The sequence below is a fragment of the Spermophilus citellus genome (assembly GCF_964194105.1).
Source record: "Spermophilus citellus genome assembly, chromosome: 3".
NCBI lineage: Eukaryota > Metazoa > Chordata > Mammalia > Rodentia > Sciuridae > Spermophilus > Spermophilus citellus.
In genome coordinates, this window is record NC_138184.1 from 50405595 (window position 1) to 50979424 (window position 573830).

The window sequence follows — 573830 nt, forward strand, 5'->3', positions numbered from 1 at the left end:
CTGAAAACTGGTAAAGGTTCCCAATGGCTAGAATCTACAGTATACTGGAAAAGGGCAGTGAGGGAATGAAAGACAGTGAGAAAGTTGGTTGGGGCCAAATCATGGAAAGCCTAAAAGAAATTAGAAGAAGACTAGGTTTCCTAGAGCCTGCGTTATGCAGAAAAATACCAACAGAATACAACAGAACAACAGCTGATTGTGTATGTTAATAACTCTATATTTTACAAAGCACTTCTGGTTCATTCATCCACTCTGAACTCTTCTTTATTTATTTACTTTTTTTTCTTTTGCTGTACTGGGGATTGAACCCAGGGCACTTTACGGCTGAGCTACATCTCTGGCCCTTTGACTTTTTATTTTGAGACATGTCTTGCTAAGTTGCTGAGGCCGGCCTCTAATTTGCCTCCTCCTGCCTCAGCATCCAAAGTAATAGTTCCTAACATGCAAGCAAGTTCAGTAAGAGCATGAGGTCCAATTTACAAGTTGTATAGATTTGAACAAGTCATTCACATTTCCAAGGCTCACTTTCTTCATTTCTGGCAGCAGGATCCAATTCTCAGAGCTTTGGGAAAGATTTCACAAAACCAAACACATCGAACGTTGTCTTTAACTTCTGGTCCACAATTTTTTCTCGGCAAAATTCCTGTCCGGCCTAATTTAAGGGGGCTGTGGATGCGACTGTATAAGGCAAAAACCTAACGCAAGAATCTGATCAACCAAACCGGTGAGCAGATTGTTCCCCGTTTGGCCGATAGGGCTAAAGAAGTTAGTATTTCTTGGTTGTCTGAGAGCCTCAGAGAAAGGGCTTTGGATACTCTGTAACAGCATCTTTTAATACTGGCCACAGTATTTTATTTATTTGGGACAGAGAGAGAGAGAGACACCGGGAAAGCAAACAATCGCGCTCACAAAGCTAAGGAGCTGGCGGCGCAAGCGCGCTAGCTGACCGAAGCCGAAGGGCCGCACCTTCTCTTGTCCCGCCCCCAACCCTCAAAGGCACCAATCAGCGAGCGAGCCGCTGCGTGACGCCATCTTCCCGCGGCAAAGCGAGCTGCGGCGGAGCTTCCGGCTGACCGAGCCGAGGTACCGAGGTTATGGGCAGTCAGGAGGTGCTGGGCCAGGCGGCCCGACTGGCTTCCTCCGGTCTCCTCCTGCAGGTATTCTCTGTCGGGCTGGTCCCAGCCCGTGCCAGTCAGCATTCGTGGGCAGACGGCCCTGGGGCAGACCCAGCCTCGAGGTGGAGCCCGCTTTGGAGTGGGTCAGCTGGAGACAGGTTGCGGTGAGGTGGCATCTGGACAGGAGTTGGGAGCCCGCATTAAGAATCTTGACAGAGCAGTTGCAAACAAACCATTTTTAAAAATAAGCATTGTATTTCCCATTTTGTAGCAGGAGAAAATTTAATCAAGTGCTGAGGGTGAGACATTTCATACTGGAGAAACCTATTTTTAAGACAAGGGATTCATTTCCTCTGTATCTCATCCCTGACCTTCAAACACTTTCTTTTAGCTTTCTGACTCCCACTGAATTTAGACTGTATGGTATAGCCAAGAACAAGGATGTGGGTTCAGGCAGGCCTAGAATGGGACATGTACATGCTGTGTAACCCAGGACAAGTGACTTCATCCTGAGCCTTAATTCCTCATGGATAGAATGGGGACGATAATAGTAGCTAGATCATAAGGTAGTTTCAAGGGTTGATTGGGATCATTTAATAAGTGCATTTAACACAGTACCTGTGTCTTAGAACCGTGCACCTAATAAATATTGGCTGCATCTTTCTTCTGTGTGACTTTGGACAAATCACTCCCCCTTCTTGGCTCTAATTTTTCTCACTTGCCAGGTTTGATACATGTCAGTCATCCAAGTGGTATCTAAATATTCTTTCAATCCTAGGAACTAGTTATTCTAAGTGATTTAATTAATTCCTCTGACTCACTTAACCATACTTCACCCAAGTCCTGAATCCACCCTCTCCATTATCTTAGAGAGGCAGATGGAGGTTAGGAGAAAGAACCAGGCTGACTTGGGCTCTATTTTGGGTCTTGTCAGTTCTTAGATGCCTGCCCTTGAGAAAATTGCCTGACATTCTCTTGAGTATAGATTTGCTCCCCCCACTCCCCCACCCCCACCCCCATCTTTTTTTAAATGAACTTGGGACTGAGCTACTTAGGCCTCACTAGCCGCATTGAAATCATATGCAACTATTCTTTTTGCAGTGCTAGGGATTGAACCCAGGGTCTTGTACATGCTAATCAAGCACTGTACCACTGAGCTGTACCTCCAGCTCCAGTTTTCTCATTTTAAATGAGAACAGTAATGTAACTTCACAGGTTCATTAAGAAGATTAGATGAAATCATGCCTGCTAAGTGCCAAGCACATTACAAGTACTTAATAAATGTTAGCTACTTTTATTGGGGTAATGTGTTTTAAATCGTCAGTGTAGGATTGAGATAAGAGAATTTCCATGAAGCATGTAGAAGAGTGCTTTGCACATGATCTGTGCTTAATGTTAGCTTCTCTTCACCTTCCTGTTTACCTAGTTGTTTGTTTTTCTATTTCACAGTAAAAATAACTGAGTTCAGCACTTCTAAGACAATATTGATTTTTCCACCTTTGATTAAGCTTTACTACCCAGGTTGGATTTATAAGAAGAAAACAAGTTATAACAGGAAATTCTCCTATACTAGGAGTTAGGTGGCCTGCCTTTAGGGTGTGGCTGGTCCATTTACCTGCTGTGTGGCATGGGGCAAATCACTTCACTTTGAGTCTTACTTGCTTTTGTGCCTTTACCTGGTTGTTTTAACAGGTCAAATAATTAGCAGATGTGAAAGAGCTTTTTTTTGTGCAGTGCTGGGGATTGAACCCAGGGCATCTCACATGCTAGGCAGTTGCTGTACCACTGAGCCACACCCCATTCCCAAAGAGTGTTTTTTAAAACTGTAATTTCCTTTATGCAAATAAATGGAGACGGTTGTTAGTAAGGGCCACTGTACGGGGCATGTAGTGAGTAGCATGAGTGACCTCAGTGTCATTTGCTTAAATCTTGATCCAAACCAATTAGGAGATATGGATATGAACTGAAATATTAAGTTTCTTGGACAATAACTTTGAAGTTAATATGTGTTTATATGTTGTTTTTAAAAAATAGTCATAATTTTAAGTTTTTTTAAAATTTGTTTTTGTTTTTAGATACTGGGGTTTGAACTCAGGGCCTCATACCTGCTAAGCTAGTCCTGTACCAATGAGCTACATTCCCAGCCTTTTTTAGGTTTCTTGAGTATTTTAATTGGGTCTTATATCCTTTTTCAAATTAGAGTGCAGACACATCAGGTAGCTTTGCAATTACATTTTATTATGCAAGTATTTGAGAGCTTATTCTCTCTTAACTCTGATCCCGACATTCATTAATGCCTTTCATTTGTATGTTTTTCAAAAATGCTTTCACCCCTATAATCTCATTTGATCCTTGCAATCAACCCTTTAAGATACATAGTCTCATTTGACAGAGGAGAAAATGGAGGCTTTTAAAAATTAAAAGTTGATGGCTTTAAGAGCCAAATGGTAAGTTGAGACTCTTGACTGAGTACTTTTTCTAGTAAGGGATCTGTGATTGGTTCCAAATCGCTCACATTAAGTATAGAATTTGGTGTGTATGTATATACCTGCATGTTTCTAAGAAAAGGTTAGAGAACTTTTCATCAAACTCTCAAAAGGTCACCTTTGACTCCATAAAGGTTAAGATGTTAATCTTGACATTGGAAACCTTTGCATTGTGTTAACACTTTGGGGACACTGTTACTGGCCTAGAGGTTTTCAGACTATATAGTATTTTGGCTTCCTTTGATTAAATCTTCCAAATTGCAGCTGTTCACAGATAACCTTAAGAATGTGTAATAGAGAAGTGATTTGTCATTTGCTGCTGCTGTGTGGGGTGGGGTAGGTGCATGGGGAGGCGGGGTGGCGTCACTTAGTGAGTACAGCTTGCATCCTATTCAGCATCTCCATTTGGCAGCCCCACTGAATGGCAGCCTCATTCTCTATGCCTCATGGGAAGAATTCTTTGTTTACATGGTTTTCTTGAATTGATAGATTTGAAAGTCTCAGGATATGTGCCAAATGACAGTAGCTGGATTCTGTCTTCCCACCCCCATTTTATATTATTATTGCAGTTATTTTTTATTTTTATTTTTTGATACTGGGAACTGAATTAGGGCTTCAAGCTTGCTAGGCAACTGCTCCACTGCTGAGTTACATGCCTACATCTTATTTATTTATTCATTTGAGACAGAGTCTTACTAAACTGCACAGTCTGGCCTCAAACTTATGGTCCTTCTGCCACAGCCTCTTGAGTAGTTGGAATTGAAGGTATAACAACTGCACCCAGCTGCAGTTGTTATTTAAAAGATATGTTGGCTCAGGGTTAAGGCTGTGTGGCTCAGTAGTAGAGTGCTTGCCTAGCATGTGTGAGGCACTGGGTTAGATTTTCAGCCCCACATATTAAAAAATGAATAAAATAAAGGATCATACATCTAAAAAATTTTTTTAAAAAAGATATGTTGGTTCAGTTGGTAGAGGGCTTGCCTAGCATGTGTGAAGCACTGGGTTCGATCCTCAGCGCCACATAAAAATAAAATAAAGGTATTATGTCCATCTACTAGAAGAAATATTTTTAATAAATAAAAGATATTTATTTTAATATCAATTTCTTTTCTGGAAAGGGTCAAATATTTAGTAAAGAAATAAAAGTGTGTAGTGGCCAGGCATGGTGATAAATGCCTATAATCCCAGCACTCCAGAAGTGAGTTAAGAGGATTATAAGTTCAAGGCCAGCCCTGGCAACTTAGATTGAATCTCAAAATAGAAAATATAAAAAGGCTGAGAATGAAACTCTTGTAGAGCACCTCTGGGTTCAGTCCCAATACTGCAAAATAAAAAATAGAAAAGAAGGAAAAAAATACAGTATCTTGAGAAAAGCAAATTTCAAAGAAATTAACTGACATTATTAGAATCTCTAGATATTACCAGGCAAAGAAGAAAGAGAAATTAGACCTCATGATTCCTAGTGAGTCTGGTATACTCTCAGACTTTCAGTTGCTGAGTGTGTGCTATTTCTGAACAGTCTAGAGGGCCTGGGCTGAGGCCCAGTGTGAATCACTAACTACAATTCTTTTTGCCTCCTAGAGTGTTTGACTTTGAACCTAAAAAAATTTACTGAATCTATTGAGGACACCCTCTTTTCATCAGTAAATTAAGGAGACTCCCAAGTGCTTTCCTGGCTGCTGCTGCTGCTGCTGTTTTGTTTTGGGTAGTGGGTACTCAACCCAACAAGGATGCTTTACCATTAAGCTACATCCCTAGTCCTATTTATTTCTTTGCCGGTTACGGGGGATTGAACTCAGGGGCACTTTTTTGTATTTTATTTAGAGATAAGGTCTTACTGAATTGCTTAATGCCTCGCTTTTGCTAAGGCTGGCTTTGAACTTGTGATCCTCTTGCTTCAGCCTCTCGAGCCACAGGGATTACAGGCATGCACCACTGCACCCAGCAACTTTTTATTTTTTAAATATATCTTTATTTTTAGTTGCCGATGGGCCTTTATTTTATTTATTTATTTACATGTAAGTGCTTAGAATTGAACCCAGTGCCTCACACATAGTAGGCAAGTGCTCTACCACTGAGCCACAACCCCAGTCCTCCTTTTTACTTTTTGAGACAGGGTCTTCCAAAGTTGCTGAGGCTGAGTCAAACTAGCCATCCTCCTCTGCTTCAGCCTCCTTAGTCATTGGGAATACAAGTGTGTGCCACTGTTCCTGGTTTTCCTGGATTCTTTGACTATTGCACAGGATGTTGAGAGATTCCAAAGAATGAAATTTCAGAAGAAAGGCAGACAGACTGAGCTGTTTAAAGGAGAGTCTATGGCAAAGCTGTGGTATGTCATTACATAACATTGGGAAAAACAACCATGTTGTCTTCATTTTGGCAAAGCAAACATTCCTAACATAGTTTATTCTGTCTTTTTCTTCTTTTTCTACAGGTGTTGTTTCGAGTGATTACCTTTGTCTTGAATGCATTTATTCTTCGATTCCTGTCAAAGGAAATTGTTGGTGTAGTGAATGTAAGGTGAGAGGGAATGCACTCTGCACTGTCCACAGCTCGCATCCCTAGTTAAATATATTTCAAGCTGTACCTGTGTATGGTTTAAATTTTAGAAACATAGACCTTTATCAGAAGCACAGCATTTTAGCAGTGGGCTGAGGAGGAGGTGCAGGGGTGGGGAATGACAGGGCAATGCTACTTTTAATGGACCCATGGAGTGTTTTCCATTAGCAGCCTCCAAATGCACATTTCTCTGCCAGCTGTTCTGGTTTCCCTGCTCTTAGAACCCAGGAGAAGAGTGGGAGTAATTTGTTACAGACCTTGTCTCAGGTGCAATCCAGTGTTCTTGTCCTGCTGACAGCAAAGGGGGCAGGAATTCTCCAGTTCTGAGGATGTGCATGATAATGGCAGGGCTGGAGCCACCAACTTCCTTCCCTCCTTAGTGATTTTATAATTGGGATATGGTAACTGGGGGGAGTCTGGGTCCTCATCATTAGGTTTTTAGAGACTCTGGGAAAACTGACTTGCTTTGTCTTTCAGACTCAGCTTGTTTCTTCTACTCTCCTCTTTTCTGTTCAAGGACACCCACACATGTTTTATATTCACAAATGACACAAAAATATATGAAATAATGTGAGGGCTCAGAATAGCTCAGCTTCTCAGGTGTTTCTTCATGTCCTGATAAACAAGACAGTGTGTTCTCGACAGCATTTCATGTCTGGTACTTACTATACACATGGTCTTGGTTCTGTTCTTAGAGTCAAGTGGCAATTCTCAATTTTTGATTGGCATAGGAATCATCTGGGAGCTTTCTATAAAGTAGGGCTGAGGAAGGGTGCTGGAATCTGTATTTTTACAAGTTGTCAGGTGCTTGTGAGGCAGAGACTATATTTTAAGAAATACTGTTTTGGGGCTGGGGTCGTGACACAACAGTAGAGTGCTCGCCTGGTACATGCAAGGCCCTGGGTTCGATCCTCAGCACCACATGAAAATAAAGGTATAAACAAAAGTACTTCAGTTAAAAAAAAAAAAAAAGAAATATTGTTTTAAAGGCAGGAAAGAGGAGGGCCAAATGTTAGGTGCTCAGGATTTTTTCCCCATGCATCCTCCCCCATGCATCCTCCCCCAGATTGGCAGGTGCCTGCCTTGACAGCCCTTGTCTGGCCTGTCTCTCTGCTTTCAGCTGCTCTTTGCTAAAGTGCAAGAAGGCTTACCCAGCTGCTGCTCACCTGCAAGGTACCCGAACAAGACCGACTGAGCTGGGTTTCAGTGGCTTCTTTTTTTTTTTTTCTTTTAAATATTTTTTAGTTGTAGATGGACACGATACCTTTATTTATTTATCTTTATGTGGTGCTGAGGATCAAACCAGTGTCTCACCCGTGCTCTACCACTGAGCCACAACCCCAACCCCATACAATGGCCTCTTAATGGTTGTAAGCCTTATAGCCTGTCTTGAGATTCCTTTGGCCACTACCTCACAGAGCAGAGCCTTGCTTTCCTCTTGCAGGGGCTATTAGGTCACTAGTCTCAGTGTGACCAAGAGGTTACTTTGCTGTGTGGGGTCAAAGACTTATCCTTTTCTTTTTATGGTCAGGACTGTACCTCTGTCCATGGCCACAAAACCTGCAGCTTTTGGGGCCACCACAACAGTTTCTATCCCAGACTGTAGGCACACACATTCAGGTGTGCCTTATTGGTTCCCAATTCTTATTCAAGTGGATCGGAGTGGTGTGGCAGGGTGGGGTGGGGGTCCTGTAAGAGCTCACTGCCCTCCACCTTACTACCATGGTTTGTGACCAAGACCTTTTCTCCTACCTGTTGCTGAAGAAATCGCAGAAGTTCTGTCTGTGAAAAAAGTGGAGGCCTTATTGCTTTCTGCTTTTTCTTTACAGATTAACATTGCTTTACTCTACTACTACCTTCCTGGCCAGAGAGGCCTTCCGCAGAGCTTGTCTAAGTGGAAGTACCCAAAGGGATTGGAGCCAGACCCTCAACCTCCTGTGGCTAACGTAAGTTGTGTTTTGCCAGGAGATAAGTTTCAGGAAGGCAAGTGTAGTGAGTGTTGTACTTGAAGTTGGGTGTAGTGGTGCATAGTTGTATTCCCAGTGGCTGGGGAGGCTGAGGCAGGAGGATTGCAAGTTCAAGGTCAGCCTCAACAATTTAGCAAAGTCCTAAGCAACTTAGTGAGACCTTGTCTCAAAATAAAAAATAAAAAGTGCTGGGGGAAGTGGCTCAGTGATTAAGCATCTCACTCCTCAGTACAAAAAAAAAAAAAAAAAAAAGTATGTAAAACAGCAATACTTGCCTGAAGCAGGTTGGGTTTTACAGTAGGGTTTGAGTGACTAGATATGAGACAGAAAGGGGAGAGTGTCTGTTTTGGAGTTGATTCTTGCTTTGTTTTCTCTTTGGTTGTCCAGGATCCAGGAGGAGGTTCTGGTGGGGGTTCCTGGTCCAGATTTTTAGCCCTGTTATTATTAACTTTGGAGATTGTTTCTATTGTTTCTTATCATCACTCTGGACTCCACTTAGCCTGTGACATCTTTTGCCCTATAGTATCTTTTGAGCTCTTAACAATCACTTAGTCTTACTATTTTTTTTGAAAGCCTTTTTAAGGAATTTTTTATATCTTTCTGCAATTTTGTTCTATGATTTTAGTTCTGAGTCTTTTAAAATATTCTCAAAGACCAAGTACATCAGCTAAAAAGTGTAATGGCATTTCTGCAGCTAGATCCCCTCAGGGAAGACTGGTGGTTGTGGTTGTTTCCTAATGCTGCCCTTGCATAACTTCTTATTGCCTCACTGAAATTAATGACTGTCATAAGGGTTGATAGGCCTTCATTTTATTAGAGGAATGGCTGTCAATTTCCAGTCATATTTAAGTGTTCTGTGATATACATGTTAAAGGATACTGTGCAGTGGACTTTGGGTTATTTGGGGCTCAAAAACTGGTTGTATACTCCAGTCATTCCAAGCATGGACAGCAAGCATCTTCTTTCTGGCAATTTTGCTTACCAAGTTCGTGTAACCCAGTGGATAAGTGTATAGGCTTTGGAGTTAGGTCAGTATTGAGTCCTGCTTTTGCTCTTGACTATTTATTCATGACCTTGGCCAAATTATTCATGACCCAGAGCTTGTCAGTCCCAGTTTCCTCATCTTCTAAATGGGGGTAATGACAGAGGATCATTGTGAGGTTTCAGTGAAATGAAGGGTTTGCATCATAGTGCCTACATTCCTTACTAACAGATATTTATTGTGATGGCTCTTTTTATTATGACTGCTTTTTTTCTATTCAATGTTATTATTTTAATATGTATTTATATTTATTTTAAATGTGAATGTATCAAAATATGGTTTCTTTTCTTGCTCTTCTAGAGTCCCTCTGGGTGTGTTTTGGTCCTTATTCCTGGGTTGGGTCTGGTTGCAGTTGCTTGAAGTACCTGATCCTGATGTGGTCCCCCACTATGGAACTGGAGTGGTACTATTTGGTCTCTCAGCAGTGGTGGAACTTCTTGGAGAGCCCTTCTGGGTTTTGGCACAAGCACATATGTTTGTCAAACTTAAGGTCAGTGTGCCTTCTGCCAATGGGAAATGTGAAGAATAAGGGAAAGCATGGTTTATTCAAAAAGTTTTTTTTTTTTTTTTTTTATAGAAACCAGACATGGCTCATGCCTCTAATCTCAGCAACTCAGAAAACTGAGGCAGGACATTGCAAATTCTAGGCAGCCTTAGCGATTTAGCAAGACCTCAGCAACTTAAGGAGACCCTGTGTCAAAAAATAAAAAGGACTGGAGCTGGGTGTGGTGACACATGCCCATAATCCCAGCGGCTTGGGAGGCTGAGTCAGGAAGATTGAGAGTTCAAAGCCAGCCTCAGCAACTTAGTGAGGTGCTAAGCAATTCAGCGAGACCCTGTCTCGAAGTAAAATACAAAAAAGGCTGGTATGTGGCTTAGTAGTAAAATGTCCCTGGATTCAATCCTCAGTACAAGGAAAAAAAATGCTTTTATAGGAGAGAATAATTTTCCCAGACTTGGATTGAAAAAACTATTTGCAAAAAGGTAATGTGATCAGTTAATTCATTTACTTGAAACTTGTCAGATTGTCTGGGCTAAAGGTTACTTTTGCTATACGATAAATGAAAAGCAAATTTGCTAATAAAGAAGTTATTAGTTCAGTCAGAATTTAGGACTATAAAACATTTCAGATTTTTCTAGTGATTCTATTAGTTGTATACTACTATTGACTTTTCATCTTTTAAAATATATCATTTGGGATGGGGTTGTGGCTCAGTGACAGATCCATATGTGTGACACTGGGTTCAGTCCTCAGCACCACATAAAAATAAATAAACAACAACTACAAAAATATATATAATTTAATATATCCAAAATGTATATATACTGGGAGTGGTGGCTCATGCCTATAATACCAGCAACTTGGTGTGTTGAGTTAGGAGGATTACTAGTTTGAGGTCAGCCTTGGCAACTTAGTGAGATTCTGTCTTAAAAAAACAAAAATAAGGGGCTGGAGTTGTGGCTCGGTGGTGGAGCACTTGCCTCGCCTGTGTGAGGCCATGGGTTGGATCCTCAGCACCACATAAAACAAATAAAGAAATAAATAAAGGTATTATGTCCATCTACAACTAAAAATATTTTTAAAAATAAAATAAAATAAAAAGGATGGGAATAAACAGGATAGCATCAAATTAAAAAGCTTCAGCACAGCAAAGGAAACAAGAATGTAAAGAGAGAACCTACAGAATGGGAGAAAATTTTTGCTTGTTACTTTTCTGACAGGATTAATATCCAGAATATATAAAGAACTCAAAAAACAATACCCAAACTCAAATAGCCTATTTAGTAAATGGGCAAATGGAATTAATGGGCACTTCTCAAAAGAAATGGCTAACAAATATATGGAAAAAATGTTCAACATCTTTAGCAATTAGGGAAATGCAAATCAAAACTACACTAAAATTTTATCTCATTCCAGTCAGAGTGGCAGCCATTAAGAATGAAATTGTCAGGTTCGGGGACACACACCCGTAATCTCAGTGGCTTGAGAGGCTGAGGTAGGAGGATCACGAGTTCAAAGCCAGTCTCAGCAAAAAGCAAAGCACTAAGCAACTCAGTGAGACCCTGTCTCTAAAAAAATTACAAAATAGGGCTTGGGATGTGGCTCAGTGGTCGAGTGCCCCTGAATTCAATTCCTAGTATTCCACCCCCCCACACACAAAAAAAATAAAATAATAATAAATGTGGAAGAGGATGTAGATAAAAAGGAATACTTTTATTTTTTAATTTTTATTTTTTGGGGTACCAGGGATTTAACTCAGGGTCACTCAGCCATTGAGCCATATCCCCAGCTCTTTTTTACATTTTATTTAGAGACAGGGTCTCGCTGAGTTTTTTTTTTTAATATTTATTATTTTTAGGGGTAGATAGACACAACACAATGCCTTTATTTTTATGTGGTTCTGAGGATCGAACCCGGGTCCCACCCGTGCTATGCCAGCACTCTACCACTGAGCCACAATCCCAGCCCTCGTGAGTTTTTTAATTGAAGCTTTTTAATTTGATGCTATTCTGTTTACTGGCTTTGAACTTGTGATTCTCCTGTCTCAGCCTCCTGAGCTACTGGGATAACTAGTGTGCCATGGCGCCCAGCAGGAATACTTTTACACTGTTGGTGGAATTGTAAATTGGTACAATCATTATGGAAATCAGTATTGCTGTTTCTCAAAAGGTTAGGAATGGAACCACCTATGATCCAGCTATACCACTTCTCAGAATGTATCCTGAAGAATTAAAGTCAGCATGCTATAGCAATACCTACATACCCATGTTTATAGCGGCACAGTTCACAATAGACAAACTATGGAACTAGCCTCATTGTCTATCAATAGATGAATGGGTAAAGAAAATGTGATATGTAAACAATGGAATTTTATTCAGCCAGAAAGAAGAATGAATTATGTCATTTGCAGGAAATTGAATGAACTTGAGAACATTGTTTTAAGTGAAATAAGCCAAACTCAGAAAGTCAAGGGCTGTATGTTTTCTCTCCTATGTGAAAGCTAGAAATAAAAAAGGAAAAGAAAGTTGTATTTGTGGGTGTCAGGAGGAGGGAAGAAGAAAGGGGAAGGGGAAATACTGGGGAATGATGTTGATAAAATTATATTGTCGGGTCTGTGTATATAAGAATGTGTAACAACAGAAACCACCATATGTATTATTATAATACACCAATAAAAAATATGGAAAAAGAAAAAGGATGAGGATGTAGCTCAGTGTTAGAATGTCTCTAGGTTTAATCCTCAGTACAGAAAAAAAAAAAGTATAAATCTTACAGCATAACATGCAGATGGGCACAGTGGCACATGCCTGTAATCCCAGAGACTCAGGAGGCTGAGGCAGAAGGATCAAAAACTTGATTTTGCAAGGCCCTAAGCAATTTATTGAGACTTTGTCTTAAAAAATAGAAAGTGCTAGGGGTGTGCTCAGTGATAAAGCACCTCTGGGTTCAATCCCAGTGCCAAAACAAAAATATAACATGCTGAAGATTCTTTTTTTTTTTTAATTTTTTTTTTTAGTTGTAGTTGGACACAATACCTTTTTTTATTTATTTTTATGTTGTGCTGAGGGTTGAACCCAAGGCCTCCCACATGCTAGGCAAGTGCTCTACCACTGAGCCACAACCCCAGCTCCTGCTGAAGATTCTTGAACCTAACATTCAATCCAAGAAGTAAAATATTATCAGTGCTTATGTCCAACCATGCCCTACCCCTCTACTTTGGAGCTTCTGTTTGTCATCTCTTTGCATCTTTCCTTTTTGATCATGTCCATAAAGTACACCTTTATCATGTGTCTGCAGGTGATTGCTGAGAGCCTGTCAGTAATCCTTAGGAGCATCCTGACAGCTTTTCTCGTACTGTGGTTGCCTCTCTGGGGATTGTACATTTTCTCTTTGGCCCAGGTAAGAGTCATGGCTATTAACTTTTTAAAAATCTAATCTGAGTTTCTCTGTTTTTTCTTCTTGTTTGCACTACTATATGTTTCACATTTACAGTATTCATGCATGTAAGGAGGAATGTAAATGTCCAAAGTCTGGCCTTACCACAACTTCTCTGGCTGCCATGTTCATCCTGTTCCATACACTGACACTGCTGATGTTTTTAGGGTCCTGAAGATGGCCACACACTTGGCCACCTTGTCGAGAATCAAAAACTCCTTTTAGACATTCTGTAGGCAGGCCCATATCAAACTGATCTTTGATTGTCTGAAAGTCTTATGGAGGAGAAAAAAACAGTAAAGGGTGGGAATCGAATTGCATGTATTATTTTCCCTGGAGTTCAATCAGTTGTTTGCAGAATAGGAGGAAACTCTATCAAGCCTGTTTTAAATTTAGATTGAAATCTCATATCGTTCAGAGAAAATGAATCAAGTCAGAGCAGGTACATTTTTCAGTTTTAGCAATTTTGACTTCATTTCCATTTCATCTTTTTCTAGTTCTAGTTCATATTTATGTTTCTAATAAAAATATAACTAGAGTACAGGCCCTATTTTAAAAATGAAACCTAAGATTAAATATATACCAGAATATAGTTTATATAAAGCAATGTATAGTTTTTATTAATGTATGGAAGACAAATTAAGATTCTTAGTAATCTATGTGAAATTCTTTCCTGTGTTTTAGGCAAATTTACATATAATTTTGTGGAACACTGAAGATCTAGATTTAAAATTAGTAAAATAAGAATGTACATTGCCTATAAAAGCAGTTTGCAGTTAGTTGTATATTTTGGAGAAGTTATCTGAGGTTATTTTTTTGCCATTTATTGGGTCTAGAACTACATCACTTATCATTGTTTTTATGCACTTTCTCTAGTAGGATAGGAGGACCATGGAGACACCCAATTATAGGTTGAGTTTTCTTGGAAGGCATTTGCACTATGAGTTTCTGGTTGTCATAGCTTTTACCCAGATCACATCATAGATTATAGTTCAGAGTCTGTGTGAGACGTCTGAGAGCCAGTAAAACTTCATAACAGCAGGTGAGCACTGAATCCCCATTGTCAAACCTGCCTTCTGGTTTCTCCTTATACTGGCTCTGTGTCCCATGGCATCAGATGTCAAATAAAAGGGTTACATTAGGGGGAAAAAAAACCACTTTTTTGCAGGGGGGTGTCCTGAGGATTGAACCCAGGGGAGTTTTACCATTGAGCTACATCCCCAGCCCCTTTTATTTTTTATTTTGAGACAGAGTGTCACTGAGTTGCTTAGAGCCTTGCTAAGTTGCTGAGGCCAGCCTCAAACTTGTGATCCTCCTGCCTCAACCTTCTGAGCGCTGCTGGTATAATAGGAATGTGACAAGGCTCAAGACAATAACGTGTGTGTGTGTGTATCTGTGGTACTGAGGACTGAACCAAGAGCACTCTACCACTGAGCTACATCCCCAGCCCTTTTCATTTTTTATTTTCAGACAGAGTGTCACTAAGTTGCTAGTCTCAGATCTTAACCTCCCGAGTGGCTCTAAGAAACTTAGACACATCTGACATAATGAATAACTCTTACAATTCAACAGGCTCTAAGCAACTTAGACACCTGACATAATGAGTAACTCTTACAATTCAACAGTAAATAGAGAAACCACTCAATTAAAAAATGGGCAAGGCCTGATGCCCCAATTACTGTAATTCCAACTACTCTGGAAATTGGCTGAGGCAGGAGGAGCGAAAATTCAAGGTCAGCTTGGGCAACTTGGTGAGATTTTATTTCACAATAAAATTAAATGGGCTGGGGATATAGCTCAGTGGTAGAGTACTAGCCTAGTATGTTTGAGACTCTGGGTTCAATTTCTAATACCACTAAAAAAAAAAAAAAAAAAGACAAAAAAAAATCCAACAACACAGTAGGTACCACTTCATTCCCATTAGGGTGACAATTTTTTTAAAAATATTTTTTTAGGGGCTGGGGATGTGGCTCAAGCGGTAGCACGCTCGCCTGGCATGCATGTGGCCCGGGTTTGATCCTCAGCACCACATACCAACAAAGATGTTGTGTCCGCCAAGAACTAAAAAATAAATATTAAAAAAATTCTCTCTCTCTCTCTCTCTCTCTCTCTCCTCTCTCTCTCTCTCTCTCTCCTCTCTCCCTCTCTCTCTCTCTTAAAAAAAAAAATATTTTTTTAAAAAACAGAAAATAACAAGTAATTGTTGAGCATGTGGAGAAAGTGGAATCCTAGTACATTGCAGGTGGGCATGTGAAATGCTGTGGTTGCTATAAAAAAATAATATGTCGGTTCTTCAAAAAGATAAACAGAGCTAGGCCTGGTGGTACATGCCTATAAACTCAATTACATTGGAAGCTGAGACAGGAGAATCTAGTTCAAGGCCAGCCTTAGCAACTTAGTAAGACCCCTATTTCAAAATAAAATTAAAAAGAAAAGGGCTAGGGTTGTAGCTCAGTGATAGAGTGCTTGCCTACCATGCATGAAACTGTAGGTTTAATCCCCAGTACCACACACAAAAAGTTAAAACAGAAATATCACATGATCCAGCAGTTCTACTCCTAAGTATATATACCTAAGAGAAATAAAAGCAAGCGTTTAGGGTTGGAGTTGTGGCTCAGTGATAGAGTGCGTGCCTAGCAAGTGTGTGGCATTCAGGTTTGATTCTCACTACCACATAAAAAATAAATAAAATAAAGGTATTGTGTCCATCTACAGCTAAATTTTTTTTTTAATTTTTTTAAAGAAAATAAGTGTTTAATAAAAATTTGTTCCCAAATGTTTATAATAATACCATTTGCAATAGCCAATAGGTAGAAAAAGCTCACATGTCTATCAACTAATGAATGAATGGATAAACAAAATATGTTATATTTATATGGTAGAATATTATTTAGCTATAAAAGTGAAATACTGATATATAATACAACATAGATGAACCTTAAATATATTAAACTAAGTGAAAGAAGTCAGATACAATAAGGCCACCCATTATATGCTTCCATTAACATGTAATATCCAGGATAGGAGAGTCTGTAGAGATTAGAGCAGATTAGTGCTACTGGGGAATGGGGGAGTGGGCAGTACCTGCTTAATGGCTACAGAGATTCCTTTGGGGGTGATAAAAGTTTTCTGGAATTAGTGATGATGATTATACAACAGCGTTTATGTATTGAAAGCCTCTGAATTGTGCACTTAATACAGTTAAAATGGTAAATTTTTTTATTATGTGAATCTTTCCTCAATAAAAAAGTGGAGGATGCCAGGTGCAGTGGTGCAGCCTATAATCTCAGTGGCTCCCGAGGCTGAGGCAGGAGGATTGTGAGTTCAAAGCCAGCAACTTAGGCCCTAAAAAACTCAGCGAGACCCTATCTTTAAATAAGATACAAAAAAGGGTCTGGGGATGTGGCTTGGTAGTTAAGCACCCTGGGTTCAATCCCTGGTACCCCCCACCCCCCCCAAAAAAAAAAAGGCTCTGGTCAGCTGGAAAGTGAGGAAAGGCAGAGAAGGGCACACTTATCACAGGGAGCTTTAAGATGGGGGAGTATGGCCATAGAAGTGCTTCTTGTCTTTTAAAGACTTGGAGGCAAAAGGAAGACTGGTAAATGGTGGTCTCTGCCCTCAGGAATGAAAGTATAGGAGCCCTAATCTGCTAAACTACTTGCCATGTGTCCTTTTATAGGAATAGCCTTGGTGTGGCCAGGTTGATTGCAGAGCCTGGAGGTCCCAGCCCTTCAGCACTGCCATTCTCAGGAGGGAAAGAGAATAGAAAGGAGCTTGTGAAAAGGGGCCCTTTTGGATACTCCTTTTCAATCTTCTCACCAAAGCCTGGCTTCTGCTCCTGGCTAGAAGCCATTCTTTTGTCCTACATGGGTGGAGGGAGAGGTGGGTCTCTTATTGTCTCACCCTTTTCTCCCACAGCTCTTGCCCTACCCATGCATTGGGTGTAGAGGAGAGCGAGCCAAAAGCTCAATTCTGCTTTGTAATCATAAATGTCATGGATTTCCAGGTTTTATGGAAAATCCACAGTCCTAGAGGAAGGCAAGTTCCTGGCTGTCAGCACATTTTGGCACCTGGATCTTCCAAATACAGACCTTGTGAGAACTTACTTATCTGACATTATGGCATTTGAGCTAGTATCTGCCTGTCTTAGAAATTTTGTTCTCCTGGTTAAGTGAAGTGTTTGGAACACTGGAGATGCTGCAGTGCAGCTGGACCTGAATGAGTGGTATTGGCTTCCAGAGGATGAGGCTGCTCACTAGAAAGTGCAGTTAATTAAGACAGTTCTATTTTTTGATTGACCTTTGGGGCCAAAATTATAGTCATATCAGTTATGCCTATGTTAAAGCAGTTTAATTTCAACCCATTGTTTTCTTTTTTCAGCTTTTCTATACTTCCGTTCTGGTGCTCTGCTATGTTATTTATTTCACAAAGTTACTGAGTTCCCCAGAATCAACCAAGCAACACACTCTTCCTGTCTCCAGAATAACAGATCTGTTACCCGATTTTACCGGAAACAGAGTAAGTAATGTATTTTGTCTGATTATTTTAAATCACAGGTGATGGTTATCCTTGAGAGAAAGAAGCTGTAACTAGTTTGTCATAGTTGGAAATATTATTTATTTATTTATTTATTTATTTATTTAGGTTCATACTGGGGCCTTAAGCATGCTAACTAAGTAGGAACTCTGCCGCTGAGCTACATCCCCAGTACCCCTCCTTTTTGGGCGGAGTGTGGGTTAAACCTGGGGTCTTGAGCATACTAATAAGCAAGTGCTCTACCATTGAGTCACATCCCCAGCACCCCCAGCCCTCTTTTAAATTTTATTTTGAGACAGGGTATTACTAAGTTGCCTAGGCTGGCCTTGAATTTGCAATCCTCCTGCCTCAGTCTCCCAAGTAACTAGGATTATAAGCACGGGCCCATTAGAAAGATAATTTTTTTAAATTTCATATTTTATCTTTGTTATTAATAAAGTATCTTTTTTTTAAGAGAGAGAGAGAGAGAATTTTTTAATATTTATTTTTTAGTTTTCAGTGGACACAACATCTTTGTTTGTATGTGGTGCTGAGGATCGAACCCGGGCTGCATGCATGCCAGGCGAGCACGCTACCGCTTGAGCCACATCCCCAGCCCAGAAAGATAATTTTATAGCTCATAATTATAGAGTACTTGCTATGTGCTAGGCCAGTGCTTCCAGATCTTACTACTAGTGGCATTTTGGTCTGAACTTGTTGTAGGAACTGCTGTGTGCACTGTAGAATATATAACAGGATCACTTTACTTGCCTGGAGCTTCTGCCACTTCCTACTAGGTGCTTGTAGCAATAGCCTCCAGTGTAACACCCAGAAACTGCTCTGTCTTTTGGTTTTTCCTTGAATTGAAATGTCATACAAGTTCTAAGAAAGCTAGGTGACACCAATAGTTTCTTTATCTAGGTGTGAGCCCAGTCTTTCACATGATCAACCTTCCCATCTAGACCACTGAGGTCTGATACTTATGTGTGGAAGTGAAACATGATCTTTTTCTGCTCAACTCTTCTCTTGGTCCATTTGCCTTGTTTTCTGGCTGTGGTGGGGGCAGTGCTACTATTCATTGCCCAGAGTTGCACATGAAATGGTCCACTGCAGGCCTCTGCTCAAGTGCTCTATAATCTGCTCCGTGCTGGGCATGTTTCCTTTTCCCCATATTTGTTTGCTTACTGGATGTAGTGTACTTTTTTGTGGTAAGTCACCCCCTGGACTTTTTAGTCCTCTTTTGTGATTACTTGAAAAGTAGCCAAATATGTGGGACTTAAGTTTCAGAATTTATGGAATTCAGTTATACAACTTTTCAGGGAAAACTAGATATTAAGTGTCAAAGTGACATGTTTTTAGTTATTAGGAAAGCTTTCCATTCTGATTACTGGATCTTAAGTCAACATGACAATTTTGGATACCACTGTGCCTCTCATCTGCAGGCTTAGATGGTTAGGACTCTGGATCATTTTTCTTGCATGGAGCGTCTGCCCCTGGCCCATAGAGCAGGTCTGAGTACAGAAGAGTTTCTTCTCTGAGTTCTCCCAGTACCCAGCTTTACCAAGCCTGGCCAGCTTTTTATACTGGGCCAGCCCCTGTGTCTCAGCATTATTTAGTAAAGGAGCATGTGAAACTGTTAATATAAGCAAAAAGAGAAGGTAATAAAACAAGTCCGCCAAGTGTTTATTAACTATCATGGTCTTAGAACTCTGTCAAGTAGGGATAATAATAATCCTTCCCATCTAAAGTTATTTTGAGAACCTGATGAAATGGGGGCATGTAAAGTGCTCAAGGCTGTGTCCTGGCATGAGTGGGTGACACTAAACGATAGTTTTGTCACTACCATTACACTGCTGCTTTGAGAGCAGAGTTGGCTTTGACAGAGGACCCTCGCAAGCAAACACTGATGCCAGTGTTGGGATAAAAAGTCCCACCTCATGGAGCCTGATGTAGGGATCAAATGAGAGAAAACGAGACACTAAAAGCCTCCAATAGAAGCAATTAGATCAAGGCACTATTCAAAAACCTTTCATTAGGCTCCAATTCTCCTGAATTAAGCCCAAACTCAACAGCCCAAACCTGTTACATTCCTGCATCATTGTGTTGGAATTGAGAATTCAAAGATGACTGGGGTACTTAGGTGGCTGGACAGGGAGAAGAGAGAGAAAGAAAAGGTGAATAAAGATTATGAAGGGAGGTAAACCTGGCATGCTGAGCTGGGTCAGGTAGTAGTGACCTCAGTGCTGTGATTTTCAGATGAGAGAATCAAGGCTTAGTAAAGTTAGTTATCTTGCCTGGCCTTTGGACTGTGTCAAGAACAGAAGCTTGAGCTCCATTCTCCAAGCTTGAGCCTGAAGTATGAACCTACTATGAGAAGGGTGGGCTAGAGGAAAAGACGTGAAAAAGTTCAGTAAGAGGCTCCGTAATTGGCCAGGTGAGACGCAATGAGAGCAGGGGGAGGGTGGTTGGAAATGGGTATGGACAGGCTGGGGCAGAGACAACAGCTCTGGATGACCTGGGCAAGTGGAGCAAGGGGTAAAGGAAACAATGCTGTGTGGGGCTGTAGTGGTGATGGAGGGCAAGGACAGGAGTGTGGCCTCAAGCTCTCTGGTGACTCTTGTCAGTGTGAGAAGGATGTGGCTAATTGGATCATCCTAAGTCAGAAGAGTTTGGGAAGTGGAAGAGTGACTCAAGCTAAAGCTAGATGAGGTTCTTTTATTTTTTAAAAATATTTTTAGTTGTAGATGGACACAGTACCTTTATTTTATTTATTTATGTGGTGTTGAGGATTGAACCCAGTGCCTCACGTGTGCGAGGCAAACGCTGTACCATTGAGCTACAACCCCAGCCCTTTTGTGGTGTTACTGCCCATCACCTTTCACTTTCCAAGACTCATTTTCCCCGTCAATCAGGGAAGCTGTGGAATGGCTCAGATTTTAGAGAAATTCACTTCTGTTTAGACCACATCAGCAGAACCAACTCAGCTTTGTGAAATAGGTCTTTTTTACCATCCCAAGTGAGAAATTCATTCTGAATAGAATGATAGAAGTCCACAGAATTTGCTACCTCTTTTCTCCCACTTAGCAGACACCCCCAAGTTGAACCCCCATCTCAGATTGGACTTAACTGCCAATGTATCCTTAATGAGCACTTTGTGGAAGCGGCAGTAAGCAGTGTGACTGTTCCTTCTGAACCACAGCCCATTTAAATTGAAGGCATTAGGAGAAAGGAATCAATGAGCATGAACTTTTCAGATTGGATTCCCTGTCATGATTTCACACTCCTAATGAACTTTTTCTTTGAAGAACTCATATTCCCAAAGCCATTCACAACCAACTGGCAAGAGGACTTCACCAGTGCCTCATGGATAAGCTGCAACTTTTTGTTTCTTTTGAAAAGAGCACAGGTACTGCTGTACAGACCCCTTAGAGGGCCATCCACCATTGCTTGGGCCAGGAAGTAGTGTGAGGGAAATGGCGGTGCCAAGCCTCCCCCAGAGCTGGGCAGAAACAGCATTTGTAGATGAGTGGTCCATAGCACCCCCTAGTGGTGGTAACTTGTCAGGTGCTCTTTGTTCTTGGGGGAGGAGATGATGGCCTGTTTTAAACATCTTGTGGTCCATTTTCCTTCTCACCAGGGAATATTTACTCTGGGGCTTGAGCTTCCTGGCATCTGCTGTAGGTTTGGCGATGCCCTGAAGGCAGCACAATTCCAGAGGATTCAGACCTGTTTTCCCACTGTTTAGAAGGGAAGTTCAGGTGAGGAGAATGGGGGCTGAAAACCACTTGCTTAAGAGATGCTGTAGATTTGCCCTGTCCTAAATGGTAGCCACCAGCCACATGTGGCTATACAGCATTTTGGATCATGGCTAGTCTGAATTGAGATGAACTGTAGGTGCAAGAAATATACTGGATTTCAAAGACTCAGTATGAAAAAAATAATGTGAAATGACACACATATAAATATATACATATATATTTATTTGATATTTTGATATTTAACATTGATTACATGTTGAAAGAATGATATTTTGGGTTAAATAAAATATGTTAAAATTAATTTCACCTGTTTCTTGTTCACATTCACTGAGACTGCTAGAAAATTGAACATTACATTTCAGCTGGATAGCATTGCTGTACACAGATAAGCTTTGGGTCAAGAACAGGGGCCCATGTGACTGGGCAGGTTCCAGGAATGCTCTTGCACCCACTTCCTCAGCTGAGGCTGACCTCTTGGAGAGATGACATGGGCTTGGCCTTTGTGATTCACCCCCTACCAAAGAGCCCTTTGAAATCCCACCACTTAAAAGTCATCACTTCAGATAATCAAAAATGTTCAAAATGCAGATATCCTAGGATTAAGAACCTACCATCTTGGGCTGGGGATGTGGCTCAAGCAGTAACATGCTTGCCTGGCATGCGCAGGGCGCTGGGTTCAATCCTCAGCACCACATAAAAACAATAAAGATGTTGTGTCTACTGAAATTTGAAAAATAAATTTAAAAAAAAGAACCTACCATCTAGACTGAATATCTGGGATTCCAAGATGCTTGTGTGATAGAGGAGGGGCCCCAGGGGAACTGGGGGAGATTAACTAGCCATCCCTCTCTTCCATTTTATGGTTAGCTCTCTGGCTTTAAAGCCACGTGTCTCATACATTGACCTTTACTTTGAGTATTTGCTTCCTTCTTACCTTCTTTGTCCTTAGAAGGTAGAGAGTTTGGTGCCTCCAGGAACTTCAAAAGAACAATATCAGAACTTTTGTTTTTTCCTTTCCTCTGTTATACTAATTTCAAGTGGTTTACTTGACCTTAGAAGGCTGAATTTCTTTTGAAATTTACAAGCATATCTCATATGCTTGTGTAAAAGGACCCTAGGTGGCCTATTAGGATGTGGAGCAGAATTTATGCTGTAGACTGGTGTACTTCAGATGTGTATATGCATGCGTGTGTTACTTGAACCCAGGGGTACTCTACCACTGAACTATATCCTCAGTTCTTTTTATCTTTTAGTACAGGGTTTCACTAAGGTGCCCAGGCTGGCCTTGAATTTGTGATCACTTTACCTCAGCCTACCAAGTCATTGAGGTTTCAGGCATGTCACCTAGACAGACTATTTTAAAGAAAAGGAACTCACTCTAAGCTGTATGTGTTAGACGTGGTCAGTGTCCTGTCTGAGTTTCCAAGGGGATCGTAGTGGTTCTTTAGAGGTCTTTGTGTATAAATGTTGGGTATGCTCTTTATAGACTTTCTCTTTGTATTTGATAATTGGGTTAGTCAGCTTTCTGTTACTATAACAATTACCTGAGATAAGCAACTTATCAAGAGACAGGGTTTATTTTGGCTTATAGTTTTAGAGGTTTCAGGTCCATGATGTATTGGCCCAATTGCTTTGGGCTTATATCAAAGTAGAAGTGTGTGGAAGAATAAAACAGCTTACCTCATGGCCAGGAAGCTAGAGAAAGAGGAAGAGTCTAGAACCCCACAATTCCATTCATGAGTACTGTCAATGACTTACTATGCTTCATCTCTGAGAGGTTCTACCACCATCCAAGAGTGCCATGCGGGGTTCCAAGCCTTTAACACATGGCCTTTGGGGTACATTCAAGATCCAGACTATAGCAGTAACATAAAGTCTTTTCTAGTATTTGTGGATGCCTTCTGTATGCTTAATGTTAAATAAGAATTCAGTGGGGACTATTCCAAGTTGGAGTTTAGGGACCAGATTGAGTTTGCCTCTCATGTAGCATTATATTCTAAGCCTTGAAATACCCAGGATTTTAACTTTGTTTTGTTTTTGTTTTCTAGGATTTTGTAAATTGGAAAGAGGCTAAATTAACCTGGAGTTTTTTCAAACAGTCTTTCTTGAAACAGATTTTGACAGAAGGTAAGTAAAAGGTTACTCTGAGCAGTCAGGAGATCATGGTAGAAATAGAGGGATTTCACAGAACTGTTGATTACCTGGATCAAAACTACCTGTCTGGAGCCCCCTTGGCAGAGGACCCTCAGAATTTTTTTAATGAGAGGGAAAACAACATTTATTTAGTTTTATGCTTTACTTAAGTTGCCTAATTTAAATCTCTCTACAGCCTCATTAAAGACATTTCCCCCTTTATTATGGATAAGGAAACTGAGCATCAGTGAGGTTGTAGAATTTTTTTCAGGGTCCTACAGTCCATGAGGAACAGTTTAATTGGAATCCAAGTCTGAGTTAGTCAGCTTTCCATTACTGTGAAAAAATACCTAAGCTAATCAACTTAAAAGGAGAAAGGGTTTATTTTGGTTCACAGTTTAAGAGGTTTCATTCCATGGCCACTTGTCCCTGGTGCTTTGGGCCTGTGGTAACACAGTACATCATGGCAGGAGCCTGTGGTGGAGGAGGCTTGGTCATCTCATCACAGCAGGGAAGCAAAGAGAGAGACAATAGTGGTCTGAGGTTCCAGTATCTTCTTCAACAGTGTGCCGTCACAACCTGACTTCTTCCCACTAAGCCCCACTCCCTAAAGGTCCCACTACCTCTCAGTCATGGGCTGAGGACCAAGCAGAGCCAAACTATCAAAATCTAACTATAAAACCCGGTGGTATATCATTTTAATAGAGTTGTTATAAAAGTGTTATCATTTATAGAAAACTTTGGAGATAGAGGAAACTACCCATGAATTCATAATTCCAATTTTTTAATATATTTTTTCTTTCTTTTTTTTCAATATTTTTAAGAACCAGGTTTTCATCGTTTTATTTTCTTACTTAAGATTGACCCATGTGATAGTTTGGTCAGATATCCGACTTCTGACAGAACTCCTAATGCAGAGGCCCTGACAGTGAGCTGAAAGCATAATATATGTGTTGATTTTTACTCAGCTTAAATTCAGAGAATGAAATTTGAGGTAGCTATAAGCAGCTGGAAAGTGAAGGGTTTTTTTCTACATACAGATTTGATGTCAATAGATCTGCATATCTGTTACTGAATATATTTTTTTATCTTTTCAAAATTATCCTTTTTTTTTTTTTGGTACCAGGGATTGAACCCAGGAGCACTTAGTCATTGAGCCACATCCCCAACCTGTTCTTTTTATTATTATTATTATTATTATTTGAAGACAAGGTCTTGTGCTAAGCTGCTGAGGGTCTTGTTAAGTTACTGAGGCTGGCTTTGAACTTGTGATCCTTTTGCCTCAGCCTCCCCAACCACTGGAATTATAGACATGCACCACCATACTCAGTTCAAAATGATCTTTTAGTTATAAAAGTAATATAATAACAAAAATTCTAAAAAAACAGAAAATATAATCCTAGTATTCTAAAACAACTACCCACACTATTATCTTGTTATTTTCTTCTCCCCATATTTGTGTTTTGTTAATTATGACTCCAAAGGGAAGTAATTTACTTCCCCCCAGGCCTCTTTTCCTATCTATGAGCTGAGAGAGGACCAAGAGGGGCTTAAGGGCCCTCTGAGCCTTGAGAGTGCTTGCTTCTAGTCTGAGCTTATGACTGCTGGTACAAAAGTTAAACTATTCGGGGGATTTCTGGGTCAGAAACCTTGAGAGAGCTAGCTCCTAGAAAGCAGGGAGTCTCCTTGCTGGGCCTGGCACACCACAGATGTTCAGCAAGTATTTGTTGATAGAGTAAGAAGAGTGACAACAGAAGAGAACTGTAGCAAAATTGTGTGTTGTGGTAGTTCACATTGTGATTAGAACAGAAAAATCAATGGAGAAAGTTTTGGTGAGGATGTTGTTTGTATTTTTTTCTTTCCAAAGTTTTAAAAGCAGTTTTAATGAGTTTGAGGGAGTTGGATCCAGTCTACATGATGTTCTTCAATACATTGTACAGATTACAGTTGCTAGACATGTGTTTGCAACATTTAATTAAGCCATTCACTAAAGCCTCCTGAGCTTGTCCTGAGCAAATCTAGGTACTTGCCCCACAGTTGGGCCATACTAATATGGCTTCCTTTCTTGCAGAAGGCCATTAGGAACTTCTCAGGGCCTCCATCTCCATGGCTAGAAAATAAGGAAGTAGGCTGAATGACAACTTAAGTTTCTTTTATCTTTAAAAACTACAGTTCTGAGTCATGTTCAGTGGTGCACACCTGTAATCCCAACAACTCTGGAGGCTGAGATAGGAAGATCATAAGTTTGAGGCCAGCCTCAGTAACTTAGGGAAACCCTGTCTCAAATAAAAAATAAAAAGCACTGGGAATATAGGTCAGTGGTAAAGCTCCCCTGGGTTTAATCTCCAATATAAAAATAATAATAACAATAATAATAATAATTATGGCTCTAAAAAAAGTTAAAGTAACTTTGTAGTAGCAAAAACGTATGTGTTCCTCCCTTCTGCCCCCACATTTCCTGCAGCACTGTATGCAAGGTGCTGAGACTAGAGATGAAGAGTAACATACAGACCGTGACCTCAAGGAACTCATTCTCTCACCAGTTGCACACATCATGTGGTTAACCATTTCAAGACTGTGGGACTGTACTTGGAAATGTTAACTCAATCATTAGAAGTCTCTGGAGTGCCTCTCATTTCCTGGATCTCTGCTAGGAACTCAGAGACAGAGATAACTGAGAGGGGTCTTCTGCCCTCAGGAAGCTGGTAGAATATGAGGAGAGGCCTATGCTGCCAGAAGGTAGGGAAAAGCCAGTCTGGGTTGTAAAAATGCCCTAGCTAGGCCCAGCCTGACTCTGAGCAGCAACTGGAGGCTAACCCCAGATAGGTAGGTGACAACGGAGGATGACAGTGTTATAGGGATGAGACTGGTGAAGAGAGGCCACAAAGATAGTGTGTAAAAGCTCTCATACACAGAATAAAGAAGCCCAGCCTTTTTGCAAACACTAATGAGCCATTTGAAGCCATGTGAAAGCAGGGTACAGTTGTCCCTTGGTATCCTGAGGTTCCAAGGTCTCTCCCTGCCAACAATGGATAAATCTAAAATCTGAGAATGTTCAAGTCTCTTATGTAAAATGGTGTAGTATTTGCATATAATCTAGATATATCCTTCATCTACTTTAAATAATCTCTAGAATACTAATAATACCTAATGTAATATAAATGCTATGTAAAAAATTGTTAAACTGTATTGTTTAGGGATTGATGATAAGAAAAGATTTGTACATGTTCAGATGCAGTTTTTTTTTTCCCCCCTGAAATGTTAACAGTTAGGGTAGATCAGAGATACAGACCTGGGAGGACCTTCAGAGGTCTTTGCTACATATACTTATAAGGAGACAAGATCAGAGAGAGGAGAGTCTTGACAGAAGATGGAAATTTAACCTCTTAATTAATGCTTTCTTTTATGAGCATTTTCTAGGAGGTGAGAACTTGCCCTTTTAGGCTCTGGGCACTGTTTAGTGCTGTCTTTTTAAGAGTTAGTGCTTTTCACTTATTGATAAGAAAATTCATAGAATGGGACAGAGTTGCTCCAGGGTGGTGTCTTTATCTTGAAGGCATTGTGCTGCCTTAGATTTGAGGATGAACTGAGATTCCAGAACCTCCAGGCCCTGGGGAGTGGAGGCGGATCTCTCCACCTGAGAGGAAGTGGAATGAGCATGTGCCACTGTCATGGACATTTCCCTTCACAGATAATTTACACTCTGGTTATTTCACCCACTTAAGACTTGAGACATACTGGGAATGTAGCTTGGTGGTAGAGTGCTTGCCTAGCTTGTACAATGCCTAGGGTTCTATTCTCAGCACTGCAAAAAACAAATAAACTTGTGACAGTCATTTAATAATTTCTCCATATTTTATTTTCAACTTATTAGATTGGTTTTATTGGTTGGTTTTTAATTTAGCTGGCTTGGAGATTTGCTGTTAATAAAGCCCTCAGCATTGTCCAAATTATGAGATTACTTGAAATCAACCTTAGGACAAGGAACATGTCTGTAACTGATTATCTGATTTTTCTTCTTTGAGGGTATTCGTCCACCTGAAAAGTTGATAAATGATAAGAGTAAAGGAAATTAATTTATGCATTGAAAATGCTAATTATTTTGCTTTTCCATTTATAGGCGAGAGATATGTGATGACATTTTTGAATGTATTAAATTTTGGTGATCAAGGTAAGATGAAATTCTATAGTGTTTTAATTAAAGGTGAATACTATTAATAGATACTTCTTAATATCTTTCTTTGTGGTTTGACATATTTAGTGAGCAATGAATCTGAACACTATTATAAATGAATAAATGAATTTTTTAAAAAATATTTATTTTTAGTTGTAGTTGGACACAATACCTTTATTTTATTTACTTATTTTTATGTGGTGCTAAGGATTGAACCCAGGACCTCACACGTGCTAGGTGAGCACTCTACCACTGAGCCACAACCCCAGCCCCTAGAAATGAATTCTTAAGATTATAAATTGTACATCTTTGTATAAACATATACAGTGTACTGACTATGCCCTCTTGTGTAACTTGAGTGGCAAATTATTGTTGAGACCCTTTTGCCTTCTGCTTCCTGCTGAGCTCTGGTGCTCATTTTGGGGGTTGGAAGTGTGCTAGGAGAGAAGAAAAAGGGAATTCACTATCACAGTAATAAAGATCTGTCCTGGGTTTATGTGGCTAAATAGGTCTTTCTGTTTTTTTTTTCTTTTCCATATTTATTTATACCAAAGAAATGAGAAAACAATTTAAAAAGCAACTTTACTTTTATTAAAAAGTGCTAGATAGAAGATCTTGTCGATTGTGTGAATGTCAGCATCTTGATCGATATTGTATTATAGTTTTGCAAGATGTTACCATTTTGGGAAACTGGGTAATGGGTACATGGGCTCTCTGGATTATTTCTTTAACTACATATAAAGCTAAAATTATCTCAAGATTTTTAAAAAGTTTAATTAAACATATTTACCATTTTAATAATGTTGTGAAAGTTAAAATAGAAAAACAAATATGATTGTCATTTCTTTCTTTTTGTTTTATAGGTGTATATGATATAGTGAATAATCTTGGGTCCCTTGTGGCCAGGTTAATTTTTCAGCCAATAGAGGAGAGTTTTTATATATTCTTTGCTAAGGTGCTGGAGAGGGAAAAGGATGCCACACTTCAGCGGCAGGTAATCCTGGTTCTCATGCCTATCATCTCTGAAGTGAACTTCTATCTAATTGCTAGACAGACAGAAATGTGGAATGGTCGGGCTGGGGATGTGGCTCAAGCGGTAGCGTGCTCGCCTGGTATGCGTGTGGCCCGGGTTCGATCCTCAGCACCACATACCAACAAAGATGTTGTGTCCGCCGAGAACTAAAAAATAAATATTAAAAAAAAAAATTCTCTCTCTCTCCTCTCTCACTCTCTCTTTAAAAAAAAAAAAAAGAAGAAATGTGGAATGGTCTATTTCCCTTTTGTTTGATATGAAATGTTCTTCTAGTTTTCATTTTTCTATCACATTCTGGCAGATGGGAGCACCCAAGCTCATTTCTGTTTCCTGACTTTTACCCTCTCCTCCTGGCTGTCCCCTTTTGTCTTACCCCTTTGTCCCTTTGTATGCCCTTACTTTTGATCCAGCCCTCCCAGCTTTTTTTTTTTTTTTTTTTTTTTGGCTACTGGGGATTTAACCCAGGGGCACTTAATCACTGAGCCACATCTCCACCCCTTTTTATTTTTTATTTTGAAACAAGGTCTCTCTAAGTTGCTGATGCTGGTTCAAACTTGCAGTCCTCCTGTCTCACAGGCATACACTACCATTCCTGGCTTCAGAGCTCTTTATAGTTGTCCCACAGAACACCCACCCATGGCTTAGTTTTAGGTATAAGAATAAGATAGTCTCTCCTATTCTCAGATTCTCAAGAACCAGAGGGCCAGGTGCAGTGGCACACACCTGTAATTTCAGCAACTTTGGAGGCTGAGGCAGGAGGATCACAAGCAACTTGAGGCCCTAAGCAACTTGGCAAGATCCTTCCTCAAAATAAAAAATAAATAAATAAAAAGGGCTGGGGGTGTGGTTCCATGGTTAAGCACACCTGAGTTCAATCCTTAGTACCAAAAAAAAAAAAAAAAAAAAAAAAAAAAAGAACCAGAGGATGCCAGGGTTGGAGCTGGGCTAACCTACAGCATAGGGAAGAAAATATGTGGTCACAGGGCTTCTCTCACCACACCAATTATGTAAGTTTTTTAAAGACTGTGTCTGTCCAGGGCTACATTCTGACCCTAAAAATCTATGTACTCTGGTTGGTCAATATGAAGAAATTTTAATCCAGGAGCATTTGGTTATAGAAACTACTTTTTCTAAAACCATTGAAAATGTCTGACGTATCTTAGAATTCAAAGAAAACGAAATCCATCTCTTACATATGTAAGAAGGCATTTTACAAAGTATAGTTTATGCACACAGTATCTCAAGATGAGCTACTTTAGTTCTCAGTCTGGTTTAAGAAATATGAACCCAAGTGTACATTGATAATAAATCAACATCTTGAGATATTTGTCAGGAGAAACATGAGCCGGCTGGCATAGATGAAAACTTACTCCATTTTAGAATAAAATATTAGGGCTGGGGCTGTAGCTCAGTGGCAGAGTGTTTGCCTAGCACGTGTGAGGCCATTTTACATAAGGGACTTGAGCATCCTCAGATTTTAGATTTATCCATTGTTGGCAAGTGACCTTAGCACCACATAAAAATAAAGACATTCTGTCCATCTACAACTACAAAAAAAATCTTTTTAATCAGGGTAGAGTGAGTGGTTCATAAGCAATATTTAAAATGATTCATTCTAAATGAGTTGAAAACTAAACCTCCCCTCTTGCCACCTAAAAGATACACACTATCCCCACTTTTTTTTTTTCCTGATTGAAAAGAAATGTGCTACAGAAAAGCAGTGAGGTCTTATCTTAATTCATTTGGAAAAATGATCTGTAAAACAGTACAGGGGGAAGGTGAGATGTGAGGGTGTTCTTCAGTTCATGATTTATCCAGCTTCCTTCTCTTTCCCCCTAACCCAGGAGGACTTTGCTGTGGCTGCTATGGTTTTGGAGTCCTTGCTCAAGCTGGCCCTGCTGGCTGGCCTGACCATCACTGTTTTTGGCTTTGCCTATTCTCAACTGGCTCTGGATATCTATGGAGGGGCCATGCTTAGCTCAGGATCAGGTATGTGCTAGAGTTTTGTCTAGTTTGTTTTAATTTCCAAACAGAAATAGAAGAGTCTCCTGAAGTTCAAAAATTTGTGCACACGCAGTCAACATCTGTGTTCCTGGAGAGTTGTGGGAAAGCTGGGCTTGTGGGACTGTTCTCTCACTGGAGTTGAGATGTGCATGCTCAGGGTGATCAGTTCCCCAGCCTCACCTGGAGAAGTTATGAATATTCCTTACAGTTGGCTTTTCCTCTCAGGCCTAAAATGTGTTTTGCCAAGCACTTGCCTGTGCTCCCTCTGGGGCAAGGGAGGAGGGCAGAGAGCAGGCTCTAATGAATCTCCACTTGGTATTAAACACATCTGAAGATAGTAAATGCCACATAAATCCCAGGCCTGATGCATAAAAGCCTCGGAAGGACAACCCAGAGCAATTTGCAGAGAATAAAATTGATCTCAGCAAATAAAATGGTATATATAATCCACTGACACTTGATGTTTGAAGGAGAAAACTATTGAATATGTCTGATGAAATACCTGGTGCCCAGGCTGCTGAGACTCTCATAGCACTTTCTGGTCCTTGGGAACTTCACCAGTTTCAAAATGTATTGGGCTATAGGCTAGCAATAGTCCATTTGTAGAATTTCATTTTGGATTTAGCAAAGATGTTTTTAATTACTCAGGTCACTAGCAAGAACCTAGAAGATTTTTTTCTGTTGCTCCATCTCAGTAAAATTAAGGGCTTTGTCCAATGCCTTTTTACAAGTTCTTTCACTATTGTAGTTGCCACTATATTGGCGCTCAAACTTTTGGTATTGGGAAAAAATGGCCAAGTTTCTACACTAGAGCAAAGGTCATGAAGTTTGTAGGAACACCTGCTATGAAGCCAATGAAGTGGTTTGCTGCTCCCTGGGGCTTGTGTTGTGAGAAGTACATTTCCATCAGGCAACTGCAGGGAGGCCTCATTAGGAAGCCATTAGTAAGTTTATGTGCAGAGATTGGGGATCAACTGTTTAACAGCAGCTCTGCCCCTTTAGAAAGCAATCACTAAGGAACAGCCTTTTCTGTAACAGTCACAGGATGTTGCCAAGAAAGGCTGTCCCATCATTGTAATGTTCATCTGGTAGAGTAATTAATCACAGAAGAGATACACACAAACTACTATCATTGTGTTGTCCTTTTATTTAAGTGAGATGCAGGTATGGTTTTGAGCGTCAATAATAGAGTTAGCAATTAAAAAGATCAGAGTTCTGAATCATTAATAATTTTAGACTCAAAAAGGTGTTCTCCAGTCTCATCTTCAGAGAGAGCAGTCCTGAGAATAGTTCTTGTTTCTCAGTGTCTTAAAAGCATTGTGGTTTGGTGTGTCACTGCAGGGTCTTCAGGACCACTGGCCTCTCTTGCCTAGGCCAAGGTCCCAGCATAACTGCCCCAGCACCGTCTTTTAGCATTTATCTCTGAGTCTTTGGTGCCTCACACTTTTTTTGGGGGGGAGGGCGGGTACCAGGGATTGAACTTGGGTGCTTAACCACTGAGCCACATCCCAAACCCTATTTTATATTTTATTTAGAGACAGGGTCTCATTGAGTTGCTTAGTGCCTCGCTTTTGCTGAGGTTGGCTTTGAACTCGTGATCCTTCTGCCTCAGCCCCCAGAGCTGCTGGGATTGCAGGTGTGTGCCACCGTGCCTGGTAGTGCCTCTCACTTTGATCAAACTTCCACTCTCTGTAAAGCCCATTTGGCTTCTAGGTAGGGCAGTACTTTTCACAATGTGCCTGCTGACTGTCCCTATCCGTGCTGCCCCTCTTCTCCCTACCTACTCCTGTCTCATCAGACTGTATCTCCTTAGGCCTTTACTGTACCAGAAAATATAACACTTTTGCTCTCTCCATTCTACCTCGTATTCCCCACAACCCTCTTTTTTGTTTTTCAGTACTAGGGATTGAACCCAGGTGCATTCTACCACTGAACTACATCCCCAGCCCTTTTTTTTTTTTTTTTTTGGTTTTAAAATATTTATTTATTTATTTTTTAGTTTTCGGCAGACACAACATCTCTGTTTTTTTTTTTTTTAAGAGAGAGTGAGAGAGGAGAGAGAGAGAGAGAATTTTTAATATTTATTTTTTAGTTCTCGGCGGACACAACATCTTTGTTGGTATGTGGTGCTGAGGATCGAACCCGGGCCACACGCATGCCAGGCAAGCGCACTACCGCTTGAGCCACATCCCCAGCCCCAGACACAACATCTCTGTTTGTATGTGATGCTGAGGATCAAACCCAGGCCGCACGCATGCCAGGCGAGCGCGCTACCACTTGAGCCACATCCCCAGCCCCATCCCAGCCCTTTTTATTTCTTATTTTGAGACAGTGTCTCTCTAAATTGCTCAGGCTGGCCTTGAATTTGCAATTCTCCTGCCTTAACCTTCCAAATAGCTGGGATTATAGGCATGTACCACCATGCCCAGCTTCTTGACTTTTTAATTTTTTTTTTCTTTGTGGCTTTATATTACTTTCCTGGGGCTTCATGACAAAGTACTACAGACTGAGTGGCTTTATTTAATTATTTTGCTGTGCTAGGGTTTGAACTTGTGTATGTTAGGCACGTGTTCTACCACTGAGCTACACTCTCAGTCCCTCTAGTGACTTTATTTTGTTTGTTTGTTTGGTACTAGGGATTGAACCACTGAGCCACATCTACAGCCCTTTTTTATATTTTCTTTTGATAAAGGGTCTTGCTGAGTTGTTCAGGGCATCACTAAGTTGCTGAGGCTGGCTTAGAACTTGCCACCCTCCTGCCTCAGTCTCTTAGGCCACTGGGATTACAGGCATGTGCCACCACACCTGGCCCTTTAGTGACTTTAAATCGCAGAAATTACTGTATCATGGTCCTTTCTGAAGGCTAGAAGTCCAAAATCAAGGTGCCAGCAGGGTTTTGCTCTCTGATAGCACTAGGGGAAGGTCTTTTCTTGCCTCTTCTAGTTTCTGGTGTTTGTCCACAGTCCTGGGTATTCCTTGGCTTGTCCTTGTATCACTTAAGTCATGTGGCCATGTTCTCCCTATTTGTCTTCACATTTTCTTCCCTTTGTGTGTGTGTGTGTGTGTGTGTGTGTGTGTGTGTGTCTTTTGTCCACATTTCCCCTTTTTGTAAGGATACCAGTCATTGGGTTAGATCTCTTTTTAACTATATTAGCTCCATAAAGACCTGTTTCTAAATAAGATCATATTCTGAGATGCTAGGAGTTAGAACTTCAGTGTGTCTTAGGGTACGTAGTTCAACCCATAACATCTCATTTAATTCACAGTTTAAGATTCCATCTTTGAAGTCCCCAAATTGTCTCAGAGCTTTCTCTCTTTAGTCACTGCTTCATGCCAGAGTTTGTATTCCTCATGCCTGTAGGCAGCTCACTGTCTATCCTCAGATGGGCCGATGTAAGCTGTTAGCATTCAGTTACCTGGTGAGAGTGACCCTGTTTCTTTCTGCTTTGGCCAGAGAGAGGAGGATAGGGAGAAGCTTATTAATTAGTGATAGAATTGCATTACTTTGTTTGAGAAGGAAATATCATTATTGGCTCTGGTTCTCACTGTGGATTGTGAATGTTCTATCTCAGTAGATCTTTTTCTAGGACCTGCTCAACTGAGATTCCCTTAATATTCAGGGCCACTTGTGTCTTGAGCATTCAAACTAGCAGGCCTCCTTGTGCTGATTTTAAAATGAGCAGATTAGCTTGCTTTTAGTTGTTAGATCTATGTATGTATTCAGATCTGTATATTTATTCATAACTATTCTTTTGTTTTTAACTGATTACTTTAGTAGTACCATGGAATGCTGGGAGTCCTCCAATATGTGCGCATTCTGTCCACTGTTACCAGTAGGTCCCATGGCCCAGTTCTGGTGTTTTCTTAGCATTCACCCAAACTGTGGTAGTATGTAGTCCTATTTGGATCTAGAATCTTGGTGGGTTGTTTCCTTGTAGGTCCTGTTTTGCTGCGTACCTATTGTCTCTACGTCCTCCTGCTTGCCATCAATGGAGTAACTGAGTGTTTCACGTTTGCTGCCATGAGTAAAGAGGAAGTTGACAGGTGGGTAACCTAGAAGGTACACCCTTAATCATGACCTTTGGCCAAAACGAACTAACTTGCTAATCTTTTTTCTTTTCATTCTGAACATGTGTTTACTGATGGCTTTCTCAGAGACAATACTAGACCACAAGTATGCTGCATCCCCAGGATCTCTACAGCCTGGCATGATTTAGCTAGTACTCCCTATAATAGGGTCAGGGGACAGCAAGTTCTGTGTGCTTCCCTTTGTGGATGGAGAAATGTCATCCCTAAAGTGTCATGATTGTCTAGGTGTACAGAGTCAGGCATACAATAAGGTAGACTTCCATCTCTCCATCCTATTACCCAGCCCCCACTTAGTGGTCCTCAGCTCTTGTTATCTATTGACTCTAGATCAGCAACCCTGCTCTGGAACTTCAGCCAGTGGGTCTTAACATTGGTTGTGTGTCAAAATCCTCTGTGGAGCTTATTAGAAATGCATATTTCTATCTGGTATATTTGCACTACTCTTTTTCCCATCATACCTGTAGGAACAGCAGGCCCTTGAGAGTGAGTGTGCATGTGTGCATGTATGTATATATCAATTATTCTGAGGTGAACTCCTGGTTAAGTGCCTTTGGCCCACACCCAGAATTATTCACCTCTTCTGTCCTAAATACCAAAACCTAGCAAGGCAGTATCTTAATGCACCACTATAGGACAAGGTTAAGGAACAGCATAAAAGACAAGAGAGGAAAATAGAGAAGAGAATAGAAAAGGTTGGTGTAGATGGTGGGGTGAATGGCTCTTGTTATTCAATCACCCCTTGAGGCTTGGATCTCTTGTGTGTTTTCATGCTGCCTCTGTAATCTTGAGTGCTATTGAGAACTCTCTGAGGCCTGGTCCTAGAGGCAGGATGGGGAAGGGAGCTCAGAATCAGGAAGCCTTTCCTCCTATTAGACTGGCTTCTGTCTGTTCTCATCTTGGGATGCTTTAAATAGAAGCTATGGTGACTTTGTTTGCTACTAGTGGTCGAGAACTTGTCTAGACCAATGTCCCAGCCTAGACCAATGAGATTCTCCTAGGAAATTCTGCTACTTCCCAGACCAGTTGAGTTAGAATTTGGGGAGGCTTGAACCAGGGAATCAAGTCATTACACAGTTCCAGGTGATTCTGATTCTAAGTGTGTGATAACTACCGGCCCAGGCCAGCTTTCACAGTAAACTTACATTGAGCTCTGTGACCCAGTAGATACCTTGGTACTGAAGCCAAAATCCACAAAGCAGGAAGTATTCCAGTTATGCACAAGATACAATGATGCTTTCTATTTCTTCTACTTCATTTTTCAAAAATATCATCTTATAACCTTCTGAATTGATTTCTCAGCCTATTAATAGGTCACAATTCATAGTTTTATTTATTTATTTATTCATTTTGTAATACTGGGAATTGAACCCAGGCTCTTGTGCGTGCTAGGCAAGCACTCTGCTACTAAGCTACATCCCAAGACCTACCATAGTTTTAAAATAGTGGTCTAGACATGGTTTTCACCTCAAATAATTAGGTTTGTAGATATAGAATTGCTTTGAGTCCACTCTTCCCCCACCCCATGGATGAAAAAGTCTAAGTTTACTTTGAAAGTACCATTTTTTTTATTTAAAATGCTTCTCACAATTGAATCATTTAAAAATATAATTTGACACATACTAACTAAGGCTTTGTGACATCATAGAAAGAGCTTGGACTAGCAGTCTAGCACTTGAAGGGAATTTTATTGTAATAACTTTAGCATTAGTGTGTGTGTGGGTCAACACTGAATCCATTTAAAATATAAAAAAGAAAAAAAATTGCTGCTCAGCACAGTGGCTCTCACCTGTAATCCAAGAGTCTCAGGAGGCTGAGGCAGGAGGATCATAATTTCCAGGTCAGCATTGGCAACCAAGTAAAACCCTTTCTCATAACAAAAAAATAAAGGTCTGAGATTGTAGCTCAATGGAGTGTGCCCCTGGGTTCAATTTCTAATACCACAAATAAATAAAAAAACTTGCAACAAAACCAAGAGGAAATACAGTGGATGGTTGCTTTCTTTTCTTTTATGTTGCACTGAACCAAAGGAAACAACTCTTTAAGTTAGCTATAATGGAATGTTGACAATATTTCAACATCTGGAAAATTGTTTTCATGGTATTAGGAAGCAGAAAAATCAGAGGCCAGAGCACCTTCTAATGCAGTTCTTATCTGATATAACTTCAATCCCCTTGGAGTAAAATATGACTTTAAGCATGGTCTTCTGACAGCACTCTCAGTTCTGTCTGGGTCCCTGTCCCCAGCCCTTTGTCCTGGTCTGAGCATATGGAGCACCCAAGTTCATCATAGACCCTGTTTTTTTTTTTTTTTTTTTTTTCCATCCTTGTGAATTTAACCAAATAAAACTGTAGCTCGGATTTTTATAGTAGAATTAATAGCTTAAATTAAATGTTAAAATCGATTATGATGACTTTACATTGAACATTTTAGATTCAGAATTTTAAAAAGGCATTGATGCAGACGTGGATTTTTATCTAGTCAACTTCAGGTTAACCAGTGTTTTTCTAAATAAAAATAGAGTGGTTAGTTCTGAAATGTTAAGGCTTCCTTTGAATTGCAAGTTGCTTTTTATTTAATAGCCTAATATATAGGATCTGATTGATGGATTTTTTCATTATACTGTACTGAAGAATTTTTTGTTCTCTTTTGTGTAAGATGTCTCATTTTCTTTCTTGCATTCAACAAAAACTTTTGTGCATTTACTCTCTAACAAGCATTTTTTTAAGTTTTGGGAATACAGCAGTGAAAAAAAACAGCTAAGATCCCTGCTCTCCAGAGGTAATGAGAGGCAAACTAGTTAAGAAAGTAGAAAATGTACTGTACTAAAAAATAAAATAGGATTATGTAGTGAGTGGTGGGGGGCCATTAGATTGGCTAAGTTGAGGTCTGAATGACCAAAAGATGGTCAGAGACAGGACAATGCTTTCTAGGCAGAGGAAGGCCCAAGATTGACAGCTCCTTTGCCTGATTTATTGATCTTAGAGTGCCCTTATATATAAACCACATAACTGTTGAATGAAAAATGACTGTGATCTTCTTGTGCTGATACATAAGAGGTCAGTGCTGTCCTTTTTGTAAATGCAGAGGCTCCATTTTACACATTTGTAATCCCAGCAACTAAGGAAGCTGAGGCAGGAGAATCACAAGTTCAAGGCCAGCCTCAACAACTTAGCAAGACCCTGTCTCAAGATAAAAAATAAAAAGGACTGGGGATGAAGCTCCATGGTAGAGCATCTATGGATTAAATGCTGCCAAAAACAAACAAACAAAAATTTGTGTGGCTGTGATTTAATGTGTTCAGTTAGCAGCTACTAAGGGGTGCTTTGGTCAATACTACAGTTAATACCCTTGACCATCCATTTTCTGGTAAACCTGATTTTAAGTCCAGTATCTTCTCGGATCATGGAGAAATAAACATTCATAAATAAATTGCTATTTATGTAAACCAACCCTTATAAAATAGTCATTGTCAATGATGAATAATTTTGCTTTGATTTCAATAGTGCTGTTTTAATTGCATCTTTAAAGCTCTTTACTTTTTTTTTTAATGAAGTGGATTATGTCTTTAAGACTACAGATTTGTGACTTCTGAAAAGTTTAGCAGCTACAGAGCCTCTTGTAGTGGAAGACAGTGGGCCTTATCATTCTCAACTCCTCCTAGATGGTCATACCAAAGAGGCTACATAGTTGAATGCTTCCCAGCTTGAATTAGTATGAATTAGCTATTGGTTTCATTCATTACTGCCATTTTACTTGGAGTTGTGTGAGGATGACTTTGAAAGTTTTTGAATCTATAGCTCAGACACCAAGGATTGGTGTAGAATACCCTTCTGAAATAGTTTTTGAAAAAAATAACAGAGTATATGTCTGTTTCTTTTGGAAAAGAGGTCAAACTCCTGGTCTGTGATGGATCCCACCTTCAGTGGCTTGTTATGAGATGACTATTCTAATTATTTATTAGTAGTAAAAAAAAAAAAAAAAAAAAGCTTCCCTAGTGGAAGATGAGCACAATAGTGCATACCTGTGATCCCAGCAACTCGGAGGCTGAGGCAGAAGGATTGCAAGTTCAAGGCTAGCCTCAGCAATTTAGTAAGGCCCTGAGCAACTTAGTGAGACCCTATCTCAAAATTTAAAAAAATTGGAAGGCTGGAGATGTAGCTTAGTGGTAAAGTACCTCTGGATTCCATCCTCAGTACCACCAAGAAATAAATAAAACCTTCCCCAGTGGAGGTGCAGGCTCTTGCACTTCTATTAAGAGATTTTTCTACTAAGCAGCAAATTTTGTTGCTGGAATTCTAGATGAAATCACCTTTCTAGTTAGAGTACAGATATTGTGTGTGTGTGTGTGTGTGTGTGTGAGTGTGTGTGCATGCACGCACAAGTGCTTGTGTGCATGTGTGAGCACACACGCATTTACCATGTGTTTTCATAAAGTATATTTCCATAACACCTTGTATTTGTTCGGCCCAAGGACCTGTAAGTGGGCATTCAGGGAGCACAGTGGCTTTCTTACAATGCTTCATGTGAAGAACCTGGATGGTCTCTTCAGAGTCCATTTAGTGGACACAGCTTGGGGACCTAAGGGTTTGGTTCCCTCAACAGTTGTGTATTCATGGAGTGTCTTCTCTGAGCTAGATGGAAACCAGATTCTGGGAAATTTGGTTCATGGCTATACCATAGTCTTTTGGAGGACTACGGCAGTTATTTTATGTTTGCTGAGACTTAGTTCCTTCCTTTGCAGAGAAGTGAGGATGACTAAGTGATGTGCTTCTTTGAAATCAGAAGTGATAGGAATAGCATAACCACTTAGCTCCAGAATCCAGAGAGCCTTAGAAATAGAGTGGAAAAGAGTATATAAGAGTCTGCAAATACCAGAGGGGATCCAGGCTTCGCTTCCTGCTCATATTTCATTCTGGAGGCTGGTCACTTGTTTTGAGTGCGGTCCACTACCCAAGTTTATGGGGTATTACATTTCCCAAGGGAGGCAGTGTTAGGCACTGAAGGTTGGGGGCTGGGAGTCAGACTGGCATATTGGCTTACTCCTTAGGCAAGTTCTTCGGTCTCTGTGCTTCTTACTTTGTCTGTGAAACAAATCCAGGCTCCAAAGGACAAGGGCAGGCTATTTGTGTTCATTTATCAATTTGTCCTCACATTCCTCACAGGCCTGTCATAGTATCTAATATATAACTATTATCCAGGTCACATTCTTATACCTTATGTTGGGGGCTTGCGCTGAACAGGATTTTTATGCATTTTGATAACTAAGTTGCTTCACTAATCAACTATTATCCTTAAAACACATAAATATCTTGAATCATTCATTTCGTACTCTTTAGTTCAAGGGTAAATGGGACATTGACATTTCTATGTTATGTGTGTAGTATTCAGTGTTATAGAAAACTGTATTATGGGAACTTAGCTGGACTTATGGGAAAGCAGAGGTTCTTTCTGTGAATTGTTGTTCATGGCCACTTTTTTATACAAGTCTTATCTTGGGTCAAGGTACCCACTGCCCTGTTTTGCTTGTCTTCTTCTCCTCAGGTACAATTTCACAATGCTGGCACTGTCATCCTCATTCCTGGTGCTGTCCTATCTCCTGACCCGTTGGTGTGGCAGCGTGGGCTTCATCCTGGCCAACTGCTTTAACATGGGCATTCGGATCACACAGAGCCTTTGCTTCATCTATCGCTACTACCAAGAGAGCCCACACAGGCCCCTGGCTGGCCTGCACCTGTCGCCAGTCCTTCTTGGGGCATTTGCCCTCAGTGGTGGTATTACTGGTGTTTCAGAGGTGAGATCCCGCAGCCTCCACACCACATGCTTCTGTAGCTCTCCACTGCCCCCCCCCTTAGGTTTCCCCTTCCCCCTGCTTGAACTGACTGGACAATTATTTACCTCCTCTTATCCTTTCCGTAGGCGTCTGGAGCATCACCTTTTGCTAGACATGACAAAAAAATTACCAGTGGGAAGAGAGTAGACCCACAGCCCAGTTGACATACCTTTTATCTGATTTGGAAGCCAGAATAATAGCCACCTTTAGTCCATGGCCAGCCAGGCCAGCACAGATGGTGTGAACGGTTTGGGTGGGAAAATCCTCAGGGAGTTTAAATTAAAGACACAGATACCATTTTATCTTTAAACTAGCTCCAGGACAGCTCCTCAAACCCTCAGCCTCAAGCTTCTCAGGGAGGCAGCGAGGTTTTACTGAAGAGGCTAGCAAGAGAGAGAGAGAACGCTAGGGAGAGGGCTTTTGTTGGGGAACAAAGAATTCTGGGGAAATTCCCATCCAATGAAGGTCAGGGGGGCAGTGTTGCAAGGTCAGGTGCAATGATCGGATCTTTGGGGCAGTGGTGAGACCCACCTCTACACAGACAAACTCTCCAACCTAAGAAGGGTGGGGAAAGCTCTGCCACATTAAAAGTGACTGAGCGCCTCACACCCAGCTGGGGAGGAAACTCATTCATGTGCAAGGATGGTCTTCCACAGCCACTTTCCCTGGCTTGTCCCAGAGGAAGGGGGTACAGACCCAGGAACCAGGCAGTGACAGTGCTTTCCTTTCCCAGGTGTTCCTGTGCTGTGATCAGGGCTGGCCCGCTAGGCTGGCACACATCACTGTGGGGGCCATTTGCTTAGGACTGACTCTTGGGACAGCATTCCTCACAGAAGCTAAGCTGATCCACTTTCTCAGGACTCAGTTTGGAGTATCCAAAGTTGCTGACAAAATGACTTGACTTCAAGAGCGTCTTGATACCTATGGCACCCGGATCCACTTGGGACAGTTCTTGGGTGCAATGTTACCATGCAAAATCCCTGCCAAGGGGTCTGCAGTGTAGTGAGAACCACCCAGGAGGTGAGACCATGGATGAAACACTCATCCACTTGAAGTCTTAAATGCAAAGGAGGAATTTTCATTTTTAAGTGGAAACCAAACAGCCTTTTTAAAATAGATGTACTTTTTTCATTATTTTGTTCTAATCAGTACTTTTGTTTTTATGAATATATTTATTCCTATTGAGTGTGATTGACCTTTGTAGCTACATGCTCCAGCAAACTTTATCTTAGATGTTAGTAGTGAATAATGATCTGGCCAAGAAAAAGAGAGGCAGCTGTTTATCCCTCACAGGAATATTTAGATTCTTCCATAAAATAAGGAAAAAACCAGATGCTGTGCACCAAACAAGAACGGAATGTGGCCTGGGAGTTGTGGCTTTCCACATGTCAACGCTGTGGTTGGAGTTTTTAGAGAAGGAAAAAAATGTTACTAAACAAAAAACCTCAAATGCAAATGTGAAGCTTTTGGGATCACATTTCCCCGTGTGCGTGAAGAATCTTGCCTATCATGCTTTTATTCCCCAGGCTAGCTTGTGCCTTCCCCAGGAATTGTTGATTGGAGGGAGGGTAGAAGTTAGCTGAAGACTTCATGTCTGACCACCTGAAAGAAGGGGGGCTTTGAAGGTTTGAAATTACTCCAGCACGAGCTACTTTTAGCAGTTTTCTGTAACTTTGCACATGGAAATTGATGACCAAAGTTGTGTAAATGTTTCTTTTTATCCTTAGAATAAAATAGGACAAACTCTATATGGCAAATATCACCAAGTCAAGCCCTTCTCACTGACCTGTTATTTCCAGCACTGCTCAGTACAACTGAATTCCAGCCCCAGGACAAGAGTGGTAGGCTTCAGGGAGTGAGCCTCCTGGCCACCACATGAACCCAGGCTCCCTGTGCCCTGCATATGCAGGTGAGATCGTCAAGCATTGTTCTGGGGTTGTAAAGTGTGTTTTTTTTTTAATATTTATTTTTTAGTTGTAGTTGGATACAATATCTTTAATTAATTAATTTATTTTTATGTGGTGCTGAGGATCCAGCCCAGAGCCTCACCCGTGCTAGGTGAACACTCTACCACTGAGCCACAACCCCAGCCCCAAGTGTTTTTCTTTTTTCATTAATGTATTAATTCCTTTTAGACATGATTTCTCTTTGGAAGTACATGCACAGACTATGTCTTCAATGTTAATAGTTAGTAATCCTCTGGCCTAATGTCTCCAGATCTTCCAAGTTTACCTCCAGAGAGAGGGCCAGTAAAGGCAGCTGGTATTGTTCATTGAAATGCATGCATTTAAACCCACTTGCTTGGACTCAGTACCAAGAAGCTGAGGACCAAGACCCATCAGCCTACCAAGACTAGGGCCCAGTCACTTTGACACCTTTTTATCTGTTTCCCCTCTGAATTGAGACACCGAATGCAAGGTATCTTAAGCAATAGAGGCCCTCCAAAAGCATGATCTTGGTAGGTTAGGATCAGGCTAAGTCAGCAAAAGGGTTGTCTCAAGTGCACAGAAATGGGCCTTCCATTCACACAAGCTCCTTCTCTTCTGCTGCTGACCATTCCACTGTCCCCTTCCCCAGAGTCCTGCCACTCACCACGCTCACTTGACAGACATAAAGCATAGTCTTCCAGCCATGTGCCTCAGAGTGTTCTGGATTACAGGTTAGAAATGTAGGTTCCCAGACCTTGAGATGCTGAGGTCTTTGGGTATGGGACTGCCGTTCTCAGGTGGAGAGAGGCTCTATGTCTGACAGCGGGGTTCTTCCCCTCATCTCCTCCCACATTATCCACCAGGTGCTGCTGTTGGGACCTGCTCCTCTTGACAGATGGCCAGCTGGAACATGGGCCAGATTCCTTTTTATGTCCTGCTTTCCTGTTTCTAGGACAAGTAGTGCTGTGTGTGTTAGCTTTCTATCACTGCAACAAAATACCCAAGAAAATCAATTTAGAGGAGGAAAGATTTATTTTGGCTTACGGTTTCAGAAGTTTCAGTCCATGGTTGACTGGCCCATTGCTATGGGCCTGTGAATCAGAGTATCATGGCAAAGAATTTGTGGTGCAGCAGAACTTCTCACCTCATGGCAGCCAGGAAGCAGATGGGGGAACAAACCAGGGACAAAATATACCTTTCTAGAGCATGTCCCCAGTGACCTACTTCTTCCAACTAGGCACAGTTTCTACCACTTCCCGATATTCAGTTCAGTTATGAACCAATCAATGGGTTAATATATTGATGAGAAAGCCTTCATGATCCAATCAATTCCCAAAAGCCCACCTCTGAGCATTGCTGCAATAGGGATCAAGCCTTCAATAATGAGCCTTTGGGGAATATTCCAGATTCCCACTATTATATCCTGGCTACCTGCTTCCCTGCTAGTACCTGCCTTGCAGGCTGTCAGCACTTTGGCCAAAGACCCTCCAAAGATCTCCACCCTCTTGACACTTCCCTGAAGCCCAGTGAACCTAACCATGACCTCTGGTGTTTTCTCTTACTGCCTGTCCCAGAACCATACCTCTTGCCTCAGGTCACTTGCATATGTGTGGACCAGGCTGCCCCACTTCACCCATGAAGGATTTGGCAGGGGAATCACATTTGGCTTTAAGTACCATTTTAAATGTAGTGAGGCTACTTCTTCATGGAAACATGTCTGTAAGGCATGTCCTTTTTATGACAGGAGAAGCCTTCAGTGGTGAGAATAACACTATTGCTGGCTTCCTTTGCTTCTCTGACCACACATAAGAGTTGCTCACTTCAGACTTGGCCTAGGGTGACTCAGTAAGGGACACTGCTATGCTTTGTAATGCTCACTCCATAGTGACTCCTGGCTCTGGAGGTAGCATCTGCTCGGCCCTGTTTGATGCCACTTCCCAACCTAATCCAAGTACAGCTCTTCTTTCCTTCCATCTTTTTTTTTCTTTTAATCATGTACTTATGTTGCTGGTTTCATGTCAATCTCCTGGTTTAAAAAAGAATAAATTATTTTCTTCACATCCTTGTTAAGACCTTTCTTCTTTCATACCCTTCTTCCCTCCAAAATGGGGGGAAAATGCCTAAGGAAGGTGGGCAGATAATTTGAATCTGAACCATTAGATTTCGTCAGGGGATCATCTCTCCCTACGCAGATAGTGACACTGGGACTTCGAATCCTGACCTTGGAAGAGGAATAGTTGTCTGGCGCCTTCTGTGTCTGGGACTGAAAGACTAGGGGTCTCTTTCACTCTTTTCCCTCCTCACTCTAAGGTAGTATTTCCCATTGCTTTCCTCTCCCCTCCATTTTCCACCTGGCCTGGTCCTTGTCTTGTTTGTTTTGTTGTTATTTATGAAGCAGCTATTCCTTGATGGGTCAGGATGCATTTTGGTGCAGAGTAAAGCAGTCATATGATTTTTGGAAGTTTGGGGAAGCCCTTCCCCTTCCTGTCTTCAGCTTGGTGATAGAATTTTTTTTTTTCACTGAGCTCAAAGACTATCATTCCAGAATTAGAGGATACTGGAAATTTGGATCCCATAGGGAAGGGCTCTGACTCATTCACACCAAGATGTACACTGACATCAGTGATTCTTACCTTGATATGGAGGAAGAAACAGGAGTTGGGAGCATCCAGAACTTGCAGGTGAAGTAGCCCAGGTGAGGGGGTGTGTAGCCCCAGAAGGTAAGAGCTCAAGAGGGCTGCCATAAGGTCCCTGGGCTGAATGGAATTGATATCCAGTGGGGGAATTGGGGAACATGTTTCCAGCCAAGTCTTGGAAGAGCCATGAGTAAAAAAGGGCTGTGCCTGGTGTAAGAACTAGAGAAGAAAAAGAATAAGAGCAGGAGAAACTTTTCACATCTTTATGAACACCTGCTCTTTGGAGAGGCCAGGTGCAGAATGAGGAGGTGAAGTGAGGAGGGTGTGCAGGGTGCTTGCTGGGGAGGCTCTCAGAAGCTCCATTTTGAGAACCTTTAGAAACTACCCTACAGCCTCCAGAATATTGCTTGTACCAGGTTATCTCCTTGTACCAGGGAGAGTTCGGGAAGGCAAACTAGAAGCCAGAAGATCTGCAGAGTGTGTCAGAAAGGAACATATTTGGAAAGATGATGAACCAAGGCATAGTATGAGGGGTACCCTAGAAACTTCTCAAAGATAGCAAAATACACAGACCTGGAAAGGGCAGCTGAACAAAGATGCTAAAATACAGCTTCCATTTGCCAATTATTCCTGGAGTATGCAGGAAGGGACTGAGACTCTCATTTAATTTGAAAATGAGACTTCTGAGCCAATACAGATACTAATGAAAAATTATTTGTTTTGCTGTTATTTACTATACTTGAGTGAATTAGCCCTTAATGTTGTAAATATTTTATTTGCTAATTAACTTTTGAGGGTAACAAAAAGGTGTTTTATTTGAAGAATTTGGGGAGAGGGAGGGCTCATGTATTTGTATTATCAGTCAGTCCCCAATTATCTTGCCATAACCAGTCTCCCTGTTTAGTATCATTTGTTTTTAACCAGAACTGTCTCAAAATGGAGAGAATGTACTCCTAATGCATTTCAGCCTCCTTTAGGAACTAATGAAGTTTTATAACTATTTCTTTTTTTTTTTAAAGAGAGAGTGAGAGAGAGAGAGAGAGAGAGAGAGAGAATTTTAATATTTATTTTTTAGTTTTCGGCGGACACAACACCTTTGTTTGTATGTGGTGCTGAGGATCGAACCCGGGCCGCACGCATGCCAGGCGAGCGCGCTACCGGGCCGCACGCATGCCAGGCGAGCGCGCTACCACTTGAGCCACATCCCCAGCCCCTTATAACTATTTCTTAATTTCCTTAAAGATGAACTAGCAGGAGTTACTTGTTGCCCCATCCCAAAATGCACTCAATTCTTTGTCTACCACTTTTTCAGCCCTTTTTGGGAAGTTTGGCTTAAATGGAAAGTGCTAGAGGTGAAATGTCAGGCCTTTCCTTTTATGTGATAGGTCCTCAGCAGCAGAGTACGCACACCCAGAACTCTGTCCCAACCTCCGCAGGTTCCAGCACACTCACTTTTGGAGACATCTGCCCTCCTCCAGCTTGTCAACCTAAAAAAGTACACCATGTCCCACAATGAACATAACAAGTTTGTAAGTATACAAGAGTGTGGTTGCCTAACTGATGTGATGTTATGCTCTGTAGACATTTTCAAAATCCCCTTTGAAGCTTTGTATCTTGGAGCCAGCAAATTTTTGTTTCTGTCTTAAGTCATGTCTGAAGTTCCTAAAGAGTTGAAGGGCCCTTGATCTTGCAACTGTGAGGCCTAATGAACAGTGTGCTGGGAGAGAGAAGAGTAGGGGAGGAGCCTGAGAGGCTGCCTGGCAGCAAAACTGTCAGGGTCCCTCTCCTAGGCAGCTGCTGGCCCTCCGCTCCTTCTGGCTGCTCACTGGAGTAAATTCTCATCTCTCCTGGGTCCCAGATATCAGGCAAGGGTGTACTAAAACTAGCAGGCAGTGACTGCTGCTCTCAGGGTAAAGGCCAAGGTTCTTCCATTTATGAGACAGTTGTTTCTACCACCTTTTCCTTCCAGCCCCTCATACAATGGCCTAAGAACAGGTCTTTATAAGACAGCTACAGTAGGTAATAGGCCATAAGTAGCCCCATGGCCCCATCAGCCATTGTTGGTTGGGGACCATGCAGATTGGCTAATAAGATAATTTTTAAATTTTTATCTTTTGTGGTGCAGGGGAATGAACCCAGGGCCTCGTATATGCTAAGCAATTGCTCTACCCCGAGCTACACCCAGATGGCATGGTTTATCCACAGTTGCCCTCCAGCCTCTGAGGAGCTCCATGAGAACCTGTGACAGAACAGCTGGCTTTTAAAGGAATCTTCTGGATGACATTTATTTGTTCACATTTGTCCTCTTTCCAATAAAAGTATGCCAAAGTTATGACCCTGTCAATCCTGCTTTCGTGATGTTGCCTTCTCCTGACAAGGGCCTTTGGCAAAGGTCAGCTGGGTTCAGAGAAACCAGTGGAAAAGGAACCTGAAAAAGTGGCCACTCATGGGCCTTCCTTCCCACTAGCCTCTCATCTGCACCACCCCATCACAAGTCAGGGCCTTAGAACAAGCTCCGATGCTGTCAGCGCAGTCAGTGAGCAGTGACTAATTAAGACACAACTGCATTAGTCATGTTGGAGGTGACAACTGAGAGCATGTTTCTGGTTCATGTCTGGGAGATCCTGACACACTTTCCAATTATGTGGAACTAATAGTGTGGCTTCCACGCAGCCCTGTCGCTGGGAGAGTAGGGGAAGGAAGGTGTGACGCACTGTGGGCGGCACTGGTTTGCTCCCTACTCCTCACTCCTTTGCACTTCCTGTTGAAAATCATGAATGGTAACACCAGGGTGAACAGCATTAGGGCTGCCAGAGGACCCCTCTCAGGAGGGCTTTCAGTTCCCAGGAGAATTGAGTCAACTCACAGGGGGAAGCTGGTGACATAGGAGCCTCAGTAGGTGATTTCAGCCTTCCCAGCTTTGGAGCATCCCATCTGACCCTCTAGCAGAGACTGGCACAGACCAGGAAGGGAGAACCATGAAGACCCAGGAATGTTTAACACATTGTAGCCAGAAAAAGAATGGCAATGATTCCTTCATACATCATTGCTAATATAACTCTCCTTTTTAGTTTCCCTAGAAAATTAACACAACTTTATGAACAAACAGGTTAGCATAGTACATTTATGTTTCTAAACTAGAACGGAAGATTGCTCTCTTCCCTGCATGACTTCTGAGATCCCTAAGTGGTATCTCTCTAATGACAAGAATGTTCTTACAGGTGTGCAGATGTCAGGCTATGGGGGGCAATAGAAGGGACATAGCTACTTATATTTGTTTCCTTTGTAACCAGGAGTGAAACTGTGTGGAGCTGTGGCTGCCCAGCAGGGTTCATGGGCATGATGCCCAAGTATACCAGTGACTTTGGTCTGCCTGCTCTCTGTGTTCCCTGCAGTGGACCTGCAGAGGGCCAGAGCCAGGCTCTGGGTGGAAGGACCCCAAAGGTGTCCTACCTGCATGTTTCTTCCATCTGCACCATCACTGGAGAAATCTGCTCACATCACTGTTATTTTGAAATTCATAAGCAGGGTTTAATTTTGTGTGTGTCATTTCCTAATGATACATTCTGTTGTGCTACATGCCATCAGTTGTATCTCACTTAGCTGCCCTTCTCTAACTCACCAAGTGACCTTGAACAGTTCTCTCTCAGGCACTGAGCATGTGTCAGGTATGTGTGAAGACACATTTTAATCATGTTAGCTGTGAAATCTTCATGACAGACCTTATCCTTTGTCTGCATGTTACAAGTTGGGGAAAAACTCAGACATGAAGAAGTGGCCACACAGCTACGAAGAAAGTGGCAGAGCTTGGATCAACCCCAGCAAAGAGATGATATTACAAGGATGGCAAAGAGAGGATATTACAAATACTTAATAGCTTTATACTGTTAATGCAAGCTTAACTATTAAGTTTTACTTTAGAAAACTAAATATAATTATTTCAGCCTAATTTGACAGCTTTTCCTTGAGTTCTGTCACTCAGGTGACACCTAGCCCAGGACAACTTTGTGGCTCCAAATCCGTTTCTTGGCTTCTGCCTGTGATGATCCTTGAGTGCCCTTGAGAGCCCCAGAACCAGCCCGCCCTTCCTGTAGTGCTTATACCCCTTCCTCTTCCCTGCCCAACTGGACCCTTGCCTGTGTCCTTGACCTCTTCTCCAAAGTCTCTCTGTCCCCATCATGCTTTCCTCCAACAGCTCTGTTTTCTTTCTCCCTTGAGAATTAAGAAGTCAAGTGGGAGACTTGAAGTAGTCCTCATATTGAGCTCTGCTTCATCTCTTTATCCCCTGAATCTTTGAAGTAAATGTTATATTCCTCTAAGACTCAGTTTACTCATCTAAAAATGAGCATAATCACACTTGCCTCCTAAGATGTGGCAAAGCCTAAATTAGAGGATGTAGGTAAAGCACTGAGCAGGGGTCACCTAGGTCCCTGTACCGGGAATGGAATTATAAATCTGTCCAACATACAGTTGCAGAGGGACTATAGTCACTGAGATTATGTCACTCCACTGCATCTTCCCCACCTCCCCGCAATTTATAGAAGCAGCTTGAATCTTTTCTTTCAGTGGAAACATTTCTCCTTTTCTTAAAGGCAAAGCTTCAGGTGAAGAGGAAATGACAGCTCCTTTTTGGGCCTGGCTGGCCCAGGAGGAGATTTGGGGGTGAGGACCTTCAAAGGAGAGACAGCACAGAGGCCAGAATCTGGATGGAGGTCTGAGGCCTTAACCCTTAAAAATGTCCACAGCCAGGCTCCAGGATGCAAAACCATAGCTTCTAGGGAAGGCCACAGCTGCCAGCAAATGTCCCCTTTCAGGCTCAGTCTGAACGTCTCCCCAGGACAAGGATGCTCCAGAAGATTGTTAAATGATTTTCAGCAATTTCAGAAATTGCCTTAGCTGGTTGGTTAGATTTTGCTGCAGTCTTAGATTAGGAAAGAAAGAAAAAAGGCTGCTGGTGATGGGAATGTGGCTTTGTCCAGGAAGGCCAGCTGCTGTGGGCTGCTTCTAAAGATATTGGAAAGGCATGAATGGACTCTGCCAGGTATGTGAATGGCCTCCCGGGCCCACTGAGGACACGCCTCACCCCTACATAGCTTTGCTCACCAATTACTGGTATCTTCCCCTGGAACCCCTAGACTGATCCAGAAACTTGTGTTTACTTCTTACCCTAAAAAAAAAAAAAAAAAAAAAAAAAGACAAAACCAACCATTGTTTCTCCCCAGTCAGCCTCTTTGGCTTAACCTCTGAGAGCTCGGTTTTGTTTGTTTTTCTTTCACTGCACTGGGAATAAGGATGCCAAGTTCAAGTCAACTGGCTTTCTCCTTCCAGAAGTGGCTGAGAGGAAAAGGTCAGAATTTAGCATGGGCATAGGGTGCTGTTAAGGTGGAGTTTTCTCACAAAGGGATGTGTGTTCTGTTCCCATTAGGACTCATGTTTTATATGGAGATACCAGACATATCTGGACCTGGCACTGATCCTTGGTGAGGCATGAGGTTGTTGATTTTAGTGTATGAAGCATATCTGAGTGGCAAGGGTCCATTGGGCCTTTCTCTACCTAGTTCTGCTCATCCTCAAAGAGCCATGGCTGGGGTGTACCACACAGCCTGCTGCTACAGGCCTCCCTCATTTCTGTTGGCCTCCGTGAGACATGCCTCAACTCTGTAGGGACTCCGGTGGCCTTTGCAGCCTGAAGATATTTTATCCTCAACTATGTTGTCTCTTGGACCAAAGGACAGCTGTTGGTCCACATAATCAACAGAGCTAGAGAGCAGGAGGGGAGAGCCGCATTCTAATCCCAACCATGCCTCTATCTCTTCAGAAGGTTCCAGGGAAAGGTGGGGGTGGCTTTGCCTTCTCCCCATGTACAAAAGGCTCCAATCCCTCCCTGCCCAGCATTGCTCCAAGGTTGTTATGGAGGGCATGGGGAAGTCAGTGTTTAGCAGTCCTTTGGAGTAGAACAGAGAAGGGGGAGACAGTAGGCCTGTGGACTATAAGGCTAGAGCCTGGGCCTTGGCTCATGTGTAGGCAAGGGAGCCAGACTAGTGCAAAAGTCATCAAGGAAATTAAAATAGCTTCACATAGGGGCTGGGATTATAGCTCAGTGGTAGACCGACTAGCCTAGCACATGTGAGGCACTGGGTTCAATCCTCACATAAAAATAAATAAAGTAAAGGTATTGTGACCATCTACAACTAAAAAATTAAAAATATATATATGTTCATGTAAGCTGGGCCATGTAAGCCGGGCTCAGTGGTGCGTACCTCTGATCCCAGCTACTTGAGAGGCTGAGGCAGAAGGATCCCAAGTTCGAGGTAAGCCTCAGTAACTTAGTGAGGCCTTGTCTCAAAATAAAAAATATAAAAGGCCGATTGTGTTTCCTGATCTTATCTACTGTTATCATTACATATTTGATGTCTTTTTTTTTTTAACCAGGGATTAAACCCAGGCATGCTTAATCAATGAGCCATAGCCCCAGCCCTTTTTATGTTTGTTTGTTTGAGACAGGGTCTCACTAAGTTGTTTAGGGTTAAACAACCTTAGTTGCTGAGGCTGGCTTTGAACTTGTGATCCTCCTGCCTCAGCCTCTTGAGAAGCTGGGATTGTAGGCATGCACCACCATGCCCAACTTTTCATATTTTTTATAGTAAATTATGTATAGCAAACTATAAATTGCTCTTAGGGAAGCCAATGCCCTGTAGACATACACAGACTGCACATTCTGCCCACTGCTTCTTTTCTCTTTGCTTAACTGCAGTGATCCTTTTTGCTATATGGTGTACCATTGGAGGTTGTTTCTAGATGTGTGCTATTATAAACTTGTAGAGAATATCCTGACATAGAGACCTCTAAACCTAGCCTGTGTTTGCGATTTGCCTCTCTGTAATCCTTAGTAACAAACTTCACTGCCTGCCAGCACCATCCTCGCCAAGGGAACACAGGGTGAAGGGAGCCTGCTCAAGTCATAGTGAACGAGTGACTAGCCCCAGTGAAGTTCAGGACTCAGGACCTGTTGGCTAGGGTACCAGGATGCTCCTTTCACTTGGGTTCCATATCAGAAAAGGGCTTCACACAGTGCCAAGCATCTAATTAGGGGTCAGTATTAACTGTGACATCATGGCAGCCTGTCACTATGCCTTTCAGTTGCTGCCTTTTCCATGGCAGAACCAGGAAACCCTGCAGGGTCAGTGGAGCTTGCTGTCCCTGCTGAGCATAAGCCAGCAATTAGGACCTGGGCGGCCAGGCTAATGGCCTCCTCAGCCACAGATAGATGGGTGTGCCTCGCTCAGTACCAGAGAGTGCTCTGAGAGTGTGCTGCTGCCACAAGTAATTGCTTCCCCTGAAGCTGTTCCTCTGGGTATTGGTAGTCACTGATGCCTGGGCCCTCCCCTTAGGGAATCTGATTATCCAGCTGGATGGGGAACTAGGAAACAAAAGCCACCTATCAAACAGAAGAAGCAGAGCAGCTGCTCCAACTCCTTCCTTGGGATGATGTGGCCTCCACAGGCAAGCTTTGGAAAGTGCCTTATTTCCTGCCCAGAGGCCTGGGCTGCCTCTTAGGCTTGAGGCCCATATTTGTAGTACTCCTGTGTGCTTGGGGAGGGTTTCTGAGCTGCCTGGCTGTGGTAGGTAGACTCCAGAGTCACCTTTTTTTTTTTTCAAGTTGTAGATTGACACAATAACTTTGTTTGTTTGTTTATGTGGTGCTGAGGATTGAACCCAGTGCCTCACACATGCTAGGCAAGTGCTCTACCACTGAGCCACAGCCCCTGCCCAGAACCCAGAGTCTTGACTCCAGGTTCACACCTGCTATGGGCTTTGGCATAGACCGACTGGTATGGACCTGGGTCCCAGATCTGCTGTTTCTTACTCCATGGCCTTGAACAGCGGGCTCAACTTGCATGCTCTCTGTCTAAATTCTACCAGCTTTTATTTTTAATTTTTCTTTTGATCAAAAAAATACACATACATAAGTTTTAAAAGTCAAACACTAAATGATTCCTAACGCAGGTTCTGCTCATCATCACAAACTCCCCAGTTCTTGTCCCACTCCATCCAGTTGTCTGCTTCTTCTATTGCCCTTCCTATTTCTTTTCTTTTTTTCTTTTATTATAACTGGGGATTTAACCTAGGAGCAATTTACCACCAAGCTACATCCCCAGCCCTTATTGTTTTTGGTTTTTTTTTTTTTTTTTGGTTTTTTTTTTGTTTGTTTGTTTGTTTGTTTTAGACAACTTAACAGGGTCTCACTAAGTTGCTTAGGGCCTTGCTAAGTTGATGAGGCTGGCTTTGAACTTGGCAATCCTCCTGTCTCAGTCTCCTGAGCCACTGGAATTATAGGCGTGCACTACCACACCCACCCTTTATATTTCTAAATCATTCACATATATTGTCATTTCTTGCTCTTTCACCTGAACATCATTGCCTTCCTATGAGGGGAAAAGTGAGTCTAATAACCACCTCTCCACACCCACCTCATCCTTCCAAGGTTATGATTTGGGGAAAATTGCTAGTCAATGTTTACATGCTTTAAACTACTGTATATAAACATTTTTTTTCCTAGTAAACCAAAAGTGGTGGTATTCTATTATTGTGCTATAATCCTTTGGTTTTTTTATTAAGCTATAATTAAATATCTCATTCATTTACTTTTTTTGTTTGTTTGTTTTGGTGCTTTATGCTCTTCTTTATAAAATCTGGCTAAACACCATAAAGCTTTTCTCAACATGAATAATCCCCCAAATTGTGGTTTTTGTGTTTTCCCCAGAGGTGTTGCACCAGAAACCCCTCACCCTCCCATTCACTCTCACCATCCTGTCCACTGGCCCCCAGAGTGAAGAGACTGAAGATCAGAGAGGTAGAAAAATTGAGGCAGAAATGCAAGCCTGGCAGGAGATGGAGTTATGGTCAATGGTCAGCACTTGACCCAAGGATGCTATAACTCAGTGTGAATAGCCTACATGTAAATAGGACCACTCAGTGGTTTTAATTGTGGCTTGGGCCAGGGGTCTCTGACCCTGACCACAGAGGACAGAGAGACAGGTCTCCCTGTTCATCTTAAGTGACCCTTTCTGGTGAGACTAGCAAGCCCATTTCCATCCTTTATCCCAGGCATATCTGAGAACAAGCTAGGCCATGAGTCTGGCCTGACAGATCCATACTTTTTTTCACATGGCGGCTTTTCCTTAAACATGCTAAACCAGCCTTACCCAATTGCTGGGCTGAGCACACCTCCTAGGGCCACCAGCACCTGGCATATCACAAACAGGGCTGCTTTTGGCCACTATACCTTGTCTTGTCTCCTCCATACAGCAGGTATTAGCTCTGAGCCCATTTCCTGCAAGTTCCCCACTGCAGGCAACTCTTTTCCATTGCTGGTTAGAGGATGCTAAGGTCAACAGTAAGATTAAGGTGATACCCGGACACGGGCACATGCCTGTAATCCCAATAGCTCAGGAGGCTGAGGCAGGAGGACTGTGAGTTCAAATCCAGCTTCAGCAATTTAGTGAGACCCTAAGCAACTCAGTGAGACCCTGTCTATAAATAAAATATTAAAAGGATGTGACTCAGTGGTTAAGCACACCTGGGAACAATCCCTGGTACCAAAAAAATAAAAATAAAAATAAATATTAAGGTGATGCTGGAGGCCTAGGCCCAAGAGCCCAATCACCAAATGTCCACAAATAGGCAACTCCTGACTTGGTGCAGCACACATTCTTGAATGGGACAGAGAGCCTCCTGAGCTGAGAGCTCTTGAATGGATACCCATTATGCCTCACACCAGAGAAGCTTGTGCATGATTAGAGGCCTCTGATGACCACCATTCAGCTCATAGGGCCTGCTTACTTTAGTGGTTACACATGACACTGCCATGCATGTGTTCCTGCAAGTCACGCCTAAAGGGTGCTCTGCCACTAGGACTACTGGAGGGGCATAGGAAGAGGGTGCAGGGCACATGTTCTCTGCCTCAGTCAGTAAGGGAAAAGGCATGGCATCAAAGAGAGAAGGAAGATGCCATGATCTCTTCATAAGGCTACATGCTTTCTAAACAGACAATTTACTGGGATTTAATCTACAACTCGAAAGTGTGTGGTTGTCATGGCAACATCAAATTGCCCAGGATCAGGTTTGTCTCTAAGGAGGGGGAAAGAGGGTAGCAAAGCCAAGCCTCCGTCTCCTTGGCAGGGATGTTATAGAAATTGGGGGAGCAGGCTGGTCACCCTTGCATGAAGTAGAGAGCATTCTTCCCACCACCCAGATCAGGGCTGAGGGCCTGAGCCATGTGGTATAGTGCAGAGGGGCCTGGCTGTCTCAGGGACCTCACTGTGGGGCCTGAGGACTCTGATTGCCCAGCATGTCAACTTTCAGCCATCCTCTTGCTGAGGGCCAGTTCTTCTCCTGGGGGCTAGCCCCTCCCAGAGCATCTTGTCCTGCTCCCTAATCCTAGTTTTCTTGGCAGAACTTTTGCCTGTTGGCCTGGCCGTGGATGTGGGCACAGCCTGAGACATCCTCTGAGTCTAGTATAAAGGATCAAGGGAACTGAAGCCTCATCCAGAGAGTGCCAATCAAAGCTGGTGCTGCCATTCCTAAATACTCAGTGCTGTTGGCCTGGCTTCTTCCTCCCCACTAAGAATAAAATGGAGCCAGCTAGAGAAGTTGCCCCGCATGGGCAACCTCGGCCCTTTCCTAGGTGGCTGTAGATGGCAGGGGAGAAGGCTGCAGATGGCAGGGGAGAAGCCTGCTCAAATGGGAAAGACGTTAAGCAATGGGAAAATTCCCTGCCCCTAAACCCACTTTATCCCTGTTTGGCTTCTGATCATCCAGTGCTCTTGGCCTCCCAAGACAAGGTCCTATCTCCTCAGCAGCCTCCAAGTCCCTCACTGACCAGCTAAGCCCAGCACATTCATCTCTGTGGACCCTGGGCCTAGCCACAGGAGGGGCTCTACTGACACCTAATACATAAGATGAATGAATGAATGAATGAATGAATGGTTGACTTGGGTAGTGAGGACTGGGAACAGAAGAAATTTTTAAAAAAAGGTCAGATTTATAGGGGAACCTGGTAGGTTCCCCCCAGGTAGGAAACTGGGGGACCATAAATGCCAATTTGAGTGGGGGGAGGTATCAATCTCCCCGTATCTTCTACCCTCACTCTGAGACAACTCCATGACAGATGTGCCCCTATTACCTGATTCCCCCTCAGAGAGACAGGGAGCCCAGGGCCCATTCCCCAGAGCCTAGCTCACCTGGTCTTTGAAGAGGGCTGCCTCTCTAGAACCCAGCAGACCTGATTGTTTTTTTAACACACTCTGTGGGCTCTCCCATTTGTCCAATTAGTGCTAATTGGAAGCAAGAGGAGTGTGAATTGGGGAGGGAGAGAGGGAGGTCTGGAGCTCTAATGTCCTTGTCAGAACTTTGAGCCAGTCACCAGGCTTCCCGGTACAGGCCCTTCCCCAGCAGTGCAGGGTCTCCTGCAGGGTTGGTGGGATTGCTCAGGGGCTCCTTCTGGTACCACGTGCACTGGATCCAAGCATAGTTAGCCTCTGCTCTCCAGAGGGCTCAGGCTGCCCTGGCCACCTCCTCCCCCATGCCTGTTGTCCCCCAGGTAGAACAGGCTCAAGGTTTTCATCATTGACTTCTCACCTGTGTAGAGCCAGAGCACTCCAGTTTTCAGATTCTAGGACTAAAGGGTAAGAGGGACTCAGGGCCTGACAAGACAGGCAAGGAGGGGCTGGGGACCTCCTAAACCCATCACTGATCCTCAGTCCCAGCCTCACCCTGGGGATCAACAAAGGCAAAGAAAGGTTTGCTTCATCTGACTTGGTGCACATTTGTGCTCCTCATGAGAGATAAAAGTCCAGAGGCCCTTCCTAGAGAAGTGGGACTTCCTCTTTGCTTCCCCTCCTCCCCCATGTCCCTGCAAGCAGAGATGGGGGTGTCCAAAGGCAAAGAATTCTTTGTGTCTGGCCCAAGCTCTGTTCCTGATCCTATAGTGCTTTCCCCACCCACAAGCACTGGTCACAGTCTGGTGATAGAGACTATAATGTGGAGTACGGTGTGTAGGCACATGGCAGAAGGCCTCTGCTCCAGCCTGGGCAAAGATACGCTCCCACCCTGCTCTGCAGTGCTGCATCCATCATCACCCATGGGTGCCTTTGTCCTGGGCACTGTCAGGCCTCCCTCTTAGTGGACGGAGACACTGAGGCCCAGCCTACAACCACCCAGATGCTCTGGCTGGGGACATATCTCTGGAAGTAGGGCCCTCAGGACTCAAAGGTGCTCACAGATTAGGATTCCTTCTGGGACCAGGCTCAGCTTCTGTCCCTAAAAATGGGCTCATCCCCACGCAGCAGAGAACACAAAGGGACAGAGGACTCCTCTGTTCTCAGGGATTCTGAGAACAGAGGCCTGGCCAGTGGCAGCCGCTAGAGGGCAGAACCCTCCCATGTGTTTTCTCGTGAGGGCTGGTGAGCAGATGAGCTAGGCAGACCAGACACAATGGAGTGGTGGCCCCTGGGTGCAGTCTCCACAAGGCTGAGACGCTGGCCAGAAGTCCACCTGGATCCTAGGCCCCCAAAGTCCTCCCTGAGTCTTCAGGCTTTTCGCCTTCTAAGAGCCCATCCCTGAGCCAACAGAGACTGGCTCCTGCATTGGTGACTGGTCTCTCATTCTTAGAACATGAGGGTTAGAGGAGCACTTAGGAAAGCAGGTCCTCCAGCCTCCTCCATGCACAGTAAGGAAACAGGCAGGGAAAAACTCATCTGATCACACCCTGTATATGAGTTGTGTTGGGACACATTTCCCAAGGACTGATCATGAGCCAGGCACCCACAGCATCCCCATGGATCCTGTTAGAATCACTTTATATTTGCAGATGTGGAAACTGAGGCTCAGACAAGCTGCCATTTGACTGAAATCCCCAGATTCCAGACCAGACAGGATGATGACCAAGTCTATGTTTGATCTGCCATAGAGCAGAGATACCCTCATGGTTGGCTCACTGATATAAGTGAATGAGTGTGTGTGTGTGTGTGTGTGTGTGTGTGTGTGTGTGTGTGTCCCCACAGTCACTGGCTGCTAGAGCAGGGACCAGGCTGCCTCTCTTGCACCCACACTTGCTCTCCCAGGTTGAGGCCTCTGCTTCTCATCTGGACCTGGCCAGTGGTTGCCCTGGGTAGAAGGAGCTATGCAAGGAGGCAGTACCATAACAATCCTCATTGAGGGCCATTTGATGTAACAGTGACACTAAACCCAAGAAGAGGGTGTTAACTAAGATGACCAGCAGTAGTCCAAGAGGCTGTGCCTGCAGCCTTAGGTGTTAAGAACCCTTTCCCCTGCTCCCCAATACTGGGGATCAAACTCAGGGCCTCATGCATGCTAGGCAAGAGCTCTACCACTGAGCAATATCCCCAGCCCAAAGACTCACTTTTTTGAGTCCTAAGCTTGGCCTTGCTCCTCCAACCAGGCTTGGGGACCTCTTCTCAGGACCTAAGGTGGGTAGCTCGGTGCTCAGGCAGCACCACTGAGCCCTGGAGCTCCTGGGTGTTTTAGCTCTGGTGAGGGCCTGAGCAATTTGACTGATTTCTGTTGGTCTGCTGGCTCCTGACTCTTGCCCTTGCATGGAGCCCAAGAGACCCTGGAGATCCAGGTCAGCTGTCTGCTAGGACCCCTCCTCAAGACTGAATCTGCCTCCACACGCTAGCCCTAGGATTCTCCATGACATCTAACAGCAGGGCTGGCCAAAATTATGGCTGGCACCATCTCTACTCAGGCTAAAGCTAATTAGGGGGTATTGCCCTGAAGTGACCTACTTAAAAAGCTAGCCTATCTGGCCATCTGACTTTGTGTGAGAGTGTCATATTCCCTCTAACTTCATCTCCTCTCTCCAGAAAATGGGTGAAGAGAATTCAGGAGAAGGGAGGTCAAGAAGTGATGGATAAGTAGGGCATGGTGGCACACACCTGTAATCCCAGGGGCTCCAGAGGTTCAGGTAGGAGAATCATGAGTTCAAAACCAGCCTCAGCTTGGGCTGGGGATGTGGCTCAAGCGGTAGCGCGCTCGCCTGGCATGCGTGCGGCCCAGGTTCGATCCTCAGCACCACATACCAACAAAGATGTTGTGTCCGCCGAGAACTAAAAAATAAATATTAAAAAAATTCTCTCTCTCTCTCTCTCTCTCTCTCTCTCTCTCTCTCTCCCCCCCCTCTCTCACTCTCTCTCTAAAAAAAACAAAAAAAACAAAAAAAAAAAAACAAAAAAAAACCAGCCTCAGCAAATTAGCAAGGCCCTAAGCAACTCAGTGAGACCCTGTATCTAAATAAAATGTTAAAGAAAGGTCTGTGGATGTGGCTCAGTGGTTAAGTACCCCTGAGTTCAATCCCTGGCACCAAAAAAAAAAAAAAAAAAAAAGTGATGGGCAATTAGAACGTCAAGCTGGGAGCTCAGTGTGAGCAGATGCTGTGAGAGGCTGGAAGTGAGTTTTTGGCCTATCTCAACATTTCTCCTGCCACCCCTGAGCTCACTGTCTCCATTCCTGATCTTTCACAAAGAACACTGGGAATTTCCTAGCCAGAAGTTATGAAATAGAGGGCAAACTAGCTGATGATGGAGATGGGCTCTTGGAACTCACTTCCCTTTGCAAAGAAGAGTCTGCTTAGGAAAGAATGACCAGTGGGGGCAGGAACCAGACATCCTGGCTGCAGCTCTTTTTTTTTTTGGCAGGGGGTGGGGTGGATACCAGGGATTGAGCCACATCCCCAGCTCTTTTTTGTACTTTAATTAGAAACAGGGTCTCACTGAGTTGCTTAGGGCCTCACTAAATTGCTGAGGCTGGCTTTGAACTTGTGATCCTCCAGGATGGATGGATTGTGGGCAGGTGACTTTTCTCTGGGCCTCTGTCATCTGTAAAGTGGACAGAAGGATGTGATGAGGGTTAAAAGAGTCAAGGAGCTGGGCACGGTCATGTACACCTATAATCCCAGCAGCTGGGGAAGCTGAGGCAGGAAGATGGCAAGTTCAAAGCCAGCCTCAGCAAAAGCGAGGTTTTAAGCAACTCAGTGAGACCCTATCTGTAAATAAAAATACAAAATAGGGCTGGGGATGTGGCTCGATAGTTGAGTGCCCCTGAATTTAATCCCCAGTATTAAAAAAAAAAAGGAAAGAAAAAAAAAAAGAGTCACAGAGAGATCATCTAATGCAGTGCCGCACACATAGGAAGTGGACACAAATTGTAGGTCAGAGAGCAACCATCATTTCACAATTCATAACTGTTATCATGGTACCTGTTGTACCTGTTTATGTGCCTGTGTCTGTGGGCACCTGTGTACATCTGTAAATCCATGCTAGTTGCTGTGAGTCCTCCCGGTGTGTGTGTGGTGTGTTTCCACATGTGGGCCATCATATCTTGGCATAGGTGTGTGTGTATCACTCGGCGTGATTTCTCCTGCAGAGCCAGTGCTCAGAAGGTAGGAGGTGGGGAGTAGTCTATGACAGGGCTGGTGCTTGGAGAAAGGGAGAAGTGGACAGGCTGAGTCTGGGAGAAAACAGGGGGAGGAAAATGGGACCAGCTTAGCTCAGATTAGGGAAAGTGTTTAAGGGGACTAAGATCAAGCTCTATTCCCTCCTGCACCAGGATGATGCATAGGAAAGTGTTGGGCTGAGTCCCCTAAAGAAGATTGGCCACAGCTAACTCATGCCTCACCCTGACCAGGGAGCTCTGAAGCCCCAGAAAATCCCACAGTCTGGCAGTGACATGTTGTCCAGCTCATTGCTTGGCCCCTCAGGCCGTGATCTGCTAAAACTCTAATAGGAGGTGTATTTATGAGTTACTGGCACCCTGGTGATAAAAGCCTCCAAAATTGCCATAAACTGCAATTTATATGTTTATAACCATTTGCCAGCTAGTGGGTTAGAGATTTGGTTGTCACTGACACCAGAACCAGGAGGCACAGTTTCTAGCCAGTGTCATGCAGGGAGGGCTGAAGGAGGGAGCACTAGTGTGTAGCAGAGGGCCACTGCCCACTTCTTCCACACCTGTCCCTTCCTGAGAGACTCCTCATTTGGGAGCATGCCCTGAAGTCTTATTTATCTTGAGGCATAACTTACGCTCAGTGAAGTACATTAACCATAAATATACAACTCGGTAATTTTTTCATAGACAGCTACTGTGTAACCATGACACCCAGCAGAGTCCATCATCCTAGGAAATTCCCTTGTGCCTCTTCTCTGTTAATATCCCCGACCCCAAAAGTAGCTACCATTCTGACCTCCTCAGAGATGGGTTTTTCTGCCCCAGAATTTCATCTAAATGTAATTATGTCAAATGTACTCCCTTGCGACTGGCTTCTTTTGACCAACATAGTGGTTTTAGATTTATCCGGGTGGCCCTGTGTAACAAGCATTCATTCCTTATTATCACTGACTTTTGTAGCCATTGCATTTTGTGTGTGTGTGTGTGTGTGTGTGTGTGTGTGTGTGTGTGTGTTTGTACCACGGATTGAACCCAGGGGTGCTTAACCACTGAGCCCTTTTTTATATTTCATTTAGAGACAAGTTCTCACTGAGTTGTTTAAGGCCTCACTAAATTGCTGAGGCTGGTTTTGAACTTGTGATCCTCCTGTCTCAGCCTCCTGAACTGCTGGGATTACAGGGGTGTGCCACCCGCTCCCGGCCCATTGCATGGTTAGGTAGTCTCTTGTTTATTTAGTTTCTTGTTGATAGAAGTCTGGGTTGTTTCTAGGGTTGGAATATTATGGATATTCCTGTGTGTGAACATGTTTTTTTATTTCTCTTGGATAAATACTTCAGAGTGGAGTGGTTGTGTCCTGGGGTAAGGGTATGTGTAACTTTATAAGAAATTGCCAGTAGCAACGTGTGAGAATTCTAGTTGCTCACCATCTTTAGAAGGTCTTCTGCCCCAGACCCTTGGTTGCCTCGAAGAGTCCACCCATCACTGGACACCATGATACATACCCTATAATGCCAGTGACTCAGAAGGCTGAAGCAGGAGGTTCACAAGTTTGAGGCCAGTCTCAGCAAAATAGTGAGAATTTGCATTAGGGATTGAAGCCAGGGATGTTTAACCACTGAGCCACATTCTCCGTCCTTTTTATATTTTACTTAGAGACTGCATCTCACTGAATTGTTTAGGGCCCCACTAAGTTGCTGAGGATGGCTTTGAACTTTTAATTCTCTAGCCTCAGCCTCCTAAATCAATGGGATTACAGGTGTGCATCACCATGCCTGGCTCAAAATTTTTTAATTTTAAAAAGGGCTGGGAATGTAACTCAGTAGTAGAGCACCTCTGGGTTCCCTAGTACTGAAGAAAAAAAAAATCCAGCCTATCCATTGCCCTATCTGGAGGTGGGCCTGGCTGCTGGGATGGTGACCCAGAGTCCCACTGCAGGGGAAGCATCTGGGCAGATGTGGGCAAGTGCATGTTATACTCTGGGAACTATCGAGGGGGAAAGGAACTTTACTTTTGATAAGTCCAGCTATAACTTAGGTACCACTTTACCTCAATGTATAATCCCTTATTTAATCCTCTAGGTGTTGGGGTCCTGCAGGGAATGGCAGACAAATCACTTGCAGGCTGCAGAGAACCCCACCTCCACCTGTCAAGGCTGCCTGTTTAGATCTATCACATGACCTAGCACAAAAGTGCTGAGAAGGTCTGTAGATTTTTTCTCCATTCCTCCAATACCCAGAGCAAAGCCCAGGGAGAGAAGGGACTTTGCCCCCATAGTTATAATTCGAGTTAGGCAATGACTTAGCTGCTCTGCTCCTAACTCAGGAGGGGAAATCAGGCCTCTCTCTCTGACAGAGGCCCTTTTTTACACTCCTTTCTCATTGAACCAATCCCCAGGAGGGCTTCTCTCAGCTGGGAGCTCCTCTGGGGGACCGTGTCACAGTCCTGTTAATAACAGTGGCTCAGTCAGAGCAGGCACACAGCAGGCATCAATGAAACGAAGATTGATGCATGAGTTAGCCTGGCTCTGCTACTTGGAAAAATACTAGAAAATTCCTCCTCTGAAATATCGACAGTTGGCAGCTTAAGCCAAAATCTCACAGCCAAAAGAATCTCCAGACATCTTTAGGTATGGTGTCCTGCTTTCAACCAACCATGTGTTACTAACCAAATTTCAAGGATAAAATAACTGATATTATAAAGATAAGCAACTGCCCCAGACTTTTTACTGCAGATCTGGTAAAATGACTAGTTCAAATGGAAACTGAAGGCCTTTGGAGCAACACCCATCAGAAGCAAAGGTCATGCACCCCAGAAATTACAAAATAAGCAATGACAGCTGGGTGCAGTAGTGTATGCCTATAATACCAGCAACTTGGGAGACTGAGGCAGGAGGATCGCAAGTTTGAGCTCAGCCCCAGCATTTAGTGAAACCATGTCTCAAAATAAGAAGAGAAGAAAAGGGCTGAGGATATAGCTCAATGGCAAAGCTCCTGGGTTCAATCCCCACTACCAAAAAAAAAAAAATAGATTCAATTGAATATGCTTCCCTTTGTACAAAGTTATTGGGTAAAGCAAAGTCCATTGGCATTTTTCCTAATTTTGTCTGCACTGTGTGGAAATTTCTTTCCTTCCAAATACACTTAGTGCTAACTCTAGGGGACAAGTTGGAGGACTAGAGGTAGTACTTGTTAATCAGAGATATTAAGCTGACCTGTAGCTATAATAGGTATTAAGCAAACATATTAAATGTACCTGCCGATGTTATGTGGCTTCTCACCAATATTCTAAGTTATAGGATGTAAGCTATATCTAAATATAAAAGAAAAAAATGGCAGAGTGGGAAGAAGCAGGAAATAAGACAGAGGACATGGGACAGGTGGGGACAGCCAAAAGAATCTGGTGGGGACTGTGGTCTGCACTCATGGCAAACAGGCAGGGTGTGAAGGAAGGACTCTGGGCAGTAGAGGATTACTAACAGGTGGCTACAGAGGGTGACTAGGAAGGCCCATGCATATATATCTCCCTTTATGCTCTCCTCTGGAGTTGGGGGATAGGAGAGGTTTGCCCTGCCAAGTCCCTTCCAAGGGCTTAATGACCAGCTTTTTTTTCACAAATCTCCCACCCAAGCCTGCCCAGGCAGTTCGTGATGGGCCTGGAGTTTGCTCTATGCCTAAGATGGCCCTGTTTTCTACTATCTCCTGGCTGCTTGGTCTTAGAGGAGCCCTGGGACAGCTTAGGGAGACTCAGTGTCCTGGTCCAAATGTAAGCCCCTCAACCCAGCTTAGCCCTAAGTCTTGTTAGTTTGTTTTGTACTGGGGATTGAACCCAGGGTGCTTAACCACTGAGCCACATCCCCAGCCCTTTTTATTTTTCATTTAGAGACAGGGTCTCTCTAAGTTGCTGAGCCTGGCTTTGAACTTGCAATCTTTCTGCCTCAGCCTCCTGAGCTGCTGGGATTACTGGTGTGCACCATCACACTTGACCTTGGCCCCCAAGTCTTAAAACTGGCCTCTCTAGAATGAAGGCCAGGAGTCTGCTAATTTTTAACTTGGCATCCAAAGCCAGCAGGTAGAGGACCACAAGGAATGGGAACTAAATGCCCCATTGAAAGGCACGCACACTAGAGAAAAGGAGAGAGAGAGGTATTTGTACACATGTATATAGTCATGTGTTGCAGAACGACATTTCAGTCTATGACGGACTTTACTGGATATGTGATAGTGGTCCCATGAGATTAAATCACTTAGTGATGTCATAGCCACCTTAGTTCATATAAGTTCACTCTCTGATGTTTGCATAAGGATGAAATCGCCCAACAATGCATTTCTCAGAACAAGTCTCAGTGGTTAAGTGATGCAGAACTATAATGAGTCATACATCAGTAATTACATGACTAATAATGAGGCATTTATTATATATGTATACAATATTATACAATTAATGATTAAGTACACTTATTATATTAATAGTCATATTATTATATTTTAGCATATAATACATATGCTTTTAACTAAGAGGATGAAAACACATGTTCACAGAAAGACTTGTGCATAAATGGCTATAGCCCCAACCCAGAAACAACCCAAATGCCCACCAACAAGGGAATGGAGAAACAAATTGTGGTATATCCATGCAATTGAATAATACTTGGCAATAAAAAGGAATGAGCTGCTGCTATCCACAACAACATGGAGGAATCTAGCAAAAATTATGCTGCATAAACTAAGACAGGCAAAAAGAGTACCAACTTTAGCTGGGCATGGTGCTGCATGCCTGTAATCCTAGCGGCTCATCAGGTTGAGGCAGGAAGATTGGAGTTAGAAGCAATTTAATGAGGCCCTAAGCAACTCAGTGAGACTCTCTAAATTAAATATGAAAAAGGGCTGGGGCTCAGTGGTTAATTGTCCCTGAGTTTAATTCCAGGTTAAGAAGAAGAAGAAGAAAAAAAGAGTACCAGTTTTATAATTCCACTCATATAAAATTCTAGAAAGTTCAAACTAACCTGTGGTGACAAAAGCAGACCAGTGGCTACCTATGATAGGCTAGGATGGGCTGAATGGATTAAAAGAGATACAGAAACTTCTGAGGTGATAAAAATATTTGCCTTCTTGATGATATTGATGGTCTCTGGGGTACATTCATATATCAACAATAAATAAATCGTACGCTTTATGTAGGTATAGTTTATTGTATCTCAATTATACTTCAGTCATGTGGAAGAGACATTTTTCCCATCACATTACTTTCATTCAAAATACCATTACTATTATTAATATAGTTTCCCTTAATATCATTTAATAATATCATCTAACAATATGAGGGGAAATGAAATAAAATAAAAATTATTTTAAAGTAGTATTTGTGTTATCTTTATCTCTTCCTTTTAAAATGGTGGCATATGCCTGTAATCCCAGAAATTTGGGAGGCTGAGGGGGGATGATTGCAAGGTCCAGACCAGCATGGGTAATAATAAGAATTAATTTCAAAATAAAAAAAATTAGAGGGGCTGGGGTTGTGGCTCAGCAGTAGAGCGCTCGCCTAGCACATGTGAGGCCCTGGGTTCGATCCTCAGCACCACATAAAAATAAATAAAGGTATTGTGTCCAACAAAAAAATAAATATTAAAAAAAATTAGAATTGGGGGTTGTGGTTGTAGCTCAGTGGTAAAGTGCTTGCCTAGCATTTGTGAGGAACTGGGTTTGATCTTCAGCAGCACATAAAAATTAATTAATTAATTAATTAATTAAAGGTATTGTGTCCACCTACAATTAAAAAAATTTTAAAAGGGCTGGGTATGGAAATGTAATCCCAGTGACTCAGGAGGCTGAGGCAGGAGGATTGCAAGTTCAAAACCAGCCTCAGCAATTTAGCAAGAGCCTGTCTTAAAATTAAAAAAAAAAAAAAATGAAAAGGCTGGGGATGTGGCTCAGTGTTGAGCACCCCTGGGTCCAATCCTTGGTACAAAAAAAGAAGTTAAATAAAATAAAAATAAACATAAAAATAAATAAAAAATTTAAAAGGGCTGGGGATGTACCACCCTTGGGTTCAATAACCTATATCAAAAATGTTTCTATATTTTGTGTATGTTTTAAAATATACCTAACCTTTTACTAAAATGGCATATGTGTGCATGTATACAAATATATACACACACACGTGTGTGTGTGTGTGTGTGTGTGTGTGTGTGTGTGTGTGTAAAATCATATGATATAAACATACCTGAGGGCATAAGCTTGAAACTTCATTGATATGGGTATAATATTTCAAGGACTGTATATTAGGGCACCCCTGAATATTTATTCCCTAGGAATTCTCTATGATTAAAATAATATCTAACCTGATATAAGAAGTGATTTAAATTAAAGAAAAAAAGGAATAATCTGATATACATAGCAATGTAGATGAATCTCAAAGACAGACACAAAAAAAGTACTTACTTTATGATGAATTTTTTAAAAACTGGCAAAACCAATCTATGGAGCTGTTGTTATTATTAGATGGGGTCTCAAGGAGTGTTCTTGGGTGACTGAACACTTTGCATTTTGATTATGGTATAAATTATCCTTAAAAAAAGTATCATAAAAAACTTCACTGTTCTGGTTGCGTTCAGTGGCTACACCTGTAATCCCACAGCTCAGGAGGCTAAGGCAGGGGGATTGTGAGTTCACAGCCAGATTTAGCAACTTAGCAAAACCCTATTTCAAAATAAAATACAAAATAAAAAGGGCTGGGGATGTGGCTCAGTGGCTAAGTGCCCCTGGGTTCAATCCCCAGTACCAAAAAAAGAAAGCAAAAACACTTCACTGTTCTGGTCAAGCAAAGAACCATATAAGCTACATTTGATGAAACAGCTGCAAATTTATGTCCTCGATGATAGTCCTGTATACATTTCTCATACAATTTAAGTGAGATATTATTCAAATACCATAAACTCATCTTTATTTATGTATTTATTTATTTTTTGCTGTCCTGGGGATTAAACCCAGGGCCTCACACATGCTAGGCAAATACTCTACCATTGAGTTTACCCGTCCCGCCAAGTCCTTTAAATTTTATTTTAAGGCTGGGTCTTTCTAAGTTCTTCAGGTTGTCCTTGAACTTGCAATTCTCTTGCCCCAGTCCCTGAAGTTGCTGGGATTACAGGCATGCACCACTGTGCCCAGCCTAATTAACCCTTTCTAAGTGTAAACTTCTATCCATTTTGGTATGTTAATGAAGTTATGCAACCCTTACCACTATTTAATTTTAGTACATTGTCATCACCCCAAAGAGAAACCCCAATACAGAGAGCTGCTCCCCTGTTTTTTCATGCCTTGCTCAATGTCATTGTCACTTATTTGATGCTTGTGAATTTTGTTTTGTGTATTGGGGATCAAATTCAGGACCTTTTGTGTGTCAGGTAAGTGATCTGTTGCTGAGTTACACCCCTATGCACCTGTGAGCTTTTGTTAGTTGATAAGACATTAAAGATGTGAAAAAGTTTAAGAAAGGGGATACAAGTAATATAAAGTTAGAAACATTGTAGCTATTAATTTATTTGCCTGTCTGAATTGGCCAAAGAGGGCTATGGAAGCAGAAAGGGGATTCCACTGATGTATAGAGCATGATTCTAGGATGCAACACTCAAGGATGGAATATGGGGTTGGGTCTGGGCCTGTCCCAAGGTAAATAACAGAAGGCAGGGGAAGAAGCTAAGTTCCTTGGGAAGACAAAGAAGGAAGTAGAGTGGTCTTGGGCAACTTCCTGGTGGAGGTGGTTTTGAGGCCAGGCCAATTATTTCTTATAATTCTGTTGTGCTTTGCAATTTGTAAAGAGGCCTTATAAACATTTTGTCCTTTAATTCTCAGAGATTTGCATGGTAGGTGGCTTCATTCCTGTTTTATTGAGATGATGACACTGAGCCCAGAGAGGCAAAGGGTTCCACAAAGAAAGTCCCACAGAAGGTCTCATAGAGAAGTAGTGACTGAACCTGAACTGAGCCCAAGCTGTCTAGCTACTTCCAATCCCGTTACTTTTCCCCCTACAATATGTTGTAGGAGAGAAGGATGATTCATGGGATTTGCAAGAACAAAAACTGGAGATGGAGCAGGGCAAGTCCTGGGAGGTCATTCAGCAGTGTTCCCAGGGAAGCAGGGCCTCCATAGCCAGCTGGGCCTCAGAAGAGAGTAGCATGGGGTAAGTAGGGCCCTTTGGTTGCAATCACCTGCTCACTGGGGTAACTAGCCCCAAGGAGACATTACATGACTTGCCTCACTTGGATGATTAAAGGGAACTGGTTGCTCAGTGACAATGGAAGGATACTGATTATTGACAGCAGGTCACAGCAGGCTTGAGGAACCTAATTAAGTTCCTCTTGGGTTGAAAACAGCCTGATGCCCTGACCAATGGCACTGCCAGTCCCCAGGGTCCGGGCCTGTCCCTCTTTTCTCACTCAGTACTAAGTTCCAACTTCACACTCACTGCTGCCAGAAAGAAGCCTCCTTGGAAGGAGCAGGCAAAGTTTAAGGGAACAGGAGTCCATTTTGGGATAGTCAGTATGGATCCCTCCGTCAGTGAGGACATGGTGTTACAACCTCCAACTGATGGAGCCAGAAGGAAGTGGAGACCAAATTGGGAATGGCCAGGGAGCCTTCTGGGTATGCCAGCCTCTGGTCTTGGATGCTGACAGCTGACTTTCTGGCCATTCTCTTGTCCACAATTGCTTCTTGGAGAAAAGGCCAGGTTCAGGTTTAATGATCAGGCACATCTCTGCCCTCATGGGGACTGATGTCTATCTGTGGAGCCATGGATTAGAGGGGGACAGGACACAAGCAAATTACAAACAAATGCAGACATAAATTATAAATTCAACTATGGGAAAGAGAGAGAAAGAGAGATGAGATGGAAGGCAAACTCCCAAGGAGCCCACCTTGTTAAACAAATACTGCAGGTGTCAAGTACATGAAGGTAGATGAGGAGATCGAGGTTACGTGCACCCCATGGTGGGAAGGACTGTGGCATGCTCATGGAAATAAAAGGAGGCAGGTGCAGCTGGCAAGTTAGGTGAGTAGAACAGGTTGGCTGGGGCATGGGACAGTCATATAGGCCACAGTGAGGTTGCTGATCTTACACAAGTTGTATCAGGAAGTGTAGGGAGGCTTTTAGGAAAGGTGAGTCATAACGAGAAGTCAGTCTTCCCTAGTTTACCCCTAGTTCCATTCTCTTCTGGGGCCTACCTCTCTGTCAATAATCTGGAAGCCAAATTTCCCAGGAGCAGAGTAGTTGAGGAGCTGGCACTGTTGGTTTGTGGCCTAACTCTGCCTCTCACTAAAGATGTCCTGGAAGCTCCTAGTTTGCTCTATTCTAGGGATGCTGCAAGGTGCATATATCCACAACCCACACCCACACCCACACAAGCCCAGCCCAAGGCACCCATTCAAATGGTAGTTTTCAACTATTCACTCTGGCTCTTTGCTGTTTCTCTTCATTAGGGGTCATGAAGGTGAAGAGTGGAGGAGGGCTGGATTCAACAAGGGAACTTCTGGCTTCAATCTGAGAGTCTTAAAATATTGGGAAAAAAGGAAAGATAGCACATGTCCTGGTTGGAAAAAAATGAAATGTTATAGAATATTTGATGCATTTAAACTAGTTCCTAGATAATGTAATGCCATGCAAAATTTCAAATTTTCTTTGAAATCAAAAATATCGTTAATAATAGGTGACATTTACTAAGCATTTTCTATGTGCCAGGCATTGAGCTAATGAGGAGGCAGGTGTTAATTCCTATCCTTTTTTATAGACCAAGACTATAGAGGTAAGCAACTTGCCAATGTCACAGGGCTACTCAGTGTTGAACCTGAATGTTCATCTTCAAAGACAAAGAGGAGTACAAAGGTGGAATGATTATTCTAAAATGTACATGGACACATGAACTTGTGTGAATATTAAGTGATATTCTGAAAAAAGAAGACCCCCACCTGGCATAGTAGGAACTGAGCCTTGTCAGATGTAAAAACTGTTTTCAGGGCTGGGGCTGTAGCTCAGTGGTAGAGTGCTTGCTTTGCAAACATGAGGCACTGGGTTCAATCCTCAGCACCACATAAAAATAAAGACAACTAAAAAAGATTTTTAAAAACCTATTTCAAAGAGCCAATATTTATATACATGTAGTCTTTGCTTAAACCAAGGCCTATGGAAGGAAATGGAAAATTAAAAAATATACCAACCCATAAAAGTAGGTTTAACTAAACAAATCACAAGGGAAGAACTGTTTGATAAATGGTGACTGCATAAGCAATAACAATTGATAACAGAGGGGATGAGTTAAATCCACATTTTACTCCAAAATAAAGCAAAATAAATTCAGCATATAGTCATCAAGGAATTAAATATGAAATGAAATTGTATAAAACTAGCAGAAAACAGATTATCAGATGGGTGGAAGAAAGCTTACTTCATTAGTATTGAAGTAATGAAAAAAATAATGACAAATTGAACATTAGAATAAAACAAAAAAGAACAACAGACTGGAAATATTTGCATCAGTGATTGCAAAGGAGTAATATCTGTAAAAAAAAAAAAATGCTTGTTCAAAGTTAGAAGAGTTATAAGGCCCCAACAGATAAATGGATATGAACAGATCATTCACAAAAATGGGAATGAAGATAGGAAATTTTGAATGTTTAGTCATCTAAAAAAATGCTTAGTAAGGTAACCTTGAACTATCCATAGACATTATTAATGTAGGGGAGAAAAGACGGCACTCAATGCTTAGAATTGTGTATTAAGCTCCTTACATTTGTTCCTTGGAGGTGACAGAATAAATGGTGCAGCTTCTTGGGAAAGTTCAAAGTCACTGTAGGGCAAAATCACCCTGCTGTTCTCAGCCACTCAAAGCTTTCCACCTGGAGCTTTCCCAACCCCAGGGAATGTGTCCCATGTGCAGAATTCAAGGATATATTGGCAAACAATCTCAAAGTAACAAAATATACTATACCAGGAGATTAAGTGGATGGATAGGGGTACCTGCACTCCCTAAAAATGAATTATGTTAACAAAAGAAAAATGTTAATGAAAGTAGCAAATGAAAACGTGTGGCTCTAATTGTGTAAAGATACATGTCTATGTGGAAGGTTTTCTGTCTGAAAAGTCAAATTCTATAGAAATGATTGGATACTTAAATCTTTTTACATCTCTGTCTCACTGGTTGTCATATTTTCTTTTCAGTGGTGCTTAAAAAAAAAAAAAAAGAATCTGGATTCAAATACAGCCTGCAGAGTGACTTTGAGGAAGTTTGTATGTAAAGTGATATAATATTTCCCAGGGCGGCTGAAATCAGTGAAAGGTGGACTGAGCCCGCGTCTAGCACACTGCGGGTATCCCAGAACTTCTTGTGGTGGGGGCGCTTCCTTTTCCCTGAAAGGTAGGGGCCATCACCGTCTTGACCGAACTCTCTTACCAGGGCCCAGGAGTTTAGTACTGCACTCGCGATCTCACTGGCACTAGGACTCCCTTCCAGGGGAACTTTCCTGATCAGGTGTGTGTGTGTGTCCCCCACGTGCATCTGCGCTTGAAGGGGGAAGGAACGAGCTCCAGAACGTAACCGCCCGTGGGCACCTCGGACTGCGAGGCCGACGCAGCCACCTTTGAGCTGATTTCACCAGAACTCGGAGCTCTCGCCCACATTCGGCAACTGTTCTGTGCCTCTTCGTTAAGACAACTCAGGTTTACAGGGCGCCTTCTGAGGAAGCCTGGAGACATCGGGTGCGCATAAAGGCACGAGTCAGACTCGGTAGAGAGGGGACACCTGGGTGCCTTTCTAGAACCTAAAAACGACGTGCACCAGGCATCAAGCGGTGGCACGCGCCCATCTGGGATTCCCGACGCCTCTGGGTCCGTTTCTCCGTTAATGCAATCTTGCCCCGGGAGGTCACGTGCGGACTACAGCAGCGCGCTTCGTCCCGAACCGGACACAAGGAACGACCCCCAGGACTCCACTGGGTTCCCCGTGGTTCGGTCAAGAAGCCGAGGTAGGCCCTTCCCTCCTGAATCAGAGCAGAGCCAGAACCAGCACTAGGTTCTCGAGAGCGCGTCTCCCAGTCGGGGCCCGTCCGCACCCGGCCATAACGTCGTCGGGGACCCGAAGCCCCTGCCTCGTGCCCTCCGCCACCGCCTCCAGGGCGTCCTAAGAAAGGTGCCGGCTAGACGCGCGAGCGGGGGCGGCGGGAGGCGCTGGACCCCAGGGCCTCAGCTCGCCTACCCTTCGCTTCCTGCGCAGCTCGGGCCGGGCCGGCAGACGCGAGGGCGGGTGTGGGGAGGCCCGGCCGGGGGGCGCCACGCGCACGGCGCGAGGGGCGCGGGCTGCCGGGAGGACCGCGGAGCCGGGGCGGGGGGGGGGGCGCGGGCGCATGCGCCTTGCGCCCGTGCCATATTGGAATGAGTCGGAGCGCGGAGCGCCGCCGCCGCCTCCGCCGGAGCGCGGGTGGAGGGGGGCGGGGAGAGCTGCCGGCCGCCCGGCTCCGCCGAGCCCAGCAGGAAGGAGGGCGCGAGCGGGCAAGCGCGGGCGGCGCGAGCGGAAAAAGCGCCCGCGCCAGCGAGCGAAAAGAAGGAAAGAAAGAAAGAAACGAGCGCGAGAGGGGGAAAAGCGAGCGATAGAGCGAGCGCGCGCGCGAAAACTCCCGGCAGGTAAAAAAGCGGGGCCGCTGGCTGGGCCTTCCCGCGCGGCGGCCTGAAGGGGCGGCGGCGGCGCCGGGGCGGGAGACCGCGCGGCGCCCCCCTCGAAGCGGCCGCGCAACTTTGCCAACGGAAAACCGCCGGGAGCTGGCGGGCGGCGGGTGCGCGGGCTGAGGCGCCAACGGGCGGCGGCGGCTGCACGTTGGGGGCGGGGGCGGGCGGGGGGAGCGCGGCGCCCGCGCGCGGCCTCGCGCGGTTCCGCGCGCCGGTCGGCCGGGCTGCAGGGGCGCGCCTGGGCACCTCGCCGCGGCAGCGAGCGGCGGCGGCGGCGGCCGTCGGCCCCGGGCCGGCAGCGCAACGCGCGTCAGCCCGCAGGAGGCGTGAAAGGAAAGTGGTCGGGCGACCGCAGCGGCGGGCGCCCAAGTTCCCTGGCGCACTGGGCCCCCAGCGCGCGCCCCGCGCTCCCGCCCGCCGAGCCCCCGCGGACCCGCCCCCCGGGCTCGCTCCGGGCGGGGCGCGAACCCGCAGCAGGGGCTGGGCGAGTCGCCCGCGCCGCGGGTCGGAACTTCGGAGGGCCCAGGCGGCCGCTGCGCGGTTGCGGAGCGTCTAGCGGTCGCCGCAACCGGTTGCATAGCCACCGTTGTGAAGTGAGCGGGCCTCCCTGGCTCTGCAGATCGTCGGGTGCTGCTGGCCAACCTCCTCGCGGACCTGGACAGAGTCCCGAGGCACTCCCGCAGGTCCGTGACCGTTTCAATTCCTGTTCTTGAAGTCTGGTTTTGGACGCTGAAAAGGAGGCAGTGTAGAGGCGAGCAGAGTGTCCTGGGAATTAAGGCCTGCTCTATGCGGAGCATATACGCCTTGGGAGAACATAAATTCCCGCTGAAAGAATGTACGTTGGGTCAAGTTTTTTCCCAAGATGTCAGTTGTTCGAGTGGGGTCTAAAACTGAGCTATCAGGCACAGGTCATCTATAGATCTTGCTTTGCGCTGGGAGTGGGGTGGGACGTTCCAGTCAGAAAACTGGCTTTTATTTGGTGGGTGCTGTTCCCAGCGGGTCACTCAAAGCAGTGCTGGTTAATGGCCCCAAGTGATGTGGGGTGTGTGTATGCGCGCGCGCGTGCGAGCCCTATTCTGCAGTGATCTCTTTGAGAATCAAGTAACCGTCAAAGAGATTTGAAAGGAAGTAAGGTGCATTTTGACAGTATCTGCGTATGTCTTGTCCTGAACCACCTCTTTAAGATGTCGTATTTAACTTAATGGCATCTGAAGTAAAATGTACATTAACTTGCCTATCATCTTGAGAGGCTGGAGGAGTGTCACACGTGTACACTTTGGGGCCTATTAACCTGTGTTTGGAGTCGTTATGTTGAGTCCTTTTAGGCCACAGGTACACTCAAAGTTCAGATTTGTTTGCAGTTTCAGAAAAGTAACGGCCCGGTAGAAACGGGAGTGGCCAGAAACAGGAAACAGTTCTGTGACTACCGTTGTCATTGACTAGCTGCCTTATCTTGGGTACATTTCTAAACCTATATGGATTTTGATTTTACCTATTTGCGAAATTAGGATAAATAGATATCTTTCTGTGTGCTTTTGGTACTAAAATTTGCTGACTTTAACATGAAAGATGTTAAAATCAGTCTATGGTTCCACGAAGGTGCATCTTTATAAATACATTTTTTAAAAACGTGGTGTCGTCTAAATTTTTGTAATTATTTGAATAAAGACATTCAAAAATGTATTTAAGCGTGCTTAAAAATTATACATTTTTTCTTGAGGTAAGATCTTAAGAGTATATTTCAAAGATTTTTAAAAATGTATCATATGCCTTGATAACCACATTCAGATCAAGATACAGAGCATTTTCAGGCCCCCAGAGGGCTCCCTTTGAGTCCCTCCCATTAATTATACATGTCCCCTCCCCGACGCAACCACTATTCTGACTTCTATCACCATAGAGGAGTTTTGTCACAGAACAGCACCCTTTAGAAGCTGAAAGGGGGGCAATATTAATAATTAAACTCGAGGACAGCAGTTATGTAAACTTGAAATTATGGTCATTTTCATCATGATTGTTTGCTTTGATAATGACTGTTAAGGTTTTTTGTATCTAGAATAACGTAAACTTCCAACCTGAGAGACTTTGTAGTCAGAAGGTAACTTTTTAGCAGATTTGGATCTGTGATTCTTGGGAGTTCTTTTGTTCACAGATATGGTATTATTCTGTTACTGCCCATTTTTAAAATACAGGTATGATAGGAAAGGCAGAACACATCAGACACTAGTATGGCAATATGTAAAAAAGTGGATGTGTAACTGATGTGATTCTGCAATCTGTATACGGGGTAAAAATGGGAGTTCATAACCCACTTGAATCAAATGTGTGAAATATGATATGTCAAGAACTATGTAATGTTTTGAACAACCAATAATTAAAAAAAAATAAAATAAACCCAATGAGTCACAAGGCAAAAAAAAAAAAAAATACAGGTATGTTTGTGGAGAGTAAGTTTGAAGGATGAATCATGAATTTTCCCAAGTCAGAGTTTAAGATGTTAGTAGATAAATTAATTTCTTAAAACAGAATTTGCCCCATCTGGTGGTGCACACCTGTGATCCCAGCTACTCAGGAAAATGAAGCAGGAGGATTGCAAGTTCAAGGCCAGCCTCAGGAAGTTAGGGAGACCCTGTTTAAAAATAAATAAATAAAAAGGCTGGGAAGGGCAGTGTGGTTCAGCAGTAGAGTGTCCCTGGGTTCAACCTCCAGTATCTTTTTTTTTTTAAATTTATTTTTTGTAGTTGTACACATTCACTTTATCTTATTTATTTGTATGTGGTGCTGAGGATCAAACCCAGGACCTTGCACGGGTAAGGCAAGCCCTCTACCACTAGGCCACATCCCCAGCCCCATCAACCTCCAGTATTTTAAAACAAATAGGGCTGGTGATGTGCCTCAGCAGTAGAGCGCTTGCTTAATACATTACTGTTTTCCATGGGATCAATCCTCAGCACCACATTAAAAATAAATAAAATAGGGGCTGGGGATGTGGCTCAAGCGGTAGCGCGCTCGCCTGGCATGTGTGCGGCTCGGTTCGATCCTCAGCACCACATACCAACAAAGATGTTGTGTCCGCCGAGAACTAAAAAATAAATATTAAAAATTCTCTCTCTCTCTCTCTCTCTCACTCACTCTTTTAAAAAAAAGAATTTAAAAATTCTCTCTCTCTCCCTTTAAAAATAAATAAATAAATAAATAAATAAATAAATAAATAAATAAAATAGAGGTATTGTGTCCATCTACAACTAAAAAAACCAAAACCAAAAAAAAAAAAAAAAGAAAGAAAAAAACAAACAATAAAAAGGAAATAAACAAGGTAACTAAAAATTGTTAGGTATGGATTTTTACAAGAATTTCAAAGATGCCTTTTTGTATTAGACCTCAATTTGGGAAGATGTTTTTCTAAATATTATCCAAGGAAAGCAAGTATGCAACAATTTACTTATCCTTTTTAAATACCTTTTAATGTATCCTTTGTGTTCTTTCTTGTTTCTACTACTAAAGGAGAGGAGTTAGAAGTGTAAGTGAATTTTTACTTTGTTAGTTTCTAACAAAGGCCTGTGTTTTTTACTGCAAGGAAATCTATGTGATAGAAACTAGGAACAGTCTTCAGTCCTTCCTGTGTTAGGCATATATGGGGGGGATAGTTCACAAAGTTCCACAGTTTTCTTTTGTGAAATTATTTCACTGAAAAATTCTGACTTTCTGTGTTTAAGTGTAACTGGCAAGTTGATGGGCCAAGAACTATGTTGGATTCATCTTTTTCACCCACATTTCATATAGCATCATTAGCCCAGAGTGTGCTTGATGATTTAGCTGTAGTAGAACTGCCATTTTATTTTTTGACTATTTCTAGGTTTCTAGGTTTCTGTTTTTTCATTATCAGATTATTTAAAATTTGTTAAATCTTTAAGAGATGAACTAAAGAGAAGCAAAGTAAGAAACAGAAACATGAAAGGGAATTTCCTAACTGGGTGTGGTGACACATGCCTGTAATTCAGGATACTCACTGGGCAAAGGCAGGAGGATCCCAGGTTTGAGGACAGCCTGGGCAATTTAGTCAGATTCTGTCTCCAAATAAAATTAAAAAGGCTGAGGATGTAGCCCAGTGGTAGAGCATTTGCCTAGCATTTACAGGTCCTGGGTTCAGTCCCCAAAACTTAAAAAAAAAAACCCAAAAAACAAAGGAATTTCCCATTTTTGGTATTTGTTTCCTTGTAAACTCTGATTTTTTTCCTTTAGAATTCATAATCTTGGGGGCTGGGGTTGCAGCTCAGTAGTAGAGTGCTCACTTAGCATGTGTGAGGCACTGGGTTCTATCCTCAGTACCACATAAAAAAATAAACAAAATAAAGGTATTGTGTTCATTTACAACTAAAAAAGAAATTCTTAAAAAAAAAATCTATAGTCTTGGGCTGGGGATCTAGCTGGTAGAGTGCTTGCCTCACATGCACAAGGCCCTTGGTTCAATCCCCAGCACAAAAAAAAAAAAAAAAAAAAAGTATAATTTTACTGCATTTGTCAGGTACTTTTGCTTTCATAGTAAGAACTACAGCAGGGTTAGATATGAAATGGTGATATAGACTCACATGTCATTTTACTTTAAAGTCTGTAGAAAGGTGAACTGTCCAGACTTTTAATTATGTTTTTTTAAAAATATATTTTGAATTCATGATATGTTCCTATTAAATGAACACAGTATACAAAACAGATGACCTTTATTTAGACAGGTATTTTGAACCCTGAATATTTTTTACATTAAAACTTTCTATCTTATAAATTCCTAAAACTTTAATTTCTGAAATTATTTGGCTGATAATCAATATTATATAAGTGAGAGCAAAATAACATGTAATAGTAAATAGTATAGGTTTGTTATGGTGGGATATTTTTCTTCAGTGACTAATATTTGTTATCTAACTAGGGTGTCTTATATTTGAAAAAATTATTTCTCTGTATACACAGTTATTAAATCGGATGAAAGTGTCTGGGGATTTTGGTTACCTCGGAGATTTTGAACCTTTAGACTTTAGGGAGTAGGGTTTTGATGGTTTTGACTCTACCATTCTTCAACTGATTCTAGCCCCACTGGAAAATGATTTAAAATAGAAAGGATGTGGTCAGGTTGTTGTAAATTCATGTGTAAACTTTTCAAAAGTGGGAGGAAGGATAAGAACAAAGACAAGTTATTAATAGAAAAATTATATGACTTCACCACAGAAGTTTTAACAAATTTTATTGTAAACCTTTTCCTATAACTCAAAGGCAGCTGAGAATTTGTATATAATTTTTTCTTTTAGTCTGTTTTATTCAAGAGATGTTTATAAAAAACTTATTCAAGGGCCGGGGCTGTGGCTCAATGGTACAGCGCTTGCCTAGCATGTGTGAGGCACTGGGTTCGATCCATGGCACCATGTAAAAATAAACAAATAAAATAAAGGTATTGTATCTATTTACAACTTAAAGAAACAAAACTTATTCAACTTTCTTTGCTTTCAGGTGATCACAAAAAGTGTAGTCTGTATATTGTGTTAAATGATATTAGGTTTCTATTGAATTTTGTGATTTGATAGTTGAATTACTTCAGAGAGCCAAAGACTTAACTGAATGGAGAGGTTGTAGGGTGGCATTTTTAACTTTGTGTCCTGTGCTGCATGCATTGGTTCCTTTTTGATGTTTTTGCTTCTTTAAGTGAAAGGTTAGTTACTAATCTGATTTGGGGTAGAAAGGGTAGTTGAGAGGTTGAGAGCATCTGTTTTGTAGGAGAAGGTTGAGTTCTGTTCTGAGAAGGTATTTGGAAGAGGGTCTTAGATGAGAGAATATGGGCCATTGGCAGTCAAAAGTGTAGGACGGCCAGGGTTGGTGGCACACACCTCTATTTGGGAGGCTGAGGTAGGAGGGAATTGCACGTTGGAAGTCAACCTCTGCAATTTAGTGAGATTGTCTCAAAATAAATAACAAAAAGGACTGGGGGTGTATTTCAGTGGTAAAGCACCCCTGGATCCAATCCCTGGTGCCACCAAGAAAATCCCTCAAAAGAAAAAAAAATGTATGGTTGGGGCTTGATGGTGCACGCCTGTAATCCCAGCAGCTCTGGAAGCTGAGGTAGGAGGATTGAAAGTTCAAAGCCAGCCTCAGCAATTTAGCAAGACCCCAATGCAACTCAGTGAGACCCTGGCTCTACATAAAATACAAAAATGGGCTGGGGATGTGGTTTAGTGGTTAAGTGCCCCTAAGTTCAGTCCCCATACTAAAACAAACAAATAAAAACATGTGGGACAGTTACACATTTGGAATGACATGAGATGAGCTGAGAAATGCAGCAATTGTTAAAATAACTCAAGTTTTTTTTGTTGTTGTTGTTGATATCAAGTTTAAAGTATTAACTGGCAAATCATTGAATTCCAAATTATTACTTTTGTATTGGAAGAAATTTTATTTTATTATTATTTATTTGTATGGGAGATTGAACCCCAAGGGTGCTTAATCATTGAACCATATCCCCAGTCCTTTTTTTGCGGGGGCGGGGGCGGGTACTGGAGATGAACTCAGGGGCACTTGGCCACTGAGCCACATCCCAGCCCTGTTTTGTATTTTATTTAGAGACACGGTTTCTCTGAGCTGCTAAGTACCTCACTGTTGCTGAGGCTGGCTTTGAATACCTATCTCATCCTCTCAAACAGCTGGGATTAGGATCCCCAGTCCTTTTTTAAAAAAACTTTACTTTTTATTTTGAGAAAGGGTCTTGCTAAGTTGTATAGGGCCGTGTTGAGTTGATGTGGCTGACCTTGAACTTGTGATCCTCCTACTTTAGCTGCCAGAGTTGCTAGGCATGTACTGCTGCTTTTATTTTATTAAGAGAGAAAAAGTTTATTTTATGGTTTCAGAGTTCTCAGTTCGTACATGCTGACTCCAATGCTCTGGGCCCAAGCTGTGGCAGCCATAATTGGGGAAGAACCCAGTTGAGGAATTCTGCTCTGCTCTTGGTGTGGTCAGGAAGCAGAGAAACCCTGAGAGTTTTGTTTTTTTTTTTTTTTTTTTTTTTTAGAGTGAGAGAGGGAGAGAGAGAAAGAATTTTAATATTTATTTTTTAGTTATCAGCGGACACAACATCTTTGTTTGTATGTGGTGCTGAGAATCGAACCCGGGCTGCACGCATGCCAGGCTAGCGCGCTACCGCTTGAGCCACATCCCCAGCCCCACCCTGAGAGTTTTTAACAAGTATTTGCAGTGCCTTTGATACCTGTAATCCCAGCAACAGTCCCTTGTGCCCTGCCTTACTTTTCCATACTCCAGCCACATGGTTTCTGAGTCCTGCTCAAGTTTCTTACACTTGGTTCCTTTTCATAGTGGAGAGTTCAACCCAATCATGAAGCCTTCCTTAACCCTTCCCAAAACATTTCTCTCTCTTTCTCTCTCTCTCTCTCTCTTTGGTACAGGGGATTGAGCCCAGGGTTGCTTAACCACTGAGCCACATCCCCAATCCATTTTTATTTTTTATTTTGAGATAGGATCTCACTAAGTTGCTTAAGGCCCGCCAAGTTGCTGAGGCTGGCTTTGAACTTGTGATCCTCCTGTCTCAGCCTCCCAAGCCTCTAGAATTACAGGTGTGCACCACAGCCCTCGGCTCATTTAATTCATAATAAAATGCTTTAAAACCACACTTACAGGGTATTAAAATCTATGTACCTACTTCAAAGATTCTTCCCCTATTGTTTCTTGTGGGAGAAATAAAAATAGTCTTGTTTCTTGTGTTTACTGCTATAAACTCTGCATAGGCAGGAATTGTATCTTAATTATCATAGTATCCCTGATACTAAGAAGAGTGCTGGGAAAAATATATATGTTAAATGGAGGTATAAATACACAAACAATTAGTAAGTGATATAGGAAATACATGTATTTTTTTAAAAATATTTTTTTAGTTGTAGATGGACACAATATTTTATTTATTTTTATGTGGTGCTGAGGATCTAACCCAGTGCCTCACACTTGGGACAAGTATTCTACCACCGAGCTACATCCCCAGCCCAGGAAATACATGTATTTTTTAATGCCAGAGACTTTTTTTCTGGTAATATAGTTTAATTCCAAATGTTTAGACTTTTTTTCAAGATGAGATATCAATATTTTGTTATATTTTGTGCTTGAAGTGTCTGTTTTCGTTCAAGTTTTAGGTTAGCAAAATTTCTCCTCTCAGCGTTTTGAAAGCATTTTTTTTTCACTTTTTTTCTAAGATAACTGCATATCTTTAGATGTTTGGTAACGCATTTACAATAGTAAAAATCAAGTTGAAGGACATCAACGTCAATCTTTTTGCTTTACTTTTCATGGTGGTAGTTACAAAGAGGCCTTTAGCAGCTTGATTATTCATGGGTGTGAGGTGGAGTAGCTCCACTTGTGTTAGCCTGGGATGACTGATGACTATTATTTGCAGGCACATGAGCAACTGGTTGAGCTTCAGAAACAAATCTGTGGATCCTCTTGCCTTCTACTAGTGTTAATGAATCCAGGCTCTTACTGGGAAGCCCTGATGATAGCTGCTTCTGGATAAGGATTTGTGGTCCTGAGGATGGGGTGGAGTGGGTGGGATCTTCAGAAGTGGAAGAGGATTCCATAGGCTTAAGTTTTGCCTATAATATCCCCTGTATCCCCTACCCTCATCCTCCCTGGAAATGGATAAGTTTTGGAAATTTTGAAATTATGTGAGGGGAAACCCTGTACTAAATTGATGCCTGTGGAGAATTTAGGAAATTTAGACTCTTATAAATCTGAATAGTTGAGAAACAATATTATGTGAAGCTGCCTATTCATAAAATATAATTAGTATTTTATATAAACATGAAATATAATTGAACTTTAGTTGCAAACTTACTAATATAATTGATTTTTTTTTTTTTTTGGTACCAGAGATTGAACCCAGGGGTGCTTAACCACTGAGCCATATTCCCAGCCCCTTAAGATTTTTTATTATTATTTTTTTAAATTTTGAGACAGGGTCTTACTAAGTTAAGTTGCTAAGGGCCATGCTAAATTGCTGAGGCTGGTCTTGAATTTTTGATCCTCCTGCCTTACCCCTCCCAAGCTGCTGGGATTAAAGGCATGTGCCATGGCGACCAGCTCTAATAGACTCTTTCATGGAGCCAAGCACTTAAAAATGGAAATATTCTTTATTCAAGAATGAAGAGGAATTGTTTTTAGCATTATGGCAAGAAGTTGAAAGTTACTGAAGTTATAAAGAAGGAGTATAGAAGGGACCTCTTTATACTTCAGTCCCTTTACTCACCTGTTTTACTGAATTCAAATTGTTCCTCAGGGAATTCAGAAATACAGTTGTGCAGGGACATGTTCTGAGAAATACAAAGTTTAGCAATTTCATCATTGTGACTACATAGCATATACTTAAACTGAGATGGCTGTGATAGCTACAACATCCCTAAGCAATATACTCTTATGGAACCACCATTGTATACTCAAAACCATTTTTTTTAATAAATTTTTAGTTGTAGTTGGACACAATACTTCTATTTTATTTATTTATTTCTATGTGGTGCCGAGGATCAAACTCAGCATCTTGCACGTGCTAGGCGAGCGCTCTATCGCTGAGCCATAACCCCAGCCCTCAAATCCATTGTTAACAGAAATGTTATTATACGGTGCCTGGCTATAGTTTAGAAAGATAAGATTGCTTCTTATAGGCATTACTTTTTTCTTCTGTTGCTTTATTTTTAAATCATATTCTAGACTGAAGTAGTCATTTAAAAAAGTTAAGTATGGGCTGGGGTTGTGGCTCAGTGGTAGAGCGCTTGCCTAGCACATGCGAGGCCCTGGATTTGATCTCAGCACCACATAAAAATAAATAAAGATATTGTGTCCAGCTAAAAAATAAATATTAAAAAAAAAGTAGAGGGGCTGGGGTTGTGGCTCAGTGGTAGAGCTCTCGCCTACATGCACGAGGCACTGGGTTCGATCCTCAGCACCACATAAATGTAAAATAAAGATATTGTGTCCACCTAAAACTTAAAAAATATATATATATATTAAAATAAGAAAGTTAAGTAGAGATGCAGATCTATGTATAAAATATTATTTTGACAAAGCAGTATGTAATGGCAGGAGTATGTGACAAAAGGATGTGACTTAGTTGGACTCCTGGCAAAGAAACACTTTCATACTCGATGTCAAAATTTAAGTTGATAGAGCTCATAAGTTATCTTCAAGAAGAGATTTGAGAAAAAGAAGTACAGAAATCAGCACACAATTAGGATTAATCAAGTTCTTTGTACAGAGGAAGGCTTTGTAAACAACAGGGCAGCCTGACAAGTTGGACCATCCTATGTTTAAAGAGCAAGTGGAAAAAAACAATGTCTTGAAGGCATGTTTTAACTTCACAGGATTTCAAGAGGACTGAAGAGCAAGTAAATTGCCTATGAATGATGCCTTAACAAATTTACTCGGGGCTTTGGCTTTAATAACCTCGCTGATTCTTCCATCCATTTTTGTTGAGAAAGGTAGCTGCAGTGTGCACACACAGACTTAGTTAGAAATAATGAACCTCTACTGCACTTGGCAGGCAAGTGAATTTCCTTCTCTTGTGAAAATGACAGAACTTCTGAAGGCAGTAATGTGTTAGTTGAATTGTTTTACTCATTTAGTGAATTAGGGGTACCATTGTCTGATAACAGAAATTAATTTGACAAACACACAATAGTTGTGATGTGAAATCATTGGTGCCAGGGGTTTAGGGAATGCAAAGTTGAGTAAGTTCTATGTCCTTGAGAAACTATAGTGTCCCAGGATAAGACATGATAGGGAAGAGCTTATTTTTAAGTGCTGTGAAAAGGTACAAAGTGTCTACTATGGAAGATACACTGATGGAGGTATGGGAATGGGCTAACATTGGTGTAGGGTATTGCTTTCAGAAACAATTTTTGTGGAAGTAAAGGCCAGATAGTTAAGTGATTTGTGAATACTTGTTCATATACTTGTTGGTATAAATATTTTTAATATAGGCTAAAATATCTCAGGTTTTAGAAAAAACTGATTGTAAAATAAGAAAGTAACTCTAATTTTTTTCCCTTTTAATCACTTTCCAAGTCTTTAGTGCTGCCTTCCTCTAAAGTGAGTATTTATCTTTGATGAGGTTGTTGCCTACTTTTCCCCTTTGAGAGCAGCAGAAGCAGATGAGCAGTCACTGTGATCTCAAGGCTGTTTTAATTTAGGCAGGTTCACAGGGACCTACCTGGGATGATAGGAAGCAGCTCAGGCACAAGGAGAGAGGGTAAACTCTCTTAACTTGCAACTGTGAACATGCACCTTGGCAAGAATTATAGGATATCCTAAATGGGTGTGAAGTTTTAAAATTTATAATATTGTTTGGGCTCCCCTATTTGATCTTTAATTGTTGAGAGAATTATTATGCTGGGTGCTTATGTTGAGTCATTTGCTATTTGATTTTTGGTTCTGTATGTTTTTATAAGTTTTCCTTTTCTAATATAGTAAAATACTTTTAAAAATCTTTTTTAGTTTAGATGGACACAATATGTCTGTTTTATCTATTTTTTTTTTAATGTGGTGCTGAGGATCAAACCCAGTGCCTCAGGCATGCAAGGCAAGTGCCCTACCACTGAGCCACAACTCCAGCCCCAGTAAAAATATTTTTATTATTTTTTTTGTGGTATGGGGGCGGGGGGGTTGAACTCAGGGGTATTCTACCATGGAGCTATATCCTCAGCCCTCTTCTTTTCTTCTCAGTCCTTTAACAAATTTTTTTAGTTTTAAAAATTTGAGGCAGGGTCTTGCTATGTTGCCAAGGCTGGCCTTGCACTAGTGATCTTCCTGCTAGCCTCCTTAGTAGCTGGGATTACAGAGTACACCACTGTGCCCAGTGCTGTTATTAATTTAAAAAGTGAAACTGATTTTAGCTGGGTGTGGTGGCACATGCTTGTAATCCCAACTACTTAGAAGACTGATGCAGAAGGATTGCAAGTTTTAGGCTAGCCTGGGGCAATTTAGTGAAATCCTGTCTCAAAATTTGAAAATTAAAAAAATAAAGGGGACTACGAATGTAGCACAGAGATAAAATACTTGTTTAGCTTGTGTGAGACAGTGGATTCAATCCCCAGTACCAAGGGATTAAAAAAAAATTGTGGAATGGTAGGAAAGGGACCAAAAAATTTAGCCTGGTAGAGAATTTGGTGGGGTATCAGGTTTTAGAAGAAATAGCATGCCCTTTATTATAGCGTATTACTTTTGTATTTATACTTTCAAGCATTTGTTTGAGACATAAACATTACCTTGGTAATTTGTTTTTTCAGGTAGTGTTTATGCTGTTAATATTTTGGTAAAAAATTAATTTTTCTTTAAAATTTTATGCTTTCTTAAAAGTGATTAATTGCATTTGGAGGACGATCTTTCTCTAAAGAACTATATGTGTATACATTACCTACCCAACCATTCATTTGGGGCTGTTACACTTTCATGAAGAACAGCCCATCACAAGCAATATCTGTTTTCAGGTGCTAGCAGTCAGTGTTGTAAAAGCTCCTGCACCAAAGCTGATGCATGGTTCTTAACTATTTCCCAGCCTTTTGATCAGATGTGATTAGCCAGGAGTGAGATTTTGAGGGCTGCACAGTAGAGGCAACAGTTAGCACTGAGTCCAGCTTTACTCTGGACCAGGCACAGTTGTTTTCTAAAAGAGGGCAGGCTTATCAGTGAGAAGTTAGTGTCTTTAAGGAATCTTTGTTTTAAAAACACAGTCAAGGAAAAATATATTTTGAAATATTTTCATCACAGTATTAGTATATGTTTTGATGCTTAAAGAAGGACTTGGTTCCATTTTTTATACCTTTATTTTATTTATTAATTAATTTATTTTTTCATGTGGTGCTGGGGATTGAACCCAGTTCCTCACGTATGCTAAGCAAATGCTCTACCACTGAGCCAGACCCCGACCCTTGGCTCCATTTTTATTGGGGCTTTATAATTTTGGTCTAAAAATGAATGGAATGGGATTCCAGATTCCTTCTAATTCTGAATTTTCTTGTTGGCTTTCTAGAAAATATATGTAAGGTAATTTTCTTCTTGGAACTACAGTTAGTAAGATAATATCTTACCTCTAGCTTGATCAATTTAATAAAAACAATTTTAAAGTATTTTGTATTTCTATACTATTTCTTTACATTTTAATAAAATTCAAAGCCCTGGCATGTTACATGTTATGTTTTGCCAGTATTGATTATTGCAGAATGTTCATTTGCAGATATCTAATTATCTTTGACCAAAGTCGTAATATTCTCACCTGATAGGAATTCCATAGAAATTTCTGTTGGGCAAATTCCAGCAAGACCCAGGGACTAGCTCGCTCTTTCTTTCCTTCCTTCCTTCCTTTTTGGCACAGGGGATGGAACTTAAGGGCATTCAACCACTGAGCAGCCACATCCCTAGCCCATTTTTAAAAAAATATCAGATTGGAGATCAAAATATATTGTCCTCTACAGACTACTGTTGCCACTGCAAGACCCTGTGAGGTAATTCATATGATGTTACTTCTCTGCTTAGAACATACTGTTGTAACTAAAGCTTTTTTAGAGGCTTTAAGTCTCCTGTGGCCTGGCTTCCCTCACATCCTTCCCACATGTACCTCCTCCTGTTCTCCAACTCCTTGGGGTCTTTGTATACACTGTTCCCTTTTTCTGGAATGCTGTTTCTATAGATGTATGCAGCTTCCTCACTTCTTGGGTCCTTTCCTCAAAAGTTACCTTAGTGACCTGAGTATCTAAAATTTCAGCTGTCCTACAACATTCCAATATCCTGCTTAATTTTTTTTCTTTTTTTTAAAAATTTTTTTAATTGGTTGTTCACAACATTACAAAGCTCTTGACATATCATATTTCATACATTAGATTGAAGTGGGTTATGAACCCCCAATTTTACCCCAAATGCAGATTGCAGAATCACGTCGGTTACACATCCACAATTTTACATAATGCCCTATTAGTAATTGTTGTATTCTGCTACCTTTCCTATCCCCTGCTATCCCCCCTCCCCTCCCCTCCCCTCCCATCTTCTCTCTCTACCCCATCTACTGTAATTAATTTCTCTCTTTGTTTATTTTCCCATTCCCCTCACAACCTCTTATATGTAATTTTGTATAGCAATGAGGGTCTCCCTTCATTTCCATGCAATTTCCCTTTTCTCTCCCTTTCCCTCCCATCTCATGTCTCTGTTTAATGTTACTCTTTTCTTCCTACTCTTCCTCCCTGCTCTGTTCATAGTTGCTCTCATTATATCAAAGAAGACATTTGGTATTTGTTTTTTAGGGATTGGCTAGCTTCACTAAGCATAATCTGCTCTAGTGCCATCCATTTCCCTGCAAATTCTATGATTTTTGTCGTTTTTTTATTGCTGCATAGTACTCCATTGTGTATAGATGCCACATTTTTTTATCCATTCATCTATTGAAGGGCATCTGGGTTGGTTCCACAGTCTAGCTATTGTGAATTGTGCTGCTATGAACATCGATGTGGCAGTATCCCTGTAGCATGCTCTTTTAAGGTCTTCAGGGAATAGTCCGAGAAGGGCAATAGCAGGGTCAAATGGTGGTTCCATTCTCAGCTTTCCCAGGAATCTCCAAACTGCTTTCCAAATTGGCCGCACCAATTTGCAGTCCCACCAGCAATGTACAAGTGTACCCTTTTCTCCACATCCTTGCCAGCACTTGTTGTTGTTTGACTTCATAATGGCTGCCAATCTTACTGGAGTGAGATGGTATCTTAGGGTGGTTTTGATTTGCATTTCTCTGACTGCTAGAGATGGTGTGCATTTTTTCATGTACTTGTTGATTGATTGTATGTCCTCCTCTGAGAAGTGTCTGTTCAGGTCCTTGGCCCATTTGTTGATTGGGTTATTTGTTATCTTATTGTCTAATTTTTTGAGTTCTTTGGATATTAGGGCTCTATCTGAAGTGTGAGGAGTAAAAATTTGTTCCCAGGATGTAGGCTCCCTATTTACCTCTCTTATTGTTTCTCTTGCTGAGAAAAAACTTTTAAGTTTAATTAAGTCCCATTTGTTGATTCTTGTTATTAACTTTTGTGCTATGGGTGTCCTATTAAGGAATTTGGAGCCCGACCCCACAATATGTAGATCGGAGCCAACTTTTTCTTCTATCAGACGCAGAGTCTCTGATTTGATATCAAGCTCCTTGATCCATTTTGAGTTAACTTTTGTGCATGGCGAGAGAAAGAGATTCAGTTTCATTTTGTTGCATATGGATTTCCAGGTTTCCCAACACCATTTGTTGAAGATGCTATCCTTCCTCCATTGCATGCTTTTAGCCCCTTTATCAAATATAAGATAGTTGTAACTTTGTGGATTAGTCTCTGTGTCCTCTATTCTATACCATTGGTCCACCCGCCTGTTTTGGTACCAGTACCATGCTGTTTTTGTCACTATTGCTCTGTAATATAGTTTGAAATCTGGTATCGTTATACCGCCTGATTCACACTTCCTGCTTAGAATTGCTTTTGCTATTCTGGGTCTTTTATTTTTCCATATGAATTTCATGATTGCTTTATCTATTTCTACAAGAAATGCCGTTGGGATTTTGATTGGCATTGCATTAAACCTATAGAGAACTTTTGGTAATATCACCATTTTGATGATGTTAGTTCTGCCTATCCATGAACAGGGTATATTTTTCCATCTTCTAAGATCTTCTTCTACTTCTCTCTTTAGGGTTCTGTAGTTTTCATTGTATAAGTCTTTCACCTCTTTTGTTAGGTTGATTCCCAAGAATTTTATTTTTTTTGAGGATATTGTGAATGGAGTGTTTTTCCTCATTTCCGTTTCAGAAGTTTTGTCGCTGATATACAGAAATGCCTTTGATTTATGTGTGTTGATTTTATATCCTGCCACTTTGCTGAATTCATTTATTAGTTCTAGTAGTTTCTTTGTAGACCCTTTTGGGTCTTCTAGGTATAGAACCATGTCATCTGCAAATAATGATAATTTAAGTTCTTCTTTTCCAATTTGTATGCCTTTAATTTCTTTCGTCTGTCTAATTGCTCTGGCCAGTGTTTCGAGAACTATATTGAATAGAAGTGGTGATAGAGGGCATCCCTGTCTTGTTCCGGATTTTAGAGGGAATGCCTTCAACTTTTGTCCATTCAGAATGATGCTAGCCTGAGGCTTAGCATAGATAGCTTTTACAATGTCAAGGTAAGTTCCTGTTATCCCTAGTTTTTCTAATGTTTTGAACATAAAGGGATGCTGTACTTTGTCAAATGCTTTCTCTGCATCTATCGAGATGATCATATGGTTCTTATCTTTAAGTCTATTGATGTGGTGAATAACATTTATTGATTTCCGTATGTTGAACCGTCCTTGCATCCCAGGGATGAATCCTACTTGATCATGGTGCACAATTTTTTTGATGTGTTTTTGTATTCGATTCGCCAGAATTTTATTGAGGATTTTTGCATCTAGGTTCATTAGAGATATTGGTCTGTAGCTTTCTTTCTTTGAGGTGTCTTTGTCTGGTTTCGGAATCAGGGTGATGTTGGCCTCATAGAATGAATTTGGAAGAGCTCCCTCTTTTTCTGTTTCCTGAAATAACTTGAAAAGTATTGGTATTAATTCTTCTTTAAAGGTTTTGTAAAACTCCGCTGTATACCCATCCGGTCCTGGGCTTTTCTTGGTTGGTAGTCTTTTGATGGCTTCTTCAATTTCATCCATTGATATTGGTCTGTTCAAATTGTGTGTATCCTCCTGACTCAGTCTGGGCAAATCATAAGACTTAAGAAATTTATCGATGTCTTCACTATCTTCTATTTTATTGGAATATAGGTTTTCAAAATAATTTCTAATTGTCTTATGTATTTCTGTAGCATCTGTTGTTACATTGCCTTTTTCATCCCGTATGTTAGTAATTTGAGTTCTCTCTCTTCTTCTCTTTGTTAGCATGGCTAAAGGTCTGTCAATCTTATTTATTTTTTCGAAGAACCAACTTTTAGTTTTGTTAATTTTTTCAATAGTTTCTTTTGTTTTAATTTCATTGATTTCAGCTCTGATTTTAATTATTTCTTGCCTTCTGCTACATTTGCTATTGTTTTGCTCTTCCTTTTCTAGGGCTTTGAGATGAAGTGTGAGCTCATTTATTTGTTGGTTTTTTCTTTTTTTGAGGAATGACCACCAGGCAATGAATTTTCCTCTTAAAACTGCTTTCATTGTGTCCCATAGATTCCAATATGTTGTGTCTGTATTTTCATTTATCTCTAAGAATTTTTTTATTTCCTCCTTTATGTCTTCTGTAACCCATTGATCATTCAGTAACATATTGTTCATTTTCCATGTGATGTAGGATTTTTCCTTCCTTCTTTTATCATTGATTTCCAGTTTCATTCCATTATGATCAGATAAAATGCAAGGTATTATCTCCACCCCTTTATATTTACTGAGGGTTGCCCTATGGCATAATATATGCTCTATTTTTGAGAAGGATCCATGTGCTGCTGAGAAAAAAGTATATCCATTTGATGATGGTTGATATATTCTATATATGTCAGTTAAGTCTAGGTTATTGATTGTGATATTGAGTTCTATAGTTTCTTTATTCAACTTTTGTTTGGAGGATCTGTCCAATGGTGAGAGAGGTGTGTTGAAGTCACCCATAATTATTGTGTTGTGGTCTATTTGATTCTTGAACTTGAGGAGAATTTGTTTTATGAATGTCGCAGCACCATTATTTGGTGCATAAATATTGATAATTGTTATGTCTTGTTGGTGAATGGTTCCTTTTAACAGTATATAATGACCTTCTTTATCCCTTTTGATTAACTTAGTCTTGAAGTCGATTTTATTTGATATGAGGATGGCCACCCCTGCTTGCTTACGAGGACCGTGTGCGTGGTATATTTTTTCCCATCCTTTCACCTTCAGCCTGTGTATGTCTTTTCCAATCAGATGTGTCTCCTGGAGGCAGCATATTGTTGGATTTGTTTTTTTAATCCATGATACCAGCCTATGTCGCTTTATTGGAGAGTTTAAGCCATTAACATTCAGAGTTACTATTGATATATGGTTTGTACTTCCATCCATGTTTGATTATTTATCCTTTTTTAAAAAAATTTAGTTTGTTTCTCCATGATTATCTTTCCCCTCGCCCTCTGTCTTTACTGAGGCACTTCCCACTGATGGTTTTGGTTATTGTTTTTCATTTCTTCCTCGTGTAGTGTTTTGCTCAAAATGCTTTGCAATGCTGGTTTTCTGGCTGCAAATTCTTTTAACTTTTGTTTATCATGAAAGATTTTTATTTCGTTGTCATATCTGAAGCTTAATTTTGCTGGGTACAGAATTCTTGGTTGGCATCCATTGTCTTTCAGTGTTTGAAATACATTGTTCCATGACCTTCTTGCTTTCAGTGTCTGTGATGAAAAATCCGTTGTTAACCTTATTGGTTTACCCCTGAATGTAATCTGTCTCCTTTCTCTTGTAGCTTTTAATATTTTCTCTTTGTTCTGTATATTGGATATCTTCATAACAATGTGTCTTGGCGTTGGTCTACTGTGATTTTGTGTGCTCGGTGTCCTGTATGCATCTTCAATTTGTATATCTGTTTCCTTTTTTATTTCTGGAAAGTTTTCTGTAATTATTTCATTCAGCAGGCTACTCATTCCCTTGGTTTGAATCTCTGTACCTTCTTCTATCCCGATGACTCGTAAGTTTGGTTTTTTCATGTTATCCCATAACTCTTGGATGTTTTTCTCGTGATTTTTTACCAGCCTTTCTGAGTTGGCTAGACTCTTTTCAAGATGATATATTTTGTCTTCATTATCTGACGTTCTGGCTTCTACTTGCTCCACTCTGTTAGTGATACTCTCAGTTGAGTTTTTAATTTGGTTTATCGTTTCTTTCATTTCTAGAATTATTGTTTGATTATTTTTTATAATCTCTATCTCCTGATAAAGATGCTTAACTTCTTCTTTTATCTGTTTATGTAATTCATTCTCAATGTGTTCTTTCGCTGCTTGAATTTGCTGTCTCATATCCTCTTTAAGGTTCCATTCCATCTGTCTAAGGTGTTCCTTGAGTTCTTTATATGACCATTTTTCTGATGACTCTAGGTCCTCCTGAATATTTAGGCTGTCCTGCATTGTTTGTACTCCTTTTCTTCCTTGCTTTTTGAAGCTGCTCATGTTACTTCTTGTTCTGTTTGACTGCTGAGTTACTGTTTACTCCTATAAATTTATTTGATGCTTGGGAGGAAAGGTATTAGAAGGGAAGGGAAGAAGTCACTAAAGAGAATGAGAGTAAGCAGGCAGAATTCAAGGAAGGGGGGATAAGAAAAATGAAAAGACAAAAGAAGAAAAAAATAGGAAATAAAAAAAGAAAAAAAATTAAAAAAATAATAATAATAAAAAAATAAAATTAGAAGAAAAAAATTAAAATTAAAATTAGAAGAAAAAAAATTTAAAAAATTGTAAAAAAAAATTTAAAAAACAACAAGAAAGAAAAATGAAAATGAAAGAAAAACCCAAATCAAAAAAAAGAGAAAAGAAAAAAAGAAAAAAAAAAACTAATAAATGCAGTCTTAGAGTTTGATTAACTTCTCTTCCAGTAGGTGGCGCTGTGCCCACCAGGCCAAGTCTCTCCTGTCAATACGTGGGAACCAATCACTGTGCAGCAGCTCCTCCCAGACTGGGCGAGTCTCCAATCCTGAGTGTCTAGGGCCTCCTCTTGTGTCTAGTCACTTCCCACTTTTCCTTTAGCCAGGCCCCTCTCATGGGTGCTGCTCATCACAATACTGGCTACACGCCAGGTCTGCTGCTCCCGGGAGCCCTGTTTTCATGAACGACTGGGCACACTCTTCCAGTTTGCCATTCCCTCAGACCCTAAGTTTGTAGAGCTTGGGGCTGAGAATCCTCAGCGAATTTTACTTGCCCTCCAGTAGCCACTCCCCCGGTAGCTGGTGCAAGAGACCTCAGCAGTCAGCCCTGGTGGGAGCGGTAGTTCCGCGCCGCGGTCCTGCGCCACCTCTGATTCCCTGGGGCTGGCTGTCACACTCACGGGAGAGCTGGGAGGGGCCCTTACGGGAGAGCTGGGAGGGGCCCTTAAGGTTTCCCCGATGTGTGGAGAGGGAAGGCTAGGGGATTACACACCTGTAGCCACAGGTTTCAATGAAGTTATCTCCTCCGCAGCAGTCTGATGACGTCAGTTCTCTGCCATAGTGGTGTCTCTTGCAAATGGCGACAGTTCGTTTCCCTTTGCCTGGCGACCAATGCAACGGGTGGGTCCTTACTGTCTCTCCCAAGCCCCGTTTCAAACCTGTGGCCACTACTTATGAAGGCTCGGTAGGCATTTACCTCCGTAGGATGAGAAGGGCTGACCAGTTGTTTCAGCCGGATGGATTAATGCTGAGTCACAGCTGTTTGTCTGCGGGAAGCAGGCGAACGGGAGCTTGAATTCAGCCGATCCGGGCTCAGTGTGTGTTCTGAGAGGCCCAGACTGTTCGCCCCAGATCCACGTCAGCTCAGCATTGCCTAGTGATCCTGAGCAAACAGATTTAGGTTGTTTACGACTCCCTATGCCTGCACAGCTGAAGAGGTCAGAGACTTGATCTCTCCGCGCCCGCCGCCATGTTGGAATCCCCCCTGCTTAATTTTTTTTTTCGTGTTAGTGGTTATTTTACACACTGTGTTTTTTTTTTTTTTTTAATATTTATTTATTTTTTTTAGTTCTCGGCGGACACAACATCTTTGTTGGTATGTGGTGCTGAGGATCGAACCCGGGTCGCACGCACGCCAGGCGAGCGCGCTACCGCTTGAGCCACATCCCCAGCCCTGTGTTTTTCATTTACTTTATCTGTATGTATCTCTCTCCTCTACTATGATGTAAGCTCCTTGAAGTCAAAGATTTTGGTTTCTGTTATTATCTAGCATCTCCAGTTTGTACAACATGGTCTGGCCTGTAGCTGGTGTTCAGTAAAGCTTTGTTAAATTTAAGAATAGATAAATAAATGACTTTTTCATAGTGTGACTCCCCCCACCGTTACCCATAAATTGTGAATTTGGTAGATCGTCAGTTCTTGTCAGAATACCACTCCAGGTGCTTCACTCAAAAAGAGATGTAATTCTAGGAATTGGTTACAACAGGAAAGTCTGGAGAAAGAAAAGGGAAAAGATGTAGACAAACCAGAGCCCACAAACCCCATTTTCTACCAGTGGTACTAACAGAACCTGATGGGGAGAGCACAAATGATAAGGGGGTTTGAAATGAAGATTTCAGGCCTGGTAATCCAGGGCAGAGTCCAGAAAGATAGGTGTGGGTTAATACTAACATACACTGTGCAGTAAAAGTAGTATTTATTTAATTCATTTGTGGAAATAAACAGTGTAGGAAAAATTGAATAGTTTGGGCTGTGGCCTCAAATGATAACAGGGTAATATCTTAGATTATGACTGAAACATAAAACAGCTAAGGATTAAATCCCAATTTAGCCTAGTGACATCCATGCATTGAACCACCAAACTGAACTCAGCTCTAGAAATGGCACACAGCAGGAAACATATCTTTACTGTGGCCCTGATCTCTTAGTGTGATTAAGTGCTCATTTCCTTGAGTTCAGTAAATCTGTGTTTAGGCCTAATCATGTTCCAGATTAGATCTCTGTCACCTAAAGGATCATACTGGCCTCTCCTGATCTGATTAGAGTCCTTACTCAGGCTCTACTGTCATTTAAAGGTCTAAGAAGTGACAGGCCTGTGTGGGTACTCTGATTCAGTGCTTCTCTCTTAGTAAATCATGTCATCCTTAGCTCTCCACCCCTTCAGGACTCATTGCTAGTAATGAGTTGCTTCTCTTTTTCTTCTTTTTTTTTGGTACCAGGGATTGAACTCAGGGGCATTCGACCACTGAACCATATCCCCAGCCCTATTTTGTATTTTATTTAGAGACAGGGTCTCACTGAGTTGCTTAGCACCTCACTTTTGCTGAGGCTGGCTTTGAACTCTTGATCCTTCTGCCTCAGCCTGCTGAGCCACTGGGATTACAGGTGTGTGCCACTGAACCTGGCACTCCTTTCTTTTCTCACTTAAAGAGTGAGTAAAGACACTAAAATCTGAATATATGTAATTGCCAACATATTGGTCAGTGCTAATCATGATTGATAACATAAATCTGTTATTAATAAGCTTATTTTAAAATCAGGGATGTCAGAATCTTATATTTTTATTATAAAGTTTATAAAATCTTACCTATTTTTAAGTATACAGTTAAGTGTCATTGAAAATGGTCAGGTGTTGTACAACCACCACTATCCATCTTTGTAACTTCTCGTAAAACTGAGAAGCCATATCAATTGAACAATAAACTTCCTATTTCTTCCTCCTCCCAACCCCTGGCAACCATCATTTTACTTCTGGCTTCTGTGAAATTGACTACTTATAGGAATAAATGGAATTATGTAGTATTTGCCTTTTTATAACTGAGTGACTTAGCATAATGTCTTCTAGAAATTGAAATTCTAAGGACTTTTCATGTTAAAAATTATCTTCAGAGTAATTTATCATGGTTTTGATGAATTGGAAAATTTATGTTCAAGTATCAGTTTAGGGGGCTGGGGATGTGGCTCAAGCAGTAACGTGCTCGCCTGGCATGCGCAGGGCGCTGGGTTCGATCCTCAGCACTACATTAAAAAAAAAAATAAAGATGTTGTGTCCACCGAAAACTGAAAAATAAATATTAAAAATATTCTCTCCTCTCTCTCTCTCTTAAAAAGTATCAGTTTAGTTCATTCATGAAATTAGTTTGAATTTATTTAATGCTAATTGTTTTTATTTGAGCATGATCCATGTATTGCTAGTAAACATAAAGAAATTTTTTATGTTCTGGTTTGTATCTTTCTCATTATGTTTGTAGATTAACTTGTAAGGATATAATGGATTTCTTAAAATTATAGCTAGCAGCAGTCTGTAATTTCCTATTGGTAAATTTAAAAATTATTTTTAATCCAAACAACTTAAATAGAAGTAATAAACTTCTGTTTTTGTTTTCCCATGGACTCTTCTTCTTTTTTTTTTTTTTATTGGTTGTTCACAACATTACAAAGCTCTTGACATATCATATTTCATACATTAGATTGAAGTGGGTTATGAACTCCCAATTTTACCCCAAATGCAGATTGCCCAATCACGTCGGTTACACATCCACAATTTTACATAATGCCTTATTAGTAATTGTTGTATTCTGCTACCTTTCCTATCCCCTACTATCCCCCCTCTGGACTCTTCTTCTTTTCTTCCTCAAACTCCATTCTCTCTTCTCCACCTCCTCCATTCTTTCCTTTTCCTTCCTCTTCCTCACTTTTCCTCCTTTTTCTTCTTAATGGGAATTGAACGCAGGGCCTTGGGCATGGCTAGGCAAATGCTCTATCACTGACCTAGCCTTTTTTACATTTTGAGGCAGTTTTGCCAGCTTGCCCAGCTGGCTTCAAACTTGACATCGAACAGGTAGGATTACAGGTATGCACCACTAACACTTGGCATTGATTAGGCTTTGTCTATAGCAAAACAACAACAACAACAACAACAAAAAACAAACAAACAAACAAACAAAAAAAACCAAGCACCTGCCAGAGTAGTTTAGATGGTTCTATTCTTTGTGTCACCAATAAATGAGCACTTAATTTCCAGCATTTGACCACTGATGTCCATAACATTTTGTTTAATGCCTAGAGAAGGTCTTGGAGTATAGTGAGGAATCCTGAGATGAGGGGCTTTATTGAATAAGGATGCAAGCCTCTGGTATATTTGCATGTAGTCTTCTGTAAATACCTTCCTGAATTTGAAGTTCCACTTTAGAAGAAGTATTAGCTCATCAAAATTCCAGGGAAAAATATTCTGTTTGAATTTAAGCAAAAAAATGTTATTTTCCCTTCTGTATGCATTCAGTCTTTTCCCCTTTAAAATGGTCTTATTCTTACCTCGAAGTTGCTCTGCTTTTGAGCTGTGGTTATTGGAGAATTGGTAGAAAGGTGCTGGGGCAGAAGACTATGACCCAGAGCAGAGGAGAGGGCAGTTCATCTCCCTGTGTCCTCAGATGCTCCCCAGAAGGCCTTGATGTATTATAAAGACATCTTTAGAAACTGTTATCAACTCATTTAAATTAAATCTCCAAGTAACAACTGAGTGTAATTGAGCTAGGAATGTATCTGTGATCCAGAGATACCTACTCTTTTTTGATATCTTGGAGGTATTTATTTTTATTTAACTTTTTATTATGGAAAACAAACATGTACAAAAGTAGAGATAATGATTTACTCCCATTTACCTATCACTTTTTTAACATTTTGCTTTTCTAGGTGGCTTTTTCTAATGAGTTTAAACGTAAGACTTGCCTTTTATATTATCTTTTCTTTGTCCTCATACATGTTTTAAGCAAAAAATTCTCTGAATTTACATTGGCAAATTTAGGTGTGCACTAGTTTGCTAGATGGTAATCAATATCTAAATTTGAACTTTTTAAAAATTTATTTTGGTGGTACTGGGAATTGAACTCAGAGGTATTTTATCACCAAGCCACATTCTCTGCCCCTTTTATTTTATTTTGAGATAGTCTCTCTCTAAGTTGCCCAGGCTGGCCTTGAACTTGCAATCTTCCTGTTTTAGCCCCCAGAGTAGCTGGAATTACAGGCATACACTACCACACCTGCTTTAGAGCTGTTCTGTAGGAATAGTTGAAGTTGTACATAGAATATTCTCAGGTTCAACTTAGCCAGTAGAGGGTCTGAACTTTCATTTATAGTATGGAAAAATCTGTATTACAAAACTCTGGATGGAAACATAGAAGGAAATGTGTTCTCTTTTCTTTACTTTTCTTTCTCTTTTCTCCATTCTCAATTTGTTCGTTCTTTCATTCATTCTACAAATTCTGATCTGCTATAGATATTTATTGTCAGTCTTATATACAGCCACAAAAAGACAAAATCTTGTACTTCAGGAAGGTAGGAAGATAATGAACTAGTAAGGAAATAAAATCTAATAATTCTGCTAACCAAGCAGGTAGGAAATCTAAGTGAAATGATAGAGGATAGAATGTGGATGTGCTAAATAGAGTGATGAGGAAAAAAATCTCTATGTACTGATGACTTTTAAAATTAAGATGTGGAGGGCAGGAAGCAGTCTGGGCAAGGAGATGGCATTTGCAAAGGACCATAGGTTGTATGATGTCTGTAGTGAATTAGGAGGGTATATGAATAGAAAGAAGATGGAATGGTAAGTAGGGACTAGATTTTTCAGGGCCTTGTAGATTCTGGTAAGGAGTTTAGATTTTTTATTTAGGAAGCTACTGAAAGGCTCTAAAAGTAAGATTATGACATAACTTGCTTGTCTTTTAAAAGATGTCTATATGTGGTATGGCGAATGGACCTCTAAGTGTGGAAAGAGACCATTTGGAGGCTATTGCAGTGTCAAAGTGAGTTGGACTAGGGTAATAGTAGTGAAAATGGAGAGAAGTGATTGATTTCAAGGTAGTTTGATGACAGAGACTCATCAGGATTTGCTAATGGACAGGTTGAGGGAGACAGTAATGATGGCTTCTTTAAATTTTTTTTTTTAATTCATGATGGTTTTTAAGTGCTAGGCTTTGTTGGTTGTATAATTCTGAGATGAAGTCCAAGGAGAATAACATTTGAAAGCAAAATTAGAGTTCAGAATTGGTTATTTATAACAGCATTAAAATGAAGATTCCAAATGAGTAGCTGGATATATTATGAGTCTGATACAAAGGCTGAGTTCTCATCTTATTGATAGTATTTACAACCTTGAGTTGGTATGGCATTACCAAGGAAGAGGGTGTCAAATGTGTTTGCGGGGGGAAAAAAAGAAGAAAACTTGGCACTAAACCCTGTGGAATTCTAAGCTTTAGAGTTTGTGTGTGATCCTGGAGGAGGTAGGAAAGGAGTCTGAGGAAGAGTCACAGTAGCACAGGGGTTGCAGTTTACTGTGTAACAGTGCTGTGTAGAATGGACAGCTTCAATAAGACAAGAGAGGAAACCATTGGACTTGGTAATAGGAAGGTCACTGGTGACCTGGACAAGACAGTTGTCACTGAAATCTAAGGAAGACTGAAGCCAGATTGGCATATGTAAACAAGCCCCTTACTGGGAAGGGGGGTGGAGCAGAGAAATGGAGAAGTATTTGGAGGGCATGAGGTAGTCAAGAGAGATTTTCTTTTATTATTGAGGTTGCAGTATTAGAGCGTGTTTGTGTGTAGCTCTTAAGGACCAATGTAGTAGAGTAGGATGTAGACCTGAAGTGTCTATGTTACCAAGTAAGAGGGGCAAGGGGTGTTGTCTAGAACTTCAAGGAAGGGGTTTTCCTTTGTCCGGAAGATGAAAGCAGCTAGAAACAAATGGTGGGAAAATAAAGGAAGCTCTTGGCACCCTCAAATTACTCTGCAGAATTAACATTTTTTCCTTACCTATTTCTTGCATTCTTAATTTTTCTAAGTATTCATTGGTTTCTGGTTAAAGAAATGAAGAAGCAGATGCTTAATACTATTTGTCATACACTGAGGTATGTCTTTTGAAGGAGAGGAGAAAAATACTTCAGAAACATCATAAGATATATAGATACTTAAAAGAAGTTATACTCATTTTGTTAAGGTTTTTGAAATAACGTTTTTTGAAAAGTGAAGGTATAAGCCGTAGAAGGGAAGAGACTAGGAATGCAAGAGTGTTTTATTTCATGAAGTTCTTTCCTTGTGAATGCTGGTATTTCTCCAAGTTGATCCTTAAGTTCAACCTTGTTGCATGAGAGTATAACGTGTTGCAGTGCTGCCTTTTGTTTTCCTTAATTTTTTTTGTAGTACTGGGTATTACATGCAGGGCCTAGCTTGTGATAGTCAGATGTTCTACCAGTGAGCTACATCCCTAGCCCTCACTCTGCTATTTGAAGATTTCATTTTTTAAGTGTGCAGGACTGAATCATGTAGAATAGACATGGGAGACTGATCAAGTTGGACTGTAAGCCCCCAAGAGGATAGAGATTTTGTTTTGTTCATTATTTAATTCTCAAAGTTTGGAACAATGCCTGGAAGGTAATAGACACTCAGTAGATGTTGAGAGAATGAAGAAATGAACTATGAAGGTAAAATAAGCATCAATATAGTAGTGGACCTGGAGAGTAAGATGACTAAAGCATCCTAAAAATCAAAATATTTTCTTTTTTATTCAGAGATCACATTCTTAAATAAAACAATATGATATAGTAGAAAGAACATGAGTACTAAGTTAAGCAGACATGGATCTTGTGTTTGTCTTCCAACAGCCTGGGCAGGTTTTTTTTAGCTTTTTCTTTTTTTAAATATATATATATTTTAGTTATATATGACAGTAGAATGTATTTTGACTTATCAAACATACATACTGCTTTTTGTGGTTATATATGACGAGGTGTTGTACTGATCACATATTCATATATGAACATAGGAAAGTTATGTCTGATTCATTCTAGTCTTTCCTATTCCCGTCCCCCTTTCCTTCACTGCATTGTCCTTTGTCTAATCCAGGGAACTTTTAGCCTTCCATCCCCAACTTATTGTGAGTTAGCATCCACATATCAGAGGAAAACATTTGGCCTTTGGTTCTTTGGGATTTACTTATTTCACTTAGCATGATAGTCTCCAGTTCCATCCATTTACCAGCAAGTGCTATAATCTCATTCTTCTTTAAGGCTAAGTAACAGTCCATTTCCATAATAGGAAAGACTAGAATGAATCAGACATAACTTTCCTATGTTCATATGTGAATACATGATCGGTGCAACTCCGTGTCATGTATAACCACAAAAATGGGAAGTTATACTCCATGTATGTTTGATATGTCAGAATACATTCTATTGTCATATATATATATATCCATCTGTTGAAGGGCATCTAGGTGGGATCTATAGCTTAGCTGTTGTGAATTGAGCTGCTATAAACATTGATGTGGCCATGTCAACTGTAATATGCTGATATTAAGTCCTTTGGGTATATGCTGAGGAACAGGATAACTGGGTCAAATGGTGGTTCCTTTTCAAATGTTCTGAGGAATCTCCATACTGCTTTCCAGAGTGGTTGCACCACTAGCAGTGTATGAGTGTACTCTTCCCCCCACATCCTCGCCAACGTTTGTTGTTGCTTGTATTCTTGATGATCGCCATTCTGACTGGAGTGAATTGGAATCTCAATGTAGGGTTTTTTTTTTAAATATATTTTTTAGTTGTAGATGGATATAATATTTTTATTATTTATTTTTATGTGATGCTGAGGATCAAACCCAGGGCCTCACACCTGTGAGGCAAATGCTCGACCACTGAGAGAAGAGATGTACTTTTGATTTGCATTTTTCTAATTGCTAGAGATACTGAACATTTTTTCATATATTTGTTGATCAGTTCTATTTCTTCTTCTGTGAAGTAGAGTCTGTTCAATTCCTTTGCCCACTTATTGATTGGGTTATTTGGGGTTTTTTTTTGGTGTTAAATTTTTTGAGTTCTTTATATATCCTAGAGATTAATGTTCTGAGGTGTGTGTGGTAAAGATTTTTTCCCATTCTTTTTCCCATTCTGTAGGCTCTCCTACAGAATTAATTATTGATTATTTCCTTTGCTGTGAAGAAACTACTTTTTCTTCTATTAGGCACGGGTCTCTGTTCTAATGCCTAAGTCTTTGATCCACTTTGAGTATAGGTGAGAGGTAGGAATTTAATTTCATTTTGCTACATATGGATTTCCAGTGTTCCTAGCACCATTTGTTGAAGAGGCTATCTTTTTTTCCAATGTATGTGTTTGGTGTCTTTGTGTGGTATAAAATAACTGTATTTATGTGGGTTTGTCTCTGTGTCTTCTATTTTGTACCATTGGTCTACATATCTGTTTTTGTGCCAATACCATGCCGTTTTTGTTATTGTAGCTCTGTAGTATAATTTAAGATCTGGTATTGTGATGCCTCCTGCTTCATTTTTCTTGCTAAGGATTGCTTTAGTTATTCTGGGCCTCTTATTTTTCCAAATGAATTTCATGGTTGCTTTTTCTGTTTCTATGAAGAATGTCATTGGGATTTTAATAGGAATTGCATTAAATCTGTATAACACTTTTGATAGTATGGCCATTTTGACTGTGTTAATTCTGCCTATCCAAGAGCGTGGGAGATATTTCCATCTTCAATTTATTTGTTTAGTGTTCTGTAGTTTTCATTGTAGAGGTCTTTCACTTTTTTTGTTAGATTGATTCCCAAATATTTTAGTTTTTTGAGGCTCTTGTGAATGGGATAGTTTTCCTAATTTCTCTTTCAGTGGATTCAAAACTTATATATGGGAATTGATTTATGGGTAACTAATTTTATATCCTACTACTTTGCTGAATTCATTTATTCTAGAATCTTTGTGGTAGAATTTTTTTGATCTTCTAAATATAGAATAATGTCATCAGCAAATAGTGATATTGAGTTCCGCTTTTCCTATTTGTATCCCTTTAATTTCTTTCTTCTGTCTAATTACTCTGGCTAGAGTTTCAAGGATAATGTTGAATAAAAGTGGTAAAAGAGAGCATCCTTGTCTTTTTCCAGTTCTTACTGGGAATGCTTTCAATTTTTCTCCATTTAGAATGATGTTTGTCTTGGGTTTAGCATAGACAGCTTTTACAACTACTATCCTTAGGTTTTCTTTTTTTTAAATTTTGTTTTTAATATCATTAATTAATCTGATAGAATGAAAGGTATTATCTCTATTTTTTTTTTTTTTTTAAAGAGAGAGTGAGAGAGGAGAGAGTTAGGAGAGAGAGAGAGAATTTTTAATATTTATTTTTTAGTTCTCGGCGGACACAACATCTTTGTTGGTATGTGGTGCTGAGGATCGAACCCGGGCCGCACGCATGCCAGGCGAGCGCGCTACCGCTTGAGCCACATCCCCAGCCCTATTTTTTTTTTTTTTTTTGTATTTGCTAAGAGTTGCTTTGTGGTCTAAGATATGGTCTGTTTTAGAGACGGATCTGTGTGCTGCTGAGAAGAAAGTATATTCAGTCGTTGATAGGTGAAATATTTTGTATATGTTTGTTAAGTCTTAAGTTATTAATTATATGTTTTAGTTCTATAGCTTCTTTATTTAGTTTTTGTTTGAAGGGCCATTTATGAGAGAGGTGAGTTAAAGCCACCCAGCATTACTGCATTGTGGTCTGTTTGATTCTTTTTTTTTTTTTTTTAATATTATTTAGTTTTCGGCAGACACAACATCTTTGTTTGTATGTGGTGCTGAGGATCGAACCCCGGCCGCACGCATGCCAGGCGAGCGCGCTACCGCTTGAGCCACATCCCCAGCCCCCTGTTTGATTCTTGAAATTGAGAGAAGAGTTTGTACGTAGATGCTTCATTTTTTGGGACATAAATATTTATGATTGTAATGTCTTGTTGATGTACACTTCCCTTAAGCAATATGAAATGTCCTTCTTAGTCCCTTCTGATTAACTTTGGCTTGAAGTCCACTTTATCTGTAAAATGGAAATAGTAATAATGTACTTTGCAGAATTATCATATATTTATATAATGTATGTTAAAATACTCAGCATTCATAGCATAGTTAGTTATCAATAAAAGAAGGATGTTATTGATTTCCTATTTTGTTAAGTGATTGTGAGTTTAGGTACTAGAGTTATAGATCTGTTTCCAAGTAAACAGTTTTCCCTAGGAAAAACAACTGAAATTGGACCTGATTTCAAGTAGACTAAAGAATTGAGTATGCAAGGCAAAACTTGAAAACTTTTGGAAGATAATATAAGAGATCTTTGTGACCTTAGGAGAGGGGGGGAAATTTTTCTAACAAGATGCAAAAGGCACCAGTTATAAAAGAAAAGATTGATAAATGAGACTACATTAAAACTAAAACCATTATCAATAGAACCATAAAGAGTGAAAAAATGAGCCACAGGGTAGGAGAATAACTTTTAATCTCATATGACTGTCAGAATATATAAAAAATGTCCTTTCAAATCAATAAGAGAGAGAGCCCAATAGAAAAATGGCTTGACAAGGCACTTTTCAAAAGAGGAAATCCAGTCAGTATCCATAAGACATGGCATTCAAGTTCATTATAATTGGGAATATGCAAATTAAAACACAATGAGATGCTGTAACACATTCACCAGATTTGCAAAAATGTAAAATTCTCATAGTAGAAGATGAATAAGTGGAGCCACTGACCTCTTATTCACTGCTGGTGGAGTGTGAGTTGGTACAAACACTTGGGGGAAGATTGAACAGAGTCTGCTTTAAAAATTGGATATATGCTCACCTTGACCTCAGCTAGATTGATGTGTCTGTGTCCAGAGATAGTCTTGGAAGGTTTGTGCTCCTTTGATTAAGGTTGTGATTGTGCTCCTAGAGCTCAGAGGATGATATGGTGTTTTGATTGTGCCACTGAACTCAGACCTAGGCACTTTTTCCTACTTTGGAGTTATGGGTGTGAACTAAAAGTTGTAATAATTTTTCTTATTTAGGCCTTTAGTTTACAAATAAGATTTAGTTATTTAAAAAATGGCTTTACTTAAAAAATAAGAGGAATAGAGCTCACCTACTTTGAAATGTACAGTTCAGTGGTTTTTAGTGTACTTACAGAGTTATACAACTATTATAATCTAATTTTAGAACATTTTCATTATTCGAGAAAGAAACCTTATATCCATTAGCAGTTATTCCCTATCCATCTTTCCCTGCTTCCTCAGCCCAAGGCAACCACTAATCTACTTTCTGTCTCTCCAGATTTGCCTATGCTGGGCATTTTATATAAATGATATCATATAACATGTGGTCTTTTGTTACAGCCTTCTTTAATTTAGCATAAAGTTTTTGAAGTTCATTTATGTTTTAATGTACACCAGTATTTCATTTTTTTATTGCCAGATAATGTTCTGCTGCTTGGATATATCAGATTTTATTTATGTACTCATTTAGTGAACATTTAGATCATTTCTACTTTTTGGCTATCATCTGTAATGTTGCTGTGAACATTTCTATACAAATTTTTGTGTGGACCTGTGTTTTCATTTCTCTTTGGAGTGGAATTGCTGGGGCATATGGATACAATGTTTAAATTTTTGAGGAATTGTTAGTTTCCCAAAGTAACCATTTTACATTCCCACCAGCAATATATATGAAGGTTTCAGTTTCCTCACATCCTCATTAACACTTATTAATTTCCTTTTTTAAAATTATAGTTGTTCTTGTGGCTCTAACCGGGAAAACGCAAGTTAAAATACAGTGAGATGTCATTGCACTGCACTAATTAGATTTGTAAATGTTTAAAAGTCTGACTGTAGGGCATGTGGAAGTCTATTACTTTTTATATAACTTGAAGATGATTTTGGCTTTTTAAGTTACTGCTTTTATTGAGGTGGGGCTGCTTTATGTTCTCATTTTGGTTGGTCTTCCAGTTTTATAATTTATGTCTACTGACTTAAATTTTATACTGTTTGTTCATTTACTCACACTATCAGGTCATACCTGTAACAGTCCTTAAGAGTCCAGTTCTGAGAGAGCCTAGGACTCACCTCTCTCAGGGACTGTGACACCTGATTTTGTGATTTGGGAGTAAAGAATGTAACATAACTGTACAATTTCTAAGGTAGACTAGTTGTACTCTTGTTCCCCAGAACTTTTTACAGAGTCTTCCTTTGTAAAAGGAACGCCTTTCTAGTATATATATGACTTATATATTGTCAGAGGATTCATTGGATAGTGGTTCTAAAAACTTTCTATGAAGTGGTCTGTCTTCTTACCAACCTTAAGGCTTTAGATTGTGTCTAAAAAGGAATGATAGAAGGCAAGAAAACCATATAGGGAAAAGAGCTTTATATGTATAAAGATTTTATTTTTGACCAGGGAGCAGGTTTGTTTTGTGGAGAAAGAACTTAGTTTTTGAATTTGGTTGTCATTTGTGTGTGAAAATTAAGTAGTTTCTTTAAGCCTCCATTCTTGACCTTTAAAATGGGAATATTTCAAGTGGTGGTTGAATGGATGAAGTATTATATTGCATAGTGCCTGGCACAGTGAGCACTCAAATGTTAACTCTCTTCCTCCCTGACCTCAAGGCAGTTTATTTAAAAAAACCTTTATAAATAGGCTGTGTTACTTTTTGGATTAATTAAAGCTACTAGTTAACTAATTAGTAGTAACAAAATAATGAGAGCATTTTGACAAGAGTATATATAGAAAGAGACATAGTTATGCAGGTTGAGCATCTCTAATCTGTTTTTGAATTAGGAATGCTCAACTGGTAAAAACTTCATGCAAACATTACACAATCTGAAAATCTGAAAATTTCTGGTCCCAAGCATGTTGGAAAAAGGATACTCACATCATTTCGTAGAATGTGAAAAATTGATGAAATATTTAAATCAATTATTAGAAGTTACAGAGTTTTAAAATCAATTCTAGATTCAATATAAATAATTAAAATTGTTTACAGGAGGGGCTGGGATATAGATCTGTTGGTTTAGTGCTTGCCTTGCATGCACAAGGCCATGGGTTCAATCCCCAGCACCCCCAAAAAAATATATATATTGTTTACAGGAGATTTAAAAAATAATAATCATATTCTAAAATAAAAGTACTTTTTCATGGGCTGGGGATGTGGCTCAAGCAGTAACGTGCTCGCCTGTCATGTGCGGGGTGCTGGGTTCGATTCTCAGCACCACATAAAATAAAGATGTTGTGTCCACTGAAAACTGAAAAATAAATATTAAAAAAAAATTTTCTCTCTCCTCCCTCCCCCCCTCAAAAAAAGTACTTTTTCTTAACAATGTTTCTGATACAAAGTGGAGGAAATTGATCATAAATTTAAGGTTTTATTTTTCATCTTTATGCTGACAATTATGTTTTTAGCTGAGAAAACTGCTTTTTAAATGTAAGGTAAGATGGTATCAGGTCATACTTGTAAAAGGTGAGGTTAGTTTTGCATGCTCAGTTAATAACTCAGTAAATAACAATAAATGTCTATTACATTTTGAATGAATTTAAGACTCCATGAGGAACCTATTACCTGGAATTCTCAGTTACTTTAGGGGTGGGTGGAGTACTGGGGATTAAACCCAGAGGCACTTTACCACTGAGCTATATCCCCAGCCCTTTTTATTTTATTTTATTGTTTTTAAAGATAGGGTCTTACTAAGTAAGTTGTTCAGGGCTTCACTAAGTTGCTAAAGCTATCCTTAAACTTTTGATCTTCCTGTCTCAGTCTCCTGAGTTGCTGGGATTACAGGTGTGCAGCACCATGCCCAGTTGGGATTTTTAGTTATTATATTGTATTTGGTTTTATGAAAATTTTTGGACAGAAAAATGAATTTAGCAGAAGGCTTGCCTTTGGTCAGTTTTGACCACTCAGCTATACACACCACTGAGTTGTCCTAAAAGTGTTATATTCTGTTCATTTTAGCTTTATCTGATTCTTGTTGTCCCCTGTGTGGAAGCATTTATTCTTCAAGTGGAGGATTGCATAATGAATACCTTTATTATTTTGAGTAGAAACCACTGTAATCAGCTGACTGATCCCTCTGGTCACCTTACACACAAGCATATGTTCCACCCCATTTCCCCACAGCACTGATACCAGCCTCATGTCTGTCTACTTGTTGCTTTTTGCAAGCTTGTCTTTCTGGGAATGCCCTCTACCCTTTCTGTATCTTTCTAAGGTTGTGTCATATCCTTCAAGATGAAATTCATATCTGGCCTTTGGTGAAACTGTTTGCAGCTATTTTGATCCACAGTTAACTTTCCCTTCTGTGCAGATGATTTTTAAATACCATGCATTTCAAAAATTACCATAGTGACTTTTCCTCAACGGTAAAATCTTTTAGGGCAAGATTGAGCTTTGTATTATAGCAATGCCTTCCCATCCCTAGGGTAGTGCCAGGAACAAGGAGGTTCACAATGTTAGACTGAGGTGAATTCATTGTCAGTGTGTTGGGTTCCAAATGTGTTGGTAAATACTGGAAAACAGTTTTAAGATAAAGATATAAAATTCATTTCTGTAAGATTAGTTTTACCTGGGATAGTTTTATCTTTTACCTGGTTACCTTTTGTTAGTATGGCATATCAACCATTGTAGAATTAAAATTTGGAGGGGAGGAGATTTGAGCAAATTATAACCTTACTTAAACATTGTGTTTTATAAAAATGCTAAATTTTATATATTTAGAGATATCTACATTTATCACTTTTTAAGTTAGCTTCTGTGAAACAAATACTGTTATAAATAAATATTTTGGTTGTACAAATTAAGCAGCTGTCATCTCACTGTGAAACATGGCCCTTCACTTACACCCTTGAGCAATTTCTCCATCTATCTTGTCTAAAAACAAAATTAAGTCTAGGTGTGGTTGGTCATATCTTTAATACCAGTGATTTAGGAGGCTTGAGGCAGGAGGATCGCAAATTCAAGGTCAGCATCAGAAATTTAGTGAGACTCTGTTTAAAACAAGGTGGGGAGGTAACTCAAAGTGGCCCTGGATTCAGTCCCTAGTTCCATCCCACAAAAAAAAACAAAAACAAAAAGTTTTGTTTTGTACTGTTCTTTGACTTTTCCCTTCCATAACGTATCTCTGGATTAGAAAGGATTTACCAGCCCCACAGAAGGTTAAATTAGGCTCCAGGAACTGCTTGCGCCTGGCTGAGCAGCATAGTCCAGTTTCAGCCCAGCTGACAGTCTTGATGCCTTTTTCTCCCTTGTGTTGCCCTGGGCTAGTGGTTCAGAGTTTATCCAGTATCCCTTGCCCTCTCTGCTATAGGAGGAACCAAGAGCCAGAATAGCTTTCTGATTGATACCATTTTCCCAAAGGAGCTTTACTTTTTTGCTTCTTTGTTGAGAATGAAATAATTTCTCTAATAGTTTTTTTGCCTTTCTGCTTTGGGATGGAAGACATTCTGCCCCTTTATTTTGTTTGAGCCTGTCTCTTCTACTAGTTTGAGGTAAAGGGATAATGTTTTCTCTTTGTAGCTGCTGCAAAATGTGGTATAGTATACAAACCAAGTAAATATTTGTTGAAGGAATAAGTAATTCATGTGTTTAAAACCTAAATTTACCCAAAGAGTAAGGGATTACATTATGTAGCACCAAACTCCCCCCTCCATTCATATATATATATATATATATATATATATATATATATATATATATATATAAATAATATAAAATACATAGGATTAAAAAGAAAACCAGTTGTATGTAAACTGTAATACATGAAAATGTGTGCTTTTCTGTGGTGACAAAGTTGTACTTACTACTAATGGTACTGTGATTTATTGCCTTCTCATATTTAAAGAAAATCTTGAATTTCAATTTAAGGTTGGTGAAAACAGGTGTAAAACCTTCTTCTTATCCATAATTTCATACATTCTTGAATTCTCTTCATGGACCCTAGGACTCCAGGTTAAGAACCTTGCTGTAAACAGTAAGGATATGATAAACTACTTAAATTTAAGTGCTTTATTTTGCACTGTTGCTGATTTTAAGGTCTAAGATAAGGAGTGTGTACGATTATTTGAATTGCCCAGGATGCTGATGAAAAAGGCCTAGGGGTTAAACAATTTCTGTTTTACAGTGATAACATTTTGGGAACTCTGGGAGTGAGGAAGTAATAATTACTTGAGGGCATAGGATATAGAAAAACCTTTTAAGCATGTGTATAGTGTCTTTCTTGATCATGGTTAGAAATAAATGAGATAGCATTTAATTTGTGAATTTGGTAGTCAGACTTGAATTCTGAGTAGGATTCCTTTTTTTCTTTTTTCCAGTTGAGAACTGAACTCAGGGCCTTGTACATACTAGGCAAGCATTATACCACTGACCTATGTCTCGAGCTTTTTTATTTTGAGACTGGATCTTTTTAAAATAATCATTTTATTTATTTATTTATTTATTTTTATGTGATTCTAAGTATCTAACCCAGGGCCTTGTACATTCTAGGCAAGCTCTCTGCCTCAGAGCTAAAGCCCCTCCCTGAGACAGGGTCTTGCTTAGTTGCCCAACTGGCCTTGAACTTCTGATCCTCCAGCCTCAGCCTCCTAAATAATTGGGATTATAGGTATGCATCACCGTGGTTGGCCTGAGTAGGTTTTTTAGTCTTGCATGAGCTTGGTGTCTTAATCTATAAAATCATTATAATGCTTGCTTTAGAGTTCTGAAGGTGAAATGAGAGCATGTCTAAGTGTTTGGGGCCCAAACAATGCTGATTTCTCCATGATGGGAGATAGTTTTCACTTTGCCTTGTGCAATCCAGGGTTTTTTTGGGGGGGGCCCAATTTCTTTACCTATATGGAATGGGCCTTGGAGTAAAGAATCCTTAATAGCTGTTTAATCTGAAAAGTTGTCTGATATTAGGAAGGCTACTCTTTGGTCTTTCTAAATTAGAAGTAAGCCTGACTAGAAGAAAGCCTTAAATAAGTTGCTTAAAAGTGAGAGCTAGTTTTGGTTACTTACTATCTGGGAGGCATTCTCAAATAGGCCATTTTATTTAATCCTCATAGTCATTCTATTAAAAAAAAAAAGGTGGTTTTCCTACTTTGTAGGGTAGGATGTTGAAACCCAGAAGAGTAAAAACTCTTCCCATGCTCATGAAATTTGTATGTAATGAATAGGAGTTTGAAGGCAAGCTTAATATATGTAAACCCTTTTTAAAAATTGTTATATAACACTTTTTTATACTGCTCTTCCAGTGACCAAAAGGAAGACTCATTCAGTATACTTCTTAGAAAGACAATATACTTAGTGGAAAGAATGCATATATATGTGCATTAAAATCTTATCTATAACTTTCATTTTGCAGAAATACCCAGCTGCTTGGAAGGCTCAGGCAGGAAGATTATAAGTTCAAAACCAGCCTGGTCAATTTAGTGAAACCCTGTCTCAAAAATTTTTTTAAAAGCCAGACATGGTGGTTCATGTTTGTAATCCCAGTGACTCAGGAGGCCGAGGCAGGAGGATTGCAAGTTTGAGGCCAGCCTTGGCAACTTAGTGAGACCATAAACAACTGAGTGAGACCCTGTTTCTAAATAAAAAATAAAAAAAGGTTTGGGGATGTGACTCAGTGGTTAAGTACCTCTGAATTTAATCTCTAGCACCAAACAACAATAACAAACAATAATAAAAGGGCTGAGAATGTAGCTCAGTCATAAAGTGTTTGCCTAGCATGTGTGAGGCCCTGGGTTTGATCCCCAGCACTATAAGAAGAAAGGGGGTGGGGGAGGAAAAAAACTGGAATAGTCAAAGCAAAAAGTGTATTTTTCTTCTACATAAGTAGTAAAATATAGCCCCAAATCAGGAAATTAACATTGATGTGTTGTTACTGTCAGATACTCATCAGACCACTTTCAAGGTTGACTAATAGTCCCAGTAAAGTTTCTACCCCCTTCTTCTTACTCTTCCCCTTTGGTAACAAAAGGAGTCACTTCAGAATCATGTGGTTTGCATTTGACTTTGATAGTCTTGATGGGTTGAAGATTGTAGACAATCGCAGACAAGTTATTTTGTAGAATGTCTCTTCATTTGTGTTTGTTTGATGTTTTAACACAATTTAACTTAGATTGCACATCTTTGCAGGAATATTGTAGAAATGATGCCATGTCTCATTGAATCCAATCTGATATGTAATTTTGGTTTGTCCCATTTCTTATGAGGTGCTACTTAAGGTGATGTCTGTCAGACTTTTTCACTGATAAGTCATTTTTCCTTTTGTAATGAATTACTATTTCATGGATAAGTACCTCAAAATTATATAACTATCCCATTCCCATCAAACTTTCAGTTTATTGATAATTTATATCAATATGAATTCATGGTTTTCTGTATTACTTAATGAGCTAATCTGTTCTTTTCATTTTTTGTATTGATGCTTACATTGTCTCAGATTTGGTCAGTGAGAGCCCCTTTCAACCTGGTTTATTTGTCCTTTTGACTTATTTCCACTTATTCTTGGAGTGTTTTTTACTTTCTGGCACAAGTATTGTAGGCCAGGGTTTCTTAACTTTAATCATATGCATGATTATTTTTCTTGGCATACATTCCATTCTACAAGGAAACGAAATTTTTGAAAAAACAATTACCACATGTTACCCTTTTTTTGTATCCTTAGTCTAATTTATCACTTAGAGTGATGTTCTGATTCAATTGTAAAAGTGGTAGGCAGCCTGATATTGTTTTTGTGTGTGTATGGCGCATGAGCATGCACATGCATTTTTCCTTGTCCCTTCCTAGGGAGAAATTTTTTTTCTAGGAAGTGCCAAGAAAAGGTGTTAAAATTGTCAATTCTTCTCCATTATCAGAACAGTTATTTAAAACATGTTAAAAAGCTGGATGTGGTGGAGTGTGCCTGGAATCCCAGTGTCTCAGGAGGGTGAGGCAGGAGGGTCACAAATTCAAGGCTAGCCTCAGCAATTTAGCGAGGCACTAAGCAATTTAGGGAGCCCCTGTCTCAAAAAGTGAAAAGGACTTGGGATGTTGCTCAGTGAGTGGTAAAGTGCCCCTGAATTAAATTCTCATTAAAAGCAAATAAGCATTAAAAAAAAAAAACACTTTGGGTTTAAAAAGGTTTTCAGTATCATTGAAAAAAGAATAGGGGACTGGGATTGTGGCTTAGCGGTAGAGCACGGGACCCGGGTTTGATCCTCAGCACCACATAAAAATGAAAATGCATTGTGTTAAAAAAAAAAAAAAGAATAGGAAGAGGAGATGTGCTCTTCACTCATCCATCACACGTTCAGCGAGTGTCCCACAGGGGTTAGACGGCGAGCAGGGTTTATTGTGAAGCAGAGGGATACAAGAGCAAACAAAAATCTGCGTGTCCCTGCATGCCCTCATGGAGCTTACAGTTTAGCAGTTAAGAGGCAAACAGTCAAAAAAGAAACGTGGAAGTCAGGTACAGTTGCACACACTCATAATCCCAGCTACCTGAGAGGGTGAGGCAGAAGGATTGAAAGTTCAAGGCTAGCCTGGGCAACTTGGTGAGATCATGTCTCAAAATATACAAAGGCTGAGGGTGTAGCTCAGTGGCAGAGTGCTTCCTAGAATGTGCTAGGCCTTGGTCCTGGATTCAATCTCCAGAACTGGCATAGAGGTCGGATAGAAAATGGAGTGACAGTCATAAAAGAAAGTACCATGGCCAACAATTCTTAACTTGTGAACTGTGACAAGTTCTACTTTCACATTGTTCTGAGGGTAAAAGAAGATCATTTAAGAATAAGTAAAAGAAGATCATTAAATAAATTGTTATATGAATGAAGTATTTTCTTCTGGTCACTCTGATATTTGATCTGTTTCAGACTTGCTTATATAAGCATCACCTAAACTAGTTTACAAGCTCTTCCTTCCCACTTCATCCTGGATATCATTGTCCCATCTATCTGTATACTGCATGTGTACACTACATGTATACTTTAATTTTACTGACTTACCCCAATCTAGCTTTTCAACTGTGTCCTCTTTACTTGCTTTGAAGACTTCAACTCAAACCAAATTGGTTTCTGTGTCTGAAACACATGTTGCACTTTCCTACCTTTATGCTTTTGCCTTTTTCCTTATTTAGAATTCTTTTTCTCATCTCTGTTTTTCAAAATTACATCCCTATTCTGAATCTGGCTTAACTTCTTTACCCCACTCTCCCCACTTTACTCCCATATTGCATGAGGTCTCTCCAGAGTATTTTGTAGTCATCATTTGCTTTGTAAGTCACTATAAAGTTTTTCTAACTGACATTACAGGCTCTCACAGTGTAGAAACCATACTTGATATGTTTATATTTACAATATTAATGTAGTCTTTACTAAGCTTTTGCTGGTTGATAAACGACATGACCATGTTCAACTGAATTTGCAAGAATTTTAAAATTCCTTGAATTTTCAAAATACAAACCAATTAACTGATTTTGCACTGGAAGAGAAAAAAATTTACTTGTGTACATTTTTGCTTTTTGTGAAAAGTATAATACATCTAACTTAATTGACCCTCATCTAAGCAAAAATAAGACACCTTTGCATAGTAAGTATACTGTTATCAAGAACGAATTTTCAAACTTGAGATACTGGTGATCCCCTTGATGCCAAAGATGACTACCTCAACTTAGCAGATGCATGTGTTTACCAGCATTAAGTTGGATAGTCCAGGTTATACCAGTGAAGTGGTTGGGTAAATAAGTTATGGAAGACAGTTAAAATGGAAAGTATTGGGGGAGGGCTGGGATTGTGACTCAGTGGTAGAGCACTTGCCTACTACATTTGAGGCACTGGGTTTGATCCTCAGCACCACATGAATAAATAAATAAATGAATGAATAAAGTTTAAAAAAGAAAAGAATAGGAGGAAGAAATGTGGGTGAGTATAGATAAAAAATAGGCTATGACTTGATTACTGCATAAGAAGTCCTTGAATAATAGATAACGGAACATTATCTATTATCCTTGGATAACAGAACAACCTTGGATGTTCATTTTACTATTTTGTCTATTTTTGTATATGCATGAATTTTTTTTAAAGTTTATTTTTCGGTTGTAGTTGGACGCAGTACCTTTATTTTATTTATTTTTATGTGGTGCTGAGGATTGAACCCCTGCTGAGCCACAACCCCAGCCCCTGCATGGAATTTTTGACCACACAAAATTGCAAGGATGTGTGTGTGTGGGGGGGTTAGAGTTGTGGCTCAGCGGTAGAGCACTCGTCTAGCACCTATGAGGCCCTGGGTTCGATCCTCAGCACCACATAAAAAATCAAATAAACATATATAAAAATAAATAAATTGCAAGGATGCAATTCTTTCAAGTGATCATATACCCTCTACAATACTGTGAATTGAATCCAGGACCTTACATGTGCTAGGCAAGTGTTTAACACTAAATTATATCCCCAGCCCTTAGATTCAGTAATTTATTTAGTAGAGGTTCTGTAATCCCTTTATCATTTATTAGTTAGCATACTCACATTAAAAGAAATTTTTCCTGGGGCCGGGGTTGTGGCTCAGTGGTACAGCGCTTGCCTATCATGCATGAGACACTGTGTTCGATCCCTGGCACCACATAAAAATAAAAACAATAAATAAAAGTATTGTGCCCATCTACAACTAAATATATATATATATATATATATATATATTTTTTTTTTTTTTTTTTTTAAAGAAAGTTCTCCTATTTTGTTATGCTGTGATTAAATGTGTATGGATATCTTTAGTTACAAAAACAGTGACTTTGGGCTGGGGTTGTGGCTCAGCGGTAGAGCGCTCGATTCACACATGCGAGACCCTGGATTCGATCCTCAGCACCACATAACAATAGATAAGTGAAATAAAGCTATTGTGTCCAGCTACAACTAAAAAATATATAAATATTTTTTAAAAAGTGACTTTATCAACATATGTATTTTTTTCTTATGCACCACTTCCCAGTTGAATTAATAAACAATTTGAACTTATTAACTAGTGAGGGTTTTTCATTTTTTGTTTGGCTTCTTCTGTAGTAAAGGTTTACGGACAAATCCTTCCGTTGGAAACTATAAAAGTGTTCTACAGGGCTCTTCAAAACCTGCTTTTATAGGCATAGATTGTGTATAAATTGAATTATTGCTTTGTAAGAGCAAATTGCAATCTTGATCTTATCTTTTCCCAGCATAGTATTTTGTAATGAGTATGTAGTAATTGCTTGCGTTTAAGAAACAGTTTGATTGATGTTGCTGTTGTGTCTTTTGTTGCTTTATTGTTATAAGAGTCTTCTTTCTGTGATCTTAAATAAGAAAAGTTGTTATAAAGTTAGAATAAATTGCATTGAGCTTTTACTGCTATTGTTATTTTTCATAAGTATCTTACTTGTTAGTCCTTTTCAGAAATCTGCCTGAATAGAATGATGTTTTTCTTTTTTTGGCTGTCAGTGCATCTGTTTTAAGTACTAATATAATGTCAGTAACTTCATAGTGTTTCTTAAGTAGATGTAACTCCTAATCAGAGCTTATTATGTATAGCAAGTACTTAGAATGGCTAGAACTAAATAAATTAATGGGGTGGGGAAGTTGCAACACTAATTGATCAGCCTTAAATTAATCTTTGAAAGTGTAGAAATTTAGTGCAGCACATAAAGAAAGTAATTGCTCTGAATATAGCAGACCTTTAAGCATATAGCAGAACAGATGTACAGATGTACAGTATGTCAAATTTTGAAGAAAATTTTTTTTCTTAAATATTTATTTTTTAGTTGTAGGTGGATATAGTATCTTTATTTCATGTTTATTTGGTGCCGAGGATCAAACCCAGTGCCTCATGTGTGCTAGGCGAGTGCTCTACCACTGAGCCACAATGCCAGCCCCTGTAATTTGTTTTAAAAGGAACTTTTGGGCTGGGGTTATGGCTCATTGGCAGAGCACTTGCGTAGATGCGTGAGGCACTGAGTTTGATCCTCAACACCACATAAAAGTAAACAAATAAAATAAAGGCATTCTGTCCATCTACAACCAACAACAACAACAAAAAAGTAAAAAAAGGGACTTCCATGTGTAACAGTGTAAAAGATATATGACCTTTGTCTCAAACAAAAAGTTTACCTGCCCAGAAACCACGTAACTAACATATCTATTTAGCATATGGACTGAAGTGTCAAAAACTACTTATTATGGGTTTTCACTTGGAGTTTATGAATGTTAAGGCCTTTGTTTAGGAAAAAAAATTCCTCCAGCCTCTTTTATCTGCCTTATGTGATATTTTTTGAAATTCTCTATTTTTTTTTTAAACTGGTAAGGCATCATATTTTCAGAATTGTGAAATTTCAGTAATTTGGCTTTTTTGGTACCCTTTTAAATTAAAGGATGATTATGAGGAATTTTGAGAGTTGAGTCTTGAAGACTGTTGAAATAGGTAACAGAACTACCCCATTAAGTTTCACTCAGCAGACACAAATTGTAAGCTTTCCACTTATAGGCATGGTGTCATATCATAGAGAGTCTAAGGCAGGTCTAGGCCCCAGGAGCAGAGAGGACTGAATTACTATAAGGGAAGTGCTGTTCTGGAGCCCACTCCCAGATCCTGTGGTACTTTTGGAGAGGAAGAAATAAATTTTGATTAGGAATATTTATTTTTTGGACTGGAGATGTAACTCAGTGATAGAGCACTTGCCTAGTATGTTGAGACCCTGTGTTTATTTCCTAGTACCAGGGAGCAGGGAAAGGAAAGAATGATTATTTTTTCAATGCTTTGTGTAATACCTATGATTCTCCCCCACAAACTTTTTTTTTCTTTTTGGGGGACAGGGTGGGGGTGGGTTACCGGGGATTGAATGCAGGGGCCCTTGACCACTGAGCCACATCCCCAGCCCTGTTTTATATTTTATTTAGAGATAGGGTCTAACTGAGTTGCTTAGCACCTTGCTTTTGCTGAGGCAGGCTTTGAACTCTCCATCCTTCTGTCTCAGCCTCCTGACTTGCTGGGATTACAGGTGTATGCCATCACACCCTGCAATGATTTCCCTTTGTTTCTCATTCTGAGAGGTACAATTGCCAAGATCTCAATGTCAAAATTAAATTAGCTGAGCAAATTTGCCCTTAAAATATTTTGCCTATGGGGCTGGGGATGTGGCTTAAGTGGTAGTGCATGTGGCCCTGGGTTCGATCCTCAGCACCACATACAAACAAAGATGTTGTGTTCGCCGAAAAAAACTAACTAAATAAGTAAATATTAAAAATTCTCTCGCTCTAAAAAAAAATTCTAAAAAAAATATTTTCCTAGGAATAAAGCAGAAATCAAAACCACTTAAGGTTTTAATTCTCTTGCATTGTGTTTTTTTATTGATTATTTAAAGCATTACATAGCTCATGATATATCATCTTTCATACATTTGACTCAAATTGTGTTTTGAACTCCCATTTTCACCCCAAATACAGATTGCAGAATCACATCTGTTACATATTCACATTTTTACATAATGCCATATTAGTGACTGTTGTATTCTGCTACCTTTCCTATCCCCTACTATCCCCCCTCCCCTCCCCTCCCATCTTCCCTCTCTACCTCCCCTGCTGTTGTTCAATTCTCTCCCTTTTTTTCCCTCCCCCTTGCCCCTCATGACCTCTTATAATTTTATGTATCATTGAAGGTCTCCTACCATTTCCGTATGCTTTCCCTTCTCTCTCCATTTCTCTCCCCCCAATCGTCTTTGTTTACTGTAGTCTTTTCCTCATGCTCTTCCTTCCTGTTCTGTTCTTAGTTGCTCTCTTTATATCAAAGCAGACATTTGGCATTTGTTTTTTAGGGCTTGGCTAGCTTCGCTTAGCATAATCTGCTCTAATGCCATCCATTTCCCTGCAAATTCTATGATTTTGTCATTTCTTTAGACTATAGTTAAACTGAATTTCAGGGGAGGGGCTAGGAGAGCAGGGAAACTCAGGACCAGTTTTAGGAAGAGCAGTTGAGTGAAGCCCTTTCAGCTATGTGAAGAGCTCTTATATGAGTGAAGGCACAGACTTGTTTTGAGTGGACAGCATCACTGGGAAGAAGCCATCCCTGTGGCTTTACACTTAGGGCCAGTATAAAGACAGATTTGGCCCCTAATGAAGTGGTTTCATCACTTCCCCAAAGGCCTCACCTCTTAATACTGTCATTTTAGATTAAGTTTCAACATGTTGTGTTTTGGGTGGGATATAACATTCAAACTACAGCAGGAGAGCTGTTGCTATTTGTAGAAATGTTGAAACTTGAGAATGTTGTATACTGCAAGATTGTTGAAGATCAGTGGTCTAGATATGGCCATTAAAGTTCTAACTGACTTTTAGATTCACCAGCCTTTTGAAAGAAAAAGAGATTAAGAAAAAGTATTCAGGCAGTTGACAATGTATATAAAAGTACAGTGCCATATGTAGTTGCTGAAGGTACTAAGCAAATGTTTGCAAATGACTAGTCATATGAGCATAAAGGGGGGAAAACAAGTCTATAAAAGAATATTTCTATGTTAAACAATAAATCATTCGAAATGAAAAAAATTATCTTATTCTTTTTATACTTCACCCATCTCTACCAGTACTCCTCTAAAATGTCGGGGTTTATAATACTCCATAGTAGTAATGTTTACTTATGAAGTTTATTTACTTATTTTTGCAAAATGTGCCTAATGTCAAAATTTTTAATATCAGCTTCATAATACTTAGTTCTGATCATAGTATTTGTTAAAGTTGAAAAACTTTTCCTTTCTCCCTTGGTCTCTCTCCTTCTCTTTTTCTAATCTGGTAAAAAGACATTTTCAGGGCTGGGGTTGTGGCTCGGCAGTAGAGCACTGGCCTAGCATGTGTGAGGCCCTGAGTTCGATCCTCAGCACCACATAAAAATAAATAAATAAATAAAAGTATTGTGTTCAACTACAACTAAAAAATAAATATATTTTAAAAAATTTTTCATTAATGGACTCATCTAGACATCTGAATTTGGCGTTTTGTTAAAGATTAAGAGTAGTACTGTGGTATATGAATGGCTTATTGATTTTTTTTTCTTTAAAGATAATTCTGAGAAGAATTTGAAGTAAGCTGGAGACTTTTTTGATAGTTAGGTTTGACATTAATCTTCAAGCATTGGATTTTCATTTCCAAGTTAGGAAGGAGTGATGGAAGATCCTGTCTGTCAACTGACTGTCATGAAATTCCAAACTTGATGTAGCTAAGCCTGTGATAATCTTCAAAATGTCATTTTGGAAGAATTTAATGTGAGTTTAAACAATTGAATTGAGTTCTCTTTTATACCCTAATAGAAAATAATACTATATTTATCTCATATCCTATAGAGAATACTAAGGAAAAACATGTTAGTGATTTAGGATGTATGTCATATTTTACTTTTATGTTTTTCCTGAGCAGTTGGCTGTGTTTTGGCCAACTAAACTCGTTTACTTCAGAACGGTTTAAATACAACAAATTAGAATAACAATATTGGTCTTTCAATTTTCCTTTTTCCAATTCCTAAAAAACTACTTAGCTTTTGGAATATAGGTCAGAATGGTTTTCATAGACAGGGCTGGAAAGTTTTTTCTCTGAAAAAAACATAAATAACCATTTATTTGCTTCAAGCCTACCTTTTGTGTTGTTAATTTGCAAATAATGAAGTTTTAAATTCTTATTAGCTTGTGTTAATAATTTTAAGTACCTTTGTTTATATTATAGTTTTGTCCAAGATTGAAAGAAGTTCTATATTTTGTAAAAAAATGAGTTTTTTTTCCTTATAAAACATGAAAATTAGTAGTTTTAGTTTCATGGAAAACATGTTTCTTATAAAGCATGAATATATGATTATTAGTAACAGTATTATCAAGGATTGAAAATTAGTTAATTTTATAGTTATCTCTAGAAAGTGGAATTGGTAAGTGCTTATTTTAAAAAAGCAGCAGCCTTTGTAATGTGCCATTTAAGTTGGCTAAAAGTAATAACTTAATGTTAAGTGTTAAAAAAAGTGTTAAAAAATAGTCTTTAGGGAAATAATAGAAAAGTGGAGAAGGAAGAATCATTTTTTTTTTTTTTTGTTTAAAAGGTATAGAGAATTAACCAAAAATTCTTGTTTATTTAACATAAGCACTTATATAGTTTTCAGAGGATGTTTACATATATTTAGTTAATAGAGGTGGGTATTGAAGTCTATAAAGGCAAATAATAAGGTGCAGCTAAGTTCTAATACTGACCAAACAAAAGGGTGTCGAATATCCCACTGAGCTCCAGCAATCTCAGGTAAGTAGACTGTTGTTCTGCTGTTAGAGTTTTGGTTTTACACCTTGCATGAGTTTAATTGGACTTCTAATATAGGTTCCCCCCCCCCCCAATATGTCTATTTACCTTTTTGTGCTGAATTATTTTATAGATTTAACATGTTTTTTTTTTTTAAAGAGAGAGTGAGAGAGGAGAGAGAGAGAGAGAGAGAGAGAGAATTTTTAATATTTATTTTTTAGTTCTCGGCGGACACAACATCTTTGTTGGTATGTGGTGCTGAGGATCGAACCCGGGCCGCACGCATGCCAGGCGAGCGCGCTACCGCTTGAGCCACATCCCCAGCCCAGATTTAACATGTTTTGCAGTGTGTCTCTTGTAGTAACCAGAGACTTACTCCTTTTCTGGAAACACTTATTTTAAAAGCTAGTGAAGAGTTATTTTGTTTCTAAGTAATTCATTTTTTTCCTAAATAATTTCTTCTTCATTACTAAATGTTCAGCATTTGTAGGTCTCAGTATTTTACTGTAGATGGTCACCATCACTTTGTTTTTTGGGGATGCCCTGGGGATAGCAGTATTGCACTAGATTTGGGATGCCATCTTGAAGGGACTGTTTTTTTATCTGATCATCCTGTATGAACGTCTGTAGTGATTTTTGTGGAGAGGACTCTCCATCTGCTTCTTTTATGGCCTTAAACTTTTAAAAAATTGCATTGAAATAATTATACACACACGTTATCTGTAGTTCAGGAATCTTTTTAAAGTGCTTTGTTTTATAATGTAATAAAACAAAAGCAGCAAAACCCTCAGAACATCCCTGGGAGTTTGCTGAGTGTTTGGATAGAAGACAACCTCCCCAGAGTCTCACACTTCAATCATTATGGCTTGCCTTGAGCTCTCTTCTTTGAGGCCTTTGGGATAAGGCAGAGCCACTTACTCCCTTGGGGCAAAGATTTTGTTTATGTACTTTCCTGCATATTCTAAGGTTTTTGATGGTGGTTGTTTATCACTCAGATCTCTCTTTAACCTTTTGACTGTTCTCTAAACTCTGTGATTCCATTAAAGAATTGATAAGGAAGTACAGTGTAATTTTAAAAGCTTGTGTACTATAAAACTTTGTTAGGAGAGGTTAGGAGGATACTTGGCAGGGGGAAAAGGGTATCTCAAATTCTTATGGGTTGTGAATCATCTTTGAAGCAGTAGATAGATATTCATTCTAAGTAAGAGGTTTGTTAAAGCATGAATAGCTAATATTCTTTGAGGGCTTACTATACTACAAATTTTGCATGTAGTACTTGATAAAATAATATACTAGGAGATGGGTACTTTTGTTAATATCTCCATTTATAAGGACACTAAGGCATAAATTGGTTACTTGTGTAAACCCCTTAGCAAGTGGACTGAGTACTTGGAATTCAGGCCCACCCGTGGTTCTGAGGCCCCATGCTTCCTTACCCATACTGTCCAGTTATTTTGAGATGATGTTGATCATCATACACTTGATTTTCATTCTTTTTTGTTTTTTCTAGTATTGGGATTGATCTCAGGGCACCTACCATTGAGACATATCCTCAGCCCTTTTTTATTTTTTGTTTTGAGACAGTGGGTCACCAAATTGCCCAGACTGGTCTCAAACTTGTGATCCTCCAGTTTCAGCCTCCTGAGTCACTGGAATTACAGGCACGTACTACCTGCTGATTTTCTCTTATTTTGAGTGCAGTTAACCACTTAAATTTTGTTGTTGTTGTTGTTGTTAAACTGTCAAGGCTAGTAGCCTCTAAAATGTATGAGTCTTAACTTCTGTAGCTGGGGAGACAAATTGCCTAGGGATATGAGGGTTTAGACATTTCTAATATTTTATTTTTAATATATTTTTAGTATACCTTTATTTTATTTTTATGTGGTGCTGAGGATTGAACCCAGGGCCTTGCGTGTGCTAGGTGCTTAGTGCTGAGCCACAACCCCAGCCCTCTTAGTATTTTATTTTAATAGAATTTATTAGATTCCTGATGTTCGAATGGTGTTATATTTCACATACATTATCATTTTAGTCTTCAAACAACCCTTCACCATGTGTATGTATATTACCTGTTAAATAGATATGGAAACTGAGCTAGTAAATGATAGATTTCAATTTAAGCTGGGTCTCATTTTTTTAAAGTTTTTTTTTTTTTTTTTTTTTTTTTTTTTTAGTTGTAGTTGGACACAATACCTTTATTTTATTTTATTTATTTATTTTTATGTGTTGCTGAGGATCGAAACCAGCGCCTCACACATGACAGGCGAGTGTCTACCACTGAGCCGCAACCCCAGCCCTGGGTTTCATTTTTATGGCTAGTCAAGTCGTCGTCGTTTTCTTCTTTTTCTTCTTCTTTCTTCTTTTTCCTTTTTTTAACTAGTTGCCATTCCCTGTCATGTGAATTTTGTTCACTTTTTGGAGAAACATTTTGCCCAAATTAAAAAAACAAAAGCGCAAAGTGGAAGACCTTGTCTAGGTACCCCTGCTGATTTTTGCTGAGAGATCCTTTTAAAGATATTTACTGTGCAAAATTGTGAGTAAAACAAATCTGGTTATAATTAGTATTTAGCTTCAGTTGATTTTTTCATCTTCCTCAAGAGACTAATATGCTTTTAATTAATATAATTGGTTTTTGTGTTACTTCTAGTTGTTTCTCAACATTTCATGTGCCAGATAATTTGTAGGCATAATATATCTAAGGCAACATGAAATTTAGCAGGTTAAGTAAGGACTGTGAGAGGAAGCTTTGTTTGGTCCAGTCTGATGTTCTTTTTTCCTGGCCTATGTCTGCACTTGATCTCTCCTTTAATTGACCTGTCTTTCTAATTTCTCTTTAATTATAGTTATCAAGGAGTTCTTAAACCTTCACTCTCATTTTCTTCCCTCCCAGGGGGTCTTCCGTTTTTGGGGGCTGTGTATACTGAGATGAGCACATATGTAGCTATTTGTGAAGTAAAGAAAATTAGGTAACTTCCTAGGCCTAATTAGAACTTTTGGGTCTTTTTAGTTTGTGGTCTGTTTTTCTTTCCTTCCTCCCTCCCTCCCTATTTATTTTTGTGGTCTGTTTCTTAAACTTGAGCTAATTAAGAATGTTAAAAACACATGGAAGGGCTGGGGTTGTGGCTCAGTGGTAGAGTGCTTGCCTAGCACATGTGAGGCACTGGGTTCATTCCCAGCACCACATTGAAAGAATAAATAAACAAAATAAAGATATTGTGTACATCTACAACTAAAAATATATATTTTTTTAAAATGGAGGACTTCATTTTGATTTCTCTTTTGTTCTATCTGTAGCTTAGCTCTTTCAGTTAAATTATATTAGTGATCCTGACTGGTCTTTATGATCTCTTAGGTATTAAACTGCCCCACTGCCAGACTTCCTTGTTGATTAATGTAAATTTGATCAACTTTCAGAGAGTTTTAGGTCAGATGTTAAATTAAATCAAGTTATATGATTTGTTTCTTGTTTATGCATGGTAATGGAAAAAGCATAGGGGAAGAGGGAGATCACTTGCTGGTGTAGGGATCCCTTATAGTTCTCTTAGTAGTCTCTCTGAGATTTGAGAAAGCCTGGAGGTCAAAAAGACTAGAGGAGCTCAGGCTCTAGAATCAAATCAGACCCCTGTTGCTTCTTCATTGACAGGTTATTTAACTTCTCTGAGGCTCAATTTCTTTACCTGTAAAATGGGGTTATTATATCTGGTTTTAATAAAATAGTATTATACAAGATATCATTAAAAATAATTAAACATTAAGTTTACCATGTGTTGGGCATTGTTTTGTGTGACCAATTATTTACTATTTAATACATACAGGGATATTAAAAAGTAGGTACTCAATACTACTTCTTTCCTTTTGATAAATGGTTAATAAGAATTTGTTGGGTTGGAGTAATGGTTTTTGATTTGTGACTTGAAAAGAGGACTGAGAAAAAAAATCCATGAAATTGCAAAATAGTTTCAAGGCTTTTCATGACTGAACATAGTCTCTTCCTATAATTTACCCTACCCTCCACCCCCTTGGGAGTCTCGCCATGTTGCCCAGGCTATCCTTGAATTCACAATCCTCCTGCTTCAACCTCCCAAGTAGTTGGGATTATAAGCATGTGCCACTGTACCCAGTTTTTGTAATCCTTCTATAATACTACTGAAATTTATATATTTTGACAATGCTTATGTTGGTAAATTCAACTTATTAATCTTATTTATTTAATCAGAAGGAAGACATACTGACCTTTAACATGTTTATGTTACTGGCTCCCACAAATACAGTTTTCAATCTGTGAAAAATGTGATCATATTTGAACTATATAAGATTTACCATTTTCCCAGCTTATAAAATAATATAAAGATAAATAAATGATTTTTAAATGTTTCTGATCTGTTACTTTTTTATGCAGCAAGAGAACATTTCAAAATCATAATTTAGTAATCTTGGTAAGAGGCATAGACTGCTCAGTGTCCTGGTACTAATTAGTCATTTCTGAGCAAACAAGGCCATGAAGTAGTCATATGATCATAGCAGGTCATATGGTCATAGCAGATAATGGACTAGGTATTTAAGTATGATGGGCAGTAGATTTCCAGTCTCATCATAGTGTGAATCAATTTTTAAAAATATTTATGCCTGTGATTCACCCCATATTTATTATTGGTGCATTATAATTATATATGATGGTGGGATTAATTGTTACATACATGCATGCAACGTAACAATGTAATTTGGTCAGTATCATTCTCTATTATTTATCCTTTCCCTCCCCTCCTCCATCCTCCTGACCCCTTTTCTTTACTGATCTTCCTTGAATTTTCATGAACACTCCCTCCCCTGCCTTTTTTTTTTCTCTTTTTCCTCACTACCTTCCACATATGAAAGAAAACATGATCTTTGGCTTTCTGAGTTTGGCTTATTTCCCTTAATATAATGTTCTCAAGTTGCATCCATTTTCCTTGATAATGATGATTTCATTTTTCTTTATGGCTGAATAAAACTCCGTTGTGTATATATACACCACATTTTCTTTGCCTAGTCTCCATTGATGAATAGATACCTAGGCAAGTTCCGTAGTTTGGATGTTGTGAATTATGCTGTTGTAAACCTAGATATGCATGCATTGCTATAGTACACTGACTTTACTTCTTTAGGATAGATTCTGAGGAGTGGTATAGCTGGATCATATGGTGGTTGTCTTCTGTCTTTTGAGGAACCTCCCTACTGATTTCCATAGTGATTGTACTAATTTACAACTCCACCAATACTTTTAGTACCTTTTTCTTCTCATCCTGTCTGGCATTTATTATTGTTTATATTCTTGATGACTGCCGTTTTGACTGGTGTGAGATGAAATCTCAATGTACTTTTGAATTGCATTTTCCTAATTGCTAATAGTGTTGAACATTGTTTTCATATATTTGTTGACCATTTTTCTTTATTTTTATTCTTTTTTATTCTTATTTATTTATTATTTTGGTGGATGGATGCAATACATTTTATTTATTTATTATTTTATGTGGTATTAAGAATCAAACCCAGTTCCTCATATGTTCTGGGCAAGTGCTCTACCACTGGGCTACAAACCTAGCCCCTGTATTTCTTCTTTTGAGAAGTATCTGTTTAGTTCATTTGCCCATTTATTAATTGGGCTATTTGGTGTTTTTTGAGTTCTTTATATATTCTGGATACTAATGCTCTTATCAGAAAATCTATATATTTCTTTTGATAGTATAGCTATTTTTAACAATATTAATTCTGTCTATCCATGGTAGTAGCAAAGATTTTCTCCCATTCTGTAAGTTCTTTCATCACATTCTTCTTATTTTATTTTTTTGGTACTGAGGATTGAACTCAAGGGCACTCTATCACTGAGCCATATCCACAGCCCTATTTTTGTATTTTTTTTTAACTTTTTTTTTTTTAAGTTGTAGTTGGGCATAATACCTTTACTTTTTTTTTTTAAGAGAGAGAATTTTTTTTAAAGATGCATTTTTTAAAAAAAATTTTTTTAAGAGAGAGAGAAGAGAGAGAGAATTTCAATATTTATTTTTAAGTTTTCGGCGGACACAACATCTTGTTTGTATGTGGTGCTGAGGATCGAACCCGGGCCGCACACATGCCTGGCAAGCGCGCTACCGCTTGAGCCACATCCCCAGCCCACAATACCTTTACTTTATTTATTTATATGGTGCTGAGGATTGAACCCAGTGCCTCACACATGTGAGACAAGTGCTTTACCACTGAACCACAACTCCAGCCCCCTATTTTGTGTTATTTGGAGATAGGATCTCACTGAGTTGCTTAGCACCTCACTTTTGCTGAGGCTGGCTTTGAACTCTCTGTCCTCCTGTCTCGGCCTCCCCAGTTGCTGGGATTACAGGCATGTGCCACTACACCCAGATACATTCTTAATTATTTCCTTCTCTGTGCAGAAACTTCTTAATTCTATGCCATCCTTTTTATTAACTCTAGGTATTGTTTTCTGAGCTTTAAAGGACCCATTGAGAAGTTAGTTGCCTGTGCCTGTCAGTATGTTGGAATGCTGACCCTACATTTTCTTCTAGGAGTTGCATAGTTTTCTGGTCTAATTCCTAGGTCTTTGATCCATTTTGAGTTGACTTTTGTGCGGGGTGACAAGCATCTTATCTCATTCTTCTATATATGGATAACCAGTTTTCCCAGCACCATTTGTTTAAAAAAAAAAAAGCCTGTTTTTTCTCTGATGTTTTTGGTACCTTTATCAAGGATCAAATGACTGTAAATGTGTGGGTTTGTCTCTGTACATTGGTCTGTCTGTCTGTCTTTATACCAGTGCCACGCAATTTTTGTTACTATAATTTGAAGTCAGGTAATGTGATGCCTCCTCCTTCATTGCTTTTTTGGCTTAGAATTATATGGGCTATTATGGGTCGTTTATTATTCCAAATGAATTTTAATGCGTTTTCTTAGTTCAATGAAGACTGTCACTGGTATTTTGATGGGGATTACATTGAATGTGTATATTGCTTTTGGTAGTATGGCCATTTTTAACAATTTTAATTCTGCCTGTCCATGAACATGGGCAGTCTTTATCTTATATCTTCTTTCATTTTTTTTCTTCAGTGTTATATAGTTTTCATTATAGAGGTGTTTTGCCTCCTTGGTTAGATTTATTCCTAGGTATTTTATTTTTGAGGCTATTGTGAATGGGATTGTTTTCCTGATTTCTTTCTCAAGCAGATTCATTATTGGTGTATAGGAAAGCTATTGATTTTTTTTTTTTTTTTTTTTTTTTTTTTTTTTTTTTGTATCTTGACTTTGTAAACTGTTACTTTGCTGAATTTGTTTATTGGCTCAGTAGTTTTCTGTTGGAGCTTGGATCTTCTAAGTTTAGGGTCATATTACCTGCAAATTTTAATAATTTAACTTTTTCCTATCCCATTTTTATCCCTTTTGTTTCCTTGCCTAATTGCTCTGATTAGAATTTCTAATACTATATTGAATAGGAGTGGTGAGAGTAGACATTCTTGTTTTGTTCCAAATTATAAAGGAAATGCTTTTAGTTTCCCCCCATTCACTATGATATTTATTGGCTTTAGGTTTAACATATTAGCCTTTATGATGTTGAGGTAAGTTCCTTTTGTCCATAGTTTCCTCAGTGTTCTTATCATGAATGAGTGCTGAATTTTTGCCTAGGGGTTTCTCTGCATATGCCTGAGATTTTTAAATGACATGTATTAAAGCTTAGAAAAATTATTATTGCAGTGTCTTTACTAGAAAATTTGTGGGTGGTGAAATTGAGATTAAAAAAAAGGCAACAAGACACAGTGTCACATGTTTATAATCCTAGTTACTTGAGTGGCTGAGGCAGAAGGATCTCAAGTTGGAGGCCAACCTGGGCAACTTAATGAGACCCTGTCTTTAAAAAAAATACTGGGTAGGGGCTGGGGATGTGGCTCAAGTGGTAACGCGCTTGCCTGGCATGTGCAGGGCACTGGGTTCGATCCTCAGCATCACATAAAATAAAGATGTTGTGTCCGCTGAAAACTGAAAAATAAATATTAAAAATTTCTCTCTCTCTCTCCCTTCTCTCTCTCTCTCTCTCTTTAAAGAAAAAATACTGGGAATGTGGCTCACTGATAAGAGGACTTGTTGAACATGTTCAGTTCCCTGGGCTCAACACCCAGTACTGCAAAGGAAAGGGGGTATGCAGGGACGGCAGCATAAATTACTGAATTGATGTGGGAAAATGTCTCTATGGCTGACCAGAGCACCTAAAAGAAGGTGAAATTTAAGGTGGAATTGAAGCTGACAGGAAGATTCCCAAAGTGAAAAAGAAAAAAGAGGGGAGGGGAGGACCTTATTTTAAATATTATTCTAGATATCTTAGTTTTTATTATACTCAGCATAGCATATGAAAGTAACTTAGAAACTGGCAACACTACACACATAGGGGTATAATAATTATACTTTTGTTGATTGAAAAACATTTTCCTGGGGCTAGAATTGTGGTTCAGCGGTAGAATGCTTGCCTAGCGCGTTCGAGTCCCTGGGTTCGATCCTCAACACCACATAAAAATAAATAAATAAAATAAAGATATCGTGTCCAACTACAACTAAAAAATATTTTAAAAAATAAAACTTTTAGTAGTGAGAAGAGTAATCAGAATGTCCAAGTTTTTGAAACAACTTTTTTCTTTTTAAATAACAATTCTATCGTTCTAGTTGCTCAGGCCCAAAACTGGGGGGAGAGGGAATTCAACTCAGACTCTGCTCTTTCTCTCACACACAGCATTTGTCTTGTTCCTAGGCACCAGCACCTCCCACCTGGATTATTCCAGTATCTTTTTAATTGGTCTTCCTGTTCATATTTACTTAGAGTCTGTTTTCAGCATAGCTGCAAAATGATACTTTTATTTTTATTAATTTTTTTTTTTTTTTTTTTTTTTTTTTTGCTAATAGGAATTGAATCCAGGGGTATTTATCACTGAGTGACATCTCCAGTCCTTTTTATTTTTTTTATTTTTAAAATTTTGAGACAGGTGTCACTAAGTTCCTGAGTCTCATTAAGTTGCTGAGGCTGGCCTTGGAAGTTGCCATCCTCCTGCCTCAGCTTCTTGAGTTGCTGGGCAGAGTGAGACTTTTAAAAGGTCAAATTACATCCCTCCTTTGTTCAAAATCCTCTATTGGTTTCCCAAAGGCCAAAATTTGCACAGCAGCCTTCAAGTTCATATATAATTTGGCTCCCTGGTACTTTCCTGAGTTCATCCCCTAATGTTTCTGACTTGATAATTGTTCTCCAACCACGGTGGCCTCATAATATGACATACAAGTTCCTACTTTAGGGTCTTAGCATTTTGAGTCTGAATGTTCTTTTTTAGGTATCACTTTATCACTAAGATCTCGATCATTCTATTGAAAGTTCTATTTCCTGCCCTTCCTTGTTGAATTTTCCCCCTAACATTTATTTTTTTCAGCATATTATGCATATTATGTATTTGGTCTACCCATACCAGATTATCATATTCAGGAGTGCAAATTTTTCATATTTGTCTACCCAGAATAGGGTATGGCAGGTAGTATGTGCTAAGTAAATATTTATTGACTAATTGAGGAAGATTTCCATGACAGATCATAGTATTAGTACCTTTGCTTTGAAGAGCTTTCTTTAAATAACTGATTTTGGCTCTTAATAAAAGTTCTGGAGAATGACAGTACTAATTCTAAACACACTGTTTACTAATGGTGGAACTTACCATGTTATAGTTTCCAACCTCCCTTGAAGTTGGATGTGATCATGTGATTGCATTTTAACTACTGGAATGAGGATATATGGATGGATCTGTCACTTTCAGGCCTGGCCCTGCAGAACCTCCCGTAAGTGATCCCTCTCCACGGTTCTGCTTGAGAAGACTATGTCCAAGATGGCAGTTATGTGAAGGAAGGCTCTTGACTTCAGGAATTACTACATGGAGTTGCGAGTGATCAAGAACATTGGTTTTATTTGAGTGAGAAATAAGTGAATAATCTTTTGGATTAAACAGCTGAAATTTGTAATTTTTCTGTTAAAGCATTAACAATACTTTAAATAACACCAACTGATAACTGCTAAATTATTTTCGTATTCTCTTGTACATCCTAATGGTAAACCAGATTTTTTTCTCATTTGTCATTGGCTTCTTATTGAGATATATTTTATGTTACCATAAAATTCACTTACTTAGAATGTAAAAAGCTCAGTGATTTTTCCTTTAATACAGAGTGATATCAGCTAGCACCACCAACTATTAGAGTGGTATAACCATCACCACTAAAATCTATAATTTTTTAGTATTTCACCCACTCTCCCCCACTAAAAAACAAAACAAACAAACAAAAAGGAAATATTGAATGTAATACACATTATTTCTTTTTATGGCTGAAAGGCATTTTGTTGTATTATATAGACCACATTAGTTGGTTGATGGACATTTGAGTTGTTTCTATCTTTTGGGTATTGTTAATATTGCTGCTGCTATGAACATTCAGGAGCAAGTTTTTGTTTGGATATATGTTCTCGTTGTCTTGAGTACATGCTGAGGAGTGAAATTAATGGGTTGTATGCTAACTCTGTATTTAATGTTTTGAGGAATTGTCAGACTTTTCCAAAGTGGTTGCAACATTTTACATTTCTGTTAACAGTGCCCTTACATTTTATCATTACCAGAGGATTAGAATTACTGGGTAAATATAGTTCCTTAAGGGTTGAAGGTGGGGGGCATTCACAACAGGGAATGGGGGTGTGGCACACAGTGTGAATTGACTTCTCTCTTGCCTCCTCTTCTATGCATTCCTGTTGCTTACCTGGCACTGTCTACACTGTCCTGTTTGCTATTCTTAGAACACAGAACCTCACTCTTTTGGATCTTTGTGCTGACTTTTCCCTCTGCCTGGTATTAAGTCTTTGTCTATGTTACCTTTTCAGTGAAACTTTCTCCCTCATTCGGTATAACTCTAAACCTATTACTGTCACTCCAACCCAGTTAAATCATTTACACATTTTTAAAAAGTACTGTACTTTCTTCCTTCATGAGGACAGAGATTTTGGTCTATTTTCGATGTGCCTCTAATATTGTGATCTTTTACAATTTTTTAATTTTTAATTTTTTTGTGGTACTAGGGATCATACATACATACTAGGTTTCCAGTAAATGAAAAAATGGATAAACAATTTTCCATATTAATAAATGCATCTTGTTTTTCTTAAGATAAAAATTTAATGGGCTGGGGTTGTGGCTCAGCAGTAGAGCACTCGCCAAGCATGTGTGAGGCCCTAGGTTCCATCCTCAGCACCACATAAAAATAAAGTAAAGGTACTGCGTCCAACTACAACTAAAAAATAAATATTAAAAAAGATAAAGATTTAAATCATAGAAGTAAACATTTTGAGTATATTCTCATCATAAAGAGCTTATCAATTCAGAAAAAAACAAAAATTTCCTTGTATTTTGCCCCTGCATCTCATTTACTAGAGATAGTCACCATTAGTAATTTGGATGTACTCGTTTAAACCATTTAAAGATATCTGCACAAAGAATTAAAAAAAATAATATAAAGATATTTGCACATACATATGTACCTATAGGAATATGTAGTTTTGATTTGTATTTTTCACAGATATGTCTATATTTTTCATCACTCTCTATATCCAGAACATTTTTGTCACCTCAACACAAACTTTATATTCATTAAAGTGTTTCATTCTTTTGAATTCTCATCTTGTGAAAATGATGCAATTTTGATTGACATTGAAGTTTCCCTTTTTTTCCCCGGTACAGACATTGTTTGTTCAAGCCAACATTTTGGCTCTTGCTACTTTGTACACACATTGAAGTATTTTTCTGTATTTGGCCCTGGAAATGAAGACAATTTATATTTTTCTTTGAAATTATTAGCTATTTATTTCCTTGTTTTCTCTAGGTATTTTTCTGAAATAGATATTTCAGAATAAAATAGATATTTTATTCCAATATCTATTTTTCTGAAATAGATATTGGAATAAAATTGAAATACATTTTTTAATAGAGTAAAATTTCTCTTTTAAAGGGCTTTATTTATTTACCTTCTTCATCTAATATTGACAGAATCCATTTCTCTACATCTTCACCTATATTAGATGTTATTAATCTTCTATTTTTGACAATCTGGGTAAGAACTCATTTTAGCTGTTGAGGTTGAATATACTTTCATATAATTATTGATCATTTGTATTTCTTCTGTTAAAATTCTTGTTCTTGGATCCATCTTTTAATTTTTTTTTTAATTTTTAATTTTTTGTGGTACTAGGAATCATACCCAGGGCACAATACCATTGAACTATGTCTCAGCCCATTTTAATTTTTAAAAATTTTGAGAAAGTGTCTTCTAAGTTGCTGAGGCTGCCCTCAAAATTGTGATTCTCCTGCTTCAGTCTTCTGAATAGCTGGCATTACAGGTATGTGCCCCTGCACCTGACTGTACATGACCTTTAAAGAAAATTCTTCCCTATATTAGATTAAATATGTCTCTTATTTACTTTATAGGTGCTGTTTTTTTATTATGGCTATTCATATTTTGTTATATATGCTAGAAATGGTTTCTTCTGTTCTATAGTTTCTTTTTACCAAATGGGAGTTTTAAGTGTTTCTTTATTTACATGTATCCATTTTGTGGCTTCCTTGCTTAAGGAATTCTGTGCTGTTCTGAAATTCTAACCATATTCACTTATGTTTTCTTTTGATTTGGTTTAAATCTTATTTTTCATGTTCTCCTCTTTTAATTCACCTATAGTTTGTTTATATTGTAGTGTAAAGCAAAGATCTAATCATTTTCCTCCTCCAAATCCAGTTCATTAACACTATTTGTATCTTTTCACAAGTGATGTGGTATGCCATTTTTATCATGTACTGTACTCCTTATAAAATTGGATATATTTTTCATCTTCATTCTACTTTATTGATGATGTATTTTTTCTTATGCTAATAATTTATTCTATTTTAATATTTTGATAGAAGAAATTTGCCTCATTATAAAAGATATACACTTTCTCTTTTAAAATTAGCTTATCAAGCAGTATAAAATACTCTTTTGGAATTTTGATTGGAAGGAAAAATATTTCTCTAACAGTTTTTAATGGCCTTACAAGGGACATTGTTATCTTGTGCTATATATTATTTGTTTGTCATTATTGGTTCAAAATAATCTTTTCAAACTATTGGCTCCATAATTTTGTTCGCTCGCTCCTTCCTTCCTTCCCTCCCTCCCTCCCTTCCTTCCCTCCCTCCCTCCCTCCCTTCCTTCCCTCCCTCCCTCCCTCCCTCCCTCCCTCCCTTTTCAATTTAGGTTAATCTTGAGTACAAGTACAAGGTTTTATTTAGAACTTGCTGTGATTTGCTGAGTGCAGTTGTACATGCCTGTAGTCCCAGATACCTGGTGAGGCTGAGGCAGGAGAATGGCTTGAGCCCAGGTGTTCAGAGCCAGCCTGGATAACATAGTTTCTGAAATTAAATATTTATTGAGTTTATGAATACAAATCTATATATATTAGCAATCTATACTGAGTTCTGTCCTCCTAAGCCTTTTAAAAGTTATTTATGTAAGACATGTTAAATTACTTGGCTGAAGATCTTTCCCAAAGACATCTTTTTTGTTTGATTGTACAAGATCAGGCACGTTCAGCATGGTATGGTGGTACATCAGCTTCAACAACATAGAAAACTCCAGACTCCTAAAGGAAAAACTTTTAGTGGTTTAATAGATTTATTAGTACCAATTTGTTTAACTGAGATGTGCCCTGTGTTGAGTTTATGGAATCATGAAAAAGTTAAGTTAGGGTCAGATTTAATTTAGATGGTAGGGGTGGCTAAGATGTTTTAAAACTTTGACTTTATCAGATTTTATTTTTTAATATCTTTAGTCAGATATGTAACATTGTGTTAAAAACAATAAAAGCAACAAATAACTGAAACAGAAGATGTTTGCCCCAAACAATCAAGTAACTTTGATATTTGACAAATGGAAACACGATTTTAAATTTAGATAGTCTGTAAAAATAGAACTGTGCAAGGTCAAGAAGTAATGATAGACTATTGTTAAGCGTAAATGGTCAAATCTTACTATTAAGAAACCTTACTATTAGGAAACAAAATATATTGACTCTATTACTAATCTTTACTGTCAAGGTCAGAATTAATATGGCAAATTTGCTGAAAATGGAGCATCTGCTTTGCTGAATTATTGTATTTACTAAATTGGTAGCATTCTTGAAATCATTGCTGAACTCACATCTGTTGAGTTGAGGGGTAAGTGTGCAGATTCAAATATTTCAATGGATTTTCCTGTTAACTGCCTGGTAAATATTTATTGAGTTTATGAATACAAATTTATACATATTAGCAATCTATACTGAGTTCTGTCCTCCTAAGCCTTTTAAAAGTTATTTATGTAAGACATGTTAAATTACATGGCTGAAGATCTTTCCCAAAGACATCTTTTTTTGTTTGATTGTATTTGCATACCTGGGGTCTTGGTATGTTGACCAGGCTGCCCATGAACTCCTGGGTTCAAGTGATTCTCCTGCCTCAGCCTCCCCAGTGGCTGGAACTATAGGTGTGTGCTCACAGTGCATGGCTCTCTTGCATTATTGTAATTTCCCAAATAATACTCTTTAAAAATTTTTTTTAGTTGTAGATGGACAGAATAACTTTATTTATTTATTTTTATATGTTGATGAGGATCAAACCCAATGCCCACACATGCTAGGCAAGCGCTGTACCACTAAGCTACAACCCCAGCCCCCTTCGTAATGCTCTTACTCAGTGTTTTATCTTAGCTTTGGAAACAAACTGCGTTAACATGAAGTGTAGTTACTATCACTAGGCTTATCGAATATGACCACAACTATTAATAATAGGCAGTGGGGGAAAGCATGGTTTAAGTGTTCAAATGACTTTTATATATTTTGAAAGATTTACTAAGGTAGTTATTCTGTGTTTTTTATTTCTTTATACTTATTTTGCAGTACTAAGGATTAAATCCAGGGTCTTGTGTAGATTAGGCAAGCACTCCATCCCTAAGCTATAAAAAAAGAAAGAAAATAGGAAAATAGGAATTATGTTTCTCTTGATGACTTTACCTCATCCCCAGAAATAATTGTTTGTGATGAGCTAGTGTTGATAAATATGTAAGGAGTGAATTAATTAGAAGATGGAATGATACGATTTGACTGAGATTTGGGTGAAAAAGTAAACTAAGGGAAGGGAGCACATTTAGAGGATTTGTATATCACTCTTGAGTTTCGTTCAGTTGTTCCTATGAGAAAATGTGGATGTCAGTGCTTTTATTGTATATAATTTTGTTCATAACTGGTAGTTGTCTCAAATGGGACATCCATACTTATAATAGTTTATTAAAACTTTTTCTATGAAATGAAATTTTAGAATCTGAAAAAGACCTTACCTCATTCTACAGACAAAAACAATGACATAGTATGATAACATGTAAGATTTAATAGCTGGTAGAACTGCTATTTCCCATCTGAAGCTGTTGTATTTCAAGTAGCTATTATTCTTGAAGGGCAACATTAAAATCTAAGATAACTTTTTCTTAGTGATTAAAGTTGCTATGAGAATCAATTACCAAGGGCTTTCATATACACTCAAAACCCTTTGAGAGATATAAAGTTGCTTGATCTTGCAGAATATCACCCTCAACACTGTGCTGTTAAGTACCTATCCCACTTATATAGTTTTTTGTATTATTGCCTGGGCAGTTAGTTCATATCATGCCCTCCTGTAGCAAATCCTTTTTTCACTTATTCTTTCTCATCTGTTAGAGGTGTATATAGATAATATCTTAGATTGTTTTACAAGCAAGAATAAATAGATTCATCCATTCTGCAACATGGGCAAACCTCAGAAACATGCTAAGTGAAAGAAATATCAGTATCAATGTAATTTATTCTATTGAGATGTCCAAGAAAGGCAAGACCTCTAGAGACAGGAGGTGGATTAGTGGTTGGTTGAGCCTAGGGATGGCATGGGGAGGAACAAACTGCAAGTGAATATGAAGCTTCTTTTCAGGGATACAGAAATATTCTAAAATTGGATTATGGTGATGTTTGCCCACCCTGTAAATTTACTAAAAGTTATTAGATTATACATTTAAAATAAAATTTGGGTACATAAATTATACTCCAATAAAGTTGTTTAAAAAATTTGGTTTAGAACTTATTTTGGAGGGATTCTCTTTTATAATTGTAGATTAATATAATTGATAAATTTAGTTATGCATAATACCCTAGAGAAGTAAAATGGGAAACTAGATAAAGTAATATATGATAGCCTGAATTTTATTCATTAGGTAAGCCAGAGTTTGAAAGCCCCCCTCCCCAACCCCATGAAACCATTAGGAATTTTTGTGTTTTTTTTTTAATACTTTTTTTAGTTGTAGATGGACACAATATTTTTATTTATTTATTTTTATATGGTGCCAAGGATCGAGCCCAGTACCTCAGACATGCTAGGCAAGTACTCTACCACTGAACCACAACCCAGCCTTAGGAATTGTTTTTGTGAAAAGGAAAAATTAAAGTTTTTGTGGATAGGAATTATGGCACAAAGAGTGGTAACACTTTTAAGGATAGGATTCATATACATGTTAATTTGTTGTGATCTATAGATATTTTATCAAGGTCTTGGTTTCTCTTCCCATCCTTTCCCTCTTCTTCTGCCCCCTGCCCCTTCTCCCTCTCCCTCCTTCCCTTCCTACCTCTCTCTCCACATATACTCTTATACAGAATTGTCAAAATTAGAGAAGGTGTCAGATTTTTTCCTCTAATCCTATCTTTTCTGCCAGTGTGTTTTTGTTTTATCTTACCATTCATCCTAGTCAAGTGTCATGTCTTTTGAGCAAGTAAACACTTTGGCTTCAGGCTGTTGATGAATTCTCTTTGATTTTTCAGCACTTTCATTTGGACCCTTGGATGCTCATTGGACAGACGCTTGAAACCTGCAAGTCATCTTCCAATCATAGCAGAATCATTAGGCCTTTCCTTTGGGGAGGAGATAAACCCATGTGTTGTGGAGATGAACGGGGAACAGCAGCTTGATGCAGGTACTGGTTTTGCTGAGCAGATGTTATCCTTCATAGTGCACAATTGTATTACTCACCTGTGTTACATTGTCTGACTTGTCTTTGTACCACTAAACTGGAAGCTCTTTGAAGTTCGTAGTTATTTTTCATTGCCGTGTGCTGCACCAGGCAAAGAATCTGGCACTAAAGACTACTAATAGTGTTTGCTGAAAAAGTAAGTCATTTTTATGAAGACACTTTTTTAAAATAGTATTTTAATTTTGATGGTTACTTTCTAATTATTTCAAAATAATCATAGGAAGTTGCAAAGATAGTGTTGACAGGTCTCATGTTCCCTTCACCCAGTTTCTCCCATGAGTTCCTCAAAAAATTGTAATATATAAAATCCAGGACATTGATACTGATTTAAAGTGTATGTAGTTCTGTATCATTTTATCACACATGTGGACTCCTGTAACATCATCTCAGTCAAGATATAGAACTATTTTATCACTCCCATTACCTATTCCTCTTTCTCTGTACCCTCTTTAACCCTAAGCTGCTATTCATCTGCTCTTCATCTCTGTAAGTTTGTCATTTAAAGAATGTTACATATACAGAAGACATTTTGAGTTTTTTTTCCCCTCAAAATAATAGCCTTTGAGATCCCTTGAAGTTTTTGCATATGTTAACAGTTTGTTAGTTTTTATTGCTGAGTAGTATTCCATGGATGTATTATAGTGTGATTAAACCTTCTTCTGTTGTACATTTTGCTTTTTTCCAGCTTTTGGCTATTACAAATAAGTTGCTATGAATAATTGTATACATAATTTTTGGAAGATAAATGCCAAAGAGCACAATTTTTCTATCATAGGTTTAGTAAAGAAACTGTCAGGCTACTTTCAAGAGATGACATTCACCAGTAATGTGAAAGACATACATTCTGTCTGCATGCTTACCATTATTTGGTATTGTTACTTTTTATTTAAGCCCTCTGGATAGTTGTGTAGTGACAGCTTATCATGGTCTTCATGTGTATTTCTCTAATGCCCAGTGATGTTGAACATCTTTACATGTGCTTATTTGGCTTTCTTAATTCTCTTTGATGAAGTATCTCTTCATATCTTGGGCTTATTATTCATTAGTTTGTTTTTCACTAATAAAACTTTTTTATTGATGAAGTTTTATTTTGATTTTTTTAAAAAAAATTTTACTGAAGCATAATTTTTTGAGATATAATTTTCAGACATAAAATTCATACTTGTAGAATGCATAATTCAGTGGTTTTATTTGTTTTATAATGTTGGGTATTGAACTCAGAGCTTCATACATGCTAGGCAAGTGCTCTACCACTGAGCTACACCCCCAGTGCAATTCAGTGACTTTTAGTATATTAACAAAGTTATACAGTAATCACTGCTAATTCTAGATCATTTTTGTGTCCACCAAAATACTCCATTAGAGTTGTTTCCTGTTCAGCCTCTGAAAATCAGTTAATCTACTCTCTGTCTCTATGAATTTACATATTCCTGCTTTCTTTTGACTGATGTTTGCACCGTATCTTTTTTATTCTTTTATTTTCAACCTCCTAGTATTATTATATTTGAAATAAGTTTGGTTTTTATTGTGGGGGTGGGGGGGAAATTTACCAGGGAATGAACTCAGGGGCACTCGGCCACTGAGCCACATCCCCAGCCCTATTTTGTATTTTATTTAGAGACAAGGTCTCATTGAGTTGTTTAGCACTTTGCTTTTGCTGAGGCTGGCTTTGAATTCATGATCCTCCTGACTCAGCCTCCTTAGCTGTTGGGAATATAGGTGTGTGCCACCATGTCTGGCCCAGTTATTATTGAAGGACATTTTGGCTGGATAAAGAATTCTGGGTTGAAAGTTCTTTTCTTTCCTTCAGTATTGTAAAGGAAAAGTATTGTGCCACCTCCTTCTAGCCTTCTTGGGAAATGTGCTGTCATGGGTATATCCCATTTTTCCTGGCATGAGACCCCCACCACTGTTCACCTGCTTAAGAGAGATGTTATTTTTCTCTTGTTATGTTCAAGATTCTTTGTCTTTTGTTTAAAAAAGTTTGATACTGCTGTTTCCTTGCATGAATTTCCTTGGGTCATCTGCTTCTTGAAGATACAGGTCTTCTGCTGATTCTGGAAAAATTTCAGCCATTATTTCTTTAAGTACTTTTCCAACCCTGCCTTCTTTCTTTTCTTCATCTGGAACTTCAATAAATTGTATAAAATTTTCTTTTATTGTCTCACAGTTCTATTAGTCTCTTCATTTTTTTTCTTTGTTCTTTGTTGTTTAGATTATTTTCTATTGTTCTGTCTTCAGTTTTACTTCTTTCGTGTGTCTGCTTCATTTTGCTATAGTACTCGTCTGTAGAGTTTCTTTTAAAAGTTTGGTTATTGTATTTATTTTCAGTTCTAAAATTTTCTTATTGAGGTGGAGAGGGAAAAAGGTGGGGAATAGTAGCAACTTAAAATGCCACATCCCACTGTCTTAAGCAAGGTTCAGCAACTTACTTTGAATAGATCTTTAAATTTCTGTGCTTTTGACTAATTTGAGACATTTAAATGGTTGCTTTTCATTGTTTAGCCAGTATTTTTGCTGCTTTTATCAGAATATGTGTTCACTGAAGTATGTACTGTACCATTTCAGAAGTTGATTTCTTTTTTCTTTTTTTGGGGTGGGATGGGGGGATGGGATACTGGGAATTGAACCCAGAGATGTTTAACCATAGAACCACATCCCCACCCCTTTTTATTTTTTATTTTGACAACAGGATATCACTACATTGCTAAGGCAGGCTTTGAACTGATCATCTTCCTGCCTCAGCTTCTGATTTGCTGGGATTACAGGCATGTGCCATTGTGCCCACCTTGTTTTAAATATTATCATGTGTATGTGTATGGGTTACATGTGTATGTGTGATCGATGAGTTTGAATCCGTTGTTATCATCATTAATTTGATGATTAAATTGGCCATTCTGGAGCAGTGAGAATTCTTTAAGATTGGTTCTTGTGTTCTTTTGATGTGATGTCATCCATAGACATTGCAAGAAAATACACATCTTTTTGAAGAGAAAGGAAAATCATGGTTTCATACCCATATTTACAATTTTAATTTAAAATTACAGGGTTTTTACTACAATTTTATGCTTCTAAAATGTTTTATTTTCTAATGTTGTTAACATCATTACTAATTTGTTTTTATCTGTAATAATCCTATAGTTATTTCAAAATAACAATACCAAGTTTCCAAATGTCAAAACGATAATAAGGGGCTGGGGTTGTGGCTCAGTGATAAACTGCTCGCCTAGCACATGTGAGGCCCTGGGTTCGATCCTCAGCACCACATAAAAATAAATAAAATAAAAGTATTTTTTTTTAAAAAGGATAATAATATGCTGCTTAGAATTTCTTTATGGTTTTTACCTTTAAATAAATTCCAATGGAGTTTGCAGTCATAGTATTATATTTTAATGTGTCTTAAAGAAATCCTGTTTTTGTTTTTTTGTCTTGCCACCGACAGACTCATTTGTTTCAGTTTGTTTGTAATTTCTTTCTTTCAATTTAAGTATATTTCTGAATAGTCACACTCATCTCTCTCATTTTATACAAGAAGTCTAGATGGGAAAAAAAAAAAAAACTTCTATGGTTTCACTTACTATACTTTGGTGATTATTCCACATGAATATATAGAGATCATTTTCATTTTTTTTTTACAGCTGTATAAACCTAGATGTCTTGGTTTTGATGTGTAGACTCAATGAATAAGCCATATTTATTCAACTAGTTCCTTATTGATGGACATTTGGCTTATTCCCAGTCTTGGTATTACAAATAGTGCTGCAATAAATAGCTTTGTACATATGTCTTCTTGTATTTTTGCCAGCATATCTTAGGGATAGATTCCTAGAAGTGGGATTGCTGGATCAAAAGGTAAATGCATATGTAATGTTGCTAGATATTGCTAAGTTTTTTTCCATAGGAGTTGTATTATTATGCTTTACCAGTTTTACTACAGTAACTTCACCTTAGAATAAATTGTCAGACTTTTGAAATTTTTCCAATCCAATATCTCAGTGTAGCTTTAATTTGCTTTCTCTCAAAATGAGGAAATTTGCATATCTTTTCATATATTTAAGGATCATTTGCATTTCTGGGTAATTCTATTTTTATGTGTGTTGCTCATTTTCCCATCAGGTAACTAGCCTTATTTCTTCTCAATTTTAGTAGTTTTTTTTTTTTTTTAATGCAAGAGAGAGTTTAGTTGATTAATTCATCAGTTTTTTATTGTCATTTTTATCTTTAAATAAAATTATTGAATCATGATAATTAAATAATTTATCTTTAAATACAATTTAAAGATAGATAAAAAATAGAAAGTAGAATAGTGGGAAATGAGGAATGAAGAATTATTGTTTAATGGGCACAGAGTACCAATGGAAAAAAGTTCTGGAGATGGATGGCAATAATAATTGTACTACAGTGTGAATATATGTAATGTCACTGAACTGTACACTTAAAAATTGTTAATATGGCCACTGAGTCTTGCCTTAGGACTATGAGTTCTCAGCCTAGTTACGTTTTAATAATGGCAGTTGACTTTCCATAGGCCTGTCTTCCAGGTTGCTCTCAGAGTGATCCTTGTTGGCTTGTATTTCTAATGAAAAATTTCAAATACATAAGAAAGTATGGAAAAAATAATAACAACCATGAACTTACTATGAATTTTTAGTATATTTTTTTACATTTTCAATATTTCAGTTTTTAAGTTTTAAATGTTAAGTTTTACCCCCTGTGATACTGGTGATTGAACCCAGGTCCTCATTCTTTTGAGACAAGAGTCTCACCAAGTTGCTCAGTCTGGCTTCAAACTTGTGATCCTCCTGTCTGAGTCTTCCAGTTGGCTGGAATTGTAGGTGTGTGCCCCAGCACCTAGCCTTATTAACGATTTTTAAGTGTATGGTTTAGTGACAATAAGTATATTGACATTGTAGTACAATCATTATTGCCATCCATCTCTAGAACTTTTTTTCATTTTCCCAAATTGGTAGTCTATGCCCATTAAACAATAATTCTTCATTCCTCATTTCCCACTATTATTCTTTCTGTTTCTATGAATTTGACCACTGTAGGTATCTCAACATAAATGGAATTGATAGCATTTGACTTTTTGGATTGGGTGTATTTTGTTTAGCATAATGTCCTCAAGATCTATGTTTAGCATAATACCCTCAAGATTTGTCCATGTTGTATTTGTAGCATGTGTCAAGATTTCGAACCTTTTTTTTCAAAAAAATATATATTTTTACTTGTAGATGGACACAATATCTTTATTTATTTTTATGTGGTGCTGAGGATCGAACCCAGGGCCTCATGCATGCGAGGCAAGTGCTCTGCCACTGAGCTACAACCCCAGCCCGATTTCCTACCTTTTTAAGACTAATATTCTATTCACATTTTGTTTATCCTTTCATCCTTTGATGGACACTTCTTCTACCTTTTGACTATCTTGAATATTGCTACTCTGAACATTCATGTACAAATACTGTTTTGAGTTCCTGCTTTCAATTCTTATGGATATATACACAGAGGTGGAATTATTGAATCATATGATAATTAAAGTAAATTTTTTTTTTGCAAAACTGTTTCCACAATGACTACATTCTCACCAGCAGTGCATAAAAATACCATTTTTTTCTACATCCTCACCATCCCCCATCATTTTCTGCTTTGTTGATAATAGCTATTCTAATATGTGTGAGATGGCATGTCATGTAGTTCTGGTGTACATTTCCCTATGATAAGTAATGTTGAATGTCTTTTCATGTGTTTCCATATTTAAAAAGATATAAAACAATACAGTTTAATTCTAATGATGTTTTCATCTCACTTTCCCCAAAGGTAACATTGTTGAAGTTTGCATATATTCTTAACATTCTTGATTTCATTCTCTTTATTGGTATATGCATGTATTCATAAACATGATACTGAAAAGTTTTGTTTTGAAGCCTAAATTGTTTCTAGCTATGCTTTTCCTTCTCCACTTGTCTTTTCTACTTGGTGTTCTTTATTTATCTATGTCAATGCTAGTTAGTTAATTTCACTTGCATATATAATAGCATTTCATTAAAGAATTGCCACAGTTTATCTCTCATCCTACTAATTGCTTCCAGTCCTTAACTATTACAAACAGTGCTATGGTGAATATTCTCTTATTTGTTCCTTGTGTTCATTGGAAGCATGACTTCCCCTAGAATTTACTCATTTACCAACCATTTATTGAGAATTTGCTCTGTTTCAAGCATTATTTTAGGTAGTGGGACGTATTAGTGAACAAACAAACATAAAACTGTCTTTGCTCTTAAGTAGTTTTCATAAAGTAGGATTGTTGGATTATAGATATTTGAATCTTGCCCACCCAGCAGATAATTTTTCTTTTAGTATCTATTGCTCACATAACAAGTACATGTTGTGTGTCTACTATATACTAGGTGTTTTGAATCTAGGTGACAGAAATATAAGAGTGACCAAAGTAAAATTTCTGTCTTTATGTTTATGATTTAGTAGGGAAGATTAAAAGATATGGTATATGGTCAAGTAGAAATGAATGCTATGAAGAAAATGGAAGCAGAGCCTCCATTTAGATGGATACTGAAGAGGTGACATTTTAGTAGAAACTTGAATGAAATGAAGGTGTGATCCTCCTGGAAGATGAGTCTTTGAACTGAGGGAACACCAAATCCAGAGACCTTACAGAAAATATTAAAAAATGTCAAGGAACTCATTGTCACCTGAGTGCAGGAAACAGTGAATGTCTGGCCGGGGATAAAATAGAAGGGTATGTGGTCAAGAGTTAGCTCATGTAGGGCCTTGTAATCTTTGAAAGATTGTAGCTCTTATTTAAGTATGATTAAAAGATGAAAGATACTGTGGACTAGAGATAGTAATAGGATGAGAAATTATTTGATTTGGAATGTTTTAAAGATGGTAGCTACAGAATTTTTTATGGATTGGATATAGGTGTGAAGGGAAAGGATAACTTCACTTTTTTTTGGTAGTAAACTAAAACATGATTAATAGTATCTTTACTCAGAGAATATTTAGAATCAGATTGAAAACTTAAGTGTGAAATGTCTATTAAGTGACCTAAATGTTTGGTACTAGATACTAACTTACAGGCCAAAATGAATATAATAGTTTTGTATTCCTTCTATCTTCATATTATATGATCCACTAGGGTGAACTTTAGATTTGATGTCTCCCTAGCAAGACAGCATATCAAACTTCTGTTCTGTTGAGACCCATTGACACTCTAGGCACTAAGGGAAACTGCCATTAAAACAACAATAAAAAATTACTTAGGCAGGGGTTGAGGCTCAGTGGTAGAGCCCTCGCCTAGCACATGTAAGGCCCTGGGTTCAAACCTCAGCACCACATAAAAATAAATAAAATAAAGGTATTGTGTCCAATTACAATAAAAAATAAATATTAAAAAAATTACTCAATTTTTTTTTGTGCAAACTCAATTAATTTGTCCTGAAGTAAATTCTGTAAGTTAGATTGCTATAGTTTTATGTTTTTGTACCTTCATTTTTCTTTAATTGAGACTCACCTGTTTTTTTGTTTTGTTTTTAATTACAGATGCTGGATCTGGTATGGAAGAAGTAGAATTAAGCTGGGAAGACTATCTAGAAGAGACAGGGTCCACAGCAGTTCCTTATGGGTCTTTTAAACATGTAAGCAGTAACTATTATTGTTTTACTGTTTTATCCTTTTTCTTTTAGCTGTTGTGTCATCATTAGAGAATTAGAGTTGTTTTAAGTTGAAATTACGTTTCCTTCCTCCTGCTATTCTCATTGACAAAACTTGACATATTCTAAAATCCTTTATGTTTTTTTATTTTTTCTGCTTTAAAATGTATTACTTACCTCTTTGACTGGTCATGGATGCTCATTTATATTTTTGCAAAAAACCCTTTTCATAAGTGGAAAGAATTATTTTCTTTTACTTTATTGATTATTGATTTTCTCATCAAAAGAAATTTCAGTGGGAGAGTTGGGGTTGTGGCTCAGCGGTAGAGTGCTTGGCTAGCACGCAAGGCCCTGGGTTTGAGCCTCAGCACCACATAAAAATAAATAAGTAAAATAAAGGTATTGTGTTCAACTACAACTAAAAAATAAATATTAAAAAAAAATTTTAGTGGAATTTCCCTCTTGTTAAAGCATGTCATACATTGGGGCATATTAGTGGCCTATGTAGCTCAGTTTTATTCCCTAACAGCTCCATTTAATGCTTTCCCAAGGGACAGCATATTTGCCCTGTGTAATAACTAGAATGTAAGAAAATACTCCAAATTTTATTAATAATTTATATCTAGACTTGGCTTTTAAATTGCTTCCCCTAAGCTCCCTTTTAAAACGCATGAAATTAATTATTTTAAAATGATTTACTTCATATTTGTCTTAGTCTGCTTGGGCTGCCATGACAAAATATCATAGACTGGGTGGCTTAAACAACAGAAATTTATTTTCTCAACAGTTCTGGAGACTGAAAGTCTGAGATCAGAGTGCATGGTCAATTTCTGGTGAGGATTCTCTTCTTCATTTGCAGGTGGCTGCTTTCTTTCTGTGTCTTCACATAACCTGGGGAGTGGGGTAGAGGGAATTATGTGCATAGACCTACATTAGAGTTCTCTGGTACTTCTTACAAAAAATATATTAATTATGTTGGATCAGGGCTTCACCCTTATGACCTCATTTAATCTGATTACTTTGCTGTTATCTAAAGTTTATATCCACCCAAAGCTCATATGTTGAAATCTAATTACCAGTATGGTGATATGGAGAAGTGAGGCCATTGGGGAAGTGACTAGTGCCATCATAAAAGAGGTCTGACCAGAAACTGTGCAACTCCTAGAAGAAAATGTAGGGTCAACACTCCAGCAAATAGGCACAGGCAACTAACTACTTTCTTCTCAGTAGGACTCTTAAAGCTTGGGAAATAATGCCAAGAGTTAATAAATAGGATGACATTAAATTAAAAAGTTTCTACACAGCAAGGGAAGCAATTAGGAATGTGAAGAGAGAACCTACAGAATGGGAGGAAATCTTTGCTAGCTACTTTTCGGACAGAGGATTAATGTCTAGATTATATAAAGAACTCAGGAAAACAAATAACCCTATTAATATATGGGCAAATGAATTAAACACTTTTCAGAAGAAATACAAATGGCCAACAAATTTATGAAAAAAAGTTCAACACCTCTAGCAATTAGAGAAATGCAAATCAAAACTACACTGAGATTTCATCTCACACCAGTCAGAATGGCAGTCATCAAGAATACAAATAATACCTCCTCCAGTCCCTCAATATCCAAAACCAAAATGCCAAACCCTTTGTGAAATTTTCTATTTTCCTGTCTGTGAAAACATCTCCTTCCTTCCAATTTGCTTTGTCCTGAGTATGCCCTTCTTAGAGCATGTTTTTACCTGCTGGCTGGTATTATGGTTACTCATATATCTGGTCCATCTTCTACATTAGACTATACTGGTCCTTTCTTTGAAAATAAAGAATGATTTTTTTATTGATCTGGGTATTCTCATCGGCACATAGGCCTGAATCTTTCATGTAATAGGTGTTTATCAAACAATGAATGAAGAATGGAAGAAATAATTTTGTTCATAAAAATTCTTCACAAGGGGCTGGGATTGTGGCTCAGTGGTAGAGCGCTCGCCTACCATGTGTGAGGCCCTGGGTTCAATCCTCAGCACCACATAAAAATGAATAAATAAAATAAAGGTATTAAAATTTTTTTTCACAAAAACATAGTTTTCATTGGAACAGATTGGTTGACTATAGATGAAACTTACCAACTTTTGCATATATTATTGGAGACCAAAATGTTCTTATACTTGTTCACAATAAAGTCTTATGTTTGGGATTACAAAAAATAATAATACAAATAATAATAAATGCTGGAGAGGATGTGGAGAAAAAGGAATACTTTTACCCTGTTGGTGGGACTATAGATTAGTACAACCACTATGGAAATCAGTGTGGAGGTTCCTCAGACAAAGAACCATCATATAACCCAGCTATACTGCTTCTTGGTATTCATCCTAAAGAATTAAAGTCATAATATTATAGTAATACTTGCTTACCTATATTTATAGCAACACAATTCACAGTAGCCAAACTATGGAACCAGCCTAGGTGTCCATCAACAGATGAATGGATGAAGAAAGTGTGGCATATACACAAAATGGAGTTCTATTCAGCCATAAAGAAAAGTGAAATTATGTTATTTGCAGGAAAATGGAAGCAACTAGAGACCATTATGTTATAGGAAAGCTCAGAAGATCAAGGGTTCCGAACCACAACTCCTGCCCCGGGTAGGAATCTTAATGAAAATCAAAAGGAGATCAGTAGAGGAAAGGGACCAGGAAGGAAGTAGAAGTTGGAGAGGGAGGGTGAAAGTGCTGGGGAGTTATATTGGCCAAAGTATATTGTTATATTGTGTGCATGTACAAATATGTAACAGCAAAACCCCATCATGTATATTTAAAATACACTAATAAAAGTAGAAAGAGAAATATAAATTTTAAAAGTCTGGGAGAGTTTGCTCCTTCTACTGTGTGAAGACATAGCAAGAAGTCATCATCTATGAATCAGAGAGCAACCCTCACCAGACACTGAATCTGCTGGTGCTTTGATCTTGGACTCCCTAGCCTCCAGAATTGTGAGCAGTGTATTGCTGTTGTTTATAAATTGTCCAATCTAAGGAGGGAAAACAAAACTGAAGAAGGAATTAGAGATAAAGCACATTTGGGAATAAGGATCTAAAAGAGTGAAGAAGCCCTCCTCATGGCATATTCTGGTGGAAAAAAAACAGCATTTACTACGAGAAGTGCACTGAACACTCTCTGGATGTTGTAGAGCAAAAACTTCAAGCTGTTAAGGGAAGAAGTATAAGCCCTATCAACCCAGGGCAGCTTGGGTAATAGAATAGAAGAAAACAAAAGCCCTCTGTTCCTGGAAGAAGGGTAGGAGTACTTGCTGAAGCATTAGCAATTCCCTACAGTTGAGATAAGGGTAGGATCACTGGGAAGTTTCCACCCCAAGACTTAGGAACACAAAGCTTAAAACTGAGGTTAAATATAAGAGAATGTTCCTCCTTACTTGTCCCTCACCATCAGATTAGAAAGTGTTGAGTAACAGCAGTCTGTAGTAGGGGTAGAGGGAACTGGGTGGAGAGACAGTCTCTGAGATGCAGTCACAAAGAGAAGACCTGAGTTCAAGGATGGTGCAGCAGACTCCAAAAAAGACCCTTTGGCAAATGAGCCTATACTGCTAAATACTAGCTGATGCTACAGAAATTTGAAGCCTGTGGTACACTATGAATAACCATAGCAACAAATCCCAGCCCCAGCTCCATTCTTGACTAGATTGACTTAACATTTTCTCTTGAACTAAAGACCCAAGAAAAAGAAGAAACATACCAATTTTTAGGTATAATCACTATTTGACTCTGTCTTGACTATTCTACCCATGATGTCTAGTTTTCAACCAAATATTATAAGGGCACATAAAGAAGCAAGAGATGGGTTGGGATTGTGGCTCAGTGGTAGAGCTCTTGCCTAGTACGTGTGAGGCACTGGGTTCTATCCCCAGCCCTACATAAAAGTAAACAAAATAAAGGTCTAAAAAATATTTTTAAAAAATAAAAAAGCAAGGTGTGGGGGGAAACACTGTCAAAAGATCAAGCAATTAACAGAACGAGAGTCATGTGACCCAGATGTTGGAACTATCACATGGGAAATTTAAAATAACTATGGTCAATATGTTAAAGGACCTAGTCAGAATTTGTCCTTGGAGAGCATGCATGAAGAGAAAAGGAATTTCAGCAGAGATAAAACTATTAGAAAGTATGAAATAGAAATAATAGAAATGAAGGACATAATAGCAGAGTTGATTAATACTTTTGTTAGGCTAATCAATACACTTGACAACTGAGGAAAGGATCTGTAGATTTGAAGATAGATCGACAGAAATTTCCCAGATTGAAACATGAAGAGAAAAAAGTGTGCAGGTGTGATGGTGGAGGAATAAGACAGAACACCCATTAGTTGTGGGATAGTATATATACCTGCAGTTTCGGAGGAAGGACTATAGAGTGAGGAAGACATAAAGGAAGATAGTTTAACAAAGGAAATAAAGATACCACACCACAGATCCAAGAAGCCTGGGGAACACAAATGAGAATAAATACTAAACAGTCTAACAGAACCCACCCAGACATATTGTATGCAAACACTGAAAACCAAGGGGAAAAAAATCTCAGTGGCAACCAGAGGGAACAAAGACACATTACATAGAGGAGAACAAATAATCACAGTGCCATTCTTTATAGAAACTATGTAACTAACTTAGAACACAGTGGAGTAGAAGTATTGAAAGAAAAAAAACTTGACAGCCCAGAAAAAAATTCCATCCAAATGTGAAGAAAAAATAAAAACTTTTATCCCCCGGAAAACGTACAGTAAGAAAATTCATTACTAGCAGACCTAGACTACAGAAACTGTTAAGGAAGTTCTTATGACAGGGGAATTTGATAAGACAGAAATTTGAATATATTCAAAGAAATATGAAAATGATGGAAAAGGGCATGAATGTATGTATATATGAGGTTTATTTTTTAAAAGCTAACTTTGAAGCAAAAATAGAAAATATTTGTGTTTATAATATGTAACTACAGTAGCATGAAAAATGGGAGGGAGGATTTGGGAGCATAACATTGTAAGATCTTTATATACACAAGAAGTGGTAAAATATTATAAGTAGACTCCAACTAATTAAAGATGCATATTTAAAACCCTTTAGCAACCATTCAATTAAAACAAACTGTTTTAATAAAAATATACATAAAGTTTACTGTTTAATTTTTATGTGTATAATTCAATGGCATTAAGTATATTCATAGTGTTGTACAACTATCTGCAGAACTTCTATAATCATCTCCAATAGAATCTTGGTACACATTAAATAGTAACTTCCCATTTCCTCCTCTTCATTGTCCCTGGGAACCTTTATTGTACTTTCTGTGTACCTTACATAAGAGGAATCATGATACTTGTTTGTCTTTTTTGTCTTATTTCAATTAGCACTACATTCTTAGGATATCATTATTATTCTTTAAAAGTATTGAGTAGTTTGGTCTTGAGTTTGCAGTATACGTTTACAACCTATTCAGATCTTCTCTTAAGTAACTCTATTCCTCATCACAGGTAGTTCAAATGTATTTTAACTAAGTATTCTCAATTCCTCCCTCATGTACTTGATAACATTGCTGTCATTTACTCATAAAAGCTATAACATTCTAAGCTGTCATCAACAACTACTTTGTTATTATTTGAGAAACTGTTATCTGTTAGTTCAATTAAGAATAAGAAAAATCAAAGATTTTATTTTAACTTCTTTTATTCCTTCTTCAGTGCTCTTCCTTTATGTAGCTCTTAGTTTCTGATTTATATCAAATATTTTTCTTCTTTCTAAAGAATTTTTTTATTTCTTGTAAGGCAGGCTTACTGGTGACAAAATTCCTCAATTTTTGTTTGTCTGAGAATGTATTTCTTCTTCAATTCTTAAAGATAATTTCTCTTGATACAGAAATCTAGGTTGGTGACTTTTTGCTTTCAATGCTTTAAATATTTCACTCTACTTTCTTCTTGCTTGCATGGTTTCTGAGGAAGAAAAAAAAAGGAAGAGCATTAGAGAAGGAATAAAAAAAGGTAAAATAAAATCTTTCAACTTTTCTTATTCTTTATTGAACTAACAGATAACAGTGCTCAAAATAATAACAGCAATAATGCATTCAATTATGTATGTTTATAAATATATTGAATAAATGTGCCTATGTGTATAAGTGAAATGAAATGACAACAATGATACAAGGAATGGGAAAGAAGAATTTGAATTATTTTGTTATTATAAGGTATTCATACTACCCATGAAACAGTATAGTGTTATTTCAGAAATGGACTGGGATTACTTTAAATGTACATTGCACATTTTTGGGAAACCAATTAAAAAGTTTAAAAAACCAAAAACAAAACCTGATACACTAAGAAAGAAGACCAAGGCTAGACATGTAGCTCAGTGTTAGAGTGCTTGCCTAGCATGTGTGAAGTCCTGAGTTCAATCCCCAGCAGCACAAAATAAGGGAAATGGACAAAATAATCAAATGGAATCATATCAGTTGCCTGTTTGTAACCACAAAGGCAGAAAAAGAGTGGAAGACAAAAGTAGAAACTAAGAATAAGGTAACATTTAAAACTGTAATATATAGTATATGGTAGATTTATGTGTGTGTGCATGCATGCACATGTACTGAGGATCAAATCCAGAACCTTGTGTATGCTAAACATGTTCTCTACCACTGAGCTACATCTCACAGCCTTGTTTATGATAGATAATTCAATTCTTATCAATAATCACTTTGAATGTCAGAGGTCTAAACATACCAGTTGATTGTCAGAGTGGATCAGAAAACAAGACAGAACTATACATTGTCTACAAGAAAACTACTTTAAATATTAAAAACATACAGATTGAAACTAAATGGATAAACTGGGCCTGGTGGCATATGCCTGTAATCCCAGTGGTTTAGGAGGCTGAGGCAGGATGATCACAAATTCAAAGCCAGCCTCAGCAATTTAATGAAGCCCTAAGCAACTCAACCCTGTCTATAAATAAAAATACAAGAAAAGGTTGGGGTTGTGGCTCAATGGTTAAGCATCCCTGGGTTCAATCCCTAGTACCAAATAAAATAAAACAAAACAAAAAAACAAACAAAAAAACTGGATGGCTGGGAATGGTGGTGCATACCTGTAATCCCAGCAACTCAGGAGGTTGAGGCAGGAGAATCACAAGTTCAAGACCAGCCTGCATAACTTAGTGAGATCCTGTCACAAAATAAAAAGCCAGCCGTGGTGGCACACACCTGTTATAATCCTTCCTAGTGGTTCAGGAGCTGAAGCAGGAGAATTGCAGGTTCAAAGCTAGCCTAAGCAACTTAGTGAGGCTGTAGGCAACAAGTGAGACCCTGTCTTAAAATTAAAAACAAACAAAACAAAACAAAACAAACAACAACAACAAAAAAAACTAAAAGGGCTGGAGATGTGGCTGAGTGGCTAAGTATGCTTGGGTTCAATCCCTGGTACCAAAATAAAAAATAAAATTAAAATAAAGAATAGAAAAGTAAAAAGGACTGGAGAGTGGTTCTGTGGTAAAGTGTCCCTGGGTTCAATCCCCAGTACCAGATAGTTAGATACACACACACACACACACATACACACACACACACTAATATCAGGCAAAAGAAAGTGAGAATAGTTCTGTTAATTTCAGATGGAGTAGACTTCAAAGCACAAATGTCATCAGGTATATAGAAGGATATTACTTAATGACGAAGCGCTCAGTTCTGTAAGAAGACATAACAGTTCTTAACATATATGGACCTAACAACAGAGCATCAAAATATGTGAGGTAAGAACTGGGGATGTAGCTCATTGGTAAAGTACCCCCAGTACCCAAATTAAAATAAAAAGAAAAAGGCAAAAATTCATAGAACTACAAGGGAGAGACAAAATGAATCCAGTATTATAGTGGAGAAGTCAGCACCCTTCTGTCAGAAATGGACAGATTTTTCAGCAGAAAATCAGTAAGGAGGACATGGTTAAGCTCAACAACATTATCAACCAACTGGATATAATGGCCATCTGTACAATACCTCATCTAGTAACAGCAGAATACACAGAATACATATTCTTGTCAATGAAACAAGAAACTAAATGGATAAACTGGGCCTCACATGAAACATTCAAAAAGATAGATCTCATTCTGGGATACAAAACACACTTTAACAAATGTAAAATAGGAATAGAAATCATACACTCTCTGCCATAGAACCACAGTGGAATTAAACTAGGTATCAATAACAGAAAGATAGGTGAAAAATCCCAAAGTACTTAGAGAATAAATAGCACACTTCTGAATAACATATGGATCATGGGAGAAATCTCAAGAGAAATTTAGAATTATTTTGATCTAAATTAAAATATAGTAACATTGAAGAACATCAAATGTCTAGGAATAAGTTAACAAAAACTTGCAAGGAAATTTCAAGCCATTATTAATGTAAGTTAATGACCTATATAAAAGGATATACTTTTTGTATGTAATCAATCAGATAATTGCTATTGTAAAAAGATGTCATTTCTCCCCCAATATTTGTGTAGACTTACTGAAACACAAATTAAATTCCCCCTAAAATTTTTTGGAAGAAATTGGCCAGCTAATTCTAATGTTTATATTATAGGATGTATGCAGGAGGGATAGCCAGACATTCCTGAAGATTAAAACAAAGTATGTATACTGGATATGCTAGATATCAAACTTAAAAGATTAAGTAAAGTGTTGCTCTAAGGAAAAGCAAATCAGAAGCAGATCCACTTATATAGAGACACTTGATTTATAACAAAGATGGGGATAAATAGTGGTTGGGGAAGGTATTGATTTTTATATAAACATGTTGAAATAAATAAAACCTGGTCCTACCTAACTCCAACCACATATTAATTCTAGGTGGATATCAGTTCTAAATATGAAAGGCTTCTAGACAGTAATATTATATCATCTCTGTGACCTCTAGAGGTGGGGCAAGATTTGTTTAAAATATAGAGAAAACACAAATTTAAAATATACATTAAAATTTAGAACTCAAGTTCATCAAAAGACACCATCATGAAAATGAGAAGTTATTTGCAGTACAAATAACCTTCAGAGAACAGGCCTCCAAAATATAGTGTGAATAAAAATATGGGAATGAATTGGTATGACTACTTTGGAAAACACCTTGGTAATTTCTCTTATGGAAATGAATGTGTGTATGTACCAAGAGGCATATAGAAATGTTCATGGCATTGTTATTTGTAGCCTCTCAAAACTATGAAGGTGCCCCTAAACCTAGTACTAGTAATAGTAGAATGGATATACTCTTGCAGATTTGTGTTGGGGAATATTATACAATAACGAAAAGAGTATTCTTACATGTAATAGTGAGAATGAATCTTATAAGTAGTGTTTAGCAATAGAAACCCTACACAGAAAATAATCATATTGATAGCATCAAAACGTGGGTGGTATTACAGTTATAATTCAGGATAAAAGTAACCTTTCAGTAGTAAGACACTGTAGCGACTAGAAGAAAAAAAATTTATACAGAATGTAGGACTTATCTTTGCTGGCTCTATTTTTTTCAGGTCTTCACTTTCAGTTTACAGTGATTTTGATTGTCACACTACATTTATTTGTCGTGTCTCCATAGTTTCCTTCAGTGTATGACAGTTCCTCATCATTCTTCATTTGTTATTCGTGGACTTGATACTTAAAAAAATTTATTTTTAATTGATACTTTTTGAAGAATATGTGTTTCAAATCAGTTATTTTGTGGAATATTCTTCAATTTAGATTTGTTTTTGCCCCCATGATTGGATTGAATTTATGCAGATTTTGCAGGAATGTCAAGAATAAAGTCAAGAATGATGTAAAGAAAGGATACATAATATTGAAAATTTAGGACCGATGATGTTAACTTTGATTAAATAATTAGTTAAATAAAGTGCTGTCTGCCACGTTTCTTCACTGTGTTACTGTTTTCCCTTTTACAATTAATAAGAATTTTAAAGGGAAAAACCTTTGAGTTTGTGCAGATACTGTTTCTCATCAAGGAAATTTTAGTGTTCATCTGTGATTCTTGAATGTCTGCCATTGTTTATTTTATAATGTTTGTCTAATGGTGATTTTCTATTTTCATCTTTTTTTTCTATATTTATTGATTGGATTTCTGCTTCAAGGAATATTTGTTCCTCCCTCCTTCCATCTTTTCCCCCTCTCTTTCTTTCTTTCTTTTCATTGTGGACTCATGAATATTTATATTGTTAGTGATTTATAATTCACTATTCTCCTTATTTATCGTATTGCTCCTATTTGAAATGTGGCTGCCGGGATATCCTTCTAGTTGTCTTCCATGCCTTTCTGACATACCTCATCATTTTTTGACCATTTCTTTACTTTATGGCATCATAAGATATTCCAGACTTTTACTTTATTTTCTTTCCACAGAATTGTTGTTAAAATTTCTCCAAGTAGCTTTTGTTCTTTTTTTTCACTGGAAGATGGCATTTAGAAATCAAGCTTTGGGTGCTTGCTTGTTGATCTTGGACATCGTTATTTGTATTACCTGTCAATTCACAGAGTTAGGAAATACAAATATAGTAACACAAACATATAATACATCTACACTTTTTTCTATTATTCATCTATCTAGCTATCTATCATTATTTTCTCCTTCAGATACCTCTGATTTTAGCCCAGAACTACGGAGTTTACTTTAGTTTTCAACCTTTTCCTTATTTGTTTTCCTTCTACAGTGAGAAACCTGGCCTTCCTTATCCACAACATATTTATTTACTTAATCTAAGAATACACATAAAGTAGTATTAGAATTGCTAACCCATACCTTTATTACCATGTAATTTTTCTTCGGGAATTAGAACACATACAAAACAATATTATTAATTATTAATGAAGGATAACTAGAGGAAACAGTCTGTTTTAGGGACATTGGGAAGTATGACACCCTCCACATAGTATATATTATACTAACTTATTATCATTACAACATTTTTATCCTTTCCCTATTTCTGATTTCATACATTTTCTATTGAATGATCTAGAAATTACTCTTGAAAACTTCTGTTGAAGGCTGCTCCTATTTAGTAGTTTATATACTTAATTGAAAGTATTTTCTGTAATCAAAGTAGACTGCTTTGGTGAAAATATTGAGTTTCTTCTGTTTCTATTTCTCTGTTTTCTTTGGTTCACTCTTCTGAGTTAGAATGGGAATTTCTCAGGTTTCCCTGGAGAAGATTTTATTGAATTTAGTGTTTCAGAATTGAAAAGAATGTTGGGCAGAGTAATACTTGTCTGAGATAACTTGACTAGTGCCTAATAACATGTTTCTGTTCAGGTGGATACGCGTTTGCAAAATGGATTTGCTCCTGGGATGAAACTGGAGGTGGCTGTGAGAACAAATCCTGAGACCTACTGGGTTGCCACCATCATTACTGCTTGTGAGCAGTTGCTTCTTCTCCGCTACGATGGCTACGGAGAGGACCGGAGAGCAGATTTCTGGTGTGACATCAGGAAGGCTGATCTTTACCCCATTGGGTGGTGTGAGCAGAATAAGAAGACTCTTGAAGCCCCAGAAGGTAATACTTTCTGGCAAGACTTGATATGACTTTGCTGTAAGAAAGTTTGAATTGTCCAGAGACTTTGAGATTTTCAGTTTCCAAGGCACATAGATAAGTTGACTCAACTTTTTTAGGTTAACAGTTCAAATGAAAACAATTATAAGGAATAATACACATTTCCCTCTTTTTTTTTTTAAATATTTATTTTTTAGTTCTCGGCGGACACAACATCTTTGTTTGTATGTGGTGCTGAGGATCGAACCCGGGCCACACGCATGCCAGGCAAGCGCGCTGCCGCTTGAGCCACATCCCCAGCCCCCATTTCCCTCTCTTTTAAAATTATTTTCTCCATAAAGCATCAACTTTTTATGATGTTCGTAGAGGACATCATTTGATTCTCACCCTTTAAAACTGTGAGATTGGTTGAGTTTGGCACTGGAAGGTCTGGCTGTTTTTAAGTATATTGAGTCAGTTTGACATACTGTCCATTCTCTTCCTATTTTTTATTATCCTCTCTCCTCTTACCCTTAAGCAATTTGGGAACTGAGAGCCAACTGAAGTTCCATTCCAGGAAGGAGCCCTTCTGAGAGATGAGTCCAGATTGAGCAGGAGAGAGAGGAATAAAGTCAGAAGAAGGATGAGATAAAAGTGGGGGAAGGGAAGAGAGACTACAGATTTTAGAAGACACTAGACTTTTTATATATCTTTTAACTTCTTATTTTAATGTAATTTCAGATTTACACAAAAGTTATAAGAATAGTAAAGAAAAGTCTTGGAGACTTTTTGCCAAGTTTCCCCAAATGTTGACATTTTACCACATTTGCTTTATCCTTTCTCTCCTGCCCACGCATGCTTTTTTAGCAAACTGAGAGTCAGTTTTAGACATAATGCCCTTTTACCCACAAATACTTTAATGTATCTCTAAGAACAAGGCATTTGTGAGCACAGTAAAATATCAAAATGAGGAAAGTAACTTTGATACAAGTACCCTTATTTAATCTACAGACCTTTTAAAGCTTTTTAACAATTGTCCTAATAACAATTTAATAATAAAAGAAAATCCTGGATCATGTGTTGCATTTGGTTGTCATGTCTCATAAATAAGTTTCCTTTTATATCTGAAATGTTCCTCAGACTTTTGGCTTTCATGGCTTTGACACATTGAAAAATGCAGGCCAGTTTTCCCAATAATATTCGTGATGTTCTGCTCCCAGGAATGGTCATTATGCCCTATTTCTGTTCCTGGACCAGAAAGAATCTAGTCCAGGATCACATGGCATTTAGATGTCACACCTCTTTAGTTTTCTTACCTTTTCTTTGTCTTTCTTGGTCTTGACATTTTTGTATAGTACAGGATATTTACTGTATAGAGTTGTTCCAAATTTGGATGTGTCTTATATTTCTGTAGATTCAGATTGTGTACTTTTGGTAGGAAAAATGCAGAAATTATGTCCTTTTAGTGTATCCTAATTGGAAGATGCATGTTGTTGATTTGTCCAATACTGATATTAACTTTCATCACTTAGATTAAGTTGATATATACAAGAGTTTTCCATTAAAATTATTTGCCAGGCTCAGTGGTGCACACCTACAATCCCAGCTCAGGAAATTGAGGTAGAAGGACTACAAATTTGAGGCCAGCATCTGCAACTTAGAGCCTGTTTCAAAACAAAAAAAAGAGTGACTAGGGATATAGCTCAGTAAAAAAGTGCCCTGTGTGTTAAAAAAAAAAAAAAGTGTCTATTTATATATTTAAGTATATATACACACACACACACATATACTTTTACCCTTTTAAATTAATTAACATCTAATAAATGCTTTGCAATTGTTAAAATATCATTGTTCACCCACTATTTTTAGCATTCACTGATAAGTTTTATTTGAAACAATTATTACTCTACAGGTTACCAAATGGTGTTTTTCTAATTTCTTCTGTGTTTCTTTTTTTTTCTTTTTTGAGAGAGGGAGAGAGAGAGAGAATTTTTTAATATTTATTTTTTTTTTAGTTTTCGGCGGACACAACATCTTTGTTTTGTATGTGATGCTGAGGATCGAACCCGGGCCGCATACATGCCAGGCGAGCGCGCTTGAGCCACATCCCCAGCCTTCTTCTATGTTTCTTAATTGACTTTCTACTATAGAAAGAGGTTTCTCATTTCTCCCATTTATATATATACATGTATATGTAGTATGTCAATGTAGACTCATGATTCTGATTTTATTCAATGGGTTATAATCTTTTATTGTTATTATTTGTTTTATGCTGAAATTGTCTTAGATTCATCAAGTTAGATACCTCTTTAAGCTAGAATGTGCCCTTTTGATATGTACCTTTCCTTTTTTTTTGCAGTTTTTTAATTTTTTGACTTAAGTTTTTTTTTTCTTTTTTTTTTCAATCCACCCCTGAAATCAGCATTTTTCTTTTAGTGAAGAATGTTGTTTAGAGATGATGAGTTATTATGGACTTCTATTAAGATATATTTTTACTTTGTAAAAAAGAATACAAAACCAGGCATAGTGATGCCCCCCTTAAATCCCAGCAATTTGAGAGACAGAGGCAGGGAGATTGCATGTTTGAGGCCAACCTGGGCAATTTGGTTAGATTGGTCTCAAAGTCCCCAGAAGTCAAAGGTCAAATGTTTTTGTGATATGTGGGAGCTAATCCAAAACAAAGTGGTGTAGGAGGGAAGAAGAAAAAAGAAGGGAGAGGGAATTGCATCAAAAAATAGAAGGAAGATCAGTATAGTAGAGGGGATTAAGGAGGAGGAAAAAGAAAGAACAGAGGAATAAATCTTACTGAACTTTTGTGTGTGCATGCATGGATTTGGCACAGTGGGTCCTGGCATCAGGTATATCCATACTACACTAACAATAGTAATTTAAAAAAGTAAACTGTAAATGGTTTGATGAAGGATTGATAGAGTAGAGTGAGGGGAGTAGTGAGGGAGGGCATGGAGGAAGTGCTGGGGACTGAATTGGGGTGGAGCTGGTTATGTTCCATGCTTTTGTGATTATGTCAGGGTATATCCTGGTGTTGTATATAACTAAAAAAGAATTTTAAAAAATGGGGAAAATTAAGTTAAAAGGTCTGGGGGACATAGCTCAGTGGTAGAGAGCTCCTGGGTTCCATCTAGTACCAAAATAAATAAACAAATAAGAGGAAGCTCTAGAGGCCTGAAGCTACCTAGCCTATCATCTCATCTAAAGATTATAGGAAAGTACGTCTCATTTAATCCAAGAACAACAGAAATGGTTTTAGTTGAACGTCATGTAAGATTATTATGACAAAAAGAAAATAGAGTAAAATTGATGAATACTGTGTTTAATAAAAACATTTCAAAACAAGCTAATAGTAACAGTAGTAGTAATGATAAAAGCAAAATAAAATTTATAAAAATTCAGAAATGAGATGACTAGAGGAGAGGAAGATTTAAAAAGAGAAAAAGTAGAACTTAGGCTGGAAACAGAAAAAAAATTAGACATGAAAACTTAGTTAAAATGAAGACAGGAATGAATCAACACCATAGATTATATCTGAAGAGAAATAGAAGGTGAAAGTAAAGAAAACTCTTTCATTTTTTTTAAGGAATTCAACGTATCTTTTATTTTGGGGAGAGGTTATTCCCATACACCCAGGAACTTGTTAAAAATATTCCAATAACACAGTAAGAAAACATTTTTAAGTAAAAATGAGTGGGGTAAGAAAAAAGGACTTAAGAAAACTTAGATTGATTATAATGATTTAATATACATAAAACAGAAGAAGAAAACCGAAGGAATGAAACAATAAAATACAATAAACTATAATATAAATAAACTTTGCTGGAATAAAAGACAATGTGAAGTTCATACTATAAAGCTCATTAAGTATGTAGGAAAATCAAATGAGAACCACTGTATCAACGTGTGTTCTGGCTGGCTACACACCAGAGTATATACCTATAATCCCAGAGGATTGAAAGTTCTAGGCTAGTCCAAGCAATTTAGTAAGACCCTGCCTCAAAAATAAAATCAATAGGTCTGGGAATGTAGTTCAGTAGTAGAGCATTGTGTAGTATGTGCTTAGACACTGAGTTTACTCCCCATTAGTGGGGGTCGGGGAAGTTCCAGTGAAATTATTGAAGTTTAAGGCAAAAAATAATTCTTTGGTTGTTTATGCAAAAGACCAGGTTTCTTGCAAAGGAAAGGAATCAAAGTTGTCATGAGAGTTATTAACAGTAGTGGTTTATACCAAAAGACAGTGGAACACTTGAAATAAAAATTTAAGAAATTCAATGAATATAACAAGGATTTTAAATCAAGCCAAGCTGAATTTTAGGTGTAAAGATCGTATGAAAACTGTTAGCAATAGGTAAAGTACTTGAGGAACATTGTTCATGGGAACCTTTCATAAATTTTCTAGAGAATGAACTTTAGAAAGCTAAATGAATGAAGTAATGTTAGCATAAGAACTATTAGTGACCCATTAAATATATGTTATAGTTGTATAGTATACACTACATAATTAAAGGAGACAGTGTAGTATGTAAGGGAACTCTGACAATGTAGACAGAATATCACTATAAAAATATGGGACACAGTGGGGAAAGCATATAAATAGTGGTATAAGTTTACTTATTACCTTTTGAAAATTTTAACTGTCTTTATTGTCGTGTAATTTAACTAGTTACCTGTTAAGTTTTAGCAGGGAGTATGAATTGAGATGCTGAAGTTTACTAGAGGAGATGTTAATGTTTAGAGAGAAAAAAAGAAAATAGTCCCAAAACAAGACTAAAAGTATTATATAAATGTGTTAATATAAAAGTTAGCAGCAGAAAATGTAAGCTTTTCTTTCTTTTTTCTTTTTTTGGTACTAACATTTACCACTGAGCTACATCCCCAGTCCTTTTTATTTGTTATTTTGAGATGAGATCTCACTAATTTGCTGAGACTAGCCTTGAAATTAGGAACCTCTTGCCTCAGTCTCCTGAGTTGCTAGGGTCATAGGTGTGCACCATCATGCTTGCTTGAAAATACAAGCTGTTCTATATACCAAGATAGATTTAAAAAGACAAAGAATATGTGCAAATGGATCACATGGTGAAATATTACACTTGCAAATAATGTACATAACATTTAACAATGACAGAATTGAGACCATCCATATTGATAGTATGGCACAGTAGTGCAGGTCTATAATCCCAGCTCTTCTGGAGGCTGAGGCAGGAGGATCACAAGTTTGAGGCCAGGCTTGGGAACTTAGCAAGACCCTGTCTCAAAATTAAAAAAGGGGTAGTGTTATAGCTCAGTTATAGAGCACCCCTGGGTTTAATCCCTACTGCTATTTTTTAAAAACAATGTTTACTCTTACTCTTTTTTTAATTCTAATTTGTTATACATGATAGCAGAATGCAATTCATTTTATATTACACATATAGAGCATAATTTTCAAGACACTAATTGTACACAGAATATTTTCACACCACTTGTGTCTTATACATGTACTTAGGATAATGATGTCTAACTCATTTCACCATCATTCCCATCCCCTTGCCCACTCCCTTCTCCTTCTTTCCCTTTGCCCTATCTAAAGTTCCTCCTTTCCTCCCATGTCCCCACCCACCCTGTCCAATCACCATTATGAGTCTAGAACTCCATATCGAAGAAAACATTCGGCCTTTGGTTTTTTGGGATTAGCTTGCTTCACTTAGCATTATATTCTCCAGCTTCATCCATTTACCTGCAAATGCTATGATTTTATTCTCTTTTAATGCTGAGTAATGTTCCATTGCGTATATATACACCAAAGTTTCCCTATCCATTCATCTACTGAAGGGCATCTAGGTTGGCTCCACAGTTTAACTATTGTGAATTGTGCTGCTATAAACATTGATATGGCTGTGTCCCAGTAGTATGCTGTTTTTAAGTCCTTTGGGTATAAACCGAGGAATGGGATGATTGTTGGGTCAAATGGTGGTTCCATTCCAAGTTTTCCAAGGAATCTACTCTTACTCTTCTATTAAAAGTTGAAAAAAAATTAATGTTGACTACAGTGATTTCAAATATATATCATATATACTTTAATTTATGACTTCATAGTAAAATTTTTAAACAATACCCTAACTGATAGCCTTTGGAGGATGCCAAGGAAACTATTTATTTTAAGGGCTGATAAATATCAGGAAAGAATAAAGAATATCGAGCACTACCCTGCCTTCTTTTTGTGAACTATCCTTCAGGGTAAATAAATAGTTGAAGAAGAAACTTTTGAAGTATTTTGGTTAATAAATGATGAAGGAATTATAGAATTAGAATATTATCATCATTTTTTAGCCCCCTAGTGAATCAGTATTAACTATAAAATCTGCTAATGACACAAAAGGACAACCAGACCTTAGCTGCCTTTTGATGGCACATATAACTCCACTCATGAAGCATTCTTTCCATTCCCTCCCCTCCAAAAAAAAAAAGGTCAGATCTGGATTTCATTAAGCTTTTGGTTCTAAATAGAAAATAGAAGGGACAGTGAAACAACTGGTTGCTACAGGGAGGTGACCAATGAAAACAGACTCTGAAAAAGTCTACATAAGGACAAAGGCAGAGTCAATAAATGTGCTGCAAGAGTCGGGGGAGACAGAAAAGGAAATAACCTGCACACTAAAAGAAATTTAGATAACTATTTGCAGTGTATAGTTCTTATTGTGGATGCTAATTTGATCAAACAAATTGAAAGACCATTTATTAGACAACTGAGAAAATTTGAACATGGACTGTATATTTGATATTGAGGAATTGTTTATTTTTTAAAAGGATGATGATCTTATGTAAAAAGTTATTTCGTTTCAGAAATATATACTGATGTATATATGGATGGAATATATAATGTTTGGAATTGGCCAAGTGATTCTGTTTTTAATCTTTATTTTTTAGTTGGACACAATAGTTTTATTTTATTTTTTTTTAAATTTTTATGTGGTGCTGAGGATTGAACCCAGGGCCTCGAATGTGCCAGGCAAGCGCTCTACCGCTGAGCCAAACCCCAGCCCTCCAAGTAATTCTTGATTGGACAGGTGTGGAGTGAGTGCAGGTATAGGCCAGGAGTTGGCAAATTACCTGAAAAGTGCCAGATAGTAGATGTTTTAGCCTTTGTGGGTCATATGGCCTCTGTTACAGCTGCTTCATCTTTGTGGTATGAAGGCAGGCATGGACAATATGTAAACAAATTGACATTTGTTTATATAGAGGTTCCCTCTATATTTTGACTATATCCTTTGTCGCTTTGACATGTTTTTTTTTTCTTTTTCCTGCCCTTCTCCCTGATCTTCTTTTCCCTAACTTTCTCCTTCCTCATCTTCTCCTCTTGGATCTTATTTTCCTTAATTTTCTCCTTCTTGACCTTCTCCTCCCTGTTTTTTTTTTTTTAAGTTGTAGATGGACACAATATATTTATTTATCTTTATGTGGTGCTGAGGATCAAACCCGGGGCTTCACTCATGCAAGGTGAGTGCTCTACCACTGAGGCCCTGGGTTGGATCCTCAGCACCACATAAAAATAAACAACAACAACAAAAAAGATCAGCCAACAAAGATGTTGTGTCCACCGAGAACTAAAAAATAAATATTAAAAATTCTCTCTCTCTCTCTCTCTCTCTCTCTCTCTCTCTCTCTCACTCTCACTCTCTCTTAAAAAAAAAAAAAAAAGATCAGGGAGGGCTTTTTTTTTAACCTAACTTTCTCCCTGATATTTTTTCCCCCATCTTCTCCTTCCTGATCTCTCCTCCCTAGTGTCATTTTCTCTGAATCACCTCTTTTAAACCCCCCTATTCCTGCTGATGGGCAGAATCACAGCATTTTGGATAGGCGCTCCCTGTGTTTCTCCTTTGATAGCAAAGCAGTAAACCTTCTTTTTCCTTTTTCTTAAAACTGTGTCCTCATTATTGGATTGGGATCTGAGAGAAGGACCAAGCTTTTGGCAATAAATTAGTTATGTTTCAGTAAAATTTTCTTTACAAAAATAGACAGCAGGCTGGATTTAGCGCACAGGTGGTAGTTTGCTAACTCCTCTAGATGAAGCCTATCTTATGAGGTCAAGGTGTTGAAACTAGAGTACAGGAGGATTCAATATACCTTTTTCTTATGTTTGAAAATTAGCATAATAAAATAAAGTAGGCACCTTTTGGACAAATTGGAGTAACCAGAAGTTTGTCCATTGTCCTTCCTTCTTCCTCCTCCTTCCCTTTTTTTTTTTTTTTTTTTTTTTTTTGCAGTAGTGAGGACTGAACCCAGGGATAATGTACTGAGCTGTATTCTAGCCCTTTTTACTTTTTTATATCGAGACAGAATCTTGCTAAGTCACCAAGACTGGTCTTGAACTTGCCATCCTTCTCTCTCAGCCTTCTGTGTAACTGGGATTACAGGTGCCACCACACCCATCACTGAGTTGTTTTGTTTACAACACCTATTCTCTTTGTTTTTTACACAGTTCTTAGTAATTTAATATCTATGAGGACTTTTTTGGGGGGGGTCTTTTCAAGCTCCTGAAGAAACAGTGCATTGAAGTCTTAGATTTTAAAATGAAAAACACACCTCAAAGCCATTACCATGTGTTTATTAGTTCCTTTGTGTTCTTTGGCTGACACATGAGTAACAGTATTTTTTTTTTTTTTTTTTTTTTTTTTAATCTAGGCATCAGAGATAAAGTGTCCGATTGGGATACATTTCTGCAGCAGACCTTGATAGGAGCTTGTAGTCCTCCTGTTCCGCTGCTAGAGGGCGTAAGTATTGCTACATGCCAAACCAGCATGGAAAAAAGTTTGCAAAGAAATACATTGGTTGCTAATATGCTGCTCTGAAGGAGAAAATCATTATTACTAAAGACATAGGCGTAAGTATTGAAAAATTTAAACATCCTAAGAGACTTAAAACTGGTGGCTGTCTTAGTGCCCTAAAATATTGATTCTGGATTCGTTGCTAAGACATACAAAACCAGTTTTCTAGATTCTTGTACACAGTTGGAAAATGAGGTCTTTTAAACTCGTAACTATGGAACTGAACAGGTGTTGATTCTGCTTCAGAGGGTACATTTGTAACTCTTACACCAGATAACTTGAGACCCTTTTTCTTTTTTCTCAGAATACATTGGACCTTTCTTACTCCTACCTGCTTTCAGCAGTCCTTTTAAGTTAGTGTAGCTTTTAAGGGCTGGGGTTGTGGCTCGTAGAGTGCTTGCCTACTATGTTTGAGGTACCGGGTTTGATCCTTAGCACCCACATAAAAAATAAAATAAAGATATTGGGTTCACATACAACTAAAAAATAAATATTTTTTAAAAAGTGTACCTTTTGAACTTGTTAGTGAATATAGATTTCTTGATTACATAATTAATTTATTGTTTATTAAATTTCTAAATCATATCTTGTCACTTTCTAGTATACCTGTAGCATTCTGTATGGCACATGTGAACTGTGATGTATAAAGATTTTTTTGTTTCTTTATCTTCTTGTCAATACATGTTATCTTTTGGTTATAGCTATTCTAGTGAGTATGGTATCTCATTTTTATTTGCCTTTCCCTAAGGGGCTAATGAGGTCAAGCATATTGGCCACTCATGTTTCATTATTGGAACAGTGTCTTTGCCCATTTTATAACTGGGTTATATTTTTATTATTGAATTATAAGAGTTTCTTATACATTCTAGATATAAATACAGATCAGAGTTTTAAATTTTTTAATTTGTTTTAATTAGTTATACATGACAGTAGAATGCACTTATGAGATATAATTTCTCATTTTTCTGAGTGTACATGTTGTAGAATCACATTGGTCATGCAGTCACATATGTACATAAAGTAATAATGTCTGTTCTGTTCTACTATCCTTCCTATCCCCACATGCCCTCCCCTCCCCTCCCTTCCCTTCCCTTCCCTTCCCTTCCCTTCCCTTCCCTTCCCTTCCCTTCCCTTCCCTTCCCTTCCCTTCCGTCTACCTAATCTAAGGTAACTCTATTTTTCTCTAGTTCCCCACCCCTTAATGTGAATTAGCATCCACATATTAGAGAAAACATTCGAACTTTGGTTTTTTGGGATTGGTTTATTTTGCTTAGCATGATAAGTCTCCAACTCTATCCATTTGCTGGCTAATGCCATAATTTCATTCTTCTTTAAAGCTGATTATTATTCCATTGGGAAAAAATATATATATACACACACACACACATACATACCACGTTTTATCCATTCATCTATTGAAGAACACCTAGGTTGATTCCATAGTTTAGCTATTGTGAATTGAGCTGCTATGAACACTGGTATGGCTGCATTACTGTCGTATGCAGATTTTATTAAGTCCTTTGAGTATAAATCAAGGAGTGGGATAGCTGGGTCAAATGGTGGTTCCATTCCCAGTTTTCTGAGGAATCTCCATACTGCTTTCCATAGTGGTTGTACCAATTTGCAGTTCCACCAGCAATGTATGAGTGTACCTTTTTCCCTACATCCTTCATCAACATTTATTGTTGCCTGTATTTTTGATGATTGCCATTCTGACTGGAGTGAGATGAAATCTTAGAGTAGTTCTAGCCAGAGCAATTAAACAAAAGAAAGAAATTAAAGGGATACAAATAGATAAAGTAGAATTCGAACTATCACTATTTGCTGAAGAAATCTTAGTGTAGTTTTGATTTTCATTTCTCTAATTGTCAAAGATGTTGAACACTTTTTAATATATTTGTTGATTGATTGTATTTCTTCTGTGAAGTGTCTGTTCAGTTCCTTAGCCCATTTATTGATTGAGAGTTATTTGTTTTTTTGGTGTTAAGTTTTTTGAGTTCTTTATATATCCTAGAGATTAATACTTTATTGGAGGTGCATGTGGTAAAGATTTTCTCCCTATCTGTAGACTCTCTTCTCACATTACTGATTGTTTCCTTTGCTGAGAAGAAGCTTTTTAATTTGAATCTATCCCATTTATTGATCCTTGATTTTACTTCTTGTGCTTTAGGGGTCTTGTTAGGGAAGTCAGATCCTAGGCCGACATGGTAAAGATTTGGGCCTACTTTTTCTTCTACTAGGTGCAGGGTCTCTATTCTAGTGCCTAAATCTTTGATCCACTTTTGAGTTGATTTTTGTGCAGGGAGAGATAGAAGTTCGATTTCATTTTGCTACATATCAATTTCCAGTTTTGCCAGCACCATTTGTTGAAGAGGCTATCTTTTCTCCGGTGAATGCTTTTTTGGCACCTTTGTCTAATATGCGATAACTGTATTTGTGTGGGTTTGTCTCTGTGTCCTCTATATTGTTCCATTGGTCTACAAGTCTATTTTGGTGCCAATTCCATGCCATTTTTGTTACTATAGCTTTGTAGTATAGTTTTTAAAAAATTTTTTTAAAAGATCGAACCCAGGGCCTTGCACATGCTGGACAAGTGGTCTACTGCTGAGCCACAACCTTAGCCCCTGTAATATGGTTCTAGATCTGGTATTGTGATTCCTCCTGCTTCACTTTTCTTGTTAAGGATTACTTTGGCTATTCTCGGACTCTTATTTTTCCAAATAAATTTCATGTTTGTCTTTTCTATTTCTATGAAGAATGTCATTAGGATTTTAATAGGAATTGCATTAAGTCTGTATAACAATTTTTGGTAGTATGGACATTTTGACAATATTAATTCTGCCTATCCAGATTACATGGGAGATCTTTCCATCTTATGAGGTTTTCTTTAATTTCTTTCTTTAGTGTTCTGGAGTTTTCATTGTAGAGGTCTTTCACCTCTTTTGTTAGATTGATTTCCAGGGATTTGATTTCATTTGAGGCTATCGTGAATGGGGTAGTTTCTCTAATTTCTCTTTAAGTGGATTCACAGATGTATAAGAATGCATTTGATTTATGAGTGTTGATTTTATATCCTGCTACTTTACTGAATTCACTTATTAGTTCTAGACATTTTCTGGTAGAATTTTTTGGATCTTCTAGATATAGAGGCATTTCATCAGGAAATAATGATACTTTGAGTTCAATCAAATAGGTAATTTGTATTTCTTTAATTAATTTCTTCTGTCTAATTGCTCTGGCTAGAGTTTCAAAGATGATGTTGAATAGAAGTAGTGAAAGAGGAATTGTCCTTGTCTTGTTCCAGTTTTTATAGGGAATGCTTTCAATTTTTCTCGATTTAGAATGATGCTGGCCTTGGGTTTAGCATAGGTAGCTTTTATAATGTTGAGGTATGTTCCTACTGTCTCTAGTTTTTCTAGTGTTTTGAACATGAAGGTGTACTGTATTTTGTCAAATGCTTTTTCTACATCTGTTGAGATGATCATATGATTCTTGTTTTTAAGTCTATTAAATTACACTTATTGATTTCCATATGTTGAACCAACCCTGCATCCTGGGATGAACCCCACTTGATCTTTCTAATATATTTTTGTATGCAGTTTGCCTGAATTTTATTATGAATTTTTACATCTGTATTCATCAGGGATATTGGTCTGAAGTTTTCTTTCTTTGGTATGTCTATGTCTGGTTTTGGTATCAGGGTGATATTACCCTCAAAGAATGAGTTTGAAAGGATTCCCTCCTTTTCTATTTCATGGAATACTTTGAAGAGTATTGGTGTTAATTCTTTGAAAGTTTTACAGAGCTCGGCTGAGAATCTGTCTGTCTGTCTGGTCCTGAGCTTTTCTTGGTTGGTAGGCTTTTTTTTTTTTTTTTAATGATGCGTGGTCAGTTTATTCTTTTTTTTTTTTTTTAAAGAGAGAGAGAGAGAATTTTTTTAAATATTTATTTTTTGCTTTTCAGCGGACACAACATCTTTGTTTGTATGTGGTGCTGAGGATTGAACCCGGGCCTCACGCATGCCAGGCGAGCCCGCTACCGCTTGAGCCACATCCCCAGCCCAGTTTATTCTTTATTATTAAATAAAGCAAAATAAAGGAACAAAGTCACCTCCCTGTTATCACCAGAATAGAAATCAGTCTTAACATGCATTCCTGTATTTCAATATAAGCAATCAGAGTCCTAGCAAGACGTCTTCTTACCCTTCCGGCCAGCGCAGGTTTTCACTGGAGTTTAAGAAAGGTAATCCCGTTTTCCTTACAAATTTCCAAAGTGCCCCAACCTCAGGAACAGGAAGCCCTGTCCCAAACATGATGTTCTGCACAAAAAATCCTGGCAGGCAGTGCCTTTGAGGCCCAAGCTTTCCCAGGTGTTCCCTAGGCTCTTGCCACAAGTGCTGCTGTCCACACACCACCTGATGGCGGTTCCTGGTCTAAGTGTCACCCTGGGGGTGATGTCACCACATTGTCACCCCACTGGCCACCAAGGCACCATCTAAAGGACTGCTTCTTTTCTTGCCTCCTATAGCTACAGTTGGTGGGGTCACACTCTGGTAGGGACTGGTACCCTTATCTCTCCTGGAGGTGAAGGATGCCCAGCTTGGGGTGTCCATCCAAGCTGTACAGTGCAGATGTGTTCACCTGCATTCTGAACCAATCTGCTGAACCAATCAGAAGGCTGACAGGCCTTCTGCCAACACTATCCCAGGGTCCGATTCATTTCAGGGAGACAGATGGAGAGGAGCAAGCACTTCCAGAGCTCAGCAGATGAGGGTCATTAAAGGTCAGCAGGTTCGCAGGTGACGGCCAGCCCTCAGGTCTCGCTGAAGGGCTCATAAGGGTTAAGATGCATCTCTAGATAGTTAAGGTAGCATAACTCTACACAAAAAAGTTTTGTCCTTGCCCGCACCGGAGGACACCCGGTTCTGTTGGTAGGCTTTTGATGGCGTTTTTTATTTCATTACTTGTAATAGATCTATTTAAATTGTGTGTGACCTCCTCCTTCAGTTTCGGTAGGTCTCTAGAAATTTGTTGATGTCTTCTATTTTATTGGAGTATAAATTTTCAAAATAGTTTCTAATTATCTTCTCTACTTCAGACATGTCCATTGTGATATTTCCTTCTTCATTTTGTAATTTAGTAATTTGAGTTTTCTCTTTTTCTCTTTGTCAGCATGGCCAGAGGTTATCTATTTTATTTATTTTTTCAAAGAATCAACTTTTTGTTTTGTCAATTTTTTAATTGTTTCTTTTATTTTGATTTTATTGACTTTAGCTCTGATTTTAATTATTTCCTGTCTTCTGCTTTTGGTGTTGATTTATTCTTCTTTTTCTAGGGCTTTGAGATGTAGTTTTAGGTCATTTATTTGTTGACTGTTTATTCTTTTAATGAATGTACTCAGTGCAATAAACTTTTCTCTTAGTACTGCCTTCATACTATACCAGAGATTTTGATATGTTGTATCAGTGTTCTCATTTACCTCTAAGAATTTTTTAAATTTCATGCTTGATTTCTTCTACTATCCATTCATCATTCAATAGTGTATTATTTAGTTTCCATTCGTTCTTTTAATTTAATTTCTAATTTCATTCCATTGTGATCTGATAGAATGCAGGGTTTTGTCTCCGGTTTTTTGGTATTTACTAAGAGTTGCTTTGTGGCATAAGATATGGTCTATTTTAGAGGAAGAGCCATGTGCTGCCGAGAAGAAAATATATTCACTTGGTGATAGATGAAATATTCTATATATGTCTGTTAAGTATAAATTATTCATTGCATTATTTAGTTCTGTAGTTTATTTAGTTTTTGTTTGGAAGATCTGTCCAGTAGTGAGAGAGGTTTGTTAAAGTCACCAAGTATTATTGTGTTGTGGTCTATTTGATTCTTGCAATTGGGAAGGATTTGTTTGATGTATATAGATGTTGCATTGTTTGGGGCATAAATATTTATAATTGTCATGTCCTGCTGACATATACTTCCCTTAAAAAGTATGATATATCCTTTTTTGTCTCTTCTGATTAATTTTGGTTTGAAGTCTAGTTTATCTGAGATGAGGATGGAAGCCCCTGCTTGTTGATGCAGTCCATATGAGTGATATGTTTTTTTCCATTCCTTTTACCTTCAGCCTGTGAATGTCTTTGCCCATGAGGTGAGTCTCTTGAAGACAGCATAATGTTGGGTCTTGCTTTTTAATCTAATCTGCCAGTCTATATCTTTTGATAGATGAATTTAGGCTGTTAACATTCAAGGTTATTATTGAAATATAATTTGTATTCCCTATCATTTTGACTTGTTTATGGTTTTTAATTTGATTTAGTTCTCCTTTGGTTGAATATTTTTTTAGTGTAAATCTTCCCTTTCCTGGTTTTTACTTCATCCTCATGGAATAGTTTGTTGAGAATCTTCTGTAGTGTAGGCTTTCTACTTGTGAATTCTTTTAATTTTTGTTTATCATGGAAGGTTTTAATTTCATCTTCAAATCTGAAACTTAATTTTGCTGGATATAAAATTCTTGGTTGGCATCCATTTTCTTCCAGAGCTTGAAATATATTATTCCAGGACCTCCTAACTTTGAGAGTCTGCATTGAGATATCCATTGAGATTTGAATTGGTTTCCCCCTATATGTAATTTGATTTTTTTTCTCTCATGGCCTTTAAGATTTTATCTTTATTTTCTTATTATTCATTCTCATTATAATGTGTATTGGTGTGGGTCTGCTGTAATTTTGTACATTTGGGGCCCTGTATGCCACTTGTGTTTAATTTTCCATTCTATTCTTTAGGTTTGGGAAATTTTCTGCTATTATATCATTGAAAAAAATTGTGCTGTCAAGAAGACAGTATTCTATTTTCTTCTACATATTTTATAGTTATAGTTTTAGCTCTTAAATCTAGTTCTGTGATCTATTCACATGCCCTTTTAAATCTTGTCTGATAAACACTATTTCAAGCTATTCTTAATTTTTTGTGCTCTGACTCATTTCATCATGCTTAGTCAGGGTCTGATACATACCAAATACTCAGTAAAATTTGAATGAATGAATGAAATCAGGAACAAATGAATTGATAAAATATTCTGCTCTTCTCTCTCTTTTTTTTTTCTTTTTTCTTTTTGTGGGGGGATGTACCAGGGATTGAACTCAGGGGCACTTGACCACTGAGCCACATTCCCAGCCCTATTTTGTATTTTATTTAGAGACAGGGTCTCACTGAGTTGCTAAGTGCCTTGCCATTGCTGAGGCTGGCTTTGAACTCCCGATCCTCCTGCTTCAGCCTCCTGACCTGCTGGGATTACAAGCATGTGCCACCGTGCCCAGTTAAAATATTCTGCTCTTTATTGATCACGGTTCTTCTGTATGGAAATATTTAACTATGAATGTGTTCCCTAATGCATTCATAAGTTCTTTTCTATACCTGGATATGGCAGTTTCACTGAGCAGTTCTTACTCAGAAAAAGGCGTTAGGTTGAGTATTAAGAGATGACTAGGTGATGACTTTGGAATGAATATTTTTGCAGTGCTAAGGGTTGAACCTAGGTCCTCATGTATGCTAAGCATATGCTCTCCCACATTCCCAGTTCCTTCTCTTCTTTCTTCCTTCCTTCCTTCCTTTCTCCTTTTTTAAAAAATTTTTTGGTACTGGGGATTGAACCCAGATCTTGAGCATTTTAGGCAAATGCTCTACCACTGAGCTACATCCCCAGCACTTCCTTTTTTATTCTTTATTATTGTTTTTAATATATATCTAGATAGAATTGAATTTTCACTTTCCTTCGTGTAGTCAAAAGTTCTTACTGTGTTCATTAAAACATTCTGAAAGGAGTAAAAAATCAGAAACAAGCAAAATGCCATCAGAAGGAAAGTGGATAAACTATTGCCCACTTATAATAAGAAATATCATCAAACAGTTTAAAAGATGAGGAAGATTTACATTTGATATAATAAAAAGATATTTTGATGTGTTACGTGAAGAACAAATTAAAAAACAGTATAAGGTGTTCCCATTTTGAAAAAAATAGGAGAGAAAGAGGTGGATAATGAATTCTATGAAGACAAAGAGTATATGACAAATACTTACCCCGGTTCTTTCTTAGAAGTGAAATTATAGGAGACTTTGACCTGTTGGATTTTTTTTCTTTAATGATAATCAATTTTGTATTTATAATTAGACAATAATTACATTTTAAAAAATTCTTAGTAAATGAGCTAAATAATATTCTAGAGAAATTTGTTAGAATAATTTTATTGTAGGTATTCTTTAAAAGATTTCCATATCATCTAAAAGTAATACTATAAGAGGCTTGCATGATAGCAGAAAATTTGATGTAACTGGCTTTTGAATGAATAAAAAATATGAAGGATGGTTTGGGATCATTTAGAACTTTTAAAAAAAACCATGTTAACTTTTCTTATTTAACCATTTTACTTTTTTAACCTACAGCTCCGTAATGGACGGAATCCCTTAGATCTCATTGCTCCAGGATCCAGGCTAGAATGCCAAGCTTTTCGGGACACTTTAAGCACTTGGATTGTTACTGTAGTAGAAAACATTGGGGGACGGCTGAAGCTGTGTTATGAAGGACTTGAAAGTCCCAACAATTTTGAACATTGGTTGTATTACTTGGATCCATTTCTTCATCATGTTGGTTGGGCTGCTCAACAAGGATATGAGCTTCAGCCCCCATTAGGTGAAAACTAATATAGAATTTTTCTATCAACTATTACATTATTGTTATATCAGTATTAATATCTATGTGACTGAAAAAATGTGTTCTACATATTTTGAAAGCTTTTATTCACATAGAAGAGATTAACACAAATATATGTGGTGTTATGAATTGCCTGCTTTTCTTTTACTTTTCTTGCACTTATAATATACCTCACACATATTGATATGCCTCAGAAACTCTTACCTAACCTATTCTGACCATTTATCAGATTAAAGAAAAAAAATTCTCTAGGTAGCGTTCAGATAGGAGTATACAGTAAATTGAGTTCTTAGCAACTTGTTTTAAAGGAAATTACAATAATAAATTGTTATTTATATAAATATGCACTTATTATGTGCCCTTGTTTGGGTGTGTATTATATTATTTTATAGTTTACAACAGTAAACTTAGGTATTTTCACAAAGCCTAGTACTGAGGTTAAGGTGCAAGTGCTTTTGAGTGAAGATGGGTGTAAACCAATGGAACATTTTCCAGTGGAAAGCTTTTGTTGTTGTTTATGTGAATGCTTTCAGAATAGTGAAAAAGTGTATAGGTTTTCTAAAGCATTTTGTCTTGTCTTAATGAAGCCATCAAACATCTGAAAAATGAAACTGAGTGGCAAGAGATTTTGGCTAAAGTGAAAGAGGAAGAGGAAGAGCCATTACCATCTTACTTATTTAAGGTAAAACAAAAACATGTGATAAATAGGTATTCATCTCCTTACAATAGAGTAAAGCAAAGCAGTTTGGGGAAGAGAGAAGTGAAAAATAACCCCTGGAGGTAGGAGTGCTATGGCCTTCTGTCTGGGGGAGGAGGGGTTAAGGTTGGAGGAAGGATCACCCTTATTTTCTTCCAACATTTGTCTGTGTGTTCTCCCCATATCCTATTTTCTACTCCTAAATACATAGTCCTACTTTACTATAAAATGTTTTTGGTTTTTCTTCAAGATGTTTCTTATGTTTCAAATGTAGTGAATAGGAGTACTTTCTCTGTTGTTTGATCCTGAACAGTTTTTTTCCAGGGGAAAAAAAATCAGATCCATTATTTGAATTAATTAGAACAATATTCAGTTACATATGAACATAAAACTAATATAAAAACACTGTATTTTTATTCCCTTTTGGTGTTTGCATTTCAGGATAAACAAGTTATTGGCATTCATACATTCTCTGTAAATATGAAATTGGAAGCTGTGGACCCCTGGTCTCCTTTTGGGATCTCTCCTGCTACAGTCATTAAGGTAAAGTGGGAGCAATTCTCCTTGGTAAGAATCTCCATCAGGGTGACTGTTGTAGGAAATCGTAGGGTTCTAATCTTTATACTCTACTAATCCAACTCATAGTTATGTGGTCAGAATTACTTCTGTGCACATTTCGTTTTATATTTCCAGTTTTCTGTGATCTCTCACTTCTTTAGAGCTTGGTAGCCCTAACCAGCCAATGCAGACTAGGGCCTGGGCAGCTGAATGGTGACCCCTCACCCATTCTTTGGAGTAATCCTAGGAGGCATTAGTGTCTATAAAGTTTGGAGGCAGGTAGTATCATCAGCAAGCATTCAACCAGATGCAGGGCTTCTTACAATGAGGAGGTGTGTGGGGGCAATTAGCATCACAAGATCTAGCAGTGGGATGGCTATGACCATTATTCCAAATTCAGACTTTAATTGTTCTGAAATCTGACAAAAGAAAGGCCCTTACCAGGAGCATCCTCAAGAGGTGAGCATTTTGTCAAGGCTCAGTTACTTGTTTACTACATAAAGGAGGGGTTTCAGTTTAAGACTAGAGCAGAAGTTCATTTACTCAAAGTATAACCTATGTTGGAGCATAACTAGACAATAATTGCTTGAATGATAAATCATCTGACCCATATAGATATGTAAATTTCCTTGTTTTGCCAGAAGATTATCCTCAGAGCAAGGAGGGATTCTGAATCTGTAAGTAAGGTCCTAAGACCCTATTTGGAATCTTTCAGAAATATGGGCTGGTTAAGAGCAAGAAGAAGTTCATTATTTTCTCTTCTTTGGCATTTGAAACTGGGTTAGGATCTAAAAACTTAAATTGTTTTAGTAAGCTTTTGTATCACTGTAACAAAAATACTAACAATAACTTAGAAGAAATGTTTATTTGGGATTCATGGCTCAGTCCATAGACGGCCAACTCCATTGCTCTGGGCCCAAGACGAGGCAGCGCATCCTAGTAAAATGGGCTGGTGGAGGAAAGCTACTCACTTCATGACACAGTCTGGAAGCAGAGAGAGGTGGGGGGAACCTGTCACAGGAGAATGACCCTTTTAGGGCACACCCCAGTGACCCACCTCCTTCAGTTATACCCCACTTGCCTACAGTTACCACTCATTCAGTTCATTCAGACTAGGATCCACTAATTAGGTTATAGCTCTCATAACATATGATCATTTTACCTCTGAATATTCCTGCATTAACAGCAGCTTTGGAGGGGTACATTCACATAATACTAGTGTGGTTGATCCCTTGTAAACTAAATTTTGACCAACTACTTGGTTTGAATCCAGATTCTCATTTTCTTGGCTTTGTACCCTAGGGCAAGTTATTTAACATTTCTTTAAACTCTTTTCCCTTAATTTGCAAGGTGGAGTTGATAATGTACCTAGATTGTTAGGAAGATTAAAGTTGGATTAATATATGAAAAGCATATAATTAAAATATTACCTGATAATTGAGTTAACATTTATCAATTGTTTAGCATTATTAATACCCAATGGGACTATGAACTCTTGTGACTTGTTTGACTATGCCAAGGAAAAACACATATATGTATACGTGTGTATATACATTTATACACACACACACACACACACACACACACACACACACATTGTGTGTTTTATTTGTTGTGTGTACAGGTTTTCGATGAGAAGTACTTTCTGGTGGAAATGGATGACTTGCGACCTGGGGACCATGCACGGCGATCATTTGTGTGCCATGTCAACAGTCCTGGCATCTTCCCTGTGCAGTGGAGTCTGAAGAATGGTCTACACATCAGCCCACCTCCAGGTGCACATTTGTACTCTTCTGTGTTGTTTCTTGAGATGAGATATGTTAGGTGGAATTGCTAGAATCTTTTGTCCTTCTCCTGGTGTTCTTAATATTTGGGGGGCCTCAGACAAGTGTAAATGAAGGTCTAGATTCCATATATTTACATTTTAAAAGTTATAAAGCTAAGAATCTCTTAAGTGTGTTCTTTTCTTGTATTTGATGCATATATCTGCATAACCAGAAGGTCTGGTTTAAGTTCAGATTCTGTGCTGACTCCTTAGTCCATTCCATCTTGTGTCCTGTTAGGAGTTCACAGAAGGGTGGGTTTGGATGCATGCTGAAGTTTGAGAGTGGCTTGTGAGAAGAGGCTTTAACAGCTAGAACTATAATGTAGGTTATTAATTTTTAGGTATCTGGGCCTTGTGGGAAATTATGGTCAAGAGTAGGACTCAGAGGCTTTAGGTAGGAAAATAAAAGTTTATTTTCCTAGTGTTTTCAACTTTCAAAATATAATCTCTGACCTTTTAATCAAGGCATTTAATTTTGATTTAGTTGAGCTTGACTGAAGTTTTTGATATTTTTAAACCTGGAGTATCTGGAAAATGTCAGATGAGTATCTGATCTTTTATATCAGTGAATCTGATTATTTGAGCAGTGGTCTATGTGTACTTCATTAGTAAGCTTTTGGTAAGCATGGCTTCACTTTCTAAATGTTGATTGCTGAAACACTGAGCTATAGAAGTACTCTTTTGTGTTAACAAGCTGTAAACTCAAACCTTTTGCTTTCCATTCAGCTAGTAAACATTTATGGAATGTTTGCTATGAACCAAATATTGAGCTTATCACTGGGGAGACAAAAATGAGCACAACACAGTCTCTTCAAGGAGAAATACCCAGATTCTCCTCCATCAGTGGAGCAAACTGTAGGAGTGTCTGGTAGGAGGGTGTTGTATGGAACACCTACAGAAGGATGTTCTTGCTTTGTAGGAATGCTTGGGCTTGCACCTTCATGTGAAAAGGAAAAAAAAACACAATTATTAAAGATATTGGAGCTTTCAGCACTGTTGTAGACAAGCCAACTATCTTGTAAATAAAGTAGATTAAACAAATGAAAATGGCAGAAAATGTACTGTTGAGAAACATGGTAGGGACACAGGGAGAGTGTGGTACCTTTCTCAGTTATATGGAAAAGATAATTAAAGGGTTGAAGGAGGGCATAGTCTTGAGTAGCCTCCTCTGTGCCTTTGTGGTATTAAGCTCTGTGACAGCAGAGAGAAGTTTAGTGAAGCAGTCAGGCCTTATCAGCTTTTTGTACACAGATGGTGCTGATTCAAGTCATTCGATTGGAGATACTCTAAGAATATTGGTAGAATAAAGTAGGGAATTAAGCTCAACTTTTTTTCTGAAATGAATTAATGATTCAGATTGTAAGAGCATAGATATTTTAAGGTGTTCTTTTCTTATTGTTATGTAGCAATTATATGTATATGGGATACATTGTAGCATTTTAATATATACAAATAGTATACAATGATCAGATGAGGATAATTGGCATGTCTATCTCATTTCAGAGTTTGTGTTTGTGTGTGTGTGTGTGTGTGTGTGTATGTGTTGGGAACATTAAAAAATCGACTAGCTGTTTGGAATATTCAATTCTCATTAATCCTAGTTACCCCTCCAGAAGTTATTTCTCTTATCAGCTATATCCCATGTCCATTAACCATCTTCTCTCCATCTCTGAGAGCTTTGAGATTCTGAAATTCTGTTGTACCTGAATCTGAAAACAGTGCTACGAACGTTGTATTATTATTAGCTAAGACATGTTTAAAGAAATAGCCTTATCAAAAAAAAATCTTCAAATTGCCGTAACTGATGTGACACAGCAATCTGTATACGGGGTAAAAATGGGAGTTCATAACCCACTTGAATCAATCTGTGAAATATGGTATAATAAGAACTATGTAATGTTTTGAACAACCAACAATAAAATAATTTAAAAAAAAAAATCTTCACTTATTAAATAGTACTGTTTGTTATCTCTTTTCCTTCAGAGCTTACATCCTAATAAAATTGATAATAATACTAGATTCATATGTGTAAATCAAGTCTGGTCATAATTGTGTTAGAGTCTTTGGTAAATTGCTGTCAACTAATATATAAAATACAGCTTAATTTCAAATATCATTAAAAGTGATTGCTTTTAAGATATAGAGAAATTTCCTAAAGATGCAGCAAATAAAATGATTTTAGTAAAAAATATTGTTAAAAATAAATGCCCAGGACCCAGGTTGTGGCTTAGTGGTAGAGCACTTGCCTAGCATGTGTAAGGCACTGGGTTTGATCCCCAGCACCACATTTAAAAAAAAAAAAGGTTAAAAAATAAATAAATGCCCAATTTGAAATTTAAAATCCCAAAGAATTCCACTGTATAGTTTGGACAGAGTTGTTTTATTTTATAAAATTAACTATGTAGGCCCTAAGTTTGATATCTAGCATTGAAAAATTAATTGTGATTTGGATTTATGAAGTGTTTTTTATGCTCTCTAAGATGATCAAAAATCCTTAGATTAGCAACCTTGGAAGTTTATGGATGGACACGTGGCCGAGGGGTAAAGCTAGGCAAGCAATCGTGATGTGAATCATTGCTCTTTGTCTCCATGTAGGCTACCCAAGCCAGGACTTCGACTGGGCCGACTACCTCAAACAGTGTGGTGCTGAAGCAGCTCCCCAGAGGTGCTTTCCTCCGGTGAGACCACTTGACCACTGCTTCAAGGCTGCAGGGGCTGCTGTGTTTCCCTTGCTTTTTATGACTGTTACTCTCAAACTATTATCTCACTCAGTCCCCTAGCCACCTTGTTGATTATAGTCAAAGACAAATATGTTTACTGGAGAAGTTAATAAATGTACTAATTACATTAGTTTTATAAGTTTGTCAGCTTTATGTTTTCTTAGTAGCTGAAATGTGAATTTGACATTTTATAATTTGATGGTTCAATAATATGAAAAAATGTTGAAATATGGCATGTAGAAAAATTGTTAAGCTTATTTAAAAATACTTCTTTTCAAATAATACACACACATGTTTAAAAAACCAAAGAACAGTAGAAAGCTTAGAAAATAGAATAATAGTCCCTTTCCTATCCCTTTCCACATCCTCCCTTCTCAGAAGTGATTGCTTCCTGTTCTTCACAATATAATTCTGGTATTAAGACTTTTTCAGTTTCAAAACATTATGTGCCATCTTTTAGGCATTGATTTTTAGACACATTTATTGACTCTATATTATGGTAAATGAGCATTTAGCCATTTTATATTACCTTTAGGTATATCCTGAGGAGTGGAATAACTGGGCCAAATGGGGGTTCCATTCTGAGTTTTCTGAGGAATCTCCATATTGCTTTTCAGAGTGGTTGCACCAATTTGTAGTCCCATCAGCAATGTATGAGTGTACCTTTTTCTCCACATCCTTGCCAGCATTTATTGTTACTTGTATTCTTGATGATTGACATTCTGGAGTGAGATGGAATCTCAGTGTAGTTTTAATCTGCATTTCTCTAGTATACCATTCTTGTTTTAAGGATGCAGTAGTTTTTCTTCTCTCAGAGGATGTTAACCCCCCACCACTTGATGGCAAGTTGACGCTAATCTCTGCTTTCTCCAAGTTGCTTGTTTTGTCTGTTTTGATTTCTAACTTTCATGTTCTTATATATCTGGTAATTCTTAAATACTATAGTTAAGAATGGAAGAATAAAAGAAAAAGCTGATTGTGTTGGTGGAAATTGTCAACCTTGAAGTTTCCTTCAGGATGTGATCTGGCTGACCATTTGTTGGGGAAACCCAGATCCTTACCTTTGTGTCTTCTTGGGCTTCTCATATTATTCATAAGAAGTCTTTTTCAATCCCCTGCCTGATTAGTATAGGCTAGACTGGGCCAGTTAACCTCCAGTTACCCAGTACCTGGTTCTATCAGTTCTTAGTTTTCTTTGTTGCCAATTTAGATTCACCTTTCACTGATACGCTATAACACAATTCAGTGGTACACCCTGTGTATTCATTACCCATTCATTACCCACTACATACTTGCCCTTAATAATTTCTTGTATCCTCCTGCCCACGGATCTGTTTTCCATGTCCAGAGGCTAAATCCAACTTTTATATGGAGGGAAAGAGACAGTTGCCCTGGGGGTTGGATAGGGTAGAGTAGAAGAGCTCCAGGTGTTATCAGCAAATCCTTCTTGTTTTGACTATTTCTTTTCCACCTGCAGTTGCCTAGTACCTGTTTTATTCTAGTTCGTAGCTTTTTTTTTTTAATGGACAACTTAGATTTATCTTTCATATATGCTTAGATAATAGACCCTATTCTAAATTTGAGTTTATAAAATGTTTCAACAATCAAAAAGATAATATGCCATGATCAAATGGGTTTCATTTCAGAGATGCAAGGTTGGTTCAACATATGCAAATCAATAAATGTAAATCACCACTTAAATAAAATTAAGGACAAGAATCACATAATCTCTCAATAGATAAAGAAAAGGCCTTTGATAAAATTCTGTACCATTAATGTTAAAAATGCTAGAGAAGCTAAGGATTGAAGGAACTTGCCTCAACATCATAATGGCTGTTTATGATAAACCAAAGCATCATACCAAATTGAGAAAAACTAAAAGCATTTATTCTAAAATCAGGAATAAGACAAAGCTCTCTAATTCTTACCACTTCTATTCAATATAGTCCTCGAAACATTAGGCAGAGAGATCAGTCAAGAAAAGGAAATCAAAGGGATACAAATAAGTCAAATTATCTGCTGATGACATGATCCTATATCTAGAAGACCCAAAAGACTCTACCAGAAGACTTCTAGAGCTTATAAATGAGTTCAGCAAAGTAGAAGGATACAAGATCAACACCCATAAGCCAATAGCTTTCTCCCTGTGCTCCCATCACCTGAGGAAGAAATCAATAAAACCATCCCATTCACAATAATCTAAAAAGAAAGAAAGAAAGAAAGAAACTTGGGAATTAATCTAATCAAGGAGATTAAAGAGCTCCACAATGAAAATTATAGAACACTGAAGAAAGACCTTAGAAGATGGAAAGATATATTCCTTGGATAGGCAGAATTAATATTGTCAAAAAGCCATACTACCAAAAGCAATATACAGATTCAATGAAATCCCCATCAAAATACCAATGACAGAAAGACAGTGGAAAAAATCAGTTTTTCCCATGTACATATATGAAAACACAGTTTTTCCCATGTACATATATGAAAAGAATGGACTCTAACTAGAATAAGATATATTCCATACTTGTATAATTATATCAGAATGGATTCTTCTGTCGTATATAACTAAAAAGAACAAAAAAATAAATAAAAGCCAAATAATGATGGCTTTAAAAATACTAATGACATTCTTCACAGAATTAGAAAAAACAATTTTTAAATTTGTTTGGAAGAATAAGATACCCAGAATAGCCAAAGCAATACCACACAAGAAAAGTGAAGCAGGAGGCATCACAGTATCTGATCTGAAATTATATTATTATAGAAAATATACATAGATAAATTTGTATGTAGATAAATTTACATATTTAAAGCCATTTGATATTTGACAAAGGTGCCAAAAATATATTTTAGATTTAAAAAAAAAAACAAGTCTTTTTAACATTGTGCTGGGAAAACTGGATAGCTACATGTAGAAAAATGAAAGTAAACACCTCCCACCCTGCAAAAGACTCAAATTGAAATGGATTGAAGACTTCAAAATTAGACCAGAATCTTTGCAACTGCTAGATGAAAATAGAGTAAACCCTCCATCATTTAAGTGCTGGTACTGACTTTCTTAACAAGACCTCCAAAGCATAAGAAATAAAGCCAAGAATCAATAAGTGAGATGCTTTCAAACTAAAAAGCTTCTGCATAGCAATGGAAACAATTAAGAGCATGAAGAGGGAGCCTACAGAATGGGAGAAAATCTTGACCCAACTATGCCTCCAATAAGGTATTAATATCCAGAATATATAAAGAATTCAAAAAGCTTAATACCAAAAAACAACCCAGTCAAATGGGCAAAAGAAGTAAACAGAAACTTCTCAAAAGAAGGAACAAAGATGGCCAACAACTATATGAAAAAATATTTAGTATCTCTAGCAATCAGGAAAATGCAAATCTAAATTACACTAAGATTTCATCTTACCCCATCAGAATGGCAATGATCAGGAAACAATAATAAATATTAGCAAGGTTTGTGGAGAAAAAGGTACACTTGTATATTGATGGGACTACAGGCTACTACAACCACTCTGGAGAGAAGTATAGAGATTCCTCAAAAACCTAGGGATGGTACCACAATATGACCAGCTGTCCCACTCCTTGGTATTTTCCCAAAGATCTAAAGTTGGCATACTGTAGTGTTACAGCCACCTTAATGTTTATAGCAGCACAATTCACAATAGCTAAATTGTGGAATCAGTCCAGATGCCCATCAATAGATGAATGGATTGAAGCGAGATTATTGTATATATACAATGTAGTTCTACTCAGCCATAAAAAGAATGAAATTGTGGCATTTGCTGGCAAATGAATGGAAATGGAGAATATCAAGTCAAGTGAAATGAGCCAAACTTAGAAACTCAAATGTTTTCTCTCGTATGTGGATGTTGAATAAAATAAAGGAAAGGGGAAGGGTAGGGTAGGATATAATAAAGGGAAGAGTGGTAATGTAGAAAAAGGAGAGGCAAAGTGGAAGAACAGGTAAGAGGAGGCCTACAGAATGAATTCTTTAAAAATCATGTTATGTGTATATATATACATACTGCAGGAAATTTCACCTTATGCATAAGTAAAAAGAACCAATCAGATATAAATAAATCGACAATTGTAAGGAAATCTAGTCTAGTAGAGGAAGGAGAATAGGGGAAGGAAGGGAGGACAAGAGGAAAAAGGGGAGGATCATGAACTGAAACTGAATTCCATGATGTATGAGATTGTCAAGATGAATCCAACTGCTATATACACTATAAAGCTTTAATAAGAAAAAGAAAAACTTAAAATGCATAACCAACATAAAAGAAAGCACTGCACTCACCAGTGTATTTTTGTCACTTTTAATAAAAAGTAAGTTGATTGCTAAGTCCTAAATTTAAGGTTTACTCTGGGAAACTGCAATAATAGCGTGATATCTCAAATCCCAATTCATGAGTCATGCCCAGGATCCCTTTGCAGCTAGCAGGATAAAAAAGTCTACTGTGGCTAAGTGGCTTAGGTAAAAATGATGTATACACCACAAAATAAACTTAATGGGTCCTTCTAGAAATCACTTTTTGCAACAGATGTTAAGTTATAAGTGTAATTTAAACGTTACACTGAAAATACTGCCTTATCCTATCCAGAAAAGGTTTGTATCAGATTATCTAAGCGATTTCTGCTTTATAAATATATATTTTACCTTTAGTTTCTGAAATGAAAAAATATGTGCATATATTTTTTTCTGAATTTTTAAAAAATTTTATATCAAAATACATGTGCTTCAAAAAAGATTTTTTTAGAATTTATCAAGACACTAAATTTTTTTTTAGAATTTATCAAAACGCTAAATATCATTTAATTATAAAATTGAGACTTCTAATATTGAAAAAATTTTAATCTTCTCATATCCATTTTGATAGGTTTGTATCTTAAAAAAAAAAAACTTTTAGTGACTTATCAGAAAGGAGAATAATCAAATGCAGATGTTTAGTTATCCATTTTGACCCAGAAGCTGCAAATTTTTAAAACCTGTTTTAAATGACTCTTCCCCCTTATTTGTAAGTTTTTTTAAAAATTAAACTGACTTACTTTTCTGGTATACATACAAATATGAACCAGGAAGTTTTTAGTATAGTAGAGCCCTCTGAGGGAGGGGAAGTGAATGAACAGTTGAGAATCACTTGGTTTGAGACACCAGGTCTTATTTCATTGATCTTTCTAATAATCCAGTGAGAGAGAAGTGTTTTCAAAGTCATCTGACAGATGAGGAAATGGAATCAAAAAGAGGCTGTACAATTTGAACAGGGTCATCATCTATGCTGCAATATGCACAAATCTCTGACCTAAAGACCTCACTGCCTATAACACCAAGAAAGGCAGATATTTTCCCTTTGAATCTTTAAAAAACAATAAAAAAGAAAAAGAAATTAATATTGAACGTTAATCTAGTAAGTGAATTTGATTCATTCCTTTTATAGTCAATTTCTGAGCATGAGTTTAAGGAGAACATGAAGCTTGAGGCAGTGAACCCTCTTCTTCCTGAAGAAGTATGCATTGCCACCATTACTGCTGTGAGAGGCTCCTACCTGTGGCTCCAGCTGGAGGGTAAGTGCCAGCACTCCTTTGCTCTTCCTATTTATTTTGGTAGTGTGGCTTGTTTCACTTATTGGGCTAGTTAAATAGTGACCTTATTTAGAGACTTCTATTTGAATTGCACCACTCTGAACTAAAAATTTATTTTCCTGTCCTTAGTTTTCAATTTTTAGGCAATGAATGTGCATAAAACCTTTGTTATGAAGTCCCTGTTTTCTTGAAAGTTAAGTCAAATAGTATATATTTTGATGTGAGTAAAATAAACGAGCATGAACAGCAAACACAGTTTATTGAAGAGAGAGTATTTTGGTTGCCCCAAACAAACAGTATCAAAAGGCATATGAAATAGAAATTATGTATTTTATTCAGTGTAGTATTCAGTGATGGGGGAGGTTTGTGGTTATAAGGCTGTGTGAGTGCTCAGTGCTGTAGTTACTGTGTGTGGCTTGGGTTTCTTTTTCTTTATCTTATTGCCAAATAGTCATATTTTGAGAAGGTACCTACTATTTGTGATTTATGGAATTGGCATCTAATGCAGGCATTAAGGACAGTATTAAACGTAGACTTTCATGCAACTTGCTGAGCAACTTGCCAAATAATTTCCTGATTGGAATTTACTGTTTTACTTTCTGGCTTATTCCCAGAGTACCTGAACTAATGTCCTCATGAGTAGAATTGTCACTTTCCCTTTTGGTTTCTAATTAAGGAATTGGGGTGGGGGGGGGGAATTGTTAGCTATGTGAATGATACCAGTGGTAGTTCTAGTTGCTTATTTGTTGTTTCTTCACTAAGGTCACCTTGTATATTCATTATCCATTTTGGTCCATAAAACTTATACATATAGGGCACAGTTCACTTTTTTCCATAATGTTATCATACACGAAAAAGGTAAACTATGAAAAATATCCTTGCTCGAGAGACTTGTGTTTGTTTCTGTAACAGTAGAATGGTGTTTAGAAAGTAGTTTATGAAGTAGGCTATTTAATGATCTAAACAAAATTATTTTGTTTAATCTAAACAGGTTCTAAGAAGCCTATACCTGAATGTATTGTGAGTGTGGAATCCATGGATATATTTCCTTTGGGCTGGTGTGAGACCAATGGCCACCCCCTCAGCACTCCTCGCCGGGCACGAGGTATCTTTTCTGGGCAAGAGGGTTGATTGTTAAGTGATCTGTTGTATGACTTTTACCTATTAGGATGAATAGGGACATTTTAGAGAAAAACTGGTTATCTATTTCTATATAGGAAATTTTTTATTGCAACAAACATTATCTTATAGTGTCTGTGGGTTGGGCATCTGGGTGTAACTTAGGTGGGTTCTCTTGGATGTATATTTCTCCAAAGCTTCAGTGAAGGTTTCAGGAAGGGCCAGAGATATCTTAAGTCTTAATGTGGGAAGAAATCTGCTCTCAAGTTTACTCAGATGATTATTGGCAAGTGTTGTTGTCCATTCTGGCTGCTATAACAAAATATCAGACTGAGAAATTTATAAATAACACATCATCAGAGGCTGGGAAATTCAAGAACAGTGTTATCAATGGATTCAGTGTCTGGTGAGGGCCTGTTTCCTGGTTAATAGATAACACCTTCTTGCTGTGTCCTCACATGCTAAAGAAGACTACTAATTCCCTGTGGCCTCTTTTCTGTGGGGAGAGGGTACCAGGAATTGGACTCGGGGGCACTCAACCACTGAGTCACATCCCAAACTCTATTTTGTATTTTATTTAAGGACAGGGTCTCACTGAGTTGCTTAGCGTCTCACTTTTTCTGAGGCTGGCTTTGAACCCCCATCCTTCTGCTTCAGCCTCCAGAGCTGCTGGGATTACAGGCATGGGCCACTGTGCCCAGCATGATCTAATTACTTTTTTTGGTGGTGTTGGATATTGAACCCAGGGCCTTGTGTATGTGAGGCAAGCACTCTGCTGACCAGCCCCTGATCTAATTACTTTTAAAGACCGCCCCCCTTCCTAATGCCAACATGTTGGTGATTATGTGTCAGTATGAATTTATAGGATATTCAGACCATAATAACAAAAAGTAATTTCCATGGGCTATTGGATTGAGAGCCTCAGCTCTTTGCTGGCTATTGACTGGAGGCTTCCCTTAGTTCTTTGGCACATGGATCTTTCCATAGGGCAGTTAATGGCAAGATAACTGGATTCCATCAGAGTGAGGAAGTGAGAAAAAGCAAGAGAAGTCGAATAAGATGAAAGCTAGAGTCTTTTTGCAACTTAATCTTGATTTTTTTTTTTTTTTTTTGGCGGGCAGGACAATAACTGGGGATTGAACCCAGGGATGCTTTACCATGGAGCTACATCCCCAGTTCTCTTTTTATGTATTTATTTTTTTGGTTGTATTTGGACACAATACCTTTATTTTTATTTATTTTTATGTGGTGCTGAGGATCGAACCTGGGGCTTCTCATGTGCTAGGCGAGTACTGTACCGCTGAGCCACAACACCAGCCCCCTCCATTTTAAATTTTTTTTAGTTGTAGATGAACACAATACCTTTATTTATTTTTATGTGGTGCTGGGGATTGAACCCAGTGCTTCACACGTACAAGTCTTGCACTCTACCACTGAGCCACAACCCCAGCCACCTCCCAATTCTTTTTATTTTTTATTTTGAGACAAGTTCTTGCTGAGTTGCTGAGGCTGGCCTTGAACTTGCAATCCTTCTACTTCAGCCCCCTCAGTAACTGAGATTACAGTGTAACCTAATCTTAGATGTAATATTCTATCTCCCTTCTCTCTTTTTAAAAAAATCTTTATTTTTTAGTTGTAGTTAGACACAATACCTTTATTTCACTTATTTATTTTTATGTGGTGCTTAGGATTGAACCCAGGGTCTTGCATGTGTAAGGCGAGCACACTACCGCTGAGCCACCTCAGCCCCCTATCCTCCCCTCTTTTAAAAACAGTTTTGAGATATAATTAGTATACCATGAAATTTGCTCTTTTGAAGTTTATAATTCCTTGGTTTTAGTATATTCACAGAGTTGTGCTGTTACCTTCATAGTTGATTTGAGAACATATTTTTCATCTCCAAAAGAAATCCCATTCCAACCCCTTCCCAGAGAACCACTAATCTACTTTCTGTCTCCATTGATTTACTTATGTTGAACATTTACTATTAATAGAATCATATAATATGTGCTCTTTTGTGACTATCTCCTTAGCATGTATTCAGAATTCACCCATGTGATTTAGTGTCTGTTAGTACTTTATTCCTTTATATAACTGAATAATATTCCATTGTATGGATATGCCACATTTTGTTTATCCATTCCTCAGTTGATGAACATTTGGGTTGTTTCCATTTTTTTACTATTATGAACAATGCTGCTATGAACTTCAGTGTACAAGTTTTATGTAAAGATTTGTGTCTTCATTTCTCTTGGGTACATTCTGATGAGTGGAAATGGTGAGTCATATGGTAACTCTATGTTTTCACGATTTGAGGAAATGCCAAACGGTTCCAAAGCAGCTGCTGCATTTTACATCTCTACCAGCAACACATGAGGTCCAGTTGCTGCACATCTCCCCAGTGCTTCTTTTTTTTTTTTTTTTTTTTTTTTGGTGCTAGGGGTTGAACCCAGGGGTGCTTAACCTCTGAGCCACATCCCCAGCCTTTTTATATTTTATTTAGAGTCAGGGTCTTGCTGAGTTGCTTAGGGCCTCACTAAATTGCTGAGACTGACTTTGAACTCATGACCCTTTTGCCTCAGCCTTCTGAGCTGCTGGGATTTCAGGTGTGCTCCACCATGCCCAACTCCTTTGTTCATTTTTTGATAGCCATCTTAGTGGGTGTGAAATTATGGTTTTGATTTGCATTTCCCTAATGATTAGTGATGTTGAGCTCTTCTTATATGCTTATTGGACATTAGTATATTGTCTCTGGAAAAATATCTACTCAAGTCCTTCATCTATTTTTAAATTGGGTTATTTATCCTTCATTGAGTTGTCAGAGCTCTTTGCATGTTAGAGATATTAATCCTTTATTAGATACATGACTTGGAAATATTTTCTATGGGTTTCTTTTTCACTTTCTTGACGTGCATAAGATTTTATTCTCTTTTATGCACAAAATTTAGTCAAATTTTAGTGTTTTGTACTTTTATTGCCTCTAATTTTGGTGTCATATTTAAGAAATAATTGACAAATACCAAGTCATGAAGTTTTTTTCATTTTTTTTTATTAAGAGTTTTATAGCTTTATCTCTTACATTTAGATCATTGATCAATTTTAAGTTCAGTTTTATATACAATGTAAGATAAGAGAATTCACTTTTCCCGGCACCATATTTTAAAAACTATGCCTTCCCCCATTGAATGGTCTGATTTGTACTTTTGTCAAACCAGTTTCTCATGAATATCTAGTTTTGCTTGGAAAATATTCCTAGGAATTAATTAACCCAGGGACCCTTGAAAATATCAATTTTTTCTCCTTGTATAAAGACTCCTACCCAAAATAATGTTCCTTATTTAGATATTCAAATACATAAGAACTTATATAAAGTAGCAGGTAGCTACCATTTTAAATATGTTAATATAAACAACACATATATAACTTTCTTTTGTCTTATTTTTCTTGACTCTCCACCCCCTTTCTTACAGTACATAAACAGAGGAAAATTGCAGTGGTTCAACCAGAAAAACAGTAAGTAATGTAATAGAATGTCTCAATAGTTAAGTTTGAAATTTAGAATACAGAAATAACTAAAAGTATGTCATCTCATGTTTGTTTCTTGAATGGAAACATAGTCTTTTAATTGGATAGATTTATACAAATTAAATAGTTTTTATACTTCTGCTTAAAGTGTGTGTGTGTGTGTGTGTGTGTGTGTGTGTATATATATATATATATATATATATATATATATATAGTATTTGAATAAAAGAAAGGAAATAACAGTCCCCATTCTAGTATTTGTGAAGGAAAAGTAAAAATTGTAGTCAGGAAATTATTTGTTATAGTGTCTTTTTTTTTTTTTTTTTTTTTGCTATTGGGGATTGAACCCAGGGGTGCTTAACCATTGAGCCACATCCCCAGCCCTTTTTTTATATTTATATTTTATTTTGAGACAGAGTCTCACTGAGTAGCTTAGGGCCTCACTATTGCTGAGGCTGGCTTTGAATTCACCATCCTCCTGCCTCAGCCTCCCAAGCCACTGGGATTATAGGCATGTGCCACCTGTGGCTGGCTGTCACAGTGACTTGAAGTAGAAGACAACAACTCTAAAAAAAAAAAAAAAATGACATACTTGGAAGAGTGGCTTTGTACCTACCAGGAAACTCTTTGTAGCATCTTTACATACAGCTTTTGAGAAGCAATTATTTGGTGGTGGCTTCAAATCTTAAAAGTGCAAAGTTTTCTGTGTTTATATTTATGTTTTTAAACAACAGATTTTGCGATTTTGCATTCTCTATTAGTCTGCTTAAGTTTCTCAAACACAGTGCCACAGACTGAATGACTTAAACCTCAGAAATTTGTTTTCTCCTGTTTTTGGAAGTTGGAAAGTCCAGGATCAGTGTGCCAGCCAATTTGGTTCCTCTTCCTGGCTTGCTGATGTCTACCATCTGGTGGTGTCCTCATTTGGTGAAGAAATTCATTCATTCATTTATATTCCCTTACTCTCTCTCCCACCTCTTCTTATAAGGCCACCAGTACTATCAGATTATGGCTCTACTCTTAAGACCTCATGTAATTTTAATTAATCCCAAAAGCCTGACCTCCAAATATAGTAAGGATTAAGACTTTGACATAGGAATTTGGCAGGAGGGATACAATGTCTTCTATAGAAAATTCTATTAGCTATCTAATTTATAATTTATTTATAACTGCCTTTGTGTCTGTATAGTTAATAAAACTGGCACAATTCCAGTGTCTTGGGATGCTGAGGCAGGAGGATCTCAAGTCAAGGCCAACCTCAGCAGCTTAGCAAAATAAAAAATAGAAAGGGATGGGGGATATAGTCAATGTTAAAGTGGTTCAACCTCCAGTCCCCCCCCAAAAAAAAAAAAACAAACTGACAATAGAAGTGGGAAGAATTTCAGATACAGAAGTAAGATAACAGTGACAGTACTGGCTTTGGATTTTTCCTCAGCTTAGTTGTCAAGACCAGTCCACAGCTTTAGCCAGGAATCATTCTAAAAAGGTAAATCAGCCTGTTTTAGGGATTGCTACATACAGAATGAGTTTCTGTGTTTTTTCTCTAATAAAATAATTTAAAAAAATGTTTGAAATTGACATAAGAAATATTTCTGTTCTGTGACTGCTGAAAAATTAATAGTTTACTTGTAGTTTAGGAATCCCACAAGAAATTTCATAATTTCTTGAAAACATGAATGAAAGTAAAATTCATCTGAATAAGCAGTTTTACAACACAGACTGTTGACTCATTAAATCTTGCACACAATTTGAAAAGCAATTGCTGTTGTTAAATAAAATTATGATGAAAGAAGGACTTTTTGCTGACTGCCACATTTGCTGTCTTAAATTTGAAGGAAACTAACCCTCATGCTTAGCTGATCTTAAGGTTGATCTCACTATTTGCTGTGTTTTCCTAACCTAGAGTACCATCCTCCAGGACTATCCACGAGGGTCTGAAGAGTCAGGAGTCAAACTCCACAGACTCAGGTATGATAAGCATTTATATCTTATAGCGAAGAGGACCTTTAATTTCTTTTCATGGACTGTATCTTACATTTGATTTATAGAATGTGGCTTCATAGAGGAGCCTCCTAATTGAGACCCTGGAGTTATAACTGTCTAAGATGTATTTAGTTTTATAATCACCTGTAGGCAGATATTTCTACCCATTTCTAATTATAGGTATTCTTCACTGATTACCAGTTGGGTGCCAAAGACTCTGGGGGTTGATGTTACCATTCCCGACTTGGGATAAAGAACCTGAGGCTATCCAGGCATTGCTGTTTCTTAAGCTTTGCTTGAGAGGTGGTTAACTCTTTATATGTAAATTTTACAGTTAAAGAATAAAGCACCGGCTTATTTGATTGTATCAGAGGCAATGCCTGATAAGGGATATAAGGATCCTTGCTAGAAGTTTATATTTTGTCCAGGGTCTTTCTGGAACTATTCTTGACTACTCCTGTCCTGGCTGTGTAATGGTTAGCATCATGATTATGTATATTCTAGCACAGATTGGGTATTCAGGTGCTCTAGAAAGGAGACCAGAGCTCAAGAGAGCTCACATTGCATATGAGTGGAAGGCTGAGAAGTGGAACTTAACTGTTTCTCAAGTTCAAAACCTGTACATTTGTCTCTTCTACCCATTAACTTTTTATTACATCATTTATACACAGAAGATTGGGACTATGTCGACTACTTATTTTTTTGCATTGCTGGCCATTTTGATGCCTACTGCAATTATAGAACTAAGACATTAATATCTTGTATGTGACCACAGCCAAGTCATCTTGGTTTAGGTTTTGTCATAGTTCAGGTTCTCTGGGAAACAGTATGAGACTCTGATATTTGCATGCAGGAGTCTGACTGGGAGTGCTTTGGTAACAACTTCTGGAAGGAGTGAAGGAAGCAAGTTTGCATACAGAGAGAAGTTGAAGCGCAAGGTAGTTGCAATAGAAGTTTCTTATCCTCCCACAAGGAGCCTTAGAACTGGTCTAAAGCACATAGTTGTCCATAATTCAGGCTTTGTGGCCACTCATTACTTGTTATTAGAAGTAAACTTCAGCTCTCTCTACCTCAAAAGGAATGGGACCTTGGATGAGATGGCTCTTTCCTACTGAGGGCAGTCCCCAGATCAGGCCAACTATAGAACAGACTTGTAACTGAGAGCTATAAACTGCCAATATTCCTTAGTAGCAGAGGCATGACTACCTTAATTCTGCAAAGAGCATCTAGATGGCAGAGTTCAGATAGAAAAGTGGATGCTGACAGGTAACCACCATGCTAAAACCACATTCTTTTGTTTTTTTTTTTAATTTTTTTAGTTGTAGATGAACACAATAAATACCTTTATTTTATTTGTTTATTTTTGTGTGGTGCTGAGTATTGAACCCAGTGCCTCACACATGCTAAGTAAGCAAACACTCTACCACTGAGCTACAACTGCAGCCCCAAGACTGCATTCTTAATTAAAGAGAGAACATTATGAATGTAAGTCCTGTCAATAGTGGACATTGTACACACACCTGCTTTCCTTAATGGTGGATAAAAGAGCAGTATCCATCGAAGGAGCTTCTGCTGCATATCAAATGAAGATGTTTAATGTCTTTTTAAATTTTCTACAATCAGTAGCTGAAATGTCAGTTGCTGTGAGGAATTATTAAAAAAAAAACATTGCATTTAAGAATATTATTTATTCAGAAAATATTTGAATTTGGTGTCAAAGCCTTATTGCACCCACTGCACAAAAAAGGAACCCAGAGATGTTGGCACAGCACACTTTCAGCCCTCTGAGAAATCCCAGAGATGGGAGCATTCACACGGTATCAGATCTGCCAGATTATTTGTTTGGTGGGTTTTAGAAGACAAACTTTAGTTCTGGATAATATGCAGTGTCAATTCCTAGAAATATTCCTGAATAGATTATCAAATAGTTGGTATTTGAAGAACTAAAACTGTTGATTGTCAGGAATCATCATTGGTTCATGAAGTACATTTTCTACTTCTTTATTGTTAGAAGTAAAGGGCTCTAGAATAGTGTTACATCCAATCCAGGAGTTAATGAGCATGTAATTCAGGACATTTGTTTGATTTCAGTAGAGTGATAACCTCTGTAAGGCTAGTATAAGGTAAGTATAAGCTTTCTAAATATAAATTATTTCAAGAGAATTCTCAAACACTATATTAAGCTTCAAAATATGTAACTCATTGGTAGAGTGCTTCCTTAGAATGCATGAGGCCCTGGGTTTGATCCCCACCACTTCAGAGAAAGAGGGAGGGAAGGAAAAAAGGGAAAAGGAAAAGAATCATAGAAAAAGAAAACACATAATCTCCAAACTAACCTAATGGTTTATTTGCTTGGTTCCCACCCCTGTGCCCCTGGTAATTCAGCATTGGAAACATGGGATAGAGAATGACTGTTCTTAATATTTGTTTTACTTCATTTCTCAGTTATGATTAATGGAAAATATTGCTGTCCAAAGATATACTTCAACCACCGCTGCTTCTCAGGGCCATATCTTAACAAAGGAAGAATTGCTGAGCTGCCTCAATGTGTAGGACCTGGAAACTGTGTTCTGGTCCTTAGAGAGGTAAGATTCTAGCTTAGAGCAGAAGAACTTGGAAATATAAGGAGTCTCCTAGGGCTCATTCATACAGGAGCCATATTTCATAGAACTGAGAACTCTTGATTTTATAAAAAGTTACTAACTTTTCTCATAAACAGTATTCCCCATCCTTTATCCATGTGGTATGTATTCCAAGACCTTAGTGAATGCCTGAAAACATGGATAATACCAAACCTTTTATATGTTGTATTTTTTCCCTTATATACATACCTATTGTATTAGTTGGGTTTTGTTTTGTTTTTGTTACTATAATGGAATACCCAAGGCAAGCTACTTATAAGGAAAGAGAGGTTTATTTGGCTCATTTTTTGGAGCCTGAAATTCCAAGATTAGGTGGTTCCAGATCAGCCTCTCGTGATGTTCTTCTTGGCTGATGTTCGTGATATTATGTGGCAGGAATGCTTGTGTGAGAAAGAGATCACAGTACCAAACAGGAAGCCAGAGAGAAACGAGGGTCCCACAGTCCTTCCAAAGGCGCATGTCCCCAAATGGCCTGTGTATCTCCAATAGGCTCTACCTCTAAAAGGTCCCATCACCTCATCACTTTCCACATCTATCATTCTGGGGACCAAGCTTTCAACACATAAATTTTGGTAGAACACATTCAAATCAGTACCTATGATAAAGTTTTAGTTTATAAGACACAATAAGAGATTAACAACAATAATGAATAATAGGACAACTATAACAATATACCATAATAAAAGTTATATGAATGTGGAATCTCTCAAGATTATCTTACTGTGCTGTATTTACTTTTCTAATTGTAATGATCTGAGCTTATACAGTGCCTACATGATGAGACGAGGGAATGATGTAGGCATTGTGATATGGCATTAGGCTACTTAAAGGGTTACTTGAACATAAGCTCTGTGATACCTCAATAGTTGATCTAATAACTGGCACAGCTGCTAAGTGACTAACAGATGTGTAGTGTATACAGATGGATACTATGGACAAAGGGGTGATTCATATCCCAGGAAGAATAGTGCAATTTAAAAACTTAACTTTTATTTCTGGAATTTTCCATGTAATATTTTTGGACTTTGGTTGACCGTAGATAAAGTTAAGTACTGGACAGCATATTGAGCACATAATTATTTCTACTCCCCCCAAAACATTCATCTAAGTAATTCTTCACATGGCAGTAATTCTTCTACTTTTGTCAGCATGGAGGGGTGTTCTGTCAGACACCACATGAGAACTGTGTGATGTGAACTAATAAGTCTATGACTTGGAGACTGTGTGATATTAACCAAGGACCAAGCTATTCATGAAAAAGCTATTCATCTGTTGGACTTGCAGTGCCTCTCAGCCATTGTGCTGTACTGTGGATAACAGATTTGAGGATCTATCAAACTTTTCAGCCTTCAGGGTAGCAACTTGCAGGATCTGGGGAAGCCAGAGCTTCTGGGCCAGACTCCTCAAGTCTCCATAAGGCTCAGCTATCTATAGTTTTTAGTGTCCCAAACAAATGTAATCTTCTGTGTGTGATACAACTGGGAAAACATTTTAGAAGCATGTGCTAGAGTACTTTAAAATTTATGGTGCCTGTTTTTTCATGACCATAGCATTTTGAATGTTTAAGAGGACTGTTATTCTTTATTTGCAACTTTGGGCAACTATCATATGTTTGGTTTTATTATTTTGTTAATCTTAATTAATGTGACTAGAATTAATCTCTAAACAATCTCTAAACAATTGTCTTAACAATCTATGGGATAGCAAGAGTGCCATGGTGCTAATGATCTGTTTTTCTCCTTCCCTACCCATATTTCTTTCTGCTTTAAAACCGAGTTCAGGTCCTCACTTTACTTATAAATGCAGCCTATAAACCCAGTCGTGTCCTTCGGGAGCTCCAATTGGACAAAGACTCTGTGTGGCATGGATGTGGAGAAGTCCTAAAAGCCAAGTGAGTAGATTCCTCTGCTCTCTATTCTTGTTTTTAACAGGTCACAGAATCAGTTCTTATGTGGATTATGTCAGATGCTTATGTTTTCTAGGGTAGTGTTGCTTTATCTTTTATTTGTGGTGAAGAACCAAGCTGATTTTCTTTTTTAGATTCCATTCTGTCATGGATCAAAACATTTACAAAATATGATAAAAATGAATTATAAGAAATATAAAATTTAAGACACAAAATTGCAAGAACAATTTCCTATTAGATTCAAGAGACATAAAATTTTCCAGTTGACTCTTACTTTCTGACCGTGCATGGATGACAGTTGGCAAGTCATACTATCCTTGAACCACCTTCTGAGGAACACTACCCACCAATAAAGAAACACTTAAGGAAACATCACTTTTGTGTTTATACTAATTAGTGAGATTACTATTTGAAAATCTTCACAGGGCTGGGGTTATGGCTCAGTGGTGGAGTGCTTACCTAGCACGTGCGAGGCCCTGGGTTCCATCCTCAGCACCACATAAAAATAAATAAGTAAAATAAAGGTATTGTGTCCAACTGCAACTAAAAAATAAAATATTAAAAATTTGTTCATTTAAATAACTCAGCTTTTAGTTGTCACATCTTACTAGATTTAAGTCTAATGTTGTTTTCAGAGACCTCAAACTCGGTAGGACTCAGAATATTCTAAGAACAAAAAAATATTGTTCAGCTATTTAGTATGCTTGGTTTTTCTTTGTATAATCACTGGTTAAATAAATCTGTCATCTGATTTCTTCCAACGGTAGATATAAGGGAAAAAGTTATCGGGCTACTGTTGAAATAGTGAAAACAGCAGATCGGGTAACTGAATTCTGCCGGCAAACCTGTATTAAACTGGAATGCTGTCCTAACCTCTTTGGTCCACGGATGGTTCTGGATACATGTTCTGAGAACTGCTCTGTACTTACAAAGACTAAATACAGTAAGTCATGTTTTTCAAATATATTAATTATAGCAACTGACCATACCTTATATATTGGAATTTTTAATTTTTGCAGACATACTTATATATAACATGAGTACACAAACATTTTCTGTAAAGGACAAGATAATAAATATTCTATGCTATGGGTCATGTGGTCTCTCTTACATATTGTTTTTATTCTGTTGTATTTTCATTTTAAAGAACCCTTTTAAAAAATGTAAGATTACATTTTTAGCTGAAGGACCATACCAAAATAGGCCATAGGTCCTAGTTTGCCAACTTCCATGTGGCACATGTATAAATTAGATGTTGCGTTAAATAGGATATGACATTCATTTATATGATTTTCAGGTGTTTATTGTGTGCCTACTGTTTGAGCATTGGCATACATTAATAAAACAAAATTCCTGTCCTGAGTTTTCATGTAATTTGGGATAGATAATAAGCGAACAGCAATAGAGAGTTACATACAAGAGGTAGGGAATAAAGCAAGGTGAGCAAGTGCAGTAGAGGAGTGAGGAAGGCTAGGCCTGGGGTGCTGTATATACAGGTGATCAAGAAAGTCTTCTGACAGGGAACACCTGAAGGAAACAAGAACATAGCTGTGCAGACATCTTGGTAGAAAGGGTATTGAGGGCACAGGCTTGAGGCAGGAGCTTTCTCAGTGTCTGTGAAGAGCAGCGAAGTAGGCCCAGCGGTTGCAGAGGCATAAATAGCAGGAGAGGAAGAAGTTGTAGTCTCACTTTGAAGTATGCTGACACCTGTTTCCTCTCTGTGCCTATCTTTTCTTCTTTATGAAACTGAGATGGGGTCATGTAGGATGAAATTTCAGGTGGGAGCCTCATTAAGACATTGTTACCCAAAGCTAAAATTCTGATCCTGCTTTTCTTTAAATCCCACAAGCCCTCTGTCACTTGGGAGAATTAACACAGATGAGGAGTTTACTGTGTTAAATTTGAAAAGATTTCTTTTAGGGCTGTGTGCCTCTTAAACTTTATGGCACATGCAGATCACCTGAGGATCTTGTTAAAATGGATTCTGGTTTATTAGATGTGTGGGTCTATGAGCCTGAATGTCTGCTTTCTAGCAAGCTCCCTGAGGTGACTGATGTTGCCGATCCAAGGCTTAGACCTTGCATGGCAAGCTTTCTAATCAATGTTTGAATTAAAAAATCATGTAAGAGTCTAACTTTCTAGTTTCTGTTTGTATATATTGGATTGTAAACTCTGTAAGGGTATAGATTATTTTAGTCTATTGTATCAGAGTTTGGAAAATTACAGCTATTAGGAGCTAGATGAAAAATACTATTCAGATAAATGCACATATAACACTTTGGGCCTTTGAAGATTTGTGAATTTTATTATGCTTTTTGTCTGAATATATCTTTCATAATGATACAGTTGAAACTAGCCTAGATTTTAGGAGCATCTGTAATTTTTTCCTAATTAGTAATGATAATAAATGAACTTTAACCTTTAAGAAGAATTCATTTGTGTAGAAAGTTCCATTATATATTTTTTAAAATATTTTTTGTGGATGGACACAATACCTTCATTTTATTTTTATGTGATGCTGAGGATCAAACCCAGTGCCTCCAACGTGTGAGGCAAGCACTTTACCACTGGGCTACAACCCCAGTCCCAATTATGTTTTGATATTGCCTTAATACATAACCCAGAGATAGACTATGTATTTCATTTTTTAATTATCTATGTATTCTAAAATTTAAATGAAAAGAATAAAGTTGAAGGACTTTTCACTTTCTCTATTTTTAAATCATAAAGCTATAGTAATCAAAAGAGCACCACATAAAATAAAGGCATTGTGTTGTGTCCATCTACACCTAAAAAATAAATATTAAAAAAAAAAGAGTAGTGAAATAAAACAATGGGATAGAGTATAGGGTCCAGAAATAGAGCCAAATTTATATGGTCAAATGATTTTCAACAAGGGTGACCAAGGAATTTAATAGAGAAAGGAGATTCTTTTCAACAAATGGGACTAATACAACTGGATATACAAATAGGAAAAACAAAAAAACAACTCTTTAACTCCTACCTCATAACTCATATAAAAGTTAATTTAAGATCTATTATAGACCTAATGTAAAACTGTAAAGAAGAAAACAAGGAGAATATATTCAAGTTGGAAAGATTTGGGGGGGGACTCAAAGATTTCCTAGAGAGGACTCAGAAATACACTAACATAAAGGAAAAAATTAATAAGTTAAATATTACCAAAATTAAAAACTCCTACTCTTCAAGCCAAGTGCAATGGTGCACGCCTGCAATCCCAGTGGTTTAGGAGGCTGAGACAGGAGGATTGCAAGTTCAAAGCCAGCCTCAGCAGCAGCAAGGTGCTAAGCAACTCAGTGAGACCCTGTCTCTAAATAAATACAAAGTAGGGCCGGGGATGTGGCTCTGTGGTTGAGTGCCCCTGAGTTTAATCCCCGGTACCCCCCATCCCCAAATTTTGCTCTTCGGTACTGTTTTTTGCGGGGGTGGGCAAGTACCAGGGATTGAACCCAGGTGCTTTTAACCACTGAACCATGTCTCCAGCCTTTTTTTATTTTTTAATTTTGAGACGGGGTCTCGTTAAGTTGCTTAGGGCCGACTAAGTTGCTGCAGCTGGCTTTGAACTTGTGATCCTCCTGCCTCAGCCTCCCAAGCCACTGAGAGTACAAGCATGTGCCACCACACCCAGCAATAATACTATTTTAAAAAAAGAAAAGGGGCTGGGGTTGTGGCTCAGTGGTAGAGTGCCTGCTTTGCACATGTGGGGCACTGGGTTGGATCCTCAGCACCACATAAAAATAAATAAAGATATTGTGTCCATCTACAACTAAAAAAAATACTTAAAAGTAACATACATATCCAGCAAAGAACTTCTCTTCAGAATATATTAAATCCCACAACTTAATAATAAAAAGGAGAATTTTAAAATGACACATCCGGTGGCTGCTTGACATTTTGAATATACTACATACCTCTGAATTGTGGAGGTTTTTTCTCCCTCTGTTACTGGGAATAGAACCCAGGGGCTAGCACTAAGCTATTCTCCTAGCTCCTTTTTTTTTTTTTTTTCTTTTTTTGAGACAGAGTCTTGCTAAATGCTAAGGCTGAGATCTTGAGATCATCCTTCCTTAGCCTCACAAGTAGCTAGGATTACAGATGTGTGCCAATTCGACTAGCTGAATTATATACTTTTAAATAGTCATTTGTATGTTATGAGAGTTTCACTCCCAGGGGAAGGTGAGAAGGAGGGAAAAAGAAAATAAAATGTTTTGGAGGGGCTGGGGATGTGGCTCAAGCGGTAGCGCGCTCGCCTGGCATGTGTGCGACCCGGGTTCGATCCTCAGCACCACATATAAAGATGTTGTATCCGCAAAAAAAATAAATAAATAAATAAATTTTTAAAAATTTTTTTTTTATTGTTGGTCATTCAAAACATTACATAGTTCTTAATATATCATATTTCACAGTTTGATTCAAGTGGGTTATGAACTCCCATTTTTACCCCGTATACAGATTGCTGTATCACATCAGTTACACTTCCATTGATTTACATATTGCCATTCTAGTGTCTGATGTATTCTGCTGTCTATCCTATTCTCTACTATCCCCCTTCCCCTCCCCTCCCCTCCCCTCCCCCCCCTTTCTCTCTCTACCCCCTCTACTGTAAATCATTTCTCCCACTTGTATTATTCTTCTCTTACCCCTCCTTTCCTCTTTTTTTTTTTAATTTTTTTATTGGTTGTTCAAAACATTACATAGTTCTTGATATATCAGATTTCACACTTTGATTCAAGTGGCACAAGAATTAATATCTAGAATCACACCTCCTTTCCTCTTATATGTAATTTTTTTAAGAGAGAGGGAGGTGGGGGAGAGAGAGAGAGAGAGAGAGAGAGAGAGAGAGAGAGAATTTTAATATTTTATTTATCAGCGGACACAACATCTTTGTTGGTATGTGGTGCTGAGGATCGAACCCGGGCCGCACGCATGCCAGGCTATCGAGCTACCGCTGAGCCATATCTCCAGCCCCTCTTATATGTAATTTTGTATAACCCTGAGGAACACCTTCCATTTCCATGCAATTTCCCTTCTCACTCCCTTTCCCTCCCACCTCTCATCCCTGTTTAATGTTAATCTTCTTCTCAAGCTCTTCCTCCCTACCCTGTCCTTGGTTACTCCCCTTATATCAAAGAAGTCATTTGGCATTTGTTTTTTAAGGATTGGCTAGCTTCACTTAGCATAATCTGCTCTAATGCCATCCATTTCCCTCCAAATTCTATGATTTTGTCATTTTTTAATGCAGAGTAATACTCCATTGTGTATAAATGCCACATTTTTTTTATCCATTCATCTATTGAAGGGCATCTAGGTTGGTTCCACAATCTTGCTATCGTGAATTGTGCTGCTATGAACATCGATGTAGCAGTGTCCCTGTAGCATGCTCTTATTAGGTCTTTAGGGAATAGACTGAGAAGGGGAATAGCTGGGTCAAATGGTGGTTCCATTCCCAGCTTTCCAAGAAATCTCCATACTGCTTTCCAAATTGGCTGCACCAATTTGCAGTCCCACCAACAATGAACAAGTGTACCCTTTTCCCCGCATCCTCTCCAGCACTTGTTGTTGTTGGACTTCATAATGGCTGCCAATCTTACTGGAGTGAGATGGTATCTTAGGGTGGTTTTGATTTGCATTTCTCTGACTGCTAGAGATGGTGAGCATTTTTTCATGTACTTATTGATTGATTGTATGTCCACCTCTGAAAAGTGTCTGTTCAGGTCCTTGGCCCATTTGTTGATTGGGTTATTTGTTATCTTATTGTCTAATTTTTTGAGTTCTTTGTATACTCTGGATATTAGGGCTCTATCTGAAGTGTGTGGAGTAAAGATTAGTTCCCAGGATGTAGGCTCCCTGTTTATCTCTCTTATTGTTTCTTTTGCTGAGAGAAAACTTTTTAGTTTGAGTAAGTCCCATTTGTTGATTCTAGTTGTTAACTCTTGCGCTATGGGTGTCCTATTGAGGAATTTGGAGCCCGACCCCACAGTATGTAGATCATAGCCAACTTTTTCTTCTATCAGACGCCGTGTCTCTGATTTAATATCAAGCTCCTTGATCCATTTTGAGTTAACTTTTGTGCATGGCGAGAGAAAGGGATTCAGTTTCATTTTGATGCAAATGGATTTCCAGTTTTCCCAGCACCATTTGTTGAAGATGCTATCCTTCCTCCATTGCGTGCTTTTAGCCCCTTTATCAAATATAAGATAGTTGTAGTTTTGTGGATTGGTTACTGTGTCCTCTATTCTGTACCATTGGTCCACCCGCCTGTTTTGGTATCAGTACCATGCTATTTTTGTTACTATTGCTCTGTAGTATAGTTTGAAGTCTGGTATCGCTATACCGCCTGATTCACACTTCCTGCTTAGCATTGTTTTTGCTATTCTGGGTCTTTTATTATTCCATATGAATTTCATGATTGTTTTATCTATTTCTACAAGAAATGCTGTTGGGATTTTGATTGGCATTGCATTGAACTTATAGAGAACTTTTGGTAATATCGCCATTTTGATGATGTTAGTTCTGCCTATCCATGAACAGGGTATATTTTTCCATCTTCTGAGGTCGTCTTCTATCTCTCTCTTTAGGGTTCTGTAGTTTTCATTGTATAAGTCTTTCACCTCTTTTGTTAGGTTGATTCCCAAGTATTTTATTTTTTGGGGGGATATTGTGAATGGAGTAGTTGTCCTCATTTCCGTTTCAGAGGCTTTGTCGCTGATATACAGGAATGCATTTGATTTATGCGTGTTGATTTTATATCCTGCCACTTTGCTGAATTCATTTATTAGCTCTAATAGTTTCTTTGTAGACCCTTTTGGGTCTGCTAGGCATAGAATCATGTCATCTGCAAATAGTGATAATTTAAGTTCTTCTTTTCCTATTTTTATGCCTTTAATTTCTTTTGTCTGTCTAATTGCTCTGGCCAGTGTTTCGAGGACTATGTTGAACAGAAGTGGTGAGAGAGGGCATCCCTGTCTTGTACCAGATCTTAGAGGGAATGCCTTCAATTTTTCTCCATTCAGAATGATGCTGGCTTGTGGCTTATCATAGATTGCTTTTACAATGTTGAGGTATGATCCTGTTATCCCTAATTTTTCTAATGTTTTGAACATAAAGGGATGCTGTACTTTGTCGAATGCTTTTTCTGCATCTATCGAGATGATCATATGGTTCTTATTTTTAAGTCTATTGATGTGGTGAATAACATTTATTGATTTCCGTATATTGAACCAGCCTTGCATCCCAGGGATGAATCCTACTTGATCATGGTGTATAATTTTTTTGATATGTTTTTGAATCCGATTCGCCAGAATTTTATTGAGGATTTTTGCATCTAGGTTCATTAGAGATATTGGTCTGTAGTTTTCTTTCTTTGAAGTGTCTCTGTCTGGTTTAGGCATCAGGGTGATGTTGGCCTCGTAGAATGTATTTGGAAGTTCTCCCTCTTTTTTTATTTCCTGAAATAGCTTGAAAAGTATTGGTGTTAGTTCCTCTTTAAAGGTTTTGTAAAACTCTGCTATATACCCATCCGGTCCTGGGCTTTTCTTAGTTGGTAGTCTTTTGATGGTTTCTTCTATTTCCTCTATTGTTATTGGTCTGTTTAGGTTGTCTATATCCTCCTGACTCAATCTGGGCAGATCATATGACTTAAGAAATTTATCTATGCCTTCACTATCTTCTATTTTATTGGAGTATAAGGATTCAAAATAATTTCTGATTATCTTCTGTATTTCTGAAGTGTCTGTTGTGATATTGCCTTTTTCATCCAGTATGCTAGTAATTTGGGTTCTCTCTCCTCTTCTCTTCGTTAGCATGGCTAAGGGTCTGTCAATTTTATTTATTTTTTCAAAGAACCAACGTTTAGTTTTGTCAATTTTTTCAATTGTTTCTTTTGTTTCGATTTCATTAATTTCAGCTCTGATTTTAATTATTTCTTGCCTTCTACTTCTTTTGCTGTTGTTTTGCTCTTCTTTTTCTAGGATTTTGAGATGAAGTATGAGATCATTTATTTGTTGTTTTTTTCTTTTTTTAAGGAATGAACTCCAAGCAATGAATTTTCCTCTTAGAACTGCTTTCAATGTGTCCCATAGATTCCGATATGTTGTGTCTGTGTTTTCATTTAACTCTAAGAAGTTTTTAATTTCCTCCTTGATGTCTTCTAAAACCCATTGATCATTCAGTAACCTATTGTTCATTCTCCAAGTGATGCATGATTTTTCCTTCCTTCTTTTATCGTTGATTTTCAGTTTCATTCCATTATGGTCAGATAAGATGCATGGTATTATCTCTACTTCTTTATATTGTCTAAGAGTTGCCCTGTGACATAATATATGATCTATTTTTGAGAAGGATCCATGTGCTGCTGAGAAAAAAGTGTAACTACTTGATGTTGGGTGGTATATTCTATATATGTCAATTAAGTCTAGGTTGTTAATTGTGTTATTGAGTTCTATAGTTTCCTTATTTAACTTTTGTTTGGAAGATCTGTCCAGTGGTGAGAGAGGTGTGTTGAAGTCTCCCATGATTATTGCATGGTGGTCTATTAGACTCTTGAACTTGAAAAGAGTTTGCTTGATGAACATAGCTGCACCATTGTTTGGGGCATATATATTTATGATTGTTATGTCTTGTTGGTGTATGGTTCCCTTGAGCAGTATGTAGTGTCCCTCTTTATCCCTTTTGATTAACTTTGGCTTGAAATCTATTTTATTAGATATGAGTATGGACACTCCTGCTTGTTTCCGCAGTCCATATGAGTGGTATGATTTTTCCCAACCTTTCACCTTCAGTCAATGTATATCTTTTCCTATCAAATGCGTCTCCTGTAGGCAGCATATTGTTGGGTCTTGTTTTGTGATCCATTCAACTAGCCTGTGTCTCTTAATTGGTGAGTTTAAGCCATTAACATTTAGGGTTATTATTGAGATATGGTTTGTTCCTCCAGCCATATTTGTTTATTAATGTTACTAAACCTGATTTGTTTTCCTCTTTGATTACTTTCCCCCCTTTACTGTCCTACCTCCCACTGATAGTTTTCCATGTTATTTTCGATTTCCTCTTCCTGTAATGTTTTGCCAAGGATGTTTTGAAGAGATGGTTTTCTAGCTGCGAATTCTTTTAACTTTTGTTTATCGTGGAAGGTTTTAATTTCATCTTCCATCCTGAAGCTTAATTTCGCCAGATACACGATTCTTGGTTGGAACCCATTTTCTTTCAGTGTTTGAAATATGTTATTCCAGGATCATCTAGCTTTCAGAGTCTGTGTTGAGAGATCAGCTGTTATCCTGATTGGTTTACCCCTAAATGTAATCTGCTTCCTTTCTCTTGTAGCTTTTAAAATTCTCTCCTTATTCTGTATGTTGGACATCTTCATTATAATGTGTCTAGGTGTGGATCTCTTATGATTTTGCACATTCGGCGTCCTGTAGGCTTCTAGGATTTGGGATTCTGTTTCATTCTTGAAGTCTGGGAAGTTTTCTCGTATTATTTCATTGAATAGATTGTTTATTCCTTTGGTTTGGAGCTCTGTGCCTTCCTGTATCCCAATGACTCTTAAGTTTGGTCTTTTAATGTTATCCCATATTTCTTGGATGTTCTGCTCATGGTTTCTTAGCAGACTTGCTGAGCTGTCTATGTTCTTTTCAAGTTGAAATACTTTGTCTTCATTGTCTGATGTTCTATCTTCTAAGTGATCTACTCTGCTGGTAGTATTCTCAATTGAGTTTTTAAGTTGGTTTATTGCTTCCTGCATTTCTAGGATTTCTATTTGTTTGTTTTTTATTACCTCTATCTCCCTGTGAAATTGATCTTTTTTCTTCCTGGATTTGTTTATGTAGTTCCTTGTCAAAGTGATCTTTCATTGTCTGATTTTGCTGTCTCATGTCTTCCTTGAGATGCCAGATCATCTGAAGCATGTATATCCTGAACTCTTTATCTGACATTCCATCTGTTGCAGCTATTACTTCTTCTAAAGTTGAGTTGACCTGCATTGCTTGTGGTCCTTTCTTGTGGTCCTTTCTTTCCTTGTCTTTTCATACTGCTCGCCTTTCTTTCTGCTTGGTGAAACTGTTGTGTGTTTGAAATTTTCCCCCTATTTATTTATATTGCTCTTGTATAGTTGGGAAATCTCCCTTGCAGGGCAGGTAGTGGCTGTGCTCCTCCTCTAATTAGGGTGATCTGTGTACCATGCTGGTCGGTCGCAGGTCTGCCCACCCTGCAGGTGCGGGTGGCGGCTCTGCTCTGCCCCCACTCCAATTGTGGTGACGTAACTACCACGCCCTCGGGTCGTTGGTCCTGATCTGGATGTGGGCGGCCGCTCTGCTCGGCCCCTACTCCAATTGGTGTGATGTGTCTACCACGCTGGCAGGCCTCTAGGCCTGTTCCGCCGGTGGGTCGCAGGTCTGCCTACCTTGCAGGCTCGGGCGGCAGTTCTGCTTAGCCCCCACTCCCAGTGGGGGTACCTGACTGCCTCTCCAACGGGTCACTGGGCCTTTTCCGGACACGGGCGTCGGCTCTGCTCCACCCCCACTCCAACCAGTGTGACGTGACTGCCTAGGTGCTACTTGTCCACCACGCTGGCAGGCTACCGGGCCTGTCCTGCCAGTGGGTCGCAGGTCTGCCTATCTTGCAGGCTCAGACGGCGGCTCTGCACAGCCCCTACTCCAAATGGGGTGACTTGGCTACCGCGCCGTCAGGTCACTGGTCCTGTTCTAGGCGTGGGCTGCTACTCTCTTCGGCCCCAGCTGCAGTTGGGGTGACGTAATACCACGCCGGCAGGTCACTTGGCCTGCTCTGGGCACAGGCGGCAGCTCCACTCTGCCCCCCTGGCCCCCACAGCACCCAGCAGGACCCGGACCGAGAAGCAGTCACTGCAGGTTCCCCAGCCCTGGGCCAAAGCAGCTTCGGGAGCCAGAACCCGGCCTCTCCGAACCCAGCTACGCTCCGCTAGGAGCAGGCTCCAAGGAGCGACCCCCGCGGGTTCCCCAGCCCCGGGCCAAAACTGTTCCGGGAGTCAGGGCCCAGCCACCCCGAGCTCAGCGCACGCTCCACTTGGAGCTGGCCTCAACACGCAGTCTCCGCAGGTTCCCCAACCCTGGGCCAAAGCAGCCCGGGGAACCAGAATCCGGCTGCTCAGAGCCCGGCGCACGCCTTGCCAGGAGCGAGCCCCAAGGAGTATTCTCCACAGGTTCTCCAGCCCCGCGCCTGAGCGATCTGTCTGCGAGACGCAGGCAAATACCAGCCTGAAATCACCTGTTCGGTAGCTGAATGAGCTGAGATCAGTAGAAAACAGGGATGATTACATCAGCTCTCCAAGATGGCGGCTGCTGTCCTCCTCCGTGGTCCGACCGGTGTGAGACTCGAACTGGACCGCTTCTCTCCTCTGTCTCAAAGCCGGAACTCAGCACTAAGCATGGCCATTGCACCACTGGCAGGAGCCCCCAGAATCCGCATCGCTGCACTCCCGCTCTGGCACCTCGCCGCTTCGCAGCGCGCGCCGCAGACTCTAGCTGCGGGGCGGTCCGCAGATCAGGCAATGCGACCCTCCGTGTGGAGAAATCGCCCGCGACCGAGCCCCCACAGCCGAACCTCGCGCAATGGAAATCCGTCCACTAGATTCTGGAGCACCTCAATTTCACTGGAAATTCCCAACAAGATAGCCTTCAGCTGTTTCACCTCGTCTTTCTCCCGCACAGTGACGCGGCGCACTGGGGTGATGCACTCCCTTCGCCGCCATCTTCCCCTCTTCTCATAAATAAATTATTTTAAAAAAATGTTTTGGAATTAAAAAGTGGTAATGATTGCACAACATATTTATACTAAAATCACTGAATTATATACACTTTAAACTGTTGAATTTTATGTTAGGTGAATTATATCTCAGTAAAATATTTAGGAACAAAAAGGGCTATGGATGTAGTTCAGAGGTAGGTGCTTATCTAGCATATGAGTGAGGACCCTGCATGCAGTCCACAGAACCAAAAAAAATTTTTTTAAGTAAAATTAAAAATGAAATAAAACAGTTTAAAACTACAAATGAAAGACTTGCATATGTATTTCAAGAAAGAAGATATACAAATGTCCAATAATCACATGAAAAAGTGTACAATATCATTAGTCATCAGGGAAATTTGCAAATTAAAACTACAATGAGATTTGTAGTAACATGGATGGAACTGGAAGATACTATAAAGGAAATAAATCATGCACAGAAAGACAAATATTGCATGTTCTCAATTATATTTAGAAGCTAAGAAGCTGATCTCATATAAATAGAGACTAGAATAGGGATCACCAGAATCTGAATAAGGGTGTGGCAAAGGGGAATAGAAAGAGGATGACTAATGGGCATAGGGATGCAGTTTGATAGGAGCAATAACTTATAATGTTTTATAGCACAATAGCATAACTATGGTTGACAAAACCTAATTGTGTATTTCAAAATAGCTAGTAGAGAGGATTTTGAATGTTCATAACAAACAATATATCTTCAAGGTGATAATTATGCCATTTATCCTGATCTGATCATTACTTATTGTATACATGCATTGAAATACTGTACCTCACAAATATGTGCAATCATTGTGTGTCAATTAACAAGAAAATATATTTTGTTTATTTATTTAGCAGTACTCGGGATTGTACCCAGGGTTTCTTGTGTGCTAGGCAAGTGCTCTACCACAGAGCTATATCCCCAACACTTTTAAAATATTATTTTGAGACAGTTGTACTAAATTGCTCAGGTTGGCATTAAAGATACAATCCTCCTGCCTCAACCTGCTGAGTAGCTAAGATTACAGGTGTTTGCTACCCGGCTAATAAAAGTAGCTTTTAAAAGACAAAAACAAACAATAGAAACTAAAGTGAGAACTTACTATACACTCACTACATTGACTGAAATGAAAGACTGACAATACTACTACTGGTTGGCAAAGTGTAGAACACCTAAATCTCCCATACTTTGCAGGTGGGAATGTAAAATTACACATCCATTTTGGAAAGCTAGTAGCTTCTTTAAAAGTAATGATATATGTGGCTGGGGTTGTGGCTCAGTAATAGAATGCTCACCTAGCACATGAAAGGCCCTGGGTTTGATCCTCAGCACCACATAAAAAATAAATAAAATAAAGGTATTGTGTCCAACTAAAAAATAAATATATTTTTTAAAAAGTTAATGATATGTCCTCTCTATGATCCAGCAACTATATTTTTAGGTGTTTATACAAAGCAATGAAAACATGTGCATTAAAAGCCTTGTACATGAATGTTCATTGTAAACAAATTATATTCATAACCCAAATACAGCCCAAGTACCCATCAATAAGAAAGTAGATAAACTGGTACATTTCTACAGTGGAATGCTATTCACAAACAAAATGGAATAAATTTGTATACATGATAACAGATGAAACTCGAAAACATTATCCTGTGTAAAAGAAGCCACATATTAAAAAAACTACCTATTGTATGGTTCCATAGAGATATAAAACTAATCTGTCATCATGGAAATTAGAATAGTGGTTGCTCTGGGAGGGAATGACTGGGTTAATGAAGATGTTCTATATCTTGATATGTAGAGGATTATTCAGGTTGATTCACCTGTCAGTATTAATTATATCAAATACTTATCTCCTTATTCCACTATATGGAATTTAAGCCTCAGTCAAATATACTATACCTGTTTACTGCTATGTTAATAAACTCTCTTGTGGTTTTAAGGTGCATAGCAATAATAAAGCAACTTTTATTTTTCTTTATCATCCACATTTAGCACACTATTATGGAAAGAAGAAAAATAAAAGAATTGGAAGGCCCCCTGGTGGGCATAGTAACTTAGCTTGTGCCCTGAAAAAAGCCAGTAAGAGGAGAAAGAGAAGGAAAAATGTGTTTGTTCATAAGAAGAAACGTTCCTCTGCATCTGTTGATAATACCCCAGTGGGCTCACCCCAGGTACGATATCTGTAATGTACCCATCATCTCTAGCAGCCACTGCTTTATAATTCGAACACAGAAAGAATATCTGCAGGTAGTTCTAATTCAGATCTGTAGCCAATAGAAGATGGTTTTGTGGTCCAGGAACTGGTTTGTCCTGAATTTCAATGAGACTTGTCTCTTTTTCCTCTAGGGAAGTGGGGGTGAAGATGAAGATGATGCAGATGAAGGGGATGATGATTCCCTAAGTGAGGACAGTACATCTGAGCAGCAGGATGAGCTACAGGAAGAGTCAGAAATGTCCGAAAAAAAATCATGCTCCTCTTCTCCCACCCAAAGTGAGATATCCACTTCACTGCCCCCAGACAGACAAAGGAGAAAAAGAGAACTTCGCACTTTTTCATTTTCTGATGATGAAAATAAACCTCCTTCGCCAAAGGTACAATTGTTTAAAATGTTTTTTTTTTCCCCATTTTAATTTTCTTCTAGAATCTAATTGTTAATGATGCAGGCATTCCACTTCTTTTTTTTTTTTAATTTTTATAGTTAGACAGCATGCCTTTATTTTATTTGTTTATTTTTATGTGTGCTGAGGATCAAACCCAGTGGCTCACAAGTGCAAGGCAGGCACTCTGCCACTGAGCTACAGCCCCAGCCCTCCACTTCTTTTAATACAAGCTAATGATTCCAAAGGCAGTGATTTACATGTGTTTCAAGTATTATTTGGAGGAGGTCATCTATTTATGAGGGGCACAATCTCTCAGCAGCTGCTTAAGTTAAAAAAACTTAATTGCTAGTTTATTTTAGAGCCTGTCATTTAATTTAGGGAAAATTGTCCTTTTTTTTCCCCTAACTATTGTAGTTTGACATAATGCCTTTATTTATTATTATGTGGTGCTGAGGATCGAACCCAGTGTCCCACACATGCCAGGCAAGCACCCCACCACTGAGCCACAACCCCAGCCCAGGAAAATTGCCTTTTAATATGTTCATAATACGTATGGTTTTTGTAGAAATAGTTATTTATCTTTTTGATTCTGGTTAAGCTATCTTGTTTACTATACTTAATATATGCATATATGTATATTATATAAAGTATGTGTGTGTGTGATAAGATTGCAATTTAGTTATTGTTTTATTGTTTTGCCTGTAATCCCAGCAACTTGGGAGACTAAGGCAGGAGGATTACAAATTTGAGGCCAGCCTGGACAACTTGGTGAAACCCTGTTTCAAAATAAAAAGGGGTAGGGATATAGCCCGGCACCCCAGTGCTGGGATGGTGGGGAATTATTATTTTAAAAATGGATTACTTTTTTAAAATGTACCATGAGCAAGAGCAATAAAAGGTCTCTTGTGACAATTTGGTTAGCCTTCTCATTGAAAATACCATCCCATTCACTTTAGTACACTAGCAGAGAACAGCTGAAATAGACCAAGAACAAATAGGAGAGTTAAAAACTTTTTTCTGTTAAATTGTCCCACTTATTTGTGCTGAAACTCTGAGATGAATTCTTCCTTTTTGATAATGTTGTGTTATAAGAAAATAAAATAAGATAAAATTTATATTATAAATTTCCTGAGTATCTAATGCATGTAGGGTTTTGCCATCTTTGTTGGAGGAAATCATGTCCTAAGATCACTTTAAATCCTGTCTTGAAAGGTTATTAACTTATGGAGAGACTTTTTTCAGATAAAATAGCTCTTACACCTTTTGGTTTGATTTTGTTGTGGGGAATGAAGGAAATAAGGATTGAAGTTGCTGAAAGGCTTCATTTGGATAGTAACCCCCTGAAGTGGAGCGTGGCAGATGTCGTTCGGTTCATCAGATCCACGGACTGTGCTCCATTAGCAAGAATATTCCTAGACCAGGTAATTGCAGATACCTGTAATCTATAATAATATTGTCTTTTAGCAAAGAACTATTTGTATAATAGTGAACAATTTATTTACAAGTTTTAGGAAAAATGTTTGATCCAAAACTAAGGCATTGTTTTAATTCCCGTTTGGGGAGGAAAAAAAGATGATTAGAAGTTATTTATCTAACTTGCTTCATGGTTGAAGCAAATTTTCATTGCATTTCCATTTTTCTCAGAAATTTGATTTTGTTACCCATGTATTTAAATGGATTGAAATCAAGCAAGCCTTGCTTAACTCTCATCTTTTAAAAAAATAATGATTTGGCTTATTTTAAAAAATACCATTTGTCATATGTCAAGCTGTAAAGTAACAATCAGCGTTTTTTTAAAAATATTTTTAGTTGTAGACGGACACAATACATTTATTTTGTTTGTTTGTTTGTTTATTTATGTATTTATTTATTTTAATCTGGTGCTGTGGATCGAACAGTGCCTTCATGTTCTAGGGCAAGTGCTCCACCACTGAGCCATAACCCCAGCCCAGCGACAATCAGTTTTAAGGTAGATTTCCTGAAACCCAAGTAGTTCATATGGGCTGGGGATATAGCTCAGTAGTAGAGTGCTTGCCCAGCATGCATGAGTTCCTGGATTCAATTTCTTGTACCACAAAAAAGAAAAAAAAAAAAAAAACCAAAACCAGAACAAACAGTTGGCCCTAATTAAAATAAATTTTGTTTTGATAATTGGAGTTATTCAAAACTGAACATCTTTGAAGAGCTTATCATGTTTTTATGAATGTTACAAAGTAGGAGAATATTAAAGTTTATAGTTAATATTTTGTTTCAGATTGAGAAAGAGCCCTCTAAAAAGATATTTCTTTTAGCACAGTTAGTTGCCAGTTAACAGGGTTCAACAGCTTACTGAAATGAATTTCTGCTGAGCAGAGGCTCTATAGAATGGATTTTCATCCATGGTAAAATTTCTTATCCACTTTGAAGCTTCTTTAGGTGGAGGACATTGGAGCCACTTAAAAGGAGATGTGTGACACTTGTGTAAAGGGAAAGGTAATGAAGGGAAAGCACAAAGGGACTCTGGTTTTGATAGAACCAAAATGAATTGGGGCTGTCATGCTCAAGCTGCCATTCATGTGCACATCATAGATAATTTGCATTTTTATGCCTTAACAGGAAATTGATGGGCAGGCCCTGTTGCTCCTTACCCTTCCCACTGTTCAAGAGTGCATGGACTTAAAATTGGGCCCTGCCATCAAGCTTTGCCATCACATAGAAAGGATCAAGTTTGCTTTTTATGAGCAGTTTGCCAACTGAGAAGGACAACCAAAGTAAGCTGGATCTTTGAAGCACAAATGCAGCAAATCCTTCGCCCTGCTCTTGAAGTAGAGCTGAAATAGTCCTGGGGCTCTGGGCCCTGCAGGTGTCGGCTTGCTCTCTTTGCACTTTCAGGGAAGGAGGACCCATACCAAGGAAGCAAAAACGGCACAAAAATGGCTTTCCTGCCATTGGAAATGTGGACATTTCATGTTCAGCAGATTACAGTTTTTTAAAAAAATAAAGGTTGTGAGGAAAAAACTCATAAGAAGAATAAGCATTTCCAGTGGTGTAGCCTGAAAACAAAGAATTATCTGGACAGCTGGATGGCACTGATGTGGTTGTTTCTTTTCATTCTGTTCTTTCCTTCCCACTGTAGATTGAACTTTGTTCTCTGCTTTCTCTTTCTTGGAAAGAGAGGACATAGCTTTAAGTCAGCACTGATTTGGGACTCTGCCTAAGGCACATCAGTGCTTCATTGTCATTGTGTTTTTAAGCTTTTTAAAATTAAAACAATTCTTTTTGGGGATGATTATGTGGCTCTAGGGTTTTGAATGTATAGTCACACTTTGATCCATTTTTAAAATCTATTCTTAAGAGTTCCTTTGTTTACTACCTCTGTTGATAATTGAGCTTACAGCCATGAATGAGGTTTTTTGTATGATGTCATTTTTAAGCTTCGTGAACACTAATACTATGACAGAAGTTGGAAGGAGAAAAAAAACACTGTTTGCTTTCTTAAAAACATTGTATGGACACTTAAACCAGTTTCTTAACTGACCTGCCCTAAGAACTCTGCTGTCATTGTTTTTTTATCTTGACCCAGTTCTGGATACCTGTGTTTAAGTAGGCTTACAAGCATTGTTGGTATTTCAGTTTAATTGCTGTCTCCCTATTAGGTCTCAGAGGGATGGAAATGGCTTTTATTTTGTATTTACTTTTCTCTAGATTTGTTTGTCTACCTCTGTTTCATTCCTAGAGTCCTTTGTGTGAATCAGTAGATGTTCCTTTGAATCCTCTGTAAAGCCCATTTTCCATGCTTTCTAGGTATCTCCAGGTAAATAGTGTAGAAGCACAAAGAACAAATGTGATTTTGGGGGTGACACAGAGCATGGAGTTCCTGCTGGAGTGTCCTCAGTGATAGGATAAAGATTGAGAGGTAGTTAAGGAGTCTGGAAATCTCTTTGCTTAGCCACATATATGCTTTTCTTTGCCTAAACCTTTAAATTGAATGTACTTTACAGTCTGAGGATTCTCACTTTAGTATTCTTTTAGGTGTTTCTTTGGACTCAGTTCACATTGACATGAAATTCCAGATGAATTTTCGCTTATGATTGCATTGCTAGCTATTGTAGAGTAACAGCACTTCTTTATACTATTCTAGACACAGAGAATGAGGAAAGACATACACAGATTGCCTCCCTTATGTGGTTTGCTTTACTGTTTATTTATTTATTTATTTATGTTTGAATTGTCGTAGTCACCTGCAAATTTATAACCTAATCATTCCTCCTTGAGAATTATGAAAATGTTTTAAAACTGCTAACTGGGTAAATTCTGAACAACTATACAAATATAAGGTAATATTATTACAAATTTAAATTGATTGTGATTTTTTTTTCCTTTTCTCTACCCAACACCCTCTCTTTTTGTGTAGTTTTGCAAACAATCCAGTCTGGATCCTCTTTTCAATGGATAATTCATGAGCCACCAGAACTCAAGTTCTCCAACCAAATGATAAAAGCATTAACTTTGCTTAGGTTACTAACATATTTGAAAGAAGCTCCATTTAAGTAAAAGTTAATGTATTTGAACTTATTCACAGATCCAATTTTTAAAATTTTGTTTAATTGTATATCCATGGAAGAGAAGCATATATATGATGCTAGCAAACAATTAGCATCTAAGCAGGTGGTGTTAGGGTGATGGTTATCTTGTTTAATAACGTTTCCCAAGTGCTCAGCAGTCAAGGCAATAAGGCATAACAGGGTTCCTTGAGGAAGAGCAATGGAACACAAAACTTCTGGAATTAATGTTTAGGGCCTCACATCATTGTCTTGGAAAATGAAATATAAGAGGACATTTTCCAAATGTAACAATAATGAATATGTTATTTTGCCTGTCTTCTTGACTTCTTAAGAAATCACAGAATTTAGGAGCACCTCTCTTCACAGATGGGGATCGAAATCCCCTGAAAGGTGAAAACACTGCCCAGAGTGGTTTCTGATCTGGGTAGGTTTGGGGAACAACAGGCTTGTCTGTTTATACCATGATTATTCAGGCTTAGCTTTCTTCTAGAGAAAGCCTGGCTTTTAAATTGAACAATGAGTAGGTTTTCCCTTAATATGTCATCCCTTCTACTGGGATATAGACAATCACTTTAAAAAAGATTTATATTCCCCAGCCCCTAGTCCCAGATACTATATATGAGAGAATAATTGAGAATTTGGCACAGGGCATTTTTTTAAATATAAAATTTGAATATCATCCTCCTTAACTGGAAAAGTTGGCCTACCAATATTAGGATATAACTGCTATGTCAATGTGCTAGGGAGATCTTTTACTTCACATGCGTATTTGTTCTGACATTTTAACTATATTTTGAGTGCTTCTGAGGACTAAGCTACTTTTTTTAATTTGTGAACCATCTTTCTCATTGAAGCAGTTTGAAGGGGCTAATGCAGGGAATGCCTTAATGGGGGCTTTTTACCCTAATTTTAGCAATGTGGGTGGCTCCTGGCATCTATGACATAAATTTATGAGGTCAAAAAGGGTATTTACCAACCTCTGGAAACAGTGATCTTGGTAAATATTTTTTGAATTATGATACAGAGAGACATAGAAAGCCATTCAGAATTTGGTTTTTATGTCTTTTTTTCCTGAAAGTAAAATTATTCTCACTGTGAAACAGAGGACATTGAACCAAAGCTTCTTCATGAATACATTTTACTTGCTTTGTAGAACCAATCCATTCACTAAGGTGGTACTGAATACATTTTAAAAGCTCTAGGAGGCCCTAGATAAGGTAGGACTCAGAACTATTCCTTTCTCAAGCCAACAACTCTTTCCAAAGGACACGGAACATCAGGAAATCTAGATTGGGACATTATAAAAACTGTCCCTAGCACTTATATTTACTTGGCATCTATCACCAAAGACTTACATTTAAGACACCCCTTTACTGATTTGATTGATTTCTATGGAAGCTTTAGGTTTGAACTCTGGTCCTATGTATTAGGGATGTTCCATGTACGAGCATGCATACAAGTTGAAAAGTATTCTGTTTACTTATGAAGATGAAGAAAAAGGCACCACTAATGAAAGTAAAGTATAAATCTTGTTGAGGACCAGGTACTCCCTTGTTAAATTTTAAGTACTTTTAGTCCTGAGTCTTATTGTAAGTAGCTGGGTTGTCATCCATGGTGCTGGTTTAGAAACTGTAGGACAAGAAAGAAATAAGTTTTTGCAAAACCAAAAAGAAATAAGTCACTTTCCTGCCACTATAATTTTCTTCCTAGACTTTATTCACTCTAAATATTTTACTAGTAAATTTTAATGACATCCTTGTGTGAGAATGTGCATCTTTAGGAAATTTGAATTTATCCAAATAAAGTACCTAATGGATTTGGAATTTTGGTGTAGAGTTCTAAACTCAAAGCTCAGTCCAAATGGATGTGGTTTTAAGCCCACTCTCTTAGGGCGTTTTTCCTTAGTACTTGTCTCAGACCAAGTATTGTTTCTGGAAGCAGCCTTAGTGGTGAGGTATAGAAGATAGTGGTAGTGCACTTTTTAAAAAGTGCATATTGATTATCTTGGCTACAATGTTTAACAAGTCAGATTTTTACAAGAGCCAGCAAAACCGGGAGTAGAGGGTTGAGGGGATGAGAAGTAGTCCTAAAACTCTCTCCCCTTATGCTTTTTCTGACTGCTCTGTCCTGGTGCAGTGGCCTATCACAAAAGAATGTTGTAAAAGAGAAACAAGCCCCAGCCTTGCTGGGCAAATCTTCAACACCAGCAGTAAAGCTTAGACCTGAGCCATGGGGGGTAAAAGAGGATACTAACTAGTAAAATGGTGCCACCATTGTTGATGGGATGGGGGTGCCTGTTCTCAGGATGTGTGAATATTCAGGTCTATAGGCTTCTGCATGGTTTGTTCTGTCTAACTGCTTGCCTAGCTTGGCAGAATGAAGGTGGCCAGATAGTGTTGAAAGGATGCTTTGGGGGCAAATCAAGTCATAAAGCATATGATTGAGGGAGATTACAAAGTACAAAATTAAAGCTGTGTGGTCACTTAACTCCTTTGCAAGGATCCTGGTGAAAGTTAGTTTGAATGAATGTTTCTCTTGAGATTTTAAGTGCTCATTTCTTTTCCTCTCCCCCGCTCCCCTTCTTCCTTTTTTTCCCAAGTATTTCTAAAGACAATCAGAGGCCTGTCAGAGAGGGACTCCCGGCTGGTTACAGCACTGTCCTTAGGCCTCTTTCTAATTCTAACTCAATGGAACTGATGCACTTTGTTTAATGTATCTTGCCTTTTTTTTTTTTTTTTAAGCTGCTTGTTTGGAACAAAATTAAGTACTTATTGCTTTCTGTTTCTCCTCTTAATTTCAAAAGTTATGCATTGAAGATAAAGAACACTTAAGGGGAAATATGCATCAGGAAACCTATTAAACTCCCATCCAGTTTGATGGTATACTTCAAGATATGTTTTTAAGTATTTTGGATGAATATTTATGTTTTTCTTTTTGGTAAATAAGTTTGTATAAACTTGTGGCATATTATGACAGTTTTAAATGGTTTGAGAAAATTAAAGGAAATAGGTCTTAAGCTTTGTTTAACTTTTAATTTCATTTGTACTGATTCGACAGTAAGGAGGACATTTTGACAAGAGTCCATCCATCAAAACTCTTTCCAATGGGGCCTCAGAATCAATTCTGAGAGGTGGAGAAAGTTCCTTCCTACCTTAATAAAATTCCAGAATTCTCCCCCTTCTGGCTGTCTTGTCCTTTCACCTCCATATTTATATGCTTTTTAAAATTTCAGCTCAGGAAAGGTAGGAAGAGAAGAATTCCCCACAGTGGCCTTGCTTCTAGCATTGGGGATTCTGCTCCTGATCCCTAAAATGTAGTTCTTATTCTCTTGGGGCATTAAGGATTTGTCCACATTTGAATGTGTAGAACAGTGCTGTGTCCAAACTTCAGTTTTCAGCCTTATGTGCAATTTTTCTTGAGCTGTTTGTGTGTTCAGGAAACTAAGTCTCCTTATGCCAGTCACAATCGCTTCTGCTTTAAGACACATCCTCTTGTTCAGTTCCCTCTGAACAAGTACTGTTAATCGTTGTGCGTCCTCATAAGATCCCTCTTGGACTTAAGGCAGTGATGCAATTTTAATTTTCCCGTATCCATTTATTTTCTTAACCAGATTTTCTGTATTTGCTTATGGTCAATATTTGTGGAGAATTTTTATAAATTAAAACTCAGTTTAAAGTTAAAAAAATTTTGTTGCATGTTCTATGTCAGACACTGTGTTGGATTCATGAGTGAATAAAAACCAATTCCTGTCTTCAGGAGGCCAACACTCAGCTGCAGGAGAAAGATGTATTTATAGCCATGTAATTAAGCTGCCTTAAATTCTAGTGAAACAGTACACTCCAAGAAATGTGGGAGTACAGTGGGGGAGGTCAGGTGGGCCTTGAAGCATGAGCAACAGTTCATGGAGGAGGAAACAGGGAAAAGCATCCATGCAGCTAGAATGCTGCATAAAAGCACAGAGATGTGAAAGTGTATTGTAAGAAAAGTGTGGAGAATTGCATTTTTGTTATCTGGATAATCAGGTTAATATTCCAGTTAATGAAGAAAGCATTTGGATAGATTTAACCCCGGAATGTAATTGGGGTTTCTTGGGAGCTATATTATAGGGAAATTTTTCCCTAGAGATAGAATATACTGTTTTCAAATGTAGCTCACTGCCAACTGGACTCATATACCACATACACTGTTCACTATGCAGCAGAAAAATCAGGGCTCTTGAAGCACCATCAAGAGGTGAAAATCGGAGAAATTGGAGAGGACTAAGGACCCTAGTAGAGCTTGAGATTGTGTGGGGGTGTGTGTGTGTGTATTGATTTTTTTTCTTTTTTTGTGCTAGTGGGGATTGAATTTAGGTCCTCCCACAAAGTAGGCAAGCACTTCTCTACCAGTGGGCTACACTCCAACCCTGTTTATTTTGTGGCAGGGTCTTGCTGAGTTGCTCTTAAACTTGTGATCCTCCTGCCTCAGCCTCACCAGTAGCAATTACAGGTATGAGCCAAGAAGCCTGGTTTGGCCGCCTTTTATGAATCACATTCAATATGACCTTCAATGTAAGCAAAGTGGGAATATGTGCACACAGCTTTCAGTCTAAACCTGGTATATTTCTACACGAAAGTGCTTGGATTAAAATGACCATTTAAATTATGTTTACGGGGAGCCAGGTGCAGAGGAGGGCTCTCCGGAGGCTGATGGCTTAAACCTGGGCAATACAGCAAGATCCCCGTCTCAAGAAAAGAAAAAAAAAATATTTATGGGGGGAAAATAAACTCGGGGTTTTGATTAATCAAATTCCCTGGAGTTTTGACCAGGGAAGTAGAGGAAAGACGCCCGATATCTGACTTGGAAGGAAGAAGCTCCTGTGATGTCCCAAGATTTTTCCTCAACCACGTTCAGAATAATCCAGGCTGCTTCAACGAAATCCAGCGGCAGATTATTGAGCCCCCACCCGTAAAGTACTGAGACGGAATTTTTGCGAGGATGGAATCCACAAATTTATTTTTAGTAAATTCTCCAGGACATAAGAGATTTACGTCGGAGGGAAAAAGAATTTAATCACAGACTGGCCTTGCTACTGCCCTGCTTACCTGAAGCTCAGAGTCCCTGAGTCTCACTCCGGTCTGCGCTGCGAGGCTCACCTGGTCGGTCTACCTGCTGGTGGAGACCCACCCGCCCGTCCTTCGCCCGGGCCGGAGCCCCGCCCCTCGGGGGGAGAGCAGAATCGCCGGGGCCCACCCCTACGCCAGGCCAGGCCAATCAGGCGCTGCGATCTCAGACGTCGGGTTACGCGCGGCGCCGAGTCGGCCGCCGGCGGAGGAACCGGCTCCCGGCTCGGGCTCCGGCCTCCGGCCTCCGGGCTCGGCGGCGCGGTCCCCGCAGCAGCGAGGCTGGGCGGGCCGGCGCCTCACGCCCTCCCGCCAGGCCGCCATGCAGGGCCCCGCCGGGAACGCGAGCCGCGGACTGCCGGGCGGGCCGTCCTCCACTGCCGCGTCCGGGGCGGGCCGCTGTGAGAGCGGCGCGCTCATGCACAGTTTCGGCATCTTCCTGCAGGGGCTGCTCGGCGTCGTGGCCTTCAGCACATTAATGCGTGAGTCCGGGACCCCAGCCCCTCCTCAATGCCACAAACCCCCGGCCCAGCGCGGCCGCGAGGACCCTCCTGCCTGAAGAGTTAAGGCCTGGGGACCAGGGCCCTGTGGTAGAGGTTCCTTTCTCCCCCAGCCCAAGCTGGACATTCCCAGACGAAGGCGAACCCGGGTCCCTGACCACACGATCCCGAGCCCTTGTCGCTGCAGCCTCTAATTAGGAGTGACCCTGCCCCTCTCCACCTTACTACACGTCTCTTTTTCTGAGATGTCAACCTAAAACTCGCCCCGTTCCCACCATGTCATCGCAAATTAAGGTTACCCCACTTTCTATCCCGGAGTCGTGACCCCTTCTGGGTGGCACCTCTCTGCATGCTCTCAAGAACCCTTCTTAGCCTGTCCTCCACGCTCTAAGCCCACATCCCTAAATTCCTAGTTTGATGCTGAGCTCTCTTTGGCACCTTCTTCGCTTTTAAAAGATTTGCTATCTCTGTTCGTATTTGAATCCTGCTACCTTGCATCCTTTGTGGTAAATGGAATATTTACCCAGGACCACCCCCTTCTCCCCGCCCTCTGGTCCTTCTCCCTCAGCATTATTTTCCCTTGCCTTCTTCTCCCACATCTCCTTCCTCTCCTTTTCTTCCCCAAACAGGTCACCTGTTCCATCTCTGTCCCAAGCTTTCCTAACGAAGTCGCATATGAAGCTTATCCTGGCTATTCCCTTTCCCAACCCATTTTTATTATTTATATTTTAAGTATTCATAAATACTCAGGCAATCTAATGGCTTGACGGAGAAATAGGCTAAGAGGGTCTGTGGAGGTCTCAGAATCCCTGAGTTAAGTCACCAGGGTCACTTCCTTGGGAGTTTTGTAATGAAGAAGGAAGTCCCAGATGGCCCTGATAGTCCTGTGGGTTATGAGATGGGAGGATGAGGGTCATGTGGACTACGGTGAGGGAGATGTGTTGATTTTTTAATACATATTTTAACAATAAGGATAACAAGAACATGTATGTGGCACATAGGTCTAGAAATGCCCCTTTAACGTGTTTTGGAGGAAGGAAAGATTGTAACTTAACTGTTCAGAGGCATTAATTAAAAAATGACTTGTTCTCAAAACTTCCCCACTGTGCTTGTGTGGGCAGAACCAGAAGTTCCAGTAGAGTATGTGCTCCTCAGCTGGTTCCTGGGGTGGTCTCATCCAGAGGTCTTTTAGGGTCCCCTTGCTGAAGGGCCACCTTGCTTGTTAAGATAGAGAGATTTCTTTGGGTGAATTCTTCCAGGTTGAAACCTGGAGAGTCTCTGATTTTGGACACTGTTTTCCTCTGGTTGCCTGGCCTTGACAAGTCCTGCAACAAGTGCCCAACTGTCTTTGTTTGCCATTTTTTCTTCTGTTCTTAGGTCCTACTTGCCTTCCTTTTTTTTTTTTTTTTTTCTGCTGAACAAATACTCACTTGTTTCCACAATAATAATTTGTGACAACTTAGCCAAAATCAGTTGCTGTACTATATGTGTGTGTTTTTAAGACATTCTGAGTGGGGTTTCACTCTCCTCCCACTTTTCTCTCCTCCCTCCAGCCTTCCTTTCTCTCTCAGGAACTGTAAGTTTAATTTTATTGTTTTTGTGGTTTTGGGAATCAAACCCAGGGTCTCAGGCATGCTGTATCACTGAGCTATATCTCCAGCTCTGGTTTAATTTTTATTTTGTTCCCTAACCTGAGATTTCATAGCCTACTTCTGGCCATTTTCATGGTTTTGATTGATGCTGATGGCCTGCTTTATCCCCTAGGGTTTGGCACTTGTGATTCAGAGAGGAAAATGTGATTATGACAGGGCAGAGTTCCTCACAGCTGAGAAGTGTGCCATAGTGGTGATGGTGGCCCTGAGAGTCTTCAGGGACACTCTCACCTCTTTACTTAATCTTCATTGTGAGCACATGTGCAAATCGCACTGTGGTTGTTTTTTTTTTTTTTTTTTTCTCTGTGAAAAGACTGGATGAGAAGGTAGTCTCTCGCTCAGTGAAAGGCTTGATGTGAAAGGGGGTTTGTAGAAATGGCGGATAGTCCTGGAATGATGTCGGGTAGCAGTAATGGGGAGTAGAATTGGAAAGGCCAAAGCTGGATCTGTTCTGAACACAGAAATAGAGATGAGAGTAAGATCCTCATCACCTTTCATAGAAGTAGACAAAGCAGACCAAGGTGATGGGACTGTGGAGTTAAGGAGAAGACCCACTGGCTGGGAACCAGTCAGGTAAGTGCCTTTCTTATGGCTCAAATTCCTTGGTTCTGTTGAAATAGAACTGTGGGGCTTTTCCTTTTTGAACTGCTGAAAAGAAGAGGAAATCCCTAAGAGGCTACCTTTTTAAATTTTGGAATAGACTTCACAGGAGAAGAAGAAAGGGTAGTAAGGTACTCTCAAGGAAATGCATCTGCCAGCTGTTGGGCTCTGTTGTCCTAGTTACAGAGCTGCTGGAGGAGGAGGACCAGGCTCCCAGATGAGAGGTTCCACATGGCAGTCCTTGAGGGAGGGAGGGCATTTGTTATGAGGCTGCTTCATCACCATCTTCGTCAAGCAGTGTGTTCCGAGCAATTTGAATTAACAGTCCCCATCTTCTTTGAGGTCAGTCTTTCCCTTTCCTGGTATTTGCATGCCCTTCGGCAACAGACTTAATGCTTCTCTTAGGTACTTCCTCAGTGCTCACTGCAGAAACTGTTCGGTTTTCCTGCTAGACTAGCATATTCTGTAGCATGATGGACCCACTTCTGTGCCAGACAAACTGAGGTAATTTTCCAACTTCACCTCCCTGATTTCAGTGAATCATCAGAATAATGTGTTTATGCTTTTTTTTTTTACTCAAAAATTACTTTTTTCTCTGCTTATCAGTTGCTCTGTTTTTGTCCTAGAATAAGATGTCTCACATCTCTTGATGTCCCTGGGGAGGATTTTGGTTCTCACAAGGATTACTCACCATGGCACTCTGATGGACTTCTTGCTTTATGTGTGATGTTTTACAGATTCTTGGTCCAGGCAGTTGAGAGTGTGTATGCCAGGTCCTGTATCTAACCTATTCTTCAAGCTACTTGAACATCCAGACTATTGCAGGCCACCATCTACCATCATGTCCTAGTGTCAGCATCACCTTGTTAATTAAATTGGTGGGTTTTCCAGAGGCTCCAGCTAAAGAAAGCCAAGGAAACTCAGAAGCCAGCTTATAGAGGTACTCCTACTATGAGTTTTCTGGGCTCCCATCAAAATGACTGGTTGCAAGGAAAGAAGCACTTTAACCATGAGGGTTTGGTCATGATTTGCCTGTTGAGCAGTACCTCATGTTCTGGTGACTTTGTCTGTAGCCTCTGACTCAAGTCATTCAGACCAGAGTCGCAGCAGAACAGAGCTGAACAATCCTGGAGCTCAGGAAACTTAGTGCAGGATAGTCACCCAGCTGTCAGCCAAAGGTCAGCATTGGCCAATGTGTGTGTTGGAATTTGGGGGTGTTTATTCAGGACTGTGAGTGCAAAGCAAACTCAGGCTTGCTTTGCTATGCAGAGTCAGGACTGAAGTGTAGACAGAAATGACTTTTAACAAAACAAGTGTTTTGAGAACTTGGATAAATCTGCCTGCCTATTTTGTGTCACAGATATGGGGACTGGCAGGGAGAAATATATCTTAAGTTATACTGAGCAGTATTAGCATTGAGAAGTGACAGCTTCCTTCTTGTGGCCCAAAGTAAAATCACAAACCAGTCCACCCATCTTTGATAGCTTAAGCTCAAGAGTGTCCAGAGTTTCCTCTCATGCTGAGCTGACTTCCTTATGTGCTCTGTGAACACATAGCCCATGTTGGCACAGTCTTTTCTACCCTCACCACTATACACCCCATTTCAGTTTTTATCTTAAAACGTGTCAAACACTTAGATAAGTTAAGAATTAATGCATAGAATGCCTATTTATTTGCCTTCTACTGTTTGTGTGTGTGTGTGTGTGTGTGTGCGCGCCGCGCGCGCGCTCTCTCTCTCTCTCTCTCTCTCTTTTAACTGAGCAATTAATTTGAAGGAAAGTTACAGTCAGTACCACAACTTTATTCCTAAATACTTTAGCTAAGTTTCTTAAGAATTAGGATAGTCTCCTACATGACCACCTATAAGAATTATTATTTAATAACTCCCTCCATAATATCATCTGATACCCATTGAATATTTACATTTCCCCCAAATGTCATGAATTTTCATAACTGGAGTTTTTAAAAGCAAGTCTAGAAGCTGCATACATTTTATTTGGTACTTTTTTTTTTTTTTTTTTTTTTTTTTTTTTTTGATACCAGGGATTGAACTCAGTGGCCCTTGACCACTGAGCCACATCCCAGGCCTGTTTTGTTTTTTTTATTTAGAGACAGGGTCTCACTGAGTTGCTTAGCACCTGGGATTATAGATATGTACCACCGCTCTGGGTTTGGTTCTGTTTTTTTTTTTTTTTTTTTTTTTTTTAGTTGCTCAAGACAAACAATGATCTTGACATATCATACGTTTGATTCAAATAGGGTATGAATTCTCATTTTTCCACATGTACAGATTGCAGGATCACATTGGTTATAAAGCCATGTATATACTTACAGCAATAATAGTGTCAGTTGTATTCTGTTTTTAAATCACTTTTACTTCTCAAACAATCTCCTCCTACACATTCCCAGCCCCCCCCCCCCTTAGTGCTGGGGATCAAACCCAGGGCCTCTTGCCTATTAGTCAAGCGCCCTGCCCTGGGGCTATACCTCCAGCTTCCCACTCACACTTGTGTTTTGTTTTTAATGACTTTGACTTTTGAAAGAGTCTAAGCTGGTGGTTGAGTAGAATGTCCCACATTCTAGAATTGTCTGGAAGTTTTCCTTATTGTGGTGTTTGAGTTGTTCCTCCGATCCCTGTGTTTTCCTTAGTTTGGTCTAGAGGAGCAGTTTTATGGCAAGAACACTCCATAATCATAATAATAATTATAGTGCTGTATGTTTCATATGACATCCCACCGGGAGGCATGTGAAATTAGGCTGTCGAGCTGTTATGATATAGTCAGTTACTTGATAGTGGAGACCCCCTTATCTCTCTTTTACAAAGATGTATTTCTCTTTATCAATTGATACATGATGATCCGTTCTTCAATAACCTTTCACCCAGTGATCAACTCCTGGTAAAATAAGAAAATGAAGTGATGGCTCAGTTGGAGCTGGGACACAGGAATGAAGGCACCTGTCTCTGGGCCTTCACCCAGCTCATGCTTCATAAATGCTAATGACCTTTCTTGCTTGTTGAGGGCCAGCCCAGGCAAAGAAAGAACACTACTTTTTTTTTCTGTCCCAGGCTAGTCCCCATGGGGGAAAGTAGTGCATACAATATTAGCTTGCTGGCTGGTTCAGGGTTTTTATTTTTTAAACAATTTCAGATTTTCTAAATGGTGGTCTATTTGGTAACATTTTCCATAATGGTGATCTAGTGCCTAATTTATAATAAAACTTTATTAATTTGGAGTAAAATCAGGGCAAGAGGGAGTTGTCTGAATTAGGGGATAAGCTGAATTGTAGCTAATTTCATCAAATGCATTTTTTTTAGACTGTTAAATACTTCTGTTAGCCAAGTGTTGCCCTTTGGGGGCCTATCAAGCCTCTACTGCTTTAATGATCTGCTTAAAATTCTTTGCAATTAGTATAATATTTGCATGACGATGAAGTTGTGTTGAAGGAGTTTTACAAGAGGTTAAAAATAGCAGAATCCCTGGCTGTGGAACCAGTTGAGGCTTCCATTTCTGCTTTTGTCACAAAGTGCCCTTGAGCAACTTACATATTTCTCAAAGTTTCAGTTTCTTCCCCAGTGAGATGGAGATAGCAATTTCTTTCTTCTGGCTGTGGGGATTATAAGGAATGTCTATAAGGAAACTGAATCAGTGTCAGACACAAGTTAGGCTTTCTCTGGGGGTGATGTCATTATCCTCATTATTATAATATGTACATTCAGGGGTCCGGGGAAGAACCTCTCCCGAGTGCTTAGTGACTTGTTTTCTAAATTAGGTTAAGCATTTCTCTTCTCTTTTTTTTTCTTATTTAAACAATGTCCCTAACTTTTATCCCACTTCATAGAGCACATACTGTAAAGAACTTTAACCCAACCAACAAGGTCAGTGTAATTTTCACATGAGCATGTGTCCAAACCAGGTGGCTTTGGTAGACATCATCACCTCTCTCCTTTAGCTAACCTTTTTTTGTGTTTTCACCTGCAGTGCCTCACGTGGATCTTGAAAGGGCAGAGGGTGGAATAAGACTGCAATTTTCAGGTGACAGACCTGTGTCCAAGTCACTGGCTTTATTTGGCCTGGGTCCTAAAGCTGTAGGTGGTGACCTGGCCTCCTAACTCTTGTGCTCAGCACTTGATGTATTCACAGGAACCCTGAAAGGAAGGGAGTATGTTCATTTTGTAAACAGAGTGAGCCCATGAAGTGCCTTCTACAAATTCTTGTGGCGAGCAGGTTCCCAACACTCCTCTGCTCTTCCTCCATTCCTGCCTGCCTTTTACCATCCAGTTCGGGCTTCCCTCCCACAAGATGTGCACACTTTCTGATTACTCTTTATCCATGACTACCTCACTTCATTTTTGGTTATCTGAACAATTCTGATTTTCTTAATTGTTTTTTATGTCCAAAGCAGTATCTGGAGCTTCAGATTATTTTATGACCATAGATGGCATTAAAAATATGAATTTGAAAATGATTTGGCAGTCATTTCATGCATACGTAAGTTGTGTCTTGGGTATGTTCTTCTGGCTTTGCCTCTGTGAAGGTTTCCTTTGCTGTGCAGTAGATGGTTAACCTTTGGAGGGTGGTGGGCAGCTAAGGTATAGTGTCTGAACAGCAGAGAAGCAGGGTAAGAGAGTCTATCCATAACTTACGAGGAAGAGATTTCTAGACCTGGTAGTTTAAGGTTACCTGTTATTTTTTACAGAATTTTTTTTTTGCCTAATACTATATGACTATGAGGAGAGTCATTATATTAAATGTTAATTATAAGTGTTAGTCTTTCCTTATGAGTTATTATTGTAAGTATAGAGAGAGGTAGTGAGCCTCTTTTAGATTACTTCAATGCTAGGAAATTACCTAGTTTTTCAGCTTGGCGCCATTGGCATTATCAACTAGATGATGATGATGATTATTTTATTGCAGGGGGCCAGCAGGGGACTCTCCTGTGTGTTATAAGGTGTTAACGATTATTTGGCTTCTACCCACTAGACACCAGTAGCAACCCCTGCATGTGACAACCAAAAATGTCTCAGACATTTCCAAATATCTCTTGGGGAACCTACTCACCTCCCTTTGAGAACCACTACATCTGTTCAATATGTATCTTTCTCGTTAGCTCTAAAAGGACAGACTAGAAAGTCAGTATGTTGTCCCCAAAATGTAAGAAATGTGGACTATTAGGAAAGGACTTGGGTGCCAAATAAGGTGCTAGATGCCACCTTGACCAAAAAAAAAAAAAAGCTAAGACCTGCTCCCATCCTTGAGGATTTTGGAGATGGTGTGGGCTGCAGCGTGCTGACAGGATATTGAGAGGAGGGATGAGGAATTCTGCCTAGAGACTCAGGGATATGTCTGCTTGGGCCCAATTCTGAGTTTAGAAAAGGTGTGAGGAGCTCTCCACACAGAGGAAGTGGTGGGAACAGAGATCTGTAGGAGGGAACAGGCATGGCAGCCGGTTGTAGACTGAGAACACAGAGGCAAGAGGGTACCTGAAAAGAGGGTACCTGAGGAGCTCCAGAAGGCCTTTTAGTCCATTTTAAGCCTCTTCAGAGGATGGTTGTCGAGTCAGGGGCTACCCTTACCTTTGTGCTTCATTTGGAGTGTTTCTTTTGCCAGGTGCAGTGGTGCATCTGTGATACCAGCTGTGTGGGAGGCTGAGAAAGGAGGATCATAAGTTGGAGGCCAGCTTGGGCAACATGGTGAGACTCCACCTCAAAAAAAAGACACAGAACTTTTTTTTTTTTTTTTTTTTTTTTTTTTTTTTAAGAAAGCCTGTTGTCAAGGTGTCCCTTTCAGATCTCAAGTGCCCCACTAAGGCAATATTCCCTTTATATCTTCTGGACTACCAAAGAATGGGACCATGGTGTCTTCCCACCTCCTCTCCTCTTGGTGGTGCCTTCTGACATCGATGTTGGAGACTCTGTGAACAAACATGTTCGTTTGCTCTGTGACAGGCACCCAATCCTCATAGCCACCTGTAAAGGCAAGTACTCCCTACATCTGAGTCACAGAGAGGTTAAGTAACCCAAGATCACACAACCAGTAAGCAGTAGAACCAGGTTCCAGTCTGGCTCCGGAGACCTTGCTTTTAGGTAACAGAGGAAGCCACTCCTTATTGTTAACAAGATTTTTTTTTCCCAATGGACCTTCATTTTATTTATTTATATGTGGTGCTGAGAATCCAACTCAGTGCCTCAGATATGCTAGGCAAGCACTCTACCACTGAGCCACAACCCCTGTTAACTAGTTTTATTGACTGTCCACCACATTCCACAGAGGTATAGGGAGAAAAGAGACACTGGTTTTTCATTCCAGCCTGGATTCTGTACAGCTCTCAGGGTGTGATCATACAGAGTCACACCATGCTGGGTAAGTCCTGGGAACTGCTATCACCCACCCAGTGAGCATGGTCCCAGGCCTCAGCAGAGCTGGGCTTTGCTATGGAATGTCTCTGACAAGAACTCCACTTGTCAGCACATTCTAGAAATCCTGTACTTAATGCAGAAGGATTGTGATCCACTGAAACTATCTTTGTGCCTGTGAGAAAAAGACTTCTCACTTGAGTTATTGCAAATCCCATCTGTCTGCAGGTAGATCTCCCTGCCATTTCACTTGGCTTCAAATATCTTCTTCATTCTAAAGGGCATTTTATGCCATAGGCAGGTTCCACTGAAGCCACTTTGGAGAGAGGAGGAGGCAGGAGCTGGGGGCACTCATCGTGACAGAGCATGAATTTTACATGGGGGCCATGGTGTGGGGTAGCTCACAGGAAGGGGTCCATGGAGGAAGAAAGGTGAGGATGGGTGCACTAAACCAGGGTTCTCTGGGCTTTAACACTTCTTTAAAGACTTGGATATGGAGTATTTAGGGCTCTTTATTTTTATTCTGACCATCAATGTGTGTCAGGAACTTTCATGCTTTTTCTTTATTTTCCTGTCCACAAAATTGCCTGCATAGTAGGTTGGGACACACAGCCTGTGTTTTATATATTCATCTTTCTCAGAAGGCTCTTCCCCCCATATTTGTTCTAGTCCATGTTCTTATCTAGGCTTCTTAAGCTTATTTATGTTCTTCACAGGCATTTACATTTTCTTAGAAGACATTTTCAATTAATAACATGAAACGATGTAGAGAGACAGGTAGTAATGGTACATTTAAAAATAGTTCAAGCACAATTGCAGCACACACAGAGTCCTTCTGCCCAGACTGTGTGCTGGGATATGTTGGCTGAGGTGACCTGGAGGATTTTGGTGAGTTCTGGGCTGAAATCCTTATAGGTTGTTACAGCAAATTGTGTGTGTGTGTGTGTGTGTGTGTGTGTGTGTGTGTGTGTGTAGTGTTTACCTGGAAAGGGGAGGAGTGTGCAGATGACTCATTTAGAGAACATTTGAATGAGCGTGTGCCATACACAAGGCTGCTTTTCACTTTCTGGCTTCACCGTTGGCTTTCTGAAGCAGCTGACCACAGATTCCAAGTCTGCTGTCCCTGTGGCCACATGAGCTCTGGTGAGCAAACCAGGATCCAGAAATACAGTAGGGGCCAGAATCAAGGGATGTGTGTTAGTGTCCTGCAGGCACAGTGCAGGGACACCCAACTGTTTTTTCTGTCAAGAGTCCAGGTTTTATAATTCAATCCTCAAATTTCTCTGTGAGGAATTCCATTAGTGACTGGCAAAAATTTAGAAAATTCTTATTCTTTTATATAAAGTTAAACAGGAATTTTTTTAATTGCCTATCAGTTCATTTAGCAGAATACACATTGTTGGTTTTTTTTTTTTTTTTCAGTGTGTTTAAATAAATAATTTAGTATCTCAAATAGGGAAAAGTCTCCTCTAGTCCTGTTATGGAGCTGAGTTCAGGTGTTGCTGTTGTGGATGGGACAGTATTCTGGGTGCAGTGTTTTGTGGGTCTTATTCTCCCAGTAATGAAGATTCTTGGGCCAGACCTGTGCAGTCACAAGCTTGGGCTGAATTTTGGTTTAGGGTGATGTGAAGCATAAGGCATGGAGGGTGGGTGGGAGGGCCCTGTAAGGTGTTTACTGCTTCTATTCTATGGCATGGGAGCTCCTGAATCATGCCAGGAAACTACTGTGTCCTCCCTCCCTACTGGCCGCAGCTGCTGTGGTGTTATGTGGTAGGATCTTCTTCTTTTTTTTGAGAGAGAGAGAGAGAGAATTTTTAAATATTTATTTTTTAGTTTTCGGTGGACACAACATCTTTATTTTATTTTTATGTGGTGCTGAGTATCAAACCCAGCACCCCGCGCATGCCAGGCGAGTGTGCTACTGCTTGAGCCACATCCCCAGCCCCGGATCTTCTTAACTTAGATTACGGTGGTTCCCTGGTGTTTTACAGAACGGCCAGGCTCTTGGGCTCACTGCCCCATCCTCTTGCAAGCACTTCCTATGCTGCGGACATGTTAGTCACTCTGGTTTATTCTGCAGCCTGAGCCAAGCAGAGCTATGTTATTCGAAGTTGGGATGCAGTAAGATGTCCCCAGGCTACCTTTTCCTGTCCACCCCTGTTCCCCTTAACTATGTTTCTCCTTCCCCCAAAGGCTTTTTTCTTTCCTCCCCATCTAGTTACATCCTATCCATCTTCTAAGAAATTCTCCCTAACTAGCTTGGCCCAAGTTCTTTGAAATCTGTAGGATGCGCAGTCTGTGCTGGACAGGGCAGGGACCCTGCCCAGCCCTGCCTGTCTTTGTGCCTGGATCTGGTTTGCCTGCCAGACCTGTGTGGTAATAGTGGAGCACACTGTGCTCAGAAAAAGGCTCCAAGGCAAGTCTTCTCCTGAGCAGGGAGTTGTTGAGAGGTGGGAAGAGACCAGTGTCTGACTTTTCTAACTAGTTCAGCATGCATTTTTAAGGACCCAGGTGTTCAAATACAGTGATCAAAACTTGGTAAATTTAACATTAATATGTTGTTTCATTTAAATTTGATCAGTCATTGGGGCTGGGATTGTGGCTCAGCGGTAGAGCGCTCACCTAGCACGGGCGGGACCTGGGTTCCATCCTCAGCACCACATAAAAATAAAGGCATTGTGAAAAAAATTTGATCAGTCACCCAAATAATGTCATAACTAATTTTTCCTGGTCTAGGATCACATTTTGTATCTAGTCTTCACATCTCCGCCTTTCTTTGTCTTTCTTAGCCAGGTATTTTATAGACTGTCCCAGGGTAGGTTTGTCTGATGCTTTCTCTTATTCCACCCAGGTTACAAGTTTGGGGCAGGGATGCTGCATCAGTAATGTTATGGCTTCCTCAGTGTGTCATATGCTGAGGCACCTGCTACTGGTTCTTTGATAAATTGAGTAAGGTAATTCCTTCAGGTTTCTCCCCTGTGAGAGTAGAGTTTCTAATTAATAAGTGATTTGTGGAGGGATTTTTTTGTTGTTGTTGTTTTTACTTTTGTTTTGCAGAACTAGGAGTTGAACCCAGGACTTCACCTTGCTAAGCAAGTGCTCCACCCCAGGGAGGTATTTTGAGACTCTGTAAATATGTGTTTTCATTGTTTTTTGTAAATCCCCCTGATGGGGAGGTTGGGGCCATCGATGGAGAGCAAAGGTACCCTGACCACTCTGATCTGGTAGCACTTTTGTAGACTGCTCATGTGCCAGGTCCTGTAACTGCTTACATAGGGTAACCACTTCGCTCCCTTGTATTATTAGCCCTATGAGTACTCAGATTACTGTTTTGCAGCTGGATACACTGAGGCACCAAAAGGTTGACTTGTCTGGGGTTGGGAAAGCTACTAAGTGGCAAAGTGTAATTCAAATCCAGCGGCTCTTACTCTAATACTGGGCTTTCCCCTTCTGCCTGCCTACTGTGTGCAGTGTATGTGTGTGCTGTTTGACACGGGATGCTACTTCCTAATTTCTGTGGGCTTTCCATCTCCTCTGCACGTGAAGATCTTCAAGACCACTTAGCTTTCACTATCCCTGGATGCACTTGGCTTTTCACTGAGAGCAACAGTGCAGTCTTTCTAGGCATGATAGATGGACTGGGAAAAATCCAAAGACTTCTCATTTTGAGATTGGAATCCAATAGAGCTTATCATTTTTGCCAGATGAATCTTTGTTGTGTGTGTAAATTTGACATTTGTGCATGTGCAAAAGCGCATGAAGAGGCTTTGGCCCATGAAGGAGTAACCCTTATATAGAGCCTGGACTTCCTCGGTAAGCAACCAGAAAGCAGGCAAAAATATACAAAATAGCTCTTTGCAGATACTGGACAATAGGCTGCTCATGAGGTGATCCTCTAGGGAAAGGAAATGAGGAGGTAAGCCCTCTGGTCTTCCTGTCAGGAGACAATTTCCACCTCTTAGTGCAGTGAGGAGGAAGACAAAGCAGGGATGCCAGAGCAGCTGGAATTTGCAGCAAGCATAACAGAGGAAAAAAAGCCATGCAGAGGAAAAGCTCTGAACTTGTGTTTGCGGGGCTCCTCAAGGCTTTTGGTGAATACTCATTTGTGTTGCATGGGATGAAACTGAGGGAGCAAAGTGAAGAACAGCTGCTAAGGAGCCATAAGCAGAGCCTTTTACAGGACTGAGTGACATTGGAGTTCACTGCAGTGATAGTGGAGAGACCTGTGGAACACCCAGGCACTCAGTAGGCACCTCAGAAGGGTCGTGCCTTAGTGTCTAGTATGTATCTTAGAAAACACTCCTTCATACGCATGTTGAAAACAAATCTCAGTTTCCTCTACTACACTCACAACACATCACTTCTGACTTCAGAGGTGCGTGATGGGGTTTCCTCCATAGTTCTTGACTTAGAACTCCCTCCCCAAGGTCAGCTAGAAACTAGAATTTCTCTTCCCCCTGGCAGGTCAATTCTAGCGACCAAGCAGTTGTATAGTGGCAGACACCAGCTGGGTGTCCACCAATTCAACCCAATTCCAACACTACCTGGAGACAGTATCGGATCCCACAGGTTCAGGGCTCAGTCCCCAAGGCCTCTCCATTCCTTAGATTCCAATTGCAAGCCCTAGATAGTTTTACCTGATATATTTTTTTAAATATTTATTTTTAGTTTTAGGTAGACACAATATCTTTATTTTACATTTATGTGATGCTGAGGATCGAACCCAGTGCCCCATGCATGCTAGGCAAGCGCTCTACCACAGAGCCACAACCCCAGCCCTTACCTGATATTTTTAATGGACTGGCAATACATTGGAGTTCCCACAACCCCCACCTGATTTCAATTAATTTGCTCAAGTAGCTCACAGAACCCAGGAACTCGTTTAGGTTTACTGATACTACAGGGGATACAGATGAAGAGATGCATAAAGCAAGATATGGAGAAAGGAGTATGGAACTTTCATACCTTCTCTGGGTGTTCCACCCTCGAGAAACTGCCATGTGTTTGGCTGTCTAGAAGCTCCTCCCTGTGCTTTGGGTTTTTATGAAGACTTCATTGCATAGGCGTGCTTGAAGCATGGAGATATATATTATGATATACATTTAATAATACCATGCCCCCAAATTAACTAGAACTAGATCACAGATCTAAATGTAGAGGTGAATATGATGACACTTTTAGAAGAACATATGGGAGAAATCTTTCTGAACTTTACCTAGGTAAGTATTTCTTAGGCTCAAGCCATTAAAAAGTGATAACACCCTTTAAAACATACTGTTAAAAAAATTAAAAAGTGAGGAGGAGCGAGGAATGGAAAGTTGTTGGTCAAAGGGTACAAAATTGCAGGCTGGGTACAATGGCGAACACCTGTAATCCCAGCTACTCTAGAGGCACAGGCAGGAGGATCACAAGATCAAGGCCAGTCTCAGCAACTTAGGGAGACTCTTGTCTCAAATAATAAAAATTAATGGGAATATACCTCAGTTGTAAAGAACTCATGGGTTCAATCCCTAGTATTGCAAAAAGGGGGGAAAAGGTACAAAATTTCAGACAGGAGGAATAAATCTTGAGCTGTCTTGCATAACAGGGTGACTATAGTCAATAAAGTATTGTTTATAGGTTAAGCATTCCCAGTCCACAGACTTGGAAAAGATATTTGCAATATGAATATCTTACCAAGTGCCTATAATGAGAACATGTAGAGAAGTCTTACATGCGGGCACAGTGTCACATACCTGTAATACTAGCAAATTGGAACCTGAGGCAGAAGGATTGCACGTTTGAGGCCAGCCTCAGCAACTCAGCAAGATCCTGTCATAAAATGAGAAACAGCTCAGTGGTAAAGTTTAACCCCCGGTACCAGGAGTGGGGGGGGGGGATAAAAAGGAAAGAAAAGAATTCTTACAAGAGTAAAAAGATAATGCAAATTTTAAATAGGCAAAAATTCTTAATAAATATTTCTCCAAAGAAGATATAAAAATGGCTAATCACATGAAAAGATGCTCAATCTCATTATCATCAAGGAAATGTAAATTAAAATAATGAGGTATCGATGTACCCATACAGTGGCTTAAATTAGAGAATAACCAATGTTTTAGTCAGCTTTTTCACCACTGTAATGAAAGGACCTGACCAGAACACCTCTAAGGAGGAAAAGTTTATTTGGGGGCTCACAGTGCCAGAGGTCTCAATCCACAGACATCAGGTTCCATTCCTTGGGGCTTGAGGTGAGGCAGAACATCATGGCAGAAGAGTGTAGTGGAGAGAAGCATCTCACATGATGATCAGAAAGCAGACAGACTCACCAAATACAAATATATACCCCAAATCCATGTCCCCAATGTGCACATCCTCCAGCCACACCCACCTGCCTTCAGTTAGCACTCAATTAATCCCATCAGGTGATTGATTCACTGATAAACATTAAGACTCTCATAACCCAATCATTTCTTCTCTGAACCTTCTTGCATTGTCTCACATGTGAGCTTTTTGGGGACACCTCACATCCAAACTATATCAACCAACAGTAAAATAATACAAAGAGTAGAAAAGAACATAAACTTTGAAACCCTTACATATTGCTGTTGGAAATGCAAAATGATACAACCTCTTTGGGAAATTATTTGGAAGTTTTTTATTAGAAAAATTGTATGTCCCATATAACCCAACAACTTTACCCCTAAATTACCCAAGAGGAAAAAACAAAACAAAACTCATATGGTTACCAAAGGACTTGTGCATGAATATTAATTGCAGCATCATTCATAATTGTCCCAAACTGGAAACAGTCCAAATGTTCATCAACACCTGAGTGGATAAACAAATTATGGCATGTTCATAAATGTCAGCAACCAAAAAGGATAAACCACTGATATGTGCAACAGAAGGGTTGATTCTCATGGTTGAATATGCCAGGCAAAAGAAGCCAGATAAAAAGAACATGCAGTGTCTGGCTTCATTCATATGAGATTTTGGAAAAGGGTGTTTTAAATCTATAGTGACAGCATATTACTGGTTGCCTTGGGGTAGTAGAGGTAGAACAAATTGTAAAGGAATGAAAGAACCTATTGAGGTGGTGGAAATTACTGTCATTATACTGAGGGTCACATCAGTGTATATATTTCCCAAAACTCATTGAACTGTATACTTAAAAACAGGTCTGTTTTTGCTATGTAAATTAAATTGTATCTCAAGATTTAAAAGAGAAAAGTGGGGGAGCCTCAAAATGATCATTTTGCTCCACAAACAACTGCTTGCCTAAACTTCAATACTCATTTAAAGGATGATAGAAAAATCCAAACACTTAACAGCATCAATAACAATCATAACATAAATCTCAAATCAAAAACTACTGGACAGCCAGCTGTGGTGGCGCACTCCTGTAATCCCAGTGGCTCGGGAGGCTGAGGCAGAAGGATAGCGAGTTTAAAGCCAGCCTCAGCAAAAGTGAGGCACTAAGCAACTCAGTGAGACTCTGTCTCTAAATAAAATTCAAAATAGGGATAGAGATATGGTTCAGTGGTTGAGTGCCCCTGAGTTCAATTCCTAGTACCAAAAACAAACAAACAAACAAAAACTACTAGACAGGTGAAGAAGCAGGATATTATGACCTATGACCAGAAAAAAAGTCTGTCAATATAAATAAGCCAAGAAATCACAGCAATGATAGAATCACTAGAAAAGGATTTTTTAAAAGAGTTATGGTAAGTGTGTTGAAAGTTTAAAGAAAAATCAGATCATCGGAGCACAATGGAAGATATAAAATTGAACCAAATGTAAGTTCTAGAGTTGAAAATACAATTCTGAAAAGTTCACTGAACAGAGTTAACAGAAAATTACATTCTACAGAAGAATAGTTTACTGAACTTGAAAACAAAGCAACAGAAACTTCACAAATTAAAGCACATAGAGAAGAAAGACTGAAAGAAAACTGAACGGCACCTTAGTGACCCATGGAAAAAATATCAAAGGCCTGACGTGTAATTGGATTTCCAGAAGAGGCAGGAGAGGAAAGAACAGGAAAATATTTGAAGAAATAATGGCAGAGCATTTTCCAAAGTTAATGAAAAATTCACATATCCAAGAAGCTTCATGAATGCTATCCAGGATAAACATGAAGAGAATCAATTTTAAGACACAACAAAGGGCTGGGGATGTGGCTCAAGCAGTATCGCGCTCGCCTGGCATGTGTGCGGCCCGGGTTCGATGCTCAGCACCACATACAAACAAAGATGTTGTGTCCGCCGATAACTAAAAAATAAATATTAAAAAAAAAAAGACAGCAAAAAATCAAACTACTGAAAAATGATGATAAAAACAAAATTGTAAAAGCAACCAGAAGAGCAAAGTCAATGTATACAGGGAAATAAAAACAAGAATTCATACATAGACTTTTCATCAAATTACTCAAGCCAGAAGATAAGAGAACAATATCTTTAAAGTGCCAAAGTAAAAGCCTGTCAACCTAGGATTCTGTATCCAGTGAGAATTATCTTTCATAAGTAAAGGAAGTTTTTTTTTAAAGGCATGTAGTCCTTCTTCACCCAAAGCAAGTCAGTCTAGTTCTTCTAATGGCTATTATGACTCAGCTCCTAGGTGCCTTTATAAGTTTGACATCTTTAGTTACAATCTTGAGTTAAGTGTGACTGTAGCAAATTACATGAGTTGGGAAGAAATTGAATTGCTTTACAAATGTTAAAAACCACTGCCCCCATAATAACAAAGAGGTTTTAGGCTCTGAGCAACCATACAGGAGATCACATCTCAGTGACTTATAATCCTATTTGTGATCCCCTTCTTCATCCTTCTCCCCTGTGCTGCTGTGACATACCCCTACAGGGCATCATTTAGGCCCAAGCTGTTCTTATTAACAGACTCTTCCCAGCCCTGTGAGCAGACTCTTCATTGCACTGATAGGACACCCCCTTGTTTGGATGAATAAGAAACTGGATTTATCTTGAAATAACTTGTTTGTTGAAGTAGAATAGGTGAGGGGAGTCTTTGGAGGTGGAGAGTACTTCTAATAAGCCTTGTTCTTTTTTCCTACCATGGAAGACTGTTAGCTAAATAGATCAGCCGAGAACAGGAGCATGTCCACTCAAATCACTCAGAAAGTAAAATAGCAGCTTTACAACCCTTCACCCAGAAAGGTGCATCTATTCCATGTTCAGTAAAAATTTTCTGAGGGGGCTGGAGATGTGGCTCAAGTGGTAGCGCGCTCACCTGGCATGTGTGCGGCCCGGGTTCGATCCTCAGCACCACATACAAAGATGTTGTGTCTGCAGAAAACTAGAAAATTTTCTGAGGATGTAGAGGGGCAAATATGGCATCCAGCTTCCATTTTGGACCCCAGCGATCCCTACTCCTGGTTTGTATGCCCTTGTAGTCTCTTGCAGCATTGTATCAAGGTTGGTCTACATGACCAATCAATACAATATGTCAGAAACTATGTCTTATGGCGTATGAGATTAAGTTATTAAAAGAATTACAACTTCCATCTAGAAGGTCCTCCCTTGCTTGCTCCCTGTCGAATCTCTAGCTGAGAAAGGCGGTTGCACAATTGAAGACACACTGAAGCAGTCCTGTGCAGAGGCCTGTGTGGGAGTGGCTAAGGACTACAGCCCACAGGCATTTGTGTGGGCCTTCTTAGGAATAGATGCCCAAGCAAAGCCTCAGATGACACGGCCTTGGCTGGCAGCTTGGCTATAACCTTAGAAGAAATCGTAAGTCAGAACTACTCAGCTAAACCAATAGTAAGTGTTTATTGTTTTAAGCCACTAAGTTTTGGAGAATTTTGTAACACAATGATTTATAACTAATGCAGCTAAGCAGAGTATGAGGAAAGATAGGAGACTTGACTTTTGTCTAAGAGTCTACAGTCTGCTTAGGAAGACAGATCACTTGAGCCAGTAACTGTCTCAGGCTTATGTGCCAAGTGAGAGAAGGTTGATTCCAGTGTATCTACTTCTGGGTAGAAAAGTGAGAGCTCAGTGCTTGAATTTCATCTTGGTGAACACGGCTGTCAGAATCCCACAGAGTGGATCCTTCTAAGTTCTTAAATGTAGTTTCACCAGACTCAGAAATACCAGCAAAGATTTGGTACTGGAGTTGGCTGCTGCTTCAAACTTAAGGGTCTCAGGCAATTTGTCATGTTCTTAAATTTGTCTTCCCCTTAGCCAGCCTACCTGATGGCTCACTGTTTGAATTTTAACTGGTAGGAAATCTGAGTTTTTATATCCACACTGGATTTCTGAAACAAACAAACACACACACACACACACATACATATTTTAGACTATATTTGTCATATAATGAGCCTTTGTGTTACATGTGGGAGTCAAACAGGGACCAACAATCAAAATGGAGTCTGCTCGTTCTGCACATGGTGACTTTTTATACTATCAATCCTCTCCATTGTGTGATTTTGTTTCAGTCCCTCTTGGTAAGGAGGCAGATGATGGATCTTTCTTTTCCTCTCTCTTTGAAAGGTACCAGTAACCCCTGGAGCCATCTCTCAAGTGCCAAAATTTAGTTTATATACAGTGTGGAGCTTAACATTATTCTCTACCATGAATACTCACAGGTCTTCCCCAACCACCTGCTCTTCTCCTGTTCCTACAATGTGCTTAGACACAGCCGGCCCTCTCTTGATTCTTATTTTGAGCAGATTGTTCAGTCATTTCTTGATGGAGTGTTTAATTCTACTTTGTTCAGTTCTATTCTTGCCCATCCATGTCTGGTTCCTCTTGCGTAGCATCAGGTATGTTAGAGTAAGTTCAAAGGATGTATGTTGACCATGACTTTTGCCTGGCTGTGGAGTCTGAGGACACACAGATCAGTCCTCTGCCTCCTTTTTCCCCAAGGCTCTTGGATTGTTCTGACCTCTTTGAGTGGAAGCTGGCATATGCAGGCCTATTTCCAATGAGAATTAGCAAGGCCAGGGTATACATATTCCCTGGTTCTCATTTTTGTCCCTTCTAGGCTTTTAGAATGGTCAGAGCCAAGAATAACACAGCTGTGAGACAACCCCACAATATTAGCCAGCCCCCTCTTTGAAATCCTAGATGCTGAGGTGACTTCTCCTCACTACATGTAGCTGGGTTTTCTCTCCCCTAAAGAAAGAAAGGCTGGGAGTCTGCCCAGCCTTAGTCCTTGGTGCCCCTTACTATCCATTCTGCATTATAGGACAAGGATTGTTAAAACTATAGTGCCTCTCATGACCACCATTCATACAATGGGAGTTTCCCCAGTGCTTTCATGAAAGGAGAATTTGAGGGATCCAAGTAAATAGGTGACCAGAGTGAGCACAGGGAGCTCAGCAGCAGTCTCACAGTGACTGAGACCCTGCGTTCCTCAGCAGCATGTGCTCCATTCTTGTTGTATCCCCTATACTAGTATATATGCCCCTCCTTCTTCCTAGTCCACCTGTTCTTCCTTGGTGAAAAAGCTTTGAGAGGAAATATCTATCAAATGCTCTGGATGGGATTCCTTCTGCTAGCCAGGGAGGGCTACACATTCATGGGAGCTGATGATTTCTTCATTTACTCTGCAGGTTCCTGGGGTCAGGTTGTTGTTATGAAATTAAGGCTTCCCTGCCTGCTATCTGCTTCCTTGGCTGTTGCCCCCTGACTGTCAGGCAAGTGGTCCGAGGATGTGAGCCTCTGCTGGTTCTTTCCTACTCAGATTCTGTTTATACAGCTTATATTGTTTGAAAAAGAGAAGGCTCTGCACTGAAAACTAGGGAAAGGGTCCTTAAATGGAGCTGATCTTCTATTAATTATTCTGCCAAAGGCACTTCTGTGAATAAAATTGCAAGATAACGGCTTAGTATTCCCATGGGAAGATTTTTTTTTTTTTTTTTTTTTTTTTTTTTGCCTGGATGATTGGCTCTGCCTCACCAAGCCAAAGAATGCAACATCTCTCACTTGCTCAACAGAAGTCTCTCTGAAGTCTGGTGTTGTCCACCATACTCTTGGCTGTCCCACTGGCTACCTCTGAAGGTGTCATATTGGCTCTTACCTATTAAAAGGGTTAGATGTCTTCTAATACTCTAGAGAGCCAGTCCTTTGAGCTTGGACTTATCCTTATCCTTGCTATTTTGTTTTTTTATGTTCATACTAGAAATTGAACCCAGGGCCTTATGCATGCTGGGCAAGCACTCTACCACTGATCCACATCCCCAGCCCTTTGTATTTTTATATTTTTATTTCAAGGTGGAATCTTGCTAAGTTTCCCAGGCTGGCATTAAACTTACAATCCTCCTGCCTTAGCTTCCTGAGTAGCAGGGATTATAGGAGTACACATGCCCCCAACTTATCCTTGATTTCATTACAGAGATTCCTAACAGGCAATTTTTTCTTGGTTTTAGGTGCATGCCCTTGGAAAAACATTGGTGATGTTTCTATTTAATGATTTCATAACACACGTGTATTTAGGAGGCTCTTGGGACAATCAGGCAGGCAAGTGTCATCCAAACGGAGGGTTCCCAGACCAGGAAACAGAGATAGGACAGTCATGACTATAGAGTTTCCAGACCAGGGAAGGGAGATGGTATGGTCTGGTATGGTCCCTGGCATCAAACACTGAAATTGGGCCCTAGCCTCTCATGATCACCAGGCCATATGATGGTAGCTTTTCCAGTGCTGTGTAACTTCATCCCACATGACTTAATCCCTCTGAGATGGTTTCTTATCCTCAGGAGAGGTGATTATCTGTCTTGATGGGTTATTGTGAGAATTAAAGGGATAAGACACTGAGCACAGTGTGGTGCATGGTAGGTGCTGAGTGAATTTTAGCTTGCTAGGCCCATCTTGGCTAACTGACTCCTACAGCAGATGGTCATGGGGCAGTAGGATAGTTCCCACCATATCATGATTTATTAGAATTAGAAAAATACAGGTAACTTAATCCAAGACTCCATGTACAGATAGAACTGGAGGGATCGAGTGGCTTGCCTGAGACTTCTCAGCAAGAAGGTCAGAGGCTAAGCTAGAACTAGATCCAAGTGTCCCACCTCCCAGGCCTTTGCTCTTGCCCCTCCACGACCTAGTCTTGCTGCCATTTCTGAGTCCCCTGTTGTGGCACATGTTTACTTATGCTCATAGAGTTTGTCCAGGGAGATTGTTCTAGACTGTGGCATCAGAAAGGTGACTCTTCCCACCTGTGAAATCAACCTTCCTGACTAACATTTTCTCCTTGACCATGATAGCCCATGGGCACCATGGGCAGCTGGTGGGAGGTGGCTAGAGCATGTGATGATAGTGAGGGATGTTGCACACCCATGGGAACACGAGGCTTTCTTTGCCCACTCCCAGCTGGCCGGGAACGGGCAGGGTTACCCAAGAACCTGAGTTGTGCTGAGAGTGGTAAGCAGGACCAACCACAACAGGGCTTGTCAAAGGAGCCAATGTGGCCTCTACCTTTTACCAGTGAACTTCAGAGACTAAACGTTCTCACTTTTAACTGCATTAAAACTTGAATAAGCGTCTCTGGTTTTGTATCATGCTTGTGTTATAGACAGAGACTCTAGCTGCCTTCAGAGTCGAATGGCCTTCTGGAATTGTTTTGCTATCCAGGTTTGTGTTTTCTGAGTTTATTGTCTTTTAGAGGTTCTTCTGGGCTTTTGGTAATACCATTTAGACCATACATAGAAGTCAGTGTTTCACAAGCTTTTCATTTTATACCAAATTTAGGCCAGGTTCAGTTAGTCCCAATGTGACTTCCTGACCAGTGGAGGGGTAAGGGTTGGCAGTGGTCTAGGTTCTGGTCCTGACCTCAGCACTTGCTGACTGTAGGACTTAACTGCTCTGAACATCAGTTCCTTCATCAAAAAATTAGGATGATTTTCTATTCCTCCTAGGATGAGTGAGGGATGATTGAGTTAATTTATCTTGAGTTCCCAGAGCCATTAGTATTATAGACACTACCTGATCTGATGAGGCTGTCTCAGAAATCCTCATGGGAACTCAGTGGTGGAATGCATGTTGGGTTTAGATAGTGGATAAGGCTATTTATCTCTGAAGATGAAGCAGGGTGCTGTTGGGAATCATGCCAAGGTGAACCTGTTCTTACCAGCTCCTCACAGGAATATGTCAGGCACCCCTGGATGATGGAGGTTTGTGGCTGTGTGGCCCCTTCACCATTGCCAGAGAATGATGTTGAAAATATGTACCCAGAGGTGGTAAAGAGGGCAAATGGAATCATCTTTATGAATGAAACACCTATGTTGGGATTTTTTTGTAGTGAAATTGTTAGGTGACCCAATGGAGTTGACAACTTTGCATGCAGCCTTTCAGCTTCTGTTTAAGCTCTTAGCTGGTAGACCCTGAGGCCTTACCCTTTCCTTTGAAATTCAAGGGATGAACACACCACAAGTTCCCCTCTCTATACCTATTATTCCTATTAATCTGTCTCTGTGGAGTTTGGCCCACACTAAGCTTCCAGAGCCAGGTTGGAGCCTTGGGTTTCAAGGATGGGAATCCAGTTTGTGATAGAGTTCATCAGTGTGTGGTGGGGCCTCTGCTGACCAAAAGCAGAGGCAAGTAACCTTCTGTGGTGAGTTGGCCAGGATAGTTACCTTTGAGAAACTCCAGCCATCATGCCCTTTTCTTAAAAAGTTTGCTGAGTTTTAAGGTTGCAGTACTTTTAATGGGAAAAAAAAAAAAACTTCATAGTCAAACGCTTCTTATCCAACACAACCAGGATTGATTGTTGGTTTTCTAATTTTTAAAAGGCAGTGAAACTTTTAGGACTCCTAAAAAATAGAAGCATAAACAATGGACATTTTATTCTAACTTGTACCTGTTAGCATGGAGTAAGAAAGGAGCCCTGGCATGGCAGACACAGTGCCACAAGCAAGTGTGCACAGCAGTGACAGCCCAGTACTGCTCCTAGACCCACCTTGGTGGGGACTCAGAGTGGGCTCAGGGAATCTGTTTTCCACCTCTAATAAGTAGTCTGCCTGCTGGACGCTTCTCTCAGAAGGAAATTTTCTAGATGAACTGAGGAAGGCTATTAATTACCTAAAGTACAAAATTGAAATTTAATCATTTTTTAAATTTACTGTTTTTAGAAGCATAGACCTGTATTTTTTCTTATTACAAAAGTAATACATGCTCACTGTAGACAATCAAAACATTATAAAAATACATAACATAAAAAATTAAAGTTCAGTATACTGCCATCCTCTAAAGACTAACCATGCTTAACAGTATTTATTGTGTATGCCTTCAAATTTCCATATATATCTTTTTGAAATAAAAATGGGTTCACAATACACATTTACTATTTTGGTGACTCATTTTTTTATTACAAATTTCTATGAGCTTTTTTCCATTTCAGTGGAGATAGATCTAGCTTATGTTTTTTTCCTCTAGTGCTAGCATGAAAACCAGGGCCTTGTGCATGCTAGGCAAGTGCCCTGCCACTGAGCTACATCCCCTTTTTATTTTTTGTTTTGAGATAGGGTCTCTAAGTTGCACAGGCTGGCCTAGAACTTGGGAATCCTCCTGCTTCAGCAGGTGTTCACTGGAATTACAGGTATGTGCCACCACACAACTTTCTACCTTAGTTAACAGTTGGCTTCCATTGTATGATAACATACATTTAACCCCTTCCCTACCAATGAACATTTAGGTAGTTTTTCAGTCTTAATTCTTACAGATAGTGCTATAGAGCACATTCTGGTACATAGACTCTATTGCTCATTTGTGTGAGTGTAACTGTAGAAGAAGAAAATCCTAGACATGGAGTTTCTGGGTCACAGTGTATATCCATTTCAAATCAAAGCTGGGCTTGGTGGAGCATTGCCTATAGCCCCAGCTACTCAGGAGACTGAGGCAAGAGGATCACTTGAGTGATGAGGCCAGGCCAGGCAATAGCAAGACTGTGTCTTGAAGAAAATAAATAAGCTGGGCGTAGTGGTGCACACATATAATCCCAGCCACTTGGGAGACTGAGGCAAGAAAATCTTGAGTTTGAGGTCAGCCTGGGAAACTTAGTGAAACCCTGTTTCCAAAAAAATTCATAAAAAGGGCTGGGGATGTAACTCAGTGATAGAGCACCTGCCTAGAGTGTGAGGCTCTGAGTTTAATCCACCAAGAAGAATCACAAACAAACAAAATAAAAACAGGAAGGGAGAAAGGAGGGAGGGAAAATAAAAAGAAATTATAATAGTTATTACAAATAGGACCCCCAGACACACACTCCCACATATATCTCCATTATGAGATTAAATGAAATTCCTAAATTTCAGGGTTAGAGGTGTAGCAGGAGTAGCTGGAGCATGTTTCTATGAGCTTCCAGTTCCTAGAGTTTCCCCACCTGCCGCAGGGTAGGGTCCTTCCAGGACAGCCTGTTTCTTCTTGGGCTTCCATGATATTCAGTAAAGACATATGTTAATAGTCACGCCCTCATTAGGAAGGGTTTACAGATCTCCAGCTCCTGAAGGTTTCATCTCTTCATCTCCAATTCCCATCCCTAGGACTTGGAGCAGCATCTCAAATAACTCTACCTGCAGCATACTTGGGTCCCAGAAAGTTCAGGTCACCAAGCCATCCTGCATAATGCCCTTTTACCTGGGCAGTTTTGAGTGCCAGGATTAAAATTCACTTCCCCATATTTACCAGTTTACTTTTCTCCCAGCACTCTAAGAGGACCTCTTTTCTAATACCCTCACTATCTGTTTTAATCTTTGCTAATCTGGGTGAAAAATAATATCTGGTTTGTACTTTTTAAATCAGTGATATCAAGGTTTTATATATTGTCTGTTTACCAGCTGTTCTTATTTCTCTGTCTCGAACAGTCCCCCAGTGGGACGTGTGCATGGTGATAATGCCCCCATTCCTACTGCGATCATTATCATTAGTAGATGGCACCACAGCCCTGCTCCCTGGGGAAGCAGTGGCTTCATGGAGGCCTGTGTTCAGAAAACTGAGCATATTTATTTGCTAGACAATTTAGTGGGGCTTTGGGGGGACTGGGGGAATCCATTGTTTCTCTCTCAGCCTTTGGGAGGATTAAAACTGGCTAACTTAGAACTTGGACTTCCTCTGGTCCAGAAAGTGAAATCCTTACCAAAAGCTGGTTCATGAGCACTTCAATTGGCTATAAACCCAGATTCATCTTGTTCTGGCCCCTAAAGCCAGACATAGCAGGAAGACCTGATCGGGTTGGCTCATCGTGCCAGTTCATCAAGCCTTGCATTAGTTAGAAGGAAGAAAGGTTGGATGCGATTGTCCTCTGCCACAGTTGGCTTTGTCCAATACCAAAGCAGTTTTTAATCCTGTTGTGGGACTAGTGGCTTGCAAAATAAGCTTCTGGGAGGATTTGTCATTAACATTCGTGGAACTTATTGAAGTCAAAATAAATACCTGGATAGCCCTCAATAAATAGGATCAGAGTGACACACTGAATGAATTTCTGGCTACCATTATGAGCCAGGTTCCCTTAGATGCTAGGAATATTTGGTGAGCATGACAGAAGCTTCTGGCCCTGCAGAAGAAGACAATGGTCAAGAAAACAGAATTTCTGAGATGTGTGCTGTGGAGGAAATAAAACAGGGAAATGAAGGGATGGGGATCTAGCTCAGTTGGTAGAGTGCTTGCCTCTCATGCACAAGGCCCTGGGCTCAATCCCTAGCACCTGAAGGAAAAAAATGGGGAAATGAGGTTGAGGAACAGGGAAAGATGCACATCTGTAGATGTGGTAGTCAAGAGAGGCTTCCAAGAGGTGGCCTGAGAGCCACTCTTGGACCAGATGGGGAGCAGATACTTGGTGATGTAGAAGATCTGCAACAGCAGAACAGAGGAGGGAGCTCCAGTGTCAGCAGGGTACAGAGAGGAGGCCCTGGGGCTGAACAAGTCGGAGAGGTCAGAGGAATGGACAGGGCCTCTGTCACATGGGACCTTATTTTTTTTTCTTATTTTTTTTAATTGGTTGTTCAAAACATTACAAAGCTCTTGACATATCATATTTCATACATTAGATTCAAGTGGGTTATGAACTCCCATTTTTACCCCAAATACAGATTGCAGAATCACATCGGTTACACATCCACATTTTTACATAATGCCCTATTAGTAACTGTTGTATTCTGCTACCTTTCCTATCCTCTACTATCCCCCCTCTCCTCCCCTCCCATCTTCTCTCTCTACCCCATCTACTGTAATTCATTTCCCTCCTTGTTTATTATCCCATTCCCCTCACAACCTCTTATATGTAATTTTGTATAACAATGAGGGTCTCCCTCCATTTCCATGCAGTTTCCCTTTTCTCTCCCTTTCCCTCCCACCTCATGTCTCTGTTTAATGTTAATCTTTTCTTCCTGCTCTTCCTCCCTGCTCTGTTCTTAGTTGCTCTCATTATATCAAAGAACACATTTGGTATTTGTTTTTTAGGGATTGGCTAGCTTCACTAAGCATAATCTGCTCTAGTGCCATCCATTTCCCTGCAAATTCCATGATTTTGTCATTTTTTTTAGTGCTGCGTAATACTCCATGGTGTATAAATGCCACATTTTTTTTATCCATTCATCTATTGAAGGGCATCTGGGTTGGTTCCACAGTCTAGCAATTGTGAATTGTGCTGCTATGAACATCGATGTGGCAGTATCCCTGTAGTACGCTCTATGGGACCTTAGCCAGAGAAGTAACCTGTGCATTGTCCTAAATGCTGTGGAAAGGCACAGGAGGGTTTTATGTTTGTGGGTTTTAATTTTATGGAGATACTATTTATGTAAAGTAAAATATAAAGATCTTAAGGGTAAAGTTTAGAAAGTTTGTGAATCATGGGAGTTTTAAGTAGAGTGAAGGGGCAACATGATTATATTTTAAGAAGACCCCACTGATAGCTGTATCCATAATGGATGAATGGATGGATGAACAGTATTCCCATCTCATATGTGTGTGTGTGTATATACATGTATATAGTTGTAGATGGACACAATACCTTTATTTTATTCACTTATTTTTATGGGTGCTTGAGGATTGAACCCTGTGCCTCATACATGCTAGGCAAGCACTGTACCACTGAGCTATAGTCTCAGCCCCAGTATTCCCATCATTTTTTTTAAGTTTTCTTCCCCACCCCACCCCCAGTATTCCTATCTTAATTAGTAAAAAGTAGTGAGGCCCTGAGCAGGGCATTTTTTTGAAAAGAGAATCTGAAGGTGGCATTTGACATTATTCTTCTGCAGTCCCTGCCCAAGGAAAAGGCCAGATGGTGGGACAGGAGGAATGAGTTTTGATTCCAGAAGGCTGTAGCAGTTGACTTCACCTCAGCACTGAAGAGTCTATACTCCCCTGCAGTTGTTTCCACTCAGACAAGGTGGCCCTTCTTGTAGCAGACAAGTATGGCCTGGGTTCTGCCCTCTTTCTGGACCCAGGCAACTCTCTGCCTTCTCTCTGCTGAGGGTTGTTTAAAAGGTCCCTCTTCAGAGATAGCTTTTCTGTCACCCTTTTCTGATAAATGAAATTTCACCATTCAAATATCTTGTGTTTGAACATGTAAGCTTCATGAGTCACTGCCCTGTACGATGGGAGGCGGCAATAGTAGATCAAATCATTCCCAGCAGAATAGGAGAAGGGAGCACAGGGTATACAGTGGGTAGGCTTGAAGGTCACTTGGAGTTTTGGGGACCACCATTCATCCCCCTACAATTGCCAAAGAGGTGTTAGGGAAAAAACTCATCTATGTGGGCTGGGGATGTGGCTCAAGCAGTAATGCGATTGCCTGGCATGTGCGGGGCGCTGGGTTCGATCCTCAGCACCACATAAAAATAAAATAAAGATGTTGTGTCCACCGAAAACTGAAAAATAAATATTGGAAAAAAAATTCTCTCTCTCTCTCTCTCTCTTTTCTCTCTCTCTCTCTCTCAAAAAAAAAAAAAAACTCATCTATGTGGTGCTTAAAATATGACTACCTTAAAATTAAACTTGAAAAAAGGCAAGGGGATTTAAAATGATATAGCATATAAACACTACTCTGAATTTTATATACTCAGAATGTGTTCTGAATTTTATATATTTTCTATTATATTCATCTTTCCTGAAAGATGTATTTTAAATTCAAAAATGAATAAGATTGGAGAAGATGGATGAATTAGTTAGGGTTCTCTAGATGAATAGAACCAGTTGTATGTGTTTGTGTGTGTGTATAATTATAAAAGGGGATTTACTAGATTAAATTACATAATCAGTGACTGGATGGTCCCACAGTGGCCATCTACGTGCTGAAGAGTGAAAGAAACCAGTAGCTACTCAGTCCAAAAAGCTCGAGCCTCCAGACAAGAGGGAGGGACAGCATGCAGCCCCGGTGTGAGGTGCTGAGGGCTTGAAGCTTTGTGGAGAGTTGCTCATGTGAGTTGAAAGACTGAAAAATCTGGAGTCTGATTTCCCCAGTGGTGACAACAGCAATAGAGGCACCCTCTCAAGAAGTATGGAGCTTGTATGCACAGGCAGTCTTCCTTTTTCTGCTTTTGTTCCATCCAGAAGTTTGCTGTCTCACATGCCAATTGTCTCTGGAAACAACCTCATAGACACACCCAGAAGTGTGCCTTACTCAGTCCAATCAAGTTACAATCAAAAATAACTGTTATAGGTCCACCACTTTTTAACTTTACACCAAACCACATCTCCTTAAACCTTACCTAATCTCCAATTAAACACAATAGCAAGGTCATAATTCCACTCAAGGTGATAAAACTATCCTTGTGCTACCAAAAGCACAATAAATCCTTCTCATGAATAGGAGGCAAAGTTTTTGTTTTTGTTTTGAGAGATGTGTACTTTTCTCCTGATATCCTATAACTTAAATATTATAATATAGATTTAATACCATTTAAGTACTGATATTAAGTCAATAAATATTACATAGTAAAGGAATAAGGGAGGGAAAAATACATATGTGCTTACTATATATAAGCACAAACATTCTTAACAAAATAGAAAAGAAATATTCATTTCAATCCTGTGTTCTAAAACTAGTAATGTGGCTGTAATTGGTATTTATAACCACCTTCTTCTGTCACCCACTCTGTATTCCCTCTGCCGTCAGCAGGTCTTGACTCTTTACCTGAAGAGGTGACCCACACCATCATTCCTGAAGGGTCTGGGCCATTTGTCATCCTGCTTGGACAGGATTGTTATAGTTTCCCATTGACTTTAATAACAACATGGTAATACTAAGAGACAGCCTAACAGACCTCCTGCACTCCACGCAAACTCTGCCTTACCCCCATTGTGGAATAATAGTCCCGTTTCCCCTGGGTAGTCTGGGTCACCCATGCCAACACCGAAATTCCCTTCTTAGCCTATTGATTCAGAGCCTGAGGAGCCCGGAGTAGCCTGAGGAAAGTCTTACCTTCCAGTTCAGTGGACTCGTTGTGCCTCCTGGTGGAAGCATTCCTCCCTCTGGAGTTAAGAGTTCTAGGCCAGTAGAGCATAGGGTTGTGAGAATAGGAAGCAAAAATTTTGCTAGTGGGTCACCAGGCATAATGGTGGGTGGCATTCCCATTTCCACCCCTTGATTCCTAGACCTGTGAACATTCTGGAGAACCTTGCCCCAGCCCTAGTTTCCTGTGTCAGCTTTTCATTGCCTTGACAAAATACCTAACCAAAATCAACTTAAGAGAAGAAAACTTTGTTTTGGCTCCTGGTTTTAATCCATAGTTGCTTGGCCCCATCACTCTGGGCTTATGGTGAAGCAGAATAGCAAGGAAGGGAGCACATGGTAGAGCAAAGCTGCTGGCCTTGTGATGGCTGGGAAGCAGGAGAAAGGGCTAGGGACAACATAAACACTTCAAAGCATGCCTTCCATGGTCTTCCTCCTCCAAGTAGACCCACCTCCTAATGTTTCTGCTACCTCCCAATAGTGCCAACAGCTGGAGACCAAGCTTTTAGTTCATGGCTTTGGAGGACATTTTAGATCCCAACCATAACACTGGGGGTTATTTAAGCTAGTTAGATGGCGAAGTAGTACAGTTAGACCAAAAGCCCTGAAGCAAGGGCCATGTCTGCATTTTCCGCCTTTGTATCCCCAGCACAGCAAATTCCCAGTGCAGGTTGGAGATGGATGCCTGGAAAAGGCTGAGATCCTGGGAAGAAAGCAGCCTCATTAGCACAGGAATGTAGTCACAAGGGCCCAGACTAGTTTGATGTTAGAGATAGAGAGGAGGATGTGTTCAGAAGACTCTTGACTTGTAGCATCAGCAGGGGAAACTGACAGCTGAGTGGGAGGGAGGAGAATTAGGAGCCTCAGAGGCAGGAATGGCCAAGCTGGGAAGGATTGACAGGGTGGGTAAGAGACAATGTGACTGATAGGGCAGTCTGCAGTAGTAGTGTCACTGGGAGGCTGACACACCCTTGGCATAGAAGCCCTGAGAGGGGACACTTCTCTCCAAGAATTAAGAGGGAAAAGGAAATCACAGAGGAGCGCTCAGAGCATTGGGAGGATTGCTGGGTAGAGGAAACAGGATTGGAGAGTTGGAGTCAGTCCTAGGATCCCACTAGGACTTGGCCCCCTGAGTTTCCTGGAGGGATGGAGGAAGGCATTGCTGTGGGGGAGTCAGGTTGCAACTGGCAGACCAGGACTGGAGTGGCTTAGCCTAGGACTGGGGGATGTAGATGCAAATAGGAGAGGGAAGACAGGGTGTCGGGTAGGAATGGCAGAATGAGGGTTGCTTCCCCAAGCAAACTGGGCCTTGTGTCTGTCTGCTCTCATTTAATCCTGATGATAACCTGGTAGGTCATAACAGTATCCCTCTTTCCTTTTTCCCTCCCTTTCTTTTTTTTTTTTTTTTTGTGTGTGTGTGTGTGTGCATATTAATTTTCATAGCAAGATAGAAACAGAGACAAGATTGAAAACCTCTTCTGTCTCTGAAGCCCAGAATTTTTTTTTTTTAGACACTGTACAAGTTTTATGTGCACAATATATATATATAAGACAGTTCTGTGACTCTGCACCACTGAGAGAAGTCAGGGTCTTTCTCTTGGGCCTGTTTCTGAAATAAAATAAATACAGTGATAAATCAGACTTGCAAACTGTTGTCTAAATTATCATTTTGCTCCCAGCTTAGTTATTATGATCCTGAGGCAGCACTCGAGAATAGGCCTTCTGGCTCCTTTTCATTCCCAAAGGCAGCAGCAAACCCTTGCTGTTGCCTTCTCTTGGCCAGAGCAGCCCCAGATTTGAAAGTCTTCATAGACATCCAGGCCTTCAAGTACTTCCCTGTTAAACTCCAACTGGCACTGAATTGACAACGACTACTGGGTACTTCAAGTCATGTTCCTGGGAAGCAGCTGTAATTTGATTAATCCATAGGGCCCTCCCATTTTCCTCCTTCAACCTAAAGTCCAGGTACATTTGACAAAGGCTCTGGTCACCACCCTACCACAGTTCTTCCTCCTCTAGAAGTGCTGCTAGTTGTGCTTCAGCACCTCCTGGATCTGAAAGTAGCAGTATGTGAAGTCATTGCCAACCAGAGCCACATGGTGAGGAAGAGCCAGTGCATCCCCCACCCACTACCCACCACCACCACACTTAAACAAAACCTGCTATTCAGTAGTACAGGTGTGCATTTCCACTGCTAGAGTCCTCCCCACCATTCCCTTTATCTCAAGCCCCACAGCCACTCTGTGAGTTTAAGAAACAGCCAGAACCTGACCTCTTCTCTCCAAACTTCCTGTTGCTGCCAGATCAAGCTGCCTTCCTTTGGCCTAGGATCACTGATGGTCTTGGTTGCTAATGGATCTCCCTGCTCCCATATCACCCCCTTCAGGCTGTTCTTAGCAGAGCAGCTGAATGAGCCTGTTAAGTGGGCTCCACCCACTGTCCACAAAGGTTCAGCCCAGACCTAGAAGAGACCCTTGACTCATTACACTTTCCTCAGGTCTTGGCTCACTTCCTTGACCCTCTCAAATAAGTTTACACCCTGCTCGACAGCCCCACTTCCCCCTGCTCTACTTCCTTGTTGCAGATTTCACCTCTTCCCAGGCTGAGGTGCTTCATACTTCAAACCCCCTGCCCCCTAGGCTCCTCAGAGTGCACAGAAGGCAAGGGTTTCCTCTGGTTCTCCTGCCAGTGGAGCAGGCCTCTTCATGAGACATGACAGGATAGATAACAAACTTTCCTGTTTTGTTTTCCCCTTACTAAATTGTTCTAACATCTCTCTTATTCTTCCTTTAATTAAAAAAATTAATTCTTAACTGGAATATTCCAGGGAAAGAAGATGGGAGAGGAAGACAGTAGGAGTTACATTTCTGCTCTGTAGAAGAACCTGAATCCATTCTGATTACCGCCAGTGGTGCTTCTATGTGTGACTGCCCCCAGGGCACTGTCCTGTATACCTACACACCGCTTCTGTTTTGGCCCAAAGCCTACCTCAAGTCACACTGGTTCACCTGCCAGACTTATTTTACTGCATTAGCACAAACCTCTGAGACAGATTTGTCTTTTCTTTTTCAAGTTTCAAGTAAAAGCAATATTAATATACAAAAGAGTATTTAACCATTTGCAATGACACAAAAAGTTTACTTGCAGACTGGGAGTATAGTCTAATACATGAGGGCCTGGCTTATATCTCCAGCTGCAAAAATATTAATTTAAAAAAAGAAAGTTCACTTCCTGATCCATATTTCTTTTTTCAAAGTTAGCCCTTGTTAATAGTCACTTATGCAGCCTTGTAGGGGAATATATGCATCATTCCAGCAAAAATATATATCCATTAAAAATGGACTTGAGGGCTGGGGTCATGGCTCAGCGGTTCAGCAGTACAGCACTTGCCTAGCATGTGTGAGGCCCTGGGTTCAATTCTTAGCACCACATAAAAATAAATAAATAAAGATATTAAAAAAATGGACTTGAGCTGGACTTGATGGTGTACACCTGTAATCCTAGCAGCTCAGGAGGCTGAAGCAGAAAGACCACAAGTTTGAGGCCAGTCTCAGCAACTTAGTGAGACCATGTCTCAAAAATAAAAAAGGGTTGGGGATGTAGCTCAGTGGTTGAGTGCCCACAGTACCACACACACTTGACTTGAACAACAACAAAAAAATCATAGTAACATATTGTTTTACAATTTATTAGCATAATTTGAAAATCTTTCCATGTCACTCCATCTAGATCTACCTTGTTTTTTAGCAATTGCTTAGTATTGTATCTATGTGCTATGATGTCTACTGATCCTGTATCAACATTTATTGGCCTTGGTTTCTTTCCAGATTCTTGTTATGAAAGTGTTGCAGTAACATCCCTATCCATCTCGGCACATCTGCAGTCATACTTGTAGAATTCATTCCTTTGTAGGTTAAAGGGGCATGGGTGTTTAAATTTTTTAAAAAATGTTTCTAGTTGTAGATAGACAGAATGCCTTTATTTTATTTATTTATTTTTTTGTGGTGCTCATGACCGAACCCAGTGACTCACATGTGCTAGGTAAGCACTCTACCACTGAGCTACAACCCCAATCCCAGTGTTTCTTTTCTTTTTTTTTTTTTTTTTTTGAAGAGGGGTACCAGGGACTGAACTCAGGGTCACTCAACCACTGAGCCACATTCCCAGCTCTATTTTGTGTTTTATTTATAGACAAGGTCTCACTGAGTTTCTTAGCACCTCACTCTTACTGAGGCCGTCTTTGAACTCGTGATCCTCCTGTCTCAGCCTTCCAAGCACTGGCATTACAGGCATGCACCACCACACCCAGCTAAATTTTTGATAGATATTATCAAGTTGATGTTTGAGTGCTTGTACTAGTTTATTTTTCTGGAGTATGTTTTCTCCACCAACTTTTTATTTGGAAAAATATTAAAATTACATTAAAGTCTAAGTACTAATATAATAAATATTCAGAATCCTTTGCCTTGTCTAGTTATTATCAGCTGAATTATTTTGCTCAGGCTGCCATAACAAAATATCACAGACTGGGTGGCTTAAACAATAGACTTTTATTTTCTCACAAGTCTGGAGACTGGAATGTGAAGGTGATAATCAGCCAGTTTGCTTTCTGCTGAGGCCTCTCTCCCTGGCTTGCAGATGGCCACCTTCTTACTATATCCTCACGTGTCTTTTCTTGACATCTGTGTCCTGATCTCCTGTTATAAGAACACCTGTTGTTATTGAGTTAGGGCCCTCCCATATGACTTCATTTAACCTTAATTACCTCTTTAGAGACCCCCATCTCCGAGTACAGTCACATTCTGACATACTGGAGATTGTAGGACTTAAGCATATGATTTAGTCAGGCTTCAGCCCATAAGACCACATTTGTTCATCTTTCTCTTAGTATATGTATTGTATCTGATTGCTATAGTATATTATAAAATACATTTATATTTATGGCTTATAATTATCATGTATCATATTTTGTATATATAATCATATCTACTGTGTAATTTCCTCCCTAAACCACTAGTAAATAAATTGCAGCCATTTTGATACTTCAGCTTGTATCTCATGGAAATGAATAGCTGGGATTACTCCTGCCTTTGAGAGTCATTCAGGCCAGTAGAATCAGTTGGCCTCATCTCCAGATTCTTTGGCTTTGTTGAGGTTTTGAATCTGTGATGTGTCAAGGAGATGACAGACCTCCTTGCAATTCCACCTGCTTTTTTTGGTCTCTATATCAACATTCTCTAAACACCAGACTTGTTATTTTAATTCTCTGTACAGGCAGTCCTTGCTTTGCCAAATGTGAACTGCTTGTGTTTATTCAGAAAGTGGGGTTTATTGATTTGAGGGCTGTTCATCACCCTCCGCCTCCCGTGGCCTCATTGGCAGCTCAGGACTCCACCAGAAGTTGATTCTCGCCTGCTACCAATTGTAATGAGGCCTCTTCTGCGGGCTTACATCAGTGTCTCTTTCTTTCTTGGTACTTTTGTGTGGGAAAACATCACCAGGCGGCACTTTCTGTGTGTGTTTTGGTAGATAGAATCAGTGTGGAAACACTTGCCAAGAGCGTCAGTGGGGGACATGTGGACTTAAAACTATTTCCTCTGGTTCAGATGGTTGTGTTGGCAGGCAACCCAGGGCACGGGGGCAATTCTTCTGAGTCCTTTGCCAGCCGAGGCTGAGCAGGTTGGTGCTGAATGAGAATTCTACCTTCCTGGCTCTCCTCTGCTGGAGTACCACTGCCTCCTGCTGTGAACACAACCAGCATCCTTGCTCCGTCCCTTCCACCCCAGGAAGCCCATCTTCTGTAGTTAGCAGAGCCACTTTCCTAAAACACAATTCCAGCATGTCTTTGAGTCTGCTTAGAACTCTTCCTTGGCTCTTCCTTTCCTAGAGGATTTACTCCAGACCCCTTGGCCCTTCTCTCACATGGCTCCTGCTCAGTGTGTTCCCCTCCAGTCTGCTGTTTTCCTGGCAGTATCAGTTATGCTGAATTGAAGCCAAGTTCAAGTATGCCAAACATACTTTGTCGTGCTCTGCCCTGTACCTGTGAGCTCATGGTGTTGCCTGTCCAGAATAGATCTTCTCTCCCTCCCTGGTAGCAAACCCTTACTTGGCCTCAGAACCTGGCTTGACTGTCTCCATCGGTGTAGCCTGTCCCAATGCCCATTCCTTTAGGCAGGCAGGGTTGGTTGTCCTTCAGCCTCAGACTCACCTCTTCTCTATCACTGGTTATGTGTCTGTCTTTCCTGGTTGCTAGTCAGCTGACTTTACATTTGCTTCCTCAATTCCTTGTTTGAAGTAGGCACTTGGTAAACATCTGGGTGAATTTATCCTTAGATCGTTTCCCAAAGTTAGAAGCAATTAATTTCTACTTCATTGTTTCCAGTAATTGTCTGAGTGAGACTTGTCACAAAGAAGTAAATACAGTTTTGCACATGCACTAAGAAGTCATTCTCGTTAGTATTCAGTTCTGAAGGGTCCTATGCTGGTCGTCAGCAATGCAGGGCCTCCGTGACTTTCACTGACTTATTGTATATTGTCACATGTTAAAATAGAAAGTGCTGAACTTAATAAACAATGAGCAGATTGATAACCCACCTGTAGGTGCATTTTGCTTTGTGTTATTGCTTTGGAAAGTTACTGAAGTCTTTCTTTTCTTCCAGTCAAACGCTTCAGAGAACCAAAGCATGAGAGACGTCCATGGAGAATATGGTATGTATTGAAACACTAACTCATTCCTAAAATATTTTTGAGTGTGTTGGATTTTGGGAGACAGGGTTGGGTCTGGTAGGGGATGAAATATGAAAAATTATACACAATAGTGTCTGGACTTCCTCAGTTATCATTGGGAACAGTGTGTGATATGAAAGCAGTCCTATTTTTCCACATGACTTTTGATCCCTACCTTTGTTTTATGATCACGCTGCTTCCAATGTTGGAAGATGAAAAATAATAACAGATGCATCAGTCTCTTCTCCAGATATCTTTGTCTCTGATAATGTTCAAAGTCTTGGATTCTACAGTCCATATGTTTAAGCAAAAAATAATCAAAATTTGGAGATTAGCTCTAACTATTCTCTTCAAAACTGGTCTTCCTTGGTCCTAGAATAAAGAAAAACTATTTCTCTACTCATAGTACTTTTAAAGCATAAAGTGTGTGTGGGGGGGTCCCTAACACCAACCTGTTTTCTAATTATCTAATGCCAGCTGGGTGTGCAATAATAATTCTATTCTGACACACCTGGAGTTCGCACAGAGCCCACTGATTGACGGCTACCCCATTCCAGTGCCAATCAGGAGTGTGTATTCCCTTAAGAACTGACTAACTTCTGACTAACTTGACTATGAAGTTGGGGTTCCCCCAACCCCCTGTCAGTTTCAGTAATTTACTAGAGCATGGTCTCACAAAACTCAGGGAAACATTATTTGCATTGACTGATTTATTATAAAGGATACAGATGAATGATTAGTTGAAGAGATATAGAGGGTAAGGTCTGGAAGTTTCCTGGACACAGGAGCTTCTGTCCCTTGGATTGCTGAGTGTGGATTTGTTCACTAGCCCTAAAGCGCTCAGACCTCATAGTTTAAGTGTTTATACACAGACTTCACCATGTAAGCATAATTAATTATTAACTCAATCTCTAGCCCCTCTCCTCTCCCTGAAAATTGGAGTTGGGCCTCAAAGTTCTAAGCTTCTCATCATGACTTGGTCTTTCTCATGACCTTCCCCATTCTGAAGCCATCCAGGAGCCACAAAAAGTCACCTGCTTAGAACAAAAGATGCTTCCATCATCCAGGAAATTCCAAAGGATTAGGAACTACATGATACGAACCAAATATTAGGATAAAAAATGTTCTTAGCATCCCTGTCACTCAGTGTCAAGGAGCTATGTCAGGAACCAGGGGCAAAGACCAGTGTACTCCTTGTATATGTATCCTAAAAATATTTATTTCATGTGGAATGAACCCACTGTAGCAGTATTTTATTTACAGTATGTAGTAAAGCTTCAGAAATAGATTCTAGGGACAAAACTCCAAGGCAATAAATCACTTGGAAGGAGACAGCCAGCTCTTTAGGACAGCAAGGTGTCCACAGGAAGCTGCCTTGGGCTGTCTTAGATTTGCTTTTGCCCTTACAAAACATCACTTTCCCTTCAAAGGAAACCTTGATGAGTCACTGAGATAAAGACTTTTTACAAAATTTTAATCATGTACTCACTTGTTCTTATAGACATCACTGCTGAATGTTGATAATTCAAATTTTTTATACCCACCCACCATTGGTTCTCTCAAATCTGGGCTGGGGAGGGACCCAGCTCAGGGCTCTGTGTCCTGCTCTCTGTGTTGTTTTTTAGTGACTCTTCCCTGACACTGACCTTAGGAATGTTTTTCCAGCCTCCAGATAATTTCTGTGGTCCATTCATTTTCTCCAAATACCTTCCTGTCAGACTGGTCACAGGTGTTGTTTCTGTCTTGTGCAGGTTTTTAGATACTTCCAAACAAGCCATAGGGATGCTGTTCATCCACTTTGCAAATGTGTACCTGGCAGATCTCACTGAAGAGGACCCTTGCTCACTGTAAGTGACCCATATTTGAGTGCAGGCATTGTCAGTCCTCCATGGAAAATGTGTGCTGGTCTTACTTTCTGTGACCAGTCCTGCTCCTCCAGGGTGCAGAGGGGGTCACCATTTCTCCTCTACATTCCTCTGATGGCCAATCCTGTGCATACCACCCATGAACTCACATACCCAGCCATCCATTGGCCATCAGGGCTTTGACAGTTGCCTAGTACACTGGCTTTCTTCTAATCAGTTCACAGTCCTCCTTTGGTTTTCTAGTGCCCTTCTGTCACCCAGCTTCCCAGCAACATGCCCTGCAGGAATGTCTCTGTGCCAGAAAAGACAGAGAGGGGCTTCTCTGTGGTCTCAGACTGTTGACTATTATTGACCTCTTTGGCCTAAAGAACATGGGTTGTTCTGCCTTATCATTGGAAAAAAACCTTTCACAGAGCCCCCAGGGCCATCTGTCTAAAATCTTAATTGGGCCTTGAAATGCTGACCTCCTTGCCGGTAGCACCTGAATGGTTCTCTTAGCAGATGGAGTGGGAAAGGAGGCTCACCTACTTCATTCCAGCCCCATCTCTTACCTTCTTTCATCCACAGAGCAGCTCTGCCATGTAGATATTGTGATTATCCCCACTTTCCAGTTGGGGAACTGAGACACAGAGAGATAATGGCACTTAAGTTCATGCAGTTCAGGAGTGATAGAGCTGGACTCAAATACATCCTGATTGGCTCCAGGGCCTGCATGACTCCCTGTTGTCTGCCCTTCTCCCTTACATTGAGCATAGTGTAGAACTTGACCTTTATTCCCAAGGACAGCACATAGTAGGCTCAAGAAGTATTTGGCAAGTGAATGAATGACCAGAAGGCATGTGTGTGTATCAGTTATCCTTGTTGTTTTCAGGCTGGGTCTCAAATGTAAGGACTCAGGTGTGAGAGGCACTCCACACCAATTAGATCCGAGAGCCTTATAGCCTCACACCAGAGGAAAAATTGCCTTAGCAGCCAGCCTGTTCTTTCTGTCTCTGATCTGAGAGTGACCCCTTGTGACTTTAAAGAGGAAGGACAGGCAGGAGAAAAACACCACCCCCCTCCCTCTCTAGGCTTATTTTCTGGCCCCTGGGGCTAGGAGACAGCATGTTCTGTCTGGGATCAGAGTGCTCTGCAAGCACAAGCTGGGGTTGGAATGAAGGACCAGGAATCCTCATAAAGTGCCTCAAGCTGTGGCCGCTCAAAACACTGCAGCTAGGTTTCACAGTGTCCTGGGTTTATCTGCAGAGTTGTCAAAGCCATGCGGTATCACAGTGGGTCAGTACCTAATCCAGTGACCTTGTCTTCCACATAGTTTGCAACAGAGAACTGGGGCCTGTGGTCAGCAGGGCTCAACTGCATCTGGGTTTAGGGCCCTCGAGGGAGGGCAGATGGGTCTTACCTTGGAGAGGGAAAGGGTTTTGTGTTAGCCCCGTGGAAACAGATCTTAGCAGAACATGTGGTCACTGTGGGCATGCCTTTTGGTCCCGCCTTCTCCCTCCAGTCCTTTGGCCTTGTCCCAGGGGGTAAAACTCTCTCTAAAGCATAAAAGTATTGTGTGTACATGTGCCACATGATCCTGCCCTCTTTGCCTAAAAAACCCTGGAGACATTTTCTAGAACTGCCTTGAGGCAGCAGCACTGTCACAAGACCTTATGTTGGCTGGACCGTCAGGGAGTTATCAGAATAATCAGAAGGACATTTTTTTTTTTTTCAGGAACTCTGTCTTCTGTTCAATCTTGGCCTGACAGGAACACTTTTTAAGCATTTCATCCCTCTCTTATCCCTCCCTCAAGTTGTTGACTTTAGTAACTTGCCAAGGACCTGGAAGTGAGAGCTGCACGCAACCTTTGCAGCCTCTCACATGGGCACATTCAAGGCTACCAGCCCCTCCAAGAACAAGATCAGAAAAAACACTGCGTCAGTCAGCTTCTCAGGCTGTACCTCCATCAGCCTTGACTGCTAACTCTGGGAAACTCTGTACCTAGGGCCTAGCTCAGTGGCTTCTGATTGTGCTTATGTGCCCTCTCCTCATAGGTACCTCATCAACTTCCTCCTGGACGCCACTGTGGGCATGCTGCTCATCTATGCGGGAGTGCGCGCTGTCAGTGTCTTGGTAGAGTGGCAGCAGTGGGAATCCCTACGTTTTGGTGAATATGGTAATGTGCCATGAACACTGGCTGGTGTGTGGTGGGAGCTGCTTGCCTACCAGTGAGGGATCCAGAGAAGATTTGGGAATGGATGGCCGTCTCCTTTGTGTGGTGGAGGGGCTGGCTCTGGGCTTTAAGCATCATCCTCCTGGGTATGTGTGGGTGCCTACCTCACTGCTGAGGCTCTTGCCTTGGTGTCAGGAAAGGTGGCAGGAGGCAGGAGATACCCTAGATTCAGGGAGATCCCTAATCTCTCCTACAAGTCCCTAAGACCACCTTATTTCTGCCAGACTTTTCATGGAGCTCACCCTGCCATGTTGGAGAAATGGGGTGGTCAGTAGGGAGGTGGAAGCCCTGCCCCTCTTTCTGCTGTACACCTGTGATTGTCTGGTCACCAGGCCATCCCACATGTGATGGGAGGCCCTATGTGAATGGCGCTCACATAGCCAGGTCTAGAAGGTCCGTCCCCCTGAGGCCAAATTGCCTTGCTTTCCCTCAACTGCTTGAGCCCCACCTAGCATTGCATGTACCAGTCACTAGAGTCACAAGTCCATCTTTACCCAGAGACAGGGCTTAAAACAGGTAACTTGTGTCAGACTCTGATGGATACAGCCTGAGTAGCAAGCTGCCTTCATGTAGCCCCATGAAAGGGAGTGTCAGGACAGGACTAAGGGGTAACATCAGCTCTTTTCCACTGTCCCAGCTGGCCTTTCATTCTGTAGGTAGGAGCTCCTCTCCTCAATTGGAGCAGCAGCATTGGAACCTTTGCCATGAGAGGGCATAAGGAATGGAGGGATAGAGGGAGTGTGGATGGAATACTGGATCTGCAGTCTCCCGCAGATCCCAAAAAACTCATGGCTCTGGACCCAGGGGCCACTAACTTCTAGATGGCTAGAAATCTCTAAGGGATTGACGGTTTAAAAGGGCAGCTTATTCATGGAGCTGGCTGTGAATGCCTCAGGTATTTCTAGAAATCTTAAGTAATTGTTTATCCCCATGGAGGGGAGATGAGCTCAGGGGAGGGCTTTTCTTAGCCCCAACACTTGATGCCTGATGAGTCACTGACCTAAGATAGTGTCCAGCACACAGCGTGTGCCTCCTGGGCTCCAGGAAAGGTTTCTGAGACTCCCCAAGTCATGGATTCCTCAACTTGCAGGCCAGAAATGGACCACGGTACATGTGGACTACTGTGGCATTATTATCCCTGTTTACAGATAAGGTGCTTAGAGGAGTCAGGTGGCACACAAAGCATCCCTGGCTAGTACATGTTGGGGGCCTTTTGCCCTTAGCAAGATACACAAACCCTCCAGCCACCTCCACGATCAGTACTCATAACTCCTTCCTTGCTGTTGAGATCCCTTCCAAAAGGCTCTCAACTTAACTAGCTGACCAGAGCTAAGGTGGATCCCCTCAATCAGCTGTATGACCTGGAGTGCAAGTCAGGTCTGATACAGCAGGCATTAGGAGGCCCTCAATTCCCTGACAGAAGGAAGAGTCAGTGGAAAAGGAGGAGGGCAATAGCTGTGTCTACGCCTCCTTCTCATGCTGGTTGACCTCCCTGGGCCCCTTGCCTGGCCTTAGCCAGTGCCCTTGAGAATCGGAATTTCTCCATATAACTCCAGGTATCTCCAGAGAAAGCTGCCCTTTATTAGGACCACTGAGGGCCTCCCTTCCCAGATTGTTGTTACCTATTGTTCTCTAGTTGTCAAATTTTGTTGTTTTCTATTGCTGTTATAACAAATTAACATAGACTTTAGTGACTTCAAACAACACAAATTGATTACCTTATAGTTCTTTCCTTCAGAAATCCAATATGATTGTCTTGAACTAAAATCAGTGTGTCAGTAGGGCCAGATACTTCTGGAAGTGGTAGGGGAGATTGCTCTGCTGCCCTTTGTGGCCTCCAGAGGCTGTCTGCATTCCATGGCTTGTGCCTTTCTTCCTGTTTTCAACGTCAGGTTTGTCTTACATAACACTACTCTGACTTTGCTCTGACCTTCTACTGCCATCTTCTATTTGAAAGTCCCCTTTGATTACATTGGGCACTTTGTTGTATACCTGAACACCATGAATACTCTCCCTATATTTAAAAACTATTTTTTAGGTCTGGGGTTGTGGCTCAGCAGTAGAGCACTCGCCTCTCATGTGCGAGGCCCTGGGTTCGATCCTCAACACCACATAAAAATGAATGAATAAAATAAAGACATTGTGTCCAACTGAAAAATAAATATTTAAAAAAACCTATTTTTTAAATCTTTGTTTCTGTGGTACTACAAATTCAACCCAGATTCTTACACATGCAAGGCAAGTGCTCTACCACTGAGTTACACCTCCTGCCTTCTTCCTATCTGAAATACAGCTGATAAGCAGCCTTAATTCCATTGACATCCATCATCCCCCACCCTTGCTAGGTAACATGACATATTCACAGGTTCCAGGGATTAGGATGTAAACATCTATGTGGACCATTATTCTGCCTATTATGCATGTGAGCCTGCCCATCCATTTGAGGTAGTAGCTCCATGAGGGCTCCACAGCTCTCTTCTCAGGTATTAAAAAAAAGGAGCTTGTTTTCTAGGTAGCTTTCATGGTTCCTAGAAGAGAAGATCACTGGACTTGAGGAGTAAGCCACACTTACATGTCTGGGAACCATCAGATTTGGGTGATACATGTTGTTTGCAGTCTGATGACCAGACTGCTCTCTCCCTGAAAATGAGGTCCACAGTGCATGTGGGCTTTGCTGCCCACCCCATTCTTTCCAGAAGCCTCCTTTTGCTCCCTATTCCTGTAACTTATTCTGAGGAAATAATTCATTGAAACCAAAACCTGTATAAATGAGGTTCTACAGTGCAGTACACATTGGCCACACCTATCATGTTGTCCTTTAAAGACAGGACTCTGAGGAGCGTTTCAGAGACTCGAGGGAAACAGAAATGAGCAAACAAACAGGTGTGTGTGCACTCATCCGGGCTATGGTTTCATGTGATCCAGCACACAGGAGGCAGTATGTCAACGCAGGATCATGGGCACTTTTTTCTCTTTTCACTGTGGTTTGGAACTTTCTTATTTTAGCAGTGAGATTGAAACAAAAGGCAGCAGCAGCTCAGGTGTGCAGCAGAAACTCAGAAAGGAGGCAGATGGGGAAAAAAAGTATTTCCTCTTTTGTCAGTCATTCACAGCTTAATAGCAAATAGAGTAAGCACACTCAAAGCAAGTGGGTATCCTTTTGACAGTATGTAAATGCTGCCACTTGCTCCGCTGACTTTCAGACATACCAGTCTCAATTCAGAGACATTTCCCAATGGTACATGCTGTTTCCATATCCCTAGTCTTTCTTATTGAAGCTAATATTTTCATCTGCTCTTTTAAAGAACTTTTCTCAATAAGGTCAGGTGGTTTACTGGAAGCATTGCAAAACTCCATTTTCAGCCTGGGGAAGAGGCTCTAATGTCCTGCAGAAAAGGTGAAAACAGGCAGGAAGGACTCCAAAGAGGTGGCTGATGAGTTTCTACAGGCTTTCTGCCACCCTTCTCTGTTGTTTTCCAGAAAAGGGAACAGACTGGTATTCTGTCCATTACAGCTGTATAAAGGCATTCTCTTGCGCTTCCCCTGAGTACAGTTTGGCATGCCTGGGCAAGACTGGGGGCCTGGGGCATTGATGCCTGGACAAGGATTACCAGGGAAACGGTAGATTCAAATGAGAAGCTGGAAAGTTCTCTTTGGGCCAAATTCTCTTCTCAAAAGTCTAGATTTTGCCTCTCCTGAAATGTTACTCTCTTTTCTCCTGTTCTGGCCAGTGATATTTGGACTGAGCTTCCAGGGCAACCTGGTGGCCTTCCTCACACCCCACTGTCCCCAGGTCTCCAACTGTGGGGAGACTCCCAGGGGCCCTTCCCTGGGATAGCATATCAGAAGATCATTTCCTAGAAGGACTGTCAGGTCCTCCACCCTTCATCGAGTCCCTTTTGAAGCATTCTAGGGGCATTTCAGGGCCTGAGTGTCCCTCAGTGTGAACTGTTGGGCCCTTTAGTTTCTCAGTCATGGTGACGACTGGGATCAAAGATCAGCCCTCATCACAGTCTCTCAGACCTGAGCTCATCTCCTTGGCCTTGAAGGCTTCTGTCTTCTCTTGTCCTTAGCCAGAGTGTTTGGAAGTCACCCATTTGAGACAGTGGAATCTGAATTCCTCCCAGGTCAGATTTCTGCTGAGGCAGTGGAGATGGCCAGGAAGTGGGTGGGATAAGGCATAGGAGGTAAAAAGTAGTGGACAAACAAAGAGGTCAATTGCTGCCTTTTTGACGTCAGTCTGCTCATGGGCAGAGGAAAAGGAAGGATAGAACTGGCCACTGGAAAAATCAACAATGGACAGTAATAGCAGTCTTGCTTCACACAGCTTCTGCTGCCAGCAGACAGAGAGCCAGCCTGTCTGAGCTCCAGCCATAAGCACTCACTAACTTTAGGGCCTTTCAGTCCTATCTTAGAATCTCTTGAAAGGAATACCAATTTAGTATGTCCAAATAAGGAATTCTCAGATTTTATTTAAAATATTGCATTTGTCTGTTAGGCATAAGCTGATCTTTTAGGACCTTGGTGGGGGGCTCACTATAAACCTCTGGAACTAAGGTTTAGGGTGTGGCTGGGAATGTGAGGGCTCAGGAGGAGCTGTAGGGGAATTGGCTAGGGGGTTATCTCACTTGGATACTGAGCCTGTGTGACTGAGCATCCACCTGTCCCTGCAGGAGACCCTCTGCAGTGTGGGGCCTGGTTTGGGCAGTGTGCCCTTTACATCGTGATCATGATCTTTGAAAAGTCCGTCGTCTTCATCGTCCTTCTCATACTTCAGTGGAAAAAGGTTTGCCTCCCATCCCCACTCCAGCAGTCCTTGCTCAGTACTTCATCCCACTACCCACATGCTGCAGCCCTGTTAGAAAGCTAAATTTTTGTTTTAACTCCATGAGCAGACCCCAGATTTGGTCTGATATGGCAACTCTTCATAAGATTATTAAGTTGTCATTCTTTTATGTGGCATCTGTCCTCTCCATGGATATAGGGTCTACTCTAGATTAAGCCTGGGGATATAGTCTTCAGACCCTGCAACTCTAAGTGTCTCTGCATTTCCAAATGTCATCCTCACACATCTGTCTTGGCTAGCCATTTGGCACCACAGACAGCTTTCATGACCTGTGTCTCCCATCCTGCCAATACCCTGGTGAGACCACGGGTTCCCCTGGCTGTGGCCTTTGGTGCTGCATAGATAAGCTGACCCCAGTGCTGCCCCCAGTGCTGTATAGATAAGCTCATCCCTATGCAAAACCACCTGAGTCTTCCAGAACAAGTGGCTCAGCTCTTGGCTATAGCTGGGTCTTATTTTTAGGAAATAGGCCAGGGCATTTCAAAGCCATTGTCTTGAGGGAGGTGGTTAGAGTACAAGATTTCTGGTTGCTCATGTCTCTAATGAGCATCTGCTGAATTTCAGTTTCCTCCCTCCAGCTCTCAAGAGCCTGCATTCCCTGCTGGAGGCTTGGGGCCCTCTCCACTCTGTTTGGGCACTGCTTGGCTCTGGCTCAGTGGTTATAAGCACACTGCACTTTGCAAGTTCACAACAAGGGGAGAGCTGTGAAAGCACTAATGCTCAATACAGGGTCCCTTATTTACAGTCAGATCCGGGGTACTGCAGCCAAGGGAGTAAGGGCTGTCTTATCACTCTGGGGGAATGCCTAAGCTAAGCCCCCTAACAGGGGTTCCTGGGCCCTGTCCCTGTGGTCTCCCACCTCACTGCATCTGTTTCTCTTTACAGGTGGCCCTACTGAATCCCATTGAAAACCCAGACCTGAAACTGGCCATCGTCATGCTGATCGTCCCCTTCTTTGTCAATGTCAGTGCCGTGTTGCATGTTTTACACTGCTTTGTGCCCTGCCTTCCAGGGTTCCTGTTCAGAGTCCTGAGTCTGACGGAAAACTCAGAGCCCTCAGATCTTTCTTTCTGTGTGACCAGTTGTCACATCCCCACTCCCCTCCCCAAGACCTGGAAATGGCAGGATTGCTTCTTCAAAAGGCAGGTTTCTGCTCCAAGGCCCCTGTCCAAGACGAAGGGTCCTAGGAAACTTGTCCTTGCCCTCTCTGCTAGGGATCTACCATGGAGGCATCCCACCCCATGTGTGACACCAGCTTCTAGGTCAAGATCATTCAAGCTGGACTCAGTGGCACATAATTGTAATCTCAGCAACCTAGTGAGAGCCTGTCTCAAGGGTGAGGGGTGCTCAGGATGTGGCTCAGTGGTAGAACACTTGCCCAATACGTGTGATGCCTTAGATTTGATCCCCAGCACGACTAAAAAATATATGTATATATCACTTCAAATGTGCCTCAATTGTTTATTCCTGAGGACAGTCCTCAGAAACTCACATGCACAGTGGTTAAAAGCCAGGAAATAGTGAGAGGAACAATAAAAGGACCTGGACACACAGATACACAGAATATGCTGTCACCACACAGGGCCTCTGCAGGCCCAGAGCAGGTATCCAGAGACCTTGGTTCTGGGCCCAAGACAGGCTGCCAGTCCCAAGAGAAACCCCTTGGTGAGCAGGACAGGGATTTTCTTTCCTGTTCTCTGATGAGAAAACTGCAGCAAAGGAAATAAGGTCTGGGAATCTCTCTCAAAGCTTCTAGAAGATTGCAGGGGAGCTGGATTCTCTTTCCCTGTCTTTGGATTTTGTAACCTGGAATGGGCTGAGAAAGGGTGGAAATGGGAACTGCGACTGCTCTTCTTTCCTTGAAAGTGGCTTCTCCCAAAGTAATCTGCATTTCTCTTCCCACAGGCATTGATGTTTTGGGTAGTGGACAATTTCCTCATGAGAAAAGGAAAGACGAAAGCTAAACTAGAAGAGAGAGGAGCCAACCAGGACTCAAGGAATGGGAGTAAGGTCCGCTACCGAAGGGCGGCGTCTCACGAGGAGTCGGAGTCTGAGGTAGGGGCCTCCCTGACCCTCTCTGAGTACCTGGTCATTATGCCACTGGCCTGCAGGTCTCTGGTCTAATGTTTGCATTTGGTCTTCTCTTGGGTACTGAGTCACAGCACCAGCCAGAGGGAGGGAGAAGAAGCTGAGTGAAGAGCAGCCCAGGTCACACACCATTCCCATCTAGCCAGGCCCCAGGACTGCTGTCCCACATGCCTTCCTAGGGAGGAGGGTAGAGTATGTGGTGGGGGGTGGCTTACAACCAACAGTCTCCCTGTCAGTGGAGAAAGGCAAGGGAGGAACTGCCTAGTTCCAGGGAAGCTGGCAAGGACCCTCCTGGGCCTCATGGTTGATCTTCAGGCAGTAAGGTATTGAATCCCTGCCCACCACTGACAAGGAAGGAAAGCGTTGGCTAAGCCAGCTGGAAACTTCTAAAATATAGGAGTAGCCAGACCTCTCAGGCAACCCCATCTGCCCTTATTTCCTAGTCTCCAAAGTTCAAAGGTTTGAGCTTCAGGGAAGAGCAGTGGTCATGAACAGCAGCAGAGAGGCAATAACTTGTGTCTGGCAGCCGCTCAGGGGCTGTGCACCACACATCTGAGGTGAAGCTGTCTCAGGAGAGGCCTTGGGAAACTTGCATGGCGTGCTAAGCACTGTGCCACCAGGAGAGCCACAGAAATGATCCAGACAAAGTAACACACAAATGGCTCATCCTGGCATTTTCAAAGCCTTCTGAAGCCCAGACAAACAAAACCCTGTGAGGACCCTGGGGCAGTAGGCAGGGAGTTCTGGAAGATGGATAGGGAGTAGGACAGAAAGTAAGCCCGTGCCTTCTCTGGGTACATATTCCTAGAATCTGGCACAGAGCTTGTCACATTGTAAGAGCTTGGTAAACATTTGAATGACAAACAGCATTATGGGCACCAGAACTCAAGGAATGGGAGCAAGGTCTGCTACCGAAGGGCGGCGTCCCACGAGGAGTCGGAGTCTGAGGTAGGGGCCAGCATGGTGGGCCAGCATGTCTTATTGTGTAAGGGGGCCTCCCTGTCACTGTCTTCCACAGAAGCACAGATGCAATAGCTGGCGGGCATTCAGTCAAGTCATTTGGCATCTGGATAATAATGTGAAATTCACTATGGCCAGAGCAGCATTTATTCCAGAGTGTACAATGGAATGTCAAGCAGTGTGAGGTACAGGCGAGGTGTGAGCTAGATGAGCAGGTGCTTTGTGCTGCAGGCTGAGGACCTGGGACATGCTTGTATAAGCAGTAGGGAGCCAGTGAGGGTTTAATCAGGGGACCGAGATTGGAAGCAGAGAGCCCTCAAGGGTTCAGTCCAGGGGAGAATTGGTGAGACTACCCTGTCCCTGGAGTAGGAAGTCATGTTCCCCTGCAGCTTTTCAGTTTGCTTCTCCTGTATTTAAGGCAACGTCAAGGCCCTAGGACTCCGTGTGTCAAGGCTGAGCTTCTTATTGCCAGCATGACCCTGGGCTTCAGGTCTCTGCTGAGGTGTGGTTGGTTTGGGTGCAGCTGGAGTTAGATGGGGAAATGAGGAGCACTGGCATAGAGGCGGGCGGGGGGGGGGTCTGTGGACTCAGTGCTGGTTTCGGTGGGCCAGCATGTCTTATTGTGTAAGGGGGCCTCCCTGTCACCATCTTCCACAGAAGCACAAGACTTGAGGCCTCCTGGCGGGGCCTGGGGTCCAGGGAGGGCAAACGCAGAAGGGCTGCTGCCACGTCTCAGCCGTGCCTCTCCGCTGCCCAGATCCTGATCTCAGCCGATGATGAGATGGAGGAGTCCGACGTGGAGGAGGACCTCCGCAGACTGACCCCACTCAAGCCTGTGAAGAAAAAGAAGCACCGCTTCGGGCTGCCTGTATGACACATTCCATGCTGGGGGTGACAAGTTTGGGGCCAGCCAGCTGCTGGGTCAGCAGGTGGTCACCCCGCAGCGTCATCCCTTCCCTCCTCTCTCTGCCCCTCCTCTTCTACCTCCATTCCTCTCGCTGTCTCTGCCCACTCTCTGCCCACCCCCAGACTACTGTGACTTAAAAAGAGGGAACAGGAACCAGCACCCAAGGGGGCCATGGGCAGCTGGAGGTCCCCGCTCAGTTGCACTACAAACACTGACCAAATATGCAAGCAAAGAGCTTTGTTTGTTTGTTGTTGTCCTGCACAGTGTTGTGAGGGACCCCGAAGCCCCTGTCCTGTGTCTGACCGGGTGGTGCGGTACAGGAAAACACAGGCCCGCACAGACCGCGGGTGGGTCTCTCCCCAAGGCTGCAGGCAGCGAGGACACTTGACGTGCTTGGGGCTAAAGTCACTCACTGACCAAGTTGGAACCGGAATGCTTTCTTACTCAAAATGGCTTTTGTAACTCTTTGATTTCTAAAGCCGGTTTTATGAGCTATGACAGTGTTAACTGTTTTTTGAGTATGTGTTTATTTCCTACAAAGTACCTATGGGACTAATGAGCAAAACCTAGATTTTTAAGTCTTCCGTATGCTGTTTGACTTTTATATTTTTAAGTTATATTTTCATACTATTGTATTTAAAAACTCTTTTTAATCCCCAAAGAAATGGATTTGTTTGCCTTTCATGGGGTATGAGCTGTGGGAGGAAGAAGTCAAGAGTTTTTCTACTTGGGATATTGTTAGGTAATGTCCTACGATAAGATGAGGCAAGTGACCCCAGGGGGCAAGGTGGACGGCCTTTGCCTGGAATCAGAACCCATGATTGTGGAAGGTCAGGTCTGTGCATGAGGCAGCTGGTCTGAAGGTGGATCTGCGTGCCCCAGAGTGTGTGGAACAGGAGGGGATCTGCCAGGACCCCAGTCACTTCTGCTGGCAGGTTAGAGGTCTTGGTTTAACTGGTAAAGGAGCCTAAGAGTTATGTTTTTGTGTCCAGAGGAATCAAGAGCATGGGCTGCTTGTGTTTGTTCCCTGCCTCTCCCCAGAGCTTCCAGATCTCAAGTGTAAAATAGTCCCAGCCTCTTAACCTCTACTACAGCAGCCTGCAGAGTCAATCCTCTTCTGGTGCCTGTCACCTGCTGTTATCTGCTCATTTTACATGGAAGTCTGGAGAACATCCACATGGCCAGACGAGCCTGTTTTCAGTCCCCGCTTCCCCACTCTGCAGAGCATGGTGGCTGGGGTGGGCAGGTAGAGGTGAGAGAACCTGCTGTCTAAATCCAGAGGCTGCAGCCCCTCCTCACATGGTAGCACCTGCTCCTCAGCCTGGCCACAGACCCCTGTGGCTAGGAGAGTTTGCTGAATAGAGGTGGAGCTGGCTGAGCCCAGCACTTTCCTGCTGTGGAAGCAGCAGGGTGGAGTTGCCCAGTGGTTTGTCATGCCAAGAGGCAGCCACAGACCCTTAGGAACAGAAAACCACACTGCTATAATGCAGGCTACAAGTGAGACAAGCGCAGAGGCCATTCCACTCAGAACCATCTTTTTAAACCTGCATAAAAACATGTTCTACTTCAGCATAATGGGTCTGAATGTGTTTGTGGTATGTGAGCCAGACTGTTGAACCAGGCACCTGGAACTGTCGCCTGCTGCTGCTTGTGGTCCTGCCTGTCTTGGACATGGTGGAATAGCTTAGGGAGGTCCTCTCAGACCCTCTTCCTCCAGGAATGCGGACGACTGTGAGGAGCAGGGACTGTAGCTGTGCAGTAGGAGGTTACTCCACCAGTGTGGGGATCGCTGCCAGAGGAGGGGACAGGCTGGCAGTGAGCGAGATGGAGCCTGCCCAGGTCCCACAATGTTCCTGCTCTCTTTCACTCTCTTTGGTTCCTCCCATTCCACAACTGTGGTCTTTCCCTACCACGTCTCCAGTGGGGCTCTCTTGGGTTGCCCATCCCCAGACTACTGTGACTGGCAAGACCCAAGACTGGCATTTCTGGGGAGACTGTCACTGAGTTGAAGCTTCATGTTCAGTCTTGAGTTCCCAGTGTTTCCAAACCAGGTTCAGGGGTAGGGGACCACTGTCTGTAAAAGAAGGAAACTTGGTGTTGTGTACACCTCAGAGGACCTCATATCCACGCTTGTCCCAGTATCCACTGAACAGTGAGCTTGAGGGACAGAGGTAGCAAGTAAGTGCTGGTGGTGTCCTGTGTCCTGATTGTTGTTAATAAGGGCTTGAGTCTCCGAGCTGCAGCTGTGTAACTGGCTGACAAGGGTGGAGGTCGAACAGGGAGTCTGTCTGATCCCAGGGGCCTCTTGGTGTGCGGGCTTGGACAGTGTGGCATCATCACGTGTTAGGCCTTCCCATCCCCCTGTGCCCTGGGAGAGCCTTCAGCTCTCTAGTCACTGGGGCTCTTACATGGCACACTCTCCCATGAAAGCAACTCAGAGAGCTGTGGTCAGGACTTCCTCCTGAGCTTTCCTCCCTCCCTGGGATGAGTTTCCTCACCACCTGCTCCAAGGTGCCTTATGAGGTGCAGCCCTTCACTGGCTAATGGCAGGCGTCACCGTGCTTGAGAAATGATGGGATATTGACGGAATATTGTATACGGTCAATCTGATTTGTCCAAATCGGAACCTTGGCCAAGCCACCCACGATGGAAGCTTGAAGTCAAGGTCAGGAACAGGTTTCTTGTAACTATTGAAAATAAACCAATATGGCAGAACTGTGATCTGATTGGAAAAGGTGGTTGTTGCTGTTATTTCCTTTTGGCTGTCATTAGGACATTGACAATGGCAAGGGAGATGGTGATGAGATCCTGGGTGGCAGTGGCTTCTCAGTCCACACAGCCTGAAGATGTGCAAGGTGAGGGTCTGTGGCCCCTCAGCCCTTGAGCACTGTGGTGGCCTCCTGCCACAACTTTCACTTGTGCCCTCCCTGGTAACAGGGAGTCTTAGGTTAATGTCACCTCTCATGCCTCTTTCTTCAGGGAACATAAAAAGGCTCAAATGCAAGTCATAACTTCCCTTCAGCAGTGTACCAGGGTCCACATCTGAAGGCTGGCCCAGGACCCTGAGGGAGCAGGGCTTGCTCAGCCCTCTGGACTGCACTTCAGTGACCTTTTTGCAGCAAGTCAAGACTGGTTGCCCTGGGGGCTTTCCGCTGGCCAGACAAAGCAGCCACTTCATAGGGCACAAGGCTGACTCTTAGAAGTTCCACACTCTCCAGCTAAGAGGCAGAGCTCTGTTTTACCTTGTAAGACATTGACAGCCCCAAGGGGCGATGCTTCTGGTGAGAGACTTTTGGTCTGACTTGCTTCGAGCACCTTGAGCTCCTGGGCAGGTGGGTGGGCAGGTCGGTTGGTTCATTGATTGGTTTGGTTGTTTTCAATTTGATTTTCTTTTCATGAAGTTTACTAGAAGTCAGACCTATGTAAGCAGAACCGTGGCCACTTCAGCCGCCATCCCAGCAAGGGTGTTTCGTCAGTGGTGTTACAAGTCACAGAAACACAGTTTCGAAATGAAAGGGAAGATGATGTACTTATATTGTAAAATGGTTTACAATAAAGTTTGACATCTTATAACAGTTTTTTAAAAAAGAAACCATCACTTTTGTGGTTGTTGGTTGTGTGTTTTTCTGGGGTTGAAATAGATTAATGGAGTTTAAAACAATGTCCCCGGTGGGTTAGAAGGCTCCCCAGGAAGCTGCAGGAGAAGTAACGTCACATCGCCCCATGCAGCAGTGAAGCCAGTCTGCCAAGGAAAGAAATCAAACGTGCTTTTGCTGTGTCTACTTCCTTGCTAATGAGAGACTAAGCCACTCTGCCTCCAGAGGAATGAGCCATGTTGGGAGGTGGTGTGAGGAGGGAGCACCCCACATCCTGTCCCAGAGGCCATGGGCTGAGCAGAGCCAGCTGTGGGGCAGTGCTGAAGCCCCGGCTGGCACCCTGATGCTGGTGGAAGGGCCCTCGCCAGGCCTGGCATGCCCTGCACTGCCCCTGGGAGTCCTGGCATTCCTCCTGTCAGCACTCATCTCAGCCTGAGCCTGGCCATCCTCACATTGGCCTCCTGGGGACCGAGACTAGAGTGGGGATTGGGGTGGGGCTTAAGGTATGATACCAGTGGAGTGGCATTTGGAATAACCAAATGTCACTGCCTGGTTGGGTTCCATCTGCTAGAGCCTTCAAGATAAAAATAATCTCCATCGCAAACAGGAAAGGAACTGGGGTGTGTCTGCTCTGGTGGGGATTATGTCCACTCCCCACAACCACCCCAGGCTCAGAGCCCTGCTGTGTGGCCCTGGGGATCTTCCCCTACAAAGATGAGGGTGATGGAAACAGAGGAGAACCAAGTCACCTTGCAGGAGGTCCTTGAGCCTGTCCCCTGCACAGTTCAATACCTGGGGTGGGCTTCACTCCTTCCCAGGACTCTTGTAGCACTTAAGCTGTCCTGCTGGTCAGCCCCACCCCACCCCTATGACTTATCCCAGACAGAGACTGTCCATGGGACCCTCATGTCAAGCATCTTCTGGTCTTTCCTGGGTCCTCCTTCCCACTACCTTGCTTCTTCCCTTTCAGTTTAGAAGGAGAGCCAGTCTCCAAGGTCATGCGCCGGAACTGGGCAGAGGACGATGCTATCCACAAAAATCTGGTGGAGCAGCCCCCCAGGGTCCCCTTGGCCTCAGTTTCCCTATCTGTGGGCCAGCAGTGGCCCCTTGCTCTGAGTCTTATCATGATGGCCCTGTGAGCTCACCCTAAGCAAATGCTTCCAAGCACCAGACACTGGAAACTTCTGCCCTGCTGCTGCTTGGGATAGAAAGTCACTTCCCACTAAGATTCACGGGAAGGAACGGAAGAGAGAAAAACAAGCTCAGAGCATCCAACCCGGCTCAGGGCCCTCCCTCTCCTCACGGACAGCCCCCTACACTGGGATGGGCCATTGCAGATAGACAAGCCAAACTGTCACACACATTCCTAGACCCACATTCATAAACACAGCCAGTCGCCATTAGTGCCAGCACCTCCCACCTGCAAGTAGAGCAGCTGTTCCTGAGGGTGCAGGGTCTCCCCAGCTGTCTGCTTTCGCCAGGGCTGCTGTCCCCATCATGTCCGAGAATAAACTCTGAAGCTAGTGGCTGTGTGGACTTGAATCATCGGAGAGCCCGTCGGAGGTAGGGGAGTGACTTACGGGGACGAGCCAGCAGGCTATATAAGCTCCAGAGGGCCAGGCTCCACGCAGAGCTCTTGCCTCGCTGCTGTCTGCCAGAGGCACCTTCAGGGAGTCATCTCTTGCCCAGCACCCACCATGTCCCAGGTAGGAGGGCCCAGCATGGGCTGTGTTGGAACCAAAGGGAGTCAGGGTGGAGACCTGGACACTCTCATCTTTGGCAGCTGTCTTGAGCTAAGATCCAAGGATAAACAGGAGGCACTATAGCCCTGGGGAGGCCAGGCCTGGGGAAGACGTCCCAGCTCCTGGTGAATCCCTGTTCACCTTGGCTTTGTTTATTCTCTAGTTTGTTAGTAGGGATGGTGGGAGATGGGTGTGTCCTTTTATAGACCTCTACATGTCCCTTTGTGTGTGTGTGAGGGAGCTGCCTATATAGCCCAGTGTGTACAGTTGTGTGTGTTTGTAGCTGTAGCCGTGTAGTGTGTGTGTATGTGTGTGTGTGTAACACACACACTGGAGGCTGTGCCTGTAGGTGTTCAGCTCTGTGTCCCTGTATTTCCCCAGCGGGGTGTATCTTTATAGGGGCGGTGTTGTCCCGGGAGCCTAGCCCAGGCTGAGGGAGGGAATCCCTGCACCTGCCCCCAGGGCTTAGAAAGGAATAAGGCCTCAGACTCACAGGCGCCTGGGGTTGTAAGTAAGCATTGACTCTGAATGTCCCAGCACTGGAAGGACACATAGTCTTAGCCTGCCAACGAGGGTTGTCCTTGTTGTCTGCTCCAAGGATGAGTGTCAAGTTTGAACTGTCACTTTGTGAACATCTGGACTGTCTACCCATTCCCTTCCAAAGACACACTAAGTAAAAATACTGGTGCTTTTCTGGAGAGGGACAATCCCTAAGAGACCACTTGCCATCCAATATCAGGTCTTGGAACTCAACAAATTTCCTGGGGCTGCTCAGCCTCAAAGCCAGTCCCTTTCTCCTGTGTCCTGTTCAGGAATAGGCAGACAGACCGGTATGAGGCTGTAGTGGCCTCTGCCACCAGCAACTCCAAGTGTGTGGGGGAGAGCAGCTATGCAGGTCAGGCCAAGGGGGCTGGGAGACACATGGGGCGGGGGTGTATCACTGTGACTTCTTGTAAGAGGAATGGGTCTTGAACCTGCTTGAGCTCAGTGAGCCAGGAAAGGGGTCTCTGCCTTGAGGCCTCAGAAAAAATTAAGCTCTGGGTTCTCCAAGGCTGGCGCTCCAGAAGCCCCCATCAAGAAGAAGCGTCCCCCTGTGAAGGAGGAAGACCTGAAGGGGGCCCGAGGGAACCTGGCCAAGAACCAGGCAATCAAGTCCAAGACCTACCAGGTTATGCGGGAGTGTGGTAAGTGTCCTCCAAGTGGGCTGCAATCTGACATGGGGTTATGGTTGTTGTGGGGTGGGTATCAAGGGTTCTTTTCTGAGAATCCAGAGCTTCTGGGCTCAGGAGGGGCTGCTCTCAATACAAGGGGCCTTTCCTAGGAGGAAGCCAGCTCTGGTCCCTAACGGTACCTCCCTTACCTCCTTCCCACAGAGCAAGCTGGCTCGGTCGCCCCATCTGTGTTCAGCCGTGACCGCACAGGCACTGAGACTGTCTTTGAGAAGCCCAAAGCTGGACCTGCCAAGAGTGTCTTTGGCTGAGAAGTGCTCATCGCGTCCCCTCCACCCCGAGCACCTGGACACAGGAGCCTTTCCCACGAACTTTTTTTATGCCAGAATATGTCTTTCTTCCCAGATGTCTTTGGGACCGCCGCCCTTGTCCCACAGCCCTGACCCTTTGCACCAGAACCTTGGAAACACCAATAAAGAGTATGCCCAAGTGGCCTCAGCATTAGGAGGGTGTTGGTTGATCACTGGCCATGGCTGCTACTAACTGCAGAGAGTGAGGAATGGGAAAGGGCATGGGAATATGTTCTGTTCCCTTCCCCGGGCTCTTGGGTGGCCCCAGGGGATGAAGCATGTGACATTAGGGCCACTGAGATGTACTAGAAAGAATCTGGACTTAGAGACATGGTGCTAACCTTCTGTGTGACTTTAGACCAGCCTCTTCCCCTTTTTCTGATCCTGTTTCCCCTTGTATACAACAGGGGGGCTGAGCTATTCCATAAAGGAGGTCATAGCAACACCACTTACAGTGAAGTCATTGGAGATCTGGGGCTCTTCCCTTCCCCACATGGAATCCATTAAGATGCATCCAAGGACCCCAAGGTCTGTGGGGTGTAGGTTCCAAAGCCCACTCCTCCTGTACCCTCTTCATGCTCCATTATGATCCAAAGTCTCCTCAAAGAGAGAGCCTGGCCAAAGTTGCTCCCTGGCCAGTGTCACGTAGTTTCCTAAGATACTTCCTTCCCTTCCAAACAACAGGGTGAGCCTCCTATTTTCTACTCCTCCCCCATGCTACCTGGAGCATGGGAACACCAGGATCTCAGCTGGAGTGTCCCCAGTGTGCATGGAACTATTAGATTCAAGGATCATCAAGGCCTGTCTAGCTGTGATGGCAGGATCATTGATAGGTTCCTCCTGGGAATGGACTGGCAGGGCCTGGGATCACAGTGCCTGGCTCAAGGCTGATGCCACTGAGAAGACCCTCCTGTCCCCTGAGCAGGGGGAGATGGCTGCAGAGAGCCTTTCCCACGTTCCAGACCAGCTTGGCCTCCTTATATAGCTCGGGCTCCAGGCTAAGCCTGTGTGTGCGAAGCCCTGTGCCCCAGGAGAGCAGATCTCTTGTGGGAACAGAGTCTGGGCTTGCTCACTGAGCCCCTTGGGGAGGCTCTTTCCCATATACCAAAGGGGTATGTCTCCCTGTGTAACCCCAATCCTATGCAGAGCCAAAAGGGTTAATGGTATGGCTGTGCACAGAGGTGCATTCTGGTCATAGCTGTGCTGAAAAAGAAGGAAGTTTTCCTTGCTGCCACAGAATTCACTCCCAAGTCTACGAAGCTTTCTCCAGGGCCAGATGCCATCAGCTTTGAGGAAGGGCTGATGGCAGAGACACTGCCCCAGCCCTCTGAAAGCCTCTTACTGCCCCAGGGCACTGTGTGGGCCCCACAGCAGCTGGTATCACTGCTGTGGTATCATTCTCTGGTATCATTCTCTGACCCAGGACTGAGCACTTGGCCGGACTTTGATGATTCATTTTGACCCTTGTGTGTCCACAGACTCAGGAGCTGACCTCCCTAGAACCACCAGGGAACACACCAGCTGCATTCAGAGCACCTAATATTTGTTCAATTTTTATTGCTATTTATTATAAAAGCAGCACTTTGACTTTATTAAAGGTGGATTGAAAAAAAAAAAAGACACTAAGAACCCCACCTAACCCACCCCTGGGGACTAGCTGCCTAATGGCCTTGGCAACATCAGTGTTGTGCCCTCTCAGGCCCCCTGAGGACACCCGTCACCCTGCTCATGCACCTGCTTCAAGAGCACTCTATGCAGCTGGCTCTTGTGCTCGACTCAGTAGACTACCATGGGCCATGGGTTGTGCATCTCTTTGGCTCTTGGTGTGTGCTGTCAAATTTCAGGCCTTGTTTTGGGGCCCAGCTGGGGTTGATCCTTAGGACCCTGGCTAGATTAATGGAGCCCAAACAGCAGCCTGAGACCCAGGAAGAAGAAGGGCTTAAGGGCTTCTGCACCTCCTATTCATCCTGCCTGGGCCTCTCACACATTTTTATGGGCCTCTTCAGGCCTTCAGGGCCACCACTTCCCAGCCACACTTCCCAGGCCCCCATTACCCAGAAATCTACCTAAAATGGCCAGTTCCCTGTTTTCTCCCAGGATTGGGTTTATGGAGAGTGTCCTCTTCCTCTTCACTGTTGTGTGCCCCAACACTATGAAACTTGGTGGGATGACTGGTTTGAGGGGTCGTGGTACCTAGGGAGCTTCTGAACTTTTTAGAAGAGGTTCCAGCCCCAGGCAGTGGGACACACCTATAATCCCTGCAACTCAGGAGGTGGAGGCAGGAGGATCACAAGTTTTAGGCCAGCCTCAGCAACTCAGCAGAACCCTGAGAAACTTAGTGAGAACTTGTCTCAAAATAAAAATAATAAAAATAAAAAGGGCCAGAGGTGTAGTTTAGTGGTAAATGCACTCCTGGGTTCAATCCTCAGAACCAAAAAAAAAAAAAAAAAGAAGAGGTCCCAGGGACTGGGGGGTATACATCAGTGGTAGAGCACTTGCTAGCATGTACAAGGCCCTGCGTTCAATCCCCAGTACTTCAAAATAAACAAATAAAAATTTTAAAAGAAAGAAAAAGAAACCCAATTTAAAAGCTTCGTGTGATGGCAAATACTTGTAATCCCAGCTAATGGGGAGTCTTTGAGATGGAGCTGCCCAAGAAAGCCTTCATCACCAACTTCTCCATGTAGGTGCCTTCCTACCCTCCTCCCTGTCCCATAACCCAGAATTGCAAGTTCAAGGCCAGCCTGGGTAACTTAGCAAGACCCTGTGTCAAAATAAAAAATAAAAAGGACCAGAGATGTAGCTCAGTGGTAGAGGATTGTCCCCCAACACCCCAACCAAAAAAAGAAGGGGCACCAATACCCAACTCCACCCTGAGCCTTTCCTCAGGATATGTTCTGCCCCCAGCCAAAGTTCACTGGACATTGGTCATTTGCCTGCTTATCTGAGGCCTCTGGGGTTTTGGCTTATAGATTCCAATTTCCCAGAACCTGCCCCCGCAGGGGCGGAGCAATGAGCAGTTACTAATTTATTTCCCATCTGCTCTCAGGTTCAGAAGCAGCCTGGCAGGCAGGCACTGGAGCCAAAATGAAGGTCCCAGTCCCTGCCCACATCGGCAGCATTGTGCTAGTCTTGCCCTTGCTGCTGGCTGTCCTTCAGACTGCCACGGCCCAAAAGGTAGGGGGTCCTCATGGGTGCCTGGGGGTGCGGGAGGGATGCATATGAGCTGGGGAAAGAGAAAACATGACTGCAAAGTGGGAGAGAACCTCTGAGAGCATGCAAGCATTTAAGTAGGAGTACGGGTCTGTGTGTGTGTGCAAAGAAACAGTGCTGACCATCCACTAGCTCTACCCCCAGGGCCTTATGGGTATCCCCACCCCTGCTTAATAGGAAGGATGATCTTATTATTTCCCTTTCACAGATGAGGGAATATGGTGTAACCAGTTGCTCCTAGGGACCGGTAGTGGAGCTGGGTAGGTAGGGATGCAGCTTTACCAGCCCAGCTCTTCCTTTCCCTGGTTGAATGACCCTCAGGGAAGTTCTTTTTGCTTTCCTCCGCAGATTCCTCATCTGTAAAACAGGGTATTAACAGATTCTATTCAGATGATTGTTGTGTAAACTGAGCTCCTAATAGCTGTAAAGTGTTCTGTAGTGTGCAGGGCACAAAGCTAACAGGCTGTCAATGAGCCACTTGGCACTTCTGTGCTAAAACACACACATGTGCAGCCATATGCAGCTGAGCAACACTGGTGTGTGCATGAGCATGGTACACACAGGGAAATGTGAGGCTCTGCGTGTGTGCACATGCGTCGTTTCTTGGGGTGCTGCCCCACCTGCTTGCTGTTCCCTCTGGGGTCCTGTAGGCCTCCATAGAACAAGATGGACATGGTCCCTGCCCATGGTGCTATAGGGTGGGGAATGAAGCTTGCAGCTGTCTCTTATTCTCCATGCATGTTCATATGTGAAATATCTCCCTGAGTTTGGCCTGAGGCCTGATCAGCAAGTTGGTTAGGCTAGGAGCAGAGGTTGGTCTGAAGCCAGGGTCAAGGTCACTCTCAAAGTGTTGCATAAATGAGTGGCACTGAAACACTCTGACCTACGTTCCCTTTGCTGATCCAGAATGGCATCCAAATCTACAGCCTCACCGTGGACTCCAAGGTCTCTTCTCGATTTGCCCATACAGTCGTCACCAGCCGGGTAGTGAACAAGGCTGAGGAAGCGCAGGAGGCCATCTTTGAGATGGAGCTGCCCAAGAAAGCCTTCATCACCAACTTCTCCATGTAGGTGCCTTCCTACCCTCCTCCGTGTCCCACAACCCAGCACTGCTACTCCATCTCCTCTGGGCCCCAGGACATCTCTTCCAGAAGCCAGCCATTCCAGGATATGCATGATCCACATGCAGGCCTCACAGGGGGCAGGGGCTTTGTCAGGGAGCTCACTGTTCCTGGATGTGATCTGTCTCTCCTGCCATCTGGTCCTCCTCTTCAAGTGCTGCCTGGGTAGCAGGCTGAGGACCCCTGGCATTTTTGCATCTTTGCCTTTGAAGAATGCAAGCTTGGGGCATCCTGAGCCAGAACCAGGCAGGAGGGAGTCACCAAAAGCAGATTCCAGAATAGAGAGACCTTCCTTACCCCCTGGGCTACCCGCCATGGAGAGTAAAGTTAAGGAGGGGTACTGCAGGAAACTGTCTGCTGTTCTACCTCGGAAGAGGTCTGGGCTTCCTACAGAGGGTTGGTGACAATCCTCACTTTGTCCTCTGCTCTCCTCCCCACCCTTCCCAACACAGTTTTGCAATGTTTGCTAAACTCAGCAAAACTTCTCTCTGTCCTGGCCTCTGGGAAAAGCAGTGGTTGAGGATAGGAGAGAGGCTCCTCCCAGAAAGAGGGAGAGCTGGGCGGAGCAGAGAGGGAGGGGGCGGGACCTCTGTGGTTGGCTCCTCCCTCTCCCTGCCCATCCAGCCCAAGTTTTCCTACCCTGGGTCTTGCATCAGGACCCCTGCAGGCTGTGCCAGGCTCCAATGAGCCAAGATCATCCCATCTGCCCAGGATTGGCACCACCTCTTTTTGGCCTCAGATTTTGTGCCTGTATTTGATAGAGAAGTAGAGGGCAGCGTTCCCTGCTCCCTGACCTGGTCAGGAGGAGCCAAGTTCCTCATGCCCCAGTCCCATCCTGGCCCAGAGTTCCATTATAAACAAGAAAAGCAGGGAAGTGGGAGGGGAATGCCCGCTCCATGCATCCAGCTGCCCTCTCCCTTGCAACCCCCACATTCCCACCCTCTCACACTGCCCCAGATGGAATAGGCATATATTTACTTGACATCTTCTTACTCACTGGACAAGGAGCCTCTGGAGTTATCATTTTCCTTCCAGAGAAATAGCCACTGGGGTCATGTCTACACACCCAGGACTCTCATTCAAAACTGGTCCAAAGCCTACTTCCAGAGGTGCCAGACTCCCTCCAGAGGGCCTGCACTGAGTGGGAGGAAAGAGGGTACAGCTGCAGGGAAAGGTATCAGAGCCTATGGGCCCATGTCGCCCTCCTGCTCCATCTTGGTCCTGCAGTTAGACACAGAACTAGGCACAGGTGCAGGTCAGAAAGCTCTTGCTGGTAATTGACTGGTTCCTCTGGAACAGTCCTTGAGGTGGAAGGGGCAGGTTGGAAGATGGGGCCAGACTGGAAGGGTGAAGAGAGTTCCACCTCCAGCCTCCTTTCTATCCTCCCCTGTCCCTTCAATAAAATGCATATTTACTAATTCTGAGCAGGTCTGGGGTGGGTGGAGTCCTCACCCAGCATCCTGTACAAGGTCTTGTATGCAGTAGGTGCATAATAAATGGTAGGAGAAGCTGGGCACGATGGCACACGCTTTAATCCCAGCGGCTCTGGAGGCTGAGGCAGGAGCATCGCAAGTTCAAAACCAGCCTCAGCAACTTAGGGAGACCCTAAACAACTTAGCAAGGTCTTTGTCTCTAAATAAAATACAAAATAGGGCTGAGGGTGTGGCTCAGTGGTTGAGTGTTCCTGAGTTCAATCCCCAGTAACCACCACCCCCCAAAATAAATAAATAAATGGCAGGAGGCTCAGGCAAAGGCAAGAACCACAGTGTCAAGAGGCCCCACCAGCCTCTTGACAGCTCCTGTCCCCTGCCCCCAGGATCATCGATGGTGTGACTTACCCAGGGAACATCAAGGAGAAGGCCACAGCCCAGAAGCAGTACAGTGAGGCTGTGGCCAGAGGACAGAGCGCCGGCCTTGTCAAGTGAGCCCGGGTGCGGGCAGCTGTAATAGGGAGGGGGCCACAGGCAGAAACCCTTAGCCTTGCTCCCACCTCCAGCAGCCTTACTCCCAGTGGCTTGGAGGTGCAGTCCTGATGGCCCCCTCCCCCAGGGCCACCGGGAGAAAGATGGAGCAGTTCCAGGTGTCGGTCAGTGTGGCTCCCACTGCTAAGGTCACCTTCGAGCTGGTGTACGAGGAGTTGCTCAAGCGGCATCTGGGGGTGTATGAGCTGCTGCTGAAAGTGCGACCCCAGCAGGTGGTGAAGCACCTGCAGGTACCTGTGCAGCCTCTTCCTGGGAGGCTTCTGGATGGCCCTGCCCTTGGCCTCCTGTTAGGCTCCCAGCTAACCTAGTGACCCGTATCTTCCCTTCCAGATGGACATTCACATCTTTGAGCCTCAGGGCATCAGCTTCCTAGAGACAGAAAGCTCTTTCATGACCAACGAACTAGCAGATGCCCTCACTGTCTCCCAGAACAAGACCAAGGTGGGCCTGTCATGGCTCAGTGGGGAGAGGGGACCCAGGGGCCTGCCTTCAGTCCAGCCCTGTGAGCTGGAGCCTCCAAGTACAGGACAGTTGGGCAGATTCTCTGAGCTGGAGGGTTCTCTGAGATCTGTGTCCATGCTACTGCTGGACAGACAGAGGAGGAGGGCAAGACCTGGAGAAGGATGGACACTTGTTGGAGCCCCAAGATTTGTGGGACATGGACTTGGAGTGTGTGGTGTAGACTGTGGTGGGAGAACCCTGAAACCAAGCAGAGAGGAATTGGTAGCTGGATCACACACATCCTGAGCCCAGCCTCTGCTTGCCTCGCTCCAAAAATAGGGCATTCCCTCAGGCTGCCCAGCCTGAAAGAAAGGCCCCTGGAATGTTGACCCCAGACTGCATCCTGGAATTCTGAATTTCCTATAAGCATACAGAAGTGGAGGGTATTGTTGGCATGGCCTTGCCACTAGTCCCAATTTCAGCCATTTGTTCCTCCAGGCTCACATCCTGTTCAAGCCAACACTGTCCCAGCAGCAAAAGTCTCCAGGTCAGCAGGACACAATCCTGGATGGCAACTTCATTGTCCGCTACGATGTGAACCGAACCCTCTCTGGAGGCTCCATTCAGGTAAGTGGACTCCAGGCAAGAACCTGGCAACCTGGAAGTCCATCCACCCTTAAAAGCCCAGAGCTAGATCATTCTAGAAGAGGAGAATAATGACCCTTATTTATTTGTATGCACAAGGGGTTGGTGCAGACAGAAAATAGGCAGTTTATTTGTGTTGTCCCTCAAACTCTTCCCTTTCAGAGACAGAAAGTGTTTGTCTCTGTGAAGAGCAGCTTTATGCGGTTTCCCTCTTGTCCTTTGCTGCCAGGAGGCTCAAACAAACTTCTAGCATCATTATGCTTCCCCTTTCCTCCTTATTTGTGAAAGCTTTTCTCTTTTCATGGATGTCAGGTTTATTATATCTTAACCTTTTAGCATACCGTAAGCTGCCTCAAATACCAAAACAAATAGGAAGCAAAGTTGGGGCGGTTGTGGTGGGCTGTGCACAAGCAGGGAAGGCTTCTGCAAAAAAGGGGCAGAGCCTTGAAAGATGGCAAGGATTTGGGGGAGACAAGTGGTAGGAGGAGATGGAGGTGTGGAACAAGGAGAACAAACCCCAAGGGTTTGAGATCAAGAGACTTGAGAGGGGTAGGTAGGGCAGGACTGCAGCTCTGATCAACTGGGTGCATCTCTCTCTGGCCACAGATTGAGAATGGCTACTTCGTGCACTACTTTGCCCCCGAGGGTCTGCCCACAATGCCCAAGAATGTAGTCTTTGTCATTGACAAGAGTGGCTCCATGAGTGGCCGGAAAATCCAACAGGTCAGTCCTATGGGCCCCGGAAACTCCCAAGCCCCTCATGCCTTTTGCCCTGGTCCAACAGGCAGACCCTACCTGCTCCATCACCCTGGGTAGGGAGCTTCCAGGGGCCAAGGGTGGCCCTGGCATGGGGCCGCCTTTCCCTGCAGACCCTACACTGTGTCCCCATCCCAGAACCAGTCCTGGAGGCCAGCCCAAGGGCCCTCAGGAATTCCCTCCAAGCCCCCCACCTCATCTCCTCTTCCCCTGACCAGACCCGGGAAGCCCTCATCAAAATCCTAAGTGACCTTGGCCCCAAAGACCAGTTCAACCTCATCACCTTCAGCAGTGAAGTGACCCAGTGGAAGCCACAGCTGGTGCCAGCCTCCACTGAGAACGTGGACGAGGCCAAGAGATACGCTGCTGGCATCCATGCATTGGGAGGTGAGAGCCTCCGCAGCCTTGCAGCTGGGAGCTCGGGGATGCCGGGCTGGGAGTCACCTTGAGTGTGTGCCCTTCAGGGACCAACATCAATGAGGCGATGCTGACGGCCGTGAGGCGGCTGAAGAATGACAACCAGGCAGAGCTGTTGTCCGAAGGGAGTGTCTCCCTCATCATCCTGCTCACTGATGGCGACCCCACCGTGGGTGAGGGCACTGCTGGCCATTCTGGGAACCTGCCCAGGGAAAACAGCTGGGGCTGTTCCTGGCTTGCTGTGTAATCAGGTGTAGGAAGGAGGCTCACCGAGGAGGCTCACCGAGGAGCCTCTAGATCTGAGGTTCCATAAATATTCATTGAGCAAATTGCTCTTTTCTCATTGTTTTCCCAAACCCATGGGTCCAGGGGAGATCAATCCCAGAAAGATCCAAAAGAATGTTCAGGAAGCCATAGATGGCCAGTACAGCCTCTTCTGCCTGGGCTTTGGCTTTGACGTCAGTTACGCCTTCCTGGAGAAGATGGCTCTGGACAACGGTGGCCTGGCTCGGCGCATCTATGAGGACTCAGATTCTGCCCTGCAGCTACAGGTGCCAGTGTGCCCCAGGTGGGCTGCAGAGAGCCAGGCAGACCCAGCCTAGGCCTTTGTGACACCCCTCCCACGATCCCGTAGGACTTCTACCAGGAAGTGGCCAACCCCCTGCTGACAACAGTGGCCTTCCAGTACCCAAGCAATGCTGTGGAAGAGGTCACGCAGGACAACTTCCGACTCCTCTTCAAGGGCTCAGAGATGGTGGTGGCTGGCAAACTCCGAGACAAGAGCCCTGATGTGTTGTCAGCCATAGTCAAGGGGAAGATGGTGAGGACAAGGGAAGATGGTGAGGACAGGGGCAGCTGGGGCAGCCTCCACCTTTCTGCACCAAATCTCAATCCTACTGAGCTCCAGCTGATTGACCTTGAATGAGTCTCCATGTTTCCTGGGCTTCAGGTTTCCCCTCGGCCTCCTAGGCATGATACCAACCCCTGCTGCATGAGTTCATGGTGGAGGCTCAATTAGACCACACAGAATCTCATGAGAGCACCTGCTGTTCTTGGCACATGTGGGCACTCAGCACTCTGTGCTCTACCCCCTCACCATTTTTGAGAGTACAAGGTGACAGCAGGGATTCCTTTCTAATTGCCATCCCCTCCAGTCCTCATGCCAACAGTCTGAGAGTACAGTTGGACAAAGGAGAGCCACAGATGAACAGAATGAGCCTTTCTGTCCTTTTTTCTCATCTTTGGGGTCAGGGTGGATTGTGTCTGGGGGCACTTTTTTTTTATACTGGGGATTGAACTCAGGGGTAATTAACCACTGAGCCCCATTCCCAGCCCTTTTTTATACTTTATTTAGAGACAGGGTCTTGCTGAGTTGCTTAGGGCCTTGCTAAGATGCTGAGGCTGGTTTTGATCTCATGATCCTCCTGCCTCAGCCTCCTGAGCCGCTGGGGTTACTGTGCCCATCTGGTGACCCTTTCTGTTTTCTCATGCATTTGCAAATTCTTCCTGCTGCTGTGTCTACACTGGGTGAAGTTTAGTTCTAATCCTTATTACCCTTTCCCCAAGAGGTCAGCTGGCCTAGGTCCTGGCTTATCACCTGCTTTGCTGTGCTGGGACAGGGGGCCTTCTTCTCACCCTTGGAGTCTCTGTGACAGAGACTCTAACATTGCTAAACCCCCTCCCTACTCTCCCTCCAGAGGAAATGAGGCCCCTGTGGTCAGTGAACTGGACCTGCCCCAGCTCCAGTCAGGTCTTTCAGAGAAGAGCACTGAAGTACAGGGCAGGTGCAAACTTTGGGCCCTCATTGCTCTTGACCTGGCTGGGCCTCTCTTTCTAGCACAAGCAGAATGTCACCTTCCAAACTAAGTCCAGTGTGGCCAAGCAGGAGGAGGAGTTTCAGAGCCCCAAGTACATCTTCCACAACTTCATGGAGAGACTCTGGGCATACCTGACTATCCAGCAACAGCTGGATCAGATGTGAGTGGCCTTGACTATTGCCGGCCACTGAGGCAGACCACACAGCATCATCAGCACTCCCTAAACCTTTTGCTCCTGAGGCAGGCGCAGCTGACGCGGGGCACTTCCTAGATGGGGGGAGGGGTATTGTGTCTGAGCTCTACACTCTCCCAAGGGGAACCCCCAAAAGGGTACCAATGGGCAAGGGAATGAGTCCAGGCATGGAGACACCTCCTGAGCTCTGACATCCTCAAACTACAGGGTTTCAGCATCAGAAGCCGAATCAGAGGTCCTCAAAGACCGAGCTCTGAATTTGTCACTTGAATACAACTTTGTCACTCCTCTCACCTCTATGGTGGTCACCAAACCAGAAGGCCAAGAACAGTCTCAAGTTGCTGAGAAGCCTGTGGAAGATGGTGAGTGTGGGACCTGTGTCCCAGCCTCCTGGGCAGCAGAGCATCTACCGGGTATCCTCTCCCACCCCTCCCCTATGTCCCAGCCAAGATGCCACCCCTGTCATCCACAGACTCCTAGGAGCCCAGAGAGACTCATCCCTTTTCACTGATGAGGAAACTTTGGCCAGGTCTCCTTGGATCCTAGATTCACTTCCCCTATGTAGTTTTGGAGTTAGGAAGCAAGTTGAAACATAGTCTCTTCAAATTGATCAAAACCATCCTTATAGTGTCTTCCTCTTTCTCTCTCTCTCTCTCTCTCTCTCTCTCTCTCTCTCTCTCTCTCTCTCTCTCTTGTCTTTCCCTTTCTGTATGTGTATTTTATCCAGATAACAGACACAGGAATATCAATACAGGTAAGGGCTAGTAGGCCCAAAGGCTGGCCTGGGTAAGATCCACTGTATCCTGCTGCCAGGGGTGGTGGTGTCTGCCCAAGCGAATTCAGCTGGAGTCCCAGGAAGTGGATCCAAGGAGTAAACCCAGGTATCACTGACTTCCAGGCTACCATCCTTCCAGATACGGCATAGGACTCCAAGGGTCCAGAATGACAGGTATCTAAGCGGAGGGGTTGGGGAGGGCATGGACTGGGCTCTGCCTCTGGCCATGGAGGGAGGTTGCTTTGCCTGGCTCAAGCTCAGGTGTGTCTGAATAGGTAACGGCTCTGGATATCTCAGAAGAAGAGGATTCAGTAAGCAAGGTAGTTTGGTGGGAGGGCACTGCCTGGGGAAGGTATGACCTTCTTGGGAAAGAATTCCAGCATTGATTGTCTCCCAACCCCGGGAGAATCTCCCCAGAGTGGTAAGATGTAGAGTGAGGGGAGCTCACCTGCCCTCTCCACAGCCCACTGCTGGCATGGAGTCCCTGAGCCCTAGCTGGGGGAACCCATGATACTGAGGGTAGACTACACATGTCATTTTTTTTTTTCCCCAAAGGAATAGTTTCCAACTCCCCACAAAGGTTCGGCGTTAGAGTTGCTGACTCTACTGAGAGATTATTAGTACAAAGCGGACCACCTGGGGATTCTATTCATTTCTCCCATTTACAGACCATGGAGGACTTGGTATTGTGTAAGCCACTTTCTGAGCCTTGGAGAGCCTCGGTTTCCCTAAGATGGTCATAGTGGGGAGAGAGAAAGCACAGATAAGCCACATAGGGGAACTGCCACAGGGCATGTAAGTGGTGGCTGGGTCAATCAATCTAGGATCTCCCAGAGGGAGGGTCAGGGGTGGATCCGTGTTGGGAGCATGGCTCTCCTGAGGGTCTGCCCTTGCCTGCCCAGCTCTTGACAAGCCACCCCTGTGCCTTGCCCTTAGCATTTCATTTCCTCCAGTGTATGCTGTCCTGTCTCTCTCCACTGTCCCTAGTTTGTCAGGTCACCATCCTGGACAGAATAGCTTCTCATGCTCCTTTCAAAGAGGATCCAGCGCCCCAAAAGGGCCATAGACTGGCCAAGAGGGCTCATAGTGAGGCTCTTTGGAGCACAGTTACCAATACTCTCCCTCCTGAAGCACCTCTTCCCCCCACCAGCTAGGACCATCAGGCATCTTGTCCCTGAAACAGAATTTTGTATGTCCTTTGTTCTCACTAGATAGAATCCCCTACTCATGATGGAACCCTCTAGGAAGGCGAAGCTTCCTCCATTCCCAAAGCCAACAGGGGACCCTTGTGTTGTTCCTTTCTGTTTTTTTTTTAATTCTAATCTGTTATACATGACAGGAGAATGCATAATGCATGTAACAGTTCATATTACACATATAGAGCACAATTTTTCATATCTCTGGTAGTATACAAAGTATATTCACACCATTCGTGTCTTCATACATGTACTTAGGGTAATGATATCCATCTCATTCCACTGTCTTTCCTACCCGCATCCCCCCTCACTTCCCATCCCACCCCTTTGCCCTATCTAGAGTTCACCTAATCCTCCCATGCTCCCCCTCCCAACCCCACTATGAATCAGCCTTCTTAGAGAAAACATTTGGCATTTTGGTTTTTTGGATTGGTTAACTTCACTTAGCATTATATTCTCCAAGTCCATCCACTTACCTGCAAATGCCATGATTTTGTTTTCTTTTATTGTTGAATAATATTCCATTGTGCATATATACCATGTTGTGTTTATCCATTCATCTACTGAAGGGCATCTAGATTGGTTCCACAATTTAGTTATTGTGAATCGTGCTGCAATAAACACTGATGTGGCTGTGTCCCTGTAGTATGCTGTTTTTAAGTCCTTTAGGTATAGACCAAGGAGTGGGATAGCTGGGTCAAAAGTGGTTCCATTCCCAGTTTTCCAAGGAATCTCTGTACTGCTTTCCATATTGGCTGCACCATTTTGAAGTCCCACTAGCAATGTATGAGTGTGCCTTTTCCCCCACATCCTCGCCAACACTTATTGTTGTTTGTATTCTTCATAACCACCATTCTGACTTGAGATGAAATCTTACGGTAGTTTTGATTTGCATTTCTGTAATTGCTAGAAGTATTGAACATTTTTTACATATATTTATTGATTGATTGTAAATCACCTTCTGAGAAGTGTCTGTTCAGTTCCTTGGCCCATTTATTGATTGGGTCTTATGCTGTTTCTGATGCCAAAATGTGGACTCAAAAGTAGCCACTAACCAGGCTGGACTTCCTCAGCATCTCCCCTAACCCTATGCCCTGCTAGGCCTGGTATAAGTGGGCAGAGTTCACTGGAGTTTGGTGGGTGGCCATTGGCAGGCATGCCCATGGGCCTGGAGACTGCTCCCAGCCCTGACTTCTGCTCCTTTCTGTTCCTCAATGTCCACACACTGATGACCACTTCAGCACCACCACTGCTTCCCTTGGATCCCCATAAATCTCTGTTGCATGGCACGGAAATTCAAAACAAAGGTATCTCCAGGCCAGGGCCCCTTTTTGTCCTAACTGGAAGACCATGGGAAGGGAGAGTTCTGGGGGTCTCCATGAACCTGAAATGGGGTTTCTCTATGTTGAAGTGGAGAGGGAGCCCCAGCCACACTTGTCCTCTATTCTATCCTGTGACACCCCCACTTCCTAGGAAGGGGCTGCCTGAACCCACATCTTTCCCTTCTTTTTCTTTTAGGACCAGTTGTGACGATAGCTCCACCCTCAGGTAAGTTGCCAGCTCTCCCAGTACCTCTCCCATCTTTGCCCTCCCACTTCTCTCCCTGCCTCAGGAACTAGCTCTGGTTGTCCCAGCCCCCATCCAGGCTCCTCCTGTCCTCCTGACGCTGCCTGGGCCCAGCATGGACAGGCTCTGTGTGAACATCAAGCACTCCCAGGAGCCCATGAACCTGCTCTCAGACCCTGACCAAGGTGAGAGGTGCACTCCTAGTAATCCACCCAGAGAGACCCGGGCACTACTCATGCCCACTCACCACCTGCCCAAGGAGATGCACACAGCGTTTACACATGCCCTGTGCCCTGATACAGAAACCAAAGGCCTTGCACTGGATACCCTCTGCAGGTCTGGATGACCTGGGCAGACTGTGGTCAGTGCTCAGAACTCAGAGGAGGAGGCCAGAGCTGCCGGAGTGTCAAGGAACTATACAGGGTCACCCAGGAGTGATGCTCCAGTTGTAGGAACCAGTGTCTGCAGAGCACAGATCAGCTTCTCTCTATGGGACCCTGGTGGTGTGGAGGAGGGCAGTGGGGGGAGGAGGCAGGTCCACCCCTACCCTGGAAGGGCCTCCCTGCTGGAGAGGAGTCACAGGGCAGGCATGGAACACACACTGCTCGGGAATACTCACAGACAGCCACAGCTCCTGTGTTCCTCCTGGAACCACATGGTTTCCTGCTTCCTCACCCAGGCCCAGGTGTCTGTGTGTTCCGTGCGGGCAGGGATCCCAGTTTTCCATCTTATCCTTGACATGCAGCTACCCCAGGTACAGGAACACTCCAGAAATCTGATGAAAGTTTAGAGACTTGAGATAAGAGGCCTTCTCAGAAGTCTTACTGAAGCCAGGCGTGGTGACACATGCCTTAAATCCAGGTCTCAGGAGGCTGAGGCAGGAGGATCGTGAGTTCAAAGTCAGCCTCGGCAACTTAGTGAGGCCCTAAGCAACTCTGAGAGACCCTGTCTCTAAATAAAATATAAAAAAGGGCTGGGGATGTGGCTCAGTGGTTAAGCGCCCCAGGTTCAATCCCCAGTACCCCAGAAGAAAAGTCTTACTGAGGGTGGCTGTCACCAAAGACTTGGGGGCCCTTCCAAAACGATGTGAGACTAAGGTGTGAGTAAAAAGATGGTAGAAAGCAGGCCTGCAGTATGTGTGGATGCTGAGGAGCAGGTGTGGCCCTCCTGAAGAAAACTGTTGGTGAAGGACAATTTCTGGCAGGGACGTTGTCAAGGAAGGATCTTCTGTTCTGGCCAATGCCCAAGCCTTGGCTTTTACCTCTCCAATCTGGTTTTCTTAGAGATTGAGGTGACTGGCCAGTATAATACAGAGAAGGCTTGTTTCCACTGGATTGAGGTGACCTTCAAGAACCCCCAGGTGCGTGTTCATGCATCCCCTGAACACGTGGTAGTGACACGGGACCGAAGAAACTCTGCTTACAAGTGGAAGGAGACGCTATACTCAGTGTTGCCTGGGTAAGTTTCAGGCTGGGGTCTTCAACCAATGACCTCTCAGACCCTATTGGCTCATGATGGTGCTTCCCAGTGGCCTGAGGCCACAGACCTGGGAATGGAGGAGCTGGATATGAGTCTTCTGCAGTGGACTGCGTTCATAGAAGAGACACAGAGAGCCCTGCTCCAAATCCCTGTGTCCCTGAAAGAACCAAAGAATTGTCCTGGGGACCTGATTCCCCTCACGCCTAACCCAGGCCACTATCCCATGCAGGAAGCAGTGTAGTTTGGAGCTGGCTTTGCAGCCAATCCTGTGTGATCCTGCATAGGCCATTTAGGTCCTTTGAGCCTCAGTTTCCTCACTAATACCTAGAGACGATCATCCTAGCCCTGAGTCAGGGGATGGAAGAACCCAATGAGAGGATGTACTTGGGGAACATGCACCATCAGATGGGACAGTGTCCCCCATCCCAGTGAAGGGTGGCAATCCTCTATCTGTTAAGGTTGTGATAGCAAATCCTGAGGTATAGGAGGCACTTTCCATCCAGGGTCACAAACTGGGCAGCTGGGAGCTAATGGAGGCAAATGGGACTTCTTCTGGGAGGCATGATTGCCCTGTCATGGGCCAGGATAGTCCTCCAGCTCTAGAAGTCATGAGGAACCTTGGAGAGAGGCCAAGGACCCTGCCCTTCTGTGAGCTATGTCCTCTGAGACCCAGGCTTTTGCCACAACCCATCTTTTCCCTAGTATAGAAAACCCTGTCCGTTAGCCAGGCACTGCACGTCTGTAATCCCTCCTGCCTCGGTGGCTTGGGAGGCTGACGCAGGAGGATCTCACATTTAAAGCCAGCCTCAGCAGTTTAGTGAGGCCCTAAGCAACTCCATGAGACCCTGTCTCTAAATGAAATATCAAAAAGGGCTGGGGATGTGTCTCAGTGGCTAAGCCCTCCTGGATTCGATCCCTAGTAACCACCAAGAAAGATAAAGAAAGAAAGAAAGAAAGAAAGAAAGAAAGAAAGAAAGAAAGAAAGAAAGAAAGAAAGAAAGAAAGAAAGAAAGAAAGAAAGAAAGAAAGAAAGAAAGAGGGAGGGAGGGAGGGAGGGGGGAGAGAGAGAGAGAGAGGGAGGGAGGGGGAGAGAGAGAGAGAGAGAAAGAAAAAGAAAGAAAGAAAGAGACAGAGAGGGAGGGAGGGTGGGAGTGAGGGGGAGAGAGAAGAAAGAAAGAAAGAGAGAGAGAGAAAGAAAGAGAGACAGAGAAAGAAAGAAAGAAAGAAAGAAAGAGAGAGGAAGGAAGGAAGGAAGGAAGGAAGGAAGGAAGGAAGGAAGGAAGGAGGGAGGAAAGAAAGTAAAAGAAAACCCTATCCATTGCTGCCTCTGCTTCCTCTCCAATTCCTTTGGCAGGGCCTTGTTTGCACTTGTCAATGAGCTCACACTCAGAAAACCTAAGAGGTTTTCCAAAATTCTTCCTGATTTCATACAAAACCTTAAAGTTTCTTGTTATCTGATGCCCACACAAACATTGAGAGCATTTCTGTGTCTTGGAAATGCACACTAAAAAGCCAAATGAAGAATTCCTGTTCATTCTAGTGATCGAAAATCCAAATGCTTTCATGAGCTACAGAAGATACACATGAAGAAAAATAGACACCTTTTAGATTGAATCAAATCCCCAGGGCAGTATGCGTTTAGGGCACTTCCATTTAAATTAACCTCTGAGTGACAGCAGGATCTTATTCCACAAGCTTTAGGGAAGCTAACATCCATAAAGAAATCAAAAGGACAAGAAATGGCAAAGATTATTTTAAGTAAAAAGAAAAATAGATGGTGCATGCTTTCTAGCTACTGGTAAGACTGAGGCAGGAGGACCGTGAGTTTGAGGCTATCCTGGGCAACTTACAAGAGACCCTGTCTCAAATAAAATGAAAGAAGTTCTCTCAGTGGTAGAGTACTCACCCACTATACGTGAGGCCCTGGATTCAATCCCCAGTGCTGCCCCCACCCCACCCCACCCCTGCCCTGCAAAATAGGAGATAGAATGAGGAAAGACTTACCCTCTAGATGTTAAAACCCACAATAACACTAGTATGGTAGCTTAGGCCTATAATCCCAGCAGCTCAGGAGGCTGAGGCAGAGGAATTGTAGGTTCAAAGCGAGCCTCAGCAACTTAATAAGGACCTAAGCAACTCAGCAAGACTCTGTCTCTAAATAAAATATAAAAAAGGGCCGGGGATGTGACTCAGTGGAAGTGCTACTGAGTTCAATCCCTGGTACTAAAACAAAAACAAACAAAAAACCACAATTATGATTAAGCACTAATTTTCAAAAGAAAGAGGTACCAACCATAAACAGAGGGGACAGAGTAGTTATATCAGAGAAAACCACTGGAATCTGAGGTCGTGGCTCACAGGTAGATCACCTGCCTAACATGTACATAACCCTGGTTTGATCCTCAGTACCACGAGAGAGAGAGAGAGAGAGAGAGAGAGAGAGAGAGAGAGAGAGAGAGAGAGAGAAATCCCCTAAATCATATAAAACAAATTCATGAAAAAACAAATTTAAGCAATCCAAAAGGAAGGCACCCATTATTTTATAAATAATGCCGAGGAAACTGGATATCGTTGAGCTAAATTTGGTCATATTTTATTAATGAGGAAACTGAAGCCCAAAAGATTTAAGAGACTCCCACCTCCACCACGACACTCTGATTTCCTAGTGGGCTCCAGCCTACTCCCGACCGCTTGCTAAGGCTGCATGCAAGTATTTCTTCCTTCCTGCTCAGGACTCTGGATTTCTCCACAGCTTAAAGATGACCATGAACAAGACAGGGCTTCTGATGCTCAGTGGTCCAGACAAAGTCACCATCAGCCTCTTGTCCTTGGATGACCCTGGGAAGGGTCTCCTGCTCCTTCTGCGGGACACTGACCATTTCTCCAGCCACGTCAATGGGATCCTAGGTACTCTACCCACAGCCTGGTCTTAGGACATCCTCAGAAACCACCTCTGCCCCCAAACAGGCAGTGGTCCTCACCACCATGTGTTTCCCAGGCTCTCTGTCATTATCCCTCACTGACCCGCCCTTTACGTTTCAGGCCAGTTTTACCAGGACGTGTTGTGGGAGACACCAGAAGGGGCAGACGACAGCAAACGGATACTGAAGGTTCAGGGAAAGGACTATTCTGCCACCAGGTGACTCAGCATAAGCAGGCCACTCAGCCTGACCAGGGTTGGGGGGGACCATGAAGCTGAGAGTTGGACTATGCAGAACCCTACTCCTTCTGTCCTCATTTAGGAACTAGAAACAGTTGAAAGGTTGATAATGTAGGTGAGTCTGGATCAGCTGACCCCACAAAGGATGGTCAGGTCAGACTCACAGAAAGTACACCAGCCTGAAGATTGGTTGAGGGTAGTAGGACTCTCCATGCTCTCACCTCCAACTCTCAGAGCCCTAGACCCTGGAGACCATACACACTGGGTCTCATGGGTAACATTTTGGGTGACTGGGTCTTGACTTGTGCTCGAGAGACTGCTAAAGGGACTCTGGAATTACACACCTTCCATGCTCAACTGTCCCCCTCTGTTTCTAACCACACCTGAGATTTGCTGATCATCTGTCCATCTGTTTGTCATCTACCCATTCCAGAGAGCTCAAGTTGGATTACCAAGAGGGGCCCCCAGGAAAAGAGATTTCTTGCTGGTCTGTGGAGCTGTAGTTCTGACAGAAGAATCCTGTACCCTGCTGCAGGGCCACCTATGGGGTCTAGATCACAATGCAGAGGGGGATTCCTACTGGTTTCAAATAAAGAAAGGTGGCATGAACTCAGAGAATGGTGTCTCTCATTCCAAGTAGACAAATCCCAGGTCCTCGATCTCCCATCCTGGACAGTTAACCTCATATAGCGTTAGAATCTTCTACTTTGGGCCCTGAAGGGCCTGTGGCCACTGAGGCCCATGGAAAACTTTCATCCCTGTTACCTTGTTTTGCAGATAAGAAAATTAAGACTAAGCCACCCATTAAAAATGCTGGTCCAGGGGGGCTGGGGTTGTGGTTCAGCGGTAGAGCACTTGCCTACATGGGTGAGGCACTGGGTTTGATCCTCAGTACCGCATATAAATAAATGAATAAAATAAAGGTGTATCAACTATATATATATATATATTTTTAATGCTGGTCCAGTGCTCAGCAAGGGATCCACAGCTGAAGAATGTTCTCCAGGAAGAGTGGAAACAAGCTTTGATTAACAAAACAAGCATGAACTGGGTTAACCTGTTCTTCCTAGGCTAACTCCCAAACTCTCCCAGTGAGTTTAGGGGCTCTTTGAATGGAATTTGCTTTACACTAGTCAGTTTTCACTCCTGGGCTCAGGAACAGGCCTATTTGCTCCCTACCTGGTAAAGAAGCTAGCACTGGAAAATAAGGGAGATAGAGCCAAGGCCCAGCAGCCTCTCTCCGTATAGGGTAATCTGGGCCTTCAACTCTAAATCCTGTGCCATTGAGGGAATCTATTCCTGTTTACATTAGGCATCCCCAAGATTCCACCCAATCCCTCCACATGCAAAGCATACTGGAAATAAAAAATGTATTCTTAGAGTCTGCCCTTTGTATCTGCAGTTTCTTTCTCTGCAGATTCAACCAACCATGAAACAAACAAACAAACAAAAAAAAACTTTAAAAAAATTGCAACCTCAGCAGCTTGGGAGTCTGAGTCAGGAGGATTGGGAGTTCAAAGCCAGCCTCAGCAACTTAGCCAGGCCCTCAGCAACTTAACAAGACCCTGTCTCTAAATAAAATATTTTAGAGAGGACTGGGGGATGTTGCTCAGTGGTTAAGGCCTCTGGGTTCAATCTCTGGTACAAAAAAAAAAAGCATCTGTATTGAATAGATAGAGACTTTAAAAAAATCATTATTCCCTAAACAATTCAGTGTAATACATACAAATAAATAGTATTTGCATTGTATTAGACATTGCAAGTAACCTGGAGATGATCTGAAGCATATTGGAGGATGTGAGCAGGTTTTACGCAAACACATTGCCATTTTTTTATGAATGACTTGAGCATCCACAGATTTGTATCCTTAGAAGGTCCTAGAACCAATCTTCTGTGGTTACTGAGGGCATGTCTTAAAAGAAAAAAAAAAGACATGATCTATGGTTTACAAATAAGTAGCACAAAGAGAATAAAACAAACAAACAAACAAACAAAACATGACTATGAGAATAAAAGAAAAGAGACAAATCACCAGGGTAGGGGACCTACAAATAGACCACAAAGCTTTGCTCTGAGCTTCCTGGCAGTCAGGGTGAAGCAGAAAGTAAATTCATTTGCTTGCTAAAAGGAAAAGACAAATCATCAGGGAAACATTCTTTTCTAGCCCTTGAGCTATAGAATCTTTCTAGGAAGGTCAGAGATCAGGCCAGTGGGAAGGATCTTCAGCAGCAGGTTTGCCCCACACAAACATTCTTCCTTGCACTTCTGCCCCCACTCCCAGGGAAGGTGGGGGGTCTCGGGCTGTTTCTCTGTGAGGGTCTCTTGGAGGGGCTCAGGCCAGAAGTTGGCAAGATGAGAGAACAGCTTGTGGGGCTAGAAAGAGACATACAGGGATGAAAGGACTGCCCAACTCAAGCTCATGGAACACTGACCCATGGCCCAACTGCCTGGGCTGGGCAATAGCAGACCCAGACTACCCCGGTTGTGGCCCTGCCAGCACCTGCAGGGTGGGTATCCCGTGTGCAGTTGAAAGCAGGTCTATATCCTCCCTTTCATTCACAAGCTTCTCTCCAACACCTACTTGGGCCAGGCCCTGGGCTGGTCCCGTGGATACATTGGGCATGATGACAGACACAGTGCCCTTTGTGACAGCTGTCACCCAGCACATGATCAAGTGCTTCAGGAGCCTAAGGGGAGACATCTCGGCCAGACTAGGGATGTCAGGGAAGCCTTCCTGGAGGTGGAGATGTTGGGTTGAAATTTGAAGGATAAAAAGTAGTTAGCCCCGTGGGAGACAGGAGGGCAGGGACACCGGCATGTTCCTAGGCCCAGAGCCCGAGCCCTGTGCACTGAGTTCAGGGAAGGGGGAGGAAAAGCAGCCGTGAAGAGAGGACCAGACCTGCTCAGCCTGCATATGCCTCACCATGGAGCATGGCCTTGGTCCTGAAGGCCGGGCTGGAAGCAGGGTCCAGCAGAACAAGGACAATGTGGGTGGGGAGAGGATGTCTGCCTGGATTTTGCCTGCGAGCATCCCCTGCCCCAGTGTTTGGAGAGGGGTGGGGTCTGGGCTGGCCCCTCCCCTTGCTCATCTCCCAGCATTGTGCCTTGGTTGCTACCTGGACCAGCAGGGTAGAGATGGTGCCTCAGAAGGACCAGAAATGATGTGAGGATGTCTTTCCCCACCCTGCATCCAGCAGGATCTTCCTCCCCATCATGGATGTGAAAACTGACCTCATGATATAGGCTCAGCATGTGGCTCCTTCACCCATTCAGGATGGAGTGGGATAGCAGGGCCTGCACACTCTAGAGGGTCCCTTCACACAGGTTTGGACCTTTCAGCTGGTCCAGCCCAGACCTCTGCCACATTCACCCTGGGCTTTCAGTTTGGTGGCTGTATCTCATGAGCCACCGGACTGCCAGTGGAGTCCCACAGCCATCTGGGAGTCGCCTTTCCTTCCTTCTAGTCTTCTCTCCACAGTCCTAGAGCAGTATGATCTCTAGATAACATTGCTTCTGGCCCGAGGAGTGAGGAGCAGCTGTGGGTCCCCTGAAGTGGGAGGTAGGACTACTCCTATGACCATAGCCACATGCCATCCCTCACCGACATTCAGGGCTTTCCCCAGTTTGAGTCCAACCTCCTCCAGCCTTATTGTGTCCCCTGCTCTGCCACCTATCAAATCACTCACTGCTTCCTTCACCAGGGTCCCCTCTGCCCAGCATGCCCTTAGACCCCAGGCAAAGGATTTGGGGCAGGTCAGGTCACCTTTGCATAATTTGAAGGAGACTGTATATCTGGAATCCAGAAAGTTCGGGGAAGTACTTGGTATGTAAGGGGAAGGTAGAGAGGCCAGAGGAAGGACTTTTGTACCAAGAGCATTGGAGGGGAGATGTCATCTGTGGGATTTAGGTAGGGAGAAATGATCAATTCTTCTCTGAAAAAAAAAAAACTCTCTCTGGGAGGCAGTGATGGAGGCCCAGGAAGAGCAGTTGTTCAGACTGCAGATCTTTTACAGCCCCATCTCCAGGAACTTCTCTCTGCTTTCCCACCCCACCCCAGACTGATTGGGATGGAGAGAAAGGGGTCACATGAGCTGACTGTAGAATCCTAGAAAGTCTGGGCCCAGATGAAGGCAAACTTGAGCAGATCCCAGCCCAGGGTATTGTATCTGCTGAATCAATGGATGGGTCAATGGATACATGGACGGATAGATGGTTAAAGGAATGGATAGATGGCAGGACCAATGGGTTGTGAGTGGATGGAAGGATGGATGAAAAGATGGTCGTAGGGATGGAAGGATGGTAGAATGAATGAGTGAGTGAATAGATGGATAGATGGATGGATGGTGGGTGGAGGGGTTGTACGATAGTTTGGACCTGATGTGTTCCCCCCAAGGCCCATATGTTAAAGGCTTATTTATCAGTCAGTGGCACTCTTGAGAGGTAGTGGAATGTTTAGGAGGTGATTCTAGCATCTAGGAGGAGGCTGGATTTCTGGAAGGCATGCCCTTGAAGGGGATATGGAGATGCTGGCTCCTTCTTCTCCTTCTCCTTCTCCTTCTCTCTCTGCTTCCTGGACTCCATAAGGTGACCAGAGTGCCATGCACTTCCATCATGATGTACTATGTCACCACAAGCCCAAAGTAATGGGGCCAAGTGTCCATGGTCTGAAGACTCTGAAACCATGAACTAAAATAAAACTTTGTTCCCTTAAGTTGATTACCTCAGATATCTGTCACAGAAAGCTGACTAACACAGGTGGATAAATTGAGGGGTGGTTGATAGCACCACTTAGATGTGAGCTATGTCTGCCCTGTAGCACTTTCTACCTCTGAATGTCCTGATAGGAACTCCTGAGCTGTGATCCCTAACCTTTCTTTTGGTGTCACTAGATTCTGAAATGCCCTCTACCCTTCCTGAATCCCTTGGCTCCAAGAGTCAATTATTTATTTTTTCCCTTCCCAAATCATACATTTCATTCCCCAGACATGGTTTCTCAGCTGTATCAGTTCCCTGCCTACCATCCATCTCCTCCTTTGGACTACTTTGGGTCCAACTTTGGGTTCCTTGGATCAGGGGCTCATGAAGGAACGCAGAGGCAGCTGTATGATTTCCATGTTGCACTTTATTGTTTCAGGCCCTTCTACAGGACCCATTCTACACCCCTATCCTGAAGAAAAATCTCGATAAGCGTTGCCATGTTTCCTCAGAACAGGTTGGGGACGATATAGTCAGTGTGGATGCCATCAATCAGCCCTTTCCCATTGTTGTGGACAAACCAGCACGCGACCTTCATGCCAACACTGGCGTCCTTTCTGTAGTCTTTCTGGGAGCCCCTGGGAGAAAAGAGAGAGGTGCATAGGTAGGCAAGATGGCAGCGGCATGGGCCTAAGATTGGAAAAAGGTGTGAATTTAGAAATTATTTGTAGGTATGTGGGTGCATGCAGGTATGTGTAGGTGGGGTGAGGGATTGAACCGAGGATCTCACACATGCCAGGCAGGTGCTCTACCACTGAGTCAAGAATTTGGAAATTCTAAGAGTCTGTAATTTTTTGGTCAAGAATGAGGTCACATGATTATTCTTTCTAGAGAGCAGAGATTGGGCTTTTCCTTGATTGGGAGGGGCCTAAAGAGAGTCAAGACCTCCAAGTTCTCTAAGGGTCCTCCATAGAGAACAAGAGCCCACCAGGTAAATACACCTGCACAGAGAGCACTCTTTCTTCCTGTCTTGTTGCTGGGCAGGATGAGGGGGCCCAAGGTGTCTCCTTACCTTGTGACAGTCAACTGATGGTTCTTCACCACCATTGTGGCATCTGGCTTTGTGGGATCGGAGCCTGGGTGGATGTCAGACACTTTAAAGTCAAAGGGGTGGAAGAATTGTCCTGGAAATGAAAACATTCACCCTGTCAGTCCCTGGCCAAGACCATGGGGTAATGTGGCCTCTGGCCTTTCAGGGTGGATGCAGAAGCTGAACAGCTGAATTGAGGGATCGTGGGCTGGGTCCAGCATAACCAGGACGGCCTTGTGCATGCATTTCCCATGCTGCCACGTGAGTAGCCTGCCGTCTGAACACTCCATACCTAGTAGCCCATGAGTCTGTGCTGACATCCGGTGACTGTCCACCACGTAGAAGCCTAGAAAGTCGTAGTGACCTGGAAGTTTCTTCCACACCTGGTGCAGGACAACCACAAATGTGACCCCGTCACCAAAGGAGATCACCATGTTCTTCTTCCTGTTGATTGTCACGGATATCCTAGAGAGAAGAAGAGGTGGCTGTGGGGCCCTTGACCACAACACAGGTCATCTGAATCAAGGACATCTCAGCAAGGACTTCAGAGCACATGGCGACTGAGAGCACAGACTCCAGGCACTGCTTCAGGAGTACTGGAAAGAGGGTGCCTCAGCCTGCCCTCTACACCCTCCACAGAGGGCAGCGTGACTCCTCCTTAAGCAGGAGAGAGGGCCACCCTGGGATCCAGAGGCCTGGGGCTCAGCTCAGCCACGGACTTCCTGTGTGACTTTGGGTAGGTTGCACCCCATCTCTGAGTCTCAGTGGGAGTAGCATTCCTGCCCTGCCCACCAGGCTCTGAGGGATCTAAAGACATAGAAAAGTCTAAGGGACTTGAAAATTAACAGCTTCAGACAGAGAAGATGCAAGTGGCAGTAGATGCTATTGCTTTATTTTTATTTATTAAATTAAATTAATTAATTTATCTGATACTAGAGATTGAACTCAAGGACACCTAACCACTGAGCCACATCCTCAGCCCTTTTTTTAAAACAATACATATTTTATTTAGATACAGGGTCTTGCTAAGTTGCTTAGGGCCTTGCTAATTTGGCTGAGGCTGGCTTTGAACTCATGATCCTCATACCTCAGCCTCCCAAGCCACTGGGATTACAGGTACATGCCACTGTGCCCGGCTTATTTTTATTTTTTTTGAGACAGAGTCTCACTATGCTACTAAGGCTGGTCTTGAACTCCTGGGCTCAAGGGGTCCTCTTCCCTCAGCCTCCTAAGTAGCTGGGAATATCGATGTGTACCACCAGCTCAGTTTTCATCTAATGATTTCATCCAACCAGCCTGTCCCTCACACAGTTCTACAAACTGTCCAGCTGCTAATTTTGCCTCTGATATGGGCCCCAGGAGTTGGTTGGGGGGCACTGTGGTTACCTTCCCCTAGGGACTGAACTCCAAGGCCACCAGTCTCTCTGAAGACCTCTGGATATTTGACCCTTAGAGTCCTAGCTGGAGGACCTTACCTATCCTGTGTGACCGTGACTGTGTCTAGCCAGCTGAAAGTGCTTGGCTCGTCCCCATTCCACAGAGTGATCTTCTCTGTCGTCACCTCCATTCGGAAGTCCATCTGAGTGTTGGTAATGCCCAGTTTCCCAAAGAAAGTCTTTCTGTTGTTGGCGGCTGTGCTGTCTCTCTTGTCGCCAATGATCTGCCCATTAACAGTGAGACCTGCCAGAGGGATAGGGATAGGGAAGGGAGAGAGACCAGCGAGGCCCTCTGAGTCCAGACTGGCCTTTAGGGATGTGCCTTCCCCTTCAACGAGACCTGCTGAAGGGTGGCAGGGCAGAGCCCCAAGGAAAAACCAGGACATCAGAGCCCAGCCCTGTCTGCTCCTGGACACTTCAGATCTAGGTTGTGCTGGGACACTGGGGTATGCCTCTTGCCTGGGCCTGGGAATGTTCTTCAGAGGAAAAAAAAAAAAGTGTTCTCCAGAGTCAGGCAGGGTCCTGCCCCAGCACCAGGCTACTGGTTACCTCTAGCCCTCCGTCTCCTAGCGCCAGGGACTTAGTCTGGCTCTCAGTCCTCCCTCCCCCACTTCCACTCCCAGAGTTCTCAGCATATGAAGATGGATATGCTACTGGGGCAGAGGAAAGAGACCTGGTTCCTGAGTCCTCCTTGAAGCAGACCAGGGACCCCCACCAAAAAGATCTTTGCCATAATTAAGTTTCTCCTCTTGTCAGAAAGATCTTTACAAAGGGTGTCAACAGGATATCAGCAAAAACTTCTGCAGAGGGCATGTGGTTTGTAGCTTTCTCCTTTTTGTAAATGCCAGTTTTGCAGGAAAAAATTTTATAAAACCTCTATCTAGTGGCTAGCCTAAGAATATGAGACAATGAGTATGACCCCTGAGTATAAATCTAAAAAAAATTCCAGATTTAGGGTCCAGAGATTTTTAAGCACGAGCCCCCTCTGGACCACTGTAGCATAAAATGAATCTGCTTCCTGAAAATTCCTCAAGTGTCCAGCCTCATCTTTCCTCCATCATCCTGATGGCTCCAGACCCTCCCAGGAAGCACCCTGGCCTGCAGCCCCCACCTGTGACTGGGTCCTGGATGAGGCGCAGCACCGTGCCTGGGTCTTCATCAATGTTGAAGCAGAGGGCGTCATTCTTTTCTGGGACTTGGATGATGAAGTGAGGGTCTCCATCGACTGAGGGCACATTAGAGAAGGGTCTGGCTCCCAGGGCCTCTCACTGTACCAGGGGCCTCCCGTGGCCTCCTGGCCCCAGTGGGCTGGACTTCCAGGTAGGCAGGAATGCTGTACCCAAGACCCTGAGCATTGTCCCAGGAGGACCCAGGGAACTCACCATAGTAGTAGGGGTTTTGAGGAGGCTGGGAGCCAACTGTGGAGCACAGGCAGGACAGAGTAAGTGAGCAGCCCTGGGGAGGGCCAGGAATACTCTCATTCTTTCCCCTACCCTGCCACCCTCCAATCCCTGCAGGACATCTGGTCATCTGCCTGTCTTAACTGACTCAGGAAAGATCACAAACAGGAATGGGGCAGCAGAGATGGCTACAGCAGGCAGCAAATACTCACCCAGGTAGGCCCTGGAGGGGGTCACGGATCTGGCTAAAAAGAAGACAAAAGGCAGTCATGAGCAGAGTCTAGGGGTTCACTTCTGCTCAGCCATGTGCCTGATGTCTGTCTTGGGGTTACTTGTCCCTAGTGGGGTCCTGACACAGGCACATAGAAAAATAGGCATGTGACCCTAAAGTTGAGGCTTTATAAGTGAGCACACGTCCAGGGAACTCCTTTACAGGGCTGGAGGTGACAGAGATGTCATTTGAATGCTAGGAGCATCGCATTTTTATGTGGCTAAAATGCAAACCATCAAGTCACCAGCTTTTCTCTCCTGAGTAATACTCAGAGCAGACATCTGTCCCTAGCCTTGGACTTTCCAAGCCTTAGTTGGGGTAGGTTGAAGCCCACAGACAGTTGTCTGTTGCTCCTTGGTAGTAAAACACCTGCCTCTCTCAGGTACACACATGCATGCATATACACACAAATGCACACATGAACATTTTATCCCAGTGACTATGTATGACAGGGCTGCTCTCAGGGAAAAGTGGTGGCCCGTCCTAACATGATCCTTATTGATACAGGGGGACAGGCTGGCAGGTTTGGAAGATGTCCTCCCTGGAGGTGATGGGCTGGTGTGGGGTAAGTTTCCATTTTTATGGTGAGACAGGTGCAGAGTTATTTCTAGCAATTTCCAGCGTGGGTACTGGGCCCAAGCTGCCCAGGCCAAAGTCCTAGATCAGCTACCTACTGAATCCTTGAGCAAATAGACTTAACCTCTCGGCCTCTTTCCTCACTATGAAATGTGACATTATGATTCCCTTGGAGGGCTGCTGGGGAATGGAGTAGGAGTGCCTGATGTGCTACATTGCTAATTTTTGCAGATTACAGAATACTCTCATGCTGATTATCTCTTTTTGGGCAGGGAAAGCCACCCTAAGCCACTGATGGGAAGCCCGAGGCTCAGAGGGGAACAGAGCTTGGTCCATGATCACTCATGAGTTCGCAATAATGAGCCGGACCTGAGCCCAGATGTGCTGAGCCTCCCCAGTCTCCAGGCTGGATGTCCCCACTGGCTTGGAATGACATCTCGGGCTCTGCCTCCTCCCCCACTCAAAATGCCCACCCAGCTGCTGGAGGAAGCTTACCTTCTGCATCACAAGGTTCAGCCAGGAAGGAAGAGGAAAAGATGTGTTAGAAGCCATAGACTACTGGTCAGGTCCAGTGCCACCAATGAGAGCGGCCTGAGCAGGAGCCAGAGCTTGCCGTCAGGCTGACAGCAAGCTTTGTCCCCAGAGTGTCCCCTAGAACCAAGACTCCTGGAAGACAGGGGCTTGGCCTGCCCCAGCCCAACTATTTGCCAACTTTGTTTCTCAATGCCAAGCCCCCTGTCCTGCAACCAGCTGCAATGGGCATTGGGGACCCCTGTTGAGTGTGGTCTGGGGTCTGGTTGAGGAGGCTTGGTCCTAGACTCTAGTTCTCAAGGCCTCTTTTTTCTCACAATCCCCAGATGCATAGTAACCTGCTCCAGGCCAACTCTCAGACTGGAAGTGCTTCTTCTTGTCTAACTGAGCCCTAAGTCCCTTCTTTGAAATAACGCATAGACCATGTTCTTCTTGACTCACATCCCTTGAGAGACTTAGAGGTTCCTACTTACCCCACACTCCATTGTCCCTGTTACCTGCTTTAACTGCTTCTCTCTCTCTCTCTCTCTCTCTCTCTCTCTCTCTCTCTCTCATGTGTGTGTGTGTGTGTATACATACATATTCATATTTTTCATATTTTTGTTTTGAGACATGGCCTCACCAGGTTGCCAAGCTGGCCTTGAACTTGTGATCCTCTTGCCTCAGCCTCCCAAGTGGCTAGGGTTACCAGTGTACACCACCATGCCTGGCTGACTGCTTCACTCTTGCCACACCACCTTTCTGACCCCTTGACCAGTTTCCCTTCTGGTGCACCCAGACCTGCCCCTCTTCAGGAAGTCCAGTCTCCCTGGACTGGCCAACTCCTCCTCTGAATTCCTAGGGCCCAGGGTCCTAGAGGGCAGCCTCTGAGTTCTGGCCTCTTCTCTCTGTGCCCACCTTCCCCGGGCTTGTCAGCGATGGCTGTCTGGTCCTCATTGTCCTCAGGCTTGGTCACCACCATGGAGGTCAGTGGAGTCACAAAGTGGTACTTGAGGGATAGGTCCAGGGCCTGGGCTGTGAGGTTCTCCTTCTCCTCCCCTTGGGCGTTCTTTCTGTGAAGTGGGGGCCACACAGTTCAGCCAGAGAACAGCTCTTGCCTGCCTTCCCCTGCACCAACTCCCATAACCAGACCAGGATTGGATACCCACCCCACAATTGGTGCCCAGAGAGGAGCCCACTGGGGCTCAAAAGAGACCGATTCACCAGCCCCCTGGAGCATGTGGACAAATGCTGTTTCCTCTCTGGCCCTCAGTTTCCCCACTTATAAAATATAAGGAGCTATGACAATCCCACATGACAGTGTCCATGTGCCAAGCACTTAGAATGGGCCAGACCCCATCTGAATGGATGTTGATATTGCCCTCTTGAGTGGGCCCGGCTCTGCCCTCTGGGCACTAGAGCCTGGAACCTAGGCTTAGGTTTTGTTTAATTTTGTTTTGTTTTGTTTTTGTTTATACCAGGGATTGAACCCAGGGGCACTTAACCTCTGAGCCACATCCCCAGCCCTTTTTAATATTTTATTTAGAGACAGGGTCTTGCTGAGTTGCTTAGGGCCTTGCTGAGTTGCTGAGGCTGGCTTTGAACTTTCAATCCTCCTGCCTCAGCCTCCCAAGCTCCTGTGATTACAGGCTGCACCACCGCCCCTGGCTCGGCCTTCAGTTTTGTTCACTGTCACTGGGTCATGCTGGAAGCAGGGAGCCAGGTACAAAGGCTGTTCCCACCCTCCAGGCCCTGCCAGGTTGCTGGCCTCAGCAGAGCTTGCTTGCTTGAACCTCAGGATGAAAGATGAACATTTCCTTGACTGTGCCAAGAAGAGGGCAAAGTAGCAGGGACAGGTTTGCTTCCTCAGTGCGAGGCACAGGGGCAGGCCCAGGTAGGTACTGAGGAGTGCCAGGTACCCAAGGTGAGGCCTGGTTATGTGAAGGGTGGGCCAAGGTCACCTTTTCTCCAGTAGCTGCTCAATGGTGAGGTAGGCCCAGAGCCGCTCAAGGTAGTTCCCAAAAATATAGTCTTGTTCCTTCAGGGCCTCCTCCATCTCCTTCACATCCACCTCCTCTGTGAAGGTCAGGTCGTTGAAGGCCTGGGTTGGGGTGAGAGGAGGTGAGGGTTTTGAGGTCTGGGGTCCATCAATGATAGCACTTCTTGGCCCCAGGTCCCCACTTACCCCTTGACCCTTCACATCTGCCTTGAAGCTGTTTATGTTCTCATCCGCCAAGCGCCCGGCCACCACTATCTCAGAGCCATCATAGAAGTGCTGATAACTGTTCTGGGTGAGGTCCAGGATTGCATTCTGGGGGTACTCCATCTCTACTTCTGTCAACAGCGGGTTAGCCACCTCATCGTAGAAGCCCTGGAGTCCAGATCAGAGAGCTGGTCATCTCAGGCCCCCAGGGGCTGGCTGTCACCCATGCCATGACATGGCATCTAGCCCCCTGGGGCTGAGTCAGTCCTGCCTCCTCGTTTTCATTTCTGTGTGGCCTTGGTTGGGCCCTTCAGTATATGGGAGCCCTCCCTCCACTCCCCCGTGGAGATTAGAAGAATAGAAGGTAGGGACAGAGTTCTTGGCATATGGAAAGTATTCAAGAAATGAGCTGGGCATGGTGTCACACGCCTGTAATCCTAGCAGCTTGGGAGGCTGAGGCAAAAGGATTGTGAATTCAAAGCCAGCCTTGGCAATTTGGTGAGGCCCTAAGCAACTAACTCAGTGAGACCCTGTCTCTAAATAAAATATAAAAAAGGGCTGGGGATGTAGCTCAGTGATTAAATGTTCCTGAGTTCAATCTCCAGTACCCTAGTACCAAAAAAAAAAAAAGAAAAAAGAAAGTATTCAAGAAACGTTTGTTGGGATGAAAGCCAGGAATAAAGTAAGGGTAGAAAGGCTGTCTAGCTAGGAGAGGCTATGTGAGCCTGACAGATGGGAGGGAGGCACCGGGTGCACATGCAGAGCTAGAGATGCCAGCGGAGATGACCAGGTTCAGCAAATAAAGAGAAAGAAATACAGCATCCAACTCACAGTGAAATTTGAAAGTCAAATTTAAAAAAATTTTTTAAAATAAGTATGCCTTTTAGGGGTTGAATTGGGTACTGCATTCCCCAAATTCACAACCCTCAGTTCTTCAGAATGTGACCATATTTGGAGGTAGACTCTTTATACACATAATCCAGTGAGGTCATCTGAGTGGGCTCTAATCCAATATGACTCGTGTCTTTATAAAAAGGGGGAATGGAATACAGATCCACATGAGGGCCCAGGGAGAAGATGACCACTGACAAGCCAGGAAGGGTGGCCTAGAGCAGATCCCTCCCGCCCAGTCCTGGGAGGGGAACCAGCCCACCACCACCACCTTGATCTTGGACTCGAAGCCTCCAGAGCTGTAAGATGAGGAGTTTCTGTTTGTTGAGCTTCCTCATCGGTGGCCACGTACTTTGTAGGGCTGCCCCAATAAACTAACATCATGTCCTATGCAATATTGGGGCATTTATGTGTATCAAAACTCTTCATTACATATCAGAAATTTATATTGATCCTGTATTTGATCTGTCATCCTGTAGAAGGAGCAGGTCTGTTTTGTATAGCATGAGGATAAAAGCAGAACAATTATTGATGGGTAAGAGGCAACTAGAGGTATATTTCAAGCCAAGAGGAAGCTCTTTATATATATATATTTAAATACATATAATATATACATTATGTGTGTGTGTGTGTGTGTGTGTGTGTGTATATATATATATATATATATATATATATTAGTTGTAGATGGACACAATGCCTTTATTTTTATTTATTTATTTATTTATTTTTGTGTGGTGCTGAGGAATCAACCCAGTGCCTCACATGTGCAAGACAAGCGCTCCACCCCCTTGAGCCACAACCCCAGCCCCAGGAAGTTCTTTCTGATACCTGAAATTGGCCCCCAGAAGAGCAGCTAAGGAAGTAATGAGCCCTCATTCCTGGAGGTGTGAGAGACAAGACGTACCTGCAACTGCAGGTCAGCATCCGAGTCTTCATAAATGCGTCGGGCAAACCCGTGGTTCTCCAGGCCCATGGTCTCCAGGAAATTAAAATTCAGATTGTTGCCAAAGCCCAGGTTATACAGGGGGAACTTGCCCTTGATGGCATTGCGCACGTTCTCCTGGATCCTTTCAGGTCTGCTCTCACCTGCAGGGAGGGGTGTTCACATTCCAGCCAGCACCCAGGGGACCTTCTGCACCAGCTCTGACTGGAGAGGTCTGATACCCACACTTGCAGAGCTGGTGGAGTAACGGCCATGATCCATGGCCAGAACAGATGTTGGGAAACCCTCGTAGAGGGAGGCAGGGTCCTGCTCATGAAGGGCCTCCCAGTCTGTGGAGGACCCTGAGAAGAGCTGACAGAGGTCATACACTGAGCCAGCTTCAGAGCCATGAGGGTAACCAGGCACTCACCCTGGCTCAGAGCCACCCGAGCCCCTCACCAGCATTGGCATCCCCGTCTGTCAACATGATGACGATGGAGGTGCTCCTCTCAGGGACCAGGTTTTCCTCCCGGGCCTTGTTCAGCATATGGATGCCTCTCAGCAGCCCATCGTTGAGGTTGGTCACTGTGACACAGACAGAGAGCACTGTGGGAGAGTGTTCTCAGGGTGCCAGGGTGAGAGGATGCCAGGACAGAAGGCCCTGCTCAAGTGCCAAGAATCCCACCTGCCCATACATGGAGGTACTCAATAACACCTTCTGAATCAATCAGTGTGTGAATGAACAAATGACTTAGGTTTTTTTGTTTGTTTGGTACTGGGGATTGCACCCAGGAGCACTTAACCACTGAGCCACATCCCCAGCCCCTTTTTTGTATTTTATTTAGAGACAAGGTCTCACTGAGTTGCTTAAGGCCTCACTAAATCACTGAGGCTGGTTATAAACTTGTGATCCTCCTGCCTCAGCCTCCCTAGCCACTGGGCACTGGGATTACAGGTGTGCTCCGTCACACCTGGCAAAAACTTATGCTTTCACATGGGAATAAAAGGGCTGACAGAAGGATAGAAGCATATGGTGATTGCAAAGTCAGTTTGCAAAACAATCAAATGAACTCCTTGCCCCTCTCACCAGGAAGAGAGGGGAGCAGTAGAGATATCATTTATGATTTTCCACAGGCAACAGGACCAAGAAAAAGGGTGCTTTGTGACCTCCTCTTGCTGGGACTTGTAGAACAACAGGATCATGGGTTTTGAGACAGAAAAAAAAATGATTTTCCCTTGACCATGCCCACGGACCATCTATCCCACCTCTGCCCCATACAAAGCTGCAGACACTCTGCCCCAAGGCAGGAAGGAAATGCTATTCAGCAAAGAGAGGAGTAACTTTATTCTCCCCTCTGCTCTTACTTCCATCATCTCTAATGTTTCTTACGAAGGTCCTGGCCTCTTGGAGGTTCTCTGGAGTGGCTTGGACTAATTGGTCTTTCCACGTGGTCACACCTCCACTGAACAGGATGAAATTCAGGTAGTCAGTCTCCTTCACATCATCCAAGATTTTGAGAAGGGCATCCCTTGTCTGGGGAAGAGAGAGACAAATAGACAAGAAATGGGTGAGGTCTCTTCCTACCCAAATGGTAGCAAAAGCCCTGCTGTCCTCACCAGGGAGCATTGACAGAGGCTCCCTCCAAAAGTGGGCAGAGGCTTTGAACCTTCTTATATCCTGTCCACTTCCTCCTCTTTCACCAGAAATACTAGCATTTTCCACTTTCAAAAATAATCTCTCTCTCCCCACAATTCCCCACCCCACACTCTGCCCCTAGCGCTGCGGAGCAGACCTGTTGTATTTTCCGACCCGCCATGGAGCCGCTGACGTCAATCACAAAGACCACATTCTTAGGCACCACTGGGAGACCTTGAGGTGCAAAGAAATGCACAAAGTAGCCATTGACAACCTGGAAAAGGGAGAGAGAGGCAGAGGCTTAGTAACAGCACATCAGCTTCTCTTACAGGGAGAAGATATTTGCCATCCAGGGAGGATGTGTCCCTGGATCATCAGCTGTCTCATGGAAGGTAGAGAAACAGCCTGGGGCTGAAGATGGAGAGAGAGATGGTACTAGATGCAGCCATCTCTCTCTCCCTGCCATCATGGTGAGCCAGCCAACCCAAGGGAGCCTTCGGCACATACCTGCACATTGGCCGGAGACTCTCTGTTCACATCATAGGTGATGGTGAAGTCCCCGTTGAGGAGGGAATCCGAACAGGTTGGGCATGAGCGCTGTTGGTCTAAGCTGGGCTTGAAGGACACATGACCCTGAGGAACAGAGATGGAGCCAGAGTCATGCTTGCTCAGCTTGGCCAGAGCTGCCCACTGGTAAATAGCCCAGTAGAGCCATCACAGGGAAGAGCCCTGAGGTCCCAGTGGATACAGCTGCTCACCATCCTCTGCCTCTTTGAATATCTCCCTCCTTCTGGGAGATCAGGGCCTCCTAGGAAGGCACCTATCTTTCTCATTTGACTTTTTATATTACTTTGGAATGGGCACCCCATATCCCTAAGCTCAGCCTACCTTGAAACTCAGCACCCAGAGCCACTTAGGGAAGAGAGTTTTGCACTATGTAGGGGAACTTCACATTGGGTGGTTTTGCATGTTGCAAGAGGAAGGGGAGAGAAAAGGGAGGAGAATGGGAGTGGAGGTGCCTTCCACCACCAGGGCAGGCTTGCTGCCTTGAGGAAGCCCGCAGCTGTCTGAGTGTGAGCTCCTAGCAACTCACCCTGGCCGTCCTAAATGACTGAGGTTGGTTGCTTATATAAATATTTATTTATTCATTTTAGTAGTGAGGATTGAACCCAGGGATGCTTTACCACTAAGCCACATCCCCAGTCTTTTTTTTTTTTTTTAATTTTGAAGCAGGGTCTCACTAAGTTGCTTAGAGCCTTGTTAAGTTGCTGAGGCTGGCCTTGAACTCATGATCTTCCGGCCTTTAACTCGTGAGTTGCTGGGATCACAGGCATGTGCCACTGCAACTAGCCAAACATTTATTTATTCACTTCTCACTGTCAATAATGTCCCTAAAATAGCTGTGGATCTTGGGGACCAAGAACGAGGTTCTCATTAATCTTTCACCCATTGATGTGGAGTCGGCAGATCTAGCTTCAGCCTCCTTATCTATAAAACAGGGACAGTAACGCCTACCCTGTCCACTTTCCAAAGTAGAGTAGGGCTGGACTTTATAAACGGTTCCTCTCTCTGCTAGTCCCCAGAGTAGCTGAGACTCCAATTCCTTTGGAAGGTAATTTCCAAACAGCTTCTGACCTCCAGCAGGCTCACCCCTGACCCAGGTGGCCAAGGAGGAAGCTTGATGGCCACTCCCAACCCCAACACACGCTAGCATAATCAAGCTCTGGGCTGCAGGCCTGTCCTGCTGGGACCAGCATTCCTGTCCCCTGTCCTCTAGGTCTGAGAGGCATCTATACCACCTTTTTTCCTGAGAAGGACTTGGTCAGGGCGCTGCCCAGGAGGTCATTGGTGATGAATGAGGCCTCAGCATCCAGTGTGCTGATGCCCTGGGGCTCGAAGATGTGTGCCTCGATCTGAAACGGCCAAAGTAAAAAGACGTCACTCAGTGATAGTGCAGAGAGGCTGGACTATGGGGCAAGGGAGAGGATAATGAGATGAGTCTATGATGGTGCAGGGACCCTCCAGGGCAGTACTGAGGGCCAAGCCTTGTGTCCCCCACTTGGAATGTGACCATAGGGGTTTGTGGCAGGAACTCTGACCCATGAATGTTTCTACCATCTGTCATGTGGGTCCTCAAGTTCCACCACTAATGTATTTCCTTTGGCGTTTAGATTTGATGCAGGTAAAATGCACTTGTCCCCAGTTGCAAGCATTGCAGAGGCACCCTGTGGTGTCCCTGAGAGTCCAGCTCAGCCTTTTCCCCGTGGCCCAGATGCTGTGGTTGAGGCATTTTAATGCTCTATAGCCAAATGGTGGGCCAGAGCTGTTTTCTTCTTTTTCTCTCTTTGTTCTTTTTAGATATACATGACAGTACAGTGTATTTTGACATAGTCTACATACATGGAGTATAACTTATTCTAATTAGGATCCCATTCTTGTGGTTATACAGGATGTGGAGTTTCACTGGTCCTTTATTCACATATGATGAACATAGAAAAGTCATGTCCCATTCATTCCACTGTCTTTCCTATTCCCATCCCCTTCCCTTCCCTTCATTCCCCTTTGTCTAATCCAGTGACCCTCTATTCTCCCCACCCCCTTATTGTGAGTCAGCATCCACATATTAGAGAGAAGATTTGGCCTTTGATTTTGGGGGATGGGCTTATTCACTTAACATGAGCGTCTCCAGTTCCAGCTTTTGCCTTCTTAACCCTGCCCTGAGCTCTGCCCTGTGGGCCCTTCCCTGTTTTCCCCTGAAGTTCCATCAGGAGCTGCAGAAGCGGTTGATTACCTCAAAGTGTTTGATCAGTTGCTTGGGCTGGACCTTAAGGAACATCTCGTATTTGCCCTGGTGCCTCTTCAGCAGCTCCTCGTAGGTCAGCTCAAAGGTGACATTGCTGCCTGCAGCCACATTGACTGAGACTGTGAATTTCTCCAGCTTCCTCCCGGAGGCCCTGGATGGGGTGAGAGACAATGCTTACCTCAAAGGCTGCATGAGCCCATCCTTCCTTGGCTGTGGGTTCAAGTCTCAGCCTTTAGTTAGGGAGTCCCTTAACCATTCTGAGCCTCAATTATCTCAACTTCAAAATGAAACATTATGGGCACTTTTTTTTTTTTTAAGCACCAGGGATCGAACCCAGGGGCACTTAATCACTGAGCTACATCCCCAGCCTTTTAAAAAAAAATTATTTTTTACCCCAGCCCTTTTTCTGATATTTTTATTTAAAGACAGGGTCTTGCTAAGTTGCTTAGGGCCTTGCTAAGTTGCTGAGGCTGGCTTTGAACCTGTGATCCTCCTGCCTCAGCCCGAGTCACTGGGATTATAGGAGTGTGCCACTGTGCCCAACATGAGCACATTTTACTATAACAATAATAATAGGTGCTGTCTGTATTTCTGAAGGTCTTTTCTGTCTAGAGGTCTCCCCAAAGCCTGGACATCCACACCTACTTGACCAAGCCAGCTGTCTTGCCCTGGGACACGGCCTTTTCATACTGTTTCTTAGCAACCTCCTTCTCCTTGACGTTCCCAGGGTAGGTGACACCATCAATGGTCCTGCAGAGACAGAGAGTATGGGGGAGGAGATGTCACCCTGGGCTAGAACCCCCTGTGGAGCTCAGAGCCAGCAGCCATGGTGGCACCCACAAGGTGAAGTTGGTGATGAAGGCCGTCTTGGGCAGCTCCACATCAAAGGAAACTTCCTTGGCCTTGTCTGCATTGTTGACTGCTTTCGTGGTGACGACATTGTGAGCAAAGCGGGAGGTCACCTTGCAGCTGATCTGGGTGCTGTAGACCTCGATGCCATCTGCAGCCTGTGGAAGGGGTGGGCAGAGATCAGAGGGTGGTGACCTGCCAGACCATGGCTCTGGGGAAGCAGGTCTTTAACCTGACTACTTCCCTTCCAAATGCTCCTTTGCCGATTGAGTCCCTTGCCTGGTAAGCAGCCCCTCGATCTTCCCAGTCACTCACATTGGAAGACTGGGCAGTGTTCCTGGTCCCTGCATTCAGCTGACCACCATGGTGCTGCCCCTCCTCTGCTCATCCTGAGCCCCAGCCACACCAGGGCTCTGTTCTTGTTCCCACCCAGGGCTCTGTCCTAGCTTCTAGATCTTTCTACATGTCTTTCTCACTTCACTCTCCCTCCTACCATCCCCAGCCCCCAGGTCACATCCTATGTTCTTTGGTACTTCCTTCCCATGCCAAGGGGAGTTCCCAGACACCCTCTTTCCAGCAGGGGTGATAGGCCAAAAAAGATGTCTGGGGTAAACAGAATATAAATATGCTTTGGGAAGGGGCATTGTGTGATCCCAGCCCAGCACACGAAGCAGGTGTGGGAGGAAGGGATGACTGATGGGACTCTCTTGAGCTGCCTCCTGCAAGGTTAGAGAGCTGTGGTTCTGCGGGTGCCCCACCCAGGACACACACCCAGAGTGCCCTTTCTCTTGCATCACATGGGGCTCTGCCAGAGTAGGGGGCCATGTGCTGTTTGCTAGCTGTGTGGGAGCTGCTACTATGACGTATACCTTCAGCAGTTGGGCAACCAGATCCAGCCCGCCCTGCCCCACCTGGCCCCTGCCCTGGTGAAAGTCCTCACCCCTCCTGGGAGGCTCCGTTTCTGCAAAAAAAAAAAAAAAAAGACAAAGACAAACAAGTCAAGCCAAGGGCAAGGCCACTGTGGCTTGGGTGCAGAGATAAGCGCTGCCCACTACACACATCCTTCCAGACACAGGACCCTCCCATGCCATATGTCAGAGTAGGACAGACTCTGAATAAATGGTGGACACTGAGAGGAACAGTTCTCTAGGTCACCCAAGGAGCAGATCAAAGAGGAGACCCAGAACTCTCCCCATGCCCCATAAATCCCAATCTGTCCTCCCTCTCATTCTGTTTTTCCCTGGCTTCCAGGACTCTTAGGTCTCTTTCCGGAACATCCCACACCCACCACAGCCCACAGGGCTCAGCTCAACATTTTATAGAGACTTCTGCACCTTTCTAAGGTGGACATTCAGTGAGCAAGAAGTTCATGGTGTATCACCCACTTGACACATGGGGAATCCAAGGCCCAGGAAGTTTTAAGAATCTTGCTCAGGGTTGGCCAGCAGGCTAGCATAAGCCCTGGCTGGAGCCTGGTCTCCCCAAGGTCCGGCACTGTTCCAGCAGTTCAGACCAGCCCTCTGCCCCCTTTTCATTATGCCCAGAAGACATGCCCAGAGCGGGGCTTTCAACTCATTTGATTCCCAAGGTCCTGGTGGTAAAGAGAGGGCAGACTCACCCCCAGCAGCCGGAGGGGGCTTCTTGAGAAGCCAGAGGCTGCCTCGCTGAAGAGCAGAGCCAGGACAAGGCAGAGCCACCAGGTAGACGCCATTGCTGAGCAGGCAGGCCTGGCCCGCCCTCCTTATATTAGCCAGTCTGGTGTTTTCCGAGCAGGGTCAGTGACCTGCAGCTTGGGACTGGAGCAGAGAAGGCCGGAAGCTTCTCTGGGAAATGGTGTGGGCGGATGTGTCTGTATGAAGAGGGCCCCATGGGCATTGACAGGGTTGGGACTTCACTCCTGACAGGCCAGGGACATGGAGGCCCCCAGAAAAGCAGAAATCGTGTTGACAAACAGGCCCTGGGCCTTCACCCATGGGGGTGATGGGAGACAGGGTGTGGAATTCCATTGAGAGCAAAAGGCATCTATCTCAGCATCGCAGCCCCTTGTCCTCACCACTTGCAGGAACTCTGGTCTGATGCCTGGATCATAGCCCTGCTCTTCGCAAGGCAGCAGGGGCATAAAACCAGACCATCACCTTTAAGCTCAGACCTCTGTGGCTGAACCCCTTGCTCATTATCCTATTGTGATTCTCAAGGTGTTAGGTAGGAGCTAGCAATGAGCAGTGAAATGCAGGCAAGGTCACGTGTTCATTAAATGACTTAGGGTCTGCTTTTAATTACTTCCAAAGTAGACGAGAAAGCAAAGGATGGTAGTTAATTTGGAGAAAATAAACAGAAGCAAGGGAGCTAGTTGAAAATCACATCAAGAGAATAGGATGAATGGGACTAACTCTTGACAGGGCCCCCTGAGGTTGGTGTGAAGTTAGGAATTATGGCTATAAGTGTCTCCAATTGTCTGGGAAGGAGGATTCCTTTAGTAGCACAGGGACACTAAGATAACTTCTGACCAGCTACTGACCCCAGTGCCTGCATTAACGTGGGATTGACTTGTGGATGAAGCCCCCCTGAATAGGATGACCACCATGACAGTTCCACTTAAGGTCAAATTAAGTGGAACCAATTAAGGTCAAAATCTCTACCACCCAATGTGAAGGAGGAGTTGAACACCTGATTGGCAAAGAGTGCAAAAGGTGGCAAAAGTGCTAAATGTTCTCCTGGTAAACATCAAACAGTAATAAATTTGGGGACAGCATTGTCTCCTTTGTCATTCTCTGCTTGGAGACGGCCCACCCTCTCTCTTGAGAGTGCTCTCTTCTTGAGCCTCACTTGGCTTTTACTTTCACCTGTAATAAAGTTCTCTTGCATGGATTTTGGTGGCTGACTTTTAAATTTTCTTTTGTGGGAACACAAGAACTGAGGTCTGGAGTCTCAGCTCCCTGCTTTCCTGCAGCAAGGACACCAGGAAAAGAGCAAATCCCAAGTCCTGTGGCCCAGTTCTCCCTGGGATTTGTCTCTAACTTGCTTTTCTCAACTTACTCTTCTTCCACTGGAATGCCCTCTCTTTCGCTGCATATGGCATCCCTCATCTTCCTGCCAGCCTCAGGACTTCTCCTTCAGGAACCTTCCTCCCTCTTCTCCTAATGGGCTAAAGGACAGCCATGTTCCAAGCTCCAAGCTCCTTGAAGGCCCACCTTGTATTATGGCGAGGTTTATGTGCTCAGGTCTGACGATCTCTCTGGACCCATGTTATCATGATCCACTTGGCGTTCCCAGGGTGTGGGGAGCCATTCTGACACGTGATTGGGTGACTTCCGTTAAGGGCCTGAGGCACTCTGGCTGTGTCGGAGTTATCCCGACCCTTTCCTGATGAGAGAGCCCATCCGTGTGGGGGTGTGCGTAACCACTGACCCTGGAGACCCAATCACTGACCCTGACCTTGGAGTGCAGCCCCCCCCTCAACCTTCATTGGATGGAATTCTCCCCTGAATCTCTTGTTTCCCCCAAATAAAAGGCTGATCCCCGGCGTGTTCGCTCTCTCTCTCTCCTGCTAGCCCAGAGTAATCCTCGCTGCCCTGCTGGGCGGCTTGAGGCGGGGACCAGGGAGGCCGTCTCGGACCTAGCAATATAAAATAAGGTACTGTCTGTGTGTTTTATTTTGATCTCTTCTAACTAACTTAATGCCAGAACCTCATTAATGAAACCACTGCGCAGGCCGCGTGGTAGACCAGGGCTCAGCCAGAGAGACTGGATTTCCCTTGGCCTCTTGGGGAGTCATTCCTCCAAAGGCCACCAGTGAGGCTGGGGCTCTGGCATCCAGGACAATGGGAGCTTCAGAGGCAGAACTTGGATTCTCCCCATGGGGGCTGGGACCTCCTGAGCCACATCAGGGCCATGCTGGTCCCCAGTCCCTTAGGGGCAGCTGCCCCAAGTCCAGCATCCTCATGGCTTCTCTGAGTGAAGCTGACCCCATGACTCTCCCCCTTGGCCCATTGCTGAGTGGAATAGACAGGGACACTTGGGCAGAGGACAGCTAACTTATGGATGTTCCCATGGCCTTGGCCAAAAGTTCTGGGACTGACTGTGAGATGTACAGAGACAGTTGGTTGCTGGGAGCAAGGAAGAAGGCAGGAAGCAGAAATTATGTGGCAGGGGATGACACAAGGAGGCCATAGACTAATGACTGGAAGTGGCAGGAGCCATGGAACAATGACAAAGAGTTGGCAAGTCAGCAAAATGATGGTAGAGTGACAGATGCAGCTGCTGAGCGGTTACTGTTCATGCTGAGGCCTGGCTGGGCAGTGCCTGCTCTCCTCCGGTCTCCTAAATCTTGATGCTGACCCCCACTGGCAGTGGGCATCAAGTGCAGGCTGGGAGCCCAAACCCAGCTGGCAATCAACACCTGGAGATGCAGAGGAGATCCCAAGAGCTGCAATTAAACCTTCTGTTTGTGTGGTCATTTTTAGCAGCTGTGGTCACAGATCACTGTGGGGCGGGATTGGGGCAGGACTGTTGTCTTGCTCACATTACCCAATGGTTCCTTCTCAATGGCTCCACAGCTGATCACAGAGTTACTCTTAGCCTCCCTTATCTAAACTACTGGAGTTTTAAGAGAGGGACAATTCAAAATAGGGATTCTGCGGTTGTTTAAGAGGCCCTGAGGAACCTGGCCTGGTGGTGCACATGTGTAATCCCAGGCACTCAGGAGGCCAAGGCAGGAGAATCTTAAATTCAAGGCTGTCCTCAGCAACTTAGTGAGATACTATCTCAAAAACATGAAGAAAGCTGGGGATGTGGCTCAGTGATACAGCAGCCCTGGGTTCATCCTCAGTACAAAAAAAAAAAAAAAAAAAAAAAAAGAAAAGAAAAGAAAGAAAGAAAGAAAGAGAGGCCCTAAGGAATGACAGGGGTCTTGGAGGGAACCAGAGCCATCATGCAAAATTTAGGATTATACAGATTCTAAGAGCTCTTTAGGCTCACCCCATCTTCATTCTACAGGAGGGGAAGAGGAGGCCCAAGTTGGGCAGGATGATGACAGAGCCACCTTTGTCCCAGTAAGAACCAAGTTCCAACAGGCTTTGGCCGTCTGCCTTTCAGCAGCCCTTGAGAAATCCAGGACGTGAGCTGCTCTCTGAGCCTGTGTGGGCTTGCCCACTGCCTGCTCCTAAAGGGCTCTGAGTCCCCAGACCTGGGGCAGCCTTTTTTTTTTTTTTTTGGTACCAGAGACTGAACCCAGGGCCACTTAACCATTGAGCCACATCCCCAGCCCTTTTTATTTTTTATTTGGAGACAGGGTCTTGCTAAATTGTTTAGGGCCTCGCTATGTTGCTGAGGCTGGCTTTGAATTGCAATCCTTCTGCCTCAGCCCCCTGAGCAGCTAGGATTATAGGTGAGAGCCACCGCACCTGGACTAGGGCAGCCTTGGACTTGTGCTACGGGACTCAATTTGTGTGTGTGTGTGTGTGTGTGTGTGTGTGTGTGTGTGTGTGTGTGTGTGCTATTCATCTGGGCCCTCAAAACTCATCCTTGTCCTAGCTGGGCCCTTGCAGCCCTCGTTGGAGCAGGAACTGGACAGAAGCAGCAGAGAAAAAAGAAGCTGTTTGGAATGGAGTTGGTGGAGGCCCACCCACCTTCATGTGAAGGGTTAGTGTGTAGATTCGTCTCCTAGCACTCTGAGACATTGCATTTTGACTGGGTCGCCAGGCTGAGCCAAGGGAAGGATCCCTGGTGAGGTAATTCTAGACACCAGAATGAGGAGACAGTAATGTGGGCCTCAGGCCCCTGAATTCCCACCTTTGGCCAGTGCTTTTCTCTGCCTCTGCGAAATACCAAGCTGTCTGTCAGAGGTCGCCAATCCCCAGCAGGGAAATGGGGTTGAGGTGGAAGCCATGACCCCCATGGTGCAGCTTCCTGTTCTTGGTAGACTTCTTTGGGACCCCAACACTACCTGGAATCAGTTCTTCCAGATGTTCATTTTAAGTTATCTGGAACCAAGTCCCGACAGGCTTTGGCCTTCTGTCTCCCAGCTGACGGGTGTAGTCATATGTGACAGATGGCTGATGTAAGACAGCACTAGTTCAAGTCCTAGACCTGCCTCTGGTTAGCTGAGTGATTCTGGACAGATTACCTAATCCTTAGTTTCCTCAGCTATAAATGGGCATGGTGAAATGTACTTAAAGAATTCAAGTAAATCATTCAAACAGTGCTTGGCTACAGGAAGCTCCGGATCAGCTGGGACACCCATGCTGCCAGATCATCCTTGGGTCCCTGAGTGTGCAGAGGGAGCTGTGTGCAAGAGTATGGGGGAGCACCCAGAGGACAGAGCATAGAGTCAGGTGGCTGCAGAGAACAGGCTGTGGTGGGTGGAGGCAGAGTGGATGGGGCTCCCCTCCCAGCCTCAGATCTGCTTTTCCCACCCCGGGGTTTGCTGTGATCCCTGAGCCCTCCCAGGGAGGAAGCATGTCAGGTTGTTCCCTCGTTGTCCTCCTTCCCCAAAAGCAGCCAGCTCTGGGTTGGACACAGCTTCTCTTTAATGGAAGTCTTAGGGTGGTTTGACACAAGGGGTGAGCTTGCTCTGGGAGGTGTGGCAGATCAGGATGCTGTCTTCCTCCTGGGCTATGGTTCCAAGGGAGGACTGGTGTGCTGGTGGGAGGGCTCAGAAGATGTCAGGGACGATATAATCAGTGTGAGCTCCATCGATCAGTCCAGCTCCGTTGTTATGGACAAACCAGCAGGATACCTCTGCCCCATGTCGGGGGTCCTTGCTGTAGTCTTTCTGTAAGCCTCTAAGGATGAAAAAGTCACTCTTAGCACCTGGCAAGATTGTACCTTCCCAGGAAGCTCTCCAACCCATGTGACACCTAGAGGAAGTCCCTGATCAATAATAACAAATGAAAAGCAGCCGAGGGCAGGAGTGCTGGGGAGCAGCCCACCCACCTGGTGACTGTCAGTCGGCGGTTCTTCACCATCATTATAGCATCTGACCTTGTGGGGTCAGAACCTGGGTGGATGTCAGACACTTCAAAATCAAGGGGGTGGAAGAATTGTCCTGGAAAGACACAGTGGAGGCAGCAGTTACTGCAGGAGGGGTGGATCCTGCTTTGATCGATTGTTGGTGATAAATCTTGGCATCGAAAGCCATCTTAGGGACTGGGGTTGTGGCTCACTGATAGGGCGCTTGCCTAGCATGTGTGAGGCACTAAGTTCGATCCTCAGCACCACACAAAAATAAATAAAAATAAAGCTATTGTGTCCATCGACAACTTTTTTTTTTAAAGCCATCTTAGCTGACTTGTAGAGATGCAGATCTATTTATCTTCAGGTGGTCTTACCTCCTGTTTTTTGGTGGAGGGGTAACTTTAGATTAAATCCAGGGCACTTAACCACTGAGCCACATCCCCAGTCCTTTTTAAAATATTTTATTTAGAGACACGTTCTCACTGAGTTGTTTAGGGCCTCACTAAGTTGTTGAGGCTGGCTTTGAATTCAAGATCCTCCTGCCTCAGCCTCCCAACCTGCCGGGATTACACGTGTGCGCCACCTCACCCAGCTTGCCTCTTGTCTTTTTAACCAATTCCAATCTAACCCATCTGCCTGGAGAGAGAGGTTTGAGGGGCAGGTGCCCATAGAAGGCAGGATCAACAGTTGGCTACACAGATGCAGTGTGGCTGTGTGTCTACCCCACTCAAGGTCCCTGGGAGCTCTCTGGGTCTTTCTGTTTGCTAACTGGTGCTCTCTCCTATCCTTGCCCCCAGGCTCACGTAGGTTTTGTTTCATTGTGGGTTGGATCACAGCCTGTTTGTGGGACAAGACCCTCACCAGGAAGGGAGGAAGGAAGGAGAGAGAGAATTTGCTGTTATTAAACCCCAGACATCATTTTCTTTTGGTACTGGGGATTGAACTCAGGGGCACTCAACCACTGAGCCACCTCCCCAGCCTCATCAGGACAGCCCGCCTGAACTCAAGCTGAGACCTGGATGCCATGTTGGAGATTGGCCTGTCTTGGTGGTCCAGGACCTAGAAGCACTCTGGCTTCAACACCCCCCGCTCTGCCCGCCTGCCAGCCGTACCCAGCAGCCCATGTGTCCGAGCCGACATCCGGTGACTATCCAACACATAGAAGCCCAGGAAGTCCCGTTGGACTGTACTCCCCCTCCACACTCGGTGCAGGACAACTTCAAAGGTGGCCCTGTCATCCATGGACACCACCAGGCTTCTCTTCTTGTTGATGGTCACTACTATCCTGCAGGGCCAGGTGTCTGTCAGGGCAAGAGCAGCTGCACTGCATCCCCCTCCATTCAGCTGCCCTTGCCCTCTGGGACCCAGCTCTTATGACCACCCCCCAAGGCCTTCACCCCCAGATGTTTGGGTGTTACTTGCTCCGTGTTTTGTGTTGCTCTTGCTCAAGGCTTCCAAGGCTGTGCCGACCCCTCTATGCAAACTGCATCATTCATTTCTCACTCTGATCTCCTGAGGACCAAGGCTCAGAGAGGTTAAGTAATGTGCCCAAGATCACAGTGCTGGTTAGCAGTGGAACCAGGACTCAGACACCAGCCAGTCTAATATCCAAGTCTGTGTCCTCTGACTTATCACCTGTGTCTTCCACCCCAGACTCACTCCACCTTTTTCTATAGCTCTGCTACTCAGAATCAAGCTCTGGTGCTCTGTCTGCAGAGTTCGTTGAATAAATGAATGCATGATGAAACGGACAGTCATGTGACCAGGCAGATTGTGACAGGTGCCAGCACTGCCAAGACAGTGCTGGGATTCAGGAGAACAAGAGAGTGTGAGGGCTTCAGGGAAGAAGTGGCTTCTGAGCTGGGAGGTGATCTGGCTTCGCTTGGTGAAGACCAGAATGGAATTGAGTGTGAGGACTCCTTGGGAGCACGGGTGGCCGGGCAGCCTGGCCCAGAGTCCTTGGAAGGTGGAGGGGTGCATGGAGTGTGACCTGCCTGCTCAGGCCCCACGGACATCACACTCCCTGACACTGCTTGGTGGATCTGTGGGCTCAGACAACACAGCTGGTGCTGGGCATTTTGGGCTTTGACCCATGTCACCTCCCCCACCTCCCCTTCCAGTCTAGTTACCCATCCTGACGAAGCACAGCCTGGTCCCTCCAGGAGAACACGGGCCCGCCCTCACCGGGGTTCAGCGTAATGTTCCGAGGGGTCACCTCCAGCTGAAATCCTGTCGCAGGGTTTGCGATCCCCAGTCTCCCAAAGTACGTGGCCTCGTGCTGCCCAGGGCTCCTGGCCTTGTCACCAATGAGCTGCCCGTTCACTGAGAAGCCTGTAGCAGGGTGGGGGCTGTCAGCCTTCACTCATGCTGTGCCTCCATCTTGGAGGCCCCCCACTCCACACATCCTACACTGTCTGAGGGCCTCCCCTCCAGTGGGGGCTTTGGGACTGGTCCTGCTCATAGTCCCACCTTTTTCCTTCCCACTTTGCTCCCTGCCCCTCCAGCTGCACTAGATATCCCAGACTTAGCCCTGGGCTCTGGCTCTGAAGAAAGCCTGCCTTCCTGAGGGCAGATTGTGGGCCTGCTCCTTCCTGGACCCCAGGCCCTCCCAAGATCACAGCAGATGCTAAAAATATATTTGTAGAGCCTCTTCACAGAGGCCCAGCTCTCCATCCTCACCATTCCAACACTCTGAAATTATCATCTCGGAATTTGGAGACCTATTCTCTTTCTCCCTCCCCAAACCTCTATGAGGGCCAGGGACAGTCTTGGTTCTGCATCCTCATCCCTTGTAAGTGCTCAACAAACATGGCAACTGGATTGACCAGACTAGGGGGGGAGGTAAGGGCTGAGAGATGCCGGGCGTAGTGGCGCATCCCTGTAATCCCAGCAGCTCAGGAGGCTGAGGCAGGAGGACCACAAGTTCAAAGTCAGCCTCAGCAATTTAGTGAGACCCTAACTAACTCAGCAAGACCCAAGACCGGATCTCAAAAATAAAAAGTAGGGGGAATGTGGCTCAGTGGTTGAGCACCTGTATTCAGTTCCCAGTACCAAAGAGAGAGAGAGAGAGAGAGAGAGAGAGAGAGAGAGAGAGAGAGAGAGAGAGAAGAAAGAAAAGAAGGGCTTCTCATTTAAAAATGGTTAAGGATTTCAAGACAGTAAGAGCATTAAACCAAGTATGAGACCCTTCTAAGTGTATGTCCTATGCTTCTGGGTGGGTCATAGATCTATGAAGCTGGTCCTATGTGGGGTCCTGCCAGGGGGTGGAGAAGAAGGCAGGCAGAGCCCAGAAAAATGGAAGGTGCACAGGGCAGTGGGGTCTATGGCCGCAGTCCTTTCCGTGGTCGAATGTGGAGTGTGGAGGAGCCTTGACCCTGCCCTCTCTGGCAGATGGCATGAGAGTCACCTGTGTCCGGGTCCTGTACCAGGCTCAGGATCACGCCAGGTTCCTCATTGATGTTGAAGCACAAGGCATCCTCTTTCTGGGGCACGTGGATGATGAAGTGTGGGTCAGTGTCCACTGGGAACACAGCATGGAGGCATTAGATTGGGGATCAGGCAGGAAGTGTTCAACTAGGCAGGTCCCAGAGACAGATGGGCCAGTCGGGGTCACCCCTCCAATACTCCCAAGGACTCACCGCCCGTCACTCGGTTTGGCAACTCCTGGAAGTTGGGGCTGGGGCGAGTCGGGGAAGGCTGGGCAGCGGACAGCACGAACGCTGTGGGCGAGAGAGTGTCGGCACCGTGGAGGAGGTGACCGGGAGGTGACCAGGCCTTCCTGGAGCTGCCAGTCACTCTGCTAATGACCTCCCCCAACGCGGGCTGGCCTGAGGCCACAGGAGTGGGGTGGCCTCAGAGCATCAAGTGCCCTCATTTGCCTCTCGGGTTATAGGGACAGAGGTTTGGCCTGGGATGGTGGGCTAGCCCCCTGGGTCTCCTCCCACAGGTTGGGGAAGCCAGGCCCTCGTCAGGGGGACTGTTACAAGGACTATTCTAGGCATTGAAGAGAGTGGAATGGGTGATACTCCAGAGGCTTTTCTCAGCCAGAGGGCCAGCAGTGTGAGGAAGAGGTAGAGACGTGTCGCCAGGATGGCTGCCACTTACTCCTTCTGGGTCCCAGCATCTCTGAAGAAGACAAGGACAAAGAGGACAGTGTCACCACAGAGCTCCACATGCATGGGCACCAGGCTCAGTCCACAAGTGCACCCTGGGCCCAGAGATGATTCAGGCCAGGGACCAGTCCTACTGGGTGTCTTACTTCTCCCCAGGTGTCCCCCACCTCCTCAGAGATGCATGCTTGTGCAGGGGGGTGGGGGGACCTCACTGGAGGTGGGTGCAGAGGCTCCCGGGGTGCAGCCATGAATTGCAGTGAAGTGGTGTCTCAGGGGAAGGAAGGAGCCTGGGAAGGGGTAGGGTCAGGGAAGGGGTGGGTATGGGGAGCTGTGGGCTTGGGGCTGGAGCACATGCCACCTGCCCAGCCATGGGAAGCCCTGCACTAAAACCAACACGATTTCAACTCACCCAAGGGCTGAGAATCTGGAAGGGAGGGGAAAAAGAAGAGAATTAAAGCCCAGGAGTTTTTCGGCCCAGAGATTCCCCCTCCCCGGACACTGCTCATACCATCCTCGGCCTTGTCAATGATGGGCTCCAGCCCTTCCTGGTCTTTCATGCCTCGCATGGTCATGGAGGTCAGTGGGGTCACAAACTGATAGTCCAGTGACATCTTCAGGATCTCGGATGACAGCTTGTTCTTCTCCTCCCCTTCCACCGTCATCCTGTAGGGCAAGACAGAGGTTGGATCCAAGACCCCAGTACAGGCCATAACAGAGCTGCATTCCCTCTTCCTTCCATCCAGTGGTTCGCTCCTTCATTCATTCATTCATTCAACAAACATAAAAAATCTGTCGTTCCCTGTTCAGTGGTTATGGCATTGGGGACTTCCGGGTTTCATGACCTCGCACAGCCAGAGGGGGGAACTCTGGAGACTGACAATGTTGAGAGGTATGTCTTGGAGATACATAGAGAATTTAGCAGCTAGACTAATCTTTTTGAGCCTCTGATTGCTCATCTTTTTAAATGAGGATAATAAGGGAATTCTCTCATGGTTGTTTTTTTTTTCTTTTTGTTTTTGAACCAGGAATTGAACACAGGGGTGCTTGACCACTGAGCCACATCCCAGCCCTTTTTAATATTTTATTTAGTGACAGGGTCTCACTGAGTTGCTTAGGGCTTCACTAAATTGCTGAGGCTGGCTTTGAACTCTTATCTCAGCCTCCCAGCAGAGATGTGAACCACCGCGCCAGGTTACAGGTGTGAACCACCGCGCCAGGTTCCCCCAAAGGTTTTGAAGACTAAATGAGTGTGTTTAGACACTGCACAGCCCCACAGTCAACAGCAGCCTCTGCCAAGGCAGCTCAATGAGGTAAACAGCAGGCCGCCTTTCCCCCAGAGGGCTCACCCACACTATTGACCAACTGGTTGATATTAACTCATTAAGCAAAGTAAGAGGAAAGTAAATGTGACCGCTTGTACCCTGAAGGCCCAGAACTGCCCCTTCTCTGTTTGTAAGACATGGGGGGCCCTAGGGTAAACAGTTCCAGGTATCTGGAAGGGTCCTACCTCTTGGCCAGCAGCTCCTGGATGGTGAGATAGGCCCAGAGGCGCTCAACATGGTTCTCCAACATGTGGCCACGTTCTTGGAGCAGTTTCTTCATCTCTTCCTCATCCACTAGGCAGGTTGTCTTGAATTCTTGTCCCTCCTGAGGGTTGGAATGGGGAGAGAGGCCATGAGCCATGATGAGCATGACACTTCACTGGTGTCCAAGGCTCTGAGTGCCCCACGGTCACCTCTGGAGTTTCACTCTCAACATCTTCCTCTTTCCCGAGCCTATTTTTGCCTTCATCCATTCATTCTTTCAACCACCATCTGGAAGCCAGGCTGGGCCTAGGCCCTGGGATCCCATAGGATTGGAGAACCAAGCCAGAAAATACCCAGCTGTTTCTACTAAGATCTTCTTCTCCAAGTTCAAGGTGGGCTGCCCCATGCAGCATGGACAGCACACAGTAGGCCTTCTCTTCCTGAGTACAATTATGGGGTCCACCCTCCAAGGATGTCTTATGGACCAGGCACTGCATAAGGATATTCCATGGACTGTTCCATTTGTCCCCTACAACACTCTGTGGCAATGTTACCACCATGGTACCACAAAGGAAACTGAGGCTTAGAGAGCTGGATTCACTTGCCCAAGGTCACCCAACTGGTCAGGGCAGAGCCAGGGACCAGTTTGGCTCTCCTTTCTCAAAGCCTGAGTTCTGAACCCTTAACTGCACTGTGGGCTGGAGTCCATGCTCTGGACGGCAGGGTCCAGGACTCCCACACCTGTAACTTCTTCTAACATACCTGGGCACATGTATATCTATACTACACCATGGCACAAAACCTGGTACACAGTAGGTATTCGGGAAATGGTTCTCAAGTAAGAAGAAAGAAGCCGGCCTCTTGCTCTCTCATACCCTTGCAGGAATGAGGTGAGCAGTCACAGGTGCTCCATTTGGGGCCTAAAGGTTATAGCTAATCTAGGCCACATTGATCCTATTCCAGCCTGTCCAGCCCCCAGGCCTGGGGTGTATGTGGCATGCAGAGGGCGCATGCCTCTTTTCTCTGAGGAAAGAGAGGCCCCCAGGAGCAGGCAGGGATTGAGAAAAGTGGGTTTGGGGCCTGTTTGCTATCTGGCCTCTCTGTCCTCCATGACCCATCATTTACCCCACGGGCTTGCACTTCGGCCTTGAAACTGCCCAGTTTTTGGTCAGCGATGCGCCCAGCCACCATGATCTCCGAGCCATCATAGTACTGTTTATGTCGGTGCTGGGTCAGGGCAGAGATGGTATCCCGGGGGTACTGCAACTCCACATCCACCAGCAGGGGACTGGCCACCTGGTCGTAGAAGTTCTGCAGGGACAGGGGGTGCAACCTAAGAGCTGAGCACCATGGGTACCTGATGGGAAATCTAATCACCAAGTAGGGTGTCAGGATCCCCCCTTCAGAGGAGGAATTTGAGGCTCAAAGAGGTTAAGCAACTGGCTTGCTGTCGCACAGCTAATTTGAACTTGGTATCAGAGCTGTATCTTTTCCTCTAGGCTGATGGGCAAATGGCCACAAAGGCAGGGCTCTTCGTGGCATGCTGGTGGTGGTATATGGCGGGTGCAGGGGGAGACCTGTAGCTGCTGAGTGGCATCATGGTCCTCATAGATTCTCTTGGCCCATCCATTGTTCTCCTTGGACATGACCTCCAGGAAGTTAAAGTCCAGGTTGTGGCCAAAGCCCAGGTTGTAGAGTGGGAACTTGTCCCGGATGGCTTCACGGACATTCTTGAGGATTTGGGAACGGTCCGTCACTCCTATAACCACACATCCAGGCTGTTATGAGATTGCTGGCCCACAGCATGTGGGGTGCTAGGAGGCTTTGAGGAACACTCCCAGGGGTCCACAGCTTCATCTTAGGTCACCTCCAGTCTCCATGGGCATCTAGAGATATCTCCTCCTCCTGGCTCTCATGGCAACTGCAATAACTAGTAATGGCGCTCCTCACAGACCCTTGCCAACCACATGGATCCATCCAAGCAGATCTCATGCTGCTTGAAGCCTTCCCAGGTCTCCTGGTGTGGCCTCTGAGGCCCTGCCAACTTTCCACTATGTCTCACCTGTTCTGCACAGTTTGGGGGCAGGCCCTGCCAGTGCATACACCTTCCCCCCACCTCACTCCTGTAACCACACATCCAGGCCGTTATGAGATTGCTGGCCCTCAGCATGTGGGGATCCCTTCCTACTTCCCTCTCTCTCTTCCTTCCATACTGAGATCAGGATTCACCTCTTCTAGGAGGCCTTTCCACGCCTCACTTAGCCCAGGTACTCCTTTGTCTGTGTTTCCACAGACCCCTCTGTCACCCTGTCTTTCTGCTAAGGGCCCTTAGCAGAAACTCTGCCCTTGGGTCTGCCCCCAGTAGTGGAACAAGAAACATTTTTTTTTGTTCTCTTGGTAGGACTTACTCCCTCATCTTGGGCTTGTCATACAATAGATGCTGAATATATTAAATATATTAAATTATTAATTCCAGCCCAGACATGATGGTGCACGCCAGTAATCCCAGCAACTGGGGAAGCTAAGGTAGGAGGATCACAAGTTTGAGGTCAACTCAGCAATTTAGTAACTTAGAGAGACCCTATCTCAAAATAAAAAAAAAAATAAATAAAAATAAAAAGGGCTGAGGATGTAGCTCAGTGGTAAAAGCACTCCTGGGTTCAATCCCTGGTATATACATAATATATGTATGTATACACACATATGCACATATCTGTATACATATATATATTCCATTAAGCTCGATCTAGGAATTCTGCCTATCCCCCAGGGCCCTTGTCATGCAGAAATATTCCCAACTCACAGGACAGAGTGAGTCCTTGAAGTTCTCATAGACTTTGTGGTCTTAATTATATTTTCAGGATAATCCTTGCCTTTACCCTGAACCTTTGTGTCCCCAATGGCCCATCAATGGTTGTATTTCCAATATCACCTTAAACACCTCCAGTAACAAGGAGATGATCACCTCCCAGGGCAGCCTTCCAGGAGCTTACCCTCAGTGGGCTCCCCGTCTGTCAACATGATGAGAATCGAAGCCTGATTACTGACTTCTGGGCCGTTTCCCTGAACTGCATTCAGGATCTCAATTCCCCGGAGCAAACCTCCATTCAGGTTTGTGGCTATAAAAGGAGAGAAATCAGACCAGTGTACACTCATATCCCAAAGAAACAGAGGTAATGCCAAGGTGGCCTGGGATCCCCATCCTTACCCCCCTCCACGGAGAAGCGCTTCACGAAGTCTCGAGCTGCTTGAAGATTGGCCTCTGACGCTTGCACCAGTGAGCCCCGCCATGATTGCACTTGAGAACCAAAGAGGACCAGGTCAAAGTAATCCTGTGGCCGCATATCTCCCAGGATTTTCAGGAGTGCCTCCTTGGTCTGCAAGGACAGGACATTCCATTGAGGAACACAGCCCCAGGGTGGCCTCAGGATAGCACCTTCTATCAACTCCAGATAGCCATGTCAGAGATCCACAGGATGGAGACACACAGTGGATGGGTAGGAGGGGATGAACAGGACAGCCAGGTCATCCCAAGAGAAAAGCATAAGAGGCATGGAGAAGGCAAAAGACCCAGCACGGGGTCAAGGAATGATCAGGAGTTTGGATGGGGCAGGATTAAGAAAGGTCCCCCTGTGTTTTGGCTGTGTTTCCAAAACTCAGTTTGTCCAGCCACAGCTTCACTGTGTCAAGGGTGGGACACCGAGGGCTGTGGGCTGTGCCCTGCTGCAAGACCAAGTGTGGGCCTACATCTATACTTCCAGTGGCTCAGAAGGCTGATGCAGAAGGATCGAGAATTCAAAGCTAGCCTTAGCAAAAGGGAGGCCCTAAGCAACTCAGTGAGACCCTATCTCTAAATAAAATACAAAATAGGGCTGGGGATGAGGCTGAGTGGAAGAGTGCCTCCGAGTTCAATTCCTGGTACCAAAAAAAAAAAAAAAAGATGCCCTCTTACAGACCACCTTAGTTATTGCCAGCACTTGTAGTGCACAGTTTTGCTCTTCCATGCTCATCTCCATGGGGAAGCACCATAATGTGACACCGTATTATCCTCCTTGTAGCCATTGAGAAGTGCCTGACCAAGGTTGCCCAGCAAGGAAGCAGAAGCTAATGCTAGAGTCCCTAACAACTGGGATTTCCAGTTCAATCACCCAAACCAGAATCTGACAGCCAAACTGCAATGGGGTAAGTAACAGGGCTGAAGAAATTTCCATTGAGTGAACTGCTTTGAGCCACTTTACCTGCTTCATTTTCTGACCTTCCATAGAGCCACTGATGTCAATCACAAAAACGATGTTCTTGCTCATGTTCGTCAGGTTTTTGGGGGCAAAGAAGTGGGCAAAGTAGTTATTGGCCACCTGAAATAGAGGCAAGTGACTGAATCCTCTCTCAAAAGCATCCTTGCCCACCCTCTGGGGCTGGGGCCAGAAGTTTCAGGCTCACCAATAGGTCACAGAGCTTGTCTCGATTGACATCATAGGTGACCTTGAAATCCCCATTCAGCAAGGACGTAGAGCATGTAGGGCAGGATTGCTGTTGGCCCACGGTGGGGCGGAAGAGCACATGACCCTAGAATCATTGAGGGTTTGAGACATTACTAGTTTGTGCACACATGTAGGAAGATGTGTGCCTCTCTGCGTGTGTATGTATGTGCGTGTGTGTGTGTGTGTGTGTGTGTTTGCCTGGCCACAGAAACTAATTCAGTGGGCCATTCAAGCAGCTGCTGAAAATGCACATCTGTATGTGATAGGAGAGAAGATTCAGTCCTCTGTGCTTCTCAGTCACTGGAATTTTCTACAGTAAGCATCACCATTTGGGGTACATAAGCAAGAACCAAATAATAGCAGTAGGAAGGAATGAGAAAACCTCAGTCAACTCCAATTGTCAAGTAAAAAAGCAAGGCTACAGCACACTGCTCACAAATAAAATCTGCCTGGTCAACAAAGAGCAGGAAACAGAAGGAAAGGCCCAGAAACAGAGCTGGGGTCAGGTTTGAGTGGTGCTGGTCCTCGAGGACACTAGGGATGGTTTTTATTCACTACTTTCTATATTTATGTATTTTCCTCATTCTCTTTAAAGAAATTTTATTGTTTTCTTCTTGCTTGCTTGTTTTAAAAGTAAGATATGCTCATCACAAACAAAATCAAAACAAAACAAAACAAAAGACAAAAAATAAAGTTGAAGAAGGGTGCGGTGACATGTATCTGTAATCTCAGTGACTCAGGAGGCTGAGGCTGGAGGATCTTGCCAACTTCAGCAACTTAGTGAGGCCCTAAGCAACTTAGTGAGACCCTGTCTCTAAAGAAAATATAAAAAGGGCTGGGGGCTGGGGCTCAGTGGTTGAGCACCCCTGAGTTCAACTTCTGGTGAGAGAGAGAGAGAGAGAGAGAGAGAGAGAGAGAGAGAGAGAGAGAGAGAGAGGGAGAGAAGAAGAAGAAAAAGAAGAAGAAGAAGAAGAAGAAGAAGAAGAAGAAGAAGAAGAAGAAGAAGAAGAAGAAGACTGAAGCCTTGAGTCCTAACCACAACTGTACCTGAGATTGGCTTCTGTGTGGAACATCTCTCTAAATGCTGTGTGTGAGGCAGGCAAAGAGGAAACTGAGGTTCAAGCAACTCCCCCTGCCCAGACCATGCATCCAGCAAGTGGTAGAGCTGGACTTGGTACCTGCCCCACCTCAGGGTGCCGTTTTTGCTACATTGTTCTAAGGATCGGGAGTGATGAGTTTCCCTGGGATTCCAACCACATGGCATCTGCTCCTCTCACCCCGAGGGAAGCCTGCATCCCTACCTGCTTCCTGTGCTAAGCCTAGACCTGCCTCATGGATGGGTCAGGCTGCCAAGTCCTTAGGGACCCACCACCATCCCCTGTCATTCCATGTACCTTTTTCCCTGAGAAGGACTTCTTGATAGTTTGGGCTGCCAGTTCCTTGGTGAGGAAGGTGGCCTGAGCATCCAGCTTACTGATCCCCTGGGGCTCAAAGATGTCCACGTCAATCTGCACCATTGAAGGAAATTCTGTACCAAGGTCCCGTTTGGGACAGCAAAGAGCCTAAATGTCTCAGCCAAGAGCCTAAATGTGACCTGGATACCTACTGTGTACAGTGCCCATGCAGTTCTCAGCACAGGGCCTGGCACATAGTAGGCACTCCAAAAATGTTTATTCAATGAAGATGCACATGTCTGAAACCCCTCAACTCAGCCCATTGGGCTTCCCAGGACTTTCTGGTTTACAAATTACCTGGACATTCAGTGTCTCTTGTGATTCTTGTGATATTCCTGGGGAATGCAGGAATTGCCCATTTAGCAGATGGGCAAACCAAGGCTCAGAGATGAGGAGGGAGTTGGAAGATTCAAAGAGTTCGCTGCCCAAGAACAGCCCATTGCAACCCACCTGGAGGAGCAGTTCCCTCCCTGTGTTCCCAGGCCTAGGGTGGTATGTGATTCATGCTGAGCCAGTGCTGGGAACCATAGTGAGAGTGAGAGACAGAAGTCCTGCCCTGGGACTTTCAATCTACCTCAAAATGGCGCACCAGTTGCTTGGGCTTGACTTTGATGACAATGTCATACTGTGTAAGTCTTCTCTTCAGCACCTCCTCGTAGGTCAGCTGAAATGTGGCCTTGCTCTGGGGACCAATGTTGATGTGGATAGTGAACTGCTCCATATTCCTCCCTGAGGCCCTGGATATGCCACCAGAGGCAACAATGGGCAAACAAATAGTAAATGACATGTAGATCCTTGTCACCTAAAGCATGGCCCTCAGAATCAATTTCTTATTTTCATGCTTGTTCCCAGATTTCCTTGACCCTTACCCTTGTCTCAGATGGCAGGTCAGGGTTAAGGCTCAGGGATGGGGGGACCCACTTCTCCCTGAAGCAGATCTGGGAAAAGGGCAAGTGGGCATCAACCTGGCCCAGTGCATCTGTGTTGGCACCAGGGCTGGGTAGTTTGCTTCCCTTTCTACTATCCTGGGGCTCTTCTCCACCCAAGGCCACCTCTGCAGCCTTCAGCTCTAGAGGCTAGGCCGGAGGGCCCAGAATTCACCTGACGAGGCCAGCATTCTCTCCTGAGATGGCTGCTTTCCGGTACTGCTTCCATGCTGTCACTTTGTCCTTTATGTCCCCAATGAATGCCTTTCCATCTGCTGTGCTGTGGGGGAAGAAGAAGGCCCTCAGTGGGGGAAGCACCCCTCCTTGATCACATGGATTCTTCCTATTAGAGATATGATGAGCCTAGACACGGAGAAGCCTCTGTTCACGTGATCCCTCATAGGGGCGTATCTCCTGACTGGCCTTGCAATGCTCTGGGGACCCATGGGCAGTGCAGTGGGCAGCCATGGTCACAGAGGCCAGCTGTGGGCCTTTTGAAAGGGAGCAGATGATCTACACATCTGGCTACTGTGGCCTAGGCTGGGACAGGTGAACAGACACCTTTGGGACAGGGTGTGGGAGTCAGGCAGGCACACACATGGCAAAGTCACTGATGAAGGCTGTCTTGGGGATTTCCACATCGAAGGCCACTTCCCTGGCTTCGTTGGCAGTGTTGATCACTTGGCTGGTGATGACATAGTGGGCGAAACGAGAGGTGACTTTGCAGTTGACTTTCAAACTCCGGATGAACACGCCATCAACTGTCTAAAGTGAGACAAGAGGGACCTTTGGCCTGGGACAGGCCAGTGAGAGACCTCCTTGTCATTCTGCGTCCTAGCCCCCAGCTTTGATGCTTGCAAGGTGCCCAGAAGAATAGATCAACCCTCCCAGGAAGATCCTTTTTTCTGCCTGAGACTGTACAGTGGGGCGTGAGGTGAGGTGGGAACAATCCCCCCATTCCTGAGACACGGGAGCATATGGCACCCGAAGAAGGAGTCCACCCGCAAGGGGCAGGAGAAAGCAAACCTGTAATAAGGGCCCCATTACAGACCCCTTTGCCAAGACTCTCACTCACTGTGTCCACAGCCTGTTGCTTCTGCAAAACAAAGCCTGGGCCAAGTATGAGTGGGAATGCTCGGGGACCATGGCCCCTCTGTTCAGGGGTGGGAGGGGACAAAGCCTGGGTCCTCTGTCTCTCAGTCTTGCCTCCTACTGCTAGGAAGTAACCTCTGTAGTCAGAGGTATTCAGGCAGTGGGGATGGCTCTGGTACCTGGGGTGGGGGTTCTTGTGTCCCTCTTTGGGACAGAGGTCTCTGTCCCAAAGGTTTAGCCACGTACCTCGCTGCCCTTGGAACTGCCTCTGGCCAAGCTTGGAGCAGACATGGCCTGTAGGGTGAGGAGGGACACCAGGTACACACACAGCAGCACCCGAAGCGCCATGGCACCGTCCATGGTCTCCAAGTTCCTGTTGCCCTGCCACTTCACTCAGACCATCAATCAATACCATGCTGGATAAACACGGATTAAACATTAGACACAGTGAAGGCAAATGTCCCAATTTGGGGAACCAATAATTGGCAAGGAAACCAGGGGTTCCCAGCTCTGGGCTTATGTCAACTCCTGACCAGACTCCAGACTGTGCCCTTGTGTACAGAACTGCACTCAGCCAAAGGCAACTGCCAAGACCCCTCAATGGTTCATCTTGTCCTGGCTCTGGCATGAGGTGGCACCAGTGACAAACATCTGGCAGGAAGTCAATGTTAAAAATGGATTTCCAAACCTCAGTAAGCTTTTTTTGTGAGGTGGGGTGGGTTTCAGGGGTTGAACTCAGGGGCACTTGACCACTAAGCCACATCCCCAGCCCCAATTTGTATTTTATTTAGAGACAGGGTCTCACTGAGTTGCTTAGTGTCTCCCTTTTGCTGAGGCTGGCTTTGAACTTGTGATCCTCCTGCCTCAGCCCCCTGAGCTGCTGGGACTACAGGTGTTCGTCACTGCCAGGCAAAAATCTCATTAAGCTTTAGTTTCAGAATTTTTTTTTTTTTTTACTGGGTTCATTTTTTTTATTGATTATTTAAAGCATTACATAGCTCATGATATATCATCTTTCATACATTTGACTCAAATTGTGTTTTGAACTTGAAGCATCAGCAAACCTTTCAGTCATGCTTTGGTCAGGGAGGCAGATATGGTGGCTTAGAAAGTGCTGTGACACCTAAGCACATCCACAGTTCTAATGGTGCCAGCCCTGACAATAGCTCTGCCAGAGGCCTTTGGGACAGTCTGGCGGGAGGAGTGATAGGTGACCTATGCTTTAAGCCCGTTCCCTCATCTCTTGGGACATTCTGGTCTAGATTAGGAAGGAAGGATATAAGTCAGCTTCATTGTGCTCCACGTACATAGACAAGGATGTCCAGCAGGTGACAGGGAATAAAGACAAATGAAGCATTTTTATATTCGAGGGCCGATTAGGTACCCCAAGTTGCTCTCAGCCCTTTATTGCCTAATTTTTCTCCTCATGGTCTTCTGGAACATCGATTTCACTGCAAGCGACAGAACAAGGATTCAAACCCAGGTCTCTCTGACTTCAAAGCTGTCACTGAAATGCCCTGTGTGTTATGAGGAAGAAAAGAGAGGCAGAGTCAGAGTTCCCCCAGAGGAAAAGTCTCCAGACACCCATTATGCACAGGCAGTTTCTTGATTTTTATACCCAAACCTTTCCTGCGGGCCACAAGCCACAGCTCACCAGGTAGACAGGGCCCCTGGTTAGTCTACTCTGTGACCCAGGGTGGGGTGTTCTGGCTGTCACGACCCTGAAGAAAACAGGGGGCTCAGAGGCCTCTCTGATATCTGTTTGCTCCTCCTGGACTTTGTCTCAAAGAGCAGCTTCTGGGAAAGAGTTTATTGTCCTTAGGCCAGGTGACCTTCTGACCTGTTTTCTGGCCTCTGTGGAAGATTAGATGAATCAACATGATATGGTATATTTGAGTGTCTGTTTATTTTCTGTACCAGTATGAACTGAGCTGGAGGTGGTGGGTTGGTACCATGCTAGTTAGTTTCACCATGATGAAACTGGGCTGTGTCCCTGTGTTCAGTGAGCTGGTGCCTTGGGAAAATGGAGTGGGACAAGCCAAAGGAAACCCAGTGGATCCCAAGGAGTGGCTGGAGGCTAGAGAGGCACATAAAGGAAAAACTGTAGAAATTTGAAGGAGTGGACCTCATCTTCATAGTGGTTAGGAGAAGGTTCCCAGAGGAGGTGGCTCGGAAAATGAGTAGCACTTGGGAAGGTGCAGGCAGGAAAAAGTGAACCAGGAACAGCTGGTATAAGGGTCTGATGGCTTTCGGGTAGAAAACACTAAAGCTATTTTGATTATAGAAATATTGACATGAGGAGGCTGGGGTTGTGGCTCAGCAGTAGAGCGCTCGCCTAGCATGTATGAGGCCCTGGGTTCGATCCTCAGAACCACATAAAAATAAATAAACAAAATAAAGGTATAAAAAGAAAGAAAGAAAGAAATATTGACATGAGCCGGTTGCGGTGGCGCATACCTATAATCCCAAGTGGCTCAGGAGCCTGAGGCAGAAGAAATGCAAGTTCAAGGCCAGCCTCAGCAACTTAGTGAGGCCCTAAGCAACTTAACGAGACCCTGTCTCTAAATAAAATATAAAAAAGGGCTGGGAGGGCTGGGATTATGGCTTAGGGGTAGAGCACTCACCTTGCATGTGCAAGGTCCTGGGTTCTATCCTCAGCACCACATATAAATAAATAAAATAAAGTTATTTAAAAAAAGGCCGGGGATGTGGGTCAATGGTTAAGCACCCTTGGGTTCAATCCCTGGTACCAAAAAAAAAAAAAAAAAAAAAAAAAAGAAAGAAAGAAAAAGAAAAGAAAAAAGTAATACAACATGGAATAATTGTTTTTTTAATTTTTATTTTTTTTGAGTTGTAGTTGGACACAAAATCTTTATTTTATTTTTATGTGGTGCTGAGGATCAAACCCAGGGCCTTGCACGTGCTAGGTGAGTGCTTGCCGCTGAGCCACAACCCTAGTACCTAAATTTTGACATTAAAAAAAAAAAAAAAGATATTTTGAGGAGGGGTATGACAAGTTCAAGACTGGACTGTTGATGGGTGAGCACTGTAGTGTAAATGCCTGTAGTCCAGGCTACTACAAGCAGCTGGAGGGATGGGAGGTGGGGATCATTTGGGCCCAGGAGTAGGATGCTGGGCCTGGCCACACAGGGAGATTCCATCTCAAAAAAAAAAAAAAAAAGAAAAAAAAGAAAGAAAGAAAAGAAAGGAAGAGTGTGGATTGTTGAAAGATGGCTAGTACAAACCTGGTCCATGGATGAAAGGTGCTAGAAGCATGAATATGTGGCCATGGTGGGAGCAGTGCAAAGAAGGGGATGAGGAGAGCTAACGGTGACTGGTGTCTAGTGTGCTACTCAGTCTCCCTCTCTCTCTCATTTTTAAAATTTTTCTCATATTGGGGATTGAACCCGAGGATGCTTAACCACTGAGTCACATCCTTAGCCCCTTTTAAAAATATATATTTTATTTAGAGACAGGGTCTTTTTTAGTTGCTAAGGCATCACTAAGTTGCTGAGGCTGGCTTTGAACTCGTGCTTCTCCGCCTCAGTCTCCTGAGCAGCTAGGATTACAGGCATGCACACCGCGCCTGGCATGGGCAAGGCATTCAGATGTTTTGAGCTTCTTAACTCCTTAGAAACTCAGTTAAAATAGGGATGATAATAGTACCAGCTTCATGGTGTGGATGGAAAGATATATGAGCTAATTCACTTGATGTAAAAATAAATTCCTCCCTATAAAGCTAATTATTTTCCCATCCTATGACCTAGCAACACCATTCCTACATATTTACCCAGTATATTCTCAAAAAGACACCAATGTTTATAAAATCTTTATTTATGATAATCCAAAGGGGAAAGAAGACAAATACCCATTAACAAGTAAGTAGATAAACAAATTGCAAGGTATTTGTGCAATTACAATATTCTTTAGCAATAAAAAGGAACAAATTATTGTGGCTAGAGTTGTGGCTCAGTGGTAGAGTGCTTGCCTAGCACATATGAGGCCCTGGGTTCGATCCTCAGCACCACATAAAAATAAAAAATAAAATAAATGTGTTGTGTCCGTCTACAACTAAAAAAAATATTTTTTTTAAAAAAGGAACAAGTTATTGATAGAAATGACAGAAATGAATTTCATAGATATTGTACTGAATGAACAACCAGATGCAAAAGAGTATGTAAAGTATAATTTAGGGCTGGGGTGGTGGCTCAGTGGTAGAGTGTTTGTCTAGCACGTGTGAGGCACTGGGTTCGATACTCAGCACCACATAAAAATTAAGAAAAATAGGGCTGGGGTTGTGGCCGGTGGTAGAGCGTTCGCCTAGCACCCTGGGTTCGATCCTCAGCATCACATAAAAATAAATAATAAAGGTATTGTGCTCAACTATAAAAAAGTTTTAAAAATAAAAAAAATAAAATAAAGGTATTGTGTTCATCTGCAACTAAATCATTTTTTAAAAGTATTAATTTGGGGCTGGGTTGTGGCCCAGAGGTAGATCGATTGCCTACCATGCGTGAGGCACTGGGTTCGATCCTCAGCACCACATAAAAATAAAATATTGTGTCCACCTATAACTAAAAAATAAATATTAAAAAAATTCATGGCAGGGGAGTGATTAGAAAAAGCAGTCTGAAAAGGCTCTTCAGGAATGTAATAATGAAGTAAAGGTTGAAAACACTGCTGTAGCTCTTTCTTGAAACTTAAAAAAAATTTAACATTTTCACCATTTTTTAGTGCACAACTTAGTGACCTATTATATTCACATTGTTGTGGGACCATCACCACCATCCATCCCTGGATCTTTTTCATTCTCCTCAAATGAAGTTTTGTATCCATTAAACACTAACTCCCAATTCGCCCCTCCTCATCCACTGACACCATTCTACTTCCTGTGTCTCTATGAATTTGCCTACTCTAGATATCTCACACAAGTCACATTGGTCACTACCTTGTTTCCCTTAGCATAATGTCCTCAAGGTTCAGCCATGTTGCAGCATGTCAGTTTCCTTCCTTTAATTAGGCTGAATAATATTCCAATATCTGTATATAGCACGATTTGCTTATCCAATATCCAAATATGAGTACTTAGATTGCTTCCAGTTTTTGGCTGTTGTGAATAATGTCGCTATGAACATGGGTGTTTATTTGAGTCCCTACTGTCAGTTTTGTCAGTGCGCTAGTGCTCCCGGCTTCTTTTGGTTTATATCTTGATAGAGTTTGGTGAAGGGATTTGTCAACATTATCTAATTATACGTTTAAGATTTGCATATTTCGCTGGGCATGGTGGTGCCTGCCTGTAATCCCAACAGCTCAGGAGGCTGAGGCAGGAGGATTGCAAGTTCAAAGCCAGCCTCAGCAAAGGTGAGGTACTGAGCAACTCAGTGAGACCCTGTCTCTAAATAAAGTACAAAATAGGGCTGGGGATGTGGCTCAGTGCTCGAATGCCTGAGTTCAATCCCCAGTACCAAAACCAAACAAACAAACAAATAAATAAATTTGTGCAATGCAAATTTCGTTTTCACAAGAAAACCAAAAGAAAAAAAAGAATCATAAACAAATATTGAACTTAAGTTAATGATGTTGGTAAAGATAAAGCCAGGCTTTAGTAAAAAGCAGAGAAAACAGATTTTTATTCAGTAACTACTGACGTAGGAAGAAAAGCTGAGCTTCATTCCAATTTATGTAGAGGTGACTGTGCGTTATAAAGAGAGAATGAGGGAGTAAAGAGGAGTGAGCAGGGGGCTCACATAGATAAAGGGAAATGAAAAATTACAATGGGTTGGTCAATGTAAATATAATTAAACCAGCTGTTTTTGCTAGCTGGCAATGTGGAAATTAGGATTCTATCCTCCCACATAGACTGGAGAGAGAGAACTAACCCTTACTGATGATTAAATCTCAAAAGAAGGGATTTCAGTCCTTGAGAAAGATACTCCTGTGTTGCACGATATATCTAGATCATCTCTCGTCTATCTAAATCTACTTATCAGGGGCAGGGGAAAGATTTTTAATTGAATACTTTTTTTTTTTTTTAAAGTAAATGCTCCTAGGAAAGGGAGGTGTTGGCTGGACCAAACGGTTGGAAAAGTACTGATATCTTCAACTTTGTTTACTTTGCAAAGTATCAAAAAGTAAGATGGACCTTGGGTGCACAGACTGTTATGCATGAGACAAAGCGAGCATATGTCACACGCAGACCCACACATTAGAATGTGAGCTCCAGGAAGGCAAGGACTTTGACAGACAAGCACACAGGCGATCAGTAAATATTCACAGAATGAATGAACCATACGCATAAATCTCTTAGAATCATCAACTGCAAAACCAGCAAAAGCTCCCACAGTAAACGGCAATTGTGCAGTTGAGCCGAGGCTCATGGAGCTTGCGCAGGACCCGGCGGAGTCGCTCTGGCCGGCCAGCGTCGGGGCTCTATGGCAGGTTCTCCCAGGGCGGCGAAACCACTCTGGCCTCTCCCACATCAGCTCTATGGCGGGTCCTGTGGGAAAGCCAGAGCATGCGCAGGACTGCGCCGACTGGGATCGCTATGGCAGCAGCGTCGCCGCGGGCCGGCTTTAGGTGCTCCTACCCCTGCCAGGCCATCTCCATAGCCCACCCTACCGCAGCCTTTTGGGCATGAGCGGGACCTCCTGCTGCGGCCCGCCGCCCTACCTGCTGCCGCCACATCTCGACTGTGGGTCTGCGTCAGGAACATGCCCCTGGCCGCCTATTGCTACGTGCGGGTCGTGGGCAAAGGCAGCTACGGGGAGGTGACGCTCGTGAAACACCGGCGGGACGGCAGGCAGGTCCGCGGGGGTCGGGCCCAGCAAAGGGTGGGCAGGGCTGCATGAATCGATTCCAGAGGACGGGGGCGGGGTGAAAGGTTTCATCTAGGATGGCACTTCTTCAGGGAAATTGTCCCAAACTATCAAGACGAGGCCAGGCCTCTTATCATATGCACACATTCTTCCTCTGCTTCTCATAGGTGGTAGTGAGTGGTGTGCTTGATGTACACACCTTTTTCCCACCCCCAACAATTCCATGTGAGCAGGCAAGTATCATACATTCTAACCCAGCACCTCTCAAGCCTTACTTCGTGAACAAAGAGTCCCAAACTTCTCTAACTGCAAATTGCTGGACTCATTTAAAACTCAGTTCATCACCTTCTCGCCAAACCTTCATTCCCAGCCCCTATTTCAATTAAGCAGTATCATCAGCCATGCAGTTTCCCACGCTGGGTACATGGGTTATCTTTAATGCCCCCCAACTCTGATTATATTTATACATCACTAAGCCAACAGGATTCTCCGTCTCCAATGTTACCAGCCCAATCCAGGATACCACTTTTTTTCCCCACACCTACTTGCTGCTCTGTGACCCATCACTTACTTTCCTTCAGCTTCCATGCTCTTTCTAAAACTTCAAAGCGATATTGTCACACCTTTGCTTAAAACACTTTATCCTGTCACCCAAAGGATAATGAACAAGTTCTTCAATATGGTTTATTAAGAAGAGTGATTACATAGTGTATTGTACAAGCTGGGACAATTTTGAAACTGAAAGGAAGTACTATTAACAGTTAGATCACTGACAACCCAGTTGCATCAGGCAAACTAAGAGATGTTCACCCTAAGCAGAGGCCCACTTACCTATTCCTCCTTGTCCCAGATGCTGGTTGCTGTGCCTGGAACACAAGCTCAAGCATAAGAGGTTTATTCAATAGGCACAGGGGGATTTTCCTTAGATTTTTGAGCTGAGGATAGGAGATTAGTTATAATAATAGCCCTTCATGTTTGAGTAGTAGTTTACATTTCACAAAGCACCTTTTTGTATGTGTTTTTGAAGAAATGAATTGTATGGTCTTTTGATTGAGGGAAGTATAGTATATGTTAAAGCATGTTGATTTTTTTAAAGTGAGAATAATTTTGTAGGTTGAGGATCGGTGATTTTCAACCTTCCTGGACCATGGATTATCTAATAACTCATGGAGTATCCATAAACCCATTCTGTCTGGAGATGTATATTCAAGATATATTTTTATGCCTATTTGTAGGGGGAACTTAGAGGTTAAGGAATTAAGGACTCTCTAACCCAGATTTTATGACTGATCCAATGGTATGTTATTTTTGATTCACTTTTTAGCCATTAATTAATTTGTATATTTTTTGTTTTGTTGTCATCTTCTTCTTCCTCTTTTTTTCCTTTTTTTGTGCTGGGAACTGAACCCAGGGGTACTTTACCACTGAGCTACTTTTTTTTTTTTTAATATTTTTGAGACAGGGCCTTATTGAATTGCTTAGGGCTCGTAAAGTTGCTGAAGCTGGCCTTGGACTTGCAATCCTTCTTCCTCAGCCTCTTGACTCACTGGGATTCCAGGTGTGCTTCACCATGCATACCATTTTTTCTGAGATGGGGATCTCACTATTCCCAGCTGGCTTTGAATTCCTGGACTCAAACAATCCTGTCTCAGTCTCTTAAAGTAGATGGGACTGCTGATTTGGCTCAATGAAATTGTAAACTGCAGATGGAAAGGATAATTTCTTTTTTGTGACCCTACATGGCCCAACTTATAAAAAGTATCATTAGTAACAGCAAAAATTTTCCCTGGTTTCATGCTTCCCTTTTCTCTTTGTGGTGCTGGGGATTGAATCAGGGGCTTTGTGCATGCTGGGAAAGTGCTCTATCAACTGAGTTACATCTCTAGCAATTTTATGCTTTGTAAAATACAAAATTAGTGGGTTATCTGACTGGTTCCAGAAGGTTGGTTTTGAGGACATTTTTGAAAGCTCTTAGATACTTTAGAACCTACAAAACTGTATGTTTACATGCATATTGTAAAAATATGTGTTTTCATTGTTAGTATGTCATCAAAAAACTGAACCTCCGAAATGCCTCCAGCCGAGAACGGCGAGCTGCTGAACAGGAAGCTCAGCTCTTGTCTCAGCTGAAGCACCCCAACATTGTCACCTACAAAGAGTCATGGGAGGGAGGAGATGGCCTGCTCTACATTGTCATGGGCTTCTGTGAAGGAGGTGATCTGTACCGGAAGCTCAAGGAGCAAAAAGGGCAACTTCTGCCTGAAAGTCAGGTGGTAGAATGGTTTGTACAGATTGCCATGGCTTTGCAGGTACTGTTTATACTCATAACATCCCACTTGCTCCAAGGTGGCAGGAAGATGATGTGTATTTTAAGAAAAAATTTCCCCAATACTTACATGAACAAAACATTTTTTGGAGAATGTATGTATAAAGTGGACCCTGTCCCTCTTACTGTAACATTGGAATGTTTCTGAGTGAGTGATATCTATATTATAGTAGACACAGATTCCATGTCTAATTGCAGGGGGAAGAGAGTTCATTCTTTTTTCATTTAATATTCATAACAAGGTCAATTTTAAGGAGCCTAAGTCAGCTGGGCATGGTGGCACACGTCTGTAATTCCAGTGACTCTGGAGACTGAGGAAGGAGGATTGTAAGTTCAAAGCCAACCTCAGCAACTTAGCAAGACCCTAAGCAACTCTGTGAGGTTGCCCTAAGCAACCCTGTCTCTAATTAATTTAAAAAAAAAAAAAGGGCTGGATGTGGCTCAGTGGTTAAGTGTCCCTGGGTTCAATCCCTAATACAAAAAAAAAAAAAAAAAGGAACCTGAATCAACAAAGAGCAAAGAATGATCATGTTTGTCAGTAGCTGGTGAGCTGTGTCATGCTGAAAGGTGGCTTTTCTAATTAATATTCCTAAACAGTGGGAGTTTGGGTTTTTATCCTGCTGTGGCAGTGGAGGTAGAAATGCACAAGTTTCTGTTTAATATACACATACTCCAGAGTGAGACTGTTTGTGAACTGCCAATCTGGAACTGGGCAGAATTGTCCAGAATTACTTGCCTTTGTTGTTTAAGTTCTAAGATATTCTCTACAAATGATCTTATAATATTTGAAAACATTATGCCCAGGATTTCCTGAGTCTGAGAGGAATGCACACCTGACTTTGTGTAAGTTTCCTACCTTCAGTGGCAGTTTGTAGGCATATTTTAAAACTGGATCCAGGTAATACTAAAATGGTGTGATTGTCAAGGTACCAGGAAACAATTTTGGAAGGTTAAGGGCCAGTTAATGCATAGAACTTATAATATTTTTACTTTGAAGGTTGTATTTTATTTAGAGATTATAAAACATTAATGTTTTAGTAGATAGGTAATGAAGGCTCTTTAACTCCTGCAATTACTGATGATATTTAAAAAGGAATAAATAAATAAATCAGCATGTTTATATAAAATGAGATTCGATTTCTCTTCTCAGTATTTACATGAAAAACACATCCTTCATCGAGATCTGAAAACTCAAAATGTCTTTCTCACAAGAACAAACATCATCAAAGTGGGTGACCTAGGAATTGCTCGAGTGTTAGAAAACCACTGTGACATGGCAAGCACCCTCATTGGCACACCCTATTACATGAGCCCTGAATTGTTCTCAAACAGACCCTACAACTATAAGGTAGGATTGGCTATGCATGTTTTCACCTGGTCTCTGGGAGAGTATTCATTTTAGAACCCATCAGAACAGTTAAATCAGAAAATTATCTGTGTGTTGATTAAAGGGCAATATCTTTTTTTTTTTTTTTTTTTAAACAGGGAAAAGTGAAAATTAGGCCTTCTAGCATTTAATCACTCACTTTTTTTTTTTTCCTAGTCTGATGTTTGGGCTTTGGGATGCTGTGTCTATGAAATGGCCACCCTGAAACATGCTTTCAATGCAAAAGACATGAATTCTTTAGTTTATCGGATTATTGAAGGAAAGGTAAAAAGATAATCTAGAATTAATTAAGCAAGGTTTATGTAATGCAGATTTGTAAATAACTACTGGTAAAATCTTGGATGATTTTGGTTAGTTAATGAGTAGTCATTGATACTGGGTGAATAATTAAGAAGGGAGGCTGCATGTGTTGGGGCATGCCTGTAATCACAGCTGCTTGGAGGCTGAGGCAGGAGGGTCTCAAGTTCAAAGCCAGCCTCAGCAACTTGGCAAGATCTTGTTTCAAAAGAAGTGGTGGTGGTGGGGGGCGTGTAGTCTAGTGATAAAGCACCCTTGGATTCAGTCCCCAGTATTGGCTGGGATAGAGGGAAGGTGGGTTCCTTCTATGTAAGACTGAACTTAAAAAGAAAGAATTATTATTATTATTATTATTATTATTATTATTATTATTATTATTATTTTGTATCTGTGTGGTCCAGGGGCTTGAAGCCAGGGACACTCTTCCATTGAGCTATATCCCAGTCCCTTTTTGTTTTTCATTTTGAGATAGGGTCTCACCAAGTTGCCCAAACTGGCCTTGAACTTGTCTTATTGTCATAGCCTCCTAAGAAACTGAAATTACAGGTGTATACTTCTGTGCCTGGCTTTGATAATTTCTTATATTAATTTGTAGAGGCGGCTTAATGGGGGCTAGGGATATAGCTCAGTTGGTAGAGTGCTTGCCTTGCATGCACAAGGCCCTGGGTTCAATCCCCAACATGATGATAAAAAAAAAAAAGAGAGAGAGATGGCTTAATGGCTCAAAAGAATCTACTTTTTGAAAATCTTTCTCTGTAGCCACAGGATGTGCTGGTGCTCTGAGAGGCTGTTGGCATCATCTCCTGAGCAACTGATGGTTGAGTGAGTCTATTTACAATGAGTCTACTCTGTTTGAACTTGTTCCATTCAAAATCATCACAATCACTAATGTGGTTAGAAACTGCAGAAAGCATTTTAGAAGTAGGAGTTGAACCCAGGGATGCTTTACTATTGAGCTACATCCCTAGTCCTTTTGATTTTTTATTTTGAGACAGGGTCTCACTAAGTTGCTGAGACTGGCCTTGAGCTTGTAATCCTCCTGCTTTAGCCTCTTCAGTTGTTGGGAGTACAGACATGTGCCATTGCACTAACTTTGTATGTTATGAGGGTAGTTGCCCTTTGTAGTGTCAAGAGTCTGCGCACCATTAAATTTTAAGATTCCAGATCACCTACTAATTTTAGTATTATCCCAAGACTCATTTAATTTTTTAATTTAAAAATATTAAAAAAACACAAACAAAAATTAAAATTTTTCTATATTCTACTACTTAAAAAATCCAAAAGAAAGGAGTGAAATTCCTTCTCTTTTGTTTCTCTCCCCTAGCTTTTCTCTGCCTTTAGACAGACATGACTCAGTATATATACACATACAGACACTTAAAAAAAGAAACTGAAATGGAATCAGGCTGTATTCCATGGTACACAACTTCTTTTTTTTGGGTTAATGCATAAGAGACATCTTTTCTGGTCAATACTTGTCTTATATTTTTTAAGCAGCTGCCTAGTAGTCTATAGGAAGAATGTACCATACTTTATTCCACAGGTTCAATATGGAGGGGAATTTGTTTTTATTTGTTGAACAACACTGCATTGAACACCCTGGTATATAAATCTTTCTTTCTTTTCTTTTCTTTTCTTTTTTTTTTTGGTGCTGGGGATTGAACCCAGAGCTTCATGTATGCCAGGCGAGTGCTCTACCACTGAGCCACATTCCCAGCTCTAGGCTGGTTTATTTTCTACTTCAGTGGATGTATGGATGTGAGAATTAAGTAAATATTGGGAAACTTCTATTATCTTTTATTTAATTCATAAGATCACTAGTTATAATTGCATTATTATTTTTCTTTGTAGCTGCCACCAATGCCAAGAGTTTATAGCCCAGAGCTGGCAGAACTGATAAGAACAATGCTGAGCAAAAGACCTGAAGAAAGACCCTCTGTGAGGAGCATCCTGAGGCAGCCTTATATAAAACGCCAAATCTCTGTGTTTTTGGAGGCCACGAAGGCGTAAGATACTTCCTTTGTAAATAGCTGGGCTAGATAGATGGAATAAATAGATGGTAGCTTCTATAATTTTCATATGCAATAATTTATGGTGAGTGTTTTTTAAACATGAAGTAAAATTGCATTATTAGAATATGCAGAGAGGCAAAATTTTCCCCTCTTTGGATTTTTGGCTTGGGCCCAAGAAACTGATGTAAGACAAATTAACAAGAAAAAAGTACACATTTATTTAATAACACTTACATGACACTGGAGCTCTCAAAAAGAAATGAATACCTCAAAGAGTGGTAAAACCTAAATGCAAAATTCTGGGTTGAATAGGAGAGACAATTGTGGAAAAATAATTGAACTGGAGAGGCCAAAGGAGGCTAAGAATTACTTTAATCAGTTATATTTGTATAGAATTCTCAGTCTCAACTTTCCATTCAGGATAAGAACTTAACTTTCCTTCTTCTTCTTCTTCTTTTTTTTTTTTTTGGTGGTACTGGGGATTGAACCTAGGGCCTTGTGCATGTAAAGCAAGCACTCTACCAACTGAGTTATATCCACAGCCCTTAACTCTCCTTCTGATACTGAGAAGACAACTTCCATTAGGGTTTTTTTCTCTTGCTTTCAGGAAGAAAAAGAAAGATCAGCACATCCTTCTTGCATTTGCGGTTTAAGTGCTGTTAGGTCAAAGTAATCCTTCTGCCAAAATGGCATATTTTGGGATGGTATATTCTGGCACCTTTGAAATACATGTGGAAATTTGCCTAATTGCTAAAATCATAAATCTAGGGAACAATTTAGAGTACTACTATTATATTAGTTATTATGTAAGAGGATAGTTGTATACATATAAAAATAGTGTTAAAATTCCTGAGCATTTGTGAAATTTCTCCCTTTTTTTGTGGTACTGGGGATTGAACCCAGGGCTGTTTTACCACTGAGCTACAATCCCCAGCCCTTTTTATTTTTATTTTAAGACAAATTCTTGTTAAGTTGTATAGGGCTTTACTAAGTTGCTAAGGCTGACCTTGAACTTGTTGTCCTCTTGCCTACATTCTCCTGAGTTGCTGGGATTATAAGCATGCACAAATGTGCCTGGTTCATAGGGTTTCTTTTTTTATTCATAAAACTTTTGTAGAAAATAATTTCTTTTTTTTTTAAGAGAGAGAGAGAGAGAGGATTTTAATATTTATTTTTTTAGTTTTCGGCAGACACAACATCTTTTTTGTTTGTATGTGGTGCTGAGGATCGAACCCAGGCCGCACGCATGCCAGGCGAGCGCGCTACCGCTTGAGCCACATCCCCGGCCCCAATAATTTCTTTTTTAAAAATATATATGTATATATATTTTTAGTTGTAGATGGATACAATATCTTTATTTATTTATTTTATATGGTGCTGAGGATCGAACCTAGTGCCTCATGCATGCAAGGCAGGCGCTCAACCACTGAACTACAACCCCAGCCCAAGAATTTCTTTTTTTGACTTACAGGTTCTACCTTCACCAAACAGGTGTTTAGGGCTGAACAAGATTGTCACTCTTTTGGCTTCTCTTTTTGTGGTGGCAAATTAAATTTGAAAGGAGAAAGGCAATACTAGAGAGGCCAGGGAATAAAGAAGGACCATCTTTTTATTCATATTGTGTATAATTTCCAACCAGACAGACCTTTGGCCTTTTCTTCTGATAGAGGGAGGACATCTTTCAAATGGGGTTTTATCTTTTACTTTCACGAAGACAAAGGAGGGTCAGAGCACCTTTCTCATACCTGCTGTTCTTTAAGTGCCATTAGCTCAAAATAATGTTTTTGATCTCTGTCCTCTGCTGTGATCTCCATGTTCTGATCATGGAGATCATGTCCTGACATCCGTAGTTTCCTTGAATTCTCCAGAGGTTTACCCCAGATGTAGAAACAACACACTAAAACAACCAGGGCATGACTTTGCTGTATAATATTTTTCTGCAAGTCAGGAAATGTATACCAATCATTTCTACTCTCAAATTTAGCAAAGCAGTTATGGTATTATTGCTAATGTGAAACTTGGAAGATGAAACTTACCTTGTTTCTTCTGAATGTGAGGAACTTTCTAGTAGAATTTTTATCATAGAATAACTTTGTATTTACTGAGAAGTTGCAAAGATAGTATAAAGAGTTCTTGTATACCCTTCACCTGGTTTCTTCTATCATTTACACCTTATGTTTCCATAGTACATTTATCAAAACTAAGAAACCAGCCAAGGTACAATTACTCTTGATTAATCTCCAGATTTGATTTTGCTTTTGCTATTTTTTTCTCTAAATGTCCCTTTTTCTGTTCTAGAATTCAGTCCAGGATACCATGGGATATAGTTTTAAATTTTTTGTTTAAAAATATAAGTTTTATTTATTTATTTTTTGTGGTGCTGAGGATCAAACCCAGTGCCTCACATATGCTAGGCGAGCATTCTACCATTGAGCCACAACCTCAGCCCTTAAAAAAACATTTTTTTTAGTAGTAGATGAACACAATACCTTTATTTATTTATTTATTTTTATGTGGTTCTGAGGATGTAACCCAGTAATTCACGCATGCTAGGTGAGTGTTCTACCACTGAGCCATAACCCCAGTCCTACTAATGTATATTTAATACTCATTCTCCTTAGTCTTCTTGGGTCAGTGATAGCTTTTCACTTTTTTTTTTTTTTTTTTTAATAATCTTGATTGTTTTGAAGACTACTGGTCAGGTGTTTTGTAAAATGACTTCTAGATTTTTAGAAGACTGTTTTCTATAAATGGTGCTTAAGGAAGTATAATGTATATACGTCTTCATATATACGTAAAAGCTCTCAATCTTCACCATATTGATAATAACCCTTCTTTTTTTCTTTATAAAGAAAAACCTCCAAAAATAACATCAAAAATGGTGATTCTAAATCCAAGCCTGTTGCTACTGTGGTTTCCAGAAAGGCAGGATCAAATCTTGAAGCAATCCATCACCAACAATATTCTGCTGAGGATTCTAAGACAAATATAATGGTATGTTTCTTTTTAAAGAATAATGTTTTAGAAACTATTTTAAAAATAGGTTATCTTCTGGGCATAGTAACATACATTTGTAAAATCCCAGAGACTTAGGAGGAAGGAAGGAAGGAGGCTGAGGAAGGAAGATCACAAATTTGAGGCTAACCTGGAGAACTCAGTGAGACCCTGTTTCGAAAGAGAAAAAATAAAGTGGAATGAGGTGGTCGCTTAGACGTAGAGTGCTTCCGGGTTCAATCCTCAGTACTGAAAGGAAAAAAAAAAACAAATTATTTTGTTGGGAAATGATTATGCTTTACTAGAGATTCTGTTGAGCTTTAATTAAGCCTGAATTATAAAGAAAAAATACTGGTGAGGTGATTATTTTAGCTCACTTTATTCACAGTGGGCTGTTGAACTGTTCATGAAGTCAGGGCTGTAAAAATTTTTTAGATTTCTTTGAGATGAAGTTTGCATAAGAAAAAATCAACCATTTTATTTTAAATATTAAGTTTTTAGTTGTAGTTGGACATAATATCTTTTTATTTTATTTATTTTCATTTGGTTGTGAGAATCGAACCTAGGGCCTTGCATGTGCTAGTAGAGCAGATGCTCTACTGCTGAGCCACAACCCCAGCCCTAAAATCAACCATTTTAAAGTGAACAATTATGTGAGTTTAGTGCATTCACAATGTTGTGCAACCATCACCTCTTATCTGGTTCCAGAACATTTCATTAGCACAAAGGAAATCCTTTACAGCATCACTCCCATTTCTCTCTCCCATCCAGCTCCTGGCAATCACCAGTGTGTTTTCTTTTTTTTTTTTTTATGTTACTGTATTTTTTTATTTCTTTATTTTATTTATTTATTTTTATATGGTTCTGAGGATGGAACCTAGTGTCTCATATGTGCTAGGCAAGTGTTCTATCACTGAGCTACAACTGCAGACCCACATCAGTGTGTTTCTGTCTCTATGGATTTACCTAGCCTAATTATTTCATATAAATGGAATCATATAATGTGTGACCTTTCATGTCTGGCTTCTTTGACTTAGTGTGTTTTTATAGTTCATTCATGTGGCATTTATATTGGTTTATATGTCTGTCAGTTTCAGTTTTACAGCATTGATTATTATAGCTTTGTAATAAGTTTCTAAATTAGGAAATGTGGGTCATCTAGCTATGTTCTTCTTTTTTCAGGATTGTTTTGGTTATTTAGGATCCCTTAGGATTCCCAATGAATTCTATAGCAGGTTTTTTTCATATTTCTTACAGCAGTGTTTTATAATTTTCTTTGTACAAGTCTTTCACATCCTTGGTTATGTTAATTCCTCTATTTTATCATTTTTTGGTGTGTATGGAACTGAATATTGAATCCATGGGTACTGAACCACTGAGCTACGTACGTCCCCAGCCCTTTTTATTTTTTATTTTGACTCAGGTTCTAAGTTGCTCAGGCTGACCTTGAACTTGGAATCTTCCAGCCTTAGCCTCCTGAGTAGCTGGGATTATAGGAGTACATCACCAAGCTTGGCTATTTAATTCTTTTTGATGCTATTATAAATGAAATTATTTTTATAATTTTCTTTTCAGATTGTTCACTGTTAGTGTATAGAAATACAACTGATTTTTATTTATTGATTTTTGTCTCCTGCTACTTTACTAAATTCATTTGTTAGTTCCAACAGTTTTTTTTGTGGAGTCTTTAGGGTTTTCTACATTTAAGATCATATCATCTTGGGCTGGGGCTGTAGTTCAGTGACAGAGCACTTGCCTAGCGCATGTGAAGCATTGGGTTCTATCCTTAGCCCACATAAAAATAAGACAAATAAAATAAAGGCATACTGTTTACCTACAACAACAATAACAAAATTTTTTAAAAATCATATCATCTGTGAAGAGGAATCATTTTACTTCTTGCTTTTCAATTCCAATGCCTCTTCTTTCTTCCTTCCTTCCTTCCTTCCTTCCTTCCTTCCTTCCTTCCTTCCTTCCTTTCTTTCTTCATTTCTTCCTTTCTTTCTTCCTTCCTTTCTTCCTTCCTTCCTTTCTTCCTTTCTTCCTTCCTTCCTTCCTTTCTTTCTTCCTTCCTTTCTTCCTTTCTTCATTTATTTCTTCCTTCCTTCCTTCCTTCCTTCCTTCCTTTCTTCATTTCTTTCTTCCTTCCTTTCTTCCTTCCTTCCTTCCTTTCTTCCTTCCTTTCTTTCTTCCTTTCTTCCTTTCTTTCTTCCTTTCTTTCTTTTTCTTCCTTTCTTTCTTCCTTCCTTCCTTTCTTTCTTTCTTTCTTTCTTTCTTTCTTTCTTTCTTTCTTTCTTTCTTTCTTCCTTCCTTCCTTCCTTCCTTCCTTCCTTCCTTTCTTCCTTCCTTCCTTTCTTTCTTCCTTTCTTTCTTTCTTCCTTCCTTTCTTCCTTCCTTTCTTCCTTTCTTCTTTTCTTTCCTCAATTGCTCTACCTACAATTTCCAGTATTGTGTTAAATAGAAGTGGAGAGAGTGGGCATGTTTGCCTTGTTCCTAATCTTACAGGAAAAGCTTTCAGAATTTTGTCATTAAGTATAATGTTCAGTATAGGCTTTCTACATATGGCTTTTATTATGTTAAGATTGTTTTCTTCTGTTCCAAGTGTGCCATTTTTTTCCATGAAAGGGTGTTGAATTTTGTCAAATGCATTTTCTGCATCAATTGAGATGGTCATGTAGTTTTTCCCCCTTCATTCTGTTCATGTGGTGTATTATATTGATGATTTTGATATGAGTAATCTTTGCATTCCAGGAGTAAGTCCCACTTGAGTACATTGTAACTTTTTTTTTTTTTTTGGTCACAGCAGTATTTTAACCATTTTAAATCATGTAGTTCAGTGCCTTCAATTACATTCACAATGTCTTATAGCCACTGCCATTATCTCTAAAACCTTTTTATCATTCCAAACAGAAAATTTACCTGTTAAGCAGTAACTCCCTGTTCTTCCATTCCCAGGCCCTGGTGACCTCTCATCTACTCTGTCTTTATTGAATTTGCCTATTTTAGATATTTTATATAAATAGAACCAGCATATAATATTTGTCTTTTTGTGTCTGGGTTTTTCACTTGATTTATTTTCAGGTTCATCTGTGTTAGAATTCCCTCCCTTTTAAATACTAAATAATATTCCATTGTATGTATATGCCACATTATGGTCATCCATTCATCCACTGATTGACATTTGGGTTGTTTCCATCTTTTGGCTAAATTTTGAATAGTGCTGCTAGAAACATTGGTTCACACATGCCTATTGAATCCCTGCTTTCAGTTCTTTGGAGTATGTATATAGGAATGAAATTTCTAGTATGGTAATTCTATGGCAATTCAAATGGTATTTCTATGTTTAACTTTTTGAGGAATGTGTTGTTCAATTTTGAGTTAATTTTTATATTTGGTGTGTCCAGGAGTTCTTTAATAATTTGAAAACATCTTTTTGCTCAGAGTGAAGATAAATGTTTGTCCCAGGAGAAACCAATCGTTATTGGTCCCTTGAAACCACCTGCTAGTCTGAAAGGCCACACTGACAAATTGGATATGAGCAGTACTGCAGAGTCACAAGCCACAATCAGTAGGGTAAATATTGACATCTTACCTGCAGAAAGAAGAGACTCCATGAATGATAGCCTAATTCAGAAGAATCAACAAAGACACTTAGATGCCTCTAGTGAGCACAAAGATAAATGCAGTATTTCTCAAGTGAAGGAGGAGAGTCTGCAGGATAATTCTAAGTCTAGTGCTCATCCTGAAAGCCTGATTCTCACATTGTCCTCTGATAGTGTCAGTGCGGATAGGAGTGGAGCAGTGAAGCTGTTGCAGCCTCTAAACAAAGACCCAAAGCCAAAGGACCATGTGAGTAATATACACTAGGAGTCCCTTGCAGAAAGAAGACTGGGAAGTGTGGTTACAATAGTTGGGTATACTCTAATTGTCAGGAAAATCAGTTATTTTGTATTCCATTTTAAACTTAGAGGGATATCTTCATCACCTGCCAAAACAAAACAAAACAAAACAAAACAAAACACACACACACACACACACACACACAAAACAAAAAACACTATTCCCAACACCAATACCCAATACCCAAGCAGCAGTCACTCTCCATTCTTCCTTGTCTCCATCCTCTGGCAACATTTGTCCCTATGAATTTGCCTATTCTGGGCATTCCTTAGAATTATATACATTTATAGCCTTTCATGTCTGGCTTCTTTTACTTTAGCACAATGTTTTCAAGGTTTATCCATGAAAAGCTTGTAGCATGTACCAGTCTTCTTTTTATTGCCAAATAAATTCCCCTGTATGTATCTATGATATTTTATGTGACTGTTCATCAGTTGATGAATGTTTGAGTTGTTTACACTTTTTGGCTATTATGGATAATGCTGGTGTGAACATTGATGTAAATTTTTTTATGTTTTCAGTTCTGTTGGATGTAAACCTAGGAATGGAATTACTGCTGGGTCATACACTGACTCTAACTTCTTGAGGAATTATAAAATTGATTTCCAAAGCAATTTTATAATTTTACTTCTCAGCAGCAGTGTGTGGGAGTTCCATTTTCTCTACATCCTTTCCACGCTTCTTGTCCATTTTGATTCCAACCATTCTTCTGGGTGTGTAGCAGTGTCTTACTGTGGTTTTGATTTGCATCTCCTTAATGATTGATGATGTTGAATATCTTTTCCTATGTTTATTGGCCATTTATGTACTTCCTTTGGAGAAATAATCTATTCAGATCCTCTGCCAATTTTTTTTAAGAGAGAGAGAATTTTTTAATATTTACTTTTTTTAGTTTTTGGTGGACACAATATCTTTATTTTATTTTTATGTGGTGCTGAGGATCGAACCCAGCGCCCTGTGCATGCCATGCGAGTGCACTACCACTTGAGTCACATCCCTAGCCCCCTCTGCCAATTTTTAATTGGTTTATTTGGAAGAGTTCTTTATCTTCTAGATACCAATCCTTATCAGATAAAAGACTTAAAAATATTGTTTCCCATTCTTTGGATTGTCTTTTCACTTTCTTGATGGCTTTCTTTGAAGCACAGAAGTTTTTAATTTTCATGACATTCAATTTTGTCCATGATTTCCTATGTTATTTGTGCTTTTGGTGTCATAAAGATGTACTCTTATGTTTTCTCCAAAAAGTATGCTTTTTTAAAAAAAATATTTTTTTAGTTGTAAATGGACGAAATATCTTTATTTTTATTTGTTTATTTTTATGTGGTGCTGGGGATCGAACCCAGGGCCTCCACCATGCGAGGCAAGCACTCTACCACTGAGCTACAACCCCAGACCCAGAAAGTATACTTTTAAGACTTAATTTAGGTCTGTGATCCATATTGAGTTCATTCATGTGTATAAAATGAGGAAGGGATTCAACTTCATTTTTTTTATTTGAAGACATTCAATTGTCCCAACACCATTTGATGAAAAGATTATTTTTTCCCCATTGAATTGTCTTGGCACCATTGTTGAAAATCAATAGATTATAAATTGGAAGGGTTTATTTCTAGACCTCAATTCTGTTTCATTGATCTGTCTATCTATATAATATATCTTAATTATTATAGCTTTGTAGTAAGTATTGAAATTGCAAAGTGGGTGTCTTCCATCTTATTCTTATGTTTAAAAATTGTTTTGGCTATTTTGTTCTCTGCATTTCTTTATGAATTTTAAGACCATCTTGACAAATTCTGCAAAACATGCTGGGTTTTTGGTACTTTGAATCTGAAGATCATTTGCAGAGCATTGCTATTTTAATGTGCCTTTCACTCCATGAATATGGTATATCGTCCATTTATTTAGGGCTTCTGTAATTATTTTTCAGTGATGTTTCTTGTTTTCAGTATCTTCCAACTTATTTTGTTACATTTATTTCTACTTATTTTATCCTTTGTGATGCTATTGTAAGTTGAATTATTTTCATACTTTAGTTTTTGGATTGTTCATTGCTAGTATGTAGAATTTATCTACATATTCTACAATCTTGCTTAACTTGTTGATTGGTTTTATTTTCGTACTGGAAATTGAAACCAGGGTGCTTTACCACTGAGCTACATCCAGTCCTTTTTATTTTTATTTTTTTAGACAGAATCTCATTAAGTTGCTGAGGCTGGCCTTGGACTTGCAGTCTTCCTGCCTTAGCCTTCTGAGCTGCTAGGGTTACTTGCTTGGGCCACCAACCCAGCTTGTTTATTGGTTCTAATAATTTTTTTTTAATTGGACTCCTTTGGGTTTTTTGAAAATAATGTCTTGTGATCTGCAAATAGAGATATAGTTTCACTTCTTGACAATTGGAATTCCTTTTATTTTCTTTTCTTGCTTAATTGCCCTGCCTAAAACTTCTAATGCGTGTGGATTAGAAGTGGTGAAAGTCAGTATTCTTTTATTGTTCGTGATCAAATCTGTTTCTTACACCAAGTTTTTAGAGCAGATTTTTTTATTGCTTTGATAAAATTTCATGTCCAGTATTTCCCCTATTGTTTTGTTGTTTTTTCTTCTTCATAAAAGTGGGATGATTTTTTCATGGATTTGATGGAGAAGCACATTGAGTCATTTATTCCTTTTATTCTTGGACATATATGAGTTTTATTTAGAATACTCTATACTTAATCACCAATAAAGAAATCAATCATTTTCTCTTTCTTTCTTCAAAATTGGTTCATTTTTTGCTTATCACCCTGGTCTCTTTGTTCAACTAATTATTATATAGTAATGTAAAATTAACTACATTTATTTTATGTCTAATATTGGTATACTCTTGAAAGAATTTATAAATTACCCATAATTTTGTGTTTGCCAGGGGTCTAAAAATGTTGTTTTAATGATAATGGCCTAAAATAATAATGGTCTAAAATGTATTACCAGAGTAGGCGTTTGGTAAAAATGTGTCGGTAGAATTATATTCAATTACTAGTGTCCATCTTGAAAACAAAGATATTCTGATAGTTTAAAAAATTTTAAATAAATACAAGAATCTGTTTTATTTAAATATATAGTAGAGTCTAAAATCAGCTATCTAGATCAAATATTAAGTCATTTGGTGATCATAATTTATCATTATGTGCCACTGGTAGCTCTCATTTTTTGAGCATCTGTGTGCTAGACATCGTTCTAATTGCTTTTAGTATACCATTTCAGCTAACCTTAAACAATAATATAGTTAGAGCCATAATATAGTAGTGCATGCCTGTAATCCCATTGGCTGGGGAGGCTGAGGCAGGAGAATTGTGAGTTCAATTGCCTCAGCAATGGCAAGGCACTAAACAACTCAGTGAGACCCTGTCTCTAAATAAAATACAAAATAGGGCTGGGAATGTGGCTCAGTGGTTGAGTACCTCTGAGTTCAATCCCCAGTACTAAAATAATAATAATAATAATAATATAGTCATCCCTCTGTATCCATAGGTTGAACATCTATGGATTCAACCAACCACAGATTGAAAATATTTGGAAAAAGACAAATTGCATCCTTACTGAACACATATAGACGGACCTTTTATCCTTCTTATTACTCCCTAAGCAATACAGTACAACAATTATTTATACAACATTTAGACTATATTAGGCAGTATAAGTAATCTAGGGATGACAAAGTATTTGAGAGGATGTGCATAGGTTATATGCAAATACAATACCATTTTATATAAGGGACTTGAACATCTGAGGAGTTTGGTATCTGCAGGGGATCCTGGAGTTGATCTCCCAAAAATACCAAGGCACAATTGTACAATGTATGGGGGAGGATGGTATTAGAACCATTTTTGGATGAGGAAACCAAGCTCAGGGAGATTAGGTTTCTCACATATAATTCCATCTGACTCCAAGCTTACTACTCTTTTTGTTGTGCATTTTTGTATGCATCCAAATAACTAATGTTTACTTGGGGAGCAAATGTGTTTTAAATCAAATTGGACTCCATTCAGAACATTTGTTCATTTTTGGAATAGAAAACCTATTAAAAGTTATATGAGTTTTTTTTTAACTGAATCAAATGTAAGTAGTGTCAGGTTAATCATAATTTGAGTAATTTAATTAAAACAATAATTTTTATTTGGGCAAAAAGAATCCAGAACATTTAGATGGTGTCAGCATTTTGTCTTTGCCTGTCAACACTGTAAATATGCATTCATTTTGAGAAAGAGAGCCCCTTTCATTTTCATTTTGCAATTTTAACAGTAGGTATTTTGGCCATTTGAAGTTCAGAAGACTGTTTCATGATTCTGTAAGGTTTTTTTGTGTATACTCATGTAATTTCATTGTTTTTAAGGATCAAGTTGATAGTGAATGTATTATGGAGAAACAAGGCACAATCCACCCAGGTTTACAGCCACACAGCTCTGGGTCTGAACCTTCCCTGTCTCGACAACGACGGCAGAAGAAAAGAGAACAGACTGAGCACAGTGGAGGAAAGAACCAGGTCAGTAGAGATCTCTTTGCAGTAAGTTATAGTGCTACTATTTAGGAGACAGACTCTGAGACGCTTGATTTCCATTTAGAACAGTTAACAGTTGCCAAAAAGACACATAAGAAATACAAGGAGTAGCTGGGTGCAGTGGTACATGCCTGTAATCCCAGTACTTGGGAGGCTGAGGCAGAGGATTGGATGTTCCAAGTCAGCCTGGCAATTTAGTGAGGCTCTGTGTCAAAATAAAATAAAAAAGGGCTGGGAATGTAGCTTAGTGGTAGATCCTCTCTGAGTTCAATCCCCAGTGGGGAGCAAGGACAAGATGCTTAATATGAGTTTTCAAATATCGGCAAGTTGGAAATATGGTGAGGATGTTTGTCTTCCCCAGCAAAAATGGGTAGGTCATCTTGAGAGCTAAAGGAATAGGCTAATGAGGGTAAATCTTTGAGCTCTTCTTATTATATTGATGAACAGTTCTTCCCTCATTCTCTGCACAATATCATATTGACACTTCCTTACTTAAAGTAACTTCTATAAACTTCTTAGATAGTCATTCACTTTTGACAGAATCTCTTTTAAAAAAACAAACAACAACAAAAATAAACAATGCAATGTTTTAAAGTTATTAAGGGAAAATTACTGACAAATACATAGGGAACTTTCCAATAGGGTAACTTTGGAGGTGGTATATATAAAACTGATACTCTCTTCCTTTAAATTAATTTAGTTCCAACAGGTACCTCCTCAACTTTTGCCTTCCCATCCCTCTGTTGGAGAAGTGGCTATTATATCAACACAACAAAATGCTGAAAACCCAAGCAGAATGGTCACTGAGTCTGTGAGCAGTTCAAGGAGCAGTGAAATGTCATCATCAAAAGTTTGTGGAAATTCCCAGCAACAAACACACATGGAAAAAAAAAAGGTTTGTGGGAGTATATATTGGATATTTTAAAGCCCTCTTATAAAGCTTTTTGGTTATAAAATCCTGCACCTATTTTGTTTGTTTGTTTGTTTGTTTTTGATACCACGGATTGAACCGAGGGGTGCTTAACCACTGCGCCACATCCCCAGTCCCCTTTTTTTTTTTTTTAAAGAGAGAGGGAGAAGAAGGGGGTGGGAGAGAGAGAGAGAGAGAAAGAGAGAGAGAGAGAGAGAGAGAGAGAGAGAGAGAGAGAGAGAATTTTAACATTTAATTTTTTAGTTCTTGGCGGACACAACATCTTTGTTTGTATGTGGTGCTGAGGATCGAACCACGGCCGCACGCATGCCAGGCGAGCGCACTACCGCTTGAGCCACATCCCCAGCCCCCCCAGCCCCTTTTTATTTTTTATTTAGAGACACGGTCTCACTAAGTTGATTAGGACCTCTCTATGTTGCTGAGATTGGCTTTGAACTTGTGATCCTCCTACCCTCAGCTTCTTGAGTTACTTGGATTACAGGCATGCACCACCATGCCCAGCTCCAGCACATATTTTGAAGTTTTGCAGTAAAGCATCTTAGCCCTGCTTTTTGCCAAACCTTGGGACAGATTTGTGATTCTCAGAAAAGCTTTGATTGAAATGGACAGATTCTGTGGTTTCAGAAATAGTCACTTCCAGTTAATTAAGGAGACTGTGTAGATTGTGAATTTAAGATTCCGAATATAAAAAGTCCATTTTGCCTTTCCAAAAATGATCATGTTCCAGAAATGAGGTCTGTGATCATTCCTTGAGGAAAGGTGTAACTTTGAGAAGGGGATACTCCTTTAGAGTCCTTTAAAGTCCACTGCAGGCCCTTTTTCTTAAGGCAAGTCATGCATTGTAGTGTAGGTTTTACAAAAATAATGAATAGGAATGGAAATGACTCTGACTTTCTTTAAAGGACCGACCATTATCAGCCAGAGAGAGGAGGCGATTAAAGCAGTCCCGGGAAGAGATGTTCCCCTCAGGTGAATGTGACCTCTTTTCTTCATCTACATGGCAGTTGATGGCTTGGCTTATGGGTATTGCACAGGTTCTGATTGTGAGGTGTTAAGACTTTTAAGCAGCAGTAATCCATTGGGAAAATTGAAGAGTTTGTGAAATTTCTTAACCTTTTTTAAAAAAAAGGCTGGGGTTGTGGCTCAGTGGTAAGGCACTTGCCTAGTATGCGTGAGGCACTATGCCAGAACCACGAAAAAATAAAAAATAAAGGTATTATGTTCATCTACAAATAAAAATAAATAAAAAATTTTTAAAAAATCATAGGAAAGTAACAGGTGGGGAAGGAAGGGGGAAGTGCTGGGGAATGATATTGGCCAAATTATATTGCTATATTGTGTGCTTGTACAAATACGTAACAATAAATTCCATCATTATATACAACCATAATGCACCAATAAAAATTATGGAAGGGTTGGAGATACAGCTGAGTTGGTAGAGTGCTTGCTTTGCAGGCACAAGGCCCTGGATTCAATCCCCAGCACCACAAAAAAAAAAAAAAAAAAAAAAAAAAAAAAAGCAAGAGGGCTGTGAGTGGCAGTCACTCCTGGGAGATTTCAGACTGGAAATCAAGTGAATGATCAAATTGTTTCCATGTCCAAAGTGTGCTGCTCAGAGAAGTCCTCTCAGGAACAGAGAGGAAGCCAGGAGAATGGTGCTGCCTTAGGCTAAACAGTATAAGCAGTTTCTATTTATTGAATGCTAATATGTCTCTAGAATGCTAACTATGTGTCTAGCATTATGGTAAGCATCTTTAGGGCATTATCTCATTTTATATTTATAGTAACTGCCAAAGATAAGCAGCATTATCCCCTTTTTGCCAAGGGAAAAAACTGAAGTTCTGAGGGGTTAAGTAATTTGCCCAAGGTCACAAAGCTGGTAGACCTGGAACTAAGGTTTGAACTGAAGTGCCAGACACAAGAGCGATGACGAATATTCTGTTTCAGTTATTTCTGGCTGGCTGTTGCTGGGTTATCTTCTACACCCAGTGTAAAACCCTCTTCAGTTGATATCAGCCCACCACAAATAACTGCTGGGGTGGGGGGTGTTCATTTTTTCAGGCCCTTCAGTGAGAACATCTCTGAGTGCAGTGGGGCCAGGGAAACTGCAGCAGGAAAGCCAGCGCATCCCTGCCCGACAGTTCTCTTCTGACTGCAGCATCACTCAGGTACCTTACACCCTCCTAAGGGGAAAAGTGGACATGTCTACATGTGGGAATCCTTATAAGTGTCAGCTCCATTTATTTCAGGGACTGGGCTGGTTAAGTTATACCTTTTCACTCTGGATAAAGAGAGGAACTGGTAAACGATAATTAGAAGGATATTCTTTGACCCATTAAGAGTATAAAGTTTTCAGGCATTCTTCCAAACAATTGGCTGTCTAGTTAAAAGTATTTCTTAGGTAATCTTTAACACAGACTTCCTAAAAGCTTCCACTACTCAATACTTTGCTTATTCTGTCTACAGTGTTACTAATATAATACCCAACCATGTGGTTAGATTTTAATTTCATTTGCCAATCATCATTCCTCGGTGTCCTGTTTGTGCCAGTTTAGTTGACCTTCTTGCTTATGGATGAGGTAGGGATACCACTTGGTGGCTAAATGGGCAAATAGTGGTTAACCCATGTTCATCTTTCTGTATAATACCCTGGGGATTAATTTGCTTTGCCCTTTGAATATAATGAAGGTGTTGTTACTTTAATGATATTATTTTTTATTTCATTAATTGAGGCTTCCATATCCATTTTCCAAAGTTGTACGGTTTTTGTTAACTATATCAGGTAATCCTTTAAAGCACTGTAATGATCTCATATATGATCAAGCTGAAGTTCCCTTGATTTAGGTGGCATTCTATCTAGTTTAAAATGCCAACATTTCTTATGGGACAGGCCTTCTGCTTGGGAGTTGAGACACTAGCATCGGTCCTTCACTTTCCTCTGTAGAGGAAATTTTTTCACACCTGAGACTGCTCGAGGTTTTGTAAAACTTCGCCTATTGATAGTCCTTAGGCTTCACTTGTGAACTTCATGAGTGAACTGGGGCATCAAAGTTAATTCAATTTTGATATCTGTTTCTCCTGATCTATTGCATGTAGGAATATTTTGGGTCGAGTCATTGCATCTAACACTATTTAATGTATTAACATTCTAATTGTATTTTTATGTGGAATTTTGTTTTTTTCCCAAATATTAATAGGAAAGAAAAATGATTCATTGCCTGTCTGAGGATGAGTTAAGTTCTTCTACAAGTTCAACTGATAAGTCAGATGGGGATTCCAGAGAAGGGTAAGTTCTTAACTTTTCTGTCTCCCTTCAGAAACTATTTCTGGTTGAACTATCCTAAATGTACATTTATAGTAGTATTTTGATCTATAGTACTCTCATTGATAACATTATAAATGGTTTGTGATACATGCTAGAGCAAAAAATATTTCTAAGAACACATCTAATTTTCATTCAAAATTCTTGTAGGATATCTTTTTGGATCTATGAGTTTATAGTTTTCATCACATTTGGAAAAAATTTAGACATTATTTCTTCTCAATTTTTTTGGACCTCCTCTCATTCTCTGGGGGATTCTAATTACATGTATATTGGATTATTTAAATTGTCCAACAGCTCACTGATGCACTGTCCATTCTTTTTTCTTTTTTTGTTTCTTTTTCATAGATCCTATTGTTGTATCTTTGAGTCTACTAATCTTTTTTCTTCTGCACTTTATAATCTGTTAATCCTATCCCATTAACACATTATATTTTTCATCTCTAGAAGTTCAGTTTGGGCTAGATGCAATGACACACACCTGTAATCCAAGTGACTGGGGAGGCTGAGGCAGGAGGATTGCAAATTTTAGGCCAGCCTGGGCATCATAGGGAGAACCTGTTTCAATATAAAAAGCACTGAGGATGTAGCTCAATGGTAGAGTACTCTGGGTTCAATCCCAGTACAGCCAAAAAAAAAAAAAAAAAAGTTTGTTTTGGGTGTTTTTTAATATCTTCTGTGGCTCTCCTTAATGTTTGTTTTTGTCTACCTTGGCTATTTGGAATATATTTATAATAACCACTTGAATGTCCTCACTACTAATACTATCACTTGGGTCACTTCTGGGTCTGTTTCTATTAACCAGTTTTTTCTTTTCACAAATAGGTGATGTTTTCCTGCTTCTCTGCATTTATGGAATTTTTGACTAGATGCCAGATCCAGTGAATTTATACCATTGAGGATTAGTATTCCTGTGTTTCTTTAAATATTCTTTTTTTTTTTTTGGCAAGAGGTGGGGTACTGGGGATTGAACTCAGGGGCACTCAATCACTGAGCCCATCCCCAGCCCTATTTTGTATTTTGTTTAGAGATGGGGGTCTCACTGAGCTATTTAGGGCCTCGCTGTTGCTGAGGCTGGCTTTGAATTCACCATCCTTCTATCTCAGCCTCTCAAGCTGCTGGGATTATAGATGTGTGCCATTGTACCCGGCTCTTTTTTTTTCTCTTCTTTTTTTTTTCTTTTTAAGCGGTAGGTGGACACAGTATATCTTTTATTTTTATTTGGTGCTGAGGATCGAACCCAGTGCCTCACACAGGTGAGGCAAATGCTCCACTACTGAGCTATAACACCAGTCCTCTTTAAATATTCTTTGTATTTGGATGTAGTTAAGTTACTTGGAAATGGAGAAGAATGGCTGGGCAGAATTTGCACACAAAATCAAGGGTTGCTTCTTTCATATCTTCTCCTTTCCAAGATTCCTGATTTTCTTGGAAAATTTCTTGGCATGGTTGTCTTGAACTCTGTCCTTTGGTTCTTCAGGCCAGAAAGATTGTGGGTTTTCTTTTGTGCTCTGAGCTGCTTATGACTGCCCTTATGTTAAAAAGGGTTGACTGTTTTCTAGACTCTGCCTGCAAATTTTGTTCATTCTCCATCTCGTATGTAAATTTTGTTTTTGTTATAGTTAATTTTTTAATATTACTAAGAGTTTATAGTTATTTTTGTGGAAGGGTCAGTCTGTACGAGCTTATGTGGGCATTAGGAAGCAGAACTCTTTTTTTAAATATTTATTTATTTTAGTTGTAGTTGGACACAATACCTTTATTTGTTTGTATGTGGTGCTGAGGATTAAACCCAGGGCCTTGTGCTTGCTAGGCGAGCGCCCTACCACTGAGCCACAACTCCAGCCAGGAAGCAGAACTCTTTAAATGTCATTGCATCTAATTTTGTGTGTGTGTGTGTGTGTGTGTGTGTGTGTGTGTGTGTGTGTGTTGTACTGGGGATTGAACCCAGTGGTACTCTACCACTGAGTCAAGGTCTCGCCAAGTTGCCCAGCCTAACTTTTTTCTGCTTTAGCCTTCCAAGTCACTGGGATTACAAGTGTGTACCACTGTGCCTAGCTGTATCTAACTTTTAGTGAAAAATTCTCACAAAGCCAAGTAAATAACAAGGAGATTTTCTTTTTTAATAGGAAAAGTCATACAAATGAAATGAGTGACTTGGTACAACTGATGACTGAGACCCTTAAGCTGGATTCTAAAGAGAGCTGTGAAGATCTTGCATTAGCAAATCCAGTGTCAGAATTTAAACTTCATCGAAAGTATCGGGATACGCTGGTGCTTCATGGAAAAGTGGCCCAAGAGACAGAGGAACTCCAATTTAAAGAGCTGCCTTCAGGTGATCAGTTTATTCTTTTACACCAAACTAGAAAATGTGTTTGTTAGAATAATGTGTCAAACCAAAGAGCTAATATTTATAAATTTGTTTTTAATTTCATTTGAATATCTCCATAAAAGGTATCTCTCATTTTATGCAATAGATATACTTGAAAAGTTGCATGAAAATTAATTTTTAAAAGTAATATAGGGGGGCTGGGATTGTGGCTCAGCGGTAGAGCGCTCATCTAGCACGTGCGAGGCCCTGGGTTCGATCCTCAGCACCACATAAAAATAAACAAAATAAAGATATTGTGTCCAACTATTAAAAAAAAAAGTAAATATAGGCTCAGTGGTAGAGTGCTCGCCTAGCACATGCGAGACACTGGGATTGAACCTCAGCACCACATAAATAAATAAAGTAATTTTAAAAAACAAAAGTAAATGTAAATAACCCAATAACTCTTTTTTTTTTTTTTTTTTAGGTTAGGAGATAGTAGTGAGACGTGAAGCTTAAGTTCATAAAGTTTTTGTTTTTGTTATTGTTTTTTCAATATTAGGGGTTGAATCCAGAGGTGCTGTACCACTGAACTACATCCCCAATCCCTTATTTAAATTTTAAGACAGGGTCTCACTAAGTTGCCCAGCTGGCCTTGAATTCACAATCCCTCTGCCTCAGTTTCCCGATTGCACTGTTGGCATATGCCTTTAATCCCTATAAAGGCTGACTTCAAACTTGCAATCCTACCTCAGCCTCCTGAGTTGCTGGGATTAACAGGCGTGTATCACCATGCCTAATAAGATTTTTTAAAAACCATTGTGATATTGTGTTTTTCTTGTTGCAGTGTTGAAAATGTTTATTATTTCCTGGTTCTGTTATTGATTTTTAGCTATAATGCCAGGTTCTGAAAAGATCAGAAGAATAGTTGAAGTCTTGAGAGAGGATGTCATCAGGGGCTTGGGAGTCCAGCTTTTAGAGCAGGTATATGATCTTTTAGAAGAGGAGAATGAATTGGAGAGAGAGGTGAGTGTCTTATTAGCTTTTTCGAGCTGCTTATGTTGTAAAATTTGCTTAGCGACTTTCTGAACTATAATTCATTTCCATACAATTTACCTATTTAAAGTATTCATTTCAATAGTTTTTAATGTCACAGAGTTGTACAATCATACAATCTTTGTTAGAATATTACCCCAAAGAACCCTTGTACCTGTTAGCAGTCATTCCCCATTGTCTCCTAAATCTCCAACACTCTAAGCAACCATGAATATTTCTCTATATACAGATTTGCCTATTCTGGAAAATTCATATAAATGGGGACATAAGAAAATATGTGGTCTTTTATGTTTGTTTCATTTAGCATAATGTTTTCAAGATTCATCCATGTTATAGTATGTATCAGTGCTTTTTATGGCCAAATAATATTTCATTATATGTTCATTATAGACATTTGAGTGGTTTCTACTTTTTGTGGAATACTTTATGAATAATGGTGCTATGAACACTCATGTAGACATCTTGGTGTGGATTCTGTTTTCTTGGATGCACACCTGGGAAGGGGTAGGGGATGAAGCAGTAGTCTCTGGTTTTCTTAGCCTCCCTCCTACAGGTCTGGGCTGGGCGGAAGAGCTCCTACTTCTTGGCTGCACTTTCATGAATTTTAGCCTCAACAACAGGCAGAAGCATGAGATAGACCAATGTCCTCCTGCCCAGCCCAGGAAGATAGAGCCTTTCAACTGGGAGCTGATGGGAAAGAGGCCTGTGTTCTTGGCTTCATCAGTCTATAATAGTTTTGGGAAGGGAAGAATGGTGGTTGGTCTCAATTCACATACCACTGACTCACTATTCTTACAGACTTAAAAGATTTTCTTGAATAAATGTTTCTTCATATGCTGTATGCCCTAGAACCATTTCTAGACCTTAAATGACTTATTTAAAATAAAATAATACTTTCACTGAGTATCTGCAGAGTTCCTTATGCTCTCATGTGAAATGTGGAGCCAATCAGGATTTCATTTGTGTTTAGTTATGTCTTTTAATTTGGAAGATTTCTTGTGTCTGTTTTTTATGATTTTGACATTGCTGAAGAATATAGCCCATGTGCTTTATGAGATGTCACTTTGTTTAGATTTTTCTGGTTTCTCATGAATGCATTGAAGTTATATATTTTTGTCAGGAGCATCACAAAAATCATGTGTCCTCTGTACACTGAATCAGAGGTACATGATACCTGTTTAACATTACTGTTCTTTTAATTTAAAGCATTTCTTTGAATAGATATACATTAAAAGTCATATCGTACTTTTATTTGTGTGAGTGGAATTGAACCCAGGGCCTCAAGCAGGTACTGTACCACCGAGTCACACCCCCAGTCCATACACAATACTATTTTTTTTGAAGTTGTAAATGGACAGCATGCCTTTATTTTATTTGCTTATTTTTGTATGCGGTACTAAGAATCAAACCCAATATATCACTGTGTGCTAGGCAAGCACCTTGCCCCTGAGCCCCAGCCCCAACAATACTTTTTTGATTATTAATCAGGTTGACTTTTTTGTTGTTGTTTTTGTTACCAGGGATTAAACCCAGGGGTCCTTAACCACTGAATCACATCCCCAGCCCTTTTTTATATTTTATTTAGTGGCAGGATCTCGCTAAGTTGCTGAGGCTAGCTTTGAACTGATCCTCCTGTCTCAGCCTCCCGAGCCACTGAGATTAGAGGCGTGTGCCACTGCACCCAGTAGGTTGAACTTTATGTATTGGCTAATTTGTTATCTGTATGACTGTTCTGCAAAAGTATGGGATTTACATTTATATACATATATAAATGAATCGAGTTTTTATCAATTCTGGTATTCTAGAATTATTGGGGTTTATTGATTCTAAGAATCCCTCCTTTTTTTATACCTTTATTTTATTTATTTTTATGTGGTGCTAAGGATTGAACCCAGTCTTCATGTGTGCTAGGCAAGCGCCCTATCACTGAGCTACAACCCCAGCCCCAGACCTCCTTCTGTGTTAATGTTACTAACCCTTTGGCATGAACATTGCAAATATTTTCCATACTTTGCTCTTTTATTATGACTTTTTAAAAAATCTTGAACTTTTAAATTTTTATGTAAATAGAGCCATTAATATTTTCCTATATGGTTTCCACCTTGGGTATCATGCTCATAAAAGTCCTACTAAGATTCTAGAAATTATTTTTACTATTACATACTGATTTTCTTTGTTTCCCAAAATAGGTACGTTTACAAGAGCACATGGGTGAAAAATATACAACTTATAGTGTGAAAGCTCGCCAGTTGAAATTTTTTGAAGAAAATGTGAAATTTTGAGAACTTGTTCTAATCTTCCAGCTCTAAAGACCTATTTTCAAAGTTTGGGGCTTTAAAAACAAACTGTAACAGTTGTCATAAAGCCATTCACCACCTTTTTATATCTCTGGGGTTTTCTTACTGGAAAAAAAATGGACGGAACAGAGTAATATGAAGCAAGTTCACAAAAGAAAAAAAATCTTTGACTTTCATATTCCTGAGGGAAAATGTTGCTTTTTTGGTTACTGTTTACTGAGCCTTAAACCACTTAAAGTTTATATCTATAACTTTTTTTTTTGAGGTGTTAATTAGCTTGAACACAGGACCATAAAACATTGGATTGGAAGTTTTATATTGTACTATAGTGATAAAAACAACAGAAACAAATGAAATAATATGTCCAGCGATAACATTTGCTGTTTTTAATAACTTTAGGGAATAGTTGCCATTATTTAAAAGAAAAAAAAAATCAATTCACTATTCTGGGGGTAGATTTAAAGAAAATGAAGTTCTATGTGGTATTTGAGCAGCTAGATCCTATTTTTACACTTTGATGGATGTTTAATGTTTTCATGTAACATGAGCCTCACTTAGGGTATACAAGTGAATCTAAAGTATTTTGGTTTTGTAAATCATTATGTTTTCACATACTAGTTTTGTTAGACTTATTTCTCCATCAGTGAAAACATCTCTTAATCACTTTTCTAGACAAAAGTTTTTTGTTAAATTGGATATACATAAGGATATATATTTGTTTCTGGAAGTTTGTCTTCGTGTATATCAAGATATTGGTTGTCTTTCCATGTTTTAAATGTAGGATTTTATATCACATTTTATTGTTTAATAAGAAGTCATACTCTTCTTCTATTAAATAGTTTTCATCAAATATGTTCTGATTAGTAAATTTTTCCTTCTGCATTCAAGGGACTCTAAAAATAAATACTGTTCCAGATGTTTTCAGTTTCTATAAAAATGTGCCTTATTTTCTTTGAAAATTACACAATAAAAATGTTCTCTTTTAGTTTTTAAGTTTTTATTTAATTTTATCTATGTGCCTAGTGTTATGCCAGGAGCTAGAGATATCGTGGTGAATAAAACAATACTCCCTGCCTTTACAATTCTCACAGTTGAGTTTCTGAGAGCTCTTATTTTTACTATCAAGGTTTGCTAGAGAACTTGTAAGACCATCTACTCTCAGTGCCTGGGTGGGAGCCAATTTTTGGCAAACTATTGGTCTTCCTGCTTACCTCTTCTTGCATGTTTTAGAGATCCACATTTTTCTCCATAGTCATTGGTATAAAGTAGTACTAATTGTTTTTAGAATCAAAAGAATCTCATCTATACATACTTTCTTATTCTCATGTTGTTTATTTTTTGTCAAAATATTTTCATCCTACTGTCTTGGTTATTTTTTTTTTCCTTGAATGTTTAATTCACTTTTTATCATCTTTTTTTTTTTTTGGTACCAGATATTTAAGTCAGGGGCACTTAACCACTGAGCCACTTCCCCAGATCTTTTTAGTATTTCAGTCTCACTGAATTGTTTAGCACCTTGCTAAGTTGCTGAGGCTTTGAACTTGGGATCCTCCTGCCACAGCTTCCTGAGCTACTGGGTATCCTTAATTAATTTTTAACAATCTTTAAGTCTATCAATTTTTTTGACTATACCTTTGACTGAATTTCAGACTGATAAGATACTCTTTTTTACATTATCGTCTTTTAAAAAAAAATTTCTTTTTATTTGTAAATGGACACAATACCTTTATTTATTTTGTTAATATGGTGCTGAGGATCGAACCCAATGCTAGGCAAGCCTCACATGTACTAGCCTAACCTCTATTTCTTGGATTTTTTTTTCCATTATTGGAACGGTCCTATTGGCATTCAATAAAGGTAAATTGTTATATGCAAAATCACTTATCAAATATTTCAGCAAAATTTTGTATGGTTCAAAAATATGGTAGCCACTAGTCTTATATATATATATATATGGCTATTAAGCCCTTGAATTGAGGCTAGTTTGATCAAGGAACCGATTTGTTAATTCTGGGTCTTTGTTACCATGGAGCCAATGTTCTAGTGAGAACAATTAACAAATATATGTTGTGAGATACATTAAACGTCATGCAATCCAGCAAACTAAGTAGGTATGGCAAACTACTGTGTTTCAGGTGGACAGTAGGGAAAGCTCTTTTAGATAGTGACATCTGGTTAGAGACCTCAGTGAAAGGATGAAAGTAAGTTATGCATTGGAAGGAAGGCATTCCAGGAACAGGGAACAAGTGGAAAAGTCTTCCCATATAGCCTATTTGATCTGCCATATTCTGAAAGATAAAGTATTGGTCTGCAGTTTTGCCAAACTCTTGTATATTTAAGTATGGTTTATATACTTTACATTGTATTCAATGTATATTGATTATTAAGTGACATCATGGCAGTTACCATATATCCTTTTTGCTCCAATTATGGATTTCAGACTCTTTCACTGTTAACTTTGCTTTCTGCTTATATCTGCCCAATATATCCTTTGTCCTGTTTTCAAACTTTGGAATTCATTTTGAGACCACGAGGTAACTTGAATCTGGGAGCTTCTAACTAATCACATTTATTATACTTAATGATGTGTTTGTTCTTATTTCTGTCTTAATTCCCCCCCCCCCCCTCATTTTTTTTTGTGGTAATAGGACTGAACCCAGGGGCTTTACCACTTAGCTGCATCCCTATCCCTTTTTAAGACAGGGTCTCAGTGACCAGGTTGGCCTCGAACCTGTGATCCTCCCATCTCAGCCTCCTCAGTAGCTTGAAGTAGTTTGTAGGGTACATGACCGTGTCCAGTGATTTTTTTCTTACCTTAAAAAAAATATTTAAGGGGCTGGGGATGTGGCTCAAGCGGTAGCGCGCTCGCCTGGCATGCGTGCGGCCCGGGTTCGATCCTCAGCACCACATACCAACAAAGATGTTGTGTCCGCCAGGAACTAAAAAATAAATATTAAAAATTCTCTCTCTCCTCTCTCACTCTCTCTTTAAAAAAAAAATATTTAACTCATTTTTATTGTATTATCTTTGATATTTTCTTAAACTCATAATTTGAAGTCCTATGCCCTGGTACTGAGAAATATATAACATTACTTTAAATAATCTTCCTACTGCCATTCCCACTTTAGAAGGACTTTATAGCTTTGTAGGTTTTCACTTTGGTCCACCTTTAAGTAAAATAGAGATTAAATGTTTTCTGCTTAACAACAGCTCTTATTTTAGGGCTACTAAAATGTTCATTTTGCCACAGATTTACATTAGTAAATCTTCAGAAGGGTTTACTATTGTTAAGAATAGTAAACTAAGAACTTCCAGCTACAGAATATGGTGCTTATATTTTTAGAACCATAACTTTAGGTTTTACTAATAAACTTGCAGAACAAACAACCAATGGCCCTTTAGACATGGGTGAGTTTTAAAAAGTTTAACGACTCAATGATTATAAAACTTCGACAAACTGTACTTTTATGAGGCATTTATTCATTATTTATGCATACCTGAAAGAAACACTGCATACTTTTGTTTTCTGTTCTCCATTTCAGAATAAGGTAAGGTCTAAAATATTTATTAACCAAAACACAACTGGGTTAGAAGTGAAATATAAATGACAACTAAATCTACACCCATCTGTGCTGTAAGAGCATAGGTGATTTCAGCTCATGTTTGCATATGAAAGCAACTGGAACAAAAGCAGGTGGTAAGTCAGGAGAACCCAAATCAGTTATTTTTAGCATGCCTCTTAATTTTTCTGTCCCCTGGTTTCTTGTCTTCTGTGCATGAGTCTTGAAGAGGTAACCACTTGAGGGGATGTCGGCGATAGATGGGCCATGGAGGAAGTGTCAGCTAGGCCAGAACACAGAAAAATGCATAAATTATATGTATTAAAAGTTACAAAGACTATTTTTATGTATAATGCCTGGTTCCAAAATAACACCTATTCTAACCAAGGCAACAACTGATATTCCTGTAAAAGTTTTGAGTCACACTGTCCAGACAAGACACTATAAGAGGCAATGTGAGCACTGTGCGAAATTCTTGCTAGCTTTGACTCTTGCCTGAAATAGCTGCCAAAGGAAGATGTACCTTTGTATGCAGCTTACACAATCAGACACTACTTGACATTCCACTTTTTCAGTGATAGGAGAAACACTGATGGGAAACATGAAAAAAGAGTTGGTTGTGGTTCTCAGGGGCAATCAAAGCAACCCAACTCAGAAAACTTATGTTGCTACTAACACTCAAATATCCACAAATTTCTTACCAAACAGGAAAAAGCAAATCCGGCCATAACTATATAGACAGTCCATCCGAACTGTTCAGCCACGTACCCGTAGATAAATCCAACTATCTAGAGACAGACAAAGTATATTAAATACAGTCAAGCTTGGGAGGGGGCGATTGAAAAAGATTAAATGTAAAACCAATACTTACTGCAGAAAAAAGAATAATTCCCTGAAACATCTGTTCAGCTAGCTTCTGGCCCTTATAATCCTAGAGGTAATGGAGAGGAAAAAAAGGAATTGGTTCCACCACCGAGGAGGTACACTTGGCGCCCAGAACTCACCACTTCGGCAAGGGAAACACTAAGATCAGGGGTTTAAATTTTGAGTTTCCTGGGGGAGCTTGCGCGTCCTAACGGAACACCGACAAGGGAAATCCTTTTTGAGGAAGGGAAGAGGACCCGAGAGGCACAATTCGCGAAAGAGGTTGGAGAGTAACCCCTTAGGCTGTGAGCCGCTCAGCACCGGCTTTAGCGTAGCGGGATGGGATCCTGAGGCAGCACCTCACCATCTGTGTGGGCAGCGAGCTCAGATGTTCCAGCATGGTTGACTCAGTAGGCGGAGAGCAGAGCGAGAGCGACGGACACTGAAGCGCAGCTTTCAGAGTCTGAGGACGTGTGTCGCCCGGAGGGCGAGCAAAGCCGCGCTGTGTGATGGCCGCGGCCCCGGAAACGGATGTGTCCGCCGATTCGGGACAGACCGTGGCCCCGCCCCGCGGCATCGCTAGATGACTGGTGCCTTCCCAATTGGCCGCAGCCCGGCGCACCGTCCGCGAGGACTGAGGCAATGACCGGGCTGAGGCATTACGCACCCGCGTGGGGTTCGCCGTTGAGCTGCTGAGTCCCGGGAACCGCGGCTCGGGCGCGGCAAACTGTCCACCGCGCCTCCCCTGCTTAACTGCTGCCGGAACGCTCCGGGTCTCCATGGCGACGGCCTTTTTTCGGCAAGGACCCCGGCGGCGGGGCTGTCCCACGGCGCCTGCTGAGCGTGGCGCTCTGGTGGTCAGGACCGCTGGCCAGCTTGGGGTTGTTAGACGGCGTGGCTGCCATCGAAGTCGTGGGCCAGCGGGCAGGTGGACTTGACCCGGAGTGCAGAACACGCGGGCGGCCGGACGGCGGGCTAGGTCCCGGGGCCTGCGGTGCGGGCGCTGAGCTGGCGGGGCGGGCCGGGGCGCGGGCGTCGGCTCCTCCTCCTCCTCCTCCAGTAGGTAAGCCTCGCTTAGAGCGGCTGAGGGGCACCACTGGTCTGACCGTCTTAAAGCGGCCTGGCGGGAACCCTGGAGCTTCACACCACCTCTCCGTCACTCCTAACCGTAAGGGGCCCCTGATGACCCCTAGAATTTAGTGGAGGTAGCCCGAGCCATGTCCTCCAGAGAAAGGAAATTCCTTGGGAGTGGTACCAGGTTGTGGGCCGCCCCTCAAATAGCGTGGAAAGAGCCTGCGCCCAAGGGGACCTAAATTCGGCCTACTGACCTGCTTGCAGGCTTCATCTGCCTTCGCAGACCCAAGCTGGGCCCGCCCTGTAGAGACCGACCAAGGGTTCCCGGGCTCCTCCAAGGCTGCTGGGTATTTCAAAAGCTTGGACCCTCCCCGGTCATTGAGCACACGACTTCGACGAAGCCCAAGCTCTTGCCTTTCTAGATCCCCAAATATGTCACGGTATACTGCCACATCATCCCAGAAATATATGACAGATGGCTTAGCAATGGGGGAAAGAGGTGGAGGACATGTGGCAGCCCGGGGAGGTGCAGATCAGCGTGGGGCCTGGGAGGTTCCATAAATGCTCAAAGTCAAATTCCAGCTCCCCAGTGAAGGGTTAGGAGAAAGTGGCTCTAGATACTCACTTTCTGCCCTTTCTTTCTACCCTTCAGTAAATGGTCTCTTTTGACACTTTCCCAAGCTCAGAAGGAGCCAGCGTCTGTAGCCGATAGATGCAGAGAAGGGCAAGAGTTAAACAGGTCTTTTTAAGAGTTAAATAGCTCCCTCTATTTCTCAGTGTATTTGAACAATTTCTTGTTCTACGTTTAAATAGAAATATCCCTTTGCGTTGTGTCTCTTCAAGTGCCTGTTGTAGGATGGCCATATAGAGATCTTAAAGTATTTGAACTATAAAGATAAAGGAAAAAGAAATTGCCTATTAGATTCCTTTTGAGAGAGAGCTCCATTGGAATCCCATGTTTTTCCTTATGTTGGAATTTTTTTTTCATGATTTTTACCAAAAAATGCTGTTTCTTTCTTGAGCAGAGAACTATTCTTGCTCCCAGATTAGCAGGATACTTAAACAAACATCATATACTGACTACCATTTGCCAGGCATAGTTTTTTAGGTAGCAAGGATATATCAGTAAATATTTTCATTGTGATCCCTGTTTTCATAGAGCTTACATTCTAGTCAGGAAAGACTGAATAATCAAACAAACAAGACAATTTGATAATTAAGGAGGAAGAATGGTGTGAACTTTCCTGATGGCCTCTGAAGGGATTAGTAAGGGGTGAGGCGGTCAGAAATGACTAATCTTTGATGGCCTGTACCAGAGTTTTTGTTTTTGTTTTGTTTTGTTTTTGCCATACTGGGGATTGAATCCAGGGGGCACTTTACCACTGAGCTATATCCCCAGCACTTTTTTATTTTGAGACAGGATCTCAATAAGTTGCTGAGGCTGGCCTCCAATCTGTGATTCTTCTGTCAGCCTCAGCTTCCAAGTAGCTGGAATTACAAGTGCCACATGTCCCGTTCAAAGTATTTTGAATGTAGGAACAAAAGTGTGATTTGGAGGCTGAAAAGTAGAGTACTGTGTGCAAGAATGATTCCCACTATTATGTATAATTATAATAATGTACTAATTAAAAATTTTAAGAGACCAAAAAAAAGGGGTGGGAATGGAGCTAGAGACTAAATCCTTTTTCAGGTGTTTAAAGTGAAGAGAGGCAGAAAACTGGGCCTGTAGGTCAACTGGGGGCTGGGGGGTGAGAAGAATGGTGTCTTTTTTTTTTTTTTTTTTTTTAATAACTGGAAGATACTTGAACATAGAATGCTGAGAGGAGTGATCCACCAGAGAGGGAAAGAAGTTGATGAAACTACACCAAGAAAATAATTATAGGATAGACGATAGACAACACCAGTGGAATGGACTTTAATGGAAATGCTTAGGCTATAGTGACAGGAGAGACTGAAAAACAGGAACAGCATTGGAAGTGTGCATATAAATGCAGGTTGCTGGCAAGTAAACTGGCAAAGTATTCTTTTAAGGTTTCTTTCATATTAATGATACCTACCCTGGGATTTGTGTGGGAATAGGGGTGTTTTATTTATTTATTTATTTATTTATAATTTATTCTAATATGACAGCAGAATGCATTTCAGTTCATATTACACATATATAGCACAATTTTTCATATCTGATTGTATACAATGTAGAGTGACACCATTCGTGTCTTCATACATGTACTTAGGGTAATGATGTCCATCTTATTCCACTGCCTTTTCTACCTCCAACACTCCTCCCTTCCCCTCTCCCTCCCCTTTACCCTATTTAGAGTTTGTCTATTCCTCCCATGCTCCCCCATCATCCTCTTAGGTTGTTTTATTTTTATGACTGATTTTTGAAATTTGAAGGTTTATTAATTTCTAATTGAAATTTCTAAAAGAAACATTAATTTTTATTATAAACAATAGAATATTACTGATCAAATTGTACACAATTGTGTACTCTTTCAAAAATATAGCTACTATTATACATCCAGATTAGAAATACAATTTTGTGAGAAGTCCTTTTAAACAAATCAAGGAAGGTTTATTACCAGGAAAAGAAATAGGGATCAGACATATTCTTATGATAACTGGCATTTTGTATGTTGAAGAGTTTTAGGAGCAAGTGTTTTCTGCCATTCTGATCTATTTAAGTAATTACTTTCTGAAATTGTTTTTCTTGTGTCCAGATAACTGAAATAGCACAAGTACATGTGCCTCTCAGTCCGCATACTGTGCTCCCTTATAAGTAACTTGTTATAAAAGTTGACATGGTAACATATTGTCCTTTGTACCAGCAAGTAGCAGGGAGATTGTTTTATCCAGTCTAGGTAGAAGTTGGCTTAAAGTAGGCAGATGTTAGGTCTTTATCTGAACAGCTCCCAATCTGTCAGCTTCTGTAAGTAAGGCTTAGCCCACAATGTGATAAGAGACATAGCTTAGGGTATATAAGGTGTATTCTTTAGAGAAGATGTTCATTAATATACTTCATGTATATTGTCCTAGAAAGAAATGGGTGTGTGTGAGCGTGTGTTTTTGTTCTAGATTGTTCTTTAGGAGTCTGAACTACTTTCCCCCAAATTTGTAATCTGGCCTGTGATTCCAGTTTTTAAATACTTCAATATATTTCTCCATTTTTGAAAGGCTTTGAGAAGTCAACACAGTTTACCTATGATGAAATTAATTCAGACTTTGATACTTAGAAATGTTTCAAAGTGCTTTGTAAAATAAATTGCCTTATGTAAACACAAGGTACCATATTATTGGTGAAGATGAAGTTAAAAAAGAGTTAAATGTAGAATCACAATATCTTGGATACATAAAGTCTGTCTTAATGAAACATTTCACAGAGATTGTTGTAAAAATATAATTGTTTAATAAATTTAGTTTCACCTACAATCTTGTTTCCATGGAATTATTTGTTTTGAAAAATTAAAGGTGATATGAGCTGGGAAGGACTAGCCAGGTGAGAATGACAATATTGGATACCCTTTTTTTTTTCTTTTTTATAAATAGTTTTTAGTTGTTGATGGACCTTTATTTTATTTATTTGTATGTGGTGCTGAGAATCGAACCCATGCCTCACACAATAGGGGGCAAACCAACATATATGCCCAGAAAGAAGCTCTCTCATTTTTTCTTTCTTTCTTTCTTTCTTTCTTTCTTTCTTTCTTTCTTTCTTTCTTTCTTTCTTTCTTTCTCTCTCTCTCTCTCTCTCTCTCTCTCTCTCTCTCTCTCTCTTTCTTTCTTTCTTTACTGGGGATCTAACCAGGGACCTTTACCAATGAGCTACATCCTAGCCCTTATTATTTTTTTTATATTTTGAGACCAATCCTTTTTTTTTTTTTAAAGAGAGAGTGAGAGAGGAGAGAGAGAGAGAGAGAGAGAGAGAGAACATCTTTGTTGGTATGTGGTGCTGAGGATCGAACCCAGGCCGCACGCATGCCAGGCAAGCGCGCTACCGCTGGAGCCACATCCCCAGCCTCATCCAATCCTTGATTGGTCATCCTGTCTCAGCCTCTTTAGTCACTGGGAATACAGCCCCTCCCTCCCCCACTTCCCCTCCATCTCTTTCTCCCCACCCCCTCTCCCTCTCCCCTTCCCCCTCATATCTTTAATATTTGAGAACAACACTGTAAACTCTCAGGTCACTATGGCACAAAGAACTGAGTCCATATCTAATTTTTTTATTTTCTTTTTTGGCACTAGGAACACTTTACCATTGAGCTACTTCCCTAGCACTTTTTATTCTTCATTTTGAGACAGGATCTCATTAAATTGCTGAAGGTCTTGTTAAGTTACCAAGGCTGGACTTGAATTTGTGACCCTCTTCCCTCAGCCTCCCAAATTGCTGGGATTACAGGTGTGTACCACCATGCCCAGTAGCCTGTGTCATATTTAAGAAGGAGTTTTAAGTGTAAATTCATTCTGAAATGTTTCTATAGTGGGTAGACACTAGGAATTCTTTTTTTTTTTTTTTTTTTTTTGGTACCAGGAATTGAACTCAGGGGCACTCGACCACTGAGCCACATCCCTAGCCCTATTTTTGCATTTTATTTAGAGACTGGGTCTCACTGAGTTGCTTATTGCCTCAGTCCTCCTGTCTCAGCCTCCTGGGCTGCTGGGATTACAGGCGTGCGCCACCACAGCCAGCTAGACACTAGGAATTCTTTTTTTTTTTTCTTTTGAGAGAGAGAGAGAATTTTTTTTTTAATATTTATTTTTTAGTTTTCGGCAGACACAACATCTTTGTATGTGGTGCTGAGGATCGAACTTGGGCAGCATGTATGCAAGGCGAGCGTGCTATCGCTTGAGCAACATCCCCAGCCCAACATTAGGAATTCTTGATAGAACTTCTTTTGCTTTCCATCTTGTGGTGACATACAATGTACAAGGCTAAGGCTACATATTTCTAAGTTATTTTTTAGTATTAAGACTACCATAAAGATTTCAGATCCCAAATTTGTTTCTTGGAGACTAAGGATTCAAAATGAGTTACTGGCAGAATATCTTATAAACCTCTTCTTTCTACCTGAATAAGTGTTGGCATTTTGATGGCCATTTTCATGTACTTACTGACTTTGGGGGCTTGATTTTGTTTTGTAGGGCTAATAACTAGTATTTATATAAGACAGAAGAAAAAGATGTCATTCCGTAAAGGTATGCTCTCTCTGCAAGTTATGTTGTTTTTTATAACTTAGTCAAAGGTAAAAAAGATCTTAATACAGGTTTTTTTCCATCTGTTTCAGTAAACATCGTTATTTTGGTCCTGGCTGTTATTCTCTTCTTACTGGTTTTGCACCATAACTTCCTTGGACTGAGCAGTTTACTAAGGAATGAGGTTTCAGGTATGGGAAACCTTACTAATATCATGGAATTTGTTGAGGACCTGGAGTTTCTTGTATCTCACATCCTAATTTATATAAGGAAATGAGAGCTTGCTTCTTGGCTTTAACAAAAACTAGGAAAGACTCTGGGAATAGGCATGGTGGGTACTCATTGTGCTCTTATGGTGTCCTCCCATACTTTTCTTCTCCTTGTAGAGTAAGTTGTTAGCTAAGAATTTTATCTGACGAGAATATTCCTTTTCATTAAAACAGAGGCCTTAGAGGGGCCTCTGTGGACTGCCATCTGCTGACATTTCAGCAAGTCGGGGCTTCAGAAGATGTGAGCAGGTACATGACCCTGATATTTGATGCATGATTTGGTCACCAGGAGTGTCATTCTGGTTACTTTCCTTCACCTGTTACTTTAACTTGAGCAACCACATCAGTAGAACTCTAGTTATAAAATAGAAATCATAAAAGCTTATCAGCTAATTTTTTAAAAACCATTGCATAATTACAAGTTATTTTAAATTGCTTGCACTTTTCTACCTTGGTATTGAGGGATGTTTAAGGCTTCAGGGTATTAGTCAAAAATCATTTTTGTATTACTTGCTACCCACTATAGTTGATTCAGAGGAAGACTATACTAACTTTCCCCTTTCACTGAGTACTTATAGCATATAGTTTTTTTGTATATGTTGTTTTGGTGGGGTTTTTTTTTTTTTTTTTTTTTTGGTGCTTGGGATTGAACCCATGGCCTTATTCAAACTAAGCACATGCCCTACCACTGTCCTGGTAAGCATGTTTTGTAATATGTATGTATATATTTATGTATAGTATATACAAATAAAAAGTAATACATGCTTCTGGTGGAAAAATTTTATAAAAAAAGCTTCATGAAGGCAATTTGTTCATTTCTCTATTTCCCATACCTAAGAATGATGATTGATCAAAGGAAGTGTCCAATAAATATTAGTTGAATGAGTGATTTAATTGCCTAGAGATAATTACTATAAACTTCCCATCTTTTTCTGTGTATATTTTTTCCTACAGAGTTGAGATTATACTAAATTGTACGAATGACATGTTTTTCCATGTGATTTTATCATAAGCATTTCACCGTGGTGGCAGAAACTCTTTAATATTTCACTTGCATAGTTTACTTGTTTCCATAGGAAATTGTCTTCTTATAGTTACTTCTAGATGATGACCAAATGCATTACATGCAACACACACATATACTTATTATCTGTTACTCATTCTCCACAATGGTAGGGATTTGTATGTTTTATTCATGGCTGTATCCCCAGTGCCTATGTATTGCCAATCACATAATAGATACTCAGTATATGATGGAATAAATGAAGGAATATACAGTCATCCCTCTGTATCCATGGGGGACTGGTTCTAGGACTTCCCAGGACATCAAAACCTTTGGATATTCATATAAGATGGCACCCACTTGAATCAAATTGTGAAATATGATATATTAAGAACTTTGTAATGTTTTGAACGACCAACAATAAATTAAAAAAAATTAAAAAAAAATAAAAAGATAAAAAAAAAAAAGATGGCATAGTACTTGCATATAATGTACACACATCCTATTGTATACTTTAAAGCATCTTTAGATTTAACTTTCTACAGTGTAAATGGTATGTAAATAGTTGTTATACTGTATATTTATGTAGTAACAACAAAAACAAGGCTCTTCTTCAGTATAGTAATTTTTTCCTCATATTTTTTATCTTAATTGGTTGAATTCACTGATATGGAACCAACTAGATATAAGGGACTAGTACAAAAAGGCAAGAAAGAAGGTTTACATCATACTTTTAGTTACTGGGAGTAATGCGTTCTGTTTTCTAATTCAATTTTCTACTCCAATCTAGAAGCTTTTTCTTTTCAAATTCTAATCGGGGTTGCAGATGTAAGTCAGTGGTAAAGCACTTTCCTATCATGGGCAAGGCCTTGCACTCTATCCCCAGAATCACAGAAAACATTCAGATGGATGCTGTCTCATTAAATTCTGATTTCATGCCTACTTAAATGATTTGTAGTTTGAAAAACATTTATGGTTTATTTCTAGGTTTTCACAACTATGAATAAAATTGTGACTTTCGTGTGTGTGTGTGTGTGTGTGTGTGTGTGTGTGTGTGTGTATGTGTGGTGCTGGGGAATCAAACCTAGAGCCTTGTGTATGCTAGGCACCAACCTATATCCCAACTAAAATTGTGACTTTTGATTACTTTTCAGATTTTGTCCTTAAGAGTGGTGGCAAGGGAAATGATTAGGTCAAAAGCCATGTACCTCTTTAAGGCTCTTGAGCCAAATCACTACAATACATTCTAGAAAGGTGCTGCTACTTTCTTACTAATAGTCTATCAGTGTTGTCAGCCTGATTTTTAAAATCTTCCACTTTTGCAAAAGCTTGGTTATATACAGGAAAACAATTTCTGGGTTGTATACTTCAAAGTTTAATGGGAGAGAATAAGGTAAATTGGTACCATATCACCTTACTTCTTTCCTTGTCTTGGACGCTGTATCAGAAGTTTATAAGATTGTGTTTGTATCACAGTGCCTTCCTGTATGTTTTTTTCAGATTCAGGAATTCTGGGGCTTCAGCCCATAGATTTTGTTCCAAATGCTCCCCGAGAAGCAGTTGCGAGGAGACAAGAGGAGATTCCTGTGGTCATTGCAGCATCTGAAGACAGGCTCGGGGGAGCCATTGCAGCTATGAACAGTATTCAGCACAATACTCGCTCCAGTGTGATTTTCTACATTGTTACCCTCAATGATACAGCAGACCATCTGCGGTGAGCTCTGCTTACCTAATGATTCTGCCTCTAGTGGTGCTCTAGAGTAGACCAGCTGCCAATCCAGGACTGTTTTAATATATAAACATGTATATACACACATGTATGTATACATATGTGGTATATATTTATACAGTTTGGATTATACACTATAAACTATGGTACATTTTTCCATGTGATTGTATCAAAAGCATCATGTCCCTGATAGCAGAAATGATATAGAGCTATGCCAGGAAGTAAATGAACTATGCACACTGTTAGCTCCAGTTATTATTTTTTTGGTAATACAGCTTTCTCAAAGAAAGAAGCAGTGTTATTTACTGCTTCTTAATCATAAATTCCGTATCTCATAGATATGCTCTGAGTATTTTTAGAGTGGGAAGACACTTGGGAACAATGGCAGGATGGTAGGATGAAGCTGTGAGCAGATTCTGACCTAAATCTTAGTCCAGGGTGGCTATTTTCTCATCTGTAATTTTGAAATGAAAACATCAAACTCAGCATATGGTATGTCAAGCACTAGCACATAGTAATTGCTCAGTAAATTGTCATTAACTATTTTAACTGCTGTGATTATTATTCCAAGAAACAGATTAACGTTTGTCAAAGTTCTAAGACATTTTTGTCCTTGTGGCTTTCTTCATGGTTCATATTTAATGAAAAGTTATGATTTTCTCGTATTTGAAAAACTCAGAATCCAACTAAGATATAGAATACTGCATTAAAATAGACTACAGAAATAACAGTGTCTTCAGAATGTTGATTAAGAGTAGACTAGAAAACAATGTGCATTACTTCTTCAGGAAACACTGGCTTTTCTTAAATTACTTGACTTGGGTAGATATATTACTTAGGATCATTACAGTGAATTAATAGTGATTCTATAGATAAAGACTACTAGCTTTCTATATAATTAGCTTTCACTCCATTACACTTTGGCTTTATTTTCTTCAGTGTATTTGGAAGTTTAAGAATTAAATGGTTCATGTGGTGATAGGATTTTCTCAATTCTATCATTTTTCTATAGTAGTTTTTGTTGCAAGAGAATTTCCATATCTTGGTTCAGGGAGGGATTTTAGTGGGAATAGACCTTATTTCAGATGATGAAACCAAGTCTCAAAGGAGCTTGAAAACATCCATTTAGTCCTTAGGATCTCTCTCAATAATATTATGTTCTCGGGCTACGGTTATGGCTCAGTGGTAGAGAGCTCGCCTAGCATGAATGAGACACTGGGTTCATCCTCAGCACCACATAAAAACAAAATGTGTCTACCTAAAGATACATAAATAAATATTTTAAAAAACATTATGTTCTCATTAGGAAAGCAAAGGTAAGGCTATTGTTTGGAAACATCAATATTTAACTTAAATGGTTTCTTGTTTGTTTTTAAATCAGGTCCTGGCTGAAAAGTGGTTCCCTGAAAAACATCAGGTACAAAATTGTGAATTTTGACACTAAACTTTTGGAAGGGAAAGTAAAGGAGGATCCTGACCAGGGGGAGTCCATGAAACCAGTGAGTTCCATGCATCCTTGTTTATACTTGGGAGGATCAGGAAATCATTAGAATTCCTGGATAACTATGGGTTCAATGCAAGTTTTGCCCAGGGGACCAAATTTGGACAGTTCTAAGAGTCCTTTGGCTAACTTCTGCCAAGGGTTCTAAGAACCTTTTATAATAAAAGCAGAAGCCAGGTGTGATGGCAGGTACCTGTAATCCCAGCGATTTGGGAGGCCAAGGCAGCCCTGTCTCAAAAGGGCTGAAGATGTAGCTCAGTGGTAGAATGCCTCTGGTTTCCATCTATAGTACCCCCCCCCCAAAAAAAAAGAAGCAAGGCATAGGCACTACCCTATGCCAACACTTCTTTCCTTTTTCAGCTAACCTTTGCAAGGTTCTACTTGCCAATTTTCATTCCCAGTGCAAAGAAGGCCATTTACATGGATGATGATGTAATTGTGCAAGGTACCAAATAATGTTACCATGAGAGCTTTTCTCCAGATTGTGGGCTGTAGTGTTTGTCTTATTTATGGTCTTTTGGGGCTAGGGCTGGGACTCAGTAGTAAAGCACTTGCCTAGAATTTTGGGTTACTGGGTTTGACACTCAGCACTACATCATAAAGGTATTGTGTCCATCTACAATTAAACAATGTATATTATTTATGTGTGTGTTTTTTTTTTTTAATAAAAGGTCACCATAGGGGGAAGTGGAACAGGGAATCCCAAGGCAATCAGAAATGTTAATCTTAACACCATATCCATTTCAGGTGATATTCTTGCCCTGTACAATACACCACTGAAACCAGGACATGCAGCTGCATTCTCAGAAGATTGTGATTCAACCTCTACTAAAGTTGTCATCCGTGGAGCAGGGAACCAAGTAAATCCCCCCCTATAAAGGTTTAAAAAGGAAGGAGCTCATCCTTTTCCATTGTTTACATTCCCCAATTATTTCAACCCCAACTCAAGCGTTCTTTTCTAGATTTATAGACCTGACAACACAATTCTCTTTGAATATCTGGTGAAATATCAGTATCTAGATCCCATTGCCTTAGAACCTCAACCTTACTTTTATTGGCTAATTATCTTAGAAGTCTTAGTTTAACAAGCTGTTTTCTTAACTGGCTATAAAATTATTAATCTTTTTCTGTTTGAAGCAGCAAGAGTATGTATTCCATTTGTTTTTAGTACAATTACATTGGCTATCTTGACTATAAAAAGGAAAGAATCCGTAAACTTTCCATGAAAGCCAGTACCTGCTCATTTAATCCTGGAGTTTTCGTTGCAAACCTGACAGAATGGAAACGACAGAATATAACCAGCCAGTTGGAAAAATGGATGAAACTCAATGTTGAGTAAGTATATAACTGACCTAGTCAAAAACTTATTTCAACCCTGAGAATCTTGAGTAACAGAAGTTGGTCAGTACTTCACTGACATTTGTTATTTTTCCCACCAAGAGAGGGACTGTACAGCAGAACACTGGCTGGCAGCATCACAACACCACCTTTGCTTATTGTATTCTACCAGCAGCATTCCACCATTGATCCTATGTGGAATGTCCGTCATCTTGGTAAGTAATTAATTAACTAACTCCTAAGCTAATAAAGGATTAAGTGTCCAAGGAAGGAACCACCTTCAAGAATTGGACTTAACACTGTTTCAAGTTGTTTGGCATGGCATTGCCTTGTGTTTGACAGGTATAATCATTTGGCTCTTTCTCTTAAGGTTCCAGTGCTGGAAAACGGTATTCACCTCAGTTTGTAAAGGCTGCCAAGTTACTCCATTGGAATGGACACTTTAAACCATGGGGAAGAACTGCTTCATATACTGATGTTTGGGAAAAATGGTATATTCCAGATCCAACAGGCAAATTCAGCCTAATCCGAAGACATATGGAGATCGCAAACATAAAGTAAACTAGAATTTAAAACTATAAGCATTTCTCAGGAAATCCTTGAAAGTAACAGTGTGGGAAGTAACAGTTGGTAGGCCTCAATTCCTATTTGTTGCAACCCATGGAAAAAGAGATGTTTCAGCTCAGTAAAGATGACAAATTGCCCTGTCTGGCAGTCAGCTTCCCAGAATAGACTATAAATGTGTCTCCATCTGTCTTACCAAATGTTTGCTTACTACAGTGCTGACTGGCCAGAAGAAAGAACTGATAAGACTGATATAACCAATTCAGCTAGCTGGTATGGCTAGCTTAAAACTGCTGCTTGGTTTTAATTTTGTAAACCTGTGGCCCAATCTGTAAATAAACCTACATTTTTCAGTAGACTTCTTTGCTTTCAGATAAATACTTCTATCCCTTCACTGTTTAAGAGAGGAGTTTAATGTAGATTTTTTTAAAAAATATATTTTTTTAGTCATTGATGGTCCTTTATTGTTTATATGCAATGTTGAGAATCAAATCCAGTGTGTCACATGCTAGGCAAGTGCTCTACCACTGTATATATTTTTTAAAACTGTATTTGTATTAATGTATACATCATAACACATATTCACAAAATTTACACTTTGTCATGGCAAAACTGGCACATTATACACAGAACATTTTGATAGTTTGCTTAAGATGTTCAGGAAATCCTTATAAAAGGACAAGTTTCTGTTACACATAATCTGTGCTGAAATCATAAGCATCATCTTCTTGAGTCATTTTATCCAAGTTTAAAGAGCTTGCAGATTCACCTGAAATGAAGAAAAATAAAGTGGGGTTTACAAAGCAATTCTATGCTTAAGCTGCTTTGTTAGAAGTCCTTAGCCTCAAGCTCACCTGCTGTAGATTCTTCAGGTGGTGGCGGCGGCTCTCTTTTCTCTTCTATAGGAGGCACGTCTGAGATCTTTTCCTATGGGATAAAGAAATGATGCAGGTAATTTAGTAGTCTTTGAATGTACACTTGTTACAATACCAGAAAACTCACTTTGACTCAGAGAGAGAATACACTTACATCAGCTTCTTCACAGTCAACAATCTCTTCCTCACTGACCGTGTCTTCATTGTCCTTCCCCTCCTCCTGTTTTCTTTCTCTCTGTCTTGGTAATTCTTCAGGTATGTCCTTTTCCTCTATTACTCCATTTGTCAGACCCGAAGACTGGAAAAGTATGCTCTTGGCTAAATGAGGGCCCTTGATAGCTAGTAAAGGAAAAAAAAAAAAGACCATATAAACAGATATGACCTAATAAAGGTCTTTTAAGCAGATGAAAATAAGCAGTGAAACAAAAGTCTCTCTCACCTTCTATGCTATGTGCATTGCTCTTTTCCAGTTCCTCAAGATTTAAGCCCCTTTTCATGCCTGCCACAATACTTTCATTAAAATGTGGAGGAGGAGTCCAGGAAGTTGGGGGATGACAATAGTAACTTAATGAGGCACTGAAATTAAAAATAAGATCTATCAAAAAAACAGTTACTGGGCTGGGGATGTGGCTCAAGCGGTAGCGCGCTCGCCTGGCATGCGTGCGGCCCGGGTTTTATCCTCAGCTCCACATACCAACAAAGATGTTGTGTCCGCCGATAACTAAAAAATAAATATTAAAAAAAAAAAAGAATAAAAAACAGTTATTGCCAGGGGAATCCAGTGGCTTAGGAGGCTGAGGCAGGAAGATTCCAAGTTCAAAGTCAGCTTCAGCAACTTAGCAAAGCCCTAAACAACTTTGGGCAAGACTCTGTCTCAAAAAAAACCAAAACACAGAACAAAAGGGCTGGGGATGTGGCTAAGTGCTCCTGGGTTCAATTACTGGTACACACCCCCCCACACAAACGTGCTGAGGATGGATGTGGCTCAGCAATGGAGAGCTCCTGGGTTCGATCCCTAGTACTCAAACAAACAATGCCAATAGAATCCTTACCCTGTCCACTCAGACCACAGTAGTTTGGCAGCACATTCAACATTTGGGCTTCCACCTTTTTGGTGCAGACCTCTCCTCTGAGCAAGTTTAGTAAACAATTCCAGAGAATTCTTATAGTCTGGGACAGTATAATGCAGTACAACCTTAAAGCAAAATAGGAAATTTCATTTGACTAATTGAGTAAATGAAAAAAAAAAATATCTATTTAAAATGCTTATACTACAAAATGGTGGTGAGGAGCTCAACAGAGGGGAAGGAGTTCTTTACCTGTCGAGCATCAGCCTGGGACAGGATGGCACTGGCAGCCTCCATTGGTTTTACTGTTTCAATACTTGCTGGACTCCGCAGAGCAAGTGCAGTTAAGGAGTTAAGTGGTGACACAATCAAACTTGGACTATCTATGATTGTGATCTGTTTGTCCAAGGGAACAATCTGCATGTTCCTGAAAGAAAAGAAATAAAATCACCAGGGGCACAGGTTATATCTGGAGGGCAACAGAGAACACGAAGCTCAGGGTTGGATTGAACAAACTCAACACAGTGAGTCAGATCCAATTTATCATCATTTGCTTCATGTTTACCTGAAAGCCTAACATTGTATTCATTTATTTTTAGAGAAAAGCACTACATGTTGTAGTTCACATATCTACCTAAACACATGACTATTTCCTCTACCCTAAATACTGTCATTTTTTTTTCTACCTGGCAACCTGTCTCTCATTTCCCAAAGCCAGGTGCAAACATCACTTTCTCCGAGGCGGCTCTTTTCTCTCTCAAATTAGTTGCTTAATTTGTCTTTAAAACTATATTGCAGGCAGCCACCCCACTCCAATCAATTCTTCCCCAAGCACACCGCTAGTTCCACCCTCTTCTTTTTACTGAAAGTTTTAAAGAACAGGAAATTACCATCCTCGGGATAATAAAATAAAATCATATTTACTCATCTATAAGAAAAATTCTTTGTTATAGAACACCATAATTTACCTTGTAAGACCCATGGAAACACCAACATTACATATCCGCTCTTTTTTTAAGCTGTTAATGATGCTGCTCTTGCCTACATTTGGGAAACCTACAAATAAATAATTCATAGATATAAAACACAGTATGGACTGATCATTATGAAATTTCCTCTGCACAATTTTATGTTTGCCTGATGTTTAGAGCTCCTTCATTCCTTACAGAAGTAATAAGAGGGCAGGAAAATACTATTAATGCAAATAAAGGAGGAGTATGCTTGTATGTATTCATTTGCAGTGCTAAGGATAGAACACAAGGCCTTGCACATGAAAAACAAGTGCTCTTACCACTGAGCTCCATCCATATCTACCATGAGCCAACTTGCTACAGTGAACTGAACTTAGGAGCAATTATGTAAGTTTTTCTCTAAATCTTTTGTGTGGTGGTAAATGGGGCAAGAGCTAATTTTTGAGCAAACTATTTCATAACCTTGTTCTCACTTAATATCAGCTAAGTAGATCTTGAAATTTGATTGAACTCAGGGGCACTAGACCACCGAGCCACACCCCCTGCCCTATTTTGTATTTTACTTAGAGACAGAGTTTCACTGAGTTGCTTAGCACCTTGCTAAATTCCTGAGACTGGCTATGAACTCTCCTATCTTTCGGAGCTGCCGAGGATTACAGGCATATTGACCTGCTAAGTAGTTCTTGACTCAAGAAAAAAAGGTAGAATGTGGTGAATTGAAACTCACCAATTACTCCAACATGAATAGCTCTGCCGTAAGTCTCCTGAAAACCTCCAAGAAGTTTCAAGAGGCATTCTTTGCCAAAGCACACTTTATGTTTGAGTGGAACAGCTTTCTTCTTCATCTTGACATGTTAAAATTCAAAATACATTAGTTTAATTATTCTGACAATAGATAAAACCCAAGAAATCTGGCATCACTAGACAATTGCCTTTCAGATATCTCTGGATGAAATCAGAGTTGGATCTTATTATCTTTCATTTTTTAAAATCAACATTTTGCATACTCATCATATTTCAACCATTGAAAATCTGAAAGAATCACACTTCTCACCACTAATAGTAAAGTGTACCTTGGTTATCTTCCCTTTGTCCTTCAGGTATGTTGAGGCTTTAAACACCACTGTTGGCAATTCTTTCTTCAAATAATTTAGCCAGCTCTCCAAATTCTCCCTTGGTATTAGATCTGATAGGAATTACAAATATGACATATACTTCAATTTAAATTTCACTATTGTTTACCTTTTTTCAAAAGGATTTAAATGGAAAATGAGGGAAGGACAAGTTGCCCTCATCCTAATGTCTACACTTCTGTATTTCAGTTCCTCCTGTATAGCTCAACCTTCCAGAACTGAAGTCAACCTCTATATTATACCCTACAGGTATATTTATTTAATACAAGTACCAGGATTTACCCTCAATTAATTTAACAACAACCTGGGTTTCTAACCTTAACAGTGATTATTCCTTATGTTTCAAAGAGTCTCTGTTCTGGTTTCTACTTTCTGGTTTCACCCTTCCACTGCTCAAACCTAGACAATCTTTCATTTAAATATTTGTCACATAAATTTCACTTGCTTTGAGCTAATACTCAACATTATGCAGGTGGCAGGAATTTTGAACACTGTCATCACATTTTGAAGGGGAAAACCAGGGATTAAGGGGCGCTTAACCACTGGGCCACATCCCCAGCCCTTTTTTGTATTTTATTTAGAGACAAGGTCTCACTGAGTTGCTAAGTCTGGCTTTGAACTCATGATCCTCCTGCCATAGCCTCCCAAGTCACTGGGATTACAGGCATGCACCACTGCACCCAAATCTCAATGGTTCTTTACATGAAAGTACCAAATAGCAAAAGAATAGGAAAAAACAGTCCTATCACTTGTAGAAACAACCTACTTCCCACCACCCAGCGCTATCTTTGGCAACTACAGTGCACGGAGCTCTGGCTTTGTTGAGGTCAGAGTTGGATCTTATCAGTCTTCAGTGACAATCAAGACTGTTCAGATGTTTTCCTCATACCTCACTCATGCAGGTTTAAAAAAAAAAAAAAAAAAAAGACATCCCTTTTCCTCACCTGATTTATTTAATACAAGTACCAGCTTTTTATGTCCACTCTGGACAATAGCATCTTCTACCTGAGGACACCTACAACCAAGAGGATCTCTGGCGTCCAACACTTCTAGCAAAACATCTGAGGCTTCAATCACCTGTCAAGGAATAAATAATCATAATGCACTCCTTGTTTTGGGAATATCCTTATCATGAGTCTACTGGGATTATCTACTTGGCAACAAGGTAAGCTTAGAGTTGGAGCTCATGTCTTCACTTTAGAATGGAGAACATTGAAATGTTTATCATTTCTCATATAGCTTGCTCAGCAGCCTCTGAACAGCATGGGTTTTAAAGTGTAAATACCCCCATCTTCTGAATATGTCACCACCCACACTGAATTATGTAGTCTGATAGGCCCTTTTAGCCTTGGGAACAACTACACCAAGAATATACCACCCTGTTGATCTTGGAGTTACCTTTACAAGGCTGGTGCCAGGAGTCTTAATTTTTTGAATCAATACCATTTTTTGACACTGACCTAGACTAAGGTACCTTTTTAAGTTCCTGACAATATAACTTCTTTGGGTGCTGTTTGCTCAACTTGGCTTTCTTAGTTTTGCATAGTTCCAATTCCTAGAGAATATAATAAGGATGAAAGGACACAAAATTAGATATATGACAATTGTAACCTGTATTTTCCACAATTAGGATCAGTGTACTTGACTTTTTTTTCAGTATTTATTTTTGATTGTACATAATACCTTTATTTTGTTTATTTATTTTTATGTGGTACTGAGGATCGAACCCAGGGCCTCACACATGCTAGGCGAGAGCTCTACCGCTGAGCCACAACCCCTGATTTTTAAAAAATATTTATTTTTTAGTTGAAAGTGAACACAATACCTTTATTTTTTATATTCATGTGGTGCTGAGGATTGAACCTCACGCATGCTAGGCAAGCACTCTTCCTCTGAGGTACAACCCAAGCCCCATTTTTTTTTTTAAATACTGAAAACTGTCTGAAATCAAGTTATCTTCCTCCCCAAAGGTCCACCAACCTGCATATATGCAACTCATTTCTTTTCTTTTTTTCCGTTGTAGAGTGAACACAATACCTTTATTTTATTTTTTAATGTGGTACTGAGGATAGAACCCAGTACCTCACACATGCTAGGCAAGTGCTCTACCACTGAGCTATGACCCCAGCCCGTCATTTCTTATTTTTTAAAAAGATGTAATCCTACCTCCACAGGTTCCACATCAGATGGCTCACCAACAGGATTAGTTTCAAGTTTTCTTTTCTTTTCTTGTTCCTTCTGCCTATCAAGTTTCTGCTGTTGTTTTAGTTCTTCCAGCTGTGTCCAAGAGAAATGAGAAATGAGTGAGACAGTGATGATTAATATTGTTAACTTATTTTAGAACACTTCTTTATTTTGGAAGTGTTTTGGTTAACATAACTTACCTGCTGTTTCCTTAGCTCAGCTTCCCTAAGAAGAGCTTCCTTAAAAGGAGCACTATTTGGAACTCCTGGGTCTTTCCTAGGCTTTTTGTGACCCCGTTTTTTAGCTTCCCTTCTCAATTTCCGATGATGCTCCCGAACCTATTATGAAAAAAAAATTCCATTTAATAAAAAAAAAAAAAATCATTCTACTTGAACAGTATTTAAGTGAAAAACCAGACTGGCTGCAGTTCAGTTAATCCTTTAAAAATGTCCTAAAGAAATGGTTTAATTGGAATCACATAAACAACAAATATATGTTTAAAACAGCAAGAAAATGTCACAAGGTGGTTGTTTGTAAGAATTATTATCATGTTTACAGATCTTATTACCAAATTATTGTACTTTCCCATAGCTGTACTCCTTATACATAAGAGTTTGTATCTATGGAATATCTAAATTTCTAAATATTTAATCCAGTCTTCCTCACTGAAGATGGGGCAAAAATCAGATTTACAATACATTTAGTACACCTGTCCCAAGAAAAACACTTCTTACCTTTTTTTGGATTTTATACCGCTTATGACAAGTCATGCGTTTACTTGCTTTCTTCAACTCTACAAAAAATAACAAAAAGTTTAAAATGAAATAGCCACAAATGATCAGTATATTTAGTTTTTGTTGAGTAGACTACGCTGGCATGTCTTTTTTTCTGTTAAGACGTTAGTTATACCTACATTTAATAATTATGTGGGGAATCAATACGAGCGTACATGCCATTTTCAAATCCCACTGAATGGATTCAATAGATCAGAAATGGAGCCATTCCCCGCACCTACTCTTCCGACATTAGAATGAGGTCACACACAGGAACGTGAGACCCTGAAGGTCAGCCACTTCGGATCAAGCACCACCAATCACAGGCAGGAGGAACAGCGCGTTTGGAAGGCGGCTCTCCACTCTTAGCCGCAGAAGGGAAAACACTGGTCTGGTCTTCTCCACCCTTCGGGCCAAGCCTTCCTTGTGGACAGTGGGTTCACGGTTAACAGGATCGACTGGGGCCTTGCAACCCTCATTCTACGAGGGAACGCGGGAACAGGGCCTCCACAGTCCACCCCCCCACCACCTCCCCAGAGACCAAGTCATAAAAGAACGCCCTGGAGAGTTCTGCGATCACCAGAGGTAGGGGCCTCTTCACCCCCTTCTGGAGACCCCACTCACTCGGCCGCTTCATGGTGTAGCCGGTCAAAACAGCAGCGCCGCAGAGATACCAGAAAACGACGTAACTCCGAGAGCGCCACGTGCTAACTGAGGCCACGGCTGAACGTCACGCACTCACGCTACTGCCGTAAAGTGCGAAGCCGTTCTTTCGCGTGCGCGCGCACGCAGTGTCGCGCAGAATTGGGTTCGTCTGGCGGCCGCGGGCTAGTTTTACGGCAGCGCTGGGAGGGGTGAGGGCAGTGAGGGCGGCGGGTGCCGGAGACGGCAGCGGCCGCGGCCAAAGGAGCAATAGCAGCAGCCGTGGCGGCCACGGGGCGGGGCGCGGCGGTCGGCGACCGCGGCCGGGGCTGCAGGCGGCGGAGCGGCTGGGTAAGACCGGGCCTGGGACGGGCGGGGCCGTTTCCCCTCGGCCAGCCGCCGGGCCTTTGTGTGGGCCCGGGCGGGCGGGAGCCGCGGTGGAGGCCCCGCCCCGGCCGTAGAGACGCGCCGGTCGGGCCGGGCGCGGGCGGGGCGGGGCGGGGCGCGGCAGCGGGCCTCCGGACGGGCCCAGGAGCCTTGCCGCACCTGCCGGCCGGGACAAAGGCGCGCCACTGCCCGGAAATTCCCCGCGCCCCTCTTTCCCGCTCGTCGCCAGGCAGCTTCAAAGCTGTCAACGTTTCCCTTAGTCCCCGGTACGAGTGACAGGTCGGGAAAGTCCTTCATTTTCTCCGCCTTTCAGGGCCTTCTTTTTTTTGTTGTGTCTTGACGGTTCGACACAAACTCTTCTAATGACTTTTCTTGTCGTATAATTGTTCAAAACGGTGTACTTTTATTAGTGGGACTTATTTTTATAGTAAGGCCAGATATTTGAGCTTCTCATCTGCAACACCAGGAAGAATCGAGGTTTTGTAAACTATTTGCTGGTTTTAAAATATTTTTTCATCTTAGAGTTTTCATTACTTTCTGAAAGGGAAGCATAGTCTTTTATTATAAAAAATAACATTGGCTTTACAAATGAGGAATACATACTACAGTGGATGTAGAAATTCTCAACTATAAAAGCATATGTTGGGGCAAAACATTTTAATCCAGACTCCTCAAAAAAAATTTATAGTTTTTTTTTTATTTTATTTAGTTGTAATCTTTTTCTGAAATTTGATTTGGAAGTAAATTGGATTCAAGACAGAGGAGTATAATTTTTGCTTTAGTAATTGTTTGCACATCGACCATATTTTGAATTTAAGAGAAAATGGAAGATTGGAAAGAATCTTTTTAAGAAGTGTTTTAGAACTTCTTAAAACAGTTACAAATATGTGTGTGGATGAATGGAAGGATCTTCACCACTTTCTTTGGCTTTAGGAGTATATACCACAAATAAGAATACTTTTCCTAAGTCTGCAAGGTAAACAAATTGTTTATACAATAGCTGTGATCAAGCCATCAAATATCACAAAGAAGAATGTTGACTTTGAAGAATCTATTCTAAGTTAAAACACAGGCTACAAAATATATGGTTTGTTAACACTTGTTTTTTTTTTTTTTTTTAAAGGTTACTAAGGCATGGATAAATACAAAAAGCTCTGAATGCCAATAGAAGGGTGGTTTTTCTCTGAGTAGAAGAATTGAAGGTGTTTTGGGTTTTTACCTGAGTATTTTGTTTTTCAAGATTTTGTTTTAGGCATGTATTACAGTACTAAATATCACTAGAAGCACAGAAGAATACTGAAAGTCTTATAAAATATCAAATATACTTTTTGATTATACTGAGTTAATATTTTCCCAGGTGTACGTTATAGTCTTTACTGCCCACTATAAATTATCATTGGTAGTAAAACTTTTGGACTTGTTATCTTAAACAAGGCCATCTTAAAACCTGGAATTAACTTCAGAATCTCTTTCTTTCCTGTTCATGAAAAAAGAATTTCTGAAGGGATGCTTACAGATCTTTTTAAACTATTCAAATAAACTTTAATTTTAAAGGTCCTGCTTAAGCTCCACTTTAAATACCTTTATTAAAAAGGTACATTGAGCATCCAGCCTGTACCCAATGCTATTCTCCAGAACAGATTTACAAAAATAAAGGAGACCCTGCTCTTGTGCCTGCAGACTATGTAATCCTAGAGTTAAGCTTTGAAGTGTCAAGGTGATTTTGTGTATATATGGTCTTAATAATTCATATATGTACATATATATATATATACACACACACACACACACACACACACATATATATTTTACTGTTCTCACATTAGGAGTGAAGAAACAGATCTGAGAGGTTGTGACTCAGGCAATATCAAACATAATTAGAGGTGGAAGATCTGAGACTCCTAATCTTCCAGCATAGGTCCTGTTACTTCTCCCACCTTAGGACATTGCCTTTGTTACCAAACTTCCAAATTACTCTTTGGATTAAAAAAAGTTTTTAAATTATCTTTCAGTTGCATCATTTTCTTATCTTACCAAATAATGATTCAAGGATTTTGGGATATTGCATTATCTAAACTACATACACTGGTAATTACTTTTTTTTTTTTTGATCATTTGATCTCAATGGATAATTTATAAAAGTAATTGTGAACTATCAAAATAGTTGAAGACTAAATTCATGTGATGTCTTTCCAATACAGATAGGACTTTCAGGAAAAATTTGTCTTTCTCTGAATTTTGGGACAGTGGGGCATTTTTCTAGATTCTGCTCACATGAGCCATTCTTGGTCTGTTCCAGCTTACCAACACTTGGTGTCACATGTGAGCCTCCCACATGTGTTCACTCTCCATTCCAGCTCTGTGATTGAACTCTGCTCTTATTGACTAGGGGGCAGTTGGGCAGGCATGCTTCATTCCTGGAATTGACTGTCGTTCCATGTGAGTAAAGGGGAGTCTCAGTGAGACATCTTTCAGCATATGAAAGCATTTGGTTTTAAGATGGAAGATATGTCAGGTACTGTTGGTGCTTGAGCCTTTGCAGCAGTTTGATAGGTGTCAGACAACTGATATGCCTGTTTTCTCTATCTTTCTATAGCAGTTCTATTTGAATGTTTTCTATGTACTCATTTTTACTTTTTCTGACCCTTCTTTTCTATTTCCCCTTTCTCTGCCTTATTCTTTTTCAGTTTTGAATATACTAACACTGAATCAGCACTTCTAAAGCCCTGCCTTCTCTCACTGGCTTCAGTTGGCCTTCAGACATAATGAGGAGACTGGCTTTTCGAGGCGCTGGTTGTGCTCTGGTAAAGCTGGTAAATTACTGATCATCTAAACCCTTTTCCTTTTGTTCCTTGCCTTTCCCTTCCACCTTTCTTAAATCCTTTCCAAAAAGAGTCCCTCCTGTGTTCATGAAATTCACCTGTGTCCTTGTCATAGCTTATTTACAAAGGATTGATTCTTAATTTTTTCAACTTAAAAGAATTGAGGCCAGTTTATCAGCCTTTTATAAAATGAACAAAAATCAAACACAACTTGATTTTTCTTGGCCTAAGCTTTTGGGAGGTTTAGCCACTTTTAGCCAACTTCAAACTGATATCCCATATAATAGACAAAAGCCTAGAGGAAGGAATATCATCACAGTAGGTTCTGTTTTAAATACCAGGAGAACTTCTTTAGAGGAAGAAATGAGACTCTGTTTGTCTCTGTTGCTTACCAGGATTTTTTGTTTTACTATATTTTCTATTTCTGGAAGATCCCAGGCTTCTCTCTCCATACTACTGGCAGCCAGTGCTCTGTGGTTCCTATTCATTCATGGTTTCCTGAAATGGAAGGTTAATGAGTAAAACTGGGATCTTTTTTTCTTTTAGCTTTAGAAAAAGACTTTTGAAATCATAATGTGCTGTTTGATACTGTTGCTAAATTGTATAAGCATTGTAGAACTTTCTTGGATGGATAACCTTTCCGTGTATCTATATCAGATCATTTTAACGGTTGTATTTCTTATGTTATAGTCAAATTAACATATTTGTAAGGTTGTGTTAAGATTAGTTTCTTAGCAGTTGGTCAGAAACTGAGAGCAAATATTTATGTGTTTCTGAACCTTCAAGCAGGATTTAAAAGCTCATGTATGAGGTGCTTTTCCAGATAATTTGATGAGAGTAAAGCTTTGATTTCAAATTTTGAGGTTTAGAATATGTCATATAATTGAAAGGGAGGTTAGTCTGGATTACTAGAAGAGTTTCACAGCACAGTTTTGCTACTTCAGGAATGACAAGTCACGTTAATGGCATTAGCAGGGGTATATCTTGTGGGTCCTGCTGTAACAAATGGGAAAAATTCATTTTCTGGGTTTTTAATTTCTGAATACATCTGAAATGCTTGAAAGATAATTGTCTTCTCTCCCTTACTTTCTCCCCCTGCGTTTTTTATACAATTCATTTGCCTTAGGCACTACTTTCTAGTCTTCTCCACATTGTGGCCCACTTGGAGAATAATCATAAGTAGCCTCCAGCAGGAATGACACTGGGGCCTCTGTACCCCAGATCTACCCAGCTACCTCAGAGGCTCAGGGATCAATACCTCTAGTACACTGTTGTACCTATATGTGGTGGATTGGAAAACTCCAGTCCAGAGTAAATCTGGGGCCAGAAGTGGTTGAGTCATTCAGAATGGGTGATATACAAATGAGTATGCTTCTGTTGAATTTTTTCATCAAAGTTTAAAGTATAGCATTCTGGTAAGTAAAGAGGCTGAAATGGTGAAGTCCAGGACTTGAATTAAAAAAAAAAAAATGAAAAAGAGCTTATAGCTAATTAAACTCCTTTGCAACAGTTAAAATATCCTTTTAGATGAAGCAGTAATTTGATAGTAGGCAGCCAGTTGAGGGGCTTGTCGGCAGAGTCAAAATTTAAATGTAAGAACATGGAAATTATTTCTTACAGAAGAAGTTGGATTCCATGGGTTCCAAGAGACGAAGAGCTACCTCCCCTTCCAGCAGTGTCAGCGGGGACTTTGATGACGGGCATCATTCTGTGTCTACACCAGGCCCAAGCAGGAAAAGGAGGAGACTTTCTAATCTTCCAACTGTAGATCCCGTGAGTAACTTGGGTCACACCGTTTCTACCTGATTTCCTTACTCTTTCTTTTATGGTGAAATAGTTCAGATTCCTCTCTGCTTTTTTCCTCTGGCTTGATCTTTTAACTTTTATGAATAGTATTTGTTTAGCCACAAGTTCATTGGTAATTATATTATTTAGTATTGTGAAACATTGAGTATCATTATGTCATTTAATAAAATGAATGCTTGCTATGTGATGGGTACTGTTCTGGTAATTGGGCTATAGCTTTTTTGTATGAGGCAAGCCCATTTTTCATGTGGAGCTTAGTTAGCTTTCAATATAGGAGAAGCAGAATTTACATATTAACATTGTTCTGCAAGTGAACAAGTAATAATAAAATGCCCATAGTAGTGATAAATACTAAGAAGAAAAGTTTGGGTGGTTTGAATTGTTTTGGCCTGAATCTTCTGGAAGATTCTCTATGATGAGCAGGTACCAACCCTGCAGAGTGGCAGGACCAGGGTTAGGTTTGATATGTTGTGATTACAGAGAGATGGAAAGGAGTGCTGTGTGCAGTGGCACACACCTATAATTTCAGCTACTTTGGAGGCTGAGGCAGGAAGATTGCACGTTTGAGGCCATCCTGGGCAACTTGGTGAGACCCTATCTCAAAATAAACATTTTAAAAAGGGCTACACATGTACTTCAATGGTAGAGTGCTTGCCTAACATGCAACAAGTCCCTGGGTTCAATCCCTAGTAAATGAAGAAAGGAAGAGAAAAAATGAAAATGGTCAGGTAGGAGGAGACTGGTGAGCTTCACCCAACCATGGCATATAAGACCTTTGGGTTCTCATCTGATAATTTGGAGATTTATCCTTCCTCTTTGTTTGCCTTTGTGGGTTGTTGTTGTTGGTTTTTTTTTTTTTTTTTTTTTTTTTGGAAGAGTAATTGATTTATTTTTTGGTAATTTGTTTCCTCTTTATACATGTAGATTGCTGTTTGCCATGAGCTCTACAACACCATCCGAGACTATAAGGATGATCAGGGCAGACTCCTCTGTGAGCTCTTCATTAGGGCACCAAAGCGAAGGTGAGTTGGAAGTACATCAGTACACTGGGAGGATTTGTTGGAGGGTCCATGTTTAAAGTTGTTTGATGATTGAGTTTTCCTTTGGAAGGAATGGCTTAAAAGATATGGGAGTCTATTCTTAGTCCTAGTTGTCAGGATATAGTAAGGCTTTTCAGTTTTAGTAAAAAACATAATATAAAATTTATAGTCTTTACTATTTTTAAGTACATACTAAGTGTCAAGTATATTAACATTATTCTGCAACAGCCTCCAAAAATTGTTTCATATTCCAAAACTGAAACTTTATACCAGTTAAACAGTTTCCCATTTCTCCTACCTTTCAGCTCCTTGACAACCACCATTCTGCTTTCTGTTTGTGTGATTTTAACTACTTTAGATACTTCTTATGAGTAGAATCATGCAGTGTTTGTATATTTATAATTAGCTTATTTCATTTAGCATAAGGCCTTCAAGACTATTCATCTACACTGTAGCATGTAATAGGTTTCCTTTCTTTTTAAGACCTACTAATAGTCCATTGTGTATGAATATCACATTTTGTTTATTCTTGTGTCAGTGGACTCTCAAGTTGCTATTTAGGTTCTTGCTAAGTAATTCAGGGCCTTGCTAAGTTGCTGAGACTGGTCTTGAACTTGTAATCCTCCTGCCTCAGCCTCCTAGTCTCTGGGATTATAGGCGTGCATCACCACTCCTGGCTGCTGCCTGCTCTCAACCAGCAGGCTAGTGCTACAGGTGTCTCTGTGGAATGCATGCTCTCTCGGACGTTAATGGGAGATTAATTAATTGTTTAAGTGTACATAATTTGTGACTCTTTTTGAGACTTAGTGTTGGTTAACGTATTAGGTTACTTGTACATTCAGTTTAACAAAGTTGAAACAAAAGGAATTTCTTGTGTACAAGTCCTCTCTGAAGTCTCAAGTACTATTTCTTTGTTCTGCTGTTCTAGGGTATCTCCCTTTTCTGTGTGGTCTAATAAGAATGTGGCATACTTTGGGGTTTTGTTGTTGTTGTTTGTTTGTTTTTAGTACTGGGATTGAATCCAGGGATGCTTTACCACTGAGTCATATCCCCATTCCTTTTTAGTTTTTGAGACAGGACCTTGCTGAGTTGCTGAGGCTGGCTTCACACTTGTAATCCTCCTGCCTCAGCCTCCCAGGTTGCTGGGATTACAGGTGTGTACTACCAAATCTGGCAGACTTCAGTTCTTGTATTTGTCAGAACCTAGCTGCAGTGAAACTGAAGGCTATTGTCTTTAGTAGCCATACAGCAGCTAAGAATGCAGTATCATCCTAGAAGGGAAAATGGACTTGAGCAGGCTCTGCACATCAGGGCCAGTGTTTCTCAGTATTCTGGTTTAAACATTAATTGTAGTTGGAATGAATTCTGAGTTGGATTAGAATTGTTCCTATTGGTATGAATTCATGGTTTCCAAAGTATGTAAATAAGTGTGTATGTTTTCCCTAGCTCCGTGTCATGAGACAACTTGGAAGCAGCAACACCCAGTAGCAATGAACAAGTTAGTACAACCTAGTCCTCAGATTTGTTTTTTAAATGCTGTGTATCATTGATAGGAATCAGAGTTCCTTGGGGAAAACAGTTGATTTCCAGGGGATAGGGCAGAGGAAGTGCAAAATGAACCTGGAACATTATATTGTGCCAGGAAATACGCAAGTGCTCATAGGGTGATGAGAACTTGTCAGAAGGACATAGAAAATAGAAGCCTAAGCCAGGTATGGTGGCGCACACCGTAATCTCAGTGACTTGGAAGGCTGAGACAAGATGATTGCAAGTTCAGAACAGCCTCATCAACTTAGTGAGACTTTGTCTCAAAATGAAAAATATAAAACTCTGGGGATGTAGCACTATAAAGTACCCCTGGTTTCATTCTCTTGTACCCAAAAAAAAAAAAAAAATAGAAGCTGTCTTACAGCCTCCTGTTAGCCAAACCTGGTGCAGTTTGAGCATCAAAATAATTATTATAAGGGCCTTTAACCCACTTTGTAAAAGAGGAATCCAAGAGTACATGTTAAAATAAATGAGTAAGTTGAAAGTTATGAGGCTTCTGTGGTACTTCCCTAGTAAATATGAATCAAGAAAGAATAAATTGGTCAGTAGAAAAACCTTGCAGACACCATCATAATCAAATGCTCAAAGTTAATCTATCTGAGTAATGGGACAAGACAAAAATGATGTGCTACCTGATAGGATACAGTGAGAGGAATGCAGCATCTTCTCTGTCAGTCCTGCTCAAGTAGCATAGCATGAGTTTAATTATCAAGAAAGTAGAGAAATTCAAATGGAGGCACACGCTACAAAGAAACTGGCCTCTAATCTTCAAAACTACCAGGAACATAAAAATCAACAAAAGACTGAAGAGCTATTTCAAAATGAAGGAAACTGAAGAAATATAATTAAATGCAACCTATGATTCAGGACTTGATTATTTTGCTATGAAGGACAAGCTTGGAACAGCTGGCAAAATATGAATAGGGTCTGAGAAGTAGATGTATCAAAGTTTATTTTCTGATTTTGATGGTTGAATTATGGTCCTTGAAGGAAATATGCAATAAAATATTAGGAATGTGATGCCAACATTGACTAAAAGGTTTAGAAAAAAAGTTCTTTGTGTTATTACAATTTTTATGTCAGATAAAAAAATATACTAATAAAAAAAAGTACAAAACAACAAAATACACACACACACACACACACGTATACACATACTAAAGAATAGTTATGGGCTGGGGTTGTGACTCAGTGATGGAGTGCTTGCCTAGCACTTGTGAGGCACTGGGTTCATTCCTCAGCACCACATAAAAATAAAATAAAGATATTGTATCCACCTAAAACTAAAATATTAAAAAAATAAATGAAATAAATAGAAAAATGGTATTGTATCCATCTATAACTAAAAATATTTTTTCAAAAAGGATTATAACATGTTAAACAAGGTCCCATGAGAGATTAAAGCTTCAATGATCATGAAATTCTTTGTATGTTACAGCTCTTCTCTTAACATTTCTAGAAGGGAGCTAAATACCCCTGTGGAAGAATTTTTTTAACCACCACTGGGGATTAAACCCAGGGCCTTATATATGCTAGACAAATGCTCTATCCCTGAGTTATATCCTAGCCCTGTGGGAAAAATTGAGAAAACCAAATTATTTTTCAGAAAGTTTACTTGTTTTATGAAACACAGTATGGAAAAAAATCTAGAAGTAATAATAAATATCCATGAATCTAAATCTGAGAAATTACCTTGGGATTTACCATCATAATTGCTTTTGAAATTCCTTTGTGTCCCTCACTATCCCTGCCGTCCAGTATATACATAATCCTGAATTTTGGGGTTATTATTCTCATACCTTTTTTTAAAAAAAACATTCTGGTCATGTTTAGATGGATCTTACTATCCTTTTATCCTTAAGCCAACTTTCTCCTTTGTAACTTAAGTGATTGATATTAAAGCAACATAGGTATCAGATACTTGTTATTGACAAGAAAAGATTTTGTGGTCACTAACCAGAGAAAAATAAGCCTTTTTTTAAGTGTAGAGAGTTTTGAAATGTGTCTTTTCCCAGCTACTTTGAAACACCATGAAAGGTTATAAGAAAATACCATTTACATGGGTTTAGGGCTGGAACCCTAAACCTTAGATATTTCATTTATAATGAATATTGTATAAAAATTCATCATGGACATTACTGTAGGTGTTTATATTAATAATATATTTAAAAAGGAGCATACCTGCATGTTGCTTTTGTTATTCCCCTTTTGTTCTAATAATGGGAATGAGATTGATGTCAGATTCTAATTTGGTCTGTCACGTAGAATGTTGGAAGTTACTACAGATAGTTTTGAAATATATTTTTTGTATACTTTGGATTAATAGTATTAAAAAAATTTAAATTATAACAGAAATCAACCAGACTATTATGAAGTGGTTTCTCAACCCATTGACTTGATGAAAATCCAACAGAAACTAAAAATGGAAGAGTATGATGATGTTAATCTGCTGACTGCTGACTTCCAACTGCTTTTTAACAACGCAAAGGCCTATTATAAGGTAAGAAAGCATCAAATTTGGAAACTATTCAGTTTGGTAATTCCCTAGCTTTTTAATATTACCAGTCTGGTGTTGAGTAGTGCTTTCTCTTTATGGTTGAATTCATACTTCTCTTATTAGTAGAGACTGAACACTTGTGATTATGAGGCATTCTTGTTCCTTTTGAAAGGTATCTGCTCAAGTCTTTTGCCCATTTTTCTCTTGGGTTGTAGGGGATTGAACCCTATGCAATCTCCCACTGAGCTACACCCCCAGGTCCTAATTTTCATAGTATCTTCTGGTGAACAGAAGTTTTTTTATTTTAATGTAATTAAATTTATTAGTCTGTATTTTTGAATGAGATGTAATTTATACATTCTCTTTAAACCGTAGAATTCAAGAATTTTTAGTTATTCACAAACCCATATAGCCATACACTTAATTTCTTAGAAGAGGGATTGAGGCCCTCATGTTTTCTTTTTTTTTAAAGGAAGCTCATACAGTTTTTTTTTTTTTTTTTTTTTTGAGAGAGAGAGAATTTTTTAATATTTATTTTTTAGTTTTTCGGCGGACACAATATCTTTGTTTATATGTGGTGCTGAGGATAGAACCCGGCACACATGCCAGGCGAGAGCGCTACCACTTGAGCCACATCCCCAGCCCCCTCATATTTTCTAATCATAAGAATTTTAAAATGTGTGATAGTAGAGTTTTCAAAGTTGTGCCTTAAAATACTAGCCTCTGCTGGTACAAGATGTTTTAAAGGTAGCAATTGATTTATAGTAAAATACTAAAGTGATTTTGTTTTTTCCCTCTTTGCTAATGTACAGCCAGATTCTCCTGAATATAAAGCTGCTTGCAAACTCTGGGATTTGTATCTTCGAACAAGAAATGAGTTTGTTCAGAAAGGAGAAGCAGATGATGAAGATGATGATGAAGATGGACAAGACAATCAAGGCGCAGTGACTGAAGGAGTAAGTGTATAGCTGGAACCAGTCATGGATGGGCTGTGGGAAGGTGGATGGGGCACTTACCTGTGATTCCCTCTGGGCCATTGTGGGAAGCTGGACTGACTTCCTGTGCTGTTTTGTTGTATTAGTTAACTGGGTAAATGGACAATTCTCTCAGGTGGAGAGCCCAGCTCCAATTTCAAATGATCCTGGACGTTCTGGACAGTGTGTTTCATGCATGGTTGTTTTTATGAATTGCTTTTATATTAATGCATGTTTTATGCACAGTTTTAAAGAGAATCTTGGTATTATTGAGGACTAATCCAACATTGCTGGACATAAGACATTATGTAGGGTAGTCATTGTTTTTTTTTTTTTTTTTTTTTTAAAGAGAGAGTGAGAGAGGGGAGAGAGAGAGAGAGAGAGAGAATTTTTAATATTTATTTTTAGTTCTCGGCGGACACAACATCTTTGTTGGTATGTGGTGCTGAGGATCGAACCCGGGTCGCACGCACGCCAGGCGCCAGGCGAGCGCGCTACCGCTTGAGCCACATCCCCAGCCCTAGTCATTGTTTTGATTATAAAAATCAATAGAATCACCTTAGGAATACTTTTATGGGTTAGACTGGTTACTGTTCTTAGGACTTGCCAGGAGTGCTTCTGCTTCATGAATTCTGTAATTGTTCTGTGCTTCATTTGGTTTTCCCAGTGACTGGCTCTTTTTTATTATTCTAATGTTAGTTAAAAATAGAGTCAACCAAGAGAGAACTTTCCTGATCCCCCATCCAAATTGCTATACATTCTCTCTCTTCACCCTCGCCTGCCCCAATGTTTCATTGTTATTGCCTGTGTTCTTCCCTTTTTATTACTATATGTGAAATAACTTATTAGTTAATGTGTCTATTTTCTGTCTTCCCCTAAGTACAATGATAACTCATCAAAGGGTAGCACTTGTTTTTTTTTGGAGGGGGGTACTAGGGATTAAATTCAGGGGCACTTGACAGGGTCTCACTGAGTTGCTCAGCACCTTGCTTTTACTGAGGCTGGGTTTGAACTTGCTCTTCCTACCTCAGCCTCCCACCTCAGCCTCCCGAGCCACTAGAATTACAGGTGTGTACCACCATGCCCCACAGAGGGTAGCATCTTGTTCACCTATTCCTGGCATCAAAACTATGCCTGACATGTAGATACTGGTAAATATTTGCTTAATGAAAACATTCAAAAAGGGGAAAAAAATAGTGGGGGGAATTAGAACTCTCTTCTGCAACTGTATTGTAAAAAAAAATGCACAACACAGAGCATTCCACTTTCTTCTATAAGTCACCTAGATAGACCTTTTGTTGAAACTCCAATACAGAAATAAGCAGTGGTGGCTGAAGTTCTCAAAACTACTACTTAGAGTCTCAAAATAAGTTGCCAGGTACCACATTAAGTTCTTTGAAAAAATTAAGTGATTGGAATTATATAGAAGACAGTTAATAATAGGGATTCCCTGGAATTTTACTTTCTGCAATGTGTACAGGGTAAGCAACTTAACCCAGGCTTTCTTGGGCTGAACATTTGATTTGATTTCTAAAGCCCAGCCTTACTTCAGCATCCACAGCTCTAGTCAGAAAACAAAATTGCCTATATTTACTTATTTATTTTATTTGTATAATAGTTGAAAAATTGGTGGATCTTGCACATTTATATTTATGCTTTCCAAACTTTTTTAGCCTAAGGGTTTTATGAACAGGGAAGGAATCTTCAAGCTTCTAATTTTTCAATCAGTGATTTCCTTGGAGTTTTCCTGATTGTCGGAAAGATCATATGAATATATTCACATACCTCGTTTCATTTGTCATCAGCAATATCCAGAGTAGCAGGTTGTATAGGAGGAAAAGAATCTCTTAACTACAGAACAAAACATTCCTGTTAGAAGCAAACTCTGATACCATGGTTCAGCCACAACACAATGGCTTAAACACGGGAATTTCAGTTTACTTTCAGCAGGATCATGATGGTTCTCTGAGCTTATATACTTGGAAGTTTTGACCAAATCATACATCTTACATGTTAAGTAATTTCCAGGTGTTTGTTATTGCCAGGCCTGAGTGACTTAAAGCCCTCTCTGTCAAATTGAGACCACACCAAATAAAAAAGGTTTCTGTTGGTTTTGGACAAAAATACCAAATGTTTTTATAATTTAACCATAATAATCATTAATATTTCATCTGCACAAAATATGATTTGGATTTGTAGTACTATTTATTATAAACCTAGACTGTAGAAACTTACTTCAAACTTGGACTTTACCTGGCCAATTACTCTTTGGGATGTATACTTGCCTGTGTTGAAACAGTAACTAAGCTACGTATAAACCAATCTGTTTAAGAGCTGAAATAGTATGAATCAGTTTAGTTAATCTCCATTCACTTTTTTTTTTTTTTTTTGGTGGGGGGTACCAGAGATTAAACCCCGTGGCTCTTAACCTCTGAGCCATATCGTCACTTTTTTTTCCCCCCTAATGTTTTATTTTGAGATAGGGTCTCACTAAGTTGCTAAGGGCCTTGCTAAGTTGCTGAGGCTGCTTTGACCTCCTGAGGCACTGAGATTTCAGGTGTGTGCCACTACACCCAGCCTCCATTCACTTTTTTTTTTTTGGAGGGATGGGTATTGGGGATTGAACTTGGGGACACTCAATCCCTGAGCCACGTCCCCAGCCCTATTTTGTATTTTATTTATAGTCAGGGTTTCACTGTGTTGCTTAGTGCCTTGCTGTTGCTGAGGCTGGCTATGCCCACGATCCTCCTGTCTCAGCCTCCCAAGCTGCTGAGATTACAGGCATGCACCATCACGCCTAGCTCCATTCACTTTTGATATAACTTGAATTCAATTGTTAGTCCTAGTGGAGAACCCAGTGGTTAATAGCACGTAATCATAATTTTATATAATATGTAGTCATTGTGCTAGTGGAATACCATGACTCTAGTGGATGTGAACAGCAGATGTATAAATGGCTAAGTATTGTGGGGCATATTTTCCCAAGTTCAGTTGCTCAGACCATAAAAAGATGCATTTTGATCAATTCATACCTACGGTACTTGAAATTTGCTTTCATTATGTTACTGTGGAGTCGGCACGACTGTAATCCTAGCTACTTGGGAGTCTGAGGCAGGAAGATTGCAAGTTTGAGGCCAGCCTTAGCAACTCAGACCTTCTCTTCTCATGGAAAAAGGACTGGAGGTGTAGCTCAGTATTAGAGCACCATGTTCAATCCCCAATAATCCAGACACACACACACAAAAAAAAAAAAAAAAAGAAGAAGAAGAAGAAGAAAGTGTTACTGTGGAAGAGTCAGAAAGGAACTGATCCAAGAGATTTATTTTCAGAAATAATGTAGAAACCTCATTAGTTTCTTATAGGCCATTCTGGGGATACAACTCATGTCCATCAATCAGAGCATTTCTGTGGTATTCTAGAAACTTTAATTTAAAAGTTGATCTTTTGAATTAACTTTGTAATCTTAGAAGCCAAGTTTAATATTTGGCATGTATTTATTGATTCTGTTACAAAGTATTTTTCTCTCTCCCTACATCTCCTAGTCTTCTCCAAGTTACCTTAAAGAGATCCTGGAGCAGCTTCTTGAAGCCATTGTTGTAGCCACAAATCCATCAGGACGGCTCATTAGTGAACTTTTTCAGAAACTGCCTTCTAAAGTGGTAAGTGATATGATTAAACACAGATGAATTAAGGTGATAAATTTTTTTTTTAAGTATTTCAAGAATTTTATTATTAGTGAGTAGAGTAAGATTAAAAGGAACATGTTGGAAGTGCCCAGGATATCCTCCTTGTGACCTCAGCAGCAAGCAGAGAACGTGGTCTGTCATTTTACTTGAACACAATGTTGTTTTTTAAAAGGTAATGATTTTGTCAGTCTGTCTGTTGCTGGGGGTGGAGGGCCAGATCTTGCTGTGTTGCCCAAGCTGGTCTCAAACTCAAGGGCTATTTTTTTTTAAAGAGAGTGAGAGAGGAGAGAATTTTTAATATTTATTTATTTATTTTAGTTCTCAGCGGACACAACATCTTTGTTTGTATGTGGTGCTGAGGATCGAACCCGGGCCGCACGCATGCCAGGCGAGCGCGCTACCGCTTGAGCCACATCCCCAGCCCCAAACTCAAGGGCTATTTTTGATTGCCATTCTTTTTTGTTACTATGATAAAATATATGTAACATAAAACTTACCATTTTAGCCATTTTTAAATGTACAGTTCTTTGGCATTAAGTTCATTTACATTGTTGTGTAATCATCACTACTGCCCGCCCATCTGCAGAACTTTTCATCTTCCAAAACTGAAACTTCCTACCCATTAAGTAACAAATCCACTTCCCTACTCTTTCAGCCCCTGGCAACCACCATTCTACTTTCTGTCTTTATGATTTTACTATTGAGGGGATCTTATATAAGAGGAACCATACAATGTTTGTCCCTCTGTTGACTGGCTTATTTCACTTAACACAGAGTCTTCAGGGTTCATCCACGTTATAGCATGTGTTAGGATTTCCTTCTTTTTTAAGGGTGAATAAATCCATTATAATGGTATACCACATCTTGTTCATGCATTCATCTGTGAATGGACACACGAGTTGCTTCCATGTTTTAGCTATTGTGAATCATGTTGCTATGAAGATGGGTGTACTAATATCTCTTCAGGACCCTGTTTTCACTTTGGGGTATATACCCAAAGGAAAATTTTCTGTAGCATGTGGTAATTTTTTACTTTTTTGAGGAATCACCATACTATTTTCTTGTCTTAAAATTTTAAATCATACAACGAATGTAATCATTATATCTTTCTAATCAAATCCACACCTAGAATAGCAGTGATCATATGCTTGCTTTCTGTCATAACTGTCCTACAGCCATTGAAGATGCATCTTTAAATAACCAATTTTATCAGTGACTGATGCATTCTCTCATCAGTCAGCAAGTACTTCTTGCATATCTATGACATGTTGGGTGTCTACATGGCAGTAACACAAAGGTAAATATGGCATGGTCCCTGTTCTCAAGAAAATCAGGTAGTGAAGGTGGATAAAAGAAGAAATGATCACAGTGGGGGTTAAGTCTATAGTGGAGTCCTTCTGAAAATATACTCTTACTTAGAAATATTAGAATTCTGGGACCATGAAAGTTTTTGTGGTTTCACAGGCAATGATATGAGTTACATCTGTAACCGTGTTAATTGTCTCTTGTATGTGAAACTATAAAGGGTTCTTTCCAATCCTTTAAAAGCTTTCACTTTCTAGAAAATCTTCTTTGTAGAGTGAGAAAGTATGCGAGGCAAAATATGTAATCAGCTCTCTAGGAAATCAAGGAGCGCTAAGGGAGGAAGAACTTCCTCTCACCTTGCCTTCTGAGGAAAGAGAAAATTTCCTTTTTTACAAATAAAAAAAGTTTAGGTGTTTATTTTATCATTAAAGAATAATCTTGGAAACAACCCAAATGCTCATTAATAGATAAATGAATAAGCAAAGAAATTGTTTATACAAACAATAGAATATTATTCAACCTTAAAAAGGGAGGAGATTCTGAAACATCCTACAACATGGATGAATCTTGAACATAAGCCAATGAAATAAACCAATCACAAAAGGATAAATAATGTATGACTCCTCTTGTATTAGGTTCTTGGAATAGTGAAAGAGACAAAAAGTAGAATGGTGATTGCTATGAGGGTAAGGGAGGGGAGAAGCACAGTCCGACTTCCTCTGAACCTCTTGCAACTGCAGTTATTTCCTTCAAGGCACAAAATTTGCAGGAGAGCCTGAGGGTAGTGAATGATTCTAGGTATTGTAAAAGCCTCAATGGTATCCCCCAACATGTCCAACCCCTGGGGGTGAACTAGTATTTGATAAAGTAGAAATTACTTAGAATTTTGCTTCATTTCTTTCATATAATTTCATTTAAAAATATTTTATTTTGAAAAACCTTACTTTGATTAAAGCATTAATAAAAGCATTAAGTTAAACATGAAGCAACAAATTTTTATGATTTCTTATAGTTCCTTGTGGAAGTTTATATGAAATATTATATAATTGTTATTTATATTGTAAAATTTAAAAAGCTTTTAAAGAGACCCAATAAGAACTTTTTACTGGCTGGGGATATAGCTCAGTTGGTAGAGTGCTTGCCTTGCATGCACAAGGCCCTGCGTTCAATCCCCAGTACCACACATACACAAAAAATAACTTTTTTGATTGCTGTCTGGGGACCTTAAATTTAGACATTTATGATTCTGTGAATTTAGAATTTTATGTTAAATGTAGTATATTAGTTGTGTAGAATGTGTAACTATCAATACCAAGTGTAAACTCCTACATCTGTTGAATATTTCATTAAGCTTCCCAACCCCCATCCCCCCAGTACTGGGGATTGAACCTAGAGATGCTTTGCCACTAAGCTATATCCCAACCCTTTTTATTTATTCTGAGGCAGGGTCTCACTAAGATGCTGAGGCTGATCTTGAACTTGAGATCTTTCTTCCTCAGTTTCCTGTCTCTGGGATTACAGGTGTGTGCCACTGCACATGGCTCATGAAGCTTCTTAAAATAACATTGTATTTTGTTTCAGATATAAAATACTGTATGTCTTTATATCTGTGAATGTCACAAAGCTGCTCAGTTTCTTGGTTGACAACATATTGTCAGTATGCTTCTTGTTTTTTCATTAGCTAGCTGCTTTCACTCATTGAGCAAACCTGGGTTTTTGTCTTCCAGCAATATCCAGACTATTATGCAATAATTAAGGAGCCTATAGATCTCAAGACCATTGCACAGAGGATACAGGTATGAAGGTGGCCATATGTAATCATATATGGTTTGGAGCAGATTGGCCTATGGACTTAGAGAATTTTAGAAAGCAGGGAAGTGGATATCTCTTTAAGGGTTATTATTATTATCAAATAATATAAACAAAGTAGTACAATTTGCAATTTTGGATTAAGGACAAAAATTAGGGCTAGGGGTATAACTCAGTGGTAGAGTGCTTGCATGTTTTGGGGAGGCTATGGGTTGAATCCCCAGCATCAAACAAAACAGAACAAAATTGCTTTAGGGTATCTTAAAATAAACAACAGAATTTCAAGTGAAAATAAATACTGTGCTTTCTTTAACCTTCTTCACCTCTCTCCCACTCAGTTTCCCCAGAAATGATAGATGTAGTTAATACCCATATGGACTTACTATATACCTAGCCCAGTGCTAGGTATATTGGCCAAGTCATTCTTACAATGACTATATGATGTAGATCCTGTTATTCCCATTTTAAATATTATAACACTAAAGTATGGAGACTTGTAGCCAAATAGGTACTAAATAAGTATTAACTAATTGTGAATGTATGATTAGGATTTGTGGTTTGATGATTATATGTTAAGGTAGCTGAATGCAGAAAGATACATTCTTCCAGAAATCTAGTTTCTAGAGTGGAACTTGCTTCTTTTCCTAGCTCTTCATCTTAACTAGTTGTATCACTTGGGTCATGTGACTGTCTGCTTCCTCTGCTGTATATTGGATATAGTATAACCACTTGGCTGTGATGATATATGTAAACTGTCTCATGTAGCAACTATTAGATGAGCCCGTAATCACTAGGAATCACTCATCTTCCCAGGGTAAGAAGATTACGCTACTCCTGGGAGATAAAGCAAAAAGGAGAATAATGTGTTACTTAGTCTCATTGAATAATAAGACTGGCACAGTGATTTGCTAAGAGAGAGAAATTTCCTTGGCTCTAAATTTTAAGACAACAACAAATTAAAGAGTAACAATGTAGTAATTATAGATTCCATAGATACATTTTCACAGAATGTTAAAATTCGGACTCTAATTATCATCTGGTTTTGAGGCAGCCCAGTAAGTGCACAGAATGCTCACTTTCTGATTCCCTTGGTCTTCATCTATCTAGGGGAATGATGTTTTCATAATACTGAAAATCAAATCAGATTTTAAACACCTCTAAGTCAGCCCCAGTCTTCTCTCTTTGCCTTTTTTGCCTCATCTTGTTCTTTCTTCTGAAGTTCCCAAAATAAGATTCTTTTGCCATCATCCTGATCAAGATCCTTGTCATCTTATTTCCAAATTATTGGAATAATCTTTCCTACCTCTCTGATCGAAAAGCTCTCTAGTCACTTTCTTTATCTTGCTTCCTAACCCTGGCTTTCTTCCCACTATTCCACTGCTCAGAAACTTAATTTCCCTTGTCACAACAACTTGTACCAGTTCCATAATAATCAACTCTGGCTACCATAAGCAGAAAAGGAATTTATGAAAAAGGATCGATTATGAAATTGTTGGAATGAAACACTGGGGAACTACTTTTTGGAAAATAAATAGAACTCAGGGATGTCATGGTACTGCCAAGATTACACACAACCTCCTTGTAGTACAATTGTTATTACTACTGTCATTTGCCACCTTGGGCCCTGCTTAGATTCTCGGCCTCTGCAGGAGTCAGTAAGAATTCCTGCCATTCCCTGGCCATTGCTTTAGTCACTGAAGAACCAGGCACAAATTAGCTTGTCCGTGATTATTTCCCTTTGCCTTGCTGATAGGTTGTGGGTAAAGCAAACTTTTGCCCAGTTTCACCCTCCTGGTGGGAGGTAGGGCCCTCCCTGTCACCTGTTCTAGGATTCCTTCCAAATAAGACAGGCATTCAAAAGTGTTAGTTCCACATAACAGATAACCATCCAATCTCCATTGCCTGCTTTTTTTGGATTCTGCCTCATTTTGCCTTTGCCTGTCCATACACTTTTGTGCTACACTTGTACCCTTCCCCACCCTCCCCACTTAAATTGGTTTCTTTGAGTTTCTCTAGAACTTCTTCCTGTGTACTTATATCATTAAGTACATGTATACACATTATATGTGTGTCTTTTACCTAACATGCATTCCTCCCTCCTTTCCTTTGTAAATTGAGGCAACTATGTGAGTATTTCTAGGTTATTTTGGAACAAGTGAGCTTTAAGATGTGACAGTTCTGGCACAAAAATAGTACATAGAAAATGTTAACCTCTATGCTGGACTGATTTTATAATTTACCTCAGGTGGTCCTAATAACTCAAGGGAGTTTTCCTTTACACTGTTAAGGCCACTTTAGTGAATTAGTATTCATGAAGCACCCAGAACAGAGCTTGGATCATTGTAAGCATGTGTTGGCTAACTAAAACATTTATCTTACTTATTTCTTTTTAATTAAGTTTTTTTAATGAAAATAATGTAGTTCTGGTTTTGTTACCTATTATAAAAACTTATTTGTAAATGGGTAGTAGGAATAATTTATGAAAGAAAATTACATATTGTTCACATATATACTTTCCAATAAAGTCTTAGACTTATGGTGACAATTTTAAAATATGTGGAGTTCTTTTTTAATTAAAGGTTTTACTGATCTTTTTTAACATTTATTAAGAGGAACTGCTATGTTTTGTTGTTTACTGTAGAATGGAAGCTACAAAAGTATTCATGCAATGGCCAAAGATATAGATCTCCTAGCAAAAAATGCCAAAACTTATAATGAGCCTGGTTCTCAAGTATTCAAGGTTAGTTTTTTGTTGTTGTTATTTTCATTGATAATAGTAAATACTTTAATTTAGGTTCAATAATTTTTATAACAATTTTATTGAAGTATGTCACATGCCATAAATTTTGCCCATTTGTTTACTTATTTACTTTGGTATTAGGGATTGAACCCAGGGGTGCTTAACCATTGAGCCACATCCCCAGCCCTTTTTAATTTTTGAGATAGAGTCTCACTGAGTTGCTGAGGTTGGCTTTGAACTTGAGATCCTCTTGCCTCAGCCTCCTGAGCCACTGGGATTGCAGGCGTATGCCACTTTACCTGGCTCAAATTTCACCCATTTAAATTAAAAGACCCAATTTGATGGATTTTAGTATATTCACAGAGTTAGCAGTCACTCTTTTCCCCCCCACCATCCCCAGCCCTAGGGAACCACCATCTTTTTGTCTTTGTACATTTGCCTATTCCAGATATTTAATATAAATGGAATCATACAATATGTGGTATGAATTCTTTTGTGACTGAATTCCTTCATTTAGGATAAGGTTTTCAAGGTTCATCAATGTTATAGTATGTAGTCAGTACTTCATTCTATTGCTGAATAATATTCTGTCTTATGGATAAACCCTGTTTTATTTAACCATTCATCAGTTGCTAGACACTTGAGCTGTTTCCATTTTTTTGTTGATTTTGAATAATACTGCTGTGACATTCAATATAAGTTTTTAGGTGGGCATATATTTTCATCTTATATGTACATACTAAAGAATGAGATTAGTTATATGGTAACTATATACTTAACTTTCTAAAGAACCAGCAAACTCTTTTCCAAAGTAGATGTACCATTTTACATTCCCATTAGTGATGTACAAGTGTTGAAATTTTCTACATTCTTACCAACACTTGTTTTCCATTTTCATCCTAATGGGTGTAAAGTAGTATGTTATTGTGGTTTCGATTTGCCTTTCTGTAATGAATAATAATTCATTTTTACATGTGTGTATTGGCCCTTTGTATGTCTTTGGAGAAATGTCTATCCATATCCTTTGCCCTTTTTTTAATTGGGTTACTTCTCTCTTTATTTTTGAGTTGTAGGCGTTCTTTATATATTCTGGATATCATGCCCTTAAGAGATATATGATTTTTGAATATTTTCTCTCATTCTCTTGTCTTTTCACTTTTGTGATAGTGCCCTTAAATGCACAAAAGTTTTTAATTTTGATGAAATCCAGTTATGTATTTTTTTCTTTGGTTGCTTTTGTTTTAGGTTATCACTGCCCAGTCCAAGTTCATAAAGATTTACACCTATATTTTCTTCTAGGAATTTTATAGTTTTAGCTCTTACATTTAGATCTTTGATCCACTTTGAATTGATTTTTGTAATTAATAGGTAATAGTTCAGATTCATTCTTTTATATGGGGTATTATCCTGGTACCACATATTGAAAAGATTTCGTTCCCCATTGATCATCTTGGAACCCTTGTTGAAAATCATTTAACCAAGATGTAGGAGTTTAATTCTGTATTCTTGGCTCTGTTCAGTTCATTTAATTGTTTGTTCTTATGCCAAAGTAAGGTTTTTTAATCCTTTTTTTCAGCTAAATATTGATTTATTCCCTGCATTTAAATTTCATAAATAATAAAAAGCAACATTTATAGTGTAAATACAATGTAAAATAGCTTTTCCGTTGCTCTGTAATTCCCTCTTAGAAATTTTGTAGTCCTGCTTGTAGAAATTCCTTGAATTAATCACATATCATTGGGAATTTAGGAAAGAATGCTCAGAAAATCTTTTAGTAGTAAAATTGTTAGATTTTCCTGAACCCTGACCCAGATACTATTGCTATTGCCAGTTAATGTTAACTCTATCTTTCATCTTTTGAGAAAGTTTGAGTGAAAATCGGAAATGAATTCTGAAGTCCTTTGTTCTTAGTCCTTGGATAAGACATTTTGGTAGTATATTACTGATTGTTAGTTGATACAGTTAAAAATTTTACTTTTCAATCTAATTATTTTTCTAAACCTTTTCAAGAGAAAGAAAACCTTGGGACTTTTAGGTTGTATACAACTAGGATTTGTTGTATTTTACCATCAGATCTTTGCATATTACTTCACCAACTGTGAAAGAACTAGAAGCTTTTTGCATTTAATTAGTGACAACTTCATGAAGATGTTTGAGAAGCTTACAGAAAAGTTAGAGGATGCAGCTTTGTGAATGTTGAATAGATGTCAGCTTCAAATGGAAAGAGTACCGTGAAAGGTGCCCAGTGTGTGAACAAGGGAATTTTTTTTCTATTCCTTTTTTAAGCTGAGTAACTTTATTTTGACAGGATGCAAATTCAATTAAAAAAATATTTTATATGAAAAAGGCAGAAATTGAACATCATGAAATGGCTAAGTCAAGTCTTCGAATGAGGTAGGTTAAGAAATATTTAAGATCTTTATTAATTTTCTTCCTTTTTTTTTTTGGTGTGGAACTGGGGATTGAACCTAGGGTGGCTTTACCACTGAGCCACATTCCCAGCCCTTTTTTTTGAGACAGGGTCTCACTGAGTTGCTGAGGCTGACCTCAAACTTGCAATCCTCCTGCCTCAGCCTCCCAAATTATTGGGATTATAGATGTGTGCCACCACATACTACTCAAAAAATTTCCAAGATCTTTGTGTTTTTGTGTTTGCTGAATTTTCTAATAAAATCAATACGGTAGAAAACAAGATTTATGTTACATTTCAAGATTATATTTAGTTAATAATGTGATTCTGAAAAGAGTAGAGTAGCTTATCTAGCCTCTTCATTGTAGCTGAAGGGCTTTATTTAACAAGAAACACTTAAGGTAACACCACTATATCCTCCTCTTACCTTTATAAATACATATTGATGTAATACAATATTATGGTACTTGGATATAATGTACAGTAGCATATATTTGCAATATATAAAGATCTGAAGTACCATTCTAGTTGGTTTTTCCTTTCCTAGAACTTTAAGTTTGAACAAGTCTTAATTCTGGAATTCTGCTTCCTCTTACCTGAAATGAAAAGGTTGGGTGATTATTTTCAAAGCTCTCTCCTAGTTCTCACATGTATTTTGTTATCATTTCCTCTGGCTCTACAATGACCATAATCTCTCAAGGACCGGCTGTGGTCTGCTGTCCTCTGCAGAGTCCCATGGTCCTGGAGAAGAGCCTGCTGCATAGTAGAGGCTCAGAAAAATTCAACGTTTCTATTAGGAAAAAAATAGAAAATATCTTTTTTTTTTTTTTAATCCAGAATTCTGATTAGCTATCAAGTTTCTGAGGTTTTTTTTTTTATCTTTGACTAGGACTCCATCAAATTTGTCAGCGACCAGGCTGACAGGCCCTTCGCACAGTAAAGGCAGCCTTGGTGAAGAGAGAAATACCACTAGCAAGTATTATCGGTAAGAAAAAGAGGGTTTAGTCTGAGAGTTGACCCATACTTATGACAGTAGGCATATTAATATTTGTCTGATGGCTGTTTTGAAATAATATTTTGGGATTTTTTTTTTTTTTTTGAGACATGGTCTCACTAAGTTGCTGAGGTTGACCTTGAACTTGCAGTCCTCCTGCCTCAGCCTCCCAAGTTGCTGGAATTAATAGGCATGTGCCACTGATCCCAGCGTACTTCTGGATTATGAGAGTTATTTATCAAGTGCTTTATTTAAAAGGTTGAGATACTTGTAGTAGGTTTTACCTCACATCTCAAATAATGATTAAGGATTCTTTAACCAGTTAGTGTTTAGTATTAGTTATAAATAAAATGTGAGATTTAAATACTTATTTGCAATAAATAAGTTTTGTGTTTAGAATAGAATTTTTTGTCATTTAAAAGTATGAGCATCTTAAAAGAGAATAACCAGTGATGGTGACTGAGTCTTTACTTTCTATAAAATAAGGAGTACTGCTGCATTTAAGTAAAAAGCGGATTATAAGTTGCCCCACTCCAGGCTTTCTTAGAGGAAAAATTAGTTTTTCTTGGATAACATTGATGAGGAATATTAAGTAGTAAAAAGATAAAGAGGCAGTTAATAGAAATTATTTTTCTGGGGCTGTGGCTGTGGCTCAGTGGTATAGCGCTTGCCTAGCACGTATGAGGCACTGAGTTCAATTCTCAGCACCGCATATAAATAAATAAAATAAAGGTCCATCAACAACTAAAAAAAAATTTTTTTAAAGCAAAAGAAATTATTTTTATTTGTTATTAAGTACTTTGTTAACAGCTCCTAATGTCTTCCAATATCTTGTTTTTCTTTGTAGTAATAAAAGAGCAGTCCAAGGGGGCCGTTTGTCAGCAATTACCATGGCACTTCAGTATGGCTCAGAAAGTGAAGAGGATGCTGCATTAGCTGGTAGGCATTAGGTTTTGGCTAAATTAAATGCCTTCTAAAGTGGATCCTTTTGGTTGGTCTGGCCTGAAGTTTGTTGGTTTTTGGAGAATGTGCTATTTGGTTCCATTTGATTGTACCCCTTAGTTGGCAGCTGATTTATCAAAAGCTTATTGCTTGATATTGGTTAAAATTCATATCTGGGTAAATATAAAAACATGAAAGAGATAAAATGATGTAGAACGGATAATAGCCAAAAGGTAGCCATATTAACATTAGATAAGAACTTTCGGAGATAAGTGAAAAGATTTAAAAAAGATTCAGCCTACAATAGTAAAAGATTTGTTTCATTGGGAAGATGAATTACAAAGGAGCTCCAAATATGTAAATCAAGAAGATGGAACTTTACGGAGAATTTGAAAACAATACCCGTCCAACAGAATTCCTCTTCTCTCGTTTGCTAGATAAGTAGAAAAATTGAATCTACTTCCTCATAAGTATGATGCTATTGAAATGAGTTACCGCAAGCTTAGTGGTGTAAAATAAATTTTTTCTTACAGTTCTGGAGATCAGAAGTCTAAAATCTAGGGGTCAGCAAGCCAGTTTTCCAGATATTTTAGGGGAGAATGTATTTTCTTGCTTTTTCTGCTTCTGAAGACTATCTGTACTTGGCTTGTGGCCCCTTTTCTCTATCTTCAAACTGCATCTTTCCAACTTCTGCATCTGTTGTCCCTTCTTCTTACTGCTTTGACCTTGTTGCTTCCCTCTTGTTAGGATCCTCTTGATTACATTTAAGGGCACACCCACATAATTCACAGATTAATTCAGGTTAATCTTCTCATGTCAAGATTATTAATCACATTCACAAAGTCCCTGTTGGTATAAGGTAACATTTAGAGGTTCTATTGACTAAGACATGAGAATATATTGGTAGTTATTATTCAGCTTATCATATGTATTCTACATTTAAAGAACACACATTCTTCCTAGGTTCATATTTATAAAAACTGACCATCTACTCAAAACAAATTTCAATAAAGATTAGGTGTTATATAGCCCCCATTTCTGATAAGTGCAGCTAAGACATCAACTAACAATGAATAGAATTTAAAAGTCTAAACATCAGAAATTTTAAAATAAACACATAGGCTAAAAGAAGAATTATCTCAGAAATTTAAAATACTTAAAACTAAACAATTGCAACAATGAAATAATGCATCAGAACTAATTGGGTGTAGCTGAAGTGATAATTCAGAAGGAATCTCATAAGTCTGAATGCTTCTCTTTAGAAAAGCACCTGAAGGAATGAGCTACGCATCCAACATTAGTAAATAATAAGATAATTTTGAAGTTAGAAAAAATGAGTTATAAAGCTAATAGCAGAAATTTAATTCATTAAAAAAGAAACCTATAATGGAAAAAATTAATGGGGTGAAAAGTTATTTTGTTAAGACTATTAATAAAATAAGTTTATGTTGGAATTATCAAGAGAAAAACATAAGAGGTAAATAAATAATATTAGGAGAGAGACATATAGAGATTAAATTAAAATGTATTTACAGCATATACATTTAAAAATTTAAATGAAAAAATTCCTAGAAAATGTTAAATGTGTAAAACTGATTAAAAAATTAAGCCAGGCTTGGTGGCACATGCCTGTATTCCACACTGCTCCTGAGGCTGAGGCCCAAGGATCACAGATTTAAAGCCAGCCTCAGCAACTTAGTGAGGCTGTAAACAATCTAGGGACACCCTATTTCAAAGTGAAAAATAAAAGGACTGGGGATGTGGCTCAGTGGTTAGGTGCCCTCTGGGTTCAATCCCTGGTACCAAAAAAAAAAAAAAATTAAAGGCTGAGATTATTCATAGAACCAGTAAAGAATTAAATTATCAGTTAAAAATCTTCCCACAGGCTAGAGTATATATGTCCCTGGTTCATCCTCAGCCCTGAACAAAACAAGCAAAAAAAAAAAAAAAACCAAGCAAAAACAAATAAAAAACCTTCCCACATAGAAAACACCAAGCCAAACATTTAAGAAAGAAGATTTATAATTTTTACCTCAGTGCTGAAGATTGAACCCAGGGCCTCACACTCTGCCACTGCATTTCACTCTCTTGGACAACAGAATTTTATTAAAACATCTGCACAGTAGATGAAATGAGCTTCTAGTTCACTCTGTGAATCTAATATAACCTAAATATCAAAACCAATTAGAAGCATACTGTATCTGTCAGTGTATATAATACATGATGACACAGTTGGATTTATTCCAGAAATACTAGGTTTGTTCAACATTAGAAAAGATAAAGTACCATTTACTGCATTAACATTAAATAAAACCATACAATTGGCTCATCACATATATTTGATAAATACTACAATTCTCATTCATGATGAAAATTCTTAGCAAACTAAGGAGACTTTTCCTAAGCTGATAAAAGGCATTTCTCTTTTTAAGGGAGAAATGTTAGAAATAGGGTAAGAATTCTGTTACATTTTTTAGTGAAAAAGTACTACACAGCCTACAGTTACAACAGTTAATGTATGAGGAAAAGAAGAAAGATACATACATATTGTAGTTGACAGATTTTTTTTTTCTACTCAAACTCTTCAAATAAATTACTAAAATGAATAAAAAATAATAAGTTGCAGATATAAGATCATTACGCAAAAATCCTCTGGAATAGGCACAAAAAGAAAATTAGGTATATATCCAACAAAAGATGTGTAAACTCTTTATAGGAAATATCAGAGATGATGACTAGTTTCAAATCCTTGTCTGCTTCTAGCTAGCTCTATGACTGTATTAAAATCTCATCTGACAGCTTTATAGGATGAATGACATTGTATAAGTTGTTAATCTCTTTTGCCCAGTTTTCTCATTTGAAAAAATAACAAAAATATCTGTTTCATGTGGTGGTATTAGGACTGCCTAAGGCTTGTGCTTATCAAGTTTTTAGCCCAACTTAAGTACTTAATAAATGATTGTTGGTCTTACCTGGGAGGAGTACATAGCAATTATGGTTATTGTGATCCAGCCAAAACAATTTAAACTGTGATCTTTATGCACTATTTAAGAAATCAGGGAACTGAGCAAAATCTGAAGATGATTCTGTGTTTTAATTTTTGTGGTGTTTTTATGATTTAGCATCTATTTAAAAATTCCCTCTATAAGGAATACATCATTCATCAGGGATGGTATAAATCAATTGGGCAAAGTCACAGAGACTTAAGGTTAAATCATGTCTGACATTATCGGCCTAATGTAAATTTATACTATTCTAAATGTGTTAGCAGCTTTCTATTGTAACAAATATCTGAGATAATCAACTTATGAAAATACTTTATTTTGACTCAGTTCTGGATGTTCTAGCATATGATCAGACCCGTGGTGAGGCAGCACTTCACTAGGCTCCACCTGTTAAAAGTTTCCACTACCTCTCAATAGCACCACTCTAGGGGATAAGCCTTTAACACATAGGGCTTTGAGGGACATTTCAAATCCAAACTGTAGCCCTGAACTTCATGGTATTATTTTAGTTCTGAAGTCTCTGAAAGATTTCTTCCTTCTTTTGACCATGCATGCCAAGGAGTCTCTGAGGAGAGCCCAGAAAGAAAAACTATTTTGCGGGCTGGGGATGTGGCTCAAGCGGTAGTGCGCTCGCCTGGCATGCGTGCGGCCCGGGTTCGATCCTCAGCACCACATACCAACAAAGATGTTGTGTCCGCCGAGAACTAAAAAATAAATATTAAAAATTCTCTCTCTCTCACTCTCTCTCCTCTCTTACTCTCTCTTTAAAAAAAAAAAAAAAGAAAAACTATTTTGCAACCTTTTATAACCAGTATAACTTTTACTATTTAGCATTTTATTTCTGTGAAATGTTTCTCTAAACATATAGTTCTATGAAACATTTCTCTAAGCATGCATCCTTAGCATCATCTTTAATGGAGATTATAGACTATTTTTAAAAATTTTCAAATATATATATAGGTCTGTTGAAGGAGCTATAAAATATGGTTATTTCATGCTTTATTACTTTCTTCCCCTGTGAATACTTGTTTTTTGTCTTTCTAGCTGCACGTTATGAAGAAGGAGAGTCAGAAGCAGAGAGCATCACTTCCTTTATGGATGTTTCAAATCCCTTTTATCAGCTGTATGACACAGTTAGGAGCTGTCGGAATAACCAAGGGCAGCTAATAGCTGAACCTTTTTTCCATTTGCCTTCAAAGAAGAAATATCCTGATTATTACCAGCAAATTAAAATGCCCATATCACTACAACAGATTAGGTAAGATCTTTTCTGTATTACTCTGTGTAAATCTGTTTTCTTATGGTCTAGCCTGCATATATATTATTGTTTCCTAAAATGGATAAGGATTTTAAAAGTAAACTTTTTACCTAACCATTTGTTTGTCTTTTGATTAAGAACAAAGTACAAAAACTTTCCTGCTTACACCTTTCATTGATACTTTAATTATGGTAGTTAAACCATATTTAAATTTTATATTGATAGTTGAATCATCAGAATAAGCAAAGTCAATTCTTGGAGAACTTATTAGCTGAAACCGTACTTGAAAGATGGTTCCATCTTGGATTCCCTTTCCTGTTTAGAAAATGTTTGTTTTGTTCTGCTTTTTTTTTTTTTTTTTTTTTTTTTTGAGATGGGATCTTACTCTGTTACCCAGGCAGATCTTGAACTCATGCATACAGTTAGAAAATGATCATTTGGCAATTCAGCCAGACAGAATACTTAAACCACTACAGTATCATTAACAATGGTAAGAAATCATAACAACAGTTAAAAAAAAAAAAAATCCCAATTTAAAAATAGGCAGAGGGCCAGGCTCAGTGGTACATGCCTGTAATCCCAGCTTGAGATGCTGAGGCAGGAGGATCGTAAGTTCAAAGCCAGCCTTAGCAACTTAGTATGAGGCCTTGAGCAATTTAATGAGACCCTGTCTCAAGATAAAAAATAAAAAGGGTTGGGGATGTGGCTCGGTGGTTAAGGGGCCTTGGGTTGAATCCCTGGTTCACAAAAAGAGAGAGAGAACAGAGGGCTTCCATAGGAGGTTTAGACACTGCTACTGCTGTTGCCACTGTGTCTGTAGTGATCCCTGAGAAGTTGCAGCACATTTTGAAGGTACTCGGCACCAACATGAATGGGCAATGGAAAATAGCCTTCTTCCAAGTTGGAATTTTCTGATGTAAACTTTGCTTTGTTAAGTCACTATTTCAGCACACACATCCCCCCCGCCCCAACACCGCCCGCCATGTCAGTTTTGTGGACACCCCAGTAGGAGTGGGTGAGAAATAGGGAAGTGATTTGGGCCTAGATGGTAGTACACTAACATTTTGAAGGGTCAATATGTAGGATGTCTAATCCCTTCTTGGGTCACAGAACCCATGGTGCCTACTAAGAAACTTGCTGTGCCTGGACTCCCTTCTATGTATGCTATGTAGAGCAGCAGTGAAGTGTAGGGCAGTGCTATCCAATAGAACTTTCTGCAAAAATGGAAATGTTTTATTGCCTATGTTATCCAATATGATAGTCACTAGTCATATGTGGCTGTTGAGCATTTGAAATGAGGCTAGTGCCACTAAGGAAGTTGATTTTAAATTGTATTTGAATTTAATCTCAGTAGCCACATGCATCTAATGTCTACAATATGAATAGTCCTAGGAAGATTAATTGGCAGAAGGAAGATAGTTGAGTGTCCCCAAAAGCAATAAAGAATGGATGGATAGCCAGATGTAGTGGCACATTCCTATAATCCCACCTATTCTTGAGGCTGAGACAGGAAGATTGCAAGCTCAAGACCGCCTTAGCAGTTTAGAAAGGCCCTAAGCAATTTAACAAGACCCTATCTCAAAAATTAAAAAAAGGGGCCTGGGGCTGTAGCTAAATGGTAGAACACTTGCCCTGCAAGTGTGAGATCCTGGGTTCGATCCTCAACACCACATAAAAATAAATAAAGATAAAAAAATAGAAGTAAATTTTTAAAAAGGGCTATGGATGTGGCTCAGTGGTATAACACCCCTGGGTTCAATCTTCAGTACTAAAAAAAAAAAAAGTTTGAGAATGCAAAACTAGAGCTGAGAGATAGCTCAAAAGTAAAGTACTTGCTTAACATGTACCTGGCTTTGATCCCCAGGCCCACACACAGAAGTGAGTAGGAGCTAGTGTGGTACCTCATGCCACTTTTCACTGTGCTGGGATTTGTTTTCCCCGTGTTTATTTCCATTTTCTCTCTTCCTTCACTCCAAGTCTCAATTGATTAGCTTTAGTCTGATAAATCTCTGAAGATCTGTTAAGTTGTTGTTTGCAAATTTGGATTCTTTTAGGTGTTGAGAACACTTAGCATTTTTTGATTTGGCAGGAATAAGATTAATAAACTCTGGTGCTAGCTGCATAAGCTGGTAGTGAGGACTGAATTTATGCTTAGTTTTTGTTTTGTTTTTTTCCCCCTTTCAGATATGTTTTCTAATATTTGTATTCCTTAAGTGCTACACAGAATCTGAATAGTATTTTGTTAAATTTTAAGTAAAGCTTTACATGCATAACAGACAATTCTGTTCTAAGAAAAAATTTGGAATCTCCATTGATTCAGTGAAACTGTTTTCACACATTTTGGTTCTTTAATAATATTTTTGTGATTTTGATGACTAAAATGCAGGTGCTTCAATCAAGATTTAAGAGTTTATCCTTAAAAAAAGAAAAAAAAGTTTATTCTGTCTACATAGAGTTAGAGCAAACAGTGATTCTTCATTTAGCACAAAGTACATAAGGCCTTTCAAAGAACTGGTATTATTAATAGCAGTAGTGTCTAACCTATCTTTTTACTTAGGACTTTTAAGTAAAATAAGCAAAAACCTCAGCTTAGGCCATCATAGTTTGTAATAACTTATATTGGAGGATAGCAATAAATGGATTCTGACAAATTTACCTCTCATTTACCATTGGAAAATCAATTAAGCTATCCTTTTATATCTTCCTTGAGTAAATATCTTTCCAGATATTTCTTCATGGCATTGCCATTATTATTATTATTATTTTAACCTGCATGAACTAAAATATTCAGCCTCTTTCCTAACCCCAATGCTGGGGATTTAACTCGGGGGGACTCTGCCACTGAACTACACCTCCTACACCCCCATCTTTTTTATTTTATATTTTGAGGCAGGTTCTTACTGAGTTGCTAAGGCTGGCTTAGAGCTTGTGATCCTTTTCCTCAGCAGCAGGATTATAGGCATGCACCACTATACCGGGTTGAAATGTCCTCTTATTTTCAGAAATGGGTAGTTCTCCATGATTCTTCATTGAGGTAGTTTAAAATCTCTCTAATTTTTTTTTTTTTAAAGAGAGAGAGAGAGAGAGGGAATTTTAATATTTATTTTTTAGTTATCAGTGGACACAACATCTTTGTTTTTATGTGGTGCTGAGGATCGAACCCGGGCCGCACACATGCTAGGCGAGCACACTACCGCTTGAGCCACATCCCCAGCCCTAAAATCTCTCTAATTTTATTTCTTCTTAAAGTTACTTGTTATCCATGATCAGGGTTTTTCCATTAGGGATTGAACCCAGTGATGCTCTGCTAATGAACTACATCCCCAGCTTTTTCATTTTTGTTTTGAGATGGCCTAACCAAGTTGCCAGAGCTGGCATCAAACTTGAAATCCTCCTGGTTCAGCCTCCCAAGTCACTGGGGTTCAGGCATGTGCCACCAGGCCTGGCATGCCTCCTTTTTTATCTTTTTTTTTTTTTTTTTTTTTTTTTTTGGTGGTGGTACTGGGGATTGAACCCAGGGCCCTAGGCATGTGAGGCAAGCATTCTACCAACTGAGCTATATCTCCAGCCCCCTCCTTTTTATCTTAACACAGTCACTTGCAAGGCTTCTAACCACTATCACTAGTGAAGATACTGTGGAATGCTTGTAAGGATTTTTGCATTGGACTTTCAGGAAGAAAAAGTATTTCATCATTTTCAAAGTGGAACGTACTAGCCATTTATTTGTCTTTCACAGAACAAAATTAAAGAACCAAGAATATGAAACTTTAGATCATTTGGAGTGTGATCTGAATTTAATGTTTGAAAATGCCAAGCGCTATAATGTTCCCAATTCAGCCATCTATAAACGAGTTCTAAAATTGCAGCAAGTCATGCAGGTATGATTTCTTAGTTTTGCTAAATTTGTTGTATGTATCATCAAAATAGTATTATGTTTATTGAGTGTGTTCTTTTAAGATGAATGATTTCCCCCAACATTATCAAGTCATTCATTTCAACCACAGTACTGCTAACTATTATTTTAGAATTGTTACGACCATTTTGAGGAGAAGTAATAATTTAGAAAGGAGTAAGCTTCATGAATAGAGGAATCTCCTGAGTAATTTTAGGATTGTAGGGAAATTACCCTTTAATCCTAGATGATATTCTGTCATTTAGGTTTTATTTTTTTGGTTCTAGACTTTGTCTCTGTTAAAATGGGACTAGTCTAGAAGAAAAGGCATCTGAAAGATAATTATTCATTGTATAAGGTCCCAAGAGTTTTAACAGATCCTCCCTGAAAGTACACCTTTGAGGGTACCTGAAGTCACTGGCCATCTAGGGGTTTTAAGACAAAATAGTAGATAAGAAACTGAATTTATCTCACAGTTTTTGGTAGAATCTTTTTTAGAAAGATAATCTTAACACAAGGAAGCAACTAAAGCACCCATAGGTTCTCTTCATTTTGTATAATCAATATTGCACTTCTTAGTGAATGTCAGGCATTTGTTCCGCAGTACTGTGTGTGTGTATGTGTATATTTCCCATGCCTGTTGTGGTTGGACTTTCATCTGTCTTTGGCAGAAAATCTTTAAAAATGCATGTGTTAAAAAATAGATCTCTTTTGACCTTTCAAAGATTCAACTTTTTTCTTAACTTCACTGTCTCTTTAGAAGTCATGGGTGCCAGAGATCACCTTCGAGTTGGCCACCAAAACAAGGTGTCCTACAACTTGCCTTAGTGCTTTTAACCAGTTAAATCCTTTTGTAGTCTTAAATGCTGTAGCTAACATTGATTCTTTAACTCTCTGGATCCATTTTTTTAACCTACTTTTCTGTCATGCAGGCTTTTGTTAAACTGGGTTATTAAAAATATTTAATGTATCTTTAATTTTGTGCATGCTACGTGGTATTTTCTGAATGAATCTGACATGTCTAGCTCTTTAACATGTGTTCAACAGAGTAAGTCTGACTCCTGAAACCTGCTTTGTTATAGACAAAGAAGAAAGAGCTTGCCAGAAGAGATGACATAGAGGATGGAGACAGCATGATCTCTTCAGCCACCTCTGATACTGGTAGTGCCAAAAGAAAAAGGTATATGATCTTCTCATAGCTGGAACTAACTCAGTTCCTGTTTATTTTAGATAAGTACAGAAAAAATATTTTTTAAAGTGGTGAAGTATTGATTATAAGTTTGAAATATTTGATAACATCTTTTGGAATTCATTTATAAATTGGATAATTAGTTGTTATTATTTTTCTTTAAGTACCACATTGCTTTTAGATGACACAGGGGAAAAAAGATACCTACATATGCACTTTGGCAAACATGTAATTTTTACTATCCAGATAAAGATAGTAAGATGGCTTTTTAAGATTGCCACTTAAATCTAATTTAGGTAATTTCTACATAGTGAATTACAAAGATGTAATATGAATTAGGAAAGGTAAGGAGAATTCAGTTCTACCGCTACAGTGAAGTAAGTCATTGCTCCTTACCTTTTATTTTTCCTTTTTAGTTTGATCTTTATTTGTGATTTTAAGAATGTCAGATTGTGTAAAATCATCATAACTTCTTATAGTTCGTAAAATGTTAAGCTAGATATTTGGATGTTTTTTTGGTTTTCTTCTTAATCTTTCTTTCAACTTCCCTAACCCTTTCTTCCTCTCATGGGTTTTGTGGAAGGGGATCTTATTGTGAGATTCTGAAACTGGGCTCCTATAAGGAATCATGCACATGGAGTTTCTGTGGCCTGATCATTGTGGAACACTGTAGTCTTCTTTAAACCCTACTGCCTTACAGTCTTTGCAGCAGCAGTGAGTCTAGGGAGGGTACCTTAAACAAGGAATAAGCTACTCTGATAGCAGGGCTTGACAGAGTCAAAACTGAATGAAGAAGTCATTAGTAGCTGTAGACACAGTTCCATACATACATTAAAAGATCTGCTAAGATCAGAAGATTTTAAAAAGTGGTTTAGAAAATAGAAGCTATCCTGTCTTTCCCTCTTTTAAAGGACATTTGGGAAAATTTTTTTAGCTCTGAAAATGACTTTGCAATGCTATGCCGTGGTAACTAAATTGAGTGGTGTGCCCTGAGATGTGAGTCTCCTCCGTCACTAGCCTATGAATTTCATCCTTCCAAGTTCTTAATTCCTTGTTATACCAGGGACTACGGAGGAAAAATGTGAAACCAGATCAGAGACATCAAATCAAGAACATCTTTGAGTGTAATTATATAACTCTACTTCAGCATCACCTGTGTTTTCCAGATCAGTCACCAATCAAAGATAAAAACTTCTCAGGCAAAAGAAGGTAATGGAGGCAAAAGTGATGATACAGTTAGTGCCAGCACTGGATGAAAAGAGAGCTCTTAAGTAGTTAAGAGAAGAGTTCCAAGGAAGCATAAACCCAAGCCAGTCTTTAAAAATTACATCTCTGTGGCTTGTAGTTTGTGGGACACCCAAGTAGATGAAATGAAAATTATTGCCCTAAAACCTCCTGTAAAAAACAAACTTAAGCATTATGTTATTACAATTATGAACTCCCTTGGCAGGGTGTGGTGGAACACACCTATAATCCCAACTTCTTGGGAGGCTGAGGCAGGAGGTTTTGCAAGTTTGAGGCTAGCCTCAGCAATTTATCAAGACCCTGTCTTAAAATTAAAAAATAAAAAAAGGGCTGGGGATATAGCTCAGCAGCGAAGCACCCTGGGTTCAATCCTCAGTACCATCACCAAAAAAAAAAAAAAAAGATTCCATTCCATTTCAGACAAAAAGTCTCTATATGAACAGGTTTTCTAGGAAGTATTTTATATGACAAAGTGAAAGACAGAAATAAGAGAACAACTATAATTCATCTACCAAAGCAGTGAAAGAACAAACTTGGGTTTAAGATGAAAGCATGAATGTACCTTAAAAGATTGAGAGAATTAAGTCCTGTACTTTGGTCTGTAACAAAGGAAATAAAGTGATGAGTCTTTCAGAATGTAGTTATGTTGAGAGGCTTTGGTAATAAGAAATAGACTTCTCCAGAAGTCAGGCAAACTGTAGCCTCGAAGGTTGAGTTAAGCTTGGCCAGAGAACTTAGGGCCAACTTTTGCAACTTGACTCCTAAGTATTGTGTATGATTCTATCTTTGCCTTTTTTTTTCTTTTTTAATACCAAAGAGTGAAAAAAAAAATGATTATGGGTGTGTTCTCTTTATTCTGGGAGTGCATTCTTCCCCCCCTCCCCATTCCTCTTCCTAAAAATCTATTTTCTGTCTTCCATGTTAAAATGTTCTAAGTATTAAGATCTTTTATGCTTTGGACTGAATAATCCTCTTTTTCTCAACCATATTTGGTTTGTGCATGACCCTCCAATGTTGCTTGTTTTATTTCTCTACACATGTAATGTTTATTTCTGCTTTCCCAGGAACACTCATGACAGTGAGATGTTGGGTCTCAGGAGGCTATCCAGGTGTGCAGTCCTTTTTTATGTGTAAAAATATTTTTAAAAGTATAATTCTTCTGTGTCATGGTCAGTACTAAAGGTGAAAAGTGAAGCCTTAAGCATGTAACAAAAGTGTTTGGGGTGCTAGTTTATTTTACAAATACAGAAAGAAACACTGTCTAGAAGTCTAATAAATAAGATGAGAATTGGCTAACTTAGATATGTTCAATACTAGCCTTAATTTGTTGCTGGCTTTGCCAGGGCCAAAAAGCCTCCTCACCAATCATTGTGCTACAGTAAAAGGTAGAGATTGCTAATACGTACGGTGGCATTATTTGTAATAGGGACTGACTGGTGCTGATTCCCTTTCAGGGACATTTTTTAGTGATTGGGAGTGGTGGAGGGATCAAAATTACAAAATTAACAATGATAATCCAGATGAAGTCAGTGCATGTGGGCACTTGTGCATTGGGCTAATGCTTCTTGAGCATGGATACATTTTCTCAATCTCTGATCTGTCCATGTGTTATTTCTTTAAAACTCCATTCCTTTGCATGATACTTATGATTTTAAAGTCTATGAATTGCCATGTCACGTTGCTAATGATAATCGTGTAGTGCTTTTGTTTTCATGTTTGCCATCTGATATTCAGTGTCATTTGCTTACAGAACACTAGACCCTGCTGTTACAGATCATATAGGAGAACATTTAGTCATTTCTTTTACTTGCCAGGGATTTAGTGGCCAGGGAAGGAGAGAGGTTGAAAACAACTGAATGGAATCAGCATAAAAAAAGAACTGTATAGTGCATACAACTATGTAGGTATACTTTTTAAAATGTCCTGATTGCCTAGATAGTTTTAGGAAAGTTATTTCCCCACCTTGTTTTTCCTTGAAAGCTAACTGTTCTAAAGTTGCCTACATGTTACTGCCATATGTAATCCATTTTACATATCTACATATGCATATACCACCCAGGATTTTCCCTAAGAAACGTTTTTTATGAGATGATAAATTTTAAAAAATACCAGAGGCTCTATTCTTTTGTATCATTCATAATATGTGGCACCAAGCTCTAGGAGTTATTGGAAGTAGAAATAGGGGACCTCATGGGATGGTGTTATGAACCAAGCTCTAGAGACCACGTGCTTAAATTCAAATACCAGCTGTTCTTATTAGCTCTGGAATGTAAGCCTCATTTCAACTTCCTTACTTGAAAAAGGAGTTGTGACAATCCCAATATAGGATTGCTCTGAGGACTCAGTTGTAAAGCTGAGTTAATATGTGTAAAACTTACAACTGGGCCTATATGAAGTGAGTTCTTATATTTACTAGGTTTGTTTTTGGAAGTTGTGCCTGTTGATATTGGGACACGGTAGATTTCATTTTGTTCTTTTCCAAATCTCATTGGAAAATGTGAATGAAACGTTTTGTTCTAAAGCCTTGACTACTTTAGAATGAATTTCTGTATGCTTTATAAAAGAACTAACCTGTGGCCAGGCATGATGGTACATTCCAGCTACTTGGGAGGCTGAGGCAAAAGTATCAAAAGTTCAAAGCCAGCCTTGACAACTTAGCAAGACCCTTTCTCCAAAAACAAAAATGTCTGAGGATGTAGCTCAGTGGTAGATTGCTTGCCTACCATGCATGAACCTCTGCATTCAATTCCAAATATTGCAAAAAAGAACCTTTGATTTACTTAGCTTAACAAGCACCACTGACACTCTCAAGCCAGGGAGTTAAGTGCCAGGAGACTTTGAAGCCTGTTGGTCAAATGTGATTAATGAGGCTTTTAGTGCCAGCCAGCTTTTGGGAAAGTGAGGGACATGATGAAAGCCACATATTATCTGATTGAAGTGTTCTGATTATTCACTTTGTGGCCTTATTCATTTGGTCTTTAGGTCTCAGTTTTTACTTCTACATAGTTAATAATTAATTGTACCTGAATCTTAGAGTTTGAGGCTTAAATTACAGTACATAGTATTTAGCATGATAGAAGTGATAATTGTTTTAACTATAAATTGAGTACATATAAAAATAATAGCTTCAGAGAAAGAATGATGGTAAGGAAATTTGAGAAAGTGGTCAGTTACAAAGATTAGGGTTGAGACTAAAACATGTATGAACAGTTGAAAGAATATCAGATCTAGAAGGTCTGTGAAGTCTTCTGGAAATTGTTGATAAGCTGAGAAGAGCAAAAATGGTTATGATTCTGATGTTTCAGATTGGGTTGGGTTCAGGAGGATTGTGTTGATCCTAGAAAATAAGGAATTCAGAACAGAGCCCTTAGTAGCACATAATCTTTGTACAAATTAGAAAACGCACCAATTTCATAAGACACTTTTCTTTCATATATCTGAAATTTGCTATAATACACTGGTTTTGTTAGGATAGGACTCTTTATGGCCCATCTGTAAAATTCTACAATTGTGTGTGTGTGTGTGTGTGTGTATATATATATATATAACAACAGTATCTGTTATCTCTAACTTAGTATTCACTTAAATATGGCCCCTTCCTTGAGTGCACAATAATTAACAGCCTTGGTTTTGGATTCCCTTGAGATAAATTTTACTTTCTATGTTCAAAGATGCTGATATATATTTTTTTAAAAAATGATTGTGCAAGTTACAGGGTGTGGCATTTAGTTTTATGTACTTTTCCCAAAATGGAGAAGTAGTCATAGTTAAGGAATTGAAGGCAGTGAAGTAGGATGTATACAGGGGTTCTAAGAAGAATCTGAAAAGCCAAGTGACATTGAAAACAGTAGCTAATGGACTATGATAGGTTTTTATAATGTAGAGTTTTTCTTATTCAAAAAGTAAGAGCCAATGCAATGGTGCACACCTGTAAGGAGGCTTAGGCAAGAGGATCACAAGTTCAAAGCTAGGTCCAGCAATTTAGTGATGCCCTACACAACTTAGCAAGACCCTGTTGCAAAATTGAAAAGCGAGGGCAGTGTGTGTGTGTGTGTGTGTGTGTGCTGGGGTTGTTGCTCAGTGGTTAAGTGCCCCTGGATTCAATCTCTGGTTAATTAAAAAAAAAAAAAAAGTATTTGAAGATTTCAGAATTCATGGATATGATAAGGTTCAGTGTCCTTATTAGAAAGAGATAAACATATCAGCCAGCCAGGCTAATACAACTATTATAAATAGTATGAAGTTTATCTCTTAGTTTTTTCTGGCAGCCAAATTAAAATTAGTGGACCATGGTTCTCAGTCTCGATATAAGGATCTGGGAAAAGGTAAAGAAAATAAAAAACCTGAATTTGTTCAAAGAAGATTATAAAGACCCTAGTAATACAGAAGTTTTGTTTGCCTTTGAGGATGGAAACAATTAGATATCACTCTCTAGAGTAAATGATACAAATGGAGAAAGGATACTGTTTGTACTATGACTACTAAAATAATAAATTATAGTTATCAGAAAAATTTCTCATATACAACTAGATTTTATATCCTGGGTATATTTCATTCAGAACTGTCTGGTGGTGTCAAGAATTACTGGCATTGGAAAAATTGACTTGCCCTTCTTTTACTTTGCTGGGAAATTTCAAGTAAAAACTTTCCTTCTCTTTAAAAATCTGCCCTAGATTCAGTCCCACACCAGAGTATTTGTAGCTTCATACAGAAAAATTCTAATGGTTTATTGGGAGTGATATGCTGAGGCAGTAGGGCTGATTTCCTCCTAGATCAGGGTCAGGGCCTTGACTGTTAGGCTGCCTGGAATTCTGGTAATGAGGACTGTTTTCATTCTGGGTCAATTGAGATTTTTTTAAGCTCAGGGCTTCAAATTGAGTTCTGGTGTCTTTGATTTGGTTTGGTTTGGTTTGGTTTTGGTTTTAGTTTTGGTTTTGTGATGCTAGGGATCATACTCAGAATCTTGCAATATGCTAGGCAAGGGCTCTACCACTGAGCCTTAGCCAAAAGCCCTTTGTGTCTTCCTTTTAAAATTAGCCCATACAGCCAAGCATGGGGGCACATGCCTGTAATCCCAGCAGCTTGGGAGACTGAAACAGAAGGATCGCAAGTTCAAAGCCAACCCTGGCAATTTAGTGAGACCGTGTCTCAAACTAAAAATAAGAATAAAAAGGGCTGGAACTCAGTGGTAAAGCGCCTCTGGGTTCCATAACTAGTACCAAAAAATTAACCCACACATGTGAAACCTAAATAAACCATATCTGATCTGAATGGTTTAGGTATGAATTTCTGTGATGTCAAACTCAAGTTCTGAGATTTTCCTTCAAAGACTTCCTGAAGGTTAAAGTCATCTGCATTCTAATCTGTGCCCAGATGTGGAACTGTGCCCTATTGAAGCTTTGTTCCAATTCTGTCCCAATATCCACTTGCCAAAGACCTAGAATTAGAGAACTCTTCCTCTCATATCATCACTCCAGGATGTCTCTTTGGAGAAATAATACCCACCAGATGAAAAATCTTCTAGATTATCTAATAAATACTCACTGTACACAGAGAAAAAAGAATGGAGGGGGGACACATTGGCAGGAATGATCCCAGGTCCACAAAGGAAAGCTGACTATCAGAGTTAAGATTAAGCAAGTTGTGGGCTGAGATTGTGGCTCAGCGGTAGAGTGCATGTCTAGCATGTGCGGGGTGTTGGGTTCAATTCTCAGCACATAAAAATAAAAATAAAGGTAGGTTTAAAAAAAAAAAAGATTAAGCAAGTGATGAGAATGATCCCAACCCTAGGAAACAGGCTCTTTTCTTTTTTTAGATCACTTTCTATTTGCCTTAAGCTCCATGATGCTAAGAAAATAGGCTGATTTAGGATATCTATTTTCTTAACTTTTGTTCTTTATTTGAATTCTGTTTCTGTGTTTGAAAAACATATCTTGGAGAGAAAATATCTTTGGCTTGTTCATTAACAAGTTAGCAAACTAAAAACAAAGTTATAGGACTGGACTAAGAGGCCCATGCAGCCATATAGTTTGTTTCAGGAATGAACTATTTTTCCCTTGCAGGATAGGAAACAGATAAAACATAGTTACATCTAAGTGCTGTGTTATAGGAGCTTAGGAGTGTTTGCTGAATAGGAACTAAGTCAGAAGTCATTTCTTGGTTTTACCTATCCAACTGTTCTCTTGGAAACTACTGGTTAGAGTCTGGCTAGAAGTTCTTTCCCACTGTCCTAAAGACAAGAACGTTGAGCAGAAGTGATAGTGAAAGATCATCTCTTCTAATAATTTACTGAGCACCTCACCTTGCACAAGTCATTTAGCCTCTCTGAGCCAGTTTTCCATAGGACATGAGACCATTTGCCATCCTGGACCCCTTTTGAATCTGGGGCCCTTGTACTTTGTTCCATATATCAATTTCTCAGTATTGCACTTCACTTAGGGAATTTGGAGAACCAAATGGGAATTCATGCTCAAAGATGAAAATTTACTCTATAGAGGGTTTAGATGAACCAGGGTCTAGACTTTCTTCCTTAAGTTAGGATGGGATTGTACAGCAGTGCTGATCAGAGAAAGAGAGGAGACTGACCCTGGCATGATCAATTTAAGAAAGACTTGAACCCACTATAGATACTAACCAGACAGACAGTCTTCTTTTTTTCTGGCAACCAGAATATACTATTGTTCAGAGTGGTTATCCTGAAAGAAAGAACACTTCTCTTTATTAGTTTTTTGTTTTGTTTTTGTTTATTGTGCTTGGAAGTGAAGCTGTTGATAACAATAGAAAATAACTAGCTTTATTTCACTTTGGCTCTGTTTTGTTTTTAAAATGTATTTTGATTGATTTTAGAATTTATTTTGGTGTTAGTCAAGTTTGTTTGTTTGTTTTTCAAACATTGCATTTCATGAGATATTCTAAACAGGTTTGTCTGGTGTTCACTGGTTGATCCAGCCAGGGTTACTATGTTTTAACTGTTTTGGAAATTTTCCCTCTATTTGCTTATAGCTTCCAGCATGTTTACTGTGTTTGTGGCATATGTAATAAATAAATTGTAATCATTAAAAAGCACCTTCCCACAAGATTAATTTGTTTTATTTCATGTTCATCTCTTGTATAAAGAAAACTGAACCTGTTGTCATTTTTCCCTTCTTCTACCTCCCCACTCAACAGTAAAAAGAACATAAGAAAACAGCGAATGAAAATCTTATTCAATGTTGTTCTTGAAGCTCGAGAGCCAGGTTCAGGCAGAAGACTTTGTGATCTATTTATGGTTAAACCGTCCAAGAAGGACTATCCTGATTATTATAAAATCATCTTAGAGCCAATGGATTTGAAAATAATTGAGCATAATATCCGAAATGACAAATATGCAGGTGAAGAGGGAATGATAGAAGACATGAAGCTGATGTTCAGGAATGCGAGGCACTACAATGAAGAGGGCTCCCAGGTGAGAACAGGTGGGGTTCTGAAGTAGACACATTTTCTTTTGGGTGCTGGTAGAATAATGCATTTTGAGAGACCAGCTCTAGGCTTAACCTAGTTTATTCTTAGTGGATAAATAAATACTTTGTCTTCTCATAATTGTTTAAAATGAGAGACAGTACAATACAAAGATTAAAACTTCATATTTTGTAAGCTGGCATCCTAGATTTGAATCCTGCTTTGCCAGTCCCTGTGTGAGAAACTTATCCTCCTGGGCCTCGGATTTCTTATCTATAATTTTGGAATGATCATAATACTTGCACCAGGGTTATTATAAGATTTATAAGAGATAATGTATATTGAGCATTTAGAAGACTGCTTGAATCTGAATAATTTTTCATCATTTTTGGGGGGGAGTGGGGGGTGCTAGAGATTGAACCCAGGACCTTGAGCACATGCTCCACTACCAAACTGCATCCCTAGGTGCATCATTATTATTACTATCCTCAACAGCCATACTTCTGTAAAGACACCCCATGGAATTACACAGTTATGTGAGAGTCAGTGTGATGCTTCCATAAAAGCACCTCTAAATCATTGATTTGGATACAAAACATCTTGGTGTTTTGTTTTGTTGCCGGTCTTTGTGTATGCTACCTAGGCATGTGCTCTACCACCAAGCTATATCCGCAGCCCATGATTTTCAGTTCTTTATCAGTATAGGTAAGGCACAATCTTCCCTCTCTGATATTTTTTCTGTTTCATATCTTTTATACACTTTAAATCTCCCAGAAACAAAATAATATTTCAACCATTTTTTTTCCTTCTTCTGTTACATTTGAATATAAAATAAAATATGTGCTGGGGATACTGATAGATGAAATAAATGGTTCCTTCTATAGTAGGGGTTTATACTATATCACTGACTATTATACCATGTATCACTGATGGGAATAAAAGCTATCCCTTAGTGAGGTAGCCAAAGAAGAGAGGTCACTTAATTGCTCAGCTGCTTTGCTCTGGTGGGTAGTTAAGGGAGGACATAGCCTCTCCTAAGAAAGAAGGCGTCAGCTATGGGGCAAGGCCATTAGGTAAATAACCTTGTTGTTCTTCAGTACATATTACAAACCTTAGCTCAGTCTTTAAAGAGAAATCTCTAAGCAGAGGTTTGTTTTTTTAAATATTAGATTCCGGATGTTGAATTCAGATTTGGGATTTAACAATAGTTTAGACACTTTCCTCCAAACATCAGGTTCTTTTAATTAAAAAAAAAAAAATTTGTTATGCACTGTTGGGGATTGCACCCAGGAGTTCTATACAACTGAGCTACATTCCCAATCCTTTTTATTTTATTGTGAAACAGGGTCTCGATATATTGCCCAGGCTGGACTTGAAATTGGGATCCTTCTGCCTCAGCCTCCCAAGTAACTGGGATTAACAAGTGTGTGCCACCATACCCAGATCCCATGAAATATTTTTAATCTTTAGTTTCCATTGGACTAAGTCCATTACCTTGAAAATCTAGTAGAAAAGAGATCTTTGAAGAAAACACACATGTAAATGTGTTTTGGAACTTCTGGAAAACACTGCAGGGTTTCTACTACAGTGGCTCTCAATCATTAGCATGTGTGTCTACACATTAGAATCAATCACTTAGGAAGCTTAAAAACATACAAATTATTGTGTAGGCCCTTAACTCCCACCTGTCCTAAACCATATTTTTAAAATTTCCTTACAGCTGTATATTACACCTTGATAAAACTTTTTTTAGAAAATAAATATATTTTTGAACCCTAGGTATACAATGATGCCCATATCCTGGAGAAGTTACTCAAGGATAAAAGGAAAGAGCTGGGGCCGCTGCCTGATGATGATGACATCACATCTCCCAAACTCAAACTGAGTAAGGCATCCTCACTCTTTGTTATTTAGTGTAGCATTTCAACAGGAAATTGCTGGTTTTCTGAAATAATATTTAATTAAATGGTGAATATATTTTAACTCAGTGGCACTCCAGCATGAAGTTTCTTCCCTCTTCTCAAGTAGTCTTATTTTAGCATGTTTTAAGTAAGGATAAATATTTTTTTCTGTTTCTAATACCTGGAAGAATATGGTGGCAGGTTTTTTGTTTGTTTGTGATTCCTAGAATTAGCAATGAATTCCAGCAGTTCCTACTGGACAGAAATTGAAATTAGAGATGTACTACTCAGCTCTCAGTTAACTGCACTCTATGCCTGGTGGTTTTATTTGAAAGTTGTAAGGGAAAAGAAGAGACAGCAAAAGTAATTAATGCCATTAAAAAGATTTTTGCCTTACTTAAAAATAAATAAATAAATAAAATAAATACCAAACAAATAATAGTGATATTATCAGATACTCTTTAGAGCCATGTTTACTGAAAAAGAAGAAAGCAAGAATCTTTTTTTTTTTTTTTTTTTTAATGTGAAATGACTACTAACTGACTTTCACAGTTGCTTTGGGAATTATTTACTGCTAAGTGATGGTTCTTTTTTAAATTTTTTTATTTTTGGTACTGGGGATTTAACCCATGGGCAATTTATCATGAATCTACATCTCCAGCCCTTTTTATTTTTTGAGACAGGGTCTCACTAAGTTGCTGAGGCTGGCAATCCTCCTGTCTCTGCCTCCCAGGCCTCTGGAATTATAGGTGTGCACCACCATGCTGGGCAGTGATTCCTTTTGTTAAGGCATTCATCTTTTCTTGGAATTGTAAAAGCATACAGAAAATGTGCAGAAATTTAAAACTTATTTTACTTCGTAGGACCAAAATATCTTTTAAAACTAGAATTTGGCTGAGAATGTAGCTCAATGGTAGTACATTTGCCTGACCTGTGTAGGACCCTGGGTTTGATACCCAGAACCAAAAAATAAAAACAAAAAAACTAGAATCGATTTCATAAATTGAGTTGGAAGGCTGATTAATGATCTTTATTTATATATTTATATATATATATATATATATATATATATATTTTTTTTTTTTTTTCTTTAGTTGTCAACAGACCTTTGTTTTATTTATTTATATGCGGTACTGAGAATTGAACCCAGGGCCTCACATGTGCTAGGCAAGTGCTCTACTACTGAGCCACAACCCTAGCCCCTGATTAATAATAGTTTAATATGTCTAAATATAAACAAAGATGTATGCATATCAAAGGGAAAGGGAATTTTAATGTAGAGTGTTAATTCTTTTTCCGTTGTGAAAATTTTAAACATACACAAATGTAAAGACTAGTACAATGAACCGTTGTATATACATCTGTTACTCATCATTTAACAAGATTGTACCACACTTATTTCCCCAATCCCTTATGTCTTTTTTTTCCTGAATTATTTTCAAGCAAATCAAACCATGTGTTGTTTTTACTTCTGTACACTTCAGCATATCTCTAAAATATGCAGACAGTTTTCTTAGTCATGAAGACTTTATCACACCGAACAAAATTAGCAGTAGTTTCTTGGTTTCACTTAATACTTCACAAATTTTTAAGTTTTACTGATTGTCTCAATGTATTTTTACAGTTGGTTTCCTCAAATCATCATCTAATTTAGATTTAATCATTCAGGGGTTTTTGTTTTGTTTTGCAATGCTGGGATTTGAAACCAGGGCCTCACACATGCTAGGAAAGTGCTCTACCACCAAGATTCTGCCTAAGCCCCCTATGTTTGATTGCTATGCCCTTAACCTCATAGTTTAGAACAGTCTCCTCTTTTCTTTTCTCATGCCATTGATGCACTGAAGAAACCAGGTCGCCTTGTACAGTGTCCCACATCATTTTGTTTCTGTGATATCATTTAACATTTTCCTGTATCCCCCCTCTATTTATTATAAACAAAGGTTAACTTTAAAGCCCTGATTCTATTTAGTTACAGCTTGACAAGAACACTTTATAAAAGGCTTTCCACATTTACTTTTGCATCATGTCTGTTTGAGGTAGAAACCAAATAAGGCCCACATTGCATTTGGCTGATATTTCTTTTTATCTATAAACTTTCACCTTTCCTTTTTATCTGTCAAAGAAATGGGATTTGTATTATAGTTTCCCACAGTCTGTATTTTGTTAGTTGCATCACTTTCTATTTTCTATACTTTAGTCATTAGAGCTTGAACATATTCAGGCTCTCCTGTCCTCTCCCTTTGATACAAAAACCAACTTCATAGGTGATATATGTCAGGTGGCACATGATATCTGGTTGAGTCTTTCTATTAACAAATCTTGATGCTTGCTTCTTTAACTCATTAAAGAGGTATAAAATATTGACAGTTTTAACTTTCTTTTCTGTTTTTGTGGTACTAGGGATTAAAACCAGGAGCACTGTACTACTGAACTACATCCCTATCCCTTCCTGAGTCATGGTCCCTCTGAGTTGCAGAGACTGGCCTGGAATTGTGATCCTCCTGCCTCAGCATCCTGAGTCACTGGGATTACAGATGTACACCACCATACTCAGCTTAATTTTATCCTTCCTTGCTCATTTAATAGGTGGACTACTTTTGCATAGAGAAACTTGCTTTATCCAATATTTGGCTACCCATTGGTACAGATTTTTGTTTGTTTTTGAAATGGTAAAAGCTTGATTTTTTTTTAACAAGTTTTCAAAATAATACATTAGTTTATAAACATCCTCCAATATTTACCAATTTTTTTTGTTTGTGTGTATCATTAAGAATTACTAGGTTAAAACATAATGTTGAGTTTTAACCCATTGTAATTGCCCTTATTTATGCTTAGCTTCTTTCAGGGTGGTGCCTATGTTCTTTTAACATGACCATGGTTAGAAGTTATTGATAAATTCTTTACTTCTGTGATTTGAAGATGTTCCAGACTGAGAATCAGCCATTTTTCAAATTCTAATCTTTTCTGTGTTTCTACTTAAAGGTCAGGGCTATTTTGACATTAGCATTTTAAAACTATAGTTTGAGATTAGTGCTACTAAGTTGGTTATTGTTTGTAGGATTTTCAGTGTTTGGATATTTAAAGATAAAATATATTATAAACTCAATTGATACTTTCAGTTGAGATTCAGGCTATAAAGTTTTTATCAATGTGTCCCCTATTTTAACATCTATCTCTTTTTCCTGTGATGAAAATCTCAGTTCTCAGGGATTCTAGAGGTGGGAAGTCACAATTAGATTAAATAGCTATTTATTTGCCTCATTCCACCTTACCCAGTTACCTCAACACAACAGTTTTATTTTCTCATCAAAAATATGATTATTGGACTGGGGTTGTGGCTCAGCAGTAGAGCGCTTGCCTAGCATGTGTGAGGCCCTAGGTTCGATATTCAGCACCACATATAAATAAATAAAATAAGGTATTATTATGTCCACCTGCAACCAAAATATATACATATATATAAAACATTTTTTTAAAAATATGATTACTGAATATAGATAAGATTTTCTTCAAGGTTTTTTTTTTTTTTTTTTTTTTGCTGTTTTATAAGTAATTTGGAATAGTTTCTTTCTTAGGGTTATACTAACAACTCCATATAAATATGCATTTATTTTTATTTTATGTATTTATATTATCTCTCTTCAGGTAGAAAGAGTGGTGTTTCTCCTAAAAAATCAAAATACATGACTCCAATGCAGCAAAAACTAAATGAAGTCTATGAAGCTGTAAAGAACTATACTGATAAAAGAGGTCGCCGCCTCAGTGCCATATTTCTGAGGCTTCCTTCCAGATCTGAGTTGCCTGACTACTATCTGACCATTAAAAAGCCCATGGACATGGAAAAAATTCGAAGTCATATGATGGCCAACAAGTACCAAGATATAGACTCTATGGTTGAGGACTTCGTCATGATGTTTAATAATGCCTGTACATACAATGAGCCTGAGTCTTTGATCTACAAAGATGCCCTTGTCCTACATAAAGTCCTGCTTGAAACTCGGAGAGACCTGGAGGGAGATGAGGACTCTCATGTCCCAAATGTGACCTTGCTGATTCAAGAGCTCATCCATAATCTTTTTGTGTCGGTCATGAGTCATCAGGATGATGAGGGACGATGCTACAGTGATTCCTTAGCAGAAATTCCTGGTGTGGATCCCACTTTTCCTAACAAACCTCCCCTTACTTTTGACATTATTAGGAAGAATGTTGAAAATAATCGCTACCGGCGGCTTGATTTATTTCAAGAGCATATGTTTGAAGTATTGGAAAGGGCAAGAAGGATGAATCGGTATGTTTTCAAAGCCATTTCTTTTGAAGATGTGTGGTATTTAATGCAAGACAGATAAAGGAGTACTGTACTATTTCAGCTTAGGTACATGGTTATAGTTAATAGCATGCTATTCTGAATTCTAAGTAAGCCAAAACTTCAAAAGAGTAAGTATATTCTTTGAGGAGGAGAGGATACCCTACTGAGTTATCTAGATTAGAGTCAATGAGAGGATGGAAGACAGAATTGAAGATCTTGTGGAAAGCATATGGCCTTTCACAGAACACATTTCTTAAAGGACAAGTGCTTAGGAGTGAAATAAGAATTAGAAATAGTTGGGCTGGGGATGTGGCTCAAGCGGTAGCGCGCTCGCCTGGCATGCATGCGGCCCGGGTTCGATCCTCAGCACCACATACCAACAAAGATGTTGTGTCCGCCAAGAACTAAAAAATAAATATTTAAAAAAAAAAAAATTCTCTCTCTCTCTCCCCCCCCCCACTCTCTCTTTAAAAAAAAAAAAGAAAAAGAAATAGTGATAGGATTTTTCTTTTAAAGGTTTGTCTTCAAACAAAGAATTAAACAGCACCAAATTATTGTTTTGAGGTTAAACTATATAAATTTGGTTATCATTTAAGTACCCAAAAAAATGGCTTTTTTTAAAAACTAATCTTGAAGATTTCTTAGAGAGCCTGCTATAGATATTAAATGCTCGTAAGAAAAACAGTCAATTTTAAATTTCATTCCAATTTTAGTCTGTATTTTTTCTGTGTCAGCAGCTGTTCAATTCAATCAGTAATTACAGTGTATCTTCCCTGTAGTCTTTAAAGCACTTGGGAGAATATAAAATGTTAAAGATATAAACTCTGTCTTCTTGGAGTTTACAGACCTTTAGCTAGAGCTTTTAGCATTCAGTGTTTTTACAACTGGGAACTTTGTGAAGCCAGCATTTGCTCTGAACTTGAAAAAAAAAAAAAAAGTAACGTTCACTCTTCCTGTTGAGCACCTACTCTTTGGGAAACACCATATTAAGCATTCCCTGTGGATAATCTCTAACTCTAATTTCTAGTAGTCTTTCTAGGTAAGGGATCATCTTCCTAGTTCACATGTGAAGATTTAGAGGCATGGGCAGAAAAATTGCCCAGAGTTGTACACTAGTAGGTGGTGTGGCTTATCTTGTTTCTCACTGCAGTGGGCTGCTAGTGATAGTTACCAGTCATGAATAGTCAGTGGAGTGAGCCATGGATGATAAGCCTTGAGCTCTGTGTTCTAAAACCTTGAAGTCTGATGGATGAGACACGACTTTTGCTTAAGGAAAAAATATCTAGACGTGAGACAGCATGTAACAACTGATTTAGAAAAGATGATGGGATAAGGAACTGTGGGCTAAAGTTCTCCAAAGATGGAATAAGGCATCTGGGAGTGTAAAGATGGCTGGAATTCAAATGAAAAGAGAAGTGGATTTTCAGATACAGTGAGTGGTTTGAACAAAGGTAAAGAAGGGTTAGGAAATGAATATGTTACATTTGAGAGACAGGAGTTAGGACTAGATTGGAGGGTCCCTTGAGTGATGTGTTTAGGAGTGGTCCTCATTCTTTTGACAATAGGGATAGACATGAAAGGGGGACATTCGCATTTAAAATGTGAAGTAGTTTTTAACTCAACAAAGTTTTGTTGAGTAACTACCAGTTAATAAACATGTTTAAATGTTTTGGGTATATTAGTGGACCAAACAGATAAACCCTGCTTTCATGGAATATAGACTTCCATTTCTGCTCTCAGTTTATTTTAAGGAGTCATTAAGTCTAAAACCACTCTGCTCCATCCCTTTTTCCCTAAACTCATTTATATCATGGGAGTAGTTCTGTGAGTCTTCTAAAGAGCATTTTTCTCCTAAATTATTAGGAATTCTGTTTAAATTGTATAGATAACATGTTTGTTTTAAGAATTAAGTGGACTTCTATCTCTAGGAATTGAGCTCTTTTCTTTCTCTAGTTGTTGACATGATTGGCTTTTGTTTTTAAGGACTAGAAGATAGATCCCAAGGTGCATCCCCTACTTCCTGCCCCCTTGAGGATTGAATCCAGGGACACTTATCCTCTGAGCTGCATCCCCAGCCCTTTTTATTTTTTATTTTGAGATAGACTTTTGATAAGTTGCCCAGCCTGGCCTCAAACTTGCCCATCCCCCTGCCTCAGCCTTCTGAGTAACTGGGATCAAAGGCATGCAGCGCCACACCTGGTTCTTATTTATATGAGATGGTAATACAGTTTCTGTCATACCCAAAGCTTGTGGAAAAACCTAAGGGATGCCATTTTTATATTTGTGAATGAAGATAATATTGTGACTGCTTATAGTATTTAATAAAAATTAAGAATGACCTAATGAGAATTGAGAGTCAGGTGCCATGGCACACCTGGAATACCAGCTACTGGGGCAGGGCTGAGGAGGCAGGATGGCTAGTTTGAGCCCCACCTAGGCAACACAGTGAGACTCGGTTGCAAAAAAAGAAAAAGATCGGTGGAAATGTGTCAGCTAGTAACAAAGATGGGCATCCCAGATAATGTAGGCATTCATTAATTCAGTGAAGTCTATTTATAGTAGAATCTGAATGGTGTGACAGAACAGAAAAGTTCACTCAGGTAACTTGACAGTGGTTTGTCTATTAGCGCATTCAGTAATACCATAGTGCTGTCTCATGCTAGTTGACCCTGTCTTTTCTAATCTGCTGGCAGTATTCCTGGATTAAGTGCTCTGAGTTCCTTACAGGTATAAGAAGAACCCAGGGAAACATCATAAGCCTCTTACACACTTAATTCTTTCATTTTGCTGAATATCTGCCTTATGTTAAAAGATTATTTATCGATTGAGGACAATTAGAGTTCTTTTTCCATCTTGAGTTTTTTGTTCTTGCACATTTACTGAACACTTGGCCTCTTATAATTTTACGTAAACTATTATAAAGTGAATTTAATTTCAGAAAAACAAGCTTCACATATATATCTAGTCAAAAAAACAGGTGTGATGTCAAAATAGCATGTTAGGGTTTTCTTCCTTTGGTAAGTTTTGTTTTTATTTCTTTTCTACAGGTATTAGCATTTCTATATCATCATCTAAAAACCTATCCAGAAATATACTTCCCCAGCTTGGCTATGTTTTTAATTGTTTACTACTCCCTTTGCTCTTGGGGTGAGGCATCAGGAAACCTCAATGGAGTCTCATAGTCTAGTGGCATATGTCAGCGGATGGGTGACTGTGTTTACTTCACCTCTCATACACCCCCAACCAGAATATCTCTGTGACTGCTGATGAGACATTCGTCTATGATTAGTTTGGTGAATAATTTTTTAGTCCTTGATGTTCTTAGTAGGCACAGACAGTAACTGCCTTCCTCAGAACCCAATGAATTAGAGATAATAATATAATTTCTTCTAGTCTAAATTCTAAAATTTGTTTTGCCCGTTCCCTTTACTTTATAAATGAGGAGAGACGCTTAGAAAAATTCTGCATATGACATAGATTTTTTTTTTCATCTTTCACTATGTTGCCTTTCCTGAATCCCCAGAAATATATATTTCAGAGATTAAATATAAGTGTTAGACTTGGTCTGGAGCCTTGATATAATCCTTGCAGCTATCTTCTACTACAACTGATTGATGCATATGCCATGTATCTTCAAGGAAAAATGCTGAGGCCTTTCCTTTTACGTAAGCTGAACAGGAAACAGGTGGGCATGAGGCTTCCCGTAAAGTGACACCTTAGATTCTGTTCTAACAAACCTCAAGAATATACCATTATAATAGTGAACAAAGTAAGGAAGCATTTAGTAGACTCTCACATTCAATTGAGGTGTTTGAAAGAAACAGCTTATATGTTAATGGATTCTCTTGATGCCGTTATAGGACAGATTCTGAAATATATGAGGATGCAGTAGAACTTCAGCAGTTTTTTATTAGAATTCGTGATGAACTCTGCAAAAATGGAGAGATCCTTCTTTCTCCAGCACTCAGCTATACCACAAAGCATTTGCATAATGATGTGGAGAAAGAAAAAAAGGAAAAATTACCAAAAGAAATAGAGGAAGATAAACTAAAACGAGAAGAAGAAAAAAGAGGTTGGTTTCTTTTCATTATATTAAATATGAAGAAATATTATACTCTATTTTAGCTGTCCTCATAATTAGCTGTTGAGAAGAGTCCTGTCTATGTGAATTAGTATTGACTATTTCACATTAAGCATGATGAGATGAAAATGTTTTTATCAGTTTGGTTATTCAGATTAATCAGATTGAAAGTTACCTGTGTATCCAGGAACAGTTGGTTCACAAGTATGAGAGCCTAATGTCTCTTCATACTACTGGAAGATGAAACCCAAGGGGTATGGCTGGAACTCAAATGCATTCTCAACATCATTCAGTAGTGTGGTTTTCCTGGTAAGTCCTTTGGGCCAGACAGCTAGATGGTATTTTTGTTGAAAGTTTCATTTTAATTGTAATTATATCAACCTAAAATGTTACTTTGAGTTGGTTGCCAGAATTTACAAATATTTTGATAATGAGGAGTTTTTAATTATAATTTTTTTTCTGGTACTGAGAATTGAACCACCCAGGGACACCCCACCTACACCCCTATCCCTTTTTATTTTTTATTTTGAGGCAGGGTCTCATTAAGTTGCCAGAGCTGGCATCAAACTTGTAATTCTCCTGCCTCAGCCGTTTGATTAGAAATTTCGTCATTTTTAATATTTCCATTCATATAGATATTTAGATTTTCTAAACATTTAGTTAGCTATCAGCATTACTCCTCCTCCTTAGATTTCCCCCCACCCCTTAGGCAAGAAAACAAAACGAATTGATTTGAAGCAAACTCTAGTAAGCGATGGCATATCCAGAAAAGAAAAGAACTTGATTGGTGAGAATAGTAATTTTGCTAGTTTAGGGCAGTTTTGCTTCCAGAAGGATATACTCATTCAGAATGATAAAATGAGGGTAGAGGTAGAATCTTTGCCAGCTAAAAATGGATGATACAGAAATGAAAGGAGTCTTTGCAGCTTTGCTGCCTGAGGTTATGATCCATATTAAGGAATGTCCTAGAAGTTTGAAACCCACAGAAGAGCTGAGATACGCTGTCACACATTTGTGACTAACTAGAAAACTATGTATGTGTGAGGGAGATGCAAGAACCTGGTTAAGAGCAAAATCCATGGAATGCTTGAAAATCACTGCAACTTTAGATGCATACTCCCACCCCTGTCCCATAATCAGCAAAGGGTAAAACCTTATGGGTTTGAAGTATTTGAGCACAGCCTTCATCTAAATCATTAGCTGACCCCTAACTATCGAGATATAACAGCAACCCCTAGTGTCAAGTCCCTTGGTGTAGACCTAAATAGTAATCTCAGAGGAAAGAAGAGAAAAAAGGGGGAAGAAGAAATATTTGAAGACATAATGATGTTTTTTGATGAAGAACATCACAAGTTCACAAGCTCCAAAGACCCCAAGTAAAATAAACACAAAAAGAACGACATTTAGAACATCATAGTCAAACTGCTGGGAGAAAATCTTGAAAGCAACAAAATGACTCATCACAGACAAGAAAAGGATAATCTGATTAATGGCTGCCTTCTCATATAAAATAATAGAGGCCAGAAGGCAATGGTATGATATTCAAAAAATACAGAGAAGAAAGATAAAACTAAATCAAGATTTGTATATTTTTTGAAAATGAAGTTGCAATAAAGATGTTCCCAGATAAATAAAAACTAAGAGACTTTGCTGCTGGCAGACCTATACTATGAGACATAAATAAAGAGCTTCAATCCCAGAAAAGTGATACCAGATGATAACTCAAAACCATAAGAAGAACTGAAGAGCAATGGAAATGGAAAATATGAAGATAAATGTAAAAGACTCTGTGTATAATTTTTTTAAATTTCTGTCTAAAACATTGGATTGTCTAAAGCGGTAATTAGAACACTATAAGGTTATTATTATAACATTTATAGAAGTCATATGTATGACAGGAAGCACAAAGGAAGGGGGCTGGGGATATAGATCAGTGGTAGAACACTTACTTTGTATGTGGAATGTCCTGGCTTCCCTCCCTAGCCTCACCCAAAAATAAATAAAAAAGCACAAAGGAAGAGAAATGTAACTATGTTGGAGCAAAGTTGTAACATTTAATGAAATTAAGTCATAAGCTGCACACACTGGTGCAAGACTGCAATTCCAGCAACTCTAGAGGCTGAGGCAGGAGGATCAAAAGTTCAAAACTAGCCTCAGCAACTTAGGCCCTATCTCAAAGTAAAAAAAAAATGAAAAGGTCTGGGGATGTGACTCAGTGGTTAAGTGCCCCTGGGTTCAATCTCAGGTGCCAAAAGAAAAAAAAAATTAAGCCATATAATTTGAAAATTCAGTGTTTATAAAATTAAGGAGATGGTGCTACATTTAGGCATATGGAAATGCCTCAATATCCATGAAACCAACTATAGGAATTAAAATGAATTGCAAAAAAAAACCTTAACAGTTATAAAACAAGGTAATAAAAGGAGGAAAAGAAGAACAAAAAGACATAAGACTCATAGATAACAAAGCAAAATGACAAACATAGTAGCAGCAGTAATTCCATTAAATGTAAATAAACTAAGCTTTCCAATCAAACGGAATTTAAAATGTAAGATTCAACTATATACTTTTTGCAAGAGTTTCCCTTATATTCGGAAACACAAATAAATTGAAAAGGAGAGAAAAATGCAGACTGTAACCATAGTTGGAATAGCTGTTAGCAGAAAAAGTAGATTTTAAGAAAAGAAATAATACTAAAGACAAAGAAGGATATTTAATACATATAAAAGAGTCAACGTATATGTCAAGCATAGTGTTTCCCTCCTGTAATTCCAGCTACTCATGAGACTGAGACAGAAGGATTGCCAGGTTGGAGGCCAGACTCAGCAACTTAGCCTGTCTCAGAAATAAAAAGGACTGGGGCCATAGCTCAGTGGTAGAGTGTCCCTGTCTTTAATCCCCAGTACCACCAAAAAAGGGAGGGATGGGGCTTAACATATTAGGAACAGAATATTCTTAAATGTATTTCCCCCTAACAGTGGAGCTCCAAAATACATGAAGAAAAAAGTATTAGAATTGAAAGAAGAAACAGAATTTAACAAGAATATAGTGATTGATAGAACTACTAGGTCAAAAATCAGTAAACATATGGAAGACTTGAATAGCAGTGTGAATCACCTTGATCTGATTTGTCAAACACTACACCAAGTTACTATAGAATACATCTTCTTTTCAATTACATGTGGAATATTATCTAGAATAGGCCATATACTAGGTCATAAAAAAAGTTTTAAAACCAAAAGATTGAAATCATACCAAGTTTGTTCTCCAAATGCAATGGAATTAGATTGTAATTTAGCAACAGAAAGAAATGGGGAGGCGGTGCTTAGAAATTATAAATAACCCATGATTAAAGAAGACATTACAGGTACAGTCAGAACAATTTTGAAATGAAAACAATGTTTAAAATTTATGGAATAAAGCTAACACTTTTCTTAGAAGGAACTTTATAGCTTTAAATACTTATATTAGAAAGGAAGAAAGATATAAAATTATTAAAAGAGACACAAGCATACCACAATGTAGGTAGGAGGAGAAGAAATAATAAAAAAAACAGCAGAAAGCCATAAAGAGAAAACAGGAAATGCCAGTGCTATGCTGGGAAGATATTTGGACGACCTGAGTTATTTCTACCTGCCAAGTTTTGAATACTTGGAATTGTTTTTTTGTGTTTTTTTTAAGTTTAGCTGACTCTTTTCCCAGCAATATAAAATCAGAAACAGCTTCTTCTGGAGTTACTCTAAGACATTTCTCAAAGTGTGGCCACTTTACCTTTTTTCTTGTACTAACTCAAAGACTATATTTCCCAGCAGTGTGATTGGGTGGTAGAAGTAGGTAAGAAACAGTATGCAGAGTCAATAGTAGGAAAAACTGACTAGGAAAGGCTATAAAAGCAGTATACTCTGAGAGCTATTTTAACAACTTATTTCTTGCCATAAAAGAACTACAGTCTGCTTCAGATTATCTGTGGTTACTTTATGAACATTAGAAGATGCAGCACACCAGAAAGTTGAATAATGGTCATGTATATCAGCCCTCTTTGTCTTTAAGCCATGAGAGGAGGATTGTTAGCAACAACCAGATAAAAAACGAGGGAATCTAGAAGATTTTACCCCGTTTTGTGTTAACTCCCAGAATGTCTGATACAAGGGTAAGTAAGCAAAGAAAAAGAAACAGAACTTATGGTTAAGTACAGCAGATTATTCACAAATGCCTACTGCTTTTCCTTCTTAAAACACCTCTGAAAGGATGGAAAAGGAATTTTTAAAAAGCATAAAAAAGACAAACACACAAGTATTTCCATCCCTTAAAAAAAGAAATTAATGGACAAGGAGATGGTGGTAATTAAAATTTGGAGGCTGGAAAATTGATGTGTAAGTTGCCAATACTGGTTTCAGTGTCTACAGTAGATAAGTCCTTCAAACAGGCCAGTTCCTGTCTCAGAATTGCACAGGGAGTAGAACACCAGGTACTTCTAAAAGTGGAAATACATGTGGGTCTGAAAACAGGAGGACTGGTTGAAAGTCTAAAAGCAGTTGAGCCTTCAGTTCCCCACCTCGGCCCTTCCCAAGACTTCAGATTCCAGACAAATCTGAGGGTAAGGGTGAAGAGTAAAAGGAGTAAAAGGATTTATACTAAATAGGGAACCCCTTTGGCCCTTCTAGCTGTTTAGCTCTTAGCATGCTGTTTTTCCTTTCTTTCTTTCTTTTTTTTTTTTTTTTTTTTTTTTTTTTTTTGTGTGTGTGTGTGTGTAGTACTGGAAATTGAACCCAGGGACTCTCTACCACTGAGTTACATCCTTAGCTCTTTTTGAGTCAAGGTCTAGAGAGATGCCCAGGCCGGAATGGAACTTGCTCTCCCTGCTGCTCCATTTTCCCAAGTAACTGTACTTGAGATTACAGGCTTGTGCTACCATACCCAGCAATTAAAAAAAAAAAAAAAGTTGTCCATTTTTCTATTAACAGCCTATCCAAGGCAATTTAGACTTTTGTCATCATGCTTCCCCGAAAAAGAGAATTTTTTGTTGTTGTTTTGTTTTTTGGGTTTTGTTTGTTTGGGATTGAACCCAGGGCTATTCCCTACTGAGCTAGCTCTCCAGCATTTCCAGTGAGCTACATCTCCCTTTTTTATTTTTTACTGTTTTAATTTTGATACAGTCTCACTAACTTGCTGAGGCTGGCCTCAAACTTGTGAGCCACCATGCATACTTCTGAGAAATTTTCCAGTCTGTTTGCTGCACAATTTCAAAACCACTAACATATTTTTAGGTACTTGTTACTAGTAGTGCCCTTCTAAGAGGTACCAAAACCTCATCTAAATATCCTCAGCTCAGAAGTCCCAAATGAGGCTGTAGATATAAAACATCATGGTACACAGTTCCTTTCTATCTGTAGACCTATACAACTCTGGGAGGGAGCCGCCGGTTTCTTTGCTCTTGAAGGCAGTGAGACATGTATAGATATTTCTGTTCAAAAACAGGGAGATGGAAAAAAGTATTACTGATTTCAAGGAATTTTTAAATGCACCTATAAACAAATCCCAGTGGGTTTCTAGGACTGAGAACATCCTCTGGCTTAGTACTCAGCCCTTGAAATCCTCCTTTTTCATGAAAGATGCTTGCAACTTGTTAGTTTTATCAGCCTGTTTCCTGTATCTAGAATTTGGGGGTTGTTCAGACTTTTTGTACTCCCTTGTCTGTCCATGATATTGTTTTTGCTGGTGTAAAATTCTCAAGAACCCTTTGGTCTACTTTGTATGTCAAGGGATTTGCTTATTCTACTGGTAAGTAACGTTTCATCAAAATTGGCAAAACTGGGGCTGGGGATGTGGCTCAAGCGGTAGCGCGCTCATCTAGCATGCACAGGGCACTGGGTTGATCCTCAGCACCACATAAAATAAAATAAAGATGTTGTGTCCACCGAAAACTGAAAAATAAATATTTAAAAATTCTCTCTCTCTCTCTCTTCTCTTCTCTTCTCCTCTCTCTCTCTTCTCTCTCTCTCTCATTAAAAAAAATGGCAAAACTATTTTTTTTGTATTGTAATGCCAGTATTAGAGAATGGAGACAGAGGCCCCTTGTAGTCAATCAGTAAGGAACTTAGATTGAAGTAAGCTTTTTGGAGATTAATTTGGAATGTGCATTAAAAAATCATTTTAAATGCTTATTCCCAGTTCTTTTATTTATGTAAAATTATTCTAAGGAAGTTATCAAATAGGTGGGCGAAGCATTATCCTCACCACCACCAACAACAAAAAAAACTCTGTGGTATTTGCAAATGATAGCTTATACTGGAACTATGAAAAGGTTTTATTTAACAAAAATAAAAGTCTTTATTGTACAAAAGCATTTTATTTCAGAAAATATTAATGATATATTGTGTATATGTATGTCCATACACACACACATATACACACATATATATGGTTTACAGAATACACATATTCCATATTTTCTCAATTCTAAAACTCCATTAATTGTGACATAACCATGTAATAACTGTTAGGAAAAACTTTTTCAGGAACATTAGGATAGCGTAGAAGTACATCAAATGTTTTCTCTAGGATTACATGATCTATAAGTGACTTATTTTCTTCCTTATACCTTTCTGAATTACTGAAAATGACAATGGCATATATTACTAAGGTGATTATTTTTAATGTATAGAATCTCATGGGTTTATTGAAATTAATGGCAGTTGATTATAATTCAAAAATGCAATTTTGAGGTTGGGTGTGGTGGTGCACACATGTAGTCCTAGCTACTTGGAAGGCAGGAGGATCATTGGAGCCCATGAATTTAAGACCAGCTTGAGACCAATTTAAAAAAAAAAAAAAGCTTGAGCAACATTGCAGGACCCCTACACACCCCCCACCCCCAATAAGGCAATATTGAAAATGTAAAGATCATACTGTTTTTTCTGACTATTCCCTTTGAATGTGACAAACAGAATTAAATGTATTATTGTATGTTGTTTGAATCCTGCATCTGATTGCAGCATTTTCTTTTAGTAAGTACCTTTTTTTTTTTTTTAAACACAAGAAGCTGAAAAGAGTGAAGATTCGTCAGGTGCTACTGGCCTGTCAGGCTTACATCGCACATACAGCCAGGACTGCAGCTTTAAGAACAGCATGTACCATGTTGGAGATTATGTCTATGTGGAACCTGCAGAAGCCAACCTACAACCACATATAGTCTGTATTGAGAGACTGTGGGAAGATTCAGCTGGTAAGTTTATTTTAAATCAAAGGTACATTGGAAAGATGTGGCTCTTTTATTTCTTCTTGCTCCTCAAGAAAGAAATTTTAATTCAGATATTTTATGCCTTCCAATTATAGTTTTTCTCTTGTCTCAATAAATGTAATCATATCAGTAAATGTGAATACATACCCTCCTTATAAACCCAGAGTATAACACTGTTGGGCAGCATCAGTGTCATAGTTGAATGAGAAAAATAAGTTTTTTAAAATTTAGTTGAAATTTATTCATTCAACTGATAACCTATTAAAAACAAATTTTAACCAAACGCTCTGTAGGATGGCAGAGATTCAGAACAGAAAGGTTTGGGCTGGAGATAAGAAAAATAAATTATTATAGAAAGACACTGTGCTTTGGCTTAGAATTTGTCATTGATAAATCTTTCTAGAAAAATGGCCTTTGAGACATGGAGAATGAAGAGAAGTTAATTAAACCAGCCAAGTGCAACTCAAGAGGTTGAGGCAGGAGGATCACAAGTTCAAAGCCAGTCTCAACAAACTAGCAAGGCCCTATGCAATTTAATGAGACCCTCTCTCAAAATAAAAAGAGCTGGGGATATGGTTCAATGGTCAAGCATCCTAGATTCAATCCCTGGTACCAAAAAAAGAGGAAAAAAAAGTTAATGAAACCAAAAACAGGGGAAAATGTAATCCAGGCAATCTTTTTGCAAAAGACCATTTCCTGCCTATACTTGTCAACTGCCCATCCTGAGATTTTTTTTAATTCCTTCAGCTGTATGCTATGTCCTTTGGTATATCTGTATATATCCTTACTAAACCACAGAACTTAAGTGTGTGTTGACTCCAACAGATCTCATTGCCTTTCTTTTTCTACATAATGCATGTCTTTGAATGTAAGCGGAAAAGTAGCATTTTTTTTTTTAGTTCTCCTTCTACTTCACAATTTTAAAGTATAATTCCTTATAAGGTAATTATATTAAGAAATTAGGAAATTATCTTCTGAAAAAGCACATTGCTGTATGGTTTAGACCATGGCATAATGACTTGATGGATTATTTCCTCATTTTTAAAAAATATATTTTTTATTTTTATTTATTTTTTTAAACAGTTTTTTTTTTTTTTTTTTTGTAGTTGTAGATGGACATCATCGCTTAATTTTGTTTATTTTTATGTGGTACTGAAGATTGAATGCAGTGCCTCACGTGCTAGACAAGCACTCTGCCACTGAGCTACATCCCTAGCCCTTAAAATATATTTTTTAGATTTTTTTTTTTTTTTAGTTGTAGATGGCGCAATACCTTTATTTTATTTATTTTATTTATTTATTTTATGTGATGCTGAGGATTGAACTCAGTGCCCCACACGTGCTAGGCAAACAGTCTACCACTTAGCCAGCCCCTGTTTCCTCATTTTGACAAGAATGTGTGGTTTCTGTTAATGATGATTCTCTCTCTGTTTTTGAGGTGAAAAATGGTTGTATGGCTGTTGGTTTTATCGGCCAAATGAAACATTCCATCTGGCTACACGAAAATTTCTAGAAAAAGAAGTTTTTAAGAGTGACTATTACAATAAAGTTCCTGTTAGTAAAATTCTAGGCAAATGTGTGGTCATGTTTGTCAAGGTAAGAAAATCAATTAGTTCTAAAAATATCAATCATTTGCTCAGGATAAAATTTAAACTGTTTTTAAGCTGTATCTGTATAGCTCTATGTGGAGATTTGGGGAGAAGTTAACCAGAATATGGTTGCAAAAGACCATTTCCTGCCTATACTTGTTAACTGTGTGAAGTTAACTTATTGCCAGGCTAATTTTAAGAGTGATATTTTCTGAAAATAATCACTATACATTATTAGTTTGGTTTTTAGGTAATAAGATGTACTTTTTGTTTATCTGTCTGATAGAGGTACATGAGTCCTGTCCAAAGCTGTTGACTTCTAACTCTGTGAAATATTAATATATTCTCAAAGGGTAATCGATAAGCTAAATGGAATTGTTCATATTATAAGTTAAAGGGTATATGTTTAATCATTTCAGTAGGCAAGGAAATATTCCTAGATCTCTAGTCATTTACTGTTTGTTGCTAGAAAGTCTTCATAGTTTAACCTTTATTTGGTTGATTAGTATTACTTTTTTGTTTTTGTTCAGAAAATTTACCTGACTTGTCTCCTTTTATGTCCCATAGGAATACTTTAAATTATGCCCAGAAAGCTTTCGAGATGAGGATGTTTTTGTCTGTGAATCACGGTATTCTGCTAAAACCAAATCTTTTAAGAAAATTAAATTGTGGACTATGCCCATCAGTTCAGTTAGGTTTGTCCCTCGAGATGTACCTCTGCCTGTGGTTCGAGTTGCCTCTGTATTTGCAAATGCAGATAAAGGGGATGATGAGAAGAATACAGATAACTCAGAGGACAGTCGAGTTGAAGATAATTTTAACTTAGAAAAGGTATGTAGATAACAAACACACAAAAAAGAATTTTACACCTCCAAATATCTGTTCCAGAAGACAAGTGATTAAAGTATTCAAACTCAGAAAATGATTGACAGTATGAGACCTTAGCCGAACAGAGTGGAGGAAACTCAGAGGAAAGGGGAGGGGGACACTTAGTACTTAAAAAAACAAAAGAGTAGAAGCAAAAAATAGAGTTTAAAAAGTAAATCCAGAGACTGGAGATGTAGTCACTGGTAGAGTACTTGTGTAGAATTCTTGAGGCCTTGGATTCATTTCCCAGTACCATAAGACCAATAATCTTTAAATAAATAAAAGTAAATTTAAGAGCTAATTCTTTGACAAGTCCAATGAAATAAACTATCAACTCTCTTAATAAAGGTAAAAGAGGCCGAGTATGTTGGTGTACACTTGTAATCCCAACAATTTAGGAGGCTAAGGCAGGAGGATTGCAAGTTTGAGACCAGCCTCAGCAATTTAGCGAGATCCTGTCTAAAAATAAAAAGGGCCGGGGATGTGGTTCAGTGGTAAAGCACCCTGGGTTCAATCCCCAAAAAGTTCAAAAAAGGTAAAAGAAGATAGGGAGGGTAGTAAGCTCAGACAGACAAAAGGTGGATGAAATTTAGTCAGTACATTTTAAATAAATTTGGAAACCAAAATAAAATGAATAATTTTTTAGGATATGAATTGTCAAAGTGGAATCAGGAAGAGATACAGCACAAGTGAACAACATGAAGAAACTGAAAGTGTCAAAAAGCTAATCCCAAATAGTACTGAGCTTTCCTTTATTTAATTGAGGGGCGTATAATTTAAATGCTATTTGAACTGTTTCAGAGCATGGAGAAAAAGAAAACTCCCCAGTTGTTATAAAGCTAAAACAATCTGGATTCCACAATTTGAAAATAAAAAGCAGAAAATTACTGCTCAGTCTCATTTATGAATACCAGGCCAAAAATTTCTTAGGGGAAATTATTTTTCAAGTGAAATCAAATTATTTTTTTAGAAAACTGACCAAAGAAAGAGGAGTACGTTCTAGGAATGCAAGCATTGTTCAAATTACAAAAGTCTTTACATGTCATTATGTTAATAATTCTGTGTAGGTAAGCATGAATTATATTATTTAAGCTTCTGAACAATTCTGTTTGGTGGACACACTGTCGGTGATCTTTATATTATAGATGGGGAAACTAAGGCACAAGAGGTCAAGTAACTTGCCCACCGTCACAGCAGCTAGTAGGTAACAGATACAGCAGTTTATTCAAAAACATTATGAGTGTTTATGACACAGGTTCTACTATTCCTTTCCATGTCGGCATAAATAGTAAAACTTTAAAGTCTGTCAGTTGTTAATGTGAAGAAACTAAGTGGCAGCAGAGAGTGCCAGGCTTCTAGCTTTAGCTTTCTTCTTTCTTCTGTATTTTTTTTCCTAGAGTAGAAGTGTACTCCTTGGGTTGGGTGATAAGAGACCAGATTGGGAGGATTAATGGGCCCTTAAGGGCAGAGTGGCAAAAGGGGAGGAGTCCTGACAGGGAAGGAAGGCTTCTAATGTGGACTCTCTTCCTTTCCACTCTGGGTGGTGTGGGTTCCTGTGGCTTCTGCACCTTCCACATTCCTGGTCTGTTCTTACCTACTTTTCCAGGGATGTTTAACTAGCCTCGAGAAGAGAGGGTTGTATCAAGTTTTCCAAAGCCAATCTTATCCTGTCACTCTGGTGCATCTCCTAAAATTTGTCTGTTCTCCTCTTTCCTACTTTGTCTGGGATGAGTTTGCTGGGCACTTCTGTGGTGTGAGGAGGGAGTCCTCCTGTTGTCCTGATGAGTGAATCTCCTGGTCAAGGGAGTTCCCAGTTGTCTTGTTTCTTCAAAGACTTAATCAGTGGTTAAAACTGGAAAGATGTAGAGGGAGACAGACTCTTTCTGTACACAAATAAGTCACAAAGGCTGGGCAACTACCAACTTACTTGATTTCTCGTTCTTGGAGGTGACAAAAAGGAAGTATTACTTTTCAGAATGGACAGTAAATGAACTTTGCCACCCTAAAAATTGAATGGCTGAATTTATATTTAAAAAAAAAAAGTTTAAAAACCAATAAAAGGAATTGAGGGAGCTCAAGTAAATACAATAAATGGGGAGCTTATATGAAGTTCACTTCTTATACACTCTATCTATAAAAGTATGTGAAATTTTCCAATTCTGAATGCTAATAAGTCCTTGCCAGACTCAAAGATACAGAAATTGGAAAGAGGGAGAGGGGATAAAAGCATCTTAGGCTAACGTTATTTTATGAAAATTATCTAGAAATTTTAATGATTACAGCAGTTTAATTTCAACCACCTAATTTTTTGGTTTCTTAACCTTCATCAAAACTTCTACTTAAGTTTTTTTTTTTCCTTACATTGATGTGAAGGAAAGTCCTGCTTTCTTTTCTTCTCTGTCCTGTCCTTCATGGTTAGCTGCTTTTCTTTAGCCAGTTTCCTTTACCACAGGAAAAAGAAGATGTCCCTGTGGAAATGTCCAACGGTGAACCAGGTTGCCACTACTTTGAGCAGCTTCGTTACAATGACATGTGGCTGAAGGTTGGCGATTGTGTCTTCATCAAGTCCCATGGTCTGGTGCGCCCCCGCGTGGGCAGGTGAATGTCCTTGAAATAGGGAAGATAAAGTTGACTCTGAGGTTTGGGGCTAGTAGACATGAATAATTAAGACATAAGTCCCTCCCCTGGCAATTTGTCTAGCTGCTTTTCACACCGTGCTTCCCCTGCTTTCACCTCTAAAAACACATTTTTTACATTCTTCCCACCATTTACTTAACTCTCAGCTCAGAAATCTCCTTGCCCATTTTGTATGGTAATTCTAAGCTTAAATTTGAAATAGTACTTCCTTAAAGAACCCTTTCCTTTACCTGTATACTGGCTTGTCTCCCTGTTTCCCATTCCCCCAGGCACTATGTTTTTCCTTGTTAGAAATAAGAGTGTGGTGGGGCTGGGGTTTAGTGGCTCAGTGGCAGAGCACTCGCCTAGCATGCATGAGGCACTGGGTTCGATCCTTAGCACCACATAAATGTACAATAGAGATATTGTGTCTACCCAAAATTAAAAATAAATATTAAGAAAAAAGAAAGAAGAGTATCACACATGGATATTTATATTGTCTAGTTTCCATACCTTGAATTTCCAGATACCCTGCAAATAGGAACTCTCTGTTTTTGCTCAACTTTGTATTCTCTGCTGAAATCAGTGCATGAAACATAGTAGGGGCTCATATATTTATGAACAAGTAAATTGATGTAAGGAAGGTTAGATGGCAAAAGTTCAAGGAGTCAGGTACTCAGTTGGTCATTATGATAATGGTTAAGAACAATGGTATTTGAAGGCTAGAGATGAAACTCAGTAGTAGAGTACTTCCCTAGCATGCTAGAGGCCCTGGCTTTGATTCCTAGTGCTACAAACAGGAAAACAAAACAAAAAACCCAGTAGTTGGTTCTAGGAGATCTTGGTTAATCTCTGCTAGTTGCATGTTCTTAAGTACATGAGTTGCCTCTATTTCTGTTCCTCCTCATTGTACATCAATCAGTAACCATTTTCTATATTATTTGCCAGGCTATGAGAATACATTAGTTTATAAAACAGATGTTCTTAGTCCCATGGAACTTTGTTCTGGTGAGAAGATAAACAATAAACATCTTTAATAAGTAGAATTGTAGTGCAGTGGATCATGATATATGCTGTTGAAAAAATAGAGCTGGGTGAAGAGAGATGGGTACAGTGAGAGCAGGGAGAATGGTCTAGAGCACAGGCCTCATTAAGAAGCTGGCATTTGAGCCAGTGCTTGAAGAAACGGAAGGAGTAAGAATTCTGAAAGTACAGGGGGAAAGCATTCCAGGGAGAAGTGAACAGATTTTGTAAAGGCCTGAGAGAGAAGTATGCCAGGCCTGTTCAAACCAGCAGAAGTTGCAACTAGCAGAGTGAGCCAGGGAAGAGTTAGTTGGGAAGTAAGGGCCAGTGGTAGTGAGCAAATCATGTAGGGCTTCAAAAACCATTGTAGGGACTTATACTATTATTGAGTTAAATGGAGTAACATTGTATTGTTTCAAGCACAGAGTGACATTTGACTTAGGTTGTAAGAGGATTATTCTGCCTGCTGGTTTTTAAGAATAGACTATCAAGAATAGGAACAAGGAGATCTTACAGGCCGTTGAAAATAATCCAAGCAAGAATAATGGTGTCTCAGACCAGAGTGTTGCAAAGTGTACTACCTTGAAGGTCAAATTAATAATTTACTTAATAAATGGAATGTGATGTCTGAGAGGCAGGGTGACTTGTGTGTTGGGCCTGAGGAACTGGAAGGTTAGAGTTACTATTAGCTAAAGAGAAGATGCTGCTTCATGCCAGGAACCACAAGAATATGGGACAATAATATCAACTTTATTGGTTGTGAGAAATAGTACAGTATCTGGTACATAGTAGCCAATGTTAATGTTTTGTTGTTGTTTCTAAGGAGGTGTTAATTGGCATTCATCAGTTTCTCAAGGAGTGAACCGGACTGGATCTTGACTTTCAAAAAGGTTATGAACCATTGTGTTGAAGGAATGTCTGCCATTCATGTGATTCAACTCCAAATATTGAAATTGTGTGTCTTTATTGGACTTACAGGTCCAATAAAAGATGCTTAGTTCTAGTTTTATATGCATATTTCAGGAAGAAAATCTGAGAGTCAGATAAAACTATTAAATTACATATCTTGATATTATGGTTATTTTTTTCAAATAAGTGGGACCCTGTGTTCTTTTTAAGTATCTTGTATGCTTAAAGGAGGAGGGCAATTAATGAAGTTATATAAATTTCAGTAAGACAAATACTGTTGAATGGCACATACTCTTTAAGTTTTGGCTAATAGAATTTTTACTAGATTAGTCCTTCAAGAATGGAATTATCATGATGTAATTTCTCCATTTTCCCCCCAAGAATTGAAAAAGTGTGGGTCCGAGATGGAGCTGCATATTTTTATGGCCCTATTTTCATTCACCCAGAAGAAACAGAGCATGAGCCCACAAAAATGTTCTACAAAAAAGAAGTGTTTCTGAGTAATCTGGAAGAAACCTGTCCCATGACATGTATTCTGGGTAGGTATTTATATTTTTTCATTTAATCCATTAACTGCTTAAAATTTGATTGAATACTACTTTTGTGCTAGGTACTATTCTAGATGTTAGGTATATAGCAATAAGCAAAACAAAGTCTGTGCCCTCTAAAAGACTTACATTGGGGCAAAGGTTGGTGAGTCCGTAAATAAATTAAAGAACAGATGTGTAGAATATCAAGCCATGGTTAGAACTATAAATGAAAATAAAGTAAAAGGATTGAGGGTAGTGTTGAGACAAGGTCCTTTGTTCAGTAAATGCCTTGCTGCTAGGTGACATGTGAACAGAACCCTAGAGAAGTAAGGAAAAAGCCCATTTGAATATCAGGTTTTGCTCTCTTATAGGCACAGCTAAAAGCCTTAAAGTAGAGTATCTGGGCATGTTCCAGACATATAGTATGGAAATTGGGTAACTGGAACAGAGCAGCGGTATATAAGGGAATGAGCTCTCTGAGGCAGCTGGGCATCCAGTCATAGTAGGCTTTGTAAACAAATGGAGTGATTGAGCTTGGAGTGGATAGGAAGTCCTCGGAGGGGTTTGAGCACAGTGGTGGTATAAGCTGGTAGGAACATTAGAAGGAGGAATCACTGTGGCTCTTGTAAGAATAAAGCAGGAGCTTGGCACAGTGTACATGTCTGTGTTCCTAGCCTCTTGGGAGGTTGAGGCAGGAGGATCACAAGTTCAAGCCAACCTGGGCAACTAGCAAGACTCTGTCTCAAAATAAAAATGGGGATAGGGATGTAGCTCAATAGTAGAGTGCTTGACTAGCATGCACAAGATCCTGGGTTCCCTCCCCAGTACTGCAAAATAACAGGGTTGAGGATATGTAGCTCAGTGTTAGAGTGCCCCGAGTTCAATATCCAGTGTCACCAAAAAAACAAAACAAAAAAAAGGCATAGTCCGCTGGGCACAGTAGTGCATGCCTGCCTATAAGCCCAGTGACTTGGGAGGCTAAAGCAGAAGAAGAATCGCAAGTTTGAGGCCAGCCTCAGCAGCTCAGTGAGGTCCTAAACAATTTAGCAAGACCCTTTCTCAAAATAAAAAGAGCTGGGGATGCAGCGTCCCAAGTTCAATACCCAGTACCAAAAAAACCTCATGGGGCCTCTCTGTCTGTGGAGAGATGGCTCTTATTTGTCAGCTCTGACAAATAAACTCTCCTGTGTATCTCTTAAAAAAAAAAGAAAGAAAGAAAGAAAAGGAAAGAAAAAAAGAAAGAAAAGAAACTCATGGTCTGTGTTGGACTCTAAATCCTGGTAATCTTATTGTCGCTGTTGCATGTTTTGGTTTTTGTTCTATCATTCTACTGAGTGTTCACAGTTATATTCTGTTTCCTACATCTGGTTGTATCCATCATCATATTTTGTTTTCAGTTATTGTGTTCTCTTGACCCTGAGTCACCTCTAGAGCTTACTTACACGAGTTTTTACATCTTTTGTAATGGTTTCCTAAAAGATTATTAGTCTCACAAGTTTTATATTGATAACTTGTGCTTTTTGTTTTCTTGTTCTGGAAATTGACCCAGGACCTCATGAAAGCTAAGCATGTATTCTTATGGTGAGCTGTACCCCCAACCCCTGATTGCTCATAGTTTGGTTGTTTTGATTTTTGTTTGTTTGTTTGTTTTGTTTTTGCAGGATTGAACCCAGGGACTTGTGCATGCTAGGCAAGTACTCTACCACTGAGCTACTTCCCCATCCTGTTTTATGTTTATTTGAGACAGGCTTTCATTCAGTTGACTAAGCTGGCCTCAAACTTTGAATCCACTTGCTTTAGCCTCCTGAATAGTTGGGAAGTATATTATGTCAGGCACAAAGACCCATACCTCTAATGCCAACTACTCAAGAGGCTGAGGCAGGAGGGTTGCAAGTTTGAGGCCAATCCAGGCAATTTAGCGAGACTGTGTCTCAAAATTAAAAAATAAAAAGGGCTGGGGATATAGCTAAGTTGTAGAGTGCTTTGCCTAGTATGCATAATGAGGTCCTGGGTTCATTCCCTACTAGCAGAGGGTGAAGAGAAAATGTAATCCCAGCAGCTCAGGAGGCTGAGGCAGGAGGATGGTGAGTTCAAAGCCAGCCTCAACAAAAGCAAGGTACTAAGCAACTCAGCGAGATCCTGTCTCTAAATAAAATACAAAATAAGGCTGGGGATGTGACTCAGTAGTCAAGTGCCTCTGAATTCAATCCCTGGTACAAAAAAAAAAGAAGAAAGAAAGAAAGAAACTGGACATTTTGAATATTACAGTGTGGTAACTCTGAAAATCAGATTCTCCTTTCTTCTTAGGTTTTGTTGTTATTGCTTTTTATGGATTGTAATTCTTTGTTCAGTAACATTTTTTAAATTGTGTCTTTATTGTGTGTGGTCACTGAAGTCTCTGTTCTCTCAGCTTAGTGATCAGATAGTGATTTGACAAAGGTTTTCTTAAATGCCTAGAGCCAAAAACTCCCAGTATTTGCAGCTGGATTCCCTGTGTGTGTTGGAGCACACCAACATTCAGCATTTAGCCATGCAGTTTACATCTCTACCTTTATTTCCTGCTTGCACAAAGCTCGAAGGTCAGCCACAGGTGAGAGTTTAGGGACTTCTCAGGTCTTTTCTGATCATGAACCCTACCGTTTACATATGCATGGCCTTCTAGGTTCCCAGATAATTATAGAAACTCAGAATCCTTATTTTCAAGTGGCAGAAGCAAGAAAACTGCCTACACTGCTGCAAGTGACAGGGGTGGAAGTGTCCCAACAATGGCACATATGGGCAGAAGGTGACACTCTACCCACCTTCCTGGGGACCTTAAGAGCCAAGGTGACAGGTGCAGGGCCCAGTGGAGGCATCATGGTATTGCCACAGGAAGAAAAGATCTTTGTAGGCAAAGTACTGCAGCTGCCCACCAATGTAGTCAGTGATGTCAAGTGACTGGAGAAAGCAACTACCAATCCCTCCATTGAGCTCAAAGGAGTGTGCTGCCTCTAGCACTGTGTTTATAGGAGTTTAAAAGACCCTAAAAGTGGGCTTGGGGTGTGGCTCAGTGATAGTGCGCTTGCCTGGCCTGTGTGAGGTCCAGGGTTGGATCCCCAGCACACCACACACACACACATACTCACACCAAAAAAAAAAAAAAAAAAGAAAAGAATAAGAAGATCCCCAAAGTGTTAGTAACCCATCACAAATTAATATCTGTTTATTCCAGGAATGATACTGAAACAATCTCTGGAGAGAATATCCAAGATAAAGATGTCCCAATTATTCTAAAACATAGAGATGCAATATTCCCAGCAGTAGCCATCTTGCTCTCCTACTGTATGGAGTGGATTGTGGATTGTATGGAGTGGATTGTGGTCTAGACCAACATGAAAGACTTATAGACAGAATTCTGGAAAATCTTGGTGTGAACTTATTGAAGGTTGAACAAATGTTATTAACAATGAACTCTGGCATGTTTGAATTATGTTTAGAAGGCAAATGTTGAGCCAGGCATGGTGACTTATTCCTATAGTCCCAAGTCTACTCAGTCCAGAGGATCACTTGAGCTTAGGAGTTTGAAGCCAGTCTGAGCAACATAATGAGACCTTTTCTCAAAAATAATAGAAGAGCCATGTAATCCCAGCAACTTCGGAGGCTGAGGCAGGAGGATCATAAGTTCAGGGCCAACCTCGGCAATTTAGCAAGACCCTTTCACAAAATGAAAAATTTAAAAACGGGGAAAAAAATGTAGCCAGGCATGGTGGTACACATCTTTAATCCCAGGTACTCAGGAAGCTGAGGCAGGAGGATTTCAATTTTGAGACTAGCCTCAGCAACATAGCAAGACCCTATCTCAAAATAAAATGGTCTGGATGGGGCTGGGTTGTGGCTCAGATAGAGCACTTGCCTAGCATGTGAGGCACTGGGTTCGATTCTCAGCACCACATATAAATGAATAAAATAAAAAGGTCCATTAACAACTAAAAAAAAGTATTAAATAAAAATAAAATGGGCTGGATATGTAACTTAGTGGTAAAGTGCCCTTGGGTTTAATCCCCACTACTGGAAAAGGAGAAAAAAATAGAAGGAAGGAAGATGTTATATTGAACAAAGAGGAAAAAGAACAAGTAGATGAAGCTCCATGGTAGCATCTCATGGTGATGGACTTTCCTGAGAGCAGAGCCACAAGACTTTGACTGAATTACTCTGTACCATGGAGTAGTTAATTGAGCTTTCAGAAGGCCCAACTGTAGACATCTCTAATCAAGCAAAGGCCCACTAGACAAGACAGGGACCCTCCAAGACTGCTACTGAGATTAATACAGTAAATAAAGAGGCCAGAGATAAGCCAACAAAAATATTCAAGAAGATTCAGAGGAAAGAGAATTTGGAGCTGATGCTCAGTTTCATTTCCCTGATGGAGATGAAATTCAATGAAAAGGAAGTGATAGATACCCTCAGAATGAACAACAGCCAGCAAAGTAGCTGAGAGACCAGTATCTCCTCTAGTCTTACCCCCAACACCTGTTCTGTAGATTAAACCCAAGGGAGCTTTGCCACCCAGTGAGCCACATTACCAATCCTTTCTATTTTTTTATTTTGAGACAGGATCTTGTTAAGTTGCTGAGGACCTTGCTAAGTTGTTGAGGCTGGCCTCAAGCTTCTGATGCTCCTGCCTCAGCCTCCCAGATTGCTAGGATTGCAGGTGTGCGCCACCAGGCTCTGCTCCAGCCCGGTTGACCTGAACAACCTAGTGATACAGCTGAGTATGACCAACCCTAATTGAAGACATGCTATAGACCCTCTAAAGGTCCCCAAGTGAATAAACAATCTAGAAATAGAGCCAATCTGTGCTACAGATCTCTAGAATCTCTCAGTTGCTGAACTGCTCCTAGGCTGCACTGCCCCATTTGACTGGCCACAGCAACCTCCCTAGGAGTGGAACAGAGAGGGGCCAGAGTGGACCTTACCTGGAAATCTGCCTTTAGCATCCATTCTCATTCTCTGACCTCTTGCTTTGTAAACTTCTGTGGCAGTAATTTGTAAGGCCATATTTTTTTGGCATCCAGTGATTGTTTATTAAAAAAAAAAAAAGTAATTGTTGTTCTGAGAAGTTGAACAGTTGTATACTCAATGCCACTGTCTATTTCTAGAATTTCAGCATGCCAAATAGAAACTCTGTCCATTAAACAATAATTCTCTATATCCCACTACCCCTCTACCCCTAGTGGTCTCTATTCTATTCTCTGTGTAAATATTGCATATTTGCAGTACTTGTATAAGTGAAATCATGCAATGTTTGTCCTTTTGTGTCTGGCTTATTTCACTTTGCATAAAATTTTCATTCATACTGTAGCAGGTATCAGAATTCTATTCCATTTTAAGTCTGAGTAATATTCCATAGTAGATAATAAACCACCTTTTTATTTATCCATTTATCTGTTGATGGACGTGTAAGTTTTTTCTGTCCTGAGTAATGCTGTTATGATTATTGGTGTAGAAGTCTCTGTTTGAGCTTCTGATTTCAATTATTATTTTCTTTCTAGTTGTAGTTGGACACAATACCTTTATTTTATTTATTTTTATGTGGTGCTGAGAATCAAACTCAGCACCTCCTACATGCTAGGCGAGCGCATTACTACTGAGTCATAACCCCAGCCCCTCAATTATTTTTGATATATACCTAGAAGCATAATTACTGGGTAATACAGTAATTCTGTATTTATTTATTTTATGTGTTGCTCAGGATCGAACCCAGTACCTCATACATGCTAGGCAAGTGCACTACCACTGAGCTACAGCCCAGCCCCCTATGTTTAATTTTTTGAGGACTGCCAAACTATTTTACACAGCAGCTACATCATTTACATTCCCTCCACCAATGTACAAGGGTTCCATTTTTTCTGCATTATCCTTCCTGACATTTATTTTACCGTTGTCTTTTTTTTTTTTTTTTTTTTTGGTACTAGGGATTAAACCCAGAGTTGCTTTTACCACTGGGCTACATCCCCAAGTCTTTTTGAGATAAGGTCTTGCTAAGTTGCTTGGATCTTCCTAAGTTGCTCAAGCTGACCTCAAACTTATGATCCTCCTTCCCTAGCCTCGAATTATAGGCATGAGCTCTTGTGCCCAGCTCACTGTGGTTTTGATTTGCATTTCCCTAATGATTAATGATGTTGAACATTACTTAATGTACTTGTCTACCACTCAGTATATCTTTTTTGGAGAAATGTCTATTGAGATCCTTTGCTCATTTTTTTAATTGGGTTATTGGTCTTCTAATTGTTAAGTTGTAGGAATTCTTTATATTCTCGTGCTAGCCTTTTCTTTTAATATTTACTTTTTAATTGTCGTTAGACACAATACCTTTATTTTATTTATTTTTGTGTGATACTGAGGATCAAACCCAGGGCCTCACCTCACGTGTGCTAGGCAAGTGCTGAGGCACAACCCCAGTCGGTAGCCTTTTACTAGATATATGATTCACATATATTTTGTTGTATAGGTTGTCTTTTCACTTTCTTAATAGTATCCTGTAGAAAACAAAAGTTTTTAATTTTGTGATGTCTAGTTTATCTTTCATTTTCTATAGTTTCTGGTGCTATTCCAGTGTCACATCTGAGAAATTATTGCCTAATCAAATGTCATAAAGATTTACATCTAGGTTTTCTTCTAAGAGTTTTGTAGTTGTAGGTCTCACATTCATGTCTTTGATTCTGAATTAATTTTTGTATGTGGTTTGATATAAGACTCCAACTTCATTTTTAGCATGTGGAAATCCAGTTGTCTCAGAACCATCTATTGATGAAATTATTCTCCCCCCCCCCCATTGAATTGTCTTTGGCACCTTTGTTGAAAATCAGTTGCCAAAAAAACCCAATTGTATGGGTTTATTTGTAGACTGTCAGTTCTACTGTCTGTGTACTACACAAAAAACAATTAATAATTTTGTGTCATATTGTCATTGGAAAGAGACCTCAGCTCAGTCTGGGTGGGTTCTTAATTTTGTTACTGAAGAAAATTCCAGGATGCACTAAAAGCAAGGCACAGAAATTTATTTAAGAACAACAGAGGTGTACACATTCCAGAGTAGGGTGCCCTTCACTTCTCAGAGATGAATACTACATCCTGAGTCAAGCTCTCTAATAATATATATATAATTTTTCTGGGAACAAGCATGGAGGTTCTCAGACAAACACTTTTGAAAATAAAGGCCCATGACAATCATTTGCTATTTGGAGATCAGAATGTTTCTCTGTTATTATGTAATCAAGCCATAAATAATTTATAGGCATATTGTGTAAGTCTTTGAATCTTGTGACATTTAAATTAATTTTGTATTTGTTCTTGTTGGCCTAAGCATAAACTGGAGGTTTCGTTCATCTGACTGAAGGGACAAGTATGACTGGTCATACTCATAGATCCAAGTCTCCATACTAAGACGTTCTTGTTCTATTTCTTTTCCCAAAAGCCTACCTACTCATATCTAAGTATGAATGTATTAATTAAAAATTACAGCTTAGGGGCTGGGGTTGTGGCTCAGTGATAGAGTGCTTGCCTAGCATGGGTGAGGCACTGGGTCCGATCCTCAGCACCACATAAAAATAAATACCATGTATTGTATCCAGCCAAATTTTTTAAAAATTACAGCTTGGAAGCCTGAGGTAGGAGGATCACAAGTTCAAAGCCAGCCTCAGCAAAAGCAAGGTACTAATTTATTTAGACCCTGTCTCTAAATAAAATACAAAATAGGGCTGGGGATGTGGCTCAAGAATTGAGTGTCCTTGAGTTCAATTTCTAGTATCCAAAAAAAAAAACAATTAATAAAATTTTTAAAAAATTATAAACTTGTGTCTACAATTTATTCCTTTAATTTCTTTCCAACTTGCTCTTTCAGGAAAGTGTGCTGTGTTGTCATTCAAGGACTTCCTCTCCTGCAGGCCAACTGAAATACCAGAAAATGACATTCTGCTTTGTGAGAGTCGCTACAATGAGAGTGACAAGCAGATGAAGAAATTCAAGGGACTGAAGAGGTTTTCGCTCTCTGCTAAAGTGGTAGATGATGAAATTTACTACTTCAGGTGATTTTTTTTTTTTTTTTTTTTTTTTTTTTTTTTGGTACTAGGGATCAAACCTAATGGCTCAGGGGTGCATAACCACTGAGCCACATCCCCAGCCCTTTTTATTATTTTGAGATGGGGTCTTGCTAAGTTGCTGAGGCTGGCTTTGAACTTTTGATCCTCCTGCCTCAGCCTCCTGAGCTGGTGGGATTACAGGAATCTGCCACCATTCCCAGCCTGGTAGATCTTAAAAAACTAAGGGAGAAAGAATATTTCAGGGGCTGGGATTGTGGCTAAGCAGTAGAGCACTTGCCTAGCAAGTGTGAGGTGCTGGGTTTGATCCTCAGCACCACATAAAGATAAATAAATAAAAGTAAAGGTATTGTGTCCAACTACAACTAAAAAAAAGAAAAAACTTAATTCACATCAAAATACTATAGCCCAGTGTTTTTTGAGTTTCTTAAAATTTGGTCTTAAATTAGAGCAGTATACATTTCAAATAGAAAATATTAATTCAGTTAAATATGAAAAGAAAAGCTTTATAATCTGCTAGGACCCATTAACTGCTCTAACAGTGTCCTTGTAGCTGCCAGTAATTATAAAATGAAGGCAGAAGTAGTTGCTTCATATGCTCTCCGAGGAGAGTGCTCCATTCCACAGATTACGAGAACTTTTTCTGCCATGTATAGAAAACTGGTTCTGACTTTGAGCAAAATGCTTCTGTGGGTGTTCCATGGGATCCTTCAAAAACAAGCTTTTCTAAGTAGAAGTGACTTCATAAATGCTATTAAATTCCTTTACTGCCTTTAAAGTATACACTGCAGATTGCAAAAGTCACAATAAGTGACTTACTTATTAAAAATTGATTGATTGATTGATTGAAGTACTAGAGATCAAACTCGGGGACACCCTATACTGAACCACATACTTAGCCTGTTTTATTTTTTATTTTTGAGTCAGAGTCTTGCCCAGGCTGGCCTCAAACTTAAAATCTTCCTGCCCAGCCTCCTGAGTAGCTGTGATTATAGGTGAGCATCACTGTGCCCACCTGTTTTATTTTTTTTAATGTTACTTCTTTCAGAAAACCAATTGTTCCTCAGAAAGAGCCCTCACCTTTGTTGGAAAAGAAGATCCAATTGTTGGAAGCTAAATTTGCTGAGTTAGAAGGTGGAGATGAGGATGTTGAAGAGATGGGAGAAGAAGATAGTGAGGTCATTGAACCTCCTTCTCTACCTCAGCTTCAGACTCCCCTGTCCAGTGAACTGGACCTCATGCCCTACACACCCCCACAGGTAAAGGTGACACATTCCTTTTACTTGGTTTGCAGCTGGCACAAACCAAATTAAGGAGACATCCAGCCCTTCCATATATGAACCTCTACCTAGAATTCTACAGGGAGGAAAAAAAAAGATTTTTTTCTTTTTTCTTTTATTTATTTATTTGTTTGTTTTGTTTATTAGAAGTAGTCAGGGCTGGGGATGTGGCTCAAGCGGTAGCGCGCTCGCCTGGCGTGCGTGCGGCCCGGGTTCGATCCTCAGCACCACATACCAACAAAGATGTTGTGTCTGCCGAGAACTAAGAAAAAATAAATAAATATTAAAAAAATTCTCTCTCTCTCTCTGTCCCCCTCTCTCTCACTCTCTCTTTAAAAAAAAAAAAAAAAAAAAAAGAAGTAGTCAAACACAATACCTTTATTTTATTTATTTTTATGTGGTGCTGAGGACTGAACCCAGGGCCTCACATGTGCTAGGCAAACATTCTACCGCTGAGCCACAACCCCAGCCCCAGATTTTTTTCTTTATCAATGCCTTGTATTTAATTGCTTATATATTTATTTTTAATTGACAGAACATTTGTATTTATCATGTCATTAAGCTGTTAATAATTTAAATCTTCTTTGAGTTTTATTTAACTTGTTTAATAGCAAGTTTAATTAGAAGGCTCTCCTTGCTTTCTATTAAAGAAAAGCAGTAAAGGAATAGTATCATCCTGTTACTCTTAAGCTTTCATTTTTCTTATTCTTTTGGGTTTTGTTTGTTTACAGTTCTGGGAATTGAACTCAGAGACTCATGCACTAGGCAAAGATGCTACCACTGTAATACATACTCAGCCCTTTTTCAGTTTTATTTAATATAGGGTCTCACTGAGTTGCCCAGACTGGCCTGGAACCCTTGATCTTCCTGCCTTGGCCTCTGGAGGAGCTGGGATTACAGGCGTATGCCACTGTGCCTAGCCCACTGCCCAAATCTTTTAAATCTCTCCCTCCTTAGAACCTCATCTTTGGCTGAGGTGATTCCTGTTGGTATTTTTTTCTCATTCAGAATTTTCTCAAGCTTAATTATGAGGTCATCATTAGAGATTGCAGTCATGGAATTCGGTGAAACTTTGATTTATTTCTTACATGGTAAGAGGCAAGAAAGAGGTATGTTTTGACCAAGAAAATGGCCAGCTACAAACTGCTATAGAACAGTAACTTTTGGATCACATGTTCCTGGCTTCCAGAAACTCTGAGTGGTTAATTAAATGCAATATTCTGATGCACTATAAGAGTTTTCTGTCTTACAGTCTACCCCAAAGTCTGCCAAAGGCAGTGCAAAGAAGGAAGGCTCCAAACGGAAAATCAACATGAGTGGCTACATCCTGTTCAGCAGTGAGATGAGAGCTGTGATTAAGGCCCAGCACCCAGACTACTCTTTTGGGGAGCTCAGCCGACTGGTGGGGACAGAGTGGAGAAACCTTGAGACAGCCAAGAAGGCAGAATATGAAGGTAAATAGGGACTAGGCACAACTGTCTCAGCCTTTGAAGCAAGGGGGTGTTTTCAGGAATGCACGTGCATAGACAGGTTTTACTCTCTTGTTCTTGCCACACACACATGAACCTTGTATTGGGGACTATTCCTGATGATAACCAGCAGAATAGATGCCAGTCTTGTTCTGACTAGGCAGATTGCTGCCCCTGACTTGGCCTCTGATCCTAGTATTGTTCCCTCCCCAAATTTCTCAAAAAAAAAAAATATTTTTACTATTAAAAATTGCATGATTTTCTTTCATTGAGCTCTGTAAGCACCCAACATATGTTGAGCTGGGGAATGACTGTATGATGATGTTAAATATAATTTTGATTAAAATTCATCCGAAAGGGGACTTTTGAAATCAGTGATCTTCTGTTTCTTGATATGTTTAAACTCTCCGCTAAGGCTTGACTGAAGCACTTAATTTGCTAGGCAACTTGTGACCGGTGCTGTATTCATAGCTGTCGTTAAGGCATTTGGGATCTCTTTGAGTTCCACTGCCTTTATTTTCTTTTTACTCTATAATTATATCACTTTGAGCCATGAGCTATGTATCATTCAAGGATTTGGTGGTTCTTAGTCATTAGGAACAAATATTTGAGAGAGATTTTTGGTGTTTTGGATGCTTTGTTATTATTATTGTTTTTAATATTAGGCAAGGCTTTGATAAAGAAATTAATACTAAACATTAGGTTAGGCAGGACTTTGTACCTTTGAGCTATATTTTTTTCCATTTAGAATTTTATATAGAATTTTGATAGTTTAGAGCCATCCTCTTGTAATGATCAAACATTAGTCTTTTTGGCTAACTCCAGCAAATATAAATTAATTGTTAAGGCTGCCCTCTTTATTGAAGTTTATGAGTCTTCAAAGAAACTCTTTAAAAAAGTTTTGTTCCTTTCGTTTGTGACAATTGATTATTATAAAATTAACTGGCAGGCTTCTTTAAGGATCTTCTGCAGAAGCCTAATCCTGCAAGATAATCAGAAAGCATTTTGTGGCAAAACCAATTTGAGCAACATTCCAAGCTCTTTATCTTCGAAATTTAGTCCTAGTTAGTCTCTAAGACCATTTTCCTAAGTTAGTCTCTAAAGATCCTGTTTTTTATTATCTGGCATTTTCTGAAATTTGACCAGGAATTTGTGTACTACCTATTAATATCCTGAAGAACTATTCTTTAAATCCTAGTGAGTTCTGTAAGAATCTAGAACTTTGATATTTCTGCCTTAGTGCAAATCAAGACCAAGTACATCACTAAGATGAAGGAGTGTTGGAAATTAAGCTAAAATGGATATAAAACCAGTTCCAAGGCAAATAAAGCCAAGACTGAGTGACTGGTTACTTAGGTGTGAATAAGATGTGGAGATAATGAAAAGGTAGAAACACTGGTGCAGGAAGGGAGAGATTAATGGCTTTTAGAAAGTTCTCTTATACTCAAATAGGGATCTCAAGTTTAGGAAGAACCTAGTGCAGGTGAGTTATGTGACTATGAGTCTTACCTAAGACTCTGAACTTTTGGTCTCCCCACCCAATGAACTTAAAACCCAGAGTTAGGAGTTTGACTGGCTTAGTTGTAATGATTCTTTTTTTTCCAGGACAGCCCAAATGAACTTCTCCCACAGATAGTCACAATATTTGATGCACAGGCCTGGATTTGTTTTTCAAACTTTTAAAATTTTTATTTATTTATTTATTTGCTTGTTTGGTTGTTTATTTATTTTGCTCTCCCATTTCACCATGTCCTTTGTATAATGAAAATACTAGAATTTAACATGGAGGTATAGATCATCAATGGTTTTTTTTATTGCTAGTTCAAGGAAATAGGTTGTTCAAATGGCCTTTATCAACCTCATGCTGGTGTTCTCAGTTTGCGGAGGGTGTGTGAAATTGGGAGTGTTAGTGAGTGGTAATAAGTCTCTGTAGGCAACTCTTGTCTCAGCCAGCGGCCTTTGACTTGCTTGACTTTCCCATTCTTTACCCTAAAGGAAAACTGGAGCTGTTGCTTCTCAATTTCTCTTTAAAGCCATATGACCTTGAGCTCTTTTCCCCTCCTCAGATCAGTAGTATCCTTTTGAATTCCATGTTTTGGAGTATTAGTGTGTGGCAGTTGACTGTGATTATCAGGAGTGGGGGTCATGGTTTGTTGGTTCTCTGTATCCTTGAACAAGTGACTACCTGTCTCCCATCCTCCATTTGCCCATCTGAAGAGTGGGGAGCATTTGCTATTTATGAATAGTGAAACAGAATAAACTGTGTGTGGTGGGAACTTTGGGACTACTTCTCCAGGAAGGATCCAGCCTATTAGGCTAGGAACATGACTGTTGGGTTTGCTGGCTCTGGAGATGCAGAGAAGTGGGGGATAGGGGGACAGGTAACAGTCCAGCCCAGAAATACCACAGGCAAATACTTCTCTTGCATTGTGGATTCTGTAATTCTTGCTGATTTAGGATGATTTATGGTCAGCTTTGAACTACTCAGCTTCAGGAAACCTGATTCTTTTAGAACATCGTCCATTGCTACGTACATTTATATATTAATTACCTGCTTCTGATTATTGTAGCCTGGAGTATCATACATTTTTTTCTCCCTGGGATTTATTAAGCGTGACCTCTTTGGTTCATTAGAATATAGAAATTAGCTGTTTACTTTCCCTAAAACAGGCAGTAAGCTACTTTTCCCTTACAGAGTTAATTTTCTTCAGCTGCTAAACCTATGATACTAATGATAAAGAGTCCTCAATCTCAGTAAAATTGAGTAAAATGGAATCAGGAGAATATAGTAAGTAACAATTGTGCCAAAAATTATAATGGGCCATGGAATTGCTTCATGTTGAAATTATAAATAATCTGTAATGCTATTAATACTAGAATAATGGTAGCGCTTCTCATCTTCAGGGTGCCTCGTGAGATTAACCACGGTGGTTACGCTGGTGATGTGTTTAAATAAAATCTGTGCTTTCTGAATGTGTGTTGCAGTCTTAACATTCTTGAAATCTTTGCAGACCAGTTCTCAAGATGGGATAGGAAAGCTGGATTCTAGGTTACCAAGTGAAATCGGCCCGACTCCTCCTGTGTTGAGACTAGTCATCTACTGTTCCTTCCATTGAGACAGAACTGTTGCCTGTGTTTTTACTAGTCCTGTTGAATGCAATGGATGGTATTTTGAATTCCTGGGTTAAAAACAGAATTGAAAATCTGAAATGCCTTTACAGAGCGGGCAGCTAAAGTTGCTGAGCAGCAGGAGAGAGAGCGAGCAGCACAGCAACAACAGCCGAGTGCTTCTCCCCGAGCAGGCACCCCTGTGGGGGCTCTCATGGGGGTGGTGCCACCACCAACACCAATGGGGATGCTCAATCAGCAGTTGACACCTGTTGCAGGTAAAAACAGGAGCTAAGACCATTTTTTTTTCCACTTTAAGAAATTCCTTCATTTTTTTTTTTTCTCCAAGAGGAGTAGGCCGCAGTCTGTAGCCTTTTCTCATGACAGATTCAAAGTTTGAAATCATCCATGTTGTCCTGTATTGCCTTTCCCATATGGGCAATGCTTTCCCTGTGCCCCAGAAATGGGCCCTGGGCCCACCCCTGGGACCTAGTAGGGAGCAGCTCTTCCCTGGCTGTGGGCATGGTCTGGTGATATTCTCACCCTAGACTGTTCTTGATAGAACACTACAGTAGAAAATATAAATAGACCCTAAGTTATATTCTAGAGAACTCCCAAGAGAAAACACAAAGCCAGTCTTTAGGTTGTGTTGATATTCTGTCTCATGCCAGTATTCAGTTCGCCTTGTTCTGCTGCAGCCATCCTTTAAAGGCTGACCATTTAAAAGGATTTTTGACAATGAATTGTAAATCCTTTCTTGGTCACCAATGTGCATGACTGCTAAATAGAATACAAAGTCCTTATTCAATTCATTGTGCCCACTCTGTAATGCTTTTCTATTTAATTACATTAAACTGCATTTTCTGTTAGTATCCCAGTCACATATTTAAACCAAAAGCAAAAAGAAAATGATGAATGTGGTTTGCTTGTGTGTGTTGTCTTTGGTTCTGGTAGCCTTAGCAAATCTGACTATTCTTGATTGAATATCCTTGTCTGACATGTCTCCAATGAGAAGCCTGTAGACCACCTCTCGGGCCCCTCCTTTGTGATCTCTCCAAGTGTGGTGAGATCTGTATGTGCCACCTGTGTTTCTTCTCAAGTAGTCTGAACTCTTTCTCAGGGAACCCAAGACAGTGTTGTTCAAGGCAGGTTCATTGAGATGCTGTTTTTGTTTTGCTTTATTTTTGTTTTTTTGTTTTTGCTTTTTAAGGAAGAGTAGCATAGGATAACTTTTCCATTGTTGCTCCTAACTTTTGTGATGGCAAGTTCTCAAATGCGCTGTCGCTGAACTCAGCAGTTGCACTCGCCAAAGCATATCTGAATCATGGCTGTCAGTACTTTCAGTGTAACTGATGTTGATCTAACAAATCTCATAATCGCCTGCTCTATTCCATGGCCCATTTTGGTTAATGGGGTTCCAGAAGTTTTTATAAATCAGGCCTTGAACATGGGGACTTTGGAAGTTAGAATTCCCTCATTGACATCCTGTTTTGTTCTATTTGATGTGATATTGTGGCACTGTGCCCTTGACTACAAAACCCAGGGACATATTTACAAAATGAATACAAACAGCTCAAAATGTTTAAAAAAAACAGCAGCTGCAGCATTTTAGCTCCCTGTTAGGGAATAACATCATAGAGCTCTGTGGGTGAGAACCTTGGTCCCTCTAGAAAGCCCCGACTCCATTATTAAGGGTGTGCTGCCCAGACTTCTGGGTGTTGGGAGTGAAGGGCAAGCATTCTGGATGGTAAGCAGTCTTTGGTCCACAGCGGGAACTTTGAAGCTAAGAGGGTGATTTTTCACGGGTTTACAGGTTGCTGAGGGCCTGAGTCTTAGCCTTGTCAGTGTCTGAAACCAGCTTTGCTTACAAGCATTGAAGCTCATTTGAACACATGTGACTGGGATAATAAATGCCAAAGTACAGTTTAATGAAGACAATTGTCATGTCTTTCAGTTCTTAATCTTCAATCACAGCCTGTGAAGGCTGCGTTCAGATGGGCTTTTGTAATTGAAAGCAAAGCCTCCTAACATTCTTAAATTTCTCACCTACTTATCCCTAAAAACTATACCTTGTGGTGTGGTTTAAAGGCAGTTTGGTAGCATTGGATCTCCTCATGTTTAGATGATGGTGTCTATTCAAAAGTACTTTTTACTCTCTGAACTCTTTAACAAATGAAACTCGTCCTGTTTCATGTATAGAAATATTATTTTAAGTTTGTTTTATTGGTTTGTATAATTGTAAGTTTTTCAGTGAGTTTTATATATGACTAAGGAAACAAGGTAGTCAATCTCAGGATTTTCAGTGATGTCATAGCTTTAAAAGACTAAACTTTTTATAAATAAATACTTTTGAATAATTCCTAAGGAAAAGTCAGAATGAAATTCTCAGAATCTGGAGTTTTCCACTGTTTCCCATAGTGCCTCTACAAAGAGTATTGAATAAAAACTAGGCTTGGCACTAGTCCCTTAACTCTTCCTTTGCAAGAAGATATGATCAAGTGACTGCACTTCAGGGGAAGCTTTTCAAAATTCTGTTCATCATGATCATTACAAATCCCAGAAAAGTCGAGTTGTTTTTCTTGTTTAAAAAAAAATGCTATGTGATCTTAAAGGTTTTTTTGATAGGGAGTCCTTGACATTTGAAAATATTTTATTTTCACCCTTTTTGCCAAAAATACTTGTTTGCTGCAACTCTTCCCTAGCCAGCAGAAGATATTTGTTCTGTGAAGGTATGCTCTGAAAATAAAGGAACAAAAGCCTCTGTGAACAGAAATTCTATACCTTGATTAAAATGCTCCCTGTTAACTGAAGGTTTATATGACGACCTTTGTGAGCTTGGAGACAGTGATGACAATTGGCATTTTCTCATGTCAGCAGAGCCTGATTCTCCAGCCGTACCGCTGCATGTAGGTTTCTGAGTGCCCCCGAGCTTTGGTTGGCTTGGGAGGATTTAGATTTTTTTTTTTTTAAACAAGTTTTGAGATCTAAAGATGAAATACCATTCATTGTGATGGCTCTTAGAAGCTGTTCCCCAGCTCAAACCCTAGCACAATTCATTCTTACCTGCAGTGGTGGGGCTAGAAGGGAGAAGGAGTAGATGTAAAAGCCTTGAAAAATTCTTGCCCCCAAGCTGGAGAACCATGCTTTCTGATCAGGACTCTGCACATCATTTCCCTCCATTCTGATTTCTCCTCATGGGTACCCATGATAGGCATATGAGTGTGGACAGAGTGGAATGATGGGGTATGTACTGTTCAATTAGAGTTGCAGTCAGCAGAACTGGTCACTCTCCTTGAACAGCTTGCAGTAATTTGGACTTTGGGAAGGCTGTTATTGGAACTCCTCTTCATTATTATTTAAGTGAAAACATAGCATATTTATTCCAGTGAAAATAACTACAAACAATAATGTACTAAGTACTAATTCATCTAGAAATGTGGGGTTTCATATGTGTAGCTTTTTATTTTGTTCATTATTGCAACAAAATAATTGCACTAATTACTGTTATATCATGCAGTACTAAGGGTGCTTTATTCGTTGATAGTGCATGTGGGGGGTTGTTATTACTTAGCTCATGTTGCATGTTAATGATGCATGTCTGAAATTTGTTGTGTCCCTCAAGGCATGATGGGTGGCTATCCGCCAGGCCTTCCACCTTTGCAGGGCCCAGTTGATGGCCTTGTTAGCATGGGCAGCATGCAGCCACTTCACCCTGGGGGGCCTCCACCCCACCATCTTCCGCCAGGTGTGCCCGGCCTCCCGGGCATCCCACCACCGGGTAAGAACTTCATCCTCATTCACTCATTAATCTCATCTTCGTATTCTCTTTTTCCTCCCTCAGCCAGTTCTTCCAGGAGACACCTGCTGCCCACTATGGCCAGGCTTCCCTCACTGAGTACCCCAGAGCTGTCAGCAACAGGGCCTAGAACGTGTTAAGCAGGTGGCACAGCACCTGTGCCCTTGTGGACCTGGCTGCCTGACAGTAGCACAGGGTGCAAGAAGGCAAAAGCCAGACTCAGCAGACCAAGAGGCAGGACAAATACTCAAATAATACAACATATGCCAAAAAGCCAGCCAGCCAGCCTAGAAATCTTGCACCCTCTGATCAGGGAATGAAGTTTCCCAGATTGCTAGCTCAGGGTCATATTAAAATGCTTTTTTCATCTGAATGCATTTTTTCATCTAGTGCAATTCTTACCTCACATGGTCTTCTGTGTAGAGTTCATCTCCTCATCAAACAACCCTGCTAAGGGGATTGTAGAGTTCCAAATACTCTTCAGAAATCCTCCCCTCACTGTCTTGGGAACAAAAAGGAAGGAGGGAAATAAATTTGCATTTAATTTTCTGTATCTGAGTCCCTTAAGAAGCATGACATAACATTTTTAAAGAACAGCCTAGCCCACCCTAATAAACACTGATTTGTCTGTCAGCAGAAGTTCTTACATGTATAGTATATAAATGGAGCCCAGAAGTAGCTACATTTAGTTTCACTTTATAATGAATTAGCAAGCTGATTAAAGAAAAAGGAAAATTGTAGCTTCTCATATTAATTGCTATCATATGCAAAAGAACTGACTCTTGGCTATAATCTATTAGAAGGAATGTGGCCTTTAGATAACTTGGAATAGTATTTGCTCCATTATCTAAGATAATCGGGTAAGAGCCCAACCCAGATAAAATGTGGTTGGAAACTTATCAGGTTTGCTTATACCAGTCTTGGACCTAGAGACCATAGAGTTTTGCAGGGTCCAAACAATGCTGAAGAGGTTAGATACAGCAGTGTGTTGGGTTAACAAACCTGGTGGCCTGACCTGGAGCCTCCAGCCACACTCTTTGTGAGTACTGCTTAGATAACAGCTATAACTCCACTGAAGTATTTTTCCACATGTTCCTAGAGGAGGAAATGTTTTTGGAGGTAGGTGTTTCTCTCTGGAAATGGTGACCTATTGCGTGAATTGCTATGGCAGCAGGAGTCAGTCATAAAATAGGTATACCCGTGTGGTGGGTGGACTTGGCCTTAATTCTCTGCCCTCTCACCTTGGCACAGGGTATCTGAGTCAGTGAAACCATGTTGGAGTTGGTCCATTCTAGATGTATGTACTCAATGGGAAGCCATGTCTAAGGCCCTGGGTAGGAGCTGTCTTTTGGTGGGTGTGGGGCATACCTGTTCTCCCATCCCCTCTTTCAGATTCTAAATCACATTTGAAGGAAGCACAACACCCCTGGTTATAGTGAGGGAGACAGGAAAGAACCCCCTTGGTATGTACATGCACATGTCTAATCAGGCTTTTAGGAGCCCAGGATTCAGGGAATTCCTGTGGTCACTCAGCTCACATTGTCACTGGCTGCCCCTGGCATGGCAGTTGTAAACAGAGGGAGAAGAGGGGTTTGCTAATTTGTTTGTGCTGCCCTGCAAAGCAATGATGTAGGCAGCTTAGGGAGCCCCTTTATGTATGGAGTCTAAGGTAGGTGAGTATCCTGGAAAAGGGGCCGGGTCTAGTAATATATTGCTGAAGCAGCAGTTTACCCAACACCACCTCTTCATTCATTCATAGATAACCATCAGGATCCTACTGTGATGATCCAGGTACACATAAGTACTTGAAATATAAAAAATCCCTGCTTTTTAAATGGAAGTTTGATTTTACTTGATTTTTTTTTTTCTCTTAACATATAAGAGGATGCCTATACTTCCTGGAAGTGGCATTTAACAACTCTGAACCTTAGAATAATGGGTTGATTCTGCCTGATCGAAGTGCCAGCATTTTTAATCCAGAGGAACTATAGATTTTGAAGTTAGTTCCTTCTACATAGCCAGCAGGACTTTAAAAACAGCTTAACATGGTTTTAGTTGTGGTTTGTTAGTTTTTAATGAACTGGGTCCCTTGCCAATTTTTATATTTTACCTAAATAGTAAATAGATGACCCTGAGATAAAAATAGCCTCAGACACTAAATTTAGGATATCTCATTGTTAACAATTGTAAGCAAACAATTACTAGTGAACATTCAGCAAGGGAAGTTTAATTATTACCAGAGACAGAACAAATATAGTAGGGTCATGAAGTCTTTGTTCTTTTGTCATTTTGCATCTGAAGCAATAGCAACAAGACTACTCCACTAATACATCATCCATTTTCAGAGTACTGTTCTATCATTAGCATTAGTGACTCCAGTTAGAACTAGATGCTGATAGTCTGCAAGGAAACAGCAAGGCAGCACCTCCAACCTCTACAAAGCCCAGTTAACTACTTCCACAACCTCTTCTATCATGTCCCTCCTATGTTAGCACTTTGCTTACTGCTGAGCCTAATTTCAATACCATTTCCACAGGCTGCAGTTGGAGAATAATGTGTTGTCTCAAGAAATGTACCTTAAAAATAGAGGTGTATTCTGACTATAACTCACTCACTGAAATACTAGAATTTTATGCAGTGTTCAAATCAATTCTAAACTATGAGTAATGGATGTACAGCTGACAAGGTCTACTAGCATTGTGCATTAGGTACCTAGAAACCAAGGAATGCAGATTTTCTATTTGAGTCTTGTTCTGGATACTTAGATTTCCTATCCACACTCAAGGGCAGAGGTGCATAGGTTGGCATTATCAAATGACATCATTTCTTATCAAACAATAGTTTTTTTCATCATCTCAACCCAGAGCCTCTAATTGTATCATTGCATTCTGAATTATAGGTGTGATGAACCAAGGAGTGGCCCCTATGGTAGGGACTCCAGCACCAGGTGGAAGTCCATATGGACAACAGGTGAGCCCCCAGTTTGATTTTCCTAGGACTCGAGAGACTTCTAGACATCTTCCTTCTCAATAATGCAGAGTATCTTTTTGTCTCACCATGTGGTCACATATTCTTTCAGGTGGGAGTTTTGGGGCCTCCAGGACAGCAGGCACCACCTCCATATCCTGGCCCACATCCAACTGGACCTCCTGTTATACAACAGCCAACAACACCCATGTTTGTGGCTCCCCCACCGAAGACCCAGCGACTTCTTCACTCCGAGGCCTACCTGAAATACATTGAAGGACTCAGTGCTGAGTCCAATAGCATTAGCAAATGGGACCAAACTCTAGCAGGTAAGGAGAGTCCTTCTAAATAAGCCTTTGCAAAGTGTGTTCTTCCTCCTCATGATACTGTTAGCTTTTAACAAATACCCTCCACCTTTTTAGGGGGGCATAGGGGAGTACCAAGGATTCAACTCAAGGGCGCTTAGCTTCTGAACCACATCCCCAGCCCTTTGAGACAGGGCCTCACCAAGTTGCTGAGGCTGGCGTTGAACTTGCAAGTCTCCTGCCTTAGCCTCTCAAGCCACTGGGATTACAGGTGTCTGCCACTGTGCCCAGCTAGCAGACATCCCTTTTTCTTATACCTGTACAATAAATTATGTCTTAGAATGGCCTAGAACTTCTTTTTACACATTGACATCACACTCTAAAAATGGGTTTTTAAACTAATTTCAAAGCTTAGTTTTGTTTATAAGCATCCCAACTATCTTTTCAAGTATATTAATTATCTTTCAGGCATTAGTGTAGATGACAGATTTTTAAAAAGAAAAACATCAAAAACATGTTCCCATTAGTCTGTAAGTTACTTCAATAGACTTAATGTATTTTCAGTACATAGTTTCTACTTATTCTTTTTTTTTTTTTTAAAGAGAGAGTGGGGGGGGGGGAGAGAGAGAGAGAGAGAATTTTTAATATTTATTTTTTAGTTCTCAGCGGACACAACATCTTTGTTGGTATGTGGTGCTGAGGATCGAACCCGGGCCGCACGCATGCCAGTCGAGCGCACCACCGCTTGAGCCACATCCCCAGCCCTCTACTTATTCTTTATTTTAAACCAAATTTGATAATTTAAGAGTAGAAGGTATGATTTTCCCTTCACATATTTACCTTCTTAGGCACTTTTGTATTAAATGTTTTGTGGGCCAGGCATGGTGGCACATGCCTATAATCCCAGTGGCTCAGGAAGCTGAGGCAGGAGGATTACAAAGCGAGCCTCAGTAACTCAGCAAGGCCCTAAGCAACTTGGCGAGACCCTGTCTCAAAATTAAAGAGAAAGGGGGGCTGGTGAGATGGCTCAGTGGTTAAATGCCCCTGGGTTCATTCCCTTGTACAAAAAAATAAAAAACATTTTTTGTTTTGTGGCGTAATAAACCATCAGCCTTTTAGCCTTTAGAACCAAGAGACTTTTTGTTACCTTAAAATTCCAATTTCTGTTTTCTTTACACTTTAATTTTTAGCTCGAAGACGTGATGTCCATTTGTCAAAAGAACAGGAGAGCCGCCTCCCCTCTCACTGGCTCAAAAGTAAAGGGGCCCACACCACCATGGCAGATGCCCTCTGGCGTCTAAGGGATTTGATGCTTCGAGACACCCTCAACATTCGCCAAGCGTACAACCTAGAAAACGTTTAGTAACATCATTATGTTTTTGTTTTTGTTTTTTTATAGAAGCATAAAGAGTTGTGGAACACTAGCCATTTTAGTTACTGGGGGTGGGGGGAAGGAACAAAGGATGATGATTTTTATTGCATTTTACTGTACATCACAAGGCCATTTTTATATAAGGACACTTTTAATAAGCTATTTCAATTTGGTTTTGTTATATTAAGTTGACTTTATCAAATACACAAAGATTTTTTGGCATATGTTTCCTTTGTTTAAAACCAGTTTCATAATTGGTTGTATATGTAGACTTGGAGTTTTATCTTTTTACTTGTTGCGATGGGACTGAAACCATCCAAGGTTTTGTCTTGGCTTGGGGTTTTGGGGGGGGTTTTGTTTTGTTTTGTTTGGGGTTTCTTTTGTTTTGTTTTGTTTTTTACAAAAGAAAAAATGAAAAAAAAAAACACAAAAGAGTTTACAGATTAGTTTAAGTTGACAATGAAATGTGAAGTTGGTCCTAGTTTACATCTTAGAGAGGGTAGCGTGTTTGTATATGTTTCATGTGCCTGAATATCTTAAGCCACTTTCCCAAAAAGCTGTTTCTTACAGGTAAAGTAAAGTGCTTTCTTTGAAAGGTTGTTTAGATTATGGGTGTTTGAGAGACATGGCACATTTGCTCTGTTAACTCAGAGGCTCACTATAGAAATCTGTGGTCAATGTTGTGTGTCCACCCACAGCCTGTGTGCCTCCCAAATTCCTGGAGGGAATGCAGTTTTTCTTGTGCCGAGTTAGACATCTATGGTGTCAAGTGGTTTTGCAGAACATGTTCATAGCCCTGAATTATATCTAGTCTTGGCAGGTAAGTTTAAGGGTACTTTTGATCTGTTTCTAATGAATTCGCAACTTATGCCTATATATGTTAGATGAGTTTGAAATTTCAAATCTATTACATTGAAAACTTCAAAGTTTATCTTGAGGAAAGCATAGAGGTATGCATGGAGGTGATTTATTTTTAAGCATAACACTTAACATAAGGAAGGAAGTGTGTAATTGGATCTGAGCTGTGTCATGAGCATAATTGTGACATACGGTAGATTACCTGCACTTGCAAATGTTTCATAGTCATTATTTCTTTGTTATCAGTTGTGGCATTTTTTTTTCTTCTAAGTTTCAGGGTTGTAATTCTCAATCAGAAATTTATTTCTTCCTAAAATATGTTTTTCAATTTAGCTTGTGCTTTTGAATTATAGGAGAAGGGAATCATAATTTAAGAAAAATGCTCACTAAAGAGACCATTATGGATCCCAAACACTTGGGTTTGGTGACCTCGTCTTTCTTATATGGCCCTAGAATAAACATTTGGAGGCGGCATGTGCTGCTTAGATGGTAGGAAACTGCAAACATGGAACATTACTTCACTTGGTGGTGTGTTTTTGAAACCTGCTTTATTGTAACAGGATGGTTGCATTGTCAAGGTGAAGCTTCCACACTGCTGTTTGTAAGTTGAGAGAGTGACTTGCAGAGGGTACTTTTTTCCTTTTAATCTGCTCTGAATCAATACCCAGATGTTTAATTACCATACTTAATAAATCATGAGGGCAAAAGATTATAGAATGGAAAAAAGTCTGTTGTATCTAGATAATTACAAGGAGGCCCTTGTAATTTAATTGCCATTAGTCAACCACTGGATCTCAGTTTGCATCAAGTATTTTAAATAATTTTGAATTTTAAAAAATGTATTGCAGTAGTATTTCAGTACCTTATTGTTAAACTGAATCAGATAAAGAAATCTCCAATTCCTGGTTATTTCGACCATTGAATCATCATGGACTGTGTAATGCAATCAGATTCTTTTCTTTTTAGACATCCTTGAATTACACCAAAGAACCTGAAACTTAATTTTGGTTAAATTATTTATTTATTTCATACATTCATTTTATTTCCCTTTTTAAGGTCTGGATGAGACTTTTTGGGGGAACTTCTAAAAACTCTTCACTGTGGGCCACAGGGGCACTTAGAAGCAGAGCGCTCCTCCTCCAGGCTCCTTCCCAGTATCTTAGGAGCTCCTTAAGGCAGTGCAGAGCCAGCCCAGGGTGCCAATAGGCAGGCCCTAATTAAGTTTAAAAATAAAATAAACTATTTATTTTAGAATCATGTCTTTCTATGTACTAACTTGGAGAATATCAGTTAATATTTAGAATATAAGATTTGAGGTGAACCATCTTCCAAAAAAGAAAAATAAAAAAGTCCTGACATAAGAAAGTGCAGGTAAACAGTACATCTTTTCTCCCATGAGTTTTAGGAACTGTAGTAATGTGGCTTAGAAAGTATAATGACCTAAATGTTTTTAAAATGTAAGTTCCTGTGGAGAAGAACTTTGTTCATTTGGAGGGAGGGGCCTATAGATTTAAAACAGAATGTTTGTCAGCTGATTTAAAAGGCCTTTAATTGATTTGTTTTTTAACTCACCCTCCTCTTCCGATGAGGAAGAATTGAGGAGAGGATAGTTACTTGTGTAAAATCCCCAAATTGATGGTATTAACTTCTCAGCTTGAACCTTTCCAGACCTGATTAAAATTTGGTTTATTCTAATTTCTGTATCATATCATCATCTGAGGTTTAAGTGGTTACTAGTCTTATAACATGTATGTATCATATGTTTGTTCATTTAAAGCTTTTTAATCCAAATAAAAATGGAGTTTGCAAAGTGATTTGGATTAACCAAGTTTGGTTGTTCTGTTAAAGCTGTGTCACATGTTAGTTTTGAGCAGATTGAAGAAAAGCAATCCTGCAAGCCCCAATTTCATGCTGATGAGGATTGACTGCCAAGTGGAAGTGCAAGTCATTATGCAACCCCCTGGTTCAGGGTTCAGGCTACATTTCCACAGATGCCAGATGTATTCAGACTGCAGCGTGAAGTGCCCCATACCATGTCATACCCTTTGGCTGGCAATCAAGGAATTCCTAGCACTCCTCAGGATGGGCAGAAATGCAGATTGAAATTGAAGAGCACGTTTCTGAGAGCAAAAGGTGAGGGAAGCGTGTCCACTATTAGCAGCTTGTTTGTGGTCAGCAGAGAAAAGTGGCCCAGGTATATCTTTAAAATGTTTATAAGTTCTAAAAATATGACTGTGCTTTTAATAGAAAATATTGATTAAAAAAATCAACTATTCTCTCAGTATCCCTTCTGTTCTGAGTATAGAGTGTGCCAGGTCAGCTAAGTGCAAGAAAACTCAATACTAACCAAACGAAGACTGTTCTTTTTTCCCATTTTGGGTATTTGTAGTATTCGTGTCTTGGGGGTTGCACATAAATGTGGCAAGAAACTCCAAATTTAAAATATATATGTAGTCTAAGTACTGGTACTGCTTGACTGGGAGAGAAATTGATTTAGAAAACACCATAGTACAAGAGTTAAATTTTTCTCAAGAGAGGTAGCTCAGCTGGACACAGTGGCACACACCTATATTCTCAGCAACTGATGATGCTGAGGCAAGGGCATTGCAAGTTTGAGGCCAGCCTCAGCAACACAGCAAATCCCTGTCTCAAAAAAAAATAAAAAGGACTAGGGATGTAACTCAGTGGTAAAGTGCCCCAGGGTTCAATCCCCAGTACCACCAAAATAGAAAAAAAGAGGTAACTAAGTGTGAAGAATTTGTACAAAAAAAAAGAGGTCCCAGATGATTAAGTCAAAACATCAAAGATTTAGGTAAGGCTTCCAAAATAGAACTGCCAGATGGACAAAAATAACCCTCGTTTTTTATTTACCATTCACCTTATTTTTTTTATCAATTCAGATGATAAAGTGAAGCTTTAAAACTCATGATCTTTTCCCCTTAACATAGTGGAGCAGTGGAGATAGATTTCTAGCAATAAATGCTTATTAGGTTTTCATCATTCTAGAAAAAATACTATAGTTCTTAATGTTTGAAACATAAGTTTTTAAAATTTTTGGCCTTCTAGTTCACACTCTAGGGGATACTACCATTGTACAATCAGCATATAGGAACACTGGGTTTCTTTTCGTTTTACATGTCTTTAAGTCGGGTAGAGTCGATATTCCTAGGAAGAGTATTAAGATTTTTTGGGGTGACTGGGGGTGTAGCTCAGGTGAGTGCTTGCTTCCTATGCACAAGGCCCTGGGTTTGCTCCCCAGCACCCCAATGCTGAAGAGTAAAAAGCTTGCATCTTGATCAACAAACGTGAGTTCTTATAGCATCCAAAGTAACGTGCTCTGAAAATGAGTCTTAAATACAGTCATTGCTTTACTAGTCTACCTGCCTTGAAATCGGGCATTATCCTGGCATTTTCAAAGTTTGTTTTCCTATAATAAATCAGCATTCTGTTGGGTGTGGTGGCACACAGATGTCAGTGACTTGGGAGTTAGAGGCAGGAGGACTGCAAGTTCAAAGCCAGGCATGGCCACTTAGCAAGATCTGAGGTAACTTATAAAGGACCTCTCTCAAAATAAGTAAAAGTGGGGATGTAGCTTCTGGTAAAACACCCCTGGATTCAATCCCAACACCACAATAAAATAAATTACTCCAACAGGAAGTCACTTCTCTAGGAAAACCCTTGAGAAGAATAGCACAGAACTAATGATTGGGGGAAAAGTAGGGGTTAAGCCAGTTAAGGATCACTATAGACAGAAGCTGAGGAACGGTTTTATTGGCATTTATTGTTCTTTTATAAAAGACTGAGTGTTACATGCTAAGAGCCACAGCCAAGTAATATGATGCATGGCACTTTTGGTTGTAAGGTGATGCCAGCTAGCCATTGAGATATGATTATGTTAAGATTTGCATTCATATGGATATTAGACTCCTGCTGTTCACCTGGCGGGGGGAAGTACAATAGGAGGGAATTCCGGGGCAGGAACTTCTTCTGGGGTTCCGGTAGAACACCACCGGTTTCTTCCCGGACGTGTACAGGGTATTGGTGGCATTTTCAAAAATAAAGTTTTGTTCCTGCTTGAGTGGCTCCTGATTCTGGGCCCAGCCAGACTGCGGCAGTTACATATTCTCTATATGTATCAAATATACTTCTAAAACTGGGAGTGTGTGAGAGGGAATACAGAATGTGGCTGTGTCGCTGAGAATCATACAGTTTATGCAGCAGTTCAATCACTAGTGTCAGGTTCATTACACTCCAGATGACACAACTGGGTAGGGGATTGTATGCAATACTCTACCTGATAGTGTTGGTCATTACTGGCCTTCACACTTAAGCCACCTCCCAGTGGAGATGCTGAACTCGTAGGTAATCTGTGATGAGATCTGAGTAGTGATTCTTTATTTACCCAACATTTGTTCCAATATAAGATGACAAGCATGACTAGGAAAAAAATCTCTTAAAAAAAAATGCAGGAGACATTTGTGCCAGAGATAATTAACTTTATTCCCTGTGGCCCTTGGCATCAGCTTCTTTATTCTGTCACAAAAGTTAGAAACTTTTAGAACTCAGTCTTCTTTAGAATATAGGTATTTTCTCATTTGCAAAGATAAGATATTAGATGTAGTTATCCAGGCATGTAAATATGCCTTTGCTTCTTCCACCAGTGACCCAAACATTGCCATATTCTCACTCAGTAGACTGCACCTCTGATCTGGCTCAACTCTGTAGTTTCCCTGTCTTATGGGAGGGAGCAGTTCTCTATCTTTAGCAGCTGAATGAAAGAACAGCACTTTGATCATCAAGGGGCATGAATCATGGAGTCCTGCTCTCCTGTGCAAGGGAGTTCACAAGAGCACTAATAGGAATTAGTGTGTCAGGAATTCCCACTACCCTCCTGAAGAGTTTATAAGCTGGTAGCAGACAGAAATGTAATCTGCACAATTTTCCTAGTTTAGGTGACCGTAACAATGAAGATCTTTTATGTTTATGACTTAATTTTAATTCTGCAACAAAAGGTTACCACCAAGCATGGTCTCTAATATCAGCAACTCCAGAAGCTGAGGCCGGAGGATCAAAAGTTCAAGGCCAGTCTCAGCAACTCCATGAGGCCCTATCTCAAAATAAAAAATGAAAAGGGCTAGGGATGTAGATCCAGTAGCACCCCTGGAGGTGGGGAATTGGGTTTTTTGTTTTGTTTTGTTTAAAAAACAAAGAGCTTCACAAACAATTCAAACTGTACTGAAAAGCATCCTGGTTGCTGTATTCAAGAAATATTTCACAGGGTCAGGGGATGTAGCTCAGTGATAATACTTTCCTCTAGCATGTGTAAGGCCCTGGGTTTGATCCTCAGCACTGCAAAAAAAGAAAGCAGAAAAACATTTTATGGTACATGCCAATAATCCCACCTACTCAGGAGGCTGAAGCAGGTAGATCACAAGCCTCAACAATTTAGCAAGACCCAGTCTCAAAAAGGGCCGGGTTGCCAGAGGCAGTGACATAGGCATGTAATCTCAGTGGCTTGGGGAGGCTAAAGCAGGAAGATCACAAGTTCAAAGCCAGCCTCAGCAATTTAGCAAGACCCTGTCTCAAAATAAAAAGGGCTTGGGTAAATGTGGCTCAGTGCCAAAGCACCCCTGGGTTCAATCCCCAGTACAAAAAAAAAAAAAGGAACTAGGTTCATTGGATAGATAAGTAGGTGTTTTAGGAGGAATATTCTTTATATAAGTACTATCCAACAGTAATTTGGGAAGTACTCAAGCAGAGACTGCAAAACTATGAAAATTCTTTAAAAAGGCAATTCTTAGGATAATGTGCAGCTGTGAGAACAAGACTTTGGAAGGGTACATTTTTTTTTTTAAGTTGTTGATGGACCTTTATTTTATTATATACAGTGCTGTGAATCAGACCCAGTGCCTCACACATGCTAGGCAAGTGCTCTACCACTGAGCCACAACCCCACCCTGTAAGAGTACATTCTTGAGAAAAAAAACTAGTGAAAATTCATATTCATTTTATTGATTGTTGAAGTTCAGTCTCAGATGTGTCATCCAGGCCTTTCTGATACTGTCTCTCTGAGGCTTTTCTTCGGTAGACATCATCTGTATCAAACAAAAACTGTGCTTAGATTTTTAAGAAACTGAGGAATTAAAAATACTCAGAATTCAATCAGTAGTCTCAAGTCTGTTGCCTGTTTCTGAATTTCAACATTAATGTTTAATCCAGTGCCAAAATATAATTTAAAACAAAATGAGTTAAATGACCACTGTTTATGTAAGAGTCCTAGACTTAAAATAACAAGCTAAATATCAGTATCTTCAAAGATAGGGTCATGTCCTGGCCCATCTCTAAGTAGTGTTTTAGGAGTTTCCTCACTACTTACTCCCACTCCCTCCCACCTTTTTTTATTTATTTATTTTTGTTTGTTTGTTTTTCTGCTGTGGTATTGGGGATTGAACTTGAAGCCTCATGCATGTTAAGCAAGTACTTGTTCTACCACTGAGCTACATCCCCAACCCTCTCCCATGGTTTCTGTTCTGCTCTCTGACATCATCCTTAACTAAAACCTAGCTCCTCAAAGGCTCTTGGCTGCTGCTTCTCCCACACTCCAGACCTCAGGATGGGATAGGGAGGTCAGTTTCCTTGTTCTCAGCCTCTATGTCTCCAGACTATTGATTATCCTTCTTCAAGTAAAAAATCTTCCTGTAGGTGGCACACACCTGTCATCCCAGCTACTCAGGTAGCTGGAGGTTGATCACAAATTTGAGGTCAGCCTCAGCAACTCAGCAAGATCCTCAACAGTTGTTCAGCTGTTGAGTTTTGTTGTCTTTAAAAAAAAAAAAAAAAGGGATGTAACTCAGTAGCAAAGTGGCCCTAGGTTCAATCTCTAGTGCCATGTTTTTTTTTGTTCTGTTTTAAATCCTCTTCCTGTAAGGCTTATGCCATTTGACAGCCACCATCTTCTCTGCACTGGCACCTGCACATGCCCCTTCAATTTGAAAACCCTGGTTTAGGCTCCTTGCCTCATCTTGTGCCTTCTCCACAGGCATCACGATTAATACCCTTTTTTTTTGGGGGGGGGGGGTTGCTGGGAATTGAACCTAGGGCCCTGCATGCTAGGCAAAAATTCTACCACTAAGCTACACCTCCAGCCCTTTTGGGTTTTTGTTTGAGACAAGATCTCACTCAGTTGCCTAGGTTGGCCTTGAACATGGATCCTTCTGCCTCGGCTTCCAGAGTAGCTGCGATGACAGATTCAATATCAGCTGCTTCACACACCCTCAAAGCCCCAAGCAGCCATTAATCCAAATTCCTCTCTTTTCCATGCTTCACCCTTCTTGCAGTGTATTACAAAGCCAGCCAGTGCTTCTTGACTGGGTATACTGAGATGTGTGACAATCCAGTGTCCTCAGCCATGACCCTCACCATTCTTTCCTCACCCCCATCTAGCCACTCATCATAAAACACTCTTGCAGCTAACTTCCAAGGGCTATTCGCCCCACCAAGCACTGATCCCATCCTCTCCCTCCTTTCTGATCAACATTTGCCTAGCCTCCAGTCTTTCTGAGAGCAGGGGGTTACCTTCCCTTTACAGGGTCAAAATTCCTTAACCTCCTTTCTTCTGTGATAACAAACCTTCCTGGTGTCCATCCTTGCCTCTCAGTCACCCTAAACATGTTGGTTATTTGACTTTTTCATCACAATTTGCCTGTGAATGGTTCACAAAGCCATTCACAGGTTTCTGGCCCACGTCTGCTTCCTGTCCTTCAGGTTTTTATAAACCATCTCCTTAGCACATCCCAAATGGGGCCCAGGGATCACACTGCCTGTGTTCAGCACCTTCAGGAGAGTTACCCCTGCCCCAGCATCCAGGTCTCATGTCTTAAGCCCACTTAATCACCTGGCTTTGTCACCCTTTGGGCTGTCTCAACTCCACCTACTTCTTGGCATCCCTTCTGCCTCAAAGTAGACCTGGCTACCATCTGAACTCCAGACAACCACACAGCCTAGGTGTTCTTACCAATCTCTCCACAAGGAGCTGCTTCAAACCCTTCAGTTCTTGGGATATATTCTTGGTTCTGCAGTCCCTATGTGGCTCTGCTAGACACCTCTCTAGCCATTTTACACCTCCCTCTGCTTGTCTGTTTCAATTTTTCAAACACAGAATACACACAAGGCCTCCAGTTCTCAGCACTGCCATGAAGACTCAATTCTACAGAACTTGCATCTGGCTGACAGTCTTCAGAGCCTGCTGTACCTGGTAACTGCTTCCAGAAGCCTTCCCTGCACCATCTAGTCCAGGGATGTGCCCACCCAACACTCCTGTGCTCCTCTCAGCACTGATCACAATAGTAAACCATCTCCCTTTTTTCCTCCCCCAGTCCCCGGTACTGGGGATTAAACTTTCATGCTAGATAAGTGCTGTGCCACTGAGAGCCACATCCCCAGACCTGATGGTAACTGGGTTTTATGTTTGGTACCAGGGATTGAACTCAGGGACACTGGCCCACTGAGCCACATCCCCAGCCTTATTTTGTATTTTATTTAGAGACAGGGTCTGAGTTGCTTAGCACCTCACTTTTGCTGAGGCTGCCTTTGAACCCTGCTATACTCAGCCACCACACCCAGCCAACTCTGATCTTTCTTTCCCATTAGCTCTCTGGCAGTAAAAAAACCTCTGCCTTGTTCATTGGATCCTCTCATGGATGTTCAATAAATAGAATGGTAGAACAGAAGGAAGCACTAAAGTTCTAATTAAAAAATGAGAGTCGGTGGGGCTGGGAGCATATAGCTCAGTAATAGAGCAGTTACCTAGCTAGTGTGAGTCCCTGTGTTCCATCCCCGACACCACCAAAAAAAAAAAAAAAAAAAATATATATATATATATATATATATATATATATATATATATATTCACAAGTGATATATTTCAGAAGAGGGACAAAGCAGAAAGGGCCTAGGAGTTGGGGAAGTCTTCCTGAAAGGAACTAGTCTGCCCAGAGATAGTGCTCAGCTAAGCAATGTCAGGCATTCTTTTCACAGTGCTAAGCATCTGCTCCCAGGCCAAAGACCTGGTGCCAGTGACTGCCAATGGTCACTGGCAGGCAGGTCGGCTCCCTCCAGGGTGTGGGCTGAAGAGTTCTGAGAGGACAGTTAATAGGGATTTCCATGAATCCTCAGGATCCACCCCCTCTTCTGTTGTTTGTGAGCTATCCTGTTCCTTAGGCTTGGCTCAAAGTCAAGGGTGAAGGGCAAGCTTGAAAAGTGCAGGAAAGGTCGCAAGGCTGGACGTCAATGTGCAAGACGTACAGAAGAGCCGGCACTATAGGCGGGGTCAACTGCCAAGTGAATGGAACAGTGCTAGCCCTTCCGACAAGAATAAAAAGCAGCTCGGCGCTAAGGAGAATAAGCGGTCTGCAATCTAATACCCCCGGGAAACGGATCCCTGCCATCTCATGCCTCCCTGAAGGGAAAGGGAGGCTACTACACCCCCCACTTACAGAAGGTCTCCTGGCCCACGCGCACGTTAATCATGATCCACTCCATTGTTCCTCCCAGGATAAAAAAGAAGGGCAGGAACCTGTAGAGGCCGAGTCGCTCCTTCCCAGGCACCCACTGCAGAACTCGCCTCACCTGGGCCCTGGAGAACATGCTCGATTGAGGTTGTGGCTCTGGGTGCGATGGAACCAGGTGCGACTGAAGCTGAAGCCGCCCTGCCAGTCCTCGCTGGGCTCGGCGACCTAGGCGATGAGTGACCGCAGCGGAGTCACTGACCGGCGGCTGCAAAAATTTGGAAGCTAAAGCTGACCTCCAGGCCTAGATCCCTGTGCAGCTCAGCCAATCAAACTGCAGCTGTTGAGATGCGCATGCTCCTTGAGAAGGAGCCCGAAAAATACGGCGCATGCGCCTCGGCACTGGAGACGGGGCGGCCCCTATGGGGCGGAGCCTCCGACGTGGCTTGGACTCGGCCCCGCCCCACGGCCTCCCTAGTGTTGGCCAGAGCTCTGAGCCGACCGCCGCGCCCCCTACTCTGCTACCGCCATCTTTTTTTCCTAATACCCTGACAGAGTGATAGTCTATGAGGGACTAATAGTGTGCTGCACCATTCTCTAAAATGCAATTACGAAACGCCTTGCTTTTATTTCAGGGACATGATTGGTGACCAAACTTCTAAAATATCTGAATTTGATATGCACTGTTGAAAGCTGAACTTTACACAACAGAAGTTTGAGCATCTGTGACAACCCTAAAATAAAACTGTCCTGAATGGGCACTTACAATAATACAGGCATTTATAGAAAGTTTTTATGCATCACCTTTTGACAGGGTTGGGGCGGGGAGGATGAGGGCGGGGATTAAGGAGAAAGGGAGGGGTCCTGCTATGTTGCCCTGGCTGGTCTCAGCCTCCCAGTAGCTGGGAAAACGTGCTTGTATCACCTCGTTATCCACAATAAGCGCAGCTCAGCATGATGGTTAATGAGCGTGTCTGAGGAATTCCCTTAGCTGGGGCTGTACTTCAGTTCCCCAACCCATGAAACAGGGGACTTTTTCTGCTGCTGTGAAGATTTAGTGAGATGCTAAGCATTGAATGTAGTGCCTGGAACACAGTAATTGATCAACTAACATTAGCTCTATCTAACATTAATTATGATGATGATTTACTGATCCACTTCACATGTATTCCCTGAACTGAGAAATTAAGAGATTAAGCCAAAAAAAGCAGAGCTCTGACTCCAGAGCCTTCACTCATTATATCCTCTCATTTTATCACTGTTTTCTGAAAATACCCTAAGAGGCTGTCACTCTGTTACCTAGGGATAAAACTGGAGGAACAGCTTTGACAAAGCAGTCAAATATTAGGCAATCTAAAAAAATCAAATGAAAACTTGGTTCCAAAAGGTAGCTTGGTGATGAGAAGAGAAAGTGCAAGCAGGGCCCCAAGAGAGGGTTATAGTAAGGTCTCTAGCTGCCTATAGTACAACACACCCTGGATGGCCACCCAGAAAGTGGGCATAAAAGCTTAGCACTTGCTCCTGTTCCTTTTCTTTATCTCTCTCTTCCTTCTCCCCCCCCCCCCCCGCTGCCCCCACCTTTCTTTCAAGGTCCTGATTCTTAGGTGAGTTTTCTACTACCGAGCTACATCCCCAGAACCTGCTCACGTTTCTCTTAGCGGTTCTGTGGAGGTGGACCACCCAGGACCTCCACCCGCATGGAAGAGGTTCACGTGAGGCTAGATTCCCAGCACCTGCCTAGGTCACTGGGGCGTGTGCAGACACCTCTCCCGCCCCCAAGCTCACCTTTAGGCCTCAATATCTTTCAGCACCCAACCCAGGACCTGGCACACTAGGTTCTCAGCCCAAGTGCAGTAATGTCATAACATAAACACAACCTTAAACTCAGCAAGCCACCCCGGGAAACAATATGTATCCAGCTGGCAGGCTCATCAGCGTGCTGGGTGGGTCTCCATGAGGTACACCTGCAGGCCCAGAAAACAGACGAGTAGAAAAAATGCAAGAAGAGCGTATTTGCAAGAAAAAGGAGGAAATTCTTTGTAAAGTCTCCAGCAACCAGGCATCTCAACAGGAGGCCTCTTCAGGCAAAGGTGAGTGGGGCGGGCCAGTGACACCAAACTAAGGTCAGAACCAGGTGGGTGCAGTGATCCTTGGCCCCAGTCCTGAAGCTCACGCCCAGGAGCCCGGTTCCGAATTAAAAGGGGTCACCTGGGTTGAGCACCGGTGGCACAAAGAAGCTGCCATGCAGGTCCAGCGGTCTCACCCAGCGAGGGGCTGCAGCAGGGAGAGCGCGGGCAGGGCTCTTTATCCGCTAGATAAGTGAGTGAAGTGGCCCGGGCTCCGGTCAGCGGACAGTCTGGGATCGGAGCAGGGGAACAAGGCCATGGGGCAGGAGGACTCAGGGACTTCGGGAAAGTAGAGGAGGCGCTGGAGTCAGAAGGACCCAGAGGCCGGGGGAAAGGAACGGAGAACCCGGGAGTAAGCGTAAACTCGCGCGCGCCTGCCTTTTCCCCTCCGCGCCTCGGCGGTCCGGAGCCTCGAGGGGATGGCGGGTCTTGGGCTCTTGGACTTCCCAGGAAGGGGACACGAGAAGGAGCCGCCATCGCCGCGGTGTCGGCCGAAGGGGGGCGCAAAGCCCTCGGCCGCGCGGGAGAGTTGGGGGAGGGGGTCGCGGGCCCGCCCCGCCCCGTCGCCTCCCGCCCCCTGTGCCCAGTGACGCGCCCATTGGCCAGTCGGGCTCCGCGCGCCGCGCCCATTGGCCTGCCGCCGTGAGGAGCACGCGGCCACCGTGGCGGGCGCGCAGTCGGAGGGCGGCTGGCTGGCCGACGGGCGGAGGGCTGCCCGGCCGGCGCGCAGGGGGCATGGCGGGTGTGGGGCTGCGGGCGGTCGCTCGGTGCTGGCTGCTGTGCGGAAGCCACGGCGGGCGGCGAGCCGCCTCCTCCTCACCCTCCTGCCCTGGCTGCGGCCCGCCGGGTCCTGGCCCCCACTGCCCGGGAGCCCCACGCTCTGCGCCCTCTCCGGCGCCGGCCGGCGGCACCGAGCTCAGCGAGCACCTGTGGTCTCGTTACCAGGACATGCGGAGACTGGTGCACGGTGGGTGAGCCCGGGTGAACCGAGTGCTGGGGTCGCCTCCAGCGCGGTGGACTGTCGGGGCGCCGAGACGCAGCCCTCGAGCCTGCCCAGGCACAGCTCCTTGCGTCTTCGCCCGGTGGGGTTTGGCGGGGACCCAGACCTAATGGGCTTTTCAATAGAGGCTTCCGCGAGATGGCCTGGGGGAGGGTGGGGGGTTTATTCCCCAGCTCTATCTGCAGGGGCTTGGAGCACCTGGAGCAGCCGCCCGCAAGTGCGGTCCCCGGGTCTTGCTGCAGGGAACCGCTACCGGGAGTGCTCCCAATCCCTTGTTCTCCGCCGACCCTTAGTTGGGGTGGGAGTATTGAGGACAAAGCCTGCAAGTAGCGCTCGCCCAATAAGCTCCTGGCGACCTTCCGACCTAAGCTGATACGGGCTGGACTTTCCAGGCACCTTTTGGTTTGGTGCTGGAGGTCAGGCCCACTCTCAGCAAAGGCCGGGAAGGTATTGGGGAAACATTTCAAATCCCCACAGTCGCCTGGAATCCTGAGGAGTTGCTACAGGTTGGCCAAGCTGCACAGGCACTTTCCCTCTCCCTCTGTGAAATGGACTGATGAGACTGGAGGGCCCCTCTCAGGGCAGGCTGGGGCCACCAGTGAGAGTGCAGGACATATGTCCACTACTCTGGGTGGGTCACTATCCAGCCTCTGCAGCAGACAGATGTGGTTCAGGCTAGTGGCTCTATCACTGTCCAGCTGGGTGGCCTTCAGTAAGCCTCAACCTCTAAGACCTTCAGTTTTCTCAGATACAAACAACCCTGGGGTCTCTGACATAGTGTTGTGGTGACTTGGAAAGAACCAAGCCAAGAAGGGACAGGGGAGCTTCCGGAGGAACCCCCAAGGGTGAGGTGGCTTTCATTGTCTGGTGAGACAAAGTGGCCCTGTCTGGAACGTCCAGCTGTCTGGACAGGGATTTCTAGTCCAGCCTTGTGGATACCTGGAGAGTGATCCAAACTTAACCTCTTGACAAGCTGAAGACAGAATAGTTAGGCCCTCTGTGGACTGGCATGCCAGGGTGTTGTTTAAGAAGTCTTTGTCCTGTACCTAGAGAAGACCCTCTGAGTGGCCTCCAAGACAGAGGAGGAAAGAAGGGGATCTCCTGGGCATTGCCCTCCAGGACCCATCTATATTTTCCTATCCTTATGTCCCCCTAAGTTCCTCTTGTTCAAGGTCACTGCCACTCACGTCATGGTGAACACCAGAATAAGCCAACTTCGTGCCTCGGGGTCCTGATCCTAACCCATTCTGACTGAGTCTTCTGGGACAGTCTCTGGGCATTCAGTACACCTTGGACATAACACCTGTGGGCAGACTTTGCCAGGAGGGGCTGGGGACATAGCTCAGTTGGTAGAGTGCTTGCCTTGCATGCACAAGGCCCTAGGTTCTATCCCCAGCACTACAAACAAAAATCTCTGCCAGGGATCCAGGCCGAAGACTAGCCCCTACCCTGAAAGCAGAGACCATAACCTCCTCCCCACCCGTCCTCAATGTGTTGACCCTGGAAGGCTAGGCTAAGGGGAAGAGTGTTAATTAAGGCAGGTGGTGCAGCCTGAGTGCACATCTCAACTCTGTTGCCTGTTGCTAGGTGGTTGAAGCAAGTGACTTCACCTCCTTGAAGCTCAGTTTTTTCCTCCAGACCAACTGCTTCATAGAGTTGGAGTGAGGATTGAACAAGATGGGTCCCTAAGGTAGCCACAAGCCTGTCCCAGGGCTACCAGGGGGGAATTGGCTTCAGAATCTGGAACCTTGGGCAGGTGAGGGAGCTGGGGGTCTAAGGAAGAGGAAGGAGGGTAAAGACTGAGCAGTGAAACCATAAACTTGGCAGGCTAGTGCTGGGTGGGTTAGATCCTCTCCTGGCCCTACCTGTCACTGCAGCCCTGTGGAAGAGGGTTTTCTCAGTCCAGAGATGAGGTGAGGGGTCAGGCTCTATGAGCTGCTTCCCCATCCTGCTTTGTCCCTGGGAGAATTTTCTGCCGCTGGAAACATCCCCAAGGGCAGAGGTGAAAGCCAGAATCCCAGTGATACCAGATGAGGGGCATCTCAGCAGCAGCTCTCAAGGGCTACAGTCAACTGTGTCTCATGCATATCCAAGTGGAGTGTCCTGTCCACACTTGGATCTGCGGAGCAACTGCTCTGTGCTGGCCTGGGGCCTCCAGAGGAACCAGCCACACCTGTTTCCACACCCACACCCTGCACTTGACTGCAAAAGAAGGGTTGGGGAGTGGAGCTCTGTGTTCCAAAGGGGCCTCCAAGGCAAATACTGTGGGCATCCGAGTACATCAGTGAGACGTCTGCCTCTTTAGTGCACCAGCTACCTGCTGCTACTGTGGGACCAGGGGTTTCTGTTTTATAATTAGGACTGATTGTGGCTGAGACAGTTTTTCTGGAGCCTTGGACCTGAGGCATTTTCTGGGAGGCATTACCCTGTGCATCTGGGTGATGCTCCCCTTTCCCTACAACTCCTCCTCTTAGAGAGATGTAGGGAAATTGAAGACATGAAGCTCGGGGGTCAGGGAGCACTGAATCCTGCCTGTGCGTAGGTATAGAGCAAGAATGCTGCGCAGTTGGTACAGTTTTTATTTCCCCTTTAGAGACAACAGGCCCAAGGGCTGAGGTGACATTCCTGAAGTCACAGCCAGGGTGGGGGTGCTGATCTGGTCCAGCTGACCTCAGAGCCCATGCCCTTTCCATCATATGCCTTTTCTCCAGCCAACTTCCCCATTGTACAGATGGGGAGGCCAAGGCAGGTGAGCTTGGGACCCTGGAGCCTACCCCACATGGCGTCACCCCTGATGTGGGCCTGAGAGCCATCTTCAGTTCCTTGAGAGCAGCCAGAGGCTTGGGGTGACCATGGCCACATCCCCAGAAGGGAACAGCCTGGATAATGGCCCAGAACCCAACATTGCACGTCCCGACTGTCGTAATTAGCAATGTTCCCTGGCTAGAGCCAGGGAATGTCATTATGTGAGCTGGCAGGCAGCTGAAATCCGATTAGAGGGGCCTTGTTCCCTGGGCTGTGACAGGTGCTCAGGAGTGGGTAGTAGGAGCAGCAGAAGGGCTCCCCACCCATTAATGTTCTGGGCAAGGTGGAAAGAGCATCCATGACTTCAGCCCCCTCGTCATGCCAAGACAGCTGGGTCATGCCCACTCGGGTGGAGTCTTCAGTCCCCACATGCTGCCCCTCGCTGATACCCCTTAGGACGTGGGAGATGCGACCAGCAGACTGCTGGGAAGGGCAGAGGGACTGACAGTGGTGTTCATGATCAGGTTTTGGACAGTGGCAGGATTGGCACTGGAGACCATTCTGAGAGCTCTTCTGGGGCCAGACTGAAGAGTGGAGTCAATGCCTGCCTGCTGGGTGCTGCCCAGCTTACAGCATGTCTGGCGGGGGCTTAGTGGTGAGAGCCAGGAAGAGGAACAGGCTCAGTGTACCTGGTGGGCTGCAGGTGATGGTGTAACCACAGGGAAGGAGCTCCAACTGTGAGCTCAGCCCACTGCCAGCTCTACCTGTTTTAGTTAGCTTTTGCTTCTCTGTGGCCAAAATACCTGATGAGAACAATTTAGGTGCTGGGCGTGGTGGTGCACACCTGTAATCCCAGAGAGTAATGAGGCAAGAGGATCGTGAGTTCAAAGCTGGCCTCAGCAATTTAGCGAGGCCCTGAGCGATTTAGGAGTCCCTGTCTCAGAATAAAATATAAAAAGGGCTGGGGTTGTGGCCCAGTGGTTAAGCACCCTTGGGTTCAATCCCTAGTATCAAAAAATCCCTAGTATCAAAACTTAGAGAAGGAAAAGTTTATTGGGGGCTCACCATTTCAGAGGTGAAGCAGAGCATCATGGCAGAAGGGCATGGTGGTCAGGAAGCAGCGGGAGGGGTGGGGGGCCGCAGGAAGGCGCACTCTTCCAGGGTAACACCTCCTCCAGCCACACCCCGCCTGTCTGTGGTTACCATGGACTGATTAGGTTACAGCTCTCATAATCTAATCATTTCACTTCTGAATATTGCTGCATTAATAGAGCACACCTCATCTCCAAACCTGAACGCTGCCTTACCCCAAGTACAGTATCTAGGCAATTGCTTTCTCTCTGAGCCTCAGTCTGACCATCTGGATCACTGGGCATCTCTGGGTTGTTTCATGAAGCTTAAGGGGCTGGGTGCTCAAAAAGTACCCAGGAGCCTTTTGCCGTTGCCACAATTGTCATTTCCTTGTGTCTCCTTCCTCTAGACCTCCTGCCTCCTGAGGTCTGCAGCCTCCTGAACCCAGCAGCCATTTATGCCAACAATGAGATCAGCCTGCGTGATGTCGAGGTCTATGGCTTTGACTATGACTACACACTGGCCCAGTATGCAGACGCACTGCACCCTGAAATCTTCAATGCCGCTCGGGACATCCTGATTGAGCACTACAAGGTGAGACTAGCCAGTCAGGAGCCCCTGCTCAGGCCCTGGAGGCCAGCACAGCCCACCTTGACCTAAGCCCCAGGGTGGGTTCCCTGGGCAGGTGGATGGATGGATGGATCCCCAAGTGGCCGCTCAGCCAACAGGGCTGGCAGTGCTACGGGCTTAGGCCTGGTCTATGTTTGTTTGCCCACCAGTACCCAGAGGGGATTCGGAAGTATGACTACAACCCCAGCTTTGCCATCCGTGGCCTTCACTATGACATTCAGAAGGTGAGTGGCTGGATGCTGACCTCTTTTTTCCTCCTGAGTAAATGGGCCCTGAACCTGCTTCCTTAGCCATGCTCTTAGTGGAAGGTCTCCGTATCTGTCCACCCCCTTGACCTCAAAGCTACAACTTCCTTTTGGTAATGTACCTGATCTCCTTGGTACCATTCAATGGAGGCTTGGACATGGGGTTTAGAAGAGGCTGACCAAGTCCAATGGCAAAACCACATTCTTACCACTGGTCCCACCCCTGCCCACACTGGGTGCCCTCAGAGCCTTCTGATGAAGATTGATGCCTTCCATTACGTCCAGTTGGGAACAGCCTACAGGTTAGTTCTGACTCTGCCCTCTTCCCACCCCTACCCTGTGCTGCCACCTGGGCCTGGAGTGATGGTATCTGTACCCTGGTTTAGGGGCCTCCAGCCTGTGCCAGATGAGGAGGTGATCGACCTATATGGAGGCACCCAGCACATCCCACTGTACCAGATGAGCGGTTTCTACGGCAAGGTATTCCCTCCACTTTCTGTGACCCAAAGCAGCCCAGGTCGGTGAGCCTGCTATAGATACCAGCTCCAGTGGCCAGCTTTCATCCACAGACTGTGCCCTTTCCCAGAGTCCTGAGGCAGATTTGGAGGCCTTAGTCTCCAGTGCTGGAGGTGGGGGGCCAGAGGAGTAGCTGAGATGTGGTCCCCTCCCCAGGGCCCCTCCATCAAGCAGTTCATGGACATCTTCTCACTGCCAGAGATGGCACTGCTGTCCTGTGTGGTGGACCACTTCCTGGGCCATGGCCTGGAGTTTGACCAAACACACCTCTACAAGGACGTGACGGTGAGCATGCTGGCCTGCCCCTCAGGTGGCAGGAAGGTGAAGTCCAGCTGCAACAGGGCAGGCTCTCCCCAGCCCCCCGCTGTGCCCTTACTATCTCCCCTCCCCCCAGGATGCCATTCGAGATGTGCACGTGAAGGGCCTCATGTACCAGTGGATTGAGCGAGACATGGGTAAGGGTGAATGGTAACCTGGCTGGCCTGCTTGAGCAGGGTGGCCAGGCCCTCACAGACCCTTCTTCCCCCTCAGAGAAGTACATCCTGAGAGGGGACGAAACGTTTGCAGTGCTGAGCCGCCTGGTGGCCCATGGGAAACAGCTGTTCCTCATCACCAACAGTCCTTTCAGCTTTGTGTGAGTCCAGCCCCGCTGTGGGGGTGTTGAGGGGGCAGACACAGTGCCACCCTCAGACCTCCTGCAGCCGCACCACCTCTGCACAGGGACAAGGGGATGCGGCACATGGTGGGTCCTGACTGGCGCCAGCTCTTCGACGTGGTGATCGTCCAGGCGGACAAACCCAGCTTTTTCACTGACCGGCGCAAGTATGGGCCTGGCAGGGGGCAGTGGAGTAGGGGGAAGGGGTGGGGGGATCCCATCGCAATGAGGGGACTGAGGCCCAAAGCTAGATTGGCCTTTACTCAGTGCCCTTGGGGTGAGGATGCCCCCTTACCTGCATGTGGCCTACCTGAGTGGATGGGTCTACAGAGAGGAGAGTGGGAGATACCCAGCCCTGGCCCTACCACAGATGGAAATCAAGCCCTTCACCCTCACCCCAGGCCTTTCCGAAAACTTGATGAGACAGGCTCGCTCCACTGGGACCGGATCACCCGCCTGGAAAAGGGCAAGATCTACCGGCAGGTGAGGACCATCTGGGGTCGGAGCAGCAGCTGGTGTGAGAGCAGGGGACAGGTTCTAACCAAGGACACAAGCTGTTCAGAGGCCGACTCTGAAGACGCACACAGCCCCGAGCCCTGAGCAGCTCAGCCACTTCAGTGTGGCCAGCGGCTACCAGGGCAGGGCTGGGCAGTGTGGAAGGAGCTCTTGGCCTCTGGGTCCTGGTGCCCGGGTTTGAGTTCCATCTCCACTCAGCCTCGAGGGAGACTTGCCTCATCACCTCTGTGCCTTGCTTTCCTCATTTCTAAAAGATTGTAATGCTGTATTTGAATGTGGCACAAAGCCCTATGATCACCAAGTGCCCCATGAGTGGCACTGTGACTAGTTGAGACTGAGCTGTCTGCTGCAGGCAGAACCAGCCTGGTGGGAGCCCCTGAGCCTGGCCAGTGGAGGCAGCTCATAAGAAATCTGGGGAGACCCCCTTCCTATCTGAACAGAAAGAAAAGAGCAGCCAGGATGGGGTATTGGATGCCTGAGCAGGAGGTGATTAAGGCATTTGGCCCTGGCTGGAATGTGGAAATCCTGGCTGAGCTGGTCCTCTTAGGGGTGGGGGTTCCGAGGGCTGTGAGGAAGCCGGCAGTCGGCCAGGGGAGCAGTGTTGAGTTGCTGGGGCCTGGCCTACAGGCTGGACTTGCACCCTTGTGTACTGTTCAGCTTCCTGCCCTCCTCCACCCCAGCTCTCCCTGTCCCATCGGGCTTATCCCCTCAGCTTTAAGGGTGAGGCTGTACCATGTCCTGCATCTGGCTGTGACCTAGGAGGACAAGCACCTGTGTGGCTACCAGACATATCTTTTTTCGGAGGCAAGAGAGGGTTACTGGGGATTGAATTCAGGGGCACTTGACCACTGAGCCACTCTCCAGCCCTATTTTATATTTTACTTAGAGTCAGGGTCTCACTAAGTTTAGCACCTCGCTTTTGCTGAGGCTGGCTTTGAACTCTCTATCCTCCTAAGCTGCTGCGATTACAAGTCTGTGCCACTGCACTGGGCCAAGGCATTTCTTTGTGCCTGACATTCTGAGGTTTCCTAATGCTGTGTACATTGAATGCTTGGTCCTCGCCCTCAGCCCCTTTTCTCTGCCTCCTCTTCATCTCCTACCCCTCAAGATTCTCTCTCGGCCCAGAGGCACGTCCTCAGTGATCTCCTGCTCATGTGTCTTCTTCAGTAGGTCCAATTAAGTTCCTCCATGACCACCTGTCCCCCACTGCCCACCCCTCTGAGGTCCATGGATGCAGACCTCCTGGGTGTGAGCTTCTGCCCCAGGTGGCGCCAACTCTGGCCCCTCTGTTTCTGCCTCCCCTGGAGCTTCTTCCCTAGTTTGGGGCCTCGCTATTTCCAACTTTCCCCGGCTTTGGAGCAGGCAAAGCAGATGGCCTGCCAGTGAGCTCTGCCATTGGTCCACTGGGTCCCTCTGGGCTGAGGCCGCCAGCAAAGACTCTAGAATCCTTTGCTTTAGGGCGTGGGTCCTTCCCTGTGGTTCTGTTCTCACACACAAGGGCTTGATCCTTAGCTGGGGTGGGTGAGAGGCCACAGAGAGGGAGGCCCCTGTGGCCTGGGGCACTGTGCCAGGCCTATGGGAGCCCTTCCTGGGGCAGGCCGACCTTCCTGCAGTACTGCGAGGCCGCGGGAAAGGGCAGCCCTGTATCCGGCTGGACTTGGTTGCCTCTGGGGATTTGAGAGGGCTGCTGGGGGACAAGACCTGGTGCTGGCAGCCCAGGGAAGCAACGTTGGCTCAGCAGCGTCCCTCTGCACCCCACCCAGGGAAACCTGTTTGACTTCCTGCGCCTGACGGAATGGCGTGGCCCCCGCGTGCTCTACTTTGGAGACCACCTCTACAGTGACCTAGCGGTGAGGGGGGCAGGGCTGCGTTCCAGGGGGCGGGGGACTCCTCCTAGCTGGCACTGAGGCCAGTCCCACTGCCCAACCCCCAGGATCTCATGCTGCGGCACGGCTGGCGAACAGGCGCCATCATCCCTGAGCTGGAGCGCGAGATCCGCATCATCAACACCGAGCAGTACATGCACTCGCTGACCTGGCAGCAGGCGCTCACGGGGCTGCTAGAGCGCATGCAGGTGCATGGGTAGCCCGGGTGGCCCCTGGGAGGGTCAGGTTGCAGCTTCCTGGGCACCCACCTCATACTGTCTGTCCCAGACCTACCAGGATGCAGAATCTCGGCAGGTGCTGGCCGCCTGGATGAAGGAGCGGCAAGAGCTAAGGTGAGCAGGGCGGGGCTGGGGCTGGCTGGCCTGGCATAGCTGATGCCCACCCGTCAAGTTCTCCCCTCCCCCCAAGGTGCATCACCAAGGCCCTATTCAATGCTCAGTTTGGGAGCATCTTCCGCACCTTCCACAACCCCACCTACTTCTCCAGGCGCCTTGTGCGCTTCTCCGACCTCTACATGGCCTCCTTGAGCTGCCTGCTCAACTACCGTGTGGACTTCACCTTCTACCCCCGCCGCACACCTCTGCAGCACGAGGCACCGCTCTGGATGGACCAGCTTTGCACTGGATGCATGAAAACACCCTTCCTAGGTGACATGGCCCACATCCGCTGAGGGCATTTTTATTGCAGGACAGACCCCTAATCCTCCCAGTCCCATCCACTCTGGGCATCCAGCCAGACAAGCAATAAAGGTGCCTCCTGCCTCCGCGTGCCCCTCTCAGCCTTTCACTTGACTGCCAGGATCCTCTGGGTATCGGGGAAGTCATCCTCCAGGAGCGAGTCCTGAGAGAGGGAGGCCGTCTGGTGGCAGCCAAGACTAGGCCCCAAGCCCACTTCCATGGCCCCCTCCCTCCCTCCACTCACATCAAAGGGCTCACAAAAGGCATCATGATTGCCAAACACAGGGTTGGGGACAGACACCAGGGTGGGGCTGTTCACTTCTTGCCATGGGGAGAAGTCGTCACCAGCATCATCTTCCGCCTGGGAGATGAGAGGTAAGTGGTGGAGCAAGACCAAAGGACACTGCCGCGGCAGCCCCCAGCCTTACCTGGAAAGCAGAGAAACCAAAGCCTGTGGGCTTGCCCCGAGCACGGAGGTAGAGCACGCCGGCCACCAGGCTGATCAGTGTTCCAGCAGCAACCACTGCCCCGACACCTGCTGCCACTGGTGGGGCCTCGGGTGCCAGCACTGCTCCCTGCAACCAAGGAGAGCATCAAGGACCGGGCCAAAGCTGTGCCATCCTTGCAGCTCTGCCCTCCCCTTCCTGGTACTCACAGGCTGAGGGGGTGCTAGAAGGGGGCTGGCCAGAGCATGGATGATGCCATTGAAGGCCATGATGTCCCATATGATGATACGGCCAACCAAAACTGTCCCTGGGGCCTGCAGGGAGACCAGAGTCAAGCCTAGCAGGTGAGTGAGGGTTGGATCCAGCAGGGCAGGGGCCAGACTCACCACAGGGGCCCAAGAATTGTTGCCAGGGCCTGTGTCACTAATGACGAGGCTGACGCCCGAGTGGGCAGGGAGCAGCGTCCCCTGGCTGGCATTGGTGCTCAGGAAGGTGGCATTGGAAGCGTGCAGCTCCAGGTCTGGACCACTCAGTGTCTGTAGACAGAGCAAGACCTATTGGGCTGGGCCAGCCACAGGGAGCAAACAACCCATGCTATGCGCAGGGACCTGCTCTTACCATATTGTCCACAAAACCTTCGTTGACAGGGACGAAGAGTGTCTTATAGGTGAGCTCATCATCCAGGAAGCGCAGGAAGTCAAAACCTTTCTGGGTGGCATTAGCATAGCCCAGCAGCATCTGGGAGGGTGGGAAGTTGGCTATAGGCAGGCTCCTTCCATAGGGATCCCAACTGCCCACACCCCTGAGGCCGGGCCCCTGCACACCCCGTAGAAGGTGGAGAAGTTGGCAGTGGCAGCCAGGACATCAAGCAGCTTCCCATTGCATATGCTAATCCCATCACCTACAAAGCCGGCCTTACATTGGCAAGCCACATCTGCAAGAAAGACAGGTCAGTGGCTCTGCAGATGGCAGGAAGGGGCAGAGCAGGGCACGGGGCTTGGGATGGGTGTACCTTGCTCGCGGTAGCAGTAGGCATCCCAGGGCTCTGATAGGTTCTTGCGGACGCCCAGGCTGACTACACCCACCCGACCATCACCACAGTCGGCGGCAGGGAAGACGACAGGGTGGGCAGCACAGCCATTGGCCAGCCAGCCCATAAGACACAGGTGGAAGCCCAACTGTAGCGGCAGGAGGGGACACTGAGACCCAAGGCCCAACTTGGGCCCTCAGGCTTAGCTCCAACCCCTGAGCCCCACATACCTGCTGGGCAGCAGAGAGTTGAGAGACAGAAGCAAGGACAGCTCCCTGGTCCGCACAGGCTGCCTGAGCCTCTGAGAAGTTCAGGCCATAAGGGCCGCTGGTGGCCTGGAGGTGGAAGACACCTGCCCGCTTTTCTGCAAGAGGGAAAGTGCATGGTCAGCTGGCTCCAGCTCAGAGATAAAGCAGGGTGCTAGGAGGAGGGCAGGGGGACACACCCTGAAAATGTAGGTCAGTGCACACAGCATCCATGTGGCAGGGTGACGGGTGACCCAAACAGCGGTCCACAGGCGGCGCAGCTTCCTCCAGACACTGCAGTCCGTCGCCCACATAGCCTGCATGGCACTCACAGCGACGTGTGTTCTGGGATCAGACAACATAGATGTCCTTCAGAGACGGTGGGAATGAACAGTGGGGCCTCTGCCCCCGATTTCTTGGCTCCCACCCCTGCTTACTGGGCCAGTGTTGAGACAGTCGGCATGCTCACTGCAGCCTCCATGGTGGCCATCTGCACAGGGATTGCGGGCCCGACAGCTCCAACCATCACCCTCATAGTCAGGCAGGCAGACACAGGTGACCACTGTGCCCACCTGGCTGCAGTTGGCATGTTCGCTGCAGCCACCACGCCCATCCTGGCACAGGTCTGCCACTGGGAAGCAGGGAGAGAGGAGTTGAACCAGGTGCCTGGGGGTAATGGGGACATCCCCCCTGCACCTCCTCAGCCAGCTGCTTACCTGTGCACACACGGCCGTCGCCTTCATAGCCTAGACTGCACTCACAGCTGTTGCCCGCACGGCACATGGCCTGGGGTGCACAGGGTGGAGTACACACAGGCTGCAGCTCTGTCCCCCAGGGCCCATCCCCATATGACCAGGTCAGTAGCTGCCCTCTTGGCCTCCACCTGTCCCACCCATCTTCAGTGCCTCCACCTGAGTGTGCAGGTGCGTACAAGTGCAGGGAGACACAAGCATGAGGGCCACTCACCCAGCTGCACCTCACATCGTGGCCCAGTCCAGCCTTCATCACAGAAGCAGGAGCCAGAGCCCCCCAGGCCCTCGTCACAGCGGCCATGGGAGGTGCAGCTGCAGGCTGGAGAGAGGAACAAGCAGGATGATGAAGGATGGCACACTGGCCAAGGGATCAGGGCAGGGCAGAGCAGGGATGGCCCACCTTGGCATTGGGGTCCAAAGAAACCTGGGGTGCACAGTTCACAGGCTGTCCCTGTAAAACCTAAATGGCATCTACACCGTCCACTGCCACTCATGCCATCTAGGCACACACCATGACCATTACAGGGGCTTCTGGGGCTGCCAGGACAAGCTAGAGGAAGGGGTGGGAGAAGAGTGGTGAGGCCAGGGGCTCTTATCAGAACACTCACCCATGCAGCCGAGCCCTACCATCTGTCCCCCACCCTGTAGCAACCAAGACTCATCAACACCAATCCACTCACATCCCCACACTGCTGTGAACCTTCTAGGTGCCTGGAGAACATCCAGACCCTTTAACACTCCCCACCAGGTCCTGTGCCCTCTACACACCACCCCTCACTTTTTTTTTTTTTTTTGGACTCAAGGCACTTAACCACTGAGCCACATCCACAGCCCTTTTCATTTTTTTTTTTTTGAATTTTTAATATTTTTTTAGTTTTTGGCGGACACAACATCCCTGTTTGTATGCGTTGCTGAGGATCGAACCCAGGCCACACGCATGCCAGGCGAGCACGCCACCGCTTGAGCCACATCCCCAGCCCCCTTTTTATATTTTGAGACAGGGTCTTGCTGAGTTGCTGAGGCTGGCTTTGAACTCCCAATCTTCCTGCCTCAGCCTCCTGAGCTGCTAGGATTACAGGTGTGGGCCACCAGGCCCTGCTCATGCCACCTCTTTGAGCATTCCCTCTAGTGAAATCTTTTGGGATCCAGACCTCCCCTACCCTGGAGCACAGCAATAACCTTCCCAGGGATAATGACCAGTCTTGCCGTTGGCTCTCTCAAGGGCTGGGGGAGCCAGACCAGTGTCTATAAGCTCAAGGCACATACCTTGGCACTCGCTGCCATAGTGACCAGGGCAGCAGCTGGGTACCCATGTGGTGGTGACACAGTTGCGGTGGCAGCCCCTGCTCTTGCCTTGGGGATGGCTCCAGAAGCTGGGCCGCACCCAGATGTTGCCAAGTGCCAGGGAATGCAGGGAAGGGCTCGACCATAATTTTGCGTAGTAGCGCCAGCAGGTCTCAGGGCTGCCCTGGGCCAAGAAGAGTCGGGCCACAGACACTCTGAACTTAGTGGTCCCTGTTCCCTGCCCATTCCCCAATTGGCCCTTAGCACCTTACCTGCTCCCACGAGCCCTCAGGACAAGGTGGCTCCAGGCCACAGATGCTGCAAGTCTTCTGGAAGGGATGAAGGCCAATACCATAAGGTGAGGTGGATACACAAAATAGGTAGGCCTGAGCCCCTGCCCATTCACCTCTGGTCTGTGGCATCCCTCACCAGTCGTAATGGCCGGGTTTCAAAGCGATCACAGCGGGCACCAAGACCAGGTGGCTCTAGTAGCTGGTCAATGCCATAGGCCAGGCCACCTTCAAAGGGCATATGCCGCTGCACAATGCGGGCATTATCCTCACCCACCATGAGCTCACCCTGCAGGGGGAGGATGTGGAGCACATGGGCATCACAGGGGTACTGCAGCCCCTCTGTCCCTCCTGCTTCCCCCATCCAAACCCCCTTCCCAGACTCACAGGCCTAGCACGACTGCAGGAGAAGGAGATGGGGGTCCCATGCATGGTTCGGAGTGAACCAAGGTTGGGCATGTCAGATGCCAAGGCCTGGACAAATGAAGCCACAGTTGAAGCTGGGCAGGCAGGATGAGCTGCAGCAGTGGGAACTGAGCTCTGGAGCTGTACCCACCTCAACATTGCGGATCACATGGCCCCGCAGAATAGCTGCCAACTTATCACGGTGGTCCTCATGGTATAACCAGGCCTGCCGATCAGGAGGCAGGGCTTGCAGGGCAGAATCTGTGGGCCACAGCATTGTGAGGGGCCTGTGGGACACATCTCGAAGCATGGGCAGGAGGCCAGCCACCTGGTGAGTTAGAGCAGAAGCGTGGCTGCCACAGACTGGTGGAGGTAGAGACAGGGGGCTAGATCACAAAGACTAGGAATGGGTTCCAGAGACCCGGGCCAGGCAGCCTTCCCACTAGCCACCCTAGGCTGCAGCCAACCCAGGTTGAGAGTCCAAGACCCCAGTCGATGCCTGAAATCAGGGATAGTACAGAATCCTATGTACACTGCTTTTTCCTAAACATATGAGATAGTTTAATTTGTAAACTAGCCTCAGTAAGACATTAGCAATAGAATAATTGTTACACTGTAATAAGTTCTTTAAAATTTGTGAGTTGTTCTGGGTGTGGTGGTGCACCCCTGTAATCCTGGTGGCTCAGGAGGCTGAGGCAGGAGGATCTTGAGTTCAAAGCCAGTCTCAGCAACTTAGTGAGGTGCTAAGCAACTCTGTGAGACCCCATCTCTAAACAAAATACAACAAAGGACTGGGGATGTGGATCAGTGGCTAAATGCCCCTAGGTTCAAACCCTAGTACCAAACTATCAAAAAACTTGAATTGTTTATTTCTGAGATTTTTCCATTTAATATTTTTAGACTGCAATTGCCCATAGTCAACTGAAAATGCCCAAAGTGAAACCACAAACGGGGACACTACTACATGTAGTCACACTTGCAGGCACCCTGAGTGTGCACACTTCTCAAGTCTGCAGGCTCACAAGCACAGATGGGTCCGTACCGGAAAGGCCCTGCACACAGGTGTGTTCTGTGCTCAAGGCACTTCTTAGGGGAAGGGAAGCGCACACACAGTTGCACACATACACACAGTGACAGGCACGCACACACACGAAGTACCGTCACAAGGTGGCTGAAGATCTTGTAACCAAAGCTCTCAGCAGCGTCGGTGACATTTCTCTGCAGAAAGGCGCTCATGAGCAGCTGGTCAGGAGGATGCAAGTATCCCAGCCCTAGCCACTCCCCCAGCCCCCCACCCCCGCCTCTGGCGCTCAGGCCTACCGGAGGGCTCGGGATTGGGGTGGCATCAGGCTCCCAGTGTAGTACTTCTGGCGGAAGCAGCACGCGGTCGATGAAGTGCAGGATGCCGTTCACTGCTTCGTGGTCGCTGCTTACTACACGCGCGAAGTCGTTGAGGTATATGCTGCCCTGGGGGCGGGGCAGATTGCATAGGGGCGGGCCTGGGGCTGAACGAAGCAGCTGACAGGGTGCTCTGGAGCTGTGGGTGGGGCCTGAGCAGAGCCTGGGTTGGGCAAATCTTGGGTTTGGGACTGAGGCCGAAGGTGGGCGGGGCTAGGGGTGGAGTCAAGGCCGGGTGCTGGGCTCCAGACCCTTAGAAACAAATGCCAAAGACTCATTGCAGGTTGGAAGAGCAGCACTAAGCCCTGTTAGGATCCAAAGTACTGGGGCTGAAAACAGGCTCATGGGAGAGGGTGGGCAAGAACTGGGCTGGGCTAATCTCCCTCTCTTTGAAGTGCCCACTGGCTGGGTGTTAAGCAAAGGGCATCAGGGCATAGGCCCTGGCATGAAAGGGCCAATCCTGAGCCTAGGGGTCAACCCTGTAGGGGGAGGGATGAAATGGGGCTCACCTCCCTCTCGCTGAAGCGCAGGGTGTGCCCAGAGAGTGCTGTGGCGTAGCCCTGGTCCAGCAGCTCCTGGGTGTGAAGCTGCTGGCAGCCAACCACGTGGTAGCGGAACACAAGCTGGCGATTTGCCCGAATCCGAGCCAGCTCATTCTAGAATAGAGTCGGGAGGGTGGGAGGAGCCATATTCCCACCTCTGCCCCCGTAGTACTCATCCCTCCCTGGACTCACTCCTGGGACAGCATACTTGCGACAGGTTGGTCATTAGATCTGCTTGTGGAACGAAGACTGTGAAAGGCCCGTTTCCCTTGAGCTCCGTGTATTCCTGGGGAGGTGGGGGGGAGGGCAGCTTGAATGGAAGAGTAGCAACTTGGGACCAATCTGGGGCTTCCACAAATCTCGTGGGAGACTTGATCTCTGAGAGGCCAGACCAACTAAATCCCTGACCACATGGGAACATTGAAGCCCAGAGACAGGTGGTACCCTGCAGGTCACAGAGGCCCAAGCTGGTTACTCACCAGGAGATGGCGGCTGAAGAACGAGGCATGCTTGTCCCGAAAGAGCTCCTGAGGGAGCGAGGATCAGTTCAGATTTGGGGTGGCCCCCATTCAGGGCCTGGTGCCTGCCCCAGCACCTGCAGCCCAAAGTCTGGCCAAGGCAGAAATGAAAGGAAAGCCAGGGGAGTGGGATCTGAGCTGGGGTCAGAATCAGTTTCATGTGTCATAGCTAAGATGAGACCCAAGAGGGGGCAGGGACAGGGTCTGGTCAAGGCCATGATTAGGATCCAATCCAGGGTCTAAGCCAAGATTGTATTTCAGGTCCATGGGGCATGTCAAGATGAGGTCAGGGTCAGATTTGAGCATCATTACCAGGTTGAGGCGGGCACGGCAGGTGAAGCCATCTCCCACAGTTTGGATTCTGTTACAGGTGCATGTCCTCTGGCCATCGCCTGTGCTTTTGCATGTGGCATAAGGGCTGCAGCCTCCATTGTTCTGCGGCAGGAATAGGAAAGGGAGGCATCAGTGTCTTCCAAGACTCCTCTGTCACCCATAGCTCTAGAGAAGAGGCCTGTCCAATTCCCAAAGTCCTATTTCCAACCAATGAGCCAAATTGGAGCTTGGGGAAAGGTTATCCACCCTACAGAGACTTGGGGGACCCTTCTGGGTGTGAGGAGGACTGCTTTCTGTCTCAGACCCCTTTTCACCCTGTGAAATGTGTTAACTTGACGCCTGACCTGGGAGCAGGGGTCCAGAAGATCACAGGTCCGGATGCCATCTCCACTGTAACCCTCATGACAGCTGCAGGAGACCTGTCCCAAAGCCTGATCAGTGAGGCTGCCTGGGGGCAAGAGCTGGCCTGTGCCCTGGATGAAAGGGTCACCCCCTCCCCAGGCCTTATGGGGGAATGCACAGCCCAGGCCCCGCCCAGCATGCTGACCTGCTGGGGACCTGTGGGGATGCATTCGGCATGAATGTGACAGCCCCCATTTCGGATAAGACAGCTGTTAATTTCTAGGGGAAAAGACACTGGAATGAGGGGTGGTGCTGACTCCTCCTTCATCTTTCCATCAGGTGCTCAGCTTCTTGCCTCTCTGGGTCCCACACAGTGCATGCCCTTCAATTCTTCCTAGTTGACCTCAAACTGCTGACTTCAGAGCCCTGGCCCCACAAGCATGCAGGTTGGGAGTCTCAGCCTCACCCTGACACAGCTCCCCGTCGCCCGTGTAACCATCCTGGCAGGTGCACGTCCGCTGCCCAGGTGCCACCTTGGTGCAGTTGGCGTGGGGGGAGCAGCCCCCATGGCCATTGGCACAGGGGTCCACCTCTAGGGGTAGATGGTTCCAGAGGTTGAGAGGAGCAGGCATGGGACAGGGGTGGAGCAGGAGAAAAGAAAAATGTCAGAGACGGGTAAGATCTGAGATGGGACAGTGATGGCAGGGGGCTTTGTGGGGACCACCACCCCCAGCATTTCAGAGAGGGGCCCAGGGCACACATGTGGCTGGACCTGAGCAATAGCTGCCATTGCCTGAGTAGCCTGCAGCGCAGACGCAGGTCGGGGGTCCAGTGGAGTTCTGTATGCAGCTGGGAGAGGTGGCCATGGCTCAGCCTCTGCCCAGCCCTGCTCCGACCCAATTCCCACCCCCTCACCCCCTGTCCCAGGTTAGGTAACTCACTTGGCATTGGGATCGCACTTCTTGGGGCACTGAGGGCCAACGATTTCTGGGGGCAGGAGGAAGGTTCTGGTCATTCAGACAGGAACTGCCTCTCCAATGTCCCTACACCCCTTGGGGACCCACTCACTCTGGTCGCAGCGGAGGCCTTGCCAGCCCACGTTACAGACACAGCTTCCGTCTCCTTGCAGCCCCTCCTGGCACATCCCGTGGGCACAGTCACACACTGGGAGAGGGATGAGAGAGGACAGGAGTTATCCGGTGTTTCCAGCCTGCTCCTGCCAGGGTCCCCAACCTACTCTCCTCTCCCAGGTGCCCAGCACCCTGCCCCTCTCATCCTTACCTCCAGCGCAGGAGGGCCCATAGCGGCCCAGCTCGCACATCTCGCAGGCGGTTCCGTGGAAGCCCTCGTGACAGCGGCACTCCCCACTGCCCAGGAGCCTGTCCTGGCACTGCCCGTGGCCCGAGCACACACCACCCAGACCCCCTGGGCATGGCTCGCATAGTATCCCAAAGAAGCCGGGACAGCAGTCAGGCACCTGCAAGGGTCAGGGAACGGGAAGGAAATGGGGAGGGAGGGAGATGGCGAGCACAGGCCAGACGTCAGGGGGAAGGGAAAGGTGGGGGGCATGTTGGGGCCACAGGCCCACATAGTACAGCAACTGGGACCAAAGACTGGGTGGTGGGCAGATCAGAGCTGAAAGGGGCATGAGAGCTTCTTCTACAGCACCCCCTGGCGGGGGCAGGATGGAGATTCAAGCAGGGGAGGACTGCACCTGGGTCCCACAATGAGAAGTGAAGCCCGGCCTCTGCTAGGGTGTGGTTGGCAGGGTCACTTCAGGGTTGAGCCTTTCTCCCTCTCCCCATCTCCATACCCCAGGAAGATGGACACAGTGATAAACACTAGCCTCTGATTTGAACATCTCTCCCTTTCCTTTCCTCAAGTCACTCTTGCTTCATGGGCCTCATCCTAGACCCAGCCTTGCCTCTTTTTTTTTTTTTTCCTTTTTTTTTTAGTACCAGAGATTAAACCCGTGGCATTTAACCACTGAGCCACATCCCCAGGCCTTTTTATATTTTACTTAGAGACAGGGTCTCATTAACTTGCTTAGGGCCTTGCTAATTTGCTGAGGCTGGCTTTGAACTTGCCATCCTCCTGCCTTGGCCTCCTGAGCAGCACCACCATGCCTGGTTTCTGCCTCTGCTCTTAGCAGTCCTGGTTTGTCCCCTGGGTCCCCGTTCCCACTGTCCAAAGGCTTGGGGTGGGGGGAACTTCAGGACAAACCTGAATCTTCTTGACACATGTGTAAGAACAGCCCCGGGAGAAGGAGAAGCCTGATCTGTAGACACAGCTCTTCCTGGGTGTGTCCTGCAAGTGGGGACAGGCAGGAGGGGTCAGACAGTGGCTTGGGCGAGGTCAGGACAGTGAATGAGGAGACAGATAATTGGATTTCAGGGATCTGAGTAGGTGAGACAGACAGCCCAGCAGGGGAGCAGAAGATGCAAAAGGGACAAAGGAGATATATATGGGGTGGGGCCACAGGATTGAGGCCTCCAAGAAGCAGGACTGCACAAGGCTGCACAGCGGGACAGGCTGGGACAGGCAGGGCCAGGCTTGGCCAGGCTGGGCCACAGGGCCTCCACCGGGAAGGCTGGCTGCTATCAATCCAGGTCCCCACACATGGGCTGAAGACAACAAAGCAGGGACAGAGCTGCTCCAAGCCCATCCCACCTGCAGCTGGAAGCCCCGAGTACAGCGGAACTTCCCGGTACAGTTTATGCATTTCTCCTGCAGAGAGGAAGAGTGGGATGTCAGTTGGTCCAGAGTGGGACCCCCAAATGTACCACCTTTCCTCCAGGGCCAACTGACCAAGTGTCCCTCCCTGTCAGCCAGGCCAATCGGCAGGCCCCTGCCATTTTTATTTTTCACTTTTTGCAGTACCAGGGACTGAATCCAGGGATGCTCTACCACTGAGCTACAGCAAGTCTCACTATGTTTCCCAAGTTGGGCTCCAATTTGGGATCCTCCTGCCTCAGCCTCCCAAGTAACTGGGATTATAGGAATGAGCCACTGTGCCCATTCACCCGCTACTCTTAATGTCCTCCCACTGCCCTCCCTCTAGCCCCAGCCTCTCACCCTCAGGGCCTCTGCATGGCTGTGTAGACAGCGGCTTGAGCCCACTGTCAGGACGCCAGACAGGCCAAACAGCGAGCTGCCAGGGGCCTCCAGCAAAGGGCCTTCCAGCGGCACATGGTTCACCTCAGGCTGAGAAGCGAGACAAAAATTTGAATCTACCCACCCCACCACCATCCTCATGCTGGTGGCTTATAAAGCCATGACACACTCCAAGGCAGGGGGAGCACCTCCAAGGCGGCGGGGAGGACCTCCAAGGATGGGGGGAATCTCCCTGGAGCAGAGGAAGGGGGCTCCTAGTAGGAACAACTCCAGAGAAGCAGTCTTCAAGAGTAGAGTCCCCAAGAAGGGTCTCCTTGCCCATTGCCCCTCAAACCTGGCCACTGTGGTTGTAGAAGACGAGCCAGTGGGCGGGGCCCAGGAGGGAGTTGCGGTGTCCCCCCTTCCGCAGGGCTTCCACAGAGAGTGCCTCCCCCAGGATCACATGGTGTCGCACTGTGTCTGCATTCTGGGGTGGGAGAAGGCATGAGCTCAGAGGGTTTGGGACTCTGGAGTCTCCTGGACATCATGCTGTTCCCACTGTGTCCCTCTGCTGTGGCATGGGAAGCTTGCCCTCTGTGCCCTCACCCTCCGCCTTCAGTCACCCTATCCTCACAGCCTCACCAAGCTGCTGCCATTGCTCTGGGCCTCCAGGGAGCCGTTTGTGGGCACAAAGATGGTGTAAGCAGTGGCAGCCTCGATCTGGGGCACCAAGCCATGGCGCTAGGGACAGGGGACAGGGATAGGCACATTAGTCTTCAGTCCTGATGCTGAGAGCCAGCCTGTCCCCTCCAGACCTGGGCAAGGTGACCCTGAGCAGGCAGCCCCAATGCTGGCCTCCCCTACCTGCAGAAGCTCCCGAAAGAGGCGGAAGGCAGGTACCAGGTCCAGCTGCTGGAGCAACCCCTGCCCACCTTGCACATCAGCTCGGGAAGGCAACAAGACCTGGGGTAGAGCACGAGGGGCTGGTTAGTGTTGTTGCTCTGTGGCTTGCCTGGGAGGCCTTCCGCACACATGCTCCTCCTGCTATACCTGGCTGAGGATGTGTAGGACACCATTGGTGGCGAGGAGGTCAGCTACATCCACGCTGGAGTTCTGCACCCAGACCCTCTAGAAGGCAGCAGGCAGAGCTCAGTGCCAAGCACCCCCGTCTGGCCTGCAACCCTCAATGCAAGCTCTAGCAGGTGGGTGTGCAGACCCCCCACTAGGGCCCATGATGAAAGGCACAGGTATGTGGCAGAGGCACAGACAGGCAGCCCCTCACAGGGTAATCACTGCTGGCCACCAAACACACTGCAAGGTGTCCTGAGCACATCCTCTGAGCCCAGCTCTGAGAAGGGGAAGGGGACCCAATCTCAGTCTCATGCCCTGAGTGTGCTGGTCTGGGGGAGCCTGTGACCACTCAAGCTCCCTCCCATGGCCTGCCTTGTCACCTCTTCTGCCAGGGTTCATCTCATACCCCACTGATGTTGCGAATCTCCCAGCGTGTGGTAGGGTCCAAGGTGGTCACATTTTGTCTGTCCAGTCGGGCTAGCTCCTCCTCAGAGAGAACACCCTGGAGAAAATGGGCCCTGAGGAAGGCATAGTTAGGAGGGACATAAAGCCCGATTAGTATGACATATAGAGATCCTTGGAACAGGGTCCCTCCCAACAGGTGGACACATACCAGGCCAAAAACCCAATTCTCCTCCACCTCTCCTGGGAGACCCACACAGAAGGACCCTCCTGTGGCCTGGCCTAGCTGTGGCTGTCCTACCTGACTAGGTGTGGTAGCATCTTCGGCTGCAGCCAGAAGGCCCGGTCCTCGGGGTTCAGCCTACGGATGGCAGACTCAGAGGGCACCAGGGCTGTGACTTGGCCATTGGCAGGAAGAGTGATGCTGGCATTCTGCACACAGTGAGGGGATGGGGGGTGATGGAAGCAGCAGCATCTAGAGACTACCTGCCCCACCTGGCACTTGGTGATGTTGGGTGACATCTAGGAAGCCTACTGGATTTGAGCCCCAACCCAGCATACTACCTGGAACCACTGGGAGAAGGCGGAGAAGTGGGCGTTGGCCTGGAGTTCCTAAGGGGAGGGAAAGGGCCCAGGTTATGCACTTGAGGGCAAATCCAAGTCTCCCCCCAACAAAAGGCTCTGAGCACCACCCCTTTCCCACCCCAGGCCCAGGGGGAAAGAGAAAAATGAATCTGTGCATCACCTACCCGGATGATGTCTCCATAACAACTAAGACCATCACCTCCAAACCCAGGGGGGCATTTGCAGATCCGCTGACCTCCCCCCACTGCCTGGCAGGTGGCCTGGTGGGGATGGGGGACAGAGAGACAAACCCTCCATTTAGTACTCAGAAGGCAGGCTGGACACCACCCAACCCCTGCCTTTTTTTTTTTTTTTTAGTACCAGGGATTGAACCCAGGGGCACTTAACCACTGAGTCACATTTGTAGTCCTTTTTATTTTTTATTTAGGGTCTCACTGAGTTGCTTAAGGCCTTCCTAAATTGCCAAGGCTGCCTTTGAACTCTCCAGCCTCCTGAGCCGCTGGGATTACAGGCGTGTGCCACTGCACTGGATTCTCTGTTTGTCCTTATCATCCATCTCCTCTCTGCCTGTCTAGCCACCTGGCACCACCATCTCCTTCTCCAGCCATCCTGTCTGAGCACATGGAGCACCAGGAGTGGATCTAGCCCTATTCCTCAAGATTACTGAGCATTTGACACAAGAATGACCTGCCTATGATGACTGTGGGTGGGGCGGGTAGGGAGACCAGGGCTAGGGAGTGCCCTGGCTGAGAGCAGGAGGAGCTAGCCAAGCCACAGGATCGTCATAGTGTGGGGCAGAACAAGGTCAGGGAACAGTGAGGAGCTTGGATGGTCTGAGGAACAAGGAACAGGGAATAAGATGGCGCAGAAAGAGGAGGCCGGGCGGGGCCTGTGGCTTGATAGGGAAACATGAAGGGTTTATCCTGTGACTGGGCAAAGAGGGTGATTTGGGGTTTAGAAAAAACCTGATTCTGACAGTAGGCAGAGATACTGAGAGGAAGTGAGTTGCAGCCAGACCCAACCCAGAGAGCCTCCCCAGGGCTCTGAGCCCTTGACCCTCTCACCAGGCCATGACAGCCACCGTTGCCTGCCCGACAGGGGTCGATGGGGCTGCACTCATAGCCGTCCCCGGCGAAGCCCAGCTTGCAGGTGCATCGGCTCTGGGGAGATCAGGGAACAAAGGCTTTGTCCGGTCATGAGCCCCCCAACTGTTTCCTCAACTCCCTGGCTCTTGCAGGGTGCTGCTCCCCAGAGAGGCCCACCCAGACCACAACCCTATTTGGAGCTTCATACTCCAGACTGTCTCTCAGGAAGGCATCAGGAGGGAAGCATCTGGAGAGATTCAGTGTCCCTCTGCATACAGAGTCCTGCCAGGGTCATTGAGGTCGGTCACTTGTGGCAAGAGGGCAGGCAGGTAGGTGTCTACCAATGCCAGCCCCAGGGACGGCAGCTTGAAGTCCAGCCATCTCTTGCCACCCTGATTAGCTGTCTGGTCCCTCCCACTAAATACCAAGTCCCTTGGACTCATCCACACTGCAGGTGAGTGACAGGTAGGACACCCCAGATCTCAACTGTCTTTAGAGGCAAATTGGAAGTATCTAAACCTGCTTCTTTTCTGCGGGGTAGGGAGTACCGGGGATTGAACTCAGGGACACTCGACCACTAGGCCACATCCCCAGCCCTATTTTGAATTTTATTTAGAAACAGGGTATCACTGAGTTGCTTGGCACCTCACTTTTGCTTAGGCTGGCTCTGAACTCACGATCCTCCCGTCTCAGCCTCCCAAGCTGCTGGGATTACAGGCATGCACCACTGCGCCCAGCTCAGTTCTGTATTTTAAGGCTCCTGAAGGGATTCAGTGTTTCAGGCCTTATTTATACTCATCTGTGTTCCACCGCCAAGGCCTAATAGACTGGTGGCCCAAAAGCCACTGTGGAATAGGGAGGACAGGGAATACCATGCGTTCTTACACAAGATTGACCAGCCAGGCCTGGCTTCCAAAGTGGCACATCCAGTTCCCCCATCCCCAGTACTGGGGATTGAACCCAGGGGCACCCTACCACTGAGCTACATCCCCAGGCTTTTTTATCTTGAGATAGAATCTCACTCTGCACCTGAGGTTCCAGACCTTGAACTTGAATTTGGAATGGATGTCCCTGCAGTCCAATGGGAACAGCCCAGTCCCCCCAGCCACCCTGCTGTGCCTCACCTGCCCAGGGCCCACGTAGCTGCAGAGAGCATCAGCATGGCAGCCACCTCGAGTGTCCAGCCCACACTCATCAATGGCTACACAGACACGGCCATCCCCACTCCAGCCCCTGTGGCACGTGCAATGGTAGGTGCCCTTGTCACCAGGCACACACTCAGCCTGCAAGAGGCATGGATAAGTGACTCAGGGATGTGAGGCCACAGGTGGAGGTCCAGGGAGTCCCCTCTTGCCCCTGGGTCAGAACTTCAAGGCAGGTGCATAGAAACTGACATTCTCTGAGCAGCCACCACGGTCAGGGCGGGAGCAGGGGTGGCTGCGTGTGCAGGAGTAGCCGTCCCCCTCGAAGCCATCAAGACAGACACACCTAAAGGTGGGTGAAGGAGGGGCCTCCTTGAGACTCGAGAAGAGGCTAGAGGCTGAGCAAACCAATGCACGAGATTCCAGATGGGGAAGAGAGGAAGCAGGAGTCCTCACCGGGCCACACCCTCCTGGCTAACACAGCGGGCATTCGGGTGGCAGTGCTTGGCCAGCCCCGTGGGCCCACAGTCCTCCACCGACTCATTGCAGAAGCGACCTCTGAAGCCCGGGGCACATGTGCCATGCTGGCACACACCCCCACTGCCTGGACGATTGTCACAAAGACCATGAACACAGCCACAGTCTGCAGGAAGGAGAAGGGAACAGAGAACCAAGACAGGAATCAGCACTGGTTGGGAGCCAGGATTAGTTCTGCAGCGGGTAGAGGACTGGGCCACCAGTACGGAGTTGACTTCAGTATTACTAACCCAGAGATCATTCCTGACTCCACTGGCAGGCAGAATGGAATTCTGACCTTTTAATCACCCCATTCTAGCTGCTCTGCCCCCATATTACCATAAGGAAGTTCTCCAGTGTGTCTGACCTAAATCCTGCTTGCTTACGTTAAACCACAGTGCTCTTCCTGGCATGGGTGAAGATGAGGACATCTATTTCTATTCCCAAATCATCTTCTATTCCTTTGGACCTTCATTGCACCTCTCAGGGCCCTGTTTCCCTTCTGGAGATCCCCCAGCCCCCTTTCTGGGCAGATCTTCTTTCTCCCTGGGAGGTGGCCTGGGCCAGGACCACTCACCTTCCTGGCACTGGTCTCCATGCTTGTTTGGGTTAGAGCAGATGTGGCAGGCGAGGCCCTTGTAGTCGGGGAAACAGAGGCAGGCCCCGTTGCCCTGGATCCCGTCACTGCACTGGAGGGTAGGTACACCAAGGATCAGCTGTGGGAGAGGGACTTCCACTTGTCCTCGCCTAACACCCCACTTCCTGGGACTGGCTCTGAGCCCCTTGTGCCCCCAAGATCTCCCTCTGGGAGGGACCTTCAAAGTCTGCAATGCTGCCAAACAAGTAGCCCTTAAAAGGCACCTGGCCCTGGAGGTTTTATGCTCAACCTTGAAACACTCAACTCCTGTGATTCTCCATCACCAGGGGCTGAAGAAGCCCTGATGTCACAAAGTGGCAAAGACAGAACACTGAAGATTACTAACAAAGAGCCTTTTGGAAAATAGATGGAAAAATTTACTGAACAATTTCTAAAAACTTCAAATAATTTTCATTGCCCCAATATAGGGAACTCAAGGGAGGCAGGCTTGGCTCCAGCATGCTATGGCTAGCTTAGGAGGGAACACATTCCCTGGTCTTGCCTGGGGCCAGGGGAGGGACTCACATTGCCTTTGCCGTAGCAGGGGTTGGAGAAGCCTCCAGGACACTGAGTGCATTCAGGCCCAAAAAACCCTTTGCAGCAGCCAAGTTTCTGTAAGAGACAGAGAGTGCCCAAAAGGTCCCAGCCATTCCTCCCTGTTGCCCAGGTCCCTGGTCCCATCTCCAGAGCAAGAAATATGGGGACTTGGTGGTGCCTGTGCCACCACTGAGCTGTGGTACAGCTCCCTGGGGAAGGTGATCTGCTTGGTCCAGCTCACGGGTCCCACGTCCCCCACCTCCCCATGGTGAGCGCCCATATGCCAGGCTCACCGTGACAGTCTGGTTGCAGTACCAGGCACAGCCCTTCTTGAGCACATTGAGCCCCATAGGGTCGTGGATGTAGATACACTCCTTGGGGAAGATGTCCTGGGTGGGCCAGGCAAGGCCAGTCAGCAGGGAGGGGCCTGGGCCACCCCTTCTGCCAGGCAGCCCTGGGCCCAGCACTCCCATCCCTTGGTAGGGGGGCTAGGAAGCCCTGGGCCTCTAAGTATGCCCTGGTCTCCCAGTCCCTTCTCTCCACTGTGACCTGGGGCAGAACCCAGTGGGTAATCCAGAGTTACCCTTGAGGGGTGGACCAAGGGACGCTCACCAGCTTCACACTGTTGGGGGGACACGTGCTGGTGTTCAGGGCTTGGCAGTCCACACAGGAGCCCTGGGCAAGGCATAGAGAGAGTCAGGCGTCATCTATTTATTCAACACACCCTGAGAAAATGACACTGAGCTGAGACCAAGGGATGAGAAAGAGCCAACCACCAGGAGGCCAGGTAGGACTCCAATCAGTGGGAGGAGGGCACGAGTCCGAGGTGGGAAGAGTCCAGCATCCTGGGGAGAGCAGGAGGCCGGGGGAAATGAGGAATGGGCAGTCAGGGGGATAGAGCCTGAGACCACTGCAGGCCCCCGTGGCGGGAAGCTGGGGACGGAGGGTGCAGAGAATGTGTTCATCTTAAAGGCAGAAGCAGTAGGACTGTTGGGGGCTGGATATGGGGAGGACAGGTGGGTCCCTGGGAGTCTATAGCTGGGCCTCAGAGCTGCCCTTGGCCTTAGTGCCTGCTATTTTGTTTTGTTTTGTCTTTTCGTTTTTAGTACTGGGGGGTTGAACCCAGGGCTGCTCTGCCATTGATCCACATCCCCAGGACTTTTTAATTATATTTTGAGACAGTCTGACTAAGTTGAAGAGGCTGGTCTTCAGCTTCTGTTCTCATGCCTCAGCCTCCCAAGCAGCTGGGACTACAGGCTGCACCAGCAATGCCAGGCACCCGCTATGGTTTGAACACAATTGGTCTCCACCGAAGCTCATGTTTTTTTTTTTTCTTTCTTTCTTTCTTTCCTTTTTTGTATCAGGGATTGAACCCAGGGGGACTTAACTACTGAGCCACATACCCCGACCCCCACACTTTAAAAAAAAAATTTTTTTTAAGACAGGGTCTGAGTTGCTTAGGGCTTTGCTAAATTGCCGAGTCTGGCTTTGAACTTGGGATCCCCCTGCCTCAGCCTCCTGAGCTACTGGGATTACAGGCACATGCCACTGCACCTGGCCAGTGCCCCTGCCTCAGAAGATGGTCCCTGGGCCATGCACTGCAGCAGAATGGGTGGGTGTCTTAGTGCCTGGGCTTATGGTATGGGACTCACCACCACGATACTGTACTGGTCCTCACCACAGTGCTTGGGCAGAATGGGCAGGATGGTTGGTGGCAGCAGGATGCCCTCCAGCACGTGGATCACACCGTTGGAAGCCAGCACATCCACTCTCCGCAGAGGGACTCCCTTAGGTCCCAGCAGGATGCGCCCCTGCAGCACAGACCCATCGTGCCACCCTCAGCCCAGCCCTCACCGTTCTGTACACGGAGCATTCCTGCCTCGTGCTTACCCTCCTGGAAGCCCTCCAGCCCTGTAGTGCTGCTCCTGGAGAGAAATCGGCTCCTGCTCCCTCCAGACCCGCCACTGGCATAGTCTTAGGGGCTGGATGACCTGACAATCACCACCAGCCCTCCACCAGACCACTTCTCCAGACCGTGGTGGCTCTCACCTCCTCAGAGATATTCACATTCAGGACCTGGTTTGCCATGGTGAGGACCCGCCCCTTGGAGATGAGTTTTTCTACTGTCAACTAGGACAAGGAGAAAGTGGCTTTAGACTGAGCCCTGGCCACACCTTGCCCAGGTGACACACAGCTACCCCTTTGCCTCCAGACTCTCCTCTGTGCTATGATGTCCAGATGGAAGGAGAGCAGGAGGACGGGGGACCATGACCCAGGGACAGCCAACCTTCCCCACCTGGGGGCCCAGCCAAGGTCCTCCAGGGGAGGACCACTCACCTGGCCGTGGTTGTAGATGTGGTACCTCACCAGCTCCTGCAGTTTGGAGAGACCCTGGCAGGGAAGAAGGAATTTGGCTCGTGGAGGCCCCGTGGGAAGGGTGGAGGCCCCATAGCCACAGCCCCTGTTTACTGCCAAGCTTACTGCCGTGAAGAGGTAGATGAGACGGCCATCGCGCAGGCTGTCCACTGCCTCGTTGCTTGGAACGAAGACTGTGAAGGGCCCGGGCCCATCCAGGATGGAGGGCAGCCCACAGTTCTGCAGAAGGGGGAGGGAAGCTCAGGGGGTCCAAGGGCCAGCCTCTGCCTCAGGAGACCTGCGGCCCTCAGCCTGCAAGGTGCTCCGGCCACGTCCATAGAAGATGTGGACGATGGGTCCAAGCTGCCACGGAACCCCAGGAGGGCAGTGGACAGGCTCCAGGATACAGGGTTATGGCGGCAAAGGCCATGCTAGTGTGAAACCCCAGAGCACTATGGGGCAGGTTCTCCTGGCCCAGAAACCTAGATGGGCTAGGACACCTTCCCCCAGCTCACCTCCAGGATGATTTCAAACCGGCTGAAGACCTCAGTGGAGGCCAGGATCTGGCCAATGGTTTTCTGCTGGGAGGAATCTTCATGAGGACCCTAGAGAAGGGTGAGGCTGCTTCAGCCCAAGGGAGGGGGAAGTGCATCCCACCTGCCCAGAGCTGCCCCTAACCCTACAGGGCTTGGAGATCACATAGCAGCATGGGGTGGGGAGAAGAGGGTGTTGGCTTACCTTGGGGTCCCTGGACATCCCAGGTGGGAGCTCCCACCGCAGGTAACTGACTACATGGAAGATACCGTTGGCTGCTAGGTAGTTGGGCTTTTGGATGTTGAACGTCTTCTGGGGCTGGTCTTTGTATACGAAGCTGTATCTCTGATGAGACGCCAGATACCTGCTAGACCCCACATGCAGCCCTCTGTCCCATCCCAACACCTTTTTATTTTTATTTTCCATTTTTAGTTTTTAGGTACTTGGGATAGAACCCAGGGGATACTTAACCACAGAGCCACATCACCTGCCTTTTTTATTTTTATTTTTTAAAATATTTTTTAGTTGTTGATGGACCTTTATTTTTATTTATTTGTATGTGGTGCTCAGAATCAAACCCAGTGCCTCACACATGCTAGACAAGCACTGTACCACTGAGCCACCACCCCAGTACCCCTTTTTATTTCTTTTGAGACAGGGTCTCGCTAAATTGTTCAGGGCCAGCTGGCCTCAAACTTGAGATCCTCCTGCCTTAGCCTCTTGAGCTGCTGGGATTACAGGTATATGCTACTGTGCCCAGCTCACCTGAACAACTTTTGCCTCAGCTGAATCTTTTATCTGGGACTCCTCTGGTCCCCTGGCATAGGTCTTACGCTTACCCGGCGGTTGTTAGTAACAGTTATCTCCTTCCCGGCCAGTGTCCACCACGTGTGTGTGCTCTGGAAACCCAAGTCCTCTAGCATGTGCTGCCCGGGGATAATGTACTGTCTGCAGAGCTTCTGGGCCAGCAATGGCTGCAGGTACAAAGGGGTGGGGCGTCCAGTGATCCCAGAGAAGGCCAACCCTCTTCACACCACTCTCTGCCCAAGCAGTGGGGGAGGAGAGATGCCTCAGTTCCCTAGTGTGTGCACACGGGACTCTCTCAGGGGCCTGAAATGGGGGCAGAATCAGGCGGGGCGGGGGCAGGCAAGGGCCCGTGGCTAGCTCTGCAGTAGAGAGGACTCACGCTCAGGGTCTTGGTGGTGAAGAATCTGGAGAAGATGATGGATGGCACGAGCACAGTGAAGGGTCCTGACGAGGTAAGGATCTCCTGGCAGCCTTGCTCTGGCGGATCAGGAAAGAGAACATCAGAATAGATCTGGGGGGACCCTGGGAGTGGGAAGACCTCAGGCATCTCAGGTTGGAGAGTTGGGGTGGGCATTGGGTCTAGGTGTGGGGTAGATGGGCCATCAGGACTGGGGGCCAGCTCCCCCAGCCCCATCAGGCACCCAAGAGCCCATTCTTGGCTTCTACAGCTCTTGGGCCGAGAAACTAAAATCGATGTAGAGCCGGGTGCGGTGGCACACGCCAGTGACTCAGGAGGCTGAGGCAGGAGGATTGCAGGTTCAAAGCCAGCCTTAACAATTCAGTGAGACCCTGTCTCTAAATAAAATATAAAAACGGCTGGGGATATGGCTCAGTGGTTAAGCACCCCTGGGTTCAATCCTTGGTACCAAAAAAATAAATACATAAATAAAACCTATGTAGAGACCAGCATGTCCTCCCTGCCGGTTCTGTTGGCAGGAGGGGCAGGGTCATGGACAGGTCTTGGGGACACGCACCAAACATGCTGATGGCAACTCTTAGCTGCACGACCAACAGGCCTATCTGCCTGGCCTTCTGCACCTCAGAGAGCAAGTGTCCATAGCAGGCACGCCCGTCCCCCACCTCATCTTCCTTGCACACACATCTGGAAGCCCAAGGACAGCCAGTCAGGGTGGGGCTGGGCTAGTTCCCCCTCCTGGTCCTCACGCACCCCTCTTTCAAGGCCCCTGGGTTGAGGGTGTTCCTGTCCAGCTGGCCCTCTCTGCTCTGCTCCCATGCCCCCCTGAGGCTCCTGTGCCCACCTGGTCTTCCCTTCAGGGGTCAACTGGCAGGTGGCTGACAGGTCACAGGAGTAGGGGTAGCAGACAGCAAAGCAGCCCATAGAGGCATTGTTGTTGATGCTGATCAGGCCTGGTTGACATGAGCAGGCGGCCTGGCCAATGGCAGAGGCAGGAGGGGAGCGTTACATTCACGGGCGAGAATCTGGGAGAAGTGCTAGCCTGTGCCTCCCTTGGACAGTCCGTATCCACAGGCCCATATCCACCCTCTGAGAATAGATAGGGCTGTCCTCCTCTCTCCACTTTACAAATGAGTCACTTGGGTTTTCAGAGGGCCTGTGATTTGCCCAGGGTCCTGGATCCAGAGTAGGTAGGTGGACTGTGGGGCAGGCTCAGCCTGGGCTCCGGCTCACCTTGCCTGGCCTCTGATACAGACACAAAGTAGAGTTGCTGGGGCAGCCACCATAGTCAATGGTGCAAGGGTCCTGGGGCAGACACACCTTCCCGTCGCCATGGTAGTTCTCAGGGCAGTGACACTGAGCCTTCCCGTTGGGACTTACTGAGCATCGGGCCAGCGGGGAACAGGGTGATGGCTGGCAGGGGTTGGGAGCTGCCAGGGCAGAAAGAGGCCAAGTGATTTGAGCACCCAGGAGCCCTGTCTAGGCCTTGAGGATAAGCCCCCTGCCCACCCTGGGGACAGTTCTCCCTCCCTGTAATTGGCCAGATTTTTTTCTTTTAGCTTTTTTTTTTTAATATTGTTTTTAGTTGTTGATGTACCTTTATTCATTTCTATGTGGTGCTGAGGATCAAACTCAGCGCCTCACACATGCTAGGCAAGTGCTCTGCCACTGAGCCACACCCCCATCCCATTATCCAGATTTTACTTGTTAAGAAAAGGATGCTCTTCCAGGCCCTACCCTCCCTGAGCCAGAGTCCTTAACCCCAAGTCAGTTGCTCACCTAGGCATACACTGCCTTGCTGGGTGTAGCCGGGCAGGCACTTGCAGGTGGGGTCCTCTGCAGAGCACTGGGTATGCTGGGGGCAGCTCAGGGCTTGGCAGATGCGTAGCTCTGAGCAGAGAGGAGAGAGCACTGTGATGGCCCTGAGATCCTGGGTTGAGGAGGAACATAGGAACCAAGGCACTCTGCCTAACTTGTGTGTGACTCTGAGAAGGACCCTGCCCTCTCTGGGCCTCCAGCAGCAGAGGTCCTGGGGGACAAGTCCTGTCCCAATCAGGCTGAGGTTCAGACTTCCTCTCACAGCCAGCCAATTCCTGTGCTGTACCCATAGAGAGCCACTGTCCCAGGCTGCTCGGGCAGCTCTGCTTACCTTGGTCACAGCGGGGGCCGGTGTATCCAGCAAAGCACAGGCAGCTCCCATCCCCCAGCGGCCCACTTTTGCACACGCCGTGCACACAGCTGCACACTGTGGGACCCACAGGGACAGGTGAGACCTCAGCCTCACCAAGGACATGGGGTTCCTGCCCTCTCTATGCTTAGAACTGGGCTCTGAGCCAGGTGTGGTGGTACACCCTTATAAGCGACTCAGGAGGCTGAGGCAGGAGGACCACAAGTTCAAAGCCAGCCTCAGCAACTTAGTGAGGCGCTAAGCAACTCAGAGAGACCTTGTCTCTAAATAAAATATAAAAAGGGTGGGGGATGGGGCTCAATGGTTAAATGCCCCTGGGTTCAATCCCTGGTTCCCACCCCCCCAGAAAAAAGAAAAAGAACTGGGCTCTGGTAGGTATAACCTCAAGAGTATGGAGCTGTATGCAGAGCCACCGAGTTGGTAGGAGCCCAGAGAAGGCACTTGGCCCAGCCTGGGGATTCAGGGAGGGCTTCCTGGAGGAGGTGTCTAAAGAGAACAGCATGTGCAAGGACCAGGGGGAGTAAGCAAGATATGCATCCCTGGTGGGTTATGATGGGGCTGAGGGCCTGGGAGAGAGGCTGAACAGACAGGTGGGGGCTGGCTGTCAGAACAGCTCTCTGTGGGCCCTCAGATAGATTCTGGTCCTGCAAGCCTCACCTGATTGGCAGTCTGGCCCGAACCGGTGGGGATCTCGGCACTCCTGGCAGGCTGAGCCACTGAAGTTTTCCTGGGGGACGCACCAAGTCAGAGTGGCCCCTCCAAGCCCCCATCCCAACCCTGCCCAGCTCTTACCTGACACACGCAGGTCCCATTCCTGGCCATGCCATCCAGGCAAGTCCCGTGGCCATTGCATGGTGTCTCAGCTCCCCCAGGGCACTCTGTGGACCCCCCAGACTCAGTTCCACCCCAGGAACTCTCCATTTACTCCTAATGCCAGCCTCAGACTCCTTCCCTCCCCCAGGACAGCCAGGGCTGGGGGTCCCCTGGGGAGCTTTCAGTAAGCAGTCACTAAATGGTCAAGTTGTAAGGGAGCACAGGACTGGGGCTAGGGTGGGGACAGAAAGCAGCCCCCCACTCTTGCCCATACCATAGCACTGGGACCCCCAGTAACCAGGGCAGCAGGCTTTCTGCTCCACTTCTTTCCAGCATTCCAGGCTGCAGCCGCTCTTGGACATCAGAGTGTCCCCTAGCTTTATCTCGTAGCTGCAGACAGGGCGGGCAGGGTGTTGGGAGGGGGCTCCTGCCTGCAGTCCCAGCTACCTCAGACTGTTACCAGGGCTCTCACCCCACCTTTCCTGCCTCTGCCTAGAGCAGAGCTGAGCACAGGGCTGGGCACACAGTAGATGCTCAATAAACACCTCTTGCCCCCTCTCTTCCTCCCCACCTGTCTCCAGGGCACAAGAGATGCATGGATAAGCCAGTCCTTGCTCTTATCCTGCAGGCCTGGCCCTGTGCTACCCCACAGGCTGCTGTCGGAAGTGGGAACGGACAGGGGAGGTCTATTACCGGCAGTCCTGAGAGATCTTCTCCGGGGAACGCCGAGGCCAGCCCGAGGGACACACCTGCTTCTGGATGGCAGTACATGTGGTGCAGGGTGTGTGCTCTACCAACTTGGTCTTGATGTCGCAGCGTTTGAACTGCACCTGGGCCATGGGCAGAGTATGGAGTTAGGGGCCTGGATCTTGCACACAGTTCTGATGGTGGCAAGGCTGGATGCTCCTCCACGACTAACTTTCCCATTGGTTTAGCAGGAATGCAGTGAGGACAGGGAAATTCCTAGGAAATCTTGTCGTGAGTTGTTAAGGTCATAGCATGTCCCTGCGTCCACAGCCTGGAAGCCTCTGAGTCTGCACCTTCCAGAACAAGAATATTTTCTATTTTGTTCTACCTCAGTCCATTTCAAGGGAGGAAACGGGAGGCTGTGGTTTCAGCTCTTGCCCAGAGTAAACTGGGGACAGGGTGAGAATCAGGACTGCATGGAGAAGAGAGCGAGGGAGGGTGGGGCAGAGAGGTCACTCCAAAATCACCTGAGGTGGGGACAGTGGGATAGGGAGCCGGAAGGGTCCTGCCCTGAAGCCCCATTCACCTGCTGCAACTCTTCCAAGTCCATCACCAGGGTGGCTACCTTTACAAGGACAAAATGCCAGTAAGTGACAGTGTTGTGCCCAGGAAGGCAGCAGCTAAGCTCATGGTTCTCAGTGAGAGAAAGGGGCAGAGGGAAGGTGTGTTTTGATGGGGGTGGGATTGAGGGCTTGGGGCACTGCCTGGAAAAACCGAGATGTGTTCATTTTGAAAACCACTGAGCTCGGGGCTGGGGATGTGGCTCAAGCGGTAGCGCGCTCGCCTGGCATACGTGCGGCCAGGGTTCGATCCTCAGCACCACATACCAACAAAGATGTTGTGTCCGCCGATAACTAAAAAAAATAATAAAATATTAAAAATTAAAAAAAAAGAAAACCACTGAGCTCATTTGGCGTGATAATACCTGGGACTCAGGAGGCTGAGGCAGGAGAGTCACAAGTTGGAGGCCAGCCTCAGCAACTTGGTAAGACCCTGTCTCAAAATGAAAAAATAAAAAGGGCTAGAGGTGTAGCTCAGTGGTAAAGCACCTCTGGGTTCAGTTCCCAGTACCAAAAAATAAATACAGACATAAAGAAAAAGAAAAATTAGATCTGAGCACACTGTGATCTAAAAGAGAAGAGCTCAGAATACTCCTTTCTTAAAACACATTACAGATAGGCACTGTATTCCTATCAGCTTGGGAGGCTGAGGCAGGAGGATCTTGAGTTCAAAGCCAGCTTAAGCAATGGTGAGGTACCAAGCAACTCAGCGAGACCCTGTCTCTAAATAAAATACAAAATAGGGCTGAGGAAGTGGCTCAGTGGTTGAGTGCCCCTGAGTTCAATTCCCTGGTGCCAACAAAACAAAACAACAACAAAAACCCAAAACCCACATTAGAGAAGTATGACCTCTTAAAGCAAGAGAAAAGGAGAAATAGTGCCCACGCTTTTTTCTAGAGAGACTGGGGGGTAGGGGTCCAAGGCCTCTTTGACACTGTAATTTGGCCTTTTCCGCTCATGCCTCTGTGGTCTACAAAGAGGGAAGTTACTCAGAGCAGCCTCAGTGTCCGGCCACAGGGTTGGGATGTTGTGGTCTCATCTCCCAACCTGACTCTCATCTTTGCTGAGCCAAGGAATGCCTAGGAAATTGGGTAATTCAAGGACTGGGCAGCTGCTGGCTTGGCAAAGGCTCCCCTCAAAGCCACCTGGCCAGACCTGGTAGCCTGATCACCACTCTGGCTGGGGGACCAGCACTGGGAGGCACATTAGGCAGGCCCGGGTGACCAAGAGTGCCGTCCTCATTCTCCTGGCAAAGTCAGGGCTGGGGGAAGCCGTGGGCGAGGGACTTGGGAGGAAGCGGGAGCTTTGTTAGTGTGTGTGAAGTGGTGATGGCTAGATAAGCCAGCTGCCAGATCAGCTCCTCTCCAGGGACCACACCCAAGGCCAGCGCTCAGGGCCAAGCGTCTGCCCAGTCGCCTGTAAACAGCATCAACAGCTGGAGCCTCACGATCTGCCACTGGTCCTGGTGGGTGGAGTGAGGCTGGACCATAGCCTGGGTGCTGAATCAGATTCCCTTCTTTCTGGGGCACTTTGGGGACCCAACATAGCCAGAGCGCTGCCTCCCCCCCCCCCCCCCCGCATGCTCAGCTAGAGCTGAGTTGGCAATGTCTGCTTCCCACAGAGACACTTTTGGGGGAAGCTCAGGAGACAGGACATTTTAAGCCCCATGGTGAAAAGGTGGAAGAAATTTCCCAAGCTGGGACTGGACTGGGGCTGACATCCCAGAACCCAAATCCCTTCAGAGAGGGAGGGGGGGCCCCACACTGCTTCCCCCAAACCTAGATCCAAGCAGGGAGGGACAGAGCTGGGTCCTGGCCAATGCTCCTCTCCCTGTGAACCCTGGCTTAAGGCCACAGGCTCATGCCCAACACCAAGGAGGCAGACTACTGCTAGGTTGCTAAGACTGCTTCAGCAGGAAGCCTTCCCCGTTTCTGCTGCTGTTGGAACTTGTCCTGCTGCTACCTCTTACTGGCCATGTGACCCAGGGGATGTCCATTCCCCTCAGACCCTCCGTTTCTAATAGTTATAGTGGGTCTCATGCTACACAGGGATCCAGGCAGCCTGAGTGGCTATGAAATAAGGCCCCCATTGCCACATCTCCATTTGCAAGAGCCCTGAGCCCTCTTTTCCGGCGCAGGCTGGCTGATCCCTATCCCCAAATTGCAGACTTAGGGATGCTCAGAGCTACAGGTCTCCGACAAGGAACAAACTCCAATCCAAGACCTCTCACTGACTTTGGTCACCATCTCCTGGAATATGAGGAGATGGCATCCTATGAGATTCCTTTGCATGGTACACACGGGGAAACTGAGGCAAGGGACAGGCAGGAACTTGCCAGCAGAACTCAGCACAGTCCTGGAACCCTTGGCTTTTCCACTATCACTCTTACTTTCTTAGCCTTGCATCTGCCTGTACTATCCCTGGCCTGGCTCTGAACACAAGACCAGGCATAGTGGTGCACACTTGTAATCCCAGCAGCTTGGGAGGCTGAGGAAGAAGAATTGCGAGTTCAAAGCCAAACTCAGCAAATTAGCAAGGGCCTATGCAAATTTGGGAGAACGTGTTACTCAGTGGTTAAGCCCCTGGGTTCAATCCCTGGTATAAAAAAAAAAGACAGAACCTGCTGGTGACAGGGGACCCTGACCCCTGTTTCCTGGCCCAGTCTGGCTAAGTCCCAGTCCCTAATTAGCAGATTTAGAGGTTCTCAGAGCTACAGGTCTCCAACAAGGAATAAACTCCAATCTAAGACCTCTCACTGACTTCTGACACCATCTCACATGGGCCCCTGTGCTGGGCTACCTGAAGGTGGGTCATGGGCAAGCCTTCTCCTTTCTCAACCTCAGCCTTCCTCTTAATGCCACAGGGACAGTGACAGCTACTCCAAGAAACAGGTGGGAGTTGGCTTCATAAGGGAAGTCCCCTCACCTGGCAGCAGATCCCAGGCAGGGGACCCTATCTCCATACCCAGGGTATGAGGCTCCTCCTGAAGCCTGAGCAGGAGCCGTGTCCCTAACATGGGCCCTGGGGGGATCTGTGGATAGACATTGGGGCCGTGATTGGCCTCATGGACCAGAGGAGCCACGCTGGAGCTCACACCAGCATGCCCAGACAGCAAACAGCAGGTATGGTGTGGAGCAGGACTCCAGAGTGGGAATGGTCCATCTCTGTCATCCGCAGGCCTTGGTGTCCAACATCCATCTAGGAGCACAAAAGGACGCTCTGCCCAGAGGTTGTGAGGACATGAGGGGTTATGCCCAGGATGGACTGGTGGCAACTTGGAAGCTTGAAAACATTCTCATTGGCTGCATTTACCCAGAGCTTCTGTTCCCCAGGCAGTCTTAGAGCTGGATAGTCACACACACATGCACACATGTTCCATGAGTCTCTCAGTCTTCGGGTCCCACAGGGGTCAGCAATGATCACATCTCCCATCCCCAGGTGATGGCCACATAGAAATTCGGGCCTCAGTATGGGTGGGGAGGGAAGGCAGATGGGTTTGGCTTTGCCTCCCCTCATTCACAGGCTAGGACAGCTGCCCACAAATGGCTGGCTGGTCAGGCACAGAGGGCAGGCTAATGTACCCCTGCACCCCAGGTGATACTAAGTAGGCATATGGGCCTGGCTACCTAGGTTTACACAGGCCAGACAAGAACTGGTTGTGTCTATACACCAGCCCATGCCCCACCATCCCACTGCTGGCTGGCAGGGTCTGGATACCATGAGCCCCTGCAAACTGGCTCACACTCACCTTCTGGCCCCTGATGAAGCTGGAGTTTGCCAGGCAGGAGACCAGGACACAGAGCAAGAGGAGACCCCGGGGCTCCGCCATGACTGGCGGTGGCTGGCAAGCACACCGTCCAGGACAGAAGTCACAGCAAGGGAATGAGCTCCAAGGGGCGGGCAGGCGGGATGGGGCGGGCCGTGTTCTTAAATGCAGTCCCCCACAGGAACCCTCCAGGATTTCCTCCTGCGTATCAGCAGCCAGCAGGCGGAAGGGAAGGCGCAGGGGCCACTGACCCCTACATGAACAGCCTGGAACCTGTTCACAGATTCCGGGCCCAAGACCCTCTTGGCCTGGAAGCCCAATCCCACCTTTAACCACGGGCTTAGGCTCTATCAGATTCTGAAGCAAATTCAAATGCAAATGTAAGGACACCCACTCATCTGTCCAGCCCAGCACTTTTTATTTAGTCTCTGGGATTCTGGTTGCTGAGGGGTAGGGAACTGCGTCTGCCCCTGCCTTGACCCTTCCAACTGCCAGACTGGGACTCCTTGCCAGGCACCATCCCACAGGTGGCATAGATGCCATGGGGTGGCCTCGCAAATCCTCATCCCAACAGTCTCAGCCACTCCACCAGCCAGTCCTGACGGTCCAACCTGCACCACTCCTGACCCCAAACCCTCCATGCTCTCCCCTCACCACACTGACAACTGACCCCCCACTCAGTGCCCGTCGGGCCTTTCCTGCTTCCTGCTGCATCTACCGCCGTCCCCCATTCACTCTGCTCCAGTTACCATGCTGACGGTCACATGCTGGTCCTTTATCATAGGTGCAGTCTCAGGTCAAAGGTGCTAAAATGTGTAGACAGACACTGGTTTGGGTGGAGCTCCCACCAGACCAGACCAGATCAAGCTGGAGTTCAGATGGCTTTAGTTACCCAGTTTAATTACCCAGTTCAGCTGTAACTATTTAAATAGTCTCTAGGAGCTGGGGTCATGGCTCAGAGGTAGAGCGCTCACATAGCATGCGTGAGGCACTGTGTTTGATCCTCAGCATCACATAAAAATAAAATAAAGGTATTGTGTCCACCTACAACTAAAAAATAAATTAAAAAATAATTGTCTCTATACTTTTTTTTTTTTTTTTTTTGTACTGGGGATTGAACCCAAGGATGCCTAACCACTGAACCACATCCCCAGCCCTTTTTAATATTTTAGAGACAGGGTCTCATTGAATTGCCTCAGCCTCCCGAGCCACTGGGGTTATAGGCGTGTGCCACCGCTCCTGGCTCTATACCTCACTTCTGTTTTCTGTAAATGCTGCCTCAGAATTGGCAGGAGTTAGAACCTGTTGTGGTTCTGAAAGCTGTCCAATTCAAGAATTGTTTTATTTGTTCAAATAAATGGCTAAATTTAATTTGCCTAAGGTTTTTTTCCACGTGTGTTGCTGGGATCGAACCCAGGACCTCGTGTGTACCGCTGAGCTACACTTGGCCCAGGTTTTTCCTTTTAACATGGCTTGGAGGGCTTCCCTGAGCCCGATGATGGGGCGGCCTTACACCTGATTCCACCTCCTCTCCAAATGGTCCCCAGCTGGCATGGCTTATTTATCACCCTCCCAGAATGTCGGCTTTGGGAGATCAGGGAGGGCGATGGGAGGGTGTAAATAAGCCATGCCACCTGGGGACAGGTGTGCGGCATGAATCAATGAATGTGGGTGGTTATTGTTATTTGCCCTGTCACTGGTAGGGAAACTGAAGCTAAGAGGGGCCAGGTAGCTAGCTCATCCAGGGTAGCTCAGCTTATCTCTTTCAGATTTATCTTTAGTGACCCATGGTGGGGACCCCTATTCAGCACTGGGTGTGGTAATCTCTGCTTTGGGTTGTCACTACTCCGATTTTAGAGGGTGTTATGGAGATGAAGAGGCAAGAGATGACCACAGAACCAGGTTGCCATTTTTAAAGGCCTTTGGTAAAGACCTGGATGGGGAGCTGGTGACTTGCCCTCCTCCTCCTAGCTTGGAGGGCCACGAGGCTAGCCTTTGAGTTTGGCTTGGGGGGCACTGAGGGTGGGGAGATCCTTCCCTGGGTGACTACTTCCACCCTTTACCTACCCCCACAAACCCAGGCCAGGATACCTACTCTGTTGGCGTCAAGGGGAAAAGGGGGATAAGAGCAGGCCTTGTAGCCAGATGGGCCACACCCTACCTTCCTCCATTACCTCTCCATAATCCCAGTGGTCCCAGGGCTTGAGGCTCCTGACTGGACTAGGTAAGAGGTTAGTGAGGAGCAAGGGACCATCACTGGTGGCAGGATTGGGGCAGAGGAAGGGTAGGGCACAGGGTTTAGCTCTCAAAAAATTTCAGGTCCTACTTAGCAGGGCGCCCTAAGGCAACCTCCAAAACTCTGACAGGAACAGGTGACCTTGCTCTCCACTGCCATCACCTGGGTTCACCTCCAAGGGCCATCTTGGTGAGAATACAGACCCACACATACCAGTAATCATGGACTCTGGGTCTTACCTTCACATTGGGCTGCTGTGATTCGGGTGCCCTGGGGAATGTTGTGGACTCTTCTCATTTGCCCTGGGATTCTGGTTTAGCCACAGTCCAACATGGCTGTGTCCCGAGAGGTCCCCCTCATAGCTCTCTTGTCTCTAACACATATCTGGCCCCTGGAGGCCTACTCTATTCTCCTTCCCCCAGATCTTGTCCACCCAAATCTCCAGAGTACCCTCTCCCATGCCGACCGCGCTCTGGGTGACCTCACTGGGGCCCCGGTGATACTTAACCCAAAAGACCCAGACTGTGTCAAACTCTGCTTTATTGGAATAGAGAAAATAGGCAACAGGAATCACACTTGGTGCTGGCAGCTTTAGGTCCCCTGCCCCCACCCCTCTCAGCCCCAAGGCCTGGGGGACTCCTTCCCCCAGAAGGCTCCCCTACTTGTCTGGACCAGGGGAGGCCTCCACTTTGAAAAACTGCCCGGGGAGGGGGCTTCTCATGTGCACTCTGCTGCCAGCTTCACAATTAGCAGCAAAATGCCCACAACGACAGCAGCAGCAACAACATAGGACTGGACTTGACACTTTGGGGAAGGACGCGGAGGGCCAATCAGATCCACAGCGCCACAGGTTAGCAACGGCACCACAGTAACAGACATGACGCTGAGGTGCCCGACCACACCACTCCAGGGCAGGCGAGGCGCCACGGGAGGCTGAAGGTACACAGACACCTTGAGGTGCCTGGCTTTCTTGCTCCCAGCATCAGAAAGAACTGACTGAACACCTGTCCACATTCTCTGTGGGGACAAATTAAGGTACCAAAAGGGAGTGGAAAGAACATTTTTAAAAGAACAAAGAAAGCCTGCTTCCCTGCCTGGAGCAGGCACCAGGCTGGACAGGGTAGGTGCAAGGCTGGGTGCAGCCTGGGCTAGCCAGTGAGCTCAACGGGAAGCTCCCGGCCACACAGGGCTTCCCACTGGCGGGCCAACAATGAGATGAGCTTCTCTCTGCTCTCGGCACTGGGGACAAACACCTGCCACTGGACCTCACGACCCTGGCCAGCCCTGGCAGGGCTACCTGGCATCTCCCCAAAATGGTCCAGGGTGACGCTGCCCATAAGGTCATGGCCTTGCACATCGTCAAAGACGAGAGTGAGGGCCTGCGGGTAGGGCTGGTAACCCATGAGCACGCGGTCCAGGTCCCGGACACGACGGCCATCGTCTAGCCGGTACCTGTCCCTCTGGGGTGGCTCTTTGGCAAACTCAGGCAGTGGGTAGTGGACATAGTCTTCATCTAGGAGAAAGATCTCGGCACTGGTAAGCAGAAGTGTCTTGGGGCACAGCGGGCCCCTGCAGCGCCCAGGTGGTGGTGCGCCCACCTGGAAGGCCTGTATATACAGCAGGATGCTGAGGCCTGGGGCCTTCTCTGGGTCAGCCATCTTCTGGGCCACAGTGTATGTGAGGTCCCCAACCTCCTCCTCACTGGGGTAGGTAAACTTGACGCGGCTTGAGTGGATCAGCTCGTAGTTCTCCATCTTACCTGTAGAGAAATATGTCACCAAGGCTATGGCCTGAACTGACCTGTGGAGGAGCTAAAAGCATCAGGGGCCCCAAGCCAGCCAGAGACCCTGTGTGAGACAGGCAGGCAAGGGTGCCCCAAGCCAGCAGCCCAGGGCTGACACCAAAGGGATTGAGGGATGTCTGGGATGGAAGCTCTGCAGTGGCAATGCCCCACAGAAAAACCTGGCCAACTAAGAGGGACGAGAAAAATGAGAGAGGCAGGGAGGACTCTGGGGTACTGGGAGGCACTCTGGGGCTTTTGATGTCCATCCTGGGACAGGTCTACAAGCTGCACTGGACAGGGTACCTGTAGTCTTGTTCCCAAACTCCGAGTAGAAGTCCTTGTCAACAGGCTCTGGTGAAGGTGTGCGCTCCAGAGAAGAGAGCACCAACATGAGGTGCTGCAGGAAGCAGTGCGTCAGGTAGCTGTCCCGCGTCAAACACGTGACCACCTGTGTCGGGGAGGAGCCTACACAAGATGGGGCTGGTCAGGGCCACCAGCCACTTCACCTGCCAGGTCTCTGTCCCAGAAAGCCAAGGCTGTGGGGGACCTAAGGAAAGCATCATGGGACCTGGGGAGGCAGCCATTTATCAGGCAGGAAGGGCTGAGACATTTTTCTGGAAGGGGATACAGAGAGGCATGAGGGAAAGAGCTTAGTTTTCTCTCTTCAGGAAGTATGAGTCAGACACATCCTGCCTGAGCCCAGGGCCCGCTCTGCTTGTGTCTGGGCTGGCGCTCGCTGCACACCCCACCTCCCACCTCCCTGGGGCGTAAGCCCTGCAATCTCAGCAGTTCCTGGAGCTGCTTCCTCCCGCCTGGTTAGCTGGCTTATAAGCAGAGAGATAACACTGTCTACAATAATGCACTCACAGATGGAAGGTGGAAGCCCAATGGTGACACTATCCTTCATCTAAAATGGGACAAAAGCACAGTGGGTCGCTTACCGGTCAGACGGAAGTACTGGTCAAAAAGGCCAACGTTGACTGACTGCAGGTCGCTGAGTTTAAGCACAAAGCACTGGGAGATGTGGAAGGGGCTGTTGTTGTAGTCAGTGTTTTTCTGATGCCAGAAATCTATGGAGAGAAGGTATGGAGGGGGTTGGTGGCTGTGGCAGCAAGTACAGGGGGCACACGGGCAGCACGTCCAGCAGGAATGGATTGCCTGGCAAGGGTCTACACCACCTCTGGCATGCAAATCCTCATTTGCAGCTAGGTCTGGGGTCTGAGCCTCACCTTGCTGGCTCGCTGGCCAAGGTTCCCACTGAGGTCCCAAGGGGCAGAGGCTGCCCAATCCCCACTTCCTGCCTCTCTCAGCCAGTTCCCAAGCACTTTCTGGGCCCTGGCATGGCATATCCACATCTGGTCTTAGGTCCTCGTGATGGCTTAGGAGGAAAGTGCTGCTGTCATCGCTTCCTCAAATGAGAAACTAAGCCCAGATCAGTCAAGGTGCTGCTGCCTAAGGCCACACAGCTGGCTTCTCAGCCTGCTCCGAACATATGCTTCGAACTCCTGACAACCAGCAGGTCTGGGTACCTACCTTGCAGTGGCTCTGAGAAGTAACGACGGAGGCCATCATGTAGCACGAAGTACACAGCCTTGGTGGACAGCAGCACACAGGCAGTCACTTCCAGCCCTGGGGTCTGGTAGAACACCACTGATGACCACAGGAGGTGTCTCAGCTCCTCGTTTTCAACCTGGACACAGAGCGGTGTGGGTCTGGAGGAGAGCAGGGTGGGGTGGGAGCATGCACCTTTCTACCTCCTAGACCACAGATCCCTGGCAGGACACCCCACTGCTATTTTTGTCATCCCCACTACCGAGGTGGCCTGCATACCCCGGGGACATGCCCATAGCTTCAGACAGAAAAAGGCAGGAAGCTTATCTAATCAATGTGTCTATAACTCAGAGCAGAGGAGTCGGGAGTACAAGATGGGAAGAGGGTTTGCTGGGCCAGGGACTGCAGAGGGGAGGTAGCACAAAGGGCAGTTGGCCAGAGGAAGGTAGCTCGGGACCTTCTGACCCCTGGAACCTGTGAGCAGCTGAAGCCGAGGACTATATGATACCAGAGAAATCTGAGGGCCAAAGGCGACCCCTGCCTCACCCTTAGGACTGACTGGTACCACAGTGGAGCCCACACCTCTCTGCACAATCGTCAGCTGGAGGACCCGTGCTTGGGCCACTACCTCAGCGATGCTGCTGTGGAAGAGCTCAATGATGGCGCTCCCCTGTAGGCTGGCAATGTGCCGGAGTGACGGGCAGACAGGCAAGTGCGAGGGAATCTGATTCTCCTCTGAAGTGGATTGGATCAGGTGCTCGGTTGGATACTGGGCAGGGACCTCAGCTTGTGCCAGGACCTCTGCTGGGGCTGGAGCTGGAGCCGGGGTCTCTACTGGGTCTTTTTCTGGCACCAAAGATAGAGCTGAGGCCTCTGCTGGAGCTGGAGCTGGAGCCGGAGCCGGAGCCGGAGCCGGAGCCGGAGGCAGAGTTGGAGGAGATTCCACTGGGGCTGGGACTGGGGCCGGAGCTGGGGCCGGAGCTGGGGCCGGAGCTGGAGCCTCTGCTGGAGCCTCTGGTAGGCCTGGAGCTGAGGCTGCTGCTGGGACTGGAGCTGGGACCTCCATCGGAGCTGGGGCTGGGGCTGGGGCTGGAGCCAAAGCCTCTGCTGGTCCCTCCTGGGGATGCTGGTCATCACTGCATCTCCCAATCCCCCCCAAGAAATGCCATATTAATATGTAGAACCAGGGAAATTGACATCTATGCACAACTTCAAATGTCTGAGGGCCACTTGTATATCATATATCACCACTGGGGTCACTTAGGAGATTTTATTACCAGATTCCTTATGGGAGGACAAAACAACAGAGGGAAAATACCCAGGCCCTTTCTTTTGAGTGGCAGATGGGAGCAGAATAAGTCACCCCAGGTGAAATCTCACTTTGAGAAAGTATCAAAGGTTTCAGAAATGCCACTCTAGGGTCCAGAGTGCCTGCCCAGGGCTGGGACCTGGGTTGAGTGGGTGCATTTAGAAGTGAGAACCAAAGGCTCAAACTGCTCCTCAGTTTGCCTTTGGGGTGTGCTTTGGTGGCCCATGCTCTTAGCCCACCCAGCCACCGTTGCACTTGGCCATGCCGGGCTGTCAACTGGTCTGGTCCAGACACAGGACCAAATAATGCACAGAACCTTAGAGCTCACAGAGGCTGGGAAGTCACACCCCTTTGGAAGGAAAATGTTTTAGAGGTTATCCTCTCCACTTGACCCAGTCCAACTGCTGAGACCCTTGGGGCTATGATCCTTCATTTAGCCAGGAAATACCCCAGGAAGCCTTGGGGCTACCCTCCTGCTGTCCTGGAGCAAAGATGCATCTGCTAAAGGGTATGGTTTCTGCATGTGGTCCCCTATGGGCCAGTGCCAGCAGGATTGGGGATGACAGGGAAGTAAAGACATGGTGTCCACCATTGAAGTTACACCCAGGGGAGGGGAAAGGAGAAGATGGCCATATAGCACAGGATGCTGTCTTCAGCTGGCATGATAGGAACACCAGATCCAGTCTGGAAGAGGCGGAAAGCCCTTTAGGAGTGTCATCTGGGGTTTGGGTTGGAGAGAGAAGGGAAATCCCATGCAGAAGTGGGTCTCTGCTATCAGGAGGGAAGAAAAGGGAGGTTAGGAGACAGGAGGGCCATCAAATGAAGGGCTTTCTTCCCCAGGTAGGGGAAGCCCAGGAAAGCCAGCAACATGAGGCGCAAAATCCCCATTGCTCTGTGGGACAGGAGCAGGGGAAGGGGGAGGAGAGCAAGGATAGAAGGACAGACTGCCAACCTCAGACTTCCCAGTCAGTACTTTGGTTTTCAAAGGGGCCTTGACAGAGATGACATAGCCAGCTCTGATACTTGACCTGTTACTTTTGCACCTGAGATTCTTTTCGGAGGGCAGGCAACCCAGTCCTTCCCAAGAGGGGCTTTTTGGTCACCAACAGGGAGAGCCTAGGAGCTAGTTCAGGGATGGGAGGGGCCTGAAGCAGTCCCAGATCCAGAGTCAGCCACAGAGATGTGATCCCTAGGGGTGGGGAAGCAAGTCATGCCTAGAGGCCATGCTTTGGCTCATGGGAACAGAGTGGACAGGGCCAGGTCAAAGTGACAACTCCCACTGGGCAAGTAAGGTGGGGGGCAGCTCCCTCCAACCTCCCCTACAAGGGTGGCAGGTGCCTGGATCCACACATTTTCACAGACAGCTTTCCTAAGCATCTTCTAAAGCTCTGAAGACAAGGAGGAGCCAGGTGTCAAGCCAGAGGGAGTTAAGGTTAAGGCTAGGGTGGCCAGGAGCTGGGGAGAAGCCAAGGGGCAGGACAATGGCCTGCTCACAAAACGCAGATGCCCAGAGATCACACATGCCAGTCCCATGCCCTTGGGCCCCGTGGTCTTACCTGGCCCTACCCTCAGCAGGCTGGCCATCCACAAGGGGGCCCTGAGACCTGGCCCCAGTTGCAGGAGTCTTGGCGATGACCACAGTTTTCAGGTCCTGTAGGGAGGCCCGCAGCTGGTTGTAGATACGCAAGAAGTGGAATTTCTCATGGGGTAGCACAAAGATGGCAGTGACAAAGCGGTAGCCAACAAGTAGCTCAAGCACATGGCCGTCGGCAAAGGCGCCCCGTGGCTGGGTGCAGCTGCGGGTGGGGTCCAGCAGCACTGTGGAGAGCGGCACGCGGCTGAGCTTGAAGCTGTTGCGGTTGCGGCAATTGTGGGTGCCACGGTTGGGCATGGGATTGAAGTCAGCTTTGATGACGTTGAGGTGCTGGGGTGTGAGTAGCAGCCAATAAGGAATGGCAGCAGATTTGACAGCCTCGGAGGGTGCACAGCAAGAGCGGCGAACAGCCGAGCAGAGTGTGCAGCTGGCCCACTCGATGTTGCCGGAGTAGTCCCCCGCGGCAGTCTGTACCATGCGCTTGTCACTGTAGACCAGGTAGACGGGGAAGCAGCCCTGACTGCGCTCCTGGCAGCCACCAGCCACCTTGTAGAAGGTGAGTAGCTGGCGCAGGAACTCCTGCAGGCTAGTGTGGCTGCCATAGAGGACAGGGCTGCACAGCATGGCCATGTGCTGTGGGGCGAAGCAGGAACGCAGGTCGGCGTGGAACTCATGCAGGTTCGCGGCATCCGAGATGATGAAGAGCGTGTTCTCGCTGTGCCGCACCTTGAGCACCAGACACAGCTCCGGCATGAGGAAGCCGAACTCGGTGAGGTCTCCATGTGGAAAGCAGAAGACGAAGCGCAGGGATGAAAGGATGTGCTGGCTGCTGCCCCGCGACTCCTGGTGTGGGATCTCAAAGACGGCGATGCCAAAGTCAGTGAGCACGAGGCAGGCGGCGAACTGGCGGATGCTACCCTGCACGTGGATCAGGAAGCACCACAGCACCTTGAGGATGCGGATGTGCTCCAGTAGGAAGTCCTCATCTGCGCCCAGGGCCCACTCCAGGGCCAGGCGCTCCTCCTCAGCTTCCTCATCCTCTTCATCTTCCTCCTCCTCCTCCTCTTCCGCCTGGCCTCCCTCCTCCTCTTCCTCTGCGTCTGGGGGTCCCATTTCAAAGTAGCGGTTCTCGGCAACATCTTCCTCGTCCTCATCCTCGTCCTCATCCCCCTGGTCGCCCTGGGCCTCCTCACGTTGGTTGGCAGCCTCAATCCAGGCAGGCAGCTGCCGCTCGATGGCCTGGCGGATCAGCGTGCTCAGGCGCTGGATGAAGTCCTGGTTAGTGGCCGTGTAGCCGATGCAAGTGAAGGGCAAGAAGATGATCTGGCCAGACCCAGGCACCACCTGCACCTCTGGCTCTGCGTGCTCTGGGCTGTGTGGGGAGAGGCTGGATCAGTGACTTGAGGGTCTGGAATACCCCCCCGCCCCGAGCCTGTTGCGGTACCCTTGGCCCTGGGGAACCCACCCATAGGTCTCCTGAGTCTTCTACACATCTGAGCTGTTCCTAGAACAAGGGCATGGGGAGGAGCTGAGGTGCTAACGCTGTAAGGCTGGGGACACAGCTGATGAGTACAGGCTTCCAAAGACTCAGACCACACCATACAGGACAGCTTTGTTCAGACCACACTGGTTCCCACAAGAGAAGTGCTACACAGATTTCTCAGTCATTCCAAGGCTTGCTTCTGTGAGCCCTGAGGCAATGAGTACTTCACTTGTTGATAACTAGCTCCCTTCAGTGACGCCCAGTGGCCTCCAGAGGTGGGGAAGGTGGGTTGAGGCAGTCTTAGGGCAGTTTAAATGCTAGCTCTTCCAGACCATTCAGACCTTGCATGTATAACTAGAATTGGCACTCTACTATGAAGAGTCAGAGAGTTAATGCTTTAGGTTTTGTAGGCTACCCCTACCAACTCATCTTCTTGTTTAAATAGCTCTTTAAGAATGTAACTAACAGCCAGGGAAAGTGGTGGGTGCCCATAATCCCCGCGGCTCGGGAGGCTGAGGAAGGAGGATCACAAGTTCAAAGCCAGTCTCAGCAACCCTGTCTCTAAATATAAAAACAAATGGGAATGTAGCTCAGTAGTAATGCACTCCTTGGGTTCAATCCCTGGTACTCCCCCTCAAAAAAAAAAAAAAAAAAAAAAAGAATATAATTATCATTCTTAGTTCCTGGACTATACAAAAAAGGCCATTCACTGAACTGGCCTTGATGTGCCACCACCTGGTACAGGATAACCTGAATCAGGTGAAGTTTAGGGAAAACAGACCCAAGTCCATCTCACCTGTTTATTTAAAGAAATAAATAGTTCTGTAGGACTTCTGTGAACAGATTGGTAACAGAATCTAACTGGTGACCTCTGGCCTACAGCTGAGAGTGGGCAGAAGGGCATAGACAAGCCCAGATGCCTTCTTGACTTCTTCCTTACCTTGCACCACCAACAGCTCCTGGCACGTCCCTTGGGTCATCCGGAGGTGCCTAATAGAGAAGGAAATACAATCATCCCCCAGCTTCAGCTATTCCCTGACATGTCCTGGGTGCTGGACACTGAGATGGACACTCTGCTGTCTTTGCACCTCACCATCCCCAATCCACCCACATTCACTAGGTAATCCTACCAGTACATGGCAGGGTTGGGATTCCCACCCCTGTCGGTCTGAACCCAGCCCACATTCCCAGCCCAGGGCCATAGCCTGAGTCACACTCTCAGGGGTTCTGATATCCAAGGGCTCCTCATGTCACCCAAGAACGCAGTTGCACAGTCTACCAATCCAGTCTGTGACCAGCAATGCACACCATGAGTAGGGCTGAGGTGGGTCCTAGAAAGGGCTCCCAAAACTTTCTGCATAGTGTTCAAGATCTAGGGCTTTGGAACCTACTGCTGTGTGACCCTGAGCAGGGAGTTCTGGGGCTAGACAAAGACTCTGCAAACCATCCTGGCATTGTAGGGCCATTACCCTGTGCTATGCAGAGAGATGGGGCTGGAGAGAGGCCCAGGCACCAAGACACAGCAGTGTAAGCCCCTATTACTTGCCTCCTTTTTTTTCTTGGGATACAGGGATGGGCCTCCAAAGCTTGACCGGTAGCCAGAGAGGAGACACTACAGTCACACTGTCTCAGACTACCAGAATGACAATGTTGAGAAGGGGCAGAATGGCCCCAGGGTACTACGTAGCTGGGGAGAAGTTCTGCCTCTACACTGTCTTCTTCAAGGCAGTCTGCATGTAGGCTCAGGGCTCACCCCTGCCCCTTGGCCCAATGACAGAGCACTCCCTGTTCCCAGAGAGATGGTAGGGAGGGGCATCTCACACACACACACACACACACACACACACACACACACACATAGGATGGAGAGGAAGGGAGGGAGAAGTTGAACACAGGCTTAACCATTGTGTTAATTAAGAGGACTCAACTAGAGACATGTCCAAGAGAAAGACTGTACAGGGCCAGGCACAGAGCATGAAGCTTGGCAGCATGGGCTGTGCTCCAGCCAGGCCACTGCCAACTGGACTACCTCAAGCAATAGAGTTGGCTCGCAGACGGAACAGTCTTCAGGAGTAGGCAGAGGGCATTACCTGTCCTGCAGGGATGGACTCCAAGGAATCAGAGCAGCCCCCAGCAATGGGCCGGTCCTCGGGAGTCAGACTGTCAGTAGATGAGAGGCTGCTGGCCAGGGCCTCCTCTTGCACGAACATGATCCCTGCAGAGATGGGGTGGGCGGATGGGTGGGCAGGGAGAGCAGCTGTTCAACAAAGGGGCTGGGCCTTGGGCTACCAGCATAGCCGGGGGCTAGCCAGACCCCCAAACCATCGTATGGGTAATAGAAGAAAATGGCAAAGCTAAAATCCTCAAACAGCTCAAGAAAGAACCAATGACTGCTTCTCTAATCTCAGGCAGGGAGAAGTTTTCTGAGCACACATGCAGAGGAAGAAACTGAGACTACATTAAAAAAAAAAAAATCAAACCTCTGTGGATGAATCTTAAAAACCAAGAAAACAAAATCAAATGCAAAGAGAAAAAGTACTTGCAATATATAACAAAGCTTGATATCTTTAATCTATAAGAGTTCTTACAGATTACAAAAGTGGTAGAGGGTAGAAATCCCATTAAGAGACTACAAAGAACACAGAGTGACATTCCACAGAATTGACAACAGATATAACATGTGAAAAAAGATGCTTATCCTCTCTGGCACACATAGAAAGGCAAGTTGAAGCAGACTGGTTTGTATCTTTGGCAAAGGTCAGACTCACTGTACAGCCTGGCCCTGGCCTAACTGGGTACAGACAGGCACTGGAGTTGGAGCTGACCCCTCCGTCAGGAGAGCAGTTTGGTACTATGTCCATCAAGAGCCTTAAATGTGTTCACTCCTAAAGCACCATCCCAGGAAATGACTAGCCACGACCCCAGCTCCTGATCTGACATCTGCAGGCTAGCAAATCCTCAGAGCACAGGATGCCTCACTGGGAGGCTCCAGATTCCCCCTGGGCTACTGAGAACAATTTGAGCCTGCACCCACAGGCCCCACTGAATACCACAGGGCCACCTCCCAGGGACAGCAGCATGACCTCATGCACCCTGGTAAGGCATGGGGTTTTCAAATCCTACTGAGGCTGTTTTAGGAATATTTGGACCCATTACTTCCAGTTTGCAGACTGGTGTTTCAACATGTTCTGAACTATAGCTAGAGTCTAGAGGAGCCCGGGCCTGCCTCCACACTCCAGCTTTGCCACTAGTCACCACAGCCCAAGGAAATGACTCTAAGCCCCACAGGGCATGAGATCTGTCTGGCTTGGCTGCTGTCCGACAGGACAACTCACATGGCCCAGGTCCTTTGTCCCAGGGCCGGGCAGGAAGACAACCCAAGCCCAGACACCCTCATAAAGCGAAGCAGCAGGGGCTCTGCAAGGCAGGAGGACAGCAAGCACACAGCCATGCATGAAGCAACCCCCTCCCCAGGATCTCCCCTGGGCTTTGCCTAAGCTGTCACCCTCCCCTAGAGTCCACCCTCTCCTGCTGACCCATTGAAATCCTATTCATCCTTCGAGTCACCTCAGATGCTACCTCTGCTCAAACCTACAAATGTCCCTGAACCATTCTACCCTGGGCATAGAGTTCATCTCCCCAAGTGGCTCCTTGTTCCTCAAGGGCGGTGGCCTAAATCCCCAACTAAGGATGTAGAAAGGGGAGAGTGTTTACTGACCACTTTTGTTGAGCCAAAAGCAGTGCTAAGTGCTTCCCCAGCATCAGCTCATGCGTGCCTCTCATTATTTACCACATTTCATCAAATCTAAGATGCGTGGAAACGGTGCCATCTTGGTCTTAGCAGGTGTCCACGGAAGGTTTTCCCATGACTCCATCACGAACACCAGCTGGCTGACAGCAACTAGGGGACGCCACTGACTGAAAGACGCATCTCAATTTCAGAGAAGTCGCAGGGTGGAAACGTGTGCATCTTAGAATCGATGAAGTAAGGTGTATCCAGTTTATGGTTGAGAAAACAGCTTCAGAGAGGCTACACAGGTAGCTTGAGATCACACAGCCAGGAAGTTGGAGCCTGAACTCAGCTGCCTGCTCCTAACCGCCTCTCTACACAGCTTCTCTCAGCCCTGGACCTGGCTGGAGAATCAACTCCGACATTTTGCACATCAGCCCTTATCAGTCACAATCCTCTGTGGCTCCAACAGCCATCTATAGCTCCTGCAATAACCAGCGGCCTGTGTTTTCTGGACAGTGCCCCGTTCACACTGGCCTGGGAATGCCCAGTTAATTTGCAAGTATGCTCCCACTACGGGACAGGCTGGGAGCATTAGGTGCCACTTAGCAAAGCTGCTCTCACATAGGAGAAATCCCTGCCCATCCGGGCTAGCTCCAGTAACAATGGCTGAACACACACGAATGTGGATGCCTCTACATTTGTGAGGAAAAAAGCAACATTTTCTTGCCACTAACTCCCCAATCCCTGTTTGGACATGAGGAAACGTGGACAGGGACAGTCTGTCCACTTCCTTCCTGGACTGTGGCCTGTACAAACAAGTGGTGAGAAAGGGCCACTCAGCAGATGGGATAGGGGACATCAGGAGAGACCTCAGGCAGGGGTTTGACCTTGTCATTTCTCACCCAAAGGAAAGAGATGTGCACACAAAGACATCCACTGCAGTTTTATTTATGAGAGGTGCAATCTGAGACAATGTCTCAACGTCCAGTGACTGGGAAGTGGGGACAGACTACAGAAGCCACTCTGCAGAGTGCCCCAGGTGAGAGAAAGGGGGAAATAAGGCTGGACCTAGGCTGCTGCAGAGGCTCATCACTGAAGGGTGGGAATGGGGCGCTGCCTGTAGTTGCAGCCTTGGGGGAGACACCCCTCCCCACTGCCCGCCCAGGGCCTGCTCTTTACCAGCTTATTCTCCACTTGCTGTTCTCCATAATCGCTTATTGATTCACTGATTCAACAGTTGCTGACTAAGACTGGCCAGCCATGTCCTTGGCCTTGGGACCAGACGCATCTCCCTGTCCCTGAGAAGCCTTCGGTTACGCACTTCCTCTATAGGGTCGCCAGTGCTGTGGGACCCCAAAGAGGGGCTTGACTTCCATGCAGATGGCAGTGATAGGGAAGCTTCCTCACAGGGATCCATACCCTCTTTTCTTTTTACATAAAAAAATACAGCCAAAAAATTTGTCAAGAGATTGACCAAAGCAAACAGGCAAATGCTCTGGCACCTAGCCCCACCGCTCCATTTTTATCAATTCTCTTCCGCACGGCATGGTGGTAACCTCAGTGTGCTGCTCTGCGTCGGGCTTTTGCCTTAATGTTAGTAAGTGTCTCCCTTCTTGCTGCCAGTCTTCTCTCCCTGATGGGACTGCTGCAGAGGGTTCTGTACCACAGATGCCTCTCCCCGCCCCTCTTTGGTGTGCATGTCACAGCCCATGTGTTGCCAGCAGGGAGCACTTCACACCCCTCCCTAGCATCTGATCCCTCTCTAAGAGAAGATCCCTTCCAGCGGGGTTGCCAGGTCAAGGGGTGGGAATGTGTTTCTGGCTCTTGAAATAGGGTCAAACTGGTTTCCCAAGGCCTCACACCAAGTTCTGCGTCTCCAGGAGCCCGGGTGGGCGGCGTTCTTTCCTGCGTGTCCCAAGCCTCAGCTCCACTTGGGACGGCACACCCGCCCCTCTTCTGTTGGGGCCGGGCCAGCAGACACGCTCATGGGACCTGCTTCACTCACTCATCTCCGAGGATGCCTGGGTTCAGAGGTGAAAGCCCTTTGAAAACGCTAAGACAGTGGGCAGATGAAAGGGATGGGTCTTCCATGGGTCCACAGGGACACAGACAGCCCATCTTGATCCCACAAAAGCAGTGTTTTGGGGCTGAGCCACGCCCTGAGAGCCTCAGACATGAGGTAAGGATAAAAGGAAGTTCCCCAAATGGGGATCAGGGCTCCAGACTCAGTAACGTAACAAGGCTTGGCTTCCCATAATGAGCAGCTGACCTGCTCATGCTGCCAAGGGGAACGAGTCCTCGTGAGCCAATAGCCCCGAGTCTGCTCTATTAGACACCCTGTGGTCTCCTAGAGGAACTGGAAGCAGGTGTCAGAGCATCAGGGATCCTCACTAAGCAAACAACAGAACTGAAATCAGGCCGGGCGCACTTGCTGCGCCACCTGAGGAGCCAGCCTGCGGACGGCACCACCCTCCCTGTGCCCAATCCTGAAGGAAGCAGGTGCCAGCATCTCTCCCCCAACCCCAGCCCAGCCAGGGGGCCCAGGCAGGGGCTGTGCAGCTCTGCTAGGAGCAAGATCCATATGTGATTACCTTGGTTGGAGAGGATGGGCTGGGGCAGGGAGGCAGAGGTGGGAGCCGTGGTGGGAGGAGAGCCACTGGGTCCAACGCAGGGGGCAGCTAAGAGCCGAGAATCCTCACCAACCTGGGGAGAAGCGCTTGAGTCAGCCGGGGAGAGATGATAAAGCACAGGAAGAACGGACTGACAAGGTCAGAGTTGAGGAAGGAGGCGCTCAATGGTTCTCACAATAAGGTGATGAAAGTAGCCTCACAGTAACTTGAGGGGCAGGCACCATCACCATCCTGTCTCACACATAAGGACCTAGAGGGTGTGGCCTTCCGGAAGTCATGCAGCCTGGGAGCAGTGCAGCCAGGACTTGGTGGCCCTGAGCGATCCCAGAAATCAGCTCCTCTTTGATTGGTTCTTCACCACTACCCCTCCACCTTCCATATAAATGCCCACCTTCTTCTCTGGGTTATTCAGTTTGGACTTGACATCCTTGGCTTTCTGAATTGCTTTTAGTACTTCCACAGTGTCCAGCTCCTTCTCTGTGGTTGCCGTGTCATCCAGACAGACCTAGAGTCCACAAAGTGGTTCTTAGCATGCGGATAGGCATGTGTGGTTGGAAGACAATGGTAAGCCCCTGCTTGGGAGTGAGCATGAGCATCCATTGTAGGCCAGGCCCTATGAGGACACTGGAGGCTGAGGGACGCTTAGCCTTATGGGAAGTGGGCTCTTCACCACCCACAGAAATGACATGGGAGCAATTTGGAGGGGCCTATGGAGTCCCACACTGCCTCATCTGTCTCTGGGTGTCCCTCTCCAAGGAGAGGCAGTAGCCTCTTGGGTGGCTGGTATTGGGGGCAAGGAGGTAACATGCACTAAGCCCTCATAGATGGAGCTGAGCTGGTCAAAGAGCAAGGGGAGCACCTTCTGGTTAGGGGAATGGGGAGGCTAAAGGCATGAGAGCAGAAGGAGCAAGCGAGCGTGCAGGCACGCAGTGTGGCCAAATGAGGGAAGGTCCCAAGGGCCTGGACAGGAGCAGACACTATGACTCCAGGTCTGGACTCTGGACTCCTCTGGGGAGGAGATGGCATCTTGTGAAGACTATCTTGGGGATAGTGTGGAAAGGCAGCACTTGGGGCAGAAAAGGGGCAGAGTGGGATGTAAATAGCCTCCCAAGTACTTTCTGACTTGGGGTTTGGGGAAGACAGAGGTTCCAAGGACTGGTGAGAGAATGGGGGCAGGGTTGCTTGAGGCTGAGGGAGAGGAATGAGCCTGATGAAGGACCTATTTGGTCAGCATGGTGGTGGTGGTGTGGTGGTGGTGGTAGTTGGAGAACCAGAGCCAGCAGGCAGCAGGCATTGGGTTGGGCTACACTAGCAAAAATGGACAAACCCTTGGACTTAACAGTCAGGCAGCGTGGCCAGAAGTTTTCCAGGAAACATGATTATTTTAAGTATCTTTTTTCTATTCCTTGTCTAGAATTAACAAATTATTATTATTATTATTATTATTTTGGTACTAGGGATTGAACCCAGGGGGCTCTTAACCACTAAGCCACATCCCCAGCTCTTTTTCACATTTTATTTAGAGACAGGGTCTTGCTAAGTTGCTTAAGGCTTCACTAAACTGCTTTAACTTGTGATCATTCTGCCTCAGCCTCCTGAACTGCTGGGATTACAGGAATGTGCCTCCATGCCCAGCTAGCAATGCTATTTTTTTTTTTTTTTTTTTTTAAAGCTGAAAACAGTTTCTCCATACTTTGAGTCTGAGCCTATGTGTTCTCGGTGAGTCCTCCTGGCCTGAAGCTCTAGACAGATGTGGCAAGAAGCTCCCTGACATGCCCCATGGGAGAGGGGTGCAGCAGATTTCCCAAATGAGAGGCTCTCAGGTGAGCTTCTAAAGCAAGTGAGGGCAGAACAATGGACAACCCTGCCTCAGTCTGCCCATGTGAACCTGGACTCCATCCTACCCATCTCTTTGGGATCCACTGGTGGCACAGGCGGGTGGTGGTGGTGGGGCTTACCTCAGAAGCCCGCTCTCCGAACTGAGCGAGCACCTTGGTCCGGTAGTCAGGGATGATGCTCAGAGGATTATTCAGCAGGGCCACGTGCTCCAGACATGGGAGGCTGCCTATGCTCCTGACCTCTTCCATCTGCAAGGCATGAGTGCATTTCCCTTTGGCCATTCCCTTTGGTCCCTTCTAACACTTCAGCAACAGGACAACACATTGGATGGTCTCTTTTAAATGAAAGGAATTTTAATGATTTTCTTTAAGTGATCAACACCAAAGCCTGGCAATCCCAGAGCCCAGAGAGAGCTCCTTGGGATGTGGCTCACCTGCTCAATCCTGTTATCACTGAGGTCCAGGTTGACCAGGGAGTACAGCTTGTGCAGGCCACTCAGACTCTCTAGGAGGTTGCCTGCCAGGTTCAGGGTCTTGATATTCCCCAGCTTGGTGTGGACGCCTTCCAAGGAGGACAGCTTGTTGTAGGACAGGTCAAGGTGCACGAGGTTGTACAGGTGCTGCAGCGGCATTGAGAACAGGGCAGTGGCTGAGTTTAGGCCTCCACAGAGACACGACAGATAGAAGCCCTTCCATCAGAACTAGTTATACATGGCAGTTCCATCTGTCTGCTCTGACAATTTTTAGGAAGGGAAGCCTCTTTTCTCCTACACATGTGCCACAGCCCAGAAACAGCCCTAGCAGGCAGGTTAGGGATGAGAACTGAAAATAAGCCTGCCTGTCTTCAGGATGGAGGTTCACCATCTCTATCACACTTGGCTTGTATTTATTCATCATTTATAATTCTTTGGAACAAGGACAACAATCACTCCAGCATTATCATAGGATCCTTCAAGGGAAGGTGGCAATCCCCACCCCCTGACCTCCCAGGAGGTCAGGACCTTGGGGGAAGCTGTATAGGCAGCAGTTATCTCCACAGACATTACCTGCAGGTTGTCCACGACCAGCACTCCATTGTGACTCAGGTCCAAGAACTCAATCTTTGGGATCAGTTTCTTACAAAACAAAAGAAGAACCAATGTTATTCTAGGAGGAGGCTGGATCCTACAGACCCTGCACATGGTGGCTGGGCAACCTGGGGCTCTTCCTTCTGACCACAGACTTCCAGCAGGCTGTCCCTGCAGGGCCAATGATGTGACACCTCTTGTTGCCCACACAGTAGCACATCCAAGGCATACAGGGACTCCAGAGCTGAACAATAGCCAATGCTTTACAGAACATTTGGTTTAGAAAAACGACAAATTGTAATGTCCCAGACAGAGGAAGGAGCCTACATTTCTTCTAACCCCGCTCTTCTTCCCACTGAGAAGTGTAGACAGAATCATATGCCCATTGCCCTAACACCATCTGGATGTCATCTTTACATGGGCACATCTGTAACACAGGGAGTGATTTTTGTGCCTACTCAGAAGTGTGTCATCACTTACTGTGGTCCTAGAAATAACAAATGTACATGCAATTAATATGCTTTGTTTGGTTCTAAGTATTACCTTACCAATTATAAAGATTCTTATTTTGAAATTTAACATAAAAATTATGGGGAAGGCATAGGGACCTGGTTACAGGTTTTCTGTGGTTTTTCCAGAAAAGTCAACCCAACCTGAGGCTTTGGTTAGGCCACAGAGGCCCATGACACTGGCTGCTGCAAGCATACCACAGACTCGTCGATCTCAGAGATGCTGTTGTGGCTCAGGTCGAGAGTGGTCAACGCCTGCCATGTGGGGATGACAGCAGTCACAGGGCCTTCAAGTGTTGTGCCTTCTGGCTCCCACTCATCAAATTCTGAGGCTTCGGGAACGAGGACTTCCTGAATAAGAACATCTGTTAAGCACTATGCTCAGGCCCTCACGCAACACTAACTAGAACACTACCGCTGCAAAATTAAAGGAAGGACTGGAGCATATTTAGCATGTGGAAGTGAGCTTGCATTTAAACAGGGCTTTGATGCATGTGTCTTTAAGCGATTGTGAAATAACTGAAAGGTTTAGCAACTAACAGCAGATTGAAATATGTTCCTCTGCCGCAGGAGCAAAGGTTGCTCAAGCCCTCAGGGGCCTCTTCCACTCGGTGATGCCTTTTCTGGCTAACCCTCAGAGGCTGAAGGTCCAAACTCAGTGTTGCTAGGCAACTGTGCTTTCAGAGTGGTCTCCACTGTGGCGAGCAGGTCTTTTTAACCATTACTTCACAGGGACAAAATCAGTGCTAAGTCAAGAGTAGCAGCAGAGAGCATTGGGACCACCAAGGGAGAGAGGCAGACCTCCTTGGTTTGACCTTTTAAAAATATTTTTACCATGGTACCTGAGAACTCAGGCTCTTATGCATGCTAGGAACGTGCTCCACTACTGAGATGTTTTTTAAGACAGGATCTCACTAAGTTTCCCAGGTTGGCCTCACAAACTTGGAATCCTCCTGCCTCAGCCTTTAGAGTAACTGGGATCTCAGGCATGTGCTACTGGGCCTGGCTCTTGGCTTGATTTTTGAGGTTTATAAAGACCTCTCCTCTTGTAAGGATCACCCCAGGTTCCTTCATCCAGGCAGCAAGGAATGCCTTGAAGAGGGACAAGGTGGCCCAATGCTCTTGTTCTCTCCAGTTTCCTCTTTGCAGTCAGCAGCCTTAAGAGAAAGAATTTTTACCAAACCCAAATCTTAATCAGATGCCCTTAGTCATAAAATTAGCCACCTTATGCTTTTTCTATACTCAGGGAAAGATTTTAACATTACTAAGATGCAAGCCATGAAAAGGTAAAAGAAACCTCCTACATTCTCAATTGGTTCCAGCACTTCTGCAACCTCACCTTCTACTTCAAGTCCATGGAGGACAAGACACAAATAAATGCTAAGCCAGGCCTCATTAGGCTTTGAGGAACAGTTATATTAATCTAACTAACAAAGGTCCTGTCACCTGTATAGCTTTACAGTTTGTTCACTAGAAAACAGTGGCCTTTTAAATTTCTTTTTTGGAGGAAAAAACCAAGTTCCTTAAAATGTCTTGTTAACAATATTTTTTTTAAATATTTTTTTAGTTGTAGATGGATACAATACCTTTATTTTATTTATTTATTTTCATGTGGTGCTGAGGACCAAATCCAGTGCTTCATCCGTGCAAGGTAAGCACTCTGCCACCAACACAAACCCAGCCCTTGTTAACAATATTGATCTTTGATGAAGATGTAGGCTATAGTCTCAGGGGTTATCAAGTGCTGGGAGGTGCCGGGGAAAATCTAACCTCTGGGTTCTAATGGATGTGGCCTTGTTGGTAGCTGTCTTCAGTGGTGGGGACCACAGCCAAGACCTTGCCCTGTAGACAGTGCCCAGGTAGGAAATAGGTTAAGCTTACCTTCATTGAGGTTGCCGAGAAGCGGACACTCATCGTGGCTAAGGTGGGCTTTGAGGCAACCAGCCCTCGGATGTGCTTTGCATCACAGTGACTTATCTGGAACAACAACAAAAAAATCTGTGTCTCAGAAATAAATCCTGGCTCTATCAGAAGTCCCAGGAAGGGGGTGTTCATCATGCATACACAAAGGAAGCCTAACAATGGGCAGCCCAAATTCTTAAGAGGCAGGAGGTGACTCAAAATCTACGCCTTCCTTTTTCCTAATGCTATTTAGAGCTGACTAAACATTCTCTGAAGTATCTACAAGAAAGGCGTCTAGAGTCTAAGACTCACAGTGAACCACAAATTCCATTTTATCTGTAAGGGCTGTTTGGGGATTAGCAGGTGGTCAGAAAGGGTGGATCATGGAAACCAGTGCTAGGGAACAAGGGGCCCTCACAATCCTCCTTTTTACCCAGTCCCACCCTACTGCCTTAACTGTTCTGTAGTGAGGAGAGAAATTAATACCAAGCACACTGCCCCTGAGGGCTTCATACCCACAATCAGACCAGCAGAGCCCCAAGTTGCTGAATGGGGCTGGGTAGGCTTTCCTTATTCCCCAGGCCTCACTCAGCCTACAGTGGTTGAGGTTCATATCTAAGTTTCCTTAAAGAGGAATGGCTTTCAAGGTCTGAAGCAAACCTAGATAGTTACAGGCAGAATAGGTCAATGGGTAGCACAGGCTCTAAAGCCAGACTCAGCTAAATTCAAACTCCAGTTTCCTCTTCTTAATTGTGTGATCCTGGCCAAAATCCCCCATCCTCCTAAACTTCAGTTTCCTCAATTGTAAACTGGAAATGAAAGTGCCCCCTTCATAGGGCTATTGGGAAGATTCAATCAAGGAGTATTCACCAGGCATAGGACTCAGATTGAATGCAAAAGCCAAGTTTAGGACACTTATGCTTGAAAACATTTCAAACAGCTTTTACTATTCATTACTAATTCCATTTTCTTTCATTTTTATATATTTCTCTACTTATTTTGGTATTGGGGATTGAACCCAAGGGTGCTTTACTTCTGAGCTCCATCTTCAGGTCTTCATTTTTTTATTTTGGGACAAGGCCTTGCTAAGTTGCTTAGGCTGGCCTTGAATTTACAAGCCTTTTGCCTTAACCTTCTAAGTCATTGGGTTTACAGGTGTATGCCATGGTGCCTGGCTCCATTTTCTTTTAAAAAAAGTAATAAAAGTTAAGTTTTGAGAACTAAGGAGCCCAGTAGCAAGGAGTGCAAATCATTTCTCACTAGTGTGGGTGACTCAAGAATTGGGAACCCTCAAAGTCCTTTGTCTTGGCAAATAAAGACTTGGAATTGGCTCTGTCTGACCTTCAGGATGACTTCCCAGGACTTCTATTTGAACGATGCATATTCCCTGACGCCATGAGAGGCTCAGAAGCAGCAGACCATAGTGCTTTACTACTTTAAATGCCTGCTGCTGTCCATGCTAAGAATGGAAACATGCAGACTGGCCAAGGACAGGAGAAGTCCCCCTTTTTGTCTGCCTTTAGACGAACCTGACTCTCCTGCAACAAAATCCCAAACCCAAAAGCAACAGTACTCCCGGATATGATGGCACGTGTCTGTAATCCCAGTAGCTCAGGAGGCTGAGGCAGGAAGACAGCAAGTTCAAAGCCAGCCTCAGCAACTCAGTAAGACCCTAAGCAACTTAGTGAGACCCTATCTCTAAATAAAATATAAAAAAGGTCTGGGAATGTGGCTCAGTGGTTCAATCCCCAATACCAAAACCAAAACCCAAACCAACAGTACTTTACAATTAAATCTGGAACCCTGACACCAACACTGTTCCCTAGCCACAGATATATGAGAGCCAGACAATGCCCACTCTGGGCTTGGCCCTGCCTACACTTGCCACAGGTCTGGGCCTTACCTCCACCTGGTGAAGAGACTTGAATATGGACAAGTCAAATGGCAGGAGTTGTTCCCGAATGTTGCTGTTCCCAAAAGGTCCTTCTGTGCCAGAAACCTGAGGCCAAAAGATGTGGCTTAAATTAGGGATGCTGTTGCCACCCATCTCCAGCCACATTTTTGTGTTAGCAGCTGCTAAGCCAGAAACTTTGACCACCTCTACCTTCAGCAAGGCAGGCTAAGGCTGAGGTTTAAACTAGATATTAGGTGATGACGCCCCCTAGTGCTCTCAGTCAGAAGAACAGTGCCAAGAATACCAGGCAATGTGCCTTCTTTGGAAAGGGCCCCATCCACAACTCCTCCACACAACTATGCCAGTTAGCTGTCAGGCCCCACAGATGACTGAATGGCTTTCCATCACTGAGATGTGCTGCAGCTTTACCTTAAGGTATTTAAGGCGACAGGTGAAGTCCAGAATGTGCCCAAGGTCAGTCTTGGCATCTCCACTGGCGCACGTGGGTTTTCCTTGCTGCAGCTGCTCGGTGACTGCATAGAGCTGCAGGGGCCTGATGGCAAAGACCTCACCAGCCCCCAGGAGCTGTTCTCCTGCAACAGCCATGCCCTGAGGGATGAGTGTCCGGCAGCAACCCTAGCACACAGTATAGCCAGGGAGTCTGCCCATCAGGCCAACAATAGTCAAGCACTGCACAAGCATGTGTGTGTGTGTGCCCACAGTGTTGGGACTAAGCATGCAGAAACAGTTGCCCTCCTGAGCTCATACTGCCACAGGGCAACCCTGGACATGTGAACAGGGAAGAGCCATGGGGACGACCCAACTGGGCAGTCACCCTGCAGAGTGAGGTTAAGTCAAGATCTAAGTAACTGAGCCAGGATAAGGCTGATAAGAGGCAGTGGTTCTGGGCAACAGACCTACACTGTGATCTACAAAAGGCAGATGTTTGGGTTAGGTGCAGGCCTAACATGCCAGCAGCACAGAGCCTGAAAGCAAGATGGCTACTGAGCCAGACTAACTGGCATTTGGTTCTTGTTCTGCTCTTCCTTCTAGTCATGTAACTTCAAGCAAGTCACAAGCCTCCAACCACCAGTGTTCACACCTCAACCTCTAGGGGGAAGGCAGAAGGATGATAAACACAGGGCTGGATGATTCAGGGCATGCTCCTTACATATTATCTACTGTCACCATGTTCTCTGGCAAAGACAAATCAGGAAAAGAGGGTCGCCTACAACCCACCTTCCAGCATCCCACCACAGGGGCTTGAGAATCCTAAGGTGAAGCATCACTCCTCACCTGCAGGGCAGGTAAGTGGGCAGGCTTGGCTGTGGGCCAGGGCCAGAATTTAGGCACCCCCAAAGAAGTGGCCCTGGCTAGGACGCAACAGATTGATTTTTGTGCCACCCTGGGCCTCCAAGCCACCTAGTAAGAGTATGTAAGTTGTACCAGCACTTTAAGGACCAATGGCCACATACCTTTTTCAAAGAGATCTTCAGCCAGTGCTGCGGTAATGCCATTTATTTCCTGCAAAGAAAACAAAACCTGTGGTTAGAGATTCCACCTGCCCACAGCCATGGGATTTGCATATGACCCCAATCTACCCTCTCTGCTGTTGTAGTACCAAGTCTCTAGAGTGAACAAATTAAACCTATAATGAACAAAGAAGCTTAGGAAGGGAAACTAAGTATTTTCAGTTAAGTGAATACCTAAAAGGGCTGCTCAAAAGCCAGGAAACCAAACTAATGCTGAAAGTCCAGGTTCACAAGGACAATGTGGGGTGTAATATGGCCCAAGAGGCCCACAGAACGTGGCTGCAGGAAGCCAACAGCTCCCAAAACTGGGTCTGGAGTACTTAAGAGAGGGCATAATAAAAAGATTCCTTTCTTCCAAAAGAAATAGGATTTCCTATCATCCTAGTGATCTAGGATCTCCCAGGGCCAACCCTCCCTGGAAATGACCATTTCTATTTTCTCCCATGTTTTACATGTGTCTGGATAAAGAGTGGACACTGTTCTCTTCCTGGACTCATCCTTTCCAGACTCACAACAGTGTCACTTAGTCCCAGGGTTAGAGGTGAGAAAGATTTTCTTTTTGAATGATGTGATGAAGGAAGCATGACAAGGACAAGCCTTCAGACAAATTAAAGCTAACAAGTTGTGCTCTAATTTCAACTGGGTAATGCTGAGTAGTTGTTGGTTCTGGCTCACTGAATCCTCCCAAGACCTACAGAGGAAGTTTTATTAGGGGGATACCAGGGATTGAGACCAGGGGGCGCTTAACCAGTTAGTCACATTCCCAGACCTTTTTGAAATATTTTATTTGAGTTGCTTTAGGGTCTACTAAGTTGTGGGGCTGGCTTTGAACTCATGATCCTCCTGCCTCAGCCTCCCAAGCCACTGGGATTACAGGTGTGTGCTGGTAGGCAGGGTGGAAGTTTCTATCTTGAGCCCTGTTAAATACATGAACAAACAGGTAGGGGAGGTACTGTGACTCTTCAATTTTATATTGTTTGAAACTAGTAAAGCTACACTCAAACTCTTGCCCTGGGGCTCTCCCTGTATACAACCAATTACTTCACACTTCAGTGGGTAACTGTGGGGTTGGCAAAGACTCCCAAATCAGAATTTTAACTGACAGATGGCAGCTAATAGGGCTTCTTGTAAACAGATCCAGATGGAGGCTACAAAATCACCTTTATAACTCATGGGAACATTGCTGCCATCAGGATATGCAATTCACATGTTTCTAGGACGTAAGAGGCACCAGACTGCAGGAGACAGAGTGTCCCTTTCCTGTTTTTCTCTTTGGTTGTTTGTCTCTTTCTTATTATCTTTTATACATCATGGCTACCTGAATAGTTGTTTATATGCTGTAAACATTTCCTCCCAGCCTGTGTACGCCTTTTACTTTTATTCAGGTGGTTTTGATATAGCAAGATTTTTTATTTTTATGTCATTTAACCTATAATACTTTTCCTCTGGGACTTATGAAGCCTCTTTCCCCACCCCAAAATTATAAAAATAGTCTTTCTTTCAGCCATTTAAGATATCTTTTAAAAAGTGATTTATTTATTTAATCTGCTTAAAATTCAATTTATACATAATGTAAGAATCACTCCTCTCCCATTCCAATCCCCAGTGGACAAGAGCCCAGCTTTAAGGGACTTTTTGAGTCTGGTAGGGTAAGGAGATAAATGTGAAAGGGCCGGCAAAAGGTAGGGGTTCTAGTTAGGAGTGACAGGAGAGACTATAGGGTAACTCAGGTTCAACTTCGGTCTCTTGTAACATCTTTTTTCTTGGTTACTGGGGATTGAACCCAAGGGCACTTTACCACTGAGCTATATCCCCAGAACTTTTAAATTTTTATATTGAGACAAGAGTTTTGCTAAGTTGCTGAGCCTGTCCTCAAATGAATGATTCTCCTGCCTCAATCTCCCAAGCCGCTGGAATTATACATACGGACCACCATGCCTGACAATCTCTTGTAACTCAATTACATTTTCCTTGGCAGCTGTGAAGACCTTAAAATTAGGCAGAACATAGAATGATCCAGAAGCTTGCACCTCCATGAACAGTTTTGAGAACCAAACCTTATCTACAAAGCTCTGCAGTCATATCACCTGGCTCTAAGAGGTCACAGGGGCTGTCAATCTGTGCCCTCCTCAGTTCCCCAACAGCAACTTCAAAAGCCTTCAGACTCTGTATATGTGAGAGGCTCCCAGAGGTCTCTCACAGGAAAAGACCTCCCTCTTCTATCAACAGTACTAAACAATCTTCACCTTTCATTGCACATTTCTTCAGATAGCTGCCATCAGCTCAGAAAGAACCTGAAGAAAGAATTACCCTGGAAGCCAACTCTGCTAAGAGGATAAGGCTGGAACCTCCAGAAGGTACACAAAGCTGGGAGACGGTGAGGGTCAAGGGCTTGTGCAAGAAGGGAGCAACCTTCCACTTCTGAGCCATCTCAACAGCAAACAGTGCAATAACTTCTCTCCCTGTTCTTTGGGGCACAGTAAGCTCACACTATTACAACACTTTCTACTTGATTTCCTGGGCCAACCTTCACTGTGGGGGGCAGCCTGAACCAGAGGAACAGGAAAAACCTAGAGCACCAGCCACCTCTGGTCAAGTTGTAGACAAAGCTGTGGTTAGTCAGGCCTCTACAGGGAGGAGAAAGGGGACCTTGGTGGCCACTGAGGCCTAGCTGCTGCCAGTACTCCTAGGTAAGTCACCTGTGGGGATAAGAGGCTGTTCACATGCCCTACTACTTTGTTTATGTTAAAGAGACCTGAAACACTTTAGGGTGACACAAATGTCTCAAGTGAAGTGCATCTTTTAAAAAGACATTCATTAGGCTGAGCACAGAGGCACACATCTGTAATCCCAGCAGCACGGGAGGCTGAGGCAGGAGGATCATAAATTCAAAGCCAGCCATAGCAACTTAGTGAGGCCCTAAGCAACTCAGTGACACCCTGTATTTAAATAAAATACAAAAAAGGGCTGGGAATGTAGCTCAGTAGTTAAGTGCCCCTGAGTTCAATCCCCAGGACAACAAATAAATAATTAAATAGACATTCATTGAACCCCAATAAAAATGCCAACTAATAATATTAGCTATATTAAAAAATCAAAACACTCAACCACCTAAAAGCATTACAGATCTACTCATCAGCCATGACACTGCCAACCAAGATCATTTGTTGGTGCGCAGAGGTGCTTTCTTTTTCTTTTTCTGTGGTGCTAGGAATTGAACCCCGGACCTTGTGAATGCTAGGCAAGCACTATACCACTGAACAAAGGTTTGAGTTTCACATAAACAACCACAGACTATTAAGGCTGTAGCTCTATGACTTGAGCATATTCTGACTTGAGCATGACTGCAGGAGGCTGAGGCAGGAAAATCTCAAGTTCAAGACCAGCCTCAATAACTTAATAACACCCCAATCTCAAAATAAAAAATAAAAAGGGCTGGGGAGACAAGTGGTAGAGCACCCCAAATTCAATCCCCAGTACTGAAAAACAAAAACAAACAAAAAAACTCCAGGCTATATAAAAAAGTAACATAATGTTTGTAAGGACAAAGGATTTGAATACACTTTTCCAAAGAAGGTATGTAAATGACCAATAAGCACATGAAGAGGCCCAACATCATTAATCACTGTGGAAACACAAACCAAAACCACAATGAGATATCACTTCAAATCTACTTGACTGTCTAGGTTGAAAAAAAGGGCAAGAACAAGTGTTAGCCAGGCACTGTGGTGCAAACTTGTAATCCCAGGATTTGGGAGGCTAAGGTAAGAGGATTGCAAGTTCAAGGCCAGCCTCAGCAATTTAGTGAGGTCCTAAGCAATTTCATGAGATCCTGTCTCAAAATAAAAAACAAAAAGGGATGGGTGGGCTGGGGTTGTGGCTCAGAGGTAGAGCGCTAGCCTAGCATGTGTGAGACACTGGGTTCAATCCTCAGTACCACGTAAAGTAAAATAAAGACATTGTGTCCACCTATAACTAATTAAAAAAAAAAAACATTAAAAAAAGGGGGAATGGGATATGGCTCAGTGGTTAAGCACTCCTAGGTTAAATCTTTAGCACCAAAAAATAAAAATAAAAAGGAAAAAATGTTATCAAGAATATGGAGAAATCAGAATGTATACATTGTTGGAAGGAATAAAAATGCATCAACCTTGGAAAATAATTTGACAGTTCCTCAAAAATCAAAGCACAGAGTTACTCTATGACCCAGCCTCCCATTTCCGGGCATATATCGTACAAATATGAAAACATAAGTTCACACAAAAAATTTATACAGTAGATCCCTCTTATCCACAGTTTCATTTTCTGTGGTTTCAGTCACCCATGGTCAATTACAATCTGAAATTATTATTATTTTTTTTAAAGAGAGAGAGAGAATTTTTTAATATTTATTTTTCAGTTCTTGGCGGACACAACATCTTTGTTTGTATGTGGTGCTGAGGATCAAACCCAGGCCGCGCGCATGCAAGGCGAGCGCGCTACCGCTTGAGCTACATCCCCAGCCCCTACAATCTGAAATTATTAAAAAGAAAATTCCAGAAATAAGCTTGGAAGTTTTTAATTGCACACCATTTGGAATATTGTGGTACTGAAATGATGGTGATGAAATCTTATGCTGTAGGTCTCTGTCCCTTCTGGGACATGAATCAGCCCTTTGCCCAGCATCCCCACTATATAACATATCACCTAGTAGCCATCTTGGATATCATAATATTGAAGTGCTTATGTTCAAGCAACCCTTATTTTACTTAGAAAAGTTAGTCTCTTAGATAGAAAGTTAGTCTCTCAAAGTGTGAGACTAGTGATGCTAGTAATTCAAATATGTCAAAGAGAAGTCTTTTTAAAAAATATTTATTTTTTAGTCATAGTTCGACACAATACCTCTATTTTATTTATTTATTTTTATGTGGTGCTGAGGATGGAACCCAGGACCTCACATGTGCTAGGCAAATGTTCTACCGCTGAGCCACAACCCCAGCCCGAGAAGTCTTTTTTTTTTGGAACTGGCAATTGAACCTAAATGTGCACTCTACCACTGATCTACATGCCCAGTCATTTTCATTTTTTGATATAGGAACTTGCTAAATTGCCAGAGTTGGCCTTGAATTTGCCATCCTCCTGCCTCAGCTTCCTGAGTAGCTAGGATTATAGGAGTGTGTCATGATACCAGTTTAAGAGAAGTCTTTTTTTTTTTTTTTTTTTTTTTTAAAGAGAGAGAGAGAGGAGAGAGAGAGAGAGAGAGAGAGAGAGAGAGAGAGAGAGAGAGAGAGAGAGAGAATTTTCCAACATTTATTTTCTAGTTCTCGGCGGACACAACATCTTTGTTGGTATGTGGTGCTGAGGATCGAACCCGGGCCGCACGCATGCCAAGCGAGCGCACTACTGCTTGAGCCACATCCCCAGCCCTAAGAGAAGTCTTAAAGTGCTTCCATAAATAAAAGGATAAAAGTTTTAAACTTAATAAAGGGGGGGATCATATGCTGAGTTTACTAACATCTACAGTAAAAATGAATTCTCCAATCAGGAAACCATGAAGAAGTAAAATGAAATCCCTGGTAGTTTTGCTGCTGCATCTCAAACAGCAAAAGTTATAGCACAGTGCTTAATAAGTACTTAGTTAAGCTGGAAAAGGTAATTCAGGAGGCTGAGGTAGGAAGTTTGTAAGTTTGAGGCCAGCCTGGACAATTTAGCAAGACCCTGTCTGAAAATAAAAAGGGCTCAGGATGTAGCTTAGTAGTAGAGACCCACTGTGTTCGATTCCCAGTATAAAACCCAACAATTTTAACAACATAATGTGATAAAAGTTTTCATTTAAGGAAGTATTTCACAGCTTTTTATTGGCATATCTGAATCATCAGCATCACTACTCAGGTACCTTGGGGCCATTATTAAGTAAAATAAAACTTACTTGAACACAAGCATTATGAAACTGAAGACTGATCTGAAAACTGGGATGGCTACTAAGTGACTAATGGGCTACTAAGTGATGCCTATATAGCGTGGATACACCGAACAAAGGATGATTCATGTCCCAGGAGGAATAGTATGAGATTTCATTACACCACTTAGACGGATTCACAATTTAAAACTCGTAAACTGTTGATTTCTGGAATTTTCCATTTAGTATTTTTGGACTATGGATGCCTTTGGGTACAATGATGGAAAGTAATACCATGGATAAGGCGTTCCCTTTATCCATAGGATATGATAGTAATATCATATTATCATCCAATAGTATACTATATTATATATAACACATATTATATGTATGATCATAATACCATATTATTATATATGGAAATGTATTATTATCCAATAATATATATATGATATTACTCCGTCGTAAAGACTTAAGGAGGGGGCTGGGGATGTGGCTCAAGCGGTAGCACACTTGCCTGGCATGCCTGGCATGCGTGCGGCCCGGGTTCGGTCCTCATCACCACATACAAACAAAGATGTTGTGTCTGCCGATAATTAAAAATAAATATTAAAAAATTCTCTCTCTCAAAAAAAAAAAAAAGACTTAAGGATTCATGTTATAATAGGAATAGACCTTAAAACATAATGCTAAATGAAAGAAATCAGTTACAAAAAGCCATGTTGGTATGAATCCATTTATGTGAAATGTCCAGAATAGGCAAACTCAGAGATAGAAAGCAGATTAATGACTGCCAATGGCTAGGGAGAAGGGAGGGATAGAAAGTTACTGCTAAGGAGAATAGGGTTGTCTTTGGGGATGATGAAATATTCTGGAATTAGACAGTGGTGATGGTTGTATGACTTTGTGAATAGTCTAAAAACAACTAAATCGTGCACTTTAAAGGAGTGAATTTTATGGTATGTGAATTATGTCTCAATTAAGAAGCAATCCACACTGTAGCCAAACAAGGTTCTCTGGGCCTACCCTGTCCAATGCTAGCAACACAAGAGGTAGAACACAACTGGAACAATTCCAAAATGAACACTAATGGTACAAAGGTTAAGAGAAATATTTTCTAGAGAGACCCCCACCGGGAGAAAAGGCTGACAATGCTATTAGAATCTGTTCAAGCTCAAATGAAGATTTAATCCAGTGGTTCTCAACTAGGTGTGATTTTGCTCCCCTGGAGGACATTGGGCAATACCTAGAGAGATTTTTAGTTGCCACAACTGGATGGGAGAGTTCTACTTGCACCCAGTTGGGAGAGGACAGGAATGCTGCCAAACAATGCATAGGACAGCTCCTCACAGCAAAGAATTACCAGTCCAAAATATCAATAATGTCATAGTTGAGAGACCTGGCTTAATCTAATGAAGGGTCAATCACTCTAAATCCTTGGATTTATATAGCCTAGAGACCTATTTGATAATAGTATTTCAAATATGTCAAAACTGCTCCAAGAACATGCCTCAAACCAGAACCCCAGAAGTAACAAAAAAGCATTCTAGGCCTTTCCATGCTCAGAGTTGGGTATGTCTTCAGTAGCCATCAAGAGGTCTTAATGAGCTGGGCACAGAGGAGCACACCTGTAATCCCAGAAGCTCCGGAGGCTGAGGCAGAAGGATTGTGAGTTCAAAGGCAGCCTCAGCAACTTAGCAAGACCCTGTCTCAAAATAAAATATAAAAAGGGCTGGGGCTGTGGTTCAGTGGTTAAGTGCCCCGGGGTTCAATCCCTGTTTTTTTTTTTAAAAGTCTTGATGCACAGATCTTTTTTTTTTTTTTTTTTTGGAGGGGGGGAGTACTGGGGATTGAACTCAGAGACACTCAACCACTGAGCCACCACATCCCCAGCCCTTTTTATTTAGAGACAGGGTCTCACTGAGTTGCTTAGTACCTCGCCATTACTGAGGCTGGCTTTGAACTCATGATCCTCCTGCCTTAGCCTCCCAAGCTGCTGGGATTATAGGCGTGCACCATGGCACCCAGCTTGATGCATAGATCTTAAACAAGTTGTACTTTGACAAGATGCTTATATAGTTTCATCCTTAAATGGGAAATCAAAGTTTTCTTTTTTTTAAATTTCAGTACTTTGTAAAATACTAAAACACTAACCAATAAAGTTTGTCTCAAAGGCTCACATAAGGAATGTAATTTTTCTCACATAAGAAAAAAAAAAAGTAAGGGGCTGGGGTTATGGCTCAGTGGCAAAGTGCTTGCCTATAATGTGTGACACTGGGTTTGACTCTCAGCACCACACATAAAAAATAAAGGTCCACCGACAACTAAAAAAATATTCAAAAAGAAAATTTTAAAAAATGCTTACAAAAGGAAAGTGTTAACCACATAAACTGCTGGTATATGCTAGATAAAATCCAAAGCACAGAGACATACACTAGCAGTAATTGCCACCCTTTTCCCACATGGTCCTTCCAGCTTAGTGGCTCAAGATTAGAACCACCATCAAATGCCAAATCTCCAGGCTTTATTTAGTACCTCCCAAAAGGTTCAGATGTCTTCCTTTCAATGATTTCAAGGAAGCTGTATTTTAAAGGAGTGGGCTGGGCCTGACTGTGACCCAGACATTCCTTCCCATGAGGGGAGAATGAATAAGAAGTGGGTTTTTTCCTATTTTCATCACATAAGGGGAAAAGTAATTAAATGCAAACTACCTGAAAATCTACCATCTAGAGAAAACTGCTCCTAGCATTTTTTTTTTTAAAGAGAGAGTGAGAGAGGAGAGAGAGTGAGAGAGAGAGAGAGAGAGAGAGAATTTTTAATATTTATTTTTTAGTTTTCGGCGGACACAACATCTTTGTTGGTATGTGGTGCTGAGGATCGAACCAGGGCCGCACGCATGCGAGGAGAGCGCGCCACCGCTTGAGCCACATCCCCAGCCCTGCTCCTAGCATTTTTAATGTATAACCTCCCAGAATTTCTTTTTCTTTTCTTTTTAATTTATTTTTTAGATATAGATGGACACAACACAATGCCTTTATTTTTATGTGGTGCTGAGGATTGAACCCGGGTCCTGCCCATGCTAGGTGAGCGCTCTACCGCTGAGCCACAATCCCAGCCCTCAGAACTTCTTATATGTAAACTTTTTTCTTTTAAAAGAACCCTAGAGCCAAGTGCAGTGGCACACATATAATACCAGCTACTCAGCAGGCTGAAGCAGAAGGATTTGAGGCTGAGGCAGGCCTCTAAAATTTAGTAAGCCCAGTCTCATTAAAATAAGAAGGGCTGGGGATGTAGCTAGGTGGTATAGTGCTTTCATAGCACATGCAAAGCTCTGGGTTCAATCCTCAGTACTGAAAACAAAAACAAAAAGAAAAAGAAATCCTAGTCTATATCTTGTTTTATGACCTGTTATTTTCATATAATATACTTATTTTTTCACATCAACAAATCCAGAGCTATACCATCATTTTCTAGCATCATACTATCTAATCATAAGGCTGTACCCTTTCATTTTTTTTTTTAAACCTTTTCTCTTTGGACTTTTGGACTCTTTGGTATCTTGTTACAAAACCTGGAATGATCACCTTTATTCATATATATTCTTTTTTGCAGTTCCTGGATTTCTCATTAGAATAAATTCTCCGGAAGTGGAACTACTGGAGTTTTTAACATTTTCAGTCTCACACTGTCAAACTGTCCTTCTTCAGGTTTGATAACTTATTCTGTTCCCAGTGGTCCACGATTGTTCCTCTGCTCAGAAGGAAGAGCAGTGCTGCTCTACGGCATACCCTAAGGAAAGTATCAGCAACCTGGCAATGCAGACCCTGACAATATGCCAAGATGGCAATACTCTGCCTTATAGACTGATCACAAACTATCTTGGGCTATAAATTAACAACTCAACAACAGTCTATGCCAGATATCACCTGTCTAATCCATGCTCAACTCATTTGGATGGAAATCTGGCTTAAATACCTACAGGCCATTTTTATTAAATAAAATGTCTTGTGGTAGCTGGGTGTGGTGGCCCAACAATGCCAACTACTCAGGAAGTCGAGGCAGGAGGTTCACAAGTTCAAGGCCAGCCTGGGCAACTTGGTGAGAACCTCTCAAAATAAAGTAAAAAAAGAAAAGGAGATATAGTTCATAGTAGAGCATTTGCCCAGCATGTATGAGACCCTGGATTTAAACCATGCACACACAAAATCTTGTAGAGGAAAACCTCTGTGGCCACAGTCATTCAAACTTAGGCAAATCAGCCAATGAGTGTGTTTCTGCTTACAATCCATCCATAAGCAGAGTGATTGTTCTCCATCCTAATCTTAGGGCCAGACTCTAGACTACCCTCTTCTCAAAGTCTAGGTCTACATTGGTTCGTTGCCTTGAGTTTTGGTAGGTGTGGGTTTGTAGGCAAAGGCGAGAACCCTAAGAGGAACTTACATAGAAGTGAAAATGTAAGAAGTGGGCCAGCACTCTAGGGGCCACGCCAGGGAAGGCAGCCAGCAGAGTCTGGAGGTACACCTCCAGATCCTTCTCCCTTTTTTCCACCAAGCTTCTGGAATTTTTCCCAATTATCTTTTTGGGAGGAAGTAGATTTTTATCAATCTTTCTCTCTGCAACAAGCTGTAAGAAAAGACAAGCATATCAACCACATACCAAGTAGCTCTGTGCCTATAAAAGACCAAGGTGAGGAGCAGAGGGCAAGCACTTGTCGTTAACTTCCACAGTCCCTCCTGGCAGCAGTACCAGGGTTGGTGACCCACCTAATGCACTTGGAATTTAGTATTAGAGATATCAATACAATTCCAGATGAGGAATTCCATCTGGAGACTTTGCAGATATTCAGAAAAGCAACACTTCTGGGCCCCTAAAATTGCCATCTTTTTCAAACCAAGATGAAAACCAATTGAGGCAGTGATGTGTTTTAAAACATTCTCACTGCAAATGACCCAGGGAAAAGCAGCTCTCTCTAAAAGCAAGAAATGGAATCACAGCCTGATATTAAAGTACAGGCTCTAGAATAGCTATATTAGGTGGAAAAAGTTCAAACCTGTCCCCTTTCCGGGAAACTATCTCATATCCGAGCTAGGACTGGCAATTTTAAAATCAAAATT

At 42.1% G+C, this 573830-nt stretch overlaps 16 protein-coding genes and 1 long non-coding RNA gene across 91 annotated transcripts in view; 9 read left to right on the forward strand and 8 right to left on the reverse strand.

Moving 5' to 3' along the window:
• Positions 1 to 1021: 1021 nt before the first annotated feature.
• On the forward strand, positions 1022 to 47637 carry RFT1 (RFT1 glycolipid translocator homolog). Of its 7 annotated transcripts, none has more exons than XR_014021162.1 (14): positions 1022 to 1157; positions 6036 to 6121; positions 7990 to 8106; positions 9470 to 9659; positions 12969 to 13070; positions 17487 to 17624; positions 23428 to 23506; positions 27633 to 27683; positions 28550 to 28680; positions 30564 to 30708; positions 34662 to 34767; positions 40354 to 40603; positions 41376 to 42551; positions 46592 to 46702. XR_014021162.1 is itself a non-coding variant. In XM_081287245.1 (14 exons), exons 1-14 carry the CDS (start codon positions 1095 to 1097, stop codon positions 47449 to 47451), a joined length of 1722 nt encoding a protein of 573 aa, XP_081143371.1. In that variant the 5' UTR covers positions 1022 to 1094; the 3' UTR covers positions 47452 to 47637. The 7 variants fall into 7 exon arrangements, 2 of the variants coding, with proteins under 2 accessions (XP_081143371.1, XP_081143372.1); XR_014021163.1 differs by having other exon boundaries at positions 41376 to 41662; XR_014021164.1 differs by having other exon boundaries at positions 46643 to 46676.
• A 24328-nt stretch (positions 47638 to 71965) lies between these two features.
• SFMBT1 (Scm like with four mbt domains 1) lies at positions 71966 to 215241 on the forward strand. 9 transcript variants are annotated; one of them, XM_081284122.1, is made up of 22 exons: positions 73197 to 73334; positions 130949 to 131112; positions 138073 to 138224; positions 145842 to 145936; positions 157288 to 157528; positions 166178 to 166266; positions 174759 to 175005; positions 175614 to 175708; positions 176165 to 176266; positions 177906 to 178056; positions 180702 to 180784; positions 186268 to 186394; positions 187404 to 187517; positions 191002 to 191044; positions 192960 to 193024; positions 195485 to 195624; positions 197463 to 197572; positions 198355 to 198530; positions 211368 to 211546; positions 211722 to 211967; positions 213269 to 213397; positions 214572 to 215241. In XM_081284122.1, the coding sequence occupies exons 3-22, from the start codon at positions 138197 to 138199 to the stop codon at positions 214710 to 214712; spliced, it is 2601 nt and encodes an 866-aa protein (XP_081140248.1). In that variant the 5' UTR covers positions 73197 to 73334; positions 130949 to 131112; positions 138073 to 138196; the 3' UTR covers positions 214713 to 215241. The 9 variants fall into 9 exon arrangements, with proteins under 9 accessions (XP_081140250.1, XP_081140248.1, XP_081140249.1 ...); XM_081284123.1 differs by having other exon boundaries at positions 130949 to 131101; XM_081284124.1 differs by lacking the exons at positions 73197 to 73334; positions 130949 to 131112 and adding an exon at positions 71966 to 72679.
• A 6547-nt stretch (positions 215242 to 221788) lies between these two features.
• Positions 221789 to 272764, forward strand: LOC308644521 (store-operated calcium entry regulator STIMATE). 5 transcript variants are annotated; one of them, XR_014021023.1, is made up of 9 exons: positions 221792 to 222104; positions 258776 to 258824; positions 260594 to 260689; positions 262742 to 262863; positions 267594 to 267706; positions 268652 to 268729; positions 269672 to 269821; positions 270663 to 270802; positions 271572 to 272764. XR_014021023.1 is itself a non-coding variant. In XM_081285770.1 (8 exons), exons 1-8 carry the CDS (start codon positions 221945 to 221947, stop codon positions 271686 to 271688), a joined length of 885 nt encoding a protein of 294 aa, XP_081141896.1. In that variant the 5' UTR covers positions 221794 to 221944; the 3' UTR covers positions 271689 to 272764. The 5 variants fall into 5 exon arrangements, 4 of the variants coding, with proteins under 4 accessions (XP_081141897.1, XP_081141894.1, XP_081141896.1 ...); XM_081285770.1 differs by lacking the exon at positions 270663 to 270802 and having other exon boundaries at positions 221794 to 222104; XM_081285769.1 differs by lacking the exons at positions 270663 to 270802; positions 271572 to 272764 and adding an exon at positions 229984 to 230066 and having other exon boundaries at positions 221971 to 222104; positions 268652 to 269813.
• A 2459-nt stretch (positions 272765 to 275223) lies between these two features.
• On the reverse strand, positions 275224 to 276870 carry LOC308644523. The gene is made up of 2 exons (XR_014021024.1): positions 276738 to 276870; positions 275224 to 275463 (listed from the first exon to the last, which is right to left on the reverse strand). It is a non-coding gene; the product is annotated as an uncharacterized lncRNA (long non-coding RNA).
• MUSTN1 (musculoskeletal, embryonic nuclear protein 1) lies at positions 276864 to 278732 on the forward strand. The gene is made up of 3 exons (XM_081285772.1): positions 276864 to 277023; positions 278111 to 278243; positions 278433 to 278732. Exons 1-3 carry the CDS (start codon positions 277015 to 277017, stop codon positions 278537 to 278539), a joined length of 249 nt encoding a protein of 82 aa, XP_081141898.1. The 5' UTR covers positions 276864 to 277014; the 3' UTR covers positions 278540 to 278732.
• Positions 278733 to 278875: 143 nt separating this feature from the next.
• ITIH4 (inter-alpha-trypsin inhibitor heavy chain 4) lies at positions 278876 to 297947 on the forward strand. Of its 6 annotated transcripts, none has more exons than XM_081285762.1 (24): positions 278876 to 281755; positions 282698 to 282858; positions 284729 to 284833; positions 284962 to 285124; positions 285225 to 285335; positions 285834 to 285962; positions 286587 to 286703; positions 286955 to 287123; positions 287201 to 287326; positions 287523 to 287704; positions 287788 to 287973; positions 288991 to 289130; positions 289371 to 289525; positions 289891 to 289917; positions 290062 to 290112; positions 290214 to 290258; positions 290494 to 290628; positions 292376 to 292441; positions 292653 to 292682; positions 292769 to 292885; positions 293984 to 294158; positions 296932 to 297086; positions 297222 to 297318; positions 297773 to 297947. In XM_081285762.1, exons 1-24 carry the CDS (start codon positions 281666 to 281668, stop codon positions 297840 to 297842), a joined length of 2802 nt encoding a protein of 933 aa, XP_081141888.1. In that variant the 5' UTR covers positions 278876 to 281665; the 3' UTR covers positions 297843 to 297947. The 6 variants fall into 6 exon arrangements, with proteins under 6 accessions (XP_081141888.1, XP_081141890.1, XP_081141892.1 ...); XM_081285764.1 differs by having other exon boundaries at positions 294032 to 294158; XM_081285766.1 differs by lacking the exon at positions 290494 to 290628.
• A 4531-nt stretch (positions 297948 to 302478) lies between these two features.
• Positions 302479 to 318352, reverse strand: ITIH3 (inter-alpha-trypsin inhibitor heavy chain 3). The gene is made up of 21 exons (XM_081286514.1): positions 318240 to 318352; positions 317562 to 317582; positions 316613 to 316779; positions 316418 to 316522; positions 315761 to 315923; positions 314769 to 314882; positions 313477 to 313602; positions 313127 to 313243; positions 312699 to 312867; positions 311793 to 311918; positions 311316 to 311497; positions 309503 to 309688; positions 309279 to 309418; positions 308236 to 308390; positions 306173 to 306205; positions 305943 to 305978; positions 305672 to 305785; positions 304600 to 304804; positions 303417 to 303589; positions 303107 to 303218; positions 302479 to 302672 (listed from the first exon to the last, which is right to left on the reverse strand). Exons 1-21 carry the CDS (start codon positions 318330 to 318332, stop codon positions 302543 to 302545), a joined length of 2667 nt encoding a protein of 888 aa, XP_081142640.1. The 5' UTR covers positions 318333 to 318352; the 3' UTR covers positions 302479 to 302542.
• A 4921-nt stretch (positions 318353 to 323273) lies between these two features.
• Positions 323274 to 337618, reverse strand: ITIH1 (inter-alpha-trypsin inhibitor heavy chain 1; the record flags this gene model as incomplete). The annotated part of the gene is made up of 22 exons (XM_081288241.1): positions 337413 to 337618; positions 337150 to 337170; positions 336673 to 336839; positions 336250 to 336354; positions 335723 to 335885; positions 335089 to 335202; positions 333654 to 333779; positions 333452 to 333568; positions 332422 to 332590; positions 332207 to 332332; positions 330791 to 330972; positions 330339 to 330524; positions 329195 to 329334; positions 328196 to 328350; positions 328097 to 328111; positions 327680 to 327700; positions 327214 to 327294; positions 326982 to 327095; positions 325705 to 325906; positions 324688 to 324860; positions 323555 to 323666; positions 323274 to 323403 (listed from the first exon to the last, which is right to left on the reverse strand). Exons 1-22 carry the CDS (start codon positions 337524 to 337526, stop codon positions 323274 to 323276), a joined length of 2733 nt encoding a protein of 910 aa, XP_081144367.1. The 5' UTR covers positions 337527 to 337618.
• Positions 337619 to 343656: 6038 nt separating this feature from the next.
• NEK4 (NIMA related kinase 4) lies at positions 343657 to 372576 on the forward strand. Of its 4 annotated transcripts, none has more exons than XM_081286783.1 (15): positions 343660 to 343969; positions 346024 to 346290; positions 347458 to 347655; positions 347851 to 347958; positions 349843 to 349997; positions 352856 to 352997; positions 356439 to 356846; positions 361270 to 361419; positions 362135 to 362329; positions 363268 to 363334; positions 364427 to 364533; positions 365563 to 365651; positions 367817 to 368022; positions 368891 to 369024; positions 370276 to 372576. In XM_081286783.1, exons 1-15 carry the CDS (start codon positions 343877 to 343879, stop codon positions 370312 to 370314), a joined length of 2358 nt encoding a protein of 785 aa, XP_081142909.1. In that variant the 5' UTR covers positions 343660 to 343876; the 3' UTR covers positions 370315 to 372576. The 4 variants fall into 4 exon arrangements, with proteins under 4 accessions (XP_081142910.1, XP_081142909.1, XP_081142908.1 ...); XM_081286782.1 differs by having other exon boundaries at positions 343661 to 343969; positions 371244 to 372561; XM_081286785.1 differs by having other exon boundaries at positions 343808 to 343965; positions 371244 to 372563.
• A 2235-nt stretch (positions 372577 to 374811) lies between these two features.
• On the reverse strand, positions 374812 to 376695 carry SPCS1 (signal peptidase complex subunit 1). Its single transcript, XM_081282898.1, has 4 exons — positions 376140 to 376695; positions 375783 to 375842; positions 375613 to 375699; positions 374812 to 375194 (listed from the first exon to the last, which is right to left on the reverse strand). Exons 1-4 carry the CDS (start codon positions 376554 to 376556, stop codon positions 375069 to 375071), a joined length of 690 nt encoding a protein of 229 aa, XP_081139024.1. The 5' UTR covers positions 376557 to 376695; the 3' UTR covers positions 374812 to 375068.
• Positions 376607 to 388825, forward strand: GLT8D1 (glycosyltransferase 8 domain containing 1). Of its 6 annotated transcripts, XM_081282893.1 has the most exons (11): positions 376860 to 376943; positions 381089 to 381242; positions 381986 to 382039; positions 382129 to 382227; positions 384809 to 385022; positions 386419 to 386536; positions 386899 to 386983; positions 387286 to 387398; positions 387707 to 387873; positions 387979 to 388091; positions 388247 to 388825. In XM_081282893.1, exons 3-11 carry the CDS (start codon positions 382024 to 382026, stop codon positions 388435 to 388437), a joined length of 1116 nt encoding a protein of 371 aa, XP_081139019.1. In that variant the 5' UTR covers positions 376860 to 376943; positions 381089 to 381242; positions 381986 to 382023; the 3' UTR covers positions 388438 to 388825. The 6 variants fall into 6 exon arrangements, with proteins under 6 accessions (XP_081139020.1, XP_081139018.1, XP_081139023.1 ...); XM_081282894.1 differs by lacking the exon at positions 381089 to 381242 and having other exon boundaries at positions 376607 to 376943; XM_081282892.1 differs by lacking the exons at positions 376860 to 376943; positions 381089 to 381242 and adding an exon at positions 376704 to 376838.
• Positions 388826 to 388972: 147 nt separating this feature from the next.
• On the reverse strand, positions 388973 to 396222 carry GNL3 (G protein nucleolar 3). Of its 2 annotated transcripts, none has more exons than XM_081282890.1 (15): positions 396068 to 396222; positions 395405 to 395463; positions 394871 to 395008; positions 394653 to 394763; positions 393961 to 394041; positions 393431 to 393563; positions 392427 to 392539; positions 392081 to 392198; positions 391351 to 391438; positions 390635 to 390809; positions 390368 to 390510; positions 389755 to 389891; positions 389470 to 389654; positions 389295 to 389367; positions 388973 to 389209 (listed from the first exon to the last, which is right to left on the reverse strand). In XM_081282890.1, exons 1-15 carry the CDS (start codon positions 396078 to 396080, stop codon positions 389130 to 389132), a joined length of 1647 nt encoding a protein of 548 aa, XP_081139016.1. In that variant the 5' UTR covers positions 396081 to 396222; the 3' UTR covers positions 388973 to 389129. The 2 variants fall into 2 exon arrangements, with proteins under 2 accessions (XP_081139016.1, XP_081139017.1); XM_081282891.1 differs by lacking the exon at positions 396068 to 396222 and adding an exon at positions 395686 to 396023.
• Positions 396223 to 396279: 57 nt separating this feature from the next.
• On the forward strand, positions 396280 to 489180 carry PBRM1 (polybromo 1; the record flags this gene model as incomplete). 30 transcript variants are annotated; one of them, XM_081282860.1, is made up of 33 exons in its annotated part: positions 396280 to 396436; positions 399160 to 399285; positions 400915 to 401067; positions 402025 to 402122; positions 406041 to 406188; positions 406998 to 407141; positions 410702 to 410818; positions 413878 to 413946; positions 416601 to 416699; positions 419008 to 419093; positions 419999 to 420094; positions 420951 to 421042; positions 425095 to 425308; positions 429045 to 429186; positions 430283 to 430380; positions 432699 to 432743; positions 438802 to 439078; positions 440851 to 440956; positions 444618 to 445260; positions 449139 to 449350; positions 456399 to 456584; positions 458038 to 458195; positions 458756 to 459019; positions 461508 to 461653; positions 463985 to 464142; positions 472016 to 472199; positions 473260 to 473470; positions 474744 to 474945; positions 478182 to 478346; positions 481691 to 481846; positions 484764 to 484834; positions 484944 to 485160; positions 486327 to 489180. In XM_081282860.1, exons 2-33 carry the CDS (start codon positions 399238 to 399240, stop codon positions 486497 to 486499), a joined length of 5178 nt encoding a protein of 1725 aa, XP_081138986.1. In that variant the 5' UTR covers positions 396280 to 396436; positions 399160 to 399237. The 30 variants fall into 30 exon arrangements, with proteins under 30 accessions (XP_081138986.1, XP_081139008.1, XP_081139010.1 ...); XM_081282882.1 differs by having other exon boundaries at positions 456402 to 456584; XM_081282884.1 differs by having other exon boundaries at positions 400918 to 401067.
• A 4176-nt stretch (positions 489181 to 493356) lies between these two features.
• UQCC5 (ubiquinol-cytochrome c reductase complex assembly factor 5) lies at positions 493357 to 497224 on the reverse strand. The gene is made up of 2 exons (XM_081286377.1): positions 496861 to 497224; positions 493357 to 493461 (listed from the first exon to the last, which is right to left on the reverse strand). The coding sequence occupies exons 1-2, from the start codon at positions 497009 to 497011 to the stop codon at positions 493370 to 493372; spliced, it is 243 nt and encodes an 80-aa protein (XP_081142503.1). The 5' UTR covers positions 497012 to 497224; the 3' UTR covers positions 493357 to 493369.
• A 2419-nt stretch (positions 497225 to 499643) lies between these two features.
• Positions 499644 to 508932, forward strand: NT5DC2 (5'-nucleotidase domain containing 2; the record flags this gene model as incomplete). Its single annotated transcript, XM_081283943.1, has 14 exons — positions 499644 to 499965; positions 504224 to 504408; positions 504594 to 504668; positions 504936 to 504991; positions 505076 to 505169; positions 505362 to 505490; positions 505600 to 505660; positions 505737 to 505839; positions 505926 to 506027; positions 506262 to 506343; positions 508140 to 508226; positions 508310 to 508450; positions 508530 to 508594; positions 508671 to 508932. Exons 1-14 carry the CDS (start codon positions 499734 to 499736, stop codon positions 508930 to 508932), a joined length of 1674 nt encoding a protein of 557 aa, XP_081140069.1. The 5' UTR covers positions 499644 to 499733.
• A 34-nt stretch (positions 508933 to 508966) lies between these two features.
• STAB1 (stabilin 1) lies at positions 508967 to 537916 on the reverse strand. 6 transcript variants are annotated; one of them, XM_081283939.1, is made up of 70 exons: positions 537760 to 537913; positions 533978 to 534016; positions 533398 to 533534; positions 532979 to 533094; positions 532684 to 532769; positions 532549 to 532618; positions 531853 to 531948; positions 531483 to 531593; positions 530937 to 531133; positions 530548 to 530678; positions 530263 to 530390; positions 529668 to 529765; positions 529321 to 529455; positions 528686 to 528826; positions 528463 to 528552; positions 528074 to 528187; positions 527930 to 527983; positions 527642 to 527722; positions 527245 to 527403; positions 526205 to 526267; positions 525886 to 525981; positions 525581 to 525667; positions 524996 to 525107; positions 524359 to 524545; positions 524155 to 524248; positions 523885 to 524043; positions 522740 to 522835; positions 521840 to 521935; positions 521655 to 521702; positions 521392 to 521522; positions 521095 to 521206; positions 520668 to 520745; positions 520482 to 520580; positions 520260 to 520358; positions 519973 to 520104; positions 519600 to 519728; positions 519195 to 519251; positions 518748 to 518831; positions 517806 to 518001; positions 517593 to 517688; positions 517466 to 517511; positions 517297 to 517373; positions 516991 to 517116; positions 516730 to 516803; positions 516527 to 516601; positions 516162 to 516284; positions 515811 to 515858; positions 515540 to 515617; positions 515299 to 515445; positions 514712 to 514858; positions 514550 to 514609; positions 513543 to 513719; positions 513374 to 513460; positions 513126 to 513275; positions 512969 to 513025; positions 512679 to 512880; positions 511813 to 511962; positions 511627 to 511731; positions 511377 to 511484; positions 511098 to 511291; positions 510861 to 511005; positions 510646 to 510779; positions 510398 to 510563; positions 510210 to 510319; positions 510004 to 510123; positions 509772 to 509921; positions 509595 to 509699; positions 509368 to 509514; positions 509184 to 509300; positions 508967 to 509102 (listed from the first exon to the last, which is right to left on the reverse strand). In XM_081283939.1, the coding sequence occupies exons 1-70, from the start codon at positions 537838 to 537840 to the stop codon at positions 509046 to 509048; spliced, it is 7797 nt and encodes a 2598-aa protein (XP_081140065.1). In that variant the 5' UTR covers positions 537841 to 537913; the 3' UTR covers positions 508967 to 509045. The 6 variants fall into 6 exon arrangements, 4 of the variants coding, with proteins under 4 accessions (XP_081140065.1, XP_081140066.1, XP_081140067.1 ...); XM_081283940.1 differs by lacking the exon at positions 533978 to 534016 and having other exon boundaries at positions 537760 to 537915; XM_081283941.1 differs by lacking the exons at positions 510210 to 510319; positions 510398 to 510563.
• A 2619-nt stretch (positions 537917 to 540535) lies between these two features.
• NISCH (nischarin) overlaps positions 540536 to 573830 on the reverse strand; it is a 37657-nt gene continuing 4362 nt past the window's right edge. The window contains exons 3-22 of one of the 9 annotated variants that reach the window (XM_081284916.1): positions 573157 to 573339; positions 562782 to 562830; positions 561736 to 561899; positions 561316 to 561411; positions 559392 to 559487; positions 557709 to 557861; positions 556981 to 557049; positions 556369 to 556554; positions 556055 to 556183; positions 554488 to 554601; positions 554058 to 554169; positions 549824 to 549948; positions 548674 to 548723; positions 546977 to 547622; positions 546213 to 546307; positions 543976 to 544483; positions 543330 to 543486; positions 542738 to 542866; positions 542100 to 542261; positions 540536 to 541772 (exon numbers count right to left, since the gene is read on the reverse strand). In XM_081284916.1, the coding sequence (XP_081141042.1) occupies positions 541162 to 541772; positions 542100 to 542261; positions 542738 to 542866; positions 543330 to 543486; positions 543976 to 544483; positions 546213 to 546307; positions 546977 to 547622; positions 548674 to 548723; positions 549824 to 549948; positions 554058 to 554169; positions 554488 to 554601; positions 556055 to 556183; positions 556369 to 556554; positions 556981 to 557049; positions 557709 to 557861; positions 559392 to 559487; positions 561316 to 561411; positions 561736 to 561899; positions 562782 to 562830; positions 573157 to 573339 (3834 nt within the window). In that variant the 3' untranslated portion in view covers positions 540536 to 541161. Of the gene's footprint in view, positions 541773 to 542099; positions 542262 to 542737; positions 542867 to 543329; positions 543509 to 543929; positions 544484 to 546212; positions 547623 to 548673; positions 548724 to 549823; positions 549949 to 551192; positions 553520 to 554057; positions 554170 to 554487; positions 554602 to 556054; positions 556184 to 556368; positions 556555 to 556980; positions 557050 to 557708; positions 557862 to 558548; positions 558668 to 559391; positions 559488 to 561315; positions 561412 to 561735; positions 561943 to 562781; positions 562831 to 573156; positions 573340 to 573830 lie in introns of those variants that run through there. The other 8 variants (XM_081284914.1, XM_081284915.1, XM_081284917.1 and 5 more) reach the window with 8 other exon arrangements.

What these genes read in the sequence shown, in the direction of transcription:
- RFT1 (XM_081287245.1), top strand. Translation starts at nt 1,095, where the DNA reads ATGGGCAGTCAGGAGGTGCTGGGCCAGGCGGCCCGACTGGCTTCCTCC. An exon ending in ATATGTTTGTCAAACTTAAG is followed by an intron (nt 9,660 to 12,968) that starts GTCAGTGTGCCT and finishes ATGTGTCTGCAG; the next exon opens with GTGATTGCTGAGAGCCTGTC. An exon ending in ACAATGAACATAACAAGTTT is followed by an intron (nt 46,736 to 47,331) that starts GTAAGTATACAA and finishes TTTGTGGTGCAG; the next exon opens with GGGAATGAACCCAGGGCCTC.
- SFMBT1 (XM_081284117.1), top strand. Translation starts at nt 120,090, where the DNA reads ATGTCATTTTGGAAGAATTTAAT. An exon ending in GGAACAGCAGCTTGATGCAG is followed by an intron (nt 138,225 to 145,841) that starts GTACTGGTTTTG and finishes TTTTAATTACAG; the next exon opens with ATGCTGGATCTGGTATGGAA. An exon ending in CTGTTCCGCTGCTAGAGGGC is followed by an intron (nt 166,267 to 174,758) that starts GTAAGTATTGCT and finishes TTTAACCTACAG; the next exon opens with CTCCGTAATGGACGGAATCC.
- LOC308644521 (XM_081285771.1), top strand. Translation starts at nt 221,945, where the DNA reads ATGCAGGGCCCCGCCGGGAACGCGAGCCGCGGACTGCCGGGCGGGCCG. An exon ending in GAAGAGGACCCTTGCTCACT is followed by an intron (nt 260,690 to 262,741) that starts GTAAGTGACCCA and finishes CTCTCCTCATAG; the next exon opens with GTACCTCATCAACTTCCTCC. An exon ending in TCATACTTCAGTGGAAAAAG is followed by an intron (nt 267,707 to 268,651) that starts GTTTGCCTCCCA and finishes TTCTCTTTACAG; the next exon opens with GTGGCCCTACTGAATCCCAT.
- MUSTN1 (XM_081285772.1), top strand. An exon ending in CCAGGTTATGCGGGAGTGTG is followed by an intron (nt 278,244 to 278,432) that starts GTAAGTGTCCTC and finishes TCCTTCCCACAG; the next exon opens with AGCAAGCTGGCTCGGTCGCC.
- ITIH4 (XM_081285762.1), top strand. Translation starts at nt 281,666, where the DNA reads ATGAAGGTCCCAGTCCCTGCCCACATCGGCAGCATTGTGCTAGTCTTG. An exon ending in CCATAGTCAAGGGGAAGATG is followed by an intron (nt 287,974 to 288,990) that starts GTGAGGACAAGG and finishes CTCTCTTTCTAG; the next exon opens with CACAAGCAGAATGTCACCTT. An exon ending in CACGGAAATTCAAAACAAAG is followed by an intron (nt 292,442 to 292,652) that starts GTATCTCCAGGC and finishes TTTTTCTTTTAG; the next exon opens with GACCAGTTGTGACGATAGCT.
- ITIH3 (XM_081286514.1), bottom strand. Translation starts at nt 318,332, where the DNA reads ATGGCGTCTACCTGGTGGCTCTGCCTTGTCCTGGCTCTGCTCTTCAGC. An exon ending in AACTGATCAAACACTTTGAG is followed by an intron (nt 314,883 to 315,760) that starts GTAATCAACCGC and finishes TGGCCGTTTCAG; the next exon opens with ATCGAGGCACACATCTTCGA. An exon ending in CGGGTCGGAAAATACAACAG is followed by an intron (nt 312,868 to 313,126) that starts GTCTGCTCCGCA and finishes TCTCTTCCCCAG; the next exon opens with ACAAGGGATGCCCTTCTCAA.
- NEK4 (XM_081286782.1), top strand. Translation starts at nt 343,877, where the DNA reads ATGCCCCTGGCCGCCTATTGCTACGTGCGGGTCGTGGGCAAAGGCAGC. An exon ending in ACAGACCCTACAACTATAAG is followed by an intron (nt 347,656 to 347,850) that starts GTAGGATTGGCT and finishes TTTTTTTCCTAG; the next exon opens with TCTGATGTTTGGGCTTTGGG. An exon ending in GGAAGAGATGTTCCCCTCAG is followed by an intron (nt 363,335 to 364,426) that starts GTGAATGTGACC and finishes TCATTTTTTCAG; the next exon opens with GCCCTTCAGTGAGAACATCT.
- SPCS1 (XM_081282898.1), bottom strand. Translation starts at nt 376,556, where the DNA reads ATGGAGACCCGGAGCGTTCCGGCAGCAGTTAAGCAGGGGAGGCGCGGT. An exon ending in GCTCGCTGCCCACACAGATG is followed by an intron (nt 375,843 to 376,139) that starts GTGAGGTGCTGC and finishes CATTACCTCTAG; the next exon opens with GATTATAAGGGCCAGAAGCT. An exon ending in GATTTGCTTTTTCCTGTTTG is followed by an intron (nt 375,195 to 375,612) that starts GTAAGAAATTTG and finishes GTTCTGGCCTAG; the next exon opens with CTGACACTTCCTCCATGGCC.
- GLT8D1 (XM_081282894.1), top strand. An exon ending in AGGGGGAGTCCATGAAACCA is followed by an intron (nt 386,537 to 386,898) that starts GTGAGTTCCATG and finishes TTCCTTTTTCAG; the next exon opens with CTAACCTTTGCAAGGTTCTA. An exon ending in TCCGTGGAGCAGGGAACCAA is followed by an intron (nt 387,399 to 387,706) that starts GTAAATCCCCCC and finishes ATTTGTTTTTAG; the next exon opens with TACAATTACATTGGCTATCT.
- GNL3 (XM_081282890.1), bottom strand. An exon ending in ATTGTCAGGAACTTAAAAAG is followed by an intron (nt 393,564 to 393,960) that starts GTACCTTAGTCT and finishes ATTCCTTGACAG; the next exon opens with GTGATTGAAGCCTCAGATGT. An exon ending in ACAAAGGGAAGATAACCAAG is followed by an intron (nt 392,199 to 392,426) that starts GTACACTTTACT and finishes TAACATGTCAAG; the next exon opens with ATGAAGAAGAAAGCTGTTCC.
- UQCC5 (XM_081286377.1), bottom strand. Translation starts at nt 497,011, where the DNA reads ATGTTCTCCAGGGCCCAGGTGAGGCGAGTTCTGCAGTGGGTGCCTGGG. An exon ending in CGTGGGCCAGGAGACCTTCT is followed by an intron (nt 493,462 to 496,860) that starts GTAAGTGGGGGG and finishes TGTTTGATACAG; the next exon opens with ATGATGTCTACCGAAGAAAA.
- STAB1 (XM_081283939.1), bottom strand. Translation starts at nt 537,840, where the DNA reads ATGGCGGAGCCCCGGGGTCTCCTCTTGCTCTGTGTCCTGGTCTCCTGC. An exon ending in CCTTCTCCCAGTGGTTCCAG is followed by an intron (nt 521,523 to 521,654) that starts GTAGTATGCTGG and finishes CACTGTGTGCAG; the next exon opens with AATGCCAGCATCACTCTTCC. An exon ending in TCTACAACCACAGTGGCCAG is followed by an intron (nt 519,729 to 519,972) that starts GTTTGAGGGGCA and finishes CTCGCTTCTCAG; the next exon opens with CCTGAGGTGAACCATGTGCC.